At 40.6% G+C, this 576,716-nt stretch overlaps 1 protein-coding gene, 1 long non-coding RNA gene, 1 other non-coding gene and 1 pseudogene across 9 annotated transcripts; 2 read left to right on the top strand and 2 right to left on the bottom strand.

The window, feature by feature from the left end:
* Window positions 1–157,785: 157,785 nt before the first annotated feature.
* BICC1 (BicC family RNA binding protein 1) lies at window positions 157,786–511,817 on the bottom strand. 7 transcript variants are annotated; one of them, XM_069571646.1, is made up of 22 exons: window positions 511,087–511,817; window positions 408,671–408,717; window positions 319,290–319,359; window positions 219,376–219,455; window positions 217,410–217,568; window positions 215,861–215,914; window positions 214,677–214,871; window positions 213,958–214,209; window positions 211,655–211,786; window positions 209,000–209,186; window positions 207,019–207,180; window positions 206,221–206,417; window positions 205,959–206,091; window positions 205,015–205,171; window positions 192,672–192,831; window positions 188,096–188,135; window positions 187,572–187,726; window positions 177,422–177,578; window positions 168,524–168,684; window positions 165,933–166,032; window positions 163,080–163,158; window positions 157,786–160,430 (listed from the first exon to the last, which is right to left on the bottom strand). In XM_069571646.1, the coding sequence occupies exons 1-21, from the start codon at window positions 511,595–511,597 to the stop codon at window positions 163,103–163,105; spliced, it is 3,165 nt and encodes a 1,054-aa protein (XP_069427747.1). In that variant the 5' UTR covers window positions 511,598–511,817; the 3' UTR covers window positions 157,786–160,430; window positions 163,080–163,102. The 7 variants fall into 7 exon arrangements, with proteins under 7 accessions (XP_069427747.1, XP_069427748.1, XP_069427745.1 ...); XM_069571647.1 differs by having other exon boundaries at window positions 192,672–192,828; window positions 511,087–511,596; XM_069571644.1 differs by lacking the exon at window positions 163,080–163,158 and having other exon boundaries at window positions 511,087–511,621.
* LOC138430029 (uncharacterized) lies at window positions 158,950–164,968 on the top strand. The gene is made up of 2 exons (XR_011252968.1): window positions 158,950–160,381; window positions 164,455–164,968. It is a non-coding gene; the product is annotated as an uncharacterized lncRNA (long non-coding RNA).
* TRNAG-CCC (transfer RNA glycine (anticodon CCC)) lies at window positions 283,063–283,135 on the bottom strand. The gene has a single exon. It is a non-coding gene; the product is annotated as a tRNA-Gly (tRNA).
* A 15,998-nt stretch (window positions 511,818–527,815) lies between the features above and the next one.
* LOC138430637 (U6 spliceosomal RNA) lies at window positions 527,816–527,903 on the top strand (annotated as a pseudogene).
* The last annotated feature ends 48,813 nt before the right edge of the window (window positions 527,904–576,716 follow it).

Below are 576,716 nucleotides of genomic sequence, written 5' to 3'. Positions count from 1 at the left end.
TATCTCTAATGAAAAATAAAATTTAGCAAATACCAAGCATGGCATGCCTGAGCAGTGGTGAGCATGTGACTCGCTTGAGCTCCCAAAATTCACAATAAGATTTTCTAGACTCACACTTCTGTGCCCTCCATTAGAAGTCAACCAGTAGGCTTACGCATGACAATGAGCCCCACTCGCCCTCTTAGAAAAGGCAGCAGACAGATTTCAACACATTTAATTTTTCTACTATTATCTGAGACCATAATGCCATCCCCAGTTGTTTTCAGCAAAAGCTAAATGGCAAATGAAGTAAAAAAAGAAAATGTTTGATGGAGTAAGTATTTGGGGGGTGGATATAATGGCAGTGATTCCCAGATTCCTCACTAAAGAAAAGGCTAAAATCTGAGGAAAAAGCAAAAGACAATACAGTGATGATACCAAACTGACTTCACATTTTCCCTTGCTGGTTTCATAGTAATTTCAATATACCTGTGAGAAAGTAAATTTTTTTTTTATATCAGCCTTCTAAACAGAATATTTTCAGGTTCACTCAGGACCCTAAGATGAAAAAAAAAAAAAGTCTTCCTTTTTGATTCTGACTATAACTCAGTAGTCTAAAGAAAATGGGATAGGGGAAAGGGTGAAAACTTACACAGCTCCACTGCACAGCCACACACTGAGGCTTCTATCCAATGCTTCAACAGAGAGATCCACGTGGCCACCCAGGGGTCCATCCCCACTTCCTAGCTGCATAATGCAATTACATTAGGTGCTTCAAGCTTCGAAGAACCTGGTGTTTACCAAATGAATTGCATCTGTGGCCAGAATATGAATGACTATTACCATGCATGGCCCATAATAACTCTAGTGAGTCATTTCACAAAAGTTGTCATTTACAAAAAAAAGAAAAAAATAGTCAGTGAAAGGCTCATTTTCAAAGCTAGATTTTCTCCTGTTATATTTTAGCAAGCTCTCTTTTGCCTCACATTGTCTGCATCAGTGAAGTTCAATGTCTACGCTAGTTTTCAGTTACAGGACATGTCTAACCACAAAATCCTCATAGATGATCTTATTTCCAGGATATTTAAGGAGTCTTCTATGGTCCTGGTTGCATTAGAATCATGGAAAGGTACTCATTTAAAATATAGGCTTGGGGGACTCATCCCAGTATTAATTACATACAATCTCTGGGAGGGGAAGATCAAGAGTCTGCATTTTTTTTTAAGTATTTATTTATTTGTCTGCACCGGGTCTTAGTTGCAGCACATGGGATCTTTAGTTGCAACATATGAACTCTTAGTTGTGGCGTGTGAGATCTAGTTCCTTTATCTAGATCAAAGCCAGGTTGCCTGCATTGGGAGCGTGGAGTCTTAGCCACTGGACCACCAGAAAAGTTCCAAGAATCTACATTTTTTACAACTTTTCCCTAGGTGATCTTTCTGCCTACTAAAATCTGAATATCATCACTCTAGTAGGAAATTTTCCTTAGAAATAAACTGATGAGCAAATCAAAAACTAAATATTAGAAGAATTCACTTACCACAACTTATCCACTGTTAGTGGATTTGTCTGAAGGTCTATCCTGAATGAAAAGAGGCGTGCCCAAGTTGCTCCTGGAGAGATGCTCAAAGGTGTATTAGCGTCATCAATGAAGAATTCACAAGGACAAGTTGAAATGCATTTTCATTTAATGATCTTTTAAAGCAAATATGTTTTGTATTCCATATTTTAGCTTTCAAGAGGTATGCATAGTTAATAAGCCAAATACAAATCTATGGATGCCAAGAAAAAATAAACAGAAGTCACAGAAGGACCAGAAGTGAAATATCAGTCCAGCTGGCTATAGGCTGCCAATACACACACCAGAAAGCCACTACAAAATTCAGAGGAATCTGAGTGAGCCTGGGATTTAATTTATACTTCCTAGCCAACTCTAATCTAAGACAGAGGGGAGATTCTCAGGAAAGGGAGAGAGGATGCCATTGAAGAGAGGTTTCCAAACTTGGTTGTATGTTTGAATCATCTAGAGAACTAAAAGTCAGTTGTTGGTTGTCTTGTTGTTAGGTTTTGTGAGTTGTTTATATTTTATAGATACAAGCCTTTGTCATAAATGTGATTTGCACATATTTTCTTGAAATCTCGAGCTTATCTTTTTTATGCATTTAATAGTGTCTTTCACAGACCAGAAGTTTTCAAATAGGGTAATACCCAACTTATAATTTTTTTTCTTTTATGGATTATGTTTTGGAGACAGTATCTATAAATCCTTTATCTCATCTGAGATTACAAATATTTTCTCCTAAGTTTTCTTCTAGAAGTTTTATAGCTTTATGTTTTATACTTATGTCTATAAAACATTTTGAGTTAGCTTTTGTATAAGATATGAGGCATGGTTTTGAGTTGTTTTTCTGTTGTTATTGTTTTTGCCTGTGTATGTACAATTATATGTAATGTGTCTCTTTTAACTTTAAATATTTTCTTATCTTTGGTTTTCAACTGTTTAATTTTGATATGCCTAATTGTATGCTTTTGTTTACTTGGTTAATATTTATCCTGCTTAGCAGTCTCTGAACTTCTTGAATCTGTGGTTTGGTTTAATTTTTGTACATTGTCAACAGTTATTTCCTCAAATATTTCTTCTATCCATTTTTCTCTTTTCTCCTTCTGGCATTCCAATAGTGAATATAGATAATTTGATATTATTCCATGGTTCTTGGGTGCCTGGGATTGTTTTCCCTGCACTTACTACTCTCTTTTTCAGTTTGGGTAATTTCTGTTGACATGTCTTTAAGGTTACTGATTCCCTTCCTTGGCTGTTTCCAGTCTAATGATCAGTCCATATAAAGCATTCCTGATCTTTCTCTTTACGTTTTTCATCTCTGTCATCTCCATTTTGATTCCTCCTTATAGTTTTCATATCTTGATTGAAATTACCCCAATAATCTAACCCATTGTCCAACTTTTCCATTTAGCCTTTTCTGTATTAATCACAGTTATTCTAAATTCTCCATTAGATAATTTCAGCATGTCTATAATAGCCACATCTGGTTCTGTTGACTCTTCTGCTCCTGGTGCGGGGAGAGAGAGAGAGGGAGAGAGAGAGAAAGAGAGAGAGTGTGTGTGTGTGTGTGTGTGTGTGTGTGTGTGTGAGTTGAGACTGGGGTGTGTGTGTGTGTGTGAGTAGAGACTGGGGTAGGTAGGTTTTGAGCTTGGAAATGGACACATCCTTCATTCTGTTAGGCCTTTAGTATTGATATTAAAGGTTTGTATTAATCAAAGAGTCAGCTTGAGTTTGAGGTTTGTGGTTGCTTTTTTACTCTAAGTCCATAAAGCTTTCTCTAATGATAACTTGTGTTTAGATTGAGGGCTGGTTGCCAAGGTGGTGTTTCTTATTATCTTGCTCTACTCTCAGCTTTAGATCTTCCTTTTATACTCTATATGTAGAGGGTACGAATGTTACATGTCCCCTAGCAGTAGCCCACTGCTTCTTTTACTCAGTGGTTTTTACATTGTGAACCCAATGGGTAGGGGTTGTATGCTCTGTTATTCTGATTAAGCCTTAGTCTTAACATAGGTACTGTTTCCCTGAGTTTGGGGAATGTAGCCTTTAAAATCCTCTTGCCTCACTTCCAACTGTAGTTTTGCACTCTGCATATATTCAGGATCCTCCCTCTGGGATAGAAGGTATTTTTCCTGATTTCTTCATCAAGCTACAAGGAGTTTTTACCATTACTCTAGGGACAGCCATTTTTGTTGCCCTCCACCCCCTAGTCTATAGTAAGGCTTTGTTCCATAGAGGAGATGGGGAAATAGAGAAGGATCTTGGCAGAGTTTTGTGCCCCTTCCACAGCAGCTGCTCTTCTCCTTCCCCTGACCTTCATCATGAAGGAATCTTTCTCATAATTCTCCTTAGCCTTCCTTGCGAGTAGTTGTAATTTGTAGAGAAAAAAACTTACAAAAACATCTCCCATATCTGTGGCCCTCAGGGTCTTCCCACTCTCCCTCTAGCCTACACTCATTTTTGCCAGTTCAGTTCAGTTCAGTTGCTCAGTCGTGTCCGACTCTTTGCGACCCCATGAATTGCAGCACACCAGGCTTCCCTGTCCATCACCAAATCCCCGAGTTCACTCAGACAACATCCATCGAGCCGGTGATGCCATCCAACCATCTCATCCTTTGTCATCCCCTTTTCCTCCTGCCCCCAATCCCTCCCAGCACCAGAGTCTTTTCCAATGAGTCAACTCTTTGCATGAGGTGGCCAAAGTATTGGAGTTTCAGCTTTAGCATCATTCCTTCCAAAGAACACCCAGGGCCGATCTCCTTTAGAATGGACTGGTTGGATCTCCTTGCAGTCCCAGGGACTCTCAAGAGTCTTCTCCAACACCACAGTTCAGAAGCATCAATTCTCCAAAAAAATAGTCTGACACTGTTTCCACTGTTTCCTCATCTATTTCCCATGAAGTGATGGGACCAGATGCCATGATCTTAGTTTTCTGAATGTTGAGCTTTTAAGCCAACTTTTTCGCTCTCTTCTTTCACTTTCATCAAGAGGCTTTTTAGTTCCTCTTCACTTTCTGTCATAAGGGTGGTGTCATCTGCATATCTGAGGTTATTGAGATTTCTCCCAGCAATCTTGATTCCAGCTTGTGCTTCTTCCAGTCCAGTGTTTCTCATGATGTACTCTGCATATAAGTTAAATAAGCGGGGTGACAGTATACAGCCTTGATGTACTCCTTTTCCTATATGGAACCAGTCTGTTGTTCCATGTCCAGTTCTAACTGTTGCTTCCTGACCTGCATACAGGTTTCTCAAGAGGCAGGTCAGGTGGTCTGGCATTCCCATTTATCAACTATTCTAGCTGAATTCTTCTTACTGGTGTCTGGATGCACCTACCCAGAGAAGGAAGCTCCTCTAATGTCCCATCTCTGTTTGTATTTCAGGTTTAGTTTGTCACTCTGCAACTTTAGCACTCTGTTGGGTTCAAGGAAAGTCATGAACTTGAAAATTGCCCATCTTTTTCGGGTCTTATTGTCAGTGTGGGAGGAGCACTCTTTGTAATCTTAAGATGCCCAAGTTCATTCTTTCACTTTTGACTTTTCTGTAATATTATTTAAAATTAAAATGTTTCACTGATAAGAAGCATACACATGGGTTTGGGTTTTAATCCAATTAACTTTCATTATCAACACAGTGCTAATCCATTCACACTTAATTTCTGATCCAGCTGCTTTGAGAGCTGTCATTTTTTGTGTTTCTGTCTCTCGCATATTTTCTATTTCTTCTTTTCTTCCTTCTCTGTCCTTTTGGATCAATCCCTTTTGATTACCTAAGTTTTCCTCTTCTAAATAGTAAATATGTACTAAAACATTATTTTTTATTCCTTTAAGGACTACTTTAGAGATTTTAGCATGTATTTTTTGACTTTTTGTGTCTAACTCAAATGATTTTTACTTCCCAAATTCTACTTTAGAATATTTTCTCTCCTTTGATCTCCCATTATCAAAATTTTTATTATTTTTCTCATGCATTTAGTTCTAACAGTATTTTAAACTCTATAAACATTATAATTATTTTATAATATTCAATATTTCTATTTCTTGGATATTTACTCTTTTTTGGTACTCTTCATTTTCTCCTGTGTTTCCATGTTTTTGTCTTTATTTTCCTTCTGCTGGAAAATACCCTTTTCTGACTTTTTAAAAAAATTACAGTCATGCTAAAAATGATTACCCTCAGTATTTGTCTAAAAAGGTCTTTACTTCACTTTCATTTTTGCAGCACATTTTTACTCTGTATGGAATTCCAAACTGACACTTAATTTTCTTTTAGCACTTTAAGGTCAATTTTCTATTTTCTTCTGAATTACATTATTTCTGTTCAGAAATTAGCTATTCACCTTCTCAGTCCTTGAACTTAATTTGTTAAGTTCTAGCAACTTTTAAATTTTTTTCTTTACTTTTGTTTTTCAGTATTATAACTGAAATATGTGTAGGGTTTTTGTGTTTTGGTGTTTTTCTTTTTTTAATCTTGCTTGACAGCTGCTAAACTTCCTACATCTGTGAGTTGATTTTTATTTAGAGAAATTCTTGTATAAAACACATTAGAATATTGCTACTGTTCCACTCTTTTTCTTTACTCTGGTGTTCCAATTACATGTACATTAGACATTTTGAGTATGTCTCACCTTTATGTTGCATCTGAGCTTTCAAAAAAAAAACCATTTTTTCTCTCTTTAATCTGTTTGGATATTTTCTACTGACCTGTTTTATTCACTGATCCTGAATTCTTCATTTTTCAATCTGCTGTTAAATACATCCATTCAGTTCTTAGCTTTAGTTATTTATATCTTATAATTCTAGAATATCTGTTAGATTTTTTTTTGAATTACAGTGTCCTGGTGAAGTTCTTCATCCTTTCACCTCTCTTAGCTATCTTTTTTCTTGAATATATTAATTGAGCTCATCTATATTCTCATCTGCTAAATCTAGTATCTGATCTTCTGTTGTCTGGAGTTTCCCCCGATTATCTATTGCATGGTATTACTTCCTCGTGTGTCTCATACTTTTTCCTGTATGCTACAAAGTGTGTATGAAAGAACCAGGAAGACCCCGGATGATGCTATGTCATCTTATATAACAAAGTTGTTTCCTTTGTTAGATAGGGTAAGGGACTGCTCACCTGAATCCCTTTAGGAATTCGGATGGGTCCTCTATGTTGTTACAGTTCAGTCTACCTCTCACTTGCCAATATTTCTAGGATATGGTCCTCTAGGGTTTTTACTTTAAAGCCTGCTGAGTCTTTGTCTTCTTGGCTCTATAAAACTTCAATAGTTCTACTCTTCGGAGTTTTTCAGTTTAGCTTGTTAGCCTCCTGACATCTTCAAATACATTGGATATTTGAAGGGGAGACAGCAGTGTGTGTTTGAGGCCTCTCTACTCACTGCTGCTGCTGCTGCTGCTGCTGCTGCTGCTGCTGCTGCTGCTGCTGCTGCTGCTGCTGCTGCTAAGTCGCTTCAGTCATATCCGACTCTGTGCGACCTCATAGACAGCAGCCCACCAGGCGCCCCCATCTCTGGGATTCTCCAGGCAAGAACACTGGAGTGGGTTGCCATTTCCTTCTTCAATGCATGAAAGTGAAAAGTAAAAGGGAAGTTGCTCAGTTGTGTCTGACTCTTCACGACCCCCTGGACTGCAGCCCACCAGGCTCCTCCGTCCATGGGGTTTTCCAGGCAAGAGTACTGGGAATGGGGTGCCATGGCCTTCTCTGCTCTACTCACTAGTCCTACATAAGTGCTGGAGTCTGTGCTAGTCTCTCCCAACAGCAGCCTTTTGTCATGACCAAACCTTGCCCTCTACCTGTGTGCTCCCTCCCACTCCCTCCAGAGATGTCCTCAGGTAAAAAGACGATATAGATCCTCAATGTCAATTCACTATTTCCTCTAGGGATTTCACCTCTTGCCTATTTTAATTTCAGGATTGCACAGTTGATCTTTGTTTCTTAAGCACTGTAAGAAATTTCACTCTACCTGTCAGATTTTTTCCCCTTATCTCTTAATCCCCCATGCAACTTCATATTAAAGCCAATAGCTTTTGCAGAAAACAGACCAAGTAGTTGGAGCCTCTAAAATCTCCAATTTTAAAAGATGCATTGATTTCTCTATTCCCCAGTATTTGCCTTATACATGAGTCAAGCTCCACTTACCAGCCTATACCTAAAATTGACAAGGCCCCTGGGAAAAACTGGTAGCTAATTGCCCACTCACCTCTAAATGATCCTCCCTGCTCTAGAATTTTAGTCTGAATAGTTCCTTAGATTTTTCACATCTCTCTGATTTTTTAGAACATGTACTTATCTGGCAGCATCGGTCTCAGTTGCAGCATGCGGGGGCGTTTGGTGCTACATGTGGGTTTCTCTCTGGTTGTGGCATTTCATTGTGACACCAAGACTTAGTTGCCCCACGGTATGTGTGGTCTTAATTCCCCGACCAGGGATTAAACCCGCATCCCCTGCTTTGGAAAGTGGATTCTTAACCACTGGACCACTAGGGAAGTCTCTCTGATTTTTAAAGTATTATTTTTATTATCCATCTGGCTTTTTCTAGCTGTTGTCTGCATGTGTGATGCTAAGTCACTTCAGTCTTGTCCAGCTCTTTGCGACCCCATGGACTGTAGCCTAGCAGGCTCCTGTGTCCTTGGATTCTCCAGGCAAGAATACTGGAGTGGTTGCCATGCCCTCCTTCAGGGGATCTTGCTGACCCAGGGTTGGAACCCTCCTCTCTTACATCTCCTGCATCGGCAGGTGGGTTCTTTACCAGTCGCACCACCTAGAAAGCCCAGGTGTTGACTACGGGAGCATAACTTACCACTTCCTGACATTACCTGTCATGAACTACTTACTGCACCCTATTTGGAGATGAATGACACCCTACTTACTCTGTAGAACAGAATCATAATTGGTCCTTTAGAAACATTCTGGTCAGTGAGAATCTCCACAAGACTCCACCTTTATCTAGATATTTACTTTCTTTACCTTTCAATACCATATGTATATGGGCAAACTGCTTAAGTATGTTTGCCCAATATTCAACTAAATATAATTTTTATGTGAGCATACTAACCAATGAATATGAAAGCATCCAGTAACCACTTGAATATCACAAGGGTTAATTTAGAAATGATGATACTGCTACTGATGGGTGAGGATAGGCAGTGACCACGTATAAGAACTTGTTTCTGAACATTTTTTTTTTTTGCTCGGTTCTTCTATTGGGTTGTTTGTCTTCATATTATTTAATTATAAAAATTATTTATTCTTAATAAGTCCTTTATCTGCTGTGTGTTTTGAAAATACCTTTCAGATATGTGGCTTGTCTTTTCATTGCCCTAATGTTATCTCTTGAAAAGCCATAAATTGATGTGGTACAATTTACCAATTTTTTAATGGATCATACTTTTAATGTGTATCTATGAAATGTTTGCCAAACCCAAGGTTACAGAATTTTTCTCCTGTGTTTTCTGTAGAGGTTTTATGGTTTGAGCTTTTATATTTAAGTTTATCTGTGATTCATTTTCCGTTAATTTTTGTGTTTGGTACAAATTGTGAGTCAAAATTTTTGTGTATATTATATGGATAACCAATGTTCCTGCACTACTTGTTGAAAAGACTCTTCTTTTTCCAATGCATTGCCTTGGCTCCTTGGTTGAATATCATGTTGATTTGCTTCTGGACTCTGTTCCCTTCTATTGATCTATATTTCAATCTTTATGCCAATACCACATTGTATTAATGCTTAATATTTTTGAAATGAAGGTTAACATGTCTGTAAATTAATGTTAATGTATTTCAAATACTTTGAAATCAATAGTTTGTTGAGTTACAAAATTGAAGGCTTGAAGATTTAAATGACTCAAGTATTGATAACATTTTCTAAATCACTAAATTTAAAACTCTAAAATTAAACTCATAAGCAAATGCTAACATAGAAAAGAGGCTTTTAAGATTAAAAAAAAATAGGACTCTGTGATTATACAGAACTTCAGAGAACTCTGGAGAAGAAAGGAAAATTATTGAAATTTTGAAAAAGGGGAAATTTGTGGAAGACTTACCAAAGTTGCCCATATTAGTTGCAGGAGACCATTAGATCTTTAAAGTATCAATACCTGATTCACAACCCCAAAGATATGGATTATTTTGGAATAGAGCTAGATTTGGGAACCATGTAATAGTCAAACGAATAATCCAGACACAAGTAAATCGAACACATTTAATCATTGTGGAAGGAGCATAAGAAAATAAATATGCCATACAGAAATGAGGACTGTAGTGTAAGATATTTGGGGATGAGCTAAATATCAAAGAAATATACTATTACTTTTAATAATTATTGAGATCTATAGAATAGCACACATTTACACAATTGTTTTATGTTAAAAGGTCCAACTTCTACCTACAAGACTAGAAGGAGTCATTATATATTAATAGCTTCCAATTTTTAAATCTCATTTTGAGTCCAGAAGCAGATCCTGACACAGTAATTCAGTGCAAGTATTTTTATTACAAAACAGCAGGAGAAGTAGAGAAACGATAAAGGAAAGAGAAAGCAGCCCATAAAGGATGTGTGGTCTGGCCATCCACCACTGCAGTTAGCTAGAGCTTGATCTTGTGGAGAAACACTGGGAAGCCTCAAGAGTTATCCTGAGCAGCTAGGAAATTGAGGCATTTATGCATCAACACCCCGGAGTCACAATTTGAGGGCTTCTGGGGCGACAATGGTATTTCTCAGGCATTTCTGTCCTTCCAAGTCTTCAGAAATAGTCCTCAGATAAAAAGCAGCATAGAGTGGCAGTTGGAAGTCCACCAGAGTTCATACAGTTGGTAAAGTCTGAAGGGAAAGGATAAGGCACAGACAGATTCTGCTGCAGTGGACTAAAGGACTTTGAGGTTCCATTTAATACATTATTTATAACCTTTACAGAGACTGCAGGGAGGTTTTTTCTATCTTAACTTTAAAGAGAAACCAAGACATCTGATAATTATTGTGTACCTTTTATGTACCAGACACTGCTCAGGACTTCTGGGATAGAGTGATGATCAGAACCGACTGAAATATGCCCATGTGGAGTTTATACTGTAGTTGGGGAGACTGGCAACCATGTAAATGAATACAGCTACAGACAGAGACAAGAGCTAGCAGAAAAATAAGCAAAGTAAGGTAATCAAGAATGACATGGGGTACTTTTTTTTAGATAAATAATTTAGGGAAGCCTGGTTATTGGGAGGATATTGAGAAGAGAACCAAATGTAATGAGGGAGCCAGCCAAGTAAAAGTTACAGGCAGAGGAAATAGCAAGTCCACAGCCCCAAGGTGGATCTGGGGTTGGTATGCATAAAGAACAAAGGAAGCCAGTGTGGCCAGAGCAGAGGGAGACGGGGAACTAATCAGGAGTAAGGTGAGAGAGGTCAATCCTTGTGGGTCATAGAAAGGACTTAATATATAACTTTAGAGTTAATCAAAAGTGTAAAGAACCTGCCTGCCAATGCAGGAGATGTAAGAGACACAGGTTTGATCCCTGGGTCAGCACAGTCCCCTAAAGGAGGGCATGGCAACTCACTCCAGTATTCTTGCCTGGAGAATCCCATGGACAGACAAGCCTGGCAGGCCTCAGTCCATAGGGTCACACAGAGTTGGACTCAAATGAAGCAGCTTAACATGCATGTTCGTGACAGTTGAGAGCAGAAGAAGGAAAAAAATTAGGAGTCAGTTGTGCTAATTCAGGAACAGTGATGGTGTTAAATGACTCTCCCAAGAAGTTAGAATTATTAAGTGTTTAATCGTCGGCTCAGACAGAAGTCTGACTTCCTTCCAAGCTGATGATCTTTGCACCGTTGTGCTCCCTCTCCTTTACAGCATGCCATTCATTTCTCTAAAATTCTTTATGACTGTGTGCAATTGGTGATATCTCTTTGCCAAATTAAAACAAGGGTAAAACCCTCAAACAGACAATTTAAAAATATTATTTATTTGTGTGGCTGCTCCGGGTCTTGGTTGCAGCGCTCAGAATCTTCATTATGGCATGTGAGATCTTTAGTATAGCAGGCAAACTCGTAATTGTGGCACATAGGGTCTAGTGCCCTGACCAGAGATTGAACCCAGGCCCCCCCACATTGTGAGCCCAGAGTCTTAGCCACTGAACCACCAGGGACGTCCATGAGATTGACAGACTTTTCAAAATTCCATTGATAGCCCAGATTTAATAAACTGTGGCTGCTTATTTTTTCTCAAATCCTGGGAAATATGAAAATTTTAAACTTGCAGCGCTATTTCACGAATACCTTTGGCTGCCAGCTCCACCTACAAGCATTATCTTTTGAGACTCACTGAAATCTCAAATTGCTGCTCTTCTGTGTGCTGTGAGTTGAAAAGAACCCAGAGTCATTTGTTTCCTCCACAAGCCTCAGGTATTTCGTGAATCCACATTCAAGTCAGGGATGCTTTCTTTCCCTCATGAGAAACTTTTACGTCTCCAAGGTCAATAGAAAGCCTTGGAATGTGCAGCCTCTTTTTATCTCGCTAACAGTAGGAAAAGAGCAGAAAGAAAGAACCTCCCAGTAAGAGGACATAAAGAAGAAAAGGAACGGCAACATAATGTCTTTCATGTTTTTTTCAGTCAAAGAAAGAAAACAAGAATAGCCTTGGCACAGTGATAATTACCTGGTTAGCATCCTGGCAACTTGCTGGGTTTGTTGTGCTACCGGAACATTGATGGGCCTGACTCTGGGGTAGTTTGGTCCAGTTAATGACAGGGTCAGGACTCCTCTTCACGAACTTCAACACTGGCTTCTGCAGACTTCCGGAGTCAGTCCTCACCAGCGCTGGCCCTCCTGAAGCTCCATTCAGGTATTAGAAATAGGGAGGTGACCGTTTCTCCTTCTGTGACTTTCTTCTCTCAGAGACACAGACATCACCTTTCTTAAGAAGGTTATTTGTCTTTGGCCGTGCTGGGTCTTCGTTGCTGTGAGTGGGGTTTCTCTACTTGGGGCAAGTAAGGGCCACTCTCCTTTGCCACGTGTGGGCTTCCCGTGGCAGGGGCTTCCCTTGTTGCTGCCCACAGGCTGTCGCGCCCGCAGACTCAATAGTTGTGGCAATGGGCTTAGTTGCCCTATGGCATGCAGAATCTTCCCAGACCAAGGATCAAACTTGCCTCTCTTGCACTGGCAAACGGATTCTTTTTTAAAAAACTGAACTTATTTTTAACTGGAGGATACTTGCTTTACAATGTTGTGTTGGTTTCATGAACATACATGAACATGAATCAACCATAAGTATTTATATGGAAGGCTGATTCTTAACCACTGAACCACCAGGGAAGTTCCCAAACATCATCTCTGGTGGCCTACCTCAGTAATAAATCCGTCTGCCATGACAAAACACTTGAACCTGTGGTGGGGGAGGGAGTGTTGGGTCCTGGATAATAATTGACAAGGTAAATACATGGTTTGTCTTTCAGAATTGGGGGTACACTAAAATAAAAGGGTCACTAGAGTCAGAGAACCTGGGTTGGAATCCCAACTCCTCTACTTACTAGCTATATAGGCAAATTGCTCAGCCTGCAGTGCCTCAGTTTACTGGTCTCAAAAATGGGAGGAAGAATAAAAATAATATTTACCTTGGAATTTTGGTTAATGCAGAAAACCATTTCTGAATAACTCTCCTCATTGGTAATGCACATGTGCATATAACCTGATTCACTCCCTTCCTCTATTTAGTCCATGTCCCCAGAATTCTACTGGCCACGTGGCCCAGGGTTAGACTGATGAAATAGCTGTCACCTAATTAAGAGATAGTCATTCACACTGTCCTGGGAGTCTCAACAAGGATTTCAGGACCCGGAATCATTGCTCCCAGATGGCATCAATCATAGCCAGAAGAAGGGTAGATTACAATCATCCCAGGGAATTCCTAGCCAACTCACAATACCCTTTCAATCATGCTTCTCTGGCATGGAAGCCAATTATTTGACTTTATTATAAGTAAATTATTTGTTTATTAAAATTACTTGGTCCCCACTAATTTCACTAGAGAAAAATTCTGGAATATAAATAAAGCACTTGGAGCACAAAGTAAAACTACATCTATAAGTGTTAGTTACTGTCACTGCTGTTCATCCCTTGGGGAAAAAAGAGACAGTGTTGAGGCTAATGGTCACAACTTCCATGTGTCCATCTCACTGCAACAAGAAAAAAGGTGTCAAAGAATCTTTTTCTTATAACATTAAGCTTAAAAAAGAGAGTCTTAATCTGTAGGATGAGAGAGCAAGAGATGACCATGTAAATTTTCACATTTTAACTAGTTGTGTGGTATGAAGAAGGCAGAAGTAATTTGAATTTGGAAGAGAATTTGTAGAGTTCCTATCTTAACCAAGACATACATTTGCAAAAAGATGAATTTTTAAAATGATAGTCCTTATATCTTATTTGCCTCTTCTGGGCTCAGCAAGATAACTAAATATTTCCAAGGCTATCAGTAGAGCTGTCCTTTTTAATTTTTTTTAAGCTACATATTTTTGTCACATTTTTATGGCCAAGCTTTTTAGCATTAAGTATTTAAGAAGTTAGCAAGATGATGATAGAATGTGAGCTGAGCAGGAAGCGTTGCAAAGGGAGTGGCTGCCAATTTCCCAAACACTCTTTCTGTTCCTGAGTGAAGAGAGCATATATGAATGTCTTCACATGTAAATGAGAGTGCTTTGACCTGCCCATGGAGCTATGGTGTGTTAAATGGCTTGCTGTTTGGTACTCAAAAGAAGTTACTTGCTGCCTCTCTCAGATCTATAAATCAACACTTAGAAAATGAAGCATCACTGGCACAAATAGACCAGAGTCCCCCTTATACTTAAAGCAAGTTGTAATCCCAGCCAGTTCAGGCAAAAAGTGGGATCAAAGGTTCCTAAATACAAAGAGAAGATGGATTGCCATGAGTGTAGGAAGCTCTTAATGCACTCAGTGAGACCCCAGTGACAAGAACTGTGTGGCTTCATCGTACAGATAAAAGGGTCTTTGTCAGCTGGAACTCAGGTCTCTTCCTTTGTACTGGTTTAAGGTAAATAATTAGTATATTCTGGCATTTGTTGGATGATTGGCCTTTTAAATGGAAAGCATGTTTTTCATTTTTTAATGCTCATTACCATAAACCAATATCAAGTAATTTTTCATCCTGACTTATCCTGTCATTCATGGTAGCAGCCTTTTCATTATATATGTATCACCAGCCACATACACATTTGCTTATGCATTTAAATATTTTTTAAGCATGAACTTCTTTTATATATTCACATCCAATCCTGTAGCCTCGGGTATGCATTCCAAATCTCAAAAAAATAGCAGCTCAGCTTGATAATTCAGGTATTTATGAAAACAGAAAACTAGCTCATTAGTGGGCAGAAGAAAAGTCAGCAAAAAAAAGCAAAGAGCTTTGCTTTCCAGTGAGGGCTTTAACATGTAGCTGAAACTACTAAATTTATGAAAAGTTTAAATATGTATTTCTGAAGAGTTGAGAATTCAGCTCGAAAAGCAGACTTTAGATTTTGGTTTTATATATAAATAAATATATATATAAAATATATATAATTTAACTATATATAATCTTAGTTTTATATATAAATAAATCAGAACTTTAAAGTATTTTCTAAAAAGTTTTCAAAGAAGAAAACTATTTTATCAATTTTAGTTTATAATAAAACATAGTTATTAATAGCATACAGTATAGAGGAAGATACTATTAACAGTCCTCCACCATGGTACCTTTGGTATACGTGCATGAAAAATGCCAGAAAGATACAGAGTTCAAGAGCATGAGTTTTATAGGCAGGACCTGAGTTTAAACTTTAATTCTGCCATTTATTTAAGTTACTTTCTTCTTTGTTCCTCAGTCTCCTTTGCTCCTTCTTTGTTCCCCAGTCTTTGTTCCTCAATCTCCTCGTTAATGACGTGAATAAAATGAATAGTATACCAGCTGCACAGCATTGTTACAAAGACTAAATTCAACAAATCTGGAAAAATTCCTGGAGTAAAATAAGTACTCAGTAAATATCACTTATTTTTATAAAAGGCAGAGTCATGAAAACTTCTCCTACTTTCAGTTAACTTAATAGCTTCCAAGAATGGATTCACCGTCCTACTTATTTCAGTTCAAAGAAAATCAATTTTAGACACAATTCATACTTGTTGCTCTAAGTTGCTTTTTAGTTAGACTTAACCCAAAGCATACATGAAAAGATGCTCTAAATTCCATATATATGTGTTAATATACAGTATTTGAAGCAGGGCACCCAAAGCCAGTGCTCTGGGACAACCCAGAGGAATAGGATGGGGAGGGAGGTGGGAAAGGGATTCAGGATAGGGGGAACACATGTATACCTGTGGCCAATTCATGTTGATATATGGCAAAATTCATCACAATATTATAAAGTAATTATCCTCCAATTAAAATAATTAATTTTTAAAATAAATTTTAAAAGAAGAAGAGAGGCTCAAACTTATCAATATTTGAGCAAATTGAAATAGCAAAATTCCCTCTTGACCTCTCAGGTTAGCAAAGGTAAAAGGGATTCTAAATTTCCTTGTTGGTATACACTGGGAGGAAAAGAATCCTCTTCTACTTCTGCTGCTGCTGCTAAGTTGCTTCAGTCATGTCCGACTCTGTGCGAATCCATAGACAGCAACCCACCAGGCTCTGCCATCCCTGGGATTCCCCAGGCAAGAACACTGGAGTGGGTTTGCCGTTTCCTTCTAGGGGTCTAAACTGGCATGGACTTTCTCGAAGGCAGCTTGGCAGTATACATCAAAATCTGTAAACTATATTCTCTTGACCCAGAAATTCAACATAGAGAAATTAATCCTAAGAAAATGTTAGACAATAAGGCAAAGATGGATAAACAGAATGGTCACTGTGGTGTTACTCATAACAGCTTCAAATTAGAAGCTACTTGAAAGGGGGTACAAGTTAATGATATTGGATCGGGTCCATAAAGTAGAATTCAGTGGAATAATTCACAAAAATGATAGATTTTCTATAGAAAAGATGAATCAAGAGAAAAATAGCATTATTACAGCATGGTTCAAGTTTTTGTAATATGCACACATGTTTGTGCATAGGAAATGTCAGAAAGGCCATACCCCAGAGCATTTCCAGTTATTACATCTGAAAGATAGAATGACAGGTGATTTATTTTATGCTTGTCTGTGAACTATGGACATTTTATAAGGAAAGTATATTACTTCTGTAATCATAGAAACATCTGTGAAACTGGTTAATAAAAACTTAATCAAGTGAAGCCTCTAAATCTACAGAAAAACATCATGGTTTTAAACTACTGGACAATGAGGTATTCAAAAAGGCAGCTTTATATGTACTTTAGTTTTTTTATTCCCCTAACCAAGTGATCTTCAGTATGGGCAGAACAGCTTGATAGAATTTCAGTCAAGGGGTCTCTGTGGACCTGTACCTGGAATAGAAGCATTGCTTTTTGTTTTGTCTCCCCATACTGCCCATATCCTCAGGGCAGTTTGTTAGAGTTAACACTCCACGCTCCTTCAATCTAGCTGCTAGGTGTAATTTGGAATTCATCGAATTGTTGACATGGTTGGCCCGGGCCAGTGTGATTCAAGGTTAAGAGGACTAAAAATCAAAATGAAAAAAGAAGTTCTATGGTACATAAGAATGGCAATCATTGAAGGGCTATTCCAGAACAGTGCAGTTAATGAAAAGCTATCTGTCTTCTGTCAGTAACAAGCAAATTTTAACCAGTCCTAATAATGGTTAAAGTTGAGATGGAAGTTTCACAAAAGGAGGTTGGCAGTCTAAAATCAGTGGACCAGATTTTATACTTGTTAAAGAAGGATTATCAGTAGCCAAGTTTTTAAATAAAAGAGGATTTTAGTTTGAGTGGGCTTCCCTGTGGCTCAGCTGGTAAAGAATCCACCTGAAATGAGGGAGACCTGGGTTAGAAAGATCCCCTGGAGAAGGGAGAGGCTACCCACTCCAGTATTCTAGCCTGGAGAATTCCATGGACTATATAGTCCATGGGATCGCAAAGAGTCAGACACAACTGAGAGACTTTTACTTTCACTTTAGTTTGGGTAGCCAGAAAAGTATTAAACTTCTGAAGATTAGTTAGCATAAGACACTAATTTTTTTAAAGTTATCTGAAGGCATCAAAATCCAAAAGCACATTAAGAATTTTCTGTTAGACTGTTATAAAAAATGCCGCATATAAATTGTCATATATTGCTGTATATTATTTATAAACATTGTGTGTTTAAATTATGCTGAACAAGGAGGTCTTTTTCAGAAAATATTCCAAATAGAAATTAATCTCAGCCACTGATACTTGATAAGGCCGAGTTAGAATGTGCCAAGACGAATGGTTCAACAGAATCATCCCTGTGGTGATGTCTATGCGGTGGGACAGGGGAAGCAAATGAGAGAGAGTTGAAGACAGAAACATTTAGTGAGAAGAGGAAAAGCTAAAGACAGGAAAGATAAATTAACTGAGAAGTTAAGAACTTTGAGTTCTTCTCCCATCTCTGTGGATGAATCTGCAGATCTTAGTCTCTCATTGATCATTATGAATAAAAGATGTGAACTGGAAATGTCTAATAGTCTTCATCATTCCAGTCTTTCCTTATTCGCTACTTCTGTAGGCTGCTTTTTTATTTGAGATGACAAACTGAAAAATGCAAAATTTCAGTCAGATAGGCAATTCATAAAGATACATTTCTCTTCTTCAGACCACCGGGATCCCCACACTAAGCTAAGTACAATCCAAAAACTAAGAGACTTAAGTAAACAAATGAAATGCAAGTGACCAAGCAGTTGGGAAGAACTCAGTTACCCACCCATTCAAAAAAAATACCTATTCCAGAGCAATACCATGAAGAAGATTTAGAAGTTCATAGTGCAGATCACAGAGACCACCAGTTTTAGATGATCAATAACTTTAAATGGTTGAGATTAGAGAATATGCCAATTTGTGACTCCTGGTGGTGTTTCTTTAAGTCATGTTCTGTCTTTTCTCAGTTTAATCATTATTCAAACAGTAAAAGTCTAGATTTTAATTTGCTTAAGATATACTTGAACACAGAACTGTACACTTCAGTGTCTGTCAGTTACCCTTCATGCCTGGAATAATTTGAAAAGAAATTTGTTATAGCCTAAAAAGATAGAAACTTCCACCAGGATGTCTCTGAACCAAACTCCATGAGTATTGCCTAAGCAAAAACTAGCCACTAAAAGATAAATCTGCTAATGCAGCCATTATATACTATGACCAGCACACAACCACGCATGAGGCAAAATAGAGGCCTGACAGATTCCATGTCTCATGATTCTTTATCTCTTTTTCCCTCTCTCCCTCCCTGTCCCCTTCCCTCTTCCTTCCATCTCTTTTTTTTCTCTCTTTCTTTCCTTCCTTCCTTTACTTTTTTCCTTTAAGCAAAAGGTGCTGTCAAGTTTCAGGACTTTTTTTTTTTTTTTTTCACCTTGCCATGTGGCTTGTTGGGTTCCCCAACCAGGGATTGAACCTGGCCCAGGGAGTGAAAGTACCAAGTCCTAATCAGTGGACTGCCAGGGGAATTCCCTCAGGACATATCTAAAGTAATATTTTTGTTCATAAATTATACATTCTATAGAAATGCAAGCCTGGGGAATTGATATAATAGGGTACATATTTTTAACATATGATGAATCAGTTTGGTTGATGAACTAATTTCTAAATATTGTTGTATACACTGACCATTCTAAATTTCAGTAGTCTTTTAGCACTTTATCCCAGAAGAGTTTAGTGAAAATGTGCAGAAAGAAAGAATAATAACTAGATCAAAAAGAGCTCACTGCAAGTGCAGAGTGATGATCATTATATGTAGGAATATAGCCAGCCAGTGAGAAAGATTTGGTGAACCAGGTCAAAGATAGATGCTAAGTGCCATTTTCATCACATCTTTATAGATGAGTTGCAAGATACATAAGAAATAGGGAAAATACATTAATTTTATCCTCAACTAAAATAGGTCATGTATGGATGTGAGAGTTGGACTGTGAAGAAAGCTGAGCGCCAAAGAATTGATGCTTTTGAACTGTGATGTTGGAGAAGTCTTGAGAATCCCTTGGACTGCAGGAGATCCAACCAGTCCATTCTGAAGGAGATCAGCCCTGGGAATTCTTTGGAAGGAATGATACTAAAGCTGAAACTCCAGTACTTTGGCCACCTCATGCAAAGAGTTGACTCATTGGAAAAGACTCTGATGCTGGGAGGGATTGAGGGCAGGAGGAGAAGGGGATGACAGAGGATGAGATGGCTGGATGGCATCACTGACTCAATGGACACGAGTTTGAGTGAACTCTGGGAGTTGGTGATGGACAGGGAGGCCTGGTGTGCTGCAATTCATGGTGTCGCAAAGAGTCGGACAGGACTGAGCGACTTAACTGAACTGAATATAGGACTAAGTATCATCATAAAAACCACACCCATAAAGGAAAAAAATACAGAGAAATCTTTACATGTACTGAACCATTTATCTTCATGAGTAGAGGTGCCTTGGAAATACTGGGTAGAGACGGGGTAAATGATTGAGCTAGAAACAGTGCATGACTACCTCCAATACTTAAAAATTGTATTAATAAGTAACTGCCTCATTTCTTACCATAGTAAGTCATCCACTGCTCTTCAACCTACACTCTACCAGAAATTCCGGTGGAATCTGTTTCCTCTCTGTGCATGAGTTCATCAAACTCAACATTGCTTCTAGGCTTCCAGTCTAGTTGACCGTCTGCCCCCATCGCTTCTCCATCATCACTCCATATTCACCCGCTCCCAGTGTTTTCTCTTGTCATTTCAACACAAGCCTAATCCCACTTCCTCTCGGAAGCCTTCACGGCCGTTTCAAGCTGCACTGATTTTCAAAGTCTCTGACCTGTTGTTTAGGACTTCCCTGGTGCTGGTGGTCCAGTAACTTAATTTTTGATTGAATTGAACTGACTCTGTAGTGGTAAGCATGTGAATCGATTGTTGTCAAGGTAATTTTAATATTAAATGTAAGTATTTTAACCCATGTCATCTATATACCTGAGATTTTTGGCACATTAATGATCAGTTTTCACAATTATTAAGCCCCTTCTACATTCCAGACACCGTGTTATTTGACAGAGATACAGAGTTAATATGGCTTAGTCTCATAACTTGATAATGACAATCCTGGACATTTGTATGAATAACATTTATAGCTTATGAAACAATTTGACATTTTATGTAACATAATACCTACAGTAACTCTTTAATACTGAGATTGAATGGAAGCTAGGAATGTACTAATCATGCTCAGAAATGACTCTCTTAGCAATTTTATTGCTATCAAGGGCCCCAGTTCTACACAACATCTCTTACCATCAGCCTTGGCCACTGGAAGATCATAACTGAGCATTTCATCAATGCTGCTCCCCTTTTACTAGTGCATTCCTTATGCATGGGGCTCAGTTGCTAAGTCGTGTCCAACTCTTTTGCAACACCATGGACTGTAGCCCGCCAGGCTCTTCTGTCCATGGTATTTCCCAGGCAAGACTACTGGAGTGTGTTGCCATTTCCTCCTCCAGGGAATCTTCCTGATTCAGGGATCAAACCCACGTCTCCTGCCTTGGCAAACAGGTTCTTTACCACTGAGTCACCTGGGAAGCCTGCATTCCTTATAAAGTTGACAAATGGAGTATCTGCTGGGCCCTCTACAGAACATAGTGGGCTGTTGGGTTTTCTTGAATTACATGATTGTTGTTTTTGTTGTTCATTTGCCCAGTTGTGTCTGACTCTTTGCAACCCCATGGAGCACATCAGGCCTCCCTGTCCCTCACCATCTCCCTGAGTTTGCCCAAGTTCATTTCCATTGTATTGGTGATGCCCTCTGGCCATCTCATCCTCTGATGCCCTCTTCTCTTTCTGCCCTCAATCTTTCCCAGCATCAGGGACCTTTCCAATGAGTTGGCCGTTCACATCTGGTGATCAGAAAGAACACTAGCGCTTCAGCATCAGTCCTTCCAATGAGTATTCAAGGTGATTTTCTTAAGATTGACTGGTTTGATCTTCACACCATCCAAGCGACTTTCAGGAGTCTTCTCCAGCACCACAGTTCAAAGGCATCAATTCTTTGGTGCTCTGCTTTCTTTGTGGTCCAGCTCTCACAACTGTACGTGACCACTGGGAAGACCATAGCCCTGACTATATACGGACATTTGTCGGTAATGTCTCTGCTTTTCAACATACTGTCTAGGTTCGTCATAGCTTTCCTGCCAGGAGGCAATCATCTTCTGACTTCATGGCTGCAGTCACCATGTGCAGTGATTTTAGAGCCCGAGAGGAAATCTGTCCTCTTCTTGATACATGATACATCTACTCAAACAGGTACAGTACACTTAGCTCTTTGATATCTTTTCTATTTTTTGCCATGGTGGGCGTGGCATTTTTTACTTGATGTTGTCTTCCTCCAAACTTCTAACAGCCATCCTCAAAGACAGCATCAACATCATCTCCTTGGGGACTTTCCAGAGTGCTAATTCCTGGATTACTCAAGAGTGCTCCTGTATAAACTCCCTTATCTGCCTTTATGTTGTCCCCTGCTTGATCCAGCCTCCTCAGGATTGAGTTCCATACGTTCTCTCTCAGTTCTCGCTGCACACATTGACCCGTGTCTCCTCACAGAATAGCCCTTTCCTCTCTCATCAGTCCATGCACTTCCATAGCTGGCAGTGCACTGAATGGTGATTTTGAGCTGGTTATTCACCCGGGGCCAAGGGTGAAAGTGACAACAGGGCCGAGGACTCCAGCCAGTGGAGAGAACTGAACTTTAGCAGAGCAGTTTGGTCCACTTTTCAGGCCCAAAGGAGAATCTGGGGGTTCAAGATGTTTTAGACTATTAACCCAGATTTCCCTGTGTCGTGTGTCAAGGTCTCACTTCTCCAAATATAACCCTGCCACTGGTGCGGAAAATGTGCCAAATTGGAGAACTCCAGCTCTCCTATAGTTCTTCTACTTTTGTGATTAAGATTTGGGACCTGATCTCACTCAGCTTTCTGGAGAGAAGAGTCTCTTTATATGTTGCCAACAAGAACCTCTGACTTCCATACTCACTTTTTAATTTGGTAATTAAACATCCTCAGTTTTCATTATCTTTTCTGATGTATTGATTGCCTCTAGCTATATAGTCATCCAGGTCCATAGTCATTATAACTACTCTTTTTCTCTTGCACAGGTTATCTAATACTGTGTTTAAAAAGAACACCCCCAAAATTACTGGCATAAAATAGCAATTTTAGTATATTTACAGATTCTGCAGGGTGGGAATTTGGACATGGGAGGAATTGCTTTTCTCAGATTCATGATATCTGGGGTATATACTGGGAAGGCTTAGGTAGCTTCAAAGTAGTGAAAAGAAAGTGTTAATCGCTCAGTCGTGTCCAGCTCTTTTGAGACCTCATGAACTGTAGCCCTCTAGGCTCCTTTGTCAGTGGAATTCTCCAAGCAAGAATACTGGAGTGGGTGGGTAGCCATTTCCTTCTCCATGGGATCTTCCAGACCCAGGGACTGAACCCGCTCTCCTGCATTGCAGGCAGATTCTTTACCATCTGAGCCACCAAGGGAAGCCGTTAGATAGCTAAAGGTCACTCAAAGGGCTGAGAACTAAATTTATATGAAGGAGTGGTTCCTAATTGGGGGTAATTTTGTCCCCATGGAATACAGCAGTGTCAGAAACATTTTTGTTTGTCACAACTGCAGGAAAGGAGGTACTACTAGTAGTAGCAGACAAAGGTCAGAGATACTGCTGACCATCCTCCAGTGTCAGGACTGTCCTCCCAATGAAGAATTGCCTGGCCTCAAATGTGATTAGTACTGAGGTTGAGAAATCCTAATCTAGAAGTTTCTGCCTCCATATATTGGGTACCTGGGCTAGGACACCTCAAAAGCTGAGCTCTGGGACCTCCCCACATGACAGGCTCTCTCGTAGCATGGCAACCTCAAGGTCAACTGAATTTTTACATAGTGGCACAAAGTTTTAAGAATAAACAAGGTTGTCACTGAACCATACACTTTAGATGATTAAAAATAAATATCTGTTGTTTGGAAAAAAAAGAGTAAATAAGTCTAGAAAAAGCTGTCTGACCTTTTATGATGTGTTTATGTGTGCTCAGTTGTGTCCAGCTCTTTGCAACTCCGTGGACTTCAGCCTGCCAGGATCCTCCATGCAAGAGAGCTGGAGTGGGTAGCTATTTCCTTCTCAAGGGCATCTTTCTGACTGAGGGAGCGAACCTGTGTCTCCTGAGTCTCCTTCACTGGCAAGGGGATTCTTTACCACTGAGCCACCTGGGAAGCACCCAACCTTTTATAATATAATCTCATAAATCACATAGAATCACTTCAACCTTGATCTTACTGATGAAAGCAGTCAAAAGTACATTCAAATTCAGGGGTAGAGGACATAGTTCCTACTTATTGATAGGGGGAGGGAGTATAAAAACTTTTCCAGCCATGTTCTAAGGACACCATAACCCATATCTCTTATACATCTGAGCTATGCCTCTCAGTGCATTTTATTCTACCAGTATCACACCCCAATCCTGTACTAATTAATTATTAACAGTTGTATTCTGTAGCATGTCAGGCACTACTCATCTTCCACCTGCCACCAGTGATGGAGTTCTCTCTGCTGCTCAACCAGGGAGTTATTCAGCTCTAAAACCTCTTCTGGTTCCAGTTTTCACAGATCAGGTCCCCCCAAAATAAATACTGAAATTCTGAGGTTTGCATGTGAGAGATCTGAGGGATGCTTGTAGGAGCAACACCTTTGAGGGTATAGGGTAAGAATTGGTCAGAGGGAGAAGTTGAAATGTGAAATATTTGCAATGCCCTCCTGGATCCTGCAGGATGCTTTAAAGATGGGATGATCCTTTAGAGATTTTTGTAGCAGAGGTAAAAGTTTCAGCCTTTCATAACCCTGCTTCAGCCAGTTGTTGAATGTAATCTGCTCCCTTGGAGGGGGCATGAGCTTGGGAAAAGCAGTATCAGTAAACAGGGCAGTTCCTTGAATGGGGCATAGTCTTGTGTTTTCAGCAGGTAATATACTCTTGTCAGCTAGAGGACTAAATTCCTCAAGGGGAATCTGGTTGTCGCATTTGCTACAGGTCTTATTATTATTATTATTATTATTATTATTATTTTACCAAAGTAACCTTTTATAATCCACATTTAATTTACTAGGGAAGAAAATTGTCATTTATCCTTAGTGCATGCTCTGTAATTGCCATTTGGTTTATTTTTAAGGTCAGTATGTTTGAGATGTGCCATTTAAAGTATTATGTAATGACTCATCTCTGTAGGAACACAACAGATACAGGCAAGAGCTTATATCCTGATGCAAATAATTCTAGTTGCATACCACATGATTCAAATTTTAAACAATCCATTCAAGGAAAAAATATCCTTGTTTTCCTGTTCTCTGAAAAATAGTTGACCCTCCACCCACAAGATATTTCATTCTTCACCTCAGAAAGACAGTTCAAATTTGTTCAGTTCACTGGAGCTCAGCTCAGAAAAGTAACTACTTGGCCTGTTTGTTATATTCCTTTCAATATAGAAAGGAACAAAATTGAAGACAAAATTTCCAAACTGTGTTTGTTAAATAACCTTTATTACCTTAAGGTGAAATAAATTACTTCAAGGTGAAGTAAAACCTGTGGCTTATTTATTTTTCTTTAGGATTCATTTAGGAAGACTTACTAAATGCTGCCTCTCCATAGAAACTGCAACCCTGTGGACAGGTTTTTGGAACTGCTATGGATTTTTATATTCAAAAATACCAATATTAGTAGTAAACACACAATTAAAACTGAAGTAAGAGATGGTAAAGGGAAGTAAAAACAAAGGAAACTTCCCCACAGTAGCAGGGCCAAGAACTAGAGTGAGGCAAATGAAGAGTTTAGGGTACAAATTTTACTGAGGAATTCACTCTTAAGCATTGATTCTGCCCTTGCATGACCCTGAAAATGAGTGCCTCCTAACATTTCACACCCAGGCCTCTCTTGCCTTGTCCTAATCCCGTCTCTGTTCAGTAGGACATCTGAACAGTAATCAGGTAGGAAGTAGGTGGAACAGGCTGGTGTCTACATGGCATGTGTATTTGACAGTTCATACCGAGTACCTGTCTTCTGATCCATTTTTTTGGTGGTTCTTTAAACAAAAGTCACCCCGCTCTGTATCATGGGTTCCAGCTAACTTGATCATACCCAGTTTGACCGGAGTTAACGTCTGAGCTAGAGACAGTTGTCTGTGGTCTTCACCCTTTGATGTGATCTATTGCGAGACTTCTGCCCAGCAGGGGCATTTATACCAGATGGTAACTGTTCAAATCAATCTGGTCACATTTTGGAAAACTTGAATGGAATTTACAGTGAGAGTAAGCAGAAACTGAAATAGTACCAAGTAGGAAATCTCAGAAAGAGAAGGTCACCAGTACAAGTAGAGAGAGTCAAGGAAGGTAGCTGGCAGCAGAACAGGAAGAAGCAGCTCATGGAGAGAGAGAGAGTGAATGGTTAACTCTTGAGTAGCAAGCACTGTTTGAGTTGTGTTTAGACCACCACTGGCTTCAGACTCGTGTGACTACTCATATATCTTAAATTGTGATGATGACACCCTGGCTTTCACTGAAACCTGACTGCTCAGTACTGAAACGTTTCTCCTCTTTCTTGCCTTTTACCTTCTAATAAAACATATTAATAGAAATAAATTGTGCATTTTCCTGTACATTTCAGGACTGTAGTTTCAGTCCTGAGGCTCTGAATAAAAGTGTTTTGTCCTAAAATATCTTCCACAGCTTCTGACCATGGTTTCTAAAATTGAAGAACAGGTGATTCATGTGTTTGGGTCCTGAATGTATTTCTAGCTTGACGAATTCCCTGTTAAAATGCAAGTACACCTGAAAGGGGCATATTTGAACTGCTGCCAAACAACCTCTTATTTTGTTTTATTTGCTAGTGCAACTCATGAGAATGAGATGGAGAAAATCCTCCTAATGCGACGATTAACTGACTGAGGTCAGCTCCATCCTGTAAGCTCTGGCCTCAGCAAACTCCAGGGCTGGGTCCATCTGCAGGTCATATTTTCACCTAGCTTGCATGGTTTGGCTTAAGAGACATTTTGCTCCTCTAAGAGCTGACAATTTAGCTTACAAAACAAGGTGCTAGAGTGACTGTTGACCAAACCAGAACTGCGTTGCCATCCTTGTGTCCTCACATATGCAAAGGGCACAGGAGTCAGTCAGACAGACCTGAGTTCAAATCTTGGTTCTGCTCTTTATGCACTAGGTAACCTTTAAATGGGCGGAGGAGCCTGGTAGGCTGCAGTCCATGGGGTCGCGAAGAGTCGGACATGACTGGGCGACTTCACTTTCACTTTTCACTTTCATGCATTGGAAAGAGAACTGGCAAACCGTCTTGCCTGGAGAATCCTAGGAATGGGAGAGCCTGGTGGGCTGCCATCTATGGGGCTGCACAGAGTTGGACACAACTGAAGCGACTTAGCAGAAGCAGCAGCAGCAACCTTTAAATGATAAGACAATTTTGCTACCTGAGGTGCATCCTCATTTGTCAAATGATAATAAGATTTTGTGGGGTTATTTTGAGGATTGTAAATAACATAGGCAAAGCATTTAGTATCACTGCAGTAGGAACCAGTTTTTAAAATGTACCTGATCATAGCTGTTATATACGAATATTTTCAATACTCTAATGAGTATTGAAACTTCTAAGTTGAAACTTCTGTGCCAAACACTGAAGACCATATTAATCTTTGTTTTTTGATTTTATTTTCCCATTATAAGCAAATTGTCTTTCTTCTGTCAGTTCCACACATGCTAGGCTCTCTTTAGCGTTTCTGCCTCTATGTCCTTTATCACACAGGGTTCTATAGTTTACAAAGGAATTTCCATGTATTATCTCATTTGATCCATTGAAACATGTTTTATAATCCTTTCTTTGCAGATGAGGAAACTGAAGGCCAGAAAGTATAAATAACTTGCTAAGCTTGCATAGTATTGAGCTATACTCTGAAGCCTTCGAGCCTTTTAATTACCCAGCCACAAAAGTGAAAAAAGAACACAGAGACAGTGATGACAACATTCTTGGTTTATTGGATAGGGAATCTTACAAGTCAGAAGCAGAAGATCATGGAGCAACACTCCACCTTTGACAGAGCCGAGCAGGCAAGACACAGCAGCAGTCTTTGCTACTTGAGGGAGAGGGAGGCTACCATTTATAGGGGAACTTATTGGCTCATCAGTTACCAAGTAAATCAGCATCTGGGGCAAGTAGCAAGATAGTTACTCATTAACAGGATTGGATGGTCATGTGAGTGGAATGTAGGTGAAACAGGGACTGGTCAAGCAGGGATATACAGAGAGCAAGAGAACCACCATCTTCAGTGACCTGATCATACACGTAGTGAGTAAGCAATAGGGTGAGGCCTAAATTTCTTTTGTTTTTCTTTTTTTTTAATTTTTATTTTATATTGGAGTATAGTTGATTAACAATGTTGAGTTAGTTTCAGATATACAGCAAAGGGATTCAGTTATACATATTCATGTATCTGTTGCAGCCATGAGATTGAAAGATATGTGCTCTCTGAAAGAAAAGTTATGACAAACCTAGACAGTGTATTAAAAAGTTGAGACATTAACTTTGCCTGCAAAGGTCCATATAGTCAAAGCTATGGTTTGCCCAGTAGCCATGTATGAATGTGTTAGTTGGACTATAAAGAAGTCTGAGTGCCAAAGAATTGATGTTTTTGAACTGTGGTGTTGGAGAAGACTCTTGAGAGTCCCTTGGACTGCAAGGAGATCAAACCAGTCAATCCTAAAGGAAATCAACCCTGAATATTCATTTGAAGCACTGATGCTGAAGCTCCAGTACTTTGGCCACCTGATGTGAAGAGCCTACTCATTGGAAAAGACCCTAATGCTGGGAAAGATTGAAGGCAGGAGGAGAAGGGGATGACAGAGGACAAGATGGTTGGATCGTATCACCAACTCAATAGACATGAATTTGAGTAAACTCTGGGAGATGGTGAAGGACAGGGAGGTCTGGTGTGCTGCACTCCGTGCGGTTGCAAAGAGTCAGACAAAACTGAACAACATTCTTTTTCAAATTCTTTTCCCATTTAGGTTATTGAGCAGAGTCCCCTGTGCTACACAGTAGATTCTTGTTGGTTGTCTATTTTAAATATAGCAGTGTATACATGTTAATCCAAAATTCCCAATCTATCCCCGCTCACTCTTTCCCCCTGATAACTGTAAGTTCATTCTCTGTGAGTATGTTTCTGTTTTGTAAATAAGTTCATTTGTATTCTTTTTCTCAGATTCCACTTATCAGCGGTATCATGTATGTCTTTCGGCCTGACTGACTTGGCTTAGTTTGATAATTTCCAGGTTCACCGTGTTGCTGCGAATGGCATTATTTCATTCTGTCTCATGACTGAGTAGCCTTCCCACATCTTCATCTGTTAATCTGCTGGTTGACATTTAGGTGGTGTCCATGTCCTGGCTGTTGTAAATAGCGCTGCAGTGAATATTGGAGTGCATGTATCTTTTCAAGTGACAGTTTTCTCTGGATATATGCCCAGGAGTAGGATTGCTGGATCATTTGTTAGCTCTATTTTTAGTTTTTAAGATACTTCATAATGTTCTCCATAATGGTTGTTCCAATTTATATTCCCCCCAGCCGTGTAGGAGGGTTCCCTTGTCTTCACACTCTCTCCAGCATTTATTTTTTGTAGATATTTTATGATGGCTATTCTAACCAGTGTGAGGTAGTTGTACGAAAATCATTGTACTTTTGATTTGCATTTTGGTAATAATTAGCCATGTTGAACATCTTTTCATGTGCCTTTTGGCCGTCTGTACGTCTCTTTAGAGAAACATTTGTGTAGTTCTTCTGCCCGTTTTTTAATTGGGTTGTCTGTTTTCTTGATATTGAGCTGCATGAGCTGTTTGTAAATTTTGGAGATTAATCCATTCTCAGGTGCATTATTTGCAAATATTTTCTCCCATTCTATTGGTTTTTTCATTTTATTTATTATTTCACACCTTCTGATTTTAAAGCCCATAAGGTTTCCACAGTGGTTCTCAGCCCTCACTATTCATATGAGTTTTCTGGGCACCATAAACAACTATCCATGTCAAGGCTCTATCCCAGACCAATTAAATCAGAATGGAACTGGCCTGAGACTTGGGCATATTTAAAACTCCCCAAGACATTCTTAGGCTGAACTAGACCAGTTCCAGTGAGAATCCTGTCTCTATTATAAAATTTAGACCATCTTAATCCCTCTAATGAATCTTTTATTTGTGTTCATTAAAAATTCTACATATTTAGTACTTTACTTTAGAAGCCATATAATGTAAATTCTGGAAAGAACTTCATATCCTTAATTAGTCTGGTTCTGAAACTTGGATCTGAGGACTGGACAGCAGAAAAATAAGGGCAATATAACAGATGTAAGGGGCTTCCCAGGTGGTTCAATGGTAAAGAATCTACCTGCCAATACAAGAGACACAGGAGACATCCGTTTGATCCCTGGGTCAGGAAGATCCTGCAGAGGGGGAAATGGCAACCCACTCCAATATTCTTGCTGGGAAAATCTCATGGACTGAGGAGCCTGGTGGACTGCAGTCCATGGGGTGGCAAAGAGTTCTGACCTGACTAAGCATGCACCCAGCAGATGCAAGCCGATTATCTGTTGGAAGAACTGATTGTTATTCTAAAATTTGTTTGTGTTAAATGCCCATTCTTTTCTGAAAAAATAGTGATCTTTGTTTTGCTAATATCCTCATTTAGAAGCATAAAAATTTGACAACCCTCTAACACATACCAAGTTATTTTTGGAAAATTTACTGACTTATATGGAGAGGGGTTCAGGATTGGGAACACATGTACACCCGTGGCAGATTCATGTTGATGTATGGCAAAACCAATACAATATTGTAAAGTAAAAATAATAATAATAAAATATGAAAAAATAAATAAAAATAAAAATTTAAAAATAATAAATAAATAATTAAAAAAGAATTTTAAAAAAATCCAACAATTTCTGGAAGCCACTGATATTTGCCAACCCCCTCGTTTTGCAGATAAGGAAACTGAGGCCCAGAGAGAAGTTCTAGTACCCAAGTTCTATTCTATGTATTGCCTCAGTGATTTTAAATTAATTTTTTAAAGTAGAATTTAATTATACCTTTTAATCTATGTGTGGTTCTGATTAATGCAGAGAAAAGAAATATAATTGGAAAAGAAAAAGTGAAAGGGTAAAAAAAAACTGTAACTCAAAGACTCTGGAATTGTGACATAACAGATATGAAAATAAGTCAAAGAGAAATTCTAGAACTGTAAAATACTATATCCCAAATTAAGAATTCAATGACAATGGTAATAGAAAATTAGTCACAGCTGAAGAAATAATCAGACAACTGGGAGATAGACCAGAGAAAATAACCAAATAATACAAGTTAGACTAAAGGATTGGAGAAGGACACGGCAACCCACTCCTGTGTTCTTGCCTGGAGAATGTCAAGGACAGACGATCCTGGTGGGCTACAGTCCACAGGGTCGCTAAGAGTCAGACATGACTGAAGCGACTTAACATGCCCACACACACACTAAAGGACGTAAAATACAGAAGAGACTGAAAGACAGGGCACAGAGTGAGAAGGTCCCAGAAAGAAATAAGATAATAGAGCTGAGGCAAAATTTGAAGAGAATTTTCAACAATTTTTTCCAGAACTATGGAAAGAATAAAGCCATAGCTTCAAGAAGTCAAACAGATTTATAAAAGAGAAAAGAACACGTCTAAACCCAATTCACTGAAAATGAAAAAAGAAAGAAACCTTAATAGTGGTTTTAAAAAGAAGACTATTTTCAAAGTCATAACAATTAGATTAGCATTGACTTCTCAATAGCAATTATTAAAGCCAGAACACAATGGATAGATAAATTAAATATGCTGAAAGAAAATAGTAGCCCACTTAGAGTTTAGTATCCAGAAAAAAAAAAAAATTCCAAAAACAAAGACGAGAGGAAAACATCTTTAGACAAAGGAAAGTTGCAAAAAAGTCTCTCAGAGTTCTTAACCTTTCCTGTATCATGGCCCCTTTGGCACTCTGGTGAGACCTATGACCACTTTCTCAGAATAAGGTCTTTAAATACATAAAATAAAATACGTAAAATCACAAAGGAAACCAATTTTAGACAAATACAATATATATTTAAAAAGTGATATAGTGATATGTTTATAAATATGCTAACAAGACCTAAAAATAGATCTGAATAAGAAGATCTAGATAACAAGTATGTATGGTGATTTCTGAGTTGATTACAGTAATTTCTAAGAAGGACAAGTTTCTAAAAGTTTATGTCCTTGAGTTTAGTCAGAAAGCTAACTGTGCTAAGTTCTATCAGAAAGCAAGGAGGTGGAACAAAGCAATCAGTGGGGAAGCTGACACCTCCTTAAGGCACATGCAAGAAGCAAGAGCCATATTACACAGTGGATGGTACAGATCTTTAATACAGGGAATAATAAACATCAGTCATCGCTTACTGCATAAACAGAAAGTGTTGGTTACACAAGTATGTATGTACCATTTCTATTTTTAAAAATATCCTAACAAGTGTCTTCTTTTCTTAATTGAAGTATAGTTTATTTACAATGTTTTGTTAACTGCTGTTGTAAAGTGGTTCAGTTATGCACTTTTATACATTCTCTTTTTCTATTCTTTTCCATTATAGTTTATCATAGGATATTGAATATAGTTCTCATGCTATGAAGTAGTTCGGTTCAGTCGCTCAGTCGTGTCCGACTCCTTGCGACCCCATGGACTGCAGCACGCCCAGGCCTCCCTGTCCGTCACCAACTCCCGGAGTTTACCCAAACTCATGTCCACTGAGTCAGAGATGCCATCCAACCACCTCATCCTCTGTCGTCCCCTTCTCCTCCTGCCTTCAATCTTTCCTAGCATCAGGGTCTTTTCCAGTGAATCAGTTCTTCACCTCTTATATCTGTATATGAAATCTGGAACACTCTCCTGAATTTCAGATTCATAAATTCACCTGCCTACTTGACATCTATATCTTGACAGCTGTTAGGAATCCCAGTGTGAATATTGTTAAAGAAACCAAACTCCTGATCATTTCCTTATCCCAGATTTGTTCTACCTCAGCCATTCCCTTTTCTGTTAGAGGCAACTCCTTTTTTTCCATTTTATTATGCCAAAATCTTGGATTCACCCTTTATCACTTTCTCTCTTCATCGCACATTGAATTGGTTATCAAATCCCGTGGGCTGTCCTCTCAAAATATATCCAGAATCCAAGCAATTCTTAATCTCTTTAGCTACTACTAACTTGGTCCAGGGCTTCCCGGATGGCGCAGTGGTAAAGAATCTGCCTGCCAATGCAGGAGACATTGATTCCATCCTGGGTTAGGTAGATTCCCCCAGAGAAGGAAATGGCAATCCACTACAGTATTCTTGCCTTGGAAATCCAACAGAGGAGCCTGGCGGGCTATAGTCCATGTGGTTGTCCGGAAGCATTTAACAGAAGGCTTCCTGTGTGCTGTTTTGGATCTGTCAGGAATCCTCTGTTCCTTATTGATTCCTGAATATTCAGAAATTAAGAGGAGAGGCAAGCCTCTCCCAGGGCTGATGAATCCAGCCATTTCCTTCGTTAGTTTTTCAATACGGTGATAAGTACCCTCTTCCTTCTTATGAACCATACGAAGGACCTCAACATGTGGTCACAGAAGAGTTTACTCAGACTAAACAACAACTTGGTCCAAGTCACCATCGTCCCTTTCCTAGATTATTTCAACTGGCTCCCACCCTTTATCTTTCCATCTTTTTTGGTTATAGTATATTCTCACCATATCTACTAGTATGGGTGAGCTTTTGAAGCTGCAGGTTAAACCTGTTAATATCCTCCAGGGACTTTCATTCTCACTCAGAGTAAAAACCAAAGCCCCTTCATAGCTTATGAAGATCTAGTTGATTTCTCACTTCATTTTTTCTACCCTCTTGTTCTTGTTCAATCTATGCCAGCCACGCCATGCTCCTTTTGAAGGATTTGAACTTGCTGTTTCCTCTTCTGGAAAGTTTCTCACCAAATATTTATCCATATCTCTGGTTTCCTAATCTTCTTTAGGTCTTTTCTAGATAAAGGAGAAGGGAGAGGAAACTAATGTAAAAGAGGGGAAGTGAGCAAAATATTGTATACTTCAGTTCAGTTCAGTTCAGTTCAGTCACTCATTCGTGTCTGATTCTTTGCAACTCCATTAACCATAGTATGCCAGGGCTCCCTGTCAATCACCAACCCCCAGAGTTTACCCAGATTCATGTCCATTGTGTCGGTGATCCCATCCAACCATCTCGTCTCAGTCATCCCCTTTTCTTCCTGCCTTCAATATTTCCCAGCATCAGGATCTTCAGCTCTTTGCATCAGGTGGCCAAAGTATTGGAGTTTCAGCTTTAACATCAGTCCTTCCAATGAACACCCAGGACTGATTTCCTTTAGAATGGACTGGTTGGATCTTGCAGTCCAAGGGACTGTCAAGAGTCTTCTCCAACACCACAGTTGAAAAGCATCAATTCTTTGGCACTCAGCTTTCTTTATAGTCCAACTCTCACATCAATACATGACCCCTGGAAAAACCATAGCCTGGACTAGATGGATTTTGTTGGCAAAGTAATGTCTCTGCTTTTTAATATGCTATCTAGGTTGGTCATAACCTTCCTTCCAAAGAGTAAGCATCTTTTAATATCATGTCTGTAGTCACCATCTGCACTGATTTGGGAGCCCCCCAAAAATGAAGTCTGACACTGTTTTAACTGTTTCCCCATCTATTTGCCATGAAGTGATGGGACTGGATGCCATGATCTTAGTTTTCTGAATGTTGACCTTTGAGCCAACTTTTCACTCTCCTCTTTCACTTTCATCAAGATGCTCTTAAGTTCTTAATTACATTCTGCCATAAGGGTGGTGTCATCTGCATATCTAAGGTTATTGATATTTCTCCTGGCAATATTGATTCCAGCTTGTGCTTCATCCAGCCCGGCATTTCTCATGATGTACTCTGCCTGTAAGTTAAATAAGCAGGGTGACAATATACAGCCTTGACGTACTCCTTTCCCAATTTGGAACCAGTCTGTTTTTCCATGTCCAGTTCCATGTCCAGGTCAGTGCTTCCTGACTGGCATACAGATTTCTCAAAGGGAGGTCAGGTGGTCTGGTATTCCCATCTCCTTCAGAATTTTCCACAGTTTATTGTGATCCACACAGCCAAAGGCTTTGGCATAGTCAATAAGGCAGAAGTAGATGTTTTTCTGGAACTCTTTTGCTTTTTCAATGATCCAGTAGATGTTGGCAATTTGATCTCTGGTTCCTCTGCCTTTTCTAAAACCAGCTTGAACATCTGGAAGTTCACGGTTCACGTATTGCTGAAGCCTGGCTTGGAGAATTTTGAGTATTACTTTACTAGCATCTGAGATGAGTGCAGTTGTGCAATAGTTTGAACATTTTTGGCATTGCCTTTCTTTGGGATTAGAATGAAAACTGGCCTTTTCCAGTCCTGTGGCCACTGCTGAGTTTTCCAAATTTGCTGGCATATTGAGTGTAGCACTTTCACAGCATTATCTTTTAGGATCTGAGATAGCTCAACTGGAATTCCATCACCTCCACTAGCTTTGTTCCTAGTGATTCTTCCTAAGGCCCACTTGACTTCACATTCCAGGATGTCTGGCTCTAGGTGAGTGATCACACTATCGTGCTTATCTGGGTCGTGAAGATCTTTTTCGTACAGTTCTTCTGTGTATTCTTGCCACCTCTTCTTAATATCTTCTGCTTCTGTTAGGTCCAGACCATTTCTGTCCTTTATTGAGCCCATCTTTGCATGAAATGTTCCCTTGGTATCTCTAATTTTCTTGAAGAGATCTCTAGTCTTTCCCATTCTGTTGTTCTCCTCTGTTTCTTTGCACTGATCACTGAGGAAGGTTTTCTTATCTCTCCTTACTATTCTTTGGAACTCTGCATTCAAGTGGGTATATCTTTCCTTTTCTCCTTTGCTTTTTGCTTCTCTTCTTTTCTCAGCTATTTGTAAGGCCTCCTCAGACAGCCATTTTGCTATTTTGCATTTCTTTTCCTTGGGGATGTTCTTGCTGCCTGTCTCCTGTACAATGTCATGAACCTCCATCCATAGTTCATCAGGCACTCTGTCTATCCATATCTAGTCCCTTAAATCTATTCCTCACTTCCACTGTATAGTCATAAGGGATTTGATTTAGGTCATACCTGAATGGTCTAGTGGTTTTCCCTGCTTTCTTCAGTTTCAGTCTGAATTTGGCAATAAGGAGTCCATAGTCTGAGCCACAGTCAGCTCCTGGTCTTGTTTTTGCTGACTGTATAGAGCTTCTCCATCTTTGGCTGCAAAGAATATAATCAATCTGATTTCAGTCTGTTGGCCATCTGGTGATGTCCATGTGTAGAGTCTTCTCTTGTGTTGTTGGAAGAGGGTGTTTGCTATGACCAGTGCGTTCTCTTGGCAAAACTCTATTAGCCTTTACCCTGCTTCATTCTGTACTCCAAGGCCAAATTTGCCTGATACTCCAGGTGTTTCTTGACTTCCTACTTTTGCATTCCAGTCTCGTATAATGAAAAGGAAATCTTTTTTGGGTGTTAGTTCTAGAAGGTCTTGTAGGTCTTCATAGAATCGTTCACCTTCAGCTTCTTCAGCATTACTGCTCAGGGCATAGACTAGGATTACTGTGTTATTGAATGGTTTACCTTGGAAACGAACAAAGATCATTCTGTCGTTTTTGAGATTAGATCCAAGTACTGTATTTCTGACTCTTTTGTTGACTATGAAGGCTGCTCCATTTCTTCTAAGGGATTATTGCCCACAGTAGTAGATATAATGGTCATCTGAGTTAAATTTACCCATTCCAGTCCATTTTAGTTTGCTGATTCCTAGAATGTCGATGTTCACTCTTGCCACCTCCTGTTTGACCACTTCCAATTTGCCTTGATTCATGGACCTAACATTCCAGGTTCCTATGCAATATAGCTCTTTACAGCATCAGACCTTGCTTCTATCACCAGTCATATGCACAACTGGATATTGTTTTTGCTTTGGCTCCATCCCTTCATTCTTTCTGGAGTTATTTCTCCAGTGATCTCCAGGAGCATAATGGGCACCTACCAACCTGGGGAGTTCCTCTTTCAGTATCCTATCTTTTTGCTTTTTCATACTGTTCATGGGGTTCTCAAGGCAAGAATACTGAAGGGGTTTGCCATTCCCTTCTCCAGTGGACCACATTTTGTCAGAACTCTCCACCATGACCCATCCATCTTGGGTAGCCCTACATAGCATGGCTTAGTTTCACTGAGTTAGACAAGGCTGTGGTCTGTGTGATTGGATCGGTTAGTTTTCTGTGATTGTGGTTTTAGTCCTTCTGCCCTCTGATGCCCTCTCTCAGCACTTACTGTCTTGCCGGGGTTTCTCTTACCTTGGACATAGGGTATCTCTTCACGGCTGCTACAGCAAAGAGCAGCTGCTGTTCCTCACCTTGGACGTGAGGTATCTCCTCACCGCCACCGCTACAGACCTTGGATGTAAGGTATCTCCTCTACGCTACTTGGGGCCCCAGTGCTGAGTAGCCTCTGCTCACTGCTCCAGCGCCGTGCAAAACACTGTATAAATGTTTATTTAATCAGTAAAATCAGGCAACTATATCATTTTATAAGAGATATACCATTGCTGTGAGATATATCATTGTCTAGGTAAAAAATCCAGATAAACAAAAGGCATCTAGAGGAATAAAAATGAAAGTAGAATGAAATCTAAGTGAGTGAATAAAAATAAAATGCAAAGACTTTACCTCCAAGTCCCCGAGAGGTACACTTGGCACAGCCTCAGGAGTTGCCTTGTTATCCTGCTATTAAATTAGAGAACCCCACATAGGTAGCTATTTCCATTGTTTCTATTATGTTCCTTCTGGGTTAACCTTTTACTGGATTGGAACAATGACAATCAAACAGAAAAAGATAAGCCAGAAAGTAGTGATTCAAAACGTTAGGCTAAGAATTGAAATGTTAAAAAAGACTCAGGAGGATTTAAAATATTTTTTCAAAGAACCATTTAACAAGGAAGAAAGCCTTTTCTAAATGTAAAAGTAGTGGCAGTAGAAATACTTGCTAGTTCACAGAATTGTGTTGGCTTGTAAGGAAGTTTTTCCAGAATGAAATCCAAGTGCTTATCCTCTTCCTACTCATATATCCTAACACAGAATATTTTGGAAATCTAGCAGGCCAGAAGAATACCACTTTTATCCAAATATTTATCTTAGTAGACTATCCTTAACCAAAATTATTCAAATGTTCCTTAAAATTGCTTAAAACTGGACAGCCTCTCAGGGTCTTATTTGATTGAATCTGTTAGTTTATTTTTGTAAGGAAAGTACCAATGGAGGATGAAACTTTACCTCATCAAAGCTAGAAATGCCAGTTTGAGTGCAGATTTTTTAATTCTGTAGCAAAATTCCTGTAATAGAATTTGTCATTGCGAATAGCTATTTGGGCAGGGTCTTTTATTTGCACAGATATAACACAAGGACTCACCCATTTCTCTTAGAGAACATTGACCCATAGTTAGTACTATGAAGTAGATATATGATTGTACCTTTACAGATTAAGACTTTTTTGGGGTTTTTGTTTGTTTGTTTGTTTTTATCTAGACATCCCCTATCTACAGAAGGGTATTGTATTGTTCTTATGAGGGGTGTGTGTATATGTTTAAGAAAGAAATTAGAAGCTGAGACTGGTTGATGGCAGGAGAGATGAAGTAGCAAGCCTGACATGTCTCCACCTCAGGCTGGTGGTTGGATCATTAAACAGAATGGATGGGCTTTGCCAGCAGCCACTGTCTGCTAATCTAATCCCCCACCCCCAAAGTGACATACCTCCAACTGTAACAACTGTCAAATATTTCACTCATTCTGTCCCATGACTTGGGAGCCAGACCAAATCCTATTAAGGGGCTTCCCTGATGGCTCAGATGGTATAGGATCTGCCTATAATGCAAGAGAGGCAGGTTCGATACCTGGATTGGGAAGATCCCCTAGAGAAGGGAATGGCTACCCATTCCAGTATACTTGCCTGGAGAATTCCACGGATAGAGAGCTGGACCAGATCCTATAAATAAAAAGGTAGGGCATTCCCCTAAAGAAAAATCTGTCTCCTCTGTCAAATCACTAAAGAGAGAAAATAGGGAAGGTTTTAGCCTGGAAGAAGAAATGGACTATGAGCTGATGAGCCTGAATTGGAAACTTCTGATAAAAGGCATTTTTCTGAGAGGGGGGGTAGGCTTAGTTTTGAAACCTAGTTGCTGGACAAATGTCAAGTAAAGAAAACTTGTGTAAGGGCATTTCTAACAGGTCTAGAAAGAATGATATCTGTATCTAGGTCTAAGCTTTTTTCCCTTCATTGTAGTTCTCTTCTCAGGTAACAACCAGCATATTTAATTATTCCTTGGAAATTCCCAAGAAATACTTTGAAAGTGTAGAGTCCATTCTTCCATTAAAAAATAAATGAATTTCTCAAGGTTCACCAGATGGGAAATAATAATACAGGATTGGGAAAAGGATTCCTTCTGAAGGCTGGAGAGCCCATGGAACTCTGAGGCCTGCTTAATTATGTGAAGGGAGCCAAATTTAGAGTCCTAAAGGCCTTCAGCCTACATATATTAGAAGAGGGGCAGTGCCCAGGAATAAGTCTTATCTCTGACACAGAATACCACCCCAGGGCCGTGGTCACTGGACAGATTCAGTCACTAGCCTCAGTGATCAAATGCAAAGTCTGAAGTCACTTTGTGCCAGCTTTAGAGAGCTAGTTTAAGTGTGTAACTGAAATTCTGTAAGTCGTAACAACATTGCTAAAAGATTGATGAAACAGTATTTCTCTGGTTCTGCCCTCACTGGTGTTTTGGGGTTGCCAGCCTATCCTACTTCTGCCTCTGCAAACTCCCTTACAGAACATCACATACTCCTGAGCCTAAACTAAGTTCTGCAGTCTGAGTTCTGTCCTCCCTCTGCTCCCATACAAGTTAGTGCAGTCAGCGTCTCTGCTTGTGTGGCGGTGGCCCCAAGGTTCAACTCCCAGGCTTCTGTCTCCAGTCCACACGTAAGCTGGACTCTTCCATGTGTCAAAGGCCTCCTGAAGGCAGGAAGTTTCCCTTCATCCCCACTTGCACACGCTCTGCTACACAGCATTGCCTTCTGCTCTCCCAGTCTTACTGAGATTTGTTTTGTTTTGTTTTCTTTATCCTTTAAACTGCCTCTGTATTGAAATAGTCTCTTTCCAGAAACAATCCATGACTGCTAAGAGCTGATCCAGAGGACATGCTAAGAGGCAGACACTACACTGGACTTAGAGTTACCTCTGCCCTCTGATTTCACCCTATTTGTCTTGGCTTGAATCTGTAAACACAACTCTCTCTTCCAGTTGGATGAGCCTTTCCTATTTGGCTTCCCTGGGGATTAGCCTGATAGGCCCAGACTCGAAGCAATGTGAGCTTCTGATGGTGCTGGGAGTGAGAGACTTTGGGCTGGGAGCAAGTACATAAAACAGCCATGACCCTTTGATTATATGTCTCACTGTCTAATTGTTTGTTTTATTGAATATTTCATTAGCTTCTTCTAGACCCTTTTTGATGGTTATCTTAAAAATCATTAAAAGATAATGATTTGGGGGAAAGTTTTTCAAAAATGCAATCACTGTCCTTCTCCCTCCCAAGTTACCTCCTTCTGACTCAAAATCATTTGTATTTTTAGGCAAACCAGGCTGGAAACCCTGCCACAGGAAATATGAAAGCTTTTTCTTGACTCAACTTCTTTCTTTCATTTGGACTATTCACTGAAGGAAGGTGGTAGATGGCATATATATATACTTTTTAACCCCCTGAATTCAGTCTTCTGAAAGAGTTAAACCTTCAGGTTATGTGGCAGATTTTTCAGGCCTTGAAGCCAGTGGACATCAAATAAGCTAAGAAAGCATGAGAAGCGAAAAGGCCTGAGGAACACGGATAGACTTTTAATATTTTACTGGCCATTGAAAAGAAATTGTGCACTGTACTATTTAGAAATTCAGCCACTATTACATTTTGTAAATGTATATGCCTACATTTATAGATGTACAAATAATTTATGCCTGGAGAATCCCAGGGACGGGGGAGCCTGGTAGGCTGCCGTCTCTGGGGTCGCACAGAGTCAGACATGACTGAAGCGACTTTGCAGCAGCAGCATGCTTGTTTTATTGCCAGGGATACTCACTAGGTCCTGGGAAATCCAGAAAACAGACTGTAATAGTAATTTCAAAAGCTTTTGCTAGACCTTGGAACAGAATTATCTGATGGTGGTAGTTCTGGTAGAGTTTTGCCAATGACACCAGAAGTTCCCAGAAGCAAAGGGCTTCATTCCCTGTTAATTTCCTGCAAAGCTACATGGTTTTGGTTCTAATTAGAAAAGTAACTCATGATCAGAGTAAAACACTTTGAAAACACATAAAAGCATGAATAAAACAAAAATATCTTACAATTCTAAAATCTGCTGATAAGTACTCTTAGTATTTTGGTGTATTCTATTCTATTATTTCCAATACTCTTTTTTTTTTTAATTTTAAAATCTTTAATTCTTACATGCATTCCCAAACATGAACCCCCCTCCCACCTCCCTCCCCATAGCATCTCTCTGGGTCATCCCCATGCACCAGCCCCAAGCATGCTGCATCCTGCGTCATAGACTGGTGATTCGATTCTTACATGATAGTATACATGTTAGAATCCAATACTCTTTTATTGATTGATACAACTTTTTTTTTCACATTTTAACATCTTTGAACCAGTTGCATCTTATAATTGGTGATTTGTTAAAATAATTACTGGAAGTGTTTTTCTCTTTCTTTTAAATATAGGTATTGAAATGATGATTCATCTTAAAATCAATAACCACAAATTAGGTAATTTCAGACATGAAATACTGAATATATATGCATGCATTTGTGAAGGTCTAGTTATATTTAGGAGAATTTATCATGGCTTTCTCCTATTACTATTTTGTATTCAAAGGAAACACTAGCACACACTAGTGTTTGATTACACACTAGTGTCTGATTACACACTAGTGTCTGATTACATACTAGTAATCAAAACTAAATTAATCAAAATTTTCATTCCATACTCTCAAAGGACATTGATATGTAACCCGAGTTTACTTCTTAAAATTCTTCTTTCCCAACTCCATGTTTCCAGATCTTTTTTTCAACCCTTCCCTATTCTCCCTTTTTCCCCAGTCTTCTTCATTTCTCCTTTCTTTAACCTCCATCATTTTTCCTTATTATTATTACTTTTTATTGTTTTTTCTTATTATTATTAACTTCCATAATTTTTCCTTTTAATTATTACTCTTAAGAGTAAAACTAGCCATATCTGATGCAGTTCCTTTCTGCACTACAAAAACCCAGAAACTCAGCACTCAAAGAGGATTTTCATTAGAGGCTAATAAGTGAGAGAGTGAGAGAGATGGGATGGGCAAATATCAAAATTTCTGTAGCAAGTGAGGGGAAAAGGGAACCATGTTAATTATTATTATTTCTGACAAAACAATTACACAGATGCAGAGACATACATAATAATACTCTTCTAGGTATCAAAAATATTTAATGTTTTGATGGAGCTTTTTGATTTAAAGTAGTAAAAACAATACAAAACAAAAGAAAGAGAAACTCTAGTTTGTACATAAGGGGTTACATTTCCTTTCCTACAATTCTTGCTCTTACACTTGGCTTGTCATGAGAAAATATAAGTTAATAGCCATGTATTTTTTTCTTAATATGTAATTTTTCTTTTATATTAAAAAAATACTTGAAAGTATGTTATAACCTTGCTTTTGGCTTATCTGACCACCTGAACAGAACCTACCCACTGTTCCCTTGTTGCCTTTGATATATCCCACTCCATAGACACAGATCTTGGAGGAGTTAACTTTCATCAGACCTGGCTTGTACTTCTTATCTTTTACTGAATATTTGGCTCAGAGTATTCTCTGTTGACACATAATGAGAGAAGTTTAAAATGCCCACAAAGGCTACTACAGTCTTCCATTCACTTCTATTCTATGCCTAATATCAGTGCCTTCCAAGGGGTAGGTCTTGGTGAACACAAGAGTACCTTGGAGGAGAAAGAGGACATAGAAAGGGGAAATCAGGAGAAAGTAAACAGTCAAACCTGGTACTTGATCCTCTGTAGTCTAGTCACCCCTCTACCTAGATTACAGAGAGTTCACTATAAAATGTGGCTGGGTGCACCAGGACCCTATTCTTTAAAAACTGGAGGACCTTATAAACTGTTTATACACAAGCCTGAATTTCAGATTCATCAGAAAGCTGGGGAATCTTCCCCCATGTCTGCTGCTAAATTAGAGTAATCATAGAGCAAAGTCTCCAGACACATTTCTCCCCGTTTACATTCTTTACCTCTCTCTTCTTCAGATATTTTATTTACAAAAGAAACAAGGGTGAGAATAAAAGAGGGGCTTAAAGAAGATAAATATCAGACAAATCAGAGCTGAGACTTAATCCAAGCAAAAAGGGAATTTGCTGTGTGGCCCAGGAAACTCAAACAGGGGCTCTGTATCCACCTAGATGGGTGGAATGGGGAGGGAGCTGGGAGGGAGCTTCGAAAGGGAGGGGATATATGTATACCTATGGCTGATTCATGTTGAGGTTTGACAGAAAACAGCAAAATTCTGTAAAGCAATTATGCTTCAATAACAAATAAATTAGAAAAAAATAAGGGAGTCAGCAGAGTGTAGCATAATTGCTTGTACACAACAGCACATTCACACATAATAAACTTTAAACATTCTTTAATGTCAAGCAACATTATCCCCAGGTCTCTTTATCCTGCTGAGCACCAAGAGGTTGGCATCAAGCCCCAGGTGACACCACCTCTAGGGCTAAAAACAGAAAGACAAGACAAAGGAGAAAGAAAATACAAGTCAGTGTTTGTGCTAGATACAGTTCACTAGCAAAGCCAACAATATTCTTTAATTTGGGCTGGGAAACAGCTTTTCTTATAATATTATTGTAAATATCTGTAATAGCTACCAAAATTTAATGGGATTTCATTATACATGGAGTTGCATATAATAAAAGAAAATAGGGGATTGTCCATTCAAAGAGAGAGTGTAAATCTTCCCTTTGTCACTGATGTCTGGGAAAGCACTCAAATAAGAACTGTGAAGAACTGGCAGGAAGATTCATTGAGAAAAGCACATTTGTCAACTGCTGGCTGATGTGGACAAACAGACAGGGTGAAATGAACCTTGGATGAGTTAAGACAAAGTCTTCTCATTAAGGCTCAACTGACCTACAGATTTCAGTCCGTTCCGCATGAGACAAAAGGACAAACAGTCAGAGTTCTTTGCAAGATGCAACAGACCCAAGCATAGTGTTAGGTAAACTGTAAAAGGCCTGAATAAAACAATGAAATAATAAAACAAAGTTAAATAAAAAAGAAGGAAATAAAACTGTCCATAATCTCCACCCCACCGTTATAAACACTACAAACTTTGAACGAATGGATCCATACATTTACCCATCTACAACTTAACTATGGTGTTTTGAGTCCTATTTTTGTAGTCAGCCTCTCATTTATGACTGGCCACCTCACTTGAAGACTTGCCTCTCTCTCAGCTGGTCACCCCAAGTATGTCCCGTTTTTAATGTCTCTGCCGTTAAGGCCATTGTCTTTATATTCCCATCCCTTCCTCAGCTGCTCTTATTCATGTGTTCCACAAATATTTATTGAGTACACATTGCTGGTGTAAGTCAGACACTCTTCCCTCCGAAGAGCCAGACCACTACCTCATGTTAATGAACTTAACAACTGAAGCTGAAGACACAGTAGGTTCCTGCAGAAGAGCTGCCTGCTCCCCAGCACCCAGACCCTGCCTGTGCACCGACAAAAGATGCTCATACAAATGCTGCTACCTTCTTCCAGTCTGATCAGATCTCTTGTTGTTTTTCAGTTGCCCAGTCGTGTCCAATTCTTTGCAGCCACATAGACTGCAGCATGCCAGACCTCTCTGACCCTCACCATCTCCCAAAGTTTGCCCAAGTTCGTGTCCATTGTATCGGTGATGCCATCTAGCCATCTCATCCTCTGATGCCCTCTTTTCCTTTTGCCCTCAATCTTTCCCAGCATCAGGGACTTTTCCAATGAGTCAGCTGTTTGCATCAGGTTACCAAAATACTGGAGCTTTAGCTTCAGTGTCAGTCCTTCCAATGAGTATTCAGGGTTGAGTTCCCTCAAGATTGACTGGTTTGATCTCCATGCTGTCCAAGGGATTTTCAGGAGTCTTCTCCAGCAACACAGTTCGAAAGCATCAATTCTGTGCTGCTCTGCCTTCTTTACAGTCCAGCTCTTACAACTGTAAATGACCACTGGGAGGACCATAGCCTTGACCACACAGACCTTTGCCAGGAGAGTAACATCTCTGCTTTTCAACACACTGTCTAGGTTTGTCATAGCTTTCCTACCAAGAAACAATCTTCTGATTTCATGGCTGCAGTCACCATCCGCAGTGATTTTAGAGACCAAGAAGAGGAAATCTGTCACTACTTCCACCTTTTCCCCTTCTAATTTGCTATAAAATAATTAGGCCAGATGCCATCATCTTAGTTTTTTTGATATTTAGTTTTAAGCCAGCTCTTTCACTCTCCTCCTTCACCCTCATCAAGAGGTTCTTTAGTTCCTCTTCACTTTCTGCCATTAGAGTAGTGTCATCTGCATATCTGAGGTTGTTGATGTTTCTCCCACCTCTCTTGATTCTGGCTTGTAATTCATCCCACCCAGCATTTCTCACGACGTTCTCAGTGTATAGGTTAAACAAGCAGGGTGACAGCAGACAGTCCTGTTGAACTTCTTTCTCAATCTGGAATCAATCAGTTGTTCCATACAGGGTTCTAACTCTTCTTTCTTGACTCACATACAGGTTTCTGAGTAGAGAGGTAAGATGTCTCCTTGTCATGGAGAAGGGGCTTGCATAACTCAATGAAGCAATAAGCTATGCCGTGTAGGGCCACCCGAGACAGACAGGTCACGTTTCTGACAAAACGTGATCCACCGGAGAAGGGAATGGCAAACCGTCCCGGTATACTTGCTGTGAGAACCTCATGAACTGTATAAAGGACAAAAAGATCTGACCTCTAGCACCCCTGTAACCAAACTCCATCCTTAACTGCTCAGTCAGGTTCACCTTGCCCCTCAGATTCTCTGTGTACATTTTAACAGCTGCACCTGGAACAGTGTCACACTGGAGTGTGTTAAAATACCCTGGTTGAATACTGTCATGTAGCAGCCTCAGCATGTACAGTTATGAGGTGAAACTTTAGACCAGAATCTCTCAGAGAGATTTCAGAAAAGGTGTCTTATTGCGCATCAACTCAGAAAAAGCCAAAGGCGTTTAATGCCATTTTAGCTTCTGAATTTGGTGAGATACAGCTAGGGTGAAAAGAGATCAAGGAAAAGAAGACTAAAAGCAAAGGAGAAAAGAAAAGATATAAGCATCTGAATGCAGAGTTCCAAAGAATAACAAAAAGAGATAAGAAAGCTGTCTTCAGCGATAAATGCAAAGAAATAGAAGAAAAGAACAGAATGGGAAAGACTAGAGATCTCTTCAAGAAAATTAGAGATACCAATGGAAGATTTCATGCAAAGATGGGCTCGATAAAGGACAGAAATGGTATGGACTTAACAGAGGCAGATGATATTAAGAAGAGGTGGCAAGAATACACAGAAGAACTGTACAAAAAAGATCTTCACAACCCAGATAATCATGATGGTGTGATCACTCACCTAGAGCCAGACATCCTGGAATGTGAAGTCAACTGGGCCTTGGAAAGCATCACTACGAACAAAGCTATTGGAGGTGATGGAATTCCAGTTGAGCTATTTCAAATCCTGAAAGATGATGCTGTGAAAGTGCTGCACTCAATATGCCAGCAAATTTGGAAAACTCAGCAGTGGCCACAGGACTGGAAAAGGTTAGTTTTCATTCCAATTCCAAAGAGAGGCAATGCCAAAAAATGCTCAAACTACCGCACAATTGCACTCATCTCACATGCTAGTAGAGTAATGCTCAAAATTCTCCAAGCCAGGCTTCAGCAAAACGTGAACCGTGAACTTCCTGATGTTCAAGCTGGTTTTAGAAAAGGCAGAGGAACCAGAGATCAAATTGCCAACATCCGCTGGATCATGGAAAAAGCAAGAGAGTTCCAGAAAAACATCTATTTCTGCTTTATTGACTATGCCAAAGCCTTTGACTGTGTGGATCACAATAAACTGTGGAAAATTCTTCAAGAGATGGGAATACGAGACCACCTGACCTTCCTCTTAAGAAATCTGTATGCAGGTCAGGAAGCAATGGTTAGAACTGGACATGGAACAACACACTGGTTCCAAATAGGAAAAGGGGTATGTCGGGGCTGTATATTGTCACCCTGCTTATTTAACTGATATGCAGAGTACATTATGAGAAACGCTGGACTGGCAGAAACACAAGCTGGAATCAAGATTGCCGGGAGAAATATCAATAACCTCAGATATGCAGATGACACCACCCTTATGGCAGAAAGTGAAGAGGAACTAAAAAGCCTCTTGATGAATGTGAAAGTGGAAAGTGAAAAAGTTGGCCTAAAGCTCAACATTCAGAAAACTAAGATCATGGCATCTGGTCCCATCACTTCATGGCAAATAGATGGGGAAACAGTGGAAACAGTGTCAGACTTTATTTTTTTGGGCTCCAAAATCACTGCAGATGGTGATTGCAGCCATGAAATTAATACACTTACTCCTTGGAAGAAAAGTTATGACCAACCTAGATAGTATATTCAAAAGCAGAGACATTACTTTGCCGACTAAGGTCCGTCTAGTCAAGGCTATGGTTTTCCCAGTGGATGTATGGATGTGAGAGTTGGACTGTGAAGAAGGCTGAGCACCGAAGAATTGATGCTTTTCAACTGTGGTGTTGGAGAAGACTCTTGAGGGTCCCTTGGACTGCAAGGACATCCAACCAGTCCCTTCTGAAGAAGATGAGCCCTGAGATTTCTTTGGAAGGAATAATGCTAAAGCTGAAACTCCAGTACTTTGGCCACCTCATGCGAAGTGTTGACTCATTGGAAAAGACTTTGATGCTGGGAGGGATTGGGGGCAGGAGGAGAAGGGGACGACGGAGGATGAGATGGCTGGATGGCATCACTGACTCGATGGACGTGAGTCTGAGTGAACTCCGGGAGGTGGTGATGAACAGGGAGGCCTGGTATGCTGTGATTCATGGGGTCACAAAGAGTCAGACATGACTGAGCGACTGAACTGAACTGAGCTGAACTGAATGAGTCAGAAGTGTTTACTTTTTTGAGAATCTGGTTATCGGTGGGGACTTTATATACCTGGAAGTATGTGTGTTTCACTTGCCTAATTTTGATTTAGAAAAAAAAAGAAGAGCTTGTGTGGGCAGCAAGACTGACCCTGGGAGTCTGAACATGGGAGACAACATAGAATGGTAGTGAGAGAGCATCAGAGATCAAGCCAGCAGTCTGATGTTGGTCAAGTGATGGAACTTGACTAAGCCTCAAGGTCCTCAGTTATAAAGCAAAGAGATAATAATATTAATAATAGTCACAGTGAGTGCTAAGTACCAGACTTTAACACACAGCTGGTATTCAAACAATGTTCAGTTCAATTCAGTTGCTCAGTCGTGTCCCGACTCTTTGCAACCCCATGAATTGCAGCACGCCAGGCCTCCCTGTCCATCACCAACTCCCAGAGTTCACTCAAATTCACATCCATCGAGCCAGTGATGCCATCCAGCCATCTCATCCTGGGTCGTCCCCTTCTCCTCCTGCCCCTAGTCCCTCCCAGCATCAGAGTCTTTTCCAATGAGTCAACTCTTTGCATGAGGTGGCCAAAGTACTGGAGTTTCAGCTTTAGCATCATTCCTTCCAAAGAAATCCCAGGACTGATCTCCTTTAGAATGGACTGGTTGGATCTCCTTGCAGTCCAAGGGACTCTTCAAGAGTCTTCTCCAACACTACAGTTCAAAAGTATCAATTCATTGGTGCTCAGCCGTCTTCACAGTCCAGGTGATATTAATATTGATGTTAATTAATGGAAATGACAGCCTAAAGCAAAGGCTAGATAATCCCTTATCTGAGATGCTTTGTGCCTCTGAGAGTAGGGTTAGAAAACTTCACATCCCTTTCAATTCTGTGGCTCTCTGATTCCCTATGCCATCCTTAGTGTAGGAGCAATCACATAACCAAATTAGTGATGCGTCATGGAGCCTTGGGGAGTCAGGCCGTGGACTAGATCCTTTACACACTATTTCTCATTCAAGCGCAAACTCTCTGACGTATAAATGATTGTCTTCATTTTGCAGATGAGAAAACTAAAGTTCAGGAGAGCAAATACAGTGCTAGAGGCTATACTCCTGGGAAGTGGAAAGAGGTTTAATCTTAACCTGAGTCTTTCAAACCTCAAAGCCTATGCTGTTTCCAATATGCAGCACTTCTGTATGGAAACAAGAAATGAGTCATTCATCCTCAGATGGTTTTCCAGGGGAGGAATGTCTTTCCTCTCAATGGTCTGCTCTCATTTTTTGAGTTCCTTTAGTGACCAGTTGGAGAAGGCAATGGCACCCCACTCCAGTACTCTTCCCTGGAAAATCCCATGGGCAGAGGAGTCTGGTAGGCTGCAGTCCATGGGGTCGCTAAGAATTGGACGCGACTGAGCAACTTCACTTTCACTTTTCACTTTTATACGTTGGAGAAGGAAATGGCAACCCACTCCAGTGTTCTTGCCCGGAGAATCCCAGGGACGGGGGAGCCTGGTGGGCTGCCGTCTCTGGGGTCATGCAGAGTCAGACACAACTGAAGCGACTTAGCAGCAGCAGCAGTGACCAGTAGTAATACAAAAGTAGCACCTATCTTTAAATTGATTGACTGGGGTGGGGCTGGCAGCTATGGCTGAAGATCACATCTGTCTGGACACTCATCTAATGCACTTAGCAGTCTCAGGGAGTCCTATGACAGATACTCTGATGGCGAAAAAAGTCAATAACCATTTTAATACGGTGGGTTTGACTCGGACCAATAACTTTAAAAAACATCTCCTGTAAAACTGCGGGAATGAAGATCTTCACTGTTTTCACCTTTGAATAGGAAAAAAGTAACACTTGAACTCATATTTAATGCTAACTCTATCTATGTAGCCACTGCTTCCTAGGCCTTAGAAGCTGTTAGGGAGATGGTGAAGATCCCAGGGTAACAATAACAATGGAAAATATCTTGACCAAGGCTTGACCAATTATAATTGCTAAGAACTAGATCATCCTCCCTTCCTTTAGCGTGATCCCAAATGTCTCCATGGACCCCCTTGAGAGCCTGTTACCGTTGGGTACTTGTCAACACCAGGTATGTGCAGTCTGCCTGCCAGCCTGACTGGTAAGCCACTGGTTCTGCCAGTAATGGTCACAGCCCTGGCTCCTATTGCCATACAACGGCAACTCTCTGAGGCTAGGGCTCCCAGACTGGGGTTTACGTGTCTCTATATTGGTCTCTCCAAAGTGCCGTTACCTGTTTTCTTTTAATCCACTCTTGAGGCAAATGGATCAGTTTACTTACCACTGAGTTAGATTACACTTGAGTAGCACAGCCCAGGTCACAACCAAAACTGAACTGCCCAGCTGACCGTAAGAGAGAGAGTGTTCCTGATTCAGAGTAGATGTCTGATCCAGAGTGTTCCTTCTGGAGCATGATTCTTGATGCATCTCTGTCTGTCCTCTGGTGAGATGACTGGAGTTCTGAGAAGCCAAGAACTGATCACTCATTTCTCATGGAAGAATGATGAAAAATCAGTGTACATCTTTATATAAATCTAACTGCTCCTTACTAGTAAAATGATGGACTAAGGTATTAAAAATCTGATGTAGAAACTACCCAGTGGTCAATGTTTCCTTTGGAACAGAATCATCAGCAAAATAAGAAAAAGGCAATTTTCCTCATGCTCCTTGCCAAAATGGCGTTTGTATTTCCTGTCTGGGGATTCTTGGATTCAAATAGTGGCCAAGATACTTTTTGAGAGTTTGTATAGACTTATGCTGACCTGACACCAGTCTCATCCTGGGCTTCATTTGGTTAGGAAAGGGGACCCAGACTCAAATGCATTCTGAGGCTCTGTGAGTAATATAGATGAATGCATTGTTTAAGACATAATGAGGAGGGTGGTATCTATGGTAACCTGGAGTCAGCAGTTAGATATGTCCTTTTTAAAAGAAATCTGCAGCTGCCATCCAGCTTTAGCCGATTACTGCCATCTAAAAATACAGGCCCAGCCTTGTCAGGTCATCAAATTAAAATAGAAATATGTAAATATGGATGATAGAGGAAATCTTTTAAATTTTAAATGTTGATAAGTAATATACTCAAGTATTTTGTAAACCAGTACTTCCTGGACCAAATAAAATACATCTGGGAGGCAGACATGGCTTATACAGTTTGGGACTCAGTACTAGTCAGTGTTTCCCAAGGTATGGTCCAAGGAACACCTGCATCAATGTCATTTTTTTTTTAATGAAGATTTAAAGGCCTACCCCAAACTGCTGAATCAGAATCTCCAGAATTAAGATGTAGCCATCATCATTTTAAGTAAGCATTCTTGGTAATAAATAAATAAATAAAAGATAGGGGAGATTGGCCCAACATTGAGGTATTGGATTTTCTGAGATTAGGAGATCTGAGAGATGGACATGTTCCCATATCACAAATAACAGAAGGACCCTACCTCCGTGTTAGCTGCTGCTGCTCATCATCATTTGATCATTTGGCCACATAATAGACATTTATAGATATTCATTGAGCTCCTATTATGTGCCAGATTCTGTTCTAGGCACTGGGGATGCAGCACTGAATGAAAGACATCAAGACCTCTGCTCTCATGCAGCCTAATTCTAGTGGGGAGAGACACGTAAAGAAGGTAATAAGTAAAATCTAGGAAGTGAGATGATAATAAGTGCTAATGAGAAAAATTAAGAAGGAGGATAGGAATTCTGTGTGGAGAGGGTATTGAAAGATGGAATTTGCCATTTTAGACAGGATTTTCAGAGAAGGCCTCATTGCCTTGAGCTGAGACCTTTAGGAGAGAAGGGGAGATCCACGTGGACATCTGAGGGAAGGCATTCCAGTCAGACGGAATAGCAAGTGGAATGGCCCTCAGGCCTTTGCAATGGGTGAGATCCAGGAACAACATGGAGGACAGATTGGCCGAGAACACTGAGCAAGAAGGTAAGAGATGAAGCAAGCGGGAAGGGGCTACACCGTATAGGGCCTTGTGGGCCAGGTAAGGACTTCAGCCCTTTCACTCTCACAGAGACACTGGAGGGTTTTGAGCAGAGAACAACAGGATCGCTCTGGTTTCTGAGAAGGGCATGAGGAAAGACTGTTTCAAAAGGTATAATAATCCAGGTGGTTTGGACCATGAGGATAGTGGTGGAGATGGTGAAAAGTGGTTGAATTCTGGATGTGTTTTGAATGTAGAGCTAACAGCCCTTGCCAGTGAATCAGATGTATGATGTGAGACAAAGACAGATCCAGAATGACATCAAGGTTTGGGACCCAAGCAATTGTAAGAATGGAGTTGATATTTACTAGAATAGGACAGATTGCAAGAAGAAAAGGGTTTGTAGGGGAGAGTATCTGAAGCTCAGTTTAGGAGATATTAACCTAGACATGCCTGGTGGATATCTAAGTGGTATTTGAAGTAGGCAGTTAGGAGTTCAGGTAAGCCTGTATCAGTCAGAATTCTCCAGACAAACAGAGCCGTGTGTGTGTGTGTGTGTGTGTGTGTGTGTGTGTGTGTGTGTGTGTGTGTTGGGAGAGAAACGTATCTTAAGGAATTGGCTCACGTGATTGTGAGGGGCTTGATGAATTCAAAATCTGATGAGTAGGCCAGCAGTCTGGAGACTCAAGGAATCTGCTGGCAGAATTCCTTTTTGTTCAGGGAAGGTAAGCCTTTGTTTTCTTAAGACTTTCAGCTGATTGATTGAGTCCCACCCACATTGTAAAGGGAAATCTGCTTTACTCAGATTCACCAATTTAAATGTTGATCTTGTCCAAAATATACCTTCACATAAATCATCCAGTATAATGTTTGACTAAATGTCTGGGCATTCTGGCCCAGCCAAGCTGACACATAAAATTAACCATCACATCATCACCACCATAATAATCATAGTTAAAATTTACTGGGTCTGATGCAGGTGCTCCCCAGTACACCACAAGGTAGTTTTACTATTCCCATTTTATAGATGACAAAACTGAGGCTCTCAGAGAATAAGCAATTTGTCCAGGGTCATATGGCCAGGATCCAATTCCATATCCAGTTTCAGGGACTGTGATCTTCACTACACCACCCCTGCCTCCCAAACCACAAGCTCCTTATTTCCCCAACATTCTATTCTCAGTATTTATGTCTTGTTACATTCTGTTCCTTGTGCCTGAAAAACACTCCCTCCGTCAACTGAATAAGTTTTACCCCTTCAGGAACCCTCCTACACTGTTGGTGGGAATGCAAACTAGTACAGCCACTATGAAGAACAGTGTGGAGATTCCTTAAAAAATTGCAAATAGAACTACCTTATAACCCAGCAATCCCACTGCTGGGCATACACACCGAGGAAACCAGAATTGAAAGAGACACATGTACCCCAATGTTCATCACAGCACTGTTTATAATAGCCAGGACATGGAAACAACCTAGATGTCCATCAGCAGATGAATGGATAAGAAAGCTGTGGTACATATACACAATGGAGTATTACTCAGCCGTTAAAAGAATTCATTTGAATCAGTTCTGATGAGATGGATGAAACTGGAGCTGACTATACCGAGCAAAGTAAGCCAGAAAGAAAAATACCAATACAGTATACTAACACATATATATGGAATTTAGAAAGATGGCAATGACGACCCTGTATGCAAGACAGGAAAAAAGACACAGATGTGTATAACGGACTTTTGGGCTCAGAGGGAGAGGGAGAGGGTGGGATGATTTGGGAGAATGGCATTCTAACATGTATACTATCATGTAAGAATTGAATCGCCAGTCTATGTCTGACGCAGGATACAGCATGCTTGGGGCTGGTGCATGGGGATGACCCAGAGAGATGTTATGGGGAGGGAGGTGGGAGGGGGGTTCATGTTTGGGAACACATGTAAGAATTAAAGATTTTAAAATTAAAAAAATAAAAAACTAAAAATAAAATAAAATCAGCAATTTTAAAAAAAATTTAAAAAAATAAAAAACTAAAAAAAAAGTTTTACCCCTTCAGCAAAATTCAGTTTAAGGGTCACCTTCTCTAGGAAGCCTTCTTGGTTCCTCTCATACCTGGATTTTAGCTCTTCCTATATGCTCTCAAAAGGAATTATCAAACTAAAATTGTGGATTTGCTGACCTTTCTTCTACTTTAGACTGTAAACTTCTTGATGAAGGGTAATACACCTTTATTCATCATTGTATTAATACCTGCAGATCCTCGAAACCTAACCTGGTCCATAAGTGCTGCGTAAATGTTCATTTCATGAGTGAATGATCAAACATTGTGGAGAGGAAGGGAAGACAGCAGGGGACCAAAGAAGGATTAAGAGACTTAAGGGGAAGCAGGAGAGGACAGAATTATAAGACATGGGAAGAGAGGTCTGGTGAATGATGCTAAGTGATGCAGAGAAATTGCTAAGACTGAAAACTAAAAGAGGCTATTGGATTCACTGGGGAAAACTCAAAGAATGCCATGGAATGTAAGTGGCTTAGTGGTTTGGAAAAAAGTCTGTTATCTAGAAATTTTAATGGTGTTAGCTGTACCAGCTGAGTCAGCATCTCAAAGAACTTGCAGTCTGATCTGGGACTTATAGAAAGTAGACTCTGAATAGGTATGTGTTAGGTAGCTGACGGTGGGGGCTAGGGGCTGGGGGAGCTTGATAAAATGGCAAGCAAAGAAGGATTGCATCTTTAAAGTAAGTAAGGAGGATATTGATGACATTGGAGAGTAACGGGGTAGCCCAGGTATGGAAGGAAACAATACAACCTGAACCAGAACACTGCACACCTGCCTCCCATTCCCCGGCAGGGTTCTTTGCCTCCCTGACAGCTCACTGCCCATTAGCAAATAGGCAAAAGTAGATCTCAACTCTCTAATGTTCAAATCTCTATGGTGTATAATTTATGTGTCAATTCCTCTGATGAAAAGTGCAGTAAGAACAAGTTTAGACATATTTCAAAGGATGAAAATATAAAATCTGGTAACAACTCAGTTTGTTTCTGTGATCTCCTAGCCAAGTCAGTGTGACCTAGACACTAAGAAATTTTTTCTCTGCTTACCTTGGAGCCTTAGAATAAATAGGTAGTGGATAACAAATGATAGTTTCTCATTGAGAATAAAATCAATGGCACATTACCAATTGAGGCTGGCTAACCACCTCACATTCCTAAATTTCCAATAGAAATGAAACATCATTTGATATTATAATTCTAAAGAAATATGCTGCCTTAAATATATGCTCTAGCTATAAGCTAAACCACTGCATTTCTTTAATATTTTTCTAATACAAGCTATTTGAGCCAACTGCTTTTCATAAGAACAGTGAGATTGGAGGCCTTTGAGCCTTCTACCAAATTACAGGGCATGAGATCAATCAGTTCACTGTGCTAAGTGGGCTCATTTTGCAGCACTAGCAGAATTATAGCTCTTTGGGGACCTGGTATTTCCATAGTAACTGCACAAGGTCCCAGCAATACACAAATGATAGCAAATACAGAAGTAGGATTTGTTTACTTCTTACACAGAGGCAGCAGGGAATATTTTGTTTGGGTATTTTATCTTCAACACATAATGTCTTCCGTGCTTCAGATGTTAATACAAAGCTAGAGTTCAATATGCAAAATAGTGTCTAAATAATCTGCCGGATGTTGTGGGTTTAGCAACCAGAGTCCAACTGACCTTTGAGAAGAGGGCTGGTTTCCTTTGTTTTCAACTCTCTCAGCCTCTATTGGTCACTTAAGAAAAGAGAGCTTTAATATGGAGCTTCCTTTCTGGGTCAGTTCAGTTCAGTCATTCAGTTGTGTCCAACTCTTTGCGACCCCATAGACTGCAGCACGCCAGGCCTCCTTGTCTATCACCAACTCCCGGAGCTTGCTCAGACTCATGTCCATTGAGTCGGTGATGCCATCCAACTGTCTCATCCTCTGTCATCCCCTTCTCCTCCTTTCTGGGCCAGTGGGCTACAAAGGCTCGCAGAGAAACTCTTCCCATCCATGGTTGACCTCATCAGAATGATCTTGTCTGCCAGAGCACCTCTGTTTTCTGGGCTATCTCTCCAGCTTGTGATGAAATACATTTGGTGCCTTTTGCTAAACTTACAGGTGGATACCTCTGGGCAAAATTGTTTCCTCAGGCTTGATGAGAAAATTTAAATGCAATTTACATTTCATATTCAACTATGACATGACAAATATTTAAAAGTCTTTTCTAATACACTCATGACTTACAAAATACATGACTTACAAAATACATAACTTACAGTGACCCCCTTTTCCCTGCACCCCTCTAAAACCTAAAAATGATAGAAAACAATGCAGCTGCTTCTCATTATTTCCACTGTGTCTTCAGTTGAGGGTTTTAGAGCCCAGAGCCCTGTTCGGTAGAAGTTCAAAATCGTTAGATTTTTTGGCTTCTGCTCTAGTTCCCACACCTGTGCTTCCAGCACCCAGTGAGTAAAATGCTGTCCAAGTAGCCTCAGCAATAGCAGGAAACACAGGTGGCTCTTCTGACATGCAGTTAGCAGAGGGTGTGCGGGATTTAGTCACCAAGAGCTGAAAGCTTAAAAATATCCATCTACCTATGGCTCCTTCTGCCAAATAAATCAGATTCCAGTTTAGCCACATCGTAACTTGAATATTGAAGAGAGGGAAAGATGTGGATTTGAATTAGTAGGAAGCCTTGAGTTCAGACTCTTCACTCCTCACTCATTGAGTTGATTTGATTTTTTATAACATTAAATATTGCTATACTGAATTTACATTGAATTTTTATATTGCTGAGCCTTTCTTCACGTCTTTAAAATCCCTTTCCTGCTAGGGTGTTGGAAGGACTGAATGACGTAATGTATTGGAGGGCACCTGGAATGTGCCTCCCACATCAGATGCTTAATAAACAACTAGGACCATCTGAACCTCTAAAGTAGATTGGGTGTCTACACTCGCTTATTAATAAAGAAGGAACCATAGTTCCATGGCAACATCCAATCAAGGCTTTTATAGAATCTCAGAGATGAAATACAGTTCAGACGGGTTCTAGTTCTTCCTGGTGATTGATTTGTCTCTGTATCATCTCTGTCAAGAACTACTCATTCCAGCTCCTCAGGTATGAATATTTCCACATACAGAAGAATTGCCATTTCATCAGCCAGCCATTTAACTGTGAAAAATGGGAGAAAAAAAAAAAAAAGATGGGAGGGGGGCGGGAGTGGGAATAACTGTTTTGAGATCAACTGTGTATCCAGCACTAGACTGATATTATATTTAGTCAAATGACTACTCTGTAGGGTAGATATCCAAATTTTAGGAAACTGAGGCTCAGAGGATAAATAATTTCACAAGCTCCCACAGCTTTATTTAAAAGAGCAGTGATCTCCAAAAGTGATGTACTCTAAAATGTCAGAGAGTGGTCAAGTTTAGTAGAACTGTTCTTACCATTTGCACAATTCCAACATGTCTGTGTTCTTAGTGGAGATGGATAAAGGCATATGTTTCATCTTCTTATAACTCACACCTACTCTCCAAGTTTAACACTTGCCTGTCCTTGCATATGATTAAGTCAGAATTCCAGACGCCCGCTGCCAGAAAGCAGTGAGATGTGCTTTCTACAGACTCTGAAATAAGAGCAAAAATCCATGTCATTCTCAAAGATTCTATTGCTAATTGAGAGATAACTACAAGTTAGGAAAGCAGAGATGATATTCTTTCTTGTTTGCCTGAATATTCCCAGTGCCTCATACAGCGCCTGTGACATGGTGGTTAGTCAGCAAATAATGATGGATTAGTAAAACTTAGTGTTGAAGCTCCATTGTGATTTAATATAACCTTTCCTTAACTATTAAGCAAGGTGAAAAGACAGACTTCAGAATGGGAGAAAATAACAGCAAATGAAGCAATTGACAAAGAATTAATCTCAAAAATATACAAGCAGCTTCTGCAGCTCAATTCCAGGAAAGTAAATGACTCAATCAAAAAATGGGCCAAAGAACTAAACAGACATTTCTCCAAAGAAGACATACAGATGACTAACAAACATATGAAAAGATGCTCAACATCACTCATTATCATAGAAAGGCAAATCAAGACCACAATGAGGTACCATTTCTTGCCAGTCAGAATGGCTGCTATCCAAAAGTCTACGAACAATAAATGCTGGAGAGGGTGCAGAGAAAAGGGAACCCTCTAACACTGTGGGTGGGAATACAAACTAGTACATGGAGAATAGTGTGGAGATTCCTTAAAAAACTGGAAATAGAATGGCCATACGACCCAGCAATCCCACTGCTGGGCATACACACCAAGGAAACCAGAATTGAAAGAGACACGTGTACCCCAATGTTTATCATAGCACTGTTAACAATAGCCAGGGCATGGAAGCAACCTAGATGTCCATTGGCAGATGAATGGATAAGAAAGCTGTGGTACATAAACACAGTGGAATATTACTCAGCCATTAAAAAGAATGCATTTGAATCAATTCTAATGAGGTGGATGAAGCTGGAGCCTATTATACAAAGTGAAGTGAGTCAGAAAGAAAAACACCAATACAGTATATTAACGCATATATATGGAATTTAGAAGATGGTAATGATGACCCTATATACAAGACAACAAAAGAGACACAGACTTTTCTGTCTAAAGAACAGACTTTTCAACTCTGGTCGAAGGCAAGAGTGGGATGATTTGAGAGAATAGCACTGAAACATGTATTTTATCATATGTGAAACAGATCACCAGTCCAGGTTTGATGCACGAGACAGGGCACTCAGGGCCAGTGCACTGGGATGACCCAGAGGGATTGGATGGGGAGGGAGGTGGGAGGAGGGTTCAGGATGGGGGACACATGTACACCCATGCTGATTCATGTGAATGTGTGGCAAAAACCACTACAATATTTAAAAGTAATTACCCTCCAATAAAAATAAATTAATTACTTTTTAAAGATTTAAAAATATATATATAACCTTTCTTGAGTTTTTAAGCAAGCCAAATTGCCTTCAAAAGGGGATAGGAATCAAGGAATCAAGTTTTTAGTTTAATTTTTAAAAGAAATTACTTTCTTTCAGTTTGTCCCGAAGGAAGCCACTGACTTATACCCGCTGGACTCTCATATTGTTATTCCAAGTTCGCCCGTGTTTCCATACACTTGACAGAATCATTTACCCATCAGTCCTCCATTTAACTCAGTTGCCTGACCTATAAAGAATCACTTATTATTTTAAAATTTTCTAAGAGGATGAATTTATGTTCCGTGTTCTTATTACAAAATAACAAAAGAGGACAGAAGGATATTGTGGAGCTTATGGGTAGATTTATGATATAGACGTCCTGATGGCTTCATGGATGTATACTTAGCTTCAAACTTGTCAAATTGTAAACATTAATCATATACAGCTCTTTGTCTTAAAAAAATGCCAATAAGTGAAAAAAGGACACCACGTAGCTTGTTAGATCTTATTTCTGATCATGAAAGATTTTTCCGTTATGGTCAGGAGCTGGGAATGCAAATTCTACAATGCTTAGTTTGCGGCTGGTAAATTAACCCGTTGTGAATCCTTTCATCCTGGGGTTACATTTTCCATCCCTCCCGCTTCCCACATTTGCCCTGTGTGCTCAAAGTGCTCAGAAATTTGGAGAGTGGGCATCTTATGAGAGCTTCTATTTGTGGTGAACCTAGCTTGCCTCAATCCTCTTTTTCTCAGCTCAAAACACAAAAGATGCCAGGGGGAATGACAAATCCCGGATATCTTTTTCCTTGTTTAACTTTTATAAAATATTTTCCTTGGCGAGGTCCTGGACTGATTCTTCTCAAAGCATTTGCCTTGCCCTTGTCCTTTCCAGACCTCCTCTGAGGCCAGGACCAGTTTCCCTGATGAAAGGCTGACCCTTCGTTCTCCTTTGGAACCATCCGGTTCTTCCTGCTTGACAGCTCACCACTCATTCCTAATCATTCTCTCTCCTCCTCCTTTCCTCTCTCCAATGTATTTTCATTTTGTTTCTCCCCCAGAAAACATAAGCCAGGATATCGTCTGCCAAGATGGGTTTGGCCTTTGGAATAAAGTTTTCCATTGTCCTACCACATTTCCCAGGGGATGGCAAGAATTCTTAAGCTCTAAGAAAGTGTATTTTTCACTGATATGTTAAAAGGAAAGGTTGTGCTCTCTGAAAATACCTCTGTACCTCAGGAAGTGCAATTAAATCCTCAAAAAAAAAATACTTTTTCTTCATCTTAAGAACATTTATTCATTCCCCCATAAAACAGTACATAATTTCAAAGATTGGTTGAAGTAGTACAAATGGCACATTATTATGCATTTCTAACATGCCAGTCTGTACATATTTTCAAGTTTCTTAAGTGCATGCTGCCATTTTTTCTCACTGGTAATGTCTTTGTGATTCGAGGTCAGAAAATTCTTTTTCTCATTTCTTGCAGCGACCACTGAAAGACATTAAACCATTTTAGTCAATAAATGTGCATTAAATGCTCTCTCTGTGCTGTGATGTGGAAACATCAACCACTGAACATGCAGAGCGTGCACTTTCATTGTTTCTCTGGAACCTGCTTAAATTGATGAAATGGATATCTCCTCACTGTCAATACTATTTCCCACTACAAGCCAGTGCTGATTTGATCCTGAGTTCTCCTGTGGTTTCCTGAATATGCCTGAGGAGCCTATCAGGGAAAAATAAGAAAAATTAAATGTCCACAACCCTCAGTGTTCTTCACTGCTGATACAGAACACTGGCCTGTGTAGTAAGTAGTTCAAAGACCTGATATTCACTTCCTGAAGCCTCCTCCTCTTCCCACTTCAACAGAAAGAGAAATATTTGGTCAAAATCAGAGAATCCAATTTGATCACATGATCTAGTGACAGCTTTCAAACCGTTGAAACAAGGATTCTCAAATTTAGTTGCTATTAGTCTCGCATGGGGTACCTGCTTTCCCACATCATCAGAACTTTATTAAGATAATCATTGTTCACATTATTCTTCCCAGCACGGGCATTTTGAGGTCAATACTTCACCTGTTTGGTTTGTTGTCATTTTTGTTGTTGTTTAAATAAAATTTTATTTTGGAATAATTTTAGATTTCCAGAAAAGTGGAGTTTTCCTATACCCCTGACCTACTTCTCAGTTTCCCTTCCTATTATCATCTTTACTCTATTGTGGTGCATTTGTCAAAATTAGGAAATGAACATTCGTACATTACTATAAACTATAATCTAGACTTTACTCAGATTTCACTAATTTTTACTTTTTCTCTCCCAGGTGCCAAGCCACTGCGTTGAGACGTTACTTCTCCTAATCTCTTCTGGTCTGGCTTTCTGTCTTTACTTGCTTTCCTTGAAAGCCTTGAGGAGTCCTGGTAGGTCATCTAGTGCTAGCTCTTGTTCTGGTAAAACATCCTTCAGTCTGGGTATATCTGAGACTGGAATTGTAGGTTTGTGGAAAGGGTGCCCCTGAGGTGAAATGCCCTTTGCATCACCTCAGAGGATCCGTGATAGCCATATGATGCCTTTGGCAGCGTTAGCCATCACCACTTAGTGTTTTCCAGGTTCCTCCACTTAAATAGTTACAATTTTTCCCTTTTCCTACTTTATTGTTTGGAAACAAGTCACAAAGTCTAGCCCATTCTCAAGTAGGTGAGGGAAGAATTAAAGTCTGCCTCCTAGAAGGGGTACTATCTACATAAATTACTTCCTGCTACTCTGTAAGAAAGATTTGTCTCTCTTTCCTCCCTTGTTAATTCAGTTGTTTAATTATATCAGTATGGACTCATGTGTATCCCATTTCGCACTTTGGGTTATAATCCAACACTATGCTATTTATCTTGTTTCTCAAATATTTCCAGCTTTGGCCAATGGGAGTCCTTTCAGGTTGGTTCCTGTGTCCCTGTGGCATGACCCTATCCTTTTGTTTCTTGAACACTGCCTTACTTTCTGGTAGTGCAAGATGCTCTATGTGTATTTTGTATTTTCCTTCCCATTTCTTTAAAGTGACCTATTTGCTTTTATAGGGGGGATGATAATGATAAACCAAGATCTGAGAATTGGGAATGCTCACTACTTTCAGCAAACAGAGTGAAGAAATATGTATTTGTATATCAGTCTACTTATAAAAATTTTTGAGGCTTCTGTGATGGCTCTGTGGTAAAGAACCCAACTGCCAATGCAAGAGATATAAGAGACGTGGGTTTGATCTCCAGGCCAGGAAGATCCCCTGGAGGAGGGCATGGCAACCCACTCCAGTATTCTTGCCTGGAGAATCCCATGGACAGAGGAGCCTGGTGGGCTACAGTCCGAAGGGGCACACTTAGTCTATATATAAAACACACAATTGTAATTCTGTAATGTCCACCTGTCTCTCTCTGTGTGTAGCTAAACATGAGTTCACACTGATGTCTCTGACTCCAGCCCACAAGATTCACTTTAGCCTTGCCTTCCTGCTTATCTGTAACTTTCCTCTCTGACCGAGAAAATTGACAGCTGCCACCCACCAAACATTTACTTATTTTTTGATTACAGTATACATAAAAAAAGCATTTTCAAAATTTTTAATCCACACCACACCTGAGGAAATTTTAAAGCACCTCATATCCAAGGCACATGAGACCAATTAACTCAACTCTTGGGATACAACCCAGACCTTAGCTTAAAGTTTCCCAGGTGACTTCTATGTGTAGCCACAGTGAGAATCATTGGATAAAAATGATTAGAATACCTGAATGGGTTTTTTCTTGCCTTTCTCTGCCTGCTGTTTGCTTCCATGTGACTGAAACTGGAAGGGTTGGGAGCTGCTTCAAAATGCAGGAGGTATAGACAGCTTGCTCTCCCAGGGTAAGCCTCACCTCCCCACATAGGTTCAGCAGCAAGGGAATTATTCTTCCCTTCGGCTTTGACTCCAAGGCTTCAAATACTCTGGTGAAGGCAAATTGGCTCGCAGATGAACTTCCACATCAGCATGTATGCCCTGACTCTGGCATAGGCAGGAAAAACCGGACCAAATCTCCTCACAGCCTGCTTAACTAACTCTCAGATTACTTAAGGAAGAACGTGTCTACCAAGTGTGTCACAGCACAGATAACTAGTGTCACCGCGCAGATAACTAGTGTTACCATGAGAAGTGATTTGTAGTAAGACCACAGCTAGGACTAATGTGTTCAGTTGCTCGGTCATGTCTGACTCTTTGCGACCCCATGGACTACAGCATGCCAGGCTTCCCTGTCCCTCTCCCAGAGTTTGTTCAAGTTCATGTCCATCTAGTCAGTGATGCTATCCAACCATCTCACCCTCCGTTGTCCCCTTCTCCTCCTGCCTTCAATCTTTCCCAGTCTTTTCTCATGAGTCAGCCCTTTACATCAGGTTACTTCCCCTTTGTTTGCATATTTCATACTTGTGGACCCATGAAGAAGAGTCGCTCACTAGTCAAGAAAAGGTTTCTGGATAACCTAGTCTAAATGAATATAATTTCTTATTTAAAAAATAAACATAGGCAGGTGGGAACAAATCATTTATATAATACAAATTATTTTTAATTAACACCTAAACATAGCTTAAACAATTCAAACCCTGCAGAGGAGTCTAAAATTTAAAATCCTCCTCTTTTTCCCACCTTCAAATCCTTCTCTCCCTGAAGTCATTGCTTTAGGTATTTCCTGGTTTTTAGATTTTTCTAGTGTTGACTATTACAGATTTAAATAATATATTCATACTTCTCTGGCTTGAATTGTCAATATTATGGAGTTTTTATAATCCTGTTAAAAAAACTTTGTGTTTCTCTCTGAATCTGGTTGGAAGTCACTGTGTTCCCCAGCATACCACATGCATAAATTTTTTTTGTCTTCAAACAAACTTTTTTTATTTCAAGATCGTTACAGATTCACCTGCATTTGTAAGGAACAATACAGAGACACCTCTACACCTTTCACCCACTTTCCCCCAAAGGTAGCATCCTGGGTGACTAGACTGTTATATCATTACCACAACACTGACATTGATCGAAGCACCCAGTGATGCAGATTCACCAGTTTTATGTGCCCACCTGCTCAGTGAGGGTATTAAGTTTTATGAATTTAGTCACAGGTGTAGGTTCCCAAACCCCCCAGCACAGTGAGATACAGGACAGCCCCATTATGCACTGTTAGTTGTTCAGTCACTCAGGTGTGCCCAACTCTCTGCAACCCCATGGACTGCAGCGCTCCAGGCTTCCCTGTCCTTCTTTATCTCCTGGAGCAGTCTCAAACTCATGTCCTTCGAGTCCGTGATGCCATCCAAACATGCATAAGTTTTTAAGACACTCTCCTCTGTGCGTTGCACAGAAATGTGAGGGCTGTGAGATGACATTCTTAAGAGTCCAGAAACCTTTTTGCTTAGCTGAGAGGATCTACGAGGTGTTGACTGAAAAAAAAATTGCACAGCCTAGAAGTTGAAAGTTACATTTCGTTTGGTGGACGAAGTTGAAGACTTAAGTCCAGGACACAACATCTCAGCTAACTCTGAGAGAATGCTCTGAAGAGGCAAGGGTGGGAGCCAAGGATATATAGGAATTTTTGCAACAAAGACCAGGTAGTCGGAACATCAAAAGATTATTGTTAATTAAAGAAAACCAGATATCTCAAGTTAAAAAAATTAATGAGTTCATTGACTTTCTACTATAGAAGATGAGAAATTGAGCACATTTATACATCCAACCACTTCCATCTCTCTAGCCTTCTTTTTATTAGTTATATATATTTTTCTTTTATAGTCATAACTGTTTTGTTTTATAGTCATAACTGTCTTTTGTGCTTTTGTTGTCTCTGAGGTTAGTTTCTCTTTTTTGCTTATCTTAGTTAAAAACTATTTTGCTGTTAGTTTTCTCAGGATGTCATATGATCTTCAGTTTTGGTCTTTTTTTTTTTTAATGATTGACAAGTTAGGTTGATTACTAGAGGTGCCTGGATTGGTTTTCTGTAAAATTAGGGTATTTATGAGGAAAAGAAAGGCTAATTTAAGAACAAGAAATGCACTAGGAAGATTCAGAGTGATATACAGAATTGAAGACAGGGAGTTGCATCTGAAGGAGAGGTACCAGGCAGCCACACTGTAGAGTTCAGGTGCTATAGACTCAATGTTTGCATCACCCACAAAATTCAGATGTTGAAACCTAATCTCTACTATGTCAGTATTTGGAGGTGGGGCCTTTGGAAAGTTGATTACTGTCCTCGTAAAAGACCCCAGAGAGCTCTTTCTCCTCTTCCACCATTAAGTAGGAGGCATGCCCTCAGCAGACACTGAATCTCCTGGTGCCTTGATTTTGGACTTTCCAACCTTCAGAACCATGAGAAATAAATTGTTATTGTTTGAGCCACCTGGTCTAATATACTCATTGTAGCAGTCCTAAAAGACTAACACGGTGGGTCTGCAAATAATTACCCAGCGCTTTGCTGACTTTTAGCTGTAAGGGTGCTCCCTGAAGAAGGGGTATTTGTGCCTCTTTGGGGGAGAAATTGTGTGACATCCCCTGATCTTTTTTCATTTTCTTGTCTTTCATTAACTTGGTTCCATCTACTTTATAATTTCCAAAGATTTCCTCAAATTTTTCTGGTTTACTGCTAATTGTCTTCTTTTATTCCAGAAATCTTATCACTTGTATTTTCAATTCACTCTCTTGTTTCAGTAGAAACTTGGGATGTTTGAGGTAGATGTAGGTGCTCATTCCAGAACTTTGACAAGGGTTCAAAAATATTATCTTAATATCATTTTCCATTTTGTAAAAGTGCCCTGCTTTCCATAATTTCTAATAAAAATTACAGGGTATTTATTGGCCAGATGACTAAGCTTGGACTTCTTTATATTAAGATTGTTCTTGGAACACATGATAATAATACTACATTGAGAAATATTTTTTCATTATTAATACTAACTGGAATAAATTGCTTTTACTTTCTCTTACTTTTAATACATTATTTTTTTTAACCAAAGAATGCCAAAACTGAGTATCTCCTTTCAAAATTCTCTCAATTGGCATTTTTCTTTTCTTTTTTTTTTTTTAGTTTTTTATTTTTTTAATTTTAAAATCTTTAATTCTTACAGGCATTCCGAAACATGAACCCCCCTCCCATCTCCCTCCCCATAACATCTCTCTGGGTCATCCCCATGCACCAGCCCCAAGCATGCTGTATCCTACGTCAGACATAGACTGGCGATTCAATTCTTACATGATAGTATACATGTTAGAATGCCATTCTCCCAAATCATCCCACCCTCTCCCTCTCCCTCTGAGTCCAAAAGTCCGTTATACACATCTGTGTCTTTTTTCCTGTCTTGCATAAACACCTGCTATACAACAATTTGTTCATGTTGCCCCTAAGAAAAATTTAAGTTCTTTAAATGAATTTTAAATTCAAGGAATACTGATTTATATGTAGTTTAATAATTTTATATGCTTTATAGTATTTTTTATGTTTGGAAAAATGTCAATATATTAAGAATGATAAATAAAACTATGACATAAGAAAGTACTGAGATACATTAATGAACTTTTAATAGAAAAAGTCATAACAAGTCATTAAACTATAAATTTCAAAGAATACATTCAATTTTTCTAATTCTAGATGGCAAAAAAACATCATCAACAGAATAAAAAATAAGCCACAGACTAGAAGAAGGTATTTGTAGTGTATATTAGACATAGGGTTGTATCCAGAATATGTAAAGAATTTTGACCAGTTGAGAAAATAACATGGAAAAAAAGCAGTGTAATAGAAAAATGGACAAAGAACATACATTTGAAAAGAGAGAGAGATTGGAATGATAAATATTTGAAAACATGTTCACCTTCATGATAAATCAGATGTTACTTAAAACACACACAAAAAATCATTTTTACCCATAAAATTGGCAAAAATAGAAAAGTTTGGCAATATCAAATATTTGGTGAGAGTGAAAAGAAAATTAGTTGGTTTTGTATATTGATAGTTAAGTTAAATTGATATACTCACTTTGAAAAATAATTTAGTTCAAAAATGGATAATTCATATACACTGTGATCCAGCAATTTCACTTCCAGTTGTATACCTTTGAAGTGTGTCTCAAGCTTTGGTCAGTATCACATGAGTTATTGTTAAAATCTCCAGTTCCCAGGCTCCATCTCAACTCTACTGTCTCAGATTGGTGAATGGAGGCCTCCTAGATGCCTTCTGTTCATCCCTCCAAACCCACTCTCCACCTTGCCCACCCTGCTTTCTGCCCCAGAAGGCTAGACTTGGTGATAATATGGCTGGACACCATTGCCCTGGCTTTAGGATCGGCTTAGCCAAATGGGAAGCCCTGACAGGAACTCAGATGTGAGGTTCAGATATTTAACTCCTTCCTGGAAGGTCTCCATAGATGAGCTCTCCCGCAGTTCCCCTCAAGTCATGCATCCGACTCCAGAGGACACCCTTTTTTTTATTTCTCCAAGTCCCAGTAACGTGCCTCTTCCCTTCAGATCTCGGTAGCCAGAGCTCAGTTGCTACTGATTCCAGGTAACTGTACTATTCCTTGCTTGACCAAACCAGGTATCAACAAACCACCAGCCTGTTTCTGCACAGCCCTTGAGTTCACAATATTATTTTACACTTTTTAAGGATTGTAAGAGAGAAGACAAGGAAGGCTATGCAGCAGATTGCACATGACCCACACAACTTAAAATTTTACTGTTTGGCCCTTTACAGAAAAAATTTTCCCATTCATGACCTATCCTTTACCTTTACTTTTGAAGATAATCTCCTTGTAATTTAACCTATTGCAGCCGGGCGTTTTTGTTTTGTTTTAGTTTTCCAAGTTTCCTGCTTGGCCCTTGACTGTTATGGAGGAACCTGGGAAGCTATGTTTGTAATAAGTGATCTCAGGTGATTTTACCTCCAAGGAATTTTATCTTTCAGTAGTTTGTATTAATGTGCCCAAGGAAATATTTTTCCAGTTTTTATAATAATAAGAAAGCAACTATCCATCAAAAGTGAATTTTAAAAAATGGGATACAATTAGATGGAGGGTACCAATGAATAATATATCATAATGAATAGGTCTCAAATACATTGGAAAAGAAAAGAATAATCAAGTTATGCAAACATGTAAAGAAAAAGCAATGCATGTAAAATTTAAATATATATTGTTTACAGATTAATGTGTACATTGGTTATTAGTACTTCTAGGAGATGGAAGATACAGGGTTACATGGAAAAAAGGACCAGTAGTGGTGATCAAAGCCCGTCTTGCAGCTGATAGTCTTTGTATGGCTCAGGTTCTGCCAAGCAGAAGCGCTGTGTGCAATTGCAACAGGGGAGTGAGCTTTGTGAAATGGTCCTTCTGCATTGGGAAATGCATGGTGGTGAAAGCATGCGAGTCTTCTGAGGTATTGTAGTAAAATTTTAGCTTTAGAACTCTATCATCATAGCTACTGAGTAATAGATGGCAACACAACAGTGATGCTTCTGCTACAAGAGCCTCGTGATGTAGCTGACCAGGTCTTCTTGCTGCATTGATTCTGGCTCTGTAGCATCCAAGCCTAGTATTTCACCCTGTGTGAGATTCTATAAGCTACCTTATTGCCCTTTTAAAAAACCCTTTCAATTTAAACTAGTAGTTTGGGTTCTGAGGTGACAGGGAAGACACAGAGACTTTAGTTTTAATCTGTATTGTTTAATTTCTTTAAAAGCAAACATAATGAAACATTGTTATCTGTGTGTTATGAAAGTAAAGTTTTGTTTAATTAAGCTTTGTAATTTTTAATTTTCTGTAATCTTCTTCCTCGAAAAAATCTAATCTCTACATGGAACGTATATTAGCTCTCTGCTATTACTCTGGGCTGTATGCTGTGCTTAGTCGCTCAGTCGTGTCTGACTCTTTGCGACCCCATGGACTGTAACCCGCCAGGCTCCTCTGTCCATGGGGATTCTCCAGGCAAGGATGCTGGAGTGGGTTGCCATGTCCTCCTCCAGGGGAATCTTCCCAAACCAGGGATCAAACCGAGGCAGGCAGATTCATGACTGAGCCATCAGTAAGCCCCTAATATTACTCTACTGAAGATTAATCATCCATTCATAATAGCAAGCTATTTGTCAACCCAACACAAAAAGCAACTATTACAGTCCTGTATTTAATAAGTATCCTAAATAATATCTACTCTTATCTGTCTTCTCATCTTTTCCTATAGCATTTCTAATTAATAATTTCCCCAAATTAAATCACCCTAAGGATTTTCCTTTTTTATTGAGCTATAATTTAAATGTTATATTAGTTTCAGGTATATGATACAAGAATGAAATATTGGTAAATATTGCAAAATGATCACCACAGTAACTTAACATTCCTTATGCATAGTTATAAATCTCTCTTATGATTAGAACTTTTAAGATATAATCTCTTAGCAACTTTCAAATATTCAATACAGGATTATTAACTGCAGTCACTATAATGTACAGTATATTTCTGTTGTTGTTCATTCCCCCAGTTTTGTCCAACTCTTTGGCACCCCATGGACTGTAGCACGCCAGGCCTCCCTGTCCCTCACCATCTCCCAAAGTTTGCCCAAATTCATGTCCGTTGCATTGGTGATACCATCCAGCCATCTCATCTTCTGATGCCCTCTTCTCCTTCTGCCCTCAGTGTTTGCCAGCAATCAGGGACTTTTCCCTGGTCAGCTGTTCGCATCAGGTGACCAGAATACTGGAGCTTCCCTTTAGCAGGTGGCGCTAGTGGTAAAGAACCCACCTGCCAGTGCAGGAGACGTAAGAGACACAGGTTCAATCCCTGGGTCAGGAAGATCCCCTGGAGGAGGGCATGACAAGCCACTCCTGTATTCTTGCCTGGAGAATCCCATAGACAAAGGAGCCTGGCGGGCTGCAGTCCATAGGTCACAAAGAGTCGGACACGACTGCACGCACACACATTGCACTTCTAGGACTTACTTATTTCAAAACTGGAAGTTTAAGCCTTTTGACTTACCCCATTTTGCCCACCTCTGGCAAAACCAGTCTGTTCTATCTATTAGTTCTGGGGTGGGGGGAGTTGTGTGTTTTGAGAGGTTGGAGTTTTTTTATATTCCATATATAAGTGAGATCTCGTAGTACTTGTCTTTTTCTGTCTAATTTATTTCACATAGTATAAATTGTGAAATAATCAGGGTCTGTTCAGGGTCCATTCATCTTATGGCAAATGGCAAGATTTCACTATTTTTTTGTGGCTGAAGAGTATTCCTCTGTGTACATGCGAATGTGTTTATCACATTTTGTTTATCAGTTCATATGTTGATTTAGGTTGTTTTCATATCTTGGATACTGTATATAACATTTTGGTGAGCAAGGGCTGTATATAACTTTTCTAGTTAACATTTTTGTTTTCATTTAATAAATACCCAGAGATGGAATTGCTGGGTCATATGGTAGTTCTTGGAGAAGGCAATGGCACCCCACTCCAGTACTCTTGCCTGGAAAATACCATGGAGGGAGGAGCCTGGAAGGCTGCAATCCATGGAGTTGCGAAGAGTGGGACACGACTGAGCGACTTCACTTTCACTTTTCACTTTCATGCATTGGAGAAGGAAATGGCAACCCACTCCAGTGTTCTTGCCTGGAGAATCCCAGGGACAGGGGAGCCTGGTGGGCTGCTGTCTATGGGGTCACACAGATTCGGACATGACTGAAGCAACTTAGCAGCAGTAGCAGCATGGTAGTTCCATTTTTAATTTTCTAACAAACTTCCATGGTGGCTGCACTGATTAACATTTCCACTAAGAGTGTAGAAGGATTCCCTTTCTCCATGTCCTTTCCAAAATTTTTTATTTCTTGTCTTTTTGATGATACCCATTCTAATAGCTGTGACATTATGGATATCACCATTGTGGTTTTAATTTGCATTTCTCTGATGATTAGTGATGTTGAACTTTTTATTATGTGCGTGTTGGCCCTCTGTATGTCTTCCTTGGAAGAGTGTCTTTTCAGATTCTCTACCCAGATTTTAATTGAATTCTTTGAGTTTTTATATTGAGTTTTATGAGTTCTTTATATATTTTGGATATTAATCCTTATCAAATGTATCATTTGCAAATATTTTCTCCCATTTGGTAGGCTGCCTTTTCATTTTGTTGATTCTTTTTTTCTGTATGAAAGCTTTTTAGTTTAAAATGGTTCCCCTCCCTTTTTTTTTTTCTTTTATTGCTTTTGCTTTTTGGCATCAGATTGAAAAATCATCACCAAGACTTAAAACAATAAACTTACCATCTATTTTTTTCTTATAGAGTGTTATGTTTTCAGGTCTCACATTCAAGTCTTTAATCAATTTTAAGTTAATTTTTGTATATGGTGTTAGATAACAGTCCAGTTTCATTCTTTTGTGTTCAGCTTTCCCAGCACTATTTATTGAACAGACTGTGCTTTCTCCATTGTGTATTCTTGATTCCTGTGTCATGAATTAATTAACCTTATATGTTTGGCTTTTCTCTGGGTTCTCTAATCTTTTCCATTGTTCTGCATATCCGTTTTAATGCCAATATCATACTGTATTGATTACAATAGCTTTGTAAAGTAGTTTGAGATCAAGAAAAATGATGCCTTCAGTTTCCTTCTTTCTCAAGATGACTTTGGCTATCAAGTGTCTTTCGTGGTTCCATACAAATTTTAGGATTGTTTTTCTTATTTCTATGAATCTTGACAGTGATTGCACTGAATCTGTAGGTTACTTTGAGTAGTATGGACATTTTAATAATATCAATGCTTCCAATCCATGAACCTGCAACACCCTCCTATATATTTGTATCTTCTTCAATTTCCTTCATCAGTGTCATCTAGTTTTCAGTGAACAGGTCTCTCAACTCCTGGGTTAAATTTATTCCTAGTAATTTTATCCTTTTTGATATCATTGTAAATGGGTTTTCTGATAGTTTGCTATTAGCATACAGAAACAAAACAGATTTTTTTGTACTGATTTTGTATATTGTACCTTTACTGAATTTGTTTATTAGTTTCAACAGTTTTTTGGTGAAGTCTTTAGGATTTTCTGTGTATGATGTCATGGTTTTACTTTTTCCTTTCCAATTTTGATGACTTTTTTTCTTGTGTAATTGTTTTATCTCTGATTTCCAAAACTATGTGAGAGAGGGCATCGTAATGATGTTCATTTTAAACATGTATGCATGTTTGTCTTTCGCTTGCCTTCACTCATTCAAATATTATAATTTCCACCAGATTCATTCATGGAAAACAGAATTTCAACAACGCTTCTCATCTTGCACCAATAATTTTACTGTAAGAACGTGATGATCAGTTCTGAATGGGGTTGCAATCTGTACATTCATGCTATATTTAACAAGTGATGACAAATGTCAAGACATGATTTGTTGTTGTTTTTTTCATTAAATTCTTGGATCTTGTGACTTGGTCAGATTACTCAGTTTTGCCAATTTTAAAGATCATTCTCACCTTTAAAACTGGGGCCTAACTTGCATAGATGACTGAAAGCAAATGTGCTTTTGATTTTTGACATGATGAGTTTGAGGAACCTTTACTAATTGGAGATACTTAATTGGCAGCTTGTGTGTGTATGTGTGTGTATATATATATATATACATATATGATGGTATTCATATGAGATTACAGGGCAAGAGATAGAAATTTGAAATTTACTTGTACATGAATGTATTTGAGGCCATGGGCATAAATTATATCCCTTAAGGATATAGTATAGAGTAAAGTGAGGAAAGGACCAACCACCAGACTTCAGAAATCCAGTATTAAATGGCCTGGTATATGAGCTTGCATTTAAGGCTGAAAATGAAGGACCAGAAAGAAAGGGGAGAACTGGCAGAGTATTATAAGCTGAAGAAAGAATTTTTAAAATTAATCTATTTTTATCATAGGATAATTGCTTTACAGAATTTTGCTGTTTTCTGTCAAACCTCAACATAAATCAGCCATAGATATACATATATCACCTCCCTTTTGAACCTCCCTCCCATCTCCCTCCTCATCCCACCCCTCTAGGTTGATACAGAGCCCCTGTTCAAGTTTTCTGAGCCATAGAGCAAATTCCCATTGGCTATCTATTTTACATATGGTAATATAAGTTTCCATGTTACTCTTTCCATTCATCTCCCACTCTCTTCCCCTTTCCCCATGTCCATAAGTCTGTTCTCTATGTCTGTTTCTCCATTGTTGCCCTATAAATAAATTCTTCAGTACCATTTAGAATACAATATTTATCTTTCCCTTTCTGACTTACCTCACTCTGTATAATAGGTTCTAGGTTCATCCACCTCATTAGAACTGACTCAAATACCTTCCTTTTTATGGCTGAGTAATATTCCACTGTGTATATGTACCACAATTTCTTTATACATTCATCTGTCGATGGACATCTAGGTTGCTTCCATATTCTAGCTATTGTAAATAGTGAGGCAGTGAACAATGGGATACATGTGTCTTTTTCCATTTTAGTTTCCTCAGGGTATATGCCTAGGAATGGACTTGCTGGGTCATATGGTGGTTTTAGTCCTAGGTTTTTAAGGAATCTCCATACCATCTTCTATAGTGGCAGTATCAATTTACATTCCCACCAACAGTGCCAGGGTGTTCCCTATCTCCATACCCTCTCCAGCATTTACTGTTTGTAGACTTTTTGATGATGGCCATTCTGACCAGTGTGAGGTGATATCTCATTGTGCTTTTGATTTGCATTTCTCATCCACCTGATGTGAAGAGCTGACTCATTTGAAAAGACCCTGATGTTGGGAAAGATTGAAGGCAGGAGGAGAAGGGGATGACAGAGAATGAGATGGTCAGATGGCATCACCAACTCAATGGACATGAGTTTGGGTAAGCTCTGGGAGTTGGTGATGGACAGGGAGGCCTGGCATGCTGCGGTTCATGGGGTCACAAAGAGTTGGACACAACTGAGAGACTGAACTGAATAACGAGCAATGTTGAGCACCTTTTCATGTATGTTTCTTAGCCATCTCTATGTCTTCTTTGGAGAAATGTCTGTTAGGTCTTTCCCCTACTTTTGGATTGGGTTGTTTGTTTTGCTGGTATTGAGTTGTATGAGCTGTTTGTATATTTTGGAAATTAATCCTTTGTCAGTTGTTTCATTGGCTATTATTTTCTCCTATTCTGAGGGTTGTCTTTTCACCTTGCTTATAGTTTCCTTTGCTGTTCAAAAGCTTTCAAGTTTAATCAGGTCCCACTTGTTTACTTTTGTTTTTATTTCCATTACTCTAGGAGGTGGATCATAGAGGATCTTGCTTTGATTTATGTCATTGAGTGTTCTGCCTCTGTTTTCCTCTAAGAGTTTTACAGTTTCTGGTCTTATATTTAGGTCTTTAATCCATTTTGAGTTTCTCTTTGTGTATGGTTTTGGGAAGTGTTCTAATTTCATTCTTTTACATGTAGCTGTGCAGTTTTCCCATTTATTGAAGAGGTTGCCTTTACCCCATTGTATATTCTTGTCTCCTTTGTCAAAAATAAGGTACCCATAGGTACATGGGTTTAATTCTGGGCTTTCTATCTTATTTCATGGGTCTATAATTCTGTTTTTGTGTCAATACCATACCATTCTATTTTTGTGCCAGTTTTGATGACTGTAGCTTTATAGTATAATCTGAAGTCAGGAAGGTTGATTCCTCCAGATCCTCTTCTTTCTCAAGACTGCTTTGTCTATGCGGGGTCTTTCGTGTTTCCATATGAATTGTGAAATTTTTTCTTCTAGTTCTGTGAAAAATACTATTGGTAATTTGATAGGGATTGCATTGAATCTGTAGATTGCATTTGGTAGCATAGTCATTTTCACAATATTGATTCTTCCTACCCAGGAACATGGAATATCTCTCCATCTGTTTACACCATCTTTGATTTCTTTCATTAGTGTCTTATAATTTTTTGTGTACAGTTCTTTTGTCTCCTTTGGTAAGTTTACTCCTAGATATTGAATTCTTTTTTTTTTGCAATGATGAATGGGATTGATTCCTTACTTTCTCTTTCTGATTTTTCATTGGTGGTATATAGAAATGCAAGTGATTTCTGTGTATTGATTCTGTATCCTGCAACTTTTCTAAATTCACTGATTAGCTCTAATAATTTTCTATACTATCTTTAGGGTTTTCTATGTACAGTGTCACGTCATCTGCAAACAGTGAGAGCTTTACTTCTTCTTTTCTGATCTGTATTCCTTTTATTTCATTTTCTTCTCTGATTGCTGTGGACTTCCAGAACTATGTTGAATAATAGTGGTGAAAGAGGACACCCTTGTCTTTTTCCTGATCTTAGGGGGAATGCTTTCAGTTTTTCACCATTGAGAATAATGTTCGTTGTAAGTTTATCATATATGGGCTTTACTATGTTGAAGTAGGTTCCTTCTATGCCCATTTTTTGAAGAGTGTTAATCATAAATGGGTGCTGAAATGTGTCAAAGGCTTTTTGTCAAAGGCATCTACTGATATTATCATATGATTCATATCTTTCAATTTGTTAATATGGTGTATCACATTGATTGATTTGCATATATTGAAGAATCCTTGCATCCCTGTAATAAATCCAACTTGATCATGGTATATGAGCTTTTTGATGTCTTGCTGAATTCTGTTTGCTGAACTTTTGTTGAGGATTTTTACATCTATGTTCATTTGTGATATTAGCCTGTTAGTTATTCTGTTTTTGTGTTGTCTTTGCCTGGTTTTGGTATCAGGGTGTTGTTGGCTTCGTAGAATGAATTTGGAAGTGTTCCTCTGCAATTTTTTGAAAGAGTTTTTAGAAGGATTAGCATTAGCTCTTTTCTAAATGTTTGATAGAATTCTCCAGTGAAACCATCTGTTCCTGGGCTCTTGTTTTTTGCAAGATTTTTTGTCACAGCTTCAATTTCAGTGCTTGTGTTTGGGTTGTTCATGATTTCTGTTTCTTCCTGGTTCAGTCTTGGATGATTGAACTTAGTTCTAAGACTCTGTCCATTTCTTCCAGGTTATCTATTTTATTGTCATATAGTTGTTCATAATAGTCTCTTAAAATCCTTTGTATTTCTGCATTGACTGTTGTAACCTCTCCTTTTTCATTTCTAATTTTGTTGATTTGATTCTTCTTTCTTTTCTTCCTGTTAAGTCTGTCTAAAAGTTTGTCAATTTTGTTTGTCTTCTCAAAGAACCAGCTTTTAGTTTTATTAATCTTTACTCTTGTTTCTTTCTTTTCCATTTGTCTCTGCTTGGATCTCTATGATTTCTCTGCTTCTACTAGTTTTGGTTTTTGTTGTTGTTCTTCTTTTTCCAGTTGTTTTTGGTGTAAAGTTAGGTTTTCTATTCGATGCTTTTCTTGTTTCTTGATATAGGACTGTATTGCCATAAACTCATAGCTCAGTTGGTAAAGAATCTGCCTGCAATACAGGAGACCCAGATTTGATCCCTGGGTCAGGAAGATCCCCTGGAGAAGGAAATGGCAACCCACTCCAGTATTCTTGCCTGGAGAATCCTATGGACAGAGAAGCCTGGGTGGCTATAGTCCATGGGGTCGCAAGAGTCAGACATGACTTAGCGACCAAACCAAAACAACCAAACTTCCTCCTTAGAACTGCTTTTGCTGTATCCCATGGATTTTGAGTTCTCATGTTTTCGTTGTCATTTGTTTTGAGAAATTTTTTTTAAATTTCCCTTTTGATTTCTTCAGTAACCTGTTGGATATTTAGAAACATGCTGTTTAATCTCCATCTGTGTTTCTAATTTTTTCCTTCATTTGTGTAGTATTTCTCTGCCTTTTCATTATTTTTTTTTTAACTTATTGTGTTTGAGGTCTGCTTTTCCCAGGCTTCAAGGAAAGTTGAATTCGTTCCTTGGAGAAGGTTGAATTCTTTCTTCTTTTTGGTTTCTGCCCTCGTAAGTTTGGTCCAGTGGTTTGTGTAAGCTTTGTATAAGGTGAGATTTGTGCTGAGTTTTTGTTTGTTTTTCCTCTGATGAGCAAGGCTAAGTAAGGTGGTAAACTTGTCTGCTGATGATTGGGTTTGTATTTTTGTTTTGTTTGTTGTTTACATGAGGCGTCCTACACAGGGTGCTACTGGTGGTTGGGTGATGCTGGCTCTTGTATTCACGTGGTTTTGTTTGTGTGAGTTCTCACTATTTGATGCTCCCTGGGGTTAGTTTTCTGGTAGTCTAGGGTCTTGGAGTCAGTACTCCCACTCCAAAGGCTCAGGGCTTGAATCTGGTCAGGAAGATTCTACAAGTGTTTTGTTACGGCATTAAGTGAGATTAAAACAAATATCCAAAAATGAGAAACCAAAGATGAACCCCAGACAAATAGCAATTACAAAATCAGGCAAATAATACTTAAAATAATGGAATATACACCCATGAGCAAAGTAAAAATAGTCTAACAAAAACAAAATACAGTAGATTAATCCAGCAAACAAAGGAAATAAAAATTATATTTACCATTTAAGAACAAAACTAACTAAAGCACAGACTGGAAAACTAAACTAAAGCAAGATGCCAAGTGGGGAATATAGGAATGAAAACAAAAGTAACAAATACTTTGAGAGGAAAGGAAAGAAAAAAAAAAGATATGCAAAGTTAAATAGAGGCAGATGAAGATTTATATACATTAAAGATTAACTGCAAGTGGAAAAGAACAGTAGGAAAGGCAAACAAAGAAATAAATAAAATAATAAGTTTAAAAAAATTAAAATTATGAAGAGACAAGATGGTGATACTGTAGTTGGACGTGGAGTACATCTCTCTCCATGGATACATCACAAATACACCTTCAGACACAGAAGTGCGTGCAGAAAACACCAGGTGAGAGCAGACAGGAGTACCTAACCAGTGGAAAAGAATACATAGAACCATGCAAAACTCAGTAGGACGAAGGAACTAGGGGGAAAAACAGGGATGAGAGTAGGACTAGACCTGCCCTCAGCAGATGGGGGAACTGAAGCAGGAGTCTGATCCCCACACCCAGGCAATTATCTGAGTCAGAGGAGAACCATTTGATGCTGAGAGTGAATCGGCTGATCTGTGGCAGCCTAAACGGAATGAGAACTAGACAGTCCTTGCTGCAGCCATAAATACGCCTGACAAAAACGCTGGTCCCCTGGAAGGTGCAGCAGCTGGGAGCTGGAGTTTAGGGATTGTGGAGCAATCCCAGGGCAAGGGCTGCTGCTGACTGTGAAGAGACAGATCAAGGGGACGTGAGGGAGGAGTTCGTGGTGGGAAATGCCAGGGAGGGAAAGCCAGGCAGACACGAAGCAGGGTGATACTGCTGAGTCACACAGAGGGGGCGGAGCCATCACCATGGCGTCTCTCTCCCCAAAGGGCCAGCATCGGCAGCTGAACAACAGATGAGCTGGCCCATCAAATGCCTGGCCCACTGAACTACAGAGTAGGACCCCACCCAGGGTGCCCTTTTCAGTGCCTGATGTGCAGATATGCAGAGTAGGACCCCAGCCAGGGCGGCCCTCTATGTGCTTGATGCACCAAACAACAGAGAAGGACCCCAGGCAAGGGAGCCCTCTAAGTGCCTGAATGGGCAAAGCTATGGGGAAAGACTGGCCAAAGAGGCCTTCAGATCGCCAGCTCCAAGAGGCTTGAAAAAAGACTCTGATAAGGCCATAATTTCTGCGGTGGAGGCGGTCCATGTCCCTGCACACTAGGCACCACCTGGGTCCCTGCAAGCCAAAAAGCTGCACCACCTTCACGTTCAACACTCACTGGGGCAGAGCTGCCACAGGCAACAAAAAGTCTTGTGTCTATGCTCACAGTCTCTTTGGTTGTGTCTTACTCTTTGCAACCTTGTAGACTGTGGCCTGCCAGGCTTCTCTGTCAGAGAGGGAGGTCTCCAGGCAAGAATATTGGAGCATATTGGCCAATACTGGTTGCCATACCCTTCTAGAGTACTGTATTTCCGGCTGCCCTACCCTCCAACTCCCCTGAGTACCTGGTGCTGCAGGAACCCCTGCAACCCAAGCAGCTGCACCACCTCCACACCTGGCCCTCACAGGGGCAAACCCAAGTCCTCCAGGGCAGCCTCAGGAGCAAACCCCAGTGGACAGCCCACATGTAGAGGTAGAAATAAAACCACAAGTGAAACCCAAGGGCAGTGTGGCTAAGGAAGAGGACCCAAACACCTTCCCACCAGCTGTACAAGGTGCAGATTCAATCCATATGATCAACTAGGCAGACTGTGTGTCTATGGAATATATAAAAGGTCACTGAGAGCTCCCACAAAAGGAAACACTAGTTCTGATAGCTGTGGACATTGGAGGCAAGAACACACTGGAATAGGACCAGATTAGAATCTGAGCTGCCCCCACAGCAGGTCCAGAGATCAGCATGGTGTTGGAGGGCATCTTAGGGAGGTAAGGTGGACTCCCAGCGAGGGAAAGGACTCTGACAGCAGTGACTCAAGAAAAACATTTATTATTCGTATGTTTTGACTTATTCTGCAGATTCTTTCGTATTTTTTTCTTTTCTCTTTTTTTCCTTTTTTCCCCCACTCTGTTGTAGCTGATAATTTTAGCAGTCACATTTTTTATTGTTATAAACTTCTGACTCTGTGTTGTGCTTTCACAGTTCTGCTCAGTGCTCCTTTTTTTTTTTTCTCTTTTTTAAATTAAAAAAAAATTTTTTAAACCTATTATTTTTTCTACATTTATTCATTTGTTTGTTTTTCCTACTGTTCTTATCCCCCTGCAGTTAATCTTAATATATATAAATCTTCTTTACCTACCTCTATTTGACTTTGCATATCTATTCCTTCTTTCCTTTCTTTTTCTCCTTTCCTCTCAACATATTTGTTAGTTTTATTTTCATTGCTTTATTCCCCAATTGGCACCTTGCTTTAGTTTTGTTTTCCAGTTTGTGCTTTAGTTAGTTTTGTTCTGGTAGATAAAATTTTTGGTTTCGTTTGTTCGCCAGGTCAATCTATTTTACTTTATTTTGTTAGACTGTTTTGATTTTGCTTATGGGTGTATATGTATGTGTATATTCAGTCACACTTTTTATTGTTGTTAAGAATGTTTTAAGTTGTTTATATTTAGGTTGCATTATACAATATGATTTTCTTTTTTTATTTTGCTTACTGGCTGTGCTGAGTGTTCATGGGTGTGTAAGGGCCGTCTCTAGTTGCAGCCAACAGGGGCTCCTCTCTAGTGCAGTACACAGGCTTCTCATTGTGGTGGCTTCTCTTGCTGTGGAGCACAGACTCTAGGGCATGCAGACTTCAGCAGATGAGAGCTCAGCAGCTGTGGCTTGAGGGCTCTAGAGCACAAACTAGTTGTGGTGCAGCATGTGGGATCTTCTCAGTCCAGGGATAGAACCCATGACCCCGGGCAGATTCTCAATCACTGGACTTATAACTGGGAATGTTATAAGTGGGATTAATGAACACACTTAGAGGTCAAGTAAGTGGAATATTAAGATTCTCCAATAATTTTAGTGGAATGGAAGTTAATTGCCAAAAGCCAGGTGTTAGTGTATAGAGGGGAAAGTGGGTCTATCCTCTAAGATGTGGGTGAATTGAGAATGTTTAAATATAAGTGAGAAGATTCTAGTTTCTTGGTTTTGACTGTTCTCTGTACCTAAAATATCTTACCCTTTCTCTACCTATTTAAATATATACATCCTTCATACTACAGGTCTTCATTTTCTGAATGATATTTTATATGAGTCAAGATTTAATTGCAGAAATTTGAATATACTTTAGCTACTTTAAGCCAAAAGGGATTTATATAGGATATTATATGAATTTCAAAATCATTGTTGAAAAAACAGATTAAAATATTAGCTCCCTATAATAATTTTAGATAAACACTACAGAGCTGGATTTTGAAGAGGGCTGCTGCTTTGTCTACAATCATATATCTATGTACTGACCAAATATATTAGGAAATAAAACTGTAAATATATGCTATTTCCAAAAGGTAACTGATCAACATTTTTCAGTTAGATGCTTATCATTCTAATAGAAGTTTTTCTACTCATTCTCCATGTGTAGGTATTCAAAATTAATATATAGTATTGATTTGCCTCTTTATAAAATACTTGTCTTCTATGAGAATCTACGTATTATTCTACAACTTTTCACTTTTGTTAAGTGGGGATGATGAGGCAGTTGTATGTATGTCTCTGATGCTCAAAATTGTATGTGTGACATTTTTTATTAAAATGCTGGCTGTAGTGTATATCACTGTATGATTATGTGAAAATGTCTTTACTTATTTTTCTGATATGGGCAGTTGGTTCTCTTTACAATTTTCTCTGCTGAAAATGTTTCAGTATCACTTCTACTCCCATCAGAGATAGAGTACTAGATTTACCCCTCCCCTAAACCTTAACAATTAAAACACTAGACAAAGTATATGACATTGAACACTAGGCAACAAAGAATTGTGATTGCTGAGATACAACAAAAATTAGAAGAACCCTCTGATGCTTATTTTCATGTCATGGCACAGTAGAGACTAACTCAGGCAAAGCTTTGTGTGCTAAGCTGAGGAATCCCAAATAGCTAGAACTCACAGAACAGAATACCAGAGGAGAGAACTATAAACAGACAGAGAACTCTGGAGACTTGCAAAAGGATACAGCAGAATACTAATTAGTGTATATTTGTGATGAAACTACCCAAGGCTGGGAAATGAACCATGCAAAAGGATTAAATGTACTCAGAACTCACACAGTAATGGGAATAGTGCCTATTATTAAGTTTTTATATCTATATTTATTAATTTTTTGACAGGAAACATGAAGTTTCTAGATCAGAGAAAAGTATTTAATTACTCAGAGAACATATGTTGTCGGTTTCTCATGCTCCAGTTCCCCAAAGGTCAATGCATTAGGGCAGAAATCTCCTGTGTATACATAGGGTCTATACAAGAGAGCTGACCCATCTGCTCCCACCCCTCGTCCAGAAAGAGGGAGAGAGACTTTTTTTGCCTTTTAACATAGAGAAATGCTCTTGGCAGAGGGTAGCATGAAGGTCCCCAAGTCACTTGTATAGATAACACTGTAAGTCTTAACTCCTAAGGCTTGTCATTCAGCATCCCTTCACCCAGGTACCAGCAATCTTTGTTAAGAAAGCTCTGATCATTTAGCGTTGTTTCATGTAGCATTGTTTTCCTGACTTCTCTGCCCACCAGTCAGACTGGAGAATCTTATAATTCAGAAGAAAGTGGGTAGTCAGAAGGCTCTTATCTCAGCAGTGGGGATAATTATTCCTAGAATAAATGTTGTTATGTTCATACCTAAAAATTTAAAAGCAAGGCCTAAAATGATCAAACTGTTTCCAACAGGAATACAAAAGTGCCTAACTCCTGTCAAGGTAAAATTCACAATATCATCTAATTAAAAACTCTCAAGAAGAAGGAAAATTAAGTATTGAAACTGACCCACACATAAATGCTTCAGTTAGCAAACAAGCACTTGGGGGGAATAAAGCTTTTATAACTGTATTCCATATGTTCAGTAAACTAGAGGAAAATGAAACACTGTCAGTATGTAATACATAGAAAAATATCCTGATTAAAATCCTAGAGGTGAAAATTATAATGCAGGAGATGAAACAGCAGCTGATGAATTAATAGCAGGCTGAATATTGTGGACAAAAATAAAAATGAACTGGAAGATATAGCAACTATCCAAAATGAAACAAAGAACAGGCTCATTTAAAGATAGCAAAAAGAAATAAACAAACCATCATTAGTGAGGTATGCAATGACTTCAAGCAACCTACTATATGTGTGATAGGAGTCTCTGGATAAGAAGAGGAAAAGATATATATATATATGTGTGTGTGTGTGTGTGTGTATATGTATACATATACATATATATACATTCACACACAAAGAAATGTTTAATCAAATTTGAAAATTTTTTTCAAATTTGATTAAAATTATGAACTCTCACATCCAAGATTCTCAGCAAACACCAAACCCAAGAAACATGAAGGAAGCTATAAGAAGGTACATTGTAAAAATCTTAGAAGCAGAATCTTAAGCATCCAGAGCAGAAACGTTTTATCCTCAGAGGAGCAAAGGTAGGAATGACAGCAGATTTCACTTGGAAACAGTGCAGTGACTAGAAACTGGAGCATCATTGCTAAAGGACTCAAACAAAAAAACAACCACCTAGAATTCTATATCCAATGAATACATATATCAGAAACAAACGTGAGACAAAGATTTGTTGGGTCATACAAAAGGTGAAAGAATTTTTTTTTTTTTTTTTTAGCAGACCCAACTATAGGAAGTGTGAAAAGAAGTCCTTTGGACTGGAAGAAAATGATAGCACATGATATCAGACCTCTGAACAAAGGAATGAAGGTCATCAAAAATGATAATATGTTTGTGAAAAAATAATAGTTTTTTTCTTATTTAATCGATAAAAGATATTGACTTTTTAAATAAACAGTAGTGAAGTGTGGGTTTTAGAACAACAAAGAAGTAAAATGTTTGACAATAGCTCAAAGGTCAAGAGGAGAACATGGGAAATACACTGGTTTTTAGTGACTTACAGGAGTTCTATACACATTCTAGATGATAGTCTTCTGTCAAGTATATGTTTTGCTAAAACATTTTTAGCAAATGTTCTCAATGTTTTGATTGGTTTTGTTTTACCTGCAGTGTATTTTTTTTAGATTTTACTGAAGTATAGTTGATTTATAGTAGTGTGTTAATTTCTTCTCTATGGAAAAATGACTCAGTTATGTATTCTTTTTCATATTTTTTTCATGCTTTGTCACAGGATACTGAATATAGTTCCCTGTGCTATACAGTAGGACCTTGTTGTTTTCCATCCCATATAGAATAATTTGCATCTACTAATCCCACACTCCCATTCCTTCCCTCCCCTTTCCCCCCTCCCCCTTGGAAACCACAAGTCTGTTCTGTATATCTGTGAGTCTGTTCTTTTTCATTTCATAGATATGTTGATCTATGCCAAATTTTATATCCCACATATAAGTGATATCATATGGTATTTGTCTTCTTTCTGACTTCACTTGTTATGATAATCTCTCGGTATGCATGTTGCTGTAAATGGCATTATTTCATTCTTTTTACTGACTGAGTAATATTCCCTTGTATATATGCACCACATTTTCCTTATCCATTCAACTGCTGATGGACATTTAGGATGCTTCCATGCCTTGGCTGTTGTAAATAGTGCTGCTATGAACATAGGAGTGCATGTATCTTTTAGAATTATAGTTTTTTCTGGGTATATACCCAGGAGTGGGATTGCTGGATTGGATGGCCAGTATATTTTTAGTTTTCTGAGAACCTCCATACTTTTTTCTGTTCCCACCAACAGTGTAAAAAGGTTTTCTTTTCTCCACATCTTCTCCAGCATTTGTTATTTATAGACTTTTTACTGTTGACCATTCTGACTAGTGTATGGTGGTACCTCTTTGTAGTTTTGATTTGCATTTCTCTAGTAATTAGTGATGTCAAACAACTTTTCGTGTGCCTGTTGGCCACCTGTATGTCTTCTTAAGATAAATGTCTCTTTAGGTCTTCTGTCTATCTGTCAGTTGCAGTGTTTGGTTTTTGTTGTTGAGTTGTATGAGTTGTTTGTACATTTTGGAAATTAAGTCCATATTGGTTGCACCATTTGGTTGATCACTGTAGGTTATCTTTTCATTTTGTTTATGGTTTCCTTTGCTGTGAAAAAGCTTGTAAGTTTGATAAGGTTCAGGTTTGTTTTTGTTGTTGTTTCTGTTTCTATATGGGCTTCCCTGGTGGCTCAGAGGTTAAAGCATCTGCCTGGAATGCAGGAGACCCGGGTTTGATCCCTGGGTCAAAGACCCCTGGAGAAGGCAATGGCAACCCACTCCAGTACTCTTACCTGGAGAATCCCATGGAGGGAGGAGCCTGGTAGGCTACAGTCCATAGGGTCGCAAAGAGTCGGGCATGACTGAGCGACTTTACTTTCACTTTCTGTTTCTATTGTCTTGCTTTGGGAGACTGACTTAAGAAAATGTTGGTACAGTTTGTGTCAGAGAACGTTTTGCCTATGCTCTCTTCTAGTAGTTTAATGGTATCATATCTTATGTTTAAGTCTTTAAGCCATTTTGTGTTTATTTTTGTACTTAGTGTAAGCATGTGTTCTAACTTCACTGATTTACATGCAGCTGTCCAACTTTCCCAGCACCGCTTCCGGAATAGACTGTTTTTTTTTTTTTTTTCTCATTTTATATTCTTAACCTCCTTTGTCCAAGATTAATTGACTGTAGGTGTGTGGGCTTTTCTCTGGGCTCTCTATTCTGTTCCATTGATCCTTATGTCTATTTTTGTCCAAATTCCATACTGTTTTAATTACTGAAGCTTTGTGGTATTGTTCAAATCTAGCAGGGCTATGCCTCCTGCTTTGTTCATTTTTTTCCGCAGGATTTCTTTGGCAATTCTGAATCTTTTATGGTTCCATATAAATTTTAGGAAATGGCAACCCACTCCAGTACTCTTGCCTGGAGAAACCCATGGATGGAGGAGCCTTGTAGGCTGCAATCCATGGTGTCGCTAAGAGTCAACATGACTGAGCGACTTCACTTTCACTTTTCACTTTCATGCATTGGAGAAGGAAATGGCAACCCACTCCAGTGTTCTTGCCTGGAGAATCCCATGGATGGAGGAGCCTTGTAGGCTGCAATCCATGGTGTCGCTAAGAGTCAACATGACTGAGCGACTTCACTTTCACTTTTCACTTTCATGCATTGGAGAAGGAAATGGCAACCCACTCCAGTGTTCTTGCCTGGAGAATCCCAGGGATGGGGGAGCCTGGTGGGCTGCTGTCTGTGGGGTTGCACAGAGTTGGACACGACTGAAGCGAGTTAGCAGCAGCAGCAGCATAAATTTTAGGATTATTTGTTCTAGTTCCATGTAAAATGACATGGGTAATTTTATATGGATCCTATTATATCTGTAGATGGCTTTGAATAGTATGGCCATTTTAATAAGATTAATTCTTTCAATCCAACAGCATTGGATATCTTCACGTTTTTCTAAGTTATCTTTAATTTCCTTTATTAATGCTTTGTTGTTGTAAGTATATAAGTTTTGCCACTTCCTCTGGCCTGCAGTGTTTCTGTAGAAAACTCAGTTCATAGCCTTATAGAGGTTCCCTGTAATTAACTCTTTGTTTTTGAATGTTGCCTTTAGAATCCTCTCTTTACCTTTTGCCATTTTTTGTTATAATATATTGTGGTGTGGGTCTGTTTGGGTTTATCTTTTTTGGAGCCTTCTGTGCTTCTTGTATCTGGACACCTGTTGCCTTCTTTAGGTTTGGGAAGATTTCAGCCATAAGTTCTTCAAGTATGTTTTCAGTCCCCTTTTTCTTCTTCTCAGTTCCCTATTATGTGTAGATTAGCATGCTTTACTTTATCCTGTGGGTCTCTTATATTGCTTTAATTTTTTTTTCATTTGGGTTTCTTTCTGCTGTTCTAATTGGGTGATTTCCATTATCCTGTCTTCCAGATCTTCTTCTGCATTATTCATTCTGCTATTCATAGCCTTTAGTTCAGCTTTCATCTCTTCAAATGAATTCTCTAATTTTTCTGGGCTCTTTACAGCTTCTAGTTCCTTTTTACAGCAACCTGCATTTCTATTGATAGCCTTTCTTAATTCCTTCAGTATTTTTATTATCCCCCCTTTAAACTCAGTGCCTGTTAGACTAAAGAAGTCTGTTTCATTGTTTGTTCTTTCAAAGGAATTCTCTCTCTATTTCACCTGGGAGTGGTTCCTCTGCTTCTTCCTTTTATTTATGTTTCTCTTGCTCTATGAGTTAAGGGAAAGCAATTAAGTACTGTGGTCTTGGAGGGTTACTTTTATGTGGAAACATCCCTGTGCACCATGCATGGGTTTAATGATTTTTGGTGTGAGAGCTGTTTTTAATACGAATTGCTGCCCCCTCTTTCCTCGGTTTTACTGGCCTTTACCCCTTTGGTAGGAGGTGGGACTGGTGTGATGGCCAGAGGCTGCATTGGATATGGAGCACTCTGGTGTCTTTTGATACAGACTTCAATTACATTTTTATGTAGTCAAATTTGTCAGTTATTTTGCATAGTTTGTGCTTTTTTGTCTTGAGTAAGAAATCTTTCCTCACCATTTCCAACATCATGAAAATATTCTTTATATGTTCATCTAAAACTGTTCCCCATTTCTGCTTAAATTAGCCAACTGATACAAAGTTCCTTACAAGAGAGTGCTGTGATTGCTTTCCTTTTATTGAAGAATAATCCTCTGTACTTGTGGAAGTCATCCTCTCTGAACTTCAGGAGAACTCATGGTATGAGGAGTAAGAAAGAGTCCATGTCCATCACATCAGTCACATCAGCCCTAGCAATCAGAGGGCTGACAGCTGTCTCACTTTGAAGTCCTTTGTAATTACTGGAGGACAAGTAGGAGGCCAAGAAGGAAAGTAGTTATGCCCATGAAAGCATTCTGGATATATGAGAAGGAAAGAGATAACATCCGATGAGAGTTTAGCTTTCCCAGATCTAGAAGCCTATGTTTGAGAAACCATTCCACCAATTATAACAAATAAGGGCTTGCTGTTTTCAATGTCCAAACAGAAACTGCTTAAGTTTCCCCAGTCAGTGTATGTTTCTGCCATGAGTCAAGGTACTCCCCATTTTATTTTCTGACTCATCTTCTTTTGGAGATCATATTCAGTTCTTATGTTCAACTAGCTTCCTAATCCCTCTTTAAATAAATAGATAATGAGAAGAGGGGATGAAGTCTTTATTCAGTTTCAAGGATGGACTCTGACAGAAGCAAAAACAGAGCCAAACAGGTTCTGCTGCTGCTGCTGCTAAGTCGCTTCAGTCGCATCTGACTCTGTGCGACCCCATAGATGGCAGCCCACCAGGCTCCCCCGTCCCTGGGACTCTCCAGGCAAGAACACTGGAGTGGGTTGCCATTTCCTTCTCCAATGCTAGATGTGCTGAAAAGTTAGCTAGAACTATTCCTTTAGATTGGTAACAATGACCCTGTTTTTGAAACATTCTTTTAAAAATGCTGTTCACTGTTTAGCTATCCTATTTCTTTTTTTTTTCTTGCATCATTATAGTAATTTGGATTACAGCACTTTAAATTTATTATTCCAAATGATGTCAGAGTTATTATCAACATTCTTGTACAATTGGATTATTTTTCAAAATGGAAATTATATTTTTTCATCCACTTTTTCCTCCCTGTATTGTTCGAAAGAGTAGTCGTCAATTAGGTTTTGGAGTACATATGTAGGAAAAATTACTTTGGCTAAAATATTAAAAATTACCTAAATCATCTTCTCTCCAAACATATTCTGCTGGTGATTACAATAAGTTTTATTTTATTTCTCAGTAGAATGGAATAAATTGCATTTTCTTTTTTATTTGAGTAGACTGTGTACCAGAACAATATTAAATAATCACAAACAGTCTGTGGTTTTTATTTTGGACTTTACTGCAGCATGAACTGTGAGGAGGTGATGCAACATTTTCTCTAATTGGCCCTTGTGTGAAATTATAACACCGGACTCAAAATTCCATCCCTGCTCTGAATTTTGGGTAAGGTTATATGAGGTTCTCAGACTCAGATAATGGTTGGTTATGATCATAAACAGCTGGTGAAGCCTTGGCAAGAAGCTGATGTTAAAGAACTTAGAGTGAAATTGAACCCCAGAGGGCAGGGGTGCCCCATTTCTCAGCTGCTAGTACATCCAATAGCGTTCATCCAATAGCATTCATCCAATAACATTCATCCAATAGTATTCATCCTGTCCTACAGGTCAGCACAGAAACTACTGACCCAGTCAGGCCTAGAAGACTGCTGAGGGCTTTTCGTTTTCCAGGAATAAAAGATATTTCCAGAAAATGAGGTCCCTCCCTATGAAAGAGTTGGTAATTTTGGTTGGGAGTCCTTGCAATTTCATTACAAGTGTTGGTATTGTTAAGGCCTGATTATCTCTTAAGAAATGCGATATCTCATTTCCTGTTGGCCAGAGAGACTTAGCTAAGGACATAATCAGAACCCCACAAAAATGCCTCAAGGAAGATTAAGTTTATATCTGAAGCTACCTCATTCCCCTTGTCAGTTTCCTCCTTCTCTCTTCCTGCATTCTCTGGCATCCCATACTTTTACGCTGGTTTCTGACTACCCAGACATTTCCCCTGCCACTTACAGAGACCTGAACTTGCCAAGCAGAAAACTTCTTACTCATGAAATTGGCTTGCCCTGTTTCCATAAGTACAGGCTCCCTGAGCAGGGCCAAAGATGAGGGTGGAAGGCATCACAGAAATGGTACATTTTCTAAAGCTCAGGGATCCAGGCTACCCTACTCCAGCTGCAACTCTAGTAGCATGATGTGTGAGTTCAAAACAAAACAAAAACTAAAATTATAGGCCATGCCTGAATACTGGTTAAAGCAGAACTATCCTAAACAGTCACTGCTTCCTGAAGGATAGAGGTTTTATTTTTTTTTAATTGCCCTATGAGAAGCAGGGATTTGCATTACTTTATGGCTTTATGTGAAACTTCCAGAGTCCCTGATGCACAGAGTGCATCTTTCACAGCACTTTCACAGCAACATCTTTCAGGATTTGAAATAGCTCAACTAGAATTCCATCACCCACTAGCTTTGTTCGTAGTGATACTTCCTAAGGCCCACTTGACATCACATTCCAGGATGTCTGGCTCTAGGTGAGTGATCACACCATCGTGATTATCTGGGTGGTAAAGATCTTTTTTGTACAGTTCTGTGTATTCTTGCCACCTCTTCTTAATATCTTTTGCTTCTGTTAGGTCCATACAATTTCTGTCCTTTATTGAACCCATCTTTGCATGAAATGATCCCTTGGTATCTCTAATTTTTTGAAGAGATCTCTAGTCTTTCCCATTCTATTTTTTTCCTCTATTTCTTTGCATTGATCACTTTGGAAGGCTTTCTTATCTCTCCTTGCTATTCTTTGGAACTTTACATTCAAATGGGTATATCTTTCCTTTTCTCCCTTGCTTTTCGCTTCTCTTCTTTTCACAGCCATTCATAAGGCCTCCTCAGACAGCCATTTTGCTTTTTTGCATTCCTTTTTCTTGGGGATGGTCTTGATCCCTGTCTCCTGTACAATATCACAAACCTCCGTCCATAGTTCATCGGGCACTCTGTCTATCAGATCCAGTCCCTTAAGTCTATTTCTCACTTCTACTGTATAATCATAAGGGATTTGATTTTGGTCATATCTGAATGATCTAGTGGTTTTCCCTACTTTGTTCAATTTAAGTCTGAATTTGGCAATAAGGATTTCATGATCTGAGCCACAGTCAGCTCCTGGTCTTGTTTTTGCTGACTGTATAGAGCTTCTCCATCTTTGGCTGCAAAGAATATAATCAGTCTGATTTCAGTCTGTTGGCCGTCTGGTGATGTCCATGTGTAGAGTCTTCTCTTGTGTTGTTGGAAGAAGGTTTTGCTACGACCAGTGCGTTCTCTTGACAAAACTCTATTAGCCTTTGCCCTGCTTCATTCTGTACTCCAAGGCCAAATTTGCCCATTACTCCAGGTGTTTCTTGACCTCTTTTGCATTCCAGTCCCCTCTAATGAAAAGGACATCTTTTTGGGGTGTTAGTTCTAGAAGGTCTTGTAGGTCTTCATAGAACCATTCAACTTCAGCTTCTTTATTATTACTGGTCGGAGCATAGACTTTATTACCGTGATATTGAATGATTTGCCTTGAAAATGACAGCGATCATTCTGTTGTTTTTGAGATTGCATCCGAGTAGTGCATTTTAGACTCTTTTGTTTATTATGATGGCTATTCCATTTCTTCTAAGGGATTATTGCCCACAATAGTAGATAAAATAGTCATCTGAGTTGAATTCACCCATTCCAGTCCATTTTAGTTCTCTGATTCCTAGAATGTTGACATTCACTCTTGCCATCTCCTGTTTGACCACTTCCAATTTGCCTTGATTCATGGACCTAACATTCCAGGTTCCTATGCAGTATTGCTTTTTACAGCATCGGACCTTGCTTCTATCACCAGTCACATCCACAACTGGGTGTTGTTTTTGCTTTGGCTCTGTCTCTTCATTCTTTCTGGAGTTATTTCTCCACTAATCTCCAGTAGCATACTAGGCACCTACCAACCTGAGGAGTTCATCTTTCAGTATCTTATCTTTTTGCCTTTTCATACTGTTCATGGGGTTCTCAAGGCAAGAACACTGAAGTGGTTCACCATTCCCTTCTCCAGTGGACCACATTTTGTCAAAACTCTCCACCATGACCCGTCCATCTTGGGTAGCCCCACATGGCATGGCTTAGTTTCACTGAGTTAGACAAGGCTATGGTTCATGTAATCAGATTGGCTAGTTTTTTTGTGATTGTGGTTTCAGTCTGTCTGCCCTCTGTTCCCTTATCGTGCCTACTGTCTTCCTTGGGTTTCTCGTACCTTGGACATGGGGTATCTCTTCACGGCTACTCCAGCAAAGCGTAGCCACCGCTCCTGACCTTGGACATGGGGTATATCCCCTGGGCCACTCCTGCGCCACACAGCTGCCGCTACTGCACTGCTTACTCTGAGTGTTCCAAAATCTCCACTTTTTCCTCTCTCTCCCCTGCCTCCAGACAGGATTCAACTTTCTCCTCTCAGTATGTCTCCATCATAGATTTTACTTTGTGGACCTGTCATCACTGATAAATTTCTCTCACCATAATGCAAATGTTGTATCTTATATTAATTGTTCTCACAAGACTTAGCACTAACAAGGTATGCTGTCAGTGACTAAATAAAAGTTCATTCAAATACTAAAGATGCTTGATCTCACACCTGTGAAACAACCATGTTGTCTGTTCAGCTGTATATTCATATCAGATAACCAGAAGTGTAAACTGTTTAAAGTAATGAAAAGATACAAATGATACCCCTGGACATGATCTGCTACATTACAGACTAAAGAATGTGACTTAGAATAGTTGGCTAAATTCCATGATCTGCTTCTTTGACCTTTTGATAAAAGTGAAAGCTGGTGAAAAGAATGAGATTATGCATGTAAGGTAAAGACAGTTGTGCTTTTGACCTTCCTTGTGTGGTGACTGGTACAGGGCTCATTCATGCTTCATGTATGCCCGAGGACAACTTTGGACTTTCCTTGGAACCATGATAGAGGCATGAACCCTAATTATGGTTCAGGAATAGTCTCATTTCTTGGCCACTACAGAAATGAGAGATTGAGCCTGAAAGCTACATTCTCCCAAGAAATAAAAGCAAGAGGAGCAAACAGACAATGTGAGGCTATGTGGAAATAGTCTTGTGTGGAGGGTGTGGTCAGGGAGGGCTCGGGATGTGCTTTTGTCAGCCAGAAAATGTTCAGAGGAAAAAAGCAAGGGGGGTGTAATGCCTTGCCATGCAGGCAGGGAATAAAAGGGACAGAAGACACAAGGCAGTCTTGTAGAACCAGGCAAGGAGAGTTGGCACCATCTGGAAAAAGACCTCAGTGCCCTAGTTGGCACTTTTCCAGATGGTGCTGAGTTGGCTCCAGCCAGAGAAAAGCATTCCTTTATGGCTGGTAAGAAAATCTTGGGGTTGTAACCAACTCCTCTGGGAGCTGGTAAACGATTTCTATGCCTCTTATTGTTATGAAGTGAGACTATATATTCTCAGTAGCTATGTGATTCAGAGAAATATTTGCAGTAACCCTTGCTGCTGAAGTTCAAGAGAGACCATGGATGTCAATCTTAATCAGCATAAAGGTTAGGACCTACTGTACCCAACAGGAAGCAGTGATAATCCAAAGACCAGCTTTGATAATCCCTATTAGTGCATTGTATGTAATTACCTAAGTAATGTGAACTAAATAATTGTGGCACCAAATCTATGTTAACTTACTGTGGATGGAAAACTGTCAATATGTATTGAGCAAGCAGGATGTCAGACATTTTGCTGGATATTTTAACTAGTTACCTCATTTAGTTCTCATAACAAACCTATGAGCTATGACTTTACAGATGAGACAAGTGAGACTCTGAAAGGTACATAAACTGCCTAATCCATACAACTAGAAAATAAATAGTATATATTTTAGACTCATGTCTGCTGAACTATTTTCACTTGTGACATTGATAGTAACCATAGTAACACTTATAGTAAATATTTGTATAGCTTTTGAACTGTGGTGCTGGAAAAGGCTCTTGAGAGTCAGTTGAACAGCAAGGAGATCAATTGACTGAAGGATTTTCCTTCAGTCAATCCTGAAGGAAATCAACCCTGAATATTCATTGGAAAGACTGATGCTAAAGCTGAAACTCCAATACTTTGGCCACCTGATGCAAAGAACCAACTCATTGGAAAAGACCCTGATGCTGGGAAAGATTGAGGGCAAGAGGAGAAGGAGACAACAGAGGATGAGATGGTTGGATGGATGGCATCACTGACTCGATGGACATGAGTTTGAGCAAACTCAGGGAGATGGTGAAGGACAAGGAAGCCTGGTGTGTTGCAGTTCATGGGGTTGCAAAGCGTTGGACACAACTTAGCGACTGAACAACAACAATATAGCATTCATCCTATGCTCAAGCATTTTATATACATTCCTTGAAATGATGTCACTCCAGCCTCCCTTCCTCATAAACATCGACAATTGGACAGTTTTTTATGAACAAAAACAGCTCTGGGAAAGCTCTGGAGCTTAAGAAACCTGAGCAAAACAGTTAGATAAAAGCAACTTGAAACTAATTGCACAAGAAGAGAAGAAAGATTCATTTTGCCTGCATCATCCCATCCCTCAAGCAAACATTGTTCAGTGCCAGCATAATAAAGGCTAAATATGACAAACCCACAGCTAACATCATACTCAGTGTCAAAAGGTTTAAAGTTTTTCCTCTAAGAGTAGGAGCAAGAAAAGAGGATCCACTCTTACCACTCCTATACAACATAGTACTGAAGTCCTCGCCAGAGAAATCAGGCAAGAAAAAGAAATAAAAAGCATGCAAATCAAAAAGGAAGAAGTAAAATTTTCTTTATTTGTAAATCATATCATCCTACATATAGAAAATCTTAAAAACATGCCCCCAAAGTGTTGTAACTAATCAATGATTTCAGTAAAATTGCAGAATACAAAATCAAGATAGAAATCACTTGTATTTCTATGCACTAACAATAAAGCATCTGAAAGAGAAGGAAAACAATCCCAATTCACAATGATATAAAAAATAATAGAATACTTAGAAATAAATTAAGCAAAGGAAGTGAAAGATCTGCACACTGAAAGCCATGAGACTTTGAAGAAGGAAATTAAGACACAAAAAAATTAAAAGATATTCTATACTCAAAATAGAATTAATATTGTTTAAATGCCCATACTACTACTCACAGCCATCTATAGTCAGTACCGTCTCTATCAGAATTCTAATGGCATTTTTCACAGAAATAGAAAAAGACCCTAAAATTAGTATGAAGCCACAAAAAATCCTGAATAGTCAAAGCAATACTAAGAAAGAACATACTGGAGGTGTTATACTTCCTAATTTCAAAGCTATAGTAATCCAAACAGTATGGTACTGGCATAAAAATAGACATATAGATCATGGGCCAGAAGAGAGGACTGGAAGTAAACCCTAACGTATACAATCAACTAATATTTCCCAAGGAAATCATTAGTGCTTAATAGATAAAGGATAGTCTCTTCAATAAATAGTGCTGGGAAAATGGGATAACCACATGTTGAAGAAAGAGATTGAACCCCTTATGCTACTCACAAAAATTCTCAAAATGAATTAGGTAAGACATAAAGCCATAAAAATCCTACACAAAGACATAAGAAAAACCTTCTGGACATTGGTTTTAGCAACAGTTTTTTGGGTATGACACCAAAAAGCACAACAAAAGCAAAAATTAGCAAGTAGAACTACATCAGATTTCTGCACAGCAAGATAAATGCTCCTTTCAACAAAAATAAACATTAACAAAATGAAAAGACAACTAATGGAATGGGAGAAAATATTTGCAAATCATAGCTAATAAAGGATTAATATGTAAACAAGGTTTCCCTGATAGCTCAGTTGGTAATCCACCTGCAATGCAGGAGACCTTGGTTTGATTCGTGGGTCGGGAAGATCCCGTGGTGAAGGGATAGGCTTACCCACTCCAATATTCTTAGGCTTCCCTTGTGGCTCAGCTGGTAAAGAATCTACCTGCAATGTGGGAAACCTGGGTTCAATCCCTGGGTTAGGAAGATCCCCTGAGAAGGGAAAGGCTACCCACTCCAGTATTCTGGCCTAGAGAATTTCATGGACTATATAGTCCATGGGGTTACAAAGAGTCAGACACAACTGAGACACTTTCACTTTCACTTTTTTTCAAGGTTCTCATACAAGTCAATAGCAAAAAAAAAAAAAAAAAACACACAAAAAAAATCTGACTAAAAATGGGCAGAGGAACTAAATAGACATTTTTCCAAAGAAGACAAGACATACCAATGGCCAACAGATAAGTGAAAAGAGGCTCAGCATCATTAATCAACAGAGAAATGCAAGTGAAAACAAGAGTGAGCTATCACCACAATCCTGTTGGAATGATTTTCACTGAGAAGACAGAAGATAACAAATGCTGGTGGAGATGTGGAGAAAAGGAAACCCTTATGCACTGTTGCGGAGAAGGAGATGGCACCCCACTCCAGTACTCTTGCCTGGAAAATCCCATGGATGGAGGAGCCTGGTGGGCTGCAGTCCATGGCGTCGCTGAGGGTCGGACACGACTGAGCGACTTCACTTTCACTTTCACTTATGCACTGCTGGGGGGAAAGTAAATCGATGCAGTCACTATGCAATACAATATGGAGATTACTCAAGGAATTAAAAATAGAGCCACCACTATATGATCCAGCAGTTCCACCTCTGGAAATGAAAACAAGATCTTGAAGGGATATCTGCATTCCTGTGTTCATTGGAGCGTTATTCACAGTCGCCACTGTGAATGAAAACAATTGAAGTATCCCCCAAGGGATGAATCGTTAAAGAAGTTGTAGTATACATATATACAATGGAAAAATACTTATGAGAAAGAAGGAAATTCTGCCATATGAGACAATATGAATGAACCATGAGAACATTATGCAAGTGAATAAGTCAGAGAAAGACAAATAATGATATAACTTATGTAGAATCTAAAAAAGTCAAACTCATAGAAACAGAGTAGAGTGGTGGTTACCACGGGCTGAGAGGAAGGAGGTGTGGGGAGATATTGGTCAAGAGTACTGTTTTATGCTGGTCTCAGCCTGTTGGTAACCACTGTTATTGCTGGATTGACCTTTGTGATTCTTACCATGATTGTAAGATGCCCTCAGCAATAACCAACAGGAAACTTTGGGGAAGAGGTTTATTACTCAAAGGTCTTGAAAATTACACAGCATACCTCAGGCCACATAGCAAAGTCAGGGGTAGGAAAAAGGGAGGCAGCAGGTGTAGGGTTGTGGGAACAAGTGTGGGGCCTACGGTTTCATAGGCCTTCTGTTTATTGGTGAATTTAAAACACAGATGGGAATTTAAATGGAAGAGAAAAAACAAGCAGCCCAAATGGTCATTTATTGAAAATCAGTCAAGGTCTCTGAAACCAGCTGTCACGTCCTCTCAGCAACCTCCTCCAATAAATGACATGGATAAAGAAGAGTATTTTAGGATTATGAAATAGTTCTTTATCTTATTGTGGCAGTGTATGTTACAATTCATAGAAATATATATCCCCAAAAAGTTCTTCACATAATTTTTAATGAAAAGTAAACTGCAGGCTTTACACACAGACTTTCTAGATTTGAATCACCTATTTGCTGTTTATCTTGAGATATGTTACTTAATTTCCATATTTCCTAATTTCTCATAAAATAATGGCAGTTGTAGTGACAACCCCCTCACAGGGTTGTGATGAACATGAAATGGGCTAAAATGTACACCCATTTAGAGCAACCCCTCGTATACAGTAAGTGCTCAGTAAATATTAGTGATCATTATTAGGACACATATACATTCTGTGGGATTAATGTTTTATGCTGTGTAATTTTCAGAGTTTTACTTTTCAACAGCTCACATGTTCCTTAGTTGATGAATGTGGTCTATCTGTACAATGTAGTAGTAGTCATAATAGAATGGAAGCAAACGCTGACCCATGCTACAGTATAGGTGAACCTTGAAAGCGTAATGCCAAGTGAGAGAAGCCAGACACCAAAGGTCACATATTGTATGGTTCCTCTTACATGAAATGTCCAAAATAGGCAAATCTATAGAACCTGAAAGTCAACTAGTGGTTGCTAGGGAAAGGGAGAAATGGGCCTGACTGCTAACAGATATAGGACTTTTTCTGACATGATAGAAATACTCTGAAATAGATAACAGTGGTGGTGGCTCAACTCTATAAATACACTAAAAACCTCTGAATCATATACTTTAAAGTGTGAACTTTATAGTATGTGAATTATATCTCAATAAGCCTTTTATTTTTTTTAATCTCTGAAACAAAGGAGCCTGGGGCAGTAGGGGACAGCTCAGCCTGGCTCTTTATCTAGACATGTGGCTGGCAAGGTGTTTATAGAGATAACTGTCTTTGAAGTGGATGACTCTTTGAAGTGGATCCCTTGGCAATCAAAGCTTAAGTCAGACACTTGTATTACAAAAAAGAAAAACCAACTGTCAGGCCTGATGCTACAGGTACAAACTTCCTGTAAAAAGACGAATAAGTTTGAGGGAGTCTAATGTATAGCATGGTGATTGTAGTTGATGATACTGTTGTGTTCTTGAATGTTGCTCGGAGAGTAAACCTTAAATGTTCTCATCACAAAAAAGAAATTGTAACAATGTGATGGAGGTGTTAACTAGTATTCTTGCCTGGAGAATCCCAGGGATGGGGGAGCCCAGGGGGCTGCCGTCTCTGGGGTCGCACAGAGTTGGACACGACTGAAGCGACTTAGCAGCAGCAGCAGCAGCAGTACTATGGTGGCAATCATTTTGCAATATATAACTATATCCAATCAACATGCTGAACACCTTAAATTTACACAGTGTTAATATCATTATTCAATGGACATGGGATTGAGTGGACTCCAGGAGTTGGTGATGAACAGGGAGGCCTGGCGTGCTGCAGTTCACGGGGTCGCAAGGAGTTGGACACGACTGAGTGACTGAACTGAACTGAATGTCATTATATCTCAATAAAGCATAAAGAGATATTTTAATTTAAAAATCACTGTTTTATAAATTAGCTCATTTTATTCTCACAGCAACTTTTTGAGGACACCATTATTATCCCTGTTTTATAGGTAAAGAAACTAAGGTCAGAGAACTGGCCCAAGGTCATACATACTAAAATGGGAAAGAAATAGGATTCAAACTCAGAAAGTCTGACTCTAGAAACCATAGTCTCAACACATTCTCCTGTTCTGTTTTCAAATATTTCCAGAACTAAGTGATTTTCAGAACTTTCGACTTTCTAACCAGACAAGGTCAAACTCCAAAATGGCACTCATAAGCCCCTAAAGGAAAACATACCTGACAGAATCCTAGAGATGAGAGCAGTAATAAGCCAAGTAACTGAATGGGAAAGTCACCAAAAGTTCTTGAAATGTTGTAACACACCCCCACACTGTGACACCTCTCCTTACCCAACACCTCTTGCTAAAACCCCAGGAGTGAAGGACAGGCCCCTGGAGAAGCCTCAAAGGCTCTCAAGAGTCTAGTCTCCCATGTTGAGGGAGACTGTACTCCCAACACGAGCAGCTGCTCCACGTTAGGACCACTGTACCTGCTGCTTGCCAGACTGCCGTCTAAGAGGCAGGAAAAACAGATAAACTCTTCAAATCCTGAGCACATACTTCACAGGGAGAAGAGAAGTGCAGATACAAAGAGCTTACTTGGCTTTCTTTCTCTTTTTTTTTTTCCCCCAGAGCTGCCTAAACTTTATCTCATGAGGAATCCACTGAAGGACTTCTTGGGGAAGTGAGTGCAAGTCAAGATATCCAGAAACCAGGTAGAGTGATCCACCATTGCAGGGGTTAATAATCAGCTGCCTGTTGCTCTGGCTAAGCCATGAGAAAAACACCATGGGAAAAGTATAAATGCAAAATATAGCAGTACAGTATAATCTAAACAAAAGTATATCAGGTTATTAGTTGGGATTATCATGCCCTACTAAGCTAAGGAAAAACATAGTATGGGCCTTGGAACACTGGATCAGCACCAAGTTCAGAACACTGCTTGTGCACACACCAAGATGTTTTCTTAAGGCATATGTGGGTCTATGAGCCCCAACTGGGTGATACCGCTTATATAAGAAAATAGCAGATAGTTCAAAGTAATCAATAAAATGAGAGAAGTGACCGGTGACACAGGAGGCTGATTTTGTCATAGCAAAACAGATACATTCTGTGTGCCAAGATACTAAATAAAAGTGATGTGGCTCCAAGGGATAGGGCTCTTGATCCAAGAGGTCTTGAGTTCCCCGGTCCCATCTTTAAAACTTTAATTCTGTCTCTAGTTTCTTTTTCCCAAACTGTGTGTTGACCACTTTCAATCCCTACCTGCTGTGCTGGCTGCAGCATACCATCTTAGTTCACTAGGGACTAGGGGACTTCCAGGGGCACAGACTTTGAGTGCTAAAGCCAGGACAGTTGGTTGCCCTTCACTCATGTTAGAGTCAGCAAGAACCATTAGGATTTTTCTTCATTCCAGTGCATTCCACTCATGCCAAGCTGTGCTACTCACACACCATCCAGTCATGCAAATGAATTCTGACTGTGAGCCTTGTATTTTTACTCCTACTTCAGTTATTATTGCTGTAACCCCAGCACCCATTTCCTTAGAATAATTGATGTTATTCACTGACTTGGTCTGCTTAAATCAGATGGGGTTATTTTCACTAGTTGCTGCCTCCCAGCCAGAGGGGACATAAAGCTTCCTCAATGGTGAACAATTGAAAGCATTTCCCCTAAAGTCAGGAACAGGACAAGGGTGCCCATTTTCACCATTACTATTCAACATAGTTTTGGAAGTTTTGGCCACAGCAATCAGAGCAGAAAAAGAAATAAAAGGAATCCAAATTGGAAAAGAAGAAGTAAAACTCTCACTGTTTGCAGATGACATGATCCTCTACATAGAAAACCCTAAAGACTCCACCAGAAAATTACTAGAGCTAATCAATGAATATAGTAAAGTTGCAGGATATAAAATCAACACACAGACATCACTTTCATTCCTACACACTAATAATGAGAAAATAGAAAGAGAAATTAAGGAAACAGTTCCATTCACCATTGCAACGAAAAGAATAAAATACTTAGGAATATATCTACCTAAAGAAACTAAAGACCTATATATAGAAAACTATAAAACACTGGTGAAAGAAATCAAGGAAGACGCTAATAGATGGAGAAATATACCATGTTCATGGATCGGAAGAATCAATATAGTGAAAATGAGTATAATACCCAAAGCAATTTATAGATTCAATGCAATCCCTATCAAGCTACCAATGGTATTTTTCACAGAGCTAGAACAAATAATTTCAAGATTTGTATGGAAATAAAAAAAAAAAAAACTCAAATAGCCAAAGCAATCTTGAGAAAGAAGAATGGAACTGGAGGAATCAACCTGCCTGACTTCAGGCTCTACTACAAAGCCACAGTCATCAAGACAGTATGGTACTGGCACAAAGACAGAAATATAGATCAATGAAACGAAATAGAAAGCCCAGAGATAAATCCACACACCTATGGACACCTTATCTTTGACAAAGGAGGCAAGAATATACAATGGATTAAAGACAATCTCTTTCACAAGTGGTGCTGGAAAAAAAAATGAAACTAGAACACTTTCTAACACCATATACAAAAATAAACTCAAAATGGATTAAAGATCTAAACGTAAGACCAGAAACTATAAAACTCCTCGAAGAGAAAATAGGCAAAACACTCTCTAGCATAAATCACAGCAGGATCCTCTATGACCCACCTCCCAGAATATTGGAAATAAAAGCAAAAATAAACAAATGGGACCTAATTAAAATTAAAAGCTTCTGCACAACAAAGGAAACTATAAGCAAGGTGAAAAGACAGCCTTCAGAATGGGAGAAAGTAATAGCAAATGAAGCCACTGACAAACAACTAATCTCAAAAATATACAAGCAACTCCTATAGCTCAATTCCAGAAAAATGACCCAATCAAAAAAAGGGCCCAAGAACTAAATAGTCATTTCTCCAAAGAAGACATACAGATGGCTAACAAACACATGAAAAGATGCTCAACATCATTCATTATCAGAGAAATGCAAATCAAGACCACAATGAGGTACCATTTCATGCCAGTCAGAATGGCTGCGATCCAAAAGTCTACAAGCAATAAATGCTGGAGAGGGTGTGGAGAAAAGGGAACCCTCTTACACTGTTGGTGGGAATGCAAACTAGTACAGCCACTATGGAGAATAGTGTGGAGATTCCTTACAAAACTGCAAATAGAACTCCCTTATGACCCAGCAATCCCACAGCTGGGCATACACACAGAGGAAACCAGAATTGAAAGAGACACCTGTACCCCAATGTTCATCGCAGCACTGTTTATAATAGCCAGGACATGGAAGCAACCTAGATGTCCGTCAGCAGACGAATGGATAAGAAAGCTGTGGTACATATACACAATGGAGTATTACTCAGCCATTAAAAAGAATTCATTTGAATCAGTTCTAATGAGGTGGATGAAACTGGAACCTATTATACAGAGTGAAGTAAGCCAGAAAGAAAAAGACCAATACAGTATACTAACGCATATATATGGAATTTAGAAAGATTGTAATGATAACCCTGTATGCGAGACAGCAAAAGAGACAGATGTATAGGACAGTCTTTTGGACTCTGTGGGAGAGGGAGAGGATGGGATGATTTGGGAGAATGGCATTGAAGCATGTATATTATCATATATGGAATGAGTCGCCAGTCCAGGTTCAATGCATGATAGTGGATGCTTGGGGCTGGTGCACTGAGATGACCAAGAGGGATGGTATGGGGAGGGAGGAGGGAGGGAGGTTCAGGATGGGGAACACGTGTATACCTGTGGCAGATACATGTTGATGCATGGCAAAACCAATACAATATTGTAGAGTAATTAACCTCCAATTAAAATAAATAAATTTATATTAAAAAAATAAAGCTCCTGGCTTATTTAGAATGTAACCCTGTCTCTTTCAGCTGCTAACTGTCTGAACTGGTCACCAGATAGGCTACTGTCAACCTGGTATTAAGATGCCAGGCATGAAGAGTGATGCATTTCACTGTTTTAAAACATCTTGGTTACAAAGGAGTAACTGAAACTGGCCCCACAGAAGTTTTAACTAATTGTTTTTCATTAAGTCTTTCAATCCCTTGCATAATTAGCTTCTCAGAAGCATGTGTCTTTTTTTGTTTGTTTGTTTTGGTTGCTCCGAGTCTTAGTTGTGGCATGCAGAATCTAGTTTCCTGGAAAGCGAAAGTGTTTAGTCCTTCAGTCATGTCCAACTCTTTGCAACCCCATGGACTGTAGCCCTAGTTCTCTGACTAAGGATCAAACCTGTGGCTCCCTTCGTTGGGAGCATCGAGTCTTAGCCCCTGGACCACCAGGAGGGAAGTCCCAAAAGCATGTCTTTTGTGGGCAATACCACCCAATATTCCCTTAGAAACCGGAAGATGCGCTATGAGTGCATGAGCCTTTAGAGTGCAGTCAGTCCCATTTAAAATTCCCCATTATATATAAAGCTGAGCATTAGTGACAGGCACAGCCCCTACCTTTAAGAGATGGTACAGTCTAATTAGGGAACAGTACACACACACACACACACACCCCACCCACCCCACACACACCCCACACACACACACCCCACACACCTCACACACCCCACACACCCCACACATACCCCACCCATACACATGCACACACACCCCACACACCCCACACACACCCCACCCCTGCAAGCCCCAGGGATTACAGATGTCAGGAGCTATTAGTACAGAAACTCATTTCTGACTGAGGAGGAGGGGAACCAGGTGTGAGTTCAGGCACCAGAGTCTCTGCCATCTGCAGCTGTTTCCTTCCCAACTGACCTCCTAACACTGTCTCCTACACTTCAGGAAGGATCTGGATGCCCTGGGGTTGTCCCTTATGGAGGAGAGGCTGACTCAAGTTTGAAAGTGTATGCAACAAGTGCCCCCCCACCCCAAACCTTCTCTTCTCCCCTGTTCACATCCACCCGTGCAGGTCTGGCAGAGGTGCCTGCTAGAGCCCCATGATCTCTGATTATTCTAACAGGATCCATCCCTGAACAGATGGCCACCTCAGTCACAGTGGACTTCATGTCTGGCCAAGATAGGGCATTATATATCTAATGAGCAATCTAGCAAATGAGGTTGAACAGGCATACCTCGTTCTTCATTTAATCATCCCAGCTGTTGGGTCCTAGGCCATGGACTGGCAAGCAGGCTGAATTGTGCCTTAATATAAAGGTGCAGGCAAGGGAAGAGCCTCTTAGAGACCAACCAGGACACCAGATGGAGTTAGATAGCATTACATGCATTTAGAGTGTGAACCTCTTATGAACAAAGAGCTGGCTGGCCAGCTTGCACCAGAGTGATGCCATTATAGAGGGAATGTTTAGGAAACAGCAATTTCCATGCTGATGAGAACAGTGTTTGTTCATTTTTATTGTCTGCTGCAGTCATTCTCTTTTTTTATTTTTAATTTAACTGGAATATAGTTGATTTACAATGTTATGTTAGTTTCATGTTATAGCAAAGTGATTCAGTTATAAATACATTCATTCTGTTTTAGACTCTTTTCTCATATAGGTTATCACAGGACATTGAGTAGTTCCCTGTGCTATACAGTAGGTCCTTGCTGGTTATCTGTCTCATACGTAGTAGTGTGTATGTTCATCTCAAGCTCCTGATTTTTCCCTCCCCCCAACATTTCCCCTTTGGAAATGTTGTTTTTGATATCTGTAAAAAAAAAAAAAAAAAGTTTTCTTTTGATATCTGTAAAAAAAAAAAAGTTTGGTTTTGATATCTGTAAGTCTTTTTCTGTTTTATAAATAAGTTCATTTGTATTATTTTTAAGGAGTTTGATCCCATGAGTGATCTCATATGATATCTGTCTTTCTCTGTCTTCGTGTGATCATCTCTAGGTCCATCCATGTTGCTGCAATGGTATTATTTAGTTCTTTTTTATGGCTTTATGTATGTATATATGTCCTAAATCTTCTTTATCCATTCCTCTGTTGATGGACATTTAGGTTGCTTCCATGTCTTGTCTGTTGTAGGTGGTGCTGCAGGTCATTTCAGGTTATGGTTTCCTTTCAAAATATGGTTTTCTCTGGATGTATACTCAGGAGTGGAATTGCTGGATCATGTGGTAGTTCTACTTTTAGTTTTCTAGGGAACCACCATACTGTTCTCCACAGTGATTATACCAGTTTAAGTTCCCACCAACGGTGTAGAAGAGTTGGTGCCTTTTTCTCCACTCTCTCTCTAGCATTTATTGTTTGTAGAGAGTATTCTTAAGCTTTACCCAGAAGGATTTTAAAATACAAATTAGGTCCAAGTGTGGAACCAGAGAATTTACACTTTTAACAAGTTCCCAAGTAGAGACCAGAGAAGGAGATGGCAACCCACTCCAGTATTCTTGTCAAGAGAATCCTGTAGACAGAGGAGCCTGATGGGGTGCCGTCTGTGGGGTCGCACAGAGTCGGACACGACTGAAGCAACTTAGCATGCATGCATGCTTGCATTGGAGAAGGAAATGGCAACCCACTCCAGTATTCTTGCCTGGAGAATCCCAGGGACGGAAGAGCCTGGTGGGCTGCTGTCTATGGGGTCTCACAGAGTAGGACTCGACTAAGTGACTTAGCAGCAGCAGCAGCAAGTAGAGACCATGGGTTCCAGGACCACACATTAAGAGGCATGGGTCAACAGGAAATAGTCCATATAACAGTATATGTATGTGTGTGTTTCTTCTGCAGACCCAGCCCATATAGAAATCATTGTGAAGTGTCATAAAACAACATACCCAGGTATTTGTTGGAATAATGAGGGATGAAAACTCACAACCAATATTTGATCAACTAACTACAAAGTACTTACTAAGCAGCTACCATGTGCAAAACTAGGTCCTAAATTCTGTAAAGATTAAAAAGAAATGTCAAATTCAAATTAGAAAAACCTTTCTAGAGGTCATTTAGTCAATATATAATTAAAGTCTTAAAGCTTGCCACTTTTTCACCCACCAAGCAGTTCTATGTCTAGGAATTTATCACAAGAAAATAATTTAAAATGTTGACAGAGTTTAAAGGAAGTGTTTACTGATGCTTTTTAAAAGGAAAAGGTAGAAATTGAAAAAATCAATAAATATACTTGTAAATAACTGACAAATACATCACATTCTGTCTCGTGCATATCCTATCTTGCTCTCCCTCCCTCCCTCCCTCTCTCACATATACACACACCCACCCACCCACAAACACACGCCCCTTGTTTCTGTAGACCACTGGTTCTCAACACATTTTGAGATTTTAAATGTCTTTACTTGTCACAGTTCCGAAGAAGGAGTGCTACCAGCATCTAGTAAACACCTCACAATGCACAGGACAGCTCTCACAACAGAGAATCAATAGTGCTGACCTTGAGAAACCCTGATCCAGTCTCACTTGTCAGAGGATCCCAGCAGAACCACATTGACTCCGATGACTACATTCCGTAGAATCAGGCCCCGGCTGTGTAGTGAAGGGCTTTATTCCCCTCCGAGCCTCATGGCGTTATTTCTGTTCTTGAGGATTGTCTCAAGTGAATTCGTGCTTTGTTCACGTGGGCTTTCTCCCTCAGCTTCTGCCTGTGTTGTGGCAATTCAGAGAGAAATCCCCTGGGAGCAGCCACTGAGCTCGCACAGCTGCCCATTCCCTCCTTCCCCCGAGGGGATGATGATGGGGCCAGTGCACCACCCCCTGGTGCCCTCCTACCTTGCTGATGCTGTCCTCGCAGTCTCAACATTGCCATAGCTCTGCGGAGTCTATGCATGTATGCTTATGCTAGTTACTCAATTGTGTCAATTCTTTGTGGTCCTTTGGACTATAGCCCGCCAGGCTCTTCTGTCCATGGGAATTTTCAGGCAAGAATACTGGAGTGGATTGCCATTTTCTCTTCCAGGGAGTCTTCCCGACCCAGGAATCAAACCCGCATCTCCTGTGCCTCCTGCATTTTAGGCGGATTGGTTTATCCGCTGAACCATCAGGGGAGCCTGTGGAGTCTAGTTACCTGAAAACCAAAGCATTGCTCTTGGTTGGGCTCACACGACAGCCTATGAGAAGAGTTTCCTTGGCTTCTGCCTGCAGCTGCTCTCCAATACACGTCTGTGGGGCCGGGCCAGGAGACCAGGAGCTAGGAAAAGATTGCATTGTCCTCTCTTATCTCAGGTCCCTGAGCCAACCACTTTTCTTCTCCTGTGAACAAAATTTCTCAAGCAAATAAACATTTGCAAATCCATATATACACACACTAAGAGTAAAGACTATGAGTTCAGATAAAGACAAAGTTACTCCAATTGACATTCACCACAGATGCATGGAGCGTCCCCTCCCACCAGCCACATGGGCCAAGCTAATGCCCATTCCTTTGCCTTAGCTTATCCTCCAACAGAAGATCTCCATACCTCCACTCTGTTTACATAAATCTTGCTGTCTTTTAAGACCTGATTCTCATCTCCTCCAGGAAGTTTTCAAAATCATCTAGGATGCTTTTTGCTGTAAGTAGTAGAATGTTCAAAACAATTAGTGGTCTTATTATTTTATATAAAAAGAAGCATGCCGCTAGAGAGTTCCATAGTTGAGCAATTCAGAAACTCAGTGGCTTCTTTCCAGTTCTCTTGATTTTTGTCTCATGGTCACAAGATGGCTATCACAGCATCTCCTCATCATGAAAATATCAAAAGGTAGGAAGTAAAAGAGAGGTTCCCAGCCTCTCCCTTGCTGGGGTATAAAAAGGAATTTGATTAGAAGCCTTTTTCTTTTTTGTCAGAGAGGAAATTCTTTCCCACAAGTCCCCAACAGATATCTCTTTCTATTTCATCTACCAGAACTAACCCAGTCATTGAGACGACTGTGATAACTTTAAACATATCAGGGTCATTCCTTGAACCTGGAGGAGGGACCCGCCTTACCTTAGTGAATTGCTGCTCCATGAAAAGAGAAGTATTGGTTCTTTGGGAGTACTCAGAAGGAGACTTTCCAGACCCTTTGGAATGAAGAGTAGGACCATACCATCTTGGATGATACACACAGTAGCATCAGAACAGTTTGAACCTGTTGATGGCAAAACCATATCAAGAGAGAGACATATTTAAGACCACCGGTTCTCCTTGTTCTTTCCCATCATTGAGCAACAAGCTCGTGAAATGTGCCATAATGGAGAGAATATTGAGAGTTAACATTAACTTAATATTGAAAGTAGTGAGAGTTAACAAACTTAGATTTGAATTCCAATCCTGGCACTGATGAATAACCTTGGGCAAGTCATTTACTCTCTCTCTCTGAATTGTGCCACTCACTGCCAGTCTATTATTCTCTGATACCGAAAATGACACCTTGGGAAAACTGGAAGCTGAAAACAAAAATGTCTCTCATGGGCTGCCTCTGCTCAGTTCTTCACCCTTCCTCAGTCTTCTCCAGGATGGGACATTGTCGTGAAACACAATCATGCCTGTTCAAAGTTCCAGCAAATGCTAGAGACTCAACACTGAAATTCTGAATCTTGGACCTTAGAACATTGAACAGAACAGCAGCAAGGGCTGACCAATAGTAGAAATATTAGAATTTCAAAGTCATCAAAACTCAAGAAAAGGAAATTCAGGACATTGGAATTTTTTTAAGACTTCATTTTTTTAGAGTAGTTTTAAGTTAACAGAATTGATAGGAAGGTAAGAGACTGCCCATATCCCTTCTGCCCCCACATGTGAATAGCCAGCCTAATTATCAATATCACTCACCAGAATGGTGCATTTGTTATTAATGATATAGCTACATTAACACATAATTATCACCCCAAATCTGCAGATTACCTTAGGGTTTACTTTGCTATTGTGCATTCTATAGGTTTGAACAAATATATAATAACGTGTATCCATCATTATAATATAATAAAAAGTATTTTTACTGCCCTAAAAATGCTCTGTGCTCCACCTGTGTACCTCTCTTGCCTCTTCCCCACCTCTGGCAACCACTGACATTTTTATGACCTCCATTGTTTTGCCATTTCCAGAAAGTCTTAACTGTTGTAATCATACAGTATGAAGCCTTTTCATATTGGCTTACTTCACTTAGTAATATACATTTAAGTTTCCTACATATCTCTTCATGGCTATACTTCTTTATGAGAACCGTTAGGATTTACTCTCTTAATAACTTTCATATGTATCATATAGCAGTGATAACTATAGTTATCATGTTGTACATTACGTCCCTAGTATTTATTTACTAGTACTAGGGGGATCTTATAACTGGAACTTATGTTTTGACCACCTTCCTTCAGTTCCCACTCTTCCATGCCCTACCTCTGGGAGCTATAAATCTAATCATTTTTCCTACAAGTTTTTAAAATTTTAATTAGACTCTACATGTAAGAGAGATACCGTATTTGTCTTTCTCTGTCTGACTTACTTCACTTAGCACTAATTCACTATAGTTCTTCCATGATGTTACACATGACAAAAACATGAGTAATTCCTCATGTTATGGCTGAATAATATTCCATGGTATATATAAAACAGTTTTTTAATCCTTCATCCATCAATTGACTTTAGCTTGCTTCCATGTAATGGCTGTTGTAAATAACACTGCTATGAAGATTGGGATGCAAATGTCTTTTTGAGTTAGTTTTCTTTTTCTTTGGACATATTCCTAGAAATGGGATTTCTAGGTTATATGGTAGTTTTATTTTTAACGTTTGAGGATTCTCCATACTGTTTTTCATAGCAGCTGCACTAGTTTATAATCCCATCAACAATGCACAAGGATTGCTTTTGCTCCACATCCTCACAAGCATTTGTCTTCTCTTGTATTTTTGATGATGGCAATTCTAATAGCCATGAGATGATATCTCATTATGGTTTTGACTGGCATTTCCCTTATTGCTACTGAAGGTGAGCATATTTTCATCTATGTGTAGGCTGCTCACATATCTTCTTTGGAAAAATGTTACTCAGGTTTTCTACCCTATCTTAATTGCGTCATTTGGGGTTTTGCTATTATTTGAGTTCTTTGTATATTTTGAATAATAATTTCTTATAAGATACGTGTTTTTTTATGCTTATTTTTTGTGCTTTAGAAGTACTTGTGCTTTAGAAGTCATATCCAAAAAAATTAGTGCCAAGATCATTATCAAGGAGCTTTTTTCCTATATTTTCTTCTGAGAATTTCATGGTTTCAGTTTTAGGTCTTATATTTAACTTTTTAATCCATCTTGAGCTAATTTTTGTGAATTTTGTTCTTCAACATTTAAATATCCAATTTTAAGGACTGTTTATTTATTAAAATCTTTTCTCCATTGAGAATCCTTGGATTTCCTGTCAAGTATTAGTTGGCCATATATGTTTGGGTTTATTTGTGGTTTCTCAATTCTGTTCCATTGATTTGTCTGTTTTCATCCAGTACCATATGCTTTTGATTACTAATACATTAAGAGTATAGCTTGAAATCAAGAAGAGTGATGTCTCCTGCTTTGTTCTTCTTTTTTCAGGATTGCCTTGGCTATTCTAGTCTCTATAGTTCTATATAAAATTTAGAATTGGTTCTTTACTTATGTAAAATATTCCATTGAAATTTTGATAGGGATTATATCGAATCCATAGGTGGCTTTGAGTAGTATGTACATTTTAACAATATTCTTCCAGTTGATGAGCACAGTATACCTTTCCATTTGTGTGTGTTTTCTCTGATTTCTTTCATCAATGTCTTGTAATTTTCAAAACAGCAATCTTTCACCTCCTTGGTGATAAACCCAAATGTATATGGTCAACTAATATTTGACAAGGAATCTAAGGATTCTCAATGGAGAAAAGACTTTAATAAATAAATTATCCTCAAAATCGGATATTCATATGTTGAATAACAAAATTCACAAAAATTAGCTCAAGATGGATTAAAATACTTAAATTTATGCCTAAGTATTTTCTGTTCATTTTTGATGGTATTCTAAATGGGGTCAATTTTTTTCTTTTGCAGAAATGTCATTCTTAGTACATAGAAACATTACTGATTTTTGTAGTTAATTTTATATCCTGCAAATTTATTGAATCTTTTGATTTGATACATAATAGTCCCTCCCTCATTCACAGTATCACTTTCTGTGCTATCAGTTAACCACAGTCTACCATGATCTTAAATATTAAATGGAAAATTTCATAAATAAGCAACTTATAAATTATAAATTGTGCAGTGCTCTGAGTAATGTGATGAAATCTTGTCCTACTTGGAACAGTATAATGTCCTTTGTCCAGTGTATCCATGCTGTAGGCACAATCCACCCTTTAATACCTAAATAGAAAAAAGCATAATAATTATGATTAGGGTTCTGTACAATCTGAAGCATCACACATTCACTGGAGGTCATGGAACATGTGAGTGATCCTTATAATGTGTTGTTGAATTTTTTTGCAAGTATTTTGTTGAGAATTTTGCATCTATATTTATCAGGAATATTGGCCTATAGTTTTCTTTTCTGGTGGTGTCATTTTCCACTTTTGGTATCATGATAATGCTGGCCTTGTAAATGAGTTTGGGAGTGTTCCTTCTCTTTGATTTTTATGGAAGAGTTTGAGAAAGATTCGTATTAATTCTTTAAATGTTTGGTTAAATTGACCAGTGAATTTGGCCATCTGGTTCTGGGGTTTTCTTTGCTGGGAGGTTTTTAATTACTGATGAAATCTCTAGCTGGTAATTCTATTCAGATTTTCTATTTCTTCCAGATTTAGGCTTAGTAAGTGTATGTTTCTAAGAATTTTTCCATCTGTTCTAGGTTGTCCAGTTTGTTGGCATATAGTTGTCTGTAATGTTTTCTTATAGCCTTTGTATTTCTGTGGTATTTATTGTGATGTGTCCTTTTCTATTTACAATTTTCTTTATTTGGGTCTTCTCTTTTATTTCCTTGGTTAATGTAGCTAAAGGTTGGCTAGTTTTGTTTATATTTTCTGTCCTCTATTTCGTCTATTTTTGCTGTAATCTTTATTATTTATTTCCTTGCCAAATTTGGGCTCAATATGTTCTTTTTCTAGTTGCTTAAGTAGTAGAGTTAAGTTGTTTATTTGGAATCATTTTTGCTTCATTTTTTGCATTTTCTTTTAAAAATTTTATTGGAGTATAGTTGATTTACAATGTGTTAGTTTCAGGTATATAGGAAAGTGATTCAGTTCTACATATACATATATTCATTTTCAGATTCTTTTTCCATATTGGTTATTGCAGAATATTGAGTAGAATTCCCTGTGCTACACAATAGGTCCTTTTTTGTTATCTATTTTATATATAGTAGTGTGTATATGTTAATCCCCAACTCCTACTTCCCACCCCCATCATTTCTACTTTGGTAATCATAAGTTTTTGAAATTTGTGTGTTTATTCCTATTTATAAATAAGTTCATTATTTTATCATTTTAAAAATTAGATTCCACATAAGAGAGAGGTATTTTTCCCTGACCTATTTCACTGCATATGATAATTTCCAGATCCATCCATGTTGCTACAAATGGCATTACTTCATTCCTTTTATGGCTGAGTAATAGTGCGTTGTATATGTGTACACATCTTCTCTATGCATTCCTCTCTTGATGGACTGCTTCTATGTCTTGGCTATTGTAAATAGTGCTGCAGTGAATACTGGGGTGTGTGTATTCTTTCAGATTATGGCTTTCTCTTTTATTTCTTTCTTCAGTGTCTTATACTTTTCAGAGTACAAATCTTTTGGCTCCTTAGGTAGGTTTATTCCTAGGTATTTTTCTGTTTTTGGTGCAGTGGCAAAGAGTATTGTTTCCTTAATTTCTCCTCCTGATTGTTCATTGCTAGTGTATAGGAATGCAAGAGAGTTTCTACGTATTAATTTTGTATCCTGCAACTTTACCAAATTCATTGATGAGCTCTAATAGTTTTCTGGTAGCATCTTTAGGATTTTCTGTGTATAGTACCATGTCATCTGCAAACAGTGACAGTTTTAGTTCTTTTAAAATATATATTCCTTTTATTTCTTTTTCTTCTTAGATTGCTGTGCCTGGGACTTTCAAAACTATGTTGAATAAAAGCAGAGACAGTGGGTATCCTTGTCTTGTTCCTGACCTTAGAAGGAATGCTTTCAGCATTTCACCAATGAGAATAACGTTAGTGGGTTTTTCATTTATGGCCTTTATGTTGCGGTATGTCCCCTCTATGCCCACTTTTGGACAGTGTTTTTTAATCATAAATTGAGTGTTGAATTTTATGAAAAGCTGTTTTCTGCATCTATGGAGATGATCATGTGGTTTTTATTCTTCAGTTTGTTAATGTGGGTATTATAGTAATGTGTGGGTATTATCACATTGATTGATTTATAGATATTGAGTCCTTGCATCCCTGGGATAAATCCCACTTAATCATGGTGTGTCATCCTTTTAATATATTATTGGTTTCGGTTTGTTGTGTGCATATATATTTATAATTATTATATCTTCCTCTTGGATTGATCCCTTGATTACTAGAGAGTGTCCTTCTTTGTCTCTTGTAACAGTATTTTAAATTCTACTTTGTCTGAGTACAGCCACTCCAGCTTTCGTTTGATTTCCATCTGCATAGAGTACCTTTTTCCATCTCCTCACTTTCATTCTGTATGTCTCCCTAGATATATACAGTGGTTTTCTTATAGCCTATATGTGTCCCTAGATACATACAGTGGGTTTCTTATAGACAGCATCTATATGGGTTTTATTTTTTTTATCCATTCAGCCAGTCCTTGTCTTTTGGTTGAAGCTTTTAATCCATTACATTTAGGTAAATTGTTATGCATGTTCTTATTGCCATTGTGTTATTTTGGATTTATTTTTACGTCTTTTTTGTTCCATTCCTCTTTTGTTCTCTTATAATGCAATGACCATTATTAATGGTGTATTTAGATTGCTTTTCCTTTTCTGTGTGTGGATCTGTTGTAGATTTTTGGTTTGCTGTTACCATGAATTTTTGATACAGTGTTGCAGAAACCAGTACTCAAGAAAACAAGCACCACCCTCGGAGAGCTGGAGAACTCAGGTTTATTATGCCAGCAGGCCCAAAGGAGTTAACACTCCAAGCTCTGAGCCCCAAACAAACGGGTTACAGAGTTTTTATAGACAGACTGTAGTGGGCAACAGTATCTGTTAATAGGCTGGTTTAAACTAAGAGGCTTTGCGCACCAGAACAGCAGTCAAGACGGAGAAGGGAATGCCTGACCTTTACACAGACAGGCATGATTAAGCAGGTTTGCAGAGGCTGGGCAATTACAAAGAGCAGGACAAGGGTGAGTGAGATAAGCTCCAGTTCCTAGTATTGTTAAATCCCTACTTTCTGAGCCTACGTGACCTATGTGATCCAGACTTTGCAAGGAGTGAACTCCGGGAGTTGGTGATGGACAGGGAGGCCTGGCGTGCTGCGATTCATGGGGTCGCAAAGAGTCGGACACGACTGAGCAACTGAACTGAACTGAAGCTGAGTTACGAAAGCAGAAGGAGCAGGAGGTTATGTAAAATTTTAACCTTTCCTCTTCAGTTACAGTGTATATATACACACAAGATTGCTTTAAGTTACTGATCTCTTAATTTCCAGTGCATTTCCAATATCTTGCTTTTGTACTTTCCTCTTCTCAAGAAGAGGCTTTCCTGATGGCTCAGTGGTAAAGAATCTGCCTGCAATGCAGGAGACACTGGAGACTCAGGTTGGATCCTTGGGTGGGGAAGATCCCTTGGAGTAGGACATGGCAACCTGTCCCAGTATTCTTGCCTGGAAAATTTCATGGACAGAGGAGCTTGGTGGGCTACAGTCCATGTGCTCACAGAGAGTCAGACACGACTGAGCACATAGCAGTTTCCCATGATTACTGGTTTTCCATATCACATTTCTGTGTAAATGGTTTCCTACCTTTACATTTTCTTTTACTGGTGAGCTTTCCTATTTGTTATTTTCTTATCTCTAATTGTGGGCTTTTCTGCCTAGAGAAATTACTTTAAGATTCATTGTAAAGCTGGTTTGTTGGTGCTGAATTCTTTTAGCTTTTGCTTGTCTGTAAACCTTTTGATTTCTCCATTAAGTCGAAATGACAGCCTTGCTGGGTAGAGTATTTTTGGTTGTAGGTTTTCCCCTTTCATCACTTTAAATATATTGTTCCACTCCCTTCTGACCCTCAGAGTTACTGAAAAATCAGCCAGTATCCTTATGCAGATTTTCTTGTATGTTATGTGTTGCTTTTTGCCTTATTGCTTTTAATTGCGTTATTGCTTTTAATAGTTTTCTTTATCTTTAGTTTTTGCCAGTTTGATTAATATGTGTCTCAATGTGTTCTTCCTTGGGTTCATCCTGTATGAGATCCTCTATGCTTCCTGGACTGGAGTGAGTATTTCCTTTCTCATATTAGGGAAGTTTTTTGTCTGTGATATCTTCAAATATTTTCTCAGGCCCTTTCTCTGTCTCCTCTCTGGGACCTTGATAATGCGATTGTTGGTGCATTTAATATTGTCCCAGAGGTCTCCAAGTCTGTCCTGACTGTGGTCATTTCTGAGGTCATTTCTCATTTTCATTCTGTTCCACAACGGTGATTTCCACAATGCTGTAGTCAAGCTCACTTCTCCATTCTTCTGCCTCATTTAGTCTGCTGTTGGTTCCTTCCAGACATATTTTATATTTCAACTTTGTTTTGTTCAGCTCTGTTGGTTTGTTCTTTCTATTTTCTAGGTTTTCATTAAACATTTCTTGTAACTTATCAGTTTGTGTCTCTATTCTTTTCCTGAGATCTTAAATCATCTTTACTATCATTAGCCTAAGTTCTTTTTCAGGTAGATTGCTTATCTCTACTTCAGTTAGTTGTTCCTGTATGTTTTTGTCTTGTTCCTTCTCCTGGAAAATATTTCTCTGCCATCTCATTTTGTCTTACTCTGTTTGTGATCTCCCTTCTCCAGGTGGCAGGAACATAGCTCCTCATGCTTCTGGTGTCTGCCTCATGGTGGGTAAGGTTGACACTGGGCTTGTATAGGTTTTCTGGTAGGAGGGACTGGTGCTTGCCCACTGGTGGTTTGAGCTGGATCTTGTCCCTCTGGTAGGCAGGGCCATATCAAAGTTTGTGTTTAGAGGTGGCTCTGAACTCAGCATGGCTTTAGGCAATCTGTCTGCTGATGGGTGGGGCTGTGTTGCTATCCTGCTGGTTGTTTGGCCCGAGGTGTTCCAGCACTAGAGTCTACAGGACATTAGGTATGGGGTTTGATTATGTTGCAGAAGAGCCCCTCCTACTGTCTCACTGTGGCTAGTTTACAGTCCTACCAATAATGTACAAGGATACCATTTCTCCATATTCTTTCCACATTTGTTTTCTCTTGTCTTTTTTCATGATGGCCATTCTAATGGTCATGAACTGATACCTCATTGTGGTTTTGACTGAGTTCGGTTCAGTCACTCAGTTGTGTCCAACTCTTTGTGACCCCACGGATTGCAGCATGCCAGGCCTCCCTGTCCATCACCAACTCCTAGAATTTACTCAAACTCATGTCCATTGAGTCAGTGATACAATCCAACCATCTCATCCTCTTTCGACCCCTTCTCCTCCCACCCTCAATCTTTCCTAGCATCAGGGTCTTTTCAAATGAGTCAGCTCTTCACATCAGGTGGCCAAAGTATTGGAGTTTCAGCTTCAGCATCAGGCTCTCCAATGAATATTCAGTACTCCTTTCCTTTAGGATGGACTGGTTGGATCTTCTTGCAGTCCAAGGGACTCTCAAGAGCCTTCTCCAACAGCACAGTTCAAAAACATCAATTCCTCAGTGCTCAACTTTCTTTATGGTCCAACTCTCACATCCATACATGACTACTGGAAAAACTATAGCCTTGACTGGGCAGACCTTTGTTGGCAAAGTAATGCTTCTGCTTTTTAATATGCTATCTAGGTGGGTCATAGCTTTTCTTCCAAGGAGCAAGCATCTTTTAATTTCATGGCTGCAGTTACCATCTGCAGTGATTTTGCAGCCCAAAAAACTGAAGTCTGTCACTATTTCCATTGTTTCCCCATCTATTTGCCATGAAGTGATGGAACCAGATGCCATGATCTTAGTTTTCTAAATGTTGAATTTTAAGCCAACTTTTTCACTCTTCTGTTTCACTTTCATCAAGATGCTCTTTAGTTCTTCTTTGCTTTCTCCCATAAGAGTGGTGTCATCTGCATATCTGAGGTTACTGATATTTCTCCTGGCAATCTTGATTCCAGCTTGTGCTTCATCCAGCCCAGTGTTTCTCATGTTGCTGTATATAAGTTAAATAAGCAGGGTGACAGTATACAGCCTTGAGGTACTCCTTTCCTGCTTTGGAACCAGTCCATTATTCCACATTCAGTTCTAACTGTTGCTTCCTGACCTGCATACCGATTTCTCAAGAGGCAGGTTGGGTGGATCTGGTATTCCCATCTCTTCAAGAATTTTCCACAATTTGTTGTGATCCACACAAAGACTTTGGCATAGTCAGTAAAGCAGAAATAGATGTTTTTCTGGAACTCTCTTGTGTTTTTGATGATCCAACAGATGTTGGCAATTTGATCTCTGGTTCCTTTTCTAAAACCAACTTGAACATCTGGAAGTTTATGGTTCATGTACTGTTGAAGCCTGGCTTGGAGAATTTTGAGCAATAATTTGCTAATATGTGAGATGAGTGCAATTGTATGGTAGTTTGAACATTCTTTAGCATTGCCTTTCTTTGGGATTGGAATGAAGACTGACCTTTTCCAGTCCCATGGCCACTGCTGAGTTTTCCAAATTTGCTGGCATATTGAGTGCAGCACTTTCGTAGCATCATCTTTTAGGATATGAAATAGCTCAACTGGAATTCCATCACCTCCACTAGCCTTGTTCCTAGTGACGCTTCCTAAGGCTCACTTGACTTCACCTTCCAGGATATCTGGCTTTAGGTGAGGGATCACACCATCATGATTATCTGTGTCATGAAGATCTTTTTTGTGTAGTTCTTCAGTGTATTCTTGCCACCTCTTAGTATCTCCTGCTTCTGTTAGGTCCATACCATTTCTCCCTTTATTGTGCCTATCTTTGCATGAAATGTTCCCTTGGTATCTCTAATTTTCTTGAAGAGAACTTCGGTCTTTCCCATTCTGTTGTTTCCTTCTATTTCTTTGCATTGATTGCCTAAGAAGGCTTTCTTATCTCTCCTTGCTATTCTTTGGAACTCTGCATTCAGATGGGTATATCTTTGCTTTTCTCCTTTGCCTTTCAATTCTCTTCTTTTTCACTGACTTGCTGTATGTCTTAGGGAACTCAAACAGGGTCTCTGTATCAACCTAGAGGGGTGGGATGGGGAGAGATGGGAGGGAGGTTCAAGAGGGAGGGGACATATGTATACCTATGGCTGATTCATGTTGAGGTTTGACAGCAACAAAATTCTATACAGCAATTATCATTCAATTAAAAAATAAATTAAAAAAATCTAACATCAACTATATACTTGCCATTACCATTGAGTTTTATGCTACTTTTTTATGTTTTTATGATGTTAATTAATGTCCTTTTACTTGTACTCAAATAACTCCCTTTAGCAATGGCACTCCACTCTAGTACTCTTGCCTGGAAAATCCCATGGACAGAGGAGCCTGGTAGGCTGCAGTCCATGGGGTCGCTGAGGGTTGGACATGACTGAGCGACTTCACTTTCACTTTTCACTTTCATGCATTGGAGAAGGAAATGGCAACCCACTCCAGTGTTCTTGCCTGGAGAATCCCAGGGACAGGGGAGTCTGGTGGGCTGCCATTTATGGGGTCGCACAGAGTCAGACACGACTGAAGTGACTTAGCAGCCGCAGCATTTTTTATAAAACATGCTTAGGTGCTAGCTGCTCAGTCATGTCTGACTCTTTGTGAGTTGATGAACCGCAGCCCACCAGGCTTTTCTGTCCATGGAACTTGCCAGGCAAGAAATCTGGACTGGGTTGCCATTTCCTACTGCAGGGGATCTTCTGACCCAGGGACGGAACCTACATCTCTGGTGTCTCCTGCACCGCCAGGTGGATTCTTTACCACTGAGCCACCACATGTCCAGTGGCAATAAATTTCTTCAGCTTTTGTTTGTTTGATGAAGTCTTCTTTATATTTCTATTGCTGAAGAACAGCTTTTGCTGGATATAGAATTCGTGGTTGACTGCTTTTTCTTTCAACATTTTGAATATGTTTCCCCATTTTCTCCTAGACTAAAAAGGTTCTATTGAGAAGTCCATCAATAATTCTGTGGAGCTCTTTGGTATGTGCCAAATCCTAGCCACTAGACCACCAGGGAATTTTGAGGACTTGTTTGTATGTTACTTATCTTTGTATGTCTCTTATCTTGCTGCTTTTAAAATTATTTTTTCTTTGATTTCTGACAGTTATAATGTGTCTCAGTGTAGCCATATTCATGTTCAAACTTTTTGGCATTCTTTGAACCTTTTGGATATGGATGACATTTCTCTCCCCAAGTTTGTGAAATTTTTAGCCATTACCACTTTAAATATACTTTGTCACTTTGTCTTTGCCTTTGTTGTTCCTATAACATGAATATTGTTTCTTCTCATTGTGTACCATAAGTCCTGTAGGCTTTCTTCACTATTTTCATTCTTTTTTATTTTTGCTCCTCTGATTGGATAATTTCAAATGTTCTTTCTTCCAAGTCACTAATTCTTTTTCTGCATGATCAAGTCAGCTTCTGCAGCTCTCCATTGAATTCCTAAGTTCGGTTATTCTATTTTTCTACTCTTAGATCTCTGTTTTTGCTTTTATTACGGTTTCTATTTCTTTGCTGAACTTCTCATTTTACATATGCATTGTTTTTTTTTTTACTTGTTCATATGTTCTTATAGTTCACTAAGCTTCTTTAAGAAGATTATTCTGAATTTCTTTTTCTGATAGTTCATGGATCTCCATTTATTGAGAGTCAGTTACTAAACCTTTATTAGTTTTCTCTGGTACTATCATATTTATCTAACTTTTTATGATAATTGAGTCCTACATTGGTATCTATACATTTGAATATATGGGCTCCTCTTGCAGACTTACAGGTTCACTTTGGCAGAGTTAGTTTTTGACCAGTTAGTTCAGATTGAGTTCTGGGTGTGTCTGCTAGCAGTACCCTTGGGCAGGGTAATCCTACTATTAGGATTTATTTTGGGGTAAGGCATTTGTTTGACCTCTGAGATTGACATGAATGATGTGCCAGTGGCCAAGAACAGCTGGATAAGACTCCATCTTTCCCTGCCCAAGTGAAGCTGTAGGATGGGTGATGCTTATTTAGATGGTCATGACTGAGTACTATACTCAGTGGGAGGTGGGGCTATGAATTAGTTACTCTGCCCTGGTAGGGCAGAGGGACAAGACATGGGGCCTGTACAGCTTGATGTTTGGAAACTGGAATCTGGCAAGAGTGTGCGTGGAATTTCCTGACAGGTGAAGCCACTGGTTTTGCTCTGCAGATGGGGAACCTAGGTGCAGTGCTCTCTGTTCAAGTGCCACTGTAAGCAGGGCTGTTGTATGAGGTATCCTGTTTGCTCTAGTGAAGTTCCCTGTTTGGGCAATTTGAAGGCTGTTTTCAGCCATGAGTGGGGCTGTCAGTTAGTTTCCCTGCCCAGGCACAGCAGTAGAAATAGCTCAAGGTCTTACTGCTTTTGGTGGTCTTAAGCCAACCCATGCCTTATGTTCCCTGGTTGAATAGGGCCACCAGTTTTGCCTTGCAGACTATCAGCTCTGCCTGCATATCTCTTGGCTTGAGCATTACTGGGTTACCAACTTTCAGATGGTCTCTCTAGCAGCTCTGGTCAGATGGGGCCAGAAGCCAGATCCCACAGAGGATGAGACTGTGACTTATTTGCCTGCCTGAATGGGACAGGGAGGGGCCACTCCAGGAAACACACAGTTTTTCTGCAGGCTTCCTAGTCAGCAGGGGCCAGGAGCTACCCTCCACCTCAGGTGAGGCTATGGATTAATTCTCCTGCCTGGATATAGAAGGGGAACCCTTCACACCTGATACTGCTTCTGGTGACATGAGTTTCTGCCCACTCCACTTTTGGCTGGGGCGTTGCTAAGTTATACAGCTTCCCTCAAGCCCTTCTAGCCAGTTTGGGTCAGGAGTCATTCTCACACCAGCAGATGTGGCTATGACTCAGCTCCCTTGGCTGACGGTGGGCAAGCCAGTCTCTAGGGCCATCCAAACTTCTTGTTTGAGGATCCAAATCAGGTAGACCTGCACCCACTGAGTTCCCTGGCCCAAGGGCTCCACTGACATGACTCTGCAGATGAACAAAGCTGCTGGTTCAGGGCTTTATAGAAAGAAGCTTGGTCTGCCAGGATTTGAGTGCTGATTATTACAAGCTCCTCCCCTCTTCTCCTTCACAGTCAGATTCCCAGTAGTTGAGCCCTGCAGACTTCCCTGTAATCCCCATGGGGCAAGACCAGAGTAGGGGCTCCCACCAAGCAGTCCCCAGCACTAGGAATGATGGGTTGGATGTCCCTCCCAGACTCTCTCTTCTGCTGAAGGAATAGTAGACTCAGGGGAGACCTCTCCTTGTGGTGCTGCACTGCCCTGGGGAGGGCCAGCATGCTGAGCATGTACCTGCTTCTTCCCTTTCTATACAGTTTCTCTTGGTTTCTGTGCTGTGTGTGTATATATGAGGTGGTGCTTCAGCCTCATCCCCATGTTCTGGGACTCTCTCAGTTGTGTCTTGTCAATGAATAGTTGTCACATTTTGTTCTATGAAGGGGGATGAAGTCAGGGGTGACCTCTGTCACCATCTTGGTGAAGTCACTGTCCAGCTCATTTCTTTTCAACACTGATTAATATTCTGTTGTCTGAATATACCATGGTTTATCTGAGTTTTTTAAAGCTATCATGATTGATTTAGATTGGTCTATATGCCTCCCTCCAAATCCCAGGTTCCCTGTCACTCTGTATAGTCAAATGATTATCATCATCACTGCTCACAGTTGTTAGTGACCTCCTATGTGCCAGACATTCTGCTGAGAGCTTTGCACATCTTCATATTATATGATCCTCACAACAGTCCTTTAAGTTGAATTTTATTGTCAGCTCATTTTTACATATGAGGAAATAGGTTTAATGATGGAAAAGCAGACTGCCCATTGTCATACAACTAAAGCAAACTTGGCTAGTTGTTGTTTAGTTGCTAAGTCGTGCCTGACTCTTTTGTGATCCCATGGACTGTAGCCTGCCAGGCTTCTCTGTCCGTAGGATTCTCCAGGAAAGAGTACTGGAGTGGGTGTCATGTCAAATGCTATTTGGCTCAAAAGGCATCTGTGGTGTTCACTTTTCCAATCCTAGAACATGTTTCAGTGCCTGGCATACAATAGCCAGTTATTAAATAACTTTGGTATTGATTTTTACAAATTGTACTATCGGCTTGAATTATTGTTCTCATAAAATTAAAAGTGAAAGGTTCTCAGGACATGAATTGAAAGTGTCTTGTGTGTGTCCCATATTCTGTGGGAGATGGATGCTTTGCAGAATATCAAAACCATTTCATAGATAGAAATATTGAGGCCAATACAGGTTAACTGCTAGAGGAGATTAGAGCTATGAAACGGACTTAGACTTCCTGGTTTCTACTACCAGCCTCTTCTTGAGCCAATTAAAGTCCTCACTGGTGAGTGTTATTCAGCAGATCTGACTCCCAGTGTACTCCAGAATGATTTTCACTGCCAGCTAGTAGCCTAGTTGTTCCTTCTTAAGTTTCATTTTTATTGTATTTCCTCTTTCCAGTTTGAGGCTATTCTCACTATTTCTAATCAGTTTCATCATTTGGCTTTTGACATACATCAAATCAAATATCAGAACACATATTCATGGAGCAATTATAGCAGATGGGTCATGCTGTGAAATGACACAGAGATGCAGCAGAGCATGCTTTTTGCCCATTTCAAGAGCAATAGACTCTGCCTTTGGAAAAAACTATTTGTATCTCACATGTCTCCCATCCTTCTACTTGCTGTCTTAGTTCAGTCACCTCTAGGACTTCCTCCACCATAACTGGGTATGAAGTGATTATTACTAAACAATGGCACAAGAGAAATGCTGATCATTTCCACTTCTCTGTGAAAGTGTTAGTCACTCAGTCATGTGTGACTCTGCGATGCCATGAACTATAGCCTGCCAGGCCCCTCTTGTCCATGAATTCTCCAGGCAAGAATACTAGAGTGGATAGCCATTTCTTTCTCCAGGGGATCTTCCCAACCCAGGGATCCCAACCTGTGTCTCCCGCATTGCAAGCAGATTCTTTACCATCTGAACCACCTTATTTTCCATCAAGTACCCTTGAACACAATTCATGTTGGCAAATATTTGCTGGACAGTTACTCTTCTGGACATTATTTTAGTCACCATCCTAGGCACCAATGAGAAAATTAAAAAAAGAATGAAAATTGCATCTACCCTCAAATTGTATTCAGTCCAGTTCAGTTGCTCGGTCATATGCAACTCTTTGCAACCCAGTGGACTGCAGCACACCAGGCTTCCCTGTCCATCAACACCCAGAGCTTGGTCAAACTCATGTCCATTGAGTCAGTAATGCCATCCAACCATCTCATCCTCTGTCGTCCCCTTCTCCTCCTCCCCTCACTCTTTCCCAGCATCAGGGTTCTTTCAACTGAGTCAGTCTTCACATCAGGTGGCCAAAGTATTGGAGTTTCAGCTTCAGCATCAGTCCTTCCAATGAACACCCAGGAGTGCTCTCCTTTTGGATGGACTGGTTGGATCTCCTTGCAGTCCAAGGGCCTCTCAAGAGTCTTCTCCAACACCGCAGTTCAAAAGCATCAATTCTTTGGCACTCAGCTTTCTTCACAGTCCAAGTCTCACATCCATACATGACCACTGGAAAAACCATAGCCTTGACTAGATGGACCTTTGTTGGCAAAGTAATGTCTCTGCTTTTGAATATGCTGTCTAGGTTGGTAATAACTTCCTTCCAAGGAGTAAGCATCTTTTAATTTCATGGCTGCAATCACCATCTGCAGTAATTTTGGAGCCCAGAAAATGAAGTCAGCCATTGTTTCCACTGTTTCCCCATCTATTTGCCATGAAGTGATGGGACCAGATGCCATGATCTTAGTTTTCTGAATGTTGAACTTTAAGCCAACTTTTTCACTCTCCTCTTTCACTTTCATCAAGAGGCTCTTTAGTTCTTCTTCACTTTCTGCCATAAGTGTGGTGTCATCTGCATATCTGAGGTTAATGATATTTCTTCCGGCAATCTTGATTCCAGCTTGTGCTTCCTCCAGCCCAGCGTTTCTCATGATGTACTCTGCATAGAAGTTAAATATGTGGAGTAACAATATGCAGCCTTGATGTACTCCTTTCCCAATTTGGAACCAGTCTGTTGTTCCATGTCCAGTTCTAACTGTTACTTCCTGACCTGCATACAGGTTTCTCAAGAGGCAGGTCAGAGGGTCTGGTATGCCCATTCTTTCAGAATTTTCCACAGTTTATTGTGATCCACACAGTCAAAGGCTTTGGCATAGTCAATAAAGCAGAAATAGATGTTTTTCTGGAACTCTCTTGCTTTTTCGATGATCCAGCAGATGTTGGCAATTTTATCTCTGGTTCCTCTGCCTTTTCTAGAACCAGCTTGAACATCTGGAAGTTCATGGTTCATGTATTGATGAAGCCTGGCTTGGAGAATTTTAAGCATTACTTTACTAGTGTCTGAGATGAGTGCAACTGTGTGGTAGTTTGAGCATTCTTTGGCGTTGCCTTTCTTTGGAATTGGAATGAAAACTGACCTTTTCCAGTCCTGTGGCCACTGCTGAGTTTTTCAAATTTGTTAGCATGTCGAGTGCAGCACTTTTACAGCATCATCTTTCAGGATTTGAAATAGCTCCACTGGAATTCCATCACCTCCAATAGCTTTGTTCGTAGTGATGCTTTCTAAGGTCCACTTGACTTCACATTCTAGGATGTCTGGCTCTAGGTGAGTGATCACACCATCGTGATTATCTGGGTCATGAAGACCTTTTTTATACAGTTCTTCTGTGTATTCTTGCCACCTCTTCTTAATACCTTCTGCTTCTGTTAGGTCCCTACCATTTTTATCCTTTATTGAGCCCATCTTTGCATGAAATGTTCCCTTGATATCTCTGATTTTCTTGAAGAGATCTCTAGTCTTTCCCATTCTATTGTTTTCCTCTATTTCTTTGCATTGATTGCTGAAGAAAGCTTTCTTATCTCTCCTTACTGTTCTTTGGAACTCTACATTCAAATGGGTATATCTTTCCTTTTCTCTTTTGCTTTTCACTTCCCTTCTTTTCACAGCTATTTGTAAGGCTTCCTCAGACAGCCATTCTGCTTTTTTGCATTTCTTTTTCTTGGGGATGATCTTAATTCCTGTCTCCTCTACAATGTCACAAATCTCCATCCATAACTCATCAGGCACTCTGTCTATCAGACCTAGTCCCTTAAATCTATTTCTCACTTCCACTGTATAGTCATAAGGGATTTGATTTAGGTCATACATGAATGGTCTAGTGGTCTTCTCCACTTTTTTCAATTTAAGTCTGAATTTGGCCATAAGGAGTTCATGATCTGAGCCGCAGTCAGCTCCCAATCGTGTTTTTGCTGACTATATAGAGCTTTTCCATCTTTGTCTGCAAAGAATATAATCAATCTGATTTTGGTGTCGATCATCTGGTGATGTCCATGTGTAGAGTCGTCTCTTGTGTTGTTGGAAAAGGGTGTTTGCTGTGACCAGTGTGTTCTCTTGGCAGAACTCTGTTAGCCTTTGCCCTGCTTCATTCTGTATTCCAAGGCCAAATTTGCCTGTTACTCCAGGTGTTTCTTGACGTCCTACTTTTGCATTCCAGTCCCCTATAAATAAAAGGACATCTTTTTTGGGGTGTTAATTCTGCAAGGTCTTGTAGGTCTTCATAGAACTGTTCCACTTCAGCTTCTTCAGCGTTACTGGTTGGGACATAGACTTGGATTACCATGATACTGAATGATTTGCCTTGGAAATGAACAGAAATCATTCTGTCATTTTTGAGACTGCATCCAAGTCCTGCATTTCGGACTCTTTTGTTGACCATGATGGCTACTCCATTTCTTCTAAGGGATTATTGCCCACAATAGTAGATATAATGGTCATCTGAGTTAAATTCACCCATTCCAGTCCATTTTAGTTTGCTGATTCCTAGAATCTTGATGTTCACTCTTGTCATCTCCTGTTTGACCACTTCCAATTTGCCTTGATTCATGAACCTAACATTCCAGGTTCCTATGCAATATTGCTCTTTACAGCATCGAACCCTGCTTCCATCACCAGTCCCATTCACAACTGGGTGTTGTTTTTGCTTTGGCTCCATCCCTTCATTCTTTCTGAAGTTATTTCTCCACTGATCTCCAGTAGCATATTGGCCAACTAGCGACCTGGGGAGTTCCTCTTTCAGTGTCCTATCTTTTTGCCTTTTCATACTGTTCATGGGGTTCTCAAGGCAAGAATACTGAAGTGGTTTGCCATTCCCTTCTCCAGTGGACCACACTCTGTCAGACCTCTCCACCACAACCAGGCCCTCTTGGGTGGCCCCACATGGCATGGCTTAGTTTCACTGAGTTAGACAAGGCTGTGGTCCATGTGATCAGATTGGCTAGTTGTCTGTGATTGTAGTTTCAGTCTGTCTGCCCTCTGATCCCCTCTCTCAGTGCCTACCATCTTACTTGGGTTTCTCTTACCTTGGACGTGGGGTCTCTCTTTAAATTTTATTACAAGGCATCATTTAATCAACCATGTGAGAGAGGTACATAGAAGAACAGAAATTCAAAGGAGGAATGACTCTTTCACCCTGCTAATCAAGAAATCTGCATGGTGGAGCTGCCTTTCAGTTGGGCCTGCAGAAAAGGATTAGATTTCTCCAATCATTGAGTGTCAAGGAAGGCTTTACAGGCTGAGGGAACATGGTCATGGGTTCATGGACATGAAAATGTGTTCAAGGAATGTCCAGCTGTTTAATCAGGTTGAACAGAAGTGTGTGGGTCATGAGTCTTGGAAACTGAGACTAGAAACAAAGTGTGGAAAGTCTTGAAAACTATGATAAAGGACTGTGATCTGAGGTAGTGGGGAGTGTTGAGGTGGTGATAATTTTCCTATCTGTTATTTTATATTTCTAGGTCAGCTGACATCTAGGGGAAAGTGTTATTGGAAGTTCTTTCCCATATAATCTTCCCTATAGCTCCTCCCAACAAAAGTAAAAGTGACAAATCTCATTGCAGGCTTTTATCACTCACTGGATACATTATTCATAGTGAGCTATTGCTTTGCTCCACCGATGGAATCCAGGCTTCAGCTTGCCTCCTGTCATTTCTGCTCGCTGCCCAGTGGGCCCTCTCTTCCATTCTTCTTCCCTCTTTCTGTGATGTGAATTCAGGGCCCTGCTTCTAGGAATAAACTCAGGCTCCTTCTACCCAGCCATCCCGTGTCAAGGGGGAGGGAACACATACCTCACTATACCTCTTGGTTCAACCATGTTCCCAAACTCAGTTTTATCAGAGAAGCCTCTTTAGGAAGGGGAATCAGAGTTAATATTAGGCATGTACTCAGCTGTTAATAAAAAGAAAGCACCTCACTTCCCATTTAGATTCTATTTCCTAAGGCCCTCCTCTTCAGCTGTCACTTTCCTTTCTAGGTGAGCCAAACCATCCTCCTGATAATAAAAGCAGGGAAAATCTAAGAATCAGCCTCCATACTTCCCATTCATCTTTCACTACAACCCAGAGAGGAAGTGTTCATCACTTCCTTGTTCCAGGGCAGGATTCAGGCAGCAATGCTGTTAAGTATAACTGGGAAACAATATGGATAAGCAACTGCGTAGTAGTCTTAATGCCTATCCTGACTTCTGTCAAAGTGGTAAAAACAAAACAAAACAGGCTGTGAGATGTAACCCAAGAACCCTATGATCACACAGGTTCCACTTAACTCTGTTTGCAGAACTCTTACTTTTTCCCTTAGCATCATTTTTCACATGTGCCTATAAAGTGAAAGTGAAGTCGCTCAGTTGTGTCTAACTCTTTGCAACCCCATGGACTGTAGTCCACTAGGCTCTTCTGTCCATGGAATTTTTCAGGCAGGAGTACTGGGGTGGGTTGCCATTTCCTTCTCCAGGGGATCTTCCCGACCCAGAGTTGAAACTTGGGTCTCTCGCATTGCAGGCAGATGCTTTACCATCTGAACCACAATGGAAGTTCCACGTGCCTGTAAACCGCTTTCAAATCCTAGAACTCCCACCCCGGCAACACTTCTATTGACTGTTTACTTCATTTGCATGTAGGTGTTTCTCTCATGATCAATTTGGTAACATGAGGAGGAGCCCTACTTGTCACCTGTGTCCTACCCATAACGGCGAAACACATCTATTCCATTCACCTTCACAGTGTCCTTGGCTCACCTTACTTTGTGGTTGCATAGTTCAAACATTCGGCGAATCTCTCTCCTTATTTTTGTTTCTTCACGAGGTCTTTTGTAATCTGTACACATTACTCTGAATCCACAGACTTCACCCATTCTTTTCTTATTATTAACTCTGGTAGATTTCTCCTTCCTACTTGGGATTATCAGTCTGATCAACATTACCTTTTCAGTAGTGCCCACCTATCTTTCTAAATACCTTAGCTTTCTCTAGAAAGGTGCCATTCATGATATTTTTCCTATTTATTCTTTTTCTTGTCTCTTTTTCTTCTATTACATTGCAAAAAGAATATAATGCTAACAGGATAATTATGAAGACCTTGTTAGTACAATCCCTCCCTCTAAATAGTTTAAAACATTAGCTGTCCCAACCTCATCTTCTAAATGGTGCTCTGGAGTGACCTCAGAACCCTGGAAGGTGCGGCTTCACTCACCCTGAAGTGATCCAGTGAAAACCTCACCTCCGTGATAATTATGTCAGGACTGGACTCTGACCTAGCTCAAATCCACAGAGACTTCTTTAAAAGTATGTGGTTCCAGACATCTGGGATGTGTGTCCAATGTGAGTTTCTGAGCTCTGTTAATTTCTGTCCTGCATGGTGTTCACACAATATTTTACCCCAGATTGTTGAAACCTAAGTTACCAGGGTCATATGCTAATGAAAAGCAATTTGTATCACATGGTCAGTTACAAAAAGCACTGCTACTGCTGCTAAGTCGCTTCAGTCGTGTCCGACTCTGTGTGACCCCATAGACGGCAGCCCACCAGGCTCCCCCGTCCCTGGGATTCTCCAGGCAAGAACACTGGAGTCGGTTGCCATTTCCTTCTCCGATGCATGAAAGTGAAAAGTGAAAGTGAAGTCGCTCAGTTGTGTCCAACTCTTCGCGACCCCATGGACAACAGCCTACCAGGCTCCTGCGCCCATGGGATTTTCCAGGCAAGAGTACTGGAGTGCGGTGCCATTACAAAAAGCACAACAAGGCCCAAATACACACCCAGTTGTCCAATGAGGATAGGATACTCTGGAGTAAGCAATTGACCCTCCCACACATTAAACCCATCCTGAATCACTTACTCTATAAGATCGTGATCTCAAATTGCAGGTTCAATTGCTTGCGACCACCCTACCCTTATCAGTAATAGCCAAAGTATGTGAAGAGCAATTTAATAGATCATGATGATTATGACTGTCTTTCATTAATCACTAACCATGTGACAGAAACTGTGCTAAGTACTTCACAGAGCCATTATTTAACTTAATGATGATCATCAGTCCTCCACAGAAAATGCCTCCTATGGGGACAGAGCAAGTACCTGGTTCCCTGGTACCATTCAGAGCTTTATGAAAACCATATAGAAAACCTCATCTTGAAAAGACAGAGGCTGATGCCTGATATTCCACCACTGGATCTTCATTCCTTTGGATTAAGGTATTATTTCTGGACATGTTACTAACAGCCACTTTGGGCATTAAAAGAAATTCTTGACATTCACACCTAAGCAGGACTCTCCCCTCCCTTCCCCAGGTGACCTTATTTGATATGAAAGCAAAATAATTTCTTGAGGCAGGGGACACAGGTTGGAGAGCCTAAGAAAGCAGATATAGGAAGGGAAACTGGGGGCCCTGGAAGATCAAGGGAAAGCGGAGGGCAGGGCTCTCGGTGGTCAGGTATTCATTCTACAGCTCTTCTCACAGGTAGCTGTGTTTCTCTCCTGTGCAAAAGAACTGAATGTGCAAAGAGGAGGTGAATTAGCTACAGCAGAAGAGATTTAGCTAGGCTATAAAGAAGAACTTCTGCCCAGTAGCTTTTGTTCTCTGATATTTGACCCCCATGAAAGCAAAATTCCATGTGTCTACCAACTTTGAATTCATCTTTCCCATTTCTACATGTGTTTCCCACTTTCTTCTGGATCAATGTCTGCATTTTATGGTCTAGAGAAATACAAACAACAGAGATTACTAATGGTATTAGATTATAGCTTTAGGAGGCATCTTGATTATAATTTTTTGAACCATGCACTGCCAAAAGAAAAGTAAATGTCACTCTCTCCATAAACTGACCAGGTAGGAGACGATTCTGCCTCTTTCCACTTTCCGACCTCAACATCAAAAGCATAGTGAGCAGGTTCTCAGCCAGTCCCAACCTAATCACATCATCTTCCACTCTGGTTGGGCACCCCCTGGAGTTTTGCAGCACTCTCTGGAATGTGTATGTCTCATCTCATTTGTTCGGGTGTTAACAACAGATGCAGAGTGCTGGCTGGTAGGAGACTGACTTGCTTGACCTGCACTCAAGATTCACTATCTCCTTTGTCAGTAACTAACCAGAGAGAGAGCGTGATCTGTCTGTTGCTTTGGTGTAAACAGGTGTCAGGGTGCAGATTCTTCTGCATAGGTACTGCGGAGAAGAGAGATTGCTGACGGTCCACAGGAGGCCTGGCAATGTCTGGATTACGCACACACAGTGTGCACACAGTAGGTACTCAGGAAAGAATTTTGAATAAGTAAATGAAGAGAATCCAGAGTCAATGATGGAGTGAGAGGGTCCAAAGAAGGAGGAATTTCAAGAAATAACTTTTTTAAAAAACCCATAACTGAACCATGAGAATTTCTGATGGTTGTTCTTTCTCTCCCTCTCTGGCCTCTCTCCCCGAAGCTGTTCCAGGACTGGTTCTCCAGGGTCATTCCCAGAAATGAGGGCACTAGAGAAGTGCCCCCTCACAATCTCCTCCCTCCTCTGTGTGCTGCAGGAGCATCCCTAAGGGCAAGGAGGCAAAGCTCATGAGGTACAGCAGGGAGGAGGCCTCTGAAAGGACCCTAATGGCTGCCTTCCAGGATGAACAGTCTGCCTTCATTTGTGACATTTAGGAGCCCTGATTCCTGAATTGCCTGGGTTTGAATCCTAGCTCTGTCATCCACGAGCTGTGTGAAATTTATTGGCCAGGTTATTTCATCTCTCTGATCCTCAGTTTCCTTATCTGTATAATAGAGCTAAAAAAGTACTGACCTTTTTGGGATATTATAGCATTAAATGTATTGATATCTATGGAGCTCTGAAAACAATTTCTGGCATGTACAGAATAGTCAATGCTATGAATAAATTGGTTAAATAAATTATTTGATAACAGTAGGAAAACAAAGTAAAACAAAGTCATGAGAAAGAGAAGGGCAGCCCCCTAATATCTGAGAGAGCTACCTAGCATTCAGCCAGAACTTGTTCTCCTGTGGAACATAAACAGTTTTGCTCAACATCAACATTAGACAAGGCCATTCAGTGACCGTGATGAATCGAAACAAAGTAAGACCATTCCGTCACCATGTCTGAACAGACAAAACGTGAACATTGTCCAAACCTCAAAATTCCAAACATCCCCTCTCCTAGCTAATATGAGCCACTTGGTTGTTGAATTTTTACATATTACAGCTTTATGCTATGCTGCGTCCTTCAAGATCAAATGTATTAAGGAACCCAGTCAGAATTAGCCTGCTTCCTGCCGACATCCAACCCAGAGCAGAGTCTCTCTTCCTTCAAACTCTTCCCCCAAATCACCCAACACCAGCCCAGATCCCAAGAAGGCCTTTTTAATGCCACTCACTGAGACACCCTCATAGTGCCCCATAGGTGCTTGCTCCCTCTCTGCAGTGGGGAATAAACCCAGTTGTCGGCTTCAGATGTGTTTCTAGTGAGTTTGGTTGGAGGGCGTCTACAGCCACCTTATGTGAAAAATTCGCAAGGAACTCTCTACGTCAGATTTTGAAATGTGTTTTGTAATTGTTTTTTTCCAGCAAGTTTTATGTATTTATTTATGGCTGTATTAGGACTTCCCTGGTGGCTCAGATGGTAAAGCGTCTGCCTACAATGCGGGAGACCTGGGTTCGATCCCTGGGTCGGGAAGATCCCCTGGAGAAGGAAATGGCAACCCACTCCAGTACTCTTGCCTGGAGAATCCCATGGATGGAGGAGCCTCGTGGGCTACAGTCCATGGGCTCGCAAAGAGTCGGCCACGACTGAGCGACTTCAGTCTCACTTTGTGGCTGTATTGGGTCTTCACTGCTGCACGTGGACTTCTCTAGTTACAGAGAGCAGGGCTTCTCTTCACTGCCATGCACGGGCTCCTCCTTGCGGTGGCTTCTCCTATTGTAGGGAGCTGGCTCTAGGGCGCCCTGGCTTCAGTAGCTGTGGCACACAGACTTAGATGCTCCACGGCACGTGGGATCTTCCTGAACCAGGGTTACAACCTGTGCCCCTGCACTGGCAGAAGGATTCTTAACCTCTGGACCATCAGGGAAGTCTTCCAAGAGTTTCTGAAGCATTGCCCTGGAAAGATTCCTGGGACAGGAGGGAGAAAGAAGTGAACACTTACTGAGCCCATGCTAATTGAAAGGTACTAGGTGAGATTCTTAAACTTGATTATTGTACTTAATCTTCAGCATAACCCTGGGCAGCGGACATTTGTTAATTACATTTTACAGCTACAGAGCCTGAGTGTCAGAGAGGCCCCAAAGTAACGACAAGCTGATAAGTAGGCTAAATCCAGTGGTCAATATTTAGTCAGTAGCAAAGCTTAATTTCATCAGATCTCTAGGGAAAGCACAGCAGAATGTTTGTGATCTAACTGGCACAGTTCAAAGATACATCAGACTTGTTCCCCCACCCTGAAGGAGGGGTGGAAGTGCAAGTGGGACTGGGGAGACCTGAAGCATCCCACACCATCTTCCCCTTCCTGCGATAATAGCAGTTTCTTCTTGATTGGTTGAGAATGATGCATATGGGAGCCACAGCACTTACACTCTTTCCCATGTCAGGGCTTCTTAAAGCCTGCAAATCTCCCAGGAAGGCTGAAGTACCAGCCAGCCCACTTTCAGATCCTGGTGAGTGCAAACTCTCTGGAAGAGACCGACTCCCCTCTGCAGGAAATCCTCAGTACTTGGTAAATACCAAAGCACTTATATCATCCTGTTTTTCCTTTGAATGGTTTCTGATCTTTGCAACTCTCAGAATTTAGCCAGGTACTGTTCCTCTCAATGCCATGACTTCTTGTCACTTTGACTGTTTCATCTGACCTTTCCCCTGACACATGTCATGGCAAACCTAGGGTATCTTAGAAAATAAACTGTGGGCCACTTGAAGCGTTCAGAAAGCAATTCTCAGCAAGGGTTTGAACCTTTGTTTGATTAAACACTGCCTCCTCCCTACTCAGTGCCCTAGACAAAAGAAAACAGTTCTCCTTCTCCTGTGACCTGCTCTGTCACAGGAGTCTAACATCTCTTTCCCCCTCTACACCCACCTCAAATTTTATTTCTGAGGTCCCATTTGATATTTGCTGGGAGTATCAACCTGGTTAGAGGGAAAAGAAATGAGTTGTAGTTTAAAGATCATAAGGAAGCAGATGATCTAAGGAAGAAGAGAGGACCAGCAGACTCCTTTGCAAAGGCACTAGGCAGATTGAGCAAGAATTTATTGGCAGTCATTGGCCAGACCACATGGCCCTATGAGTCCATCATTTGCTTCACACATGCATGGCCCAGCCTAAGCAGGGGGCAAGGCAGAAAGGATTCTTTTATGATTCTGGCTCCCCTAAAACTCTCCACAAAAACAATAATGATAAAATTATATGCCAAACTGGCTGTTTATTGAATGGAGACCAGTCTATGGCCAAGTGTGGCTCAGAGAGAGTTCTATGTGTCTTGCCAAGAAGGGGCAATGGGCCAAAGGAAGCATTCTCCCCAGTCACTGTTCCAATGAGAAGACCTATGTCTAATCCCCCAAATCAGGTCACCTCTCCTCATTCATTTTGCTGAACAGCTTAATGTGACAGGCACAAAAATGGAAAGGAAGTTGGACTGGCCAAGTGTTTCTGAGCATTCACAGAGAGCTGGATCGACCTTAGAGGCAAGAACAGCTGCATAATTTGTGGCCCCAGTGCGAATTGAAAATGTGGAATCTCTTATTCAGAAATCATTAAGACTTTCAAGATGGCAGCAGCAGAGCATTAAACCAAGTGCAAGGCCCATCTAAGCATGTCTATGAAACTGGCTGTGCCCAGAACCAAGGGATCCAGTGAGGCAGGAAGAATAAAGGGGGGCACAGTGAAACACGTCCTGTTTTTGTTTGTTAGGGAACATACCTGCCTTAGCCCAAAGAGGCAGACTTCAGGTACCATGACAGTCCAGGAAGATCACTGTTTTAAGCCCCAGGGGAGCATGGGCTTCCAGATCCACTGTCATCTCAGTGTCTTCAGCAGCCAGGGGCCACTTCCTGCTACAGGTTACAACTCGCATCTCCTCTTCATGGGAAGAAAACTGTTGGTGTACAGAAGAGAAAGAATATGGGAGTGGTAGAATGTGGCAGATCATTACTTTTAATGATGAACTTTGGGACATGGAAGCTTAGATTTAGCATACAACAAGAACTTTAATAAGGTACACTTCAGTTTTAAAGTGGTGGAATTGAGGACTTTATGAACTGGGGGAAGGGCAGAATTCTAATAATGTAATTTTATTCCACCCAAGGACAGTGTCCAACCCACTAATCTAGTCTTCAAACCACTGCCTTAAACAAATCTTCAGGAAATCTGTGACTGATTTTTGGATTATTTTGCAACTGATGTCTACATGGATGTTTTTAAAAGTTCTAGGGAGCTTAAAGTGCATTTTCTTTAGGATTGCCCCATTTAGAGCTCGCAGTTGCTCCTTGTTATTTACACTTTGAAGAATGGATTTGCCAAACAAAAGCAAATTGCAGTCTATCCCTTACTTGAAGTCTTCCGATATTATTCCATAGGTCATGTTAGGCTTGAATTTGGAATAGAAAAGTGTTACATTGGAAATGATTATTTAACAGTGATCTGGTCCAGTGGTTACAAAAGGCTAGCTCTCTATGCTGATGTGACAGAACCATCTGTGAAGCTATTAGAAAAATATAAATTCCCTGAAATTTTCCCCAGAAACTTTTCAGTCATTAGAGTAGAGCTTGGGGAATCTGTATTTCTCTAAAACTATCGATTTTAATTTAGTAAACATTAGAAATACATGAGCAGAAGTCTCACAAGTCATAAAACCAAGCACAAAGTAGAACTCAGTCTTTGCAGCTCATACATAGATGGACCCGGGTCTGAGAGCCAAGAATGAAAGTATCATTATACAAGGCCCCTGAGGGACTTCCCCAGTGGTCCAGTGGCTAAGACTCCACACTCCCAATGCAGAGAGCCCAGGTTGGATCCCTGGTCAGGAAACTAGATCCCACATGCCCCAATTAAAAAAGAAAAGATCCCACATGCTGTGATGAAGATCCCAAATGCTGCAACTCAGACCTAGGGTTTTATTTGTTTTTAAATAAATAAGTATATTAAAAAAAGACAAGCCCCTCTGAGCTGGCACAGGACTGTACACACACAGGCTCACACAACCAGGCAGGCCTGTATATATCTGCGGGAGGATGCAGATGTATTTATTTACAAAGGAAGACTTTGTGTCCAAGCTCTGATCATCGCTTAACTTCAAACTTGCCATGTCATCTTCCCCATTCTTTCCACCAGGAGCAGGGTGGTGTTCTGTCTGTTCCGCATCTCTCCCCCAGCTAACTGGGAGAAGTCTTAGAAAATCTGAGCAGCCCTTGGAAAGGGAGCCTCTTCACAAAGCCTTGTAATTTCAGGAGTTCCTTTTTTGACGGAAGGCATTTCCACAGCCTGGCTAGAGGGTCTGGAGGCAGAACACCTCCAAGGTCCACAGACACAAACCCAGGGATCTTGTCCTCTCGTGATGTGGCCTCGGCCTTACCATAGCATGCTCCCCCTATTTCCCTTTTCAGCATTTCATTTGATTCCTTTTCCTTTTGTGTGAACAGTTGGTCCTCATAAACCCCAGGCGGCTTGTAGTTGGTTTGTCACCATCACTCCACGAAGTGCTGCATTCGGTTCCAGCAGGCACGTCGGTTTGGACATCCTCTTCCCATAGCTGTCAGTTCATTCCTCTAGGCTGTAGCTGGAGTGGCCACTGTTCGGGATTTGGTTTCCCTTTTTGCTGCTGAAAGTGTATCTCTGTCACTGCCTGTGGTGGGTATTGGGATGATTCCTCTCTTTAGTAGATTGTTAAAATCAATTTCCCAGAGCATCCTTAAGAGGTCAAGGTCTAATGTCTGCTCATAAAGAATGGCTCTGAACAAAGTGGCCTGGATTAGCCTTGCAAGGTGAAAATGACAATGGGCCTGCCTCCAAAATGCTGTAATATTGCATGCCAGCCTCTGCTTTGGAACCCTACAAGCCACCATCCTGAGAACATTAAAGGAGATATTTTTCACTTCTAGGCCATGCCAGATCCTAGAGGTACTGCCACACAAAATAAACTGTCCTCCAAGTGACTGAAAATGCTATTTCCCCTCAGTTGTAGGAAAGCATAAATAAATGGGACAGCATGAGATGGAGAAAGCAAAGGGAGAATTTGATACATTGACACATGGGAGGCACACCCGATATTTCTCTGGGAGATTTATTCAACTTACTGCATCTTAAAGACGCTTGAAGGCACATCCAAATTCTTTGCAGGCTGGTGCTCAGAGAAGGCAACAGCACCCCACTCCAGTACTCTTGCCTGGAAAATCCCATGGACGCAGGAGCCTGGTAGGGTGCAACCCATGGGGTCGCGAAGAGTCGGACATGACTGAGCGACTTCACTTTCACTTTTCACTTTCATGTATTGGAGAAGGAAATGGCAACTCACTCCACTATTCTCGCCTGGAGAATCCCAGGGACCGGGGAGCCTGGTGGGCTGTCGTCTATGGAGTCTCATAGAGTCGGACATGACTGAAGCGACTTAGCAGCAATAGCAGCAGCAGCAGCTGCTGCTAAAACATGGGGACAACACTCAGTAATTCCACGTGTATCTTTTAAAATAGAATATAGGCAAAACACTCTCAGAAATAAATCACAGCAGGATCCTCTATGATCCACCTCCCAGAATTCTGGAAATAAAAGCAAAAATAAACAAATGGGATCTAATTAAAATTAAAAGCTTCTGCACAACAAAGGAAACTATAAGCAAGGTGAAAAGACAGCCTTCTGAATGGGAGAAAATAATAGCAAATGAAGCAACTGACAAACAACTAATCTCAAAAATATACAAGCAACTTCTGCAGCTCAACTCCAGAAAAATAAACGACCCAATCAAAAAATGGGCCAAAGAACTAAATAGACATTTCTCTAAAGAAGACATACGGATGGCTAACAAACACATGAAAAGATGCTCAACATCACTCATTATTAGAGAAATGCAAATCAAATCCACAATGAGGTACCACTTCACACCAGTCAGAATGGCTGCGATCCAAAAATCTGCAAGCAATAAATGCTGGAGAGGGTGTGGAGAAAAGGGAACCCTCCTACACTGTTGGTGGGAATGCAAACTAGTACAGCCACTATGGAGAACAGTGTGGAGATTCCTTAAAAAATTGCAAATAGAACTACCTTATGACCCAGCAATCCCACTGCTGGGCATACACACCGAGGAAACCAGAATTGAAAGAGACACATGTACCCCAGTGTTCATCGCAGCACTGTTTATAATAGCCAGGACATGGAAACAACCTAGATGTCCATCAGCAGATGAATGGATAAGAAAGCTGTGGTACGTATACATAATGGAGTATTACTCAGCCGTTAAAAAGAATTCATTTGAATCAGTTCTGATGAGATGGATGAAACTGGAGCCAATTATACAGAGTGAAGTAAGCCAGAAAGAAAAACACCAGTACAGTATACTAACACATATATATGGAATTTAGGAAGATGGCAATGACGACCCTGTATGCAAGACAGGAAAAAAGACACAGATGTGTATAACGGACTTTTGGACTCAGAGGGAGAGGGAGAGGGTGGGATGATTTGGGAGAATGGGAATTCTAACATGTATACTATCATGTAAGAATTGAATCGCCAGTCCATGTCTGACGCAGGATGCAGCATGCTTGGGGCGGGTGCATGGGGATGACCCAGAGAGATGCTGGGGGAGGGAGGTGGGAGGGGGGGTCATGTTTGGGAACGTATGTAAGAATTAAAGATTTTAAAATTTAAAAAAAAAAAAAAAGTCAGGGAGAAACCATATGCAATTCAATCAGTGGTTCTAAGATAATTAATTATCCATATGAAGACAAGATAAAGTTAGAGGGGTGGAAAAGGGTGGGAGGTGAAAGGGAGGTTCAAGAGGGAGGAGAAATAGGCACACCTATGGCTAATCCATGTTGATGTATTGCAGAAATCAAACCAATACTGTAAAGCAGTCAATTAAAAATAAATAAACATTTTTTAAAATGATTAAAAAAAATAAAATAAAATAAAATACATTTTTAAGCTTTCTGTTACCAAAAAAAAAAAAAAAAGAAAACACCTTATAATTGAGTCCTCTAAGAGTGATCTGTGGATAGGTATGCATTTGAGAACTGTTTATTCCTGGTCTACAATAAGTACAGGAAATGAGAATAAGCATTTAGAAATGTTTATCGTTACTTTATACTGCCACACTGTTTTTACTGTATTTTACAGCTGTGTTAGTCACATGAATTCATTTTTCAAATAAATTTTTAAAACTAGCTTTTTAATCACATACAATTTGGGAAATAATGGAGTAACACCTTTGTTTGCTACACTCTGTCCATAGAATTCTCCAGGCCAGAATACTGGAGCAGGTAGTTATTCCCTTCTCCAAGGGATCTTCCAGACCCAGGGATTGAACCCCAGTCTTCTGCATTGCAGGCAGATTCTTTACTGTCTGAGCCACCAGGGAAGCCCCACGTTTGCATAACCTAGGTTTGTTTCTAACAAACTAGCATAAATACAGAATACTTCATAGAGAAATACTGTATGAAAGGGACATAAAACTATGCACTTAAGATTTGCTTTTAAATTATTTCTTTAACTTTCTAACTGGCTTCTCTATCTTGTTAGCTTATTATATTATTACCTTGAAAGGGGTGTCACCGAGAAAGAAAGAGATCCATTTTTTCACATTTCTACTTCCTAATTCATGGATATTCTAAAATGTTTGTGTACATTAGGCTTTAAAAAATACAAGGGCAATAAGTATAACCTTTATCATTCCTGAAATACCCTTTTCTAACTCACTTCCGTGTTCTCTGATATTTTTAACAAGTCCATTCTTTAAAGACATCATTATAGTGGTGTGCCTTATTTAAAATTTGTTTTATGAAGGTAAAAACTGTAACTTTCCTTAAATCTACCCTGTTCTCATATTTTTGATGGAAAATTTTAAGGTAGTTTTACATGTTCTTAAAAGATTTTAAATATATAAGAAAAAGTAATAGAATGGAACTGCTCCCCTTGTTTAGAGATTTTAATTCAGGTTTGTGAAAGAGAAGATAGTAGGACTTTTCACTGTGGAGACTCAGCCCATAGGAAGAATTTAAGTAGAGCAACCTCATTTGGCTGTTATTAGTGTCAGTTAAAGACTCTGGCGAAGAGGGGGGGAAATAAAGGAAGTGTCACCCACCCACATCAACAGACTTAAAAAGCTGGAAAACTTGATTCACAGAGATTTTACATCATATTGCATCAGCAGTTTGGACAAAGAATCAGTAGTCCGTCAGTGAAAAGTTTGTTTGAACATAAACTGTTTTCTAGATGTTTTGCTAAAGTCTTGTAATGTCCAATTCCCACAACCTCTCTATGAGGGATTAAGAAGCACTGAACACAATGAGTTCAGAGTGATTTGTTTTCTCTGGCCTTGAAAAAAAGGAGGGGGCACACACACACCAAATTATTGATCTACTCTATTTTTCCTCTTGTAGTTCATCCAAACATCCTATTATGAAGTTGAAGCATTTCAGTTACTGTAATTTTTTCCTAAAGATTCCTGTTCCCACACTGAAATTCTGCCTCCACAGTCAGATTCGGAATCCAGTTCCCAAAATCTGTTCCAAAACATTCGTGGCATAACCCTTGAGAAAGGGAACTTCAAGCTCCACTTGTCTCCCTGAAGAATGAGTCAGAGTATTTTTAAAAGCAACAAAAATGTGAAATCCCTTGATGAAGTGTTTTTGAAGTGTCCTGACCACATCTGTAGAAATGGTCAAATATTATCTAACTCAGTTCAGTTTTTAAAGTGGAAAACAAGTAAACTTAGCACGAATCCAGGCAAATGATTCCTTCTGAAAGAAAAGAAAAGCTCATTATATACACACAAAGGAACTTGGTATTAAACCCTGGGGTAGTGGTGGGCCCAAAGGAAAGAGAGTGAAAGAAATTGGTGAAAACCAGGGTATAGGATTGAGGTGACTTACAGGGGCAAAATGCCATCTGGAAGTAATGAGAAACTCAGGGAACCTGACAATTAGGCACAAAGTTTATGACTATTAGAATTCGCTGCTTATCCTTTCCACACATTCAGAGAGTTCTGTTATCATTGTTCTGATGAGTCAGAGATTTAAGAGAATCAAAGAGCAATCAAATACAGTACAGATTTCTGTACGAAGTGTAAAACCCTCTACCTTCACCTTTAGCAAAGTGTTCTGACTTCAATCTTAATAATTCTGGAGGCAGATCCCTGAGACTGGAGTTTACAGTCCTCATGACTAATGTTCTGGCGCAGGAAATGGGCTTCCCCTCCTGATGCAGAAGGCAGATGAACACAGTGAAGATGCCTAATGGGCAAAGAAATCACCCATGCAATGAAAGGAACACTCAGTTTGTAATAATGAGCTGCTATTGCTTCACTGTTCACTGTGTGTCACATATTATGTGCGACGATTTACACAGGGCTCCTTTTTACCTTTTCAACCATTCTAGAAGGTAGGTATTATTTCCATTTTATGGGGTGAGGACTCTGAGGCAAAGAGGGATTCTCCTGAGATCTAAAGATAAGATCTGAATGCATGTTTGTCAAAGTATAAAGTCCAACCTCTTCACCACTCAGCCAAACTACCTGAAAGTTATCTGAATGGCTGTTTGAGGACAGGAATGGAAGTGACTTACCTGGAACAGGCTTGTAAGAGAGAAAACAGAATCATGGCCTCTGGCAATGACTGGAATTATATTGTGTTGAAAAAACTTCAGTATAGTATCAAAATTAGCTTAAATGCACACTAACATAATTGAATATATTTAATTAGTAAATACTAGCCTGGCACGCTGCAGTCCATGGCATCGCACCAACTCTTTGCGACCCTTTAGACTGGAGCCTGCCAGGCTCCTCTCTCCATGGAATTCTCCAGGCAAGAATACTGGAGTGAGTTGCAGTTCCCTTCTCTAGGGGATCCCAACCCAGAGATGGAACCCAGGTCTCCTGCATTACAGGTGTTTTCTTTACTGTCTGAGCCACCAGGGAAGCCCCAAATCCTGTCCAGGGACAAGACAAATCCCAAGTCAATTTAATAATGTATACCAAGAGTTATAAAACCAGGAGAATGAAATACCCTTGGAAACAGTCATCCAAGGAGATTCCATTTATTCCATTGTTCAGTGTCTTTGGGAGGCCTGTTTTGTTTTATTTTATTTAAACAACTATACTTCTTACACTGTACAATATATCCTGCAAATTGTTTTTTTTATATAAATTTATTTATTTTAATTGGAGGCTAATTACTTTACAATATTGTACTAGTTTTGCCATATATCAACATGAATCCGCCATGAGTGTACACATGTTCCCTATCCTGAACCCCCCTCCCACCTCCCTCCCCATCCCATCCCTCTGGGTCATCCCAGTACACCAGCCCTGAGCACCCTGTATCATGCATCGAACCTGGACTGGGGATTCGTTTCACATATGATATTATACATATTTCAATGCCATTCTCCCAAATCACCCCACCCTTGCCCTCTCCCACAGAGTCCAAAAGACTGTTCTATCCATCTGTGTCTCTTTTGCTGTCTCACATACAGGGTTATCATTACAATCTTTCTAAATTCCATATATATGTGTTAGTATACTATATTGGTGTTTTTCTTTCTGGCTTACTTCACTCTGTATAATAGGCTCCAGTTTCATCCACCTCATTAGAACTGATTCAAATGTATTCTTTTTAATGGCTGAGTAATACTCCATTGTGTATATGAACCACAGCTTTCTTATCCATTCATCTGCTGATGGACATCTAGGTTGTTTCCATGTCCTGGCTATTATAAACAGTGCTGCGGTGAACATTGGGGTACATGTGTCTCTTTCAATTCTGGTTTCCTCGGTGTGTATGCCCAACAGTGGGATTGCTAGGTCATATGGCAGTTCTATTTCCAGTTTTTTAAGGAATCTCCACACTGTTCTCCATAGTGGCTGTACTAGTTTGCATTCCCACCAACAGTGTAAGAGGGTTCCCTTTTCTCCACACCCTCTCCAGCATTTATTGCTTGTAGACTTTTGGATCAAAGCCATTCTGACTGGCATGAAATGGTACCTCATTGTGGTTTTGATTTGCATTTCTCTGACAATGTATGATGTTGAGCATCTTTTCATGTGTTTGCTAGCCATCTGTATGTCCGCTTTGGAGAAATGTCTGTTTAGTTCTTTGGCCCATTTTTTGATTGGGTTGTTTATTTTTCTGGAATTGAGCTTCAGGAGTTGGTTGTATATTTTTGAGATTAATTCTTTGTCAGTTGCTTCATTTGCTATTATTTTCTCCCATTCAGAAGGCTGTCTTTTCACCTTGCTTATAGTTTCCTTTGTTGTGCAGAAGCTTTTAATTTTAATTAGGTCCCATTTGTTTATATTTGCTTTTATTTCCAATATTCTGGGAGGTGGGTCATAGAGGATCCTGCTGTGATTTATGTCAGAGAGTGTTTTGCCTATGTTCTCCTCTAGGAGTTTTATAGTTTCTGGTCTTACGTTTAGATCTTTAGTCCATTTTGAGTTTATTTTTGTGTGCGGTGTTAGAAAGTGTTCTAGTTTCATTCTGTTATAAGTGGTTGACCAGTTTTCCCAGCACCACTTGTTAAAGAGATTGTCTTTTCTCCATTGTATATTCTTGCCTCCTTTGTCAAAGATAAGGTGTCCATAGGTGTGTGGATTTGTCTCTGGGCTTTCTATTTTGTTCCATTGATCTACACTTCTGTCTTTGTGCCAGTACCATACTGTCTTGATGATTGTTTTATACATAATAGTTTGCACCTCTTAATCCCCTATTGCCCCCCTTCCCTCTCTCCACTGGTAACCACCAGTTTGCCCTCTATATCTGCGGATCTGCTTCTCTTTTGTTTTATTCACTAGTTTGCTGTATTTTTAGGTTCCACATATAAGTGATGTTGTACAGTATTTGTCTTTCTCTGACTTATTTCACTTAGCATAATACCTTCCAAGTCCACTCATGCTGCCAGAAACGGCAAAATATTCTTTTTTTATGGCTGAGTAGTATTATTGTGTATATATACTACATCTTTATCCATTCATCTGTTGATGGACACTTAGGTTGCTTCCATATCTTGGCAGTTATAAATAATGCTGCCATGAACACTGGGGTTCATGTATGTTTTTGAATTACTGGTTTTGGGTTTGGGGGATATATACCCAGGAATGGAATTTCTGGATCATTTGGGAGTTCTATTTTTCATTTTTAAAGAAACTTCTGTACTGTTGTACAATGGCTGCATGAATTTGCATTCCCACCACCAGTGTACAAGAGTTCCCTTTTCCCCATATCCTTGTCACCACATTTGTTATTTGATGTTAGCTATTATGACAGGTGTGAGGTGATATCTCATTGTGGTTTCGATTTGCATTTTCCTCATGATTAACAATATTGAGCATCTTTTCATGTGTCTGTTGGCCGTTTTCATGTCCTCTTTGGAAAAATGTCTATTTAGGTCTTCTGCTCATTTTTTAATTGGATTATTTGTTTTTTGATGTTGAGTTGTATGATCTGTTTATGTATTTTGGATTTTAACTCCTTTCCAGTCATATCAATTGCAAATATTTTCTCCCATTCAGTTTGTTCTCTTTTCATCCTATTGATGGTTTCCTTTGCTATATTTAGGTCCCGTATGTTTATTTTTGCTTTTATTTCTTTTTGCCTCAGGAGACAGATCCAAAAAACAATTGCTGCAATTAATGTCAAACAGTATTCTGCCTGTGTTTTCCTCTAGGAGTTTTATGGTTTCCAGTCTTACATTTAGGTTAATCCAGATTTAGTTTATTTCTCTATATGATGTTAGAGAATGTTCTCGTTTCATTCTTTTACATGCAGCTGTCCTTTTTTGCAGCACCACTTATTGAGGAGACTGTCATAGACTAATTGACCATAAGTGCGTGGGTTTATTTCTGGGCTCTCTATTCTGTTTCATTGATCTATATGTCTGTTTTTGTGCTAGTACCATACTGTTTTTATTACTGTACCTTTGTAATGTAGTTCAAAGTCAGCATGATTCCTTCAGCTATATTTTTCTTTCTCAAGATTCTTTTGGCTATTCAGGGTCTGTTCTGTTTCCATACAAATTTTTTAAATTATTTGTTTTAGTTCTGTGAGAAATGCTGCTGGTAATTTGATAGGGATTGCACAGAATAGGTAGATTGCCATGAGTGGTATAGTCATTTTAACAATAGTTCTTTCAGTTCAAGAACACAGTGTATCTTTCCATCTGTGCTGTCTTCAGTTTCTTTCTTCAGTGTCTTATAGTTTTCTGAGTACAGGTCTCTTACCTCTGGTAGGTTTGTTCCTAGGCATTTTATTCTTTATGATACAGTGGTAAATGGTATTGTTTAACTAGATGATTATTACTGATTAAAAATGCAGGATTTCTGTATAATAATTTTATATCTTGCAAATTAATTTTGTATCTTACTGAATTTATTGATGAGCTCTAGTAGTTTTCTGGTAGTGTCTTTTAGGATTTTGTAAGTATAATATCATGTCATCTGCAAACAGTTACAGTTTTACTTCTTCCTTTCCAATTTGGATTAATTTTATTTTTTTCTTGTCTTTTGTTGTAGCTAGGACTTCCAATACTCTGCTGAATAAAAGTGGCAAGAGTGGGGATACTTGTCTTGCTCCTAATCTTAGAGGAAATTTTTTCAGCTTTTCATTATTGAGATAATGTTAGCTGTGGGTTTGTCATGTATGGGCTTTATTACATTGTCCACTTTCTGGAGAGTTGTTATCATAAATGGGTATTGAATTTCATCAAAAGCTTTTTCTGCATCTCTTAGGTGGTCATATGATTTTTATCCTTCAGTTTGTTGGTATGGTATATCACACTGATTGATTTGCAGATATTGAGAAATCCTTGCATCCCTGGGATAAATCCTAGTTGATCCTTTTAATTGTTTTTATTGCTGGATTTGGTTTGTTAATATTTTGTTGAGGATTTTTGCATCTATGTTCATCACTGATATTGGCCTGTAATTTTTTTTTCTTGAGATATCTTCTGCTTTAGGTATCAGGGTGATGATGGCCTCATAGAAAGAGTTTGGAAGTGTTCCTTCCTTGGCAATTTTTGAAATTGCTTGAGAAGTATAGATATTAACTCTTCTCTAAATGTTTGGTAGAATTTACCTGTGAAGTCATCCAGTCCTAGAATTTTGTTTTTTGGGAGTTTGTAAATTACTGATTCAATTTCATTACTGATAATTTGTCTGTTCATATTTTCTATGTCTTCTGGTTCAGTTTTTGGAGATTGTACGTTTCTAACAATTTGCCCTTTTCTCTTATGTTGTGTCTTTTGTTGGCATTCAGTTGTTCATAGTAGCCTCTTACAATTATTGTATGTCATGGTATCAGTTGTACCTTCTTTTTCATTTTTGTTTTTATTGATTTAGGCCTTCTCCATCTTTTTTTCTGGATGAATCTTGTTAAAAATATAATAGTTTTATTTTTCCAAAGAGTCAGCTTCATTGAGCTTTCTATTATTTTTTAGTTTTTATTTTATTTGTCCCTGCTCTGAGCTTTATGATTTCTTTCCTTCTACTTTGAGTTTTGTTTGTTGTTCTCTCTCCATTTGCTTTAGGTATAAGTTTTGTTTATATAAGGCTTTTCTGATTTCTGGAGGTAACCTTGTATTGCTAATATACTTCCCTCATAGAACTGCTTTTTCTGTGTCCTATAGGTTTTGGATCATCACGTTTTCATTTCTGTTTGTATGTATTTTTTAATTTCCTTTTTGCTTTCTTCAGTAATCCATTGGTTGTGCAGTAGTATATTGTTTAGCCTTCTTGTGTTTATGTTTTTTGTTGAGGTCCAGCCCTGGTGGATCCAGGGAATTCGAAGCAGGGACAGAGTCGGCGAGGAAAGGCTTATTTACTCAGAGATATAAAGAGAGATTAGGAAAGAACAGTGTAGTAGGAAAATTAGTGGAGAAAAGAGGCTGAATAACTTGGTTTACATGGAGAACCAATAAAGTTCCAAGACAAGGAACTTGCACCATCTACATAGGCCACTGGCGCCTGCTTGAATAGCAGAGGGTGCCCTGCCTTGGGCTCCCTCTCACGTGGGTCTTAGAAGCCAGGGCAAATAAGTAGACACGGTGAGCCTCCACGCTCCAGATGGGAATTCAGCCAGAAAAGGGAGAAAAGAACGACATGCGGGAGCCAAGCATCGGTGCCAGACCCACAACTTCATTTTCAAAAGCAGCTTATATATCCCAAGTTGTACATAAAGAAATAACGGAATATGCAGAGTTATGCGGGGGCAGCAGTCCTGACCCTTATTGAGACCAGGCTTTCTTTTTGCATACCTTCCTGTATACAAAAGGTCTCAGGTGGTTTACATTATCTTCTGGCCAAGAGGCCTGTTAACATTATTATGGCTCTCTTCCTAGATAAATGTCTATCAACCAGAAAACTCTTTTTCCCTTGAAGTGTTTTTTCTTAATCTGCATCACCCTCAAAGTACTAAATAAAGTTACATTCCTATAGAACAAAGGTGCAGTGGGTTATAACAAAGAAAGTACTTAACTCAAAGACCTAATGTTGCTAATACCAGGGCTACTACCTGTTTTTTCTATATACCAACTATATCTACAAATAAAGATATGAAAACTTGGAAGCAAGTATTGGCTCAAAAAATGAAACCCTTAATCAGTCCTATTCTAATGATTTTGACTCCTCGGAAGCCCCTACATTCCTAGGATATTTTAAGCTTCCTGTGCCTCTCATGGTCAGGAGGCCGCAAACAATCACGTGCACAGCTGCAAGAGTCCGGCAGGCAGGCTAGAAAGCCATCAGAGGGGTTTTTGGATTGAAACACTCTTATTATGCCCAGGAGATTTATTGTCTAAAAGCTCTAAATTAACTTTTTCCAGAAAAAGGTGGTGGGGGAACAGCCCCCTGTTAATGTCAGAAGAGTAGGTAGAAAGCATAACACAGTAAAGCAGGCAGACTCTGGTTTTGGGGCAGATGCACGAGCAGATCCAACGAGGCTCCCTTAAGGCCCGACTCGCCTTTGCCTGTCGGGCCCCTTAATCTCATGACCTTTGCCACGGGCGGGACTCCTCGTGCTAGCTCCCCAGTTATTTCCGTGGTTTTTTTTTTTTTTCTCTTGTAGTTGCTCCTAAACTCTTAGGGTTGTGGTTGAAAAAAATGCTTGATATTATTTTAGTCTTAATTTATTGAAGTTTGCCTAGCATGCGATCTATCTTGGAGAATGTTCCATGTACTCTTAAAAAGTGTATCCTGCTGCTTTTGAATGGAATGCTCTATAAATGCCAATTAAATCCATCTGGTCTAATGTGTTATTTAAGGCCAGTGTTTTCTTATGAATTTTCTGTCTGGATGCTCTCTTCATTTATGTAAATGGGATGTTGAAAGTCTCCTACTATTCTTGTTTGGCTATCAGTTTCTCCCTTTATGTTTGTTAATAGTCCCTTATATATTGAGATGCTCCTGTGTTGAGTGTAAATATATTTACAATTGTGATGTTTTATTCTGGGGCTGATTCCCTGATGTGATCTTTGTTTCTTGTAATAGTCTTTAAAGTCTGTTTTGTCTAAGCATTGTTACTCTGACTTTCTTTTGATTTCCATTTGCATAAAATAGCTTTCTCCATTCCCTCACTTTCAGTTTGTGTTTCTCCAGATCTGAAGTGAGTCTCTTGTAGGCAGCATATATACAGGTCTTGGTTTTTTAAATCCATTCAGCCATTTTGTGTCTTTTGATTTAAAGTCCATTAACATTTAAGGTAATTACAGCTGTTATGTTCTTATTTTGTTACTTGTTTGTCAGCTACTTTGTAGATCATTTTTTCCCAGTTCTTTTTCTTTTGTGTTTAATAGCTATTTTTAGTATTGTGTTTGGATTCCTTTTTCTTTTTTGTGTATACACCTACTATAGATTTTTCATTTGTGGTTACCATACAGGTTTTTATAGTTTTTATATTATTGTTTTCAGTTGCTGATATGTTATTTTCAAATGCATTAAAAAACCTGCATCTCTGCTTTCCTCCTCTCATTACTGCCACAAAATTTCCAAAATAAACAGTTCGTTGGAAAAGGCAAACATACCGTAAAGTAGGAAATTATCCACACAAAAAGCTAGTAGGAAGGTTAAAAAAACCAAAGTACTAAAATCATCTATATCCAAATAAGCAGAAATAAGACAATTGAGAGTTCTTTGTTTGGAATTAACTTCTAAATATTGCTGTATTTGTCCAGTTTCATTGATATTTAATTGACATATATCACTGAATAAGTTTAAGATGTACCACATAATGGTTTAACTTTCACATATTGTGAAATGATTATTACAATAAGTTTGTGTAGCAGCCATCATCTTTATATAGATACAATTTTTTAAAAAGCAGGAAAAGAAAATTATTTTCTTGTAAAGAGACCTCTCAGAATTTACTCTTTTAACAACTTTCTTATATAGCAGTGTTAACTATACTTATCATGTTGTATATTATATTTCTAGTACTTCATTATCTTATAACTGAAATTTTGTATCCTTTAACCATGTTCCTCCAAAATTCTCCCCTACCCACTGCCTCTGACAATCATTAGTCCTTTTACTAAGAGTTTTTTTAAAATTGGACTGTGAATTTAAGATCATACTACATTTGGTTTTCTTTGTTTGACTTATTTCACTTAAAGCCCTCGGGATCAATCTATGTTTTTGAAAATGGCAGAATTCTCTCATTTTTATGGCTGAATAATACTCCATTGTATATATTTACCACAACTTCTTGATCCATTCATCCATTGATGGACCCTTAGGTTGCTTTCGTACTTTGGCAATTTGCGAATAATATTGCTACTGTGAACATGGGATGTAGATACCTCTTAAAGGTTGTCTCTGTTTTCTTTGCATATATTTCCAGAAGTGGAATTGCTGGATTATATAATAGTTTTATTTGATATATTTTGAGACTCCTCCATTCTGTTTTCCACAGTGGCTATACTAGTTTACAGTCCTACCAGTAATGTACAAGGATTCCCATTTCTCCATATTCTTTCCACATTTATTTTATCTTCTTTCATGATGGCCATTCTAATGGCCATGAGCTGATACACCATTGTGGTTTTGATTCAGTTTGGTTCAGTCACTCAGTTGTGTCCAACTCTTTGTGACCCCATGGATTGCAGCATGCCAGGCCTCCCTGCTTCTGCTGCTGCTGCTAAGTCGCTTCAGTCGTGTCTGACTCTGTGCGACCCCATAGACGGCAGCCCACCAGGCTCCCCTGTCCCTGGGATTCTCCAGGCAAGAACACTGGAGTGGGTTGCCATGTCCTTCTCCAATGCATGAAAGTGAAAAGTGAAAGTGAAGTCGCTCAGTTGTGTCCAACTCTGTGCAACCACATGGACTGCAGCCTACCAGGCAGCTCTGCCCATGGGATTTTCCAGGCAAGAGTACTGGAGTGGGTTACCATTGCCTTCTCAGGCCAGGCCTCCCTGTCCATCACCAACCCCCAGAGTCCACCCAAACCCATGTCCATTGAGTCGGTGATGCCATCCAACCATCTCATCCTCTGTCGTCGCCTTCTCCTCCTGCCTTCAATCTTTCCCAGCATCAGGGTCTTTTCAAATGAGTGAGCTCTTCGCATGAGGTGGCCAAAGTATTGGAGTTTCAGCTTCAACATTAATCCTTACAGTGAACACTCAGGACTGATCTCCTTTAGGATGGACTGGTTGGATCTCCTTGCAGTCCAAGGGACTCTCAAGAGTCTTCCCCAACACCACAGTTCAAAAGCATCAATTATTTGGTGCTCAGCTTTCTTTATAGTCCCAGATCTCACATCCATACAGGACTACTGGAAAAACCATAGCGTTGATTAGATGGACCTTAGATGGCAAAGTAATATGTCTTCTTTTTAATATGCTGTCTAGGTTGGTCATAACTTTCCTTCCAAGGAGTAAGTTTCTTTTAATTTCATGACTGCAATCACCATCTGCAGTGATTTTGGAGCCCCCCAAAATAAAGTCTGCCACTGTTTCCACTGTTCCCCCATCTATTTGCCATGAAGTGATGGGACCGGATGCCATGATCTTAGTTTTCTGAATGTTGAGCTTTAAGCCAACTTTTTTACTCTCCTCTTTCACTTTCATCAAGAGGCTCTTTAGTTCTTCTTCACTGTCTGCCATAAGGGTGGTGTCATCTGCATATCTGAGGTTATTGATATTTCTCCTGGCAGTCTTGAGTCCAGCTGTGCTTCCTCCAGCCCAGCATTTCTTATGATGTACTCTGTATGTAAGTTAAATAAGCAGGGTAATAATATACAGCCTTGACGTACTCCTTTTCCTATTTGGAACCAGTCTGTTGTTCCATGTCCATTTCTAACTGTTGCTTCCAAACCTGCATACAGATTTTTCAAGAGGCAGGTCAGGTGATCTGACATTCCCATCTCTTTCAGAATTTTCCACAGTTTGTTGTGATCCACACAGTCAAAGACTTTGGCATAGTTAATAAAGCAGAAATAGATGTTTTTCTGGAACTCTGTTTTTTCAACAATTGGCATTTCCCTAATGACTAGTGATGTTAAGCATCCTTTCATGTATTTGTTGGCCATTTCCATATCTTCTATGGAAAAATGTCTATTTCTGTTTTTTCCCTATTTTAATTGAATTAATTATTTTTTGCTATTGAGTTTTATGAGTTATATATTTTAGATATTAACTCCTTATCAGATTTATAGATACTTGTTCTCATTTCTAGGTGATCTTTTCACTTTGTTGTTACTTTTGCTGTGCAGAAGCATTTTGGTTTCATATAGTCCCACTTTTTAATTTTTGCTTTTGTTGCTTAGGTTCTAGGAATCATACCAAAAAGTTACTGCCAAGACCTATGTCAAGGAGCTTTTTTCCCATATTTTCTTCTGGTAGTTTTACTGTTAGTTTCGGGTCTTACATTTAAATCCTAGTCCATTTTTAGTTAATTTTTGTGAGTGGTGTAAGACAGAGGTCTAGTTATATTCTTCTACATGTGTCCAGTTTACTGAATACATTGATTAAGCATAACAGCTTTTGGCAAGTTCTTTAGGATATTCTCCATATAAAATCATACCATCTGCAGAAAGAGCCAATTTTAACTTGTCAAATTTTGATGACTTCCCTGGTGTCTCAGATAGTTAAGAATCTTCCTGCAATGCAGGAGACCCAGTTTCAATCCCTGGGTTGGGAAGATTCCCTGGAGAAGGCTTTGACTACCCACTCTAGTATTCTTGGCTGGAAAAACCCATGGACAGAGGAGCCTGGTAGGCTACAAAGAGTTGGACATGTAGAGTTGTGTCCAACTCTTTGTAGGGGTTGCAAAGAGTCAGACACAACTGAGTGACTAACACTTTGAACACTTCTTTTTCTTGCCTGATGTTCTGGCTAGAATTTCTAGTACTGTGTTGAATGGAGTGGTCAAGGTGGGACCCTTGTCTTGTTTCTGATCTTAGAGGAAATGCATTTAATCTTTCTCCATTGAGCCTGATATATTAGCTGTGGGCTTATCACATGTGGGCTTTATTATGTTGAGATACATTTCTTTAATACCTAATTTGTTAACTTTTTATCATTAAAAGATGTTGATTTTTTCAAATCCTTTTTCTGCATCTGTTGAGATGATCATAATCTTTCCCTTTTATTAATGTGATATATTGATTGATTTATATAGTTTGAATCATTCTCACATCCAGGGATAAATTCCATTGACCGTGGTGAATGATAGTTTATTGTGCTGCTGCATTTGCTTTGCTTGTATGTTATTGAGCATCTTTCCTTTTATACTGATAAGAGATATTGGGTCAGTAACTTTCTTTTCTGATAGTGTCCTTTTGTGTTTTGGTTTCAGGTAACACTGGTCTTGTGAAATGAGTTTGACTGTGTTCCCTCCTCTTCAATATTTTGGAATAGTGTGAAGAAGATAAGTATTAGTTCTTGTGTTTGGTAGAGTTCACCCTGTGAAGCTACCTGGTCCTTGACATTTGTTTTGGCCAGGGATGGGGGAAGAGTTTTTTGACTACCAATTCAGTTTCATTGCTCGTGATTACTTTGTTCAGATTTTCTATTTCTTTCTGATTCAGTCTTCAAATATTTTAACATTTCTGGGAATTTGTCCATTTGTTCTAGGTTATCTACTCTGTTGGCATATAACTGTTCATAGTATTCCCTTATGATTCTTTGAGCTTCCCTGGTGGCTCAGATGTTAAAGAGTCTGCCTGCGGTGAGGAAAATGCAGGTTCAATTCCTGGGTTGGGAAAATCCCCTGGAGTAGGAAATGGCAACCTGCTCCAGTATCCTTGCTTGGAGAATTCCATGGACAAAGGAGCCTGGCAGGCTATAGTCCATGGGGTCACAAAGAGTTGGACTCAATTGAGGGACTAACACTTTTTTTTTCTTTTGATTATTTATATTTCTATGATGTAAATTGTTAAGTTCTCCTCTTTCATTCTAATTTTATTCATTTGAGCCCTCTCTCTCCTTTTCTTGGTGAGTCTGGGTAAATATTTGTCTATTTTGTATATTATCTTTTAAAAACTAGTCCTTATTTCATTGAGCTTTTCTGTTTGTGTTTTAGTCTTTATTAAGGGTGTTTGTGGAGTTCTGTTCTTTCATTTGTAACATATCTTTTGTCCTCTCATTTCATTTGACTTCCTCTGTTTGTTTTTATGAATTAGGTGAAACAGTTATTCTCCCAGTATTGAAAACATGTCCCTGTGTTGGAGCATCCTTATACAGACTGCATGTGTCTTGTGGCTTTGGCAGGAGGACTGGAGCTAAAGTGGTCATGGGCCAGCGCTTTTCCCAGGGCATACCAGGGCATCCACCTTGGTGGGTAGGGGTGGCAGCTGGCACCAGAGCCTGGTGCAACCAGGGCTTCTCCCAGGTTACACCTTGGTGGGGGTGAGAAACACTGAAGCACAGCATGGACCAGTGCTTCTCCTATGGTATACCAGGGGCTGTGGCCTTGGTGGGTAGAAGGGGCTGGAGTCTGCACTCAGAACAGGGCAGAGGGCATGCTGTCTTAAGCTGACTAGAGTGCCAGGTGCTTTTTAATCTGCTGACTCTATGCTGGAACTCAGAGCAAGTGACCAAGACCAAATCTTGGTTTTCTGTTATCTTCTGGCTGTCCTGGTTTAAGCCCCAGTGGTTTTTGGAATCAGTTAAGGGGGTTTATATTCCCGGTTCCAGTCCCCAGTGCTGAGGTACTCTATTTGAGGTTTGAACCCCTCACTTCTTCTGGAGGACTTCCAAAGTTCGTGATTTCCCCTTCTGCTTGCGGGTCACACATTGGGGCTGTTGGTCCTGACTAGAATGCATCTCTGCCCCACCTACCTGTCACAAAGATTTTTTCATATGTCCTTAATTGTAGAAGAGGTGTTCTGCTAGTCTTCAGGTTGTTCTCAGAGAAAATTGTTCTATATGTGGTTTTAGATTTGGTGTGTCCATGGGAGGAGTTGAGCTCAGAATGTCCCTACACTGTCATCTGCGTTCTTTTCATTCTTCTTGCTCCTATGATTAGATAATGTCCTATTTTTCACATTGCTGATTCTTTGTTCTGCATGGTCAAGTGGGTTTTTCAAGCTCTCTATTGACTTATCAATGCATTTATTCTACTTTTAAGATCTAGAATTTCCATTTTGAGTTTGTCTGGTGTTGTTTGTTGATGTTCACGTTGTTTGGTAATAGTTTCTATTTCTTTGTTAAACTTATTTTGTTCATGCATTTGTTATTGTCGTTCAGTTGCTCAGTCATGTCCGACTCTTTGCAACATGGTGGACTCCAGCACATCAGGCTTCCCTGTCCTTCATTATCTTCCAGAGTTTGCTCAAATCCATGTCCATTGAGTCGGTGATGCTATCTAACCATCTCATCCTCTGCACGCCCTTCTCCTTTTGCCTTCAATCTTTCCTAGGATCAGGGTCTTCTCCAGAGTCAGCTTTTCACATCAGGTGGCCAGAGTATTGGAGCTGCAGCATCAGTCCTTCCAATGAATATTCAGGATTGATTTCTTTAGAATTGACTGGCTTGATTCTCTTGCAGTTCAAGGAACTCTCAAGTCTACTCCAGCACCACAATTCAGAAGCATCAATTCTTCGGCACTCAGCCTTCTTTTTGGTCCCATTCTCACATGTGTACGCGACTACTGGAAAAACCATAGCATTGACTATATGCGCCTTTCTCGGCAAAGTGATGTTTCTGCTTTTTAACACACTAAGTTCGTCAAAGCTTTCCTTCCAAGGAACAATCATCTTAAATTTTCATGGCTGCAGTGACTGTCAGCAGTGATTTTGGAGTCCAAGAAAATAAAATCTGCCACTGCTTCCACTTTTCCCCCTTCTATTTGCCATAAAGTGATGGGACCAGATGCCATGATCTTAGTTTTTTGAATGTTAAGTTTTAAGCCAGCTTTTTCACTCTTTTTACCCTCATCAAGAGGCTCTTTAGTTCCTCATCACTTTCTGTGATTAACATGGAATTATCTGCATATCTGAGTTTGTTATTTCTGCCAGCAATCTTTATTCCAGCTTATGAGTCACCCAGCCTAGCATTTCGCATGATGCACTCTACATATAGGTAAAGTGATCTGGTATTCCCATCTCTTTAAGAAATTTCCCATTTGTTGTGATCCATACAATTAAAGGCTTTAGCATAGTCAGTGAAGCAGATGTTTTTCTGGAACCCCTTTGCTTTCTCTACGATCCAGTGAATGTTGGCAATTTGATCTCTTGTTCCTCTGCCTTTTCTAAATCCAATTTTATACATCTGGAAGTTCTCAGTTCACATACTGCTGAAAGCAAGCTTGAAGGTTTTTGATCATAACCTTATTAGCATGTGGAATGAGCGCAACTGTCCAGTAGTTTGAACGTTCTTTGGTACTGCCCTTTTTGGGGGTTGGAATGAAAACTGACATTTTCTAGTCCTGTGGCCATTGCTGAGTTTTCCAAATTTGCTGACATTTTGAGTGCTGCACTTTAACAGCATCATCTTTTAGAATTTGTAATACCTCCGATGGAATTCCATCACCTCCATGAGATTTATTCATAGTAATGCTTCCTAAGGCCCACTTGACTTCACACTCCAGGATGTCTAGCTCTAGGTAAGTCACCACACCATCATGGTTATCTGGGTCATTAAGACCTTTTTTGTATAGTTCTTCTGTGTATTCTTGCCACCTATTCTTAATTTCTTCTACTTCTGTTCAGTTCTTACCGTTTTATTGTGACCATCCTTAGATTACTTTCCTAATTTCATTGAGTTGCCTGTGTATTCTTATAGTTCACTAAACTTTTTTAAAACAATTATTCTCAATTCTTTGCCTGACATTTAACAGCTTTTCATTTATTAATTTCCTTGCATGGTGTCAAATACTTACGTAATGTTTTATGATCCTTGATTCCTTACACTGGTTTATTTGTATAAGTGGTCTCCTTTTCCATACTTTGCTGGTTCACCTTGGCAGAGGTAAGTTTTCATTAGTCAGTTCAGTTGGATTTCTGGGCATGTTTATTGGTAAGGCCTTTGGGCAGGTGGGGAGCTGCTAAGGATCTATTTGGGGCAAGGCAACTGTTTGGGCTCTTAAGGTGGGAGTGAGGCCTGTGCCACTAGCTGAGAATAGTTGGATGACTGCTGCTTGGTTCCCTGCACAAGGGATATGACAGGGTGTGCTCCACATTTGCCTGGAGTGCCTCCTCTGAGACCTGAATCAGGCAGACCTGCACCCCTTTGAGTTCCCTGGTCAGACTGCACTACCTTCTTGGTTCTGCAGGTGATACTTGTTAAATGGTCATGACTGAGCTCTTTACTCGACAGTAGGTGGGGCTATGAAATAGCCTGCCTTGCAGGATTGCTGGACAGGATGTAGGCAATGGGTTTGGGGACCAAAATCCGGCAAAAGTGTACACTGATTATCTTGGTCAGGTGAGGCCACCAGTTTTGCTCTGCAGATGGGAAAAGCCATAGGTTGTGGCTCATGGGTTTTAAGCAACACTGTAAGCAGGACTATTGAAGGGGCTATGCATTGTGCTCTGGTTAGGTTCCCTGATCAGAAAGCCCGAAGGAGCTGTGAATTTATTTCCCTTCCTCAGTGCAGTGGGAGGAGCATCTCCAAGACAGTAAGTCTCTCTGTTTGTGGTATTGACTCAAGCCAATCCAACTGGCCCAGGCTCCCTGGTCAAACAGGATTGCTTGCTTTGCTCTTGAGGTCAGCTCTGCCCTTCTCCCTCTCAGGTTGAGTACTACCAGGTTAGTCAGCCACTTCCAGGTGTTCTGCCAGCCCTCCCTGCAGATGGGGTGGGCAGTCACAATCTACCGAGGGTGGGGCAGACCAGGCTCCAGAGCCTGAAGAACTCCTCCTTTGAGGACCTGAATCAGCCAAACCTGCACCCCTCTGAGTTCCCTGATCAGACTGTGCTACCTTCTTGGTTCTGCAGATGAGCAAAGCCGCTGCTTGGGACTACTACTTGGGCACAGCAGATAGGAACTCACACTGTCAAGATCCAAGGGCTGGTTGTTGCAAGCCCCTCTCACTGGTATCTTATCCATGAACAGTTTTTAGGTTTCCTTTTAGTTAGGGGAAGTGAAGGAGGAATGAACTGTCGCATCTTGGTGATACCATTCTCTACGACTGCATTCTCAGAGTATCCTCAGGGGTAGAAACCTCATGTTCTTTCAAGGTAAATCTGATTTCTAAATATGGCAGAGTCACCTGGAGTCAAATCTAAGAAGTGATGCGTCATCATGTAAAGCTGTACCATCACTTTTGATCACACGCTCCTTTCAAGAATGTGATTAAACCTATGAAACGTAGACAGAGGAGGAAAGGAGGCTGTGAATAATATCGTGCATTGAAGGCACAAGCCTGTTTCTATGAGATGGGTACTTTCAGTCATTTTGTCAAAAAGCATGATTTCTAGACAGCACTCAAGTTCCCTTGGAAAGCTGTAAATGCATGGAGGCCTGTGTTGAAGGGTAGATGTTTCATCCTTCAATCCCTCTTCAACAGTTCCATCTTTCTTCATTTCAAATATAAGTTTAGTGAGGATAAGGGTTTATGTTTCATTTATTGGTGTTCCTAGAACAGGGCCTGGTACTTAGCCCTCATTTAAGTATTTGTATAATGAAGGAATACTAGAATATTGGGTTCACAGTAATATTTCAGTTATCAAAAGAACTATTGTGCTAGAAACAATTTTTAAGAAACACCAGCACAGGTAATTGGGGATAATTCTGGGAGTATAATGGGTGGCAGGCTAGGGTTTCTTTGAGATTTAGACAAATCTCAGAATTAACAGTCCAGTATCCATTCTGTTTGAGAGTAAGTTCAGACACAATCTCAGAGCAGGGCACAATAACCATTCAGTCTGCTGGCATAGTCAGTCTCTGAAATGGGAACCTGGGTCAGGAAGCCCAGTATCACTTTAGTAAGGAGCTCCTTTGCTGATGGATGAGGTTGTCAAAGCGATCATACACTTGAGTCTGTATTTTTAAAAAAGAAGAATGAATAAGAATAAAACCTGTTTCATCATCTTACTCTTTCTATATGTACCTATTGGTGGCCACAGAAACAATGATTGATTACTGGTGCTGGATTCTCTGGCTGAAATAAAGTGCCTTAGTTTTTTGCTGAAAATGAGGACTGTCAATGCAGAACAAGAGCATGGACAGTGGATATTTAATTCTACTTGCAGAAATGTCTTTCAATTCTGCTCAGAATAGAAAAGTTAGAAAACAAAGACACATTTCATGTAGCAAGGGCAATACAAAGGGGTTATATAAATTTATTTTTCATATAACAACTGATTAGTTTAGAAAAATTCCCATTTTCAATGTTTAATTCCATCTCTCATTTAAAAAAAATCACTAAAAGGACAAAAACCCACACAAAAATACAATCTGTATCTGTTCTATATTTACAGATAACCGGTCACTATTAAGGCACAGATTGATTAAAAACATTTATTCAAATAATCCAAATATTTTGTGCATCATATAACACTGACAACACTGTATACTGTAGTGTCATATTCCCTTCATTGCATCGAGAAAGTGAGAAAAGTAATTTCCAGTGTTTTTATTTTTTTTTTAGCCACTCTATTTAATCTAAGTTTAATTGGGAGAGTTTTCCCTTTGGCATAATATCAAAGCACTGTTCATAAAACCTATATCCACTCTATACTGCAAATTCATTCCATCTTCCTCCTGTTGCAAATGCACGGTGGCAAGTTGGGAAAAGACTCCAAATGACTATTTTGCGGGGACCAAGATCTCATTAAAGAAATGGTAAAATTTAAAGCGCTGTATTTTTGCACAGGAAACAAATTTGGAATTCTTACTCTCTGCTGAATGCGTGGCATGACGTGTGCATACAGCCGTATATGTCAGGGAGCTCTATGTGCTGACCTGCATCCATGTTCCCCGTGTGCAGCATAGTTCCGTCCTGTTTGCAAAGGGAACAATTTAGTTCTACATCCATAAGCAGATACAGTTCCTTTTAGGAATGGACATATCCCCTTAGTGCTATTATAATTGATAACTTTATGACAGGCCCATTACCTATGCCTTCAAGGTAACCAGTACTTTTTAAGTGAAAATTTTTCTGTGTGCAATATTTCTCTCTTGGTTTCTGTTCTTTAATGATTAGCCAAGTATTTCTTACCCCACATTTGTACGAAACCCCCCAGTTGTTTGTATGACTCTAACGCCTTCTGTGGAGGGCACTCGACAGTGGTTTATGTCCACGCAGAAGCAAGTCTTGAATACTGAACATAAATAAGTCATTACAGTACAGGTAAGTCACCACATTTCCTAATGGGGAGGTTTTCCAACAAATTCATACACTTGGAAATAATATTGCTTTGAAGAAAGAGAGGCACTTAGTGATTGTCTTCATGGATTGAAAACCCTTCATAAATCCACAAAAAGATGTCTGAAAAGACCTAGAAAACAACGTTGCCTGATTTCTGGGACTTTCACAGTATCAAGATTGTTACAATGAGTTTAGCCGCTTACAGAATAGTCTTATTTTTCCTCCTTCAGAACTCTGCTATCTTTATAAACTGTCACCCTAGATAGAGACTTAAATAAAACCTTTCCAGTCTCAAGAAACCCAAGTCTACTTCAAGCAGACTGATATGGTTTTAGGAAAGTCCTGTGACCATATGGAGCACAGCTAATGTGTACATAAGGACAGTAATGTATTTTTCCTCCTCATGGCAACAGTGCTGTCTTGTCAGATGATTATTTGTCTTTTTTAAATAAAGTGACAATCTAGGGCTCCAGTTAGTTATTGAATGCCGTCCATTCTCTACCATAAATCTCTAGTAGATATCAATTTAATCAGTTATGTACTGTATGCTTATAATATCTAAAAATAAAAGTTTGATATAAATAAGTGTCCTTTAGTGGCAGTATACTAAAAATAGCCCTTTGCCTTCAGACAACCATTAAAATCACTTTAGCAATAAAGGCAGCAGCTAAATATGATGACTGCAAAGGGTTAATATTGCAAAGTCCATTTGGTCTTTCTTTGCTCGCACCTGTTCCAGTGAACTTGGTTCATTATAAAGTATTTCTAGGATGTTGACATAAATGAACAGAACTGGTCCATAACCAAGTGGAGTCACTTAGGTTTCCCAAAGTCACAGAATACTCTGCACAAAAACTATTAAACCAGTACTATTTCAAATAAAAGTTAAACGCAGTCAGAAAAATGTGACTAAATCTGATTTGTACCAATACATCAGGTGACATAAAAATGAGAGAGAGATAATTTCCACAGGACAAGAAATTAGAAAGTGTAAAGTGCTGAAAGACCTCAATAATTATTTTAAAGCAGTACCAGAAAATTCCACTTTGATTATTAAAAAAAAAAAATCCCCAAATACTAAAACAAGCAAACAAAATAACTTCTGTGTTTTCTGGCATCCCAGATGTCAACTCATCCTTCATGTTAAGTAAAAAATCAGTGCATATGTTATATAGGTAAATAAAAAAGAGGATATAAAGCCCTACCCCCATATTGCAAATTCTGTCCAGTTGCCATTAGGAAAAAAAAAGTAATCTGTATGTGGCATTTGGTACGATGACATAAGAACATCTTCTCTTTTTTCTTCCTTCTTGGCACAAAGTTCAGGCGTGAATAAGATGCTTTGGTCCTGATACCAGACACCCAGAATGCTGAGGACGGTGTGCAGTGAAGGCCGTTCACAGATCTTCTGCATCCAGCTTGACAGCTGGAGGGCATATGCCTGGAGGGTACCGCTACCAGCGGCCACTGACGCTAGCAATGTCCGAGTGATACTGACGGGGTAGCCTCCCACTTGCTCCGCCTTCCAGGAAAGAGGTGCGTGTATTCGGCGGTTCAAAGAGCTTTCTTCGGTTTTTATTTAGTTCTGGAGAGAGAAACAGAGACTTATTAGGAACGCAAGGGGGAAGTTCTATAATCTTCAGGACGTGGCAGAAGAGCTCAAAAAATGGTGTTGCAGTAGGTTTGGGGGGCGGGGGGTGTCCGGTAGGTAGCAAAAGGAAAACCTTTAAGTTGACCATCAAGACATTTTTGAAATGCTCAAAATCAAAAGTCTGATATGAAAGGTAGCATGTGTAGCTGAGAGAACCAAGCATAGCAAATCATTTTACTGCAGTTTATAAACTCTCTGAGGAATATGTCATTCTCAGAACCTTTTCAAGCCCCAATATACAAAATAGTTTGACCTACCCTAAATGTCCTTTCAGAGGCAAAGGGAGGGGAACCATCAAAGTTGGCGAAAGGTATATGACAGGATGTATTACCAGTGACATAGAACATTATTACAGCTCATTAGACTCATCCATGTCAAACAAAGTGATCATTCAATTATTTAAGTCAGGCATGAAAAAAGGACCTCGTACCTAAACATGAGAATACTGAAAAAGCACACTGACGTGTTAAGCCACAGCCCGGTGGCTCCACTGACTCACGGTGCCTACACTCGAGTCAGAAAGAGTTAGTTATATGAAGAAATATATCAGTGAGAGGTTTCCTTGAATAAAAAAATCAACTTAGTAAAAACAGCAACAGTTAAGGAAATCAATACAATTGAAAACAACCAATACATGAATCCAGATTTTTCAGGGAAAAACTAATAAGATCCTGGAATTAAGTTTTAAATAATTTAGTTTTGAACCAGAGTGCTGTTTAGTTTGTCTTTTCCTAACTTAAAATTCTTAATCAGAATAGTGAACAATTGAAGCAGCCTACCTTGTATATGACTATACAATGCCCTGTCCTCCCCTCCACACACACGTTCGCAAACCCTCAAGTCAACTGACGTAATTATTACTAATGAATACATACCAGTAAACAATTATCAGACCAGAAAGCAGTGTTTCTGATAGCCACCAAATGCAAATACAGCTGACCTTTGAATACCGCAGATCTGAAGAGAGTGGGTCTACTTATAGATGGATATTTTTCAACACTAAATACTACAGTATTACAGGGTGGGTGGAAGCTGCAAAGAAACTGTGGACACAAAGGTGACTATAAGTCACATGAGGATTAACTCTCATGTGATTCAAGGGTCAAATGTATCTTCAGATTTATTCTATTTCAAATATACGGATTAAACAGTTCATATGCTTGAAGCTGCTGTCTTTCTCTAGGAGGGTGGCGAGGCACGGGAGTCACTGCCTTCAATAGTCTGCACAGTACCCAGTACTTCTTCAACCATATTCACGCACACAGCCCCATTCTAAATTCGGAGGTGACAGAAAGCTACAGCTTGCTACAGGAATGCTGGGGACGAGAACAGACTCAAGCAGGTGGCAGGGGGTCAGAGGTGGCCAGGGACAGCCATATGGCCAGACACACTCTTGTGTCCCAAGTTCTTAAAGAGGGACCAGAACCCTTAACATTTCACGCCACTGCTTTCCAAAATGTAACTGACTGTCTCATAGGGGTGATACAAGAGCGGAGACATGCCATTCCTGTGCACATTTAGGTCTCAGGGGAAAAGAGAAACAACAGTAGTTTATTACAGCCTACATTCGTTGTGGGCTATTTAACTCCTCCTTAAGGGGCAGATAGTATTACTATCCTCAATTTACAGGTAAGAAAGTTGCGTTTTACAAACAGACGAAGTAACTTGCCCACGTGGCTGTTGGTGACAAAGCTGAAACCCTGCCTGCCTGATGCAAAGGACTATGCCGCAAGCTGCTGTGATCCATCCACTGGGCAGAGACTACTTGAGGTATCAGGAGTACAAAGCTGAGAAACTGGTAGTTCCAGTATGCCAGAGAACAGAGCTTTCCTTCACAGTTTATGTCTATACCAAAATTACTTTTTAAATAGAAAAACAAAGCTTAGGAAATAAAGAAGCAAGGAAAATATTACAAGCAACAGACACATGCAGGCATGCATACAGATGGCTAGTGTCTCAAGTTCCTACAAAAACACAGTAGCAATAACATTCCTATTACATGTATCTCATTTTAAAAACAATATATAAAATTCACAATTCAAGACAGAATTGAATATATTTAAAGGCAAACTTAAGGAGAGTTAAAAATAAATGATTCCCCTTAAACACAGCCTGGAAAAGTTTTATCACCTTCAGATAGGAGACTTTCTTTGGCCTCCATTTCCTTTGGGGGCAAGAACCCATGAGTCAGGAGGACATTCATTCCCCCACTACAGAGAAGGAAAAGAAAGGAGTTAGATCAAACACTGTTTTCAGATGGGCATGGAGAATAACTGGGCCATCGAAGACAAAAAAATTTAATAGACATTGAAAACTTCATTCTGAAAAGTCACATCAACTAGATTTTTGAGAGAATAAATGATCATGAAGAATTTCAGCCATTCCCTAAAGATGTAATTTCTAAGAGTACATACATAGAGATATTCCAAGTGTGAAGCAGAGAAAGAAATCTTTTCAGAGAGATTATCAAGGATCAAAGCCCTACTGAAGAGACTTTAGTTTTTTGTTTTTTAAATTAAAAAGCAAGCTCCCTCTTCTGATTTTTTTCAGTAAGCCTAAGGGATAGTTTGAGAAAATACCAACCTTTTTCTTTGAAATTCCAAGGTTCACACAATCCTGGCAGCTCTCAGGATCTTGTTGCGGATCTGAACAGAGTCACAAACTAAAAGAATAGGTCGGGAAATGTTAGATCTACCTGAGGCTGTGGTGGAAAGCCTGTCAACAGGATGCTAGACTTCCCGTCATTTAGTCCCTGTACGTTTAGTTAACCAATCACTACCATACTCAGAGAGAAATCCATGAATTTTCCAAAAATCATGCATTGGGAGGAAAAAAATTGTTTTCTCTGATCCATCTCTAGAGGAGAGAAATCTCATCTCCTCCTGTAATATTAAAATATGTGTCTTCTGGCCCAAGATTAAAAGCTAACCAAAACCTGATACTGAAAGAACAACTCAATTATAAGTTAAAAATCTACAAAAATTTTAAAAAATAATTTGAGCAAACTCTCTATCTAGCCAAGCTGTGTAACCACAAGACAAATGCTAAGGCCGCCCTGCTACCCTGCGTCTATCTAGAAGTGAAGTGTCCTGAGACTTTAAATGAATGTCTTTGTTATCAGAGGAACTGAATTGGAAAAAGAAGCTTTTCAATGAAGGGTTTCTCAAAAACTTACTCCTTGCAGAGAAAATGATTTACCAGGTTCAAACAAATGCACTCACCAAAATCACCCTTAAAATAATCAAACACTTCCTGCTGTACAGAGCATTCATAACACATCTTATTCAAAGTTTCTAATTCCGTTGAAAAGCAAGAGGACCTGTGAACCCCACTGAGAGAGGCAGTCTGTAGAAGCAGGATATAACCTCAACAGAACCACACTGAAGATGATGACTAGAGAAAATATTTTTCTTAAATGAGAACTGAAAACCCCTCATGTTTTGCACCCTAATCCCCCCACCCCCCGCACCAAAACCGACCTAGAATCATCACCAATGTATTCCAGAGTAAAAGTACTGATGATCTACCTGGAATCTATGAAAACTTTTAGAGACATCTGCTTGTTGCTGGAAGCTTTACAGTTTGGAATTGGGTTGCTGCACAAAGAAACAACTTAATTTTCATTATACAGTCACAGACATTCCACAGACCTCTAGTGAAAAAGTATAGAGTTCTGAAACATACATTTCTATGGTATAAATGTGTGGCCCCACATTTAGACATGCAGCCCCACAGTATAGATATGGTGATTGAGTTAATAAAGTTCCAAGTAGCATATTAATTTCATTTTCAAATTAATAAAAGAAATATAAAAAATATATGAAGTTAATTTGGGTTCAGAAGTAGCCTTCTGAAACTTAGCTTTCAGTTAAACAAGTTGAAAGCTATTCTACTGCCACAGATAGTTAAAAAACAAGGGGGAGTACCCTACTAATGATACATATTGTTAAAATTATAGGTTATCTTCACTGTGTCTGATGATATACCATATGGAAGGACAGATCTTAGAAGTGGAAGGTGACCTGACATAATCATATACTCTAGTCTATCTTCATGAAGAAACCAAAATCAAAAGAGATCTGGAAATTCACCCAAGGGTGCATGACTTGGAGAGGCAAATCTCGGACCTCCTTATGTGAATAGTGTTCCTTCCACTATAACCAAGCTAATTTTACGAGTGAACAAGGAAAACAGTGGCCGCCCTATGGAGCTCCATCAGTGCAGCTGCTTTGGGACACAGCGGGCAAGGAGACTTCTCAAACTGTTATGTACAGAGCTCTATCCATGGAGAGGCCTACCAGGCTGCTCAGTAGCTCAGTTTCTACCCCATTTCAAGACTGTTCTGCTTATATCTGCTTCGGATATTAGGTCTGTATACAAGATTTCCTGTGGGGAGGTCGGTGGGGTTGATCTGCTTCTATAATCCAATGGAAAAGCAATCTGCTGCTAAAATAAAATGGAAAAGCACTGAGGCTTTTAATTTCATTTGATGATTTGATTAGCGAATGTTGTTTATAAAGAACTTTCACCAGTTGGATGCCACTGCTGGCCTCAAAGGCATAGCCTGCAAATTTGATGTTTTGAAAAAGCAACATAATTTTCTCATCACACCTAACATTTGGCTTCTGCCCTTGCTGTCTCTTTTTGAGAGACTGGCACACATGTAAAATTGGCATTCATGAACTTAATCAGAAAATCTTCCATAACCTTATTTTGTTGCCTCCCAAATTTCTTCCTCATATTTCCCTAAACACCTTTTTGAGGTACACTGTTATGACTCTTGGCCATTCCTTTCACATGGGAGGTACCTAGTAAACACACACAGCATCTTCTTAATACACAGAACACGCAAAAGATGAACAAAGGCAGTGGTCTGGGAGACAGACCTTCAGATTTTCCTTCATTCTGAGACTACTTTCAGGATACTACCCTCTTCTGTGACTCGCAAATTCTATTAAAACTTTGGGGAAAGTTAAAAAGCATTAAGACAAGAAATACTGCCAGGTTCCAGCTATACCAAAGAACATTCTCTTTCTCTCTGCTGCAGTGATCTCAGCTGCTCTACAAGGACACGAGTATTTAAAGCATGACAGCCAATCCAGAATAATTACTCATGAACCCAATGATTAGCGCTTAACACAACTGCAACACAGAGATTCAAACTGCTCCTCCACCTCCATGTTCTGCAAAGGGAAATTCTGGTTAGATCTCTCAGACGAGATCTGTTTTCACAGATGACACTTGTCAAGGCAGGTTTTCAGGCAGTGCCTTGGTGAAGGAGCGGGGGTATCCTCAGCATTTGTTACATTGTTAGTGGAAAAACACTCTGAAACCACAACCACAAAGCTGCCAGGTAGGAAGCAGAACCAGCCCCACTGGCGGAGACCATGGCAGAGAGTCTTCAGGTTCTAAGATATAAACAACAGTTATATTCACCTGAGATGGCAAGCAGCATTTTCCTCCTGGCACCAAAAGTCGTAATTCCCAGCTCCTTCAGGTCCTGATCTGTGAGAGTAAGGAATGTCTGAAGATCGATCTGTGGGTGAACAAGTAAATCGATGGTCAATATAGTAATAGTTCTTCCTCAGTACAAGTTCAACTAACTGCTATACTTATTATGCTCTGCCTGCTTCCAAAGAACAATGGTGCTGTTACAAATACCTAAGGGACAACAGTTAAGTCACAAAAGTGGTCAAATGAAACTGATGATTCTAGCAGAAGACTTTGTATACTTAGTCTTACTGCAACAAACTTAGGTCTTAGCATCCTGGAAGCCAAAGCAAAAAGGGAAAAAGAAATGGCACAGTTTTCCGTAACCTGATAAAGAATATATACCCGTCCAGAAGAGAGAAAATACTTATTAGTTTTAGATTCTGACTCAGGTAAGTATATCTCCATTAAAAGGGACTGAATAATACCATATAGCGTATCTCTAATTGTGCTCTACATAAAAATGAGAGCAGAATTCACAGTGTAATTCAGACCCATGATTCCCTCGGCTCAGTCCAGCTGACCATCTCTGAGAGTGGCATATATGAAGTATTCCAAGAGACAGTATAATTGTACTTCCTGGCATCAGCAAAAATATGTGGAGGGAACCACCCCAATAATCCCATCCTGCCTTGAAAACCACTGGAGGGACAGAAAGGCAATGGGCTCTGAAGCCAGAGAGGCCTGGGTTCAAGTTCTGAATCTGTAATTACTAGTTGTGGACACTCAGGGTTGATGATACCTCACAGGGTTGTTCAGGGCATTAAACATGATCCTAGATATAATGCAGTGTGCTCACCAAAGGGGTAAAATAGTCGGCAGCTATGGTTAGCAATAATGTATTCAGACATATCATCTGTGAAAGTTGCTAATCTTCATCCTGCTTACAATATATTAAATCTCACACAGTTACTTAATGGGGGTTCCTGTTCCAAGTCTTATCTGTATATAAGAAAATATCCTATATGAAGAGAACAGTACCAAATTTCAACACAGCTGAAAATAGTAAAATACACTTTTTATTCAAATTATATAGCAATTAATTTGAAACTTTCTGTTTTGATTTTGAAGGTTACATCCAGATCTTGAAAATCCCTTTCACTTATCATTTGTAACAGGTCTGGAGATACGTGTTTTGTTTTTTTTCCCCCCCAGCAATTCTATCTAGTGGAGACTATTACAGGGATCCTCAAACTCTTTTTAAAGGGCCAGAGAATAACTAGTTTAGGCTCACCGGGCCAATATTGTCTCTGTTGCAAGTACTCAAACTCCGCTGATTTAGCTCAAGAGCAATCATGGGCAATATGAGGTAACTGAGTTGGTATGGCTGTGTTCCAACAAAATTTTATTTACAAAATTAGGCAGCAGGTCTGCAGGTTGCGGTTTGCCAGTATGACTTTATATTTTCATGTTTTCTTCCTTTTTGAAGTAACTAGATAACAAGCGCCCATATTAAATTAATTTCTGTGCATCTTCATATAGGAAATACAGATTAAAAACATACCCAGGATATCACTGAATAGCATCTAGTTACTTATTTCTAAAACCTTATGTGCATGAACAAGTTAAAACTCCTCAGCTATGAGCTTCTCAATTAGCCACCTGCATCTAACCAGCAAGACTAAGTAAATAAATGTAGTTCTTTAGTGCACAGATGATGAACGTGTTATTCAACTTAGAAAATCTTTGGTTAAATGAATACTACTTTAGAAAAAAGGAAACAAAATAGTTGTCCTAAAGTCCAAAATACACATGAAAACATTTTTGGGGGTGTGAAAAGAACAAAAAAGTTCAGCAATTAAATTATGGACAATACATTAAATTTATGCTACAAAGTGCCTAATAAAAATCATAGATTCTTTATTGACTAATGCATGTACTCTGGAATTACTGGCATGTACTCTTCTCATGAAGTAAAGCCAACTAGCATGAAACTTGGATAATATCAGGATTTGGAAAACAGATAAATTTAGAGAACTATTCTCTGAATAGTTTCTGGTGCCTTGATAATATGACAACATGATTAGAAAGAACCATGCGTAACAAAACCCAAACAGTAAATTAATAAGTTAACATGTATAAAAAGCACATTATATTCTATGAGAACAATCTTTAGTAATATAATTAGGATGGTGTCAAAAAATAACTATGACGCTGTTAACTTTTAAGTGCCGCAAATAAAGATAACAACGATGAAAGAATAAAATCTTCTTAAATACAGAGTTGCTGCCAACCTTCAGGAAAGTATGAATCAAAAGTTAATGTGAATCACAACACTCATTAGATCTTTTAGCTAAAACTGGTGAAGGGTGGCTATGTGTGTTTTTGCAAGCACAATTTCCTGTATTTCTGCTATCCTGTGTTTACTGTTGCACTAAATAAATAAGAAACGACCATTTTCCTGGCAAAAACAAGCTATGAGACTTGAATAAATGCTCAGTGGAAGCACTGTGATAGGTCAATGAGTGGTTTCCTTCTAGAAGTCATCATATATACAACCAAGGCAAAGACACCTGGGAAAATAAATACTGACTGACCTCTTGTTGCTGGAAGACGTCTGTGTATTTGCCCAGGCCCAGTTTGCTGAAGAGCTCAGGGAGGTCAGAGCCTTTGAAAGAGCTGTTCAGGTTACAGCCATTGCTTCCTGTCAGCGAGGAAATGCAGTCCATGTAATTGCTACTGCTGAGATAGTGCTCCGCTGAAAAGCAGAGGAGAGACAGGCTTGAAGTGGAAATGCCCAGAGAGAACATGGTTTAATTAAAAGTTTTAATCACTCAAATATTTCAGATTCATTGTTTTGGGCTGAATAGAGCAGTTGCTACAGAAACACAGCAAATCCTTTACTGAAACTTTTACTGGCTTTTCATTAAGGAAATGCTGGTTATTGCTTTCAGGGAGGCTCTTGCCATTTAAAATGGTACACCTGGGAGACAGCAATTCAGCAACAATGTCTCTGTAGTTAATAATCATTAATCATATTCTCCCTCAGCATTCAGAAACATTTGCTCTTTATAATTGATTTGATGTGAATTAAATGAGGAATTGGAAGGAAGATCCCTAGGACACAATAAAGGTAAGGAAAGTTACAGGCTCCTCCTGCATGGAGGCTGGGCCTCTGTATCCACACTTGTGCTTTCCTGTGGTCAAATAAATTATGTGATATTACCACATATAAGTCCATTTCCCTCCAACATAACTGGGCAGTGAGTTTATGAAATAGTGCTCCAAAATGAAGAGGAACATGTGAAATGAAAAGAATGATGCTGGAGTTCCGGCGTTTAACTTACAATAGAAACATATCCATCTCTTAGGGGAAATTCTAAGACAGCCATGTCCAGCTTTGCCTGGATTCTCCTCCTGATCTGGTGGGTAAAGATTTCTCCATATTGTCTGTGGTCTCAGCCCCAATGGCATGCACAGCTGGGTGACAGGCTAGTGAGCCGTACCAAGTACTTGACCAGATAACCACACACCGTTCAAGAGCAGCTCTGGAGAATCTAGCAGAGCTGTGCTCGATTCCGGTAGGAATCAACACCCTAATCGACAACGAACTTTCCTCCCTTTGGGAATTCTACCAAAGACGCCACTTTGGCAGGGATTCCCAGAGAGATGAGGGCAGAGGACACTCACCGAGCTAATAAGATCCATCTAGTCTCCTCTAGCACCAATGCATTCACCAAATCTAAGAACGCTGTTCTGTATGGCCACTGATCACTTTCTTTGGTTGTTTTCATCTCCTGGTTCAGAAGTCCTAGATAGGTCTCAAGGGGAAGGAATCTCTTCATAAGATTTCTCTTTCTTTTGAAAACAGATGTTTTATCTCTTTGGGGAAGAATGTGTAGGGGAAAGGATCTAAGACCAAAGTGAAGAGGCCCTGAGCCCTGGAACACTTCACCAGTTGAAGGTAAGACCCCAGAATCACCGAAAAGATTGAGAAGTGATGACCAGTGAGGTTCTGGTTCAAAGGTGACACAAAGCAGAGTATGATGACCGCACTGGAGTGACCCCTGGACGTGACAAAATGGAAGCAGTCTGGCTGGCCATGCCACTTGCTGTCCAAGTGATAAATTTACTTTCTTTAAGGAGAAAAAAAGCAACCTAAATGTCCACCAACAGAGGAGTGGATAAAGAAAATGTGGTCCATATATGCAATGGAATATTACTCAGCCATGAAAAGGAACAAAATTGGTTCATATATAAAGATATTGATGGACCTAGACACTATCATATTGAGTGAAGTAAGTCAGAAGAACAAATATCACATATACTACTGCATATATGTGGAAACTAAAACAATGGTACAGATGATCTTATTTGCAAAACAGAGATGGAGACACAGGTGTAGAGAAGAAATGTACGGACACGGAGGAAGGAGTGGTGGGTGATGAGACGAACTGGGAGACTGGGACTGACATACATCCAGTACTGACACTGTGTATAAAACAGATAATGAGAGTCCACGGTACAGCTCAGCAAACTGCTCAGTGCTCTGTGGCGACCTGAACTAGAGGAAACGCCCCGCAAGAGGAAATGTACGTATACGCATCACTGATTCACTGTGCTCTACAGCAGAAACTAACACAAGACTGCAAAGCAACTGAACTCCAATAAAAATTTTTAAACACAAGAATTACAGTGGAACAACTGGTATAACAGGGATTCCCAGAGAAAACCTATATATTGGTGACTTTGAAAAGGGTGTCAAGAAAATTACCTAAGACTTTTTTGATCAGTACAGTTCAGTTCAGTCGCTCAGTCATGTCCGACTCTTTGCGACCCCATGAATTGCAGCACGCCAGGCCTCCCTGTCCATCACCATCTCCCGGAGTTCACTCAAGACTCACGTCCATCGAGTCCGTGATGCCATCCAGCCATCTCATCCTCTGTCATCCCCTTCTCCTCCTGCCCCCAATCCCTCCCAGCATCAGAGTCTTTTCCAATAAGTCAACTCTTCGCATGAGGTGGCCAAAGTACTGGAGCTTCAGCTTTAGCAACATTCCTTCCAAAGAAATCCCAGGGTTGATCTCCTTCAGAATGGACTGGTTGGATCTCCTTGCAGTCCAAGGGACTCTCAAGAGGCTTCTCCAACACCACAGTTCAAAAGCATCAGTTCTTCAGCGCTCAGCCTTCTTCACAGTCCAACTCTCACATCCATACATGACCACAGGAAAAAACACAGCCTTGACTAGATGGACCTTAGTCGGCAAAGTAATGTCTCTGCTTTTGAATATACTATCTAGGTTGGTCATAACTTTTCTTCCAAGGAGTAAGCATCTTTTAATTTCATGGCTGCAGTCACCATCTGCAGTGATTCTGGAGCCCAAAAAAATAAAGTCTGACACTGTTTCTACTGTTTCCCCATCTATTTCCCATGAAGTGATGGGACCAGATGCCATGATCTTCGTTTTCTGAATGTTGAGCTTTAAGCCAACTTTTTCACTCTCCTCTTTCACTTTCATCAAGAGGCTTTTTAGTTCCTCTTCACTTTCTGCCATAAGGGTGGTGTCATCTGCATATCTGAGGTTATTGAGATTTCTCCTGGCAACCTTGATTTTAGCTTGTGTTTCTTCCAGTCCAACGTTTCTCATAATGTACTCTGCATATAAGTTAAATAAGCAGGGTGACAATATACAGCCTTGACATACTCCTTTTCCTATTTGGAACCAGTCTGTTGTTCTGTGTCCAGTTCTAACTGTTGCTTCCTGACCTGCATACAGATTTCTCAAGAGGCAGGTTAGGTGGTCTGGTATTCCCATCTCTTGAAGAATTTTCTACAGTTTATTGTGATCCACACAGTCAAAGGCTTTGGCATAGTCAATAAAGCAGAAATAGATGTTTTTCTGGAACTCTTGCTTTTTCGATGATCCAGCGGATGTTGGCAATTTGATCTCTGGTTCCTCTGCCTTTTCTAAAACCAGCTTGAACATCAGGGAGTTCACGGTTCACCTATTGCTGAAGCCTGGCTTGGAGAATTTTGAGCATTACTTTACTAGCATGTGAGATGAGTGCAACTGTGTGGTAGTCTGAGCATTCTTTGGCATTGCCTTTGTTTGGGATTGGAATGAAAACTGACCTTTTCCAGTCCTGTGGCCACTGCTGAGTTTTCCAAATTTGCTGGCATATTAGCCATTGGCAACTTGTAGCTATTGAGCACCTGGAATCTGCCAGTGGAAATTTAAAAATTTTCTGTAAATGTGAAATAATACACCATATTTTAAAGACTTAGTACAAAAATGACATCTTAAAAAGCAGGGAACTAAAATGGATGGGATTGGGTGAATTTAATTCAGATGACCATTATATCTACTATTCTGGGCAAGAATCCTTAGAAGAAAGGGAGTAGCCATCATAGTCAACAAAAGAGTTGGAAACACAGTACTTGGGTGCAATCTCAAAAATGACAGAATGATCTCAGTTCATTTCCAAGGCACACTATTCAGCATCACAGTAATCCAAGCCTATGCGCAACCACAGATGCCAAGAAGCTGAAGTTGACCAGTTCTATGAAGACCTACAAGATCTTCCAGAAGTAACAGCAAAAATAAATGTCCTTTTCATCACAGGGGACTAGAATGCAAAAGTAGGAAGTCAGGAGATACCCGGAACAACAGCAAGTTTGGCCTTGGTATACAAAATGAAGCAGGGCAAGGGCTAACAGTTCTGTCAAGAGAATGCACTGGTCATAGCAAACAGCAATTTCCAACAACCCAAGAGATGACTCTACACATGGACATCACCAGATGGACATCACATGGACATCATCAGCCTGACTATGTTCTTTGCAGCCAGATATGGAGAAGCTCAGCATAAACAAGACTTGGATCTGACTGTGGCTCAGAGCATGAGCTCCTTATTGCAAAATTCAGGCTTCAACTGAAGAAAGTGGGGAAAATGACTAAGGCATTCAGGTATGCTGCTAAGTCACTTCAATCGTGTCCGACTCTGTACGACCCCATAGACGGCAGCCCATCAGGCTCCCCCGTCCCTGGGATTCTCCAGGCAAGAACACTGGAGTAGGTTGCCATTTCCTTCTTCAATGCATGAAAGTGAAAAGTGAAAGTGAAGTTGTTCAGTCGTTTCTGACTCTTAGCAACCCCATGGACTGCAGCCTACCAGGCTCCTCCATCCATGGGATGTTCCAGGCAAGAGTACTGGAGTGGGGTGCCACTGCCTTCTCCAAGGCATTCAGGTATGACCTAAATCAAATCCCTTATGATTATACAGTGGAGGTTACAAATAGATTCAAGGGATTACATCTGGTAGACTGAGTGCCTAAAGAACTAAGGATGGAGGTTCATAACATCGTATAGGAGGCAGTGACCAAAATCATCCCAAAGGAAAAAAAAAGGAAGAAGGCAAAGTGGTTGTCCGAGTAGGCTTTAAAAATAGCTGAGGAAGGAAGAGAAGCAAAAGGCAAAGGATAAAGGTTAAGATCTACCCAACTGAATGCACAGTTCCAGAGAATAGCAAGGAGAGAAAAGAAGGCCTTCTTAAAGGAACAATGCAAAGAAGTAGAGGAAAACATAGAGTGGGAAAGTCTAGAGATCTCTTTGAGAAAATTGGAGACATCATGGGAATATTTCATGTATGGATGGGCATGATAAAGGACAGAAATGATGAGGACCTAATAGAAGCAGAAGAAATTAAGAAGAGGTGACAAGAAAGCACAAAAGAACTAGACAGAAAAGGGATAACTATACAAAAAAGTGGGATAACCACTGTGGTGTGGTCACTCACCCAGAGCCAGACATCGTAGAGCATGAAATCAAGTGGGCCATAGGAAGCATCGCTCAAACAAAACTGACAGAGGCAGGAGAAGTCTAACTGAGCTATGTGAAATCCTAGACCAGATGATGCTGTGAGCACGCTGCACTCGTTATGTCGGCAAACTGGAAAACTCAGCAGTGGCCACAGGACTGGAAAAGGCCAGTTTTCATTCCAATCCCAAATAAGGGCAATGCCAAAGAATGCTCAAACTACTGTACAATTGTGCTCATTTTGCATGCAGGCAAGGTAATGCTCAAAATCATTCAAGCTAGGCGTCAGCAGTATATGAACTAAACACTTCCAGATGTGCAAGCTGAAGTTAGAAAAGGCACAGGAACCAGAGATCAAATGCCAACATTCATTGGATCACAGAGAAAGCAAAGGAGTTCCAGAAAAACATGTACTTCTGCTTCATTGACTACACTAAATCCATTAACCTGTGTGGATCATAACAAACTGGAAAATTCTTAGAGAGACAGGAATATCAGACCACCTTACCTGTCTCCTGAGAAACCTGTATGTTGGTCAAGAAACAACAATGGGACAACTGACTGATTCAAAACTGAGAAAGGAAGTATGACAAAGCTGTCTACTGTCACTCTGCTTATTTAACTTATATTTAAAGTACATCATGCCAGGCTGGATGACTCATGACCTGGAATCACAGTTGCCAGGAGAAATATCAACAACCTCAGATATGCAGATAATAAAACCACCCCAATAGCAGAAAGTGAAGGGGAACTAAAGAATCTCTTGATGAGAGTGAAAGAGGAGAGTGAAAATGCTAGCTTGAAACTTAACATTAAAAAAGCTAAGATCATGGCATCCAGTCCCATCACTTCATGGCAAATAAATGAGAAAAAAATGGAAGCAGTGACAGATTTTATTTTCTTGGGCTTCAAAATAACTTCAGACAGTGACTGGCAGCCAGGAAATTAAAAGACGCTTGCTCTTTGGAAGGAAAGCTATGATAAACCGAGGCAGCACATTAAAAAGCAGACACATCACTTTGCCAACAAAGGTCCATACAGGCCAAGCTATGGTTTTTCCAGTAGTCATGTACAAATGGACCATAAAGAATGTTGAATGCCAAAGAATTAATGCTTTCAAACTCTACAGAAGACCTGAGTGTCCCTTGGACAACAAGATCAAGCCAGTCAATCCTAAAGGAAATCAACCCTGATTAGTCATTGGAAGGACTGATGCTGAAGCTGAAGCTTCAATACTTTGGCCACCTGATACAAAGAACCAAGTTACTGGAAAAGACCCTGATGCTGGTAAAGACTGAAGGCAAAAGGAGAAGAGGGCGGCAGAGGATGAGATGGTTAGAAGGCATAACTGACTCAATGGACTTGAATCTGAGCAAACTCTGGAAGATAGTGGAGGACAGAGGAGCCTGGCGTGCAGGAGTACATGGGGTTGCAAAGAGTTGGATACAACCTAGGGACTGAACAACAACAAAAAGACATTTACATCCTTTCTTACATTGATGACATGTTGTTCGTGTTTAAATGATAATACTTTACAGATGCTGAGTTAAGCAATACATCAGTAAAAGTTTAAAAATATTTCAACATACTCTTAGTGATAAATATTTATTATGGTACACAGCTTTTTAAAAAAATATCTGGTTTTATCTTAACTACTTATAGTAGTTACCGCAGGCTCTTCAAACATCTGACAAAGGCCAAAGAACAGTGTTTCTTTAATCAATCGTTTTAAATTAATGGATCCCCTACCCTAACCCTAGTCCTTAATTTCAATGCAGCTAACTTGCACAGTCAACTTTAATTATCTAGTGTTAAGTGAAAGGAAAGGGGATAAGGACAGAGGAGAGGCACAGAGCTAATTCATGTTGGGAGATAAAATGGAGATAACTCCTACCCTGGCTATTCCTCTGGCACCAGCCTACCTCGCAGCTCCATCCTCCCGTCAGTGGTGGGTGACCTAGCCCAGGACTAACAGGAAGACTTCAGACAGCTATTGACCGTACACATGGTAATAAAAGAATAGACCCTGGTTTCTGATTTAGAGTTGGCTGACACCATGACTTGTTTTTCCAAATCTGAGGCTCTGACAACATGGCCCACTTGATTGGTGGTAACAACTAGCTGTTACTGTTTACTATGCTCATTTAGATCACCTTTCTCCAAGTATTCTTCAAATAGTCTAAGATATGTGTTTCAGGACTCAAAATCCTGAAAAAAGACATTAGGGGCATATCTTGTGATTACTCTGTCAGTTCTTGTCTGCTGACCTATTTATACAGACATGTGGGCGCTGTTACAGACACAGCCACTTGACTCATGCTGAGTCTTAATCATGTCTGTTCAAAGCCTATGCTTTAAACTTTTCATGTAACTACGTCTTGTCAACGTGAAAAATCTCCTGTTCACCTTTGGTAGCTACAGGTCACTGGGTAGACTTTCTTCTATTGTCCAAGACAGAATTAATTCAATCACATTCTGCTCAATTCCTTTACATTCCTGCCTTTTCCTCATCATCTTGATGTTTGTGTGTGCATAACTCATTTGTATAGTCATTCTACAAACATTTACCAAGCACCTACTAGTGTCAGACACTGTTAGACATTTGGGAAGAAATAACAAAGTAAGAAATAAGGCATAGCCTTCCTGTAACTGGGATTGTAAATTGGTGCAGACACTATGGAAAACAGTATGGAGGTTCCTTAGAAAAATCAAAACTAGAACTGCCATATCCAGCAATTTCACTTCTGGGTATTTACCCAAAGAAAACAAAAACACTCATTCAAAAGGATATATGCACCCCTATGTTGACTACAGCATTATTTACAATAGTCAAGATACAGAAGCAACGTAAGTGTCCATCAACAGATGAACGGATAAAAGGCATATATACAATAATGTGTTAGTCATAAAACGAACTCCTGCCGTGGGCAACGACATGGACGGATCCAGAAGGTATACTGCTAAGTGAAATACGTCAAAAACAGAAAGACAAGTACTGCATGATCTCACTTATATGTGAAAGCTAAAAAAACACAAAACAAAGTGAAAACAGGCTCACAGATACAGAGAACAAATGAGTGGCTGCCAGAGGGAGTTGGGGAGGTGAAACAGATGAAGGGGATTAAGAGGTACAAACCTCCAGTTATAAAATAAAACAGCAACAGGAATATAACATCCACCATAAGCAATATGGTCAGCAATATTGTAATAACTGTACGGGAGTTGCTAGACTTCTGATGGTGATCATTTCATAATGCCTGCAAATGTAAAATCACTTACATTGTATACCTGAAACATAATAATATATGCTAACTATATTTCAACTTAAAGAAAGAACACACAGCCTTAAAGAATGTCTGGTGCATGGGCAATACAGTTTACTGAATGAATCTAGTTCCTGGCTTGTGGATCTCAAGTTCTACACAGAGACAGTTATGCAAATAACTGTGCCTCACTAAGACAAATGCTAGGGTGAAAGCGTACACGCAAAGCAGTGAAAGCAGAGAACCAATGGCCTGCTCCCCTGGGAAAAACAGGGAAGGCTTCTCACAGGAGGTGATATGTGAGTAATGCAAAACTCTTAAAGGCATGAAGTCCAGAGTTTATACTTGAATATCACACTAAACAAAGTAAATTAAAAGCAGATTACATCTAAAACGACAAAAAGTCAAAGCTCACTTGATTTGTTCTGTTTACGCTTAGGGCTGCCAATAGAAGCTGCAAATTCGCTATGACTTGCGGGACCTATTCCATTTCGGTCTCTCCAGTTGTCAGATTCGCTTCCACTTCCCAGGTGCTCACGACTGTTGGACCTCGAGAGGGACATTGATGAACCCTGTAGACAAAGCCAGACAGGGAAAATGCTTAATAAGGTGAGTTTCCCAGAGTGGGAGGAAGAAAGAACCCACATTAGACCCCTATCATTTATGTCAGTTGCTGGCCATAGCAGTTACCCACAAATGCATATTCTCAAGAACAGGGTGTGGGACCTGTTTATAGTCTTTTCCTCCAGCTACCAAAAGTGTTTTAGTAGCTCGGTCACGTCCAACTCTCCGCGATCCCATGGACTGTAGCCCACCAGGCTCCTATGTTCATGGGATTTTCCAGGCAAGAATACCAAGGACACTGGGTCATATACACATGGTGAAGTGTTCTTCCTTCTTTATGAAGGTGTTGATAACAGGGGTGAGCAGAGGAGTTCTGAGTTCAGCACAGTTTTGACCCCATGGACTGTAGCACACCAGGCTTCCCTGTCCATCACCAACACCTGAAGCTTGCTCAAACTCACGTCTGTCAAGTCAGTGATGCCGTCCAGCTGCTCATCCTCTGTCATCACCGTCCCCTCCTGCCTTCAATCTTTCCCAGCATCAGGGTTTTTTCAAATGAGTCAGTTCTTCACATCAGGTGGCCAAAGTATTGGAGTTTCAGCTTCAGCATCAGTCCTTCCAATGAACATTCAGGGCAGATTTCCTTTAGGATTGAGTGGTTTGATCTCCTTGAGGTCCAAGGGATTCTCAAGAGTCTTCTCCAACACCATGGTTCAAAAGCATCAATTCTTCGGTGCTCAACTTTCTTTATGGTCCAACTCTCACATCCATACATGACTACAGGAAAAACCATAGCCTTGACTAGATGGGCCTTTGTCAACAAACTAATATCTCTCCTTTTTAATATGCTGTCGAGGTTGGTCATAGCTTTTCTTACAAGGAGGAAGCATCTTTTAATTTCATGACTGCATTCACCATCAGCAGTGATTTTGAGCCCAAAAAAATAGTCTGTCACTATTTCCATTATTTCCCCACCTATTTGCCATGAAGTGATGGGACCAGATGCCATGATCTTAGTTTTCTGAATGTTGCATTTTAAGCCAACTTTTTCACTCTTCTCTTTCACTTTCATCAAGAGGCTCTTTAGATCTTCTTCACTTTCTGCCATAAGGGTGGTGTCATCTGCATATCTGAGGTTACTAATATTTCTCCCAGAAATCTTGACTCCAGCTTGTGCTGCATCCAGCCTGGCATTTCACATGATGTACCCTGCCTAGAAGTTAAATAAGCAAGGTGACAATATACAGCCTTGACATACTCCTTTCCCTATTTGGAACCAATCTGTTGTCCCATGTCCAGTTATAACTGTTGCTTCTTGACTTGCATATAAATTTCTAAGGAGGCAGGTCAGGTGGTCTGTTATTCCCACCTCGATAATAAAGGCCAGAAATGGTATGGATCTAACAGAAGCAGAAAATATTAAGAGGTGGCAAGACTACACGTAGAGCTGTACAAAAGAGATCTTCATGACCCAGATAATGACGACGGTGTGATCACCCACCTAGAGCCAGACAAAGTCAAGTGGGGCTTAGGAAGCAAAACTACGAACAAAGCTAGTGGAGGTGATGGAATTCCAGTTGAGCTATTTCAGATCCTAAAAGATGATGCTGTAAAACTGCTGCACTCAATATGCCAGCAAATTTGGAAAATTCAGCAGTGGCCACAGGACTGGAAAAGGTCAGTTTTCATTCCTACATTATCTCTTTTGTACAGCTCTATGTGTAGTCTTGCCACCTCTTAATATTCTCTGCTTCTGTTAGATCCAGACCATTTCTGGCCTTTATTGAGCCCATCTTTGCATGAAGTGTTCCCTTGGTATCTGATTTTCTTGAAGAGATGTCTAGTCTTTCCCATTCTATTGTTTTCCTCTATTTCTCTGCATTGATCACTGAGGAAGGCTTTCTTATCTCCCCTTGCTATTCTTTGGAACTCTGCATTCAGGTGAGTATATCTTTCCTTTTCTCCTTTGCCTTTCACTTCTCTTCTTTTCTCAGCTATTTGTACATTTCTTTTTCTTGATCACTGCCTTGTACAATGTCACAAACCTCTGTCCATAGTTCATCAGGCACTCTATCAGATCTAATCCCTTGAATCTATTTGTTACTTCTACTGTATAATCATAAGGGATTTTATTTAGGTTATACCTGAATGGGCTAATGGTTTTCCCTACTTTCTTCAACTTAAGTCTGAATTTGGCAATAAAGAGTTTATGATCTGAGCCACAGTCAGCTCTCAGTCTTGATTTTGCTGACTGTATAGAGCCTCTCCATCTTTGGCTGTAAAGAACATAATCAATCTGATTTGGGTATTGACCATCTGGTGATGTCCACATGTAGAGTCTTCTCTGGTGTTGTTGGAAGAGGGTGTTTTCTATGACCATTGCATTCTCTTGGAAAAACTCTGTTAGCCTTTGACCTGCTTCATTTTGTACTCAAAGGACAAATTTTCCTGTTACGCCAGGTATCTCTTGACTTCCTACTTTTGTACTCCAGTCCCCTATAATGAAATGGACATCTGGTGGAGTTCTGAGAGCCCCCAGTAAAAAGAGTCACTCCTATAAGATTTGGAGGAGTAGGTGCTAAGATTCCTGTTTTGGGGAACCACAAGGCAAGTCCTCCATCTGGTACAGTTGAGATTCCCTGCCTAGTATCTCACTAGGATGAGCAGGGCAGTGCTGCAGCCACACCCAGCGCTTTGAGAGGAATCGTGCTCACAGAATGGAAGGGCAGAGAGGAATCTGGCATTGTCCTGTTATCCCACCCAAGTAAGCACATGATATGTCCAGCAAATGACAAGTGCCTGGAAATCAAAATGAACTCTCCCAAATCAAAATATAAATAGTAATTTAAAAGATCTCAAAGTTTACGCCTAACCTGCATTTATTCATTCTTCATTCATTTATTTAATCACTATATTACAGGTACCATACTTGGTACTAAATATCTATAGTATTAAGGTCAACGTTTTCTGATAACCCAAGTTTTATGTTTACTGGGTAACTCCCAGAGAATCCTTTACTATTCAGGTCACTGAACTCCATTCAGTCCCACGGCAGCACACCCTCAGCTGACAGCGCCCGGCTGCAACACTTCTTTCTCCAGGGCATAATGGTACCACTCATGACGCCACTCTCAAGACTTCCCATCTGCCCTACTGCATCCTGACTGTAGGATCTTCCTCTCTTTTCTATTCCAGGTGTCCGGTTTGGTCTTCACATTCCTTATCCTCTCTCTCTACACTTTCTCCTTAAGTAATCAGTAATCACAACCTTTTTCAAAGCTTAACAACAGCCATTGTCAGGAAGCATTTAACAGGAGGCTTCCTGTGTGCTGTCCTGGATCTGTCAGGAATCCTCTGTTCCTTATTAATTCCTGAATATTCAGGAATTAAGAGGAGAGGCAAGCCTCTCCCGGGGCTGAGGGATCCAGGCATTTCCTTCGTTAGTTTTTCTGTACGGTGATAAGTACCCTCTTCCTTCTTGTGAACCATATGGTAAAAGTGATTATTTACAACTCTCTCTCTCTCTTTAATATGGATCACCTATGTTTAAGTCTGGAATTTTAATCTTTATCTTTTCTGAGAATAATTACAGTATATATGCCCACACCTTGTTGATTAAAACACCTTTGCTCCATCAGAGCTCTGGTCCCCGTGTCTTTCTCTTTCTCTCTCTCTCAGGCTATTTCTCTGGAGCGCAGAGGCCCTCTGAGTTCACTTTCCTGCCCCAGCTTCTAAGACCCTCTCAAGAAGGCGCTTTGCGCCTTCACCCCATCGAGAGGGCGCCTGAGGCCTTCGTGAACAGAGCAAACCCCGTGCAGGGGCTTTATTGGCTTTCTGCATAAACCAAGGAATATCAGCCTCTTTCTCTCCTTTACTTTCTTATTGTCGACTCTGGACCACCAGGTTCCAGTCCATTAAAGGACCGCAACAAGCCATGACTGAAATTGTTTCCTCTGGGTTTGAATTCTCTACTGAAATTTAGCATCATGGAGTTGCCAAGCTAACACCTCCATTTTACTGTCTCACATTTTAAACTTAAGAGTGTTTGAAACCGTATTGTTCATGACCATCCCCACCAGCTACACTCAAATTACTCCTCTCCCAGAATCCCTGCATCTCAGTAAGTGATGACCATTCACCCAGTTGCTCAAGCCAGACTTCTAGGAGCCATACTCATTCGTCCTCTCACTACATCCAATTGGTCAGTTTATCAATGTCGTATCTAAATCCTAAATCTACCTACTTTTACCAATCTCCACCAGTGTCATTAATAGCCTCTTTAGTGGACATGTTGATTTTTTCTTGCCTCCCCCCCTCAATAATCCATTTTCCATGAAGCAACTAGGTTGTAGGTTGTTTTTTTAAATGCAAATTAGAACAAAACCATGCCTCTCTCAGCCTACAGTCCTATAATAATCCCTTGCCAGTACTTTACCATGGGCTGAAATGCTCCATAATCAAGTCTCTGCCTGTCTCTCCAGCCTTATCTTCTGTGCTCCACCATCCTATCCACCTTCTGCTCCATGAAGTTACCAGTTGGCTCTGACTCCAATATGATAATGCCAGCTGTTTCCCTGGCCTAGTACTATTTCCCTAGATATTCACAAGGTTGGCCCTTTCTTGCCATGTAGGTCTTAGCTTAAATGTCATTTGCTCATTAAAGCCAGCTAAAACTACCCAATATATAAAATAGCCTCTGTTTCATATTTATCAAGAACTTTTTTACTTAATGCCTTCTGGTTAACTTTTTATATATTTCTCTCTACCCACCAAAAAAAATGCTCTATCCGTGAAAGCAAGAATTCAAGCATTGTATCTAATGCCCAGAACTGCATACAAAACACAGGAAATGCTTATTAATAAATATTTGCAGAATTACTAGACCTCACAGTTACCTTTTCCTACATCTATGGGATCCCCGTTGCTGACTTTTGGGAAGGGGCCTAAGGAAAGGAAGGCTCCTCACACCAAAAAAATGGGTTTTTCAGCTAAAACCATCATTAACATAATTCAACCAGATAAATTCCATGCAGCAAGAGAAATAAGAACATGCTCAAAACGGGTTAATTACCAGGAAAGAGACCATTATGTAGTATTTCTATATATTTTAAAACTTCTGTATCTAAACTCTTTTCGAGTATTAAAAAGTCACTCATCTAAGATCTAAGGTGATTTCATTCACACAGTTACCTCAGATGTGGCTAAACATGATGTCTTCTAAAAACATTAAATAAAAAATAATCTTGTGATGTTTACCAGTTTGTTGTGATATGTTAGAAGACAACAAACTGGTAAATATCACAAGATTATTTAGATTTGCAAGACTTAAAATAGTCAGACAACCTCATTACTCTTAGGGGTAAATTTAAAACCTTCTTTTAAGTTCCGATGCAGGTTTTACCTGCTCCAGAGAATACGCAACCATTTCTAATGCCTTTAAGAGATAAGTGGCAAAAAGAAAAGGAAAATCCGAAACTTTTTAGTTCTGTTGATGTGACAGAAATACTGCAGGTCAAAGCAACCTTTTGTTTGACCTTTGCCATACCAGTATATCACTAAGTGGACAGGGTCATGCTTTTGAGTCTTGAAGAAAACAAAAAGAAGCCTCAAGCTACTTGCTTCTTATCTAAAGGAGTTCTTTGGAAAAGTCCAATTTCTCAAAAATGCCTTAAAACTAGAAACAGTCACTCAAGTCTAGTTTCTCAGTAATGTGAACAGGGTGTTCAAAGCATCAGTTTCTTGCCTAAAGCAAGCTTCCTAGAGCAGGAAACCCATATGCCTTGATCCCCTGCTCATTGGGTAACTCACACCAGTCAGGACCCACTGGCTAAACGTGCTTCTCCAGAGCATTCTACTTGTCCATTTGGTTTTGGTTTTCTTTGGAAAAGAATAAGGAAAAAGTGTTTCTAACTACCCCCTAATTTTTTTTAACTTTTTATTTTGTACTGGTGTATAGCCAATTAACAAACAATGTTGTGATAGTTTTAGGTGAACAGTGAAGGGACTTAGCCATACATCTTTATGTATCCATTCACCCCCAAACTCCCCTCCCACCCAAGCTGTCACATAACATTGAGCAGAGTTCCATGTGCTGTACAGACATTTATCCATTGTAAATACAGCAGTGTGTACATGTCAATCCCAAACTCCTTAACTACGCCTTCCCCCATCCATCCCCCTGGCAACCATAAAGCTCGTTCTCATAGTCTGTGGGTCTGTTTCTGTTTCTAAGTTCATTTGTATCATTTCCTTTTAGATTCGACTTATAAAGGATGTCCTGTGCTATTTCTCCTCTGACTTACTTCACTCAGTGTAACAATGTCTAGGTCCCTCCTGTTGCTGCAAATGGCATTATTTCATTCTTTTAAATGGCTGAGTAACATTCCATTGTTTGTATATATGCACCACACCGTCTTTATCCATTCCTCTGTCAACGGACATTTAGGTTGCCTCCATGTCTTGGCTACTGTAAACAGAGCTGCAGTGAACACAGGGTACATATATCCTTTCTGATCATGTTTTCCTCTGAATATATGCCCAGGAGTGGGACTGCAGAGTCATCAGTCAGTTCAGCTCAGTCGCTCAGTTGTGTCTGACTCTTTGCAATCCCATGGACTGCAGCACACCAGGCTTCCCTGTCCAGCACCAACTACCAGAGCTTGCTCAAACTCGTGTCCATCAAGTCAGTGATGCCATCCAACCATCTCATCCTCTGTCATCCCTTTCTCCACCTGCCTTCAGTCTTTCCCAGCACCAGGGTCTTCTCCAATGAGTCAATTCTTCCCATTAGGTGGCCAAAGTACTGGAGTTTCAGCTTCAGCAACAGTCCTTCCAATGAATATTCAGGGCTGATTTCCTTCAGGATGGACCGGTTTGATCTCTTTGCAGGGTCATAAGGTAGCTCTATTTTTAATTTTTTAAGAAACTTCCATCATGGCTATACCAATTTATATCCCCATCAACAGTATAAGAGCGTTCCCTTCTCTCCACACTCTCTCCAGCGTTTATTGCTTGCGTATTTTCTGATGGTGGTCCCTCTGGCGGTAACTACCCTCTGATTTTAACACAGCTGCAAGTGGAGATGTGGTAAATCATTTTAAAAATGTTAAGCCCTCTCCACCTCTCCCCAGGTCCTTCTCAATTCCCACCCTGTCCCTATGTTCTAACCCATTAATTGCCCAGTTTACAATCCCTCTGAGTTTTAGCAGAATAAAGAGGAGGGCAGGCATCCACAAAGAGCAGCTGCTTCAGAGTATCACATCATGCCAGGTCCTTTTACCTCCTTTCGATGGCTGTGGGCTGTATGAAAGTCCTCCACACTGCAAGAATCTAGAACCATTCCCTAAGAACTCTTATCACCACTGTTTAAAGGGGCCGTGAATAAAAGCAGGTTTCCTGGTGAATGCCCTGGAACTGATCTCGCTGGTTTCATCCTCTCCCCCACCTTTCAATGTGAATGAGCTGTTAGACATTAGCCAGAAACGTGGAACAGGCTGGCCCGAGAGAACCAAAGCAAGAGAAGCCACAGGAGAGACTCAGCCACTGAGTCAGGAGCCTGCAAACTCAAGCCCACAGAGAGGTCTATTCGTCCTTGGACAAGACCCAGAGCAGAGGCCCTCCAGCTTCTGACACCACGTCTGAGTCACTCCCCTTACAGCAGGTCTCTGCAGAGCAGTGTTTCCAGGAGGGTGCCTGCGTCAGAAGCAGACTAGGCTTTCGGTGCGAATATAAATTACTGGTTCCTGCTGGCTGTCTCCCTGATGAGTGAGATGCTGGGGGAAGAATCTGCATTTTTAAGGGCACCGAGTGGTTCTCATGTCTTTTCACATGGCTCTAGAGCATTATAAACCACCTCGTATGGTAAAGAATCTGCCTGCCATGTGGGAGACCCGGGTTCAATCCCTGGGTTGGGAAGATCCCCTGGAGAAGAAAATGGTAACCCACTCCAGTATTCTTGCCTGGAAATTCCATGGACAGAGGAGCCTTGTGGGCTGCAATCCATGGGGTTGCAAAGAGTCGGACATGACTGAGTGACTGACTAACTTGCTATGTACCCTCTGAGTTAAACCATTAGGAAAACAAGGATAAAGAAATTTTGCAAAATGAATTCAAGTACTTTTTTCTAACAACTACTGCCATGACCTCAAGTAAGACACTTAACTGATCTGGGACCCTTTCCCTCACTGGGAATTTATAGGGATCAAATAAGCTCATGGATGAAAATGTACCATATAAAACATCAAAGAAATAAATGAATGTGATTTAAGGTAATTATTACTAGCACATTATGTGTTCATGTAACACTCTAAAGCATCCCTTTAGATATAAAAAGCATATCTAGTTTGAATGTACAGAAATACTTCCAGTAATAAGCATTCATATATGTATATGAATCATATCTTTCATCAGGCTCTTGGTTTTCCTCGGGGTAAAGTTCTTTGGTGGAAATAACAGTAGTTGCTAAATATTACTGAGACTTCCTGCACACCACAGTAAGCACTGGATGCCTTCTCCCACAGCATGCTCAAAATAACTGCAATGAGAAAACGGGCTCTGAGGCGTGAAGTCACCCATCAAAGCTGTACGTGTGTCAGTGGTGGCTGTCAGGTTCCCACAGCCCCTGCATTTGACGACTACTTTATTAGAATGATAGTCATTTCAGCCTGTCAGACTATTGGTCTCTGAGAACAGAACTGAATTAGCATTTCTAAACTGAACTATTTCATCTCTGAAATGACAGAAACATAATCAGCCACCCAAAGCTCCATTCTGCTGAAGGTGGGGGTGAGCACAGACGACTGCAGGTATCAGTGGAAGCCTAAGGATGAGCACAGCAGTTTTTAAGGTCTCTGCCAATGAAAGGAGATGTTGACTTTCTCTCAGAGCTATAATGGCAGAAAGAGGGGTGTATACCTCCTAGGGCCTCAAATCTTTCATAATGCTTCCTGCATTCTAGCTGCCAACAGTAACTTCAGACTTTAAATATACCCTGCCAAGTTGCTACTGTAAGTCTGACAATGAAATTTGCAGGAGACTGTGCTTTTTAGTATTTCAACAGTACTTTCTTTTTCACTTTCTCAAAGAGACAAAGGGGGGAAAAAATCGCATGTTTGTATTTGCCTTTCATCAACATTCTAATTTATTATAAAGAAAATGGGTGGAGAAATGAAGGTCAATCTGCAAATGCTAGTGATTAGACTAACAATTATGAAATGCTTAACCAGCATTTGTCTTTGAACCTCCAGTGGTCTGACTGAACACTGTGATTCTTGGATAGTTTTCATCCATCTTTTGGGCTTGTGCAGTCTCTGCAGTTGTGTGTGTGAGTGTGTGCGTGCACACGCACTCTAACCCCACCTGCACTTGCAAAAGACTTACCGCCAAAATCTGACGCTCTGCCACCGCAAAGGCCCTGCCGACCGAGCCACGCACAGCCCGGCCGAGAGGCAAGGAGCTCTGGGCCCCTTTTCCCTCTGGTGAGGATGCCAGCTTCCCCGTCTCACCCCTAAGCCCTGCAGCGAACATCTGGGAAGCATAATGTTTTGGAGCTCTTGTTTGTGATACTTCCTGTGGTGTTCCTGGCATATCTGAACACACTGAATTTTTAACTCAGATCTGAGAACTTGTTTTTGTTGAATAATTGCCTTTTCCCCCTCTGGTGGGCTTGCGAGTGATACCCTGGAATGAATTCCTTATACATTTTTTATGGCATATTACATATGCCCTTTGCTTAATCTCAGCCCTGCTCTCTGACATTCTCCCCTAACAAAAACATATTTATCTGAATTTCCTTCACAGCTGATCAACAACTTTGAAAGAAAAGATCATAATATATCAGATTGTATCTATTTCACAGCAATATGTTTACAATATTAGAAATTAAAGCAAATCACCATTAAGAAATTGTCCTTATGTAAACAGAGGATGGGAGAAGAGAGAAGATGGTTCTCTTTTGCTGAGAGAATCGACGGGAAGGGTAAGTAGGGCATGACTCTACAAACCTCAAAGGTGGTCGTCATTGTGGGCTTATATGACACGTGGTTGGCCCTTCTCAGCTCCTTGATTGTTTCAGCGGGCATGGATTTAGAAAACCCCAGGCCACTCCAGGTGTTTGTGGGTGTTCTGACCTCCGTCACCACTGGTTTCTTTAACATAGCTTTGGAAAAGAGAACATAAAACAAATGCTTGCTACTTTTAATCCATTTCTTAAATATAACATTGATGAGTATTTTTTCATATATATATGTAAAGAAGTTATCACTGAATATCATTTAACACAAAATACCTTAAAATGTCTTCATAAAACATTTTATACAAAATAACAGTAAATTTTAAAATGATACATTATTTCTTACTTGATCTAATGCTAATCTATTCAACCTCAACAAAGTTTATGCAACTTAAACCTAAACATTCTCAGTTTCCTTTTATGAAAGTCCAGTTTCTCAGTTCAACATCAGTACTGAAAAACTTTTTATGTGTCTACTGAAAAAAATCAAAGTATAGATCATAATGTATCACATACCTTTGGTTGCTAATAGCTTCTTCTGTTCATAGTCAAATGCCTAAAAAAGACAGAAAATATCTTTATTGTCAGTTTATCCAAATGTCACACCAATACTCCACAAAAAGATTACACGACTACAGCCCATGAACCTGCCTGAGACAAACGCTAAGCTCTGCACCATAATGTGACAGTACTCCATGCAAGTCTGATGAACTTAAACCTGTTTTCAAAACCAATTCATTATAATAATATACTACTTCCGACTTTAAGTCATGACAGTAACAAGAGTCAGAAATCTTCCTTCAAAGGGAAAAAAATTCCTCTTATTATGAATATTTAACATACCAGGATCAATATATGCTAACATATAGTGAATAAGTTAATAAGAGTTATGCTAAATTTCAAAACAATGCATTCTCAAAATACTTTCAGGTTATCTATTATTGGCCTCCTTTGTTTCTCAAAATCCCCTCTTCATTTGGGTAAAATGGTATGACGTCACAACAACCTATGAAATTATGTAACTTAATTGGCATCATCTACGCTTTTAAAATCCTGAAAGATGATGCTGTGAAAGTGCTGCACTCAATATGCCAGCAAATTTGGAAAACTCAGCAGTGGCCACAGGACTGAAAAAGGTTAGTTTTCATTCCAATCCCAAAGAAAGGCAATGCCAAAGAATGCTCAAACAATTGCACTCATCTTGCACACTAGTAAAGTTATGCTCAAAATTCTTCAAGCCAGGCTTCAGCAATACGTGAACCGTGAACTTCCTGATGTTCAAGCTGGTTTTAGAAAAGGCAGAGGAACCAGAGATCAAATTGTCAACATCCACTGGATCATCGAAAAAGCAAGAGAGTTCCAGAAAAACATCTACTTCTGCTTTATTGACTATGCCAAAGCCTTTGACTGTGTGGATCACAATAAACTGTGGAAAATTCTTCAAGAGATGGGAATACCAGACCACCGAGAAACCTATATGCAGGTCAGGAAGCAACAGTTCGAACTGGACATGGAACAACAGACTGGTTCCAAATAGGAAAAGGAGTACGTCAAGGCTGTATATTGTCACCCTGCTTATTTAACTTCTATGCAGAGTACATCATGAGAAACGCTGGGCTGGAAGAAGCACAAGCTGGAATCAAGATTGCTGGGAAAAATCTCAATAACCTCAGATATGCAGATGACACCACCCTTATGGCAGAAACTGAAGAGGAGCTAAACAGCCTCTTTAGTGGCTCTAAACTAAAGAGCCTGCAGATGGTGACTGCAGCCATGAAATTAAAAGACGCTTACTCCTTGGAAGGAAAGTTATGACCAACCTAGATAGCATAATCAAAAGCAGAGACATTACTTTGCCAACAAATGTCCGTCTAGTAAAGTCTATGGTTTTTCCTGTGGTCACGTATGGATGTGAGAGTTGAACTGTGAAGAAAGCTGAGTGCCGAAGAATTGATGCTTTGGAACTGTGGTGTTGGAGAAGACTCTTGAGAGTCCCTTGGACTGCAAGGAGATCCAACAGTCCATTCTGAAGGTGATCAGCCCTGGGATTTCTTTGGAAGGAGTGATGCTAAAGCTGAAACTCCAGTACTTTGGCCACGTCATGTGAAGAGCTGACTCATTGGAAAAGACTCTGATGCTGGGAGGGATTGGGGGCAGGAGGAGAAGGGGACGACCGAGGATGAGATGGCTGGATGGTATCAGCGACTCGATGGACGTGAGTCTGAGTGAATTCCAGTTGGTGATGGACAGGGAGGCCTGGCGTGCTGCGATTCATGTGGTCGCAGAGAGTTGGACAGGACTGAGCGACTGAACTGAACTGATGCTTGTAAAGTGACATAAATGATAAGTGTCTAGCTTTAACAGTGATACAAGCAGAACATTAAAATTAAATAAAGATATAAACCTAAGTTAAAAAATGAAACTTATTTATCTTGTATTGCACAGGACTAGGATGGCACCATTTAATCTTCTCATCCACACTGAATAAGTGACTGTGGCACAGATGGGTCTATATAGAGACCGAGGTAAGTTTTGAAGTCCAGATAGAGCTACATCTCAAATGCTGACTCTGGGCTCTCAACTCTCGTGTTTCAGGAACTTAGGCTTGATTTTAAAATGTCTCTTACGAACAGAGATATATACATATAAATGTTTATCTACTTTGCTATATAACTGAAACTAACACAATATTGTAAGTCAACTATACTTCAGTAAGTTAGGGAAAAAAATCTCTCAAAGATAGGGCAAGAACCCGTTGACAAGAGCCCTCTGGCCCTTCCTCCCGGAGGACTATACCATCTGAAACAGGACACTTCTAAAAGCAAAAAGTACTACAAATGATTGGGTCAAAATAATGAAAGTAAACTGGCTGACTCTGACCAACCAGAAGGAACATGGCAGTAAACAGGGAGGGTCAGATTTTTCGATAACACAGTTTGATAATGTTTTTGAAATCCTAGGTCTAAAATGGCTCTGCGAGTTAAAAATCAACTTCTAATGACTAATGTCTAAGGCAAGATGTGGGGAGATTCTAAAGTTACTTGGTCAATACATATTTATTGAGTGCCTTCTGGTTACAGATATTGCTCTACACTTTGTGGGAGAATAAGACAACGAATCAAAAGTAATCTGTAGCCTCAAATCACATGGAGGCTTACCAGGGATGAGTAAGAGAAATGACCACAAAATAAATTAGAAAGTGAGATACATGTGAAAAGAGAGCTGGAGATTCAGAAGTCCAAGAATGGTCAGGAGACAAAGGTCATCTTTAGCTCCAGAAATCACAGAAGTCTTCAATCTCTCTCCCTATCAGAGCTCAGTAACTCTTATCATTGATTTCTTAGTGATTTTAAAAGTCAGCTCTTCACTAATGAAATAAATAACATCTATTTAAATTGAAACTCTATGACCAGGAATACTCTCATCCATCTTGAAAGAAAGGAACATGAAATGATTCAGTACAGATATAAACTTGATGGGACTCACAAGATGGGTGAAACTCACAAAGGGACCATAAGGTAATCTGATACTCTTTAAATGAGAGAACTTTAATGTACAATAACTGAAAATATATCCACCAGAGAAAATGTAATAAATGTTTGTTTTTAACTTTGCACCTTGTAAAGGCCATGGCTTTTGTAAAAACATTCATCTAAAAACATGAAAATGTTCAAATGCAAAGGATTAGTATAAGCAGACAAGCAGGGTTGTGCTGTAGTTTTCTCTGGAATTACAGAAGTATAATTTAGTTTCGTGAATTAATTTCTTTGACATATTTGTGACAACTTCTTTATTTCTAAGATTTTGTGAAGTTTTTTTCTTTTTTGGAGGTGGGGAGATGGAGATGATATATCTTACCATGAAGTAGGTAAGTCTACCCATTAATTCACTGAAGCCAAATGTTTATAGACATCTCTAAAAGCACAGAATCCTTATCTTTCATATTGTGATCAATATAAAAATCAGATTGTCAGAAATCTGATTCCATGATCAATAATCACAGTCATTCCATGATCAACAGAATCTGATTGATTCCATGATCAATAGTCTTTTTTTATTTTTTATTTTTGGTAATTGGACCAATAGTTTGAAAATGAATACAGAGAAAATCTGTGCTAAGGAAACTGTTTAAAATAATCATAAAAATCTGTGAACCAACATAATCATCAATAATATTTAGTATCTCCTTTCAAAAAACTAAAGCCTCACATTAGTTATTTTTATAACTGTCTAAGGAGCACCAAACAAATTCATCTTCCCCATTTCACAGATAGAAGGATATTATATCTATTTATCTAAGACTATGTCATGAGGTAGTAAATGCTCAGAAATAGTAGCTCGCATATTTATCTAAATTATTTAAGTAACAGATGAAAAATGTCATTTGTATAAGACACAGCGACATAAACCATGGTAGATCACTTTTAATATTTTAAAGAATTTTCCTCACTTAAACTAAATCCTGCATTTCATTTTTAATGTCTATAGCAAAACCAATTCCTAACTGCTGCTGCTGCTGCTGCTAAGTTGCTTCAGTCGTGTCCGACTCTGTGAGACCCCATAGACGGCAGCCCACCAAGGCGCCCACGTCCCTGGATTCTCCAGGCAAGAACACTGCAGTGGGTTGCCATTTCCTTCTCCAATGCATGAAAGTGAAAAGTGAAAGTGAAGTCGCTCAGTCGTGTCCAACTTGTAGGGACCCCAAGGACTGTAGCCCACCAGGCTCCTCCATCCACGGGATTTTCCAGGCAAGAGTACTGGAGCGGGGTGCCATTGCCTTCTCTGAATTCGTAACTACTGCATATATATTTAAACTTAATTTTGAGTAGGCATCACTGAATCAATGGACATGAGTTTGCGTCAACTCCAGGAGTTGATGATGGACAGGGAGGCATGGCGTGCTGCAGTCCATGGGGTTGCAAAGAGTCGGACACAACTGAGCAACTGAACTGAACTGAACTGAGCATGCAGAAGGAAGACGGAATTTCTGCTCTACTGTTAAAGGCTCACTGAATTCTCCATTTCCCTCAATCTAGACAGCTTATATTTGGATGACTCTCCCCCTTTTTTTTTTTTTTTTTTTACTCATTACCTGCATGTTGATGTATGATGGCCGTGGGGCAAGGCGGGCCCTTTCATTGTTCTGTTGGGCGGCCCTCTCGGCAGCGCGCTCACTCCCCGGAGCCTTCTTGTCAGCCAGTGGGCTTTCTGCAGCACTCAGTTCAGGATCTGAGAGCAACCTGTCAGTGCTGCTGTGAAAGAAAGAGTTTGGAATTGCACACGCCACTGTTACATCCACATGGGCCACACCTCTGCTAGGGGCCACGCTTACTGTTTAGGCTTACCATGTCAACCATTTACCAGTACTATCTCATGCAATCCTCACAGCACTGCTGTGAGGTAGGCAGTATTACTGTCCCCATTTTTCACATGAGGGAAGTACCTTATCCAAAGTCCCGCCTCTGGTAAATGTTAGAGATGGGATATGAACGCAGATTTGCTGACTCTCAACATGGTGTTGAAACTATTTCAAGATATATATTCACACACAGTAAATATGTATATATGACAGTCTGTATATGGTACATATGGAATAGACATGCAGACAAGATTTCTAATTTATAGATATCAAGGAGCTATCTCTGACCCATGTTTACCTAATCTGAACACACTGAGTCAGTCTGAAAGCATGCAGATAACCCATTTCATCTGTGCGCAATACACATGACGTTGCTACAAATCTGCTGTGATAGAGGCAGCAGATAAATAAATATAGTTTAGTATCTGTTCAGGGTGCAGGGAAAGAACACCTCATGAAAGTGCTTCTCAAAACGAGGGAGAGTTAAATGAATTATAAGAATTTAGAGTGCCCCAAACATGCACCTCAAGCTTAACTCCAACTGAAGGTTAAGCTCAAGTAAGACAGAAACAACAAACAGTATTAGTCAAAGAGCTGATCTGTTCACGCGTTCTTTTTGTATCATTCACTATTTAGCTGTGCCAGAGGAGTTCAGGGGAATTTAGAAAGGGCTGTTGGAACACAACAGGAAGAGCAAAGAGCTTTGTTTGTTTGACAAAAGTTCACAGAGGCCTCACACGGGCTTGTGACCTGGAACTGAAAGGGCGTCTGCAGGTCCACCATTGAACAGCAGCAACTCAGAGGGAACAGCGTAAGAGAAGGCAAGGAAGTATGCAGTGCACATCACTGCTGGTTTTAAAGCCAGAATTACTTCTCTAATCTTATTCCTCTAAGAAAGAAAGTGAAGTTGCTCAGTTATGTCCAACTCTTTGCAATCCCTTGGACTGTAGCCTACCAGGGTTCTCTGTCTATGGGCTTTTCCAGGCAAGAATACTGGAGTGGGTTGCCATTTCCTTCTCCAGGGGATCTTCCCAACCCCGGTCCCCCACATTACGGGCAGATGCTTTACCATCTGAGCCACCAGGGAAGCCCCCTATAACAAATAATGTTCATTTGGCATATTAGTACCATGTCAAGAAAAACACAGATAAAAGCAGATTTGGGAAAAATGGGAAAAATTATAATTTAATCAAAGACTTTATAAAAGTAGAACAGATTTTTCTTTTCATAAAAGCAAAACAGATTTTGCTGAGGAATGGAGGAAGTAAGAATAGAATTATTATTTAACACATTTTAAATCAACTATGCTTCAATAAAAAAATTAATTAAAAAAATACATGTGTTATATTTGCCTAGAGACACTCTATTCTATAAGGATATAAAAGACAGTAGAGGAAATTGGGTGGATGAAATGGATGGGAGCAAAACTTTTCAATGTGGAAACCTTCCACTGTTTTGCATTTTTAAAACATGAACAGACTGCCTATTTGAAAAAATAAAATAAATGGAAAAAGAAAGTAAAGATAACACATTTGTTATCCTTAACAGTGCTATGGCAAGGGAGAACTATATTTAATATAAGTGAAAGAAGTGAAAAATCGTTCAGTCATGTCCAACTCTTTGCAACCCCATGGACTGTATATTCTCCAGGCCAGAATACTGGGAGTGGGTAGCCTTTCCCTTCTCCAGGGGATCTTCCCAACCCAGGAAGCAAACCAGGGTCTCCTGCATTGCAGCCGGATTCTTTACCAACTGAGCTATCAGGGAAACCCCTATTTATATTTATATTTATATTTAATATAATATAGGTATTCACAGTTTTTTGTAATAAGTAAATTCATGATACTACCATGTATTCATTATCAGAGTGAACAATTAACTAACTTGGAACAGGGAGCCATAGTTTAAGTTGGAAATTCAAAGCCAAATGAAGGAGAATTCACATTGAGAAAATTTCTTACAGCAAAATTCAAAGTTAAAATCACCATGCTGATTACTGAAGAGCAGAGAGAATGTTCAAGTTTCAGAGCGAAAGAGGTGGTTTAAAGGCTCCACATATAAACCCAACCAGCTAAAAGAAGAGCAGGAAAACAAAGATTTACAGAGACAACAGGCCCAAAATGGAGTCACTTGTGCTAAACCCAATATCAACAAACCAAAGCTTTCTAGCCTAACTGCAGTTTCAGCCTCTCCTTGTAATACAGTGTTAACAGTCTTATCTGGAATTTCCTGGCCAACACTTGTGAGGTAATCTGCCAGACAGACCCCTGCCTTCTCCCAAAGGAAGGTCAGTTCAGTTCAGTCGCTCAGTCATGTCTGACTCTTTGCAACCCCATGGACTGCTGCACGCCAGGCCTCCCTGTCCATCAACGACTCCTGGAGCTTGCTCAAACTCAGGTCTATCATGTCAGCGATGACAAGGGGATCCTCTGTCATCCCCTTCTCCTTCTGCCTTCCATCTTTCCTGGCATCAGGGTCTTTTCCAATGACTTAGTTCTTCACATCAGGTGGCCAAAGTACTGGAGTTTCAGCTTCTGCATCAGTCCTTCCAGTGAATATTCAGGACTTCTTTCCTTTAGGATGGACTGGTTGGAGACTCTCAAAGAGTCTTCTCCAACACCACAGTTCAAAAGCATCAATTCCTCGGCCCTCAGCTTTCTTTACAGTCCAACTCTCACATCCATACATGACTACAGAAAAAACCATGGCTTTGACGAGATGGATCTGTCAGCAAAGTAGTATCTCTCCTTTTTAATATGCTGTCTAGGATGGTCATAACTTTCCTTCCAAGGAGTAAGCATCTTTTAATCTCATGGCTGCAGGCACCATCTGCAGTGATTTTGGAGCCCCCCAAAATAAAGTCTCTCACTGTTTCCAATGTTTCCCCATCTATTTGCCATGATGTGATGGGACCAGATGCCATGATCTTATTTTTTGAATGTTGAGTTTTAAGCCAACGTTTTCACTCTCCTCTTTCACTTTCATCAAGAGGCTCTTTAGTTCCTCTTCACTTTATACTATAAGGGTGGTATCATCTGCCTATCTGAGGTTATTGATATTTCTCCTGGCAATCTTGACTCCAGCTTGTGCTTCATCCAGCCCAGCATTTCACATGATGTACTCTGCATATAAGGTAAATAAGCAAGGTGACAATATACAGCCTTGACATACTCCTTTTCCAATTTGGAACCAGTCTGTTGTTCCATGTCCAGTTCTAACTGTTGCTTCCTGACTTGCATACAGATTTCTCAGGAGGCCAGTCAGGTGGTATGGTATTCCCATCTCTTGAAGAATCTTCCACAGTTTGTTGTGATCCACACAATCCCATGGACAGAGGAGTCAGGCAGGCTGCAGTCCACGGGGTTGCAAGAGTCAGACACAACGACTAAACCACCAGCACACAGTCAAAGGCTTTGGCACAGTCAATAAAGCAGAAATAGATGTTTTTCTGGGACTCTCTCGCTTTTTTGATGATCCAGCGGATGTTGGAAATTTGATCTCTGGTTCCTCTGCCTTTTCTAAATCCAGCTTGAACATCTGGAAGTACATGGTTCAAGTACTGTTGAAGCCTGGCTTGGAGAATTATGAACATTACTTTGCTAGTGTGTGATATGAGTGCAATTGTGCAATTGTTTGAGCATTCTTTGGCATTGCCTTTCTTTGGATTGGAATGAAAACTGACCTTTTTCAGTCCTGTGGCCACTGCTAAGTTTTCCAATTTGCTGGCATACTGAGTGCAGCACTTTCACAGCATCACTTTTAGGATTTGAAATAGCTCAGCTGGAATTCCATCACCTCCACTAGCTTTGTTTGTAGTGATGATTCCTAAGGCCCACTTGACTTCACAGAAAGGTGACCTTGCCTAAAATAATCCTTTCTTTTGTGGAAGACTTCCTTGTCCCTCCTTTTGGCTGCTTTAAAAATGTTTTCTACAGCATTTTGGAGCTTCTTTCTATTTACTAGATGGGATGCTGCTGAGTCATGAATTGTTGAATAAAGCAAATTTGATCTTTAAACTGAGTTTAATTTTAGTTTTCTTTTTCTTTTTTTTAACAGATTTGATGGCAGGAATAAGACTGAAGGAGACTTCCAGTAACTCTGGGCATGAGACATGGGTGTGGCACCTGCAAACCCTTTCAGTTCTCTGTCTCTCTGTTTCTGAGGTCTATGGGTAAGTTCCTTTCAGTTCTGAGCTCTGCTCTCTTTGCACTGAGCTCCCAATCTAATGGGCTTCCCAGTACAGGGCAGGTCAGCTGAATCTGGCAGATGGCTCTGCCTGGAGCTCAAGCCCCTACCCTTTACTTCAGACCATGACAGTCAATTAATTGGTAGAAACCCCCAGGCCTTGATTCTGTCCCAAGATCCATGTGGGAACCACGTACGTGGAGCCCCTAGTCCTCAGTCCCCTTTGTTGAGGTCTGCTGGTTCAGTTCTTTCCCCATGGCAGGAATTGTTGGGTTGCACACAGGGCCTTTAAATGGCTGGGACACAGAAGAATCTTTTGGTTACTGCCGATTTAAGGTGTACATGTTTGTTCGTCTTGTTCTGTACAAGCTACTGCTATTAGGAATCTCTGTGGCCAAAAATTTGCAAAAATTAGTGGGCAAGGGTGAAGCCTTTAAAAGCGGATGAAGTACTCTCCACCTAACTCAAGGACTCCCGAGTTCAAATAAGCTGGTCACATAAGCTGTCTAGGTTAGCTTGACACTAGCTCATCCACCAGCCTCAAGAAGACTTCCATGCAACAAGGCTCACTGTAAAATACCACACAATCCCTAGGCCCACAGCACATATTAATGTGGCTCCCCCAAACCCAAAAAAGGCTTAGCTGAAGCAAATGGGATCCTTAATATTCAAAGAGTTAAGCACTCTACCTTCTGGTACACTTGCTGATTTTACATCTAAGAACTATGGCCCTGGAAGCTGTAACTATCTATAAAAATGTCAGTGTTACTAAAGACAGCCTATAATTAGAATGGCCATTATGAGGAATGTTCCAATTATATAAGATCATTTAAGAACTGCACTTAAAAGCAAGAGCTTTCCTGCCCCACTCCCACAAAAAAAAAAAGGGTGGGGGGAAGGATACCTATTTTAATTGACATGCAGAATGCTCCAAAAGGCTTAATTCCAAAATAGCTTCACTGAAAGATTCATTGCAAAAAGGCTAATGAAAAATTAAAGACGCAAGAGGTTCCTAAAACAAGAGATAGTATGACTGGCTATGTGCTACTGCTGTCCTCTATACTTTTCTTTTTTTGGCCATGTCATGCTGCTTGTGGGATTTTAGTTCCCCAACAAGGGATGGAACCCAGGCCTTCACCAGTGAGAGCGCAGAGTCCTAACCACTGGACCACCCGGAACCCCCCATCCTCTCTGAGTGCTCATTCTAGTAATCCTGTCTGAACTGTCTTTCCACTCTGAAGAGACTGCAAGACCACAACAAAAGTCCACCATGTTAGTGGTCGTGGGGCTTCTAGTCATGAAGCCTTTCTGTGTCCCCGGTTTCTTCTATGTAGGGAACAAGCTCTGGCCTGTATAATCTTCCCTGAGTTCCAAAGGGCAGATTTGAACAGTTGCTAATCAAAGGAAGGGGATTCAGAGACAAGGGAGGAGCAGCCAAGAAACAGTGGTGCGGCCTTGGGGCAGGGTCCCGGCTCCACCTCAGTCAGATACACTTAACATCTTTGAGTTCTTTTAGGGGTCACACAGAGTCGGACACGACTGAAGCGACTCAGCAGCAGCAGCAGCAGCAGCAGGGAACTAAAACCCTCAACAAATGGGAGACAAACTAGCTGAGGAAGCAGCTGTCATCCCAGAGGGAAGCTCACGGTTTGACAGCCTTGAGAACCAGAGAAGCTGGGTAGGTTAGGAAGCTCCTCAGGTGAGGAGACCACCTGAGGAATGGAGGCCTGCACACACCCTGATCCTTATCAGCAACCTGCCCTAGAACTATTACTGTAAAATTCACTAAACCCTCCATGTTAGGACAGTTTTCCAGGGCACGAGCCTGAAGTGTCCTCTTTTGCTCTGCAAAGTAATAAAGCTATTCTTTTCTATTTCACCCCAGCATCACTCTGAGATTCAATTCAGCACTGATGCACAGAGGCCGAGTTTCAGCATCAGCAGACATCCTCATAAGAGGGTCTCAGTACCGGCCTTTCCCAAAATGGATGCGATTCTGAGGGATTTTCTTGTAAACTGCTACATTACTCCCTTAAACAGCTAAGGGAAATTAAAGAGAAATGAATGAAAAACTTTGCCAAATTCTGACAGACACTGGAGCTAACCATCTATTTTAAACCCTCCTTGGAGCCTACAGATGAGATTCTCAAAAAACTGGCAGAAGTCAGCTAAGGGTGAGAATTCTTACCAGAGCCAGCACTCCTGGATCTCTGTGTATAGTACCCAATAAAGAAAGGAAAATAAAATAATTTTTGCACTCCTATTTCAAATAGCTTTTAAGTCCAAGGGGTTGTTCAACACTGCCAGAAATATTTACTGTTTGTCTATACGGAAAGCTGACAAGAAAGTTAAAAGCTTTTTTGTTTTGTTTTTTAAGCAAGAGAAGATTCTACAATGGACATCACCAGATGGTCGACACAGAAATCAGATTGATTATATTCTTTGCAGCCAAAGATGGAGAAGCACTATACAGTCAGCAAAAACAAGACCGGAAGCTGACTGTGGCTCAGATCATGAACTCCTTATTGCCAAATTCAGACTGAAATTGAAGAAAGTGGAGAAAACCACTAGACCATTCAGGTACGAGCTAAATCAAATCCCTTATGACTATACAGTGGAAGTGAGAAATAGATGTAAGGGACTACATCTGATAGACAGAGTGCCTGATGAACTATGGATGGAGGTTTGTGACATTGTACAGGAGACAGAAATCAAGACCATCCCCAAGAAAAAGAAATGCAAAAAAGCAAAATGGCTGTCTGAGGAGGCCTTACAAATAGCTGTGAAAAGAAGGGACGTGAAAAGCAGAGGAGAAAGGAAAGATATACCCATTTGAATGCAGAGTTACAAAGAATAGCAAGGAGAGATACGAAAGCTTTCCTCAGTAATCAATGCAAAGAAATAGAGGAAAACAATAGAACGGGAAAGACTAGAGATCTCTTCAAGAAAATTAGAGATACCAAAGGAACATTTCATGCAAAGATGGGCTCAATAAAGGACAGAAATGGTATGGACCTAACAGAAGCAGAAGATATTAAGAAGAGGTGGCAAGAATACACAGAAGAACTGTACAAAAAAGATAATCATGATGGTGTATGCTCACTCACCTAGAGCTAGACATCCTGGAATGTGAAGTCAAGTGGGCCTCAGAAAGCATCACCACGAACAAAGCTAGTGGAGGTGATGGAATTCCAGTTGAGCTATTTCAAATCCTGAAAGATGATGCTGTGAAAGTACTGCATTCAATATGCCAGCAAATTTGGAAAACTCAGCAGTGGCCATAGGACTGGAAAAGGTCAGTTTTCATTCCAATCCAAAGAAAGGCAATGCCAAAGAATGCTCAAACTACCACATAATTGTACTCATCTCACATGCTAGAAAAGTAATGCTTAAAATTCTCCAAGCCAGGCTTCAGCATTACATGAACCATGAACTTCCAGATGTTCAAGCTGGTTTTAGAAAAGGCAAAGGAACCAGAGATCAAATTGCCAACATCTGCTGGGTCATCAAAAAAGCAAGAGAGTTCCAGAAAAACATCTACTTCTGCTTTATTGACTATGCCAAAGCCTTTGACTGTGTGGATCACAATAACCTGTGGAAAATTCTGAAAGAGATGGGAATACCAGACCACCTGACCTGCCTCTTCAGAAACCTGTATGCAGGTCAGGAAGCAACAGTTAGAACTGGATATGGAACAACTCACTTGGTTCCAAATAGGAAAAGGAGTACATCAAGGCTATATATTGTCACCCTGCTTATTTAACTTCTATGCAGAGTACATCATGAGAAATGCTGGGCTCGAAGAAGCACAAGCTGGAATCAAGATTGTCAGGAGAAATATCAATAACCTCCGATATGCAGATGACACCACCCTTAAGGCAGAAACTGGAGAAGAACTAAAGAGCCTCTTGATCAAAGTGAAAGAGGAGAGTGAAAAAGTTGGCTTAAAGCTCAACATTCAGAAAACAAAGATCATGGCATCTGGTCCCATCACTTCATGGCAAATACATGGGGAAAGAGTGTAAACAGTGGCTGACTTTATTTTTCTGGGCTCCAAAATCACTGCACATGGTGACTGCAGCCATGAAGTAAAAAGACGCTTACTCCTTGGAAGGAAAGTTATGACCAACCTAGACAGCATATTAAAAAGCAGAGACATTACTTTGTCAACAAAGGTCAAGGCTATGGTTTTTCCAGTGGTCATGTATCGATGTGAGACTTGGACTATAAAAAAGCTGAGCGCCGAAGAATTGATGCTTTTGAAGTGTTGTGTTGGAGAAGCCTCTTGAGTGTCCCTTGGACTGCAAGGAAATCCAACCAGTCCATCCTAAAGGAGATCAGTAGTCCTGGGTGTTCATTGGTAAGACTGATGTTGAAGCTGAAACTCCAATACTTTGGCCACCTGATGTGAAGAGCTGATTCATCTGAAAAGACCCTGAAGCTGGGAAAGATTGAGGGCAGGATGAGAAGGGGATGACGGAGAATGAGATGGTTGGATGGCATCACTGACTCAACGGACATGGGTTTGGGTGGACTCCGGTAGTTGGTGATGGACAGGGCGGTCTGGCGTGCTGCAGTTTTTGGGGTCGCAAAGAGTCGGACACGACTGAGTGACTGAACTAAAGTGTATCTGTAATCAGAAGTTGGTCAAAATTTGGAAGCTGATATTCAAAAGCTGATGGGAGTTTTTTTTAACACCTTTTCCCTTAAGCAAAATGAAACTACCTATGCACCCAGAGGGAAAGAAAAATGCTCTAAAGCGCTTGTGAAAGGATGCACTAAAATATTCAAAGGCAAACAGCTCTAAATCCAGAACACAGAAATCTTTTGATTTCCATCTTAGTTAGAAATCTTCTCCCTGATATTTTAAAAGGAAATTAAGGATAATGTACTTGGATGGGTGGCTCAAACTATAATGTCACTTAGGCTGCAATCCAATTTGGGGGAAAATTAAGAACAACTCTTTTTCCTTATCTTAGAAGTCTCTGCAAAACTAGGAACTTATTACTAACATCTATTCCTTTTATCAGTCCTAAAACCTCCCCGATTTATCTCATTAGTATTGTAGAAATTCTGGCCTTAGGAAGCCAAAGTCCTTGGAGGAAATTTTATTCTTTCCCTGTACCTTTGAGATGCAAATGTCACACTAAAAACTTCTGGGATCATTTCATTCTTTTTAATGCTGAGTAATATTGTATATGTATATTGTATATGTGTATTACATCTTCTTTATCTGTCTATGGGCTTCAGTTCGCTTCCATATCTTGGCTTGTAAACAGTGCTGCAATGAACACTGGCGTACATGTATCCTCTGAGATCATGTTTTTCTCTGGACACATGCCCAGGAGTGGGATTGCAGGGTTACATGGTAGCTCTATTTTTAGTTTTTTAAGGAACCTCCATACTGTTCTCCATAGTGGCTGTACCAGTTTACATCCCCTCCTACACTGTAGGAGGAGGGGTCCCTTCTCTCCACACCCTCTCCAGCATTTGTTGTTTGTGGATTTTTTGATGATAGCCATTCTGACCTGTGAGGTGACATCTCACTCTAGTTTTGATTTGCATTTTTCTAATAACTAGCAATGCTGAGCATCTTTTCATGTGCCTGTTGGCCGTCTGGACGTCCTCTTTGGAGAAATGTCCATGCAGGTCTTTTGCCCATTTTCTGAGCGGGAGCAACATGGATTGATCTAGAGGGTGTCATACTGAGTAAAGCAGACAGACAAGGAGAAATATCATATGACACCCCATATAGTTAGGGAGTTTGGGACTGACATGTACACACTGCTACATTCAAAATGGATAACCAACAAGGACCTACTGCACAGCACATGGGACTCAATGTTATGCACCAGCCTGGATGGGAGGGGGGCTTGGGGGAGAATGAATACACGTATATATATGGCTGAATCCCTTCACTGTTGACCTGAAAGTACCACACACTGTTAATCGGCTATGCGTGCATATGTAGTCACTTCAGTCACGTCTGACTCTGTGACCCCATTGACTGTAGCCCACCTCTGTCCATGGGATTCTCCAGGCAAGAATACTAGAGTGAGTTGCCATGCCTTCCTTCTGGGGATCTTCCTGACCCAGGGATCAAACCTGCATTTCTTGTGTCTACCTGCACTGGCAGATGGGTTCTTTACCACTAGCACCACCTAGGAAGCCCATTAATCGGCTATACCCCAATATAAAATAAAAAGTTTAAAGTTTGAAAAAAAATGATAACCCCCCAAAAAAGTTCTGGGAGTTAATTCTCATCAAAGATGAACAAAAGGAAAAGATAATCTGAAACATAGGTGGGCAAAAAAATTTTTAAGTGTCTTCCCCACCAGTGCAGTAAAAAATTTCACCCCTTTGAGCAGACTTATTTCACCTACGAGAAAACACTTAAACCCAACACTTTCTAATGACTAGTTAAATTCTGTATTATTGTACTTGAGTCACAGCAGTAATTTAAAAGTGGAACCCCAAAGGTCTCTGTCAATTCATGTGTGTCTATGTATGTGTTGGGGGCTTCCCAGGTGGCTCAGTGGTAAAGCATCTGCCTACCAGTGCAGGAGAAGTAGGTCTGATCTCTGAGCTGGGAAGATCCCCTGGAGAAAGAAATGGCAACCCACTCCAGTATTCTTGCCTGGGAAATCCCATGGACAGAGGAACCTGGTGGGCTATAAAAGAATAACAAAAGAGTTAGACATGACTTATCAACTAAACAACAACAATCTATGTGTTAGAGATGTACTGAATTTTCCACCTACAGATGGTACTGCCAAAATTAATTCATAAAAAAGCTCTATTAAAGTGGCTTTAAAAGATTAAGTGCTTACATAAATCAAGTAAATTGAATCCAGTAGTCCCCCTTAATCTGTGGTTTCAATTTCCATGGTTTTAGTTACCTACCATCAACCTCAGTCTGAAAATATTAGAAGAAAAATTTCAAAAATAAGTCATAAATTTCACAGTTTGCTGTTCTGAATAGTGTGATGAAACTTCTTGCCACGTCTCTCTACTCCATCCTGGGACTCCCCAACCATGAACAGTGACATGGCTCTCCGATCCAGAGTCATGATCCTTCTCCTGACCTACCATCAGAAAGTCAGTAATAGCCTAACAGTACAGCACCAAGGCGTACATCACTCGCCTCACTTCACTTCATCACAGGCATTCCATCATCTCACATCATCACAAGAAGAAGGGTAAGTATAGTACAATTAGATATTTAGAGACAGAGATAAAATGAGAGAGACCACATTCACATAACTCATATTGTTGCAAGTGTTCGTTAGTTTTTGTTAATCTCTAACTGTACCTAATTCATAAATTAAATTTTATCAGAGTTATATATGTATAGAAAAAACAGAGAATATGTGGAATTCAGGACTATCCATGGTTTCAAGCATCCATTGCAAGTCTTGAAACATATCCCCTAAAGATAAAAGGGGATTACAGCAAATGTAAATGAGATAAAAGTTTTCCAGTACATTTTTTAAATAGTTTCTCTAAAATATTATTTGTAACCTAAAACCTTAAAGTTTTGCTAAATTAAATGATGGATAGTCACTAAATATCCAGGTCCTTTTCAAATCAGATAAAACACTAAGATTTAGCATCCCATTTGCCATGGGATGCTGCTGATTCATGAACTGTTGAATAAAATCAATTTGATCTTTCAATGTACTTAGTTGAATTTTGTTTTATAATAAAGGTGAAGGTTACCAGACACTATTTCTTAATAAAATTTTTAAAAGTAAAAAGAAAAGGTAATTATAAGAAGAAATTACAAAAAAAAACACAAATAAAAGAGCACTAACTATTCAGTTTAACATACATCCAACCCGCTACATACTTTCTTTCAAAGGGTCAAGGGCTTCAGGATTAAGACACATACTGTAAGTGTGAGTTTTTCGTGCCTTGCAACAGTTCTACTGTCTGCCTCTTGGCACAGGAAACTTTGGAGGGACACATCATCTGTTTCAAGTCACCAGCATTTCCAGAATGGGAAGGACTTCGAGGCATGCCTACTTCAACAAAAGCATCATTACAACCTGTAGAGGAGAAGAAAAAAAAAAGTAAAAATCCAGGAGACTTCCCTGGGAGTCCAGTGGTTAAGACTTTGCCTTCCAATACAGGGGGTGAAGGGTTCAGTCCCTGGTCGGAAAGCTAAGATCTCACATGCCTCACAGCCAAAAGACCAAAATATTAAACAGAGCAGTATTGTAAACAAATACAATGAAGACTTAAAAATGGTCCACATCAAAAAAAGAAAAAAAAAGCAAAATATCACCTTACTATCAACAACCACCTGCAATAGAAGCTAATCAGATTCTGACTCTATGGAGACACAGCATAAGAGCTTTCAGCTACAGAGATGATACCTTAAATTAAGGCTATCTTAAAAATGCAAGATGAAATTTGAAAAGTAGACCCTCATATTTTTTAAAGATTGATAGAAATGTATGGCAAAAACCACCACAATATTATAAGTAATTAGCCTCCAATTAAAATTTAAAAAAAAAAAGCAGGAACACAAATTCCAAGTTACTTTGAAAAAAAAAAAAGGAAATACTCTACTTGGAAAAAAAATTACACAGCAAATTAATGCTTTCCTGCTGCACAATTACATTCACTTTAATGTAGGAAGTTCCAATGGAATGGGAAAGTGCTCTTTCACCATGTTCTTTGGAGCTTTGTTCAAGATACTGTCTTTCTGCATCCTTGAGGCAGGATGAGTCATAACTAGTTAGCAAAACCAACTCAAAAATCACTGCATAGACTTTTTACGATCCCTTTATCCAATCAACAGAGCAGGCTGAAGTTCAGAAGGAAAGATACCTTCCGTGGGGTTTGATTTGGGAGATGTCTGCTCAGATCCAGTTGTCTGCCGGGATGGGTCACCATGATTCGCACTCAGCACTTTTTCTCCAAGTGATGAAGTGGATATTGCACCATATTTTATACTTGGAGACTAAAATAATGGTAGAAAATAGCACAGAGATATGGTCACAATCCTAAAATTCATTTCAGGTAGAATGTTACCAGTGGCTTCTCGTTTACAAACAGCATAAATCACAAGCTTCTTGCTAAAGGGCATTACCTGTGTGTGTCCATTTAGAGCAGCAGAGATTTTTTTGCTGTCTGTCTGCATAGTGTTGATATGAACATCAACAGGCGTCAAGCCAGGAGGAGGAGACGGAGCTGTGTGCCCATAAGTGGGTACTCCAGACAACAAAATATTGGTTAACGTGGCTTGGGCAGTGGATGGAATCATAAGGTGTGGTATAGCAGAAAAACCTACAACAGCATTTCACGAAGACAGGTATTAGACACGAAGCAACTCACAATCAAGAAGCATTGTTTTGTTATTTTAAGTAACAACAAGAAAGTAACTTGTTGCTGTCAAGGCTGAAGAAAATTTAATTTTGATACCTCTGTTAATAGGTTTAACACATTACTATACAAACAAAGGAGTATTAGAATGGAACAACATTTTAGAGAGTATTTAATCTAAGCTCTTCATTGTACAGACAAGGAAACTATTAATAGCTAGACTTTGCAAGTGCATTAGACTACTAAGCAAATTTGTCAAACTAGAACCTGCATTTCCTAATTACCAGGTCAGTGACCCTCAGGTGTTTCTGCCATTGCTCTGTGTATATCACGCTCTTTTTCCTGATCTGCTTGTCACATCTGAAGATTACATATTACTTTTATGAAAAACTCACTGTTTAATTATGCTTCATTTTAACTGATTGACACTTTGGAGAATTTTTTGGCTGCAGTATGCTCTGAGCCATAGTTTTTCCCTGAGGAAACGGAACCACTAGTAAATTTTACTTAGAAACCAATAATACCTAGGAATACACACCTTCGATTGTACTTAAATACTACTGACCTGTGGCACTTGAAGTATTAGCAAGTGGAGGTGCCCACAACGTGGGGCTGGGGGTGCCAGAACTCGGACTTTGCAAAGGACTGACTGAGCTATTCAGAGCATTTAAAAGTGAGTTTGGGGTTGTTGAAGTGTTGAGAGATAAGGTGGTGGGTCCCAAAAGACCTGAAAAGATGAATGTAAAGTCAATACACATAAATTCAAGATTGTAATATACAGATGGCATCGATATTGCCGTTAGGAATGCACATTCATAGACTCTGATGTTTTGCAGTCATAAGGTATGAGTGACAGATTACCTTCTTTCAAATATCCACATGAAATACCGCATGATACACAGCTCCAACACTGGACCCTGTTTGTCCACAAACAGATCCAGAAATGGAAGGACAAGGGAGCTCAGACCAGGATAGACCTCAGGGCCTGGAGACCACCGGCTGCTTTGGAATCATTTCAGTGAGCCAGCATGAACGAAACTGTGCTCAAGTGGAAACCCAATTTTAATTTCTCTGCATAACTCACGTGTCATCTGCTTTAAAAAAAAAAAAAAAACTCTTTCTAAACCACTTACAATTAGCAGTGAATTGGGAAATGTTTCCCTGCAATAGGACAGTTTCCTTTGGTTCATCTGCAGAGAGGCTGGCCTCCCTGAAAAAGCTTTCATACCACGTTCGAAAGAAGATCTCAGTTCCTGCCAAAGTGCCTGACTGGCATTTCCTGACTTACAAGCAGTGCTCTATTCTCACAATCCTGTTCAGCATCTCCAGTGGAAGGGACAGCTTTGGGAGATTACGGGCCAAGGAGGAAAATTTGTCTGTACTTCTAATGGTGTCTGGGCGGGGCTACTTGGAACCTTCATCGTATTATAACCACATTACCTCTTTAAAAAGCTAGAATAGCTACTGAAACATGTGAAGACTGCTGAGAGTATTTTTGTTAGGGCTTCCCAGGTGGCTCATGGGTAAAGAATCCACCTGCCAATTCAGGAGACGCAGAAGATGTGGGTTCGATCCCTGGGTCGGAAGAACCCCTGGAAGAGGAAATGGCAACCCACTTGGATATTCTTGCCGGGATAACCCCATGGATGGTGGAGCCTGGTAGGCTACAGTCCCTGGGGTCGCCAAGAGTTAGACATGATGGAGTGACTGAGCATGCACGCAGAAGAGTATTTTTTGTTTCAAATCAGCACTGAGGCAGAATGATTTGTGAGGGTCATTGCATTAACTTTTTATACACAAGCTACTAAAAATGTACAAAAAAGTAGCGAACCTAGAATAACTGTAATATAGCAATGAACTTTATCCAACAAAACGGGAATCTATAAATGAGACAGTTCATACCACACCATGACTATTAAATGGCTCACCCTGCTTTCTTAAAAAACTAAAGCACCAAGCTGATGTTTTCTTCCATCTTTCTCTTCTTTACCTCAGAGGTAAATGCAGGTCCATTTGCTTCCCATGGTGGCTGCAGGCTAGGGTTCCTTTGTGTCTGGACCAGGCAAAAGTAACCACTGGCAGGACGGTTCTGCTTGCCTTCACCTCCCCCTCTGCCCACCCCACATGCAGATATGCAATTACTTTTTGTAAAGCAAACTGGATAATCTTTATCTCTAGGGACTGATGGCAATATTGCTAATGCAAGAAAGAACAAACACATAAATTATAGTCAGCCTGCTCACTTCACTCTCCATGGCATTCTTAATTTAGAAGAACAAACACAGCCACCGAAAATAAAACAGCCAGACCTTGATTATTTATGCAGAAATAAAAAGAATCCAGGTAACAGAAATCCAGAGAGTCTAACAACAACAACAACAACAAAAAATCAAAATAGATTGATCCGAGTTGTGTTGCTTTTCACCTACAGGACCTAAAGAAGGGAAAAAGAGCCTCTAAAATGTAGCCCCAGACAGTAGAAAGAAAGGGAACTGGATAAGCAATCCTCTGGTGACTGAGAAGGGCTGTAATAATAAATTTTATACCTAGTCCAGTGAGTCCAAGGCCTGCAGAAGCTAAGATATCCAGGCTGGGACATGCCAGGCCGGCAGGGCAGGACGCTGGGGACGGGCTGGTTGCTATGGAAACCCCACTGCTTTCAAGTCCGAGGAGACATTTCCTTGCTTCATACATATTTAAGGCATTTCGCTCAACACTTTTCACAATCACAGACTATGAAAACACATAATGAGAAAGAAAAAAGTGACACGCAAGAAGTCTACCATGAATTGGGGAAGGGGGTGAGAAAATGAGCATGATAATAAGAATTCCACTCAGGGTATGGATCAATGCTGCCTTAAAGTCAACTGCAAATTCTAAACACTTATTTCCTAAGTTTACTCCTTTTGGTAAAAGCACAAAAGGTTAATTACCACTTACTCGGTGTGTCCTCCATCCCAGGCACTGTGATGGAAGCTGCACAAATACTCTAACTCCTGCAGAACCTTAGGGGGCGAAATTATTATGCGTGTTCAGTGAAGACCCAAAGTCACAGTGCAGCTGCAGGGGGCGGCTAGAGGACCCTAGGCCCGTCTGTCCTACAGCCCATTCTCGTTTCCATCCTCTTGTCTTTACATTAAGGCTCCCCCCATTTATCTCAGCTTTCAAAAATCAAATTTGTCACCACAGATAGACTGCACAGTAATGGCCATCTACATTCGACATTTGCAGTCTACCGGTTGACTAATGGACCTGGAGGTACCACTCTTCCTCGCTGATGACATACCTATGGCAAAGCTTATGGTGAAACAAATTCCCAAACAATAAATCTTTTTTTCCTCAATGGACTCATCTAGAGAATTGGAAATCTGAACCCATGAGGGAAAGCCTCCAATGGAAAATAAAGAAAATGTGTGGCTGACAAAGCAGTTAAAGCAGTGGTCAGCCTGGAGGCCGGGGAGGCATGATTAAAAAGCTCTGGGATGCTGCCAGGTTTCAGAGCTCTCGTTTACCATTTTCCCCTGACCTCTGCTCACTTCTTGCTGAGCTCCAGAACTCTTCTGGGCCTGTCCATCTTTACCTGCAAAGTCTCTTTCATTTGCCTCTTTTCATCCCAGTACTACCTACAGTGACTCTAGTCAACTCAAATTAGTCAAATACGAAGCTTCACAATACATAAAGTTAATGTCCTATTCTCTAATTTTAAACTCAATATAGCAAACTCGTTTAGAATCAATCCTATCTTTTCCTTTAAAGTTTGCTTTGAGGAAGGCATGATTTTTTTTCTCATGTTAGACACTGACTACCACATTATTTGCATACACACACATATATAACAATACATATTTTTATACATGTACCATATGCATATATGATAAAATTCATAGTTTAGAAATTTTAAAGGCATGACTGGTGTTTTATCTACTATAATAAAAATATATGTTACCATTTAGTATATGTTGTTGTATAACTTGGTTTTTTTTCCACATTTTAAAAAATTTATTTATTTTTAATTGAAGGATAATTGCTTTAGAGCATTGGGTTGGTTTCTGCCAAACACCAACATGAATCAGCCACCGGCATACCCATGTCCCCTCCCTGCTGAACATCCCTCCCCTCCTCCCTCCCAATTCCACCCTCCAGGTCACCGCAGAGCGCTGGTTTGAGTTCCCTGAATCATACGGCAAATTCCCACTGTCTATTTTCCATACGGTAATGTATGTTTCCATGTTACTCGCTCCGTACATCCCGCCCTCTCCTCCCCTCCCTCTCCGACCATGTGTATAAGTCTGTTCTCTGCGTCTGCATCTCCACTGCTGCTCTGCAAATAGGTTCATCAGTACCATCTTTCTAGATTTCATATATATGCATCAGTATATGATATTTGTTTTCCTCTTTCTGACTGACTTCATCAACTTGCTTTTTTTTATTCAACACCACTCTTGTCGATTGACTTCTGATACAAAGGTTTCCTCAGCACGTGTGACTAGAAACAGAATCGCCGGTGGTAGAATATCAGTGTTTTTGTGATCAAATGATCACAAACTACTTTTAAAGTGCTTGGGCCAACTTACCCAATTTAATGCAGGAACATTTCTCTTTCCTCATATCCTTATCAGCACTTAATATCATCGGACCTATCCCATTTAATTTTTGACAGCACATATAATTACTGAAATTTTACAACATCTTAAGAGAGAAGCTCCAAGAAAGCTGAACTAGGGACACTTAATTATCTGAAGTATTTTTGAAAGCGAATGGGCACCTCTTCTTCAAACCTCCAGGGCGAGCACAGTGGTTCACAAGTAGTAAATAAACCAAGCATTTTTAAAACTGCTTTGGATCTGTACACACACATGTGGACAGAACACAACACTTAGCTCACCAACTCTGTGGCAACTTAGTAAAGCTTAAAGTTACCAGACTGCAAAGTGAGAAAAAAAAAAGTCTCCTTCCCATATATGTAATTAAAACAATGGTCACAAATAGACTCCAAAAACCAACACATATATAGAGAAAATGATCAGTAACGAATGCTGTTACAAATCTGCCTTTATATAAAGTAAAATATAATATGTAACAGTGTCTATTATATAGAAATCAAGTGCCATGTATATGCAGATATGCATTTACATGAAAATCATACTATATTGAATGTGATATGACACTTGGTTCTCTGTGGGCCCAGACGCTGAACCCACCTTGCTTGGCTGTTTTGGCTTTGGCTTAATACTGATGAAGACATCGAGCTGTTCCATCAGCTGAGCAATGAACTGTGGATCGACTTCAATTTCTTCCTTCATATCAAACATCAGCACAAGGGGAAGACAACCCTAGAAAGTGCCACAGTGGAAAGTGTGGGGGGTAAAACACAAGTTGTCTATACATCTGATAGTTTAACACGCCTACAGATACACAACACTTTATAGACTTAAAGAGTAAGAGTCCCTTTGCTGTCCACCAGCAACTATCATGCTGTTAATCAGCTGTATTCCAATACAAAATAAAAAGTTTAATTAAAAAAGAATAAACCAACGTGTCAAAGCTAAATTATATGCCTTCACATAGCTTAGAAGGCTGGTGTGGAAATAATACGGAGGGGTAGAAACTACCTTTAGGATGATGGAAATAAGTGTCTTATATTTCTCTTTCTGGCCATGAATATTTTTTACCTACTCTCCCCCTTGGAAAAATTCTTCCATTCTCTGACTTCAGCTTTGTTGGTGGTGCCAGAAACTATATTCTCAGCCACATGAAGGGTAGTAATCTTGTGGTCTGGCTCAAAGACTTACAGTGGAGGCTTTTTACTGTCCCCTGAATGAAATCTAAACATGTATCAGAATTTAAAAATCTCCACATTTCCACCCAGCTTGGCTTGTGCAGTCACAGGTCTCTCTGTGTATGTCTGCCCCTTCTCCAAACTACACCAACCTACAGACAGTCTTTGCAACAGATGCTGTTCCTCAGAATCTTAACTCATCACAGGCTTCTTTGCCAACCCAAGTCCTACTTCTCCTTTGATGCAGCTCAAACCTCACCTCCTTCCTGGAGGAAACTGCTACCATCACCGTTTCCTGTAACTGTCTCACTCTTCAGCTAGCAGGCTTTAGCACTTGTGCTTTTTTCTCTGATTCTTTCTTCCTGGCTCCTCATCTACTAAGTATAGGAACTACATCCCACACTTTTTGTGATGGGTTTGTACATAAGTACTGGTAGAAGTTACTGTCAAACATAACAGAATTAAAAAGAAATCACCATGTTCCATTTCTCTTATCTGTTCCATTTCTCTTCTGGATAAGAGATGTTTATAACGGCGTTGCTATAAAAAACAGTGATACTATTTAAGATTTAAGTTAAAGTCTTTTAATTTCTCTCTCAATCTTTCAGTATCGTGCAGTAATAATAATACATTTCATTGCATACCTGTATTTTTGTCAGGTATGAGCACAGTATGAATATGAATTCATAACTGTGCTGATAGCTTGAAAATTTCACTGAACTCAATATCTAAAGAACTTGAAAAGTGTGAAAAAAGAAAGTATGAAGAGTAATCATAATAATCTTTGGATACAAATATGCTGTCTAACTAGCAGTATATTAAGAGTAGCCTAAGTAAGCTTAGCTAAAAAAAAAATCATTCACAATGAAATTAATTTCTTAAAATCTTACATCATAATTCTTAGTGATTATAACAAGTTTTCATCTGTCAGAGAAATGGAATCAACAATACAAATCTGCATTTTCTGAAAGTTTCTCAAAAACAGATTCTGCAAGTTAATAACAGTAAAGGTCATGCCTGAAGCTTATGGATTCAAATGTCACTAAAGGTCTAGCCAGAATGGAGAATATAATGGTATTTTTTAATAAGAATACATGGTATGTCAGTCCATTTTGTTAATATCTATCAACCTACACCCTGAGTTTTTAATGAATATAGGAAGGATAGACAGATTGAATATTATAAACTGAAAGCAGTAGTCAATTATGTAACTTATTTTCTTTCAATTCATGACACTCAAATTCACAGCTCAAATACTATATAGCATTTTTTAAATGGTATGAAAGATTTATGAAATGTTCAAATGTTTCATGCTACCAAAATTTATTATCTTTGAGGGTAGGGTAAAATTTTAAATTTATTAATTTTTAGTTGCTCTGTTTAAACAGTGATTTTTTTTTTTTTGTCAAACACAAACTAATGCTAAATGTCAAATAAAAATAACCACCTTCCACAAAATATAGCCAATTATTTCCATGTAACCTCTTCAGTTGTTTAAATTTAAAAACAAATACTGCCAGAGAATTACCCACAAAATGAAATTAAATCTGGGAAGCACCATGTACCTTATTCTTTTACTTTCTTTTACCAAAAAACTTCCTTATTAAACCAGAACTCCAAAGTGCTTCCATAAATACCACATTGCTACAGTATGTGCAGCAACATACACTGTACCCAAAGAGGTTTAAAAAAAAAAAACTGTACCATTAATTTCAGTAAACCTACCATGAGATATTGCCTCGCAAGACAGACAGACTCAATGGTGCCCTGGAGGTAGACGGTGGATTTCCTTTGTGGGTTACTGGGATCGGGAAAGTGGATCTGAGCACCCGTTCTCTGCATGATATGTTTGATGTTGCTTCCATTTCGACCCATCATAAAGAGATGATGCTGAGCTGCGATATCCAGTTGCGTGCTCACGGGGATAGCTGACGCCACGCTCCCGGCGAGATGTTCCAACAGCATGGCCGTTCCTTCCTAGGAGAAAAGGTGGGGGAGAAACAGTCCCATGTGATAGCCGCCCACGCTGAAGGGAAAGGTTCTACTGAGCTTCTGACAGCTATGGGAAAATTCAACATGTCCTAAAAGCCAGAATGTGGGGCCTTCCCTGGTGGTCCAGTGGTTAAGAATCTGCCTTCCAATGCAGGGTATGCAGGTTTGATCCCTGGTCAGGGAACTAAGATTCCACATGTCGAGGGGTAAGCCCATGAGCTAGCCACCAGAGAAGCCCACAGGCCACAGTGAAGGATCCCACATGCTACAGCTACAGCCCAACACAGCCAAATAAACAAACACATATTTTTAAAATAAATACATAAAAATGGGAACCAGAATGCAATATGAGAAAAAAAAATCCAGAAAACAGATTTGTCTTAAAATCCTTTAAAAATAAAACTCATACGATTCCTATACCTACAATGTTTGGAATGACCTACACCACTCACCTTCACAGCGCTTGTATTATTCTGAGACCCCCGTACTATCACTGTAGCACCATACATTCGGGACCGCTGTTTAAATGACACTGAAATGTTGTACATTTGTGATATGTGCTGAATAGAGGGGGAATTAGGATCAGGCACTGGTTGAAGAATTCCAGCAATTGGCAGCTCAAACATCAGCACCAAAGGAAGCAGCTCCTAAAATGAAATCATAGAACCCAGAGCAGACAGTTAGGTCACTGCATAGCTACTGAAAGTGAAAACGTTAGTTGCTCAGTCAGGTCTGACTCTTTGCAACTCCAAGGACTGTAGCCCGCCAGGCTCCTCTGTCCACGGAATTCTCCAGGCAAGAATACTGGAGGGGGTAGCCATGCCCTCCTCCAGGGAATCTTCTTGACTCAGGGATAAAACCTGGGTCTCGTGCATTGCAGGCAGATTCTTTACCTTCTGAGCCACTAGGGAAGCCCATTCATTTAGAGATATGTGTAATTCATCCATTCTTTTCTCAAGATGGGATTTTTTTTCTCAAGATGAAAATTAAATGTGCATTAATTTTTTTAAACACCATCCTTGTAGAAAATGGGGACAAAAAGAAGCAAATGTAGAAAAATATGGGAAACCTATTGAAAATGTGTTCATTTCCCCAGTACCCCTCGACTCCCTCATCCTGCAACAATTAGTGCTGCTCACGTTTTCATCAAAACTCCGCTGTAACTCCACTGGCCCCATATATATATGTGTGTGTGTATGTATATATACATATAGATGATTTACTTCATTGTACAGTAGACTAACACAACATTGTAAAGCAATCATCCTTCAATAATTTAAGATTTTTTAAAAGAAATAATGCTTTTATTACAGCCATAACCTTGGGTAGGCAATCTGAAGTTTTTAAATGGAAGGAGACTTCTGCGAAACCTGAGAGTTTACAACTTGAATAGCCTGTGGCATTTTTCCTCTGGCGTCTTTTTGATCATTTCAAAAACATCAGAGAAACAGAGCCAGGTAAAATTCAGACCATCTCTAAGAAGCATCTTTGAGACATTGAGACAACTTTTGTCACTCTTTCCTACATGTTGAACACATGATCTGGTTATAAACTGATAAATTACAATATTTTTATTGCCTTACAATGCCAACATCGCTGACATTGCTTTATAGTACGAAAAGGAATCGATACTTACCCGAATTCTAACTCGGGCAGATTCTACTCCTGCTGGTTGTCCTGCTATAGATACCTGCAAAAGTAAAAAACACAGATTTATTGTTCTTGAATCCACTTCCACTTTCTCAGCTGTCTACTCCCTCACTACTCAAAGTGTCATCCAGGATAAAACAGCATCGTACAGCATCGTCTTTATCTCTGAGTTTGTTAATAATGAAGGATCTCAGGCACCAACCCAGACCTACTTAATCAGAATCTGCATTTTAACAAGCTCTGGTGATCCGTGTCAGTTGACCAACATTACGTCCTGCCTAGACTGACCGAAAACCTCCCAGCCCACAGGGGGCCTCCCACCCTCTTCCCATTTCCTTGTGTTCGCTGCATTTTCCGCCTTTCGTTTAAACTCTTTGCACACGAGATGGGCATCAATGTGCAATGATACTGCCACACTATGTTCACAGAGCAGTGGGCTACTTCCATGCTGATTGGCAAAAAGCACTGTGGCTCCACCAGCCCTTTCTCAGGATCTTCTAGGCTTTGCTATGATCCAGCAATTGAGGAACTGCTCTTGGCAGTAGGGCGAGAGGCCGGGGCTCCAGGACAGCGCTCTCTCGGGGCAGGCCCCCACCACGCTGTCAGATAACTCTGCTCCTACTTTTTACCACGACTTTCTATCTAGTTCCTTGTGTATATATGCCACTGTTACCAGCAGTCCCACAGAGAAAAGACTGTCTTATCCATCTTTGTGGCCAACATAGTTTCCCTGTTGTTTAGTTGCTAAATTGTGTCGAACTCTTTGCGACCTCATGGACTGTAGCCCACCAGGCTCCTCTGTCCATGGGATTTCCTAGACAAGAATACTGGAGTGGGTTGCCATTTCCTCCTCCAGGGGATCTTCCCAAGCTAGGAATCGGATCGAACCCGGGTCTCCTGCCCTGGCCAGCGTGTTCTTTAGCCCTGAGCCACCCAGGTTCTAATATCATGATTAGAGGAGAGAAAACTTCCAAATAATACAAAGAACACTATCTGTTCCTCAAGTACTGAGGGCATTTTGATGTAGACGTGTGAGCTCCATTGGTTTCCAAACCTAAGAACTAGGGAAAAAAAAAAAAGGAGGGGGGCATAAAAGAGAGACGTAATTCAGCCAATATGAGAAAGTCGGGCACTTGCACGCCGCCTCTCAGGTGGCCCGGGGTACCTGGAGGAGCACTTGCGTGATGCTCCAGACAGAATGCCAGCTATCAACAGGTGCTGGACGAGGCGAGCCTTCAGGTCCTTTCCCAACTCACATGCCTTCTGAGCCTTTCTGCAAGGACTTCATTTAATGTTGCCATGACAACCTTCCCTCTCTTCTACCAACCACTTAGAGGTCAAGAATTTAAGGCCCATCTGCAACACACCTCTTAATAAAAGCTGAGCACGTTCAGTCTCCTTAGAGGGGGACATACAATCCATACTACCTGCCATCTTCACAAGTGCTCTTGTTCTCATCTCCCCCAAAAGATGCGCATACAGGAAATCCAAGCTCTAATCTGTCCCATAAAGTTTCACGTGAAAAGTCCCAGCACCTGGTTGCTTTTTTCTGCTTGATTATTCCTGTTGGAGTCTGGGAAGTGGATGTGGCATCCTGTTTCTTCCATGACCTTTTTAATATTGTTGCCCCCTTTGCCGATTACATGAGAATGTTCTGTGTGTGAGACATCCATCTTCAAGGTGACCCGATTGCTCTATGTGGAAATAACGTATTATTTCTTGATGTATGAAAAAGGAAAGAACGACTCATAAAAAGACACGTTTACCCCAAGGGAACAGGATTAACAACAAGTGACCCACTGGAAGTTCTTACAGATTTCTTAAGATCATCTTGATCTATAAATTCTTCAATTTTATCTATATATCCTTGGCTCATAAAAATGTTTCATTTAAAGACAAATCTGTCAGAAGAAATACGAAGATATACTCTTTACCAAGATAATTTTTTTGGACAGTAGCATTCAAGTCAAATTAGTTACAATTACAAATAAATTACTTGTTTTTTCTTTAATAGATATTATTCATGCAAAATGAATTCAAGTAACTGAAAAACAGGTTAAAAAAATTGCAAGAGTGAATAAATGTATCTTAGAAACGCTGAACAATGATAGAAAACTAGAAACAAAAATAAAGCTCAAAACTGAATAAAAAGGATTTACAAACATTTTCACAACTTCTCTATCACTGTATGTCAAACTTTACAAAGTAGGGAAATTATTCTTGCAGGTAAGAAGAAGAGTGAGGAAGAAATCACAAAGTATACATCTCCAGGAGTAAAACGGCTTAAGTAAACCAGTACAGAGTGTAAGATTAACTACACTAGAGGCGAATGTAAAATTTTTAGACACAATGAATAATTATAGTCAGACTGGAATTCATGTATTTTATTTGGGGAAATGTAGTGCTGTAAAATTATAAAGACTAACATGAAATGTTTTCTCATTTATAAAACTGATATTGAAATTCTTCAGTCCTGACAGAGTAAAATTAAAAAGTCAAAATACAGCAAGATTTTTAAAAGATCAGGAGTTGTACACTTGCTGAATTCTTAAATTTTAAACTTAGATCCATTAAATACTTTGGTTTTTAAACTTAGTTATTTTAGCTAACCACTAAAAAAAGAAAAAAGATAACCTTTTTTGGATATTGCAAATTTTTAATATTTATAGGATGAATAATTATTTTCTTAAAAAAGTAAAACAGCAAACAAAAAGGGACAAAAAATAGGGAGGAAGAGATTAAAAATAATTTCAATGAAATACTCCATGGCAAAAATAGTGGTTAAGAACCAGACAGACTGGATTTGAACCTACCTCCCTACTCATCAGCTATTATATCCTACGTAAATTTGCTAATATCTCTTTCCTAGCTTGTTATGAGGATTAAACAAATTAATATTTGTAAATGATATAGCTAAGTGCCTGGCATAGAGTAAGTGATTTAGAAGTGTTTATTAAAATAAATTCTCAAAAACAAGTATACATTTTTAAATATTTTCACTTCTCTATTGTCTCTCTCTACATGTACTTGTAGAGAGAGAGAACATACCAGACACACTGTCAGATTTCATGCCATCACATACACACAGCTATACAGAACATAATTTTGGTTTTGCACTGACATCATAAAAGCAAATATGCTGAATTCTTGCAGTCTTTATTACTTGCTCTATATTAATCAAGGTCAGTGTCTATTTCTGAAGATACCATATACATACATACGCACTACATAAAGACATACACACATATACATGTTATGTATTTAAGTATATGTATATATATAGAGAGAGAGAGACAGAGAGAATTATTTAATTACCCAACATGAGAGAACCTATGCAAACTTGAAACAGACCTTTACATCCATTGTAGAATCACGTGCTTACTTTAAAACCCATTACTTTCTCCTGGTTTTCCTTCTCCAAATGGCTCTTTCATAACAGCATGAAGTAGCCCCTTGCAGAGACAGGATTCTGACATGTGAGTGTCTTTAACATTCACTTACTTTTGTGTCTAAGACAGACATGATCATTTCCTTGGCTTCCTTAACATCTTCTTTCTTTCCAGAAACCTTAATGTGGGGATCTGTAAGAAATCAAGAACAAAGAGCTCATACGAAACCCCTAAGCTCTGTTTTAAAACTTAGGCTACAATATAAGAAAAAATGATTCCATAATCCATTCAATATCTGATTCATTCTAGATGCGCTGTCACTGTAATAAAACCAGAAATATGTAAAATACTCAAACTGTGCATTTGTCTATGCTTTCTTCCTTCTGAACACTGACTAACCTATTTAACTGCAAAATAAGTATAGCATATAATTATTTTTTAAACAAGTGAGGAGTCTATATATTCAATTTATCACTTCATATCTTGGTACATTCCAGCCCCTGTTCTAAAGGCTTAAAAGGCACTGAATCATTCAATCTACACCATGGTTAGCTTTTTTCTTTTTTAAACTACCTGTATTGTAAAGCAATTTCTTTAGTGAATATCCTGCCTCTTTTAAATTCCAATGGTGACATATCTAAAAATAAAGCATTTTTCAATTAAAGAAAAAAATCCCACAATGCAGTACCACCTCACAGTACAATAGTTAAAATGAAACAGACAATAATAAGTGTTCTACACCACCGTTTTGTGATTGTCTGCAGAGGAAACTAAGGCACAGGGCAGTTTAGCAACCTGCCCCAGAAAAGCATTCAGGGGATGTTTCCTATAATCCAGTGTCTTCCAACTCTGGATCCATACTTTAAACTACACGATCATTTAATAGATATTCTTATAGGCCAAAGTTGACAGGAAAGAAACAATCTTCATTCAGGAATATTTAATATTTATTCAGAATTAGTACTAAGTAAGTGAGTAAGTACTTGCTATGTCTGCAGGAAACCACTCGTTCATTCAGTAAAGATTTTCTGAACCTCTACTATGCTTCTCCAGCAGCCTCACACTTTCAATGGAGGAGGTGCTGGTTCGATCCCTAGTTGTGGAACGAAGATCCTACATGCCACAGGCCGTGACCAAAAAGAGAAAGCCATCTGTCCACATAGGCCTTACAGACTTGTGCAGGAAGGCAAAAATCAGTCAAACACGTTAAGTCATCTAGTAACTAGACTGAAAAAGCCTCTTGATGAAAGTGAAAGGAAAGAGTGAAAAGGCTGGCTTTTCTCAACATTCAGAAAACTAAGATCATGTTATCTGATCCCATCACTTTATGGCAAACAGATGGAGAAAAAATGGAAACCGTGACAGACTTTATTTTCTTGGTCTCCAAAATCACTGCAGATGGTGACTGCAGCCATGATATTCAGAGACACTTGCTCCTTGGAGGAAAAGCTATGACAAACCTACACAGCATATTAAAAAGCTTATTAAAAAGTCACACTCCACCTTCTTTATCGTCCATCTCTCACATTTGTAATGACTACTGGAAATATCATAGTTTTGATTAGATGGACCTTTGTTGCCAGAGTGATGACTCTTTATTAATATGCTGTGTAGGTCTGTCATAGCTTTTCCTCAAAGGAGCAAGTCTTTGAACATCATGGCTGCAGTCACCATCCACAGTAATTTTGGGGCCCAAGAAAATGAAGTCTGCCACTGTTTCCATTTTTTCCCCATCTATTTGCCATGAAGTAAGTTCTTCTAAACCAAGATAAACTAGGATAAGCAAAATGACTCACTGTAGATTTTACCAAACTACATGTATTTCCTCATATTGTGATTTAACCCACCCATCTCCACCTCCCAGTCATCAAGGCCACGATTCCTCAGTCCAGTTCAGTTCAGTCACTCAGGCATGGCCAACTCTTTGTGACTCCAGGGACTGCATTACACCAGGCTTCCCTGTCCATCACAACTCCTGAATCTTGCTCAAACTCAGGTCCATCAAATCGGTAACACCATCAATCATGTCATTCTCTTTCAACCCCTTCTCCTCCTGCCTTCAGACTTTCCCAGCATCAGGATCTTTTCAAATGAGTCAGTTCTTCACATCATGTGGCCAAAATATTGGAGTTTCAGCTTCAGTATCAATCCTTCCAATGAATATCCAGGACTGAGTTCCTTTAGGATGGACTGGTTGGATCTCCTTGCAGTCCAAGGGACTCTCAAGAGGCTTCTCCAACACCACAGTTCAAAAGCATCAATTCTTCAGCACTCAACTTATTTTATACTCCAACTCTCACATCCGTACATGACTACTGGAATAACCACAGCTTTGACTGGATGGACCTTTGTTGGCAAAGTACTATCTCTACTTTTCAATTGTCTAGGTTTGTCATAGCTTTCCTTACAAAGAGCAAGCATGCTTTAATTCCATGGCTGCAGTAAGCATCTGCAGTGATTTCAAAGTCCAAGAAAATAAAGTTTGCCACTATTTCCATTGTTTCCCCATCTATTTGCCATGAAGTGATAGGACCAGATGACATGATCTTAGTTTTTAGAACATTGAGTTTTAACCCAGCTTTTTCATGCTCCTCTTTCTCTTTCATCAGGAGGCTCTTTAGTTCCTCTTCAGTTTCTGCCATAAGGGTGGTGTCATCTGAATATCTGAAATCATTGGTATTTCTCCTGGCAATCTTGATTCCAGCTTGTGTTTCATCCACCCCAGAATTTCTCATGATGTACTCTGCATATAAGTTAAATAAGCAGGGTGACAGTATACAGCCTTGATGTACTCCTTTCCTGATTTGGAACCACTCTGTTGTTCCCTGTCCAGTTCTAACTGTTGCTTCTTGACCTGCATATAGATTTCTCCAGAGGCAGGTATGATGGCCTGGTATTCCCATCTCTTTAAGATGGGAATTTTCAAGTCTTGTTGTGATCTACACAGTCAAAGGCTTTGGCATAATCAACAAAGCAAAAATAGCTGTTTTTATGGAATTCTCTTGCTTTCCTATGATCCAACAGATGTTGGCAATTTGATCTCTTGTTCTTCTGGCACTTCTAATTCCACCTTGAACATATGGAAGTTCATGGTTAACATACTGCTGAAGCCTGACTTCGAAAATTTTCAGCATTACTTTGCTAGCATGTGAGATGAGTGCAATTGTGTGGTAGTTTGAACGTTCTTTGGCATTGCCTTTCTTACGGATTGGAATGAAAACTGACCTTTTCCAGCCCTGTAGCCACTGCTGAGTTTTCCACATTTGCTGACATATTCATAGCAGCACATTCACAGCATCATCTTTTAGGATTTGAAACAGCCCAACTGGAATTCTATCACCTCCACTAGCTTTCTCTGTAGTGATGCTTCCTAAGGCTCACTTGACTTCACATTCCAGGATGCTTGGCTCTAGGCGAGTGATCACACCATCGTGATTATCTGGGTCATTAAGATCTTTTCTGTATAGTTCTTCCGTGTATTCTTGCCACCTCTTCTTAATATCTTCTACTTCTGTTAGGTCCATACCATTTCTGTCCTTTACTGTGCCCATCTTTGCATGAAATGTTCCCTTGGTATCTCTAATTTTCATCAAGAGCTCTCTAGTCTTTCCCATTCTATTCTTTTCCTCTATTTCTTTACATTGATCCCTGAGGAAGGCTTTCTTATCTCTCCTTGCTATTCTTTGGAACTCTGCATTCAGATGGGTATATCTTTCCTTTTCTCCTTTGCCTTTCATTTCTCTTCTCTTCTCAGTTATTTGTAAGGCCTCCTCAGACAGCCATTTTGCACTTTTGCATTTCTTTCTCTTGGGGATGGTCTTGATCACTGCCTCCTACACAGTGTCACAAACCTCCATCCATAATTCTTCAGGCACGCTATCAGATCTAATTCCTTGAATCTATTTGTTCTTCCACTGTATAATCATAAGGGATTTGATTTAGGTCATGCCTGAATGGTCTAGTGGTTTTCCCTACTTTCTTCAATTTAAATCTGAATTTGGCAACAAGGAGTTCATGATACCAGCCACAGTCAGCTCCTGGTCTTGTTTCTGCTGACGGTAAAGAGCTTCTCCATCTTTGGCTGCAAAGAATATAATCAATCTGATTTCGGTATTGACCATCTGATGATGTCCATGTGTAGAGTCTTCTCCTGTGTGTTGGAAGAGGGTGTTTTCTATGACCAGTGTGTTCGCTTGCCAAAACTCTTTGTTAGCTTTTGCCCTGCTTCAGTTTGCTCTCCAAGGCCAAATTTGCCTGCTCCTCCAGGTATCTCCTTACTTTTACTTTTGCATTCCAGTCCAGTATGATGATAAGGACATCTTTTTTGTGCATTAGTTCTAGAAGGTCTTATAGGTCTTCACAGAACCATTCACCTTCAGCTTCTTCAGCATTGCCGGGAGCCAGCGTGAGGACCTCCACCCATGGCAAAGGTCATGAGGAAGGAGGCTTGGCATACGCAAAGACGTGATCAAGCCTCAGGAAACCCCCTGTTCCCAAGCATCTACCCCCAAAACCAGAGTCTATCTACTTTACTGTTTCATGTTCTCACCTACACCTCTGACTTTACGGGGGGCTCTCCCCCATCACCGTTTCTCTCAGAGAAGGCGTAAACGTGCAGCTCCAAGTCAATAAAAATTCCTGGGCATGACAAGAGTGTTTCAAATTACGAATTCCTCTGAAGGTTATCTAGCCCGCCTGTATAGGTTCCTCTGGCCACATGTGATTGTTTACAGCCTCCCAACCTGAGAGGCATGAGATGTTTTAGACTTACTAAAGGCAAATTCTTTTGGGAAATTGTCAGTATAGTGGGTTGGTTAGGAATTATATAGGTGAAGGGTTTTTCATTTGTTGCACCAATAATTACTGCTAATTCCCTGCCCTGGGTGTGACAAGGGTGTCTCAGGTCAAACCTCTTGCTGACAGACTAGCTTGTGTGACAGGATTATCCATACTCCTGCCACTATGCACATGATTGTTTACTACCTCTCAACCATAAACAGCACAGAGAGTTTTGGAGTATTTTGAGAGTCTTAATTAGCATAGGGCTTTTCTCATTGTTGAGTCAATGACTGCCAGGCCTCCACATCCTTAGGTACCTGGGAATATATTAATCAATGTATTTGGAATATAGATAAGGAAATATAGTAGCTTTTAAGGTTAGCAATACTAGACTTTTTGAGTTAATGAATTTTCTCTTTTGTAATAGATCACTGTATTTTGTTATAAATCACTGTGTCCTTGCTATGTAAAAATGTAACTTTATCACTATCTTAAGACTAAACAGATCTTAAGGGGAACATTGGTGAAAGAATTCTCATTTGTTGGGCTGATGTTTGCTGATAAATCTCCATAGTCCCTGCCCTTATAATGAATATAACTAACATATAGGAGAAATAAGTATTAACCTTTAAGCATATAGGAGAAATAAGTATTAACCTTTAAGATTAATCCTGTTAACCTTGGGTTAAATAAATTCCTTTCTTGATTGTAACTCACTACACCTTCACCCTATAGGAATGCAATTTTATTTGGAGGGTGGTGCCTGGTTTAAGAAAAAACACTCTTGGAAAAAATAAGTTTTTTGGTTATCAGAAAGAAAGGGTCGTAAAATGTCAGCAGGCCTCATGGCCAGAAGATGATGTAAAACCCATAAGATCTTTTTTTATGTAAAGCACCTGATTTTGATAAAGGTCAGGACTGCTGACCCTCACGTGACTCTGTATTCATCCCTATGTGTAACAAAAGGTATATAAGCAAACTTAAAAATAAAGAAAGGGGATCAGTTTCCAGAAAGACTGATTCCCCCATGTTGTTCTTTCTTGCTCCCCGTTTTTCTGGCTGAAGTCCCATCTGGAGCGTGGGTGCTCTCCATGTCTACTTACTTGTCCCGGCTTTCAAGCCCAAGCGAGAAGGAGCCCAAGGAGGGGCACCTTCTGATATTCAAGTGGCGCCAGTGGCTCAACGTAGATGGTGCAAATTCCTTGTCTTGGAATTTTATTGGTATCCCACGTAAACCAAGTTATTCAGCCTCTTTTTCTCTCCTACTATTTTCTGGCTGAATTTCCATCTGGTACATGGGTACCCACCAAGCCTGCTAATTTTGCCTGGGCTTCTAAGATCAGACCGGGGGAGGGGGGCCTCAGTGACTCCTCTCCTTCAGGAGAACAGGAAGATGCCTGCGGCCTACGTAGGTGGTGATTGGTATTCCATGTAAACCAAGTTATTTAGCCTCTTTTTCTCTGCTAATTTTTTAATCCCTCTCTGTAATTAAATAAGTTATTTCCAAGGACGCCGACTCCGTCCCCACCTTCGAATCACCCTGGATCCACCAGGGCTGGACCCCAGCACAGCATTACTGGTTCGGGCATAGACTTGGGTTACTGTGATATTGAACTGTCTTGGAAACAAACAAAGTTCATTCTGTCATTTTTGAGATTGCACCCAAGTACTGCATTTCAGACTCTTCAGTTGACTATGAGGGCTGCTCCATCTCTTCTAAGGGATTCTTGCCCACAGTAGTAGATGTAATGGTCATCTGAATTAAATTCACCCATTCCAGTCCATTTAAGTTCACTGATTCCTAAAATGTCAATGTTCACTCTTGCCACCTCCTGTTTGACCACTTCTAATTTGCCTTGATTCATGGACCTAACATTCCAGGTTCCTGTGCAATATTGCTCTTTACAGCGTCGGACTTTACTTCCATCACCAGTGACATCCACAACTGAGTGTTGTTTTCACTTTGGCTCCATCTCTTCCTTCTTTCTGGAGCTTTTTCTCCACTGATCTCCAGTAGCATACTGGGCACCTACCAACCTGGAGAGTTCATCTTTCAGTGTCCTACGTCTTTGCCTTTTCATACTGTTCATGGGGTTCTCAAGGCAAGAATACTGAAGTGGTTTGCCATTCCCTTCTCCAGTGGACCACATTCTGTCAGACCTCTCCACCGTTATCCATCCATCTTCGGTGACCCTACACGGCATGGCTCATAGTTTCACTGAGTTTCATGATTCATAAGGTGTGACTCAAAGAGAAGCAGACAGAGAAAGGGAAGGATGGGAAGGAGGAGGAAACCATTTTCTAAAGCTCCCCACCCTTAGGTCCAGGATGAAGCAATCCTAATCAGCAAGAGTACACAGGGAGCTTCAGAGCCTAGGAATGAATCTGGCCTCCCAGGGAGACCTCCCAGCAGCTAGCCTCAATCTGAATCAGTGCCTACACTCCAGCCCCACCCTCTCCCCAGACTGGGCCTCCTGCTGGCTGCCCTGGGCTCAGGCACATCTCCTCAGCGTGTTCTCACGGTAATCCAAGTCTATGCCCCAACCAGTAATGCTGAAGAAGTTGAAGTTGAACTGTTCTATGAAGACCTACAAGACCTTCTAGAATTAACACCCAAAAAAGATGTCCTTTTCATTATAGGGGACTGGAATGCAAAAGTAGGAAGTCAAGAAACACCTGGAGTAACAGGCAAATTTGGCCTTGGAGTACAGAATGAAGTAGGGCAAAGGCTAATGGAGCTCAGCGAAAAGAACGCACTGGTCATAGCAAACACCTTCTTCCAACAACACAAGAGAAGGCTCTACATATGGACATCACCAAGTGGTCAACACCAAAATCAGATTGATTATATTCTTTGCAGCCAAAGATGGAGAAGCTCTATACAGTCAGCAAAAACAAGACCAGGAGCTCACTGTGGCTCAGACTATGAACTCCTTATTGCCAAATTCAGACTTAAATTGAAGAAAGTAGGGAAAACCACTAGACCATTCAGATATGACCTAAATCAAATCCCTTATGACTATACAGTGGAAGTGAGAAATAGATGCAAGGGACTAGATCTGATAGACTGCCTGATGAACTATGGATGGAGGTTCATGACACTGTACAGAAGACAGGGATCAAGACCATCCCCAAGAGAAAGAAATGAAAAAATGCAAAATGGCTGTCTGAGGAGGCCTTACAAATAGCTGTGAAAAGAAGAGAAGCCATATTCAAATGGGAAAGATATACCCATCTGAATGCAGAGTTCCAAAGAACAGCAAGGAGAGATAAGAAAGCCTTCCTCAAGGATCAGTGCAAAGAAACAGAAGAAAACAACAGAATGGGAAAGACTAGCGATCTCTTCAAGAAAATTAGAGATATTAAGGGAACATTTCATGCAAAGATGGGCTTGATAAAGGACAGAAAAGGTAGGGACCTAACAGAAGTAGAAGATATTAAGAAGAAGTGGCAAGAACACACAGAAGAACTGTATAAAAAAGATCTTCACGACCCAGATAATCACCATGGTGTGATCACTCACCTAGAGCCAGACATCCTGGAACATGAAGTCAAATGGGCCATATGAAGCATCACTACTGACAAAGCTAGTGGAGGTGATGGAACTCCAGTTGAGCTATTTCAAATACTGAAAGATGATGCTGTGAAAGTACTGCATTCAATATGCCAGCAAATTTGGAAAACTCAGCAGTGGCCACAGGACTGGAAAAGGTCAGTTTTCATTCCAATCCCAAAGAAAGGCAATGCCAAAGAATGCTCAAACTACCATACAATTACACTCATCTCACATGCTAGCAAAGGAATGTTCAAAATTCTCCAAGCCAGGCTTCAGCAATACGTGAACCATGAACTTCCAGATGTTCAAGCTGGTTTTAGAAAAGGCAGAGGAACCAGAGATCAAATTGCCAACATCCACTGGATCATTGAAAAAACAAGAGAGTTCCAGAAAAACATCTATTTCTGCTTTATTGACTATGCCAAAGCCTCTGACCGTGTGGATCACAATAAACTGTAGAAAATTCTGAAAGAGGTGGGAATACCAGACCACCTGACCTGCCTCTTCAGAAACCTGTATGCAGGTCAGGAAGCCACAGTTAGAACTGGATATGGAACAATTCACTTGGTTCCAAATAGGAAAAGGGTACATCAAGGCTGTATATTTGTCACTCTGCCTATTTAACATATATGCAGAGTATATCATGAGAAATGCTGGGCTTGATGAAACACAAGCTGGAATCAAGATTGCCAGGAGAAATATCAATAACCTCAGATATGCAGATGACACCACCCTTATGGCAGAACGTGAAGAAGAACTAAAGAGCTTCTTGATCAAAGTAAAAGAGGAGAGTGAAAAAGTTGGTTTAAAGCTCAACATTCAGAAAACCAAGATCATGGCATCTGGTCCCATCACTTCATGGCAAATAGATGGAGAAACAGAGGAAACAACGGCAGACTTTGAGGCTCCAAAATCACTGCAGATGGTGAGTGCAGCCATGAAATAAAAAGACACTTACTCTTTGGAAGAAAAGTTATGACCAACTTAAACAGCATATTAAAAAACAGAGACATTACTTTGCCAACAAAGGTCCGTCTAGTCAAGGCTATCGATTTTCCAGTAGTCATGTATGGATGTAAGAGTTGGACTATAAAGAAAGCTGAGTGCTGAAGAATTGACACTTTTGAACTGTGGTGTTGGAGAAGACTCTTGAGAGTCCTTTGGACTGCAAGGAGTTCCAACCAGTCCATCCTAAAGGAAATCAGTCCTGAATGTTCTTTGGAAGGACTGATGCTGAAGCTGAAGCTCCAATACTTAGGCCACCTGATGTGAAGAGCTGATTCATTTGAAAAGAGCTTGATGCTGGGAAAGATTGAAGGCAGGAGGCGAAGGGGATGACAGAGGATGAGATTTTTGGATGGCATCACCAACTCAATGGACATGAGTTTGAGTAAATTCCAGGAGTTGGTGATGGACAGGGAGACCTGGCATGCTGCAATCCATGGGGTTGCAAAGAGTTGGATACAACTGAGTGACTGAACTGATGTATCAGGTATTTAAGGAGAGGGGCTAAAAAAAATGTAGGGAAAAATGGCTGTCCAACCCCTGCAAGCTGGGAGAGCTTCCACACACAATGTTCTGTCTGCTTGCATCCATTCATGCTGCCATCCTATTAGAGATCAACTTGTCTGTGTAAGACTCTTGCCAACTTCAACACACTTACGTAAAGAAAGTGAAAGTGTTAGTTGCTGAATTATGTCTGAGTCTTTGCAATCCCATGGACTGTAGCCTGCCAGGCTCCTCTGTCCATGGGATTCTCCAGGCAAGAATACTGGAGTGGGTTGTCATTTCCATTCTCTTTAATTATTCGTATTATACCCACTAAGACTCCTAGAGGCAATATTTACACAAAGCTATCTACATTCAAAATTTTGGTCTCAACTATCTTGAACTTTGGTACTTTGGTAGGCCGACACTCTGTCATCAGTGTCCCCTAGAAGTGTTCACTGCTACACTGTAGATTGGAGCCTGGTGTATCTCAAACATGTATGCCCATCAGACTCACTTTCTAAAACATAGATTCCGGGTCTCTAGGACCCAGCAGTCAGCATTTTGTTGTTTTCCCAAGTGATTCCTTAATCACGCATAGGACACAGCAGATCAAGCCACATAAGACATGCAACCATAGCCTCTTACGTATCAGCCAAGTATATGTAACATAAAATGCTTCTATAGGAAAAAAAGTGTATTTTCTTACAAAACAAATTAATAGCATGTATTGAGTGCTATGAAAATCTGAAAACCTATTACATTACAGGTTGCATAATCACATTAAAATTCCTATGCATCTGTATAGGGACAGGAAACCTCAGATCCAATTTAAGAAGGAATCTGATTTTCTACCATCTCTGCATCAACAGAACAATAAACAAAAGGCAAAAAAGACTCAATTTTTAAAATGCATATATATTTCAAAGCGAAAGAGCACCATCTAGTGGCCAGAAATATAAATTATCAACGAATACAACAAAGACGATACAATCACCAGTAGCATCAAACTGTCTCCACGGCTCAAAGCAGGACTCGTTTGGAACATGGTTCTTTAAAAAAAAAAAAAAAAAAACTCAAGTCTCTGAAGTACAGAGGAAAAGATGACAAAATTCTGATTTAGACTGCTAAAGCAGCCATAGTATGGTGCTTTTCTTTCCCTCTTCGCTCTTGCTTAAAGGCATCTACAGAATGTGAGCTCTTCTTCCAGGTTGAACTTAATGTTCTCATCTCAAAGCCTGAAATACTACTCCTGCTTTCAATGAGTGTTACAGTTCCCATTCAAGCTTGGCCCGTGTACCACCACAAGCGACTATGGTGTCATTCAGACCCATTCTGGAAATACTCAATAGAGAGATGAAAAATCAAAGTATGAACTATATTAATAAACATAAAAACAAGGAAAAGGACTCTTGGAGGATGGTGGGAAAATAGAAAATAAGTATGCAGTCTCCTCTTCCCCAGAACTAATGACTTTGTAGGACCACTCTCATTCAAGCATGAAAGTTTGAAGACACTGCTCTAAAAATAATACTGACTGCTGTTGAATCGACCCTCAAGCTCTCTGGATAGAGGGATTATTTTAATGGATTTTATCACTTCCACAGCTGGATCACTGAAAAAAACAAGAGAGTTCCAGAAAAACATCTATTTCTGCTTCATTGACTATGTCAAAGCCTTTGACTGTGTGGATCACAATAAACTGTGGAAAATTCGGAAAGAGATGGGAATACCAGACCACCTGACTTGCCTCTTGAGAAACCTGTATGCAGGTCAGGAAGCAACAGTTAGAACTGGACATAGAACAACAGACTGGTTCCCAATAGGAAAAGGAGTACATCAAACTGTATATTGTCACCTTGCTTATTTAACTTATATGCAGAGTACATCATGAGAAACGCTGGGCTGGAGGAAGCACAAGCTGGAATCAAGATTGCTGGAAGAAATATCAATAACCTCAGATATGCAGATGACACCACCCTTATGGCAGAGAGTGAAGAAGAACTAAAGAGCCTCTTGATCAAAGTGAAAGAGGAGAGTAAAAAAGTTGGCTTAAAGTTCAACATTCAGAAAACTAAGATCATGGCATCCAGCCCCATCACTTCATGGCAGATAGATGGGGAAACAGTGGCTGACTTCAGTTTTCTGGGCTCCAAAATCACTGCAGACGGTGACTGCAGCCATGAAATTAGAAAAAGACGCTTACTCCTTGGAAGGAAAGTTATGACCAACCTAGACAGCATATTAAAAAGCAGAGACATTACTTTGCCAACAAAGGTCCATCTAGTCAAGGCTATGATTTTTCCAGTGGTCATGTATGGATGTGAGAGCTGGACTGTGAAGAAAGCTGAGCACCAAAGAATTGATGCCTTTGAACTGTGGTGTTGGAGAAGCCTCTTGAGAGTCCCTTGGACTGCAAGGAGATCCAACCAGTCCATCCTAAAGGAGATCAGTCCTGGGTGTTCACTGGAAGGACTGATGCTGAAGCTGAAACCAGTATTTTGGCCACCTAATGCAAAGAATGGACTCATTTGACAAGACCCTGATGCTGGAAAAGATTGAGGGCAGGAGGAGAAGGGGATGACAGAGGATGAGATGGTTGGATGGTATCACCGACTCAACGGACATGGGTTTGAGTGGACTCCATCACGGGAGTTGGTAATGGACAGGGCAGCCTGGCATGCTGCAGTTCATGGGGTCGCAAAGAGTCGGACATGATTGAGTGACTGAAATGAACTGAACAGCGCCAAAAAAGTAGATTCTCAGCAAACTGCTGTGAAATAGATTGATGGCTCCCCTATTTTGGAGAGAGGGCAGAATACAGAGAGAGGAGATGTAAATCTGTGAAAAGAGTTGAAGCCTCACATCTGTGGTGACCATATGTCCAGCACTTCCCAACATAGTTTTGATTTCAAATATTCTGATCTCAGCACCTCTATAAAAGTACAGAAAACTGTCAAATATTTTCCAGAGTTTTGTTTTTTAGATTCCTGCCCCATTAATCTGCTCACAGCTCTCTGGTGTCATCCTACGGAAGAGAAGAAGAGTTGACAGTGATGCAACCTTCCATACGGAATACGAAGCTGTACGGACATGGGTTTGATACGAGTATATTATATGTGTACCCTGCAAAATAGCCAAACCTCGGGGCAACACAGGTTTTTTATGACTCCATATGGAAATTCCTAAGGACTTGGTAAGAAAACAAATGTTTTCATAAGAACATGCTAAATACCATATTTTCAGAAAGATAAATGTTTCAAAGAGTTTGTATGTTTATTTGAGCTTAAGTGATAGTTTTAAAAAGAGAATCTCTTAGAACTCTGGTGTCTCCCCTCTGGTTTCCCATCCTTGTAAACAGTGCCCATCCTGGAAACATCAGAGGATATTTTAGTATCTTTTCCTTCTCTCCTCAAGTTTAAACTTCCTTTCTGTTTCATTCCTATCCCACAGCAAAATCTACAGAATATGCTCACATCAGCCATTTCACTGTATTTATTCAATATTACGCTGCAGAAAGTAAGGTGCTTTCTGCTTACATGATGAACTGAAGCCACTGATGTCTCATTAATGATCTAATTGTAACTACTTTCCTGCTTCCATGGTTTGAGTGCTGTTGAACGAAACTTCAATCAAAAATTCAAAGCAATGATTCATTGTCAGCATGTTCTCTTGGACAGAAAAAAGAAAGAAAATCCTTTGTTTGACTGACCTCAGTCCTCCCACTCACAACACCCCCAAATAAAATCATCATATTAGAACTTCATGTCTGTTTATGGGGGAATATTCCATATCCTATCCTAAAATCAGCATGGCTTTTGGTACATTTTTACAAGCAAACAGGGCTTCGCAGGTGATCAGAATGATTCAAGAATCTGCCTGCCAATGCAGGAGACACAAGAGACTCAGGTTCAGTCTCTGGGTCAGGAAGACCCCCTGGAGTAGAAAGCGGCAACCACTCTAGTATTCCTGCCTGGAAAATCCCATGGACAGAGGAGCCAGACAGGCTACAGTCCACGGGGTCGCAAAGAGTCAGACACATCCAAGCAACTGAGCATATACAAACGAACAAAATGGTCAGCCTGGCCTTAAACCCATAAGAAGAGAGCACGAGGCAGAATTCACTTTCTCCTGGCTTGGAACTCTTCTCACTTTTATTTCGTGCTCTTCCTAAAAACTCTTAGCCTTTAAACCTGACTAACCAAGGATGTTGGCTGGGGACGGGTCTGTCAACGCTGTTAGGAATGGGTCAGTGTTGACAGGCAGAGAATTTCAGCTTCCTCTGAAATTCCCTCAAACACTGGGAATATATCCTCCGTTGGCAAGTAGTTCCAAGTAGTAATGGCCAAAGTTTTTATGGAAGGAAAACTTTGGCTCTAGGATAAGAATTTTGCCCAACAGCCAACATACATCTCAGAAAAATCTCCAGGCATCTCAAGGGCACTAGTTGACTTGGATCACACTGGGGGGATGCTAGGAAAGCCAGCAGATATCACAGAGCAGCTATTATGGTTTAAGGTCTTTGACCCTGCCTAAGCTATAGAGTTCCTTTGTGCTGAGAGGAATAGTCATAGATTCTACCATCATGATGATAAGTTCCGAATCCCAATTCAGCATAAACAATGTCTGTTATGAGAGGTCACTGAATCTACTGAATCTCTGGAGTGTACTTTCTTCAAAAAAAATAAAGGGGAGGGGAAGTTTGGTCAGAGCATTTATATAATGTTTCATAAATCTAAATTTCTTTGGTGTAAAGCAGTACTATCAGATTCTTAAATAAAAATAACCTCAACAAGTTTATCTTCCAATTTTGGGGGATCTCATGAGTGGCTCACACCAAAGATTTGTTGTTGTTCACTAAGTCATGTCCGACTCTTTGCAACCTGATGGACTGTGGTCCACCAGGGTCATCCGTCCCTTCAACTCTCTCCTGGAGTTTGCTCAGATTTGTGTCCATTGAGTCAATGATGCTGTTGAACCATCTCATCCTCTGCCACCCCCTTCTCCTTTTGCCTTCGATCACACAAAAGATACCACATCTCATCCTCTGCCACCCCCTTCTCCTTTTGCCTTCGATCACACCAAAGATACCACCATCTAAAATGTTTCCAAGAAGCAGAAGATACAGGAGGGAAGCACAAGCGTGCCTGAAACTGTGTTCCGCCTCTGAGTGGAAGAAGATTCGGCCCCCAACCTTGCTGACAGACCCACAAGTGGCTTCAGAGATGGCAGCTTGGGCTGGCCTCGTGTGCCGTATACTCTGGGAACGTGGAATCGTGTGTCACGGTAGATGAAACTCAGTGCTCACCCCACTGTCATCTCCTGCAGACGGAGCTTGTAAGCATAAAACATGTGCAGTGACAAGCCCAGAAGGACTGGGATTCCACCTCGCACCCTACTGGGCTACATCACTATTCGCAGCTAGAAACCATCCCTGTCTGCTATTCTGATCACTTGTCCTTCAGGCTGGAAAGTGGGTTTGCTGATCAGCAAAAGTCGATTAAACTTACAGTCAAATGGCCACGGCTTGTATATTTCTGTGAAACTAAAGAGTTTCCCTGTAACTTCCTAAGAAAAAGACTTTCCTTTTTAGGGGGGGATAAAAGTGTGATATGGGCCAAATACATACCAGTATCACCTTTTTAAAGTAAAGATATATATTTGATCCAGAGAGAAAACCTCATCCAACCTACTGGGAATAACTTGAAAAGAATGAAACAGAGTCACAGGAAGTCAATGCACTTGAAGCTTATTCTGTAGCCAGTGATACTCCAGATTCTTTCAAGGAATGCTCTTTGACAACAAGAATTCCAATAAACTGAGTTAGCATTAAAATAAAAGCGCAAGGAGTATATTTGGACAGAGGCAGAAGAGTCCAAGCTGTAAATATTTAAGGCAAACTGTTGCTGAACGAATAGTCGGATAGTATAACTGGGATCAAGAAGAACAAATTCACCTGTAAGTATTTCCTAAACAGCTATGCTGCTTTAGGGTAAAGGCATAAGCTCATGCTTATTTATCTTGTTTTAAAACAACCAATAAAATACACTGGGCTTCCCTAGTGGCTCAGTGGTAGAGAATCCAGCAGTCAATGCCGGAAACACAGGTTCCATGCCTGGTCCAGGAAGGTCCCATACGCTGAGGGGCAGCTGAGCCCATGCACAACTGCTGAGCCAGAGCGCTGAACCCACCGAAGCCCACGTGCCCGAGCACCCGCACTCTGCGGAGAGAAGCCCTCACACCACAACCAGAGGAAACGCTTGTGCAGCAACCAAGACCCGGCACAGCCAAAAACAAAAATAGACGTCTAAAAACAGATTAATCCCCTTACTAGTCAACTAGAAGACAGGAGGGCTGGATACTGAGATGTGAAAAACCAAATGTGTTTTAAATTCAAAGACCTAATTTTCACAAGAATAAAAGGTTTGCACTGTTACCTACAATCAATTTACATACCATGGTGCCCCTAGATAACTTCCTATCAAAATTCCATTCAGAAGAAAGAAAGAATACGCAATAGGGAAATGGTATTCTTGACAGTGGCATGAATGACACAGCAAGTTAAAAGACAAGAAAGCACAGCAAGTTCCTCAAGACGTTTTCAGTTCAACCGTTTGGCAATGACTGGGATGAGGCGTCCTAACCTCTTTGGTCGGAGAAGGCAATGGCACCCCACTCCAGTACTCTTGCCTGGAAAATCCCATGGACGGAGGAGCCTGGTGGGCTGCAGTCCATGGGGTTGCTAAGAGTCAGACATGACTGAGCGACTTCCCTTTCACTTTTCACTTTCATGCATTGGAGAAGGAAATGGCAACCCACTCCAGTGTTCTTGCCTGGAGAAGCCCAGGGACGGGGGAGCCTGATGGGCTGCCGCCTACGGGGTCGCACAGAGTTGGACACGACTGAAGTGACTTAGCAGCAGCAGCAGCAACCTCTTTGGTGATGAACACTTCAGGCAACTTCCTGCTGAATGCAAGGAAAGGGTGAATTCACATCCCAGGATGGAGCATATGGACTCTTTATCAAGTTGGTAGGAAAGAGCTATCAGCTTGAGAAAATCCAAAGCTAGCTAGAAGATATAAAAGAGCTTTTGCTGATGAAATACCAGCATTTCCAACAAAATCAGCAATAAAAGAGTTCCAAATCCACTGATAATATGCTGTGATAATTGTTCTCTTCTGATGTTTTAGCTTTAGGAGGAAATAAGGCACAAGAGGATGAAGGAGGTCAATCAGGCACATATTTCTTTTCTGTTAAGATTCCTATGTGCCTTATCACAGCTATTTATTTAATCAGAAACAGTTTTAGGGACTCAGCAAAAAGCTAGAAATAATCTCAGAGAAAAACAACAAAATGCAAACAAATTATAAAGCAAACTCGAGGCATAAGATGAGAAAATCAAGAACAGATGTACCTAAGGAGTGTGAGAATTGAGAAAAGGTTAATGACTTTATTTTACAAACCGCCTTATCTTATGCGGTGTAAACTCAACTCCATGCATAACTGCAGGGTTGCTATTCAGGTGGGGTGGCAGGGGGCGAGGCAAAAATCAAAAGCACAAATGAAATGGGACTCGGAGGGTGAAAAAAAGAAAGTTAAAATCACCAAGCCTGACGCAATTAGTTTCTTGAAGCCTTTTGGTATCTGAGGCTCTACACTTCAGAAATACGAGGATTCTGAGAAGAGAGATGCAAGGAAACAAAACGCCAGGAGGAGATCTGGAATCTTCTGAATGGTTTATACTGGGTTGGCCAGAAAGATCACTCAGGTTTTTCCGTTACCTCTTACGGAAAAACCCAAACGAACTTACTGACTAACCCAGTACGTAACAATTCTATAGCAAGTATGAGCAACGCTAGGTTACTTCAAGAGAGAACATTCTCATATGTGTGGTCGAGAGAGGGACGACGCTTTTGACAGTGGGGACAAAGCCCCGGGACCCGACAGAACAGTAATGTGAGGGCTCAGGAAGAGGAAGGGCCATGATTCCACAGAAGAGCGCTGGACTGAAGGCCTGCCCTCTGGAGGGGAACTCGAGTCCCAGGCTGATACCAGGGGTCCATCTGAGAGAAGAGGGAGCTTTGAGGAGGGGATGGAGCTTGTGGTGGCTAAAGCATCCCCAGGAAACTGTACTGAGATACCAGCAAGTTATGCAAGAATTTCTGGGAGCCACGAGTGACTAATCTTCATTCTCTCTCCAAGGAACATGACTGTTCGCACAGTACGCAGCAGGTCCCAGAGGTATAAACCCTGGTCTAAACCCTGTCGTCCGGGGCCAGCACGGACTGTTCCATCTGACAGCAGCTGGGACCACTCACGCGGAGTCTGAGCACGGAGCTGCCGCTTGCAGCCACGGGAAAGCGACGGTGCTCTGAGGAGCTCACACACATTGCGTGAGGGAAGTTCCATAAATGAAGATAGGACCCTGTCACACCATACACGTGGTCTCTTTGTTTTACTTCTGGCCTACTGAGAGGAGAAATTTAAAAAAAAAAAAAAACTGTGACTTTTAAAGATATCTGAGGCACAATTAGGGGCTTACATAAGAGACAGCAAAACTCTGAGGAGATCAGTTCTAAAAAAACTTAACGAGCTTGAGGCCAGCATTAAAATTCTCCCCCTTTCTCATCTTTGTTGTAAGATCTAGTGAGGAAGTGTTACAGAATGCCCTGAAGAGCAGTTAATTAAGGGTCCACATGACACTGGGGGTTAACGACTGTTTCAATCTTGTTCATAATCTCAAGAAAGTAATTTTCACAAGAAGTGGAAGTAACTAATACTTGGCAAATGAGCTTAAAAGAAAATTATTCCGAAAGGCCTATCTACCAGTCCTTTCTTCCTCCCCCCACTTTCTACAGGATAGCTTAACAGCTGATTGTTAATACTTTTTATGCAGCCACACATATTGAAACAACAGTCATACCCCTGTCTCCAACTCAGTATCACTCTGTATACTGTTCATTTCTCTCATACTTTTTTAGTAACTCTTTTGACCAAGAGTCTTAATCTCTCAGTCCTAAGAGATTCATACCTTGTGGAGCAATACATTATTTCAATTATCAAATAACTTTAAAAAGACTATCATTCTTAATAAAAGAGGCCCAACAGTTTCTAAATCAGGATTCACTGAATATTTATCCAAAGGTAATACTCCTGCTTAAATATCTTAAATAATGAAAAAGTTCAGAGTTCAGTACTTTAAAACTGGCTTGCCTTTGAGAGCAAGACCATAGGGCTTCTCACCGAAGGTCACAGGAAATAAATATCACCAATAAGGGTGATCAACCTGTCCTATTTTTGTTAATAAGAAATTTTATCTTCTTAAATAAATTTGTATCTATACAAAGAGCTCCTCTAGACCAAGGGGGATAAAACCACTAATTGTCACACTGCAACAATTGGGGAAAGGCATGGATAAATAATTTAATAGAAAAACAGCCAATAAATGTATAAACACAAATAAAATTTGACCTTACTAAATAACATTTTATTTATAAAATTGGGGACAATTTTTTAATATTATACAGCTAACAAGGATTTAGTTAGACAAACTAATTATACTCTTGATGGAAATAAAGACTGGTGCAAAATGCCTGGAGAGGAATTTGGAAATATTAACAAATACTCATAAGAACATAATTTCATTTTAAAGATATACATATATTCAGTGGAATAAAAAGGGAAACTACCAAATTAATAGTGATTACTTCTAAGTAACAGGGTTACAGGTCATTTTTATTTCATTTTTATGCTTCAAGATTTTTTATATTTTCTCTTAGTAAAAAAAATGCCTTTATAATGTGGAAAAAAATACTCATATCTTAAAAGAAGGTTATCTGTATCACGAAAATCTGAAATCAGCTTGCTCCAATTAGATCCTTATACTTTAAGAGATTAAAATGTATTTAAGTCAAAGCTCCCTGTTTTCCAAACACAATGTTTCACAAGAATTCTCTTAAAAATTGAGACGTTTAAAAATGCTAATGATAATGACAACCATGCTTTCTCAATTAGAAAAGTCCCTTCTTTCCCCTTTACAGGCCTTCTGCCAGGCATTTTCTGAAAGTCACCGCTTCTTATTGGCTGTGCCATGACCCTTAATATTTTATCAGCATACTCTGGTTCTTGATGCAGACTTCCCCAATGAAACTAGAGTGAGCCTCTGATGACGGGGAAACCGAAGCTGAAATACACAGCTGGAACAGGGTCCAAATAGTTGGCAAAGGCCATATGTTTATGCCCCCACTAACGAAACATGGAATTCTTTCAAACAATTATGGCCACATCTCTCTTTTTCTTCAGCAGTTGTTTCCAAAATAAATGGAATTTATTCCATTCCTAGTAGCGGGAGTATGCTGCTGCTAAGTCGCTTCAGTCATGTCCGACTCTGTGCGGTCCCATAGACGGCAGCCCACCAGGCTCCCCCGTCCCTGGGACTCTCCAGGCAAGAACACTGGCGTGGGTTGCCATCTCCTTCTCCAATGCATGAAAGTGAAAAGTGAAAGTGAAGTTGCTCAGTTGTGTTCGACTCTTAGCGACCTCAGGGACTGCAGCCCACCAGGCTCCTCCATCCATGGGATTCTCCAGGCAAGAGCACTGGAGTGGGGTGCCACTGCCTTCTCCGAGCGAAAGTATAGTGCTCTTAAAAAAATATATATATATATATATATATTTGGTTGGTTGGTTGTGCCAGGTCTTAGTTGCAGCAGGTGAAGTCTAGTTCCCTGACCAAGGATCAAACCCAGACGCCCTGGCATTGGGAGTGAGGAGTCTTAGCCACTGGACCACCAGGGAAGCTCTTGGTGTTCTTTTTTATTATTATCATTTTAATTTTTTTTAACCCCCCTCCCACCCCATAGCATCTCTCTGGATCATCCCCGTGCACCGGATAATTGCTTTACAAGGTTGCGTTGGTTTCTGCCATACAGTGACATCAGCCACCCGTAAGGATACATACACCCCCTCCCACCTGGACCGCCCTCCCCCCACCCACCCCTCTAGGAGAGCACTGGGTTGAGTTTCCTGTGTAATATGCTCTTTCCTGATAAGAGTTCTCCCCTGTCCTCCACCAAGCAAGGACATATCATTCTCAGGGTATGATGAAACCAGCCCTTAATATAAGTAAATAATAACCTCAAAGAACAGTGTCTTCCTGACAGAGTTTCACTGGGACGGCCAATAACAATCTGTCTTCTCAGCAGAGAGGCCCCGGGGCGGTCACGGGACCTGGACGGGCCCCAGCGGCTCCACCCCAGGTCTGCCCGCGCTGGCCGTCTCCCCTCCGTCCTGCTTCACACCGGGACACGGGGCCAGCGTCTCTGGCGGGAGCTTCCGGACTCCACTGGGCAGCCTCCTGCCACGGTCCCCATCTCCCAGGGACCCCAGCCGCCACACACTCCGTCCTCCCCTCGCCCCTCAGCCCCTGGGCGGTCAGGTCTCCAGCTGTGGCCAGTTTTGGTGCCTCAGTCTATCAGCAGCCCTCTGCTTGCCCCTTGACTCTGTCCACTGTAAGCAGCTCCTTCACTGGAGTGAGTTTAAGTCATTTGCAGTTAATTCTGTTTTCTGTCAGAGCAAGACCGCCTGCTCCACCAAGTCCTCACCTTCTTTTTTAAGATTTTTTTTTTTAATGTGGGTCATTTTTAAAGTTTCTGTTGATTTTGTTATAACACTGCTTGTATCTTAAGTTCTGGTTATGTTAAGCTCCCCAACAAGAGATTGAACCCACCCCCACCCTGGAAGGTGAAGACAGCCACTGGATTGCCAGGGAAGTCTCTCGTCTTCTTTTGATGAGAAAGCGTGCCTGAGGCGGAGGTGGTGACGCGGACAGCCCCGCACTGAGGACTCGGGCTGTTTCTTTTCTCACGAAAGGACTAACTTTTAGGGGGTGGACTCCACGCCTTATGTAGGTTAAGTATCATACTCCTTAGGTCTTGGCAGACATTGTTTTGAAGAGACTGGTTCCTTCTTACTGTTCAACACAAGTCAATTTCACAACAACAGCAGAAAATGGTAATACAGTTTTCTTTTTACTTTCTTTTCCTTTTTTCTCTCCCTTCCTCCCTCCTTCCTCCACCCCTATTTTCTGTCTCTGGGTCTCTCTCTGTCCACAGGCCTTGCAAATGCGTTTTCATCACATAGTCATGTTTACTCCAGCACATTACTGGAAATATCTTGGCACCTTCTTACGTTCCTTGATAAATATGTTGTTGAGAAATATGTGTGGATTCAGCAGCACTTAAATTTTTCTTTAATATTTTCTTGGCTTCTATACAACTTTTATCTCTAAAGGCATTTGTTTTCGTGTTCCTCCCCAAACACCACTATTTTAAATATATACATAAATCTGTGTTGTGCCAACGTCAGTCAAATCTATACAAGTGGGATTTCTGTAAACCACAGCATCATTCTAAAGTCAGAGTTTCTTACTGGGGTGGGGGGACGCCAATGGATTATCTTTGTGGGGTCTGTGAACCTCCCCTAAAACTGAAATCAAAGACTGTGTGCATCTGCTTTGGTGAAATTTTAGGATAGTTTCAGGAATACTTAAAACATGACTGCTAACCAATAAAATGCCACCAGATTTGTGTTCATCATTACTTTCCTTCAGTTATTATAAGAGACACAGAAGAAAACAGTAACAAAGAATGGAAGGTCTGGGACTACCGTCGTGGTCCAGGAGATAACACTCAGCTCCCAGTGCAGGGGGCCCAGGTCTGATCCCTGGTCAGGGACCTAGATCCCACATGCCACAATTAAGATACTGCATGCTACAACTGGGGCTTCCCTGATAATTCAGTTGGTAAAGAATCCACCGGCAACGCAGGAGACCCCAGTTCAAATCCTGGGTCGGGATGATCTGCTGGAGAAGGGTTAGGCTACCCACTCCAGTATTCCTGGGCTTCCCTTGTGGTTCAGCTGGCAAAGAATCTGCCCGCAATGCAGAAGACCTGCATTTGGAAGATCCCCTGGAGAAGGGTTAGGCTACCCACTCCAGTATTCCTGGGCTTCCCTTGTGGCTCAGCTGGTAAAGAATCTGCCTGCAATGCAGAAGACCTGCATTCGGAAGATCCCCTGGAGACGGGAAAGGCTACCCACTCCAGTATTCTGGCCTGGAGATTTCCATGGACTGTATAGAGTCCATGGGGTCACAAAGAGTCGGACACAACTGAGCGACTTTCACTTTCATGCTACAACTGAGACCGAGCACAGTCAAATAAATTTTAAAAAAAAATTAAAAAAAGCAGAAGGTCTGTGAAAGAAGGCATAAGTGAATCAAATTCTCTTTGCTTAAAAATCCTATATATTTCACTAGAGCAGAAATCTTGGAACTTTCACCATTCTGCTACAGAAATGGATCTTCAACAGATGACATGAAATCGTGTTTCAGAACAACTCCTAGAAAGTATATTAAAGAATTCAGACCTGGAAAGGAACAGAGTCCTAGCCTGCCTTCCTGTCCTTCATCAAAGGTCATGAAGGGCCCCCACTGGGTGGGTGACACCCTAACCAGTCCAGCTGCAGTGGAGATGACAACACAGTCCAAGCCAGGTAGGGGCCCACGGACTTTAAAACTCCCCCTCCCAGGATGCTTTCTTCTATAGAACACTCCTCCCCAAGTGGCATCTAGAATGCCATATTTTTGGTGACAGCAAGTGTACTACTTTACCAGGTAGCAGACATTAGCTGTTAAAAATAACTCTCTTCATACCATCTTTCTCGTCATAAACCTCCAAAGATGCCTCAACCTTATGGAATTAAAAGTTGGACCAGGTGGTTAAGAATACACCTTGCAATGCAGGGAACGCAGGTTCGATTCCTGGTCAGAGAGCTAAGATCCCACATGCCCCTAAGCCTGCACACCACAACTAGAGAAGCTGGAGCACCACAATGAAGGCCCAGCGCAGCCAAAATTATATATTAAAAAAAAAAAAACACACACACAAAGGTATGGACTGTTGCCGGCATTATCGAAAGCCCATGTGATTGGGACCACACCCAGCCATTTCTCTTTCACTCCCCTCCTTTCCCTTCATATAAGCTGCACTAAGCCTAAACCGAACAGTCCCCATTACACCAACATGTCCTAAGACCTCCAACCTCCATTCCACTGTGCCTGGAGACACTGGATACCGCATGCTCCTCCTTTCAGCTCCACCTGGCCCATCCGCACCTGCCAAGACCAACTCAAATGTCACGGTTCGTCAGGTCCCTCCAGTGCATCTCTGCTGGCTTCTCCTGTCACTGTTCATCCTCCAACAGGCCTGCCACGTGCTCCACTATCATCCACACCTCTTCTGGTCTCCTGAGGTCCGCAGGCTCCTGGATCTGACTGCGCATATCCTCCACAGAACATACTGCTCACTGCCTCTTGAGTGCAGGCGGGAGATGACTCTGGACTTCACTCCAGTGAGGGGAGTCTACTCCCCAGTCTTTCTGACGCAAGTGTCCCCTCCCCTTCCACATTAAAAACCCACTCCCTCGGCCCACCCATCACTGCCATTCGGACTCTGGCACAGTCATCAGCGATGTGTCCAGTCATTTTGTTTCAATGCAGTGTGACCCTTGCTTGTTCAGCTAGGAAGGTGTGCGTGTGTGCTAAGTCACTTCAGGCGTGTCCGACTCTTTGCACGCTCCTCTGCCCATGGGATTCTGCAGGCAAGAATGCTGGAGTGGGTTGCCGTTTTCCTCCTCCAGGGGATCTCCCTGACACAGGGACTGAACCCACGTCTCCTGCGTCTTCTGCACTGCAGGCAGATTCCTTACCCACCGAGCCACTTGGGAAGCCTGACTTTAAGCGGAGCAACTTTAAGTTTTTGAATCCTCCATCTCTCGCACAAAGTAGGTGTCCCACATACATAGCTGTGAGGAAGAAATGACAGTACTGGGGACAGCATAACCGGTTCAGGTCTACAGAGCCTTCGATCCCTCTGTTAAAGCCGACAAAGTTGGCATTTGTAACCGCACCAAAGACACATCACAGCTGGTGCAGTGACTTCGAAAACCAAAACCCCAGAGTTTTCTCATTGCATCTCCCCTCCTTGGACTACCCAACAAGTGCAAACAACGCCTCATGTTTTACTATAGTTTATATTAAAATATCTCTGATTTGCTTTATTATGTTAGTATTTCTTTTTTAATGGGAAACTCCTATTGAACTGTTACCATTGCCCTCAGAAAGAGAGAAGATAAACAACAATAAGATAAACTCTTATTCCTGACATTTTAGAGAAATTTTTATATATAGTTTGACATCTGTTTTCCCTCACTTTCAATGAGTATTAGGAATGGAGGACATAGCAATACGATCCATCCTCAGTGAGGACAGATTCAGCAGTTTGTGAGAGGATAACATTTGGAAAAAGAAAGACAAGAATTAAAATGGATGTATCCAGTTTGCCAACATCTCACGGTTCCTCTCAAAAGAAAAGCAAAATATCGGATTAGATCCTTATGGCCACAACAGGAATTCTAAAGGCTGGAAATCAATGAAGACAAATTCAGCATAAATCTATCATGTCTCTACCATTTATATTTTCCCTGGCAGAGCCTCTTGATGATATTTATAAACTAGAAAACAAAGCAAAGGAGTTTGAAGCTAGACTTCTGAAAGTTAAACTAGGTCATATCTGCTAAATATTATAAATGACTACTCAGAAAATTTTAAGAATTCTCATTTTGCAATTATAATTAAAAACTTAACTGCTGGTTTAGACAGCTTGGAAAGAACATAAAGACATAGAGACATGAAACTCTTTGCAAGTCCTAGTTTCAAAATTCTCCTGCGTTCATACTAATCGGTACAAAAGTCTCCAATCTACATTACAGTGATACAGCGACAGTGAAGTCGCTCAGGAGTATGCCATTCTTTGCAACCCCATGGACTGTAGCCTACCAGACTCCTCCATCCACGAGATTTTCCAAGCAAGAGTACTGGAGTGGGGTGCCATTTCCTTTTCCAGGAGACCTTCCTGACCCATGGTTGAATGCGGGTCTCCCCACTGCAGGCAGAAGCTTTACCATCTGAGCCACCAGGGAAGCCCAATCTACACTACTTTATTTAATATCTCCTATTTTACTGCCCACTTTTAGGAACTTAGGTACCAAATCTCACATATCTTCTCAGCTTCCTAGATGCTAAAGTATATTGTTAGTGAAATAAAATATATGAGATAAAAAGCCATCAGTATGCACAAAAATATTTTCCAAAGAAAAATAACCATTATTGAATTCTCAAGTTCAGAACTATTCATGCATGTACAGTTAAGCCAACTAGTTCAGAGAACACTCATTAAGAGACACACTTAAAATCAAAGAAAATATGTGCGTGGTTCTTATAGGCATAATGGTATAAAATCATTCCCTAATGAGACACGGGCATGAAAGGAGGATGGCTTTCAAAAGCATGAGATTTTGTTGTTATTAACACCTTCAGCTGGTAACTCTGAGATGATCCAAATTTTATTGTGATTTACATAATAAAAATGTATATGCTAAGGAAGTGAAACATTTTCCTGCACCCACACTCAATTACTCTTCCCACTCCATTTCACGGCAAAGTGGTAAAGAATCTGTCTGCCAGTGCAAGAAAGGCAGGGTCAGGAAGATCCTCTGGAGAAGGAAATGGCAACACATGCCAGTATCCTTGCCTGGGAAATTCCATGGACAGAGGAGCCTGGCGGGCTACAGTCCAGAGGGTCACAAACAGTCAGACACGACTGAGCACGCATGCCATTCCACTCCATTTCAAGAGGAGCAGTGGAATCTAAAAATACACACATGGGGTCATTCTTCTACCATATAATCCAGCAAGTTTCAGCTGTCCTGCCAGCCAGGGCCCTGCCACCCCTTCTCTACCCCTGCCCCGTAGCCCTTCTCTCAAGACTAGATTTGGCTTTATTCTGATGCACAGGTGGGTTTTTTTTTTTAAATATAGTGCAGCATGAACCACTTCTGCAACCACTGGACACCACACGGCATCCCTCCTGTCAGCCAGAAACGATGGAGATTTTCGAAGCAGCAGGAGGCAGCTTTGGGGAGCAGAGTGTGGGGCTGACTCGGAACTGAGCCAATAGGGAATATTTCCATGCTGCGTCCAGGAACACCACACATGCTCTAATGTTACTGTGAACTGGAAAGACTGCATGTGCCCTATGGACTAACTTTATTGTGTGCCTGGAAAAGAGATAGGAGTTGGATTTGCTGGCAGCTTTCAACAGACCCATTCTTCTCAGTAACACCTGCTTCTGTTGATTAAATTTTAACAGGGCTTGTTTTTCTTAACAGAGTTCAGGAGGAGACATGGAATGTGTGTGCACACTCATTAGCTCAGCCGTGTTCAACTCTTTTGCGGCCCCATGGACTGTAGCCCACTAGGGTCCTCTACCCATGGGATTTTCTAGGCAATACTGGAGTGGGTTGCCATTTCTTTCTCCAGGAGATCTTCCAGACCCAGGGATCAAACCGGCATCTCATGCACTGGCAGGTGGATTATTTACCACTGAGCCACCAGGGAAGCCCAGACATAGAACAGGCCATCAGCTTTTCTGACGTAAGTATTTAATAAGAACAGAAGCGTGAAACGGACCCTTTTAGAGTGGGAGAAGTATTTCCCCCTCTGATCTTTAGCTTAGAATCCAAGGATGTTGGTTGGAGAAAGGTGAGATTGCTTCACTGGTAGTCTGACCCACCCAGAACTGCTGCCTAGCTAAGTTTTCAAATCTTAGGTAACAAAGGGATTCTCATGGCCTTGACAGAGAACATGCTTCAGGTTCACACTGGGCCTTCCTTAAGTGCCATTTCATCCATGTGGACATCACGCATTCCCAGTACCAAAGTTTGGAGCTAGGCTGGGCTTTACCTCTCCTTTGGAAATGAAGAAGTGCTTAAATAAGTGAATGAATATAAATAAAAATGTCTGGGCAAGAGAAATACTATTCAAATACCATCAGGTCCTTTAGAAGCCAAACATCTACATTTTAAGCCACAGAATACCTATAAAATCCTAATAACAAATCGTCAAAGTGTCTCCTCGGGAATACTATGTCACCATTTGAGAATGCAACCCAGAGGAGGATAAGAAAACTTTCTTCTAATAATACCTTTTGGATTCAGATTTTCCCCTAGTTAACACAGGTATCACACTGACTATTCTAGATCAGCAATGATTTCCTGGATTATTTGTGCTCACATAATCTGTTGACGATTCCCTGGCAGGCTAGTGAACTTGCCCAGTTTCACCTATTTTTGTTTCCTCAGTGTCCCTAAATTTCAGTTCATTGATCTTCTATTTTTATCTCTATGAAACAAAGATTAGAAAAAACTAAAGGCATAAAATTTAAAATAAACCCCTTTTCCTGCTTTAGGAAGAAACTAGGAAACACCTGATCAGAAAGAAAAATGGGAATTACAGCTTAGTTTTCAAGGCTTCAAGTTTCTCTTCCCCAAGTCTGGAGAGGGTTTTATGCTAACTCAGATCTTTTTGCCCTTCTGCTGTATCAGCACACACACATGTATCACCTTCTTCATTTTCTGTACGATTTTTACTGCCTCAAGCACTTCTTTAGCTTTTTCATCCACAAGTGAATTTCGGATCCCTTCCAAGTTAGTGGATCTCTCTGCCAATAAGGTGTCCGGAAAAGGACACAGCATTCCAAGTACAGATTTTCCCCATAGTCACATAAACTAGATTTTTTCCACATCTGTTGCTCATGGCTAACGTCTCTGGGTAAGTGAGTTGAATTCCTAAAGAGTTTTGATGGAATGGTGTTTCTGGCAATCTGCAGTCACTTCCAGCTCTCTTTGTTTGATCATTTATTTAATAACATTCAAAAGCTTACAGTGGGCAAATGGTTATTATCAAAGTAAAATTGATATGAGTTCTGGTTCTCCTGATGTGAATGGTTTCTTCACTCATAAAATGGTTTTGATGAACTGCATATTTCATATTATGCTTAGTAAACGTCAGAATGCATTACTGCACCTCTACCTTCTAGGGGCCCTAAAGCGTCACTACACTTACAGCAATTTTATCACTGAGTCTTTGCTTGGTATTCCTCCTCAGTCTCCTTTCCTGCCTTGTCTGCCTCTGCTTCCAGGGTATACCCTTTAGGATCTGTCTTTTGTCTGGATAATCCATTTCCTCATGTAGTCTTAACACCCTGATGCATCCAAATTCTGGTTTCCCAACTTTGATCACCCTATAGTTCCAGCCACCCAATCAACAACTTCCCACTTTCCTCACCCTCTCCAATTTCAACATGGCAAATCCAAAATTTATTACTACACTCTCTCCTTTTGGGAGAAATGAAGATCTCCATGGCTGAGGAACGAACATGCTTGTGCAAAGAGCAGTTCAAAGATGAACAGATGACAGCATGTGATCCTGTCCTACTTGACAAGGTCTGTGCTCACAACTAGGTCCCTCCTGTTTCTCTTCAGTGTACCAGCTAGGGGGCCACAGTCCATCATCAGAAATCATCATGCTTGTCTTTTTCTTTGACTAATTCCAAAATTTACGAGGCTCACTTACACCTGAAAACATTTTCTTCCTTCATCTAAACTAGATTTAATTTGTCCTGTGCAAACACTGTCTTAGGAAAAGCTCAGTTCTATATATTCATAGTTTTAAAAATCACCTATAAAAGTTGACCAACTCCCGCTACCGGCTACAGTGGCTAGTACCTAAACAACGATGAGAAAAAAATACATGAAGTACTTTAGGCATCTTTCCCCAAACCTCTAATAAAGCAGCTATCCTATCTTTTCAGGGTTTATTCATTATTGGAAAACTCTATTACTTTTATCCCTGGTAGAGATGGTCATAGTTGTGCAGATTTGAATATCTGACGGAACTACAGCTGGTTATTAGAAGGGAAATTATGTCATGATCACAACTCAATACTCAATTGCTTCCCCTATCATTCCTCATTCAAAAAAGTAAAAGATCACAGGGCCTTGAAGCAAAAAATGTAAAACATTTAGAACCTAAGAAATTCCAATAAACTTTCTAATCTACTGAGTCTGATGAACACATGCTGATTTGCTCTGTGTGGTGATGAGGGGTGTGCAATATTCTTTATTTAAAGTTTAAATCACTCAAATACTGTGATATACTTGTAAGGCTAATCTAGAAAAAATTAATACTCTTTGTTTTTTAAACTTCCAGTGTACACTTGCAATTTTGGCCAGTGTCTTTCAACTTCCATCTCACAATAAAAACTCAACATGGTCCAAAAGAATACATGCACCTCAACGTTCACTGCAGCACTGTTTATAGTAGCCAAGACATGGAAGCAACCTAAATGTCCATCAAGAGACAAGTGGGTAAAGAAGACGTAGTATATATATACATATAATGGAATACTACCCAGCCATCTAAGAAAATGAAATAATGCCACTTGCAGCAACATGGATGGACCTAGAGATTGTCACACTGAGTGAAGTAAGTCAGACAGAGACAGAGAAATAACGTATGAGATCCCTTATGCATAGAATCCAAAAAGAAATTATACAGATGAACTTATTTACAAGACAGAAACAGACACAGATTTAGAGAACAAACTTATGGTTGCTGGGGGGAAGGAAGGAAGGAAGGGATAGTTAGGGAGCTTAGGATGGTCAGGTACACACTGCTATATTTAAAATGGATAACCCACAAGGTCCTACTCTACTCAATGTTATGTTGCAGCCTGGATGAGAGATTTTGGGGGGAAACGGATATAGGTATATGTATGACTGAGCCTCTCTGCTGTCTACCTAAAACTGTCACAACATTGTTAAATGGCTATCAGCTCAGTCACTCAGTCGTGGCCGACTCTTTGCGACCCCATGAACCGCAGCACGCCGGGCCTCCCTGTCCATCACCAACTCCTGGAGTTCACTCAAACTCATGTCCACTGAGTCGGTGATGCCATCCAATCATCTCATCATCTGTTGCCCCCTTCTCCTCCCACCTTCAGTCTTTCCCAGCATCAGGGTCTTTTCAAATGAGTCGGTTCTTTGCATCAAGTGGCCAAAGTATTGGAACTTCAGTTTCAGAATCAGTCCTTTCAATGAATGCTTCTGCTGCTGCTGCTGCTAAGTCACTTCAGTCGTGTCTGTGTGACCCCACAGATGGCAGCCCACCAGGCTTCCCCGTCCCTGGGATTCTCCAGGCAAGAACACCGGAGAGGGCTGCCATTCCCTTCCCCAATGCATGAAAGTGAAAAGTGAAAGTGAAGTTGCTCGGTCGTGTCCGACTCTTCGCGACCCCATGGACTGCAGCCTACCAGGCTCCTCCATCCATGGGATTTTCCAGGCAAGAGTACTGGAGTGGAGTGCCATTGCCTTCTCCTTTCAATGAATATTCAGGACTGATTTCCCGTAGGATGGACTGGTTGGATCTCCTTGCAGTCCAAGGCACTCTCAAGAGTCTCCCCCAACACCACAGTTCAAAAGCATCAGTTCTTCGGTGCTCAGCTTTCTTTATAGTCCAACTCTCACATCCATACATGACTACTGGAAAAACCATAGCTTTGACTAGATGGACCTTTGCTGGCAAAGTAATGTCTCTGCTTTTTAATATGCTGTCTAGGTTGGTCTTAACGTTTCTTCCAAGGAGCAAGTAACTCCAATATAAAATAAAAAATTAGGTTGAATTGGTTCATAGTGCTTTTCAGGTCTACTATATCCTTCTACTTCTCAGTATAATCATTCTATTAATTTTTGAGAGTTTGACATTGAAACTCTAACTAAAAATCTTAATTTATCTACTTAAATAATTGCAATATGTAGTGGAACTATATGTAACTTTTTTTCTGTATTTTCCAAGTCTCCTATTAGTTATCATATTTTCATAATTTAAAAAACAAAAATTTAAATAAAAAATAAAATATACAGTAAAAAAAAAAAAACTCAAGTCAATTTCTGTGTAAAGAAAATTTTGAAAAGAGAATGTACAGAAGCTTAATGCCATGAATATCACCTGGTACAAATGGCCCATCATGACAGCCAATCCACTCGTTTAAACCAGACAGGCTGGACCTTACCTGCAGCAAGGCTGACCACAGGCCCTAGAGTTTGTATAGAAGAACACCAGCTACTTAATAATCTATTCCTATTTCTTTTACCATATGATGTGGAAACAAAAGAAAGCAAAGTTGACTGCATTTTTGGCCAGATACCACGATAAAAATATATCATATAAAACCTTATGGATCTTGATTTTGGCAGTTCCACTGTATACTTTAGACATTTTTTGCTGTATTCAGCAAAACTGACAACGGTATTCTGCAGTTTTCACAGACATTCCCATCAAGCTTGGCTGCAAAACAGATCTCAATGTCTGACCAGATTTCCTCACTTTGGTGGCACCTCTCACAGTCTCTTGTTTTGTTCTCTTTAAGTTTCCGTGATTTTTGTTTTTCTGTATTTGTACATTCTTCAGCATTCCCTTACTTGGCCCTGAATCTGATCAGCCCTGAGAGTCTCCTGGCCACAAAGTTCCCTGAGAGTGAGAAGGAACTGGCCCACCCCAGGTTAGAGACACAGTCTGTACAGGCTCTTTCCAACATAAATCAACAACAAAGACATGTGGGGAAACCAGGGTCGTGAGGGAAAGCAGTGCCAACTTGGAAACAAACACCTGGAAAAGAGTTTGGTTTCCAAAAGAATCCTGGACTCACATCTACAAAACAAAGTCGACTTCTACCATTTGACCTATTTTTATCCAACTATAAGCTCCCGGTTCTTTCCTAACGGGAGCATTTCCCAAGAATTTTTTTCCAGTCATTATGGAAATGGTTGCTTTTATCAGTGGCTGATACGAACTTCAAAACCTATGAGTTTGGGACTCCCTGGTGGTCCAGTGGCTAAGAATCTGCCTTGTCATGCAGGGGATGGGGGTTCAGTCCCTGGTTGAGGAACTAAGATCCCACATGCCAGTGGAGCAGCTAAGCCCAGGTGCTGCAACTCCTGAAGCCTGCACACCCCAGAGCCCGAGCGCCTCAACTAGAGAGTCCATGTACTACAACGAAAGACCCTTCAAGACACAGCAAAGAGCCCATATGCTGCAACTAACACCAGCATAGTCAAATAAACGAAGGTTCTTTAAAACCCATGAGCTCTTGGAGTGTGTTGATGACAAGGATTATAAAGGTACTTACTCCACACTCCTGGAAGATAAGGGTGTCCTCCCAAGAATCAGAATGCCAGGCCAATCCTTGCTCTGCAGTCTCCAGAAAAGAGGCCCCATCAGCTCCTTCAGTTAGTGCTTTCTCTCTAAGACAGACTTAAGGAATCTGGAGCCTGAACCATTTGCTAATCGTCTACTCTCAACAACCCTTATCTATAGGAACACAACGCCCTTTTGTGATCTTAAATAGTTAAGCACACAAACACTTCTGTATTTTTCTAAATGATTCTATCGAACTAGAGACAGATGGAACTAACTAACACACAAGGGAAATCACAGTAAAACCATCTCTAAAACTGTACGTTGATGGGGTTCTCGGCCAGTTCCTTCAAATGGAAACTGATTTAAGGTCCCAGGGAGCATAAAGTCCTTCACTGACTTGTTTTTAGTGTTCCTCTCATGTAGACCTTCAACTTTGTCATTGCCTCCCCTTCGAGGATTTGTGCACCTCCTCTTGCAATTAGAGGGGCTTCCCTGGTGGCTCAGATGGTAAAGCGTCTGCCTGCAATGCAGGAGACCCAGGTTCGATCCCTAGGTCTGGAAGATCCCCTGGAGAAGGAAGTGGCAACCCACTCCAGGACTCTTGCCTGGAAAATCCCATGGACAGAGGAGCCTTGTAGGCTACAGTCCATGGGGTCGCAAAGAGTCACGACATGACTGGGGGACTTCACTTCACTTCTTCCAATTAGAAAGAAATCAACTTTCTCCCCAGTCCCATACATAGATAGCTGGTACAGAGGCATCGACCTCCATCTGCATCTCGGCATCATCCAGTTTCATATGAAGTCGTCATTCTGTCTAGGAATTCGTAGCATCTAACTTCACAAAAAATCTTAAATCATGAGATTTAAGAATGAACTTCACATCTTTTATAACAGAGAATGAAGACATCTTTGTCGGGACTTCTCTGGTGGTCTAGCGGTTAAGAATCAGTCTGCCGATGCAGGGGATGTGGGTTTGGCTCTCGGTCCAGGAAGATCCTTCCCCCACAGGGCAACTAAGTCCATGAACCACCACTACTGAGCCTGCGGTCTAGAGCCTGTGCTCCACAACAACAGAGGCCACCGCAATGAGAAGCCAGGCACCGCAGCTAGACAGTAGCTCGACAGCTCGCTGCAACTAGAGAAAACCCATGAGTCGCAATGAAAACCCAACTTGGCCAAAAATAAGAAGATAAACAAATAAATCAAAAAAAAAAAAAAAGACCGTCTGTACGCTGCTGCTGCTAAGTCACTTCAGTCGTGTCCGACTCTGTGCGACCCCACAGATGGCAGCCCACCAGGCTCCCCTCTCCCTGGGATTCTCCAGGCAAGAACACTGCAGTGGATTGCCATTTCCTTCTCCAATGCATGAAAGTGAAAAGTGAAAGTGAAATCGCTGAGTCGTATCCAACTTGTAGCGACCCCATGGACTGCAGCCTACCAGGCTCCTCCATCCATGGGATTTTCCAGGCAAGGGTACTGGAGTGGGGTGCCATTGCCTTCTCCGGACCGTCTGTATAGGAACTGAAATAACCTTACAAACCTTTCAGAAAATAACCAAAGGACAGCTGTGTGTTACTTCTCCACTAGTTCCTCTGGTCCTATTCAAATGTTCATTTATGTTAATCATAACTAATGTAATGATAAGCAAAAGAGATTCTTGGAGTCTCTAATGGAAACTCTGCATGGTTTATAGCTCAACTTTCCAGGTTCTCTGATGCTAGCCTAGCATTGCCTTTGAACTACTTAATAGAACTCCTTAAATTTTATACAACTGAGAGCAAGCAAAATAAGTGTTGTCTAATAGTGCTTAGTTGCTCAGCTATGTCCAACTCTTGGCTACCCCACAGATTGTAGCCCGCCAGGCTCCTCTGTCCATGGAATTCTCCAGGCAAGAATACTGAAGTGGGTTGCCATGCCATCCTCCAGGGGATCTTCCCAACCCAGGGATCGAACCCAGGTCTCCTGCGTTGCAGTCAGATTCTTTACTGTCTGAACCACCAGGGAGCTGTCTACAGACATGCAAATAAATCCTGTCTCCTGATGATTCAATTAACTTCCTTTCCCCTTCCCATTAGAAAAAAAACAACTTCAGATACATCTGTAATCACATGTAAACCTTTATTCCATATAAACCTTTATTCCATATAAACTTGTGCTTCTCCTTTGAGAGGTTATAACATCTGTCTGGTTCTCTCACTAATAATAAGATAAATAAAATCTTTAACACATGTTCAATTTATATCTGTAGGAGAGTCAGGATTTTTCATTTGGGGGGAAATGATCCTTTAAGTCTAAAACCAATAATTCCCAAGGCTATGAATAAAGACAATTTAAATCCTATTACAATAGATTCTGAAAAGCATTTTTTGGCTAACAGAAATTTCTCTGCATTCAATGATAGTTTAAATAAATGATTTAGAAAATATATTCCCATAATGTTTGGTGGTGATGTATTTACAGTGGTGAGATCTCACCTGGGATGTACACATAAGCTTCTCTGTGGAAGATAATATATGAGTTCTATAGTTCAACAAAAAGCAAAACTGTTAGGTACAGACATACCAAGGAGCTAAAAAATAGTGGAAACTGTCACTTGGGGACTCAGCGATCTGCTGTATGAATGTAATCTATAATAATTTAACACCCTTGATGGAATAAAGGTTCCTTGAGAAAACCAATCCTGTTCTCAGACCTGGCAACAACCGGGCTTCTTTTATCATCATCAGCTCTTCCCACAATATATGAATTCCCAGTGGACTTACTATCAAAACCAAAAACAGAGCTAAGAATGTGTTTGTTTAAAACATGTTGATGAAAAACAGCTCGCATTTGGTCATGTTTCAAATGACCACGATTCTCTCAAAAATGAACAATCTCCTTTGCCTTTCTTCTTAGTATTTTTATTTTATTATAGTATTTTATTTTATTAATAGTATTTAATTTTAGTTTTAGGTTTCATAAAACAGAATGCCAACACTGAGTTTATTTCGGATTATAGGAAAAGAGGAAAGTATTGTCTTAACAATAAAAGACAATTTAGTAGTTTTCATTCCTTCCCTACTCTTATTTGTAACTTTGTAAAGAAGGTTCTAAGGCACCATACCAGTAAATACAGTAAATACCCAAAGCTGTCCATATCAATTAATCCTTTCTGTGTGCCAGCAAAAGGGCTTAACATGCCTGCTTCCCAAATACTTAGCTTGAAATTTTTCCTCTGGAAAATCTGCAAAGATTTTAGATTTTAGAGGTATCTTTTTGTTCATATTTATACTTACATTCTATTTTAATGCCTGAAGTTTGTCTTTGGAATCTAAGTTGGGCTTTCAGCAAGTGGCCACCCTTAAAAAAATAATCCCATTGGAACAAATGCTCAGTTTTTGTTTCTTTACTCTGATCACAATTTATAGAACTTAACTGTTTTTCCTCCCAAGAGCAACAGAAATTTTTAACCAGTAAGAAATAACAGAAGCCAGGTCCACCCATTTCATTATCTTGGACCTACAGATGGTGAGAAGAAATGGCTGATGAAATATTTCTGATGCTTGACAACATTTGGTAAGAACGTAAAGGGTTGAAATGGAATTATTATCTAGTCCAATAGTTTGGTTGTTACAAGTAACCCTGGCTTTGCCGGATGGAGGACAGGAAGGAATAATGGGCTGGCTTTTCATCCCAGCCCTAAAAGTGGAGGGAGAGAAGTGGCTGAAACACATGCCAGGAACTGCTTCCTAACTGAGTGTCATATCCACGACAGCAATGTAATTGCCTCTACCAGGATCTGCCACAAATTCTTTTTTTTTTTTTTTCCCATTTTAAAAGTCTTTATTGAATTTGTTACAATAGTCCTTCTGTTCTGTCTTGTTTTTTTATTTTGGCCCCAAGGCACGTGGGATCTAGTTTCCCAACCAGAGATCGAACTCTTACCCCCTGCACTGGAAGGCAAAGTCTTAACCACTGGACCACAAGGAAGTCCTGACAAATTCTATTTTTTATTTGGTAGAGAAGAAGGGCATGAGAAACCATTCAGCAACCTTAATGGCCTGTGAAGGCTCCCACATAATCTGAAATCTATTAAATATAAGTGGCCCATGCGCAACACAACCGGGGACTACAAGCTTTTGAACAGGTAGTATTCTCTGAATGTTTTTCTGTACTGGTTTTATGAGACATGTAATATATTCTCCTAGCCAAAAATACGAATATTTTTACATGATGGCTCTGGTCCCAGGTTTGGCTCCCAAAGGTCTAATAACCCACAGGATGACTCAAAGAACTAGATACTTAATTTTTAAGACAGTAGAGAAAACATATTGTGAATGCATATCAGGGCATTTTGTCTTCTACAGCGTGGTTTTGGAAACCGAGCACCATTTCCAAGGTTCTCTCCTGCGGTTGTTTCTGAGACAGGGAGTGAAACTTCTCAGTGTTACCAGCTTTCAAGAACTTCAAAGCTGTTGCTGTGACAGCAAAAAGAAAAGCTTTTGATGTGAAGGCCAGTTGCTCACAGCTGATATGAGTGGTTAAGGACAGACTGCATTGATATTTATGGCACTCCTGATTCGAACTAATTTTACCCATGAGCAACCTAAATCAATGAATAATCTTTGATGGAAATCTTATGTGGGTCCCTGTCTTGCTACCTTCTTTATTCCTCAGGATATCTGGGAATGAATGAGCTAGGTGGGGTTCCAGCCTCTCTGAGAGCGTAAGTGATTTACACAGGTGTTTGCAGTTAAGAAACCCCTCTTAGTGCATAAGACCTCTTGATGCAACTGAAATCTGAGTGAGAAATCCTAAATATTTATCCTCTGAAATATCTGCTTATTAATCATAAGCTACCAGCTGGCACTAGTGGTAAAGAATCTGCCTGCCAATGCAGGAGAAATCAGAGAGGCAGATTCGATCCCTCAATCAGGAAGATCCCCTGGCGGAGGGCATGGAAACCCACTCCAGTACTCTTGCCTGGAGAATCCCATGGGTGGAGAAGGCTGGCGGGTCGCAAACAGTCAGACACAACTGAAGCAACTTAGCATGCACGCACACTCTAGTAGTGAACTAATGTTTACTTTTGTTATCTTTCAAGGACAAAGCAATGTCCACACAGAGGTTTAATATCTGTTGTACATTTTCCCTCCCACATCTCAATTAGCAGTGCATTTTCCAAGAGAAACACAGAATGCGATAGTTGGGCAATGAATTGATAACACTAAGTATTCTTCCTATAGACAATGTGCTATGACTGTAAAGAATTTTCTGAAATTTGTATTTCACAGCTGAAAAATGTCCACAGAGTCGAGAGCAAATATAAATTCACAGAATACACGATACATGTAGTGTTAACATCCAACATCCAACAGGGAGGCTGATTTCATTTCAGGGTCAGAGAAATGAAATTATTTTATATGCATGCTTTGTATGTTCTAAAGTGAGCTATCTAATTATATGTTCACATTGTGTGTTTTAATTACACATGGTTATTTTGATGCATAATAGAAGTTTTCTGTCACAGCAATTAAAAAATTAAAGCACCAAGAAAATAAACTGCAATTTTTCATGTTAGCATCTAAGACAACTCTTTGCAAATACCATACAAGCATTCCTCACTATCAAAGTCTATTAAATTCCTGTTATCTGAATTTATTAGATATCAGGGATTAAAAATCCCTGAGTTTTAATCAGCTTTAGTCAGCTAAGTTTGGATAGCATGGTTTACACAGTACAAAGGCTAGAAAGTTGTTTCTCTTCTTTGTCAGATAAAGCCATTTTAAAAGGCATCTCAATGTTGTCAGAGTGTTAAATCAGATATATTTGCACAAAAATAATTTTGTTGATTAAATTCTTGCTTTTCTCCACAAAGGAATTAACTGCTAACTTAATATGTGACTACAGTTAGCATGGAGAACATTCTGGCAGAAACAGTAGTAGGTGCTGAGGAGTCCTGATGACCAGGAACCTCTGTGAAAAGATGTGTGGTGATCACAAGGGAAACATTTAGGGGCAGGACCAGGGCAAGAGGAAGCAAACCCACAGGGCCCCTGGGAATCCTGCTGGAAAGGGAACCAGAGGTTACCTCAGGAGACTAGACCTAAATATAGGAACAACTTCAAAGCAGCAAAATGTTAAGGAAAAACCTGTGGGAGGTAGACGCCAGAGACTCTAAGTATCACCCTGCCCCCTCTCCTACCCCCACACACAATCTCAAAATGAGCCAGTTTAATTTCACACAGGCATACCTGTGGTTTCCAAGGAAGTAGCAACCCAGTCCACTTAGGAAAAGTAAAAAGAAGCCCTTCCAACCAGTCATTAAGTGAGGAGAGCTACTGCCTTCTATGCTATGAAAGGGAACTGAAAAGAAGTTCTCCAGGTTGATGATGCCAGCACAGGCCACGTACGAAGGAACATTTTTTCAAAGGAAAAGATGCAAGACTTCAAGACACAAGTGAAAATGGAACAAGCAGGGGTGTGACCTTTGAAGGCTGATTAGAAGCAGAGGTATAAAGAAATGAGAGGGCCACAGATCTAGAGGAAAAGAGAAAAACCACAGGCGGGCAAAAACAGACAGGGGCCTCCTGAGCACTGATGGGGGCGGGGGCGAGTAAGAGCATCTCACGGAGAACACTGTAGAACTGGGAGGTGACTCATATGCCAGCAGCGGACACTGTCCCCAAGAAGTCTCTCAGGTCTTTCAAAAGACAGGTGGGGCTGCTGTTGGAAACCCCAGCGTCCAATCCAGACTCAAGCACGGCTGCAAAGATTTCCCCAACACTCAACTGAAATTCACCTTCTCCCACACACACACACAAAATCACACCAAAAAGGGGGAAAAAATTTCTTTTTAAATATATATATACACACACTGTATATATATCTACATTATATACATACACACACACAATCCAGGAATGCAACTGAGAAACACCCACTCAAACCGAAGGTGTTTCTTCCTTTTTCCATTTCAGATCATGACTTTCCGCAAACTGTAATTTCTTCTGAAGACCTCAGATGGAAAATCCCCGACGCACAGGAACTGATGCAGAGTTGCCAGAGTCTGAGAAATACTTCCCCAAATGTCCTGGAATGTGAAACCCAATCAAATGTAAACCGAAATCACATGAGGAGTCTCAGCTGGCCACCGAAGAACCAGCTTTTTCTCAGTTTTTAACTTGACAGCCCCACTGACTTAGGGACCTTGGAGTATGGAGGATGTAAGGCTGAGACCAATTTGAGGACAAATGCTCTCATCTTTCTTCCCGGAGATGACCAAACACAAAACTGTAGAGATGGAGATCGAAAGTAGGGTAGATACTAAAATGTGTGCCCCGGTGTTTAAAAAAAAGGGGGGGGGGTGGATCATAACAAACTAAAGTTCATAAGGCTAAAATAAGGCTGTCTATTTAGCTCCCTGCATTTGTACGTGGTTTAAACAGTCGCCAAACCCAGAACAATTCCTCCATGAAAACAAAAACAAAGAGAAATCTTGTGATCTGGACACAGTTGCTTTTCAAAATTTTCAGAGTCAGGCTCCTACTCACTAACAGTTTCGGTTTACCAAGGAACTTTAAGAGAAAGCAGATGTAACCTAAATACGACTGCAATAAGTACGGTAATTTGTCTAGAATTGCAAGCAATAAACCTCAGGTCTGCAGGGGACCCGCTTGCAATTCTGATCTGCTACAAGAAAACCATTTTCACATCCAAAGTGCCTTTTCAGGCTTCCTCTTTTTTTCTCTTGGTTATTTGGAAGGTAAACAACTTCAACTTGGAAATTAGGGTTCAAGTAGAGTGTTACACACACACACACGTGTGTTCAGGTATTTATTCCTAAAACTGGTACAATATAGACAGCCACGGAAGAAAAATTCCCCAGCCATATCTGAGGCATCCCTGGACTCCCTGGAGGGCCCACCCTCTCCAGACACTGATGAGATGTTCCTTCTCCTCCCTGCCGTGCTGGACATCGGCTGAACAGAGGTTGCCAACCTTTGGCAAGTTATGAAGAAATCAGACTAGAAATCCAAGAGACTCTGGACTTCTCTCCAAGAGAAACGCCCACTTGAAAACAGCTGCAGGGTTTGTTGTTTTTTAAACAACTTGTGACCAAACGTGTTTTAATCCTCTGTGACTGATTTTTCCAAACCCCCATGTTTCCAACCTCAGGATGATCCAGTTTGCTGATGGAACTGACTAGATTCATTCAGCATCTTTCAAGTACTGTTCAACAGAATTTTTTAAAAAGTCACTTCCTCCTTGGAATACAAGGAAATAAGCACTTCCGCTCAAAGTTGTTTGCTCTCAATTCCCAAAACACTATTTTTAGTCAGATAAGGGATAAAGAGGGGGGCTTTCCTTGCTGGCTCAGATGGCAAAGAATTTGCCTGCAACGCAGGAGACCGGTGTTCAATCCCTGGGTCAGGAAGATCCCCTGGAGAAGGGAATGGCAACCCACTCCAGTATTCTTGCCTGGGAAATCCCACGGACAGAGGAGCCTGGCAGGCTACAGTCCATGGGGTTGCAAAGAGTCAGACAGGACTAAGCAACTAACACTTTCACTTTCAAGGGGTGAGAGAGACAAGAATAAAACATGGCAACACTGTTCAGGGCTGTTATAATTTTAGAACACACTATAACATCTGGTGGTAAAAGGACAAAGCAAAACCAAACCACTAACTTCTGAGATAGACTGTATATTAAGATTTTCATATTGCTATTTTTAGGGGTGGTTGCTGAATCTAGGCTTCTTATATACCTAATACTTCAAACTGCTTTTTTCTTTTTTTCTTGACCCTATGGAAGTTTTTTTTTTTTTTTTAATTTTAAATGGAGGCTTATTGCTTTAAATTGGTGGCCCGTGAAATAGAAACACAGACATTAATAAGCTCTATCACAGCAGTATGCAGAAACATCATGTCTACCATCTCCATCATTTGTCAGTTATAAGAAGGGAAAAGCAAGAAAGAAAAAGGGAAAACATCAAGATAGAAGAGAGTAGCCAATGGGAAGGACAGGAAAAGAAAAGCAAAAACGGTCTTTGCCTACCATATACTAAGACACATTATGCCATCTAAGAGACAAAACAAACAAGTTCCAGAAAAATATGAGGGAAGGAGGAAAAATGCACACGTGTGTGTCGATCAACTTGGTTAACAAGAAAAATCACAAGTCAGTGAGAAAGGACAGATAACCTATAAATTGGTGCTGGGAAAATGGACTCCTTCCATGGAAATAAATTTGGATCCCTACCTCACATCATATACAAAAACACACTGTGGGTGGATCAAAAATCTATGCCTGAAAGGCAAAATTAAATAGACAAAAAAAAAAAAAAAGGTAACTCTGAGCCACTGGGCTGGGGGAAGACACGCAGAGGCAGTTGAACTTTCTATCAGCAGAGTCAGGAGTGATGAAAACCACACAGACCTCTCCGCCGACCCTGCACCCATCTGTTGCTTCCTCCAGACTGCTGAGTGATGGCGCTACCACCTTGTGACCACACACGACGAGCATGAAGACAGCCAGCACAAAACCGAGAGAATGTCAGCACCCAGGTCCCCGGCAATAAACACCGTCAATCAGTGGAACCGGCCCTAGGCTGCTGACCTCCAGATATCCTGAGATGCAAGGAAAAAATAACTCCCACTTTTGGAAACTACCGCTGATTAAGGTTTCTGTTCCTTGCAGCCATGAATGAGAAGTGTGCAAAAGTAAATGTTGTGTGTGTGTGCGCACGCATGCATGTGCATGTTCACAGCAGTGTTTGACTCTCTGTGACCCTATGGACTATAGCCTATGAGGCTACTCTGTCCATGGAACTTGCCAGGAAAGAATACTGGAGTGGGTTGTCACCTCCAGGGGATCTTCTCCATCCAGGGATCTAACCCAAGGCTTGTGTCTCCTACACTGTCAGGCAGATTCTTTGCCACTGCGCCCCCTGGGAAGCCCAAATGCTGTGTGTACCCCCAAGGTAACAAAACCACATCCACACTATGTTTGTGAAAACGTCTCTGAATATAGCCTGCAGAAGAAAATGGCAACCCACTCTAGTATTCTTGCCTGGAAAATCCTACGAAAGAGAAACTTGGCAGGCTACAGTATATGGGGGTCACAACGAGTCGGACAGAAGTAGTGATTGAGCAGAGTTCAGTTCAGTTGAGCTGTGTCCGACTCTTGCGACCCCATGAATCGCAGCACGCCAGGCCTCCCTGTCCATCACCATCTCCCAGAGTTCTCTCAAACTACATCCATCGAGTCAGTGATGCCATCCAGCCATCTCATCCTCTGTCATCCCCTTCTCCTCCTGCCCCCAATCCCTCCCAGCATCAGAGTCTTTTCCAGTGAGTCAACTCTTCGCATGAGGTGGCCAAATATTGGAGTTTCAGCTTTAGCATCATTCCTTCCAAAGAAATCCCAGGGCTGATCTCCTTCAGAATGGACTGCTTGGATCTCCTTGCAGTCCAAGGGACTCTCAAGAGTCTTCTCCAACACCACAGTTCAAACGCATCAATTCTTCAGCGCTCAGCTTTCTTCAGTCCAACTCTCACATCCATATATGACCACTGGAAAAAACACAGCCTTGACTAGACAGACCTTTGTTGGCAAAGTAATGTCTCTGCTTTTGAATATGCTATCTAGGTTGGTCATAACTTTTCTTCCAAGGAGTAAGCGTCTTTTAATTTCATGGCTGCAGTCACCATCTACAATGATTTTGGAGCCCCAAAAAAATAGTCTGACACTATTTCCACTGTTTCCCCATCTATTTCCCATAAAGTGATGGGACCAGATGCCATGATCTTCGTTTTCTGAATGTTGAGCTTTAAGCCAACTTTTTCACTCTCCACTTTCACTTTCATCAAGAGGCTTTTTAGTTCCTCTTCACTTTCTGCCATAAGGGTGGTGTCTCTGCATATCTGATGTTATTGATATTTCTCCCAGCAATCTTGATTCCAGCTTGTACTTCCTCCAGCCCAGAATTTCTCATGATGTACTCTGCATAGAAGTTAAATAAGCAGGGTGACAATATACAGCCTTGACATACTCCTCTTCCTATTTGGAACCAGTCTTTTTTTCCATGTCCAGTTCTAACTGTTGCTTCCTGACCCGCATACAGGTTTCTCAAGAGGTAGGTCAGGTGGTCTGGTATTCCCATCTCTTTCAGAATTTTCCACAGTTTATTGTGATCCACACAGTCAAAGGCTTTGGCATAGTCAATAAAGCAGAAGTCAATGTTTCTCTGGAACTCTCTTGCTTTTTCCATGATCCAGTAGATGTTGGCAATTTGATCTCTGGTTCCTCTGCCTTTTCTAAAACCAGCTTGAACATCTGGAAGTTCACGGTTCACGTATTGCTGAAGCCTGGCTTGAAGAATTTTGAGCATTACTTTACTAGTGTGTGAGATGAGTGCAGTTGTGCAGTAGTTTGAGCATTCTTTGGCATTGCCTTTCTTTGGGATTGGAATGAAAACTGATCTTTTCCGGTCCTGTGGCCACTGCTGAGTTTTCCAAATTTGCTGGCATATTGAGTGCAGCACTTTCACAGCATCATCTTTCAGGATTTGAAATAGCTCAACTGGAATTCCATCACCTCCAATAGCTTTATTTGTAGTGATACTTTCTAAGGCCCACTTGACTTCACATTCCAGGATGTCTGGCTCTAGGTGAGTGATCACACCACCGTGATTATCTGGGTCATGAAGATCTGTTTTGTACAGTTCTTCTGTGTATTCTTGCCATCTCTTCTTAATATCTTCTGCTTCTGTTAGGTCCATACCATTTCTGTCCTTTATCGAGCCCATCTTTGCTGAAATGTTCCCCTGGTATCTCTAATTTTCTTGAAGAGATCTCTAGTTTTTCCCATTCTGTTGTTTTCCTCCATTTCTTTGCATTGATCCCTGAGGAAGGCTTTCTTATCTCTTCTTGCTATTCTTTGGAACTCTGCATTCAGATGCTTATATCTTTCCTTTTCTCCTTTGTTTTTCACTTCTCTTCTTTTCACAGCTATTCGTAAGGCCTCCCCAGACAGCCACTTGGCTTTTTTGCATTTCTTTTCCCCGGGGATGGTCTTGATCCCTGTCTTCTGTACCATGTCGCGAACCTCCATCCATAGTTCATCAGGCACTCTATCTATCAGATCTAGTCCCTTAAATCTATTTCTCACTTCTACTGTATAATCATAAGGGATTTGATTTAGGTCATACCTAAGTGGTCTAGTGGTTTTCCCTTCTTTCTTCAATTTAGGTCTGAATTTGGCAATAAGGAGTTCATGATCTGAGCCACAGTCAGCTCCTGGTCTTGTTTTTGTTGACTGTATAGAGCTGCTCCATCTCTGGCTGCAAAGAATATAATCAATCTGATTTTGGTGTTGACCACCTGGTGATGTCCATGTGTAGAGTCTTCTCTCGTGCTGTTGGAAGACAAAACTCTATTAGCCTTTGCCCTGCTTCATTCCGTATTCCAAGGCCAAATTTGCCTGTTACTCCAGGTGTTTTCTGACTTCCTCCTTTCGCATTCCAGTCCCCTATAATGAAAAGGACATCTTTTTTGGATGCTAGTTCTAAAAGGTCTTGTAGGTCTTCATGCTGTTGCTGCTGCTGTTGCTAAGTCGCTTCAGTCGTGTCCGACTCTGTGTGACCCCATAGACAGCAGCCCACCAGGCTCCCCTCTCCCTGGGATTCTCCAGGCAATACTGGAGTGGGTTGCCATTTCCTTCTCCAATGCATGAAAGTGAAAAGTGAAAGTGAAATCACTCAGTCACGTCCAACTCTTAGTGACCCCACGGACTGCAGCCTACCAGGCTCCTCTGTCCATGGGATTTTCCAGGCAAGAGTACTGGAGTGGGGTGCCATTGCCTTCTCCGTGTAGGTCTTCATAGACCTGTTCAACTTCAGCTTCTTCAGCATTACTGGTTGGGGCATAGACTTGGATTACTGTGATATTGAATGGTTTGCCTTGGAAACGAACAGAGGTCATTCTGTCAATTTTGCGACTGAGCACACACGGGATGTGCTCTTGAAAATAATCAAAAGTAATTCTACACTCAACAGTGTCTCTAAAACATTCAATGGATTCAATGGAGGATTCACGTATCAAAGGAGGATTTAGGAGGAATAGACATGAGACAGATGGTGGTCCAGTGGCAAAAGATAACAGTGCTGGAAGAGAGCTCCTCTTTCATCAGTCTTGTCGGGGCGTGGCTTGACTGCTGCCCACTAAGGGTCTGATGACATTCAGGATGGAACTGGCCTTGGACAGACACTGGGATAGCTGAGGAAGTCCAGAATCTTGCATTCCTGTGACAGAATCAGGCCTATCTACTAAGCTCTTTTGCAAGCAGATATTCAAACTCTGTCCCTGGGCCCTTTGCTATCAGAGAATCGCATAACAATACATTGAAAATGCCACCAATACAACACTGAGAACAAAAACTTATTTATTTGTTTAAATAAACAACTGCGTACAGTCTGAGTGCCATACAGTGAGCCAAGTGTGCCTCCAGTAAGCAATCTCAGACTCTTCTGGGAAATTATTGAGGAATGCCCCAGATTCAGAACTGTAATTATAACAAACTGGGTTTTTTGAGGAGGATTGGGGGGTGGCCATTTTTTCCTCCTTATCTAAAGAAGTCTAAAAGGAAAATGCACCCAACATTAAATTCTATGTCTCAAAGTAAGCAAATCTCAGTTGCTCATGTTAAACCCTAGTGATGTTTACTAGAGAACTTTATCACAGACAGGGAGACATGTTTCCATTTTAACACCTTCTCTTTACTTGATTTTCTGGAAAAAAAAAAATTATAAATGTACCCTGTAGGTATGTTACATGTACAGTTTCAATTCCCAAATGAATTAGATCACCTAAAAATACAGAGCCTGGGTACTTCTGGGTCCAAATCTACATGTGATTTTAGAAATGCTTTAGGGACTTTAAAAATAAATCAACTTTGTCTTTTAGAAACAAAATTTGAAATATTTGTGGTTCGATAAAGGAAAATTAAAATATAAGCAGAGTATGCATTCTGACTAACAGTAAGCCCCAGATATATTTGGGGCTGTATTAGTTCCTGGGCCTATTCTTCTCTAGCAAAATCAATCTGCTTGCTCTAGTAATGAAATACTTTTAAACTTAAGTCGTAAGTATTGAGTCCCTAACATAGATGGGTATGTATACGCATGCACACACACACAAAGATGAAATAATTCCTACTAGGCACACTACTTCAGAAATACAAAATATACCCCAGGTACTACAGATGAAACACTTAAATTCTAAAAAAATCTATAGTTGACATAGTTTTATGATATCTCTACTGTATTACAATCTTTATCAGTAACAAAAATTGATAGCACATTAGGCTGCCTGACATCTGTCAAAATCACCACAGAAGGGATATTAGGAAAAGGTTGCGATCAGTATTTGGCAACTGTATCATTTGTGTTAGAATCACTTTACTAGTAGAGAAATTTCAAAGGAGATTTTAGATAATTTATAGGAATGGATAATAAAAAAATTCATGGATCATATGTAAAATATTCACTGGGAATTTGCTGTACAACTCAAGGAACTCAGATCAGGGCTCTGTGACAACCTAGAGGGGTGGGATGGGATGTGAGATGAGAGGAAAGTTCAAGAGGGAGGAGACATATATATACCTATGGCTGATTCATGTTTGAGGTATGGCAGAAACCAATACAATATTGTAAAGCAATTATCTTTCAACTGAAAATAAATAAACTTTTAAAACTTAGTGGAAAAGAGAAAAACAACTGTAATTATTCGGAGCCCACAGCCCTTCCTGAATTCAGAAGAGTTTCTGGAAGTCTGCAGCCCCATTACACTTTTCTTGCTATTGATTTGGGTATGTGCATTTTCCATTTTAAACCTCTTCAATGAGCCCTGTGACTAACAGCTTATTCTCCAGGGTTGCGCTTCTATTTCACAAAGTCTTCAAACTTCTTTTCAGTAGAAAGAGAAAAAAATTGCAGAAGCAAAATACTTTTCTGAAGAAGAAGACAAACATGAAATAGGAATCAGCAGTATTCAGTGAGAACCCTTCATGTAAGAAAGCATTTGTGGCTTCAAAAGAGTAAAGATTGATTCCAATTAAAAAGCAGGTGCCCTTCAGATTTCTAGAAGTTAGATTTTTCTTAAAAAAAAAACAAACAAAAAACTTTTCACTGGGAAGGGATAACACTTGGATGGTAATGGTAGTTATGATCTAGCCATTTCATTTCAAAAATCTTCTACTCAATTTACTTTATGCATAGAAACATAATATCCAGCACAAAGAACTTTTCATTTATTGTATTTCACTGATTATAAGATGTACATTTCAACACCAATGAAGTGGTGATGCATCTTAAAATTGAGAACACTCAAAACTACAATATAATCAATCTGATTTTTGTATGACCGTCTGGTGATGTCCATGTGTACAGTCTTTTCTTGTGTTGTTGGAAGAGGGTGTTTGCTATGACCAGTGCGTTCTCTTGGCAAAACTCTGTTAGCCTTTGCCCTGCTTCATTTTGTACTCCAAAGCCAAATTTGCCTCTTATTCCAGGTATCTCTTGACTTCCAACTTTTGCAGTCCCCAATAATGAAAAGATTGCCGGGAGAAATATCAGTAACCTCAGATATGCAGATGACACCACCCTTATGGCAGAAAGTGAAGAGGAACTAAAAAGCCTCTGGATGAAAGTGAAAGAGGAGAGTGAAAAAGTTGGCTTAAAGCTCAACATTCAGAAAACAAAGATCATGGCATCCGGTCCCATCACTTCATGGGAAATAGACGGAGAAACAGTGGACACAGTGTCAGACTTTATTTTGGGGGCTCCAAAATCACTGCAGATGGTGACTGCAGCCATGAAATTAAAAGACACTTACTCCTTGGAAGAAAAGTTATGACCAACCTAGATAGTATATTCAAAAGCAGAGACATTACTTTGCCGACTAAGGTCTGTCTAGTCAAGGCTATGGTTTTTCCTGTGGTCATGTATGGATGTGAGAGTTGGACTGTGAAGAAGGCTGAGCGCCGAAGAATTGATGCGTTTGAACTGTGGTGCTGGAGAAGACTCTTGAGAGTCCCTTGGATTGCAAGGAGATCCAACCAGTCCATTCTGAAGGAGATCAACCCTGGGATTTCTTTGGAGGGAATGATGCTAAAGCTGAAGCTCCAGTACTTTGGCCACCTCATGCGAAGAGTTGAGGTGAGACTCTGATGCTGGGAGAGATTGGGGGAGGAGAAGGGGATGACAGAGGATAAGATGGCTGGATGGCATCACTGACTCGATGGATGTGAGTCTGAATGAACTCTGGGAGATGGTGATGGACAGGGAGGCCTGGTGTGCTGCGATTCATGGGGTCACAAAGAGTCGGACACGACTGAGCGACTGAACTGAACTGATAATGAAAATGACATCTTTTTTGGGTGTTAGTTCTAGAAGGTCTTGTAGGTCTTCATAGAACTGTTCCACTTCAGCTTCTTCAGCATTACTTGTTGGGGCATAGACTTGGATTACCGTGATACTGAATGGTTTGCCTTGGAATCGAACTGAGATCATTCTGTCATTTTTGAGCCTGCACACAAGTACTGCATTTTGGACTAATCTGTTAACGATGAGGGCTACTCCATTTCTTCTAAGGGATCCTTGCCCACGGTAGTAGATATAATGGTCATCTGAGTTAAATTCACCCATTCCAGTCCATTTTAGTTCACTGATTCCTAAAATGTCAATGTTTACTCTTGCCAACTCCTTTTGAGCACGTCCAATTAACCTTGATTCATGGACCTAATATTCCAGGTTCCAATGCAATATTGTTCTTTACAGTGTCAGACTTTACTTCCATCACCAGCCACATCAACAACTGGGCATTGCTTTTGCTTTGCCTCTGTCTCTTCATTCTTTCCTAAGTTATTTCTCCATACTTCTCCATTAGCATACTGGGCAGCTACCAACCTGCGGAGTTTGTATTTCAGTGTCATAACTTTTTGTCTTTTCATACTGTTCATGGGGTTCTCAAGGCAATAATACTGAAGTGGTGGCGAAGTAGTGTAGGAACGAAATTCCAGTTGAGCTATTTCAAATCCTAAAAGATGATGCTGTAAAAGTGCTGCACTCAATATGCCAGGAAATGTGGGAAACGCAGCAGTGGCCACAAGACTGCAAAAGGTCAGTTTTCATTCCAATCCCAAAGAAAGGTAATACCAAAGAATGTTCAAATTACCACACAATTGCACTCATCTCACACGCTAGCAAAGTAATGTCTAAAATTCTCCAAGCCAGGCTTGAACAGTCATGAACTGTGAACTTCCAGATGTTCAAGCTGGATTTAGAAAAGGCAAAGGAAGCAGAGATCAAATCGCCAACATCCGCTGGATCATCGAAAAAGCAAGAGAATTTCAGAAAAACATCTACCTCTGCTTTATGTACTATGCCAAAGCCTTTGACTGTGTGGATCATAACGGACTGTTGACAATTCTTAAAGAGATGGGAATACCACACCACCTTACCTGCCTCCTGAGAAATCTGTATGCAGGACAAGAAGCAACAGTTAGAACCGGACATGGAAAAACAGACTGGTTTCAAATTGGGAAAGGTGTATGTCAAGGTTATATATTGTCACCGTGCTTCTTTAACTTATATGCAGAGTACATCATGTGAAATGCCAGGCTGGAAGCAAAAGCTGGAATCAAGATTTACGGGAGAAATATTAATAACCTCAGATATGCAGATGACACCACCCTTATGGCAGAAAGCAAAGAACTAAAGGACCTCCTGATGAAAGTGAAAGAGCAAAGCGAAAAAGCTGGCTTAAAGCTCAACATTCAGAAAACTAAGATAATGGCATCCGGTCCCATCATTTCATGGGAAATAGATGGGGAAACAAGGGAAACAGTGAGAAACTTTATTTTGTGGGGGCTCCAAAATCACTGCAGATGGTGATTGCAGCCATAAAATTAAAAGATGCTTACTCCTTGGGAGAAAAGCTATGACCAATCTAGACAGCATATTAAAAAGCAGAGACATTACTTTGCCAACAAAGGTCTGTCTAGTCAAAGCTATGGTTTTTCCAGTAGTCATGTATGGATGTGAGAGTTGGACCATAAAGTTGTGTGTCGAAGAACTGATGTTTTTGAACTGTGGTATCGGAGAAGACTCTTGAGAGTCCCATGGATTGCAAGGAGATCCAATCAGTCCATCCTAAAGGAAATGAGTCCTGAATATTCATTGGAAGGACTGATGCTAAAGCTGAAACTCTAATACTCTGGCCACCTGATGTGAAGAGCTGACTCACTGGAAAAGACCCTGATGCTGGGAAAGATTGAAGGCAGGAGGAGAAGGGGATGACAGAGGATAAGCTGGTTGGATGGCATCACTGACTTAATGGACATGAGTTTGCGCAAGCTCTGGAAGTTAGTTATGGACAGAGAAGTCTGGGGTGCTGCAGTCCATGGGGTCACAAAGAATCGGACATGACTGAGCAACTGAACTGAACTGACTGAAAAACTACAATGAAGTACCACCCAATAAATCCTGAAGAGGGCATGGACAAAATGAAACCCTCTCACACTGTTGGTGGAAATGTAAACCAGAGCAGTCACTATGGAAAACAATATGGAGATTCCTCAAAAAACTAAAAATAAGAGTTGCCGTTATGATCCCACAATCCCACTTCTGGTCATATATCTGGATGAAAGTAGAATTTGAAAGGATACATGCTCCCCTACACTCTTTACAATATCCAAGACAGGGAAAACAACCTAAATGTCCATTAACAAATGAATGGAAACAGAAAATATGAGACCCCATGGACTGCAGCCTACCAGGCTCCTCTGTCCATGGGATTTTCCAGGCAAGAGTACTGGAGTGGGGTGCCATTGCCTTCTCCAATGGTATAATACATAGACACAGCAAAATATTAACCATAAAAAAGAATGAGACAGTGCCATTTGCAGTAACATGGATGGACCTAGAGATCACCATAACTAAGCAAAGTAAGTTAGAGAAAAATACCACTTATATGTGGAATCTAAAACACAACACACATGAACGTATCTATGAAACACAAACAGACTCACAGACGCAGAGAACAGACCCATGCCTGACAAAGGGGAGAAGGAGGGAGGGGGAAGGACTGGGAGTTTGGGATCAGCAAATGCAAGCTAAACTATTATATATATTATGGATAAATAACAGGGCTCCCTGGTGGCTCAGATAGTAAAGAATCTGCCTGCAATGCAGGAGACCTGGGTTTGATCCTTGGGTTGGGAAGATCCCCTGGAGAAGAGAATGGCAACCCTCTCTGGTATTCTTGCCTGGAGAAATCCATGGACAGGGAAGCCTGGGGGGCTACAGTCCATGGAGTCACAAGAGTCAGATACGACTGAGCAACTAACACATTCACCTTCAACAAAAAACAACAAGGTCTTACTGTATAGTACAGCAAACTATGTTCAATGTCCTGTGATAAACCATAATGTAAAAGAATATGAAAAAGAATATATATATATAACCGAACCACTTCGTTGTACAGTACAAATTAAGACAACATTGTAAATCAACTATACTTCAATAAAATATTTTTTAAATGACAGGCTATAATGGCTCTTGGTCCTGTAGTGATCATGGTCAGTATAATTCCACTGTGCAAACTGAGACACAAAGGTCCATATTTTCATATGTCCTGTGACAAAACACTTCTAAAAGAGCAATATAAGTTTAAAATAATAATTCCAAATGACAAGAAAGTATGTGTCCTGATTTAAATAGTAGTGTTTTTTTCTTCCTGCATGCTGGATATGTTTCTAACATTCAATGAGATTACCCACAGTCAGTAACGCAGGACATAAATATAATTCAGAGAAGCAGTACTTGTCCGTGACTAGTGATTCAAGTTGTCTAACGCAGAGTATAAAGCCTTCTCACTGGCCCTCAGGGCTGCACACAATAGAATCTTAAATACAGTCCCCAGCTTCTCTCTCAGTAGCTACTATTCTTACTGTCTTGCTAGTTAGGAATGAACTGTTCATGATGTACTGAACACCTGCTTCATCTGCTTCCCAAAGGATTCCCTCATATTCACTCCTGCTATTTTCTCATGCACTCTGTGTGTGTGAGTGTGTGTGTGTGTGTGTGTGTGTGCGTGCACTCAGTTGTGTCTGATTCTTTTGTGGCCCCATGGATTATAGCCTGCCAGGCTCCTCTGCTCATGGGATTCTCCAGGCAACAGTACTGGAGGGGGTTGCCATGCCCTCCTCCAGGGGATCTTTCCTCATGCTGGAACTCAGCTGGTGAACTAGGCTTTGTCTAGTTCATGTTTTAGTTTTGTTTACTTTTCACTTGCGTGAACATTAAAAAAAAACTCACAAAACCCCAAACTTTTGAGTATTATGTGCCTAGCACCTTAGAATTCAAATTTGCAATCTCTGCCTTATCCAACGAAAGGTCTGAAAGGTGCCTTAAGGTAGAAATTTTACCTTTGTAGACACATAGTAGGTATTTTCTAAACACAGGCTGAAATGAATACACCCTTTAAAACAAAAAAAACCACTACTCACATTACGGCTTTGGGGGATGCTCTGCAAAAGCCAAATCTTAAAACAAAATGTCTTAAATTACACTGAATTAAGTAAATTTTATTATAGGTAACAGAAAATGTGGTGAACTTTTGTTTATTATGGTTTTTATATTTTCCTGATTTCTGTGTATATTCATACTCAAGAGATGAGACAGACAATATCAATGAAGGTTTTTAGGGAATTTCTATTAGAAATAACAGTACAGTTTGCAGACACAGAATACATGCTATGAACAGTTTAGAGTTCTGACATCCAATGGAATTAATTCTCCTTACTTCTAAATGGAATTTTACAGAAAACCAGCAGCAACTCAGGAAGATGACCTTAAGAGATATTCTGTCCTTTCCTAAGCTTATGTCAATTAAACATATTAGTACTGGGTACATACCACACACTGTGGACTTGGAATACAAAGAGAAAATCAGGAACAGTCACGGCCTCCACCCTTAGAACTGAGTGTTCATCAATTTTCCCAAAGAAATAATGTAAAATTTATTAATCAACACAAATCTAGGGGACTGTAAGAAAGTGTCTTAGAATTCTCACTTCTTTGGAAGTTATTCTCCAGAAAAGCTATAAAGCTTTTTTAGGGAATTTAAAAATACTGGAGGAACTGGAAGGACTCCCATGTTCATGGAGGGTGGTGGTTCTCTCAATGTGGTTCCCAGGCCAACAGCAGAGCTGGCCTCACCTGGAACCTTGAGAGAAACGGAAATTCTCAGGCCCCACCCCAGACCCACTGAATCAGAAACTCAGGAGATGAGACAGCAATCTGTGCTTTAACCAACCCTCCAGATAATTCTGATACTTAACTTTGAGAAGCACTGGCAGAGTACAATCCACTACATGTCACAGAGAATTTTTAAAGGCCATTCAGCCAAAAAGAGATGAGAAAGTAAAAGTGTTAGGTCTGACTCTTTGTGACCCCATGGACTGTAGCCACCAGGCGCCTCTGTCCATGGAATTCTCCAGGCAAGAATACTGGAGTGCGTTGCCATTTCTTTCTCCAGGGGATCTTCCTGACCCAGGGGTTGAACCCAGGTCTCCCACGTTGCAGGCAGACTTTATATGTACTGAGCTACCTGGGAAGCCCCAAAGAGACTCAGTTCAGTTCAGTCACTCAGTCGTGTCCGACTCTTTGCGACCCCATGAATTGCAGCACACCAGGCCTCTCTGTCCATCATCAACTCCTGGAGTTCAATCAGACTCGCATCCATAGAGTCCGTGATGCCATCCAGCCATCTCATCCTGTGTTGTCCCCTTCTCCTCCTGCCCCCAATCCCTCCCAGCATCAGAGTCTTTTCCAATGAGTCAACTCTTCGCATGAGGTGGCCAAAGTAATGGAGTTTCAGCTTTAGCATCATTCCCTCCAAAGAAATCCCAGGGCTGATCTCCTTCAGAATGGACTGCTTGGATCTCCTTGCAGTCCAAGGGACTCTCAAGAGTCTTCTCCAACACCACAGCTCAAAAGCATCAACTCTTCAGTGCTCAGCTTTCTTCACAGTCCAACTCTCACATCCACACATGACCACTGGAAAAAGCACAGCCTTGACTAGACGGACCTTAGTGGGCAAAGTAATGTCTCTGCTTTTTAATATGCTATCTAGGTTGGTCATAACTTTTCTTCCAAGGAGTAAGTGTCTTTTAATTTCATGGGTGCAATCACCATCTGCAGTGATTTTGGAGCCCCAAAAAATAAAGGCTGACACTGTTTCCACTCTTTACCCATCGATTTCCCATGAAGTGATGGAACCAGATGCCATGATCTTCTAAACAGGGACTAAAACACAGGTTGCCTGTTGTCTAATCAAATTTTCTTCTACCGTACCAAAATGTGTATATTTTATTTGCCATGTTCTATCCTTGTGCACTTTTGAACCATGTATAAAAAGCTCAGAGAAAAAATTATTGGTTTGAAATATTTCATTCTCCATCCCCTCCCCCCCTTTTTCTAAAAATCTAAACCTCATCGGAGATTCAGATATTTTGGAAAATTAACCAATTTATTGCTAATGACAAACAACACCATTACTGTGCCCACAATATACATAAAAATAGAGTACATACCAGGCGTCAGAGGAGATGTTTGTCTGTTTATTATCTGCCTGCTCTGCTAGGCTGCAAGACCCACGAGGGTGTTTTGTCTTCTTTGACTACTTCTATTTCTTTTACTTTAGAACAATGCCCAGCTCTGAGGCGGCACTCAAAAAGCACTCAATTTGAATCAACAAATAAATGAACTTCAATTTGACTTGTACTATCACTTAAATTTGGGGATCTTGTTTCTCCAACTACATTTAAGTTATTAGAGACTCGGCCTTCGATGATTTTTGAACCCACATCACCTAGAAGGTATAATGTACCATACCTAACAGTTGACACTATTTTTTTCTGTAAATGTCAAGACAGTAAACATCTTAGCTTTGCAGGGCATAATGTCTTTATTTCAACTACTCAGCTATGCCTCTCAGAGTTGGACACGACTGAAGCAACTTAGCATGCATGCATGCATTGGAGAAGGAAATGGCAACCCACTCCAGTATTCTTGCCTGAAGAATCCCAGGGACAGAGGAGCCTGGTGGGCTGCCATCTATAGGGTCACACAGAGTCAGACACGACTGAAGCGACTTAGCAGCAGCAGCAGCAGCAGCAGCAGCAGCAGCAGCAGCAGCTATGTCTCTGAAGCAGGAAAGTAACCACAGACAATTTGTAAATGATGGATGTGGCAGCATCCCAGTAAAACTTTCTTGACAAAAGCAGGCACAGGCAGGGCAGATGTGGTCTGTGCTATGTGGTTTGCTGATCGCTGATCAAAGCAACAGAACTAACAACTATTATTACTGTTACATTTTAAAGACTAAGTTAACAGAGACAAATAAAAGGCTATAGTGAAGTAAAGTGAAGTTGCTCAGTCGTGTTCGACTCTTTGCGACCCCACGGACTGCAGCCTATCAGGCTCCTCTGTCCATGGGATTTTCCAGGCAAGAGAGCTGGAACGGATTGCCATTTCCTTCTCCAGGGGATCTTCCCGATCCAGTAATCAAACCCGGGTCTCCCGCATTGCAGGCAGACGCTTTACCGTGGGAGCTATCAGGGAAGTCCCAAAGGCTATAAGCAGCTCTCTAATACCTATTTTTAAAAAGAGCACATTAATGCTTATTACGTAAAATCTATATCCTCTTAAGAAAATTAGGATAAGTTGTAGAGACAACGTCAGTTATTTACTTACTTAGAGGCCAGTTAACATAAAGTTCATTCCAGTATCTTTTAACATTTTTAAAACAGAGGTATAACCAAGATGGACATTAAAGAAAGCCTGCTTCCTTCACTTCACTGACCTTGTAAGTTTTGGGGGCAACGAAGTAGGAAAATGAGCATTACTTTATTAAATACAATTTACTCTGGCACCCCAAAGCTATAAGGTTAATCTTCTCCACAGCATCCCAAAAAGCTTTAATAAGAAACATATCACTTTGTATTTCTCTTTAAAAAATTAAAGCGTGCTTCCTTTGTAATTACAGCCAAAAGAAGACAGACCTGGCCCACCAGCCATACTGTGTGGTCCTGCAAACCTCAGCAGCTGACATGAGCAAGGATAAATCACTTGGTTCTGTTGCTGGGGAAAATGTCCTTTGGACATGGAGGGAAAGGAGAGAGCCAAGAGCTGAAAGTCACCCTCTGAAGCATTATTTTGTTGCCAGAATCATGGCTATTGTTATTGGCATTCACTTTTCGAAGAGAGAATGAATTATTTCGCTGTTGTTGACCTATCAGCTGATTTTTTTTCTTTGGTGAGTTCTGTGAACACACTTTCCCCTCCACCCCCTTTTTATGAAATATAATCACTGAGTGTGCTGGTCAGTGTACACTGTACTAGAAAACAATGGCTTAATACATCCCTGGCCTGGTTTAAGAAAGGAAAAGAATGCCTCTCTCTCGCATCCCTCCCTTGCAAACTGAGTTATATCAAGAATCAAAGAGAACCAGACTGACATAGAAACACAGGTACAAACAGTGTCTCCTCCCGGTTTCCAGGGCTATAGAAATGGGAACTAACCTACTCATTCATCTTTCCCTCTTCACACTAATCCTACCTCCAAATTTTAATCAAGGAAGAAGACAGGATTGGGATTGACACAGATACACTATTGTTACTATGTATAAAATTAATAACTAATGAGAACCCACTGTATAACCCAGGGAACTCTACTCCATGCTCTGCGGTGACCTAAATGGGAAGGAAATCCAAAAAAAAGAGTGGACATATGTATACACATAGCTTATTCACTCTGCTGTAGAGCAGACACCAACACAACACTACAAAACTCTATACTCCAATAAAATCTTTAAAAAGGAAGAAGGTAGGTGCTTTTCTTACCCTGTCCTCTTTGGAAGGCAGATCTCTAGGGATGACTTTGTTATCTAAAAGATTTGCGCTGTCTTAGTTCTCAAAATGCTGACAGGGCTCATAAAATAATTTCTAAGAAAACATTTATAAACTGTGAGCCACCTCACAAATGTTGACCCGTTTTATTTCATTGTTTTGAGTCTCTGCCCACTCTAAATCATAATATTTGATGTAATTAGGTCACATTTTATGGATATAAGCAAAAAAAAGAATAAGTGTCAGTAGGAAAACAACCGCTCATGGATAAATGAATTAAATGTTGCCTTCTTCACCACTGTCAGCAAACCTTTCAGAGGCACTAACCAAAGGGGAAGGTCAATTTGGATAGTTATAAACATTTGACAAAGGAATTAGCTCTAGTCCATGTAGATGCAAAAGAAAAAAATAGCATTGCCACATAATCCTTCCCACTTTTCTCTCTTTCTTTGGCCCCTCTCTTCTGCCTGGGGTAACATACCTGCCCCCAAATAGAAAAGAATTGTGGAAAAATATAAACTTCTACTCAAACACTAGGATATCATGGGGTGAAAAGGGAAAGAATTATCATCCACTCCATACTAGAGGTTTCCTTCCATCTCCTAACTCCCTGGATCCTGTGAAGACATTAGGTTACATGGCAAAGGAGACTTAAGGCTGCAGATGGAATCAAGGTTACTATTAGCCAGATTTTACAAACAGGAGACCAGGACTTCCCTAGTGGTCCAATGCCTACAACTCTGCACTCCCAAAGCAGGGGGCCCGGGTTTGGTCCCTGGTCAGGGAAGTAGATCTTACCTGCTGCAACTGAGAGTTTACATTCTGCAACTAAAGATCTCACAGGCCATAATTAAGACCCGGAGCAGCTAATTAAATAAACAATTAAAATATTTAAGTAAATAAGGAGATTATCTTGGATTATCTAAATGGGCTCAATATAACCACAGGTCCTTTACAGGGAAGCAGAAGGGGAGAGTCAGAGGGAGATGTTGACTATAGGGGAAAAAAAGGCTTTAAGGGTGGATGAGTGGTATTATGAGTCAAGAAATATAGGTGGCCTTTTGGAACCAGAAAAGGCAAGAAAATGAATTTTCCTCTAAAGACTCCACTAGGGAATGTAGTCCTGCCAACACCTTGATTTTAGCCCAGTGAGGCCCATGAGGGAAATGTGACCTATAAAACCATAAGATGACAAAATCTGTATTGTTTTAAGCCACTTGGTTTGTGGTGACATGATACAGCAGCAGTAGAAAACTAACATATTAGACAATTATGATATAGCAATTCTTTTTTTTTTTTTTTTTTTGGCCATACATTGGAGCATATCGGATCTTAGTTCCCCAACCAGGGATCGAACTTGCATCCCCTGCATAAGAAGAGTGGAATCTTAACCACTGGACCACCAGGGATGTCCCTAATATATCAATTCTTACATAATTGTATGAATCAGGTACCATTATTGTTCCCATTTCACAGAAGAAGATGCTGAGACAAGAGAAGCTAATGACCTTCCCAGGGTCACAGAGCAGGGCCAGAATTCCAGCCCAGGTAATCAGGCTCTAGCAACCACACTGCCAGCCAATAGTTAACGCTGTGAAAGATGTGATGGTGCAGAGAACACCTAAAGGACAAGTACATCCCTGTGGCTAAAATTTAAAGTTTCATGATGAAGAGTCACTGAAGACTAGAGTCATCAATGTGGTCATCAAAGGAAGTGAAGTGGGTTGTATCAGGAATGTGGATATATTAGAATAGGTCATAACAGGAGACAAGAGAAAATCTAATTTAAGGCCTGACTGAATCTGCAGAAAGAGACCAAACAAGAACACCCTTATAAGATCTCTCAGGATGAGTCCAGCTTTCTCATTTCTTCCAGACCATCCACTCCCTCCATCTGCTGTAATTAACTTCCTTCCCATGGTTCAGTTCTTAGGAAGTTACCCCTGTTCCCCTTCAAGGTTCCTCCAGCTCCCAGCGTCTTTGCCATGATTCCCTACATCCTTCTCCGGGAACTGTGGTCCAGAAGGGGACACTGTAATGAGCACCAGGCAGAGACATCTGGATTTGACAAAGCAGGCCTTCTTACCCGAGATAAGGATACAGATGCGAACTAAAGATTCCATTGTTTTCCCCTCAATGGTCAATAAATAAAATAAAATGTTTAACAATAAACAAATATAGGAAGAATACTGTCACTTTTAGAAAAAAGTGATCCTTTTAAAATGCAAGTGATACTGGTAAACGAATAAACAACTTATTCCCTAAAAATGGCACTGCATTCATTATACCTGAGTAACAGTTTAAAACCCTTCACAAAGCTTCAAAAAGCACACAATGGCTACTGATATAAACATTAAAACTAGTATTCAATTACATCTTTTAATAAATATATAGCTTCATCAGGTATTAACTTGAAAATGAAATTTATCTTTGGCAGAAAAATTAAGGGGAGAAGGTATATGCCAGAACACTGAGAGACTATTTATTATACTATAAAATCACCATTATTAAAACATTCATTTTCTATGCTTAAGAAATTTAAAAATTTCAATCATAAAACAGTATTTTTCCCAACTGGCAACTGAAATAGTATTTACTTGTTTTTAAGTGAACAAAACATAAATTTAACATCATTCAATTTTTTAACAGATTGCTTATAATTATAATTTTATTAAACTCTTAACAAAAAAGATTTTGAAATATTTGCCCATATAACACCTTGAACTAGCTAAATTCTCCTGCCTTAGTTTATTAGGCAGCATTGAGAATCAAAGGCATTTTTATGGTATGAATATTTTATAGCAAAGATGATACTCAATACCTGCATGGAGTTTTGTTGTCATGGGGACCATCTAGGAGAAACCATTTAAATGCCAGAATTTCAAACCCCCTGGAACATTGCCTTCGGGTCTGGCTTTACTTACAACTTGGAAATCAAAACTGTAGCGACCGTCTTTTTTTTAAAAATGTACAATCCATCTGCTTAGAAAAAAAAAGTACTGACTTCACGCTTTGAAAAGTCTTAAATTTCCTTTCCATGACAAATTTTGATGGTAGAGCATACCAAATGGGGGGATACTGCTGCCTAGCAGGTCGTCATGGCAACTAAAGTACACACACACACACACACACACACACACATTGTGAGCCTGCACTAAAGCTAACATGATAAGACCACAGCTGAGAAGTCTGGCATGTATTTTCACTGATGCTGTCTCCTTTTTTATTTCTGTTGGTATTTTAAAAGAAATCCATCTAACTTCATCTTTTCCTTAAAGCTCACCCACAAATCATCATCAAAATAACAGATAATTTTGCCCAAAATCAAAAGGCATCAGAGAAATGCAAATGCAAGTGGGAAAAAGGGGAGAGGCCTTGATTTTCAATTAGTTGGAAACCTGTGTGCGCCATGCTATCAGCTGGCCTGATAGTCAAACTCCAGCCCACAGAAGCATCATAGCCAGGCTCCTACTAAGAGCCTGGGAGACTGTGTTTTCTTAAGAAATCAGATATTATTAAGTCCTCCTCAGTTTGATTCCAAGCAACCTTATTTGAGCCTGTCTCTAACCACACTATTCCATGAACTCTGCATTCCAGCCAAATCTGCCTGCTTGTCATTCCATACACACGCTGCGTGTCCTTCTGACCTTCACTCACTACACCCACCACCTGAACACTCTCTGAGCCTTCGTCCTACAGGGAGTAAAATGATCTATAAAACCATGACCAACACACAGAAATCCCTTACATTTCTATACATTAATGATTAAAATTTAGAAAGTTAAGGAAAAATCCAACTCACCATTGCAACAAAAAAAATAATAAAATACCTAGGGATAAAACTACCTAAAGGGACAAAAGCCCTGAATGCAGAAAATTATAAAGACACTGATGAAAGAAATCAAAGATGACACAAACAGATGGAGAGATATATCATGTTCTTGGATTGGAAGAATATTGTGAAAATGTAATCTACAAATTCAATGTAGATTAATTCAAAGTAATCTACAGATTCAATGCAATCCCTATCAAACTACCAATGCTAGTTTTCAAAGAACTATAACCAAAAAAAAAATCACAATTTGTATGGAAATACAAAAGATCTCAAATAGCCAAAGCAATTTTGAGAAAGAAGAATGGAGCTAGATGGATCAATCTTCCTGACTTCTGACTATACTACAAAGCTACAGTCATTAAGACAGCATGACACTGGCACAAAAACAGAAATACAGAACAATGGAATAAGCTGAAAGCCCAGAGATAAACCCATGCACCTATGGGCACTGTATCGCTACAAAGGAGGGAAGAATCTACAACAGAGAAAGGACAGCCTCTTCAATAAGTAGTGCTGGGAAAACTGGACAGCTACGTGTAAAAGAATGAAGCTAGAACACCTTTTAACACCATACCCCCCAAAAAAAAACTCAAAATGGATTAAAGATATAAATGTAAGGTCAGAAATGATAAAGCTCTTAGAGGAAAACATAGGCAGTACCCTCTGACATACATCACAGCAAGATCCTCTTTGACCCACCTCCTACAGTAATAGGGGAAAAAAATTAACAAATGGGACTTAATTAAACTTGAAAGTTTTCGCACACCAAAGGAAACAATAAACAAGATTAGAAGACAACCCTCAAAATGGGAGAAAATAATTGCAAACAAAACAACTGACAAAGGATTGATCTCCAAAATATACGGACAGCTCATGCAGCTCAATACCAGAAAAGCAAACAACCCAAACCAAAAAAGGGGCAGAAGACCTAAACAGACATTTCTTCAAAGAAGACACACAGAGGGTCAAAAACACATGACAAGGTGTTCAACATCACTCATTATTAGAGAAATGCAAATCACAACTACAATGAGCTATCACCTCATACCAAGAATGACCATCATTTAAAAGTCTACAAAAATGTTGGAGAGAATGTGGAGAAAAGGGAACCCTCTGCACTGCTAGTAGGAATATAAACTGATAAGCCACTACAGAGAACAGTATGGAGATTTCTTTAAAAACTAGGAATAAAATTACCATATGATTCAATAATCCCACTACTGGGCATATACCCTGAGAAAACCGTAGCTGAAAGAGACACATGTAACCCATGTTCACTGCAGCACTATTTACAATAGCTAGGACATGGAAGCAACCTAGATGTCCACGACAAATGAATGGATACAGAAATTGTGGTACCTATGTACAGTGGAATATTACAGCTATAAAAGAGAACACATTTGAGGTGGATGAACCTAGAGCCTATTGTACAGAGTGAACTAAGTCAGAAAGAGAAAGACAAATATTGTATATCAATGCTTGTGTACAGAATCTTGAAGAATGGTACTGATGGGCCTGTTTTCTGGGCAGGAAGGGAGTCGCAGACATAGAGAACAGACTGTGAACACAGCAAGAGAAGGAGAGGGTGAGACGAATTAAGAGAGTAGCATGAAAACATATACACTGTCATGTGTAAAACAGATTCCCAGTGGGAGTTTGCTGTGCGACACAGGGAAGGCACCCGCGTGCTCTTTGACAGCCTAGAGGGCTGGGATGCGGGGGAAGGTTCAAGAGGGAGGGGGCATATGGCTGTGGCTGACTCATGTCGATGTATGGCAGAAACCAGCACAATACTGTAAAGCATTTATCCTCCACTCAAAACTAAAGAAAAACCATGACCAATCCCCACCCAGCAAAAGCGCCTGTGTTTTTCAATATCTATTTATTTATTTGGTGGCACTGGGTATTACCTGTAGCACGCAGGATCTAAATCTTTGTTGGGTCATGCAGGATCTTTAGTTGCAGCATGTGGGGTCTTTTTTTTTTTTTTCTAGTTTCGGCATCTGAACTCTTAGCTGCAGCGTGTGGGGTCTAGTTCCCTGCCCAGGGATTGAACCTAGGTCCCCTGCATTGGGAGTGCAGAATCATAACCACTGGACCACCAGGAAAATCACCAAAAGTGCCTTCCGAATTGATGTAACTATCTTATTTATATTGCCTATTTGATATTAACTTTTTGCCTTCCAGAGTATTCAGGGGTCTACTTCACTTCTCCCTGACACTGACCATTTAGGAAGGGGGTTATATTTTGTGATCTAATAGCTAGTTCTTCAGTTACTTGGACAACAGTAGAAGGGACCATAGAAAATTAAGGAATATTGATAACAACCAGCATCTACTAATACCTTTAAACAGGTCATGCCAGAGTTGTATGAGACAGAAATTTAAAAAAAAAATCATACGGGTAACCTCATGGCAGAGATGAACAACTCTTGAAAACACCACTGAGATATAATTTATTCATGTGGTAACACTCACTGGTGTCAGAAAATCCTTAAAACACTCCATAGGAGCTAGATATACCACAATTCTCTCTAAAGATAATGATTAAAGATATTTTTCTCCTAAATTTTTTTCCAGACACCTTTCTGACAAAATACATATACACAAAATGAAGTATGATACTTGGGCATGAAGTAATATTGCATCTAGAAAGAAAAAAAATAGAAGTTTTCAAAGTGACTACCTTGGCCACTTGGAACATTAACTTCTAAACTTTTATTTAAGGCTACAATAAAATTGAATATCCAAACCTTAATGGCTCATTTAATAACAGAAAAAGTTACAGTTCTGTCAAGTCCAAAAATATCTTTCATTTTTCTTGTATTACAACTGCTTACCAGACATCACCACCAACTACTTCAAATGTAACAAGTCCAAAGCTTAAATGATGATCCATTCCATTCCCACACATACAAAATAAAAACAAAACTACTCCTTCACTCATATTTCCTGTTCCAGTTAAAAGTGCCAGTAACTATGCTCACTCAAACTAGAAGCCATTGAGTCAGCGCTGACTTGCTTCTCAGCCTCAAATCTTAAATTCAACAACTTCAATAGGGAAACAATATCAGGTAAAACAAACAGCATGGATTTAAATATCAGGGCTTCTTATTAACTATAAAACCCTTGGAAAACACATTTAATCTTATTAACTCTCAGTGAGACTCTGAGTCATGTATGATTTTTTTAAAATAAATAAATAGGCTTTGAGATAGATTCCTATTATCCTATTATTATTCTCTTGGAATTCACAAAACATGCTATCAGATTCAAGGTGATGGGAAATTAAAAAATGACAGCAAAAACTATTTCATTTGGTTTAATTAACGCTTTCCTAAACTTACTTGCCTTACTTTTAAGGAATGCACTGACATTTCTCCTTCTTAAAAAAAAAAAAAAATTAGCTGTGAAATACTAACCTATTTCATGGGGTTGACTCCATGGCTGTGTGTGTGGAAACACAGGTGTCTTTTGGAGTTTCGCTCTGTACTGCATCCCTCCTAGCTGTCCCACCAGTTCCTAGGGTGTCTGGGGGCTCCCTGGTGTGTGCCCACCCTCTCCCCATTAGCCTTTCATTTGGGTCCAGAATACTGCTCAGGGCAGTTTCTGCCCAGGGTAGGACTAAACAGGACAGGGTTTCGTGTGTGTGTGTGTGTGTGCACGTGTGTCTGTGTGTGCACATGCACGTGCACATGACTGAAGTATAATATAGCCAGTCACTTCATGTGTGTGTGTGCATGAAAGTGACTTAAGTATAATACAGCCAATCACTTCTGTACGATGACGTGACTCCGTTACACACATATAGACATTCTTTTCTCATCCTCTTTTCCATTATGGTTTCTCGCAGGGGACTGGATATAGTTCCCTGTGCCATACAGTAGGACCTTGTTGTTTATCCATCCTATCTATATATGACCGTTTACGTCTGCTAATCCCAAACTCCCAGTCCTCCCCTCCCCAGCAGCACTATTCATGACAGCTAAAACAGGACAACAACCCAAAGGTCCAGCGACAAAGAAATGGTAAAGAAGACGTGGTGCATAAACACAGTGGAATACTACTCAGTCGTGAAAAAGAACAGGATGACGCCATTTGCAGCAACACAGATGCCAGTAGGATGGATTTTCTTTTAAGGAGTCAGAAGCCAGAAAAAGAAAACATTCCCTATTGTGAAAGGAACTCTATATACCTTGGAGAATAAAACTCCTGTGTGCTTTAAGAAAAAGGTTTCAATACGAGATTAAAGCTCATGTAATATCATACATATCCCACACACATTAATTAAAATTCTTTCTCCTTCTGCAAACCAATTCTATCACCTAAGTATCCCACTCTTAACTTCTTTTGTTCCGACCTCTGTCACCACATCTCATCTCCCATCTAGACTGCGGTTAACACCTTCCAAGATCTCAGCTATTCTCTCACCTCCTGGGTCAACCCAGAAACCTCTCTAACATACAGATGTGAGCAACTGCCTTTCAGGTAAAGAATACATTCCTTAGGATATACACCCTTCTGGATCTGGCCCCAATCCTCTTCCAATATCTCGACACACCATTCCCCATTGGCCTCTCTTACACAGGCCTGAAGGCAGCTTTCATATTGTCATGTCCTAGGGTCCCAGCAGATAATTTTTTTTTTTTTTTTTTTACTGTTAATGAAATACGTGTGCTTTCAGGGCTGTGCCTTTTCACGTATCACTCCCTTGGTCTGTGAAAACCACCCACACCCATCCCAATCTCCATCTGGCAAACAATTCATCCTTCAAAGCCAACCCAAATGTCACTTCTTCTATGAGGTCTTCCAGAATGAGTTAGTCACTCCTTCTGTGGACTCCCATAGCACTTTGTTCTTAACTCTGTCCTGGCAAGCTATTTAAACTCAAGAGCAAAAGCGAAAGACATAAATAGTGATCTTAAAATTATTAATTCCTAATGAATTTTTCCCACCGAAATCCTAGGCACTCCATACTTTGTCTTGATTACATATACACAAGATCCAAGGGAAATACTGGGAACAAAGGGCCTCGACATAATCAAATAAATTCAGAAACCACCATATTCATCCAAATGAATCAGGCCTGATCTCATTTTGAAATACCTGCTGGTGTCTTGACAATTTTTAAATGTCAAAGGAGTTTCAGGGAACAGCCAAAATATTTTAAGGCTCTCCTAAGTTTCCAAAATATAATTTCTAAATTGTAACAGTCTTTTCTTCATACATGTGTAAAACTTTTAGAATTCAATGGGGAAATAAACTTTCATTTCAAAAATCAACTTTGAAATTGGGAAATAAAAACATATGCCACTTCCAGGCACTATTCATAATAACGGGTTTCCCAGGTGGTTCTGATGGTAAAAAATCCATCTGCAATTCAGGAGACACAGGTTTGATCCCTGGATCAGGAAGATCCCCTGCAGAAGGGAATAGCTACCCACCCCCACTATTCTTGCTTGGGAAATCCCACCGACAGAGGAGCCTGGAGGGCTACAGTCCATGGGGTCTCAGATAGTCAGACACAACTGAGATCCGTCCCAGTAACAGTCTCTACCATTTGCTGAGGGCTTCATGCTGGCTCCTTGGGGCAGTCCCTGCAGACTCCTGCATAGAATTCCTGCTGCTACTCCATGAAGTAAGAGTCATTATTCCAATGTTTTAGATAAGGAAGCTGGTCAAAAAGATTAACGGAATCCACCTATTATCCAGTGAAGACTCAAACCCAGACCCTATGGCTCCCTGGCGCATGCACACATTCTATAAGCTATGACACAGAACCAAAAGTTGCGTCAACTGGGTAACTTCTCTGTGAGGAAATAACCATGGACTGGCTCACTTCAAAGGGGCACCCTTCTGTAATCAGGGGGCTTTTATCTAAGACTTATATACTGATCACCAGACAGCTAGATGAAGTTATCAAAAGTATTTTTATTTCCTCATAAAGTGAGCAACTTTAAAATTTCCTTAGAAAATTATATATTTTTTTATTTTATTTTATTTATTTTTATATATAAATATTTATATTTATTTAATTTGACAGAACAGTAAACACAATTTAAGAAAAATCTAGTCTAAATCAAAGGAGTTTTTTCAGCTAATGTTTATCAAACAAACAAGAGGGCAGAAATCTTGCAGTTCATGGAAGAATTGCTGGAAATAAAGTCTAGAAAATATTAAACCAAGGTTTTATAAATCCACCTCTATTTTTATTTCTCCAATCAAATTGATATTTCTTATTTTGACTGAACATGACAAACGATTTAGACTTACAGCTCTCTCAAACTACTTGGCTCTCTTCTTTTTTGTCAAGTACTGGGTGATCATAAAGAGTATTTCGAGTCTTCCATGAACACAAGACTTCTATATCATAACACAGACCTTGATTCTAACTACTTTGCAAATACATATTTATCTTCACACACAGTCTTTCTTACCTGGAACGGAGATAATTATAAAATTTGTTTGCTTATTTATACTTTCTGAAAATGCAGCAATAAATCACAGATACATCCACTTGGAAGACAGCATTTTAGTCTTTCTTAAATTTTATGGATACTTCAGTCAGTTCAGTTCAGTCGCTCAGTCGCGTCCGACTCTTTGTGACCCCATGAATCGCAGCACGCCAGGTCTCCCTGTCCATCACCACCTCCCGGAGTTCACTCAGACTCATGTCCATCTAGTCGGTGATGCCATCCAGCCATCTCATCCTCTGTCGTCCCCTTCTCCTCCTGCCCCCAATCCCTCCCAGCATCAGACTCTTTTCCAATGAGTTAACTTTTCTCATGAGGTGGCCAAAGTACTAGAGTTTCAGCTTTAGCATCATTCCTTCCAAAGAAATCACAGGGCTGATCTCCTTCAGAGTGTACTGGTTGGATCTCCTTGCAGTCCAAGGAACTCTCAAGAGTCTTCTCCAACACCACAGTTCAAAAGTATCAATTCTTCAGTGCTCAGCCTTCTTCACAGTCCAACTCTCACATCCATACATGACCACTGGAAAAACCATAGCCTTGACTAGACAGACCTTAGTCAGCAAAATAATGTCTCTGTTTTTCAATATGCTATCTAGGTTTGTGATAACTTTTCTTCCAAGGAGTAAGTGTCTTTTAATTTCCCGGCTGCAGTCACCATCTGCAGTGATTTTGGAGCCCCCCAAAATAAAGTCTGACACTGTGTCCACTGTTTCCCCATCTATTTCCCATGAAGTGATGGGACCGGATGCCATGATCTTCGTTTTCTTAGTCATTCAAAATGCTTCAAACTGACCAATGTTTTCACCTCTGTGATGACTGACATAAATTATTTGGTACTTGATTTTTCACAAGAATAAGACCATAAGAAAAAAAGAAGATGCTACATTCGATAAAGTAATGAATAAATCAAGTATGAATTATAATCACACAATTCTGCATATTATTTATGAAAGAAGAAATATTTGATAAGCAAAATAATTTTTAAAACATTTTAACACTCTCCCTCATTTTACTGTTGCTGCTGCTGCTGCTAAGTTGCTTCAAGTCGTGCCCGACTCTGTGCGACCCCATAGACAGCAGCCCACCAGGCTCCGCCGTCCCTGGGATTCTCCAGGCAAGAACACTGGAGTGGGTTGCCATTTCCTTCTCCAATGCATGAAAGTGAAAAGTGAAAGTGAAGTCGCTCAGTCGTGTCCGACTCTTCAAGTCAACCCTTATTTGTTGAATGCCTGGCATGTACCATATTCCACCCTTCAGGGATGCAGTGAGTTGCGCCTGTTGGATAAGATAGAAAGAGTGAACAAACAATGACCAGTGAGATGAGCACTATAAAGGAAGAGAAATATAGGGTGCTGTGGCTTTTGTGTAAAATAAGGTTTGAAGAGGAAACAAGCAGACAAAGTAGGGAAAAACAGCAAACAAGAAGTTTCCAAGTAAGAGAAGTAATGAATCTGAGCAGGCAGGACCCTGAGGGGCTCCTGGGCATAAAAGCCTTTCTGTGTCCCATTCCCAGAGTTCCAAAGGGAAGGCTCACACAGTTGCTAGTTGGGGAGAAGAGGGATGAAGAGACAATGGAGGAGCCCTATGAAACAATGTGTAGCCTTGGGGCAGGGTCCTGGTTCCCCGTCAAGGGAAACACAGAACAGTATCAAGCTCTTCTGCAGAACTAAAACCCCCACCAAATGGAATATGTTCCAGAGAGAAGGCCACAGTTCAATAACCTTGAGAACCACAGATCACGAGACCATCGGATGCCAGAAGATCTCTAGATTTAGGGACTGTAGGCCCCGCATGCACCCTGTTCCTTATAGTTCCTTCCCAAATGCACCTGGGTTGGGACATTCAGTTTTGAGGGTATTAACCCTCTGTGGCTCCCTTTGCCTGGCAAAGCAATAAAGCTATTCTTTTCTACTTCATCAAAAACTCTCCAAGGTTCAATTTGGTACCAGTAAACAGAGACCAAATTTCAGCATCAACAACAGACAAGCAGGTCCAGAGGCCTCAGGGATAAGTCACACAGGGCTGGAGAGGAGCCCAGGTGGGGAGCCAAGCAGATCTCCCTTTGGGACCTAAGGACTGACCCCCTCAGGTGCTGGGAGGGGACAGCATGTTCTGTCCCCACTGCCTCTGCTGAAGAAAATGCCCCTCCCTGGTGACACCTCCTTCCCGTGTCATGGAGCGACTATCCAACCCATGGTCTAGAAGCCTGGCCCTCTGACTCAGCTGGGGACAGCTCTGAAGGGCCTCACGACTCCAGAGCCTCCACTGATGGTGGGGGCCTGCTGTGAGCCCTGCACAGCAGCCCCTCCTCCCTGCACACAGCCAGGCCTTCTTCTCCACCCCTCCCTGCCACAGGGGTTGATCTCAAGGGCAAAGGCATTCCCTGACAAATGTCTCATACAGGAAACTCCCTCTCAGAGTCTGCTCTCCAGCTCTGGGATCCCGTGTGAGCCGGGAAGAGAGGTGAAAATGCTGACAGAGGGCAGCACACTCAGGGCCCCACCTGGAACTCAGCCTAAGGGTTTACAATAAAGGTGTGACAGATAAGATCACTATTTACACCATCAGAGGCGAATCCTAGAGGAGGACAAGAGAATACAAAGAGGGAACATCAGGGGAAAAAAAGTCACCCACTAGGATTTCTCCCCAGACCTTGAGACCAGGTGATCTGATCATCAGGGTAGATGTACTCAAAGCCTTTTATGGAAAGGAAATTATCTTGAAATTCTGATACAATAGGACTAAACTCCAGTTTGTGTACTGTTGGTCATCCAACCCTTATACAGGGATTGTGAGGCTCAAAGGCTTTAGGTTAGAAATACTAGAGCATTCATTAAAAATTCTTGTATGGAATCACATAACAATAAAAGAAAAAATCCCATTCCGTATATCATAACAGCTATTTTCTAGAAGAAAAGTTAACAAAAAGAAAAATCCTTTTTGTTAAATAAGACTTTGCAATTTTAATATTTCAGGTAGTGTAAAAGTCATACCAAAGGAAATTTATTGAAAATATCTTCATGTTGCCACCTTTTGGTATTTTTGTATGTAACACCTCTGGTGGCTCTATTTTTTTGGTTTACAAGTTACATAAAAGGTGGTAGCAAATAAACCACAGTTCTGCCAAAGATAATTCATTCAATGTGATGCATACAAGCCCATTTTAAATATAGTCTTTTATCCAGATATAGCCTATCAAGAAGAAGCAACTTTTAAATTGTACTTATTGGACAGAGCCACCTTCTGAAAAACCAGAACAAAACCGATCAAGTGGAGGAACAGATTAGTGTGCAACAAGAGTGTCTGGAGTACTGCAGTACAGGGGAAAGCGGACGGCAGCTGACTGGGTGTGAGAGAAGAAACTGGAGTTGGGAGTGACAGACTGATCCGTGGTGGTGGCCACTGGGGTGGGGGTCGCTGTTTTGACCTCCCTTTCTGAAAGAACTGGCCTTCGCTGGTAGTCCAGATGCTCAAGAATCTGCCTGCAATGCAGGAGACCTGGGTTCGATCCCTGGGTCAGGAAGATCCCCTGGAGAAGGGAATGGCTACCCCACTCCAGTACTCTTGCCTGGGAAATCCCATGAACAGAGGAGCCTGGTGGGCTACAGTCCAAGGGGGCATAAGGAGTTGGACTTGACTGAGCAACTATACGAAAACAACAAGGGGTTGCTGGGCAAGAGTGTGGCCTGGGCTGAAAAGCCGAAGTGAATCCTAAGGCCCTGCAGCTGGAGGCAGTCAGCTGACTAGCCAGTTGCCACGGCACTGCCAGTTCTTCCTAAAGAGAAGTGTTAGTCACTCATTTGTGTCCGACTCTTTGCAACCCCATGAACTGTAGCCCACCAGGCTCCTCTCTCCACCTAACACCTTCATTACACAGACACACACATGGGAGGATTTGGGAAAACATCCTAGAAGGAAGGGTCTGTGCCCTGTGAAACCTGGATGGCGCCACAGGTTTGAACAGTGCATGGCATGTCCCTACTGCCTCCCCTTACACGGCAGCTAATGTAGAGAGTCAGTGTTTCCAGTAACACTAGGAGCAGCAAGGAGAAAATACCCCTGCCAATGGCATCCAAACAGGAGACCACATGTTCCAAGTAGACCCTGCTGCAAGCGGAAATTTCAAGACAGTCATGAAAAGGACACAGTCTATCACACCACAGACAATGCATGTTTAGAAAAAAATGGTTTTCTTTTTCAGAGCATAAAAGAAATTTAAAAAGCAATTTGCTTCCGCTTAAGAGTGAATGTACTACATCCTCATACAGTTTTTTCACCATCTGCCTCCGTCAGAAAGGCCGCTGTGATTTATTTCCTGGAGAACTAGAACCTGTAGTGAGGGAATGAAAATTCATTCCATAAGATCTGCTTGACTGACAGTTACAGAAACCAAATCTACTTGCAAATGTGGAAATACCCATGGCTGACTGCTTTCATCCCCCTGTTCTGCATACCATGTAGTACACCCAGCCTTGCTCAAATACTGATTTAATACTTAGACAAAGAAAACAATTTCTTGAAGTGCCAAGAGGTCAAGTAATGCCTAGAGCACTGCAGACAACTTGGCAACAAATTCCCTTGAAAAAGGAGTTTTTCCTATGAAAGATGGATCATTCATTCGCCTCTTCACTGAGAATTTTAAAATTCACTTTTCTCAGCTAATATAAAGTTACCACCAATTTCCTGAAAATCCAAACACAATTTTTGAAACCCCCAAATTATGATGACAAAGAAATGTTTCCAATGTGCTTCAGCATCCAGCTAAAAGAAGAAAAATGTTCAGGAATTCCCAAATCATATTGTTCCTCTTCATCCAGCTCCTACATCCAGTGGGCAGAAGTGAAGTATTTATTGAGTCCATATGGATGCTTGGAAATGTTAGCAATTGTATTTAAAACAAAAATAAATTCAACTATGTCAGCATTTCAGGAATTCAGAGCCAAAAACCACAGTCAATACATGCCAAAAATCTCATGCTAACCAGAAAGCATTTTTGAACTTCTCCAGAATGAATATTTTTTATCATAATGATCACATGCTCTGAACAGAGTTTAATTAAACATGTGCACCTGGATGGATATACTGACCGGAAGTCCTTGTCAACCTTACAAGTCATTGAGTGGGCATGTTTGCTCTCCAACAGGTATAGATGACCAGAGGCAGGGTGGCACATAAATAATATAGCCTAGGCTACATGTTAGAATTGTCCTCATTTTTGTCCAGAGCTGTGTGAAGTTACAGACCACACCTTTCCCATGGATGGAAGTGCAGTTTTTACAATCTAAGGTAGACATCAATAAATCCTCCAAGAGGTAGCCACTACTCCTGCTCCCATTTTGCAGATGAGGAATCTAGAGGTTTAACGGGGCTTCCCAGGTGGCTCAGTGGTAAAGAATCTGCCTGCCAATGCAGGACACATAAGAGACACAGGTTTGAAGCCCTGGGTCAGGAAGATGCCCTGGCAGAGGAAATGGCAACCCACTCCACTCTCCTTGCCTGGAGAATCCTCATGGACAGAGGAGCCTAGAGGCCCACAGTCCATGAGGCTGCAAAACAGTCGAACATGGCTGAGTGAACGTGCAAACACACACACACAATCTAGAGGTTGAAGGGGGCCCACTGCCCATGTTTCATAACTGGTAAGCAGCTGAGCGAGTCTTCCAACATAGGGAGTTCTCAATCAAGACACCGCACCCCTAACCACTGCCCGGCACTAGAGTAGAGATCTTTAAAGCATAGAAGAAAGTCCTTCCAAGATAACCAAGGCCAATCCCACACGCACTCACGCAGCTAGGCTATCTGATCGTGCAGTGGCTACAGTCAATAAGCCAGTTGACTTCCTCAGCTTCAGCTGAATCTGGGAAGGTAGGAAAGCAGGTCTGACTGTGTCGGCGACTGAGAATGTCTAGGGTACTGAGGCTATTCGGGGTGAGACATGGTTCCTACCAACACCACCACCATAAACATCAATCACCACCAAACTTTCTTTGGACTTTGTGCCTGGGATTACTACTCTAGCTTTAATCCAGCATGTTCTCTGAACATGTATCTAGGTATACCAAAGTAAGGAAGCAGGGAAGAGAAGAGGAACCATTGATTGTTCATTAGAATTGCACTGGCCGCAAAAGGAGGGGGTAAATTCATATACTCATACATCAATCCATTGATCAAGGCATCAACCATTCATTCACTCTTATTTATTCACTCACAGATACAAAGACACAGTTTTGAACACCTACTGTGCACGAGGTACTACCTCAAGGGCTGGTAACTTTCACAAAGTACCATTCTCAGTGATTCATAAAAATTAGAAGAATTGCAAGTGTTCACAGAGTTATGCTTATTTCAGTCACATCATGATTGTCTACCTAATCTCCCTATACATGAACAGTTTATTACTTTATTAAAAGGCTGTTAACAGATACTACTCAGGTGTACTGCTAAGTGAATGATTAAAGTCAGTTTCTAAGAGATTATACCTTCAACAGGGCTTCCCTGATGGCTCAGCGTTAAAGAATCCACCTGCCAGTGCAGGACACACTGGTTCAATCCCTGGGTCAGGAAGATCCCCTGGGTGCAGGAAATGGCAAACCACTCCAGTATTCCTGCTTAGGATATGCCATGGACAGAGGAGCCTGGCTGACTGCAGTCCATGGGGTCACAAGAGTCAGACACAACTTAGCGACTAAACCACTCACCACCATATTTCCAATACTAAAGAGATCTACTATTTAATAGAACTTTGCTATGAATCCTTTTGTAATTGTGAAGTATGAAAACCATTTTTTTAACTATCTGGCATTGGACACTTAAGGTTTCTCAAGGAGAAATAAATACATAAAATACGACCAGAATCAGCATTTTAACCATAGGCTTCCCTGGTGGCTCAGAGGTTAAAGCATCTGCCTCCAATGCTGGAGACCTGGGTTCGATCCCTGGGTCAGGAAGACTCCCTGGAGAAGGAAATGGCAACCCACTCCAGTATTCTTGCCTGGAGAATCCCATGGATGGAGGAGCCTGGTAGGCTACAGTCCACGGGGTCGCAAAGAGTCGGACACGACTGAGCGACTTCACTTACTTACTTAGTCACATATATTGTTACTGTCCCATGCAAAATTTCATTTTCTCTCAATAAAATTCATTTCGACTTTGTAATGAGAACAGCAACAATAAATTCTATCATCTTTCAAAGGCAAACATTAACATTAGTGAGATAAAGTTATAAAGTTCTGCAAGGTTAACATTTCTGCTTACTTTTTAATTGACTGCTTACATTTCTCAGTCAACTCCTTCACAAATTCTCAGTCTCGCACCCACACACATACACTTTTCCTCCTGGACTCTGAACCCTGCCAAGTTCCAGGAGGAAAGAGTTTCCTTTTATATAACGGCAGTCTACCGATCTGATTTTCCCTGGGGTAAACTTGTTCTTTTGTACACTGATTAAAAGATATTTACCATCGATTGAGTTATTCAACCTTAAGAAACAACTGCAGAACACTCCGTGGTAATAGGTGCATATTTTTAAGATGATGACAAAAAAGTAGGAGATTAGTAGCTGTTCCAGAAGAAAAGGCTATCAGTTAATTTCTTTTGTGCAAGAAAGAGACACAGGACAGATGGTGCCTATACAGTCATCTCCAATCTATGCTTATGACATGTAATAAAAACATTATCTTCTAAAATCAGATATATTTAACTATTAAAATGCCTAAAAATATACATGTGCTCAGTTCAGTCTCTTAGTCATGTCCAACTCTTTGCAACCCCATGGACTACAGCACGCCAGGCCTCCCTGTCTATCACCAACTCCTGCAGTTTACTCAAACTCATGTCCATTGAGTCGGTGATGCCATCCAACCACTCATCCATCCTCTGTCATCCCCTTCTCCTCCTGCCTTCAATCTTTCCCAACATCAGGGTCTTTTCCCATGAGTCAGTTCTTCGCATCAGGTGGCCAAAAGTATTGGAGTTTCAGCTTCAACATCAGTCCTTCCAATGAATACTCCGGACTGAGTTCCTTTAGGGTGGACTGGTTGGATCTCCTTGCAGTCCAAGGGACTCTCAAGAGTCTTCTCCAATACCACAGTTCAAAAGTATCAATTCTTTGGTGCTCAGCTTTCTTTATAGTCCAACTCTCACATCCATACACGACTACTAGAAAAACCATAGCTTTGACTAGATGGACCTTTATTGGCAAAGTAATGTCTCTGCTTTTTAATATGCTGTCTAGGCTGGTCACAGCTTTTCTTCCAAGGAGCAAGTCTTTTAATTTTGTGCTTGCAGTCACCATCTGCAGCCATGCAGAGAGCTATACATGTGCTATCCAAGTGCAGAAGGTCAGGTTCAGGGTTCTATACCAGCAGCTCCAAGCACTGTCAAGAAGATGATCTACCAGCTAAATTAACGGTAGGTGCAAATTTCCAGTCAGGGCACCTACAAATTGCCTAACCATATGGAGTTCTCTGAGACTCTGTTTCTGCATGTAGGATGACAGGTTTAGGTCATAGAACTCATTAGAGTAAGGTAATTCAGAAAACACATAGACTGTAATCCAATGACTGACTTAATAAGTGTTCAATAAAAGTTGTTATTATTGAAACAAGTTGAAAGATAAAACTCATTGTGTATAGTAACACAATCTTATCTGCATGAAAACTGGCATGCTTAATATCTGATCTAATTTTTACTTTTAATTCGTCCTACTCAAGGGTACTAAGACTTAATTTTAATGGGCAGGGAGGAGTTAGTCAAATCACTGAATTTTCAGGCTAATTTAAATTGCAGGGTTTCCCTGGTGGCTCAGTGGCAAAGAATCCACCTGCCAACGCAGGAGATGTGGGTCCTATCCCTGGTCCAGGAAGATCCCACAAGCCATGGAGGAACTAAGCCTGTGTGCCACAACTACTGAGCCTGTGCTCCATACAGCCTGTGCTCCACAACAAAGAAAGTCACTGCAAGGAGAAGCCAGCTCACTGCACCTAGAGAGTAGTCCCCACTTGCTGCAACGAGAGAAAAGCTCGTGTAGCAATAAAGACCCAACACAGCCAAAAATAAGTACATAAATACAATTATTTTTAAGATTATGTTACACAAGGAGCAAATTCTCATTCTTTGTGGATATGAGAGAGAAAGAGGCAGAAATTTTAAAATAAATTTTATAAGTGAAAACAACACTAACAATCTACATTAAAGTTAATTTTGACATCTCCAATTATAAAGGGTATTTTTAATACACTGAGTGTGCAATCATTTCCCACAAAGTTGTTAAGAAACATCAATCAAAATAATAAGGCAAGCCTTCAAGAACTTACTTCAGCATTTAAAAAAATCTTTCTTTTTAACTAACTCTCCCCTAAAAATATGTCTTCAGGAAACCAAGCGCTTATAGGGTATCTCCTTCAGTTCAGTTCAGTTCAGTCACTCAGTCACGTCCAACTCTTTGTGACCCCATGAACCGCAGCACGCCAGGCCTCCCTGTCCATCACCAACTCCCGGAGTCCACCCAAACCCATGTCCATTGAGACAGTGATGCCATCCAACCATCTCATCCTCTGTCGTCCCCTTCTCCTCCTGCCCCCAATCCCTCCCAGCATCAGAGTCTTTTCCAATAAGTCAACTCTTCGTATGAGGTGGCCAAAGTACTGGAGTTTCAGCTTCAACATCAGTCCCTCCAATGAACACCCAGGACTGACCTCCTTTAGGATGGACTGATTAGATCTCCTTGCACTCCAAGGGACTCTCAAGAGTTTTCTCCAACACCACAGTTCAAAAGCATCAATTCTTCGGCGCTCTGCCTTCTTTATAGTCCAACTCTCACATCCATACATGACCACTGGAAAAACCATAGCCTTGACTAGACGGACCTTAGTCAGCAAAGTAATTCTGCTTTTGAATATGCTGTCTAGGTTGGTTATGACTTTCCTTCCAAGGAGCAAGCATCTTTTAATTTCATGGCTGCAATCACCATCTGCAGTGATTTTGGAGCCCAGAAACATAGTCAGCCACTGTTTCCCCATCTATTTCCCATGAAGTGATGGGACCGGATGCCATGATCTTCGTTTTCTGAATGTTGAGCTTTAAGCTAACTGTTTCACTCTGCTCTTTCACTTTGATCAAGAGGCTCTTTAGTTCTTCTTTACTTTCTGCCATAAGGGTGGTGTCATCTGCGTATCTGAGGTTATTGATATTTCTCCCGGCAATCTTGATTCCAGCTTGTCTTTCTTCCAGCATATAAGTTAAATAAGCAGGATGACAATATATAGCCTTGACGTACTCCTTTCTGGATTTGGAACCAGTCTGTTGTTCCATGTCCAGTTCTAACTGTTGCTTCCTGACCTGCATATAGGTTTCTCAAGAGGCAGGTCAGGTGGTCTGGTATTCCCATCTCTTTCAGAATTTTCCACAGTTTATTGTGATCCACACAGTCAAAGGCTTTGGCATAGTCAATAAAGCAGAAGTAAATGTTTTTCTGGAACTCTCTTGCTTTTTCCATGATCCAGCGGACATTGGCAATTTGATCTCTGGTTCCTCTGCCTTTTCTAAAACCAACCTGAACATCTGGAAGTTCATGGTTCATGTATTGCTGAAGCCTGGCTTGGAGAATTTTGAGCATTACTTTACTAGCGTGTGAGATGAGTGCAATTATGTGGTAGTTTGAGCATTCTTTGGCATTGCCTTTCTTTGGGATTGGAATGAAAACTGACTTTTTCCATTCCTGTGGCCACTGCTGAGTTTTCCAAATTTCCTGGCATATTGACTGCAGCATTTTCACAATGTCATTTTTTAGATTTGAAATAGCTCAACTGGAATTCCATCACCTCCACTAGTTTTTTCCTTAGATGTTGCCAAATTTATAGTATTAAGACTAGTAATCCTAGCTGTCTCCCAAGCCTGAGGTGGCCAGGAAGGCGCTAGGAATTAGATCAGGGCCCAAGGGACTTCCCTGCTGGTCCAGTGGCTAGGACTCCACTCTCTAAATGCAGGAAGTCCGGGTTTGATTCCTAGTGGGGAAACTACATCCCACGTGCCACAACTAAAGATCCTGCATGCTGTAACTAAGACCCAGTGCAGCCAAATAAATGTATTTAAAAGAAGATGAGGGCCCACTGGTTCACAGTCTGAAAGACTTAAGAATCATGTGGATTTGTGAAAGTAAAACAAGCAAACTCACAAACAAAACCACATGCAGCTGAAGTGTCTCTGCCTTCTGATATGATGTGTTCACACTGTGATCAAATCCACTTCAACCTTGCTCCTCTCCCCTCTTTAAGACTGGCAGGTGAGGGAGAAGGTACCTTCCCAAGCCAGAACAGACAATACATGATCCATACTTCGAAGAAGCCCAAATGGGGACCAGGGTCAAGATGAAGGCAGAGATGATCTGATGTTTTTAAATGTTTGCTGAATTACATTTGGGCAGAGCCTGGAGTTGAGGGTTGCAGTAGTGTGGGGGTTTGCGAAGAAACAGCAAGTCTCCAAGGAACAGAGCACACTAAGCAAAATCTCTCGCTGCCTCACAGGTCTCGTCTGCCACCAACACACACGTCTTGAATGGCTAATATTTACAAGATGAAAATCCAAAAGGAAAGGCTGTGCTCTTTGCCATCAATGCATAATAAAGGGCCCACGACAGGAAATTCAGCCATAATTTAAATAAGGTAGAAATGACTAGATGAAACTCTCCCTAAAACACACCCCATCAAATTGCTCTGGAGAACTCCGGATTCTCTCTCACTGCAAACAGGGAGGGATATGAGCAAAATTTTTTTGTATTTCAAAGGGAGTAGTGGACTTCAGCGTATACCTGCACCAGGCAGGGATCCAAGTTCAAATAAGATTCTGGTTAGCAAAGGGAGAGAGACAGCCAGACAACAAGATCCTTAGAGGTTCTTAAACGCCTTCATCTCCTGAACTCACTTCTCAGTAAGGGAGGCCCGATCCCATGATGAGTAACTGGAGGTACAAGAACCAAACCTAAAGGTGTACTGTGTGCCTTGTCAGGACAGAGCAGCCAGGGTTTGGGGCAGACAAGCTCCAGAGACAGCCAGTCTTTAAGCCACAGCCTTCACATCCTGCAAATCACCAGCAGACTCTACTACTACAGCAATTCAGGAGATGCTGGAAAGGTAAAGGGGGTTGAGTATAAATGGCCATTCAGTCCAAGGCCCCAAACAGAATGGCTCAGAGGGTGGAGAACACTCCCTGTGACTCCAAGGAATCCTGTGTATAGCTCTGGGTTGGCACAAGTTTTTGATGTTCTGTTAACTGAAAGGTGACCTACCTTATCACTCTGGTGGTCCACAAGCAGTAGCCAAAGAGACAGGCAGATCAGTTCTAACCAGTGCTTATTATTTGTTGATTTGCAAAATTACACCCCCACACAAATGTTCTTCAACCAATCATCCTGTTGATTTTCTATAAAAAACATAAATTTTTTCTCCCTTGTAAGGAGCCATGAGATTACATAATGATTTCAAATCGTCTAACTAGGAAGTTATGAAGTTCCTAGATTATGTAACATCTAAGAACCATGGATGCATTTAATTTCTTTCCACCTATGATGCAATTCTCACTGGAAAACATGCATAAGTTATGAGGTGTTCGCACATGTAACATTTTAAAACTGGCTAGCAAAAAGCACTGACCAGCTTTTATGTAATTTATTCTCCCATACATGAAAGTCAATGACTAAAGGAATACGAAGTTGGCTATTCAGCTTTAAAAATCACACAGAATTCAGTGAACTAGAGTCATATTGCCACTAACTGGTTCCATCATACTTGGTTTTAACTCCTTAACAAGTTTCTTTCTGCTTGTTTAAGAATCAAATTTAAGTTTGCAAAACAATCCTAAAGTTGATAAGAATTATTAAACTGTGAAACATTACTTTAGTAACCCACAAAACCAGCCATAAACTGGACCTCGTCACAACCAGACTCCACCACTTCTAAGACGTCTTCTAACTGGTCACTTCTTCCTGTGGCTACAACCTCCTATCAGTGCAATTCTTGAAAGCCCTCAACTCTGAAAGTTCTCTAGAATATTCTGTCTTCCTGTTGTTCCTGTGCCATCCCACCCCAAGGGTAACCATTTCACCCTCTCATCACACGCTCTTAAAATCCACCCCCAATCTGTAAAGAACTGGAAAAAGGCATATAACTATCCCAAGAAATCTGACTACAAATTTATACTACACAGCCTCAGCTGTATAATAATTTGGTTTGGTAAGTTTTTTATTCATTTCAATTGCATTTTCCATAAGCAGCTCTTCTGAACTCTCCCCAGTTTCTTCAAGTCTACAAAACACCCCTCTGTGCCCCCAAGAGATTACTTCATCTCCAAATAGATTGAGAAAAATAAAGGAAATTTATACTCAATTTTCTCCTGTTTCTCTTAAATCCACTATAATCTTTACTCTTCTCTCCTTCTTACCAAACTCAGGAAAATATGTTCAAACCCATTTAACAGACTTTTATGGAGGACATACTACAAGCCAAGCATTCTACGAGGTATGGATCTGGAGGAATCAATGACCACAGCCATTAAGCCCATGACCATACCTAGCAGAGCCTATTGAGGATTGTAGATATGAACCAAAAATTGAAACTGGTTGTTTCACTAAAATGAGCATAATACACCAGCAGAAAGACTCACAAAGTGAGGGAACAGCTCAAGGCTGACTCGCCCCAGCCTAGCACCTGTTATCTTCAATCTAGCTCTGCCCTCCTATTTTCTCTAGTGCCACTCTCTTCTCTACAGTTTCTTAGCCTCAAAGTTCTCTCAACTTCTATTCTTAAAAGAATGAAACAGTAAAAGAAAATGGTATCGTTTCACCTCAGATCAAGGACACAGCAGCCACTCCATCCATTACCATTTTCTTTTACAATCTTCAATATTAGTTGCTACGTTTTCCTTTTCTGACTGTTGTATTCTAGATTCTGTTGTTCTCTCAAAGATCGCTAAAAGGATCAGTACTTATTTTCACTTTCCTATACATGATGTTTCATTCAACAGAGGTGAGGATATTCTGATTTTTAAAAAATACATGTTCCAAAAACCATTCAAGTTTTATTATTTTATTCCTTAATTCGTATGATGGATGAGATTTTAAAATGATAATGCAGATGAACACCCCAAAATTACTGAATGGTAAACAAACGATCCATGTTTTCAATTCATTTCAAGAAAATTAAGAATCTCTAATGGATAGATCATCTATGGTGCTATATGTGTAGATGATCTATTAGTCATTGAGTGGTGTCTGACTCCTTGTGACCCCATGGACTGTAGCCTGGCAGGCTCCTCTGTCCATGGGATTCTCCAGGCAAGAGTACTGGAGTGGGTTGCCATGCCCTCCTCCAGAGGATCTTCCCAACCCAGGGATCGAACCTGGGTCTCCCACACTGCAGGCAGATTCTTTACCATCAGACAGCTGGGAAGCCTGCACAATAGATTTTAGAAGAAAAACACCAGTAAACACTATTCTTTCCCTTCTAGAATAAGGTCCAACATAGAACATAGGGCTGAGGACTTGACAGTACAGTGGTTAAGACTGTGCTTCCAACGCAAGGGGCACAGGTTTGATCCCTGGTCAGGAAACTAAGGTCCCGCATGGCAAAAAAAAAAAGAAAAAGAAAAACAGAACTATGTGGCTAAATAAAGACAGGGTTTCGTTTTGCAAGAGAGCGTAATGGATAGGACCACCCCTGTGTGGGCATCTTTTCATTCAAACATCAAGTTCCAAGTGCTGAAGAATGCAGTTACAATTGTTCATGGAAACCGGATGCATCACTGCTTCCTTATAAGCAATTTTCTTGCCATTTGTCTATAAAACACTATCAAGTGCTGACTTTTACAATAGTTGGATGCTAATAGGATCATCAGGAAAAAAAATGAAAATAATGAAATTCTTGTGATTACCATCAAGTAAATATTTCAGAATCCCCATGGAGCACACTTAACAACTATATTGTTAGTAACGGAAATATTTTTCCTAACTTGGCTCCAGCCACTCAGCATGACTTTCAGGAGATCACAGCACATGGACAGAAATGATCCTATGGCTGGGTCCTCTCCCTATGACTGATCGTCAGTGAACTGCATCACAGCTGCCAATGGCCCAGGATTCCTAAGCCACCTGGCTGACACCCAGGTGAGGATGCCCACGGCGCCTGCCCTGCACACTCATTGACATTCTTCTTCCTGATCTGCTGAAATCATGGGTTTTCAGGACCTTTCTCTCTTCTTGCTTCTCCCTGTAGTGCATATTTTTCTCTATGTTGACAACAACCTAATGTGCCTGGAAACTGCTTCAAGTGCCTATGTGCCACTTGGGATCATTTTAATACTTTTGCAGATGGTTTGGAGCATTTTTTTTTCTCAAAATGAGCCATGAACTCTAAATCATTTGCCATGTTTGCACTGATATATAAAATACACTTGAGATGAATGCAGTCTTTTTTTTTTTCACTAAAATAACAAGAGTCATTAATTAACCACTGGAAGAGAATGCCAACTCCATTTTCCAACCATTCGATCACCCAGGATAGCCATCTTAGCCTGTATTGCCCACAAAGAGACTCTGAGACAAAAACCTGGGTTAGCGTATAATTACTTGCGTAGTTCATTTGGGAGGTGATCCCAGGGATCGCAGGTTAGGAAGGAAGGAAGACACAGGTGAGGAGAGAGGGAAGCCAATTAAGGGAATGGGATGGAGCAGCTGCTATTAGGGCTCCAGCCCCCTGGGCTATCCAGAGAAGACATGAATGATATGCCTTAGAACATTCCACAGAGAGAGGGGGAAACTGGACCTTTGTCTTCTGACTCTGGTCCTTCCCTGGTTGAAGCCTGTTCCTGGGAGAGGTCATCCTCCAGCATCACTGCCAGCATTTCCAGGCTGCTCTGCCCCAGAAGGGGAAGTTCTCACTGTGCTGACCCCAGAGAGAAGGGCAGCGACCCAGCACCCGAGCTGGGAACTGTCAGCCTGCAAGGGAGATGCCCACAGCAGGTAAACTCAGAGACAAACCCAGAGCATAAGAACATCTGCTGTGCCAGCCAACTGCCCAATTCCTTGCTTGTGTCAAGCCGCCATGTCATGATGAACTCTCTTTGGGTGGGAGCTGGAAGGGAGCTTCAAGAGGGAGGGGACATAAGTATACCCATGGCTGGTTCGTGTGTATGTATGGCAGAAACCAACACAATATTGTAAAGCAATTATCCTTCAATTAAAAATAAGTAAACTTAAAAAAAGAAGTTTCCTTGATCCCACTATTATCAAATTTGATGTACTACACTGGCCTCCCAACCTTTAACCCCTTCCTACCAGAGTTATCAGTTATCTCCTGCAACCATCCCCTACCCCTGGCTGTCCACTGTCTACAGAATGGACGAGGTTCTCATGAGGTCCAAACTCACTGGCCACCAGCTCTTCCCCCTCTCCCTCTTTCACCAATCACTCTCCTCTCTTCTCTAACACACAACGATCCTTCTCAGCTTTGAGCCTTCCCCACACAGAAAGGCTTAAACCTACCCACCCTTTGGAAATCCACACAATCAAGTGCCTACTGCTCAGGAATATTTTCCTTGGCTGTGGCTTGCACTCTTCTCCTCCTCCTCTGAACTATTCTAGTCTTGACAGCAAACAATGCCACTTTTAAAAAGCTGTTTAAAGTGAGTAAGGCAGGAAACCCTGGCCAAACTCTAAGAATCCAAGGGGCAGAGACTGAGTTCAGTGCTTCGTCCTCATGTTTCCACAACATTCACCATGGTGCCCACTGGCCAAAGACCACCAAGAACACAGCTGCCGTAGATAAAGCGAGCTTTCTTCACTGCAAAGCACTGAAGAAAAAACTGAAGGAAGCTCATTACAGAATCTGGGTTTGTTCTGGGTGATTCCATTGAGGTCTTAGGAAAGCGGAGGTGGCCAAATCTGGGTCGGAAGCTGCCAGAAAGCAGGGGAAATTTACTGAATGAATATCTTGGCAAATGTAACATAGAAGGCAGAGGATGAAAGCAGAGGTGGAGTCATCACTGTTCAAGCAGCAACAATTACTGAGGTCGCTCGTAAGACAGAGATGCTTAATTAATTTTGTGGCTGCAGAGTGTCCATGTTTTCAGCCTTGCTTCAGACTTAACCAAGGAGTAACCCTGTCTGATTATTTATACTCTGTGAGAGGTATTTATATTCAATCGGGAACACTGCGGCCAGGCTGCCAGGGCCATTTTTCACTTTCTCCGAAGTGACTCAAAAGATACCAGAATGACTTAAATCACTGTTGAATTAATTTCAAATTTGTTCTAAACCTAAGTTATAATGTAAACTTTACCTCCTAAGTTATAATTCCACTCCTGGCAGGCACCATGCACACAGATGGGAATAAGACATGCTGGCCTTTGACGCAGGTCCATGAGCTCAGAGTCCAGGAGGAAAGGCAAAAGTCTAGGCTGCTGCAACACAAGCTGAGAAAGTGCCAAAATGTAAAAATGCATATGGTACCGCGTTAGCACAGGGAACTGAGTGTTAACTCTGTTTCAGCGTGGATGGGTGAGGCTTTCCAGGAAGACACGTCACCTGAGATGGATGTGGAACAAAGACTAGGGGCTGACCAGTCAGGCAAAGAAGGGTGGAGATGCAGCAGACAGAGCACATGCAGAGGTGAGAGATGGCTTCCTAGGTTAGCGAAGAGAGCATAAGTCAATGTGGCTGGAAAAAAACTTTACTCCAAACTAAAAATTCTGCAATGAACTTGAATGGATTTCCAAACCTAGGTCATATGGATACTACATTTTGCAGGTGTGGAAACAGTGTTTCATAACTTGCCTATGATGTAAAAATCCATTAGGCATTGACCGAAGAAGAAAACCCATGAGGATTAGATTAAAAGATCCCCCTTGATGGTAAAAGCAAAAGAAATAGGGGCATAGAGTTTGATCTCAAATTATGTATATCCTTAGTGGCTGAAAGACCTTTTTCCTTTCTTCTCCCTCATTTTGCTGAGTTCATGCATGTCTCCCAGCTAAATGAAATAAATCTAGACTCTGTGGTGCTGTGTCAGTCTTGAGAAAGAGCATGAACCACCCAAACAAAAGCAAAACACTGCAATGCAGAAGGTGGCTTTTGTTCCATTAAGCAAGTTCAGTGTTGAAGAGGAAGTAAATTACACCAAAAACTAAATACTCTCATTGACAGTGCATGCTAAGTTGCTTCAGTCATGTCTGACTCTGTGCAACCCTAAGGACTACACCCTGTCAGGCTCCTCTGCTCACGGGATTCTCCAGGCAAGAATACAGATCCCACTCTAAAAATGGGGACAGTATAGAAATGGAATACAAGTCAATCCAAAATAACATATTCAAGTGTCCATCCCTTGAATATAAAGGAATGGAAAATTTTTCACAAATTTTTCCCACTAAAATACAAAACTAAAGCTCAACACATGGAAATAAAAGCAAATGACTTACTGGGTCTTACTTCGGTTACACCAAGAAAACTCAGGAATTCAATTAACTTCTTCAATAGCATTTTAATTATTTCTCATGCTTTGCCAATACATACACACTCATGTGTATACATAAATATCTATCTATGGGTATGTGTGTATATATGTGTATACCTATATATTTACATAAGTTCCACGCTATTAATATTGATGATCTAATCTTTATAAATTGTTTACTTTGGAAATCCAATACCTTAAAAGTTTATCCATACTTTCCTTCAAAAATCAATACATTATTATCACTTAAGGTCAATTCATTTCTTTCTAGTTTTGAATAGAAATGATTCATGAATGACTTGTAAATAACTATTAATAGTGAGAAATGAGCTGTGTGGACACTATGGTTAGAGAGAAACATAAGTAATCTTAAATTTCCAACTAGGAAAAACCATTTAAAGGTCTTTATTTCATTATTAAAAAAAAAGATGAACTACTCACTAAATAGGGAAAGATTATGAATCAACGGATAAAAAGCAAGGACAAGTAATTTACAGCAGTAATGCAAACAAATGTTCCATGAACAGACGAAACAGGCTAAGCTTTTCTATTAATTAAGGTAGTGTATGAAAAACGTATTTTTCACTACATATTTAGGCTACCCAAAGATGGGAAAACACAGAGATGGCAAAGATGACAGGAAAGGGGTATTTCCTTTCCAGAAGACAGAACCTTCTGGTAGAATTTCAACAGTCATTTGGGAGGACAGATGGCAATCCTAAAAATTACCAAAGTTGCTCATTACCTGAGACCTGGGAACTCTACTTATAAAAATGTATGTAAGAAGAAAGGCTATGCCAAGGGGCAAATAAATCTGATATTCATTGTATTAAAAAAAAAAAAAAGAACATGGTCCAAAGTCCATTAAAACAGATTTGTCAAAACACATTATAATATATCCACACCCCACATAAACACAATGGCATTTCTTATAGATACAAAATATATATATATATATAGATAGATAGATAGATAGATAGATAGATAGATGTCATCATAGGGGACTGGAATGCAAAAGTAGGAAGTCAAGAGATACATGGAGTAACAGGAAAATTTGGCCTTGGAGTACAAAATAAAGCAGGGCAAAGGCTAATAAGAGTTTTGCCAAGAGAACACACTGGTCATACCATACATCCTCTTCCAACAACACAAGAGACAACTCTACATATGGATGTCACCAGATGGTCAACACCAAAATCAGACTGATTATATTATTTGCAGCCGAAGATGGAGAAGCTCTAGACAGTCAGCGAAAACAAGACTGGGAGCTGACTGTGGGCTCAGATCATGAACTCCTTATTGCCAAATTCAGACTTAAATTGAAGAATGTAGGGAAAACCGCTAGGCCATTCAGGTATGACCTAAATCAAATCCCTTATGACTATACAGTGGAAGTGAGAAATAGATTCAAGGGATTAGATCTGATACATAGAGTGCCTGAAGAACTATGAACAGAGGTTCATAACATTGTACAGGAGGCGGTGATCAAAACCATCCTCAAAAAAAAGAAATGTAAAATGGCAAAATGGTTGTCTGAGAAGGCCTTACAAATAGCTGAGAAAAGAAGAGAAGTGAAATGCAAAGGAGAAAAGGAAAGATATATCCATCTGAATGCAGAGTTCCAAAGAACAGCAAAGAGAGATAAGAAAGCCTTCCTCAGTGATCAATGCAAAGAAATAGAGGAAAACAATAGAATGGGAAAGACTAGAGATCTCTTCAAGAAAATCAGAGACACCAAGGGAACATTTCATGCAAAGATGGGCTCGATAAAGGACAGAAATGGTATGGACCTAACAGAAGCAGAAGATATTAAGAAGAGGTGGCAAGAATACACAGAAGAACTATACAAAAAGATCTTAATGATTCAGATAACCATGACGGTGTGATCACTCACCTAGAGCCAGACATCCTAGAGTGTGAAGTCAAGTGGGCCTTAGGAAGCATCACTATGAACAAAGCTAGTGGAGGTGATGGAATTCCAGTTGAGCTATTTCAAATCCTAAAAGATGATGCTGTGAAAATGCTTCACTCACTATGCCAGTAAATTTGGAAAACTCAGCAGTGGCCACAAGACTGGAAAAGGTCAGTTTTCATTCCAATCCCAAAGAAAAGCAGTGCCAAAGAATGCTCAGACTACCTCACAACTACACTCATTTCACACACTAGCAAAGTAATGCTCAAAATTCTCCAAGCCAGGCTCCAATAGTATGGGAATGGAGAACTTCCAGATGTTCAAGCTGGATTTAGAAAAGGCAGAGGAACCAGAGATCAAATTACCAACATCCACCGGATCATAACAAAGCAAGAGTATTCCAGAAAAATACCTACTCCTGCTTCACTGACTATGCTAAAGGCTTTGACTGTGTGGATCACAACAGACTGTGGAAAATTCTGGAAGAGATGGGAACACCAGACCACCTTACCTACCCCCTGAGAAACCTGTATGCAGGTTAAGAAGCAACGGTTAGAACCAGACATGGAACAACAGACTGGTTCCAAATTGGGAAAGGAGGACGTCAAGGCTGTATATTGACACCCCGCTAATTTAATTTATATGCAGAGTATATCATGCGAAATGCAAGGCTGTATACAGCACAAGCTGGAATCAAGATTCCAGGGAGAAATAACAATAACCTCAGATACACAGATGACACCACCCTAATCTCAGAAAGCGGAAAGGAACTAAAGAGCCTCTTGATGAAGGTGAAAGAGAAGAGTGAAAAAGCTGACTTAAAACTCAACAATCAAAAAACTAAGATCATGGCATCTCTTCTCATCACTTCATGGCAAATAGATGGGGAAACAATGGAAACGGTGACAGACTATTTTCTTGGACTCCAAAATCACTGCAGATGGTGACTGCACCCATGAAATTAAAAGATGCTTGCTCTTTGGAAGAAAAGCTATGGCAAATTAGACAGCGTATTAAAAAGTAGAGACATTACTTTGTCAACAAAGGTTCATCTAGTCAAAACTATGTTTTTCTAGTAGTCATGTATGGATGTAAGAGTGGGACCATAAAGAAAGACAAGCATCGAAAAACTGATGCTTTTGAACTGTGGTGTTGTAGAAGACTCTTGAGAATCTCCTGGAATGCAAGGAGATAAAAACCAGTGAATCCTAAAGGAAATCAACCCAAATATTCAAATATTCAACCCAAATATTCAACTCAAATATTCACTGGAAGGACTGATGCTGAAGCTCCAATATGCTGGCCAACTGATGAGAAGAGTCAACTCATTAAAAAAAGACCCTGATGCTAGGAAAGACTGAAGACAGGAGGAGAAGGGGACAACAGAGGAAGAGATGGCTGGATGGCAGCCCCGACTCGATGGACATGAGTTTGAGCAAGCTCCAGGAGATGGTGATGGACAGGGAGGCCTGACGTGCTGCAGTCTGTGGGGTCGCCAAGAGTCGGACACAACTGAGCGAGTGAGCAACAACCTCTCATTTTTTAAGAGGAAAGATCCAATTGCAAAAAAAATGCTTGTTTGTAAAAAATGAGCCAATTTTCATAAAGTGATAATACGTAACTTGGCAAAGACCAAATAGCCAAAAGTAGACATATGCTGTGTTCTTATTTTATTTTTATTTCAGGCGAGACTTATTTTGCTTTAAGAGTAATTTCTGGCAACAAGATATAAAGAGAATGTAACTTCTCATTCCTGAAATCTCTCTATTACCTTTTGATAACACTGTCTCTTAGTACCAAAGCTTGTATGAAAATGGCTATAATAAGCCACAAACCATGCTTTAGTGCCAATAGCAAGACCATTTGAAGAAGTGAGGGTGCTACTCTGACTTGTTTTCCTTAGCTAATGAGAAATACCACATGGTGGTTTGGTCATGTTTGCAACTGCATAAGACTTCTTGAAAATAATCTAATTGCTACTGACAGGCCTGACAGATGTCACCAAGTTCTGTCCAGTGGTGCTGTAACTGGCAGAATAAAGCCAGGGAGATCCCACACGTGGCTGGGGCAACCATCAAAATCTTGTACCCATCTCTAGACCAAGAAGGGAGTGCACAGCACCCTCATGGTGCTCAAATATGGTCCTAAACCATAGAAAGTGTCGCAGTCATCACCAGCACACATTCCAGAAAGGAGGAATGGAAGACAGTCAGCTGGAACCGGGAGGGCAGCCAGCCCGACAAGCACCGGAGCTACAGGCACACTGAGACAGGGCTGAAACACTCGGGGGGGGAGAAACGATGCAGGCTGCACCAGCTGCATAATTCAGCCCGGACTACAAACTAGCTTTCAAAATGTGCGGGTCTGCCCTCCTACTGTGTTTCGTCTCTCCCACTGAAATCCTGTCCATTCACCTCTGTTACTACGGATATATGCCCTCCTTCAGGAGTTACTCATATAGATCGACTCTGTTCCTAACGCTGCAAAAGAAAACCAGTTACCCAGACACCCATTTGCATGAAACGGCCTAATAAGAATCCAGTGCATGGATGGACCTAGAGACTGTCATACAAAGTGAAGTCAGACAGAGAAAGGTAAGTATCATATGGTATTGCTTACATTTGGAATCTAAAAATATGGTACAAATGAACATATTTACAAAACGTTTAAGTAGAGTCACAGATGTAGGAAACAAACATGGTTAAGGAGGGGAGGGATGTATAGGGAGACTGAGATTGACATATACACACACCGCTATATATAAAGTAGATAACAATTAGGATCTGCTGTATAGCGCAGAGAAAGAGTCTACTCAATACCCTCTACTACTCAATATTCAATATGGGAAAAGAATCTGAAAAAGAATGAATACATGTATTTGCGTAACTGAATCACTTTGCTGTAACCTGAAACTAACATGACACACTAAGTCAACTGTACTCCAATAAAACCTTTAAAAGTAAATTCTTAAAGAAGAATCCAATGCTATGTAGAGCCATCTCCTGATACCACACCTGTTCCTCTAAGCTCAGTGTTTCTCAGCCTTGCACTGTTGACATTTTGTGTCAAATAATTCTCATTGTGGAGGCTTCCTTTTGCATTGTAGTATGTTTAGCATCATCCCTGGCCTCTACCCACCAGAAGCCAGTAGCACCACCTCCCACACGTGATAACCAAAACTATTGCAACAGTGCTACCATGCCCCCGGGGAATAAAATCAACCCAGCTTGAGAATCACGATACCAGGTAACAGTATACAAATCCTAGTGAAACCGTTAATGGATTTTAAAAGAGAAAAGGAAGGAAAAATACTGTAAAAAGCACCAATAGAAATTAAAAACCGAGGTTGAAAGTAATTTTAAAGATGGTCGTCCAGCAAGGTTCTAAAATGTGGGTAAGGACTTAGCATTGCTTTTCTTCTTGCAGAAATAGTTAAGAAACATATTCTCAATGTGAGTTTTCCTAAATGAATGTGCTGGTGAATCTTCATTCCTCTGGGGAGCACTCACTCACCATGAGCACCTACATAATTGCTTAGGAGTGGAGAGAATGCCCTTGAATTTTGCAATCAAGGTTTCCAGCCTAACTCCCTCATTTCAAACCCTATGTATGACACTGAACAAGTTACACCATCTCTCCATCAGTTACTCATGTGCAGAGTAGGGATAACCATGGTCATTCATGGAGGATTACTGTGAGGATAAAGAGAGAGAGCACACCTGGGACAACACATATCACAAGGCAGACAAATCAGGAATAGTTTTGCCCTTCCTCCTCATGGGGTTTAACGAGGAAAGGAGTTGTAGTTAGCAGGGATCTTGGGATGGCAATTTCTTCACTTTTAAAGGTAACTGACTTGAAATAAAACATCTGTTCAGGAACAAGACCACTGAGGGGAAAGGAGCTCTCTCCCCGGGAGACAGGGTAAAAGAGGCAGGTGAATTCAGAAAGCTTGTGACTTGGCTCCAGTCCCTTCTGGGGAACACAAAGGCGTGATATACCATTTAACCACCCTTCTCACTTTCTTCTTTTTTTAAATTTTACAAAAATTTTCATTAGTTCTTAAGAGATTTCATAGTGCTTTTAAACTTACAACTAAGAAGTTATTGATAATATAGCATTATCTTTGCATATCATATACTTTTAAATGCTGATTTAAGTGTTGTGCCTAATATCTAGGACTATTTTTTAATATAGACTCTGTTTTTTAGACCGTCTCAGGAACACAGCAAAATTGATGCAAAGCACAGAGTTCTCATATGCCCCTCCCCACACACAGCCATTGGCTCCCCCACCATCAATATCACAAACCATTTTGTGGGTTTTGACAGATATAAAATGACATGTACTTACTATTTTAGATTATATAGTTTAGCAGCCCTAAAAGTCCTCTGTGTTCAGCCTATTCATCCTTCCCTCCTCCAAGTCCCTAGCAAATACTGACCACTAAATCTTTTTACCATCTCCATGTTTTTTACCTTCTAAAATGTTCATGGAATTGGAATCATACAGGATGCCTTACCAGTCTTCTATTTACTATCTGTAAAACCCAGGGCAAGTTATTTGACTTTATGAGCCTTAATTTTTTCACTTGTAAAATGAAAATACCATCACCTAACTTACATGGTGTTCTGATCAGGAAATAAGATTATTTACATAAAATATTTAGCAGAATGCTGTGCCCCAATTGGCCTCAATAAATGGCAGTAGCCAATATTACTATCGACATGTCAATGACATAACCAAATCCTAATTAAAATACCACAACCAAAACAACTTTGGTCTGGAAGATAATCAGGAGGCTGTATCTTATTAAGTCTCATTTACACACCTACTATGAACAGTACCAGAGTTTCATTCATTCAAGGTCCCATAAATGGCAGCCATCAGATCATTTTCCTTAAGTGTCCTTCCACTTCCCTGACTAGGGCTACTCAGACCGTGAAAAGCAGTTTGAGCCACATAAGCTTCAGCCACAAATCATGTCCACTTTCGTTCACTTAGAGAGGTCTACAGGAAAGATATCAGTAGTTAATTTTCTCAATAGTGAATGCTACTCCTATGTGAGGGCTGTGATTCTAAATCTTTTTCCTACACAACACACCTTGGTGATACACATTCTCATCTCTATTCGTAGTTTCACTGTGATCATGACTGAGTTACCAGACAATCTACAAATGCTGCCTCGGTGTCCCCTATGTTCGGGTGTGGGCTTGCTCAGTCCTCTCCAACTCTTCGGGACCCCATGGACTGTAGCCCACCAGGCTCCTCCGGCCATGCAATTTTACCAGGCAAGAATAGTGGACTGGGTTCCCATTTCCTCCTCCAAGGGATCTTCCCAACCCAGGGATCAAACCTGTACCTGCTGCTTCCCCTGCACTGGCAGGTGGATTCTTCACCACCGAGCCACCAGAGAAGAGACACAACGGTGAACAAAATGCATGTACTCTTTACCGCCCGAAGATCTAACTGCCTACAATGGTATGTCCTCTGACCTTTCTTTATCACCCATTTCACATTACGGCATGCACACCTGCTCACTCATGGCCAACTGTCTGCCACCCTATGCACTGGGGCCTGCCAGGCTTCTTCGTCCATAGGATTCTCCAGGCAAGAATACTGGAATGGGTTGCCATTCTCTTCTCCAGGGGATTTTTCCCCACCTAGGGATCAAACCAGTGTGTCCTGCATCTCCTGCAAAAGCAGGCAGATTCTTTTACCACCAAGTCACCTGGGAAGCCCCATTTCACACCATGACTGAATAATATATACGTGTGTGTTTCTTCATACATAAAAACAGTGACAGACCTGACTAAAGGTTTCATGAAACGATGCTCTCACACTCTGAAGTTTGTTTCTCTAATCTGGTTGTGGTCTGTGTAAATGCCGCTTGTGACCCCACAATACACAAATATCGTGGTCGAAACCCACCACTGGGAACACTGTCGTCCACATGCTGCGCCAGGCCCTCTTTCTGCCCCCTGCCCTTTGAGCAATAAATACCAAGGGAGAAGCATCATCAAGTCCCATGTGAACACACAACAGAAGCTTTAGTACACTTGACAATACATTTTCCTCTGGAAAAAAATTAAGCGAAAAGTCTACATTTTTTCTCACACGAAGATTCTATATTAGATGTTGCTTGTTCTGATGGAAGACAACCAACAATAATAAAGCCCCATAGAATTCTGATGATCTTCTTGTTTATTCCAGGAGGAAGAGAACGGCCAGACTTGGTGCCAAATGGCCTCCAAAACATCAGGCAACCCAGCCAACACCTGCCACTCCGGCTGTCTTGGGGCACTGAAACTGTTGTAACAGAAACACTTGCAGACCACAGTTGCTATCACTTAGTTAAACTCTGCAGGACAACTCTTCCCAGAACAAAAGGCAATAAAGCTTTATTAATGCTGATCTTACTTACATGGAATTTGGCATACAAACTTTAAACAATTTGTAGCCACATCCACCTTGGCTAGTCTAAGAAGAAACAGGACTGATAAGCAAATTAAAAGCAAGAATAAGATTTTAAGACAAATGTTTACCTATTTGAGGGAATAAGCCCATCTAACGTCAAGGAGCGTGCAGGATGATCATAACAACGCAATAAGTTCTCCTTACAAATCACTTTTATCTATTTGTTAAGGCAGCTTTGGCAGGACTTGTATTTAGCAAAACAGTCAAACTTGTTCAGAATGTAATCTGTACTTTAATGAAGCTGCATTTATTTTAAAATAGGCTGTGATTCAGAATAACATTCAAAAGTTTAATGAGTACCTGAAATCATTCTCTGTTAGTATGCTTCTGTGGTATTATACAATGATTAACTTTTGGCTGCACTGTGCAGCTTGTGGGATCTCAGTTTCCCAGCCAGGGACTGAACCTGCACCACAGCAGTGAAAGCCTGGAATCCTAACCTCTAGGCCATCGGGGAACTCCCAGAACTTTAATTGTTTTTTGTTTTTTGTTTTTTTGTGGTTTTTTTGTTGTTGCACTGGGTCTTTTTTGCTTTGTGTGTGGGCTTTCTCTAGTTGCACAAGCAGGGGCTACTCTTCGTTACAGTATGACGGCTTCTCATGGTGGTGGCTTCTCTTGCTGCTGAGCACAGGTTCTGAGGCATCCTGACTTCAAGAGTTGTGGCATGTGGGCTCAGCAGTTGCAGTTCAAGGCTCTAGAGTACAGGCTCAGCTGTTGTGGCACATAAGCTTACTCGCCCCACAGTACATGGAATCTTCCCAGACCCGGCATCAAACCCGTGTCCCTTGCACTGGCAGGCCAATTCTCATCTACTGCACTGCCAGGAAGTCCCTTGATTCTTAAATATTGCTCTCACAGGAACAAACCTCACGTCTTTCTATGGAAAGCAGAACCTTCTATTATTCTAAATCTAACAGTTGGAGAGATTTTTATTTTCTTCTACTCAAAACAAATTTATGCTGTACAGTAGAAATACTATGTTTTGCTTGATTTTCTTAATCACGGCCCCCATCAAGATAATCCTAGGCTTGCCTATTTGAATGCCCAATTGCCTACGTAAATTTAAGATACTGAATCTTACTGAATCTTAAATTCTTAGTTCTTTTTGACTGAGGATTCAATCTCTCAATGATTTCAAACACTTGGGAATTTTTTTTTAAGTTTTATAGTCCCTGAGTTTATATCACAAAACATGCACTTCCCCAAAATGCCCTGCTTACTAAATGACAATATTCCTAGTACTTTTTTCCACTGTATTCTCTATGGTTAAAGGGAATGAAGAAAGGTAAAGGGGAGGATAAGGGGAGAGAAGAAGGGGGTAGAAGGGTGACATGGAAGGAAGAGGGGCAGATGGAGGGGACAAACACCAGACAGTCTTGTACCCCAAATGACACTCCCACAGGCACTGAAGAGCGAGGTCACTGTCACTCTAAACTCACTCATGCTGACTGCAAAGAGGACAGAGACACAAAATTAATGAATCCATATAGATGCAGTTCTTTAGGAGCCAAGATGGACACTGTTTCAGAGAAGCGGCCGCTGGAGGATCCTGCCTGTTTTCCGATAGCAGTCATCATTCATCCATTCCCTTCTGAACACATGGGAAGCCCCATGGTCTCCCTAGTCACTAAATAATGGTATTTCCATATCAGATGATGAGATTTTTGTTTCCCAAACTCAACCTTAAGAACCACCAGGGGAACTTGTTAAATATATGGATTTCCAGTCCCATCCCAGACCTACTAAACCAGAATCTCTAGTGTGTTAGCCGCTCAGTCATGTCCGACTCTTTGTGACCCCGTGGGCTGAAGCCTGCCAGCTCCTCTGTCCATGGAATTCTCCAGGCAAGAATACTGGAGTGGGTTGCTGTTTCCTTCTCCAGAGAAGAATCTTAAGTTCCTTACATGATGGCAAATTCAGGATGCTGGCTTTCTGCCTTTCTGCCAAGCAGGATCCTACTAACACATCAACCCAAGGAGTCATACAGCTACTCACACATACAGCTGCTCCAATAAAGGATTGATGACTTGAAAAATAAAGTTTCGACAGGACTTCGTGAAAAATGCAGGACTAATTCCCATAAGGTAAAGAAAGGGACAGACTATGGTAACAGTAGCCATGAAAAACATTTGTCTAGGCTCAAACATTCAATCAATAAGCATCATAAATCTAAACGTGAAATACAATACAAACACATGGCGGCACTGTCTCTCTGGCACACAAGGGATCATCTGAAAATTCCAAACCTTCACATCACCATGGGACTTAGAAGTTAATAATCATCCAAAACATGGCATGAGTCCCTAGATACCTTTATATTCTTTGGTCTCTTGACCAAATAATATAATAATAATAGTTTGGAATGAAGAAAGCTTAAAATTAAGAACACTAACTCTTTTCTCAACAACATTCAGAGGTAAGAAAGGGTCAGGTAAAAAAGCAAATAATTACCTTCTAAAGTGCTCCTGCCACTTGACTTTTACTAAATACAATCTATAGTCACACAAATTTCATCTCTAAGACCATTTGAAAAGTATACAGGAATACACATATCAGGGATGCAAGCCAAAATGTAATTCAGCAGCTGTGTGTTTAAGTACTAAGGGCAAATCAAGTCAATTCTGAAGAGTAATTTCCTCTGAGGAACACATTTTTTTTTCCTTTCTTCCCTGAGCTCAATCTCTCTCTTTTGGCACATTCTGCTATCATTCAGTATTGTGTACATTTATGGCACTTCATAAATAAGAAAAAAATTGAAGGATGTCTTTAGACATAGGCCTTCAGGGATCAATTCTTGGGCATGATTCCAAAAGTTAACTTTAACCATGTGGAAATTACGCTAAATGCCCTCAAATGTACTGCTGAGATACTCTTATTTTCAAAGCAAAATGTATCATCACAGTGTGGAATAGAGTTGGCTACTCTGAACGGGTTAAATGGATCCATGACCAGAAACCGATCTAAAACCTTATCTTAATCTATTCAATCCATATTATCTAACATCTCTAAAGTTGCAACCACATTTTAAATTTTTAAAAAATGAATAAAAGTGAATAATTCTCAGTTTCCCACGATAGGGGGACAAAAACTGTAGCATGGATAATGGAAGAGAATAAGCCATCCAAAATTATCTGGGATTGTTGTAATATTCATGTTTCCTTGGGGCTTTTCTTTAGGGACTGATCAAATTACATTTTTATTAGACTAGTAATGAAACTCATGTCATTCTTTAAGTAAAAATACGTGACAACACGGAAGGAGGCTCCAGTTCATGTTCAAATTCCAACTTTTTCAAATGGCAGGCCAGGGATTTTTGAACGGCTGCAAACAACCAAATAGGGAGGCAGCCAGCTAGTGGCAGCTTCTCCTCCTGCATAAGTATAGCACATCTCAGCACACTGGAGACAGATATATCCCATGCTGCTGCTGCTAAGTCGCTTCAGTCGTGTCCGACTCTGTGCGACCCCAGAGACGGCAGCCCACCAGGCTCCCCCGTCCCTGGGATTCTCCAGGCAAGAACACTGGAGTGGGTTGCCATTTCCTTCTCCAATGCATGAACGTGAAAAGTGAAAGTGAAGTAGCTCAGTCGTGTCTGACCCTCAACGACCCCATGGACTGCAGCCTTCCAGGCTCCTCCGTCCACGGGATTTTCCAGGCTCCTCCGTCCACGGGATTTTCCAGGCAAGAGTACTGGAGTGGGGTGCCATTGCCTTCTCTGAGATATATCCTATAGCACGTAGCAAATGTAAGATTCCTACAGAGTTGTGGAATTCCACTTGGAAACTCACTATGTTTTCTTAGGACTGTTTGGCATAAAAGCTTCCCTGTTCTTGCCACCGTCGTCACAAATATTGAAAGTAACAAGGTCAGAGTGTCAACAGGAATTCCAGTCCACTGAAGTCCAGATAACAACACTCGCAACAAGCTGTAAAATAACTTACATTCCAAGGGATGAGTAGCTCTAATAAAATGAGATTAAAAGAAGGCAATCTGGATGACCAGAAACAAGAAAGCTGACAAATCTTGCAGTGTTCAGCATCATTTAGCAATAACGGTCATAGAGAGAAGGGGGCGCAAACACAAAACTCAACAGCAACAACAAAAAAGCTAGACCACAACAGACAACGCTCAGCTCACACCACCATTTTCTGAATTGCTTGGTGATGGTTCTCCATTATCTCCTAGTGACTACGGGCATCTTTTAATGAAGCATATGCAACAAAGTTTCTTGACACTGAGGTTATACCAAAAAAAAGCTGTCCATAATATGTAATAATGAAAATATGAAAATAATATGTAATCTTGGAAGGAAACTAAGGGTCCTATGCTTTCATTTCTGACCATCCATGCACCAGTGAGTGTCCTCTAGGTTAAAGCAGAAAAAAAAAAAAAAAGACAAGGAAAATGCTTGGCCTAAAAGAAAAATCCTGTGTGTTCTTTGCTGTGTGATAGACAAAGAGGAGAAGCAGCAGTTAGGAAAGGAAATCTAAGTTCCTATCAAATTGGCGGTGAAAATAATCAACTGTTAAATCTGGGACATAAACAAGAAGTCTAAAGTGTAAACAGAGGGAGTCTGTGTATTAAAAACACGTTATTACGTGTGGGGAATTACCATGACTTGTGGCCACTAGATGGTCATCCTTGAAATCATTAGATGCTACAATAATCTTCTATAATAGCATGTCTATTATTACAGAATACTTAAAAATATTATTCTGTTGTTGAATCAAAAAGTTATATGTTATTTTGCATTATGATAATCCTTCCCAAATACTGCTATATAATAAATATTTGGGAACAACTATGATAAGGATAAAGGCTGATTTTAATCCCCAGGAAACCTGCGGGTATCCCACAGTCTGCATTATCACAACCACCAATTTCTCCATCTCGCATCGTTTACCTTTCTTGGATTTGGCACCAATCTTCAGTTTTGATGGCCAAGCAATCTGAGTGTTTGTTTCCTCCATGATCTGCAGCAAAAATTTAGAGAAAAACATTGATTCGATTAAGAACTTGCATTTATAGGTAAGATTTTTTTCCCAGGAAAAAAAAAATTATTTTCAAGTCCTTAGCATCATCTTGTTGCAACAAAATGACCTCTTTTTAAAACAATTCAAAAACAAAACAAAACCTTGTTGGAGTTGGGGGGCAGACACATTTTTATAAGCCTTTAATCTATTAGAAATAGTCAAGTATATTTGTTACTCCCAGCATTCCTCTCTGTGATGCTCCAGAATTTGAACTCGTTGCCAAACCACCCGAGATGCCTGTGCTGAATAAAATTCCCCCATGACAATCACCAGTGGATTGCAACACATCAAACACGATCCTTGTAATACAAAACGACGTGGGACGGGCCTTACAAAATGAAGCATGTTTGGTTTTTTTGTTTTTTTTTTTTTTCCTGGAGAAAATAAAATAAACTTGCTTTGGGCACATTTGTGTTTCATTAAAACTGATGAAAAGCCTCTAAACAGGACATCGCGTCATAAGGCTGCATTTCCCGTCATCTTTTGCCTGATCTGAGATGGCATTTTTGCCACAGTTCCTTCCCACTTCCCAGGCAGCTAATACTGGCCAGAAGGACTGGAGACCCACTGTGCCAAAGCCCAAGGACAAGTGATGCAGGCAAGGTGTGCCCAGCAAAGGAAGCCCACGGCAAATGAGAGACGAGTGAATCACCAAGAAATGCCCATCCTTTCTGTTATCACACGAATTAGCCTAGGTTATTGTTGACTTTCATACCATGAATATAAAATTCACTCAACAAATGAATGAAGCCAATAACTGACATTATTCACAGGCAAATGACAGCAACTACCACTTGTAAGTCACTTGAGTGGGATACTATTTAATCTTTCATATGGATTGAGAGGTAACTAAACAAATTAATGGCAAAGGCAATGAAACTCATGAACACTGTAGTTAATAAAAAGTCCCTCTTCTCCCTCTGTATTGGCTATGTTCTGGGCGTAAGGCTAAATGGTTAACATGTTAGCGTGCATCATTCTTCCTTTAATCCCCTTTATCACAGCAAAGGGCTTGCAGCAGATGTTTCAGCCTGGCAGCCCACAGAGGCATGTTGTCCGCCCACTATAAGGTTTTTTTTAAATCTGAGCCAACATTTTTAAATCTGGAAACTTCACATAGACATTCAGGTTTCTGCTTCTCTGGAAAATATGGCAGAGTTAGCATCCGGAGCCCACACCCCAATGTAGCAACACTCGGCTGGCTCTGAGGACCAGATGCCCTCTTTACCCAGGGTCAGGAGACCCTGTGCTGTCCCCCCCACGAATTCCCCCTGGGTCTCCCACAATGAGATCCCAAGCCACTTGCCCTTCTTGTCACTGTGTGTTACTCACTTGCCATTTATCACGGTGTTTGCACTTCTACACCCGTGTCTCTATAGAAAACTGAAAAACAAAACTAAAGTCACACTGTCTTCACAAAGGCAAGGGGCTGCCCTGGCCCTGCAGGCGGGCAAGCCCATTGCCCCAACTCTCCAGATCCGGCCCCTGCCTCGACTCCTCCTATCTATGCTGTCCTATTCATGGGTTTCATCGTCTTCTCCATGAAATAAGAGAACTTATTTCTAAACAAGTTAAAATAAGAACTTATTAATTTCTAAACTTAACTCTAACCCCACATTTTTTTATTTTACTTTATTTACTTTACAATACTGTATTGATTTTGCCATACATCAACATGAATCCGCCACAGGTGTACATGTGTTCCCAATCCTGAACCACCCCCCTCCCACTTCCGTCCCCATACCATCTCTCTGGGTCATCCCAGTGCACCAGGCCCAAGCATCCTGTATCCTGCATCAAACCTAGACTGGCGATTCGTTTCTTATATGATATTATACACGTTTCAATGCCATTCTCCCAAATCATAGGTCCTCAGTAGTTATCTATAACTACTAAAAGATAAATATCATATGATATCACTTCAGGGCCCTGCACACCCCTCCCCCAGCTTCCCCCTAGCCCCGACTCATGCACCACCCCAACCACCTCTCTCTGTTTATCTTCCTCCTAACCCTTATCACAATCTGAGATTCTATTTTCTGTGTTTACTTGTTTATAGTTTGTCTCTGCAAAATCAAAGCTCTCTAAACCCTGCACACAGCAAGCACAGATTTATCTGAATAAATGAATCTCCCTAACACCCTTAGGAAGTAGATTTCTTTATTCCTCAAATAGCTGGGATGGAACAGAGTAGGGATAAAAACTTTAGACAGCTGACAAAGACTGGCCTTTTAACCACCATACTATATGCAATATAGGACCTCTCTCTTTTAAAAAATGTGTCTAACACATTTGAAAATATGCTTTAGAATTTATGCAGACTGACTGGTTTTAACAACCTGCAAATATTTATCAAAAACCTACTTTGGTGGCATAATTATAATACTTAATAAAGAAGTTGCTCATCAAAGACAGTTGGAAGATACAACTTTCTGAAACTTTCATCATTTGGAGAGTTTCCCAGAAATTACCTTGCATGTGATCATCTCTTTTTTGTTAAATACCAATAGATGCTCCATAAAGAAAATAATTTGCCATAGAAAATATCTTAATAGCAGGTAACAGCTATTGAGCTGAAATGCCTTCTTTACACACACTTCCTCTAAACCTCACACCAGTCCAGTGTCTCTACAGTGCAGTGAAATGCGAAGACCCATAGCAATGAATAAGGAACAATTCCTGGTGTTCACAAGCTTACAGTCAAGTTCAGGGACACAGACAGACCATCAGAGGCAGTGGGCTGGGTGCTGGCACAGGGCCATTCACAAGGGTGGCTCTGGCTCCTATTGAGAAAGGTTGGGGTTGGAGGTAAAGTTAGTAAAGGGCTCCCCAAAATATAGCCTGCAAAGTCACTCAAGTCCTGACAACCAAGTAAAAGCTAATTTATGAATGAGCTTATCAGTCACTACATGAGGGCAGGAAGGCCCAATCAGGAGGGCTTCTTATGGGTCATGTTTTATCACCTATTAGTTCCAGCTACTGTACACGTATCTTCGAAGTGACTAAAATTAGATAGAACATTTTCCTCTAAGATAGCTTAAGAGAGAAAATGGGAAATTAAGATCTTACTATCATATTGGTGGGGAAGCAGAAAGAGAATAATCTATATACTTTTGTGAATTAAATAATTTGGCTGTGTAATCCAGTAAATTATATCAGGTGCCATAATTATAATACTTAATAAAGAAGTTTCCTTGTCCAAGATGGTTGAAAGACATAACTTTCTAATATCTTAATCACTTGGAGAGCATCTTAGAAAGCATCCTGAGTTCAGAGACAGAATTATAGTGCTAAGCAAGTCTGAAGCTCTGTTACTAGCACGTTTGGCTTTAAAAGATGCTCTAAGTGGTCGTCAGAACAAGCAGATAGGAGAACTGGCAAAGATGAGCTCAGGAAGCTTGTGGCTGAAATCAAAGTAGCCACAAAACCTCTGAGAAGAAAATGACTATCTTACATCTTAAGAGAAAAGGGGGAAAAAAATCCTAAAGTGAGTTTCAGCTAGTTCTTTCTTTTTAATCTTATTATGACCCTTGTTTCCACTTTCACAAAACCAAAGCTCAAAGAAGAAACTACTAATTTTGAATCATGTTCTACAGACATTAAATCACACCTTAAATATTTTAAAGACTTGTTTTAACCCGTAATTCTGGATGCTGTAACCTTAACAAAGCAGCTAATGAATGGAGGTCAGAGATAAAGTGAAAATTTCAGCTAGAGGCAAAAATAAGACCTAGAAAGTTTACAGGTGAATTCCACACTTTTTAAAAAAGATGTTCCAGGGCTACCAGATAAGCCCTGACCTAAGGGCTTATCTTCCTTTTCACAGAGGCCAAGTCCTCGAGTTGGACAGCTTGGGTGTAGACCCAAATGATGTCAAAGTCGCTGAGGAGACTGGGCCATGGATGCAACAAGTTCCTAGTGCATCTAAAGGGTCAGCACACAGGGAAAGGAGATGAAAGGGGCAACTATCACAGGAGCTACAGGCAATCTCTCACCATCTTCACAAAATCCAGACGTGTAATAGAGAACCACAGAACTAAAGTGACATTTTTTTAGAAAACAGGGAAGAACTCTGGAGCAGTTCATTCTGTGGATTTTATAATGTATGAAAACACTGACATCTTTCAAGAAAATGTATTTTCTACAAACGAATTAATAATTCCTGCAAAACTTCACAAAGAAATCAATTCCCAGAAAACCATGACAAGCCCTAATTTTTTCACTGTTTTTAATTAATTTTTAAAGAATTTGTGCCTGCACCCTGTGGCATATGGGATCGTCGTTCCCTGACCAGGGCTCAAACCCACACCCCCTGTATTTAGAAGGCAGAGCCTTAACCACTAGACTGCCAGGGTCCCTAAACGCCCTAATTTTTAAGCAAACCAGGATGATATCCAAAAACTTTCGTTTGCATTCAAGGGATAATTTCAATTACACGCCCAACTCCTGACCAACCTCTTTACAAAAAATAAGTTGTCGATGCCCCCCAGTTGTGTGAAATTTGAACTGAAAGCTGGGAAACCTGCCTAAAATCACTAGTGCTCCCATGTGAAACTAAATCTATAAATACTCTGATGTCAGTTAAGCCAGGAATGCCTGGGTATGCAAACCCACAAAACCTTTGAGAAGAAAATGACTAACTTCTGTTTCAGGAAAAAAAAAAATCCTAACATTAATTCCAGCTAGTTTTTTTTTTTCCCCAATTGTATTATTGTTCTGGTTTCCACCTTCACAAAATCAAACCTTGAAGAACAAATATCTGATGTTGAGTCATTTTCAATAAATATTAAATGACACCTCAAATATTTTAAAGACTTGTTCTAATCCATAATTCTGGATGCTTCATGTTTATACCATCTCAACTAGGTCAGTGTCAGCTTCTGAGTATCTTCACTCTCACAAGAATCTCTTCTCAATTCTGCTAATTTCTGCCAGGTTATATATGAAAGTGAAAGTGAAGTCGCTCAGTCATGTCCAACTCTTTGCAACCCCATGGACTGTAACCTACCAGGTTCCTCGGTCCATGAGATTCTCCAGGCAAGAATACTGGAGTGGGTTGCCATTTCCTTCTCAGGTTATATATAATAAGCAGCAATTCTATATGTCATAAAGAGAAAGGCGATTTTGGGGGAGTCGATCTAAAAATGCAATTAGTTGAAAAATAACTTAAATTTCTGTCATTAGACTGGTTGTACTACTAACAGGGAATTAATCATTAAAATGTAACTTAATTCTTATGCTAATCTCAGTTGTGATGAATTCCAAATATTTATAGTAAAAAAATGGAGGAGGAAATGGCGATTCACTCCAGTATTTGCCTGGAGAATTCCATGGATAGAGGAGTCTAACAGGCTACAGTCCATAGGGTCGCAAAGAGTCAAACACGACTAAGTGAATGAGCATACATAGTAACAAAAGTACCTGACCTAATACAAATTTCAAAATATATGAAGCAATTAAAATTAAGATGACTGATATTAGAAAGAACACCTATTTCATTTTCAAAGGTTACTTCATCATGAAAAATCTGTTGAAAATAGAATGATATATGTAGTTATGACTGATTTGAGGTGTTGTACAGCAAAAACCAACACAACATTGTAAAGCAATTATCCTCTAATGGAAAAAAACAGAAAACTATGGATAGATAACAGTTTTGGAAGCTAAAGAACCGTCTTAAAGTTCTAATTCACATTTGCTTTTCACAAGCAGGGAGTAATTTCCCTGATCAAAGAGTAACAGCACTGCTTCTTAGATTAAAAAGGTATCTAATAAAAATGGAATCATATATTCTTACTTTGGTTTTAGTTTTGGGGGAATAAGGGAAGGAAAGGAAGGTAACATTTATATAAGCTGGAATACGGAAGCTCTTTGTGACTGGAAGAAAGTTCTATCAGCTATTGAAAAAATGTCATCACAGATGTACATGGAAGCACTGAAATAATCTCACTTTCCTTAAACAACTTGCCAAAATTAGAATAAAATAAATAAGATAACCTAATCAAATTCTATAAGTAGCTTCACTCATGATAAAAATAATCTCTATTTCTATTCTTCAATAATAAGTCATAGATTTTTTTCCCTCTCCAACAAATTCCACATTAGTACACCATGTAAAAAGAGAACATGTCTACAAATGCTCACTATACTACACATTCTGAAGGTCTGAAACAATTATAGGGTAATATCTTACAGATGAAGGAAACCTTTGCTAAACCAACAACATTCTACTAATGTGGTTATTTCACCAAATTCTTCAATCCAGACGTAAAGCTAAAAATCCACAGGTAAGTAATGAGCATCTCAGATCAACCCGAGACAAATCTATTTATGCTGACTTTACTTGAAATATTTATTTTTGAACCAGGAAAAGAATGCTTGACATTTATACTCTAAGCTATTGAAAATTCATCCTTCAAAATGGCTACCAGCTGGGCACCACCTGCAGCCTGCTTCTTTAAGAGACCAACTCCTGTGTGCTCTATCTTCCCTGTGTTACTATCAATGGAAAAATAAGGTCCACCTTCACGGAGGAGGCTGTCTGAACTCACTTCATGTACTGACAGATTATGAGTCAATTTGCTGAACTTCACCATGAAGGGAGCTAAGTGAGAAAAGAGCAACTAGAAGCCACTGCAAGGTGGAGCTGGGAAACCAGTGAAGTCTCACATGAGGGCATGTCTAAAAGCTGAGGAGGGGACTTCCTGGTGGCCAGTGGTTAAGACTCTTGCGCTTCCACTGCAGCAGAGACAAGTTCAATCCCTGGCTGGGGACCTAAGATCCTTGCATGCCATGCGGTGCATCAAAATAAACAAAAGCTGGGGATATTGATTTTGCTGAGACATTAGAGGTCTTTGTTGTATTTCATTTTAAATCCAAGAAACATATCTCAATGATTCAGTTATTCATCATCCCCAGAACATCTGCTCACATCTGCCTGATGTTAACATACACTTCCCATGTACTCAAGATATTCTTATAAATCAGGTATGTGAAACCTTTCTTTTTTTTAAATAAACAGATGAGGAAAGCAGGATTCAAAGAGGTTAAGCAGCAGATAGGCATGTGGCAAAGCCCAGCTTGACAGTAAGTGACTAACTTCCCAGGCAAGGGTGATTTCTGCTCACCTCGCTTGTGAAGGAAGGGAAGGCACCACATACTCAGGGAGGCTGCTGTCAGAACCCTGCTGTGAACACAGAAGTGCTCGCCAGCAGCAGCCTGGCTGCCCCTCGCATTCTGATTAATGACACAGTGACCCAGAAGTGGCCCCAGAACGGTTCAACCCAGGGAGGAACCCCCACCCCACCCATGTATGGAGACTGTGAGAAGCAATTTGGCTGCCACAATGACACAAATGAGGGCCACACCGGCACTCAGCTGAACCTCCCACACAGAGCGGGAACAGCCACTCCAGATACCCACAGGGACGTCCCTGGTGGTCCCATGATTAAGACTCCACACTTCAGTGCAAGGCTGCTGCTGCTAAGCTGCTAAGTCACTTCAGTCGTGTCTGACTCTGTGCGACCCCATAGACGGCAGCCCACCAGGCTCCCCCATCCCTGGGATTCTCCAGGCAAGAACACTGGAGTGGGTTGCCATTTCCTTCTCCAATGCATGAACGTGAAAAGTGAAAGTGAAGTCGCTCAGTCGTGTCCAACCTTCAGCAACCACATGGACTGCAGCCTTCCAGGCTCCTCAGTCCACGGGACTTTCCAGGCAAGAGTACTGTAGTGGGTTGCAATTGCCTTCACGCAGGTTCAATCCCTAGTCTGGGAACTAAGACCTAACATGCCACACAGCCAAAAAAAAAACCAGATATCCATAGAGATAGTCCTGGCTTTGCACTGTTTTGATACATCGATTTCAGTTACCACAGTTCAGTTAATGGTGCTGTGGTGCTGGAGAAGACTCTTGAGAGCTCCCTGAAAAGCAAAGAGATCAAAGCAGTCTATTCTAAAGGAAATCAACCCTGAATATTCATTGGAAGGACTGATGCTGAAGCTCCAATACTTGGCCACCTGATGTGAAGAGTCTACTCACTGGAAAAGATCCTGATGCTGGGAAAGATTGAAGGCAGGAGAAGGGGACGACAGAGAACAAGATGCTCCGGGAGATGGTGAAGGACAGGGAAGCCTGGAGTCCTGCAGGTCAACACCACCAAACCCTCAACAACACAAGTTTATATTCCAGTTACCAGTCTATTCACTGTGATTTTGAGTAGCTGCATCAAACAGAAATTCCCCTGCCAGCTCTTCAGTACACAGATCACTACATATGTAACAGATGTTCAGCTTGATCAGTGACCAGTCACACTGCTTCTTTCAAAGTCTGTCTGTGGTTACTCACAAGACATCTGTAATCAGTTCATGTACAGACAGCAAAGCAAGGAGTGGTGCTTTCTGTCTTCCAGTGATAAAACCAAAGGACATGAAAATGGATAACCCAAAGTGAAAACTGGTCAACAAAGATGAAAGTGAAGCAGAGAAGCAAAAGATTCTACTGCTGGAACTGGAATTTAAATCCAGTATCAATCCCCATTGATAGCTAACAGTGAGAATTTTGACACTGATGCTGGATGTGAGACTCTGAATTCACAGCCAGAGGAACTTTGTGAAGACAGAAGTAACAACATCAAAGAATGAACGCAGTCATGACAAAAAGGATGAAGATGTCCCAAAGGAGATGATACCAGCCAAATAACTCATGTTGAAAAAAAAAAAAAACCTCTGCGAGGGGGTTTCCCTGGTGGCTTAGCGGTAAAGAATCCACCTGGAAATACAGGAGACACACATTCAATCCCCAATTTGGAAAGATCCCACATGCCGCAGAGCCACTGAGCCTGTGCACCACAACTACTGAGACTGTTCTAGAGCCCGGAAGCTGCAACTACTGAAGCCTGCACGCCTAGAGCCCAAGCTCACAACAGGAGAAGCCACCACAGCGAGGAGCCCGCGCATAACGAGAGAACGCCCCTGGCTCGCCACAACTACGGAAAAGCCTGCGCGCAGTGAAGACTCAGCACAAAAATAATTATTTTTAAAAACTCAGAAATTTCACAACTTTGAAAGTACAAAGGATAAGCTGTTTTGAATTTGATTTAGACTTAGCAGTTCAGTTCAGTCGCTCAGTCGTGTCCGACTCTTTGCGACCCCATGAATCGCAGCACGCCAGGCCTCCCTGTCCATCACCACCTCCCGGAGTTCACTCAGACTCACATCCATCGAGTCCGTGATGCCATCCAGCCATCTCATCCTCTGTCGTCCCCTTCTCCTCCTGCCCCCAATCCCTCCCAGCATCAGAGTCTTTTCCAGTGAGTCAACTCTTCACATGAGGTGGCCAAAGTACTGGAGTTTCAGCTTTACCATCATTCCTTCCAAAGAAATCCCAGGGCTGATCTCCTTCAGAATGGACTGGTTGGATCTCTTTGCAGTCCAAGGGACTCTCAAGAGTCTTCTCCAAACACCACAGTTCAAAAGCATTAATTCTTCGGCACTCAGCTTTCTTTATAGTACAACTCTCACATCCATACATGACCACAGGAAAAACCATAGCCTTGACTAGACGGACCTTAGTCAGCAAAGTAATGTCTCTGCTTTTCAATATGCTATCTAGGTTGGTCATAACTTTTCTTCCAAGGAGTAGGCGTCTTTTAATTTCATGGGTGCAATCACCATCTGCAGTGATTTTGGAGCCCAAAAAAATAAAGTCTGACACTGTTTCCCCGGGCCAGATGCCATGATCTTCGTTTTCTGAATGCTGAGCTTTAAGCCAACTTTTTCACTCTCCACTTAAGTCTAAGATTTAGACTTCAGACTATGATAATTCAAGGCACAGAAAAGATGCTATCTCAATACTGTAAGTTATGCAATAAAAAGAAAGCTAGCGCTGTTGCAACCTGACAAGATTTTACGAAGAAATGAAACACAATAATTCTCAGTGTTTCTAATGTTTAAATACAATGTTCTGAATAATTATTAATTTTACTATTTTTTGATTTTCCTATAATTTATGATTGATAGGAAGAGATTTTTTTCTAATGTTTGACAAAATGTTTTAAAGGTTGCACATCATCCCATTTTCCCATTGATTACTAAAAGGGTTTTGTTTTAAGGGTCCCACATTACTATACAAGGTGAAGACAACTTTTTAATGCCCCACTGAAAATCACAGATAAGGGGTTTTAAACTATTTACACTACAGGCAAGTTTAAGCTCATTTATTTTAGAAAGTTCAAAGAACTCTTACTTATCAATTAAAACCTAGATGAAATGTGCCCTCCACTGTGAAAACTCCTCCAGCTTTCCCAGGCAAAGTTCAGCTCTCTCTCCCCATCCCCATTCTCACCTTGGTGTGCCAGCATGATCGTGCTTATCTCTTTGCTGAGATTACCAATCCCACAAATGAGTTGGGCTTCTGGTAGCCAACAGCTGTATTTTGACCTTTTTCAGGGGGGTATGGTCTAGATAACTTTATATTTTTAAACTTTTTAAAGTTTATTTTTATTGAAGTATAGTTGAAGAACAATGTTAATTACTGCTATATAGCAAAATGACTCAATTATACACACAGACATTCATTTTCAGGTTCTTTTCCACTATGGTTTATCACAGGATATTGAATATAGCTCCCTGTGTTATACAGTAGGACCGTGTCATTTATCCATTCTGCGTTTGCATCTGCTAATCCCAAACTCCTGACCCAACCCTCTCCCACCCTCCACTCCCTCGGCAAGCACCAGACTGTCCTCTGTGTCCCGGATCCTGTTTCAGTTTCATAAATAGCTTCATTTGTGTCGTGTTTTAGACTCCACATATAAGTGATATCATACGCTATTAGGATCTCAATAAGCATTGGTAAAGTAATTAGCAGGGATGAGGAAGAAATTATGAAGGGAACAGAAAACGTTCCCTTTATATGAGATTTTCCAGTCACACAGCACATGCTGTAGCAGAGATAACAGCCATCTCCTCTACAACGTCTCCTTAACTCATCCAAAATATGGTATTTTTGAGGAATATGCTTATCAGAATAAATGAACTAAGTGAAAATTCATTAGGTGAAAGTAAATTCTAAATCACTGACAAGATTCATTCTCTCAGGGTACAGCAGTATTATAATAGAGAAAAAAACTCTCCAACCAAAATGTCTGGAGTTGTGGGCTAAGTACAGTGAATGCAAGTTGGGCCAAGTGTAGGCTGTGTAAAGCAGGAAGCCTAACTTCTGTCATTTCTCTTCCAGCCTACGGCTGGCACCAGCTTGGGGAATGGGGACACACCCCCATTTTAAGAGACAAGCCAAGTTTTCACATTAAATCTGATTTCTGAACGTTGGCATCTGTTTTAGTAATGTAAAAAACATTTTGTGGGGAAAAAAGGCATGGTTCCCACTTCTTGATCTGTGCTCCAAACCAAGGAGAATTTTCATGGGATACGTGCTCAGCCACTTCAGCTGTGTCCGCCTCTGTGTGACCCCATGGACTGTAGCCTGCCAGCTCCTCTGTCCATGGGATTCTCCAAGGCAAGAATACTGGAGTGGATTGCCATGCCCTCCTCCAGGGTATCTTCCCAACCCAGGGATCGACCTCACGGTTTCTCCTGCGTCTTCTGCATCACAGGTAGATTCTTTACCAATAAGCCACTTGGGAAGCCCTTTCATGGGGTATGAGTCCTTTATTTCTGATGACCTATGTTAGTAAAAACCTGGCTTCTCGGTTCCCCTGGGACATAAGGACCTATGATTCTTAAGACTATATTTCATTCTCCAAGTATCCCTTTATTCCTCAGAAAGATTAACCAAATCTCTAATCTGACATCATGAGTAACTCTGAAGAGATTTATTAAACGTGAACTATCAGAGTTAGTTCACTCTGTTGTATAACTTGAGTGTAACAGTATATAACCAGGAGAAAATTGATATATTTAATAAAATCAAGTTACCAAGCTCTGACTGTTAATTTCCTAGCCTCTGATTTTTCACATGCCTGGTTAACTCCAGTTACAAGAATCTACATTATAGGTTCTTTTAGACAATACATTTTACCACCCCGCTTATTTTAATCTTTTCAAAGTCAACAATCTTACTTAGCTCAGTAACCTCCAATGGCATTGATGCTGTTAAGGAATAAGAGATCAACATAACACAGCAGCTCTATAATGGTGTCCCTGAGACATCAAAGAGATAAAATCCCATGCAGGCTATGCTACTGCAACAACTCTAAACGGAGTGTGTTCAGTGGATGAATATAAAAAAGTTGGTGGGAATGCAAACTAGTACAACCACTATGGAGAACAGTGTGGAGATTCCTTAAAAAATTGCAAATAGAACTACCGTATGACCCAGCAATCCCACTGCTGGGCATACACACCAAGGAAACCAGAATTGAAAGAGACACATGTACCCCAATGTTCATCGCAGCACTGTTTATAATAGCCAGGACATGGAAACAACCTAGATGTCCATCAGCAGATGAATGGATAAGAAAGCTGTGGTACATATACACAACGGAGTATTACTCAGCCATTAAAAAGAATTCATTTGAATCAGTTCTGATGAGATGGATGAAACTGGAGCCGATTATACAGAGTGAAGTAAGCCAGAAAGAAAAACACCAATACAGTATACTAACACATATATATGGAATTTAGGAAGATGGCAATGATGACCCTGTATGCAAGACAGGAAAAAAGACACAGATGTGTATAACGGACTTTTGGACTCAGAGGGAGAGGGAGAAGATGGGATGATTTGGGAGAATGGCACTCTAACATGTATACTATCATGTAAGAATTGAATCGCCAGTCTATGTCTGACGCAGGATACAGCATGCTTGGGGCTGGTGCATGGGGATGACCCAGAGAGATGTTATGGGGAGGGAGGTGGGAGGGGGGCTCATGTTTGGGAACGCATGTAAGAATTAAAGATTTTAAAATTTAAAAAATAAAAAACTATTTTTAAAAAAAAGCGTCATTTCTCTTTCATGTTGAATGGCCTGTGTGACTTGTCAAGGGGCTTGGTTCTACACACTGAGGGACCCGAGCTAAATGGAGGCACTTCCGTATTATAGCTGCCCATCTGGAATCCATGGCCTCCTGAGTCTCCCTTTGGGAGAAAAACAGGAAGAACCCTGCATCAATATTTTACTGCCTTGGTGTAAAAGAAAAACACGCTACTTCCCCCACAGCTCACTGACCATGACTATGTGTACATCTCTGCCAAACTCAAAGGGAGCTGGGACATGCAGGAGGCAATTAGAATACTTGTTGGGCACTGCTGTCTCCTTACTGCCAGATAGTTCTTTAAAAGCTTCATTGTCCCATGCTTGAAGAACTTATTACAAAATGAAACCTCCCCTTGCTCTTTTTTTTTTTAATACTCCAGACCCATCACATAGCCTTTTAAGCGTATTTCCACTTGGGTATCTCACTAGCTTCTTAGACATGTTTAAACTGAACACAATCTTCTCCATGCAACTTGACACTGTAAGTTGCCTAACCAGGATCCAAATATCAACCCAATTATCTAGGAGTGCTGCCACTCCCATTGCCAGAGGTTAGTTTAAAAACCAGCATGTTAAAACTTAACAACAAAAAACACAAATAACTTCATCCAAAAATGGGCAAAGAACTTGAAAAGACATATCTCCAACAAAGATATATAAATAGTTAATAAGCATATAAAAAGATGCTCAATATCACTGATCATTAGGGAAGTGCAAATCAAAAGTACTGATATGAGATACCACCTTATACTCATAAGCATAGCTTACTACCAAAACACACACACACAGAAAGTAACAAGTGTTGGTAAGGATGTGGATAAATTGAAACCCTTGTGCACTATAGGTAAGAATATAAAATGGCACAGCTGCTGTAGAAAACACTATGATACTTTCTCAAAAGAGTAAATTTAGAATTAACATATGATTTAGCACTTCTGGGTATATATCAAAAAGAACTTAAATCAGGGACTCAAAGAGATATTTGTACAACGATCAACCATGTTCATAGTAGCACTATTCAAAGTAGCTAAAATATGGAAGCAACCCTGGTGTCCATCATTGGATGAACAGATAAGCAAAATGTGGTTTATATATACAATGGAATATTATCCAGCCTTAAAAAGGAAGGAAATTCTAATATATACTACAACATGGATAAGCCTTGAGGACATCATGCTAGGTGAAATAAGCCAGTCACAAAAATAGATATACTATGTGCTTCCCTTTATACGAGAAATGCAGAATCAAAATCAGAGAGATAGAAAGTAGAATGGCGGTTTTCAGGGACTGCAGGGAGAAAGCAATGTGGAGGTATTCCTTTTGTCTGTCTGTCTGTGTGTGTGTGTGTGTGTGTGTGTTCTTTAAGGCCTGCTTAGATGTTGGGCCTTTTTTTAATATAAATTTATTTATTTTAATTGGAGGCTAATTACAATATTGTAGTGGTTTTGCCATACATTGACATGAATCCGCCATGGATATACACGTGTTCCCCATCCTGAACCCCCCTCCCACCTCCCTCCCCATCCCATCCCTCTGGGTCATCCCAGTGCACCAGCCCCAAGCATCCTGTATCATGCATCGAAACTGGACTGGAGATTCTTTTCACATATGATATTATACATGTTTCAATGCCATTCTCCCAAATCATCCCACCCTCGCCCTCTCCCATAGAGTCCAAAAGACTATTCAATACATCTGTGTCTCTTTTGCTGTCTGGCATACAGGGTTATCGTTACCATCTTTCTAAATTCCATATATATGCGTTAGTATACTACATCAGTGTTTTTCTTTCTGGCTTACTTCACTCAGTATAATAGGCTCCAGTTTCATCCACCTCATTAGAATTGATTCAAACGCATTCTTTTTAATGGCTGAGTGATACTCCATTGTGTATATGTACCACAGCTTTCTTATCCATTTGTCTGCTGATGGACATCGAGGTTGCTTCCATGTCCTGGCTATTATAAACAGTGCTGCGATGAACACTGGGGTACCCGTTGTCTCTTTCAATTCTGGTTTCCTCAGTGTTTCCACTGCCCAGCAGTGGGATTGCTGGGTCGTATGGCAGTTCTATTTCCAGTTTTTTAAGGAATCTCCACGCTGTTCTCCATAGTGGCTGTGCTAGTTTGCATTCTTAAACAAGTACAGTTTCAGTTTTACTAGATGCAAAGAACTATAGAGCAGATGGTGGTGACGGCGCTGAACAACATTGTTGCTGTTGTTGTTCAGTCACTAAGTCGCGTCTGACTCTCTGCAACTCCACGGACTGCAGCACGCCAGGCTTCACTACCTCCCAGAGTTTGCTGAAATTCATGTCCATTGAGTAGGTCCAACCATCTCATCCTCTGTCTCCCCCATCTCCTCTCGTCATCAATCTTTCCCAGCATCAGGGTCTTTTCCAATGAGTCGGTTCTTCACATCAGGTGGCCAAAGTATTGGATCCCGTGAACAACGTTAATGAATGTACTTAATACCACAGAAAGATACAATTAAAAATGGGTAAAATGAAGTGACATCAGCATCATGGGGGCATGAGACACTCTCTTTGTTTCTCCTCTTTTAATCTACAACAGTAAAGCATCCATAACTCAACAAAGGTTTCTCTGCCCAACACACCAGGATGCTGGAGACTTCCACACATCTGCACTCCTGAAGGTGGGTGGGCTAGAGCACGGAGGAGGGGGAAGCAGGGGAAGGGCAGAGGCAGTGCCCGTGAGCCCCATCGCCCAGCCATGGCAGCTGAGCCTGCAGTTCCAGGGAACCCAGATGCAGGAGGGGAATTGGGCAACGCAGCTCTGGCGTCCCCGCTCCAACAGCACCCCCGCCAGGGAACTGAGGCTGCTGCAGCAGTAACAGTAGGACCTGCAACGCAGTCCCTGCAGCTGTTGCAGTGCCCATGTCTCCAGCCCCTTACTTGCAGCAACAGGCCCACGAACCCAACAACCCTAGCTACAGCAGAAGCATCCAACTCACCTCCCCATCCTTCCTAGTACCCCCACCACAGCAGCTGCCTGCAACCCAGGGGACCCCAGACATGGCGGAAGTGCCCATCATCCCAGGGTTCGCAGCAGTGACACCAGCAGCAGCCGAGCACCAGCAACCCCAGAGGCACACGCAACAGCGAAGCCGCCAGGCAACACCTCTGCCAGAGAGGCGGCAGAGGGTGCAAAGTGCCAGTTCTCAGATGGAGCCAGAGGCACCTCAGGTGAGAGAAATCCAAAACTGGAGATATATCGCCACCTACTGAAGAGCAAAAGAAAAGACTCTACTTACCAACCTGTTGAATTAGAACTGAATGAAAAAAAGCTTTACCTAAAGAAAGGTAAAAAGCACGAGCAGAGGAACAACTCACCGAGCACCACGAAAAAATCAAGACACATAGTATCACACACATGAAAAAGAAAAAGGACTATTTTCCATAAACCAAACTTAAAGTCTGAATACTGAACTCTAAATGACAGAGAATTCAAAATAGCTGCCATGAAGAAACTTAACGAGCTATAAGAAGATTCAGAAAGGCAGTTCAATGAGCTCTGCTGGTGCTGCTGCTGCTAAGTCACTTCAGTCGTGTCCGGCTCTGTGCGACCCCATAGACAGCAGCCCACCAGGCTCCCCCGTCCCTGGGATTCTCCAGGCAAGAACACTGGAGTGGGGGTTGCCATTCCAATGAGCTCAGGAATAAATAAATAATGAACAGAAACAATACTTGGCCATAAAGACTGAAACTCTGAAATTATAAAGAACCAAACAGAAATTCTGGAGCTGAAGAATTCAATAAATGAGCCTTTTTTAATGTATTAGAAAGCACTGGAAACAGAACAGACCCTATGGGAGACAGAATTAGTGAACTTGGATATAGAAATCTAGGCATGACTCGGGTAGGAGAGAGAGTTATGACTTTTTAAAATGAGGAAATTCTAAAAGAACTGTCCATTAGGAAGGGCAAGATGTGTTTAAAAGGCAATATAAGGATAATGGGTATCCCAGAAAGAGAAGAGCGAGAGAAGGGAGCAGAAATATTATTTAAACAAATAATTGCTGAGAACTTTCCAAACCTGGGGAAGAAACTGGATATGCAAATCAATTAAGCCAAAAGAATATCTAATTCTCTTGAAGCAAAAAGACCTTCACCAGGACACATTTACAAACTGTCAAAAGTCCACAACAAAGACTCAATTTTAAAAACAACCAGAGAAGAAAAAGCCAGTAGCCTACAAAGAAGCCCCATTAGGCTATCATCAGATTTTCCATCAGGAACTCTACAGGCCAACAGAGTAGAATGGCATGCTGTGCTCTAACTACTCAAAGATGAAACACTCTCATCCAATAATACCCAGCAAAGTTATCCTTCAGGCTTTTAGGAGAAATAAAGGTCTTCCCAGTAAACATACTTTGAGGGAGTTCACTACCACCAGACCTGCCTTACAAGAAATGTTGAAAGGAGCTCTTCTACCTGAAATAAAGAGGCAAAAGTACACAAAACTGAATAAGGTGATGATCAGACAGGAAAAACCAGAAAAATTCAACTTTATATCAAATTAGGTTGTTACACAATAATAAAGGTTAAAAGGGGGAAGAGCAGTAAAAATATATATACACTCATTTCGGTAACAAACTCACAACATAGAAAGGGATAACTTGTGACAACAAAACCTAAAAGAGGAAAAGGACGAGAACAGAACACACAGGTAAGTGAAGATAAGATGCTATCAAAATAAAAGGGCTATTCTAGCTTTGAGACATTTCGTACACATCTCAGTAACCACATAAAAATATCTAGAGCAGATAGGGCACTCAAAGCCAGTGCCCTGGGATAACCCAGAGGGATGGGATGGGGAGGGAGGCGGCAGGGGGCTTTGAGACTGGGGGGACACACATACACCGTGGCTGATTCATGTCAATGTGTGGCCAAAACCACCTCAATATTGCTAAGTAATTCAGTTCAGTTCAGTTCAGTCGCTCAGTCGTGTCCGACTCTTTGCGACCCCATGAATCGCAGCACACCAGGCCTCCCTGTGCATCACCATCTCCCGGAGTTCACTCAGACTCACATCCATCGAGTCAATGATGCCATCCAGCCATCTCATCCTCTGTCATCCCCTTCTCCCCCTGCCCCCAATCCCTCCCAGCATCAGAGTCTTTTCCAATGAGTCAACTCTTCACATGAGGTGGCCAAAGTACTGGAAAGTAATTAGCCTCCTATTAAAATATAAATTAATTTTGTTTTAATCTAGAGCAAAGACATGAAACATAAAAGAGAAAACTGAGAAAAAATTGTAGAAAACTGCTAAATTAAAATGGCAGACAGAAACACAAGGGAAAAGAAAAAAGGAAATATAGAGCAACCAGAAAACAAAAGATAAAACGGCAGTACTAAGAATTTATCAATAGTCACCCTAAATGTAAATTGATCGAATTCACCAATCCAAAGTCATGAAGTGACTAGATGGATTAAAAAACAACACTCAGCCACATGTTTCCCCCAGGATAATCATCTCAGTTCTAAAGACAAACATAGGCTCAAAGTAAAAGCTTGAAAGGTGAGATTCCAACCAAATGACACACAGCCGAAGAAAGAGAGCAGACTCATACTCATGTCAGATAAAATGGGCTTCAAGCCAAAAAGGGCATCAGGAGACAAAGCTGGATGGAAATGGTGACAATCCATCAAAAAGACATAACAGTTCTTAATTTATATGAACCTGAGCTCTAAAATATATAAAGCAATTATTTACAGACCTAAAGGGGGACATTGACAGCAATGCAATTACAGAGGGGTACTTTAATACTACACTTACATCAAGGGATAGACCAAGACAGAAAGTCAACAAAGAAACAGCAGCCTTATGTAAAACATTAGACTGCTAAGTCACTTCAGTCGTGTCCGACTCTGTGCAACCCCATAGACGGCAGCCCACCAGGCTCCCCCGGCCCTGGGATTCTCCAGGCAAGAACACCGAAGTGGGTTGCCGTTTCCTTCTCCAGCGCATGAAAGTGAAAAGTGAAAGTGAAGTCGCTCAGTCGTGTCCGACTCTTAGCGACCCCATGGACTGCAACCTACCAGGCTCCTCGGTCCGTGGGATTTTCCAGGCAAGAGTACTGGAGTGGGGTGCCATTGCCTTCTCCCAAACATTAGACTAAATGGACTTAATAGAATTATACAGAACATTCCAAATGCAGAACCTGATTCAGAACATTCATATAGAATCTATCCAAACGCAGCAGCATGTACAATCTTCTCAAGTGCATATTTCTCAATGACAGACCATATCTTCGAACACAAAACAATTCTTAATAAATTTTGAAGAGTGAAATCATATCAAGCATCTTTTCCAGTCACAATGGTATGAAACTAGAAATCAACTATGAGAAGAAAGCTAGAAAAATTACAAATGTGTGGAGACTAAACTACTGAGCGAATATGGGGTCAATTAAGAAGCCAAAGGAAAAATTTTTAAATGCCAGAAGACATCTGTTCAAAACTTTATCCCCTCCACTCCTCCACCCCTGCTGCCCGTCCCCTACACTACCTTCTCCAACAATCTGCCTGAACCTAGTGATGCTCTCCCCAAATCTGCATCCAGAATCTAAGATAAGCTTCCATCCAAATCATGGCCCCCGGGAACATTTCCACAAAATGGGTTCCACAATATGGGTTCCACCACTGGTGAGGTCACTTCCAGTCTTCTCCCATTCAAGTCACAGGCTCTAAAATGTCTCTCTTGCAATTCCAAAGTCAACCAGTGCTTCGTCATTATCCTTTAATTTAGGCATAAACTTCGTGGCCTAAAATTTCAGACTGTCCAAAACCAGGCCTTGACCCACCTGTCTTAGTTTTGCTTTTCCTCAAACTCCTCTACTTTCATCAACCTCTCTAGCCACTGTCCTAGCCACACCTTACAATTCTTCCCTTTTAATCACACTCTTAGACAGTCTCACCGTCTCCAGCTGCCGACTCTCTACCTGTTGTTCAGCACAAAACATAAAAGCAACATCAAGACTCCATCAATCAGATGTAACCTTTCCCTCCTCAGAGCTGCTATCCTGTCTTTGAAAAATGAAAGTGAAAGTCACTCAGTCATGTGTGACTTAAAGTACCCCTCTTTGCGACCCCATGGACTATACAGTCCATGGAATTCTCCAGGCCAGAATACTAGAGTGGGTAGCCTTTTCCTTCTCCAGGGGATCTTCCCAACCAAGGGATCGAACCCAGATCTCCCACACTGCAGGCGGATTCTACTGTCTCTCTGAGGCCAGTTATATGACAGTACTATTTTTAAATGGCCCAATCTCCCTTTTAGAATATAAAATCCTCAGGGCAAAGTCTGTTTTACTTATAACAAATTTGCCAATTCCTATAAGGTCTAATTATTTGGAAAGTCAGTAACAACTACCCTCTTGACAAGTCATCGAGAGGATATCTGGGGGTTTCATTCCAAGAGATCTGTAAGCTTCTAGAAAATCAAAATACTGATCTTTGAGGGACCCAAAGGTGGACTCACATTCTTTTTATAGAACCATACATCTAATCAAGAGTCTCTCACTCATTTGCTTACAGAAGTCACACATGAAACTTTTAAAAATGAATAAGCATACTGCAAGCTTTTAATTCAAATATGCATTCCACAAAAGAAAAGAATAGATGAAAGTTATTAGTTTCCCCAATTATCAGTTCAGTTCAGGCTTGACCCCATGAACTGCGGCATGCCAGGCCTCCCTGTCCATCATCAACTCCCAGAGTTCACTCAGACTCACGTCCATCAAGTCAGTGATGCCATCCAGCCATCTCATCCTCTGTCATCCCCTTCTCCTCCTGCCCCCATCCCTCCCAGCATCAGAGTCTTTTCCAATGAGTCAACTCTTCACATGAGGTGGCCAAAGTACTGGAGTTTCAGCTTTAGCATCATTCCTTCCAAAGAAATCCCAGGGCTGATCTCCTTCAGAATGGACTGGTTGGATGTCCTTGCAGTCCAAGGGACTCTCAAGAGTCTTCTCCAACACCACAGTTCAAAAGAATCAACTCTTCGGTGCTCAGCTTTTTTCACAGTCCAACTCTCACACCCATACATGACCACTGGACAAACCATAGCCTTGACTAGACGGACCTTAGTCGGCAAAGTAATGTCTCTGCTTTTGAATATACTATCTAGGTTGGTCATAACTTTTCTTCCAAGGAGTAAGTGTCTTTTAATTTCATAGCTGCCATCACCATCTGCAGTGATTTTGGAGCCCCCCAAAATAAAGTCTGACACTGCTTCCACTGTTTCCCCATCTATTTTCCATGAAGTGACGGGACCGGATGCCATGATCTTCGTTTTCTGAATGTTGAGCTTTAAGCCAACGTTTTCACTCTCCACTTTCACTTTCAACAAGGGGCTTTTTAGTTCCGCTTCACTTTCTGCCATAAGGGTGGTGTCATCTGCATATCTATTGAGGTTATTGAGATTTCTCCTGGAAATCTTGATTCCAGCTTGTGCTTCTTCCAGCCCAGCGTTTCTCATGATGTACTCTGCATAGAAGTTAAATAAGCAGGGTGACAATATGCAGCCTTGACGTACTCCTCTTTCTATTTGGAACCAGTCTGTTGTTCCATGTTCAGTTCTAACTGTTGCTTCCTGACCTGCATACAGGTTTCTGAAGAGGCAGGTCAGGTGGTCTGGTATTCCCATCTCTTGAAGAATTTTCCACAGTTTGTTGTGATCCACACAGTCAAATGCTTTGGCATAGTCAATAAAGCAGAAATAGATGTTTTTCTGGGACTCTCTTGCTTTTTCCATGATCCAGCGGATGTTGGCAATTTGATCTCTGGTTCCTCTGCCTTTTCTAAAACCAGCTTGAACATCTGGAAGTTCACGGTTCACGTATTGCTGAAGCCTGGCTTGGAGAATTTTGAACATTACTTTACCAGTGTGTGAGATGAGTGCAATTGTGCAGTAGTTTGAGCATTCTCTGGCATTGCCTTTCTTTGGGATTGGAATGAAAACTGATCTTTTCCAGTCCTGTGGCCACTGCTGAGTTTTCCAAATTTGTTGGCATATTGAGTGCAGCACTTTCACAGCATTATCTTTCAGGATTTGAAATAGCTCAACTGGAATTCCATCACCTCCACTAGCTTTGTTTGTAGTGATGCTTTCTAAGGCCCACTTGACTTCACATTCCAGGATGTCTGGCTCTAGGTGAGTGATTACACCATCGTGATTATCTGGGTCATGAAGATCTTTTTTGTACAGTTCTGTGTATACTTGCCACCTCTTCTTAATATCTCCTGCTTCTGTTAGGTCCATACCATTTCTGTCCTTTATCGAGCCCATCTTTGCATGAAATGTTCCCTTGGTATCTCTAATTTTCTTGAAGAGATCTCTAGTTTTTCCCATTCTGTTGTTTTCCTCTATTTCTTTGCATTGATCGCTGAGGAAGGCTTTCTTATCTCTTCTTGCTATTCTTTTGAACTCTGCATTCAGATGCTTATATCTTTCCTTTTCTCCTTTGCTTTTCACCTGTCTTCTTTTCACAGCTATTTGTAAGGCCTCCCCAGACAGCCATTTTGCTTTTTTGCATTTCTTTTCCAAATATACCTCCTCTCATTTTCTTGGAATTCACTATCCCCCTCTCATTCCCATTTCCCCTCGATCGGCCACAATACAAAAACTATTTTTTCCTACCATGAGAAAATCCACAGTACAACAAGGAAAAGTGGAAACTGACACTTGACCTCAGTGTCAGGGAAATAACAGGGAGTTGCAGTGGGAGGGAGTCCCAGGCAGGAGATCACTGTCCTGCCCAAGGTGGCTGCTTGCTAACACCAGCCTCCATTAGCATGCAAGAGCTGGCCAAAAGTGGCCCGTCTTTCGGGTTTTTCAAGAAAAGCTACCCAACCAGACTACTACGTAAAATCTCCTTAATTTTAAAATGTTGGCAGACACATAATTCATATCAAAATCACTTTCTGAAGAAATACAATATGGCCTAAACACGCCTGTGTGTCCTATACAACCAGGAAGCTATCCATTCATTTTCTGTTTATCTGAAATGGGTACAGAAAAACTGTCAGGAATGTGGAAATACTCAAAAGAGTGAGTAAATGGTGCTTCTACCAGAATCACGAAAGCTGGTGTCCCACGCATTTTATAACTAGCTGTGCGTTGACTATAGAAAGAAGGGATGAACAGACAGCTTTACAGCCCAGCACCTGACTTCTGGTCAAGGGTATACAGTGGGGAGGTGGCCCAGGGCTAAAAGCTGCTGCGAAACTGAGGCCAATTAACACAAGGTGAATCCCCTTGAACATGGCAGGATTTTTCAAACCAGAAGACGTTCCTGAATTAATGTTGGAAATCATTTCTTCCAAGAAGATGCCAGGAAAAGTGTTACTCATTGAATCTGTACATCATGGTAGAAAATATCAACTGTACTCCAAATGTATTTTTCTGCAAAAGTAATTTTAAATCTGTCTCATATAGGAAAATGTGTGGAGCCCATAAAAAGTTATGAGTAATATTCAAAGAATTTACACATTTCAAAAATGAATTTAATTGATTATGAAATTTTCCAAAGGAGCTTCTCTGGAGGCTTAAGTTCACTAATGATGTCACAAGGGAGGTTTGGAAAGACAAACATGCAGATGGACGAGGATTTCATTAATCCTCAACAGCACAGAATTGCATTTGGCATTATCTCAGATGTCTTCATGTGATTTTTAGAGTGAAATTTTCAAAACAGGTTTTCCCTTCAAAATTTTAGGTTCTTAACATCTGAGGAGAATCCAGTTAAAAAAATGACTCCGTTTTCCAAAGGCTGGTTTCAAGAAATCAAGATTCTCTCCATTTATCCTCAACCTCCAACACCTAGTCCCATCTGATTAAACAGCATATAACTATCATACTGTGAAATGTCAACCAGTGGGTGAGGTATATTTTCACCACTATAAACTCATTTATGAAACAGGGTGAGTGTGGAGCAAGCTATTCATCTATGGGAACCAATGACTGGCGCAAACTGCCACACAGCCACTGCTCCCGTGAGGCTGACAGTAGTCCAGGGAACAACCAACCAAACAACCCTGCTCAATGCGATACAAGAGGCGAAAATTTTCACAAAGGGAACTGAAAAGCTGCAGCGATACCATCTGATAGAGACATGCCACGTGGTCTGTTAATCAGGAAAAGCAACCTTCAACAAGGGAGTCACAACCTGAAGCATGGTAACACATACCATCCAGATCACACAAGGGGGGTAACACTAACCATGCTAGGGAGAGGGATCAGCTCGTATTCACACGCAAGTGTGCACCGCCTGCCAAACATGTGCCAGTCGCTGTGTTAAACATTAGGTATGTCACACGGAATCGAATTTCAACAGGCCCTGATCACATTTACAATCTACTGGGGGGAAAGCTACACATTTTCAAAAGAATAATAAAATAAATATACTGGGGTAAATGAAGGAAAAATGGGGGGGAAACATCATCGTTTAACATGGCGGAGGGGTTAAAAAGAACAAGATGCTCTGAATCAGAACAGTAAGAGCGTTTGTACTTTATATTGCCTAGGACCATCTCTCCAAGATTTGAAGGATGTTAATATATACAGGACTTCCCTGGTGGTATCGTGGTTAAGAATCCACCTGCCAATGCAGGGAACAGAGGGTCGATCTTGGCCTGGGAAGATTTCACATACCGCAGGGCAACCAAGCCCGTGCACCACAACTAGTGAGCCAGCACACCCTCGAGCCTGTGGCCCCAGCAAGAGAAGCCTCACAATGAGAAGCTCACACACTGCAACCAGAGTCACCCCCGCTCACTGCAACCAAATAAAACCCATGTGCAGCAACGAAGACTCGGCGCAGCCGTAAATGAATAAATTTTAAAGAAAAGAATACAGAACACTGCAGGCAGAGAGTACAAGAAAAGCAGGAAAGCCCCGGAGCAGGGGGAGCTCAGTGTTAAAGGGACCAAAAGAAGGCCAGACTGGACGCAGAGAGTAACATATGACATGGAGAGAGTAGTAAGGGCCAGCTTATGCAGAGCTAGGAAAGCCATGGAAAGGAGTTCAGATCTCAGATTCCACGCACATTAGGAAGGCAATGACGGGGCTGAAGCATTACAGCAACACGGCTTTATGTGTGTTTAAAAGAACACATTAAAGGGAGCAGGACCGGGAGCAGAGAGATGAGTTAGAGAGACGAGTTAGAGATTAGGACAATGCAGCAATTGTCAGGCAAGAGATGATGGGAACACGGAGAAGGTTCTAGAAGGTGGAATGAAGAAAAGTGAACACATCGACATGTACTGAGGGTAGAAGTCACGAGACCACTGACAGAACTGATCGAGGTGTGAGGGAAAGGAAGTCATGAAATAATCACACATGTCTCCGGTATAAGTAACTGGATGGCTGGTGCCATCACTGAGCCTGGAAGAAAGGAGAACAGATGAGACTGAGAAAATAAGGACTTCCTTGCTGGTTCCGTGGTTAAGACTCCATGCTCCCAATGCAGGGGTAGAGGTTCCATCCTTGGTTGGGGCACTAAGATCCCACCTGCTGCCTGAAATGGCCAAACGATAAGAAGAAAAACACACCAATGCAGTTATAATATTTTTTTTAAATACTTAAGGTTTAGACAGGTTATATTTTTAAAGTCTATAAACCACTGAAGTAGATTTCCATCCAAGTGGTAGTATCAAGCTAAAGTTACAAGGATCTAGTGATCAAAGGGAAAAATCTAATCACAAATATAAATTTGGATTTCTATAGATGACATGTAAGGTCATGGAAGCTGAGGCTCCCACATAGGAAGAACACAAAGAAGAGATAAAAGTTCTCCTAATTTAGGTGCCAAACCAGCCTTGAGAATTCAAGGAGACAAAGTCAAAAGGCAGTCATAAGGACGCGGGGGTGTGGGAAATGGGTAGTTATTGCTTGAAGGTTATAGAAGTTCACTTTGGGAAGTTGAAAAAGTACTGCCTGTCGGTGATGATGGTTGCACTGAATGTGTGTGTACTTAGCACCACGTTCAAATGGTAAAATTTTTATGATTAATTTTATGCTATGTACCTTTCACTATAATTTTTTTAAAAAGCACTAAACCTTGAAAAATTCCAGCATTCAGGCATTGGGTAGAATAGGAGATGCTGAAAAAATAGGAGGACAAAGAGCTTCCAGGAAGATGGCGAATGACAAAGTCACAGAACATGAATGAAAATGTTAAGACTTATCTGCCTACAGGAGAGTCCCTCGAGGGAAAAAGAACTGAAAGCTACTGAGGGGGTAAGACTTTGACATATTCCTTGTGTTCTTGAAACATGGAGACCACAGGTAATCTTGACACAACCAACTACGTGGAAGGCTGAGTACAAGAGATGTGGTGAGTTGAGAAGAGAAGGGATTTTGAAGGATAGCATTAGTAATAGAAAACTTTTTCAAGTTTTAATTCTAAAAAGAAGCAGAAAAGCAAGACAGTGGCTGGAAGGGAAGTACGCTCAAGGGAGATACAGCAGTTGCTTATAGCCTAGGCCAATGTCCACTTTCTCCCAAACAGAACCTCCAATTTTTAACTGGGCACATGGACACCTAAAATAAGTACTCTAAAAAAAATAATAATAATAAAATAAAATAAGTACTCTGCCTTCCTTGAAGAATTAGTATGGTCAGGTAACTTAGTTCTGCCCAGGGAAATGATAGCAGATTCTGAGAAATGGATGACCTTTGTCTGCCTTCCATCCTGCTCTCTGGACTGTGATGTCTAAAGCTCCAACTTGGATTATGAAGATAAAGGCCATCGCCTGCGAGCAGGAAACTGTACAGGCAGAATCGACGGGGTTTACTGCGGTCTTGAGGGACCACTGGTGCCTCCCAGACTTGCACTGCCCTGCTACACAATTCTTTAAGGGGAAATAATCTTCCATCTTATCCTAAACAACATATCACTCATTTTGCTTTGTGTTTATTTTCTGTTTCTACAGACAATTCTAATTCCAACTAATATAGGCAGTTTTTGTCTGTCTTTAAAATGGGAGACACTACTTGATGAGAGTGTAAACTGATATAGTCACTATGGAGAAGAGTATAGAGATTCCTTAGAAATCAAACAGAGAACTACCATACAACCCAGCAATTCTACTACTGAGCATATACCCAGAGAAAACCATAATTCAAAAAAATACATGCACCCCAATGTACACTGCAGCACTATTTACAATAGCCAGGACATGGAACCATTCTAAGTGTCCATCAACAGAGTAACGGATAAAAAAAGATGCGGTATCTATATATAGTGGAATATTAATCAGCCAAAAAAAGGAATGAAATCTGGTCATTTGTAGAGACATGGATGGATGTACAGAGTGTCATACAGTGTGAAGTAAGAAATAAACAAGTATATATTAACACATATATGTGGAATCTAGGAAAAGTATACATATGATCTTATTTGTAAAGCAGAAGCAGAGACACAAATGTAGAGAAATATATGGATATCAAGAGGGAAAGAGGGTGGTGGTGGAAGGAGTGGGAGACTGGGATTGACACATTCATATTATTGCCTGTTGCTGTCATGCAGTCACTCAGTCACGTCTGGCTCTTTGCAACCCCATGGACTGTAGCACACCAGGCTCCTTTGTCCTCCGCTATCTCCTGGAGTTTGCTCAAATTCACATCCAATGAGTCAGTGGTGCTATCTAACCATCTCATCCTGTGCTGCCCTCTTCTCCTTTTGTCTTCCATCTTGCCCAGTATCAGGGTCTTCTTCAATGAGTCTGCTCTTTGCATCAGGTGGCCAAAGTATTGGAGCTTCAGTTTCAGCAACTGTTCTTCCAATGACTAGTGGAGTGACTAGTATAAGCAGATACACTACTGATACTATGCTGCTGCTGCTGCTGCTAAGTCGCTTCAGTCGTGTCCGACTCTGTGTGACCCCACAGACGGCAGCCCACCAGGCTCCCCCATCCCTGGGATTCTCCAGGCAAGAACACTGGAGTGGGTTGCCATTTCCTTCTCCAATGCATAAAAGTGAAAAGTGAAAGTAAAGCTCAGTCATGTCTGACTCTTAGCGACCCCATGGACTGCAGCCCACCAGGCTCCTCTGTCCATGGGATTTTCCAGGCAAGAGTGGTGGAGTGGGGTGCCATTGCTAAGATAAATAACTAGTAAGAATAGAGTATATGGCCCCAGGAACTCTACTTAATGCACTGCGGTGACCTGAATGGGAAAGAAGTCCAAAAGGGAGGGGATACATGCCTATGTATGGCGGACTGATTGTGCTGTACAGCAGAAACTAACACAACATTGCAAAACTACACTCCAATAAAAATTGATTTTAAAAAAAAATGAAAAAATAAAATGAGACACCAGAACACAACTGTGTGTCAATGGGAGTAATCCAATTAGAGAGACTGACTCAAGACAGAAGAGGATCAAGTCTAAGGCATGAAGCATGTGGGACATGCAGACCCAGTGTGCTTAGAAGGATGAGAACCAGGAGAAAGTCAAATCATGCAGAACCATGAAAACTATGGTAAGGATTTTCCTTTTTTACCTAAAAGCAATGGGAAACAACTAGACATCTTTTAACAGGTAAGTAGTATACTTCATGTGTATTTTTTCAAAGATCCCTGACAGAGGTCTGGAAAAGGTAATAGAAAGAGAGCCAAGAGAGGGAGCAAGGAGACCATTTAGATGGTTATTTTGGCAATCCAGATGAAAATGGTGTTGGCTTCAAAAAGGGTCATGATTCGGCACTACAGCAAAGTGACTGAATGTGATGAAGACCGAACTGGCAGGACTCTGTATCTGATGATGTCTGAGAGCTCAGGGACTGGGAGCAGTCAAGGCTATGACTTGGACAGCACTATAAATGGTGCTGCCATTCACTGACACAGGGGCTCAGGGAGAATACACAGCTGGGTGAGCTTAGTTTGGAACATAGTAGGGAACTTCCCTGGTCGTCCAGAGGCTAAGACTCCATGCTCCCAACACAGAGGTCCAGGTTCGATCCCTGTTTAGGGAACTAGATCTCAGACACCACAACAAGATTTCACGTGCCACAGAAAAGAACAAAGAGCCCATGTGCCATAACTAAGACCCAGCACAGCAAAAAAAAATGTTTAAAGAACATTTTTGAACATACTGATTTTTAAGCTCCTGAGTTAATCAAATGGAAGTACCCAGCAAGTAACTGGCTTGTTCTCAGCAGCTTTACTCATAATAGCCCAAAACGGGAAAACAGTCAAGAAACAGATAAATGATGGTAGGTTTCATACAATGTAACATAACTCATTAATAAAAAGGAATGAATTACTGATATATGTAACAATGTGGATAAAACCCAAAAACACTATGCTGAGTGAAAAAACTCTTATACCAGAGTATGTACCATATGTTTCAACATATATAATATTCTACAACACAAAATACTAATCTTTGATTTAAAAAAGAAAACTCAGAAGAGTGGTTACTTCTGAGTTTAGGGAGATTCAAGAGGGCTTAGGGGAAGGGGTGGGAGGAAATTTTTCCAAGTTATAGTCTGTATCGTCATTAGAGTTTGAGTTACATGGATGTATATTATACATTTGACAAGACAGAAAATGCTACATTGATGTTAACAACAACAAAACACTATGGATAAATTTGGCATGCACGGTGAAGGGTTGAAGTGTGCTGTCTACACATGAGCCTGGAATGCATCAAAAAGACGGATTCGTGAAAAAATAGGATGGATAGATGACCCATGTGTGATGAAGCAAATACTTTTAAAGTAATTGTAGAATATAAGTAGAGGGTATAGGGCATCCGTTGCATAATCCTTTCAACTTCTCTGTATTTTTATAACAACACGGTAGAAAAGCCTTATGTAATCAAACTGCATTTCTTTAAAAGCAATAACTAAGATTTTACAAAAACACAGACAAGCAAACTCTTCCTTTCTTTTCTTCGTATCTTCACTTTGATTGTGAATCCATGAATGTTTACTACTAGGGAACTTGTAACCAATTCAATCACCAAGAAAACTATTATGTTATGCCATCTGAAATCATTATCAAGGACCCAAAATACAGACTTTTCAGAAGAAGAGTTAAGTAGAAATATCTAACGCATTTTAAGCAATGAAACCATGATAATTTCGGGGTGGGGAGGAGTACAAAAAGTTCCAACTAAAACAGGCAAAATGATGGTCATTCTGATTTATGCAACATTTTAACGGATAATGTTTTCCTATTTTCATGCACTAGAAGGTCTTTAGGACCTATTTAACAAGGAGGTAATTATTACTGGCATACCAAATGTCACATTATGTTACTCATCAATGTATTTCTTCCATGTTTCCCTAGGAATCCTGCTTATATCCTTAATTTCCACTACCAAACTCAAGTGTTTTACTTAAGAAAACTCCTCAGTCACTCTTTGCAAAAAATATCAACTATAAAATTATTAATGGCTTAGTTAAACTATACTAAAAACTTATCTTCAAAAAATTAAGTCAAATTTCCCCCTTTTTCCCCTTGCAAAAGGATTTACTGAGGATGATTCAACCAAAGTAGGAACACCAGGAACTTGAATCCTGAGGATCCAGACAGAGCTCAAGGGCTGGCTGAGGGGAGCTGACTGCATTCAGGAGCAAGGACATGACTCCTTGCTTTTTGAGGGCACAGGGAAAGAGGCAGGGCTGGTCTGAAACTGTGCAGAAGGTCTGCGTTAAAAACAAGACGGCTGGTGGCTGGGCTCTGGACGGGAGTGAGAGCCTGACCAGACTCCAGGGTTTGTACTTAGACATCTGCCAAGGTGTCCAGAGGACGATGACCATGATGATAGAGGAGGACAAGCAGAGCAGTAGAGGCGGAAGAGCAGGACACCCATCGTGCGGTTCAACAGAACCCACCAGCCCGCAAAGTGCTGCTTCTGGGTCTCAGGTTCCTACTGGCCCTTGTTGCTGCAGGGCATCCATTTAACTCTGCCTCTCTGTACCTCACACTTTCCCCACCAAATTCAACGGCTCCTTCAGGCCAGGCAGATGAGTGGGGGTAAGGCCTAGACCCTTATTTCCTTTCTGGGGTGCAGTGGGCAGCATTTCCTTCGGTCAGTGCAGTGCAAAAGCAGAGAATGGAGCCACCAAGGCATGAGGGAGCCAAGTTCAGCAAATAGGTGATGAACGTGGTCTGCAGGAGGCTGACCTGCACCATCAGAGGCAGTACGGGCCAAGGAGACACTGATAGCGGGGCACCAGTGGCCAGGAATAAGTCCATCATCATGAGCGGGAAGGTGTGGAGCCCAGGAGAAGTGCCCTCTTTCTGCTGGCAGGAAGACACTGAAGGTACTGACGACAAACAGAAAGCCATCGGGCACCACAAGATGCATCACGCAAAGGCTGGACCTGTGCCTGATGGCCACCTGTTTAGATGAAAAGGGCCTCGGATGAGTGTGAAATTCTGTTCATCAAAGGGGCAAGAGAAGAGGTCCAGGTTACAGATGAGGACCACTCGTGGTAGCTGCTCATTTCTGGACCTTCACTGCTGACGTAAGTCATGAGAGCTGCAGGTGCCTGATCCACAGGCATGAGCTCCTCAATAAAGATATCTGGAAGCCACAGGCTCTCGGTTGCCATGCTGAGCTTCCTGATGTCTCCACATGCCTCTGGGCTCCGCCCAGTGGATACATTGTACAAGGTCGTATTTAGCCACAGGAATGATGTCATCAGCTCAAGCTGTGCATCCACTTCCAGGACAATAGACAGGGTGAAGGAGAGGCTGATGTGAGTGGGATGCTTAGAGCATGACTGGACAGAAACCTTTCTGTCAAACGACAGGCTCTACTCCCATGCTGGTCAAAGTCCAAGTGACCAACAGAGTGCTTCCTTTCACTTGAAGCAGCAGGTAGAGAAGGAGGCAAACTCCTCTCCATGGAGTCAACCTCTTTCCACTGTCCCCTCCTAGGCGCTTCTCTAGAGAGTCAGCGATGATATTGACATGAAAGGATTATAGGCCACACCTGGAGCCCTACCTCGAATTATCTTCTTAATTAAAACTTTACATTAAACCATCTTCAAAATCAGCAACAAATTAAAACGCTCAAGGTCAACTTTCATTTATTCAACCAGTCCTTACAAAGAGCTTATTATGCAGCAAGGACTACTGTGGACACTATATATATGGAAAAGTTTTCATTTAGTAACATAAATATTTAATTATATAATTATACTTAATTATACATTCACTGCTTGGGAAACTATAATTTATTGCTTATTTCAACAGTGAAGTTTTTAACCTATAGTCTGGTGAATTTAGTAAAACAAGTACTTTCCTTACTGTACATGCTATTCATTTGGACCTTTCCTGTATAAAACTTTTTATAATTCTTTCAGTTTTTTCGTAAATTTATTTATTTTAATTGGAGGCTAATTACTTTACAATATTGTAGTGGTTTTTGCCGTACAGTCACATGAATCAGCCATGGGTGTACATGTGTTCCCCATCCTGAACCCCCCTCCCACCTCCCTCCCCATCCCATCCCTCAGGGTCATCCCAGTGCACCGGCCCTGAGCACCCTGTCTCATGCATCGAACCTGGACTGGCGATCTGTTTCACATATGGTAATATATATGTTTCAATGCTATTCTCTCAAATCATCCCACCCTCACCTTTTCCCACAGAGTCCAAAAGTCTGTTCTTCACATCTGTGTCTCTTTTGCTGTCTCGTATATAGGGCCATCGTTACCATCTTTCTAAACTCCATATATATGCATTAATATACTATATTGGTGTTTTTCTTTCTGACTTACTTCACTCTGTATAGTAGGCTCCAGTTTCATGTACCTCATTAGAACTGATTCAAATGCATTCTTTCTAATAGCTGAGTAATATTCCATTGTGTATATGTACCACAGCTTTCTTATCCATTCATCTGCCAGCCAATGGACATCTAGGTTGCTTCCGTGTCCTGGCTATTGTAAACAGTACTACGATGAACACTGGGGTACACGTGTCTCTTTCAATTCCCGTTTCCCCGGTGTGTATGCTCAGCAGTGGGATTTCTGGGTCGTGGAAGTTCTATTTCCAGTTTTTTAAGGAATCTCCACAGAATTCTTTTTAAATTCCCAAAGAAAGGCTTATTAATCCATCAAGTAAATATCTACTTAGAGCCGATTGTTAAAGGAAAGAGAAATAGCTAAGTGAGCACAAGGCTGGTCCCAAGTCCTCAGTTTCTAAATTGTTCTCTGGTCTGAATCAGGAAAAAAAATTTTTTTTGGCCACATTTGTGGGATCTTAGTTCCGAGACTGGGGACTAAACCCAAGGCCACAGCAGTGAAAGCACTGAGTCCTACCCACTGGACCACCAGGGAAGTCCCAGGAGAAACAAAGAACGAGATCCACCACCCCACCCCAGTTTTAGAGAGGGAAGAGAAATCTTGTTTTACAGATTGATGGGTCCTGGTTTGCAAACTGTAACGGGCCCGAAGCAAAGTGCTTTCCAATAAATGTGGTAAACAAACAGCAGAGCTCAATGTCATCAATAAAACTGAGCTTTCCCAAATAACGGTATGTTGGAGTTACACACACTATCCATTTAAACTGATGCAATGTTTGGGATGTGTGTTCGTTAAAAGGGCAAGTTGAAGTAGTGTAAATCTCCAATGTGACCACTGGGATAGAGAATGTTGTGCCAAAGAAAAATTTTGAGATTTTTTTTCAACAAGAGTCAGATCTAAAAGGCTACGAATTCATCTGGAAAAAAAAACACTAAGTGGAAAGTTTACATTTTAAAGTTTATTGATATTTTCCCTCTCTTTTATAAGGTCATTCGGTGAAGATCAAAAGCTCACAAGAGGAATTCATGGAAGAAAAGGCAAGGAAAAGTCGTTACGACTACTTTTTGTATAAATTGGTGTACCTGACCCAAGGCAATAATATGCACTGACTGAAATCAGAGCATCTAAAGATTATATAAAACTCCATTTTCTCAAGCCAAGTGATTACGGGAATCTTCCAAAAGCAGTCTGACTCCAGTCTTCACCGTGTGCATTTTGTTAAAATGTAGAAGACCACAAAATATTTAATTCGGTGCTCACTGCCAATTTTCTACTTATTATGCTCACACACAAAAAAAATCATTTACAGTAAGTCAAGATGAGACAAAAGCACCTGGTATACATCAGCACTTCATAAACACACACACACACACACACACACACACACACACACACACACACACGAGCTCCACTTCATCCATGTAAACTTACAAAGCAGGCATGATCCCCTTTAACACTTGAAAAGGAAGTCTAGAGAGATTAAAGAGTTTGCTTGGATCATGTAGCTCTGAGTCAGGAGCATCATTCGGTTCTGGCTTTGCCATTAACTAGCTATAAATCCTATATATTTGTAAGTCACCTCTCTGACACCCTATTCTCTCATATACAAAATAAAAAAAGACTCAGCTGAACATTCCTATTACTTTAAAAGGTTAATTTGGGTTCTTAGGGACTGATGATGGATGCCCAGACTTCTTGCTTCCCACTCTTGCCCTCTACTGTGTCTTCCTTCTCTTGGTCTAATTTCACTCTTCTTCACCCACTCCACAGGAAGGTAGTAAAAGGAACAGCTCTCCTACCCCAAAAGAGTACTTAAAAAGTTTTGATAGCTGACAACACATCTGATTTTTAAAGGAAAAAAATTGTGAACAGAGAAATTAAAACTACTTCCTAAAAATAGACTGTTCATGACTTTCATCATATACTACAGTTTTCTCATGATTACAGTGACGGAGTGAGAACTGACTTCATAAAATTCCCTCAAATGCCTCACATCTTCACTACAAAAAATAAATAAATCATTGTGGTGATCTCACAATAACAAGCTTGGTAGACATGGAAGCAGCTTAAATGTCCATCAGCAGAGGAACAGATAAAGAAGATGTGGGACACATATAAAATGGAATACTACTCAGCTGTAAAAAAGAATGAAATAATGCCCTCTGAAGCAACATGGATGGATCTAGAGCTTGCCATACCGAGTGAAGTTAGGCAGACAGAGAAAGGCAAATATCATATGGTGTCACTTGCATGTGAAATCTTTAACAAGGGTACAAATGCACTTATCTACAAACAAGTAGAGTTATAGATGTAGCAAACAAAATTATGGTTACCAGGGGATGGGGAAGGTAAGTTTGGAGACTGGAACTGACATATACACACTGCTATATATAAAGTAAATAACTAACAAGTACCTACTGTATAGCACAGAGAACCCTACTCACTATTCCATAACAGCCTATAAGGGAAAAGAGTGGATATACATATAACTGACTCACTTTGCTATATACCTGAAACCAACACAACACTGTAAACAGATGTAAACTGTAAATCATTCCAATTAAAAAAAAAAATTTTCTTAAGTTTGGTAAAGAAGCATCAATTGCAAGTGAGAAATTGTATATGTAGGCTGTATTTAAATGTCATTCTTTGTAAGTTAACTCTGAGAAGGCTGAGGGAAATAAATGAGTAGTTTCATCTGAATCCTGTTTATAATCTACAGAGGTACAAAACTTATAGTAGTTAAGTAGAAAACAAAATCTTAATTTGCTAAGTAGTCATCTGTGCCTTTCGTGAAACTACAGTTCAGTTCAGTTCAGTCGCTCAGTCGTGTCCGACTCTCTGCGACCCCATGAATCGCAGCACGCCAGGCCTCCCTGTCCATCACCATCTCCCGGAGTTCACCCAGACTCACGTCCATCGAGTCCGTGATGCCATCCAGCCATCTCATCCTCGGTCGTCCCCTTCTCCTCCTGCCCCCAATCCCTCAGCATCAGAGTTTTTTCCAATGAGTCAACTATAGAGCTGCACTGAATTGAGATTTTTCCATCCAGCCTGATTGTGAACCTCTCTTTCTAGTTCATTATTGAAAAGACAGAATAAGCTATCACTTCCAATGTATCTGTCAAAGGAGCTTAAATATTAAATAAGAGAAGGCAGGTTAAATAGCACCAAATGGCTGAGATATCTGTATCTGAAATTCTTTGCAGAGGGGAACTCAAGACAAAAACAAGTGTACACTGAATAATTCAGTGGGTATTTGAGAGGAAGCATGATATTAACATTTGAATGCCTACTACAGGGACATGCCAAGCAGGAGGTTTTCTGTAGGTTGCTTCATTTAATCAAGTCTTTAATCCTATAAAAGGTAGGCATTACTATCCCATTTAACAGATGAAGAAAGAAACTAGGTAATTTGTCCAAGGTCACACAGCTAATAAATACTGATGATCTATTTCCAGCTCAAATACACCTGAATATAAATGGCATGAAAAGTCTTTATACTTCCTCCTTCCACCTTTTCCATGCTTGGCTAGGGATTCAAAAACATGATTATAGAGCCTACACTCCTCAGCAAGAGAAGCCAGCACTGTGAGAAGCCTGAGTACAGCTGAAGAGCAGCCCCTGCTTGCAGCAAGACCCAGCACAGCCAAAAGTAAATAACTTAAAAAACACGCGATTATAGGTTTCTGCTGCTCATCTACTACTGCCTACTACTGAGTATGAATCCGTGCATGACAAACTGAAACTGAACGTATTTAATATCTCAATAAGGAAATAAGAGCCAGTGTACCAAACTGCTATCTTCAGGCTTTTTCGAAATTTTCACTTAATTCTGCTATTAAAAAAAAAAAACTTTATTTATAAAGATGCTAAAAATCTTACAATAAAAACTAAAAATAATTTTTTAACTACATGATTATGACAATTTATCAACATCTACAGCAAAGAGAGATGAGAAGATAGCATAAGATAGTGCAAGACAGAACTTGTACTTCCAGCAACAGGGTAAACTGGATAATCAGATCAAGCCATTGAAGTAGAAAATATCTTAAAAAATAAAAAGGTATTTTAGAACATATGGAAATTCTTCAGAGATCAGAAATGATAAAAGAGATAAGTGAAGAATCAGCAACTGCCATAGAAATGTCTATTATTTAACCTGGTAGCCTTTAGTCTGGATTTAAACATCATGATCAGAGAATGGAAAATAAAGTTCACATCAAAAACACTCACATAAAGCTACAGAGGTCAAAACAAATAAAACTTCCCCTTAATGATGGACCATGGCAATACGTGCATGGCTTTTCCTTGTTGAAATGAGGGGAAAGAGAGGACGTCTCTCCTGAGAATTTTTTTTAATTAAAAAATTTATTGAAGTATAATTGATTTACAATAATGTGCTAATTTCTGCTATACAGTAAAGTGACTCAGTCATACATATATTCTTTTTCATATTATTTTCCATTATGGTTTATCACAGGATATTGAATATAGTTCCCTCTGCTATACTGCAGGACCTCACTATTTATCCATCGTATATATACTAGTCTGCATCTAAAACAGCATTTCCTTTCATCTAAGCCCAAGGCCGCTGGTGGCTGTAAGCTCACGGTTCCATCTGTACGACTAGCAGAATTGAGAACTGAGAACCGCAATGTGCCTGGGAACTCCCTCGAAACAGCACACTCCCCCCACCACCCAGCACAAAGATACAACACCGAAGTACAACAAACATTATCAACGGGGTTTTTATTGTCTTGAGTGTACTCATTCAGCAGTTCCAATTCATCTTTCAAGTTTCCTATAAGCGGTTTCTCTGTTAAATCTAACTCCTCCGACCTCACATGAACTCTTCACTCTTTTCGCCTTCCCTAGTAAACTACACTTGTTTTGGCGCTGATTTTGATTAAATTTTGTTTCCTCTGAAAGAATAAAGCAGTGTTCACACTTTTTTTGATGTACAGTTGAGTTACAATGTTGTATTCATTTCTGCTGTCAAGTGATTTGTTATACATATGAATAAATATTCTTTTCCATTATGGTTTATCATAGGATATTGAGTATAGTTTCCTGCGCTATATAGTAGGACCTTGTTGTTTATCTATACTAGATATAAAAGCTGCTGCCGCTAAGTCGTGTCAGGCGTGTCTGACTCTGTGTGACCCCACAGACGGCAGCCCACCAGGCTCCCCCGTCCCCAGGATTCTCCAGGCAAGAACACTGGAGTGGGTTGCCATTTCCTTCTCCAATGCATGAAAGTGAAAAGTGAAAGTGAAGTCGCTCAGTCGTGTCCGACTCTTTGTGACCCCATGGACTGCAGCCCACCAGGCTCCTCCATCCCTGGGATTTTCCAATCTGCTAATCTCAAACTCTCAATCCACTCCTTCCCTATCCCCTAAGAATTCTCAAACCCAAGTCTATATTAATGCAGCCTTGGTAACAGGATCCACAAACAGAACAAATTCATTTGGAATAGCCTTAGGCTAAGGCTGTGCTCTCAGGCAGAGACAAATACTGTCTGGAGCAAAGGACTTTAAACATGGCCTTCAAAGAAATCTCATGGTTAAAAATCCAATGATTATGATGAGCTCACAATCAAAAAAAAAAATCACTAAAGATATCAGAGGAAAAGCTATGACTAGTGAAGAATAACAGACAAGCTACAGAAAGACCACCAAAATAATGCAGATATTACAGTAATCGACATAGACCATTTATGCTTATAAAAATGTATCAAAAGTATGTTGAAGGAACAAGATACCATCAAAACTAATCATGCAGATTTCAAAAATAATCATGAGTGGGCAGGAACACTGAGAAGGCCCCTTTCCTAAGGGTCAGGCACAGAGAGCTCGCCTAACACTGAGGCTTGGGGGAGAAGGGAGACTATCAACTCACCCTCCACCCCACCATGAACCTTGCACCAAGTAACAAGCAACAACAGTCTACCAGCAAGGGAAGAGGTAGGAACTTGGGGTGCCCTGGGGCCCAGGTACGCAGCACTGACCTGAAAATCGAGGTGGATCACTAAGAAAACCTTCCTGCCCACCCAAGGCCTCACACTAAGCTCAAGGTAGCAGCAGGCCACCACTGAGGAAATTTAATCCTATATTGTACTCACAATAAATATAAATACAGGAAAAGCAAAATTCAAATTCAGCTTAACTACTGACAATAGCAACACAGTTACATATATCAAGAGCCTGAAGGAAAAAGAGACATTACCAGTTCAGTTCAGTCACTCAGTCGTGTCCGACTCTTTGTGACCCCATGAACTGCAGCACGCCAGGTCTCCCTGTCCATCACCAATTCCCGGATTTCACTCAAACTCATGTGCATTGAGTCGGTGATGCCATCCAGCCATCTCATCCTCTGTCGTCCCCTTCTCCTCCTGCCCCCAATCCCTCCCAGCATCAGAGCTTCCTGATACATTATTCACCCCAGTTTCCGTTGTTCTTTAGCACATAATACTTGACACACTAGACACAAAAAGGGGAAAAAAGAGCCCTTATTAATAGACAGCACAATCAACAGAACCAGACTCCAAGATGGCCCAGATTTCCTTAAGTATCAAACAGGATATTTAAAACAATTATAAATATGATAAGGACATAACTGAATAAAATGATCAATGTATGTATATGGGGGAGGTAGATTTATTACAGAGATGAAAACTACATAAAAAGAGTCAAATGAAAATGCTTAAAATTCAGAGCAAAGTCATGGGCTGGGAGAAAAACATTTACAAAACATATCTCCAGTAAAGGACCTGTGTCCAGAACTCTTGCGACTTCAATAAATGACATATTTCAAAAATTAGGAAAATGTTGACACTGAACAAAAGATGCTACACGAATAGCCAACAGCACAGGAAACCCTGCTCAGCAACACTGGCCATGAGAAAAACGTAAATACATCTTATGCATTTACCTTACCTTAATGCAAATACACCCGCAATGAAAAGCTACTAAGGTGTCCACCAGAATGAATACCGTTAAAGAGATGGACCATGTCAAGTGCTGACGAGGATGTGGAAACCTACAACTCTCATGCATTGCTGGTGGGAAGCTAAAATCATGCACTTTACAACACACGGGGCAGTTTTCGATAAAGTGAAATATGCACGGACATATAAGCCAGCAGTTCCCCTTGAAGGCACTCACTCAAGAGAAACAAAAACATCTGTCTACACAAAGACCTACATGCGAATTTCACAGAGACTTCACTTACGAAGAGCCGTAAAATGTGAACAACTCGGATACCTGTGCATGGGTGAATGAACAACAGCAAAAATGAAGTATATCTATACAACAGATGTCTACTCAGGACCGAAACAATAAATTGCCGACACACCTGACCACCTAGATGAGTCTCCGAGATTTACTGTAAGTGAAAAGATACAAGAGACTAAGTATCATATGATGCTACTTTCACAACATTCTGAAAAAGGCAAAACTGTAGGGAGAGAAACAGATTGGTGGTTGGCAGATGCTAGAGGCTGAAAGGAAGGAAACTGCTCTTTCATTAAAACTTATAAATTAAATTTTCAAAGTCAACTTACAAGCAAAATATCTTTTATTTATTTATTCAACAAACACTAAGTACCTACAGTACAGTAAGCACTGAACAAATAAAGAGGTTCTTTTAGTTGCACAACTCTGAATTTTCAGGAAAGTAACTGATGAGAACAAACAAAACTCATTTAATCCAAGTTTTCCATGTGTGGACAAAGTTATCAGTCACAACTCTTAATATTTTCCCCATCTTCTTATAAAATTGTTACAAAGTAGCCTGCATTTTACCATGATAATTTATACATTTATTAGAGTTGAACCATATGAAACTTCAGTATAATCAACAAAATAGTTCTTTCCTATGTTCCCCCAGACAAGATCTCAACTAAGAAATCTGTTCATCAATGGTCATGTCACACTTTCTCTTTGTAATGCAAAATAATCAATGACTGAATTTCTAGTCAAAACACCTGATATTTTGGGTGAGCTTCTTTTCACTTTTGAGAATTATTCCCAAAATCCAGACTAAAATGTGCTATTCATCTTGTAAATAGAAATGATTGCCATGGAGACTTAGCTGACTTCTGGTTTCTTATTTCTAATGTAAAGACTAAAGGACAACAAAGTTATTCCCATTTTTAGTCAAAAGTCTTATCTTTAACCTCCTTCTTTACAGTTAGTACAAAACATGTGACAATCCTTCTCAAAAGGCTAATTTCATCAAGGCATTTTAAAGTGGAATACATCTACTTATAAAAAAATATACTTGCAAGAATCAGAAAAACTTAAAAGGAATATCCTTTTGTTGAATAAGCAATTTTAGACGGTATAATTCATGCAAATAACTAGAAAAAATGTCAATGTTCATGCTTTAACACTATCTTAATATCTTTTTATAAGCCACTGGGGCATACGTACACTCCTAGTGGGTTATTTCCATTAACTGTGTTGACAATATTTTGGCCTGGAGGAACTACTAATTCTGTGGTTCCTGAAGTCTTCTTTAGGCTCCTAAATGACAGGTGTCACTCAAGAGCCACACACCACGAAAATGGAGTTTTAGGACCATGAGTCTCACAAAGAACTTCATCACAGAGAAAACACAATGAGCAGAAATTCACTAAACATTAGAGATTAAACTTTTCATCCCTCATTCATAATATTTTTCAGAATTCCAAAATATGAAAGTTCTCCAAGTTAAAAAGTCTAGTTTTCTTTTTCCAATGTTTTTCCTCAAGCCACACTCAAATTTTTCTGCTTTTGCTTGCTTGATTTCTCCATCTTTTATAACTGTTTCAAATCTTCAAGTTACGGAATTTAATCTTTAGTCAAATGAATGCTACTAAAAAGCCTAATGTTTTAAAATCTAAATTATATCAGATTTGAAACTGGTATAAATTCAATAATACTTAATCCAATTTTTCAAGTAAAAGTGAGATTTTACAGACTCTCTTACCCTACAACTGATTTCAGATATTTTCCACTATGTAAGAGATTATCTAAAGTAAACTTGTGCTATATAACCTCTGCAGAACGAACATGTGCCAACAGATGAACAAAATCTGAACACCGCATACGTAGGTAACTCTATACCTTGATTTTAATTGTTTAAAACCTAAACACTGTCGATAATAGCAACCAACTTAACAATCTTCAGAGAATGAAAACCAGATGAAAAGTCTTAGATCATCATGAATCACACAGCAACGGAATTTAGCTTTAGATCACCCTTAGGATTCTCCTGACTATAATCAGGTTCGGAGCTTTGATTTTTATAATCTAGGCCACTAGCTCCCAACTACTTCTCCCTCCCACATTTCCTTCGAAAAAGATGGAGTTAGTTTAGGAGATGTGTTACCACTTTAAAACCCCCTTTTAAACTCCAGGAAGAAAAGACGTGGGATCCTCTTGGTATTAGTGCTTCTGAATTTAGCGAAGCAGCAGAAGCAGAGAGAGGCATGAGAGAACTTCAAAGACTGAAAGAGAAATCCACGCTCAGGATGCACGTCCTTGTAAAGCCATGAATGTGAAGAACACACTCCTACATATAACACAGATAATAACAAGGACCCACTATATAGCATGTGCGCGTGCTCAGGCACTTCAGTCACATCCGACTCTTTGCAGCCCCAGGGACTGTAGCCCGCCAGGCTCCTCTGCCCATGGGATTCTCTAGGCAAGAACACTGGAGCGGGTAGCCATGCCTTCCTCCAGGGGATCTCCCAACCCAGGGATTAAACCTGCATCTCCTGCATTGCGTGTGGACTGTTAACTGCTGAGCCACCAGGGAAGCCCCCTACGTAGTATGTGAAGTTGCTCAGTCGTGTCCGACTCTCTGCGACCCCATGGACTGTAGCCTACCAGGCTCCTCCACCCATGGGATTTTCCAGGCAAGAGTACTAGAGTGGGTTGCCATTTCCTTCTCCAGGGGATCTTTCCCACCCTGGGATCGAACCCAGGGGTCCTGCATTGCGGGCAGGCGCTTTACCATCTAAGCCACCAGGGAAGGCCCCTATATAGTATAGGGAACTCTAATTCTGCAATGGCCTATATGGGAAAAGAATCAAAAAAAGAGTGGATGTAGTTAGTATACATTTAACAGATTCACTTTGCTGTACAACCCAAACTAACCCAACATTGTAAATCAACTATACCCCCAACAAGAATTTTTTTTAAAAGAAAGCATCTCCCCCTTAAAAACTCTGACAGCACCGGGTTACTACCAATACACCGGATCAGTCCATTTTGGAAAACATCCTACTCACACAAAGGAAATTAAAAACGTTAGAATAAAATTCAGCTATCAATACCCTGCTAGAGTCTCACAATTAATAAGAATTTATCTCTATTTCATGTATGAAAGAATTGGACAAATTATAAAAAGACAAGCTGATAACACAGATGCATCTCTAAAATCTCAACTATTTCATAACAAAAGAATGTTTGGTTTGAAATATTTAAATCAGACATAATGTACCTAACACATTGATACAGCGATTTTCAACCTTGGCAGCACATGAAGTCACCTGAGGTGGAGGGTGGAGGGTCCTCTCTATTCATTCCCTTTTCCTCCCTCCTGGTATGAAGACACTGAGATCCCAGGAAGTGGGACCATGATAGGGACTGAGTGCCACACAGAGACACTGGCAGCAGCATGCCGGCTGCCAGAGGGAGAGGAGAACAGGGGAGCACCACGGTGGCAGAGAAGAAGCTTCCTGTGTGGTTGGAATTAATTAACTAACTGGGCACAAAATTAATAGACTGAGGATAATGGAAGCCAGCCTCCTCAATTTCCAGAGAAGAAGAAAGGCTACAAAGAATACTGAAGAATTAAATTACACACTGAACTATCAGAATAAACTCATTATTACAGTAAGTTATACAGACAGACTCAGAAATAGTCACAATACATATGTGTGGATATATGTTGACACATGTACATTTCCTAGTTCTGCCTGCTGAGAGGGCCTAGAAGTAACAGCGCCATTGATACCCCAATCATGATTCTAGTGAGCATCTTCCACTCAAAAGAACAAGGGCGAGAGACCTCCCTGATGGTCCAGTGATTAAGACTCTGCGCTTTCACTGTAGGGAGCACAGGTTTGATCCCTACCCAGGGAACTAAAGATCCTGCCTGTAGCATAATGTGCCCCCCCCAAAAATTAATTAATTTAAAGAGAAAAGAACACAGGATAGGGCTGGGGCAGGGATAATACAATATAAGCCTGGAACATTTTGTGGTGCCTGAAAGCAGGAAAATGCTCAAGAAAAGATAAGAAATCGTCAAAAGAACACAGGGGTCAATGTGAAAGATTCCAAATCCAGAACAATGTGAGCATCACAATAATGAAATTATCAGATTAAAATCTACTAAATAAAATAAGAATTCATACATACATATTGAAATAAGTTAAATGAGTAAATCAGTTGATAAATCAGGGGGAAAAGAACGCTCTTACAGAATGTCAACTAATAAATATAGGTGGGATATCGAAAATAAACCATCATCATTCAGCAACTATCAAGTAGCAGTCTAAAAAGGTAGGAGCCATGGACGAATGCTAGGGCTCAGAGGCAGAGATCTGATGAAGAACAGAATAAGGCACCATATGGGAACACCTCCTTACCAAACAGAATTAAATACAAGGGGGATAATAATAGTGACTTCACAGTGGACAAACTTAGCATTCACCAACCTCATGAAGCGACCACAGTTAACATCACCAGTGGTTAGACAGTTTATTTTTCCTGACGTGATACACCTTAAAGGGCCCGGCATCATTCCTGCCAAGATCGCATGGCCTGAGTCTAGTTCCAGGTAAGGGTTTCCCCCATCAAGGGCATGAGAAACAGGGGAGAGACACAGGAATGGGTTCCATATTGAAGAAGACCGGTGGGCGTGACAACTAAACTCACGTGCACATATACAATCCTAGACCAGAAAGGGAAAGATCGGCCCTGCCAGGGCATCTGCCGGGGCATCTGATGAAATCTGAACAGAGTACTGGATTGTGTGATGATTTTGTACAGTGCTGGTTTCCTGATGGCTGAGAGATCACTTTTCCATTCTTTCCCATCCTCCCTTACTCTCCTTTGTCTCACCATCATGGTAACACAGACATCCAAGGAAGCGGGGCAGAAAAGGGGACAGGGTGCAAGTCCCTAACAACCCAGGGAGGGCGGAGGGCAGTGAAGGGGAACCAGGGCAGCGATGGGGGAAGGAGAGTGGCCGCAGAGTGGTTACTACAGACACAGATGTACGCAGGGAAGGGCTCTGCTTGGAGGGAGGCACACACCACAGCATTTAGGGGTGATGGAGCATTATTCTTAAAAAAAAAATTACATAGGGACTGCCCTAGCAGTTCAGGGGCTGTGAATCTCCCTTTCAGTGCAGGGGACACAGGCTGGATCCCTGGTTGGAGAACTAAGACCCCACATGCCGTGGGAAAATAAGCCAGCATGCCACAACTACTGTGCCCGTGTGCCACACCTAAGACCTGATGAAGCCAAACAAACTTCTTGTTTTAAAGGTTACATAGGCTAATACAAAGGAAAGAAAATTCAGTAAAAGGTTAACAACTAGGAATCTAGATGACAGGAGTACAAGAGTTCTTGGTGGCATTTTTGGAGATCCAATATTATTTAAAAAGGAAACTCACCTACTAACAAAGAATCCCCTACGGAGATTGTTAAAAATCCCCACACCCCAGGTAGCCCCTTTGACAAACTAAATCTTCGAGTGGGGGGAATCCACTGACTTAGCACTCTACGATACAGTGATTGCTCAGTAAGTGATTGCTACAGCTATGAGCTAGCGGCTCAGCGGTAAAAAATCTGCCTGCCAACACAGGAGATGCAGGTGCGATCACTGGGCTGGGAAGATCCCCTTGAGGAAGAAATGGCAACCTGTTCCAGTATTCTTGCTGGGAAGTTCCATGGACAGAGGATCATGGCAGGCCACAGTCCATGGAGTCACAGAGAGTCGGACACGACTAAGCACACAGATGTAGCACCTGCTGCTCAGACCATTCTACTTAGCATGACGTCACATGTCTATACTGGAGGAGGGCACAGCAACCCACTGCAGTGTTCTTGCTTAGAGAACGGAGGAGCCTGGTGGTCTACAGTCCATAGGGTTGCAAAGAGTCAGACACGACTGAAATGACTACACGCACGCACACAAACGTCTATACGCAGAACATAATCTATATGTTGAAAATAACTCTTTAAGACAACAATCCTGAATAACTGTGACCTATCTTAAGCAGCAAAGCTCCAACACAAGTAATGAGGTTGCCTAAGAAGACTGTAAGTAAAATATTAATAGTGATGGGAAAACAAGTCTTTAATCTCTAAAATGCTTATTATATCACAAAACAGTTACTGAATTTGATCTCAGATAAGACTATAAATTATCACAAACATTATTTGCCTATGGAATCCTCAGAAATAAAATATAAACTTCAGTTAGAATAAAAAAAGAAATCTATTTAAGTAATAGCTACTTGTGCTAAATGGGTTTTTAAGTAGCTCTTCAAATTTTGTTATTCTGTTCACTAAAAATAAAATAAAATAAAATAAAAAACAAGCTGTACCTATTAAAATTGTCTCTATGTTCAGAAATCCAAATCAAATCTATAATGATATAGCACCTCACACGGGTCAGAATGGCCATCATCAAAAAATCTACCAACAAAAATGCTGGAGATGGCGTGGAAAAAAGGGAACCCTCTTACACTATTGGTGGGAATGTAAATTGGTACAGCCACCATGGAGAACAGCAGGGAAGTTCCTTTTGAAACTAAAAATAGAACTACCACATGACCAAGCAATCCCACTCCTGGGCATATACCCAAAGAAAACCATAATTCAAAAAGATACAGGCATCAGAATATTCACTGCAACACTTTTACAATAGCCAAGACATGGAAGCAACTTACATGTCCATCAACAGAGGAATGGATAAAGAAAGTGTGGTACATATACACAGTGGAATATTACTCAGCCATAAAAAGGAATGAAATTGTGCTATTGCAAAGATGCAGACAGACCTAGACACTGGCATACTGTAAGTCAGAAAGGGAAAAATCAATATACTATAGTATCACTTTTATGTAGAATTTAGCAAGAATGATGTAGACGAACTTATTTGCAAAGCAGAAGCAGACACACAGGTAGAGAACAAATGTATGGATAACCAAGGTGGGAAGAGGGGTGGGATGGAACGGGAGATTGGGATTGACACATTTACACTGTGTGTGTGTGTGTGTGTGTTTGTGTCTGCACGCGCGCACGCGTGACCTCAGCTGTGTCCAACTCTGCACCCCTGGACTATAGCCCACCAGGCTCCTCTGTCTGTGGAATTTTTCAGACAATTTTACAACTGTCCAAATAATTTTTAAAAACTTAATTTTTATTGGAGTATAGTAGCTTCACAATGTTACTTTCTGCTGTTACAAGAATGTGAATCAGCTATATGTATGCGTATATATTCACATATCCCATCTGTTTTCTATTTCTTTCCCATTCAGGTCGCCACAGAGCATTGGTGGAGCTCCTTATGCTATACAGCAGGTTTTCATTAGCTATCTATTTTATACATAGTAGTGTATATATGGACTTCCCAGGTGGCAAAGTGGTAAAAAATCCACCTGCCAATGCAGGAGATGCAAGAGATGTGGGTTCGATTCCTGGGTCGGGAAGATCCCCTGGAGAAGGAAATGTTTCCAGGAGAAAGCAACCACCCTGCCTATATCTGGACTTCACACATATGTTACATTGCAATGCAGTGTTATATGCAAACAAAACCCCAAGGGGGAATAGATGGTATGTTCAATTCATTCATAAGGATCACTGATTTCTTTATGTCAGTATGTCAGGTGGCCTTTCAAGAATAATGCATCAATAGGCAAAAAGAGAGAGGGGGGGAGCACATTCATGTAGATGGAATAGCAAGGCTTTGCGGCATCTGGGGAGCAGCTGGCCACCCACTTGGCAGCAGCACATGATTCGTATGGGCTGCCCTGGCGGCTCAGATGGTAAAGAATCTGCCTGCAATGCAGGAGACCCGGGTTCAATCCCTGGGGTCAGGAAGATCTCCTGGAGAAGAGAATGGTAACCCACTCCAGCATTTTTGCCTGGAGAATCCCATGGACATGATTAGTACACAAAAGTGGAAATTGAAGAAAATGGAAAGTGAGGCTAGTACAGCAGAGAGTGGAACTGAAATCACAGGCAAATCCAAGGCCTGGTTAGTGTCTAGCTCATAATAGATGTTCAATAAATGCGTACCATGGTAAGTCATGGTGGAGACACAGTCAAGATTATGAAATGTCTGTACACCCAGATGCAGTCAACCACGTGCAATCTTCTGAAGGTTGGAAGTAGTCCTGGCAGCGCATGTGGAGATGTCATTTATTTCCATTCCTTCGGCTGGTTGTGAATACTTGAAGAAACTGCTACAGCTGTGTTCTTAGATCCAGAAACTTGGTAAGAATTCTCCAAGACAGAACTTATTAGGACTTCTGCGATTTAAGTCAGGGGTCCCCAGCCTCCAGCATCTAATGCCTGATGGTCTGAGGTGCAGCTAATGTAATAATAGTAGAAATAAAATACACAATAAATGTAACATGCTTGAATCATCCTGAAACCATCTTCCCTGCCAGTCTGTGGAAAAACTGTCTTCCACGAAACCGGTCCCTGGTGCCAAAAAGGTTGGGGACTGCTGATTTAAACAACTGTTTTCCTACTGAGGTCACAGCCTACACAGGCTAAACATGTATTTGCTGGCACAAAGTAGGGGCAATGACACTTGGTAAAGGATACATGGTACCCTGATTCAAACAGACCTGTGGACTGAACACACGGCAAAAGAAGGCAAGACTCCAGCAGTTTTCCATGCTGGACTGTTCTGAGTTCACACTTTGCTGAACTACATTTTCATGGAAATAAAGCCCCCCTTCAGAAGAGAATTGCATAGTCCGACACTCAGGAAAGGGGCTTTCAATTTCCGCCCCTACCCCTGGGGTCCCCCATGTTTGCATGGGTGTGAATCTCTGAGTGTTTGTCCCACCAGTGGGGCTCAGTTTCAGAAAGAACTGAAAACTAACCAGATCCGTGAAGATGATGCCACAGCACTGGAATTTTGGAAACAACTCTACAAATCCCTAAGCTATTTCTGGCTACTTGGCCAAAGTCGGGGCAGTGTTTGTGTCTGCCCATCCCAGTGAAAACAATCTCTTATGTGGACTATGGCAGCTACCACCAGCAGGACAAACCGTCAAAACCATCCACCCTGACTAAATACATGCTATACTGCAGGGAATAACCAGTCATTTCTGTGTGTGTGTGTGTGTGTGTGTGTGTGCACGTACGTGTGCTCAGTTCTTGCACCTGACTCTTTGTGACCCCACAGACTGTAGCCCACCAGGCTCCTCTGTCTGAAATTTTCCAGGCAAAAATACTGGAGTGAGTTGCCATTTTCTATTTCAAGGGATCTTCCCAACCCAGGGATCGAACTCGCGTCTCTTGTGTCTCCTGCATTGGCAGGACTAATGCCACCTGGGAAGCCCTTATTTATTTATTTATGGCCACACCATTCGGCATGTAGGATCTTAGTTCCTCCACCAGGGATCGAACCTGTGCTCCCCTGCATTGGAGGTGCAGAGTCCTAACCAGTAGATCACCAGGGGAGTCCCAAGAATATCTAATCTTCTAAATACATCAATCACGTTATTAAAAGGACTCAATGATTAGCTCTAAGGCAATAACAAGGCATTATTGTGACTAGCCTATTAATCTGTTTCCTGTTTGTCTCTTGCATTACTGGTTAAAATACTTACTGGCATGACCCCAATGTTCAAGTGTATGTAACAGGCTGTCAGGGAAACTTGTGCTTGGCCTCCATGTGCACAGATTCCAAATTATGAAGCCTTCCACTAATAGTAAACACTCATTTAAGGAAAGGGGGGGAAAAAAACTAACAAAATTCCAACTATGTGCTAGGCACAGTGCTTGTTCTCTTCCACCCAATATACAAAATATGGATAAGAGTTCTGTAATAAATATACAAAAACAAGCTACCTCCTGCCAGACAATATACTGATATGCCAGAACTAAATATACTACTTCCCAAAAGTCACTCAGTTGCAAAGAGTCGGACACGACTAAGTGACTGAACTGAACTGAAGGTCTCTTTCTAAGTTAAAATGTTGAGGCTTTATAAAATGTTTTAAAATGAATTATAAGGTAAAGTAACAAGGTGATATATAACTGACCATTTTTAATGGATAATGCTATAAAATTTCAAGTCAGAACAATAAACACTTATTGAATACCTACAATGGATGTATCAAGACGCATCAAGAATATGCCTAAGAGTAAGTAAGTAAACTTTCTAGTAAACTATAATCACAGCAGCATGCATGGATGTGTATACACAGTTATTTTCATTTGTGTTACTCCAAAATTATGAGGAAAACACCTGTATTCTGGGTCTGGAGGCCAATCATTCTGCCAAGAGACTGCAATGAGGGTGTGATGATTAATATTAACTCAGACACTGCTAAAGGGCCTCAAATCTCAGGACTCCCAGATTTCTACTTACATACATCATGGTAGTAAATTCTCTTTTCAAGGTTCTAATTTAACTGCATTTGGAAAATCACAAATTTTAGAGTTGGCAGAGTAGTTACATTCATTTTGTCTAGTTCCCTCATTTTAGAGACAAGAAGACTAACTTAGAAAAGGGAAAATGGCTTCTCACAGTAACACGGCTAGTTAACAGTTCTGTTGCTTCGCAGGATCAACACCTCTAACTCTACCTGCTTCTTCTGAACTGTTAAGTATGTTTACTTGTTTCTGCACTACACAGCTTATAAGATCTTAGTTCCCAGACCAGTGATCGAACCCTCGCACCTGGCAGCAAAGCACAGAGTTCCAACCACTGGAGTGCCAGAGAATTCCCAAGTGTGAATTGTTGATATGCTTTCTGTCCCAATTCATTACTGAATGTGGATGGTTCCTTACAATCTCATATTCAGTAATTAACATGATCTTTCAATCATCTTCATCCCGGTATCTCAATAAAAAAAAACAAAACCCTTTTTATCTTAGTCATACCTACCTACCCTTGCCAAACCTAGAACAAGATTCAAAGGTCTGTAGGAAAGCTGTGGTCTCACTCTTCCACCACAAATTTGGGGGCATAACTTGCTTTCAACCACAACCACTATGAGGCAGTAGATAAGCAAAGCTAAAGCCTTGAAAACACATGTTATATTTACTCAGCAATGGCACTCGAGATGTATGTGGTTCACCATGAGGACTGGAGGGATCTTACAAAGCACACAGGAAACCAGAGCATCCCGTGAAGAATCGAGAATACCAGAAGGAAAATTAGGATGGAAGACGGTATCTTGAGTTAGAACCTTGATCCTTGCTTCCTTCAAGCAAAGAGAGAAACCCCATTTGTACAGTATTCAGTATTGTCCATAAAGCTAAAAAGAAAGCCAATGTTCCAGGGGCAAAAGCACTGAGGTTGCTGGTATGAAGCTCTGCAAGCAATTTCCCCAGCAGTTCCTCATCAAGAGTCAATCTGTGATGTGGTGGATGTCCTCCATAATACTGGCATGTGCTGGGTCTCTTCTCATAGTTTCTAAATACAGGTTGATGGCCTGGTGCCACGTAAAGGAGAGACAGACAACACGTGGGTGGGGGGAGGGCAGGAGTACACGCAAAGAAGGTCCAAATCTCCCTTAGAGAACCATCTGGCTTCATTCCGATTTCCAGACCAATGGGTGACTAAGGCCAGAACATGGTCACAATCATTTTAGCCTGTAAAGTGTTCAAGGCAGGCATTCCTCATTGCCTACAAAAGCAATTTGTAAGTTGGGGGTGGGGTGAAGAGGGGGCCCAGTAATTTTCTGGTCTCTAAAAAGCATGATTCAACGAACTCTAACAGAAGTTTTGCCATTAACGCTTCTACTTCTTAATAAATTGTCAAAGACTAACGCTGGTTTCATCTTTTCCTATTATGACGTTTTTTTCATCTTGACTTATTTTTAACAAAGGGAATTCCAGGCTGACTTTAAAAGTTTATTGAAAGGATATAAAGTGGCTGAGTTTTACTGAAAATAAATTATAAACCGACGATGAATGAATGAATATGATGTGCTATAAGCGATCAATACAATTATAAAGAAGTCTAAACTAACAAAATAAACCTTTTCAATAAAATCTACTCTGGGCTAGTATTACAAAATATATTTAAGTCTGAAATTAGCACCTCCAAACCCCCACTTCAGCAGCAAAGAAGAGAATAGCCTATGACAGGGTCATCCTAAGCAGATTGCAAGCCCCTCACAAAGTCATTTAGACAAAGGCTGATGTAACCAGCTCACAAACAAACCATGAGTTGGCGGGGGAGAGGGGGAGGTAGCGGGGGGTAACAAATGGCACCCACTCTAGTATACTTGCCTGCAGAACCCATGGATAGAGGAGCTTGGCAGGCTATAGACCATGGGGTCGCAAGAGTTGGACACACAACTTAGGACTAAACCACCACCACCGGTAACATGAACCCCAACATCACGACTTTCAACGGCTCTCTTGAATCCCTCCTTCCCTATCTTCTACAAGAAACGTAAAAGTGTTAGTCATTCAGTCGTGTCTGATTCTTTTCAACCCCATGGACTGTAATCCGCCAGCCTCCCCTGTCCACGGGATTCTCCAAAAAAGAATATTGGAGTGGGTACCCATTCCCTTCTCTGGGGGAATCTTCCCAACCCAGAGACTGAACCCAGGTCTCCTGCGTTGCAGATAGATTCTTTACCATCTGAGCCAGCCAAGAATCCATCAGCTTCTAGTCATACTGAAAGCAGTATGAGAAACTCAGTCCTGTGAAGGGTAACTCTCCACTCTCACAACCAATTCTGTTAACCCCACTCTCCGTGACCACTCAGGTTTACAACTCAGAAAACTCACGGCAGTGTGGACAGGGGGAGGAGAGGACAGAGCGACAGACAGAGAAGGCACGCAGGGACCGGGTGCTGTGCTTCCCTCCCTTCAAATCTCTTCTGAGCTTCAGAGCTTCTACTCAGCTGGTAACTAGCATTTTTTTAACGAGACAGAAAAATATCAGGCTATATTACATGTAAATGTTATTAAGTTTTTTTTCCACTTACTTCTATGTAGGTGTGTACAGGCTCAGGATGTAAAATGTGTTTTTTGTCACTAGTGACAGTCAAAAGATTCAAAGCCACGTCTTTTGATCTCGGATGGTGCAACAATACGGTGGTTACAGCCACAACCCTGGGAGCTGGGCCACCTCACTCCAAATTTCAAACACTAAATCTTTCTGTGAAAACTAAATACCGTATATTAACACATATATGTGGAATCCAGAATAACAGTGTAGATGATCTTACTCACAAAGCAGAATTAGAGACACAGACATAGAGAAAAAACATATTGGACACCAAGAGGGAACGGGGGCGGGGGTGAATTGGAAGACTGGGGTTGACATATAAGTACTGTTGATACTGTGTATAAAACAGACAACTAATGAGAACCCGCTGGTCAGCACAGGGAACACCACATGATGCTCTGTGGTGACCTAAACAGGAAGGAATCCAAAAAAAGACGAGATATGTGTAGACATCTAGCTGACTCACTTTGTTGTTCAGTATAAACGAGCACATTTTAAAGAAACTATACTCTAATAAATATTAATTTAAAAAATAAAATCTCTCTATGCCTTAGCTTCCTGTGTCTGTAAAATACGAACAATAAAAGAACCTGTATCACGGGGTTGTGTTGGGAGGATTCGATGAATTAACATATGGAAAGCGCACAGCATATGCCTGTGGAGATTAGCTATTCAGGGGAAGAAAGGACAGAAGCAGCAGCAGACGCCCCCTCCCTGACCTGGGTGCACCAGCAATCCCCTCTCGACTGCATTCCAGTGCGTCCTCTGACTAATGCTAACCGGCTGCTGACAGCCTCTCAGGGAAGGATTGCAGGTGCGGCTCTCTTGTGGGGAGTCTGTCAATTTCCTGAGGCTTCCATGAGGCCTCCACTTCCCTGACATGAGAAAACCAACACCCTCCCATGTCCCCTTCCATGACAGCAGTGGAATATCCAACGGTCTCCAGGTGCTGGGCTCTCCTCACCCAGCAGTCAGGCTTCATGGGTGGGTGACCAAAGAGACAGCTCTCCAGACCAGCTGCCTTCGCTGGTATCCACGTGACCCCGCTGAACTACAGGACAGTTTCTCCCCAGTGCTCTTTTCAAACCTCACACAGGCACAGGAGCACGCCAGCAAGCCTGCTGCTCATGCAGTTACGGCACCAGGTACCAACACTGGTCTTCCTCCTCCCGCAAACATGCCTGATGTTGATGAGAGATTTCCTTGGAAAGATCCTTTCTTTTCGCAAGACATCCTCTCACTTTTTATGGGGACCACTGCCATTTCCCACCAGTCCAACGTCCCCAGAGATTCACCACCTCTTTCTTCCCACTTATTATTGGGAAGGGCATTTGCACGGAAGAGGGGTGGCTTGTCGTGGTGGCTGTTGGTATGATTCTGCCACCTCTTAATAAATGTGAAGAAGTGTACAGACTCAAGTGCCGGCAGTTCTGAAACTCTTTTCAGAATGCCAGGACCACACAGCCCTCCACTCTGAGTCCTAGTTGCCAACTGGGGGATCACAGGAAAAGATCCTACTCAAAGCTTAGGTAGTGGAACTACCAAGAAAAAAAGAAACTCAAAAAGGAGAGAGAGAAGCCAACAGATGGAAAGTTGTCTAGAGTAAAGCAAAAGGCAGGAATACCAAGTAGCTTTACACTCAGACACTAGAAAGGATTTCCAACAACACCGAGCCACCCTGTACCTCAGTGCTCTGGCCACTAAAGATACAGGATGGGGGGTGTGTGTGTGCGTGTGTGTGTGCGCGTGTGCGCGCGTGCGTGCATGTCTGTGTGCACATGTGCTGTTGTGAGACAGAGATAATTGATTTAGAGAATGACACTAGACATGGCATTGTTCTTTCTATACCACAGCCTTTAAAATCCTAGGACATCACTACACTAATAAACTGAGTCACAGCGAGAGTGGTTAGCACACAAGAGTGTTGTACACACCACAGAATAGAATTCTGTGTATGATAAATACCTTCAGTGGCTTGTATTCAAAGGCTTCTCTGACCAAGGGCAAAAAGAAATAAAAGCGGGTGAGTGGGAGAAAATGTAGAAGGATCCGCACAATATCAGGACACTGACTCCGTATGTGCACTGCGATGCATCTGAGACCAACAGCTCAGACACCACAGTTGCTGGAATATTTTCATACACTGTGAGCATCTAAAACCTCCAAGAGGTTTAGAGACACATGTCTCCAGCAGATGACATCCCCCATGTTCTACTGCAGAAGTTCTCAGTCAAAAGAGCTGGCCCTGCCCTCTGAGACAGTCTCGCAGCCTGCTGAATAAGCAAAGTCATTGTTCTTTAATGGAATTCACCATGTCGTGTTTATTTCTGAAAACTTTTTCAAATTAAAATAAGGCGTGAAGACACTAGACACAAGTTGAATAGAACTCAACGTGCCCTAAAGTTGAGGGGGGTAGAAATGATGTGATTTCTGGAAAATACATTGCTGAATGCAGTGTGCGCTCTGAACAGTTTACAACGCTTACAAAATCAGTCAATCAAGGCAAAGTTTGTCAACTTTTCTCTGTAGTTCTGGTCAAACTGAAGCACCAAAGAGAGCCAGAGAAAACTTCATCAGTTTCATGTTTGCAGAGCTGTGCTTCTCTCCCATGATTTACACACACACATATACACACACGCTTCTCTCCCATGATTACACACACACACTTTTAGGAAGCACTCCCCAAATCCCTCAAGCACACATTCTCGTAATGGTGAGGGACATTCCTCAATACCCTATCAGTAAATCAAAAAAGTATCTGTGTATAGCCAAAGAGGGTTTTGTGACTTGGAAAAGTCTTAAGTTTCCGAAGTGCTGACAAGCCAAAAGACACAGATTGTGGTGAGGGTGATGGTTTTCAGGAGGGTGGAAAATCACCTTGGGAAAAAGCACTTCTTCCGTTTTTGATACTACAACCACCAGGATGCATTCTTCTGGAGTACCGATAGTGTTTTATGGCATTCAAATACTTCCTACATTCATGAATTATCTGTGAGTTCCTTCAAATTTCTGAACTAAGCTAAAGACCAAGGAGCTCTGATTCTCTAAAGCATCAAAGAGATTTTGACATTCCTGTATTTTATGAACCAGACTCCTTATGGCAGATATTTGGCATCCTCTCTTTCAATGGTTACTAAGACAAATATTCAGTATTTAATGCTAGTTTTCTAACTGAACAGAACACTGTCATATTCTAATGAGAAAATTATTAAGTGAGTCCATGATCAAACAGAATGTTGTAAATCGATATTTATGAACAAGAAAAGGTGATGACTAGAAGAAAAAATATACAGACTAGTTGGTAGAGTAAATGACATTAAATAAATGTTACATAAAATATATATACTGACTTAAATAACACAGTTATATAGATATAGACTTAAATAAATAATTACATGTATATAGGTAGAGGCTTATCTATGACAGGAACATAACGAGAGATATTTCTAAAATGTATATAGTATCTTTAAGGAGGAATGTGGCTTTTCTTTAGTTTCTGCTCTGTAATTCTCTGCACCTTTTTTTCAATAAGAACAAAGCTCTTTTGCTGAATAAAAGAAAAAGAAAAGGCTATTTTTCCAAACATAAACTTATGAAAAGGAACATTTTCTGTTGTATTTAAAATTAACATGTAAACTACCTAAAAAGGCAGCAGATAGTAAAAAATATAAAATAAATTTAAAAAGTAAATTCAGGACCAGGAAAGAGAGATCCTATCTCTCCCAAAGGCAATACTACGTGTCGCATTTTTCAAAGAAGCATCTTCTACATCCTAAAATACAAGTGTCAACTACCATTATTTCTACTGTGAATTTCCTAAGAGGTTCTAGGCATGAGGCACACAGATATCATGTGAGTCTCAATCAAAATGTTCTAGACCAAGGAGACTAAATAAAAGGGGTTATTAGCAATGAGAGTTTATATGCAGAGGGATGTCCATCTTTATAGTACTCATATCCACGTAATGATATCCAAACACGTGATGCAAGCAGCCTGCAAGATCCTTAGCCTTTTGGAAGGATATATGATAGGCATATACCTCACCAGGAAGCATGGGACAGCTAATTCTGTTAATGTATTATGGAGAATTTGAACCCGGTCAAATAATGGGTTATTCATATTCATTTCTTTTACAGATAAATTTCATACTTCACACTCTTATTAATTTTTCAAATGTGCATGTTGACTCTGTTTGGGAAAGTGGAAAGGACAGTTATATTTATCAGCATCTTGCCCCCAGCATGACTCACACATTTAAAAGGTGTTTTCTTTTAAATATTTAGCTTTCATAACTAGTCTGCATTTTCCATCTCATAGCAAATAGCACAGTACCATTGTTGGCCCACACAGTACTGCTGTCAGCCCAAAGAGTCAGTGCAAAATAAAAACAAAGTAAATGGACAGACCTATGGTTCAGAAATTATTTTTCAAAAGCTTTACGCATCTGATCACTAGTCCGAAAAACATGTAGTTCTCCAGTTTCACTGGCGTTGCTCCAAATTCACCTAGAAAAGCTACTTAAATAAAGAACTGAGGGTGCCTAGGTGTTTGAAAATTTTGTTCATTTGCCGGAAGAAAGAGAAAGGTTTTTTTTAAAGCAAGCATATCTCCAGCAGGAAAATCTAGTCATCACAAAGGAGAGCACCAAAGGAAAAGGCAGCTGCTCCTGGCAAGATGGAGTTATTTTCTTTATATAGCTTCTCTTCACCTCTGAGGCCATTCAAATGACCTGGCCCACAATCTTGGACTGCCTGGCTTTACTTCTAGTCAGTCACCTGGCCTCCTGGGGAGAAAATTCACTTCACTACTGACTCAAATGCCAATGCAATTGCTGGCAAAATTGTGTATTCCAAATTCAAATGGTAACAGAGTTTACTACATTTTGAGCCAGGATCACAAAACTTAAATTGAGAAACCAGTCAGGTTGGACGCTTGGGTAATGTCCTTTGTGTTTGTTGAAGTCTGCCTAGCAACTACTGGCAACTTCTAAAAGCACGTTCACCCTGGAAAAATAAATACCTGCCAAAATGCCAATGCGGTTCTAATTGCATACCTTCTCCCTCTTTAAAACTTATCATCAGCTTCTCCATGTTGACCTAAGGTACCACAAATTGTGGTTATATTGGCGGGGGGGTCGTTGGAGATGGTCCCTTTCTGTCCATATAAAGCAAATGCTTTGTTTCAACACACATTCGACAGTTTAGACTGTGGGCATAATACTATTCAGCGAACACTGTCATTAAAAATTGATATTCAAAAGTGACTTTGCCTCTGGCTTAAAATATATACAGGCAAATGTTAAGGCTACTTTTCAACATATAATATACTGTCACAATGATGGAAAGAGAGAAACTATACATTTTTTTTTCACTTAAATTTTTAATCACAAGGACATGGTAGAAATATATCAAATCTCAAGCATCTTTACATGGAAGGTTTTTTTCTCCCCTTCTTGTAAGACTGCCCTTCCTGACATTAACCAACTTAAATTTAATTATATTTTCAAAGCTTAAGAGCATTTTTAAAAATCAAAGCAAGAAAACACTTGTTCTTATCTAGCTTTTCCAATCACTCTCATTCGCTCTGGAGGCACGATTCAGTCTCAAAGGGATCCAGCTGTGGAATGCCACAATGCAGGCATGCGACACACAGGGGGCCACCAGAAACCAGGGGCGCCCAGGCACGGGGGGAGGAAGGGGGTAGCCGGGGGCTATCTCTGCACATGGGCTAATGAGAAGAAAAGGCTGCTCCCAGGACTGTTTTTAAGATTTGGCTTAAAAGAGCTCAACTGCCCTCTCTCCTCAACTTCTTGGTCTTGGGTGGTGGAATCCGTACAAGGCGCACGGGCCAAGTCAGTCAAATTCTCTGAGCCAATTTCCTTTCCCTAAAGTCAAAATCAAGCTCCTGCAGGGTTTCTGCAAGGATTACGAGATGTCTTCGGCAGCTAGTGCCTTAATGTCTGACACGTTATGGGGGCTGTGCAAAGAGTAGCCACATGTTAGGAAGTGGTGCTATTGCTAGAATTACTAGTAATGATAAAAATGCATAAGTAGGGACTTCGCTGGTGGTCCAGTGGCTCTCGGCACTCCCAATGCAGGAGGCCGGGGTTCCATCCCCTGGTCAGGGAACCAGATCCCGCATGCTGCAACCAAAGAGCCTGCATGCCACAACTAAGACGTGGTGCAGCCAAATAAATATATTTTTTTTAAAAAAAACTGAATGAGTAATAACAAAAGCTCGATCACCACCTTATCTGACTCAGCTGGGCAAAAGAATATTCATAGAGGACTGTCTCACAATTGTATAGATCACCCTAGATATTTTAAATCCCTAATTCTTGTAGAACTACTTTAACTCACAGTAGCACAAAAGCAACTATTTTTCTATACTGAGAGGTAACTGGAAACAATCACACAGAAGCTAGGGGTGGTTGCTGTTGACAACACAGTCTACTGGACTCATACTACATTGTCCCCTTTAGCAAATTCACAAAAGATCTTCTGAGGCTGAGGCTTCTATAGCCATAAAACCTGTGATTTGTGGCACTTCCCTGGTAGTTCAGTGGGTAAGACTCCATACTGTCAATGCAAGGGGCCCCAGGTTCGAATCCTGGTCAGGGAACTAGATCCCACGTGCTACAACTAAGACCTGGCCCAGCCTAAACAAATAAATATTGTTTTTAAAAAACCTGTGGTTTTCCTGAGCCACTGATGCAGTTTTAATCTTCTGAACCTTGTGCTTCTTATAACTGGCCGGCTTTTCAGCTCTGACAACTGGGGAAGCTCCAATTCCGAGGTGTGTGTGGTATACAAACCTTAATGCTCCTCACTTCAGATCATTTTCAGATTCCTATCTTCCCTTCACACCAATTTCCTCTTGCATTTATTTTTTAGTCTCTGTTAATACACGTAGGTTACTAAAAGCCACTCAAATCCATTTTTTGGAACAAGAGATAACGTAATATATCTTAAAGCTTGACCACTCCGCCATTAAGAACTCACACTGACAACAGAAAAATGCTGTGTTCAGCCCAGGCCAGCCAAGTTCAGATCTGGAGGTAATGGAAAGGTTTCTCTGATAGACAGATGGTGACAGATGACTAGGGAGGAAACTGCTTCAAGAAATATCTGGGAAGCTTGACAAAATTAGATGCAAAGGAAGAAGACAGCAAAGAGCTCTGTCATCAAAGGAAGGCACTTTAATCGCTGCTGCTGCTGCTGCTAAGTCACTTCAGTCGTGTCCGACTCTGTGCAACCCCATAGACGGCAGCCCACCAGGCTCCCCCGTCCCTGGGATTCTCCAGGCAAGAACACTGGAGTGGGTTGCCATTTCCTTCTCCAATGCGTGAAAGTAAAGTTGCTCAGTCATGTCTGACTTAGCAACCGCATGGACTGCAGCCCACCAGGCTCCTCCGTCCATGGGATTTTCCAGACAAGAGTACTGGAGTGGGGTGCCTAGCTGTGTTCAGCCCAGGCCAGCCAAGTTCAGGTCTGGAGGTAATGGAAAGGTTTCTCTGATGGACAGATGGTGACAGATGACTAGGGAGGAAACTGCTTCAAGAAATATCTGGGAAGCTTGACAAAATTAGATGCAAAGGAAGAAGACAGCAAAGAGCTCTGTCATCAAAGGAAGGCACTTTAATCGCTAGATGCAGCCAAATGTTTTTGGATGCACAAGATTTCTGCGTAAGCGAGAATATTACCCCTCCCACGAAGGCTCATGTCCGGATCTGAGACTGGCACCATCACAGAGCCTTCAGAAGACAGACCGACCACAGTGATTCCAACTCCCCAGTTTCTAAGCTGAGAAATTCAACTCAGCTTTCCTTTAACTCATGGGTTAGTTGAGAAAGCCAGACAACACAAAATTTTGTTCAGTGGTGTCTAAGAGAGACTGGTTGACAAACCCCATGAGTAAATATCACCTCATAGGCAGTACAAACGGAAGTTCCATATTTTCAGGAGCATAGGTGTTTTTGCCGATTTGTCCAATTAAATGATGGGTTGTGCAGTCAACCACACCTTTCCTGCAAGACCACAGGCTGTGGAGAAGACAACAGGCTGGACCGGTAGAACAGAAATGGTGATTGCATGGGCCAGACTTGAGGGCAAGGTCTGGCAGATGAATATCACCAAGTCACCAGAAACTCCTTACAGAAACTCACTACAGTTTCAAGTCACCAGAAACTCATTACAGAGAAAGTTCCACAAAGTTCCAGGTATGACACCAGCCTAGAACTCCTCTCTCTGACCTCCTCCTCTGCCCTTCCAGAGTCACTATTCTCCATCCTGGAACATGGCACACACATGGACTTAATCAACATTTCAGGGAAGATGAAATGAGCTCTACACGCGTGCTCTTTTCCACAAGCATCTTTCACAACACGGAGTAAGACGCTGGGATCAGCAGCTGCTGTGCATTTTCGCTCACCCCTGAAGTGCAGAGTTGCCTCTGCAAAATGCAGAGACCTGTGTTGTTGTTCAGTCACTAAGTGATACCCGACTCTTTGCAACCCCAAGGACTACAGTACACCAGGCTTCTCTGTCCTTCACTAGCTCCCGAAATTTACTCAGATTCATAGCCATTGAGGAGGTGATGCTACCTAACCATTTCATCCTCTGCCACCCCTTTCCCCTTTTGCTTTCAATCTTTCCCAGCATCTGGGCTGGATACTGTTCCCTGAAATGTGCAAAGCTGACCTCTAAGAGTCCTCGCTATCCCAGGTCAATAAACAGCAACGCTATTACAATTTCAAATTTTATCTTTCCAGCAAAATATCTATAGTTTCTGTGATTCAGTATGAATTTTTTTCCCTATAAACAAGTGGCTATCTTAATGTTAAAATACAATTCAGATGAGTTGCTATTTTTACAGCAAGAATTAAGTAGTACAAAAACGTGAATGCACTTAATGCCGGTGAACTGTATACATAAACATGGTTAAAAGGATAAATGTTATGATATGTGTATTTTACCACAGTAACAAAAAAACAAAGAATCCCTCAAGTGAGGTTTTCTCCATCTAACCATACTAGTAACCATGTAGCCAACTCATCCTTCCTTAGAAAGTAGAGAAACTAATGGCTTCCTAAAACAGGTGATAAGCTCTACCATATTATTAGAACTTAAAGTTATAAATGATTCATCTAAGACTAATCGATATTTGACTAGCTCCCGGCACGAAGACACCACTAAAACATTTCCTTCCATCTGTTGTCACTGCTTGAAACTATTCAGCACGAGTGTTCTTGCAGGGAAAGCGGGAAAAAAAAAATAGCAAAATCAACCTAGATGGCGCCAAATCACCCCCGAACCTAAGGAAAGCAAATATCTTGCCTCTGAATTTGCAACAAGCCCTAGAAAAATTCCGACATGAAGAAAGGGCACGACAGCAAAACCACAATCCGAGTGTTGCCCTGATTTGAAAGGCAAACAAAGCCCCAAGTCTATCCAACACAGAGCAGATAATGAATAGCAGCCATCACATGATAAAGCGTCCCTAAATCATTTCTGAGGATCCAAATGTTTAGCTGGGGTTAAATCAGTCTTTTCTCCCCTCCCACCCTCACTTTGGTTGCTCTATAAAAAGAAATTATTTACCAACTGTCTTGACATCATAGGTAATGGAAACACATCAAATGAGATGCTTCGTTATTCCTGCTGAGGCTTAACTCTAAGGAATGTAGTACTGTTTTGGAAGAACTGTAAAAGAATTCCAATAAAGACAAATACAGAAAAGACAATTATATCCTTCATGGGTAAGATTTCTTAGACGTGCTAGTCTAAGCGGGAGGGTAAAGAATTGCTTTTGAAAGCTGAAACAAATACTTTAAAAAGCTTTTGTCTATTCCAAGCAAATGATTAAAATTTAGCTGTCTCCTGAAATTACTTTGTTTAGAAAAACTGAGTTTTCACTTGATGTGTTCATCCATTTAATAAGCCTTTCCCCATTTCCATACATTGGATGTTTCTTTAAAAGTGGATTATAATCAATCATTATTTTATTTGCTTATATTCTTGTATTCTGTCTATATCCTTCAGTAAAATTTCCGTTTGCTCCAAAGACAGAACTTACATCTAAATTGCTCACCACTGTATGCCCAACACAGCACCTGGCACACATTAAAAAGTCCTTCAAATTTTTTAATGAGTAAATCATTTCATTCACTCGATCAACAAATACGTATTAAATAACTTAGTTCCATGGCTGCAACAACCATTTTAAGATTTAGGCAAATGATGCATATGTAAGTTTTTGGGGGCTCTGGAATTAAAAACTCACAAGAAGGAAAAAAAGGCAGTCTGAAAGTTCTTCAGAATATAATGACTTAAAACACCTTAAAATTTCATATGTTGGGACTTCCCTGGTGGTCCAGTGGTTAAGACTCCATGCTACCAACACAGGGGGTGCAGGTTCAGTCCCTCATCAGGAAACTAAGATCGCACATGCCATGCAGTGCAGCCAAAAGATTTTAAAAATTGTTTTTAATCTAAAACTCTCTTTCCCCACACAGTGGGGAAAGGAAACAGTGGGACAAGTTGAGGGAGTAGCACTGAAATATATTACATGACCACATACAGAATTAGGTAGCCAGTGGAAATTTGCTATATGATGCAGGGAGCTCAAATCAGGAGATCTGAGACAACCTAGAGGGACGGGGTCGGGTGGAAGGGAGGTTCAAGAGGGAGGGCACATATGTATCAGTTCAGTTCGCTTGCTCAGTCATGTCCGACTCTGCAACCCCATGGATTGCAGCACGCCATGCCTCCCTGTCCATCACCAACTCCCAGAGCTTGCTCAAACTCATGTCCATTGAGTCGGTGATGCCATCCAAGCATCTCATCCTCTGTTGTCCCCTTCTCCTCCTGCCTTCAATCTTTCCTTGCATTGGGGTCTTTACAAATGAGTCAGTTCTTCACATCAGGTGGCCAGAGTATTGGAGTTTCAGCTTCAGCATCAGTCCTTCCAATGAATATTCAGGACTGATTTCCTTTATGATGGACTGGTTGGATCTCCTTCCTGTCCAAGGGACTCTGAAGAGTCTTCTCTAACACCACAGTTCAAAAGCATCAATTCTTCAGTGCTCAGCTTTCTTTACAGTCCAACTCTTACATCCATACATGACTACTGGAAAAACCACAGCTTTGACTAGACGGACATTTGTCAGCAAAGTAACGTCTCTGCTTTTGAATATGCTATCTAGGTTGGTCATAACTTTTCTTCCAAGGAGCAAGCATCTTTTAATTTTATGGCTGAAGTCACCATCTGCAGTGATTTTGGAGCCCCCCAAAATAAAGTCTGACACTGTTTCCATCGTTTCCCCATCTATTTTCCATGAAGTGATGGGACCAGATGCCATGATCTTAGTTTTATGAATGTTGAGCTTTAAGCCAACTTTTTCACTCTCCTCTTTCACTTTCATCAAGAATCTCTTTAGTTCTTCTTTGCTTTCTGCCAGAAGGATGGTGTCATCTGCATATCTGAGGTTATTGACATTTCTCCCAGCAATCTTGATTTCAGCTTGTGTTTCATCCAGCCCAGCGTTTCTCATCATTATAAGTTAAAATAAGCAGGATGACAGTATACAGCCTTGATGTACTCCTTTCCCGATTTGGAACCAGTCTGTTGTTCCATGTCCAGTTCTAACTGTTGCTGTTCCTGACCTGCATACAGATTTCTCAGGAAGGAGGTCAGGTGGTCTGGTATTCCCCTCTCTTGAAGAATTTTCCACAGTTTGTTGTGATCCACACAGTCAGAGGCTTTGGCATAGTCAATAAAGCAGAAGTAGATGTTTTTCTGGAACTCTCTTGCTTTTTCGATGAATACCTATGTATGTATACCTATACATATGTGTATACCTATACACATAAACCTATGGCTGATTCACCTATGGCTGATTCATGTTGATATATACAGCAGAAGCCAACATAAAATTGTAAAGCAATTATCCTCCAATTAAAAATAAGTAAATTTTCGTAAACTCAAAATGGATTAAAGATCTAAATGTAAGATCAGAAACTATCAAACTCCTAGAGGAGAACATAGGCAAAACACTCTCAGACATAAATCACAGCAGGATCCTCTATGACCCACCTCCCAGAATTCTGGAAATAAAAGCAAAAATAAACAAATGGGATCTAATTAAAATTAAAAGCTTCTGCACAACAAAGGAAACTATAAGCAAGGTGAAAAGACAGCCTTCTGAATGGGAGAAAATAATAGCAAATGAAGCAACTGACAAACAACTAATCTCAAAAATATACAAGCAACTTATGCAGCTCAATTCCAGAAAAATAAACGACCCAATCAAAAAATGGGCCAAAGAACTAAATAGACATTTCTCCAAAGAAGACATACGGATGGCTAACAAACACATGAAAAGATGCTCAACATCACTCATTATTAGAGAAATGCAAATCAAAACCACAATGAGGTACCACTTCACACCAGTCAGAATGGCTGCGATCCAAAAATCTGCAAGCAATAAATGCTGGAGAGGGTGTGGAGAAAAGGGAACCCTCCTACACTGTTGGTGGGAATGCAAACTAGTACAGCCACTATGGAGAACGGTGTGGAGATTCCTTAAAAAATTGCAAATAGAACTACCTTATGACCCAGCAATCCCACTTCTGGGCATACACACCGAGGAAACCAGAATTGAAAGAGACACATGTACCCCAATGTTCATCGCAGCACTGTTTATAATAGCCAGGACATGGAAACAACCTAGATGTCCATCAGCAGATGAATGGATAAGAAAGCTGTGGTACATATACACAATGGAGTATTACTCAGCCGTTAAAAAGAATTCATTTGAATCAGTTCTGATGAGATGGATGAAACGGGAGCCGATTATACAGAGTGAAGTAAGCCAGAAAGAAAAACACCAATACAGTATACTAACACATATATATGGAATTTAGGAAGATGGCAATGACGACCCTGTATGCAAGACAGGGAAAGAGACACAGATGTGTATAACGGACTTTTGGACTCAGAGGGAGAGGGAGAGGGTGGGATGATTTGGGAGAATGACATTCTAACATGTTACTATCATGTGAATTGAATCGCCAGTCTATGTCTGACGCAGGATGCAGCATGCTTGGGGCTGGTGCAAGGGGATGACCCAGAAAGTTGTTATGGGGAGGGAGGTGGGAGGGGGGTTCATGTTTGGGAATGCATGTAAGAATTAAAGATTTTAAAATTTAAAAAATAAAAAACTAAAATTAAAAAAAAAATAAAAAATAAAAAATAAAAATAAGTAAATTTTCTAAAAAATTTAAAAATCTTTTAAAATGTCACATTTAAAGAAGCCACAATTCAGCATTCTTCAGTATGAATAAAAACTAGTTATTAATGACAGCCCCTACCAGTTTACAGGTAAACATTTTGATATAAGTACTCTATCATAACTTGCTTCTTTCTACAAAAGCAAATCCTTTCAGTACCCAAATAGTGAACAAAATCTGCAAGGAATGTTGTCACTAAACAAAGGTAGGGCATATGATGTGAACCTGCCACCAAAGTAATCCTGTGGATTCAATTCTTTTTCTCACCCAATCAGTTCTGAGACACTTAAATTGCTTAGCTTATTATATATTGCCTCCACCAGAAAGGGGAGTACAAAATAATATTTCCTTATGATTAATGAGAAGTTACCATTTCTGTCCAAAATTAACAGTTAACAAGAGCTAGTCAGGAGGCTCAGGGAAAATCATAAATCTTTTTTGTATATGCCCCATTTATCATCACATGGTTTCCAAGAAGATGACCCCGGATGAATTTCGGCGATGAGCTTGCTTATCAAACTTCTTTAACAGTTGAAGACATTCTGCTGCCCTATCTTACTGGGGAGTTTAGAAAAATAAAAGCCTTGGCAAATGTAAGAGTGTTGCATAAATCTCCCATGAAGAAGAAGAATAAATATACTCCATGAGCTGCTACTTGGACACTCTCCTGATTTATTGGGAACGCTTATAGTATGGATATGATCTTATTTCTGTATACCAAAAAGCAGAGAATCACAGCTTTAGAGACCAGATGGTTCTGCCCTCCCTTAATGAATAAGGAACCAGAGACTTAGAAAAGAGATTCAACACTGGGATTAGCTCCCTCTTCTTTCTCCTCATCCAATGCTCTTTTCCCAATAACCAGCTATTAATAAACTGGTACAGTAGCCTCGGGTCTCCTTTCTCATTATAATTGTGCCACACAACCACTGGGGAGGCTGGTGAGACACACGCGGCCCTCTGGAAGAAGGAACGTTCAGGTCTCTGAACCCTGTGTGACCACCTGTGCATATGAGGCAGCGAGGCACTGGCCTGCATCAGAAGTGAGTGTGGGAGAGTCAGGGCAGAGGAGCCTGAGACAGGATGAGAGCCGAGGAAGCAACAGCCAAAGGAAATGAAGCTTTTACTGAAGGCTGAGTTACTCCAAATTCAGACCCACGTTTCAGAAAGAACACACACTGAGACTTCACTGCTGGTCCTGTGGTTAAAAATCCATGCTTCCACCGCCAGGGGTGTAGGTTCAATTCCTGGTCAGGGAACTAAGATTCCACAAACCGTGTAGGACACAGCCAAAAAAATAAAAAAGAATACACATATGCCCCATTTCCTACTGGATATCTTCTAGTCATTTTTTTAAATCTTTTTAAAAAATCCATAATTATTTAACATAAAATATAATTATTATTTTCCATAATGTTAAGAAGTTGGATAAGAAATTTCCCAGTTTATACGCAATTTTACAGGAACCACCTCACCATTACTGGAACAATGCAAGTGATTCCAAATGAGTCACTATTTCCAGCCCCGATTTCTCAGCTACACGCTATCAAACATCTCCAACTTGGCTTCAACGCATTTCTCCTAAACAGCTCTCCTGCTAAATGATACTATGTTCTTTTCACATGAGAAACGTTGAAGTCATCCTTAATTCTTTCCTGTTCCTCTTCTCCATACCACTAGATGCTAGCAAGACTCTTCATTCCCGTTTCTTCATATCTATCCCTGTATCTTCCTGTCTCATATCTGTCCAACATTCCTGGTCTTCTTCACCTTCAGTTCAGTTCAGTCGCTCAGTCATGTCCAACTCTTTGTGACCCCATGAATTGCAGCACACCAGGCCTCCCCGTCCATCACCAACTCCCAGAGTTCACTCAGACTCATGTCCATCGAGTCAGTGATGCCATCCAGCTATCTCATCCTCTGTCGTCCCCTTCTCCTCCTGCCCCCAATCCCTCCCAGCATCAGGGTCTTTTCCAATGAGTCAACTCTTCAAATGAGGTGGCCAAAGTACTGGAGTTTCAGCTTTAGCATCATTCCTTCCAAAGAAATCCTAGGGCTGATCTCCTTCAGAATGGACTGGTTGGATCTCCTTGCAGTCCAAGGAACTCTCAAGAGTCTTCTCCAACACCACAGTTCAAAAGCATCAATTCTTCGGTGCTCAGCCTTCTTCACAGTCCAACTCTCACATCCATACATGACCACAGGAAAAACCATAGCCTTTACTAGATGGACCTTAGTCGGCAAAGTAATGTCTCTGCTTTTGAATATGCTATCTAGGTTGGTCATAACTTTTCTTCCAAGGAGTAAGCATCTTTTAATTTCATGGCTGCAGTCACCATCTACAGTGGTTTTGGAGCCCAGAAAAATAAAGTCTGACACTGTTTCCACTGTTTCCCCATCTATTTCCCATGAAGTTATGGGACCGGATTACAGGTCCCATTTAAGTGGTTCCCCTGGACCCCCACAGTACTGGTCCATCATGCCTGTACCAACTTAACTGTCAGTTACAATATCCAAACCTATGTGGTGGTGGTGTTCAGCCGCTCAGTCATGTCCAACTCTGAGGTCACATGGCCTATAGCCCGCCAGGCTCCTCTGTCCATGGGATTCTCCAGGCAAGAACACTGGAGCAGGTTGCCATGCCCCCCTCCAAGGGATCTTCCCTCACCCAAGGATCGAACTTATGTCTCCTGCATTGCAGGTAGATTCTTTATGCACTGAGGAGCCCCTATCCAAACCTATACTGATCCCCAAATAAATACCTCCACTCATAACCAGCAACCAACAGAATCTCCCGTTTTGCCATGTTCTTGCAGAAGCCTAACAGTGCCCCACAGTCGATGTTCAGTAAAAGCTTTCAAAACCATCATGATGCATGGCTCATACCCCCTACTAACAGGCCAACTGGCTGCAGAAAAAGTGGTTCATGAGTGGTCTTCAAAGGACTCTTATGGCTCAGAGCCAAGAGCCACGAAGCCACAAGCTGAAAGCAGAGCAGGCATGAGACGGGAAGGCAACGCACACGTGAACCAAAATGGCAAATTCTTGTGGCTGAGACACGAAACATTCCGTGCGCCCAGAGAGAACTGGCAGCTCCTGAATCAAAAGAGTTGCCTAGATTTTCTTTTTATCTTCTTCTGCCAAGCAGAACAGAAAGATTTCTGCATCCAAAATGAGACTCTGGTTGGCCCTGATGATTCTGTATTGGTAGCAAACCTCCCCCAGCCACAGCCCATCATTCCCTGACAATTCTCCACCCTGAAACAATGCGGCATGAGGATTTCTAGGAGTAACAGTACAAACTATCCCACTGCATGAAAACTTGGCACCACTGACACCACCTCAAGAAAACAAAAAGGGGGGAAAAAGCCACTGAGGAAGAAAATATTCTCTGTCAAATACCAAAAAAATTAATATATTTCAATAAAAAATAAACAAATGGAATCTTTTCTCCACATAAGAATCCAGAAAGTGGTATTCCCAAATAAAAGTTACTATCACTAATACTAAACTGAAAAAAGTTACCACCAATATCATAGACGTGTATGCGGCTTTTGTTCTCAAGAAATTAAAGATATGGGGACCCTATGCTGGGAACTCCCTGGCAATCCAATGGTTAGGACGGCATGCTTTCACTGCTGTGGACCTTGGTTTGATCTCTGATCGGGGAACCTGCGAGGCACATGGTGCAGCCAGAATGTAAAGAAGTAAAGACATGGGGTCCCATCCTGAAACAATAAAGTTCTGCAGGCTTCCCTCAATCTCAAAGATGCAAGTACCCATACAGGAGGACCTCAGAAGAATCCCATCACGTCTCACATTTGCTCAGAGCTTTTCAATTTCAATCGATTTGGAATTGCTCAGTTTCAACGGATTTTTAACACTAATTCTATGATGAACAGTCCCCATTTTTTAATATAAATTTATTTATGTTAATCGGAGGTTAATTACTTTACAATATTGTATTGGTTTTGTCATACATCAGTGAGTCTCAACAACCAAATGACTTGCCTAAGATTTCATGGTTTGTGACTTGAACTCAGATCTCATGGGTCCTAGTTGAGTTCTTTACAATACTGACATCTCTCATTTGTTTCATCCAACTGGTTGATTCAGAATGAGGACATGGCATACATCAGGAAAGGGAAAAGGGGATAAGGATAAGCAGGAAGGAACCAGACTGTAATGAATATCCAATGCCAAAGGGTAGACATTTAGCTTTTTCTGGGAGGCAGTGGAGCGATGTTAAAGAAATTGAGCACAGTTATCAAAGGAGAATGGTTGTGTTTTAGGCAAAAATCATGTGCTTTGAAATGATTTACACTCTCACCCCTATCATAAAGCCCACTGAGGATATACATTTTTTAAGAAAGCCTCATTTGTTGCCGCTCACCTGAAACTATCACAGTATTGTTAATCAGCTATGTGAAAGTGAAACTGTTAGTGGCTCAGTCGTGTCCAACTCTGCAACCCCATGGACTGTAGCCCAAGTCCTGTATCCATGGAATTCTCCAGGCAAGAATACTGAAGTGGGTTGCCATGCCCTCCTCCAGGGCATCTTTCTGACCCAGGGTTAGAAGCCGGGTCTCCTGCACTGCAGGCAGAGTCTTTACTGTCTGAGCCACTATACTCCAACATAAAATAAAAAGTTAAAAAAAAAAAAGAAAAGAAAGAAAGCCTCCTTTGTAAAACTGCATTACATCCAGCCCTAACACAAATCTTGGTCGATAGGGAAAAATGAATTTCTAAATGATTCACTGATAGTCTATAAAATTAAACAATCTTTTCACCCCAAACACAAATATTGTGAAATGTTGCATGATATATATTCCTCTAACAAATTCACAAATTAGGAATAACTAACACGTTAGTGGCTGCAAGCAGTTCTGCAGGAAAGAACCTGTTTTACTTGTATACAACCGCATTCCTCAAACTCACCTAAACATGGAACTTTTAAAAGTACTATATTTATTAACATAATATAGAACCAGCATTCCACAGTATATGCCCTTGGAAATCATACCATGGAGCATTTAGTCCTAAGAGAATGAAACTCAACAGAAAGTGAAACCCATTGATAACTGACACAAACATATAAAATACACACAATTCCTTCCTTTTAATCAGCATTAGAGACCAACACAAACTTACAATTTCTCTTTGAGCTTGCCCACATGCCACATCAGTGGTTCCCAACCTTGGCTGCAAATGTAAGTCACTCTGGCAGTTTGGCGGGGGGGAACACTAATGCTCAAGCTTTACTTCCAGAACAATTAAACCAGAATCTCTAGTTTAGCCATCAATAGGTTTTAAAAGGTCCTCAGGCAAACCTATACCAATGAAGGTTAAGCACACTGTTGCAAATGAAAAGTTTGCTAACTCTAAAATGGTTAATGGTAGAGTCTGGGGAAACGGGAAAGGGAATATGAATTCCACTTAATTCAGTTAGAAACTCTTCATCTGAAAAAAGAATTGGCTATATTTATTTTGCATACAATACAATCTCGAATATTCCTAGCCTTCTCTGTACTTGTTCATCACTACATAATGGCGATTTAATGCTATTACTAGAATATGCTAAATTGTTGATGGCCAACAATTTCTTTAAGAGAAGTTTTCATTTTAAACAAACAGAACCAAATTTTCTAATATTTGCCAAATTGGAATCACTGGTCTTAAGTTTTCATTTGATTCCCATTAAACACAGCCAGAAGTAAACTGCAAAGCCAAAGCTTTCAACTGTCTTCCTGGAAAATACAGTTTTTAAAACTGCCTATCATAGGAGGTTAGTTAAATGATGCTATTTATTTTATAGCCATCATTCCAAACTTGGAAATGTTATCATCCAAAATACAATGAAGGTATTACAATAGTTGGAAACCCATGTTTCAAAGCACATTTAAAAGTTAATCTTCCTGGGAATGCATTTCCCCTCCAGGAAAGGAGAGGGAAGAAAAAAGTAATAATACATCCTTCAACCCAGCACTTACAAAGAAGTCAGAAGCTGCAAAACAAATCAACACAAAATGTCTGGTTATCCTGGCTATCATCTTTAATTCTCATCATCTTTCAATACACAATGAATACAACAGTATGATTTCCTAAATTTCATCTGAACTTCCAAACCTTCTACTCACCCTCTCAACCTTCCACTTCATTCTGCATAATTAGCTCAGAAAAATGATATAATTATATACATATTTATACATATATATCACTTTTAACTCATTTGCTCTCTAGGTCACAAGACAGAAAAGCATTCTCCACTGTCTTTCTCTTCCTACTGTGCAGTGTCCGCGATACTTTGCTCAGGCTTTCTCTAGTCGCAGTATTCGGGTTTATTGAAGGGACTTCTCTTGTGGTGGAGCACAAGGTCTAGAGCACACAGGCTTCAGCAGTTGTGGCACACGGGCTCAGATGTCCCGCAGCATGTGAGAACTTCCCGGGCCAGGGATCGAACCCATGTTCCCTGTACTGGCATGCATATTCTTAACCGCTGGACCACCAGGGAAGTCCTCTCTCCACTGTCGCTTATTTTGCCTTTGCAAAGGCCCTCAGGAGGTCCTTTCCACAAGGAATGCCTTTCCATCTTGCCTCCATTAAATCATGTAGGCAGTGGAATGGTCTAGAAAACACCTTAATCTAATCTCAACCCTGCTCTCTGCTCAGAAACTCTTCCACAAGGCCTGCCCTAATCTTGATCAACATACACCCTTTACCTTTCCTACTCAAACACGTTCTCCTGAGGGCAGCCTTCCCTGACTTTTCTGAGTAGAACAAATCACTCCTTCTGCTTTCTCTACTACTGTCGCCATGCTGGCTGGCACTCCAGTGCCACTTCTCCGTAAGTGTGACCTTTCTGAGGACAAGGGCCAGATGGAAACCTTCCCTTCTCCCACAACCCTGTACCTGGACAGTATTGAGCTCACAAGGAGGATGGAAACTGTCTCACAAATGGCCTCCTTCATTTCAGGTGCTCAGTCATGTCCAACTCTTTGAGACACCATGAGCTGCAGCACACCAGGCCTCCCTGTCCATCTCCAACTCCGGGAGCATACCCAAACTCATGTCCATTGAGCCTGTGATGCCATCCAACCATCTCATCCTTTGTCATCCCCTTCTCCTCCTACCCTCAATCTTTCCCAGCATCAGGGTCTTTTCAAATGAGTCAGCTCTTCACATCAGGTGGCCAAAGTATTGGAGTTTCAGCTTCAACATCAGTCCTCCCAATGAACACCCAGGACTGATCTCCTTTAGGATGGACTGGTTGGATCTACTTTAAGTCCAAGGGACTCTCAAGAGCATCTTTATATAGCCTGTACGTAATCTTTCATTCTAAGCTCTTCTTGGGAACATCATTCCCTTCTGCTTGAAGGCTCTCTGAAGGCAGAAATTATTTCTCCTCTAGTATTTCCACTGGAGAAGGAAATAGCAACCCACTCCAGTACTCTTGCCTGGAAAATCCCACGAACAGAGGAGCTCGGTAGGCCACAGTCCATGGGGTCACAAAGAGTCAGACATGACTGAGCAACTTCACTTGTTTCGCTTTAGTATTTCCATGAAACCAGAAGGTGACAGAAGTCTCCAGGTTGATAGAGTATGAGGTTGCTGCTGCTGCTGCTGCTGCTAAGTCGCTTCAGTTGTGTCTCACTCTGTGCAACCCCACAGATGGCAGCCCATCAGGCTCCCCCATCCCTGGGATTCTCCAGGCAAGAACACTGGAATGGGTTCCCATTTCCTTCTCCAATGCATCAAAGTGAAAAGTGAAAGGTTAACACACTGTGTTTTTTAATGTGTGAGAGGGAAGCTAAAGTGAAGTGCAAATGAGAAGAAACACACTCATGTTCCAATTAAATACTGAAATATACTATTTCCTCAATTTTGTTAATATTCCCTCTCAATCTACTGGCTGAAACCAGGAAAAATGTAGGCTCTCCCAACCTACCAACCTAGGGACCACACCACAGAGCTTCCCAAACAGCACCTCCTACCGACTTACACATGGATTTGGACCATTGTCTTGGAAAATCCAATAGAAAAATATAACAGGAAGACAACTCCAAGCTCACTGAGTTTAAAGTTTTCTTATTCACATGGGATTAAGGTTTCTTGGTAACTCCAAAGGAAACAGGCACATGGGAATTAGAAGATTCCCCCCCCACCTCAAAAAACTAATTGATTGTGAACTCAAGAAAGAAAATCGAGAAGGAAACACAGAAGCCTCTATACATAATATTTGCCTGTAGTTGGTTTCATCTCTGGCTAAATTCCTTCATTCCCAATCATCATCACTTTAACCACTAAGCAGCAGAAAATTTTAATAAGTAAATGATAATCCAGGGTGACAAAAGTACTAAAAGTAATAAATGCTAAGGAAGAAAGGCACGCTTATACACTCCTCCTAGATCATTTTGATTTTACCAAGGGGGAAAAAGAGGTAATGAAATCTATTTTTTTTTTTTTACCACTTAAAAGGCAGCTCCTTTCAAGAAGGAATTTGCCTCCAACGAAATAAAAACCTGCCAAAAAACTAGTTTGGACAAGCCACGACTGCTGAACATACAAAATAAGAGTGTAACATTCGGGATATTTAATAATTTAAGTCAAGGATCATGTTACTTAAAGAGGCAAAGAGTAACAATGTGTTCTCCCTAACCACTACTAAGAAACACAGAAAATGCTGTACAGCTGTACAAACCACTCTGCATGCTGGCTGACTATAAACTTCCCTCAAAAAGTGTAACACTACAATGTTAGTGCCAGTGTCCAAGGTGAAGGAGGAAATCCTACAATGTACAATAAACGCCCACAAGAAAAGCATTTTGGAAAATCAGGACAGCACAACCTTTTTCCACCAGAGATATTAACAGCAATGATGACCTTATGATTCTTTGAATAATGCTGGCAACTGGCTACCAAAAAGAAATACCCTGAATAAGAATACTGAAAAGAGAAAGTGAAGTCGCTCAGTCTGTCCGACTCTTTGCAACCCCATGGACTGTAGCCTACAACACTCCTCCGTCCATGGGATTTTCCAAGCAAGAGTACCGGAGTGGGTTGCCATTTCCTTCTCCAGAGGGTCTTCCCAACCCAGGGATCAAACCTGGGTCTCCCGCATTGTAGGCAGATGCTTTACCATCTGAGCCACCAAGGAATAAGAATACTATTCATATACAAATACATATGTGTATATATATATATTATGTGTATATATATATATACACACACACACATATATGAATTCTATTCACAGTGTTCATCATGTACTGGTATGATGTATTTTTATACATGAAAACATACCATACCAGTATATGATGAATGGGCTTCCCTGGTGGCTCAAACAGTAAAGAATCTATCTGCAACGCAGAAAATCGGGGTTCAATCCCTGGGTCAGGAAGATCCCCTGGAGAAGGGAATGGCAACCCACTCCAGTATCCTTACCTGGGAAATCCCACGGACAGAAGAGCTTGGTGGGCTACAGTCCAAGGGGTCACATGAGTCAGACATACGATGAGCACTCTGTCTGAACAGAATTCATGTGTATGTGCTACTATATACATAATTTAATGACCCACTGTGGCAGGATGTCTTATGTCTTATTTAGAGAGCATTGCTCCTTTAAAGATGCAACTAAATTTGAGATACTCACTGAAGGGTTAAACTATTCTACACACACACACACACACACACCAAATTTTGTTAACAAGTACGAGCATAACCTTTTGAAGAGGAGGTGGTTTAGTCACTAAGCCATATCAGACTCTCAGACCTAATGGACTGTGGCCCACAGGGCTCCTCTGTCCATGCAATTTCCCCGGCAAGAATACTGGAGTGGGTTGCCATGTCCTACCCCAGGGAATCTTCCCAACCAAGGAATCAAACTCTTGTCTCCTGAAGAGCAGGCAGTTTACTGCACTGTAGGCAGATTCTTCACTGCTGATCCACCAGGGATTCCCTTTGAAGAGGATAATTATGAAATTATTCAAGCAATCGAATACCTTTTATACATTTCCATCTGAACTTAATTACAAGGCTTTCCAGTTTCTCAAGAGCATCAAGAGAAAGGAAGAAGACTGCAAAGACACTTATCGATTCAAACTTGAGAAATGTCACAAACTGGCAGCTCCCCACCAGAGGCATGAATCACTTCCGCTATATCTGCTTCTCAAGTTGCTTTTGTTTTGTCCCACATTTCCTTCTGTGGACTGGTTTCTTCTGCTGACTCAGCTTCTTCTTCCTATAACCCCAGAGCTTACCCGTGGCCCTTACGGCCACTGCTGGCTTCTCCGCGACCCAACCGGTATCACGACATTTCCCTCCACAGTCCCACAGCCACTCGAGGTCTTAGTTTCCCCAATCTGTTAGGGACGAGTCTCGCTCAGAGTTTTCAGAGCAAGCCACACAGGTCATGGCCAGTATCTACAGAAGGCTCATCTTTGGATCTGGTGCCACATCTAGGCCTGTTGGCTGAGGCTGGAAGAGCCAGAAAGCAGGTGATGCAAAACACAGCCTGCTCCTCTCCTTTCCATGGGAGGGGACATGAAAAGACAGGCATATAATCACATAAATGACAAAGTCCATACATTTAAAAGTACTAACCAGAGATAAAGCAAGATAATAGCTGAATTAGCCAAAGGACAAATCCTAACGCAATCTATTTAGTCAAAATAAAATGCAAAATGTTAAATATATCAGGTAAAAGGCTGTTCTTTAAGAAACCAGCCAGGATTCCTAAATTGAAGAAAAGACTGACTCATAAAATGACAATAAGCCATTATTGTATGTCTCCTGGATAAAGGAAAATAGAGAAATAACAGGTACCAACTTCAGAAGAACCAACCTTAAGATGATCTTAAAACCTGACTGTTTAAACAAAATACAAAGGATTACAAAATCCTTACCATTTATTTTACCATACTAATTTGCCTCCAGCCCTCTGGCTGTCCCTCTAATGCACCACAATGACCCTAATTCAGAGCCCTAGTTAGCAAAACTTACAGCTTTAGCCAGAACTTTTCTCACTACACAGGCACAGTCTACATGCTCAAGAGAGCATGCTAATCAATAGTTTAAAGAAAATAATGTATATTTTATTAACAACAGTTAAAATCCAAAAAGCATCTTCAGGTCCTGGCTGCCACCAACCAGCTGTCTGACCTTGAAAATACAAAAAAAAAAAAAAAACCCAATTCAACACTATTCAGATCATTATCCAGAAGAAAATGACATCACCATCACACCCAATTTTTCAACATGCCAAGTCTTCTATAAATCCATTTCTTTTATTTTTACTTGTTTTGGTGTGGACCATTTTTTCCAAATTTAGTAAGAGATATATTTTTTTAATTAATAATTTATTTATGTTACTTTACAATATTATATTGGTTTTGCCATACACTGACATGAATCCACCACAGGTGTACACGTGTTCCCCATCCTGAACCCCCCTCCCACCTCCCCCCTCATCCCATCCCTCTGGGTTGAGTCACTCAGTCGTGTCCGACTCTTTGCGACCCCATGAATCGCAGCACACCAGGCCTCCCTGTCCATCATCATCTCCCAGAGAGTTCACTCAGACTCACGTCCATCACGTCCATGATGCCATCCAGCCATCTCATCCTGGGTCGTCCCCTTCTCCTCCTGACCCCAATCCCTCCCAGCATCAGAGTCTTTTCCAATGACTCAACTCTTCACATGAGGTGTCCAAAGTACTGGAGCTTCAGCTTTAGCATCATTCCTTCCAAAGAAATCCCAGGGCTAATCTCCTTCAGAATGGACTGGTTGGATATCCTTGCAGTCCAAGGGACTCACAAGAGGCTTCTCCAACATCACAGTTCAAAAGCATCAATCCTTCGGCGCTCAGCTTTCTTCACAGTCCAACTCTCACATCCATACATGACCACTGGAAAAACCATAGCCTTGACTAGACGGACCTTAGTCGGTTAAGTACTGTCTCTGCTTTTGAATATACTATCTAGGTTGGTCATAACTTTTCTTCCAAGGAGTAAGTGTCTTTAAATTTCATGGCTGCAGTCACCATCTGCAGTGATTTTGGAGCCCCAAAAAATAAAGTCTGACACTGTTTACACTGTTTCCCCATCTATTTCCCATGAAGCGATGGGACCAGATGCCATGATCTTCGTTTTCTGAATGTTGAGCTTTAAGCCAACTTTTTCACTCTCCTCTTTCACTTTCATCAAGAGGCTTTTTAGCTCCTCTCCACTTTCTGCCATAAGGGTGGTGTCATCTGCATATCTGAGGTTATTGATATTTCTCCCGGCAATCTTGATTCCAGCTTCTGTTTCTTCCAGTCCAGCGTTTCTCATGATGTACTCTGCATAGAAGTTAAATAAGCAGGGTGACAATATACAGCGTTGATGTACTCCTTTTCCTATTTGGAACCAGTCTGTTGTTCCATGTCCAGTTCTAACTGTTGCTTCCTGACCTGCATACAGATTTCTCAAGAGGCAGGTCAGGTGGTCTGGTATTCCCATCTCTTGAAGAATTTTCCACAGTTTATTGTGATTCACGCAGTCAAAGGCTTTGGCATAGTCAATAAAGCAGAAATAGATGTTCTTCTGGAACGCTCTTGCTTTTTCCATGATCCAGTGGATGTTGGCAATTTGATCTCTGGTTCCTCTGCCTTTTCTAAAACCAGCTTGAACATCAGGGAGTTCATGGTTCACCTATTGCTGAAGCCTGGCTTGGAGAATTTTGAGCATTACTTTACTACCATGTGAGATGAGTGTAATTGTGCGGTAGTTTGAGCATTCTTTGGCATTGCCTTTCTTTGGAATTGGAATGAAAACTGACCTTTTCCAGTCCTGTGGCCACTGCTGAGTTTTCCAAACTTGCTGGCATATTGAGTGCAGCACTTTCACAGCATCATCTTTCATCATGCATCAAACCTGGACTGGCGATTCATTTCCCATATGATAATTTACATGTTTCAATGCCATTCTCCCATATCATCCCACCCTCATCCTCTCCCACAGAGTCCAAAAGACTCTTCAATACATCTGTGTCTCTTTTGCTGTCTTGCATACAGGGTTATCGTTACCTTCTTTCTAAATTCCATATATATGCGTTAATATACTGTATTGGTGTTTTTCTTTCTGGCTTACTTCACTCTGTATAATAGGCTCCAGTTTCATCCACCTCATTAGAACTGATTCAAATGTATTCTTTTTAATGGCTGAGTAATACTCCATTGTGCACATGTACCACAGCTTTCTTATCCATTCGTCTGCTGATGGACATCTAGGTTGCTTCCATGTCCTGGCTATTGTAAACAGTGCTGCGATGAACACTGGGGTACACGTGTCTCTTTCGATTCTAGTTTCCTCAGTGTGTATGCCCAGCAGTGGGATTGCTGGGTCATATGGCAGTTCTATTTCCAGTTTTTTAAGGATTCTTGGTGTGAACCATTTTTAAAGTCTTTAATGAATGTTACAATATTTCTTCTGTTTTATGTTTTTGGCCACGAGGCCTGTGGGATCTCAGCTCCCCAACTAGGAATCAAACCCATGCCCTGTGCATTGGAAGGCAAAGTCTTAAGCAGGGAAGTCCCTGTACACCCATTTTAAAGCAGTAAAGTTTAAAGCTCTTTACTAAATGTCACAGCATTCCCTGGAGTCACATGAAGAGTCACTGCCTTACCCCACTAGGCTGTCATGCTGTGGTCAAGTCCTTTTCTGGGGAACCTTGTGGGGTCCATAATGAAGAAAGAAAATCAGGCAGGAGTTCCCACTACACAGAACCAGGACAGGTGAACTCTTTCAAAGGATGCTCCCTGCATTTGCATGTTCTGGCCACCTTAGCTGCCACATGATCTCCAAGCCAAAGGTCAGGTCAGATTACAGTGAAAGAGCATGTGAGCAGTTTCTAAGTGGGCTTACCTGCTAGTCAGAATTCTAGTACCCTTAATTTTATATTATGTACCTAGCAATGACAATATGAGCCAAACATTCCTCTTTATTTGGGTGAAGAATAGAAAAAAAAAAAAGCCAACTCAGTGCCTGAAGATTACATAGGCTTTAGCTAATTCTGGATCATATCTATACTATGGATATTATGGCCTCCTATAACTGTACTCATCAGCCTATGCTCAAAATACTGTACCAGATATTGTTGCCACATTTAACATACAACATTGATCCTGCTCCTAAAAGAGAACAGAATGGTAAGTTGTATGAAAATTAAGTCATAAGATAAATAAAATTTAAATTATCTTTAGTCTAAAGACATAAAGATGTTATTTTAAAAAATCTTCAAAAAAAAATTTTATACATCCAAATGGCAAAACAAAAAGAGCACGTGGATGAAAAAAAAAGTGGAAACTTTCTGCAAATCAGCACTGACTAAAAATCATTTGCCTTGTATACATATGTGAGACCTGTACGGTCTTTATACCTGCTGTAGGTGATACAGAAGGTGCTGTAGGTGATACAGAAGGTGCTGTAGGTGATACAGAAGGAACTTCAGTACCTCACGGGAGGCAGAATCAAATGACCTTTGACATTTCTCTCAACAAAATATTGTGTGTTCTACAAACTGGCTTTAATTTATGTATTCATGCACAACCTCAACCTAGATCAGCCATTATGATCTGTTTTCCTCCATGAGGTGGTGGCAGTGGTGATTAATCTTGATTTTAAAAATAACACGGGTTCACTCCATAAAAAGTATAAAGAATTCAAATCAACCATAATCTCACCTTTGAGACAGAACTTAACATTTTACAATAATTTCTTAGTAACCTTTCAAGGCACAAATATATATAACAAAATTTGAGTCAACCTATTTATATGCCTTTTGTCCTGATTTTTGCATTGATATGATAATCCATTTCCCAAGTCACTAAATACTGATGGTAAAAGCATGACTTTTAAGGCCTACATAATAATCCAGTCATAAACTCACTTCGATTTTCCACAGCATCCAATGCTTTGAGTCTGGATTTAGGAAGATAGAAGGACATTTTCACCAGTTACAACTAAACTTTCATATGGTATTGTTTATAAATAATACTTAACTATTATTTTGCTATTAAAAATATTATTTAACTTCTAATTATTTAATAACTTAATTATTTTAAATAACTTAATACTTTATTTGATAACTTTATTTAGTTAAGTAATAACTTTTAAAATAATTATTTAAATAACTTTTAATTATTTTTAATAATAGTTAACTAATATTATATAACTATTAAATAATAGGTAACTATTATTTAACAAGGCTTCCCATGTGGCTCAGCTGGTAAAGAATCCGTCTGCAATGAGGGAGACCTGGGTTCCATCCCTGGGTTAGGAAGATCCCCTGGAGATGCAAAAGGCTACCCACTCTAGTATTCTGGCCTGGAGAATTCTATGTACTCTATAGTCCATGCGGTCACAAAGAATCGGACACGACTGAGTGACTTTCACTTTTCACGTTCACTATTATTAGTCACTTTAAAAAAATCATAGTAGCAATTAGGGTACATTCATGGCTATCAAACACCCAGTTTAAAGGACTCTCAATTGCACCCCCTATTTCCATGGCTGCAGGGAGAGGACTAAAAGAGCAAATGTGGTTCTCATAAAGCAGCGTGAAATGACTGCCGAAGAATACCTGACACGATGAAGGAACTCAACAGGTAACTGTACAACACGCTCAAGAACACTGGCTTGACACCAGGCTCATCTTGCTCAAATCAACACAAAGACAGAACTTAGAAGCCACTAAGAACAGAGAAGGAGCAAGTCACATAAGATGGTCTTTTTTCTGAATCTTTTCTCACTAACCCTTAACTGCTAGACTCTGCTGGAAGACAGAAAGCAAAAAAAAAAAGAACTAAAAATAGGACAGGTTCTTACCTTTAACAACTTTCTAAAAGATGACCATATGCGAAAAGAATCTAAAGAGTGGAGAGATATATATATATGCATAACTGATTCACCTTGCTGCACACATGAAACCAGCACAACTGTACTCCAATAAAAATTTAGAAAATAAGTAAGTAAGCAAAAGATGACCAGATAACCTGTCTGGGGGGTTGTTTCTTTTTTCCAAGTCATATATGTGCCACTCACCTCTATTTAGTCAGTTGTAGAAGAGAAGAGTGATAGATTTTCTCAATGAAACTTACACTCAGGGTCATAAAGCTGTCGTCAGGAGTAAGAACTCAGGGTCCCTGAATGTTAGCTGTAAGGCCTAACTATCCATTTGTGATGACATCCATTGGTGACAACCTTTGAGTGTGGAATCGAAATCAACCCTGTCATTCTGCAGGTTTCTCTGCCCATTTTCACAACCGTGGCATCAAATACTCCACTGTACATACACCTTTTGGGAATGTTTGAATTGCAAAACACGTGAATATATTCCCTACTGAAACACACACTGAGACTAAAATGTCAAATATCCTAATTTTATTTAAATCAAATTTGATTTTACATGTTTAAGCAAAAAGCCTCAGTGTCAGAGAAAGCATACCATGAGCTACAGTGAAATGAATGCACTTTTAAATAATTAAATCCAAAGTTATTTCTATGACCAGAGGACTATGAGCTATCCAAACTAAACAAATTAATGGCCAGTGGAGAAAGAAGAAATTGTAGTTAGACATTTCTGTCTCCCTTCCAATAAAAATATTTAAGTAGTCCTCATCTAAGACCACCTAATGTACTTGTTTTGAGATACAAAGGGAGCCAGCCATTCCTCCAAGCAATTTACCCCAGAAGACAACATTTGCTACTTTCCAGTCTCAAATTGACAAAAGTAATCTATTTGCCTAAAAAGATGAACTTGAGGGTAGTAAAAATATACCACATAAACCATCAAACAGTTTCTTATTTATACTGGCCTTAGTGATAAGCCCTTCTGAAAAACCATAGTTTACAGGTCAGTTTTCTAACTGACGTATTTTAAGGATATAAAATACCCCACATTTAAAGCATGCGATGTGTACTTTATGGAAAAATTATGTATATAACCCAATGTAACAGAAAATCTGGTTTCATGAATTACAACACTCACTGGATTTTCCCCTCTTCAGCCAATGGGATTCAAGATTCCTAAAGCATTTTGCTTTGATGAATCACATTTGTAATACAATCACTTTACTCATCCCCACCTAATACAGTGTAACACATTTTCCCCTCCAAGATCTCACCATAGTCATTTCACAAGAGAAACGTAAAAAAGAACTGATTAAAGGAAACAGGACAGACAGTGAGTAAGCCATGAGCTACTGCCCACAGAGCTGTAAAACTCCTGGCAGATCATTTCCATGTGTTTCGATTAAAGTTGCCATCACAAGCGGACAAAAACTAGACAGAAAGCGATCAAAGTTGAATCCATTCCCTCCTTTTGTAAGTATAGTTAGAGGCAAAGAATAAAAAACACAATTACTGAAGAATGAGCAAAATTCTAACATAGGAAAACATCTGGGATGTATCCAATATGGTCTAATTTGTAATCTCATCAGCCAATTAAAGAATATTAAAAGCATTTTATATACATTTTTTTATATATAGAAAAAAGGACTAAAGTATATAAACAATAATGCTGGGGAAGACTCTTGAGAGTCCCTTGGACAGCAAGAAGATCAAACCAGTCAATCATAGAGGAAATCAACTCTGAATATTCATTGGAAGGACTGATGCTGAAGCTCTAATACTTAGGCCACCTGATGCAAAGAGCCAACTCACTGGAAAAGATGGCTATACTGGGAAAGACTGAAGGCAGAAGAAGGGGGTGACACAGGATGAGAAGGTTGGATGGTATCAATGACTCAATGGAGATGAGTTTGAGCAAACTCCAGGAGATGCTGAGAAGCCTGGCACGCTGCCATCCAAGAGGTCACAAAGAGTCAGACACAACGTAGGGACTGACAACAAATATATAAAGAGTAGTTTTCCTTCAAAGGTAGGATGACTAAGTAGATATTGTTTTCTTTTTCTTGCATGTTGATTATGTATTTGTTATAAACAACTTAAAAATGACTTGCTATAAGGAAAGAAAAAGGTTTAGTATAAGTGAAAGTGAAGTCGCTCGGTTGTGTCCGACTCTTTGCGACCCCATGGACTGTAGCCTACCAGGCTCTTCCGTCCACGGGATTTTCCAGGCAAGAGTACTGGAGTGGGTTACCATTTCCTTCTCCAGGAGATCTTCCCAACCCGGATCTCCCACATTGTAGGCTTTACCGCTTTACCATCTGAGCCACCAGGGAAGTCTCTAGTATAAGTGACTAGGAAATTAAAATCTATAAATCAAACTGAGTATCAAAACGTGATAACAGTTTTACCAAATTTTTCTGACTATGGTAAATTTTATACAAAATCATTTCCTCCATTAAAAGATATTATAGGTTGAGCCATATCCCCCAAAATTCATAATGTTGAAATCCTAACCACCAGTGAGTACCTCAAATGCGAAACGACGGGAAACAGGGTCACTGCAGATGTAATTATTGAGAGAAGATCACTAGACTGAGCCCTAATCCAATAGGGCTGTTGTCCTTATAAAAAGGAGATATTTGGACACAGAAACACACCGGGAGAACTCCACATGCAGACATCAGGTTGAAGCTTCTAGAAGCAAGGAACACCAAAGATAGTGAGCAAATCTCCAGGAGCCAGGAGAGGCATGGACCAGATTCTCTCTCAGCATTCAGAAGGCAGAGTCCTGCCCATACCTTGACCCTAAACTTCTAGCCTCCAGAACTGTGAGACAATCCATTTTATTGTGTAAGTCACTCAATCTGTAGTACACTTTCACAGCAGCCCTCAAGACAATACAAAAGGTTTCAAAGCATAAGACAGAGACATTACCCTCTTGACCACATTACTTCTTCCTGACAGTCTGCCTCTAGTTAGGCAGCACTTGCAAAATCAGTATTTCCTCCAGACACTCCTCCTCCCACCCCCATGACTACAGTTACATAAGGCCATATACATGAGTTTTCTCCTACAGAACGTGAGAACAAGTGACACACAGACCCAGACCTGGACCTTAAGACCAGGGCATCTTCCGCCTCCTCATCAGCTCACCTGTGGCCATGGTAATGACCCAGCTTCAACCACACAGATGAGATGCATGCCTTAAGGAACAATCAGTCACAGAAGAGATGTGGGTCTCTCACTGACAGCGTGAGACAGCACTGCCCACCAAGCTGGAATGCTCTCCTTGAAATGTTACATCAAAGTGGAACAAAGAACTGTTCTTTAAGGCATGATATTGTTGGATGTATCTGCTATACCCAGTTAGTCTTTTACCCCAACAGAGTATCAGTGGAAATAAAACATTGTGTGTGTGCATGCCAAGTTGCTTAAGTCGTGTCCGACTCTTTGTGACCCTATGGACTTAGCCCACCAGGCTCCTCTGTCCATGCGATTCTCCAGGCAAGAATACTGGAGTGGGTTGCCATGCTCTCCTCCAGCGGATCTTCCTGGCAATACACAGACAACAAAACAGTCTACAGAAAACCAGGAAGCTCCTTGAAATTAAGTAGTAGCTGTGACTCCAGGGGAGAATTTTAAGTGCAGAGTCAACTGAACAACTATACATTATGGCTCCAAATTTGACACAATAGATCTGATGATCCCAGCAGTTGTTAAACTATGATTTCAACCTTTGTAGAAATCGAACCATTTTTACTCTTAAAGATATTTAAAGTTTTATTTTTTCATTTTTGAAAATTGTTAATGAAAATAGTTAATATAATCATATTGTTATGGTTTTACATATATTTTGACAAAAAAAATAATAATAATATCTAAAAGTCTCGTCCTCCTCTTCCAATCCTCTCATCAAGAAGTGTGCGTGCTCAGTCGCTTCAGTCGTGTCCAGCTCTGTGCTACCCTATGGACTGTCGCCTGCCAGGCTCCTCTGTCCATGGGATCCTCCAGACAGGAATCCTGGAGTGGGCTGCCGTGCCCTCCCCTCCAGGGGATCTTCCGGACCCAGGGATCGCATCCACAGCATCTCCTGTATCTTCTGCATCACAGGTGGATTCTTTACCACTGAGCCACCCAGAAAGCCCATCAGGGAGAGCTGGTATGAGTTCACGAGTTACACTTCCAGGCTTACAGCTTTTTAAAGTCAGGATAATTAAAAAAAAAAAAAAAACGAGGGGCGAGGACAGTCCAATTTTAAACTAAGCTCAAAGAGAGATTTTAATGTCAGTGTCAGTTTGTGATACACACCCCCAGAGTCAAAATCCAAAAGATATCCTAATAATAAGCATATATAACCTTCATATGTGCATTTCCCTGAAAGAAAAAAAGCATTTTTTCCAAAGATGCTCACAACCAACAATGTGGCTTATTTTTTGTTCCTAAATGTTTCCCAAAATGCTATTATTTTTAAATGGGAAATACACAACTGAAAGAAAGTTCCTGGAGGACAATTCAAAACTCCTCCTTTCCTTCATTCTAATGTAGGCTGTAATTTATTCTTCTCTCTGGTCAAAACACTAAAAACTACTTTTCTGACATCTGAGCTGTTCCACTTTTATTAAGTTACAGGAGCTTTTTCCCATGGTAAGTACCCAAATCTGACACGGACCCTTGTTGATCAGGAAGACACTCTTTATTGAGCTAAAGAAGAAAATGAGATTAAAAAGTACTCCATTTAGTTACTCAGAGACCTCATTAACCTGTGATCAAGAATGGAATCCATGATTCCAACTCAGGGTTTGTGGGATGCACGTATGTTCCCGGATTCAGACATGTGTTTCCATTTAAACTGCTGGAATGTATGCATAGCTCTGTAAAGAGTGATAAATATTAGCAAATCTCCTAAGAATGAAGGTCCTTTATGACCACATACACCGTGTTTTGATTCCGTTTTTAAAATGTGAGTCATATCAAGCTGAACAGTCTGTTTTTTACATCTCTTCACAAGTTAAAGAACTAAAAAAAAAAAAAAAAATCCTTCCATAGATTGCATCTATTTGTACCATCACAGACAAACCAAGGCAACTCTGTGATTTCTATTTGTCTTCTCTTTTCTTTGCCTTGTGGCAAGCCTACCCCAGCCAAAAGCAGAGATTCTGAATTGCCCACGCATTGAGTACAAGCTGTACACGAACCAATGTCAGATAATGCCAAGCGAGGGGGCTTCAGACCTAGCATACAAATTTCAACAGCAGGGGCCTAAAAAGCAGGGATGGAAAACTGTGGTCTGGCATATTCTATTTGGCCAGGACAGCAAATTTTTAATTAAATCCCTTTAGGAATGCACCCCCACCCCCATACAAAGAAGGTACTTCATTATATAGGACAGTAAACCTCACCTGCACTATGGGCCTCTCAGATGATGCTTTGAAATGTGAATGCTGCATGAATTTCTCCACATCGGAGCTTTTCTCCATTCTGTTTCTTCACTCAGCATGCTCTTTCTACCCACCCAAGCCTATCCCTCTACTTGGCTAATTTCCACTTTTCAAAAGATCTCAAGAAGTCCTTTTTAATCTCCTCAAGTCCCAGTCAAGAGCTTAATCCTCTCTGGCCCAGACTCCCCTGCTATTTAGGCAGCTATATAATCAAACACCAGACTAATTCCTTTAGGGCGGGGACTATGCCTTGCTCATTTGGTCTTTCCAGTGTGTTGCCCACAGCAGGTGGTAAACAAATATTTTCAGAATGAAGAAAGGGCAAGACCAGTATCAGCTCTGAAAATATTCACTTTTAATATCCTTGAAAGAAAATGCAGATGAATAATTAACTTAACAAAAAAAAAGATCAGATCACACAGAAAGCAAGAGAATAAAGAAGCTTACTTGTAAAAGCCACATCTGGTCACACAGGTATTTTCCAAAAGCTTGATGACCTACCACAGCGATATTTAACCACATCCATAGTTGCTACTGGGTGTCACTCTAAGAGAAACTGTGTATCTGTTCCTACATACATGCTTTCTGGATACCAACAACAAACACAAATATCAACATAATAAACTCAAATGAACAGAATAAACTCAAATGAACTCAAAAGAAAGAAGGATGGGAACTTGAGTTAACTTCTTGGCAAAGACAGACATCTTCCCTTACATAAAACACTTACTTTAAAACAGAGCTAACCAGAAGCAATCAACTGCTCTCGACAGTATCTCAAATCACTTGCCATCAGTTTTACTCCTGTTTCCCTTTATGACTGGCCAGGCTGACTTCACTGAAGGTCAGAACTTATAGAGGGCCACCAGGGATATAATAGACCAGGTTACCAGTCGTGAGCAGAGAGGTCCAGTAAGCATCTTCTGTCAATTTTATCACCCTATCCATGGTCATGCTTACCAGAAATGAAGCCTCTGACGTGGGGAGAGGGGAGGAGAGGGTGTGATGTATGAAGAGAGTAACATGGAGACTTACATTACCACATGTAAAATAGATAGCTACCATATGTAAAATAGACAGGCAATGGGAATCTGCTGGATGTCTCAGGAAACTCAAACAGGGGCTCTGCATCAACCTAGAGGGGTGGGATGGGGTGGGGTGGGCTGGGGAGGGAGATGGGACGGAGGTTCAAAAGGGAGGGGATATATGTATACCTATGGCTGATTAATGTTGAGGTTTGACAGAAAACAACAAAATTCTGCAACACAATTATCTTCTATTAAAAAATAATTAAAAAAAAAAAAAGAAAGACTCCTCTCCAGCTCCCTAGGTCAGGTATGTGTTTAAGGAGGGAGGAAACAGGCAAAGAGAACAGGTAAGGAAGATAATCCGGCAGCAGATGAGGCAGTCCTCGCCTCCAAGGCTTCGTCAAGTTTGCCCAGAGGGAGCTGCCTTTGAAGGATTCTATCCCAAACAGCCCACCACCCTTTTCTTGCCCCGAGCATCTTCAGCTATAAACCTAGTCCCCTCCACAGAGAAGGGGGAGCTTTCAGGGGCTTCCGATGTAGCTACTGAGACAGGTACATTCCTCTTTAATTATCGCCAAGACAGGAGTAAAAAGTCACTTACCTTCTGAAAAAAGTCTTCCCCACTTTTGCCTTTTCCTTCGGCAGCAGCTGTAAATAAAAATGTATACGTTTAAAATAGTTTCGTTTTCCAACCTATGTATTCAAAACACTCTCAAGTATCAGGCACAAGAACACAGAGGTAAACAAGATGCCAGCCTCGCTCTCCCCAAGCTGAGTGCCTGTTCACAGGCCTCATCTGTGATATGAAATGGAAAATAAAACACTAGTCCTATCAATCAGACATCTTTAGATACCTTCGCACTCTGTTTTCTGTCTAAAACCCTCACAAGCCTCTATTTTCACACACAGATGAAAGTAATCTTGTTTTTTTTTTTCATAGTTAAGGAGCTACACATATGAACAAATGCAACTACCAATAGAATCATCTGTACTGCTGTGAGTACTTCCTGTCTGGAATCAGTTCCAAGCAAGAGACTGCCTTTTCAAGTGATGGCTCATCTGACAAGGCCTCCTCGGAGCTATTTCAGGTTTATGCTTTGCACTGATTATATAATCTACTTGGATTTCAGCTGGCATCATACATGACTTTAATTCACTCCTTTATGCACATTTACAAACAGAGAGACAAAAGAACAAGAGAATTACAAAGTCATGGTCAAGGTCCCAGACAAAATTTCACCCAAGATTAATTTAAAGGTCATTGTATTTGAACATTTTTTTGTGTGTCTAAATGGTAGCCTACAAATAAAGGACAAGCCCAGTTTTATATGTGCAAAAGTTTTAAGGTCCTGTGCACGTTTTCTTTTTAACCTTCAGAGAGAGGAGAACAAAGACCTAATGGCATCTTGCTTGCAACAGCCTCAAATCACATCTTTCAGAATGTAAACACTCGGTCTCGGATTCAGGCAGAGGTGAAACAGTGGTTAACAGAAAAAGCCACCCCCTGGCCAGGACAGAGAAATGAGCTGGAGCAAGAACTTCTAAGTTGAAATCTAGAAGACTGGTACCCCAAACACCTAATGGGCAATACCATCAAGGGACCCTACCTGTATATGTGTGTGTGTGTGTGTGTGTGTGTGTGTGTGTGCACGCCTGTATGTCTGTGTGTGTGTGTAACAAGTACACTCGCTAAAGTTCCTGAAAACTCAAGAATTGTGGCCAATCAGTCCATTAAGTAGAGAATTCAAAATTCAAAGAAATCCTCTCTGCCCCAGAAAAACAGTAGTAAAGTCTAAATTCTTTTGTCACCAACTTTAATTTCACAGTTAAATGTAAGATATCTTCTACTATTTTGTAAAACTGTGTATTTTTATTGACATGTTTTCATCTAAAAAGCAGAGCACAGAGTACACGTTTCTGTGATTTTCAAAGAGAGTTTGGGAAATGTATAAAACAAGAGCTAAAAAGAAATAATAAATTTAAAACTGTATTCTAATATGTGGCGGCTAAATAGTCCCTCAAAGATGTCATGTTCTCATCCCTGGACTGTGAATAAGTCACCTTATATATGCTAAAGGGATTTTGTGGGTGTGATTAAATTAAGACCTTGAGATGGGAAGTATATCCTGAATTAGGCAGGTGGACCCACTGTAATCACAAGGAGCCCTTTTAAGAAGGGAGAAGGAAGGTCAGAGTCCAAGAAGGCAATGTGACAACAGAATCAGAAGGAGAGAAGGGCATTGATTGCAAAGGAGGGAGTCAGAGCAGAGAAACTTACAGAGATGCTATACTGCTGGCTTTGAATGTGGAGGAGGGGCCACAAGCCAAGCAATACAGGCACCCTCTAGAAGTTGGGAAAGGAAGGATCTGGATTTTCCTCTAGGGTCTTTGGAGAAGTGCAGCCCTGACAATACCTTAGGATAGCCCAAATAAAACACATTTCTGACTTCTGACCACCGGCACTATAAGATAATAAGTTTATCTGTTACAGCAGAAAAGGAAACAAATACGTAATTTCAATGCCATCTTAACTTCACTTTTTGCACAAACACATCATCAACAGGACAAACTGAGCACAGACACTGATGTGAGCATCTGAATCACACATTTCCACAGATTTTATATTCTGGCTGCACCTTGTGGCATGTGGGGCCTTAGTTCCCTGACCAGGGACCTAACTGCAACCCTTGTACTGAAAGTGGGCAGTATTAACCACTGGACCAGCAGGGAAGTGACACAAATTTTTTACAGTTAACTCTACAAATTATGATTTTTTTCACGCTAACTAGGGAATATACCAATAGTGAATTCTTGAAAGAACATAAAGAAGCAATTTTGAACAAAAAATAAGAGAGAGAAAAGAAGGTGAACATGGTTGGTCCTAGCCAGAGGGCCAGAAACATAAAAGATCGGCACCCAAACTTAATGACACAAATGCCCTGGGGACACTTCAACTCAGCTACCTCTTGGGCTGGCTTTATCTCTACAGCTAAAAATAGTTTAAAGTCACTCCTGCTCCATGATACAACTGTGTGGCAATGAAAACTGCATACCAGGCCACAAAGATTAGAAAAAAATTAGAAAAACATCAAGGGAACTCTTCTTTCAAAAAGAAATTTTACAATCAAAGGTATATTCAAAAGCCTATCAAGCAGGGCAGATAAAAGCTTTCACCCACTGAAGACTCCTTCGCAACTTAAAATTCATCGGTTTAAATTTCATGATACAATGATGTTTTATTACAGAAACCAGAAACTTCCTTTAAGATACTTACTTTGCTCATGACAAACGCATTATGTCACAACCTTGAAATGCCCCTTCATGCCAAGTCCAGCTAAACAGACTTCACAGACCAGCCTTTCAATCCCTAGATGAATTAAAAGCCGGGGCAGGGGGAGGGGTGGAATTTCCTTAGTTACACACAAATTATAATTACGCTCCCACCAGGAAAACATCTAAAATTTAACCAGAAACCTGCACCTTTAACAACCTTATGATCTAAGGGGCAGCTGGAAATCGCACAATTGGTGCCATCAAAAATCTCTGGCTTTTTTCATTCCAGAATGTTTATGTACAAGAAACTCCAAATCTGAGCCTGAATTTCCCCTAAGTCCTATGACAGTCCACTTCCTAAGCCAACAAGGACCTGGGACAAGCCTCTGGTTGGACTCGTGGGTGGTCACGGTCTCTGGAACAAACCAAGGTGAGTCCCAGTCATCGGCCCTCTGCTGGGAGCATCCTTACCTCACCCCCAGGTTGCTGGGTCTCCTGCACTTTCACTGACTCCACACAAGCAAAGCTGCCAAGACCAGAGAAGACAATCAAGGGAGAACAACATTTCCCCCAAGTATTCTCTCCCCTCCCGATCCTTCTGTGCTCAAATTTGAGAATTCCATACTCTAAACTCCTCAGCATTAAAATAACAACTCCTCTTGAATAAACTGAGAGATTGAGAAGACGGAGGTTTGTGGAATATTTTTAGGTATATAAGATGTTCTTTCTATAGAAAGAAAGTTCACTCTTTCACTCCACAAGTACATGAGTCTCATGCTGGTGACTCAACATAGGCCAGGCCCTGCCTTCATTCAGCTTACAACCTTGACTCATATAGTCAAAGCACCCGATGAGTGAGGTCCAAGACAAAACTAAAACTCAGTTCTAGGGACAAGGGTCCCAGAGCTCTTTTCACAGTCACCACTCCATCCAAATTAAACTTATTAGAAATCTTAGCTACTCTTATTCTGGACAATGCACTAAAAAGCTAGTCATTTTACTCTTAACACTAGGACTAGGTAGCTACTGTTAGGACTCAAAATTAAAGGGTTCTTCCAGGCAGACCACTTGAGAGCTAGGTTGCAAGAAAAAATAGGAGGTATGATAATATCTTAATGCAATGATTTTTTCGAGGGGAAAACATCGCCCTGTGAAATGAGCCAACCCAGACTTGATGTCATGGAGCTCTGTGACCTTTGAAAAGTCTGACTATATTCTGTGGTACAACAGTTCTATCAAGCCTCACATTCTTATACAATGATACAGCCCCATCTTTTTCATTCACAGCAACATGAAAACATACGTAATGATTTAGCAGGCTTTTTCTAACTGTCCTTACAAAACAATTTCTGCCTGCCTGATGTTCCAAAAGTTAATCATTTGATAGTTAAAAAAATCTTTGGAATCTTCCTGCCAATGAAAGCAATTGTCTTTATTTTCATGACATATAATTCCAGGAATAAATCACTTCACTACTACTGAAACATGGCTTCATGGATTGTGCAGGTAGAGCATTTCACATTTTAAGCTGAACAATTCATTTTTTATGTTTATTATAATTTCTCCAATGCTTTGGCCTATTTTATTTCATATCTTTGCTTCGTAAGAAATATGGGATGGCAAAAGCCACAGCCAATAAAAACAGCAAAAGTTGAGACAGGTGTAAACTATTACAATCCCCCAAACTACAGGGAAAGTCTAGTTAATTACCGAATTAAAGGTGAGGGCTCGATTTTCAATTCTTCGCAGGGCATATGGAAACTTATTCAAATACCCTTTTCATTCTGAAATGCTTTTCCATAACATCTGATGCTTTATACAGCCAAATCTAAAAACATAAGGGCCAAGGGTCATGTATTTCATATTTGAAATACAGTATGGAATAAAGTAATGGTTTTTTTCACCCTTGTGGAATCTGAGCAAGAAAAGACCAAATTCAAATTACAAAAAAATAACTGAGAAATAATTCTTTAAATCTGTTAAGATTCAGGACATTCCCGCCCCCCTGTATTCCCCAGCTGTAGCAGATTTGCAACTAAGAAGGCTGCTGCATTTCAAGTTCACCTGAAAGACAACTATAACTGTTTAGCTAGTCTGATTCTCTTGCAAAAATATTTTACTAACAATTTTTAAAACATTCACTTACTGTGTCTATTTAATCCATATGCTGAAAGAACTATACCATATATTTTATTCGGATATTACTGTTTTCAGAAAACTTCCCTATTTGGCTGATTCTGCTGAAAGAGGAATCAGCAACAGATGTCCAAGATGAAGTTTCTGTATACTCCCTTTTAAAAGGGAGTTTTAAAAGAACCTTTTAGAGAACCTTTTAAAGTTCTCTTTCAGTAAGAACTAAACCTTTGTCCAATGGGAATCTTTTAAAAATGCTTTTTTATTTGTGTGCTTACCTGTGCCAGGTCTGAGTTGCAGCACACAGGATCTTAAGCTGCTGCATGTAGGATTCTGCTTCCCTGACCAGGGATTGAATCCAGGCCCCACGCATTGGGAGTGCAGAGTCTTGGCCAATGGACAACCAAGGAAGTCTTCAGAGAACTTTTTATGTTCAATAACCATATCTAACAGTCTAGACTGGCATGCAAAGCTCTGACAACTGACTGAAGTAATAGCAGACATTAAGTCAATTTTTAAAGTTTCTTCAGTTCTCAATCAAAGTCGCTCAAATACTCCAGCCAACTAAAGAACATCTCCCAGTTTAAACTCCAGCAGTAAGTAGTGTCATTTGAAGGTAGTATATCATAGTTAAGTGGAAGGATGTTCAGACCTCATCTTTCCTAAAACCCCTTACCTGCTTCCTAAGTCCACTGAGAGCAAATCAAATTCGCTCACCCTGAAAAAAACAAAAAAATCATGTAGGCCTACCAAAAAAATTCAAGAAACAGCCAAAAATTAAAATAAATTTTATCTTAAGAGTGGCTGGGTATTTAAGAATGGTTTCTTCAGCTTCGGATTTATCCTTAAGATACTGTTTCATTATTGTAGTTTAGAAAAATTCCCATGTTCAAAAATGCAATAAATTGTTTAAGGGGACTGGGATTACAAAACAAGACATACAACATGGTCAATTCTATACTTAAGTATACATGTATGCACACACATATAATGTATATGCTAGAGGGAAAGGAAAAAAAGATAAACATCAAAATATGAACAAGCGGTATCTGAGTGGTTGAATTATTGGGTTATTTATCACTTCCTTCTTTGCATTTTTCAGAATGCCTTTAAATAGCTTGAATAAATAGGTTTCAATAGCCTTCAATTAGGGGGGAAAAATCAGGTTAACAGTCATTTGAACCCTTTTAGAGAGAACCAAGATTTTACCATCACTGGGGCCACATTTCCAGCCCAACATGTATAACAGAAGCTGATAAACATCTAAGTCCAATGTGCACATAAGCTACCTAAGGAGACAATGACTAACAGACTAATGTAATAGGACAGTTAACAGCCCACAAAACCACGCCTGGCACTGAACATCACAGGCCTTAATTAACCTAGCACTTTCTAGACTGAAATACTGATTTATCTGCAACTGATTCTGAGTAAAAAAGTTTAAACAATGCCTAGAGTTCACAACTTCACAACTGAAAACACTTAAACAATCCAATATTTGGAAAACCTCTGAGTCACATCCAAATATAACAGCTAAACAAAAGACAGAAAGAGATGCTCTCTAAAATGCACGAACCAGGGGAGACCTTACTTACTATGTTTCTCATTTTATATATAAGTTATACTTTAAAAGAAGGCCATTTTTGGTGATGGAAGGTAACTAGAAGAAAAGGAAGGCCGTTTTTTATTGAAAGGGCACATCAAATGAAATATGAGCTAAAACAGATAATACCTGTTATATTTATGTTATATTTAGATTTACCACATTCTAAAAGGGTTCAATGGCTAAGGGTTTTAAAGAAAAGAAATGGATAATCTATGATAACTGGGCTAAGAGCGCAGGCCATTACCTGAATGATACCTACACCAAAAATCCAAGACATCCATTGAGGCTGTTTTTTTTCATTTCCCACCGAAGTTTCAACAGAACTAACAGGGATGCCAAATATTATGATGGGGGTGAGAAGTCCTTCTATCTCTTCTATTAATGGTGGGCCACTGATGCTTCTTTCAAGTTAATACCTGCTAGCTCAAACAATTAAGTCCTTTGCAGACTACACATCTCAACATTCAGACTTCAGGGAACTTTTTTTTCACATTCAATCTCTCAGGGCAATAAAGCTCTGTCAATATTTCAGAGCCGAGGACAACCTAAGACAGTGGAGGCCCTGCCACACGCAGGGCAGTCTAGGAGTCTCGGACATAGGCCAGTGTTCTCTCATCTACGGGCTCTAGTTTCAGAAAGTATCTGTTGCCGTCAAACATAAGAAAACAAATATTCACCAACATTTACATTATATTATTCATTGCTTCAAACACACTTGAACTCTTCAAGAAACTTGGCTAAGAGTTTATTCAGACTTCAAATTTATTGGCCTGACAATGAAGACTTCCTTGAGGGCTGATGACCCTAACATACATCAATGGACTCTGAGTCCAGTTGATTAACAAAAACTTTGGTCTTGTCAAATGTCTTTCATTCACACCCTATTCCTTCTTACATAAGCAATCTCTGAAGCATCATTTAGTTTGGCCTGTGGTCACAAACACTATTTGATGACTTGAGTATTTACACAATATTTTTTTTAAGCAACACTCTTCTAGCTTTATCAGACACTAAAGGATGTTCATGGCCTTTATACAGCTCACAAGGACTCTGCCACAGAGCTGTGCTATGGCTACGGAGTGCTTGAAATGTGGCTCGTCTGAACCCAGATGTGCTGAAAGAATTAAAAACACACTGGATTTCAAAGACAATGCAAAAGAAAGCAAAAACCTCATTAACTGATTATATGTTGAAAGTGTACCATATTTATACATTGGGTTAAAGGAAACAATATTAAAATTTACTGCACTTGTTTTATTTTTCATGTCATTAGAAAATTCTACATTACACTGTGGTTCATATCCCATTTCCATGTCACAATGCTCCTACAGTGGATAATAACTCTGCTACTACCCACAGAGGATTAAAAAGATTCAAGCAGAGATCACAGTGACATGTCTGAAGGACCAAAAACAATGAATACTTCCAAACAGGAGGAGTCCTCAGCAGCTTGAAATCCAAGCTGTATCTGTCTTAACCCCCTAGGAACATTTTAAAGGAAAAAGCAAAAGGCTACCTGGTGTTGGTGGAGGTGGTGGGAGGGGTAAGGAATTAGAGTAGTTTGAATAAAATATGTAACATTAATAACCATTTCCTTAATGCTCAGCTTTGGCCCAACCCAAATCTATTTAAGAGTTTATGTAGATGGTTATTCCATGAATGAAGTTTATATTTCTTTTGTTGTAGTAACATGGCAATGAGCACGCCAACTGGTTTTAAATCAGAACCAAATGTGTTTCAGGCATGTTAAAGTTCAGGTTATCTGCAAAAATCTGCGGGTGATCTATTTGCTATTCTCCCCTCCGAAATGGACACATGGGTGGAAGGGTATAAAGATGTGCTTCCTTTCACCAGGACTTCTTCAATTCATTTTAACTCTGGAAGACTCATTTATTGATTCATTTAGACAACAGTTATTTAGCACCTGAGGAATATACAGAGAGATCAAAATTATGGAGTCAGAGAAAACTGGGTTCACCTCCAGGTTTGCCATTGACTGTAACTCCAAGTGACTTAGTCTCCCAAAAGCTCTATTTTCACCTTCAAAAATGTAAATACACACTCAATAAGAATTTTAAAAATGGTAACCTGCAACTCTGACCTCAAAGAACCTACATCTTACCTGTAAGTTCTTTGAGGTCAGTAATTTAAAATGACAAGAGTACTCTAAAAGGTTGGACATTATTTAGGAGTCATAGATTACAGGAATTCAAAGTATGGATGTAGCAGGGAGCTTCTGAACTGCCTGTTTAACATGGGAAAGGACTGAGACACATCTCACAAGGGGAGTTGTGGAAAGTGAAATCTGGGCAGAGAAAACGCGGTAGATGCCCATGCCTGTTTCTCAAAAGCTTCAGTTTCCCTTTTATGTGCCTCAGAGCACTTAAAATAGAACCTCTGGGCTTCTCTAGGAGTCCAGTGGTTAGGACTCTGCACTTCCAATGGTAGGGATTCAATCCCGGGTCGGGGAACTAAGATCTCACATGCTGCACAGCATGGCCAAAAACTAATAATAACTAGAAGCAAGGCGTGGGGTTCTATTGTCCCACCTCCCCACAGTGGGAATCGGCGGCACCACACTAAGAATTTCGGGGACAACAGTGGCATTAAGGGAATGACTTATGGGGCAACAGACTTGAGGAGCCCTTTTGCTTTTAAGTCTTCTTGGCAGTACAGAATCCAATGGGAAGACAAACAGAAAAAGGTGAGACAGTGGAAAGGCAGTGGTACAGACGACACCTGCGGCAGTCCAAAGAGAAGACAAGCCTCTGCACAAAACAGACAGATCTGAACATATCTGAAGGTCATTGAGAAAAACTCCACATACAGCAGTATTGGTGATGCTCCATACCACTGCACTTAGGCACTAAATGCAGTGCTAAATGAGTGTCTAGCTGTCCACTCTTCTATGACTTTAGAACTTGTACCAACAGAATGTTGTTGACCTGCCACTCCTAACAACTATTATGCAAGACTGCAATCCTCACTGCAAGGAGAACTCCAGCTCTGGCAATGTACCCTCTCTACACTTTCACTTTCTCCACAAAATCAACCTGTTCCAGGCAGATTCTTTACCATCTGAGCCACCGGAGAAGCCCAGTGAACTATCACGTGGACAAGGAATTCACATGGCCTTTCCATAATCTTTTATGTGGTCAATACATTTAACTGCATCACAAAATTTATCTTGTTTCACTGGATGCTCCCACTGGCACAAAGAAGGGAGATCTACTGAAGCCAAAAAAAAAAAAAAAACTGGACCAAGGCTTTCTCGGGTTCCAGGGGACTGTAGTTACAGCAACTTGGAAGACATACTGGAGGAGAAGAGTGCTCATGAAAAAAATTGCCCTCTGATCCCACAGAATCTTAATCACTGCAGTATCCTAGGAATACACATTTTTATAAACATGCTGGATAATTCTCACATACAGTTAAGTCTCAAGCACTGTGACATTGCCAAAATTATGTGGTGACGCCAGTGCTTTCCTTTCCAAACTATCAGTCAAACTGGTTTTCTATCATCCTAGCTCAGTTGCCCATGACCATCTACTGCACTTTTCACCTGAACCCCAGGACTACACAGAAATACAATTATTCTGAGGCAGGTAAAGGGTTTAAATCTGACAGCCTCAGTCACTCTTGGCACTGAGGCCATCCCAATGCTCTGAATGTTCATCATAATTCTTTATGGCCCAGAGAAATTTTCAGAACTCACTAACAGATGGTAGAAGTGGTCAAAGACTTAACTTTTATTATTAAAACTGCTTCCAGCCCTTTCTAAACCTGCTCTACTCAAGGTCTGTTGAATGAACACTGCCTCACATTGCATCTCATTAGAAGAGATCTCTAGAGCTAATAATAATCAGCACATGTCCAGAGGCCTAGAGGACGTTTCCCCACACTCAAGAGGACCAGGTTATGATCTACAGGTTTATGAATGAGCTCAGAAATGCCAAAGCAAGACAGCAAAGGTAGTCATTCAGAAAGGATCTGACCTACAGCCCCTACAGGTCCTGCTGCCACAGCCAGCTGCACACCTCCACCTTCTGTAAAACGTGGCTGTGTATCATCAAGTTACTACAGATCCCAGCATCCTCATTCCGAACGCCTAGGAAAACATTTAAAGGAGCTCTTATTTCTTAAACTCAGCACTTTGCTGCCGATAAATCACCAGCGTGCTTTTAGGAAATTAAGCCGATCCCCTCCTCCCAAAACACTGGGTTTGAAAAAAGATTAAACTCTTTGAGGGCTAAGCCATCAATTCTCATCTCTGAAAAGAATCATTTGTTTTTGTTAAAACTGATCGAAATCTAACATCTGATTATAATTTGTTCCATTTAAAGGCCTTGGTTGGTTAACATTGAATTCATTTTTCATCAGTAGGCAGGAAACCACCTTTAAATGTGGTTTTCATCTCAAACAATGCTTGAGGAGTAATTTTCAGGTAATAGTCTTTGGCCTTGGATAAAAGTTATAACCGATGTCATTACCTCTATTTCCTTTCCTAAAATATGTATGTATATTTATAATGCAAACATGGTGGTCATATTCTAACCCATAGCTTTATACTTCTTCCCAGAATTGTAACTTCGGTTAAGGATCACATTCTATCTCAATTAAAATGAATCTTCTGTAATAGCATCATGGGTCTAGATGTATTCATTTTCTTAAGCAGTTCTATCTTCTCAGGAGCTTTTGTACTCTATTTACTTTGGAGAGTTTAAAGTCATTTTTCTCAAGTTCAAGTTCAAGGAACTAAATGTCTCAGGCTTTGATTATTCACCAGTCTCAAAATACTCAAGCTTTTCCAGCGAGGCTCTGTCAAGCTCTGGGTGTTCATAGTTAAAAAGCACCTCTCCCGAAACAAAGTGTAAAATTCTCTAGATTATCTTTCTGATTTTGCTAAATCTGTTCAGGTGAATTTCAGAATGGTGTGAAAATAAACTCTTGATTACATAAGAGGTCAGATACAATACCTGAACCCATCCTCTTTTTAAATGGTGTATCTTCCCTGAGAATTTATAAAGATTTTGTCTCAAGTAAAGGTCTTATAATTTATAAAACTATGTTACAATTACAACAAAATTCAGAAATACCACAAGCACCAATAAGGATATAGTGCTTGCACAGTAAGTATAAATTCATGTAATCATCTTGGAAAATAACTGGGTTTACACAAAGAATAACTGTAATTCTATTTCTGGGAGACCAGGTCCTAAGAATACAATCCAAAACAGGAAATAAAGAGGAAAAACTATCAGCACAAATGAGTTCACTTTAGTAACATTTAAAATAATCAAAAAGCATGGAGAAAGCAAGAGGAGAATTAAGAAAATTTAGACATAGGCACTTATTCAATTTTTTTAAAGTTATATGAAAAGATGGTTTTGATGATTTGCAAAAGATGAAGCAGTCAGGAAAAAGTGATTACAATAAACTATTCAGTAAAAAAATTAATAAGCATGATTTTTAAATGGATCACAAAACTGTATGTGAAATATGATTACAACTATTAAGTTAAATACTCTTTAAGTGAAAAGTGTTAGTCACTGGGTCACATCTGACTCTTTGCAACCTCATGGACTATAGTGGGGCAGGCTCCTCTGCCCATGGAATTCTCCAGGCAAGAATACTGGAGTAGGTAGCCATTTCCTTCTCTAAGGGATCTTCCCTATCCAGGGACTGAACCTGGGTCTTCTGCATTGCAGGCGGATTCTTTAGGGTCTGAGCCACCAGGGAAGCCCCAGTATTCATTAAACATACACACAAAAACTAGGGACACTCATTAAAAGATCAAAATGTGTATGCCACGAAAGAATACGATTACTACATTATTTTGTAGTATTGTAAACTGTTTTCATTTCCCAATTTTTCTTGGGATACAGAAAATGCAGTACTCTGAAAATGACCCTCAAAAAGTATAGACACACGTATCCATAAAGGTAAACCACTTAAGAGTTTTTATCATAAATCGAATCATTTTTTACTTATCTCCCTTAGGAAAATAAGGACTTTATGAATTTGTATTTACTCATCTATCTAACTAAACCCAGTCAACTCTGGATTTCCAAAGGCTATTTTAAGATTAACAAAATCAAGAGGAGGGATGGATAAACTGGGAAATTGGGACTGACATACACACACTACTATATATATATAATAGATAACTAATCAGAACCTACTGTATATCATAGGGAGCTCTACTCAATAATCTGTAAAAACCTAAACGAGAAAAGAATCTAAAAAAGAAAAGATGTAAGTAAAAGTGAATCACTTGGCTGTATACCTGAAACGAATACAACATTGTAAATCAACTATACTTCAATTTAAAAAAAAAAGAAAAAAAGGAAGGTTGAAGTTAAACGTGCAAAACAGTACAAAATCTACCCAAGGCAGGATGCTCACCTTCAAGTAAGTCGTGCCAAGCTCCTCCCACTACTGTGAGGAAGAGACAGCCTCCACTTTCCCACGGCCTGGCCCTGATTCCATGTAGACTCTCCCCCTGTACAAGGCAGTCAGCTTAATTGTACCTACTCAGTGGCTATAAACAGAACATTACGGCTGCGGCACTTCCAAATAAGCACTTCACGAATGCAGTCAGGAGCCAACGAAATGAATTTCAAAAATGAGGTGCTATGTTACATGCCTGTCATAGCTGCAAGGGCTGCGGGTCAACTTCTCAAAATAGTGCTGCTGCTCACACCCCCGAGAAACTCCCCCTCACACTCACAAGCAGAGACAATGAGGGTCAAGGGAAGAGCAGAGAGTTCACCTCTAGCATTGAAGAAAGAACATCTTGAGCTTCTATGGATGTGTCTTAAAGTAATTCGCAAGCAATCTTGGCCCAAATTAAGTCCCAAAATGTAAGGAATCACAAAACAAGACACACAGGTGTTCCCTTCCACCCCTATTCTACTAGATTTTGCAAAAGGCGATTGTAATCTCATTGGCTCAAGTAAGATGTTGTCTGGAAGACACTCAAGTGGCTACAGTGCATGAAGAAATTCCCATCTGAAAAAAGGTCTCCTGGACTCACCACTGTCCTGCCTCTGAGATGGAGGGAAACTAGTCTCATATTTTTTTAAACAAATGCTCCTTGGGCAGGCAGTCCATATTGATCTGCTACTGTGTCCGTCCCTCATCAAGGTGGAGATGATGGAAAAGGAAGAGAACAGATAAGCAAAAGAAAATTTAGAAGCATTGTTTAAAATCATTTGAAGGACTTACAGTTTGGAAGAAAATCAACAGCAGACTATTCTCTAAAGATAGGGACTCAAAATCTAACTGCTCCCTACTTTATCCACTACCATCCTCCTCCCAAAGAAGAAAAATGAACAATGACAAGAGAGATGGCAAAGAATATTATCCCGATTTTAACCCAAAACTAGGAGTCAGCCATACGTGGAATACTGCATGTATTTCTCATCATGACACCTGAAGAAAGGACTGTGTCTGGAGAAAGCCAATTCATAAAATGAATAAGATATTTATTAGAGGATATTTTTCCTCTCACAAAGTTTTCTGTGGAAACTTTCATTCTAGGAAGGAGAAATTGAGTGTACCACACAAATGCATCGATAACACTGTAAAAGGTATGAAGAGAGACAAAGGTCTGTCATATTCTGGGAAACACACTATGTATTTTAGAAAAGCAATCACCACCTCCTCCTCCTGAGAAACACTGCTAAGTGCTAGTTTATATGCGGTGAGCACCTAGGAAAATTGGTGGCGGAGCCTAGAAACAGAACCAGGAGCAAGAAACAACTCTGAGCAATTCATGCACACCATGGTCCACCAGGAGGGCCTGTGTTTGGACAAGCTGAGTGTCCGCGGGGTTAAAGAGCACACAGCTCAACCCCTGAGGACACATCAGCCTTTCAGAGACAGCTCTAGGTGCCTAACGCTCAGAACACGGGAACAATACCATCTTCTCGCTGCATCTTACGACCTCCCCACCGGTCCAGCTTCCCTTCCTGTTCTTTCCACTCAGCAACAAGGTGTAAAAGGAATCTGCTCCTCAGTCTCTTGACAAAAGAAAGTGAAAATGAAAGTGAAGTCGCTCAGTCATGTCCTACTTTTTGTGACCCCCTGGACTATAGCCTACCACAGTCCTCCTTCCATGGGATCCTCCAGGCAAGATTACTGGAGTGGGTTGCCATTTCCTTCTCCAGAGGATCTTCCTGACCCAGGGATCAAACCCAGCTTTCCCGCATTGTAGGCAGACACTTTACTATCTGAGCCACCAGGGAAGAGATCCTCAGGCCCCACCCACCCTGGGTTTAAACCTTCCCAGCTTTTCTTAGGGCTTCCCAGGTGGTGCTAGTGGTAAAGAAACCGCTTGCCAATGCAGGAAACTTAAGAGACACGGGTTAAATCCCTGGGTTGGGAAGATCCCACGGAGAAGGGCATGGCAACCCACTCCAGTATTCTTGCCAGGAGAATCCCATGGACACAAACAGTCAGACACAACTGAAGCAACTTGGCACGCACACAGCATTTCTTATCTTCCTACGACTCAACAGCACCTAAAGCAATGTGAAGCAGCACATGTGTGTGTGGCAACTTCAGAGGACAGGATGTGAAACAGATGTGAACCTGGGAAACGCAGAGCCAAACACGACGAATTCAAGCGTATTTCCCAAAGCCAGGGACAGGGAGTGTGTGTTTTCGAAGTGTGTCTTCGAAGGAAGACAGACACACACCAGTAGAAAGGCTTAGTAGATGGGAGAAGGAAAGCAAGCACTCATGGTCAAAGGTCAGTTTCTCAAAAGCAAAAAAAAAAAAAAAAATGTAACGTTTACTTGGCTGAGTCAGGTCTTGGCTGTGGCAGGCAGGATCTTCCTTGAGTCTTGCAGCACAGGGACTTCCTAGTTGTGGCACATGGACTGAGCTGCTCCAAGGCATGTGGGATCTTAGTTCCCTGACCAGGGATCAAGCTTGTGTCTCCTGCATTGCAAGGCAGGTTCTTGACCACTAGGGAACTAGGGAAGCCCCACAAAATTCTTGTCTTTTTTCAAGTAAGATATCTCCCACTGATTCCTCAACACGGGCATTGGTTCTACTCTGCTTCTGCGTAAACTCATTTTATTTCCATGGCTCATCCGGCAGGCAGCTGCCTTTTTCCAATGGATAATCTAAGACACCGACAAAATGACGAGGGACTGAGAACAATGGGAAGGACACGTAAATGCTCAGAGAAGGGAGTCACTTTCATTAGAGAAACTTGGAACACTTTCAGTTAGGCTGTAGATTTGCCATGAAAGGAGTTTCAAGTCTGGGTATAATTCCCAAGCCTCTCACTTTCACATAAGAGAGAAATAAACTCATTTCCCAAAGCATCCATCTTCGCGAGAAATTCAAGTACCGTAACTATCACAGCTTTCGTCAATGCACACGACGTTTCCTGGCAGCACCTGGAGCTGAAAGCAAAATTCTTTGATTAAAGAGAAGTTTTAAGAGATGCTCTACAACAGGGAGAGATTTGTTTTTAACAGACTTCCTTATAATGAGTCATTTCATAGATAGAAGGCTCAAGGACGAGAGCCAAGAAGCAGCAGACACAACTGCTCAGCACGAGCAGGCCGTTTACATCCAACCCGGTCAGAGACGTCAAAGTCCTGCTCCCAGCCAAGGCCAGGCTGAGTATCGCTAGGGCAAAGGATCAGCACTGCGTCCTTAGTCAGCAGCTCCCTAATTTGGGAAACTGTGCGTGAAAGATGAATTTCTCCTTAGTCCAAACAGCTCCAAACTCCTCTATGAGGAGCTTTCTGCTCCATGTGCAACTCTCTGACATCAAGCATAGCAGAGACAAGAGAGCATACCACCCATCCACCCACTGGACTGATGCTTGCTTATTGGTAATTTCACAGGAATAAATAAACTTCTACATTCTCTAGAAATAATGGCCAACAGGCAAGGATGGAAACAAAAGCCGTACATGATGTTGTAATGAAAAGCTCATCACTGGTTCAACAGTGCACCCACTGGATGACTCTAAGCAAGATGACTTAATCTCCCTCATCTGAAAAGGGGGCAAAAACAGTCCTTGGTCCTATGTTTTTTTTAATTGGATTCTCCCAAGAAATAGACTCTGTGACAAGTATTTGAGCGAAAGTCATTAATGCAGGAACTGGCCCCAGGGATCGCTGGAATGGATGAGGGAAGGTAAAATAACAGGACAGCAAAGAGTCAGTGGTCCAGGTATGTGAGTGGGACCCCCTGCTGGCCTCAGGGCCAGTTCTGCCAGGGGACCTCTCAGAGTTGCCTCTCGAGGGGCTCGGAAGTGGACACACACCCTCCCCCAGTTCTAGCCTGTCACTGCTAGAGGGCAGCTTCCGCTCCAAGCAAAGTTTTTGGGCTGCAGGGCCCTCAGGCATGAGTCACAGGCCAGACCCCTGTAACCAACTCATCAATGGGTTCTAGCGCTGAAAGGCCAGGCTTCCAAGAAAACCATCAGACCCAGGCAAACAAAGACAACGGGCCGCACGACCCGGTGCTAGGGTGGTGAGGGGCTGGGGCAGGGCACTGCCAGTGTATGCTCAGCCCTGCAGGGTCACGACGACCAGGGGTGCTCCTCCAGGCAGAGCGCTCAGCCCCGAGTGCAGCACTCAGAGCGGGATGACAGCTCGTCCTGTGTATTCAAAGCAGCCTAAGAGTGGGATCTGCTCTTCCATGCAGGACACACCCTCTGGGGCTGGGTCCACTCGCACCACCGCTCAAGCTGCGGCTCCCAGTCAGCCCAGGGGGCTCCAGAATGGCACAAAGGAGAGCTTCCAACCGGAGAAATGCCTTCCTTTACCTGCTCTGTCACTGATTCAGAGCAGAGAAGCTCAGCTTGAAATTCAAGTTATACATAAAAGAGAACTGAAGGTGTCAAAACAGAAGCCGCTCTCCTACTCAACCTCCACATCACTGAAACCCTCCCTGCCCTCCTGCAGTATGAAGTGACATGCACACAAGAGGACCCTAAACTCCTAAGGCTGACAAGACATCTCTGCTCCCCCATCAGCCATGTCCTTTGTTTACCAAGAGTCGGCTGTATCTGTTCCCAAATGTCTGCCGAATAATCCTAAAAACCGTGACCATTTCTAATCCTTCATGTTCAGAAAAGGCCTTGGGCCCTACAACAAAAATAAGTAAATAGATATTTATATTTTAAGGCTATAATAAAATATTTATAATATGTGTATATTTTTATGATCCCCCAATTTATCCACTGGAGAAGGTGATGGCACCCCACTCCAATACTCTTGCCTGGAAAATCCCATGGATGGAGGAGCCTGGTAGGCTGTAGTCCATGGGGTCGCTAAGAGTCGGACACGACTGAGCGACTTCACTTTCAGTTTTCACTTTCATGCGTTGGAGAAGGAAATGGCAACCCACTCCAGTGTTCTTGCCTGGAGAATCCCAGGGACGGGGGAGGCTGGTGGGCTGCTGTCTATGGGGTCGCACAGAGTCGGACACGACTGAAGCAACTTAGCAGCAGCAATTTATCCACATTTGGTTTCAGTCACTTTGGAAAAGCACTTATATTGTTTTCAACCACTCCTCTAGGTAGTATATGTGCAATGGCTGAGGTGTCTGTTCAAATATGTCTTCTCAAACAACGTAGAGGAGACTCCCCCCTGAAGATGGCAGAGAAGATGCCACTTTTGGTACCTTCCTGGCTAGTTATTAATGAAAAGGAACGATATACTTCCCACAAAACACAGAAAATGCAAACAATCCTATCTATTACTGCTAAACCTTTAACATGCTCCCAGATTTACTTAAGTCAGGAGCTGTATGAAGATTTAACTCTTAGAATGAAACAGAGCTTCTTAGCCACCCAAAACCTATTTATCTTAGTCTAACACTTTTTCTTACAAAATGACATTTCCATATGCTATAGAACTTTGCATCGTAACTACATTAAAACGTTTACAACACAGAGGAACAGAACTAGTGATTGCAAGTTCAAAACCCTGAAGACAGTAAGGAGTTTCAAACAGCATTACCATCTGCATCTACAAACTTCATGATACTGACCTGAAATTTTGAATATGAAAAATAATTTTTCCAAGAGAGAAGGTGGGGGCCAAAGGACGGAACTGGGAGTTTTGGTTTAGCAGATGCAAATTATTGTATAGGGAATAAACAACAAGGTCCTATTGTACAGCAAGGAAATTATACTCAATATCCTGTGATAAACCATAATGAAAAAGAGTGCATGTGTATGTATAACCGAGTTGCTCTGCTGTACAGCAGACATTAACACAACATTATAATTCAACTACATACTTCAATAAAAATACATTTTAAAATAAACGAGAAAAAGAAACAATAAAACATTTTATTCTCTCTGAAGCTTCTGGGCACAAGGCTCAGGAAACTTTACAACTGGACATCTGTGGCATACACCTGCTGTATTGTCTGAGAAAATTCAATTCTACCCAATAGGGCAGGAAATTCTGCTCAGCAACACAGGAAAATAGATGGAAAGATGAAACTCTTCAGATGTGCGAGGTAATGAGACATGACAAAGTAAACTGAACATGTATGTGTGAACACACAATGGGGTGGAAGGAACAAAAGGTTCCTGAAATTCATGAAGCACTAATATTCATAAGGCCCTAAATCCGCAGGACTCATCTAAGGCACACGAAATATTCACGATGCACAAACGATCCACAAGCCACGGGGCACTCAATATTCACGAGGGCTTAGTTAGGACAATGAGGTAACATTCTTTTGCACAAGACACACAAATAAAACCCAGAGCTGTGAGCTAAACCCAGGCTAACTGGCAGATCCCTGTGTCTCTCCCACAGAGACGTGGGCAAACCTGACCCTGGCATAAGTTACATACGTTTGGTTGATCCCTGTTTGCTGAAGTCACACTCAACTGAGCGAACACACACACAGAGAGTTTCCAAATGCTATATACATGTTTATATGTAACTGCATGTTTCTAAGCCTCTATATGGGCTTTCCCAGGTGGCTCAGTGGTAAAGAATCTCCTGCCAATGCAGGAGCCCCAGGAAGCACGCTTTCAATCCCTGGGTCGGGAAGATCCCCTGGATGAGGACATGGCAACCCACTCCAGTACCCTTGCCTGGGAAATCCCATGAACAGAGGAGCCTGGTGGGCTACAGTCCACAGGGTCGCAATGAGTCAGACATGACTTATCGACTAAACAACTGAAGGAAAACCATCCACATGAATGCTAGCAATATTGTGTATTTTGTATGTAGCATACCAACCCCTACCTTTCAAACAAAAATTGTATATTTGCTAATACATAGGAACAATCCATCTGGACCACCTCTCTGAAAATATATTACCTGCCACATTGGAAGAACGAAGACTATTCTGCCTAGAGCTTTAATAATTAAATGAACTAGAGTTAATAATAATAAATTATTGGGAATACAGAATCATAGCTGATTTTTTTAAACTGGATTTTAAAATTACCCCAAAGAGTTATGTCATATGGTCCTCAATAGGAACAGACCAGACAACCTGATCCTTACTTGCTGTACAAAACACTCTTCAAAATCAAAGGAAAAAAAACTGCAATACTGCAATGCTATATAAATACATGACTCCCGCCTTATTAGATATTGCACATTATTGATCTGGTTCACACAGCACTAAGTAGAATGAATTTCACACTTCATACTCTGCTTCTGTAACTCATTAACATTTGCCAAGTACAACTATAAATTAGACATCTAAGGTGCAGGAAATTAATAATTATACAGGTGAGTTTGCACAATGACTAGTTGTACTTATTCTGAATTTGTATTAACTGAGTAAAACAGGAACAGTCATCTCTCGCCATCATGTCAGCCTTTGTTAAACTCTTTTGTACTCAAAAAAATGTTTACTTTGTCAGTAACTGCTAAGAAGACATTGAAATACACTAACTCACCCCAATTTGCCCAGGCGTTGACCATTTCTAGCACTGAAAAGTCCACCTCCTCAGATACCCCTTAGTACTAAACTAAGTGGAATGAACTAAGTCATCTCTGAGAAATAAACGAGAAGAAAAAAGAGATATGATTCTTATACCCATAAACCTCACTGCTCACTGGAGGAGAGAGAAATTAATTAACAACCACAAAGAGAATTTCCTGGTGCTCCCAGCGCATGGGGCCCAGGTTCGACCCCTGGTCAGGGAATTAGATTCCACACGCCACAAGACCTGGTGCAGCTAAATAAGTAATTTGTTAAAATCACAAAGAGAAATTATGTAACAGCATCACGGCAATGATCCTTGTATCATAAATTATGGCTAAGGCCCACACCACAGCACATGTTCAGAGAGCAGCCTGTGGAGCACCAGATACTAGGGAAGCCCTCCTCCAAGATTTTACGAAGAGACACCAGGACCGGCCCTGACTCCACCTCCCATCATTTATTATCCATCCAGCCCCAGTCAATACAAAAGGGGACTGAGAATTCAGCGTAGGGTCACCTTTAGGGAAGAGTGGAACTCATGGGGGAAGAAGTGATTTCTTCCCATTCCTGATTCAAAAAGCCAAAGGTATAAAAAGAACAAGATTGAGACAAACACAGAAATGAGAAAGGAAAGTTGTAATGAATTGAAACATCATTCAGGAATATTTTATAGTTCACCTCACAGGGAAGAGAATTTCAATATAGCAGGGCTAAGAAGAGCTACTGAAAAATCATATGCGTACACATGTGTGGTGTGTATATGATGAATCTCATGTTTATGTTCAGAGTGGAGATATCCAAGTACTCTACAGTTAAAACTGCAGAAGAAAGGGCCTTCCCTGGTGGTCCGGTGGTTGAGATTTGCCTTCCAGTGCTGGGGGTGCAGGTTCAGCTGCTGGTTGGGGAGCTGGGATCCCACACGCTTTGAGGCCAAAAGGCCAAAACATACAACAGAAGCGATGTCGTAACAAATTCAATGAAGACTTTAAAAAACAATCCACTTCAAAAAAAAAAAAAAAACCTTTCAAGAAAAAAATTGCAGAAGAAAAACTACAGGGAGGTCTGTGAACCCGCAGCTGGAATCCTTGACGAGCACAAGGAAGGTTTTCCGTCAGGAAGGGTACTGATCAAAACTGAAGAATGAATGTGAGCCAACGAAGTAACGATGAAGAACGATCAGAGAGAGGGGAGACCTCCGTGGCAGACAGAGGAGTCCACGAAAAGGCCCTGAGGCAGAGTGGAAACTGGGAGGAGGACCACAGAGAATCCCAGGATCGGGAATGAGTGGTATGATCCTGAGGCCACATCACAGGCTTATTTTTACTCCGAAGCTTTGAAGAAGAGAAGTAACACTGGTATATTTGCATTTTTTAAAGACCACTCTAGCTATAAAGTGTGACAAACATCTGCAGGAGGTCAAGAGAACATACCCAAAGGTTGTACACTTTAAAAATAATCCTGTTGCACAACCTCAATATATGCAGGTGTCCCTTGGTATCAACAAGGAGATTGCTTTCAAGACCTCTGAAGATATCAAAATCCAGATGCTCAAGCCCCTTATATAGAATGGCATAAGGGACTTCCCTGGTGGTCTAATGGTTAAGACTCTGCTCTTCTAATGTAGGGAGTACAGATATGATCTCTGGTCAGAGAACTAAGATTCCACATGCCTCATGGTGTGACAAAAAAGGTTCCTTTTTTACCTTTATTAAAAAAATAAATAAAATGGCATAGTGTTGCTTATAACCTAAACACATCCTCCCATATACTTAAGTCATCTCTGCACTACTTATAATACCTAATACAACGTAAATGCTATGTAAATAGTTGCCTGTGAGCTGCAAATTCAAGTTTTGCTCTGGAGAACTTCCTGGAATTATTTTTCAAATATTTTCAATCTGCGTTAGGTTAAATCTGTGATGTGAACGTGCACATACAGAAGACCAACTGCACAACTTTCACCCAATCATACCTCAATAAAGCAGAAAAATAGACATATACTGGGAGAGTAGTAGGAGGTTCCCACAGTGGTTCAAAAGAGAGATCAAAGGTATTCTATGTCCTTCTTTGTGCTTTGAAAGCTATCTTGGAAGCAACACCCACAAAGCGGATGACAGATTATACATGAAGTAAACAAAGGATGGAATCAAACATAACTATGAGGTATCTATTTGCTCAACTGATAGTGAAGCTAGTTACTAAAACACAGAACATCAGAGGAAGGCTAAGTTTAGGGTAGGAAAACTGAATGTTGTTCTGGATATGTGCAGTTAAAGTGGTATGGTAGGCAGAATAACGGCCTCCACATCCTAAATCACTGAAACTCATCAACAGGTCAGGTTACATGCAGAAGGAGAACGAGGGATGCCAATGGGATTAGGGTTCCTAACAGACGACCTTAAAATAAAGAGACTATCCTGGATTCTCTGAGTGGGCCCAGTGTAACACAAAGGTCCTTAAAAGATGGAAAAGTCAGAGTCAGAGATTTGACAGAGTTTCTCTAGTGGCTTTAAATTTGAAGGAAGGGGTTGATCCAGGGTACAGGCAGCCTCTAGAAGCTGGAGGAGGCAAGGAAAAGGATTCTCCCTGAAGACCTCCAGAAAGATCACACCCCTGCAAAGACACTGATTTTAGGCCAGAGACATCTATTTTGCACTTCTGACCTCCAAAACTGTAAGAAAATAACTCTCTGTTGTTTTAAACCACTAAGGTTGTGAGAGTTTATTACGGAAGTAATAGGAAGCAAATACAAATGGTCTTTAAGTCCTCTAAGTAGATAGTAATTGGAGTATATAACATCATTACACCACACCACAAAACAGAGGCACATGGAAACTTGAAATATCCTTTTTAAAAAACATGGAGTATTTTTCATGCATTTTCCTAAGGACCATATTAATCAATACCTGCAGATCAAGAAAAATAAGACATTTAAAACAGTATTAAACATGTGTACCTATGGTAAAGAAGCTGATCACAATAACTTATTATAATAAACTGATAAATATTCTAAATATAAATATTACCACTACCACTTAGTTTTTGTGTATGTGTGCGGTTCTGTGAAATATTTGAATTTAGGGAAGTACTATTATTAAAACTAGTTCAATTAACACTTAAAAAGTTACTCCAACATATGAAACCTTCAGTATTTTTTTTTTTTTTGGCCACACCATGCAGTTCGTAGGATCTAAGTTCGCTGAGTAGGGACTGAACCTGGGCCCCAGGCAGTGAAAGCACGGTCCTAACTACTGACGCCTGTGTGTGCTCCTCATTTCAGTCGTGTCCAACTCTTTTCAACCCCATGGACTGCAGCCCATCGGGCTCCCCTGTCCATGGGATTCTCCAGGTAAGGACACTGGATTGGGTTGTCATGCTATCCTCCAGGGGAACTTCCCCACCTAGGGATCGAACCCACGTCTCTTATGTCTCCTGCATTGGCAGGTGGGTTCTTTACCACTAGCGCCACCTGGGAAGCCCCCTAACCACTGGACCGCCCGGGAATTCCCAAATCTTCAATATCACTGAGCATAATTATCTAAGATTTAATATTAAATAAAGACTATAAAGAGCTTCTTACTACCTCCTTTAATACGTATGGACAGTAGAAAGCTTTCACTGATTTTAGGACATCAAGAAATAAAGTTATCACTTTTTTCCTAAAAGAAAAGTAATACAGCATAGTGACTACAATTAATAATACTGTACTGCATATTTGAGTTGCTAAGAGAAAAGATCTTAAAAGCCATTCTCACAAGAAAAAAAATTTTTTTTGTAGCCATGTATAGTGACAGATGTTAACTAGACTTATTGAAGTTGATCATTTCACATTATACACAAATATCAAATCACGGTGTTGTACACCTGAAATTAATACAGAGTATTAGACATAAACTATACCTCAATAAAGAAGAAAAAAGAAACAAGTAAAACTCTAGGACACTTTTAGGAGCTTTCTGTGCACAACTTCAAAATCTGAACACCACATCTCTCTCTCCCTGATTAAAACCTTTCCTAGGATCCAATACAAAAACTGACATATAAATTTTTCTGTTCTTATTCCCATCATCAGGACATCGTGCTGCTGCTGCTTCAGTTGTGTCCGACTCTGTGCAACCCCATAGACGGCAGCCCACCAGGCTCCCCCATCCCTGGGATTCTCCAGGCAAGAATACTGGAGTGGGTTGCCATTTCCTTCTCCAACGCATGAAAGTGAAAACTGAAAGTGAAGTCGCTCAGTCGTGTCCGACTCCTAGCGACCCCATGGACTGCAGCCCACCAGGCTTCTCCATCCATGGGATTTTCCAGGAAAGAGTACTGGAGTGGGGTGCCATCGCCTTCTCCATCAGGACATCCTAAGCAGACTTAAAAATTAAACACAAAATTCCTCTGACACTGTTTGATCTTGAAAAGTCACTACCTCTGTTATACACTGAGTTTCACTTCTCTTATACAGACTCCATTTGGAAACTCAGGTTTTTTAATTTAATGCAAATGTTGCTTGATCTCAGGAAGGGGAGGCTGGTGGCAGGGAGAACCCAACAATCCAAAGCATAAAATTCAAAGAAAAATATAACAGAGTCAATCCTCCCATATCCATGGAACTCAACTGGAATGATTCAGGGTGAGCAACAGTGTAAACAACCTATTATCCAAACTCATGGATAGTCCAAAAAGCTGTTCTTTTCTACTTCGGAAAACATCCAGAGCTTTCTTTACCTTTCTAATCACACCCCCTTTAAGCTGAATTACCCTGCATTCCCTCTGAAGACACACCAACTCAATGGCCAGGGCAGAGCAATCCGGAAGCAGACCAGGTAGTCATGGGGAGCGGCCAGTGCTTTACAACAGGCTCAGGGGTGGGGAGGAAAACTCCCATCACTTCAGACATTAAGAAGGATTAGAAATGAGTGTTTCCCACCCAACCTCCCTCCAGAGAGAAGGAAATAATCACCTGGCAAGAAGATGCTGTAGTCCATGGGGTCACAGAGTCAGACGCAACTGAACTGAACTGAAATCAGAAGACGGCATGCAGCGAGAGCTGAACTTCTCTGCCTGGGATCGACTGTAGAACAGGAGCAATGCAGCAGGGAAAGCACTCTTGCCCCCAGGCCAGGCTCTGGGCTGCTCCGCGGATCACTCTTGTTACGGTGTCTGCACCAATGAGCACCCACACACAGACATCTGCTCCTTAGGAAGGAAGTTCTGCCTCTCCCACAGGATGAGACCAGCTCAACAAAACCTGAGAGTCAGGTCAGAGTGTCTTCCCTCAAGCGTGGAGCAGTGCACCCTGTGACGGAAGCTCACCCACTACGCTTCACTTTCAAACCAGGCGCATGGAAGTTCTAATGAAGCCAGAGGCATGACCGCATCAGGGCAGCAGGTAAGGCCTTAGGTCCCAGAGGAGGGCAGTGGGCTGGGGGACACACAGGTTGACCATCAGTGAGACAGCACAAGGGTAGCTCTAGGTGCCTTAGCGGGTCCTCATTAGCCAGAACTTTCACGAGAAACCAACTCAAAAGGAATGTTGGTATCATGAGGATTTATTTCAAAATAGCCACTTTCTGGCCATTCATTTCTTTTTTTCCAGCCACGCCATGTAGCATGTGGGGTCTCAGCTCCCTGACCACACCTGTTCCCCTGGCCTTGGAAGCCCAAGTCTTAACCACAGACCACCAGGGAAGTCCCTTAGTGTCCTAAAAGGCACTGCCAAGGTAGGCTTCCCTCCAGCACAGGCACAAGAGCAGAGTGGGTGCTGGCTCTCAGTGAGGAGGGCATGGGGGGCACGGAGAGAATTCTGCACACTTTTGACCCCTCCACACACAGGGGGAGGGGAGGCCTGGATCAGACACGGATCCTGAGCTGCACACTGATGGAGAGGAGGGGAACTCAGCCTCTGGATCCCTGGCCTCTCTGGCGATTATGCCAGAGGCTGTTTGCCTCCACTCCTTTCCAACCTCCACTTACCACACACTGAAGGACAATCAGTATCTGAAAAAGCCTCTCTCAAACACTGTAGAGTTTTCAGGCATCGGGAGACAATCATTCCCACTGTGCTTACGAAGGCAGGAATGTGGGCTATTATTTTAGGAACATTTTCAACAGCCTGAGTCCAAAAGAAAAGTTTCTGCATCGCTCTTTATTAAGAAGAAAAATAGATTGAGAGGACTAATCCATTCCAAGTTTTCTATCAATTAGAGAGGTGTGTTGGAAGTCAACGTGGGCCCTAGACCAGGGGCTGTACGTGGAGAAGAGAAAGACAGCCTGCAGAACGTTCTGGTAGAAAAATAAAAAGCAACAATTCGAAGACATTTTTTGACTCAAGTTACTGGAACAAAAGATAAAAATTTGAAAACACTCTCTAAATGCAGAAAGAATGATCAAAAGTAAAGATATTAAAGTTAGAATGTTACTGAAAATGTCACACAGGGGGAAAAAAAAGGTTAATTAGGGAACTGAGGTCACAAATCAATAGTCGTTTTTATAAGAACATTTAGTAGTCCTTACCCCCACATCCACCTCTCTCCACATCCATTACAGGAGAATATGTCATCATGGGTTGCCTTATGACTAAAGATAACAGCTTCTGTTATCATTTAGGTAGAAAAGTCAAAGACAGCTAGAGTGAAACCTCCTTTGAGGCTTTCACTAAGGAATAATAATTAAAAATTTAAGTAGGAAACATTCCATGTGTATGTAGTAACAGAGCGCTAAATGTGATCTTTTTTTAAACACAAAAACACAGCTTACTCTAGCTGAAATAGTTGCCAATTCAGAAATATTTTTTCCACTTGGAATAAAATAATACTTCAAATAATCATTTGGAGTGATTCCTTCTGTGCTTCCACCATTGTTATTTCAAAGAATTTAGGGTTTTAAGAGCATATTTTGGATTAACTGACCACGGTTTCAAATTCAGGTACGTATATTTTTAAAACTCAAAGCGGCTTCAGGAAGATTGCAGAGCACTAGCAGAGATCCAGAAAGTATTGCAATGTAGCCAAAACCCTTTGGATAAATAACATCTGGTATTAGTGGCTTGCTATCCTTGAGTTTCTCAACTTCCTCTCTGGAGGAACTTAAGTCCCTCTTGGCCTCGCTCTGATTTCCTTCAAAATGTTTCTGGAAACAGACACTTCATCATCCATCTTCTTTATCTGGAGAAGTACTGGGGGAACTGGTAGGAAACTATACCGGAGCAAGAAAGCACAGACCTGCTCCAGCTCCCCTGGGGGCCCGTGTCAGTCCCAGCTCCTGCTGTTGTCAACCTGCAGCTCATCTGAGGAGAGCAAGAGGCCGTGCATCCCCCTGACGTGGGTTCCAATCCCAGCCTCACTGCTTCTGAGCTGCTTTCCCCTGAACAAATATTTCACCTCCATGGGCTTCCCTGTCCTCTTATCCTCCTCCTTGGGTCTGTCTTGAAACACCTTCCCTGGTGGCTCAGATGGTAAAGTGTCTGTCTACAGTGTAGGAGACCCAGGTTCAATCCCTGGGTCGGGAAGATCCCCTGGAGAAGGAAATGGCAACCCATGCAGGTACTCTTGCCTGGAAAATTCCATGGACACAGGAGCCTGGTAGGCTACAGTCCATAGGGTTGCAAAGAGTCAGACATGACTGAGCAACCTCACTTTCTTTCTCTCTTTCTTTCTTTGAGGATGAAAACAAGTCCCATGAAAAGAAATCAGGCCCTGCCTAGCACACAGTAAACGGTAAATGCCCAGGTCCTGACTGTGGCAGTCACAGCTCTAGCTGACAGCTGGCCAGCTCGGAAATCAACCTCATCTGATGCAGAAGTGGCTCTCTCTACCTGTTAGAGAAGGGCCCACCACCCCCAGACCATGGGCCACTATGCTTCGTGGCCTGCACAACAGGAAGTGAGCGGCGGGCTAGTGAACAAAGCTTCATCGGTATTTACAGCCACTCCCCATTGCTCGCGTTGCTACCTCTGCTCTGCCTCATCAGCAGCAGCAGCAGCAGCATTAGATTCTCTTAGAAGAGTTCACTAACCCTAACCCTAACCCTAAAGTTGAGGTGGGATATCCTGAGACAGCCACAAAATAAAGTGCGCAATAAATGTCACGCGCTCGCATCACCCTGAAACCATCCTCACGCTCGCATCATCCTGAAACCATCCTCACCCCTCAACCGCCGGTCTGCGGAAAAACTGTCTTCCACAAAACCAGTCCCTGGCGCCAAAATGGTTGGGGACCGCTGTGCTAGCCGCTCTGGCCCCGGCTGACACACTGGATGCTGTTCGCTCCCTTTTTCTCAGATGCAGCCCCTTCTGACTGTCCCTCTGTTCCTCCCCTCACACACAAGTCTTCAGTAAAATGACTCTGTAAGAACCCAGGTAAAGAAGAAATAAGCAACCACTCATTCCTTCCCTTAACTCAAGCCATCTGGGACACCCTCTTTCTCTCCCTAACTTGTTATTTTGTCCTCCTCAAACTGGTAAGTCAGTGCTGATATCTTGTGCAGTGAGAAAATGAGGTTAAGAACAATGTTATTTGAACATATGTCTGAGTGTATTTTGAGAACAGCAGTGATCCTTTTTAAAAATATACTTTGAGTATGCATACCTTACTTTTGTAACATCATTTCCAAGGTACAACACTACTTAAATATTATTTGAGAAGGCAGAGAAAAATAGGAACGAATTCTCCAGTTTAAACTGAGGGTAAAGATGGAAGACAGGATGCAAAACAACAAAAATCCAGGTTGGAGGGACTTCCCTGGCGGTCCAAAGGTTAAGACTCCACCTTCTAATGCGGGAGACATGGGTTCAATCCCTGGTTTGGGAACTCAGGTCCCACAAGCTATGGAGTGTGGCCAATTTTTTAAAAGCAATCGAGGTTTGAAGTAGGTGAGAAGGCACAGTGTTTATAATGGACACGGGTGCTACCTGAAGTATGGTCTCCTCCCATATACCCGGGAAATAATACCAAATAACAAAGAACTGAGAATGAGCATTTAGAAACCTTTATGGTAACCTGAAAGGGTAGTTGTATGCGTATGGAACAAAATAATAAAAATTGGGGGCTCCTCATTGCTGCTTTTCCAGCAATTTTCATTTTTCTCATAACTCATTTTCATTGACTATTCAAGAACTAGTACATGAAACAAAAAGTCTACTGCAACTTTAAAATTCTGAAACACAGATCCTACACAATAGATCTGTTCCTGAAATGCTTGGCACAGAGACCTGCTTTGACCTCCGTGGAGAGCACAAGTCTGTGGAGAATATAAATATAGTTAATTAGAGGCTAGGTGACAGTCTGCCAAATCCACTTTCCTTTCTAAGGTGTGAAATATAATCCACATAAGGTGAGAAAATAAAGTGACTGTCCTGAAATAACCTATTTAAAGCACATATCCCCAAAACCATGGTAAACAGTACCATGTATTCTTATCATAAACACTCATTAAGCATTAAAATATTATTGTGAAAACCGGATATACAAATATTTGGAAAACCACCCAAAGCAGGAACTCTTTGCAAACAACTCATCTCTTTTCACAAAGTTGCCTCAACAATGGTGAATGCTTCCCTCCCCTGAAATCTAAGTTCGATTAGAAGGGAGACACAAGTCACAGTAAACAAGGACACGTGCTGCAAAAGAACAATTGCACAAACAGAATCATCAGAAAACCATTTAAAAATTGGCTGCAACCACTATGCAGAACAGTAGAGGTTCCTCAAAACACTAAAAACAGAGTCACCACATGATCCTGCAATCCCACTGCTGGGCATAAATCCAGACAAAACTATAATTCAGAAAGACAGAGGCTCCCCTATGTTCATATCAGCACCATTTACAACAGCCAAGACATGGAAACAATCTAAATGTCCACCAACAATTGAATGGATAAGGAAGACGTGGTACATACATACAATGGAATATTACTCAAGCATTAAAATGGATGAAACAATGCCATTTGCAGCCACACTGGATGGACTTAGAGATTATCATAATAAATGAAGACAGAGAAAGACAAATACCATATGATATCACTTACATCTACTTAAATATGACACATGAGCTTATCTAGGAAGCATGGAGAACAGGCTTGTGGTTGCCAAGGGGGAGAGTGGGGTGAGAAGGATTGAGAGTCTGGAATAAGCAGATGCAAACTAGTATAAATAGAGATAAACAACAAAGTCCTACTCTACTAGCACAGGGAATTATATTCAATATCCTGTGATAAGCCACAGCGGTAAGGAATATGAAAAAAAAACATAACATAACTGAATCACTTTGTTGTACAGCAAACTAAAACAACACTGAAAATCAACTATATGTCAATAAAAAAATAAAAATAAAAATTGGCTACACTAGCAGCTGAGGAACTCTCACAATACTGTGTACTCAAGGGCAGGTCTGGAGGAATCTGTCTCCCTCCATTATAAAATAGGAGAAGTAAATGACTTCTCAGGGTGAGCATAGGGACCAAATTGAATCGTGGGTGGGCAGGCACTTGCTGAGTCAAGTTTTTCAAGTGCTGCCCAGGACCCTTGGGAAGCCCTGATAGCCTTTCTGCAGGCTCGAGGAGGTAGGGGAAGGAGGTCTGAGAGACCACAACTATTTTCATAATACTAAGACATCCATTCATGTATGGATGTGAGAGTTGGACTGTGAAGAAGGCTGAGCGCCGGAGAATTGATGCTTTTGAACTGTGGTGTTGGAGAAGACTCCTGAGAGTCCCCTGGACTGCAAGGAGATCCAACCAGTCCATTCTGAAGTAGATCAGCCCTGGGATTTCTCTGGAGGGAACGATGCTGAAGCTGAAACTCCAGTACTTTGGCCACGTCATGTGAAGAGCTGACTCACTGGAAAAGACTCTGATGCTGGGAGGGATTGGGGGCAGGAGGAGAAGGGGACAACAGAGGATGAGATGGCTGGATGGCATCACTGACTCGATGGACGTGAGTCTGAGTGAACTCCGGGAGTTGGTGATGGACAGGGAGGCCTGGCGTGCTACAATTCATGGGGTCGCAAAGAGTCGGACACAACTGAGCGACTGAACTGAACTGAACTGAAGACATTCTTCGCCTTTTTAATTCTCATTTCCTTACAAGCATACACTAAAATTTTTCAGAGGCTACATGAAAAGTAACAGTGCAACAGGCTGAATGCAGAAGCAGGCATGAGAATCCAGCTGTCTCTGAGTACATGGGATACTAAAGAATCTCTTTAGTAAAAAATATTTTTAAATGTCTATAATGCAAAAATATGAAACAATGTCACTCATTCACTGAAAGTCTTGTTTTGGAAAGGACAAAATTTTTCATGGAAAAAAGAATGCCCTTTATGAACATGCAATAGGTTCAGAGTTATGTTTCAATGTACTGATAAATACATTAAAATACTCAGTGCTACTTTCTAATACAGTTAGTATCAACAGCTACAACCCACACAAATGACATCTCTTTCAGAGTCCTCAAAGAATTTCTCAAATGTAAGAAGGTCAAGAGATCAAATATTTAAAAAACTGTTGCTGAATGAAGACCCAGCACAGCCAAAAATAAATTTTTTTCTAAATTTAAAAAAAAAACTGTTGCTGAAAGTGAAAGGGTTGTGTATGCTTTAATATGTGATCCATACATATAATCAACTTTGTCTTTATAAGGATACCTTACTTTAGCACACATTTCTACGTTATACAAAGAAGTTGATTCGACTGCTTTCAGTGTTTTTATCCCACTTCCAAGTTGCCTCTGCCCAGAAAAAAGCACTGAAAGGGCCTGTTCTCTGGCAACCATGTGTCCAGGTTTTCCCAGCCCATCTTAACATCAAATGTGTTTCCAATTTTTCCTGTCAACCACAAAAATGTTCCTTATATTTCAAGATTTTTTGTGTCCAAATGCACCTCCCAACCTGGTTCTCACACAGACGAATAATCACAAAACATCCTCCCATTGTGTTGTAATTATATTTTAAATACTTTAGCACAACTCATATGACAAATGTGTGTTGGCTGGTTCTGACCAACACCCCAGGAATGGCTGCTTACTCCAGCTGAGAACACTCCAGGCGTGCTTCCTTAGCACTGCAAAGCCTCCACGCAGGACACACTCCAGGGTCAGTCACTAGGCTTCTCAGTCTTTCTTTCTCTTTCATAAATATCAGAGGCTTTGTTAGCAAAACGAACATTAAAAAATTTTCTCATGGGTGAAACAGCCATGGTTTTAAAATGTGGACTGACTACAAAGACTGTAGGGTATTCCAGTCCTTGACCAAACAGGGCACATGAACTGAGAACAGCCAGCAGCCCAACCCCTTTGGATCAGCACCCTTAGCTTAAGGTTTCCAGTGTTAGGGTTGACCAGAAGTCCCCTCTGGCTCAAGGGAACAATTCATACAAAGACTGTACAAATGGCAGAAGGACCAGAGAGCTAGGACTTCATTGGGTTCACGGAATAGTCCTACTGAGCCCTGCTTATGAATAAGAACTTGCACGTAAGGCAGAATTTTGTGTCAAATTTGTTTTAGGAGTTACACATTACCTGGTAGTAAGGCTGATAAGGAGGAATAGCCCTCATTACACTACAAAGCTATGAATATCTTCCAAAAAAGAACTGAAAAATTGCAAACTATCCAATTAGTTTAGAAGTGTTAGCAAAACCTCTTTTAGACCCTGAGGGCTTTAGAAATGCCTGCTGTCCAGCACTATTATCTAACTGCTAAGAGCTGCCTGTGCCTGCTCAGTGGTGTCTGATTCTTTACAACCCTTTGGACTGTAGCCCTCCAGGCTCCTCTGTCCACGGAATATTCCAGGCAAGAATACTAGAATCAGGTGCCATTTCCCATTCCAGGGATCTTTCCAACCCCGGGATTGAACCCGTATCTCCTGCATCTCCTGCACTGGCAGGCAGACTCTTTACCAATGCACCACTGGGAAGCCCTAACAGCTGCTGCTGCTGCTGCTAAGTCGCTTCAGTTGTGTCCGACTCTGTGCGACCCCAGAGACGGCAGCCCACCAGGCTCCCCCGTCCCTGGGATTCTCCAGGCAAGAACACTGGGGTGGGTTGCCATTTTCTTCTCCCAATGCATGAAAGTGAAACGCGAAAGTGAAGTCGCTCAGTCGTGTCCGATTCTTCGCAATCCCATGGACTGCAGCCTACCAGGCTCCTCCATCCATGGGATTTTCCAAGCAAGAGTACTGGAGTGGGGTGCCATTGCCTTCTCCGAAGAGCTGCCTAGATAAGCTCAAAAGATGTAGGGATTCTGCCTTGCAAAGCTAGTAATGTCACCTCAGTAATGACAAAGGCCAGATATGATTTTTCCCATGAATGAAATTCAGAGCCTAGTGTCTTTTGATGCTATCTCTTCTTGCAGGAACAGTAGTGAAGGAAACAAACACCCACTGACTACTTACACTGACCTACACCTTTACAAATATGCTATGAACTGGACCTAGTCTCAGAGAAGATGGGAAGGCCACCATTACACAATCACTAGGCCAGCCCTACCTACAACTAGAGGAAGCAGGGGAGGGAGAAGAGAAAGTATTTTAAAAGCAGGAGGGAGCCAAGAAGAGAAAAAAATGCAGCTTCCAAAATTCAAGCTATACCAAGGTGTTATCATTTTGTTTGGGATAAAACTTCAGGTATTACAGACCCAAAAACAGATGTGAATTATCCGCTTGGGTTTCCTCCCATTAATCCTGATGAAGAATTAACACCAAATCTTCTCTCATGCTCCAAATACTCAAAAGAAACCAAATATCCAGATGATGGAATACCATAAAATATCAGAAAAGCAGGGCATCAAAACATTCACCAATCTACAACAGCCAGGACATGGAAGCAGCCTGAATGTCCATCAACAGAGGAATGGATAAAGACGTGGCACGTACATTCAACGGAGTATCACTCAGCTGCAGAAAGGAACTAGACAGTGTCACCTGCAGAGATGTGGATGGATCTAGATACCGTCACTCAGAGCGAAGTCAGAAAAATATTTGTGTATTAATGCTCACACACAGAATCCAGAAAAATGAACCCAACTGCAAAGCACAGAGGCACAAATATAGAGAACTTACAGATATCAAGTGGGGAAGAGGAGTGGGATGCACTGGGAGATTGAGATTGCCATATATACACCACTGATATTAGGCATAAAATATATAACTAGAGAGAGCCTACTGTAGAGCACAGAACTCCACTCAATGCTCTGTGGTGACCTAAACGGGAAGGATGTCTAAAAAAGAGGGATAGATGGATACACTGGGGAAGGAGCTGTCAACCCACTCCAGTATTCTTCCCGTGGACAGAGGAGCCTGGCAGGCTACAGTCCATGGGTTGCAAAGAGTCGAACATGACTGAGCAACTAACACGCACATATGTATGCACACAGCGGATTCACTTTGCTGTACAACAGAAACTAAAACAACATTGTAAAGCAATCACAGTCCAATACAAATTAATTTAAAAATAAATAAAAATAGATTGAAGAATGAAAAGAACATTTACCATACTTCTTCTTCCTCTGTCCCCAGAAGGTATGGGGTGCAGGGGGACACCAGCAATGTAGAGCATGGTGTTTTTTTCCCTCTGGAATTTTTTTATTGTACTTCCCAACATCAGAGATAATCCTTTCGACAGACTGTCCCTCTAGTTTTCTCGACATCTTTAGATATATGTGCTAAATATCTATCTTCAGATACAGATATGAGATATAAATGTTTAAGGGTGACTTTTTGTGCTTTTCAGTATTTTGCATATGTTAAGTATTATAAAACTATTTTAGTGAAATTTTTTCAAAATAATATTTTCATATTAGATTAATAATGAGATCCCATGGAAGTCATATATTCTTGCCTCTAAGGTAATCTCCATAAATCTGGCTTCCATCAAGACATCTATAAAAATAATGGATTGCTTTGCCATATCAATAAGTTTTTAATTAAGCATTTCTATTAGCTAGTTTCTTTGACAGATCCAGTGGAAAGACCAAGGTTCCTTCCAATAAAATTATGCAAGTCTCTGAATTTTCATTTTTCTATTCATAGCTGACTAAAATGCCTTCCTAAAATTTTTCAGTCTGTGAAGTAGAAATTAAAAAAAAAAAACTGGGATGTCAGATTCACAATTCAAATTGTTTAACGTCTGCTTACAAACAAATCTAGAATTCACTGGCACAAAGAACTGACAGATGAAGGTAAAAGAAATAAGAAACTGGTGAAGCAGATAGCTTTGCTGGGTACCGAAAATGATCAGAGTCAAGAAAATCTTTCTATGCAAAAAAAAAAAAAAACAACAACAACAAAAGAAAGATCAGCAACAGTATTTTTTAAAACCTCAAAAGGAAATGGTGGTCAAGAAACATTTCACAAACAAAGGTGATTCAGATCCTTCTTTATGAATCACATAAATCAAAAGCATCTGGAAGAATCTGCCCAAAACTATACTTGCTAGCCATTTGTTTCTATTTAGCCTGAGTCCATGCTCAATTACCAGCTGGCTTAGTGATTCCAGGTTAAACAGGTTCAGGTCTGGGAAATACACACACACAGCTTTGGTTAAATTTCCTATTGACACATAACTTTCCTAACCCTTCAAGTTTCCAAACTGTATTCACACAAATGAAGCACGAATTCTAAGTTCTGCTGGCCCAAATATATTATGGCTGGGAAGTTAAGGGAAAGATAAACATACAAAGCCAATGTAAGAAGCAGTTCAAAAGTTTGAAAAGAAGCCTACAAAGATGGGATCAATTGCAGTAAGTCACTCTGCATCTGTTCTGAACTGCTCCACTTCAATGTCTTTCAACACCAGAATCCTAGCTCCAGTTATCTTGGCTGCTCCTGACCTCGCCCCCAGTCTATCAAGTTCAAAGAGTTCATGCGGAAGGTTGGCCAACTTGGAGAAACTTTAAGTCTACCAGGGCCAAACTTATAAGAGCAGCAAGCCAGGAAAAGCACATGCGGGCATCACGTTCCAGCATGCATTTCAATGTTATAAGGCAAGACAGAAGATAATCTTAGCCAAAGATAATTTTTCTACTCTGACATCAGAACTAGACGTTGCATCTATTGTTCCTAAGTTTTCCTACAAAGGGGCTTTGAGCTCTCCAGAACAGACAGACACACACACATTCATCCTGTCATTGCTCTCCAGCTAAGCAGTCAGGGGGCTTCTTTACTCATTACTGCACCCCACTCCAGTACTCTTGCCTGGAAAATCTCATGGACGGAGGAGCCTGGTAGGCTGCAGTCCATGGGGTCACGAAGAGTCGGACACAACTGAGCGTCTTCACTTTCACTTTTCACTTTCATGCACTGGAGAAGGAAATGGCACCCCACTCCAGTGTTCTTGCCTGGAGAGTCCCAGGGACAGGGGAGACTGGTGGGCTGCCGTCTATGGGGTCGCACAGAGTCGGACATGACTGAAGCGACTTAGCAGCAGCAGCAGCAGTGGATCAAGAAATCACCTTCAGTTAAAATTCCCAAGGCTGTAGGTTTGAAGGATCCTCATAAAACATAAATATTCCCCCAAGAAAGATTCCTGACATTCCGTTTCAGTTGTAGCAGAGAGCCTTCAAGATGTTCAAATGTTTATGACACGGACACTTGTTCCCTGTGGTGAGGGGAACAGCAACAAGTAGGAAAAAGCAACACTGTGATTAGAGAGACTTGAGACTCGGGAGAACATCCAGGAAACTGTGGACAAACGCTGAGCTACACCATCTCCAAGTGAATGCCACTGGCTGTACAAACTGGATCAACTGTCTTCTATACCTAACCCACCTGAGGTGTTTTTTTCTGTCTTTCCTGGTAGATCAGATGGTAAAGAATCTGCCTGCAATGTGGGAGACTCAGGTTTGATCCCTGGGTCAGGAAGATCCCCTAGAGTATGGCAACCCACTCCAGAATCCTTGCCTGGAGAATCGCAGGGACAAGAAGCGCCTGGCTGGAAACAGTTCATGGGGTCGCAAAGAGCTGGACACAACTGTCTTTCAGTGTAACTAGAAAAACACACAGACAGCACTTGTACTGCACTTTTACAAAACCCATCCAGGTTCATTTCCTTACCTGTGCTATTTGGAGAAGGAAAAAAAAAATGTTGAAGCCCAAACTGAGAATTTCTCTTTTTAAGAATTTAAATGGCTTATTGATTATTTAAACTTTAATTTTTTAAACTTTTATTATGGTAAGAAAACTTAACATGAGATCTTTCTTTTCTATTACTATAATAAGTTTAATGAACATCTGCCATCTCATACAGATATAAAATACTGTTCATACTGTTCATGGGGTTCTCAAGGCAAGAATACTGAAGTAGTTTGCCACGCCCTTCTCCAGTGAACCACGTTTTGTCAGAACTCTCCGCCATGACCCGTCCGTCTTGGGTGGCCCTTGGGTGGCATGGCTCATAGTTTCATTGAGTTAGACATGGCTGTGATCTATGTGATCAGATGGGTTAGTTTTCTGTGATTGTGGTTTTCCGGCTGGCTGCCCTCTGATGGAGGATAAGAGGCTTATGCTGCTAAGTCGCTTCAGTCGTGTCCGACTCTGTGCGACCCCATAGATGGCAGCCCACCAGGCTCCCCTGTGCCTGGGATTCTCCAGGCAAGAGGCATATGGAAGCTTCCTAATGGGAAAGACTGACTGACAAGGAAACTGGGTCTGCTCTGGTGGGCGGGCCATGCTCAGTAAATCTTTAATCCAATTTTCTGTTGATGGGTGGGGCCATGTTCCCTCCCTGTTATTTACCTGGGGCCAAACTATGGTGGAGGTAATGAAGATAATGGTGACCTCCTTCAAAAGGTCCACGTGCATGGACTGAGGCACTCAGTGCCCCCAATCCTGCAGGAGACCACCGCCGACCCACGCCTCCACCAGAGACAATGAAAGGACACTGAAAGATGAACTGCCAGGTTGGTAGGGGCCCAACATGACACTGGAAAAGAGCGGAGAAACAACGCCAGAAAGAATAAAGAGATGGAGACAAAGCAAAAACAAAACCTAGTTGTGGATGTGACTGGTGATGGAAGTAAAGTGTGATGCTGTAAAAAGCAACACTGCATAGGAATCTGGAATGTTAGGTCCATGAATCAAGGCAAATTGGAAGTGGTCAAATAGGAGATGGCAAGAGTGAATGTCGACATATTAGGAATCAGTGAAGTACAATGGACTGGAATGGGTGAATTTAATTCAGATGGCCATTATATCTACTACTGTGGGCAAGAATCCCTTAGAAGAAATGAAGCAGCCCTCATAGTCAACAAAAGATATGAAATGCAGTACTTGGATGCAATCTCAAATATGACAGAATGATCTCTGCTTGTTTCCAAGGCAAACCATTCAATATCACAGTAATCCAAATCTATGCCCTGACCAGTAATGCTGAAGAAGCTGAAGTTGAATGGTTCTATGAAGACCTACAAGACCTTCTAGAACTAACACCCAAAACAGATGTTTCATTAGAGGGGACTGGAATGCAAAAGTAGGAAGTCAAGAGATACCTGGAGCAACAGGAAAATTTGGCCTTAGAATACAGAAGGAAGCAGGGCAAAGGCTAACAGAGTTTTGCCAAGAGAACACACTGGTCATAGCAAACACCCTCTTCCAACAACACAGGAGAAGACTCTACACGTGGCCATCAGCAGATGGTCAATACCAAAATCAGATTGATTATATTCTTTGCAGCCAAAGATGAAGAAGCTCTATACAGTCAGCAAAAACAAGACTGGGCGCTGACTGTGGCTCAGATTATGAACTCCTTATTGCCAAATTCAGACCTAAATTGAAGAAAGTAGTGAAGACCACTAGACCACTCAGGTATGACCTAAATCAAATTCCTTATGATTATACAGTGGAAGTGACAAATACATTAAAGGAATTAGATCTGATAAAGTGCCAGAAGAACTATGGACGGAGGTTCATGACATTGTATAGGTAACAGGGATCAAGACTATCCCCAAGAAAAAGAAATGCAAAAAGCAAAATGGTTGTCTGAGGAGGCTTACAAATAGCTGTGAAAAGAAAAGAACCGAAAGGCAAAGGAGAAAAGGAAAGATGTATCCATCTGAATGCAGAGTTCCAAAGAATAGCAAGAAGAGATAAGAAAGCCTTCCTCAGGGATCAATGCAAAGAAATGGAGGAAAACAACAGAATGGGAAAGACTAGAGATCTCTTCAAGAAAATCAGAGATACCAAGGGAACATTTCATGCAAAGATGGGCTCGATAAAGGACAGAAATGGTATGGACCTAACAGAAGCAGAAGATATTAAGAAGAGGTGGCAAGAATACACAGAAGAACTGTACAAAAAAGATCTTCAAGACCCAGATAATCATGATGGTATGATCACTCACCTAGGGCAGACATCCTGGAATGTGAAGTCAACTGGGCCTTAGGAAGCATCACTATGAACAAAGCTAGCGGAGGTGATGAAATTCCAGTTGAGCTCTTGCAAATCCTAAAAGATGATGCTGTGAAAGTGGTGCACTCAATATGCCAACAAATTTGGAAAACTCAGCAGTGGCCACAGGACTGGAAAAGGTCAGTTCTCATTTCAAACCCAAAGAAAGGCAATGCCAAAGAATGCTCAAACTACTGCACAATTGCACTCATCTCACACGCTAGTAAAGTAATGCTCAAAATTCTCCAAGCCAGGCTTCAACAGTATGTGAACCGTGAACTTCCAGATATTCAAGCTGGATTTAGAAAAGACAGAGGAACCAGAGATCAAATTGCCGACATCCACTGGATCATCAAAAAAGCAAGAGAAAAATATCTACTTCTGTTTTATTGACTATGCCAAAGCCTTTAACTGTGTGGATCACAACAAACTGTAGAAAATTCTGAGAGAGATGCAAATACCAGACCACCTCACCTGCCTCCTGAGAAATCTGTCTGCAGGTCAGGAAGCAACAGTTAGAACTGGACATGGAACAACAGAGTGGTTCCAGATCAGGAAAGGAGTACATCAAGGCCATATGTTGTCACCCAGCTTATTTAACTTATATGCAGAGTACCTCATGAGAAACACTGAATGTTTTCATCAGTGTGTTTTCATCCAGAAACACTGGATGAAGTACAAGCTGGAATCAAGATTGCAGGGAGAAATATCAATAACCTCAGATATGCAGATGACACCACCCTTTTGGCAGAAAGTGAAGAACGAAAGAACCTCTTGATGAAAGTGAAAGAGGAGAGTGAAAAAGTTAGCTTAAAACACAACATTCAGAAAGCTAAGATCATGGCATCTGTTCTCATCACTTCATGGCAAATAGATGGGGAAACAGTGGAAACAGTGACAGACTTTATTTTGGGGGGCCTCCAAAATCACTGCAGATGGTGACTGCAGCCATGAAATTAAAAGATGCTTGCTCCTTGGAAGAAAAGCTATGACCAACCTAGACAGCATATTAAAAAGCAGAGACATTACTTTGCCCACAAAGGTCTGTCTAGTCAAAGCTATGGTTTTTCCAGGAGTCAAGTATGGATGTGAGAGTCGGACTATAAAGAAAGCTCAGCACTGAAGAATTGATGCTTTACTGTGGTGTTGGAGAAGACTCTTGAGAGTCCCTTGGACTGCAAAGAGATCCAACCAGTCCATCCCAAGGGAAATCAGTCCTGAATATTCACCGGAAGGACTGATGCTGAAGCTGGAAATCCAACACTTTGGCCACCTGATGAGAACTGACTCATTGGAAGAGACCCTGATGGTGGGAAAGGTTGAAGGCGGGAAAAGGGGACGACAGAGATGAGCTGGTTGGATGGCATCACTGACTCAACAGACATGAGTTTGAGTACATTCTGGGAGTTGTTGATGGACAGGGAGGCCTGGCGTGCTGCAGTCCATGGGGTCGCAAAGAGTCCAACACCACTGAGCAACTGAACTGAACTGAACAGATATAAAATAAAAGAAACAGAAAAAATATATCTTCCTTAAGATGAAAATTCAGGATTTAATTCCCTTAACAACTTTGCTGCTGCTACTACTAAGTTGCTTCAGTCATGTCCGACTCTGTGCGACCCCACAGACAGCAGCCCACCAGGCTCCCCTGTCCCTGGGATTCTCCAGGCAAGAACACTGGAGTGGGTTGCCACTTCCTTCTCCAATGCATGAAAGTGAAAAGTGAAAGTAAAGTCACTCAGTCGTGTCCGACCCTTAGCGCCCCATGGACTGCAGCCTACCAGGCTCCTCCATCCATGCGATGTTCCAGGCAAGAGTACTGGAGTGGAGTGCCATTGCCTTCTCCTTAACAACTTTAATGTGTAACATATAGCAATGTTAACTATGTTTATCATATTGTACATTATAATACTAGAACTTACATATCCTATAACTTAAAGCCAAACTGAGCATTCTTAAGCATAACCTAAGAAGTAGAATGTCTTGGCTTGTCCTTTTGCAAAAACCTTTCCTTAGAAACACAAAAAAACAGGAGCAGCCTGATCAGTCTCTACCTGCCAGGCTGTGGGGCAAAATTCCCCTTCTTTAGGAAGGCCTTGGTATTTTCTTGTAGTTTTGTTTTATTTTGTGCTGGGAGGCTTGTGCAATCTTAGTTCCTTGACCAGGGATGGAACCTGGCCCCTCAGCAGTGAAAGTACAGGGTCCTAACCACTGAATTACCAGGTAAGTCCCTTCACGTAGTTCTTACAAAAGGTGGAGAGATAGGATTCTGATCTCTCTCTTGTGATAATCTACTGAGTTGAGAGAAGCGGGGGAGGTGGGAAGAAGGGGATGGAGCACCAGGAGTAGGAAAGAATGTGAAGTCCAAGACCAACCCTTATCTAAAAAAAAAAAAAAAAAAAAAAAAACCCTGGCTGGGTTTAGGGAACTGAGAAACCGCCCGCCTCCTAGGAGTGGATGTGGTCTGCCGATGGGCTGTCTGTGCACAAGCTTCTTTTCTATTCTGTCTGTGCGGGCCAGCAACCCTTCTTCCTTTCCTTTCATCCTTGCCAGAAAGATTCCTCAGTTTAAGCTCTGAGTGAAGAGATAACCCATGGAACATTTAAATATGTGCTATGTGATACAGAATTAGAAGGCCCTGGAACAAATCTGACCCAGGTTTAGGGTGTGATGCTCTCAAGGGAAACTCTTTGAAGGGAACAGACCAAATGTTGCTTATGCAAGGGCATTCCCAAGCCAGACCCTTCCCACACGAGTCTGGGGCTCTGTTTGGCACCTGCCAGCCTGGTCAGGCCTGCTGAAAGTACCAGGGATGGTCTCCAGGGGTCCTGGGGAGAATGAAGAAAGAGACTGGTATCCCATGCAGCGGAAAATTCCCAGAAGTATCCCAGAGGCTTCTACATATTCTCTGCTAGTCCTTATGAAAGCTCCCCTAGAGACTGACACTATGACCACCATTATTTGCCCAGAAGAGGAAACTGAGGTAGAGACGTGGGTTAAATTACCTAAACTCACATGGCCAGAAAGTTGCTGAGATTTAAATGTCATTGACTCCTACTCCAGGAGAGAAGATTAACTCTTCCCTTCTTTTGTTTGCCCCAGATTTCTTCCCTGCAGTATTCTGATCACCTAACACCACTCAGTATCCTCTGAGTAGTCCACGCCCTTTCTAACATCCAAACCCTTATACTAGAAGGTGTCTCTAGTAACTCCTCTCCCAGGCAGACTTCAGCACCTCTCCAGGCACAAGTGGTCAGGGGATCCGCAGACACTAAGGAACTTGAAAAATGCTACTATGAACTTTTTAACAATAAGCAATTTATTTAAATCTCTAATTGAAACTGCCAGTGGCTGTCTTAGGTCTTAAAAGTGAAAGTGAGGTCGCTCAGTCGTGTTCGACTCTTTGCAACCCCACAGACTGTAACCTATCAGGCTCCTCTGTCCATGGGATTTTCCAGGCAATAGTACTGGAGTGGATTGCCATTTCCTTCTCCAGCAGATCTTCCTGACCCAGGGATCAAACTCAGGTCTCCCACACTGTAGACAGACACTCCACCGTCTGAGCCACCAGGGCTATAAAAGTCTGGTTATAGCATTGAGCAGCAGCTAAAAAGATTTTTAAAATCTTTAAAAATCAATCAAATACTAAAGCATCAAGCCAATTACAGGGAGAGGAAAAATACATATATTTGTATATATTATTTTATATATAATCTATGTAAAATATATATTTCTTTAAAAAAAATGACAAATCACTTTTCTCTTCACAGCTCTCCTAAAGGGAGAAAAGAATTCACTTTTTTTTTTTTTTGGTCACCCCATGTGGCTTGAGGGGTCTTAGTTCCCCAACCAGGGATCGAACCTGTGCCTCCTGCAGTGGAAGCTTGGAGTCCTAACCACTGGACAGCCAAGAAGTCCCAAATTCAAATTGCTTTTGAGGGCTTATAGTAAAGGCTGATCATAAGATCTGCACTACCACTTCAGCTCTGGTACACTTCTAGAATACGAGCCATCACAGAACAATGATGTTTATACTCTTAAGCAAAACAACGACAGCAAAATTGAGTACAGAAGGTATCCTATGAACATGCTAAACACTTTCTTCCACATCTTTCATAAGGCACAGGAGACATGGTCTAATCCAGGTCACCGCCATGAACATGAAATGGCAATGCTACACAGCCTCCAGAGATGTGAGTGGCAGGAGCCCCAGACGACCAGCAGTTTTTATACCTTCTCATCATTCTCAATCAGGTTTTCAACTGAGCTTCAAGGTGATGATGTCAGAAGAGCTGGCTTAAGTACCCCTTCGCCAAGCTTCTAATGTACCACTTCCAGTTAGCTGTAGGCTCAAGTGCCAGGTAAGCAAACTTCTAAAACTGAGTGACAGAAGAAAACACACAGGTTCCAAGGAAGTGACTTGCGCATAAATACAGGGACTGGAAAGGGTTATCTGCCAGCGAAACAAGCAGAGGCGACACAGTGCATGTCATACTGCCAGGAAGAACGACCAGGTCGAAGCGGCACGGTTGCCCATTCATCACTTCTCTGGGCATCTAGAATCTCACAGACATGGATGGTTACTACAGACACAGAACTTTCTGCTTAGTTAATTCAACTGACCTATGAAATAGGAGAATGTGTTGAGAGTCTTTTTCCAGCTGAAGCTATTGATAGTGATTCTGTACCAGGCGGCAATGAGAAAATAAGTTCTGTTCTTACTTGTCCTGACTACTTCCTGGTAAGACTTGAGAAAATTCATTATTAAGATGAGTTTCTCTCTTGAAAACATTGTTTCACTTTTTGTGCTTCAAGGGCTTTGTAAAACACAGAAGCACTGTTTAATTAAATGGGGAATTTCTCCCTGAGCATAGCAAAGTTGTAATGAATTAACAGATACCTGTTAAACAATACCTCTAGATTTGGGGAAGGCTTTTTTTTTTTAAACCACTACCAGTCTATTCTGACAATCACTAGACTGTCTGTTTAAAAATTCAAGTGCTAAAAAATAAAATTCAAGTGCTTGACTTCAGCAGTCACTTACTTAGTCACTTACTCTTTCTTTACCTTTAGTTAGCATGCACTGTATTCTGTATTCAGTTTTAAAACATACAAGACTTCCCTGGCAGTCCAGAAGGGAAGGCTCTGTGTTTCACTGCAGGAGGTACAGTTTCGATCCCTGGTTGGGGAACTAAGATCCCACATGTCAAGTGGGGTGGCCAAAAAAAAATAATAATAATAAGGGATACAGACCTGTTTAGAGATAGATTAGTTTCTTGCTGCTGCTCTAACAAATTATCACAAACTCAGGGGCTTAAAACCCAAATTTATCATCTAGCTGGCCCGGAAGTTAGAAATCCTAAATGGATCTCACAGGTTAAAATCACAGTGTTGGCAAGGCTAGCTACATTCCTTCCAGAGGCTCTAGGGAGAATCATTCCCTTGCCTTTTCCAGTGACTAGATGCCATGCACATTCCTTGGCTCACGGCCTCTTCCTTCATCTTCAAAGCGTACCATTTCAACCTCTGCTTCTGTCCTCCCATCTCTTTCTCTGTTACTATGACCTTTCTTCTTATAAGGACATCTAGATGATTACACACGGCCCACTGGATAACCCAGGGCAACCTACCCGGCTCAAGATCCTTAATTTAATCATATCTGCACAGTCCCTTTGCCATAAATGGTAATATACTCACAGGTTTGGCAATTAGGACATGGATGTCTCTGGGGGAGTCACTTTTCAGCCGCCCATAAGAAGACTGATGGAAATAAAACCATGAATTTCAGCAAGAGCTGCTATTCTTTATTCTTGAAGTCCTCTTGCTGAATCTTACTTACTCTTAACAAAATTCCTAAAAAGTCTGGTTATCTGCTAAACCACATCATAGCACAGCGAATCACAATGCAAAAAAATTGAGGACAGGTTAGGGTCCTAACTTCAGGATATTAACATCAGAACAGGAAACAGAAAAATAAAATGCAGACATGCTGCAGGACAAAACTGAAATCTTAAAAAAAAAAATTTATATATATATAAAAGTTAGTGTATTCAAGAAAGCCAAAAAATATATGAAGAATTTTAGAAGCGTCTAAACTTTAAAATGTTTTACAGTATGCTCAATCTGATACTGATTTTTTTTTAATATTCTTGTTTTTGGGTTTTCCAAATAATTGGAATAATTCCATAAACAAACAATGCCTTTTTAAACATGTTTGAAAACTGAAGAAAGAAATGTTCGGAAGTCTTTAGAAACCTCTATATGCTTGAAAGTCAAGTGATGCATTCCTATTCCTGTAATTTTAATCCAATTTTAGATATATGCAGGTAGTAAAAGCACTTTTCAAAGCAAATAAATTGTACCTAGGTAATACTTTTCATTAGTAGCCTCCAGTCCACTAATGACTTCAACCATGTATACAGTCCTTAAAACACTAGTTCAGGAAAAAAAGAAAACTAAAAATATTCAAACAATAGTAGTTACAAAAAATACCCGTGATTTTTTTCTGATATTGATTTTTACAACCTATATATACAGTCACAGAAAAAAATGTAACAATATAAAACCAAGGATTAATAGTGATTATCACTAAAAGTATCACTGATGAGTTAAAATAAAGGTGCTTTCATTTTTTTCTTAGCCTTTCTTTTAACTTCTTCTAGAACAAACATACATTATCTTTGCAACCAGAAAAATACATGCTGAAATGTAATTTTTAATGATTTGGTAGTTAAAAGTATAGGCTTCAGTTCTCTGGAAATAGTCAATTAAATTAGAATATTCCTTTCTACTATAAAGCCACATTTATTAATTATTTTTATTTATTAATTAAAGATCTGTTCTATAACATTACCAAGCAATATTCTGATTTGTTGTTGTTGATCTCTCTGCTCCACACATTTATTTTTAAGCTTTTTATTTTATATTGGGGTATAGCTGATTAACAACGTTATGATACTTTCAAGTGAACGGCAAACAGACTAGCCCTACATATACATGCATCCACTCTCCCCCAAACTCCCCTCCCCTCCAGGCAACATTCTGATTATTAATTTACCCTCTCAGCTGCAGGGAAATGGATATCCTGGAACCTGTTCTTTAATCACTGACCCTTTATAGGTTTCTTTTAAATGCATTTTAATATGGCTAAAATCAGACTTATGTATTCATATATACCAAATGCTTAACAGTCATATGTGTGTAAATCACGAAGTCAGTTATAGATATGACCCAAAGAAGAGCAACACAGGTAAACTTAGTATTAGCATATTCACACCCCCAAAATATAAATCTAACTCTACATTTTTACTCCTTGAAATTCCATGCATATATGCACACCTCACCACTCACAGATGAGAAATGCTAAAGAGCACATTTTTCAGGCATTTCTCATCCCTCCTGCTTTACGGGAGAAGAAAGAAGGATTAGGAAGAGAGAGGGAAAGGAGAGAAAAACAGGAAAAGGAGAAAAAGGAAGGAAGGAGAGAGAAAATTCAAGTTTTGCCCTGGATACTTAATCTGGATCAGGACTACACCACAAACCTTCATTTTAAAAATACCACCTCCCCGCTCCTTTCACAGATTAGTCAAAGAAGTGAGCACAGGCTTCTCAAGGACTTCCAGAATTACTAATTTTATATCCTGAACCAAAGAGAGATCTATATAACATGATGCAGGGCTCCCAGTTACAGCACTTCGTCCTTCCATCAGAATTCAGTACTGCCCTCCCAGGCCGGCAATTTGGGGCAGGGGACCGTAGTTTCCAGCTACTGAAAGGATGAGGGCTGGTCTGCTTTCTCACTCAGAGGTTTGTTCTGTCATAAAACCCCATGGGACAGGGTAAACAGAGGCAGGGCTTCTCAGTCCACTTAACTAACCAGCGCTACTGAGGGCAGGAGGAAAAGAGGCTTTGCTCAGCATCTGTTCAAGGTTCCCAAACTCCTGCAATCCCTGACTTCAAGCCTTTGGAGGTGAGAGCCGAGGTCTGTTCCGCTCACACGGTGTCCCTAAGATCAGGGAGCAGACATGAGAGGTCTTTCGGCCGTGCCTATCTGCTGCAATGTCATCTAATAAGCATAAGTGCTAGTAAAACTCCTAAATTTAAAACACATCTTTTCTATCAATTTGCAAATTACATCACCTTCTAACTCAAGAGCATAAAAGGAATATTCATGTTATGCCCAGGAGATGAAACAATAAATCTGAACTGTTGGAAAGATTTGGCTTATAAGAAAATGAGGCAAAAAAAAAAAAAAAAACCTGTACATAGGAAGATCAGGGAAGAATCAGAAAGGAGAGGGTGTGTCAGAAGTGGCCAGCACCCAGATTCTTAAATAGTTCCTTCTTTCCTTATTCCCCTTTTCTGCTAATACCATTTAAAAGGGAAAGGACAAATTTATACACAAAAGCCTGTCATTTCATAGATACTTTTATTATTCCTAAAATAACATCATTTCTCAGGTTCTTCAGCAACTAGGGCCACGAACGTCCACATTTACTGAAGTCATATAAGATGGTGTGCTGTGCCACTCGTGTCCGACTCTTTGTGACCCTCTGGACTATAGCCCGCCAGCCTGCTCTGTCCATGGGATTTTTCAGGCAAGAATACTGGAGTGGGTTCCCATTTCCTTCTCCAGGGGAATCTTCCCAACCCAGGGATCAAACCTGCATCTCACGTGTCTACTGCACTGCAGGCAGATTCCTTATCACTGAGTCATCAGGAAAACCCATAAGATGGCTATTATAGCCCATTTTTTTACATAAAGAAGCAGAACTTTCCTCCAGACAGTTTAAGACTATAATTGACAGACTTCAGTCGGACTGTACCCTGGATGAGGGTACGATGACCGACATGACCACGAACAAGGGCACCAGAACAGCCAATAGCTGCCTCTACCAGCCCAAGGGGGTTAGGGTGGAAGACAGCATAATGCCAAGGGTGCCATGGAGCCCGGAGAGCCAGGCCTTTGCGAGTGGGGCTACCTGAGGAACAGCTTCCGGTGCCCTCACTGAGGACCAGTCCCTTACCTGTAACCCTGAGCTATGCTCCCAATGCTTTAGAGATAATCAATATGAAGTGCCTGCCTCCTGCAAAGCCAAGGAGAGCCCCGGTGGTTCAAGCACAGCAATCAGCACCTCTGGTCTCACTCAGGGAGCCAAAAGCATTTTCTCATTTATGGACTTGATTTAGAGCCATGGCAAATAAACAATAACTGAGTCCAAAGCACTTTGTGAAAGACTTTGCTTCAAAACCATTTCATTTCTTCTAACAGGCCACAAAGAGAAAGCAAAAAGGAAGACTGAAAACGACCCAAAATTACTAGATATACAACAAAAGTCTAAAGCTGAACCAGAGATTTTTAAGTAAAATTGGCTTAAAAATAAGTTACCTTTCACTTATCTCAAACACTGATCGCATTGCTATCACAAAACAGCACAGAGCTTTTATCTTTTCTATTTGAAAGCCAAAAGCAAAAATTGTACAAAAGAAAATGTGGAACAGGTTTCTATCAGTAATTAAATACATGAATTTGGGTGTTCAAATACGCAATTTGTTTCTCATAGCAAACATTAGGAAAAATTCTGGCAATAGTTTTCCAAGAAATTTCAATAACTTCATCACATCCCTAAAAATTTTAATCACATATAAAAATGCAATCCAAAGAAAATTATTTGTTTGCTGTCGCTAAGAGACACCAAAGGAAACTTTATAACACTCCATTGTTTCTGAATTTGAAATTTCATGTATTTCAGAAAACAGTTACATACAATCCATGCAATGGCTGCACTTCCACATTTTAAACACACACACACACACACACACACACACACACACACACAAAGTGGTAACTATGCTACCATTTTTCAGGTTTGTAAGTCATTTAGAACTTGAAGTTTAATGGATTTCAGCATTACAGTTGAACACTAAAGATTTATACTGTATTTTACAGATCTTCCAATAATAAGTCATCAACAATCCGAAATACATAAAGACATAATTTTTTTCAAGCCATAAGCAAGAGAATAAAGGCCTGGGTGTTTTTCTTAAACAAGAGGCATTATGAAGTTAACAACTACTACAAGGCAATCCTATGACTGCTTCTTGGAGATGACTAAGATCTCACAGCAAGAGAAACAGGGACCAGATTTATCCATACACTTTTAACGACTCAAAAGTGGACAAAATATTTCAAACAATGGTTTTAAAACACTGGACATAGAGCAACAAAGGACAGTGACTCCTGAGAGACAGGAAACGAGCAAGGCAACCATATGAAGCCTCAGTTCAGTTCATTTGCTCAGTTGTGGCCAACTCTTTGTGACCCCGTGGACTGCAGCACACCAGGCTTCCCTGTCCATCACCAACTCCTGGAGCTTGCTCAAACCCATGTCCATCGAGTTGGTGATGCCATCCAACCATCTCATCCTCTGTCATCCCCTTCTTCTCCTGCCCCCAATCTTTCCCAGCATCAGGGTCTTTTCCCATGAGTCAGTTCTTTGCATCAGGTGGCCTAAGTATTGGAGTTTCAGCTTCAGCATCAGTCCCTCCGATGAATATTCAGGACTGACTTCCTTTAGGGTTGACTGGTTTGATCTCCTTGAAATCCAAGGGACTCTCAAGAGTCTTCTCCAACACCACAGTTCAAAAGCATCAATTCTTCAGTGCTCAGCTTTCTTTATAGTCCAACTCTCACATCCATACATAACCACTGGAAAAACTATAGCTATGACTAGATGGACCTTTGTTGGCAAAGTAATGTCTCTGCTTTTTAATATGTTGTCTAGGTTGGTCATAGCTTTTCTTCCTAGGAGCAAGCGTCTTTTAATTGCATGGCTGCAGTCACCACCTGGAGTGATTTTGGAGCCCAAGAAAATAAAGTCTATCACTGTTTCCATTGTTTCCCCATCTATTTGCCATGAAGTGATCGGACTGGATGCCATGATCTTAGTTTTTTGCATGTTAAGTTTTAAGCCAAAACTAGATGGGAGCAAAATATGAAGCCTACTGCCTGGATAGAATTTCCAGGCTGTGGCCCAAAGAACAGGAAGCCAGGCAAAGGTCTGGTGATCACCTTGAGTTGAGGAGACGAAGCCAGGAGTTCAAGGATTCCAGGATGCCTTTTTTGCAGAACAGAATACCAGAGAGAAGAAGGTTACAAAGACAGGAAACCCTGGAGATGTGCTGGGGTACCCCTCAAGTCTTCAGTTGACCAACCCATGTGTGTGAGCAAACTACACAAGAACCTACCCTAAAAGGATGAAAGGGAATAATCCCTAAAGCTCACACAGGCTGGAAATGGCTCCTTTTGTTCCCACTAATCAGAGTGGAAAACCTCATAATTAACAGGACATTAGGTGGAGTATTTAGAAGGGTTTTATCTCAGTAGGAGGTAAAATTAGAGTAAAAGCTGCTCTGGTTCTACCTAAGAAAGCTTAAAAGCAAGATATTAAAGGGCAAACCCTTTCTAAGTGACTTAACTATGTCCCGTAACAAAGCTCAAGAACACAAAAATATTCGGCACCCAACAAGATAAAATTCAAATGTCTGGCATCTTAGCAGAAATTATTAGGCACATAAAGAAGCAGGCAAATACAATCCACGATAAGGAGATAAGCCAATTAAGTAAAACTGACCCAGAACTAACACTAACAAGTTAGAATTAGCGGACATAAAAAATGGTTACTATGTGTAACCGTTCAAGAAAAATTTGAAATTTTTAAGAAATTAAGAAATTTGAAAGATCCTAACTGAACTTCTAGAGGTAAAAACTAGTCTAGGAAGAAAGACACAGTGGATGGAAGTAACAGCACATTAGGCAGTCACAGAATGTCAACTCTATGCCAGTATTTTATAAGTAATATTTCTTAATAACTTTCTTTTCCCCTTCACACTCTTAACCAACTTGCAGAGGGGGAAAAAAAAGATTAGTGGGTTTAAAGTAACAGCAACTAAAAGAAAACAGTAGTCAAACACACACACACACACACTGGGAAGAAATTAACAGGGCATCAGCAAGCTATCAGACAACTTCAAACTGTCTAATGTGTACATAAATGGAGTCTTCAAAGGAAGAGGAAGAGAAAAAAATATTTGAAGAAATAACAGTTGAAAATTTTCTAAGTCAAATGAAAGCTATACACGCACAAATTTAAGCAGCTCAACAAACTCCAAGCATAAGACACATGAGTAAAACACAGACATATACATCAAATCGCTTGAGATCAATGTTTAAGAAAAAACTTTTAAAACAACCAAAGAAAAAACTGGCTTCCCAGGTGGCGCAGTGGTAAAGAATCCACCTGCCAATGCAGAAGATGAAGAGATGTGGGTTTGATTCCTGGGTTGGGAAGATCCCCTGGAGGAGGAAATGGCAAACCACTCCAGTCTTCTTGCCTGGAGAAGTCCATGGACAGAGGAGACTGGCAGACCCCGGTGCATGGAGATGCAAAGACCAACACGAGTGAGCGCACGCACAAAGAAAAATCTACACATTATTTACAAAGCAATGAAGATAATGATGATCACCAATATCTCACCCTAGACAAAGTAAGCCAGAAGACAGTGGAATATCTTAAAAGAAAAAAAAAATCAACCTATAATTTTTAATCCAATGACACTTGTTTTTCAAAAATGAAGGCAAAATAAGATTGTTCAGGGTAAGAAACATGAAAAGAAATTCTTCAAACAGAAGAAAAATAATTATCCAAGATAATCTCACCATCTCAAGATCCTAAATTTAAACACATATTTGAAGAACCTTCCATCCTATATGAATACTCACAGGGTCCAAGAAAAAGGACATGGACATTTTGGGGGCTATTATTATGCTTACTACACACGTGAAGAAATTACTAAAAATGTTACACTAAAAAATAACAATAATGTAAGACAAAACATTATTTTGTTTAACGGAAACTGAATATGACTAAGAAAACAAGCCATGTGAAAAACATGAGACCCCTTTGCACTTAAACAATATTTACATATTTACACTATTGCAAGCACTATGTTTTAATAAAGAACTCAAAGGCAATCACAAATCTGGTCTGAAAAATACACACTCCTATCTTCTTGCAGGAAGTGCTCTATCAAATTAATTGTAAAGACAAATTAAAATTAAGCTAACTATAAATATTCTGTATGTAGGGTTTCTTGATAAATTTCCTTCCCCTTTCATACTTTTAACCAATTTGCAGACTCTTATACTAAGTGGATTTATGGCCCATCAAGAATTGCAGCACCTCTAATACACATTTTTCCTTACATGAAATGCTTCAATGACTGACCAAACTGACCTATTATAACACTTTAGAATTAGTACTGCAATTTCAGAATTTGAGAAGCTGCAAATGAGTAAAATTAATCTTTTTCTACTTGCATGCATATCCCCACACCAGCAGTAAAGTCACATTTTTAACATAACCTTGGAAGTTTAACTTTCATCCCAAGTTAATAATTTCTCATAATATTAGCCATCCCCCCATCACACCTAAATAGAAATTCCACAGTCTTACAAATAGGCTTCCTCATTCTATAATTTGTAAATTATCTGAATAACCATTACGCAAATAAATGGAAAAGCTTTTTTAAAAACATACAATTTAATATTACTTCTCTATCCAAACACTATTTAAACTTTGAATACCAGTTCTAATCCTTAGTGTAGGACACCATGTTTAGAGAAGCAAGGACCAATCTACAAAAGCAATTCTCTTTGGTGATAATACAGTGGTGAAATATTTCACTTGACTCTCCTCCAAGCAAAGTTAGAGGCTATTTAAAAACCAAAATCAGGGCTTTGAAGCCACTGTATTTGTTCACCGACTTCATCTATTTCCATTTAATGATTAAAACTCTGTTTAACAGAGGCCAAGCCCATATGGCCATCGTCTGAGTTCCTGAGATGCCAAGCCAACATTTAGTTTCACATGAGAGACCTCACTGACAAGCACACGCTGAAACCCCCCTTACCAGGGGCTGCTAATCATTACCGGGACAGAGATGAGAATGCTGACAGGCTCACTGAAGATGAACTGATTCCACATACAGAAAGCCTCATTACCTCGACCTCAGCTTCCCTTCTCTGATCTTGATGATCACAAGAGAAAATGTACCTATTTACCCCGATGTTTTTAGAACTCTTGCCAAGACTACTGATCACTATTTTTTTTTCAGTTTTTATTGGAGTATAGCTGATTGACAATGTTATATTAGTTTCTGCTGTACAGCAAAGTGAACCAGTTATATACATCTATATGTTTACATTTATATATACATATATTTATATGTTTATATATATATATACACACACATTTATATGTTTATATATATATATATACACACACTCTTTTTTAGATTCTTTTCCCATGTAGGTCATTACACAGTATTCCCTGTGCTATAAACTAGGTCCTTATTAGTTATCTGTTTTATATAACAGATAGTAGTTTGTATATATCAATCCTAATCTCCCAATTTATCCCTTCTCCCTCCTTCTCTTCACCCCCATCCCAGAAGCCATAAGTTTGTTTTCCACATCTGTGACTTTGTTTTACAAATTTGCACCATTTTTTAGATTCCCATACAAGTGATATCTTCATATTTGTCTTTGTCTGACTTACTTCATTCAGTAGGACAATCTCTAAGTCCTACTTACTAACCAACTCTCCCCCTGATACGACACAAAAGGAGTAATTAATCAAATAGATGAGATATCTGTGGCCACAAGTTGCAATACTCAGTATGCTATTCATGTCCTAGGGCTAACCCTCTCAAAAAAAGTCCAACAGCTTCCATTCTATTCAACCATAAAACAGAATTCTGAAGTTGTCACAACAACGGAAATGAAAGTGCATTATACCAAGTTTCAGAACTCTGCCCTGACTAACGATGATTCAAACAAAAATATGCTTTTAAAACCCTCAAAAATGCACTTTTCCCCAAGTAGTTATTCTAGATCCAAACAATTTTATCTTAAATAATGATTTTTACTCTCCCCACCTGTGTCAGTTACTTATTATTTATTCTTTCACCTTTGAAAGGACTTTGAAGCTTCTATCACACAATCTGGTCAAACATGTTAACTGAAAATAATGAATTCAGAGTTTACACATTTAGTCATGTTTTTGATCAGACACAAAAGCAAAAAGAAGAAACAAACATATAAGAATTAAGCTTATAAGGAAAAAGTATATTAATATATACATTCTAGAAAAAGAGGTACATGTTAGCAGAATTTATACCAAAGTTAAACATAATTCTAAGAAAGTTGGAGAAACAAAAAATCCACATGTAATTCTTGTAAGAACTTTAAAAATCAGATAGTTAAGTCAACATTAAGTTTTAAAATTATGTCCTTCATTTTTGGCATATCAAATATTCATGTTTCATGGGTCCAAAGCACAAAATAATCCTTATCCAGTATACGCCATCCTGGCGAACAACCGACCATTTTATCTTATTCTTGGCCCTTCTTTATCCTTTCAAAACTTCTACTATTTAGGGTTGCCTCACAAGAAAACTAGACAGTAAACAATCTGCCTGCAGTGCAAGAGACCTGGGTTGGATCCCTAGGTCAGGAAGATCCCCTGGAGAAGGGAAAGGCTACCCACTCCGGTATTCTTGCTGGGAGATTCCCATGGACAGAGGAGCCTGGAGGGCTACAGTCCATAGCATCTCAAAGAGTCAGACACAACTGAGTGACTAACACTTCTACTTCACACAAGAAAATTACACAAAAGGAGAAAATTCAGAAACTGCACATAAGAAATGTCTGCAAAAATAAGAAAGCCTATTTGTCTGAAATGTTTATGGCTACTGCATTTAAAAAGAGAATCTATATACTGCTTGCTCTTTATAAAAAGTAACTCCAGAACTGACTGAAACAATTAAGTTCAACTTTAAAAGCATAAAATTTTCTAACTTTCACTCACCTCTGTGTCTCGCAAGACACAAAGAAGAATGGATTTAGAGCCCAGAGATTTAAATTTAAATTTTAGATCTCAATTTTTTGTTCAAGGTTCTAAAATAAACCAGGTGAGCTAACTTGAGCTAAACTCTTAAACGACCCTCTCTGAACCTCAGCTTTACTTAACTACACAATTATCACAACCTCAACAAATCTTCAGGAGAAGGCAATGGCAACCCACTCCAGTACTCTCGCCTGGAAATTCCTGTGGACGGAGGACCCTGGTAGGCTGCAGTCCCTGGGGTTGCTGCGAGTCGGACACAACTGAGAGGCTTCACTTTCCCTTTTCCCTTTCATGCGTTGGAGAAGGAAATGGCAACCCACTCCAGTGTTCTTGCTTGGAGAATCCCAGGAACGAGGGAGCCTGGTGGGCTGCCGTCTATGGGGTCCCACAGATTCGGATACGACTGAAGCGACTTAGCAGCAGCAGCAGCAACAAACCTTCATGGCTCCTTCTGATTCTAATAAGGAATTAACAACTCTGAACTCAATCAATTCCTCCCTCCCACTTCAATAAGAAATCTGTCCAATAAAATATCCAGAAAAATGTAATTCATTTTAATACTAGCTATTTTAAAATACACTAAACAAAATTTTTAATTATTTTTTAAAATAAACACTTGTTCTAAACCATCTGTGCCTGACTGCTCAGTCATGTCCGACTCTGCAACCCCAGGGACTGTAACCGCCCAAGCTCCTCTGTCCATGGAATTTTCCAGGCAAGAACATTCTTGGAGTGGGTCGCCAAGCCCTCCTCCAGGGGATCTTCCTGATCCAGGGATTGAACCCACCTCTTCTGCGTCTCCTGAATTGGCATGCAGGTGCTTTACCACTGAGCCACCTGGGAAGGCACTCTAAACCATCCAACATAATCTGAATTTAAATATAAATTATTTAGTGTTTTTAATTCTATAGATCAGCATTCCTCTCAAATACTGTAGTAAACCAAGAAGTTAAAACTGTTATTTCAAGAGGAATGAACTCCCTCTTATCCAGACTCCAACTGACACCTTCAAATTTCTTCCAACTTTTGTACTTCATTGGCAAAACCTCTAAAAAACTAACCTTGAAAACGACAAGAAGTTTTAGCATTCCAAGTGAGTATTATAACTCTTGACGTTCATTAAAGAAACGTAAAAATAGGGACCCCATGCCCCTGAAATTATTTGCCTTGATATATTTTACAAGTGTTTTCAGGAAGTTAATTACTGAAATTGATTTGCACAGTGCTCTTTGCACTAGACCAGCGGTCCCCAACCTCCAAGATCTACTAATGCCTGATGATCTGAGCTGGAGCTGATGTAATAACAATAGAAACAAAGTGCCCAATTAATGTAATGCGCTTGAATCGTCCTGAAACCATTCCCTCCCACTTGTCTGTGGAAAAACTGTCTTCCATGAAACCAGTCCCTGGTGCCAAAAAGGCTGGAGACCACTCCATGGCTAGACATCTGTATTTACATTAGTTTCCTATTGCTGCTGTAACAGATTACCACAAACTTAATGGCTTAAAACAACATAAATGTATAACCTTACAGTTTTCAAGGTCAGAAGTTCAAAATGGGTTTTATTGGGCCAAGATCAAGGTATTGGCAGGGCTCCAGTCTCTCTGGAAGCTCCGGTGGACAGTCTGTTTCTTTTTGTTTTCTAGCTTTGCTTCCCTGATAGCTCAGTTGGTAAAGAATCCGCCTGCAATGCAAGAGACCCCGGTTCGATTCCTGGGTTGGGAAGATCCGCTGGAGAAGGGATAGGCTACCCACTCCAGTATCCTTGAGCTTCCCTTGTGGCTCAGCTGGTAAAGAATCCACCTGCAATGTGGGAGACCTGGGTTTGAACCCTGAGTTGGGAAGATCTCCTTCTCCTTTGAGAAGGCAAAGGCTACCCACTCCAGTATTCTGGCCTAGAGAATTCCATGGACTGTATAGTCCATGGGGTCACAAAGAGTCGGACACGACTGGGTGACTTTCACTCACTTTGATAGGTACCCACGTTCTTTGGGCCCCGCCATCTTTAAAGCCATCAAGGGTTGGTGCAGTTTTTCTCACATGTCTCCCACTAACTCTCCTGCCTCCCTGTTTCATTTATCACCTTTGTGATTACAATGGGGCTCATCTGGATAATCCAGGGCAATGCCCCTTAAGATCAGCCGCTTAGTGAACTTAATTCCACCTATAACCCTAGTTTTAGTTTTCCCTTGCCATGGGAACAAATTCACAGGGTCTGGGGACTAGGATGTGGCCAAGTGTAGGAGACTTCCACCTACCACAACATTTATTATCTGCTGAGAGAGCCTACTGACAGACTGCAAGACAGACAAACCCTGTGGAAATCACTTTAATGGGAATGACAAAAAAAATAAAACTACAATTCAGTGGAGAAAAAATATAGAGATTAACAGAGAGGTACACTTAGCAACAAAAGGCAGAGGTACAGGGGATTTTTTTTTTTAATAATAATTTAAAATATGGTTGACTGAAGTCAAATGTTATTAGAGATAAAATAGTTCTACATTAACCTTTTTTTTATTTGGCTGCATCACGTGGCATGTGGGATCTTAGTCCCTCCACCCACCTGGCTAAGGATCGAACCTGCACCCCCTGCATTAGAAACACTGAAAGCTCAGGATCTTAACCACTGGACCGACAGGGAAGTCCAATACTTGAACGTTATTTTGAGGAAAGACCTAGTGTAATATGCCACAAGGAATGAGGTCATTATCAAGCAGAATTTTAGGGACTGATGGGAACTTAAGAAATCACCTAGTCATTAAAACTAGTAGTCCACTGAGACCCAGGAAAACTGTAACTTTTCTAAGATCACTTGCTTAGGTAATTTCAGAAATAGGCCTTTGACCCAATTTCTTGGTTTTTAGTCAAAATATTAAGTGAGATGGCACAAAGAATAAACTGAATTAAGTACAATGTATTTAAGAAATAAAAGTAACATTTAACTAACTCTGAAAACACTGAGTGCAGATCTTTCCAATTGTAAGTTCTGCTTACTGTTTAAATGGTTAGCTATTTAGCAAATTCGCCTTTGTACAATAACTTGCTGCTCAAAGACATTACAAACATGAGACCCCATATTTCACTCATCTAGTTTATGTTACATCATCAAGGTCTTACTATATGCCAGGTTAAGTCCTAGGTGAAAGAGATATCGCACTGAAGGGCAACAAGAACAAAGTCCTGCTCTCATCAATCTTCAATTCCTAGGAAGAATCAAGGAAACAGATAAAAAACAACTGAATAAGTATATCATATGTCAGGGAGACGTTGTAATTAATATCACAGGGATCTGAAGGAAGATTAGAGATGTGCATTCTCAAGGTTAACTTGAAAAATAAACACGATGTGCAATGTTAAGAGTTTATGACAAGATGGTGATGAAAAATCTAATGTTTTAAGAAAACACAAACACACAAACATTGTTGTCAAGTTGAATGAGAACTCCTAACTAAAAATTAATACCAGTTAAAATCTAAATCAAGACAGGGTGGAACTGGTAAAAGAATAGATATATAGATCAATGGAATAGAATAAAAAGCCCAGAAACAGACCCACACAAGTAGAAACACCTGACTTTTGAAACAAGGCACAAAAGCAATTCACTGAAAAAAGAATAGTCTTTTCCACAAATGGTACTAGGACAACTGGATATCCATATGCAAAACCATAGTAACAAACCTAGACTTAGATCTTACACCTTAACAAAAAAATTAACACGAAATGAATCACAATCCCAAATGTAAAATTCAAAACTATAAAGTTTCCAGAAGAAAAAACAGGAGAAAATTTACATGACCTTGGGTTTAGTGGCGAGTTTTTAGATACATATCAAAACTACAATCTAAGAAAAAAAAGACAGGTAAGTTATATTTAATGAAATGTAAAACTTCTCTGTGAAGGACACCATTAAGAAAATGAAGAAATAAGCTAAAGATTGGGAGAAAATATTCGTAAAACATGTGTCTGATAAAGGAGTTGTATACAAAAATATACAAATAATTTTTTAAACTCAATAGTAAGAAAACAACCCAATTTTAAAATGAGTGCGGACTTCCTGGTGGTCCAATGGCTAAGCCTCTGCTCTACCAGTGCAAGGGGCTGGAGTTTGATCCCTGGTCAGGAACTAGAAAGATCTCACATGCTGCAATGAGAACAGAAGGTCCTGGAGCAGCCAAACAAGTAAATAAATATAAGTAGACATTTTAAAATAAGATAAAAATGGACAAAGAATCTGAACAAACACCTCACTGAAGAAGATATACAGAGGACACATGACATATGTTTACAGGAAAAGTTGGTCAACATCATACATCAATAGGGAAACACAAATTAAAACAACAATAAGGTGCTATTACACATCTACTAGAATGGCTAAAGTCCAAAACACTTTCAATGCCAAATGCTGATAAAAATGCAGAAAAACAGGAACTCTCATTCACTGCCGGCGGGAAGGCACAATGGTACTCAGCCACTGTGGAATATGGTTTGACATGTCATAAAGCTAAACATAGTCTTAACATGCAACCCAGCAATCGCACTCCTAGGAATTTATCCAATTCATTTGAAAATTTGCATCCACACAAACAACTGCATGAGAATGTTTATAGAAGCTTTATTCATAGTAGCAAATGGAAACCATCTCAACAGGTAAATTTTTTTTTTTTTTAAAAAGGTCTTCCAGGAACCTCCCTGTGATCCAGTGGTCAGGACTCCGTGTTTTCACGGCAGGGGGCTCAGATTCTTTCCCTGGTCAGGGAAGTTCCATGCCACACAGTGCAGCCAAAAAAGAAAAAAATCATCTCCCACACAATGGAATACTATTAAGAAAGAAGAGAGTGAACTATATAAAGCCATGCAAAAATCAGGATGAACCTTAAACACACACAACTAAGTAAAAGAAAGCCTGCCTGAAAAGGCCACCCACTATGTGATTAGATTTACATGACCTTCGGAATAAAGGTAATATTATAAAGATAGTAAACAGTCTGTCATTGACAGGAGGCTGGGAAGAGATGAGAGTTGAACAGGTAAAGTACATGGGATTTTTAGGATGGTGAAAGTATTCTACATATTATAATGGTGAATATATAACATTCTGCATTTGTCAAAACCCATAAAACTTAACAGCATACAGAGAAAACCTCAGTGTATGCAAATTTTAAATTATTTATGAAGTTGGAAAATCCCAGAATGGAATGCAGACAGTGACAAAAGAATATAACAAACATACGATATAAATTCACCGCAGAGGTAAATGCTGACCTAAGTATCCTTAGAAGTAAGTGCAGTGTGACTATGTATAAAATAGCTTACTAATGAGAACCTTCTGTTTAGCACAGAGAACTCTACTCAATTCTCTGTGGTGATCTAAATGGGAAGAAAACATAAAAAATGAGGGGATATACATATAACTGATTCACTTTGCTGTACAACAGAAATTAATACATTATAAAGAAACTATACTCCAACAAAAAACGTCTTTGAAAGACGATAAAACTTAAATCTTACCATTTGCAACAAGATGAATAAACTTGGAGTGTATTATGCTTTTAGTGAAGTAAGTCAGATGGAGAAAGACAAACACGGCATGATATCACTTACAGACATAGAGAACAAGCTACGGTAGTGTTTATCAGTGCGAGGGGGAAGGAGGAAGGGGCATCATAGAGGCAAGAGATTAAGGGGTACAAACTAAATTATGTATGAAATAAGTAAGCGATAAGGATATACTGTACAGCATAGGGAACACAGCCAATATATTATAGTAATTATAAATGGAGTACAGTTTTTAAAAACTGTAAATCACTGTGTTGTACACCAAAAACATACAATATTGTATACCAATGAAAACATTTTTGAAGAAATAAGTGCAATGTGTAAGGGTAAAGGCCAAAGGAAGTGTGCATAAGCTCTGTTGATAAAATTCTTTCTCATAGCGGGTATTTATAAACAATTCTAAAACCATCATATACTATATACTGGACTTGAAAAATTAAATAAATGATGGATCCTGGGAGCCAGATTTCTCATTGTTGGGAGTGGGTGTTGACAGACAACAGAAGAAAGCTCTAATGATTCATGTGGTAATAGATTAGAGTTGGAGCAATCAGTTCTGAGCTCATGTTTGTTGTTGTTTTAAAGTCTCTAAGTCATGTCCAGCTCTTTTTGAGACCCCATGAACTGTAGCCCACCAGGCTCCTCTGTCCATGGACTTCTCCAGGTAAGAAGACTAGAGTGGTTTGCCGTTTCCTTTTCCAAGGAATCTTCTTGACCCAGGGACTGAACACACATTTCCTGCATTAACAGGCAGATTCTTTACCACTGAGCCACTTGGGGAGCTCATATTTAGCTTAATACAGATACAGAAGGATGCAAATAGAAATATTTAAAAATATGAGTGTGTATGGCTTACTACACACAATATAGCTCCTTGCTCTGTCAGCTGAGAGGGCCTAGAAACTAAACAACTCAGGAACAATGAGCTCGCCAGATCTTGCTTTCTGATGCCATTCTCCAATAAAAGAAACCAGGGCTGCTTAGAGAAGCTTCCTTAGAGAAATGGCTGATTCTAGAGCTGGCCAAGGAATAGAAAGATGATCTTAGCTATCTTGCAATGCTAGAAAGCGAGTGCTCAAAAAAGAAAGAAAGAAAAGGCACCAACACTGTGGATACATCAAAGCGACACAGGAACCAAGTCAAAGAGCTCCCAATGGCCAAAGCTGGAACAATCTGAGCACCAAAATAAAGAAGTATTGCCTTCTACTCCAGGGTATAAAATAAATATCCATAGTCTATACTGATATATGGCCGAAAAGTGAAGAGGAACTAAAAAGCCTCTTGATGAAAGTGAAAGAGGAGAGTGAAAAAGTTGGCTTAAAGCTCAACATTCAGAAAACGAAGATCATGGCATCTGGTCCCATCACTTCATGGCAAATAGATGGGGAAACAGTGTCAAGACTTTATTTTGGGGGGCTCCAAAATCACTGCAGATGGTAACTGCAGCCATGAAATTAAAAGACACTTACTCCTTGGAAGGAAAGTTATGACCAACCTAGACAGTATATTCAAAAGCAGAGACATTACTTTGCCAACAAAGGTCCATCTAGTCAAGGCTATGGTTTGTCCAGTGGTTATGTATGGATGTGAGAGTTGGACTGTGAAAAAAGCTGAGCGCCGAAGAATTGATGCTTTTGAACTGTGGTGTTGGAGAAGACTATTGAGAGTCCCTCGGACTGCAAGGTGATCCAACCAGCCCATTCTAAAGGAGATCAGTCCTGGGTGTTCTTTGGAAGGAATGATGCTAAAGCTGAAACTCCAGTACTTTGGCCACCTCATGTGAAGAGTTGACTCATTGGAAAAGACTCTGATGCTGGGAGGGATTGGGGGCAGGAGGAGAAGGGGACGACAGAAGATGAGATGGCTGGATGGCATCACTGACTCTATGGATGGAGTCTGAGTGAACTCCAGGAGTTGGTGATGGACAGGGAGGTCAGGAGTGCTGCAATTCATAGGGTCACAAAGAGTCGGACACGACTGAGCGACTGAACTGAACTGAAACTGATATAACAAATGATTGAATAAAGAAATTAAAGTGGGGTTCTTCCCTGGTGGTTCAGAGGTTAAGACTTTGTGCTTCTGATGCAGGGGGCAGAAGGCTGGACGGACCCCTGTTTGGGGAACTAAGATCCCACATGCTGCAGAACATGGCCCCCCAAAATTAATTAAAAATAATAATGACGATTAAAAATTTTTTAATAATCAAATAAAGAGATAAACCAATAATTAATAAATAAGAAGTAAATCAATCTCCCATGCAAAAGAATTCCAAAATATTACCTAGACTCTCCCCTCACAAGGAGGTAAGCAGGAGTCCCTACTGAAGTGTGGGCGGAATATCGGCACTTCCTTCTGTGTCCATTATAGAGAGGAAATGTTTAAAGAGTATCATTACAGTAAAGAAGCCCGACAAATACTACGTCAGCCGAGTGATCAGGATTAGCATCAACAGTGACAGGTCATATGGGTGATATGTGGTGAAAACAGTACTTCACTGCCCTAGTCACACTCCCCAGAACTCATCGCCCTAGCTGAACCAGGAGAAAAACCTCAGACAAACCCCCAAATAAGGGACGTTCCTAACCAGTACCCCTTCAGATTGTCAAGCTCATCAAAAACACAGGGAGTCTGAGAATCCGTCAGCCAAAAGGAGGCCAAGGAAATGTGACAATTAATGTAATGTGGTATTCTGCATGGGATCCTGGAAGAGCAAAAGCACTTCAGGTAAAAAAAAAAAAAAAAGAAGGAAATCTGAATAAGATATAGATTCTGGGTCATAAACAGTGGGCTATATGGGGACTCCCTACTATATTCACAACTATTCTGTAAATCTGAAATTGCTCTAAAATAAAGTTTATTTTCAAAAAATTCTACTGAATTAAAAATTCTCACCAGTGAAGAAAGTATGAATCATATGTTATTTCTCTAGGTATCAATTTAAACACATCTAAAAGTCTAGCACATTCTTTAAATATTAAAAATAAAATGAAGCCTGATACATTTACAAGGCAGAAGGCCAAACATTATCATTTTTTTAAAGTATGTCATTTTTTGTAAAAAAAAAAAAAGTACAAACATCCTTTGGATTGCAAAACTGATACTTTAATATTGATTTTTTTCTTAAGTATTTGAAACTACTGATAAGATAATAGGACAACAAATTAAATTATGATGATAAAAGGACCATTCATTTTAGGTAAAACTGTGGTCAACTGTGGGAGTCATTTGGATCTGGGTTTTTTCCTGCCACCGTAAGAGCCACTGAATACTGTATCCCAGAGGTTACTCCTACAGGACTGGTAACCAGGATTACCTGCTACCTGGAGGATCAACAAGGCATCTTTATGTACTCTATACTTAAGTCTGAAAATAGGTACTATGTTACTTGGCCCATAAATACTTTTTTATTAACAATCTGGACGTGTTATCAATAATAAAATAAAGAGACTGATGACTGATCAACTATACTTCAATAATATATATTTTTAATTTGGAGTCTGAATGCAAAAAAAAAAAATCAAATTTCTACCTTTCTGTTTGAACAATGGGAAGATCTGGCCATACCTGGCCTACATTTCCAAAGGGCAACAACCTGATGCCACCAAGCAGAGCTGTCCCCTGCAGGCCAGGCACTGCCTCTCTAGTTTGCCTTAACCCCCATCACTCCCTGATTAATATCCCAACCCATTTCACTTATTACTTATAGCTCTACAATCCTCCCCCCTATTACTCCTGAAACCTGGAGAACAACAAACGTGGAGACACAGCAACAATATCCATAAGCTAATACAAGTAATATTATTTTCTTTCATGACCCAGAAGTATCCCTGATTCATGTAATAGGGGGCAATCCTACTACATATGCCAAGACAGCATTAATTGGTTCATTCTGGTTCAAGAAAGAAATCATGGATTAGGGTAGATATATCACAGACAAGACAAGATACAAATACACACACTCCACTAATTCCCATTTACCTTTAGGAACCTAGAATAAATAATAGGATGGTCATGGGCTCATTCAGTGGGACAAAGAGGAACAAGGCTCTGGGCACCTGTGTGGACTTCTCCTGGAGCTAAAATAAGTGACAACCCAACTAGCTTGCTCCCTAGAGTGCTACCCCTCCAGAGGCTCTAAAACCTCTAGGGCAGTAAAACATCACCAAATATAAGAAAATGGAGAAAATGATACTGACTAGAACCTGGCTCAGGGAGGATTTGCTGTACATTTTACCGAAAACAACTCGATAATCTTTGCATAAAAAGTGAACTCCACAAAGGACATGTTAAAAGACCTTGTAGAGACAGCAGGACTAATGAGTGGGTTGGTTTGTTTCACTAAGGTGGAATAGGCAATTTAGGGCAGCAGCAAAATTTCTTGAAAAAAGGGGGAAAAAAAAAGAGGCCTGGAGCTGCCACCAGAGGGCTAACTTCACCCTCTCCCAAGGCAGGGCCCTGCCTCTGTAGACAGTGTTTGTCCACCAAATATCTGAAGAGTATGAGCCAGATTCTGAGCCTGATTGGAGCTCACTCACTTTTCTTGACATTTTCTATTTCTATACATATATTCAATAAATTGAAAGAAAAACTTTGAAGTCAAGTTAGTTTCAGCTAGTCATCATCATTCATGTCCAAGAGACAAGACAGGTCCTCAGATACAGAAGAAAAACACCACAAATTAGTATCAAACCTTATACTCTCATATCTAATAAAGGAATCACAGAATAGCAAACAACTTGAGGCCACAGTGATATATACTCTTAAGGATAAAGCTGAAATCTTCCATTTTAAACTTTGAAAGAATGAAATTAATTGCAAAAATATATCCAAGGGATAACTTTTGAAGCAACCTGCTAGAGTACACGGAGAAGGCAATGGCACCCCACTCCAGTACTCTTGCCTGGAAAATCCCATGGACGGAGGAGCCTGGTGGGCTGCAGTCCATGGGGTCACGAAGAGTCAGACATGACTGAGCAACTTCATTTTCACTTTTCACTTTCATGCACTGGAGAAGGAAATGGCAGCCCACTCCAGTGTTCTTGCCTGGAGAATCCCAGGAATGGGGGAGCCTGGTGGGCTGCTGTCTACGGGGTCGCAATGAGTTGGACAAGACTGAAGCAACTTAGCAGCAGCAGCAGCAGCTAGAGTACATGTATTAAAGTGTGAATATAAGTATCTAATTATAAACCAATACTACAGTAATAGCACATCTATACATCTTAAACTAAAAGATGACTAAAATAATCTAAAAGGCAAAGCTAAAGTAAGCAGTGTAATAGGAGTAGCCACGTATTACTTTTAGAGTAAAACAAGCGCCATTTATAAAAAGCCTGTAGTATCTGAGAATGCTTTGAATAATTCAGCTATATTTTCAAATTGTTTCCAAGCCCTTAATTTGGTACTGAGTAACCTGAATCAATGGACTTTTTGTTTTCCAATTATTTATTCATTTGCTTAGTCTTCATAAAGTTTCTACTGAAAAAAGTACTGAGGTTAGGAAAACTATCCTATGCAATCCTTACTACAGCCATATCGTGCTTAAGAATACACATTTATAATGTTCATTAGATAATTCACAGTCTAGAATAAAATGACTTTTTTGTAATACTTACAAATAGTCAAGGACGTATTTGATTAGATGGAGAAGACTCCATCACATAAAAGAACCGAATGTCATATCAAGGCAATGGGTCCCACTAACAGAAACTAAGTATATAAAACTGGACATCCACAGAAACAAAAATCAGACACGAGTTTCCATTCCAAAAGTAAGCTTCACTTTAGGAAAATAATTCACCATATGATTTCTTTGAAGAGCTATAAAGCCTAATACATTCAAAGTGAAAGAAAGTGAAAGTGAAGTCGCTCAGTCGTGTCCGGCTCTACAAACCCATGGATTATAGCTCCTCCATCCACGGGATTTTCCAGGCACAAGTATTGGAATGGGTTGTCATTTCCTTCTCCAGGGGATCTTCCTGACCCAGGGATCGAACCCAGTTCTCCTGCATTGCAGGTAGATGCTTTACCATCTGAGTCACCAGGGAAGTCTCGATACATTCAAATTGGGGCTCAATTTCGATATTTGAGGAATAAGAGTTAATAACAATGTTGTCCAATGCTTTGTATCACTTTTAATTATTTATTTTTAATTGTGATAAAATATATATAAAATTTACCAATTTGAACCATTTTTAAGTACAGCCCAGCGGCATTAAGTACATTCACACTGTTGTGTAACCACCACCACCATCCAGGTGGTTTTCATCTAAGACTAGTTCATCTTACCCATCCGAAACTCTACTCATTAAACAATACCTCAATTTCCCTCCTCCCATACCTTGACAACCACCATTCCACTTGCTGTCTCCATTAATTTGACTGAGTACATACTTCACGTAAGAGTAATCATCCAGTATTTGTCTTTGGTGACTGGATTATTTCACTTAGCATAATATCATCGGGCCTCATCAGTCTGATAGCCCATGTCCAGACTCCAGAGTTCCCAAAGAGTTATATCAGACAGATTCTGCCCATGCAACAGCTGTCCAGGTGGGAAGACAGATCCCTGGAGCGCTGTACTCTGCCATCCTCGCTCTAGCTCCCCCAGTGCACTGCATTACATGGCATAAATTCTATGAGAACACAGTCCACAGTTACTCAAAGAGACACTCCATTTGTTGCGAATAAACTGAAAGGGCAGATATTTTTATATTTAAGAAGTTACTGTGAAAGAATATGCTGACTTACTTGTTGCCATAATTACATATCTAGACTATTTTAAAGTTCAATTGTAGCCAAAATATTTTCTTAAAACATCAAGGAGTAATGTTGTAAAATGGAAACAGAAAATATAAGTATGGGTCTTTTATGAAAAATTCATTGAAAACCAAGGAATAATTTGTAACAAAACCACAAGTGAAGTTCCATATAAATTCCCCTTAAAAGTTATTCCCTCTGAAACTTACTGTCTCATGGCTTGTTTTCCTCCATATCTTTAAAATTAGAAAAACAGGAATCATTTGATGAAAAGAAAACAATTCTGAGAAATTCCACTTCCAGTAGAGACAGACAAGGTAACAGAGACCCTCCTATTGTGGTTAACTAAAAAAAATGAACATTTTTTTAAATCCACTTGCAGGCATCACAGCATCAACAAGAGACTGAAGAACTGCCAAGCCAGGATACAGTGAAGAACAGAAGACCAAGAATGGGAAAGCAGCATCGAGTGCCTTCTCCACGGGAACATGTGCTGATTTCAGGGGAGCATCTGAGAACCACATCACGCCCTGCACAACCTCTCAGCCAGAAGCCAGAGAGCCAGGCATTGGGGTTATGTAAGAGGATATGAACTTGAGTTTGAGCAAGCTCAAGGAGCTGGTGAAGGAGAGGAAAGCCTGGAGTGCTGCAGTCCAGGGGGTCACAAAGAGTTGGACATGACACGCTGAACAACAACAAAGATAACATCACATTGAACAAATGTATCACCAAAGTGACTGTCCAAACAGCCAGGAACCAGGAAAAAGATGCTCAACCTCACTAGTAATCAAGGACATGCACATCTGAAGCCACAGTGGAATGCTGGTACATCCTCACCAGAATGACTACAATGTTAAAGATTTACAACACCTATCAGTGGCAAAGTTACAGAGCAACTGGAAAACTCTTAAGACTGCAGATACAGCGCAAGGTGGTAATGACCACTTTGGAAAACTGGAAGTATCTTCTGAAACAAAACATAGTCTTACCATATATCATTTTCATCCCAAGGCACACATCCAACAGAAATTAGTCCATCAAACTACATACACAACACTCATAGCAGCTTTATTCATAATAGCTAGCAGATAAAAAATAAATGATTGTCAGTACAATAGACTGGTATATGCACACAATAAAATACTCAGAGCAAACAAAAGAACAAATATGCAGTGATAAACAGGTTTAAATAAAACTAAGGAAACTGGTCTCCAGTAAAAATTGTATTATAAGTAAACTTGGAGGGATTTTTTTTTTTTTTAGGATGAAGGTAAACATTACATAGAAACTTGGTTGTTAAGGAAGAAACGAAAAGCTCAAGAAATGGCAAATATGCAAATAGATTCACAAACTTATCCTCTTGATTTCTTCAAAATACACATGACTGTTCAAAACAAAAATCTGTACCATTTTACTGTGGGGTTTATAATTTGTAGCAGTGGCTCCGCTGTGTCAGACTTTTTGCGATACATGGACGATAGCCCGCCAGGCTCCTCTGTCCATGGAATTCTCCAGGCAAGAATACTGGAGTGGGTAGTCATTCCCTTCTCCAGGATATCTCCCCAACCCAGGGATCAAACCCAGGTGTCTTGCATTGCAGACAGACTACCGTCTGAGCCACCAGAGAAGGCATAACCCATATAGGAACAAAATAATAAAGACTGGAGGATGGTGATAAATGGTTGCAAAGCCTTTCCTTTCATATGAAGTGGTAAAGAAATTAAACAGACTGTGTCAACTTGAGGATGCACAGTGTTATACTACATCTACTATTTTAAAAAATTAGGAAAAGAGCTCCTGCTAGAAATCTAAATTAAATGGAAATTTTATAAGAAATCAATTAACCTAAAAGAAGGCTGGACAGGGAAAAAAAAAAATCAAAGAATGTGCCATTATATATTTGTTCAAACCCATATAATGTACAACATCAAAAGTGAGCCCTAGTGTAAATTATGGATTTGGCGTGATTACGATGTGCCAATGTAGGGTCAGCAGTCAGAACCACTGTCGTACTCTGGTGGGAGATGTTGTTAATGACCATCCATGTGTGAGGACAGGGAATGATGGGAACACTCTGAAACGTATGCTCAATTTTCCTGTGAACCTAAAACTGCTCTAAAAAATAACGTCTATTGAAAATAAAATTAAAAAACAGATGAGACAAATAACAAATAGTAAAGTTACAGACCTAAATCAAACATCAACAATCACATTAAATATGTATGGAACTAAGAGTCCAATAAAAAGGCAAGGGTTGTCACATGGAGAGGATTAATTATGATATGCTCACACCACAGAAAACATTCAGCAATGAAAATCAATAAACTCCAATATATACAATATAGATCAATTTCAAATTTTGAGGGAGAAAGCCAGACCCAACAGGTTATGTACAATATAATTGCATTTAGATGAAGTTTTAAAGAAGGCAAAACCCAACAAAGTATACAGGGATGGAGATTTATATATAAAACACACACACACACACACACACGTGGTAAAACTATATGGTAAGCTAAAACGGATACTACTCTCCAAAGAGACTTATGACTTCAAAGGAGTAGGCATGAGGCTAGTGCTTCTGCTGCTGCTGCTAAGTCGCTTCAGTCATGTTCCTGAGATGCTGAGGATATTGTCTTTCTTGACTCGAGTGGTGTAAATCATTTATAATTCACTTTTGCTACATTTCTTGTATCTCTACTAAACTTGACAATTTAAATGACCAAAACCAAAAATCACTCTGAAATGACTGACTAGATTGTTGTTGTTGTTTAGTTGTTAAATTGTGTCTGACTCTCTGCAGCCCCATGGACTGCAGCACACCAGGCTTTCCTGTCCTTCACCATTTCCCAGAGTTTGCTCAAACTCACGTCCATTGAGTCGGTAATGCTATCCAACCATCTCAGGTTTGAAATGTTAGGATGGAAACAGTCATAATAAAAGCACTCAAAAAAAGTGTATTTAGAAAAGGCACTCATGGAGATAAACCACAGGAAAATTCTATACCACAAGTTCAGTGTCACAGAATTTTCAAATTCATATAAATAATAATCATATAATGTTCCTTGCTTAGCTATTTTCTGAATATGAAATTCAATTCAATTTTGGAATGGATAATAAAAGCTTACCAATGACTAGGTCAATTCTTCCAAAAGGTTTGAGTTTTTCATTACTCCAAAAACTGTATAGTCTTATTTTCAACACTAGCATAAGACTTTTCAGGTGACATATTTTGCTATATTTTGAATTAATAGAAAACCGGACAACATAAGCATGACTGAAAGAATGCCAGCTTTATAGAAGGTAGTTTCTTTTGTCTTAATTAAAAGTTACTATGAAGCCACCCATGTGCCAACCCAGGAAACATAAGAGACGTAAGTTCAATCCCTGGATCAGGAAGATCCCCTGGAGGAGGGCATGGCAACCCACTCCAGTATTCTTGCCTAGAGAATTCCAAGACAGAGGAGCCTGGTGGGCTATAGTCCCTGGGTCACAGAGAGTCAGATACAGCTGAAGTGACTTAGCGTGCAAGCATATGAAGATACAGAAAACAGACTTGTGATTGCCAAGGGGAGGGATGGGAAGTTTGGAATTAGCAGATGCAAGCTATTATATATAGGATGGATAAACAACAACAATTTCCTATTGTATAGCACAAGGAACCATATTCAATATCTTGTGATAAACCATAAAGCAAAATAATATGAAAAAGAATATATATATGAAAAACTGAGTAACTTTGCTGCAGAGCAGAAATTAACATAACATGGTAAATCAACTATTCTTCAACACAATTTTTTAATTACTGTGAAAATCATTGGCCGGATGAGTTTAACAGCTTTCACTCTTAGTCTATAAAATTCAAGTAGGTATAGAATTTTTTCACCCAAAGACTAACCTCTCTCACCTCCCATGCTGCTGCTGCTGCTAAGTCGCTTCAGTCATGTCCGACTCTGTGCGACCCCATGGACGGCAGCCCACCAGGCTCCTCCGTCCATGGGATTTTCCAGGCAAGAGTACTGGAGTAGGGTGCCATTGCCTTCTCCGCTCACCTCCCATAGCAAGAACAAAAATATCTAGAATTTTAAAATAGCTTTCTTCAAGACTTCCTTGGCGGTCCATGCTCTCAACGCAAGGGGCACTAGTTTGATCCCTGGTTGAAGAACTAAGATCCCACATGCTGCACAAGACAGCCCAAAGTCTTTTTTGTTTAAAAAATCTTTATTCTAGGTTGTTTCCATGTCCTGGCTATTATAAACAGTGCTGCGATGAACATTGGGGTACATGTGTCTCTTTCAATTCTGGTTTCCTCAGTGTGTATGCCCAGAAGTGGGATTGCTGGGTCATAAGGTAGTTCTATTTGCAATTTTTTAAGGAATCTCCACACTGTTCTGCATAGTGGCTGTACTAGTTTGCATTCCCACCAACAGTGTAGGAGGGTTCCCTTTTCTCCACACCCTCTCCAGCATTTATTGCTTGCAGATTTTTGGATCGCAGCCATTCTGACTGGTGTGAAGTGGTACCTCATTGTGGTTTTGATTTGCATTTCTCTAATAATGAGTGATGTTGAGCATCTTTTCATGTGTTTGTTAGCCATCCGTATGTCTTCTTTGGAGAAATGTCTATTTAGTTCTTTGGCCCATTTTTTGATTGGGTCGTTTATTTTTCTGGAGTTGAGCTGCATAAGTTGCTTGTATATTTTTGAGATTAGTTGTTTGTCAGTTGCTTCATTTGCTATTATTTTCTCCCATTCAGAAGGCTGTCTTTTCACCTTGCTTATATTTTCCTTTGTTGTGCAGAAGCTTTTAATTTTAATTAGATCCCATTTGTTTATTTTTGCTTTTATTTCCAGAATTCTGGGAGGTGGATCATAGAGGATCCTGCTGTGATTTATGTCTGAGAGTGTTTTGCCTATGTTCTCCTCTAGGAGTTTTATAGTTTCTGATCTTACATTTAGATCTTTAATCCATTTTGAGTTTATTTTTGTGTGCGGTGTTAGAAAGTGATCTAGTTTCATTCTTTTACAAGTGGTTGACCAGTTTTCCCAGCACCACTTGTTAAAGAGATTGTCTTTACTCCATTGTATATTCTTGCCTCCTTTGTCAAAGATAAGGTGTCCATATGTGTGTGGATTTATCTCTGGGCTTTCTATTTTGTTCCATTGATCTATATGTCTGTCTTTGTGCCAGTACCATACTGTCTTGATGACTGTGGCTTTGTAGTAGAGCCTGAAGTCAGGCAAGTTGATTCCTCCAGTTCCATTCTTCTTTCTCAAGATTGCTTTGGCTATTCGAGGTTTTTTGTATTTCCATACAAATCTTGAAATTATTTGTTCTAGTTCTGTGAAAAATGTGCCTGGTAGCTTGATAGGGATTGCATTGAATTTGTAAATTGCTTTGTCACCCTCAGAGATTTGGGTAGGCCAGGTGTGTTCTCACATCACTTGGAGGTCGTGAACTCAGACGTGGCTTTACTCAGTTAGTGGACACAGGAACCCTGGGTGTGCTGGATTCAAAGAGGGACACAGCTGAAGGAACGCTTCCTCTGCCACATTTCCGAGCACTGAACTCAAGTGTCCCTTCTACGGATGACAAAATGAGCACAAGAAAAAGGCACGTACACCTTGGGGCAGTGGAAAAACATGTTCATTTGATGCCATCTGTTTCTAATTTCCCGAAAATTCAATTCTAACATGTATAATTTTGAGGCGAGGGGCTTGTTTTGTTTTTTTGGTGTTGAAAGAGAGTAGGTGGATTTATGTCTACAGTGGACCCTTGCACTGCTAAAAACTGCACAAATGCGTATATCCCTGAATATGGAGCGATCTGAATTTTTACAGCATTGAGTCAGAGGTTCTAGATCCACTTTCCAAATCTAGCTGCCTCATCACCACGGCCAACCTCAATTTCTCTGATGCCAAAATTGGGAAACTAGTTTCGTAAGAATGCTTAAGAGATACTGAGAAATGTTAAAATGTTCAAAAAGTATTTTGCCTATGTTCTCCTCTAGGAGTTTTATAGTTTCTGATCTTACATTTAGATCTTTAATCCATTTTGAGTTTATTTTTGTGTGCGGTGTTCACTCTCAGACATAAATCACAGCAGGATCCTCTATGATCCATCTCCCAGAATGCTGGAAATAAAAGCAAAAATAAACAAATGGGATCTAATTAAAATTAAAAGCTTTTACACAACAAAGGAAAATATAAGCAAGGTGAAAAGACAGCCTTCGGAATGGGAGAAAATAATAGCAAATGAAGCAACTGACAAACAACTAATCTCAAAAATATACAAGCAACTTATGCAGCTCAACTCCAGAAAAATAAATGACACAATCAAAAAATGGGCCAAAGAACTAAATAGACATTTCTCCAAAGAAGACATACGGATGGCTAACAAACACATGAAAAGATGCTCAACATCACTCATTATTAGAGAAATGCAAATCAAAACCACAATGAGGTACCACTTCACACCAGTCAGAATGGCTGCGATCCAAAAATCTACAAGCAATAAATGCTGGAGAGGGTGTGGAGAAAAGGGAACCCTCCTACACTGTTGGTGGGAATGCAAACTAGTACAGCCACTATGCAGAACAGTGTGGAGATTCCTTAAAAAATTGCAAATAGAACTACCTTATGACCCAGCAATCCCACTTCTGGGCATACACACCGAGGAAACCAGAATTGAAAGAGACACATGTACCCCAATGTTCATCGCAGCACTGTTTATAATAGCCAGGACATGGAAACAACCTAGATGTCCATCAGCAGATGAATGGATAAGAAAGCTGTGGTACATATACACAATGGAGTATTACTCAGCCGTTAAAAAGAATTCATTTGAATCAGTTCTGATGAGATGGATGAAACTGGAGCCGATTATACAGAGTGAAGTAAGCCAGAAAGAAAAACACCAATACAGTATACTAACACATATATATGGAATTTAGGAAGATGGCAATGACGACCCTGTATGCAAGACAGGGAAAGAGACACAGATGTGTATAACGGACTTTTGGACTCAGAGGGAGAGGGAGAGGGTGGGATGATTTGGGAGAATGACATTCTTACATGTATACTATCATGTGAATTGAATCGCCAGTCTATGTCTGACGCAGGATGCAGCATGCTTGGGGCTGGTGCATGGGGATGACCCAGGAAGATGTTATGGGGAGGGAGGTGGGAGGGGGGTTCATGTTTGGGAATGCATGTAAGAATTAAAGATTTTAAAATTTTAAAAAATAAAAAACTAAAATATTTTATCTTAAAAAAAGAAAGAAAAATAAACTCAAATGATTAAATTTTTAAAAAAAAATAAATAAATAAAGTCCCCCATTAAAAAAAAAAAAAAAAGTAATCATGTATTACCCCTAAATAAGTATATCCTGATGTGTGGCATAACAGGGAAACATATTAGTTAATTAGTGATGCCATAACTAAGTACCATAAACTAGACGGCTTAAACTATAGCAACTTGAACTGAACATTTAAATTTAAAATTCTGGAAGCTAGAAGTCCAAAACGAAGGAGCTTCGAGGCTGGATTCTTCTGAGCTCTGTGAGGGATGGCCAGGCTCTCCCACTGTGTCTTCACGCTGTCTGCCCTCTATGTGTCTGTGTCCAAAATTTCCCTTTTACAAATACACTGGTTATACGGGATTAGGGTCCACCCTAATGACTTCACTTTGATTACCTATATAAAGACCCGATAACCAAGGTCACATTCTGAGATTCTGGGGGTCAGAACATCAACATATGAATTTTGAGTGGACACAATTCAATCTATTAATATTATACAGACATGTATATATGTGTACATTATACATATGCATGTGTATATGCCATGAATGTTTGCCTGTAACTAGAACCGTTCTAACCAGTTATCAAGACAATTTAATTGTACCGCTTTTCATTCCACTTTTAAAGCTTCTTTTTTACTGAAGTATTATTGATTTACAGGGTTCTGTCAATCACTGCTGTAAAGTGACTCAGTTATACATATATATACATTTTCTTATATCTTTTCCATGATGGTTTATCACACAATACTGACTGTAGTTCCCTGTGCTATACCTTAGGACCTTGTATTTTATTTCATTCCACTTCTAAAGTGTCTCATACCCCTAGTAACGTGTATTTTTAACACAGTGTGTGGCATTTTTAATTCTTTCCTTTCTAGATTCATAGCACAGATCGCACTTACATATCCATGCTTCAAGGCTTAACAGAGGTGTTTCTAGTCAAACAGCCTGAAACAAACATTCAAAATAGGGCATTCTTTCCAATGGAGGTAAAGATTATAGTGTAACCAGCAGGAATGTGCAAGCAGGCAATAATTTAATTTAGTAGCTGAGCCAAACCATGATAGTCCACTTGAAAAATAAAGAAATCTGAGAAAGTGATACTGTTACAATTGTTAACTATGGAATGCAAGAACATTTAAACTTCAAGTCATACAAATCTATTTCGTATATTTATTTTTTTAAAGAAATGTTTATTCAGTACATTGGGGGTTTGAGAGCTTGAAAATAACTGAATCCCTTTTCCTGTTATATGTTAACACCAAATGTAAATGCTATTACGTGGTTCCAGTTACCACAGGAACCTGCCTTCATGCTGACTTATTTTTACGCATCTCTCAGAAGGAAATATTCATGGTTCAAGTTTCAATGGATTTGTTTTCACCCTTATGAAATGTACTAAGCGTTCCCCTCTTGAAACTTTTAACAAAAGGTAAAGAATTTGCCAGGATTCTTCAAGTGCTTTAGCTCTTTCATTTTGAAAACTTTTAAATAGTTTTTAAAAGATCATGACTGGTTACAAAGGTTTACCTAAGGCAAATCTGTCATATCAGTCATATCAGGTTAAAATGACAACCAAAAATGAGATGAGAGTACACAGGAGTTTTCCTTTAGGGGATTTTTATTGTAGTCAATAAAACATAAAATTTACCAATTCTTATGGTGTGATCACTCATCTAGAGCCAGACATCCTGGAATGTGAAGTCAAGTGGGCCTTAGAAAGCATCACTACAAACAAAGCTAGTGGAAGTGATGGAATTCCAGTTGAACTATTTCAAATCCTGAAAGATGATGCTGTGAAAGTGCTGCACTCAATATGCCAGCAAATTTGGAAAACTCAGCAGTGGCCACAGCACTGGAAAAGGTCAGTTTTCATTCCAATCCCAAAGAAAGGCAATGCCAAAGAATGCTCAAACTACCACACAATCGCACTCATCTCACATGCTAGTAAAGTAATGCTCAAAATTCTCCATGCCAGGCTTCAGCAATACATGAACTGTGAACTTCCTGATGTTCAAGCTGGTTTTAGAAAAGGCAGAGGAACCAGAGATCAAATTGCCAACATCTGCTGGATCATGCAAAAAGCAAGAGAGTTCCAGAAAAACATCTACTACTTTATTGACTATGCCAAAGCCTGTGACTGTGTGGATCACAACAAACTGTGGAAAATGCTGAAAGAGATGAGAATACCAGACCACCCGCCCTGCCTCTTGAGAAATCTGTATGCAGGTCAGGAAGCAACAGTTAGAACTGGACATGGAACAACAGACTGGTTCCAAATAGGAAAAGGAGTACGTCAAGGCTGTCTATTGTCACCCTGCTTATTTAACTTCTATGCAGAGTACATCATGAGAAACGCTGGACTGGAAGAAACACAAGCTGGAATCAAGATTGCCGGGAGAAATATCAATAACCTCAGATATGCAGATGACACCACCCTTATGGCAGAAAGTGAAGAGGAACTAAAAAGCCTCTTGATGAAAGTGAAAGTGGAGAGTGAAAAAGTTGGCTTAAAGCTCAACATTCAGAAAACAAAGATCATGGCATCCGGTCCCAGCCCTTCATGGCAAATAGATGGGGAAACAGCGGAAACAGTGTCAGACTTTATTTTGGGGGGCTCCAAAATCACTGCAGATGGTGACTGCAGCCATGAAATTAAAAGATGCTCATTCCTTGGAAGAAAAGTTATGACCAACCTAGATAGCATATTGAAAAGCAGAGACATTACTTTGCTGACTAAGGTCCATCTAGTCAAGGCTATGGTTTTTGCAGTGGTCATGTATGGATGTGAGATTGGACTGTGAAGAAGGCTGAGCGCCGAAGAATTGATGCTTTTGAACTGTGGTGTTGGAGAAGGCTATTGAGAGTCCCTTGGACTGCAAGGAGATCCAACCAGTCCATTCTAAAGGAGATCAGCCCTGGGATTTCTTTGGAAGGAATGATGCTAAAGCTGAAACTCCCGTACTTTGGACACCTCATGCGAAGAGTTGACTCATTGGAAGAGACTCTGATGATGGGAGGGATTGGGGGCAGGAGGAGAAGGGGACGACAGAGGATGAGATGGCTGGATGGCATCACGGACTCAATGGACGTGAGTCTGAGTGAACTCCGGGAGTTGGTGATGGACAGGGAAGCCTGGCGTGCTGCGATTCATGGGGTCGCAAAGAGTCAGACACAACTGAGCGACTGAACTGAACTGAACTTTTTTTAAGGTTTCTTTCTTAAGTAACTCCAAGATGGCAGAACAGAATAATGTGCGCTCACCTTCTCCTGTGAAAACTCCAAAATTACAACTCACTGCTGAACAATCATCGACAGGAGAATTTTGGATCCCACCAAAAAAAGATACCCTGTGTCCAAGGGCAAAGGAGAAGCCCCAGCAAGATGGTAGGAGGTGCAAAATTGCATTTAGAATTAAACTCCATACCCGCCAGAGACGCTCGGAGGGCTGTCACAAAACTTGTGTGCACCAGGACCCAGGGACCCCACAGAGACTGAGCCAGGACTGTGTGTGAGAGCCTCCTGAGGAGGTACGGGTCAGCAGTGGGCTGCTGCAGGGGCAGGGGCTCTGGGTGCGGCAGACCTGGGTGTGGCATAAGCCCTCCTGGAGGAGGTCGCCATTAACCCCACCACAGAGCCACCAGAACTTACACAGGACTGGGGCAACATTCTCCTGGAGGGCACAGACAAAAGCTTATGTGCACCAGGACCCAGGAGAAAGGAGCAGTGACCTCACAAGAGACTGACCCAGACTTGCCCGTGAGTGCTCAGGAGTCTCTGGCAGAGGTGTGGGTCGGCGGTGGCCTGCTGCAGGGCTCGGGGCACTGAGTGTAGCAATGTGCGCATGCAGGGGACCTTTTCATTATCTCCACCATAGTTTGGCCTCAGGTCAAACAACAGGGAGGGAACACAGCCCCACCCATCAACAAAAAACCCAATTAAAGGTTTACTAAACATGGCACCACCCATCAGAACAAGACCAGGTTTCCCCCTCAGTCATCTCTCCCACCAGGAAGCTTCCATAAGCCTCTTATCCTTCTCCATCAGAGGGCAGACAGAATGAAGACCACAATCACAGAAATCTAACCAATCTGATCACATGGACCACAGCCTTGTCTAACTCAATGAAACTAGGAGCCATGCCGTGTAGGGCCACCCAAGTCAGATAGGTAATGCTGGAGAGTTCCAACAAAAACGTGGTCCACTGGAGAAGGGAATGGCAAACCACTTCAGTATTCTTGCCTTGAGAACCCCATGAACAATATGAAATGGCAAAAAGATAGGACACTGAAAGATGAACTCCCCAGGTCGGTAGGTGCCCAATATGCTACTAGAGATCAGTGGAGAAATAACTTCAGAAAGAATGAACAGAAGGAGCCAAAGAAAAACAACACCCAGTTGTGGATGTAACTGGAGATGGAACTAAAGTCCAATGCTAAAAAAAATAAATAAATAAATAAAGTCCAATGCTGTAAAGAGCAATACTGCAGAGGAACCTGGAATGTTAGGTCCATGAATCAAGACATATTGGAGGTGGTCAAACAGGAGTTGGCAAGAGTGAACATGGAAATTTTAGGGATTAGCTAATGAAAATGGACTGGAATGGGTGAATTTAACACAGATGACCATTATATCTACTACTGTGGGCAAGAATCCCTTAGAAGAAACGGAGTAGCCACCATAGTCAACAAAAGATATGAAATGCAGTACTTGGATGCAATCTCAAATATGACAGAATGATCTCTGCTTGTTTCCAAGCCAAACCATTCAATACCACAGTAATCCAAGTCTATGCCCCGACCAGTAATGCTGAAGAAGCTGAAGTTGAACAGTTCTATGAAGACCTACAAGACCTTCCAGAACTAACACCCAAAAAAGATGTCCTTTTCATTATAGTGGACTGGAATGCCAAAGTAGGAAGTCAAGAAACACCTGGAGTAACAGGAAAAATTGGTCTTGGAGTACAAAACAAAGCAGGTCAAAGGCTAACAGAGTTTTGCCAAGAGAACACACTGGTCATAGCAAACACCCTCTTCCAACAACACAAGAGAAGACTCTACACAAGGACATCACCAGATGGTCAATAAAAAATCAGATGGATTATATTCTTTGCAGCCAAAGATGGAGAAGCTCTATACAGTCAGTGAAAATAAGACTGGGAGCTGACTGTGGCTCAGATCATGAACTCCTTATTGTCAAATTCAGACTTAAATTGAAGAAAGTAGGGAAAACCACTAGACCACTGAGGTATGACCTAAATCAAATTCCTTATGATTATACAGTGGAAGTGACAAATAGATTCAAGGGATTCGATCTGATAGACAGAGTGCCTGAAAAACTATGGATGGAGGTTTGTGACATTGTACGGGAGGCAGTGATCAAGACCATCCCCAAGAAAAAGAAATGCAAAAAGGCAAAATGGCTGTCCAAGTAGGCCTTACAAATGGCTGAGAAAAGAAGAGAAGTGAAAGGCAAAGGAGAAAAAGAAAGATACACCCATCTGAATGCAGAGTTCCAAAGAATAGCAAGGAGAGATTAGAAAGCTTTCCTTCCTTAATGATCAATGCAAAGAAATAGAGGAAAACAATAGAATGGGAAAGACTAGAGATCTCCTCAAGAAAATTAGAGATATCAAGGGAACATTTCATGCAAAGATGGGCACAATAAAGGACAGAAATGGTATGGACGTAACAGAAGCAGAAGATATTAAGAAGAGGTAGTAACAATACACTGAAGAACTACACAAAGAAGATCTTCATGACTCAGATAACCATGATGATGTGATCACTCACCTAGAGCCAGATATCCTGGAATGCAAAATTAGTGTGCCTTAGGAAGCATCATTATGAACAAAGCTAGTGGAGGTAATGGAATTCCAGTTGAGCTATTTCAAATCCTAAAATATGATGCTGTGAAAGTGCTGCACTCAATGTGCCAACAAATTTGTGGCCACAGGACTGGAAAAGGTCAGTTTTCATTCCAATCCCAAAGAAAGGCAATCCCAAAGAATGCTCAAACTACCACACAATTGCACCCATCTCACATGCTAGGCGGAGAAGGCAATGGCAACCCACTCCAGTACTCTTGCCTGGAAAATCCCATGGCTGGAGGAGCCTGGTAGGCTGCAGTCCATGGGGTCCTGAAGAGTCAGACACAACTGAGCGACTTCACTTTCACTTTTCACTTTCATGCACTGAAGAAGGAAATGGCAACCCACTCCAGTATTCTTGCCTGGAGAATCCCAGGGACAGCGGAGCCTGGTGGGCTGCCGTCTACGGGATCACAAAGAGTCGGACACAACTGAGATGACTTAGCAGAAGCAGCAGCACATGCTAGAAAAAAAAATGTTCCAAATTCTCCAAGCCAGGCTTCAGCAGTACGTGAACCATGAACTTTCAGATGTTCAAGCTGGATTCAGAAAAGACAGAGGAACCAGAGATCAAATTGCCAACATCCGCTGGATCATTGAAAAAGCAAGAGAGTTCCAGAAAAACATCTCCTTCTGTTTTATTGACTACGCCAAAGCTTTTGACTGTGTGGATCACAACAAACTGTGGAAAATTCTGAAAGAGATAGGAATTACCAGACCACCTGACCTGCCTCTTGAGAAATCTGTATGCAGGTCAGGAAGCAACAGTTAGAACTGGACATGCAACAACAGACTGGCTCCAAATCAGAAAGGAGTACATCAAGGCTGTATACTGTCACTCTGCTTATTTAACTTATATGCAGACTACATCATGAGAAATGCCGGGCTGGATGAAACACAAGCTGGAATCAAGATTTCCAGGAGAAATATCAATCACCTCAGATATGCAGATGACACCACCCTTATGGCAGAAAGAGAAGAAGAACTAAAGAGACTCTTTTTTTTTTTTTATGGTGAGATGTTTAACATCTATTGTTAAGTTAGAGAAAGAAGAAAAAAGTGAGTACAGAGTAAAATATACACAGCATGATTCAACAAGTTTTTAAAATTATGCTTGCTAAGTTGCTTCAATCGTGTCTGACTCTGTGCGATCACATAGGCAGCAGCCCACCAGGCTCCGCCATCCTTGGGATTCTCCAGGCAAGAACACTGGAGTGGGTTGCCATTTCCTTCTCCAATGCATGAAAGTGAAAAGTGAAAGAGAAGTCACTCAGGCGTGTCTGACTCTTCGGGACCCCATGGACTGCAGCCTACGAGGCTCCCGTCCATGGGATTTTCCGGGCAAGAGTACTGGAGTGGGGTGCCATTGCCTTCTCCGTAAAGAGACTCTTGATGCAAGTGAAAGAGGAGAGTGAAAAAGCTGGCTTAAAACTCAACATTCAGAAAACTAAGATCATGGCATCTGGTCCCATCACTTCATGGCACACAGATGAGGAAACAATGGAAACAGTGACAGACTCAATTTTGAGGAGGAGTTCCAAAATCACTGCAGATGGTGACTTCAGCCATGAAATTAAAAGATGCTCGTTCCTTGGAAGAAAAGTTATGACCAACTTAGATAGCATATTAAAACGCAGAGACATTACTTTGCCAACAAAGGTCCATCTATTCAAAGCTATGGTTTTTCCAGTAGTCATGTATGGATGTGAGAGTTGGACTATAAAGAAAGCTGAGCACCAAAGAATTGATGCTTTTGAACTGTGGGGTTGGAGAAAACTCTTGAGAGTCCCTTGGACTGCAAGGAGATCAAACCAGTCCATCCTAAAGAAATCAGTCCTGAATATTCATTGGAAGGATTGATGCTGAAGCTGAAACTCCAATACTTAAGTCACCTGATGTGAAGAACTGACTCACTGGAAAAGACCCTGATGCTGGGAAAGATTGAAGGCAGGAGGAGAAGGGGATGATGGAGGATGAGATGGTTGGATGGCATCACCGACTCAATGGACATGAGTTTGAGTAAGCTCCAGGAGTTGGTGATGGACAGGGAAGCCTGGTGTGCTGCAGTCCATGGGGTCACAAAGAGTTGTACACGACTGAGCAACTGAACTGAACTTTTCTTAAATATACAGTACAGAAGTGTTAACTGTATGCAGTGTCGTGCATCAGATCTCTAGAAGTTCCTCATCTTTGAAAGCAGATGCCATATCCACTGAGGACTCTCTGCTCCCCTCCTCTCAACCCCTTACACCACCACTATACTCTATGTTTCTAAGACTGACTACCTTTGATGCCTCATATAAGTGGAATCATGCGATATGTATCTTTTTGTGCCTGGCTTACCTCACTTTTCACTTAGTATTATGTCCTCAAGCTTCATGCAGGTTGTAACATGTGATAAGATTTCCCTCCTTTTAAATATGAGTTATATCCTGTTGTATGTACATACTATCTTTTCTTTATCCACTTATCTGCTGATGAACATTTAGGTTGCTTCCAACTCCTGGCTACTGTGAATAATCCTGTAACGAACATGGGTGTACAGCTATCTCTGGAACGTTATTGTCAACTCTTTTGTATATATACCCAGACGCAGGACTGCTGGACCATATGATAAATTTATACCAAGGCTCTGATTTAGCTTGTGCTAAATCATTTTTAAAATTCATAGCTTTGAAGTATTTTATTATAAAAACCTAGTACTCATATAAATGAATAAGAACTTAAAAGTCATCATACATTTACTTCAGTTTTTTAGTTTGACCTCCGAGTAAATCTTTAGCTTCATTGATTTTGGCCAGTATATAAGAAGTCTTACACCTAATATTAATGCTGCTTCCCAATTTGTCATTTGGGGTTCAAACCCACGTCTGTAATTGGTACCACTGAAGGCAGACTTCAGCAGACTTTGAAAAGCTTGTTTTACTCGAGGCTCCAGATGCTTCGTGGCTGGCAAAGAGTAATGGCCTGCAAATCCTGCAGCAGCAACGGTCCGTCAAACTGCTACCACTGTGCTGCCATGGGACCCGCTTGGCTGCCCTGCCTCCACCAGGAGCTCAGCTCATCCCAGCCCAGCAAGACCGTGTCTCTATCACAAAGCGATGAAGCCACCACCTCCTCGCCAATCTTTTATCGTTTCTTTCCTTCTTCTGACTTTGAGTTTTCTTCGCTCTTCTTTTTTCGAAGTCTTTAGGGTAATAGGTTAGGGTGCTTATTTGACTTTTCTTGTTTTTGAGGAAGTCTGGAATCGCTATGAACTTCCCTCTTAGAACTGCTTTTGCTGCATCTCATCGATTCTGCAAGGCTGTGTTTTCACTTTCATTTGTCTCAGGGTATTTTCTGCTTATTCCACTGTTGACCCATTGGGTTTTTAGCAGCATGTTGCTTAGTCTCCATGTGTTTATTCTTTTCCCATTTTTCTTGCTATGTCTGATTTCCAGTTTCATACCATTGTAGTCAGAAAAGATGTTTGAAATAATTTCTGTCCTCCTAGGTCTTTAATTCATTTTGAGTTAGTTTTTATATATGGTGAAAAGTAAGGATCCATGTTAATCCTTTTCAATGTGGGTATCCAGTTTTCTTATTACCACTTGTTAAAGAGACTATCCTTTCCCCACTGTATAGCCTTGGCACCTTCGTCAATGAAAAGGTTTATTTCTGGGCTCTCTATTGTCTATATGTCTGTCTTTATGCTAATACAATTATGGGCATTTTTAAGATTTTTTTTTTTTTTGCAGTAGTGGGTCTTCCTTGCTGCATGAAGGCTTTCTCTAGTCGTGGTGAGTAGGGGCTACTCTTTGCTGCAGTGCAGACTTCTCATTGCGGTGGCTTCTCTCCTGTTGCAGAGTACAGACTCTAGGCATGAAGGGTCAGCAGTTGTAGCTCTCGGTCCCTAGAGTGTGGATTCAGTAGCTGTGGCTCACGGGCTCAGTTGCTCCGCTGGATGTAGGATCTTCCCAGACCAAGGATCGAACTCGTGCCCCCTGCATTATAAGGCAGATTCTTAACCACTGGACCACCAAGAAAACCCTCATTGTTTTAATAACTGTAACTTTGTAATATGTTTGAAGTCAGGAAGTGTGAGGCTTCCAACTCTGTACTTCTTTCTCAAGACTGGTTTCACTATTTGGGATCCTTTGAGATTCTGTATGAATTTCTAATTTTTTTCTATGTCTTCAAATATGTCATTGAGATTTTGATAGAGTTTGCAATATAGATAGTGACATGTTTTTATTCCTTTCTCATTTGCTTTTGTGCATCTATTATGGGAATTTTCTTTACCAGAAAACTTATTTCATATGTTTTAGTGATTATGAACTCCCTTGGGTTTTATTTGTCCAGGAAGGTCTTTATTTCTCTTCAACTTCTGAAGAGTAGTTTTGCTGAATATAGCATTTTTAGCTGACAAGTTTTTTTCTTTCTTTCTTTGAATAGATCATTCCACTCCCTTCTAACCTATAATATTTCTGCTAAGAAATCTGTTGATAATCTTACACAAGTTCCCTTGTGACATAACAAGTTACTTTTCTCTCGTTTCTCTCAAGATTCTCAGTCTTTGATTTCTGATTGTTTGATCACTTTGCATGGAGATTTTTGGGTTCATCCTAGTTGGACTCTTAAGCTTCTTGAATATGGATGTTCATTTCCGTCCTTAGATTTGGGAAGGTTCCTGCCATTATTTCTTCAAAGAAGCTGTCTGCTTATCTCTCTCTCCTCTTATAGTATATATTGGTCCATAAAGCCCTAAGGCTTTTTCACTTTTCTTCTTTTTTCATTTCATTCCTCTGAACCAATAATTTCAAATGAACTGTCTTAAAGTCACCGATTCTTTCTTCTGCCTGACCAAGTCTGATGTTGATCCCCTCTAGGGAATTTTTCAATTCAGTTACTGTATCCTTCAGTTCCAGAATTTGTTTGGTTCTTTTTTACAGTTTCTGTGTTGATATTCTCACTTTGTTCACACATTGCTTTGTTTATTCTATTTACTGTGTTCTCTTGCAGTACACTAAGGTTCTTTAAAATGGTTATTTTGAATTCTTTGTCAGGTAACTCATGGATCTTTATTTCCTCAGGGTCAGCTTAAGGTTTATTTCGTCCACTTGATTGGTCCATGTTTTGCTTTTTTGTGTGCCGTGTTATTTGCCGTGTTATCTTAGGATTTTTCACTTAAAAAAATAGCCACCTCTCCCAGTCTTTATAGATTGGCCTCATAGAGGAAGACTTCCATGAATCATCCCAGCAAGAGATTCTGGAGGCCTTTCAAACCTTTCAGAAGGTTTGCCTCCTCTCTAGGCATGCTGGGAGAAAGTCTGCTGATTTCTTACTCATGAGTCTCTTGCTCCCTCTAACGTCTGTCTGCAGTACTGCAGGTTCTCAGACACTGAGGTCTCCAGGCATCTAAACTATGCCAGATCCCCATCAGTACTCCAAGTCAGGCAAAATAAAAACCAAGCTCTTGGGTAGTTCCCCTAAAAGCTGGAAAGTCAAAGGTATGTTCCACTATTATCTTTCCATTCCAAGGGAGAAGAAGCAAATTGGGCTTTTTTCCCCAATTGCTAGCTTTGCTGGCTTAGGAATGGGGCTGGTGTAGATGAAATGAAACCACTTTGCTAACCCATTTCACTGCTGCTGTTCTTGTCTTTGGGCTTGTCAAGGCATTCTCATAATGACTTTTGAATTGTATATTGTTAGTAAGTCAGTGTTTCTGTCAGAGAGTGAATTCTGGAGCTTCTTACTCCATCATCTTTCTGGCCACAGAAAGGTTTATTTATACAATCTCACATTACAGCAAACTCAACAGAAACACAAGAATTTACAGTAACAACTTTGATTTAGAACAAAGAATATGTAACTTTTTAAACATCCACTTACCTCTCTCCCTTTTTTTTCTCTTTTTGCATTTAAAGTTTATGAAGATATCATACTATACACACGGTCTCACCCACCACTTCATCTCTGATTCCAGTCAGGCTACAGTAAAAGGCTCTGTTCATGTGTAAACTGACTTTGCACTGGATAGCACCTCCTGCTCTGGGAGTTTGTCAGATGTCTTCTGAGGCTGGTAGGTGTCACGTGTATGTAACTCAAAGAGGTAAATTTCATGAGGCAACCGTGTGTGTGTGTGTGTGTCTGTGTCTGTGTGTGTGCATGTGTGTGTGTGTCTGTGTCTGTGTGTGTGTCTGTGTGTGTACATGCGTGCGTGTGTGTGTGTGTGTGCACATGCTCAGTTGCTCAATCATGTCTGACTCTGCAACACTATGGACTATAGCCTGCCAGGCTTTCTGTCTATGTGAGTTTCCAGGTAAGAATACCTGAGTTGCCATTTCCTACTTCAGGGGATCTCTCTGACCCAGGGATCACCTCCTGCATTGGCAGGCAGTTCTTTACCAGAGCGACCTGGGAATCCTCGATCCTCTTCAGAGAGGGACAGAAGCTGATGGACAAATGATTCTTTCAGAGTCACTCAGATGTGTGACTCAGGGATGCAGACTCTGGAACTCACCAGAAACAGCAACTACTCTCAGAGGTAGCCAAGTCACTTAGCATCATTGTATTGGCTTTGCCTTCTTCTCCACATGACTCCCTTTATTTCCTCACTTCCTCTCCTTGAGAGCACTTCCCAAATAAACTAGTTATAACAAGCCTTTATCTCGTGGGATAGAGGTAGGCAACCCCAGACTAAGATGCACATTAAGTAAACACAGCCTTATTCTATGGGATGTCCTTTTCTTTCCTATTAACAAGTTTAGGTAGATTTTCTTTTCTACTAGATTGTATTATTTTTAAAGGTAAAAGGCCTCATTCACTGTACAGTCCCCAATGCATGACCTCATGATTTTAACACATACAATAATTTCCCACCAGGTTTTCCAAATGGCCTTGCTATTTTTGAATGATTTATTATGAGACAATTTTCACAAGCTTGAAAGCTAATCATTTATGCAGAACTTCCTTCATATTCAAATCCATTTTTCTGGGGTTTTTTGTTCAATCCTACTTACTTTAGACTTGATCAAATAAACTTTCCATAGATAAATCATCCCAGATATCCATTCACTGCTGATAATTTGGAGGGCTGTGCTGCATGGCTTGCGAGATCTTAGTTCTCCAACCAGGGACTGAACCTGGCAGTGAAAACACCAATTCCTAACCACTGGATTTCCAGGGAACTCCCTGTAAAAATACTTTTGAAGCAATCTTTCTGTTGAGGTGACAATATGACTGCCAGCAATGTTTTACTAAATTATAGATCCCTATAAGAAAATTAGAACTCTGTATCTTGGATTTCTGTTTCCCATACAAAAAATTTTTTAAGAAAAACATTCCCCCTGGACTAAAACATTTCTTTATATGACTGCTCCTCCAATATTGAAGCTAAACATCCATTTTCCTGACTTTTTAGAAGTAAATGATTATAATCAAGCAATTTAAAAAAATAAAAGCCTGTCACAATATGACTTTGAATGGCACTTCGTAAGTTCAGAATATGATAAAGGAATTAACTCAAAACATAAATAATATAAGCTCCAGTGGTATTCTGTACAAGATAAGAGATACTGTGTTAGTTCTCAATAATCAATACACAATTAAATCTATGCTGAAAATACTTAAAATGTGGGCATACAGATGTCTTTTTAATTGAGATTTTCCTGGTGGCTCAGATGGTAAAGAATCTGCCCGCAATGCAGGAGACTTGGGTTTGATCCCTGGGTCAGGAAGATCCCCTGGAGAAGGGAATGGCTACCCATTCCAATATTCTTGCCTGGAGAATCCCATGGACAAAGGAGCCTACTGGGCTACTGTCCATGGGGTCACAAATAGTTGGACATGACTGAACAACTAACACTTTCACTTTTTTCTAATGAACATTATTACGTTTCCCAGCTACATTTCTCTAGTGGTTTGTATGACAGATCTAAACCCTGGCACATGAAACTTGATAACTGGACACATTGGCAAAGGAGGAAGGAAAATGTGACAAAAAGATGCTGCCTGGGGAAGCATACAATCTCCTTTGTTCATCTAACACAGTATGTCAATACCCACAAGTCTCAGCTATGATGTACACTGTCCTTCCTGCTCAGTTACTGCAGAAACCCTTACATCAGCTAACATTGAGTCCACAGAATACTGTAAACCTGATTGCCAAGATGTCAGAAAGCAGAGCTTGTGGTCAGCTGTCTTGGAAATACTCCTCCAAAGATACTGCAACTGTTTTCATTTCACCATCTTCCCCATTTGCTGTGAGTGCTCATGTGTGCGATTCAGATCAAGGCAAATTCCTCCCAAAACTACTCATGGACGTAGAGCTGAGTTAGCCTCTAACACCACACGCCATTAGTATTGGGTTTATATTGCATACTATGCAAAAGACCCAGAATCCTGGGGATGGAGAGGATTTTAGGGGGCATCTAATCCGAACCCTAAGAGGTTAAGTGACTTGTACAAGGTGACAGTATCAGGGGAAAGACCAGGTCATGAACTCAAGTTGCTCAAGTCATCCACTGTACTGGGAGAAGAAGTTTATCTCGCTCCTACCCAAAATACCTTAATGAATGTCCTCGTGTAATGAACAAACTAACATAAAAAACCGTCTCTTACTTAGATGCTTTTAAATCATATTTAAACAAGTATCTGGAAATGTATTATTCTAAGAATAATAATAATAATCTGTAACCAAATACATTGAAAAATTATATCCACTTTGACAAATTTCAATTTATAAAACTAATGTAGTTCAGACGTAGACACAGACTTCACTTGAATGAAGTTCCACATATCCTCATTCAAAACGCCACATCCATGTATTATCACTAGTAATATAACATTCTACTGGACTCAAAGGTGCAAAAAGACTACCTTGCACGTGGAGAATTACTCTGCCTTACTTACTTAAGTAAGGCAAAACTATGCGGTGTCTTTTTTTTAAGGCTTTATTTATCTATTTATTTTTGGCCACACCACGGGGCATATGGGATCTTAGTTCCCTGACCAGGGATTGAGCCCACACTCCCTGCAGGGGAAGTGCAGAGTCTTAACCACTGGACCACCAGGAACGCCCCTATTTGGTGTTTCTTAAGGTCAAGCACATGCTTTAGCTTTAAAGTTCCATCCTATGAGGTCGATGCAGGTCCACCAGCCTAAAATGGGAGTCTTTAATCCAGATCCATCATGAGCCATTTACTCTGTAAACACACACGTTATTTTTCACAGCACTGCGCTAGATGCCACAGAAGAATAGGAGGTGAGTTTGAAACACACAGACTAGGTACAGGGCACCAACAGCAAGCCAACTCCATACACATTTTCATATAATCTTCATAGTAACCCTAGGAGAGAGGTGTTGTTATACCTGTTTCACAAAGGAAAGAACAGAGAAAACCTAACCAAAGGGAGCAGAAGGTAGTGCTTTGGAACATCTGCACTCTCATCAAGAATCCTAGCCCATCTCTGTGCCTACCACCACAGCCCTCTGCATTTCAGCAGGGAACTGATGAAGCACTGAAATCTCTTCTGGAGTAGAGGTGATCTTCCTAGATTCAGATTTGATATGTCTCCACAGTATATAAGAGCTTTGACTCTACAACAAGGAAAACCAGTGTCTAGATCCACTCAGAATTCCAAAAATTCATAGGAGTTACAGCCTTTTTGTCTGTAAAACAAAGATCCAAACAGCATCTACACCTCATGTGTTGTTGCATGAGAGGCTGAAATGACTGCAGAGGTATAAAGCACCAGAACAGTGCACATAGTAAGTGCCCAATTAAAGTTGGCAGCTGCTTTCAAAATTACCATCATTTTTTAGTAACTATATTCCTCAAAACTGTTTCCTTGGAATGTAGTTCCAAAGGAGAAAAAAGCTATGTAATTCACATTCACTATAAGGCTGTCTATAACTGCAAAAAAGGTTTTTTTGATCAGATGTACCATTATCCAACCACAAAATTTTAATTCTGAAAACTGCTTAGAAATACAGAAACATTTAATATAGTAGATTAATGATGAATACAAAATCAATGCTACAACTACATAAACTCCATGCAAATAGTCAAGGATGTATCTCAAGGACTACACTTCTCTTTTTTCTTTTTTTTTTTTCTCTTTTGGCTGAGCTGAGCAGCTTGTGAGATCTTAGTTCCCTGACAAGGGATCAAACCCACATCCTTGGCAGTGAAAGTGTGGAGTCCTAACCACTGGACAGCCAGGATTACATCCCAAGGATAACATTTCCAAGGATTACATTCCAAGGCAGAAAAATGAAAACAGCTATAGGATAGTGAAATGACAAATGATATTTTTCTTTTTAAAAGTTTCCCTTATATTGCTTTTTAAATTTCTGTAATAAAAAAAAATATGTGTTCTTAAGTTAATTCATAATATACTAAATAGGTGTCTATGACATCTGACTTAATAGGAGTCTGTAAGAAAATCAAATCATTCTGAGCCTGCTCGGCAATAATAAAAACAGTACATCCCCTCCACAGAAATATATAAGTTTGTGCTCTTCCCCCAAGTTCCTTACAGCAAGCCACTGTAAACACATGCCAGTTAAAAATTATGCTCCTAGACTAAAATGCTTCAAGGTAGTTTAATGGTTTAAAGCTTCAAGGTGGAGAATGTTTTACTGCTAGGTGGCGCCAGTGGTAAAGAATCCACCTGCCAATGCAGGGAACACAAGAGATGCCGGTTCGACCCCTGGGTTGGGAAGATCCCCTGGAGGAGGGCACGGCAACCAATTCCAGTATTCTTGCCTGGAGAATCCCATGCACAGAGCAGGCTGGCACGCTGCAGTCCATGGGGTCACAAAGAGTCAGACAAGACTGAAGCGACTTAGCATGCACACACACCAGGCTCAAGGGTGCTGTGCTGTACTCAAGGGTAAAGAGAATAAAAGAAAGAAAAGAATTCAAATCTCCTTTGGTTTTAATTTACATGACTCCCAGACATGCTAATGGTGTATGAGAAGCATCAGTCAAAGTTTTCGATGAAGGAAACCAACAGAACTCTAACTCTAGGTTGGTCATTCAGTTCTTTCCTAATCTCTCACCACCACTAACTCAAGCCAGGTGGTGGGATCACAGGTACAAGGAGCAGACAGCCTACAAATCTGTTGTCTCTTCTGCCTAACCCATGAATCTTGCCAGAAAATATTTTTGCAAATTTATCAAAAGCCTTAAAAATGTCTATTCCCTTTGTGCTAAAATTTTCACTAGAAAGAATTTTTCCTACGAGAACAATTAAGGATGAAAAAAAATGTTTTTCAGGCAAAAAGGGTTTGGGGCAGCAGTGTTAACACTCATTACCTGCTAATTCTTGAGTATCACACCACATAGGACACTGGTGCATGCCTGATATACAGTATTTTTCTTATAACCTGGAAACTACATTTATTCCATTTTAGTGATGAGAAGACTGAGGCTCAGAGAAGTTATTAACTTGCCCCAGGCCACACAACCAATGGGCTTCCCTGGAGTCTCAGTGGTGAAGGATCTGCCTGCCAATGCAGGAGACACGGGTTCAATCCCCGGGTCAGGAAGATCCCCTGGGAGGAGGGCATGGCAACCCACCCACTCCAGTATTCTTGTCTGAGAAATTCCATGGACAGAGGAGCCTGGTGGGCTACAGCCCGTGGAGTAGCAAAAGAGTCAGTGGCGACTTAGCGATTAAACACCACCACCACAGCCATTAAATGATAGAGCCAGAACCTAAATCTGGGACAATCTGAATAGAAACATTAGGCTCCTCTCAATGAATGACCACCTAAAAAAGGTTATAAAATGTCATAAAGAGGAAGTGTTAGTTGCTCTGTTGTGTCCAATTCTTTGTGACCCCATGGACTGTAGCCCACCAGGCTCCTCTATCCATGGGATTCTCCAGGCAAGAATACTGGAGTGGGTTGCCATTCCCTTCTCCAGGGGATCATCCCGACCCAGGAATCAAACTCAGGTCTCCTGCACTGCAGGCGGATTCTTTACTGTGAGCAAAAAAAGAAAAAATGTCATAATGTTTAAGCAAATCATATGTCAAAGTTAATATTATAGAGCTATTTAAAATCCTGTTCTACAAGAATCTTTAATGAGATGGAAAATACCCATGATACCAAAGCATTTGTCGCTCAGTTGTGTCCAACTCTTTGAGACCCCATCGACTACAACCTGTCAGGCCCCTCTGTCCATGGGATTCTCTAGGCAAGAATAGTGGAATGGGTTTCCATTTCCTTCAAAGAAGGGAGGTATGATCCCAGTTTAGAATTTTAGGGAAACAAGTCACACGGGAATAAGAACCGTATCTATCTTGGTTTTGTCTGCCCCACCCCTCACCCAAAGCCCAATACTGTCACTGACATGTAGCAGGAACTCAGTATCTGCTGCTAAAATAAATTACATCTGAGCATAGTTTTTAGAGACCAGGAAAAAAATACCCAAAATGTTATCAGTGGTTACTGCTGGATTCTAGACTTAGGGATGCCTTTTGGTTTTTCTTTTTCACATCTGTTTGTATTTTCAAATATTCTATAAATTTGTATTACTTTCAAAATCTGGAAAAAAAACATTATGGCTAATTTTCAAGTCTTATATTTAAGCATCTTCCTATAAAAGAGATGTAGTTAAGCTCCAGATCAACTCAATATGCAGACTAATACATGATTTATCTTAGTCACAGTTACAAAAAAACTACTTCAGAGCTAGAAAGTGATCATTATCTTTTTATATGCTAGTATCATAAATGGGAACAGGATTTAATATGTGTTACAAATATAAATGGTTTCATCAGCTACAGTTATTAGTAGCGTATTAGGTAGTAAATGGATTTATAAAAGTATAACATCCACAAAATGTGTCTATTAATGGTTTGTGTACTTTGTATATTAAATGCTGGTGCGACAAGGATTAAAAATCAAATGTGGTGGCTTTTGCAGCAGAATGAGGGTTTCTTGCCAAGGTCAGTCCCACACACTGCAAATCTACTATGGAGCAGTACTGAAACAGTGCCTCATCTCAGGTGGTTTATTAAGCATTTTACCTAAAGGAATATTTATGGTCACTATTATCCCATGCATTTTTTTAAAATGCTTATTTATTTATTTGGCTGCACCTGGTCTTAGTTGCAGCATGCGGGATCTTTAGTTGTCACATGTGGGATCTAGCTCTCCAACCAGCGATCAATCGAACCTAGACCCCCTGCATTGAGAGCTTGGAGTCTTAGACCACCAGGGAAGCACCCCCCGACCCCCTGCCATGCATTTTTAAAGGACTAGATTTTTAAATAAACAGTATAAACTAAGGATGAGCCAACTGGTATTTTTATTAGCTCATCATTCTGGGAAATTTCAAACAGCAAAACATGGCACAAATCTGATGATAATTCTATTATCAAACTGCCTCCAAAATGACTTCATTTTCTAAACAAATTCTGGCTTCATTGGCCAGATGCTATTGCAGTGACCACTCTAAAAACACCCTAAAGGGAAAAAGCATGAACTACACTGAACCAGTCTATTTTAAAAGCAACTTGAGATGCGTGGTGGGCCGGAAGGAAGAGCGAGAAGAGAAAGAGTATCTTAGAGTAATAAAAGGTAAAATGGGGAGGGATGGACTGGGAGTTTGGGACTAGTACCTGCACACTATCCACATACAGAAAGGATAACAACACAGCCCTACTGTACAGCAGAGGGGACTATATTCAATATCCTGGGATAAACCTTAATGGAGAAGAATATAAAAAAGAATGTCTGTGTGTGTAGAACTGAGTCACTTTACTGTACAGCAGAAATCAACACTACACTGTAAATTAACTATACTTCAATTTTAAAATACATTAAAGATAATAAGATATTATTAATAATAAGATATATTAAAAATAATATTTCTTTCTTAAAAGGTAAAATGGATGTGTTATGCTGTATAATTTTCAATGGGAAAAAAAAGCACTTGACAGGCAGAAAAGAGTGAAGGAGAAAAAGACAGTTACAGTACTGTCTTAGTAGTTAGTACTAAGTCTTAGTACTCTCTTAGTACTTAGTTATCGGCCCTAAGTCCTTTTTTCAATAGGTGTAAAAACACAAGAACCGCTTCCCATGATCAAAGGGGAAATTGGAAATTTCTCTTTGGAAATTAGGTTTATTCCTGAACTAAGCCAAGAAGAAATTCCACCAACAGAAACACTACCAAACAATCTGGACTTCCAGGAGTTATCAATGCAGGTCAAAGTCTCTGACGCGGTAAGCTTTTACATCAGGACAACCTGGTGTTTCTGTCACAGTGACCTCAGCTTTCCCCTTGTGGGGAAACTACGCGTTGGATCACGGGATCCATCCTGATTCCCTTCTTCCTTGCCTCCTTCTACGAGAAGCTGGAAATGAAGTCTCCTTGTTTCCCAGAATCCTTGTAGCAAAGAGTGGCCAAAGAAATACAGATGGAAGTTCCAGGAGAGAGACTTGTCACATAATCTTGAATAAAAAACCATTTTGGTTCTCTGCCCTTTTCCCTGCAGAGACCACAGGCTCATCTCAAGGTAGAGTCCTAGCCAGACTGCACCAATGAGGCCACAGCCACTGGCTGGGACGGCCAAGGTCGGGGGGAGGCTTGTTTGGCTCCCTGAAGCCCCTGAGTAGTTCTTAGGGCCTCGACCTCCCAGCCCCAGATTTTTTTTGTTTCATTGGGAAAATAACCCCCTGGCTTGTTTAAGCCACTCTGAGTTGGGTTTTCTGTTAGTCGCAGCCAGATACATTCCTGCCTGTTAAAATCATCGATAGGACAAATTCTTTGTATGTTTTAACTTATCAATGATCAACTTAACCGAAGTCCCAGAAGTCTTCACAGAGGCAAGACTGACGGAGAGCACTGACCCCCTGCCTCTGTCACAGAGTCCTCCCAGGACCCTGCAAAGGACGAAATTAGGACCCCAACCCAGGTCAGCCCGAGCGCAGCTCCCGAGCGCTTTACTGCTGGGCTCTACAACCTCCGATGTATTTTCCTTTAGCTTCTAAACAGTCTGAACCTTCCGTTCTGCTCTCTAACTCTACCACACTTGTCCTAATAAACTACTCTGATTGGAAGAAGACTTTCACTGTGGGCAGGGGCAATTCATATGCAGTTGTTTTTGTTTTTTAAAAAGAGAGGAAAAACTTCCTTGGTGGTCCAGTGGTTAAGACTTTGCTTTCCAATGCAGGGGGCCCATGTTCCATCCCTGGCCAGGGAGCTTGGATCCCACCTGCCTCCAGGCCAAAACACCAAAACATTAAAAAAAAAAAAAAAAGAAAGAAAGAAACAACACTGTAACAAATTCAATAAAAACTTTTTAAAAAGGTCCACATCAAAAAAAAAAAATCTTAAAAAAAAAAAACCTGGCAAGCATTTGCTTTCTAGTGTTTTGAAATCCCTCTCCGTCTAGTGTTTTGAAATCCCTCTCCATCACGTGGCACAGGGCTGTTGTGACCAAACACTGTGTGCCTGGCCCTGGGCTCAGCATTTCACCCGCATCACCTCCTTCTGTGCTCACAACATCCCTGGAAGACAGGACTCCCATGGTCCCCACTGTATAGATAAGCAGATAGAACATGTTACCCCAGGCCCCCAGCATTTTCTTCAAAGGCGCCAATGAATGACAAGTTCAGAGCAACATCAAACCATAAGGGAGAGTAACTGATTCTGAGGCTTGTCTTTAGTAAAAACAATAGAAAAGACTGGCTTCAGACCATTTAAGGAATGAAAAATTCTCAAGGCAAGAACCATCACAGCTAAAGACAGTGCAAAGACCTCTCGTCCAGCACAAAAGGTGAAACTCTGCATTCGTGTCCAATACAGCTTTACTCATTATGCGCTCAACCACCTTCACCAGGGGCTAATTCGCCGGGTACACTGTGAGCTACCAGGAAGGCCAATAATAATATTTAGGTAGCTGTGAATGTTCACTTATCATTTTAATAAATGAACCATTTATTTAATTCATTTTCCAGTATGCTAGATTTTCATTTTCAATAGAAAAATGTGTACTTTATGAACTATAGTTTATAATGAATATGGTTATTAGTGATTTATCCAGCACTTCCTATGTGGCCAGCGCTGTGGGGTTCTACATACATCTTTTATTCTCTGAATAGTCACAACCACCACAGGATATAGGTATGCTCCTACATCAGAATCCTACATCACCCTCTTTCAGAAATGGGCTGCAGGTAACGAATTTTCTCAAGCTCCCTACTTAACAGTAAGACCGAGACTCGAATCCAGATCTGGCCAAGAGTCCTTTGCTTTCAACCACTAAGCTTCATAAAGTTATTGCACCTGTTCTTAATGTTTACTAGCTTTTATCAAGCCCTAGCTAGAAAACTCTATCCAGCTTAGCTCTTGTTTTCATTTTCAGCACTCCTCCATTTTCATATATTTTGGCTTCATCTCTCTCACAAAAGCATCTAAAAAATTATTATCTATTTACCAAGGCATAAGACAATCTTCACTAAAGTTTGCCAGATTAAAAAGATACGTAATTATGTAACTGCTGCTCTTACTTTTAATCAACCGTGTGATCAGCTGTTTTAGTAACTAGTTCTGTTCCTCAAGCAAACAGCAGTCAATGAATCCTGTTGTGCCCATCACTGTCAACATGTAAAAACATGTTTTGTTTCGTTTTTAATTTTTTTTTTTGGCTGTGCCACATGGCATGTAGGATCGATCTTAGCTCCCCAACTAGGGATCAAACCCACGCCCCCTGCATTGATTGGAAGTCTTAACCACTGGACCACTAGGGAAGTCCCCAAAACATGGCTTTTAAAGTCTTTAACAGCAATATCCTAAATGCCCACCAGACATCAACCTCAGTTTATAAAAACAGGCCACTGCCTCATTCACCGCCAATACTTCTTTCTATGATAACATATGAGGAATTCCGAACTTTGACAATGCCTATGAGTCTAAACTTTATGTAGGAGCTTTCAATTGTATGGCATGTGTATACATTTTTCAATGTAAAAATAAAAATATAATCGTAAGATACAAAACAATCCCAAAAGAAAAAAAAAGGAAAAGTCTAAAGTTAACAAATTCCATGTTTGTCTCTCAGAACGTTGGCCAGCACCAGAGCTATATTTCTGACTCTTCTTACCCACTGATTTGCTACATTCTTCCAGACTTTCCTCTAGACCACTCTCCTTCCTCTTTGTAAACCATAACTCAAATTTAATTGACTTAATCAATACTACTATCCCACACGAAGTATGAAGTCTAAATTCTGAATATCAGTATTAAGTAAATCAAGAACAATTTTTCTTCATTATTATAATATTGCCCATGTATCTATGCCAAGGTCGACCATCCTCATCAAACCCTTAAACTTGAAAATGAATTTCCATTTACAAAACTGCTGACTAATAATATCAGTAATCTTCATTTAGATTCAAGCAACAATCTCAGATACTCTGCATGGCTGTTCCAAAGTAATTATCAGCCAAAAAACAAAAGCAAAAACTTAAAAACTAGTGATTTTTTTCCTACATTTTTTTTTAGTCCTAGTGGATTTTATGTGTTATCAATTCTTTGAGGAGTCAATGATCATCCAAGAATGGCATTCATTTCTTTAACCACTACCCTATTGCCCATATTTTAAGCTCACTGAATTTTTGGTCCATTGCGTAGAAGAATTTCTCTACTAATAAAAATACAACCCATTAAACATTAACTTACCCCCAGGACAGTCTCTCTGGAAACAAATTCCAAGCATTATAATCACCAATTTGCACTATGTAGACTTAAAGGCAGAGAATCTTATTTATCCTGATTTAAACTAGGAACCTATACATATTTTAAGGCAACTATGTGAAGAAAAATGGCAAATCCAAATTCATAATAATCAGAAACCCAACCAGGAAAATAAAGACTTTTCTTAATTGGCACTTTTCAAACAAAAAGTTTCCCACCCCAGGACATCTAACAATATTAAAATATTTGTTGACTTCCCAAACTCCTACCTCTTCTTTATTTTACTTCAACAATTATAAAAATGCAAACTTTTTTCCCTAGATATTCAAATATAGACTGTCAGAAATTGTGCTAGGCATTAGAAACAGATTTAATTCATGCTATAGTATTTACTACTAATAATAATGAAATAATAAAAAACAACTGATATATATATATATATATTAGGGCTTCCCTGGTAGCTCAGACAGTAAAGCGTCTGCCTGCAATGCAGGAGACCTGGGTTCGATCCCTGGGTTGGGAAGATCCCCTAGAGAAGGAAATGGCAACCAACTCCAGTACTCTTGCCTAGAAAATTCCATGGATGGAGGAGCCTGGTAGGCTACAGTCCATGGGATTGCAAAGAGTCAGACACAACTAAGCAACTTCACTGGCACTGATATATATTAAGCTGTTACCGTTCACAAAATGGTATGGCAAGTTTTTGTTCATTAGGCATTATCTCTTTTAATTCTCACAAAACTCTAAAAGAAAGGTATAATACTAGCATCAGTCCCATTTTACAGATGGGCAAACTGAGACAGAGAAGTGTCCACAAACTGTCCCAAGATTCAACAGGAATTTGAACCTAACTCTGAGTGATTCCAGTTGCCCACACTTGCTTTAACCACCTAGTATCAAGCAATGAGACACATGACTATGTTTGGTTCAGAAAACTAGTCTTACTCCTTATTCCACGGTGGCTCTCTAGAGCCTGTTATACAGGATGAAGTAAATCAGAAAGAGAAAAACAAACATCATATATTAATGCACGGAATCTAGAAAAATGGTACTGATGAGCCTATACGCAGGGCAGGAACAGAGATGCAGACAGTGACAACAGACGTGGACACAGTGGAGGAAGGAGCGGGCGAGACAAATACAGAGAGCAGCACTGAAACATATACCTTACCAGGGGGAAAGACAGGTAGCTAGGGGAAGTTGCTGTGTAACACAGGGAGCTCAGCCCGGTGCTCTGTGACAATCTACAGGGGTGGGATAGGGTGCAGGGTGGGAAGAAGGTTCAAACAGAGAGGGGACATATGTCTATTTATGGCTGAGTCACATTGCTGTGTGGCAGAAACCAACACAACATTGTAAAGCAATTATCCTCCAATTAAAAATTTTCAAAAAAAGAAAAAGATAAAGCCTCGTGGCTCTAACAAAATTTGACTCTGGAAAGCATGCACAACAAAAAGCCTTGGTACACAGTGCACCGAGTTCTATCGTCAAATGTGTTCAAATTTACTTTCCTAGAAGGTGGAATTCACTTACCAGTGACTGTGAAAAGTTAAAGCACTATGTTAAATTATTAAAGACTTCTTTGGAGTTGAAGTGTGAATATTTTATTAATGCGTAGGTTGCTGAAGAAATGCAAACTCTTAAGACGCTTAAGAAACTTTATCCCAACAAAGCAATTTTAAACTGTCTCCTGTCAGAATATCATATCTACAAAGGGAAGAGCCTTCAAATTTTTAAACATGCCTCACCCATATTTCATTTTATTCTAAATGGAAATTAATTCAAAAAAGAAATCCACTTCTAAAGCTCAGGTTATGCAAGAGAGCTTCCTAGATGCTTACATCACTTGCCTGTGTGTATGAGCACAGGCAAGGCAGGTAAAGAAAACATAGTATTATTACAAGAGCCATCTGTCTTCACAACCCTCCAGATGAACAAAACAAGAAACTTGCTGAAAGGAGAGGTATGTGTGTTAACAGTTCAACATAAACAATCTTACACCAATATTTTTTCTGAATAAATTTAATATTTTGTTTTAAAATAGGAACTAGGCAAAAAGAACCATGGAACAAATGAAATAACTAAAACAAGTTACTGAAATGCAACTGGGGTTTTAATTTCCAAATCTACTTTGCAATATTCCTTTATGAAGAGTTTATCTCAGAAGTAACTCTCTTAGGATGTTACATAATTTAAAAGAGGAAAAAAAAAGAGGGGGAAAGACAGAGACAAACACAGGAGATGTTTATCAATAAAAATAAGCAACAAGAGAGACAAGTTCGCAGCTCATCCAAAAAACGCCTGCCAAATACTCCTGCTATTTGTTTCCACCAAGTTATTGTTTTGGAAAACATCTTGTTCTGTCTTAAAATAACCTGCTTAATTGTTCTAAAAAACCACTGCATTTCCATAGAGGGCTAAAGAGCTCCCACGTTTCGATGCACTAACTGATAAAGTCGAAATAAGTTATGCACCAAGCCAAAAGCGAGCTAGAAAGCTCCTACCCTCCCTGACGTAAGGACACCAGCTACTGAATGAATCCACCACTGCACCCTCAGTGAAAGTAACGCCTGGTCCCTCTATGGTATTTGAAGAACAATCATTCAAACTACCTTATTTCTCTAGATGATGGAAATGAGCCACACTGGCGGTACAAGTACGCTAGTAATTAACATTTTTAGAGAAGATCAAAATGACCTTGGACATTTTAGTATTCACTCTAAGAATCCCAATCCTCCCATTAAGAATCAGAATTTGATCCCCGTCCTACATGGTTAAAGCTGTTACGACTGGGAAAGTCCCAGAGAAACGAGAGAGTTTAAAAAAAAAAAAAATCCCAGACTGTGAAAGGCAAAGTCTGACATCCATAATACGGAAAGATTTTTATGAACCAAGTGTAACTCAAGATGTGTTTTATAAGCGTGTCAGGCGATGAACACACACTGTCCTCCAACCCAGCAGACTCCCTGACACCATCCCCACGCTTTGGCCGCTCACCCCCATCCTGGCCCCTCTCACTCCCGGGGGGAGGGTGGGGGGCGGGAACTCCTGTCTTAAGCCTTGACATCTGCGGAGCGTTTCCCAATAGCGAGACAAGGCCCCTCAGCTGGAGGAAGTGGATACTGACAAGAGAAGGGAGAGAAACAAGAGACAGAGCTAGAATTCAAGAGTGCCAACGAATAAGGAGAGAGTCACGCATACTCTGTGCCGTCCGACTGGGTCCGGATGGCACAGCCCAGGTGTCCAGACTAAAGTTGGCATCTCCAAAGTCCAAGAATGCAACTTGGGCGCGCGGGTACAAACACGGCCTTCGGCTTCTCTGAAGCCGGTTAAGTTAGCACAGGGTTCCCGGTGCCTGGAGACCTGGGAGGCGTGGAAGGGTGGGGACTCCCGCGAGGTCTCCTCTCCCTGGGTGTCCTTTGGCTCCGCGAGGGAAGGGACGAGGAACTAAGTCGACTTTGGCCCGGGCGCTAGGACGCGGGACGAGGATGTTCGGGAAGCTGTCGGGGGCTCGGCCGGGGAGTCCGAGAACGCAGGGGGGATGCCTACCTTGTAACATGGCCTCAAGTTTCTTCCTGTCCACGCGGAAGCGCTCCTCGCTCCACTCGGGGCTGTGCAGGGGCGCCCCGGCGACCAGGTCGTCCTCCGAGCCGGGCATGGGAGAGTCCGTGCTGCGCTCGCTGTTGGAGCCCGGGTCCGACTGCGCCGCCAGGTAGCCGGGCTCGCCCTGGGCGGCCATGGTGGGCGCGCGGCGCTCGGGCTCCGGCTGCCGCCGCTGTTCTGCCTGAGCCGCCGCCGCCGCCGCCGCCGCCGCCTCCGCCTCCGCTCGCCCGCCGGGCTCCGCTGGCTCCCCGCGCCGCGGCGCTAGCTCGTGCCCCCGCGGCCGCCGACGCCGCCGCCAACGCCGCCGCCACGGAACCCCGTGCGCATCCCAGCCCCCGGCGCCGCCTACGCCGCCCGCCGCCCCGGGTCCGGGCCCCGGTCCCCGGCTAGTGGCTGCACCGCCCCCTGCCAGCAACGCCCGCGCGGAATGAGCGCGCCGCGCCGCCCGCGCCTCCATCCGCAGGGCCCCGGCGCCCCCTCCCCGCTCGCCGCCCCTGCAGCCGCGCGCTCATTGGCCGGGCCGGCCCACGGGGAGCCGCGGCGGGCGGGCGGGCAGCCCCTGGCTCGCGCACACACTCGCGCGCACACACTCACCACGTACGCACTACCACTTTCCTGCGGTTACACGTCTGAATTTTGTCCCACACACATACTTTCACAGTTCTTCCATCACGGACACTCGCCGAGTTCAAGCACAGCACCCTCCTGAACTCACTCGAAGTACAGACACAGTTACCCGTCTCTTGACCTACAAACACTACTCTGTAAAAGTCACAGCCCCAGTCGGTCCCACAAGTTTGCAACAGGAGGAAGGAGAAAAAGAGGAGGATTGCGGAAGAAACAACGTCCATCTATCGCAGACAGCACCGTGGTCCTCGCTTCCAAGCAGCTCACTCCTCCACTCCGTGCTCAAAGCGGGTATCTCCTCTCATCGCAGCCAGTGGCCGGCTAGATGCACAGAAGTAGACAAGAGGCTTACTCTTTTTACTGTAAGGAGTGGGATTTTTTTTCCCCCTTGATTGAGGTGAGAGGGGGAATCATTTTCTGTGTGATGCTCAGGGAACAGATTCAACTGATTTAAAAAAAAAAAAAAAGGTGAGGGGAGGGCTTTAGAGAAAAGAGGCTCTGAGATTGCACAGGAGGTTAGCTGGATTCAGCTGGCATCTGAGCAGGGCTGTCTTATCAGGGACTGAGGGCTCTACTCTGTTCCCAAGATCAGTCTCTCACAGGTAATGGGCAGCAACGAACCCCTGATCCTAACTGCCTAAGCCAGCTCACCCACTGCTACTCAAACTTGGACTTGAAGCACCAAGGAAAAAAGAAACTTGCTTACACCAGGAAATCCCACTGGGTCATCCCATATCATTGGCATGAGCCTGTGGATGATCAGGCTCACGTTTAAGCCTGAGCTATGTTTAAACATCTACCATGTTTAAGATTTATCGAAATTCTTAGAGATTTGGTTGCCTAGTTAAGAGTTAGCTCTGTGCTGAGTAATATGTGATTTGACAAGATGAGGAAACTGGAATTTTAAGAAGTCACATGACACGATTAAGGTCACACAGCCCCAGATTATGGAGCTAAGAATTAAACCCAGGCCTGTGTATCTGGCACATAATCTCCACAAAAACCCTGCCTTGTTGAACAGAGAACCCTCCTGCTCAGAGTCATCTCCTAAAGAACCAAGGGCAGATCTATAGCTGAACTGTTTGATTCACCATCGTGTTTCCTTCTCAGAACTTACTAATTACTATACAAAGCACTAATTTAAGCAGCAAGAGAGTTTATCAAGGAGGCTTCCCTCAGGGATGTTTAATGTCTCTTTGTGTCAACAGAGATTTGGGGGAACTTCCCTGGTAGTCCAAAGCTGAGACTCCTCACTCCTAATGCAGTGCCCAGGTTCTATCCCTGGTCAAGGAACTAAATCCCACTAAGATGAGGTGCAGCCAAACATTTTGAGGGGGAACCTACTAAGTAATGGAAACTGTGTTAGGCACAAAGAATAGTGACCAAAAACAAAGAATATCCCTAGGCCCCTGGAGCTGATGTTCTAGTGAGAAAGATAGAAGGCTAACCAAAAGTAAATGTATAAATCACTCAGAAAAATAGAAAATCCCACCTATATTAAACATGACAAATAAGAGACTCAGCATAAGAGAAATGCTGTAATGAGATAATTGGATTCAGTCAGAGAGGGCACTGGATGATTCTCTGAGAGAGTGACTCTGGAACTGAGAATAGAAGTTTGAGGAGAAATTAACTGAGCAAGAAAGAAGAGGAAAGAGCCTTCTCTGTAAACGATCATTTGGTCATAATAACACTATAATGATCAAGTATATCACAATTATCCTTTATTTTCCAGTTGAGGAAACTAAGGTACAGGAGATTAAGTAACTTACCCAAGGTTGCACAAATAAGATGTAGAATCAGGATGTGAACCTTGGCAATCTCCCTTGAAAATTAGGCTTGAAGAGTGATATGCTTAGCCACTAAGCGACACTGGATCTTAACAGAATAAGTGTAAGCAAAGATATGTGGTTAGAGGAGGCAGCATGGGGAGCTAAACGAAAACCTGAGCTGAGAATAGGCACAGAAAGAGCTAAACGAAAATGAGCTGAGAATGAGCACAGCTGAGAACAGGAAATTAGATGGTGCTTGCCAAGGCAGGAGAGGCGTGTAAGGAACAGAGCTTGTGAGCCCTACAGGCCAAGTTGAGGAGTTCTTCCTTTTTATCCCTGGAGCAGAAGGAAGCCATGTAGAGGCTCTGAGCAAAGGATGATGTCCTTGGATTAACACTTTAAAAAGATGGCAGAGGCTACAGTATGGAAAACAGATTGAGGGACTGGATAGAACTGGTTAGGTCAATTAAGAGACTATCCAGGAAATTTAGATAAGAGATGCTGGGAGCTTCCCTAGAGTGGTGAAGATGGAGATACATGAGAGGATTTGAGAAATACTTTGGTGGTAAATATCATGAACTAGATGGATGATGGATTGGATATGGGATGGTAGAAAGGAAAATGTCAAGAATGATTCTAGGGTTCTGGCTAACATAAGTGAAGAGAGATAAGTGCCCTTAACTGAAATAGGAAACACTGGCAGAGGACTGACTACCTCAGAGGAAAGTTGAACAGGACATATGAGTTGAAAGCTCCAAGAAGATATGCCAAGTAAACACTTGGATGTATGGGTCTGGAGTTCAGAAAAGAGGTCTTGGCTAGAGACTAAAATGTATTATTTCTTTATAGGTGGTAATTCTAGTCATGTGCATGGGTACGATTAAGGAATGAGAGGAGAATTTAAAAGAACCAAGCAAAGAGCCTTTCAGAAATTCTAACAGTTAGTGATCACGTAGATGACAGTATAATGGGAAAGGTGATAGAAAAAGCAATAAGAAGAAAAAACAAAACAAGGTTTTAGCATGTAAGCACAGGAAAAAGACTATTTCAGAAAGTAAAGTGTGATCCACTTTGTATAATGAGGTCAAACATTTTGGTGGAGGTCACTGGATCCTTAGCAAGAAAACCAGAATGGAGTGGTAGGGGAATGAATACAGCTAATGAAATGAGTAAAGACAACAATTTGGGAGAAGTTTGGCTGCGAAGGGGAGGAAATAACAGTAGCTGAAGGATAATGTGGGAAGAAGACATTTCTTCTTTATTGGGTTCGTTGGCATTTAGGCTGGGTGATGACTTAATGAGTGAGGTTTGAGTACTGGAAAAACCACTATATATGATCCAGTTGACAGAAATGGAATATAAAGGGAAAAAAGGAGGGATCATTATTATAGCACTTTGAAAACAAGAGCAGAATAGACTACAAGATATAAGTAGAGGAGAAACAGTTCATCAGAATATGAACAGAAGGGTATGAAAACAGGTCCATTTGTAGGTTTCATTTCTAGAACACAAAGGCATCCCATCTGATGGCTTTTATTTTCCCAAAAAAAAAAGTAAAAGTCAAAGTGATCTGTTGAGAGTGTGAGAGGAGAGCTTCCAGAAGTTCGAGAAAAGTAGAGAGGGTGTGCATGCAAGTGTTTGTGTCCAGAGGTTTTAAAACAGCTTCTGCATCTGTAAAACAAAGAATTGGAAAGCTGCTGCTTAAAATTAACTATACTTCAATAAAATTATTTTAAAAGAGTGAATTGGTGCTGTTGAGAGTTCAGTTGATGTTGGTAGTCATAAATTTATAATGGGATCAGCCTGCTTGTCCTGACTTTCTCCACCAGTGCTAAGCTTCTTGGGTGCAGACACAGAGAAACATAAGAGTCCTGCCAAATAGATGAAACACCAGGAGCTTGAAGGCAATAAAACAGTGCCTGATGGAAAATAATTTTTAATGTAGAAGCTGAAACTTCTTCACTGCAGAAGTAGAATCTAGCAAAACTGTCTATCAAACATGAGGACAAATTCATGCATCCATATGAATGGTCTCAAAGACCTCTCCTCATATCTATCTGAAAAAGCTATTAAAGGTTACATGCCACCCAAACATGGGAGTCAATCAAGATGGAAAGAAAAACTTACAACATGGAAAATAAGAGATCCAGTCCAGAATAGAGGCAAAGGAGCTCCGCAGAATAATGATGAATGGGGAACAGAAATTGCAGTCGGTCAGGAGTCTGAGGGGTTGAGATTTCTTCTAGATTAAATAGACTTTCTAGAGTATGAACATATTCAGAGATTAAGAAAGTTCATGGAGATTTTGGGGTTACATTCATATAAAACTATTAGCAACTCCAAATATAACAAAACTGTGCTGAAAAGTTACACTACATAGCTACTGAAAAGTTACTACATAGCTAAACTGTAACTAGTATTTACACAGTTATAACAATGTAAACTATGGATACTAATCTAACCTAAATTATAACTAGATTAGGAATTGGCAGTTTGGGAAGTAGACTTGTGTGTAGTGGGGAGTTTGGGGAGGCAGAAGTAAACAATGTTGAACCTCATCTGCTTCAGAGTAACACCAATAGATAATGACTAAAACTTTTAAAATCAAGAAGTAGCAGTATATGCATGTTATTTGGAGCTATGGAGGTAAAAATGGAATGGAGCTGAAAGTTTTGGAAGTGGCAGCCTGTAGGAAATGGGGAACAGGAAAGGCATATTGTAGTTAAGGTGGTTGTTACACAAGTCTTCTAGAACAATTTGATTCTTTAAAGCATATGGATGCATAACAGTAATTATAAAAAAGCTAATGAAGTAATACATAATACCATTACTGAAATAGAATATAAATAACAGAACCTTGAATTCACAACACTGCGCTGTGCTCTTTCTACAAAAAATGAGCCAGAGTTGGTTGTTGTTATTGTTGTCCAGTCGCTCAGTCATGTCTGACTCTTTGCAACCCCATGGACTGCAGCACACCAGCCTTCCCTGTCCATCACCAAATCCCAGGGCTTACTTTGAGTCAGTGATGCCATCTGACCATGTCATCCCCTTCTCCTCCTGACTTCAATCTTTCCCAACATAAGGGTCTTTTCCCATGAGTCAGTTCTTCGCATCAGATGGCCAAAGTATTGGAGTTTCAGCTTCAGCATCAGTCCTTCCAATGAATATTCAGGACTGATTTCCTTTATGATGGACTGGTTGGATCTCCTAGGAGTCCACAGGACTCTCAAGAGTCTTCTCCAACACTACAGTTCAAAAGCATCAATTCTTCAGCACTCAGCTTTTTATAGTCCAACTCTCACATCCACATGTAACTACTGGAAAAACCATAGCTTTGACTAGATGGACCTTTGTTGGCAAAATAATGTCTCTCTTTTTTAATGTCTTTTTAATATGTCTAGGTTGGTCATAGCTTTTCTTCCAAGGAGCAAGTGTCTTTTAATTTCATGGCTGCAGTCACCATCTGCAGTGATTCTGAAGCCCCCAAAAATAAAGTCTCTCACTGTTTCCACTGTTTCCCCATCTATTTGCCATGAGGTGATGGGACTGGATGCCATGATCTTAGTTTTCTGAATGTTGAGTTTTAAGCTAACTTTTTCACTCTCCTCTTTCACTTTCATCAAGAAGCTCTTTAGTTTTTCTTTGCTTTCTGCCATAAGGGCTTCCCTTGTGGGTCAGCTGGTAAAAAATCTGCCTGCAATGTGGAAGACCTGGGTTCAATCCCTGGGTTGGGAAGATTCCCCTGGAGAAGAGAAAGGCTACCCACGCCACTCTTCTGGCCTGGAGTTTGCTCAAATTCATGTCCATTGAGTACATGACGCTATCTGACCATCTCATCCTCTGCCACCCCCTGCTCCTTTTGCCTTCAATCTTTCTCAGCATCAGGATCTTTTCTAAGGAGTTGGCTCTTCACATCAGGTGGCCAAAGAATTGGAGCTTCAGCTTCAGCATCAATCCTTCCAATGAATATCCATTGTTGATTTCCTTTAGGACTGACTGGTTTGATCTCCTTGCTGTCCAAGGGACTATCAAGAGTCTTCCCCAGCATCACAGCTCAAAAGCACCAACTCTTCAGTGCTCAGCCTTCTTTATGGCCAGAGTTAGAATAACTGACAACTGTCTTTGTTTTCATTAAGTATATTTGTTTTGCCTTTATCTTCCTATGTCATTCAAGAAAAGAATAAATTTCAGTTACTCAGAAGGATAGGAATAGATCAGATGCCAGATAATCAACTGTGTAAAATTTTTAAAGGAGTAGGGTTCTCAAAAAGAAAAATCCCTAATGCTAATAAAAATGCATTTGTCCTTCTTTCCTAAGGTGGAAAATAAAAACTGCTTATATTTCAAAAACAGAAAGAAAGAAACAGAAAAATCCCTGGGAAAAACTCAAATAACTAAAATCACCTTAAATCTTCAAGTTTATAATATATGAAAAACCGTAAGACATTAAATGAAAATAAGAAGTGACAGTTATCTTACATTTACTTTAGAAATGGATGCTGAACTCTGATTAGTGCTCATCTAATGAAAAAACTCCTCTAAGAAGTTTTACAGTAAAATGGATCGGTATTCTTTTCCAGATTCTCTTAATGAGTTTCCCTGAATTAATTTCTTCTAAGACACAATACAAAACTATTGATCCTGACCTTACATATTTTTGTAAGAGTTTCAGAAATGTACATTAATAACTACATTTCTATTTCATTTTAAATCCTTGGCCTTTCAATTTGAATAATCTCAATATATGGACAGATTATATTCAATTAAATGGCCCACAGAGCTCTTAGCAGCCCCCTGTTTAGCAATCCCAACTCATTCTCTTTTTACATTTTGCAGTCCAACAACATGGAACAGTTTGTAATTCCTTGTCCAGTCCTGCTCTCTCATCAGAGCTTTGTGCTTTGCAAACAGTATTCCTCCAGCTAGAATATTTTCTCCCCTTTCGTTCACCTGACCTTCACAAGCACCTCACCATCAGACTGATGTAGGTTCTCTTTACCTTCTGTTTCCAATGAGTGCTGTGTTTATTCCCATTAAACAATTATCTTTGCATTTATTATCTTCATCATCATATCATCACTGTTATGGATCAGATACCTGAGTTCCTGAAGGCAGGAAATGTATCTTTACATTATTGTGTCTCCAACACTCGGCAATTCACTGGTATAGGTTGCTATGCTGTGCTTAGCCGCTCAGTTGTGTCCGACTCTGTGACACCATGGACTGTAGCCCCCCAGGTCCCTTTGTCCATGGCAATTCTCCAGGCAAGAAAACTGGAGTGGGTTGCCATGCCCTCCTCCAGAGGACCTTCCCAACCCAGGGATCAAACCTAGGTCTCTCAAATTGCAGGCAGATTGTTTACCTTCTAAGCCACCAGGGAAGCTGGTATAGATTATCAAGCTTTCAACCATGCAACTAGAAACATGTTTAAAAATCATTTTGTGATATAGTTTGGAAAACTGGGTAACCAGAGTTCAACTAAGTTGAAGAAGAGCATAAAAAGAAAATTTAGAAAACTCTAATGCTAGAATTATAAGCAGCTGATAGGTAGGAAGTTCTCTTCTTAATTTGCAGCTGAGGAAGCTGTCTGGAGAAATGAGACAAATTGATTACTGGAGTGCCACATTATGTGAAAGTCAACTTAGAAGCGTCAGTGTTAAACCTGAAAAGTTATCTGGTCCACTCCTTCTATGTCACAGTTCAAAAGACTCAAAGAGAAACAAAGTTGTGAAAAGATATGCTTAAAACTTATTAAAAAAGATGATTTTCAGCAAAGAATCATCAAAGAAACTAGTTGTTTCACCTTTTTTTTTTTCACTTTAACTTTTCACTGAAACTTTCTGGCCCAAAAATGATGGTTATGGTATGGCACAGTATACTTTACAGGTATTAAGTGAATGTGCTAAAACTATATAATATTTCCCTGCAATGTCAAGTGAAGAAAGCAGCAAAGAATCCGATATTCTATTTATAGATGATTCAAGGAGAAGGCTTATTTGAAATAAACACAAATGAAGTGGTAAAGGAAGATGAGCATACCATGTATAGTGTGAATGTCTTTTAAGACTAACAATAATGCCAAATACTTATTGGGCATTTATAAATTTGCTGGACACTGTTAATTATCTCATTTGGTTCTCACCACAATCCTATGAGATTGGTTACAACTATTATCTCCATTTTAAAGAAGAGAATAGCTAAGGCCTTGAGAGGATAACATGCCTGAAGACCCACAGCCTGGAGTGGTTGTGACTGAAACACAGACACCCGACAGAGATGGTATTCTTAACCATCACACTGGCTCGCTCTCCTATCTGGGTCTGATTACATGCAGGTACTGCAAATGGTTAGAGGTGGAAGAAACCTGAGACTCACTGATGCTGGCAGTTTTCACATGTAAAATGTAGGCTCTGTGTTTCACATAAATCCTAATGCAGAAAGCTCTTACAGAAAACTAATAATAACAGAGTTAGTCTGGGCAGAAAAGGACAGGGGAATCTCACTAGCTCAGTTCTCGCCTTTTCCTTCCATGATCCCAGGGTTCCAAAGACGCACAAAACCACTGATCTTTCTCTCTCTCTCTCTCTGTCTCACACACACACACACACACGTTTATACCTGGATACAAATACAGAATGCGTGCTCAGTTGTGTCCGACTCTGCCACCCTATGGACTCTAGCCTGCCAGGCTCCTCTGTCCACAGGATAATCCCAGTGAAGCATACAGAGTCAAAGTGACTTGTCTGAATTCCACACCGCAAAGCATCAAAGCATGTTCAGGGTTCTACCACTTTCTCATCAGAAAAAGAATGGTATTGTGTTTTCCAGAAGTCAGGGGCAGAGAATATCTAGTTGCAAGAGGACATCCTAGGACTCTCTTACTATTTCAATAAAATAGGCTTCTGATAGAGAATATTACAAAAAGTGAAAGTCTTCATTGGGGTTTCAGCACTGAGGAATGGGGAAAATTGAAAAGAGAATAGAAAGGATCGAAATGGAAGAAGACAGTTAAACAGAGGACAGAAGAAAAGAAGAGGAAACAAACTTTCCCAGTCACTTACCTGAATTCTAACATTGCCCAATACGCCACTTTACCAAAATGGGAAAGGAAGAAAAAAAAAAAGCTAGCAGTAGTGTATTGAAACTACCACCCATGAAGATATGTAAGCCTCTGCCTCACAGCTTCTACAAGTTTCTGTCCAAGTTTCAAAGCACATGTTGATTGTGCTTTTGATCTACACTACCAGTATTTTACCCTGTCATCCAGGGTATCTGGACTAACATTCATGCATAAATTTATTCTCATGAAGCCCTGGGACTGAGGAAAATGGAATGTTTAGCTAAAAATCAGAGTAAGCATGTGCAAAATTGTACCTTCCTGCACTTTTTTTTTTTTAATAGATGGACTGACAGTCTGCTGGCAATGTGACTCTCAGATCTAGACAGAAATAGAGCTATAAAAGCATCCAGGCTTCAGGGATGTGAAAACTGGCTCTGCTTCTAACACTGCACTCAGTTACAAGGTAAATTCCACCAATGCCACTTATGTGCTAAACCTCACATCAAATGAGAAGAAAAAGATTCCAGAAACAAGCGCTGATGGAGCGTTGAAAATGAGCCTTCCTGGGCAGCTTGTTGTGGCAAGAATAGTTAGCAGCAGGAAAAGTGTGGGTCATCAAAGGAAGGACCAGGCCCCAAACCATAGAAACACCAGTGGGCAAATCCATGGCACAAATTCCGCCACACCCTCAACTTCCAGTCACAGATGACATTACTAGCTGATCACAGCCCCTTCCACTCCAGCTCAGGAAATGCTCCTCAGCGAGTTCAAAGAGCCAAGACAAATCATTTGCAGTTGACTCCGCATATAAAACTCCATTGCCATGTTGGATCCAGTGTTGTGGTTAAGGGATTAGAAAATGAATAATCGTTCAGCTGGGCCCAGGCTGTTGACCTGTCCTTCAGAGAAGGTGAGCCTAAGAGCAAAGGAAGTAAATATCTTACTCTGTCAGCCAGCTGTTCCCTTCATGATCCCTGTGTTTTTGTACAGAGAAAATGAATGGGAATTAAATTGAATTTACTCTACGTTCAGAATGTGGTAGTGAGCTACGTCCATGTAGAACTACCAGTATGTACCTGCTCACAGTCCTGAACTGGACATCAGGAGACCTGGATTTTAATCCCCATTCTTTCACAAATCCTATAACTTTAGGTAAGTCTCTTAATTTTTAAAAAAATTTTGGCCACACCCCACCCACAGCATGTGTGGTCTTATTTCCCTAGCCAGGGACTGACCCTGTGCCTTCTGCCTTAGAAGTTGGAGTCTTTACCACTGGTCTGCCAAGGAAGTCCCAAGTTTCTTAATTCTGTTGCACCTAATTTCCTTACCTGTAAAAACTGGGAACAGGTTGATGTGGACTATATCAATTTTCAGGTTCATTCCTACTTTAAATTTCCATGACCTAAACAAAGTGCTCACTTATTACTCAGTTCAGCAACAGGCAGTTTCTAGGTAGAAATGGTTCATCTAAAGAACAATGAACAGAGTAAAGGAAGTTAGGAAGACTGTCAAAATCTATGCGGTAGAAACAGTAGCCCATAAAGGTAAAGGCTACTCAAAGTCAGTGTCACAAAGAGGTGAAAAACGTAGACACTCAAATCAGAGTCCCTGCATCCCAGGTCAGATGGCATAGTCATTACTTTAATTTGTCGCCATTCAGTCGCTCAGTAGTGTCTGACTCTGCGATCCCATGAACTGCAGCATGCCAGGCTTTCCAGTCCTTCACCATCTCCCGAAGTTTGCTCAGACTCATGCCCATTGAGCCGGTGATGCCATCCAACCATCTCATCCTCTATTGTCCCCTTCTCCTTCTGCCTTCAATCTTTCCCAGCGTTAGGGTCTTTTCTAGTGAGTCGGCTCTTTGCATCAGGTGGCCAAAGTATTAGAGCTTCAGTTTCAGCATCGGTCCTTCTAATGGATATTCAGGATTCATTTCCCTTAACATTGACTGATTTGATCTCCTTGCAGTCCAAGGGATTCTCAAGAGTCTTCTCCAATACCACAGGTCAAAAGCATCAATTCTTCGGCATTCAACTGTCTTTATAACCCAACTCTCACATCCATACATGACTACTGGAAAAACTAGTAGGTCCAACTTGATGGACCTTTGTCGGCAAAGTAACACCTCTACTTTTTAATACACTGTCTAGGCTGGTCATAGCTTTTCTTCCAAGGAGCAAGTGTCTTTTAATTTCATGGCTACAGTCACCATCTGCAGTGATTCTGGAGCCCAAGAAAATAAAGTCTGTCACTGTTTCCATCATTTCTCCATCTATTTGCCATGAAGTGATGGGATCGGATCCCACGATCTTTGTTTCTTGGATGTTGAATGCCAATGCAGATAGACAGAAGAGACACGGGTTCAATCCCTGGGTTGGGAAGATCCCCTGGAGGAGGGCACAGCAACCCACCCCAGTATAAATGCATTACTTTCATGGCCAGTGCACTGGCTGTTTCTTGCTGTGTAACAAATCACCCCCAGATTAACAACTTAATAAACATTATCTATGGATTTTTGTGGGTCAAGAATCCTAGCATAACTTAGCCAGGTGTCTCTGGCTCAAAATCTATCATAACACTGCAATCAAAATGTCAACTGGAGGTACCTCCCTGGTGGTCCAGTGGTTCAGACTCCATGCTTCCACCACAGGGGCCACAGGTTCGAGCCCTGCTTGGGGAACTAAGATCCCTGTCTGCCACATGACGCAGCCAAAAAAATAATAATTTTTTAAAAGTACACCTGAAATGGCATATTGTCTCTGAAGAGCATCATACTTAAAATGAAAAATAACTTTGGAAAAATTAATGAAAAATTAAATTGTCTATTTAAATTTATTTCTTAAAAAATGTCAACCGGAGTTGTGGTCTCATTCAAAGCCTCAACTGAAGGATGATCCACTCCCAAGTCATTCACGTGGTTGTTACCTGTATCCAGTTCCTCACGGGCTGCTGGGAGGAGGGTCTCACTTCCTTGCTGGCTGTTGCCTGAAAACCTCCCTCAGATCCTTCTCTATGGGCCTCTCCTAAAGCAATACACAACATGGCAGCTGACTTCCATCAGGATGAGTAAGCAAGAAAGCAAGAGAGTGTGAGCTGCTGGAGCCACAGTCTTGTAGTGGGCTAATTTCAGAAGTGACATACCATCATATTTTCCATACTCTACTTATTATAAGCAAGTCACTTGATCCAGTCCACACGGAGGGAACGGGATTACATAAGGACATGAATACCAGGAAGCAGGAATTGGGGCCACTTTAGAAGCTGCCTACCCCAACCTGGGATCAAATATTTTACCTTTTTAAACCTCAGTTTAAACTTACTTAAAATAGGTATAAAGTACCTACATCCAAAGGTTGTTGCAAAAATCAATAAATACTTAGTAAAAACATTTAATTCCTTCAGTATCTGGAATGTAGTAAGTACTTGAAAAATGATGGGTATTATTTTTGAAAATTGTTTTGTGTTGAGAAATTGGGAAATCTGCTGAGGAGACAAGATATATTAATATACCTGAAAAATATAAATAAAAGAAGACTGGGGTAGGGTTAGTTGTATATTCTCTGAAAATCTCTGAATCCTCTTCTCTACCTGCCCCACCCCCTGCCACGAAAACCCCAGACAGAACAGTCAGTTTGCAAAATCAAAAACTTATCAAGAATATGCAGAAGAAAACTAGATGATTATACATTCCCTCAAACCTCAGAATAGAGGCTAGTGGGAACAGCATCAGGAGAACCCCAAAACTGCCATCACGTGCCCAATGGAAAGATCCCCTGGAGAAGGGAAAGGCTACTCACTCCAGTATTCTCGGGCTTCCCTGGTGGCTCAGACAGTGGAGAATTCTCATGCAATGCGGGAGACCTGGGTTTGATCCCTGGGTTGGGAAGATCCCCTGGAGGAGGGCATGGCAACCCACTCCAGTATTTTTGCCTGGAGAATCGCCAGTGGACAGAGGAGGCTGAGGGGCTACAGTCCATGGGATAGTAAAGGGTCGAACACGACTGAGCAACTAAGCGACACTCACTGGAGAGTACAGAAAGCTAATCTGAACTCATCCTGCAGGGAGTCCTGCAGGATGCAATCTGTAGGTGAGTGCAATGGGATGGCAATAGGTCTGAGTGTTGTTGCTGAAGCAGGTTGGCTCCTGCAAACTCCCAAAATTAAGAAACCAAAGCTCTCTTACAAGTCAAATCTCTGTATTGAAGAAAAACTACTGGAAATAGGATTCAATTAAATAGGACAGAAAATAGGGGCAAAGGAGAAAAATGATCAAATACAAATGGAAGAAGGGAACAGAGGAAGATCTAAGGAACATGGGGCCATGTGTTTGTATTGCTTTGCTAAAGAAATTCACTTTCACTTTAAAATGAGCAACAGAAATAAATTGAATTATGACCAAAAAAAAGGAATAAGAAGTTGAATAATGTAGAAGGTATCCCTAGAGATCATGAAAACATGTTAGACATACCTTACAAAAAGCTAAAAATATAACTTATAATTTCAAAACAGATGAAAAGAAAGGTTTTTAAATAATAGCAATTACCAAAGAAGAGATAAACTAGAATTGAAGAAACTAAGGCTATGGTTTTTCCAGTGGTCATGTATGGATGTGAGAGTTGGACTGTGAAGAAAGCTGAGTGCCAAAGAATTGATGCTTTTGAACTGTGGTGTTGGAGAAGACTCTTGAGAGTCCCTTGGACTGCAAGATCCAACCAGTCCATTCTGAAGGAGATCAACCCTGGGATTCCTTTGGAAGGAATGTTGCTGAAGCTGAAGCTCCAGTACTTTGGCCACCTCATGCGAAGAGTTGACTCACTGGAAAAGACTTTGATGCTGGGAGGGATTGAGGGCAGGAGGAGAAGGGGACGACAGAGGATGAGATGGCTGGATGGCATCACGGACTCGATGGGCATGAGTTTGAGTGAACTCCAGGAGTTGGTGATGGACAGGGAGGCCTGGCGTGCTGCAATTCATGGGGTCGCAAAGAGTCGGACACGACTGAGCGACTGAACTGAACTGAACTGAATATGAATGGAGAAAATGGAGATTTGACAGAGAGGATAAAGGACTGGGGAAAGAATTAAACAAGTTTAAATTAAGACATTAACACTCGATAAGAAGAAACTAAAGAGTAAACAAGGAACTTCCCTGGTGGTCCAGTGGTTAAGACTCCAGGCTCCCAGTGTGACAGTTCGATCCCTGGTCAAGGAAATAGATCCCACATGCTGCAACTGAGACCTGGCACAGCTAAATAAATACATATATATATATAATGAATAGTAAATGAACACAACAAATGCCTGAAAAGAAATGGAAAGTGGAAGGAGAAAAATATTTTAAGTAAAAAATAAAAATATATTTTTAAAGAGATTTGAGAGAAAGTGATAGAGTACAACTAGAGGAGGGAAACTTCTATACAACAATGGGCTCAAAGAAGGAAAGCAGAGCAATGGGGCAGAGTAGCACTAACAACTGTGATTTAAGAAAACATTCATGAAATAAAAGATGATACACATCTACCTATTAAATCAAATTTCCAGAACTTAGAACAATCAACCTAGAGTAGTCAACACTGGTACTATTCTAGTAAAACGTATTATATATATATCAGTTCAGTTCAGTTGCTCAATCGTGTCTGACTCTTTGCAACCCCATGGACTGCAGCATGCCAGGCTTCCCTGTTCATCACCAAATCCCGGAGCTTACTCAAACTCATGTCCGTCAAGTCGGTGATGCCATCCAACCATCTCATCCTCTGTCGTACCCTTCTCCTCCTGCCTTCAATCTTTCCCAGCATCAGGGTCTTTTTCCATGAGTCAGTTCTTTACATCAGATGGCTAAAGTATTGGAGCTTCAGCTTCAGTATCAGTCCTTCCAGTGAATATTCAGGACTGTTTTCCTTTAGGATCGACTGGTTGGATGTCCTTGCAGTCCAAGGGACTCTCAAGAGTCTTCTCCAACACCACAGTTCAAAAGCATCAATTCTTCGGCGCTCAGCTTTCTTTATAGTCCAACTCTCACATCCATACATGACTACTGGAAAAACCATAGCTTTAACTAGATGAACCTTTGTGGGCAAAGTAATGTTTCTGCTTTTTAATATGCTGTCTAGTTTGGTCATAGCTTTTCTTCCAAGGAGCAAGCATCTTTTAATTTCATGGCTGCAGTCACCATCTGCAGTGATTTTGGAGCCCCCCAAAATAAGGTGTATATATATATATATATATATATATATATATACACACATACACTTTTTTTTTTGACTGTGCAGCATAGCATGCAGGATCTTAGTTCCCCAACCAGGAATTCTGTGCCCCTTGCAGTGGAAGAACAGAGTCTTAACCACTGGACCACCAAGGAAGTCCCAATGTATTATATTTTAAAGAAAAAGAAAAAATTCTTTGGACTACCAGGCAAAGAAGACCAAATCATTTATAAGTAAAAACAATAAGATCATAATTAGACTTTACAACAGGAACACTTCGTGCCATTAGACAAACAATATATTTGAAGTATTCAAAAAGATAAAATTTGAGGCATTCAAGAAAAGAGATAAGAAAACCCCCATATCAAGGATTTTATATGCAGCTAAACTTGTTTAATAGTATAACAAGGCAATAGATAAACTATTGTGAATATACGTAGGAAATAATGCTCCTATGAGCCCTTCTTACAGAGTCTTCTAAGGAATCTACTTTAAACTCTCATCACACAAAATGATTTGGGAGATATCCAACATAAGGACTAAACATTAAATTATGATTAGGAACTAAGGCTAAATTATGGTTATAAAGGAGACAGTGTAGTATGTAACATCTCTGTATACTGACAATATAGATATAGAAAAACTGAAAGAAAGGAGGGAAAAACAGGAAAGGATACAAAAAATAGAAAATATTTTTAAGAGCTTTGGATATAGACCATTTTTTAAAAATCTATAGCAAATTTTTATTGCAATATTGCTTCTGTTTTATGTTTCGGTTTTTTAAAATCCCTGACCAGGAATCTAATGCATGGCCCCTGAACAGTCTTAAAAAGAAAGAGAGAAGGAAAAGAACAAGATAACTAACAAGATCATACACTATCATCACTCTCATACTTACAGGCATTAGTTAGGTTAGGAAAGTCATTTTCAGCAGAAATCAGTAAGAAGAATATCTATAAGAATTGCTCCAGTGCTCGCTTCGGCAGCACATACACTAAAAAAAAAAAAAAAAAAAAAAATTGGAACGATACAGAGAAGATTAGCATGGCCCCTGCACAAGGATGACATGCAAATTCGTGAAGCATTCCATAAAAAAAAAAAAGGAATTGCTCCAAGCCTTTTGCCTTTTAATAGCTCTATATTTTACATTATGAAGAAGAAATTTCAAATATGAAAAATTTCAGAATGAAATTTCTATGGTGCCTTTTTTTTTCTTTTGGTTGCACTATTCAACACGTGGAATCTTAGTTCCCCAACCAGGGATTGAACCCAAGGCCAAGGCAGTGAAAGCGCCAAGTCCTAACCACTGGACTGCCAGGAATTCCCTCTGGCGCCTTTCTTAAAGTGGAGTCCAAGGTCATCTATATTAGAATTACTTGGAGTACTTATTAAAAATACAAATTTATGGGACTCTTCCCAAACTGAATCTAAATCTCACAGTGGGAGATGGAGGAGTCGTCCTTGAAAATCTACACATTAAATGTTTTCCAGAAGATCCAGGATTCATTTGAAAATCACTGTTTTAAATTCTTTTTCCAACAAAACATCATCTCCATGTCCAGGTATAATCCCTTTCTCTACAGTTGGATCTTGGTGACTGGAACACAAATGACAGTGGAATATAGTCAATTCCTGCAATATACCTTTCATTGAAGTAATAAGGTATCCAATTACATATTCTTTTTTTAATAAAAGAGAAATAAAACACTTAGATGATATTTTTTCCTCTTGAAATTCAACCAAAAATACTCCCAGACCCATCCTTCAACCCAGGTCCAAATACATTATTCAAAAATCCAAACCATCCAAACCCACATATTTGTGACTGAATTCCTCCCTCAAATAGGTTTCAGTTACTGCCATATTTTAACTCCAAGCTAAATTCTACCATCAGTTATGCAGCTCAATATTCCTTGATCACAGGCCATACTTTGTAAAAACAAATGGAATCTGTATTTAATTCCTATATTAAAATCGCTTTTGCATAGTATAATTTGCATTTTATGAGGCCAAAGGCAAAATGTCTAAAACAACATTTAAAGGGAGCAAAGGATTAGCTAGACAGAAGCGGAAAGAGTGTATTGAAAAAGCTCAAGGTCAAACCAACAATTAAACACACACACACACACTTGCTCTTCCTGGCAAAGATCAGTATATTTTTTAATTCTTTCTTCTTTCTTTTGGCCCTGTTACCACTGTGGTTACTTACTTTCACTCTTCCATTGGTACAACATCTCTGACATTTCCACATATAATATCTGACACACACACACAAAAGGCAGAAGGTGGAAAGAAGAATCAGTGGAGGTTATTTACCTATGTTCACTGTCCGCTTGATTGATCTGCATATTCACATTTTTGGGACTCAAATATCAGTTCCTCAGGGGAGACGTTCCTGTCTATCACCATCCCAAAGGCAGAACTGACCGCTCCCCTAAGTGTCTTCAAGGCGCTGTCTACCTGATTCTCCCATGAGCATGTGTGCGTGGTAAGGCGCTTCAGTCGTGTCCAGCTCTTTGTCACCCCATGAACTGTAGCCCACCAGGCTCCTCTGTCCATGGGGATTCTCCAGGCAAGAATACTGGAGTGGGTTGCCATGCCCTCCTCCAGGGCATCTTCCCAACCCAGGGATCAAACCCAGGTCTCCCACATTGCGGGGAGGATTCTTTACTGACTGAGCTACCAGGGAAACCCAAGAGTACTGGAGAGGGTAGCCTATCCCTTCTCCAGGGGATCTTCCCACCCCAGGAATCAAATCAGGGTCTCCTACACTGCAGGTGGATTCTTTACCAGCTGAGCTACCAGGGAAGCCCCGATTCTGCCATGGTATCTGACAATTCAGTCACTGCATACATAGCCATCTTTATCTATTAGATCATTAAGTCCCGTAAGAGCAGCCTCAATCTCCTTATATCCCTAGCACTAAACAAAGTTAACACAGTGGAGGTACTAAATAAAGCGAATAAATTAAGGTTCTGCTTCCCAACAAAACTGAATAAAAAGTGGAAATGATAAAATAATCAGGAGTTCCACTCAAGCAGAACCAAAGTGATTTCTCTCCTGCCTTTTTCCTTAAGTGGCTGGCTGTTTTGACACATATACATGGTTTTTACATGATTGTTTTCATGGACTGTAAAAGGAGAGCTACCTCAAGGGGTCTTCCCTGGAAGACCAGTTGTTAAGACTCTGCACTTCCAGTGCAGGGGGCTAGGGTTCGATCCCTGATAGGGGAGCTAGGATCCCACATGCTGCCCATGTGTGGCCAAAATAAAAACTCAAAAGGAGAGCTACTTCAAGGAAGGGATTAAATAACAGAAGTAGAAAAGAAGGACTAGCCCTTGTTATATAGTGTCTATTTATACTCTACAACTATTTACTACAAGTCTGACACTGGTTCTAAATATGTCAGGTAGAATGCAGAGTTGGGTTAAGTGTTCAAATTCTCAGGTGAATAATGCCAACAGTTCCCCCAAATCTCTTTTCAAATATTAAATTGATATATGAAGTTCTTCAATTTTAAGTTTTTCTCTCAGAAAGTTTCTTAAGACATTTTTGGAAACTGTTGCTTATTTGTTGACAAAATCAATCAGATTTTCTTACTAAACAGATTAATGGAGCACTCAATTACCAGGACACGACTGAAGCGACTTAGCAGCAGCAGCAGCAGCAGGCTTTAGTTAGACAACTTGTCTTTTTCATAGGCTTCTTTGTTTGTGGTTATGGGTTAATAATTTATAATCAGAGAAACAGGAATATCTGGGTCACTCTGCCAGGGATTAAGCACCTGTCAGCTGCAAACTCACACTTTTATATAAATTGGGTTAGATCACTTTCTAACACCGTACACAAAAATAAACTCAAAATGGATTAAAGATCTAAATGTAAGATCAGAAACTATCAAACTCCTAGAGGAGAACATAGGCAAAACACTCTCAGACATAAATCACAGCAGGATCCTCTATGACCCACCTCCCAGAATTCTGGAAATAAAAGCAAAAATAAACAAATGGGATCTAATTAAAATTAAAAGCTTCTGCACAACAAAGGAAACTATAAGCAAGGTGAAAAGACAGCCTTCTGAATGGGAGAAAATAATAGCAAATGAAGCAACTGACAAACAACTAATCTCAAAAATATACAAGCAACTTATGCAGCTCAATTCCAGAAAAATAAACGACCCAATCAAAAAATGGGCCAAAGAACTAAATAGACATTTCTCCAAAGAAGACATACGGATGGCTAACAAACACATGAAAAGATGCTCAACATCACTCATTATTAGAGAAATGCAAATCAAAACCACAATGAGGTACCACTTCACACCAGTCAGAATGTCTGCGATCCAAAAATCTGCAAGCAATAAATGCTGGAGAGGGTGTGGAGAAAAGGGAACCCTCCTACACTGTTGGTGGGAATGCAAACTAGTACAGCCACTATGGAGAACGGTGTGGAGATTCCTTAAAAAATTGCAAATAGAACTACCTTATGACCCAGCAATCCCACTTCTGGGCATACACACCGAGGAAACCAGAATTGAAAGAGACACATGTACCCCAATGTTCATCGCAGCACTGTTTATAATAGCCAGGACATGGAAACAACCTAGATGTCCATCAGCAGATGAATGGATAAGAAAGCTGTGGTACATATACACAATGGAGTATTACTCAGCTGTTAAAAAGAATTCATTTGAATCAGTTCTGATGAGATGGATGAAACTGGAGCCGATTATACAGAGTGAAGTAAGCCAGAAAGAAAAACACCAATACAGTATACTAACACATATATATGGAATTTAGGAAGATGGCAATGACGACCCTGTATGCAAGACAGGGAAAGACACACAGATGTGTATAACGGACTTTTGGACTCAGAGGGAGAGGGAGAGGGTGGGATGATTTGGGAGAATGACATTCTAACATGTTACTATCATGTGAATTGAATCGCCAGTCTATGTCTGACGCAGGATGCAGCATGCTTGGGTCTGGTGCATGGGGATGACCCAGAAAGTTGTTATGGGGAGGGTGGTGGGAGGGGGGTTCATGTTTGGTAATGCATGTAAGAATTAAAGATTTTAAAATTTAAAAAATAAAAAACTAAAATTAAAAAAAAAATAGGCAGAAAAAAAATAGAAAAAAAAAAAAAGTTCACTAAGGCTTTTCACTAAGATGTAATGGAAAACCAAAACGAAATTTTTGACCAACCTAACACATGCTCCACAATGCTGGGACTGGGGCGCTGCAAATGCCATTTCTCTTCTGTGAGAGTATCTTCTTTTGTTGCTCAGTAGCTAAGTCTTTCCAACACTTCGCTATGGACTGCAGACGCCAGGCTGCTCTGTCCTCCACTGTTTCCTGGATTTTGCGCAAATTCGTGACCATTAAGCCAGTAATGCCATCTAATCATCTCATCTTCTGTCGCCCCCTTCTCCTGCCTTCAATCTTGACCAGCATCAGGGTCTTTTCGCATCAGGTGGCCAAAGTTTTGAAGCTTCAGCTTCAGAATCAGTCCTTCCAATGAATGTTCAAGAGTTGATTTCCTTTAGAATTGACTGGTTTGACCTCCTCGCAGTCCAACAGACTCTCAAGAGTCTCCTCCAGCACCACAGTTGGAAAGCATCTTCAGCATCCAACCTTCTTTATGGTTCAACCTGCACATATGTGCATGACTACTGGAAAAATTATAGCTTTGACAATGTGGACCTTTGTAGGCAAAGTGGTATCTCTGCTTTTTAATATGCTGTCTAGGTTTGTCACAGCTTTTCTTCCAAGGAGCGAGTGTCTTTTAATTTCATGGCTACAGTCACTGTCCACAGTGATTTTGGAGCCCAAGAAAATAAAACCTGCCACCGTTTCCACTTCTCCCCCATCTATTTGCCATGAAGGGATGGGACCAGGGGCCATGATCTTAGTTTATTGAAGGTTGAGTTTTAAGCCAGCTTTTTCACTCTCCTCTTATACCCTCCTCAAGAGGCTCCTCAGTTCTTCTTTGCTTTCTGTCATTAGAGTGGTATCATCTGAGGTTGTTGATATATTTCCTGGAAATCTTGATTCCAGCTTGTGCTTCATCCAGCCCAGCATTCTGCATGATGTACTCTGCATATGAGTTAAATAAGCAGGGTGGCAATATACAGCCTTGACATACTCCTGTCCCAGTTTGGAACCAGTCCGTTGTTCTTGTTCAGTTCTAACTGTTGCTTCTTGACCTGCATACAGATTTCTCAGGAGGCAGGTTAGGGAGTCTGAAATACTTATCTCTTCAAGAATTTTCCATAGTTTGTTGTGATCCACACAGTCAAAGGCTCTAGCATAGTCAATAAAGAAGTAGACATTTAATTTTCTTGCTTTTTCAATGACCCAACGTATGTTGGCAATTTGATCTGTTTCCTCTTCCTTTTCTAAACCCAGCTTGTACATATGGAAGTTCTTGGTTCATGTACTGCTGAAGCCTAGCTTGAAGGATTTTGAGCATTACCTTTCTAGCTTGTGAAATGAGTGCAATTATCCAGTAGTTTGAACATTCTTTGGCACTGCCTTTCTTTGGGATTGGAATGAAAACTGATGTTTTCCAGTCCTGTGGCCACTGCTGAGGTTTCCAAGTTTTCTGGCACACTGAGTACAGCACTTTTCTGTTAGGTTCTGCAAATGGAAACAATAGAGGGAGACGATAAAGCTGTAGGAGGAAGAAGGGATTTGCTCCACCCCTGTGCCACCTGTCCCTGTCATTACTGTCCCAGGAATGTCCTTTGGCCGCAGCAGCACAGGTTATTTCCAGTTTTGAGCTTCTCCCAGCACTGCTCGAGCCTGCCTCATCCTCACAGACACCAGTAAGAGATGGTGCCACCCCATCTGTGGAGGTTGTATCCCCAGCTTTTCAGGGCCTCTCCAAGCTCACAGATTTTGCACATCTAACTCTCCCTTTAGTTCTCCAGCCACGGGGGTCGCAATTACTCCACCAAAGTATTTATCTCAATTACCTCAATGTTCCCTTTTAGCCCATATCCAATACTATTTGACAGATTTCCTTGATTAAATTTTCTCTGTTAGAATGATGGCCAAGATAGCGGAATAGGAAAATCCTGAGTTCATTTCTTATCACAGGCATAACAAAATTACAACTCTTTACATGGAACTACTGATGAGAAATGCTGACAAAGAACAGAAGAGATGTTATACATCTAAAGGCATGAAGAAGGAACCACAACAAGATCAGCAGTAGACATGACATAGTCAAGACCCATTTCCCCGGATGATCCACAGATGGGAGGATAGTTACACCTGCGGAGGTTCTCCCCAGAATGAGGAGTCTGAGCTTCTCTTTGGACTCCCCAGCCCAGGGGTCCGTTACCCAGAAGGTGAGCCCCTAGAACATCTGAATTTGAAGGCCAGCATGGCTTACTTTGGGGAGAGCCAGAGGGCTGTGGGAAATAGAGACTTCACTCTTAAAGGACACATAGAAAATTCACATGCTCCAGGACATTTGAAAGGAGCCTGGGTCAGACCTACCTGCTGATCTTGGAGAGGCTCCCAGATAAGCAGGAAGCAACTGGAGCTCACCCTGGAGACATAGATACTGGCATTAGCCATTCTGAGGAGCTCCTTCTACCACATGGACGGTAGTGCTGGCTCAATTCATTCTGGAATCCTCCCTCTAGCTTATTAGCACCAGGACCCGGCCTCACTCACCAGTCTATCCTCCCAGTACTGGGACGCCCCAGGCCAAGCAATTAGCCGTGCAGGGACACACCCCACCCCCCAGTGGGCTGGCTGCTTTCAGATCCCCCTGAGCCCACACCCACTCTAGGGCACAGTCCTGTTCACCAGAGGGAACACCATCACCTGGACCCCAGCATGGTAGCCAGGATAAGAGGACGAAGTTCCACCTACCAGTGGAACCACCTACCAGTGGAACCATCTACCAGCCAGCACTAGCCCCATGACTCCCTGGGTAGCCTCTGTGGTTCCAGGGAGGACTAAGGGGAGAGGGAAGCTAGGAAGGGCAGGATAGATGAAGGAGATTAAGAGGTACAAATGACTATGTATAAAATAAGTCAGCTACAAGGATACATTGTACAGCACAGAGAATTTAAACAATATTTTATAATACCTTTAAATGGAGTATAATCTATAAAAATATTGAGTCACTATGTGGTATACCTGAAACTCAAATAAATAAATACGAAGAATACTTTAGGTTACAGAATTGTCATGATGATTAAATGTAAAATGTATGAAAAATTATTAGTGGAGTGCTCCAGTGGACTGTCAACAAGTAAAATACCTATTGAATAAGATGGTCAAAAAATTACCTTTGTTAAAAATAACTTGTTTTTTTTGTTTGTTTGTTTTCTTGACTGGAATCTGATGTCTTGTTTGGTTAATATATCATTCACAGATAAGGAAACAAGGATATCTGGTTCCCCTCCAACAGACTGTAACTGCAAATAGGGGTCCAATTTATCTTCTGCCAAGTACTTCTTTACCAGCTAAAGCAGGCGTTTAGTGCCACAGCAAAGGAATCCTCAAACAGGACATTAAACATTGTCACACATCAATCTATTAGTACAATCCATTCTCGGACATCCCCAGGTGGCTCAGTGGTAAAGAATCTGCTTGCCAAGCAGATGTGGGTTCAATCCCTGGGTTGGGAAGATTCCCTGGAGAAGGAAATGGCAACCCACTCCTGTATTCTTGTCTGGGAAATCCTGTGGACAGAGGAGCCTGGTGGGCTACAGTCCATGGAGTCACAAAGAGTCAGACACAACTCAGCAACTAAACAACAACAACAACAACAACGTAAAGGTCCAGCTCCCACTTATTCATGTCCACTTCTCATAAAACTGTTTTGAAAACATCTCAATGGCAATGCGCTTTGGCAGGTCTACAGTAAATGGATGCCTCCAAAGTCATCAATTCTTTTGGACTTACTGGAACCTTTACATAAATAAGAAATGCCAGAACTTCTGAAGACTGACATGGAAACATGTCTATGATATATACTGTTAGGTTAAAAAGTTGCTTTCAGAACAATACTCATGGTATTACATTCAGTTCAGTTCAGTCACTCAGTCGTGTCCGACTCTTTGCGACCCCATGAATCACAGCAAGCCAGGCCTCCCTGTCTATCACCAACTCCCGGAGTTCACTCAGACTCACGTCCATCGAGTTGGTGATGCCATCCAGCCATCTCATCCTTGGTCGTCCCCTTCTCTTCCTGTCCCCAATCCCTCCCAGCATCAGTCTTTTCCAATGAGTCAACTCTTCACATGATGTGGCCAAAGTACTGGAGTTTCAGCTTCAGCATCATTCCCTCCAAAGAAATCCCAGGGCTGATCTCCTTCAGAATGGACTGGTTGGATGTCCTTGCAGTCCAAGGGACTCTCAAGAGTCTTCTCCAACACCACAGTTCAAAAGCATCAACTCTTCGGTGCTCAGCTTTCTTCACAGTCCAACTCTCACATCCATACATGACCATTGGAAAAACCATAGCCTTGACTAGATGGACCTTAGTCGGCAAAGTAATGTCTCTGCTTTTCAATATGCTGTCTAGGTTGGTCATAACTTTTCTTCCAAGGAGTAGGCATCTTTTAATTTCACGGCTGCAGTCACCATCTGCAGTGATTTTGGAGCCCCCCAAAATAAAGTCTGACACTGTTTCCACTGGTTCTCTGTCTATTTCCTATGAAGTGATGGGACCGGATGCCATGATCTTTGTTTTCTGAATGTTGAGCTTTAAGCCAACTTTTTCACTCTCCGCTTTCACTTTCATCAAGAGGTCTTTTAGTTCCTCTTCACTTTCTGCCATAAGGGTGGTGTCATCTGCATATCTGAGGTTATTGATATTTCTCCAGACATGCTATTCCTTTAAAATCTGGATTGTAAATGGTGAGGGAATAAGAGGTTGTATATATATATATACATATATATATATCTTCAGTATATATATATATATATACTGAAGATAACAATTAAGAGTGACTATCTCTGGGTGAAAAATACTATAAATTAAAAAATATCAGACCACATTGTAAAGCAATTATCTACCAATTAAGAATAAATTTTAAAAATATTGTGCATCTTCCTACCAGAGAGAGTTTAAAGTTGAATTAAAATTTAAGTTGAATTACATTTTTCTCCCAAGATGAAACCAAAACAAAAACAAAAACAAATCTCAGGATATCAATCAAGAAAGTAGCTCCCTACTCTATTTTATAACTTGTACAAAGGTTAGCTTTAGGTTGCTTGGTATTTAAAGTCCTAAAAGTAATATCCCAAAGCCAGTCCATTCATTCTGTTAAATATGTGACTATACTGTTTCATGGAATGAAATATATGATACTAACACTTGTACCTCAATTTTTAAGTAATGAATTTGGATCTATCCATAAGGATCATAAAACTGAAAGTAAAAGAAACTGCTTTTTTAAAATCAGCTAAATTCATTTGTCTGGGAAGCTGTTTACCCAATACATGATTTCTGGTCTGGTTCACCCATTTTTCTGTTTTTGGCATCTATGGAACCCTTTATTGTATACCACATAATTACAACCATTCCCAGCTAGCCAACACATATTATTTATGCTGAAGGAAAATAGATACTTTGGCTTTTGAGTCATAAATGTAACAAGGGTTTTTGTTACATTTAAGAGATTTAACCCAAAAGTTTCATCCTTCATTTTCTTAGGCTTGATACTATTTCTAATCACTCATTTCAGGATTATAAAATTTGAGACATCATCTACCTTCTTTTCTTAAGTTTAAAATGGTTTATTAAGAATATTCAGCATAAGAAATTTCATATTAAAGTTTCTGATAACTAAAATTATAACGTATCATGGGCATTTAATTATTTTAAAAGCTATATATTTTAATGTGCTTAGTCACTCCATCATGTCTGACTCTTTGCAACTCCATGGACTGTAGCCTGCCAGGCTCCCTCTGCCCATAGGGATTCTCCAGGCAAGAATACTGGAGTGGGCTGGCATGCCCTCTTTCATGGGATCTTCCCAACCCAGGGATCGAACCCAGGTCTCCCAAACTGCAGGCAGATTCTTTACTGTCTGAGCCACCAGGGAAGCCCTATGTTTTACAATATTATTTGGCTAAATGATATATAGTTTAGAAACACAATGTTTCAATTAAGAGATACTATCTACCTTTGAAATTTATTTTCTATCTGCTTTTAAATGTTGAAGTAAACATATTTGTAAGTATGCTCTGACTTGAAGACAACCTATCCTTGGGAATTAAAATCTGCAAGAAGTATACAGGGTGGAGGGGCTGGCGCTGATTATTCAAAAGAGATGCCCACAAACCATGAATTTCTTGATAGAGAAGAGGGAGGTGTTTGCGAGTTGTGAAATAGAAAGAGGGAAGAAACACTGAAATCTTAAGTGTTAAATATCTACAGACAAGTAAAAAGGTACCTGAAATTATAATTCCTCAGAAAGGCACAATGATAAATATTCAGTTTATAAAAAAACTAATCTACAGCACAAGTTTCGGGAACATGTCATCTACAGTGGGAAATCTGTCCTTCACTTATTATACATGGAACAGAGTGTCTGCCTTGTTTCAAGGCACTCCGTGAAATGGTCACTGATGGTAAATGTGGAGCCAGCTTACCAAATTGAAATTAAAAAATCAGGAATCCATTAGCAACATAAAAAATAAATATATTAAATCATTTAAAAACTGTTGATGGCATCAGTGATACCCCACACTGAATGGTTCTTAGGCAAAGCTAACACTGGGGCTGGGGGGTGTGGATGGGCTGAGAGGCCTGCGGGAAGCCAACAGAGTCTACTAATTCTGCGAGTCATCTTTTGTTTTTCCAGAGACATATCCAGTGTCAGGAGAGCACCTCCAAATGTGCAGTCTAGTGAGTAGCATGGAATTTTTACTATGCAGAGTGAATGCTCATACTCAGAATCTGCCCCGTTTCCAATGGTAAAATCTATCTGCATTTGGTAGGTTGCATGTTCAAAAAAATTTTTTTGAAGTCACCTAATGGAATTCCAGTTGAGCTATTTCAAATCCTGAAAGACATTGCTGTGAAAGTGCTGCACTCAATATGCCAGCAAGTTTGGAAAACTCAGCAGTGGCCACAGCACTGGAAAAGGTCAGTTTTCATTCCAATCCCAAAGAAAGGCAATGCCGAAGAATGCTCAAACTACTGCACAATTGCACTCATCTTACGCACTAGTAAAGTAATGTTCAAAATTCTCCAAGACAGGCTTCAGCAATACGTGAACTGTGAACTTCCTGATGTTCAAGCTGGTTTTAGAAAAGGCAGAGGAACCAGAGATCAAATTGCCAACATCCGCTGGATCATGGAAAAAGCAAGAGAGTTCCAGAAAAACATCTATTTCTGCTTTATTGACTATGCCAAAGCCTTTGACTGTGTGGATCACAATAAACAGTGGAAAATTCTGAGAGAGATGGGAATACCAGACCACCTAACCTGCCTCTTGAGAAACATATATGCAGGTAAGGAAGCAACAGTTAGAACTGGACGTGGAACAACAGACTGGTTCCCAATAGGAAAAGGAGTACGTCAAGGCTGTATATTGTCACCCTGCTTATTTAACTTCTATGCAGAGTACATCATGAGAAATGCTGGGCTGGAAGAAGCACAAGCTAAAATCAAGATTGCCGGGAGAAATATCAATAACCTCAGATATGCAGATGACACCACCCTTATGGCAGAAAGTGAAGAGGAACTAAAAGACCTCTTGATGAAAGTGAAAGCGGAGAGTGAAAAAGTTGGCTTAAAGCTCAACATTCAGAAAACAAAGATCATGGCATCCGGTCCCATCACTTCATGGGAAATAGACAGGGAACCAGTGGAAACAGTGTCAGACTTTATTTTGGGGGGCTCCAAAATCACTGCAGATGGTGACTGCAGCCATGAAATTAAAAGATGCCTACTCCTTGGAAGAAAAGTTATGACCAACCTAGACAGCATATTGAAAAGCAGAGACATTACTTTGCCGACTAAGGTCCGTCTAGTCAAGGCTATGGTTTTTCCAATGGTCATGTATGGATGTGAGAGTTGGACTGTGAAGAAAGCTGAGCGCCGAAGAATTGATGCTTTTGAACTGTGGTGTTAGAGAAGACTTTTGAGAGTCCCTTGGACTGCAAGGAGATCCAACCAGTCCATTCTGAAGGAGATCAGCCCTGGGATTTCTTTGGAGGGAATGATGCTGAAGCTGAAACTCAAGTACTTTGGCCACATTATGCGAAGAGTTGACTCATTGGAAAAGACTCTGATGCTGGGAGGGATTGAGGGCAGGAGGAGAAGGGGACGACAGAGGATGAGATGGCTGGACGGCATCACTGACTCAATGGACATGAGTCTGAGTGAACCCCGGGAGTTGGTAATGGACAGGGAGGCCTGGCGTGCTGCGATTCATGGGGTCGCAAAGAGTTGGACACGACTGAGCAACTGAAATGAAATAAGAAAAAAACTTCCACTGAGTTTGAAAATAATGAGTTGAAACACCAAGTAATCACTAAAATGGCAATATTTTATTTTATTTTATTTTATTTTACTTTATAGGACTATAGTAAGAATTTGTTTATTTTGCCACACCATGCAGAATGTGGGATCTAGTTTTCTGATCAGGGATGGAACCCACACCTCCTGCATTGCAAGCTCGGAGTCTTAACCACTGAATCACCAGTAAAGTCCCTTGATTTCTTAATTAAATGGTATTTGTAGCTATTTTAAGGTGGTCTCCGTGTAATGAATAGAAAACATTTATTGATAGCTTATAATGTGCCACTCACTGTTCTATGTGCTTTGGGTTTATTATCTGACTTATTGCTCACAACAGTCTTTTGAAATAAGTTCTTTTATGATGACACTCTTATAAATGAGAAACCTAAAGCATAGAAAGGGAAAGCAATTTAACCAACCACATGCAGCTAATGAGCATCAAAGCTGATCCACTATACAGGCAGTCTCAGTAATTCATTTGAAGGCTCCATTTTCCCAATTTATGGGTGCTTTCAAGGTTAATTATTTTTTAAGACTTGATTCAAGTTTTTTTCCTGGATTTCAACAGATTCTATCTGCCAGTTTTCCAGTTGATGAGTTTCTATATATAGGCCTGATATGTACCTCTCACAGTTTCAAAAGTTTACTTGTCTAAGCAAATATTAAAGTAGCTATTTTCAGGACTGATTTGAGAAGAACTTTTTTTTTCCATAAGCTACTTTTTGAGCAGATCATGGGACTCTCAGAATAAAAATAGTAAAGTTCAAACCCATTTGGGTAATGGAAGCGAGAGGCATGCATAATAGAAGATGGTTTAGCTTTTCCTCTTTGTACACCTCAAAAACATCTGAAAAGATTTAACCTTCTCAAAAAAAAATGCTCACCTTTGGGCTGAAACCAAGTAGAAAGAACTTCAGTTCCAAAGGAAGCATTTAAAAAAAAAAAAAAATCTGCCTGAATTAGACGAGGCAATTGCCTGGAATTTGGTTGCATACAAAGCTACATTTTGTGCCCGCACGTGCTCTAGTGTCGGCTTCCTGCTCAGTCAGCACTGATAGTTATTATTCTCTAAAATAAATGTTTGCTTCTCAGGGCTATAAATCCTGAGACCACCTCAGAATCTTTAATGGACTTCATCTCTTACAGCAAAGAGGAAAACAGCCTCCCTTTTCTTTCCATGCAGGATTTAAAATGTGGTGGAAAGAAGACACTGTAATATTTTCCTATCTTCCAACCCTGCTCCATATGTAGTAGCAACTTTATTATGTCCTCTACAGAAAGCAATGGATGCCCTGTGGATAATATATGCAGTATTTCCTCAGTTTTAAAAAATCTCACCAGTTTAATGATAGTTTTTGGCTATGGGGGAGGAAGAAGAAGAAATACTGCATAATACCGCATGACATGAACAGTGATTTTGAGGCGTGACTAGATATTAGATACATTAACTTATGAAAAAGTGTGTCTTTAGAACTGAAGAGGTTTGAGTATTTTTTTAACTGAATAAAGTTAAAATAAAGTTGAAATAAAAGTCGCTAATTTAGAAGTTACAAGGCCCCACTTTTCGCCCTCATGTCAAAGATGGCAGCCACTACTGCACAGCTTTTTCTAAGAGAATCTGGTCCCAACCCTCCACCCCAACTGAATCTCCAATTACAGTTTATCGGAGCATGAAGGACATTTGACATAACCTGGGCTGATCACATTTTTCCATTCTGAGAATTTGACATGGGGACACTGAAAAACTGGGGAAGACAAGTTTCAAGACATTAAAACATGGCTCAAAGTCAAGCTCACAGCCAGAGCCATCACCCTGAAGTCAAAATTATGAGAGAGCAATGTACAGAGGGGAGCATAAGAATGCAGACCCTGCTGCCTTTGAAAAGTCTTGGAATAGCCTCGGTTCCCCGGTTTTCACTTTCACTGCCTGTTTGACTCAGCTGTTCTTAATTTGCTGCCCTTTGCTAGTTTCAGGCCTAAAGTCAACTTTTTTTTCCTCTAAAATAACTTGGACACGACTGAGCACGCACGCACGCAAAATAACTCCACTGAACTTTTTTTGAAAACAAAACAGTCCCACTTTTCCATTCTCAAGGCATTATTTGTTGCCTTCCTGGCAGTCTCAGGGTCATGTTCACGCATACAGATGATATCTGCTGCAATATTACCTATTAATAGTGAGATCCAAACAACCAAAGTTCAATGACTTGCCCAAGGTTTTATCATCTAAGCAAGAGCTGGATCCGAAGATAGGTTTTCTTTACCACCTAATGAAGTGAAATTTGGTCCAAGTCTGGTCCTTTTTAGCAAGCTTCTGACCAAAGGCTTCATTCACTTGGAAGTAAATACTCACTGTTCCCAACTTATCTTCCCAAAGTTTGTCAGTACACATTTTCTTACAGAAATAATATTTTAGTGGTTGCCAAGTTTCAAGATTAGGCCTGTTTTACCCATCATGAATCTGAACCCCACTTTGTTTATTAAGAAAATAGTGCAATACAATACTTTAGCAATGGTAGTTATTAAACAAAATAATAAATTAAGAATTCTTTTTATGTATTTTGAATGTTCAGTTTGAGGAAGACCAGATTTTATTGGAGGTTTAGGCAGATTCCAAAGAGTGAGTCTGGGTATTTTCAAAGGCTTTTAAGAGTTTCAGGAAACCAACTCTTCTCCATTATGCCTAAATATACTTTAAAATTAGGGGAAAAAAAAAAAAAAAACAGAACCAATATGCCCCAAACTGTTATCAGTGGTTGCCTCTTCAAGGCAAGGTTATATGAGACTCTCTCCCTTTCATACATTTTTATATCCTTCAAATTTTTTAAGCCACCCTGTATTATTTTTATAATCTGAATAAAAGCAATAAAAAGACAAGAATCTTTACAGCTTCCTTTTCCTGGATATTGTTGCCTCCTATACTTCAGATTTATGATCATAGTCATTTGGGGATTCACAAATAGAAGAGTACATTTTATTATACAAATGTGGGAAGAGAGAGAGAACTAAAGAGGATTTGAGAAGTGGAAGAGAGTTGTCCGAGGTGGAAATATCTGAAATGGAGTTTGACTGGAGTGTCAAGGCATTACTATCAGCAGAAAGAAAAGAGGTGGTAGTAAAAGAGGGGAAAAAAAGAAAGAAAGAATGAGAAGAAACAAAGGAAGGAAGCAAAGTAGGTAGGAAAGAAGAAACAGAAAGATTCCCTGCTTTCAAAGGTATAGAATGGGAGGAGTCTTTGGGAAGATAAGGACCCAATCATCACGTATACAATCATGTATACAACACTGGTAGGGTCACTAAGAGGGCATTCAGAACCAGGGGAAATGTTTAGGATCCGCCTTAACTAAAAATGGAAGTAGGAGAAAAAGGGGATGGAAGGACATTTCTCCTCTCCTCCTCTTCAATGTACTTCATGAAATGACTTCACTGAACTTCTTTCAATATAAGAAGGGCCATTACACTTTGCAAAAATAAACTGAAGTGAAGAATACAAAACACTCTTGGGAGAGTAACAACTCAAAATCACACATTTATCATGAATTAATATTAAAAGCTATAATTTATAGCTTGAGTGATGGAATTCCAGCTGAGCTATTTCAAATCCTAAAAGATGACGCTGTGAAAGTGCTACACTCAATATGCCAGCAAATTTGGAAAACTCAGCAGGGGCCACAGGACTGGAAAAGGGCAGTTTTCACTCCAATCCCAAAGAAAGGCAATGCCAAAGAATATTCCAACTACCACACAATTGCACTCATCTCACACACTAGTAAAGCAATGCTCAAAATTCTCCAAGTGAGGCTTCAACAATATGTGAACCAAGAACTTCCAGAAGTTCAAGCTGAATTTAGAAAAGGCAGAGGAACCAGAGATCAAATTGACAACATACACTGGATCATTAAAAAAGCAAGAGAGTTCCAGAAAAACATCTACTTCTGCTTTATTGACCACACCAAAGCCTTGACTGTGCAGAAAATTCTTAAAGAGATGGAAATACCAAACCACTTTACCTGCCCCTTAAAAATTTGTATGCAGGTCAAGAAGCAACAGTTAGAACTGAACATGGAACAATGGACTGGTTCCAAATTGGGAAAGGAGTATGTCAAGGCTGTATATCGTCACCCTGCTTATTTAATTTATATGCAGAGTACATCATGCAAAATGCTGGGCTGGATGAAGCACAAGCTGGAATCAAGACTGCCGGGAAAAATATCAATAACCTCAGATATACAGATGACACCACCCTTATGGCAGAAGGCAAAGAGAAACTAAAGAGGCTCTTGATGAAAGTGAAAGTGGAGAGTGAAAAAGCTGGCTTAAAACTCAACATTCAGAAAACCAAGATCATGGCATCCAGTCCCATCACTTCATGGCAAATAGATGGGGAAACAATGGAAACAGTAACAGACTTTATTTTCTTGGGCTCCAAAATCACTGCAGATGGTGACTGCAGCCATGAAATTAAAAGACGCTTGCTCCTTGGAAGAAGGTTATGACAAACCTAGACAGCATATTAAAAAGCAGAGACATAATTTGCCGACAAAGGTCCATCTAGTCAAAGCTATGGTTTTTCCAGTAGTCGTGAATGAATGTGAGAGTCGGACCATAAAGAAAGCTGAACGCCAAAGAACTGATGCTTTTGAACTGCTGGAGAAAACTCAAGAGTCCCTTGGACTGCAAGGAGATCGAACCAGTCAATTCTAAAGGAAATCAGTCCTGAATATTCATTGGAAGAACTGATGCTGAAGCTGAAAGTCCAATACTTCGGCCACCTGATGCGAAGAACTGACTCACTGGAAAGACCCTTATGCTGGGAAAGATTGAAGGCAGGAGGAGAAGGGGATGACAGAGGATGAGATGGTTGGATGGCATCACCAACTCAGTGGACATGCATTTGAGTAAGCTCCAGGATTTGGGGATGGACAGGGAAGCCTGGCATGCTGCAGTCCATGGGGTCGTGAAGAGTAGGACATGACTGGGCAGCTGAACTGACTGATGTATAGAGAATAACTTTGCTATAATGGTGAGAGACTTGTAATACAATGCTTGATGAAGGGGAAGGGGCTTCCCCAGTCTGCTTCATCCAGGCTGACCTGAACCCAAAGCTACACTTAAATAACAAACACATCTCTGACTGATTCCCCAAGTGAAGGGAGAGAACACTGTATAGGTGTCCCTTCTGCGGCCGAGAAGGCAGGAGGCACCCTCCTCATTCAAAGGGACAACTGAATTCACCCTGCTATCATGCCTCACAGCCATTTAAAGTGTGAGACAGGGTGGAGAGAAGAAGGAGTAGGAGGAGGGAGAGGAAGAGGAGGAAGCAGAGGAGGGGGAGGAGGAGAAAAAGGAGAAGAGGAGGAGGGGGAACAAAGCCACCTAATTCCTCAGAGCCATGTCCTCTTCAGTAGAATATCAGGTTCAGTAACCTATAAGGTTCTTTTTAAAAAAGAAAAAAATAAATGAAAACCATGAGGATAGCAACTATCACTGTAAATGGAGTAACTAGTCAATATTTAAATGGAGTAAAGTCAGATATTTCCTGTTATGAACAGTACCCTCTCTCACACACACACATACATAACACACAAAAGTTGAAGACATCATAGATTTTAATATGCACAATTTTTTATGTTCCATTAGTTTTAAAAAATGCTGCCAAATGACACACCACAGAGTATAAGATGCATCCCACTTTCAGAGATACTGAACTGGATCCTAAAATCAATGAAATACACTGAGGTGCTGGATGCCTTACTTCCCACATGGAACCCTGGCACACTGCTTGCATCGGCTACAGCACACCTGTACTACTCTACCAAACAGCGCAGAGTCCGTTCCTATTTCTCCCTATTGCCCATCCTACTTCCTATCTATCGATGGCTCTTCATATCCTCATCCCAGGTTCCCCAAAGCCTCAAGCTCCCACTTGTTTCCCAAATGTCTCCAAAACTTCCCAGAGGTATCTCTTCCTCACTATGATAATTTTAACTTTTCTAGCTCCCCTGTCCCTTTGAAAACAATTCAGGCCTATATCTCATTCTCTTAGATCTTGCTAAACGATTAGAATAAAAATTTATGATGCAATTATAGCTAGAGTTTTCATGATGGGCAATAAAATTTTCAGATGTCAGCTTTTCATCTTAATGTAGGCATTCTTACAAAAGAAACCAATGTGTATTTATGCAGGAAGAAAAAGGACTGTATGTGAGGAGAAAAGTTTTGTTCCCTTTAAGTCGTACCGCTTTGATCTCTATTTATTACCTCAAATATGTACGTCTGGGTGGCCCAGTTGCCTTCTTACCACAGGGGCTACCAAAAGCCTGGGGACAAACCTCACTTTCCTTTGTCTCTTGCAGGAATGCAGAGGCAAAGTCTCAGAAATAAAGAAAATCTAAGCATCTACTATGACCACCACAGATGCATTGTGGGATCATCTACCCCTCCCTCCTCCTCTCCATCAACCTCCATCACCATCATCCCCCATCACCATCATCCCCTTGCCTCCCTCTTTGATTTCACTCTTTTAAAAAAACCCTCAAAATCAAAGCCATTCCCTTTCTCCAAGCATCTATATAGGAACCCAATGCCTATACTTTGAATACTAATTTCATTTCAAGTTATATCTTAAGTTTGGACCCTTACATTTTTTTTTATTTCTTTATGATTTCCCTGTAGTAGATATAACTTAGAAATGCATTTTTCCATTTTTAAAAATAAGAAGGGCATTAGTTTATGAGCTCTTTGTATCTTTTCAGCACTTTTCCCCATTGAAAAAGCCCTTTTATTGGTATCTAAACACATTGCTAGGGGAACAAAATTTGATAAGATTTCTCTGATGGGCATTTTGTCGATATGCATCAAAATTCTTAATATTATGCAGAAATTTTAAACCCAGAAGTTTCACATCTAAGAATTTATCTTAAGGAGAAAATTTGAGATAGATACAGACACAAATAGTAAAGCTTAAGGATATTCACTAAGTGCATTTTATAATTCAACCAATATGAATTTCGTTAGGTAAGTGCTAGTGAATCCAAATGACAGGGACTTCCCTGGTGGTCCAGTGATTAAGAATCTGCCTTCCAATGCAGGGAATGGGGTTCAATCCCTGATGGGGGAACTAAGATTGGACATGTCAATAAGCTCTCCTATTGCAATGAAGAGCCTGCTTGCTGCAACAGAATCCTGCCTGCCACAACCAACACTTGATGCAGCCAAATAAATAACAAAAAAATTTTTGAAACCTCAAATGATGGACTATTAGGTAGTGATCATAAGTCATATTTTTCAAGAATATTACTGACATAGAGGAGTTCATAATAAATTTCTAACCCAGAAATACATGCTACAAAACACAATGCTCGCTTTTATACCATTTTCAGATAGTATCAAGGTTAAAATATTTAGAGTCAAAGACATCTTCATTCCAATACCCAGTTCTGTCACTTGCTCCTTACACAAATGTGGGTAGGCTATCCAGCCTCACAGAGCCTCAGTTTCCTCATGTTACTTAGAAATAATATGCAGCTCTTTGAAAGTCTAATTGTTAAAATTTATTTATTGGACTGTGCCGAGTCTTAGCTGTGGCACACTGATCCCTAGTTGCGGCATGCAGGATCTAGTGAAGTCTTAGCTATTGGACCATCAAGGCAGTCCCAGGAAGGTTAAATCAAATAATGATGCAAAGCCCTAAGTACATGGCCCTACATATAATAAGAGCTCCATAAATGGTTCTCAACATGTGTGCTATTTGAGGTTTTTGATTACAGGTAACAAATAAATTTTGGCCAACTGAAATGAAATTTATGGACAGAAATGTAGGAAAATTGGAGAACTAGGCCTCCAATCGGAAACAGGCAAAAACCAATTTAGCGTCAGGGGCTTGCTGCTAAGTCGCTTCAGTCATGTCTGACTCTGTGTAACCCCAGAGACACCAGGCTCCCCATCCCTGGTATTCTCCAGGCAAGAACACTGGAGTGGGTTGCCATTTCCTTTTCTAATTCATGAAAGTGAAAAGGGAAAGAGAAGTCGCTCAGTCGTGTCCAACTCTTAGCGACCCCATGGACTGCAGCCCACCAGGCTCCTCCATCCATGGGATTTGCCAGGCAAGAGTACTGGAGTGGGGTGCCATTGCCTTCTCCTCAGGGGCTTAGAAATCAGGAATTAAAGTTGTAATGGTTTTGTAGTGGAGAGCGTGGTAGGGATGTTACTGCTAGGATAAAAGAACACCAACCCCTTCACTGACTATTTCACACACTCAAAATCAAAATCCCAGGAGGGAGCTTCTGCGGACTGAGCTGAAGCCACTGCATACCTTCTGGCTAGGAGAGAAACAATCTGCACCCGATGTTCATGTCAGGACTATTTACAATAGCCAAGACTTGGAAGCAACCTAAACGTCCTCTGAGAGAAGAATGGATCAAGAAGACGTGGTATGTATCTACAATGGAATATTACTCAGCAAGTGGAATTTGTTATTACAAGAACAAAATAATGCCATCTGCAGCAACATGGATGAACCAAGAGATGATCATACCAAGTAAAATCAGACAGAGAAAGACAAATATCAAATGATGCCATTTATATGTGGAATCTAAAGAAATGATACAAATGAACTTTTTTTACAAAACAGAAATAGAGTCACAGATGTAGAAAACAGACTTATGGTTACCAGAGGGGGAAAGGAGGAAGGAATAAATTGGGAGATTGGGACTGTAAACACCACTGCATATAAAACAGATAACTAATAAGGACCTACTATATAGCACAGGGAACTCTACATAACACTCTCTAGTGACCTCAACGGGAAAAGAATTTCAAATAGAGTGGATATATGTATAACTGACTCGCTTTATTGTACAGCAGAAACTAACACAACATTGTAAATCAACTATACTGTAATAAAAATTTAAAAAGAAAAAGAAAGAAAGAAACAATGTGGGCCTTCAAGAGCACAGGCAGCTGGATTTTTTTTACGTCAGCAAGATGATGCCCAATGGTTGTAGGCTGACTCTCCCAAAGGAAATCAGGGCTCTATAATGAAGGATGGTGGATGCTGCAGGGGAGGCCATAAAATGACAGATGTTCTGGGACTTCCCGGATGGTCCAGTGGCTAAGACTCCATGCTCCCAGCGCAAGGGGCCCAGTTTGGATCCCGGGTCAGGGAATTAGATTCCTTATGCTGCAACTAAGTTCACACTCCCCAACTAAAGATCCCACATGCTGCAACTAAGACCTGGTGCAGCCAAAAAAAAAAAAAAAAAAAAAGCACAGATGTTCTTATAGCAATAAGCATCAGGTAATTTTTTTTTCATATTCTTTTCCATTATGGTTTCTCACAAAATAGTGAATATAGTTCCCTGTGCTTGTTGTTTATCCATCATATATGTAATAGTTTGCCTCTGCTAATTCCAAGGTGCTTCACAGGTGGCACCTGTGGTAAAGAACCCACCTGCCAAGGCAGGAGACATAAGAGATGAGGGTTCGATCCCTGGGTTGGGAAGATCCCCTGGAAAAGGGTATGGCAACCCACTCCAGTATTCTTGCCTGGAAATGCCATGGACAGAGGAGCCTGGCAGGCTACAGTCCACAGGGTTGCAAAGAGTCGGACATGACTGAAACGACTTAGCACACAGCACAATTCCACACTCCCAATCCTTCCCTCCCTTTTGGCAACCAAAGTCTGTTCTCTTATCCGTGAGTGTATTTTTGTTTCCTAGATATGTTAATTTGTATTATATTTTAGATTTCACATATAAGTGATATCATATGGATTTATCTTTCTCTGACTTACTTCGCTTAGTATGATCATCTCCAGGTCCATCCATGGTGCTACAAATGGCATTATTTCATTCTTTTTGATGGCTGAGTTATTATTCACTGATCATCAGGTAATTCTGAATTGGAAAAAATGTAAATATCAAACATTTATTTAAAAAAAAAAACAAACAGCTCTTTCACCATACATGTGACCAGCATAAAGCCCTGTGAGGAGAGCATGGAAGAAATTATTTTCATTTTACACAGAAAAACTGAGACTCAAGGAAGATAAGGGACTAACCCAAGGACTCTGCACTGTGTTTGGGGCAGAGCTGAGACAAAGTCCTGACCCATTGTCTAAGGCTGTTCTCTAGGTATTCAATGGAAATTGTCAAACATTCCCCAGCTTTCTCTGCTTCCCAACCCCAAAGTTCAAAGGACATAAGATTACTGGTTGGTGGTGTTTCCCTTTTAGGACTTGCTGGTCCCCCTGCTGCTTGGAGTTCAGGCCCGGAGCTGGAGGCCCTGCTGGAAGCAGGACAGTTGGCGTAGCAGAGGGAGGCCGGGAGATTTGGCAGCCTGCCTTCATCACATTTCGGGGAGGGAGTGGAGAACCGAGGACTGAGAAACCACTGGAGAATAAGTCAGGCTAGAGGGAGACAAAAAGCCGGGGGCCAACCTAAAGAGGAAGTGGTATGGAGAGCAGGCAGTGGGGAGACAGAAAGAATGATCTTTTTTTTAAGCCAAAGAATTGGGAAAATTGTTAACTCAGCCAGAAAGGGGCCCAGTGGTTACCAAGATCTCCTGCACCTGGCTGCAGAGAAAAAAGTGAAAACCTCAGAAAACTGCCTCCTCCTCTCTGAAATAAATCACTTCTCATGATTTACTTTGATATTTGACATCTAAGTTACTTAGGGTTATTTTCTGCTTTTTCTCTCTCCCTAGCTTATAGAAAAGCCCACCAGAAAGAACATACCAACTGCAAATTCCCAGATTTCACAAGATACAATGAACAGCCAAATAGTTCTAGAAAGATCCTATTTAGGAGTCATCTTATCTAATATATGCATTTTTCAGTTACAGAAACTGAGACACAGAATTATGAGTTTGTCCACATCTATTTATTTATTTACACTTAAAATATGACCAGGTCAGGAATTGACAAACTTTTTCTATTAAGGGCCATCTGGTGAATATTTTTGGTATTGAGGGTTATATGATCTCTGTTATAATACTCAGCTTTGCCACAATAGAGCAAAACAGCCATAGACAAAATAGACAAACATGATTATGGCTTTATTCCAATAAAACTTTATTTAAAATACAAGGTGTGGGCCAGTCTTGCCCAGTAGGCTGTAGTTTGGCAAAATCTGATCTAGACCTAGGTATTTATTAAATACCATGTGAACAGAAAAACATGAGCCAATAGTGGGCATAAATTAAATTCCCCATAGAAATGATAATAATAATTGCTACAACTTATGAAGTACTTCCTATGTGACTTTCCTTACTTAATTGTTCCACCAGTCCTCTGTGACACACACTAGATGCTCTCCATGTTTACAGACAAGAAAATGAAAACAGGGACTTCCTTGGTGGTCCGGTGGTTAAAATCTGCCTTCCAATGCAAGGGACGTGAGTTCAGTCCCTGGTCAGGGAACTGCAGTTGATCCCACATGCCACAGGGCAACTAAGCCGCACACTGCAACAAAGACCCAGAACAGCCAAAAATAAAAATTTTAAAAAGAAAATGAAAACACATGCAAGTCAAATAACTTGCCAACGGTCAGAAAGCTCGGAGGTGGTAGTTTCAATATTTGAACCCAGATCTGTCTCACTTCAGGACTCGAGTGCTTAACTACATCAGGTAAAAGAACACAAATACCAAGAAGGCAGAACGGAAACTAAGTGATGTTCCTCACAAAGCATTTAAAGTTGTCATGTTCGTCTGAAAGAAATTTCCACGAGTTTATATATTTTTACAATGCATCTGTATCAGCTATTTGGTTGAGTCATGAGTCTGCCTCTCTGTCTCTCTCTGTACCTTCATTTTGTGAAGTCTTTCTCGCCATCAGTCTGTCAGGCTCTCTCTAGCACACACACCAGGATTTAAGGAAGGATATTAGCTGGAGCCCACCCACCTCACACACTGGGAAGCGAAAGGTCTCGAACAGAGAGGAATTTAAGCCTGAAGGGGAGAAGAGGACAGCTCTTGATGATTATCCTAAATTTCTGAAGCCAAACCAGGGAAGACTTGAGGAAATGACTCATTGAACCCAGGAGAAAGAAAAACAGCCGAGTGATGGCCGGAGAAAATGAGGATAATATAGCCTTACTGTTAAAGTGAGGGTTAGCAGTCCACAGAGACCCAGAAAGGAAACACTGAAATGGCTGAGTTACATTCCTGAAACTAACATGCAATATTGTTTTATCAGGCTTATGGCTGTTTGGGCCAAGAATGAGGCAGGAACAGATTTCTTCGTAACAGAGACATCATCTCATGTTCTTTGCTGTCCCCAGATAGTCTCCTCTGCTGCAGCCCTAAGGGGAAACCACAGCCATTTCTGTCCCTTCTCTTCTTCTTTTTTTCTTTTTTCCCCACAAAGACTGGTTGTTCCTGACTCCAATGCTGAGACTGGTGTGACAAACAGATGTACTCTACTGTAGCCGTTAAAAAATCTAACATTCGTACTGAGCCCAAAGTCCAAAGGACTTTGAGCCATCAATTTTTCAGCTAAAAAAGAAGCCTGATAGGAAACATTGGGAAATGTGTTCAAGTATGAATACAGTTGGCTTTCACTTAGTAGATCATTAGCAACAAAACAAAACCGATGAGGTAAGTAAATTTTGTCCTTGGCCTTTTCCTATCCATCTATCAAACTGTCACTGAATTAACCTTAATGCAAAGCTCTGGCCGTGTGCACAAAGACCCGCAAAGTTAACACAGTAACAGCCTCCCTGGTGGCCCAGCTGGTGAAGAATCTGCCTGAAATGCAGGAGACCACCTGCAATGCAAGAAACGCAGGTTCGATCCCTGGGTCAGAAAGATCCCCTGGAGAAGGAAATGGTGACCCATTCCAGTATTCTTGCCTGGGAGATCCCATGGACAGAGAAGCCCAGTGGGCTATGGACAGAGGAGCCTAGTGGGCTACAGTCAGAGGAGCCTGGTGGGCTACAGTCCACGGGGTCTCAAGAGTTGGACATGACTTACAGACTAAACTGCCACCACCATCATACTGCTGTGAAACAGGCACTTTCGTATATTGCTGATGGAAGTGTAAACTGGTACAATCTCTAAGGAGAGCATTTTGGCAATGTCTGCTAAAATTATGAATGTACATATATTCGATCTAAGAATATGTCCTATAGCTGCAGCACATTTGTATGCAATGAAGCATTATAAGATTATTTGCCATATTATTAAGAATAACAGATTAGATACACTTCTGCTCCTGGATACAGGATAGGAGGTCACAAGAGGCCAAAGCTCTTGCTGCAACAACTTTAAACAAATGGACCAAAGGAAAGAAACATGTTAGAGGCATCAAAGAACTGTAGAGAATTAGATGAACTAAAAGTCCAGGGGGGAAAGCCATTCTTAGGGCTGGGAACAGACAGACAATCCAGGCTCTCAATCAAAAGCCTGGAAAGGACATGCCTAAAGGACAGAGACAAACCAGGGATTGATAGAATCTTGCTAAAACTGTAAATCCAGCCCTACCCCAACTTAGTCCATGATTAAATTGAGGCAATTAACCCCCAGCCTTACCTAACTAACAAAGGAAAAAGAAGATACCTCTCTGGTGAAAGTCATCATCAAAGAACTCACGAGGCTGCCTTAAGAGCAAACAGAACATAAAACTCAGAATAAAAAAGTATATATTTTAAAATCAGGATTGGTGAATTCAAAAGCAAGTCTATAGTAACTATGCAAATTGAACCACAAAAAGAAACTAAACTGGGAATAAAGAATATGTCCAAAAGCGAGACATACTCCATGTAATATACCTGGAATGGAGTCCCAAAAGAAGAGGTGGGCAAGATAATGGAACAGAAGAATATTTGAAAATATACCACTGAAAAATTTCCAGACATGAAGGAAGACATAAACCTACCAATTCAAGAAGCTCAATAATCCCCCAAACATGATAAATACAAAACAAATCTCATACCTGAACATATTACAGAAGCCATTGAAAAACAATGAGAAATTCATAAAAGCAGCTAGAGGGAGAAACACCCATTGTCTTAGGGAACTACAGTAAGACTTCGTGTGTGCTAAGTCACTTCAGTCATATCTGACTCTGCAACCCCATGGACTGTAGCCCATCAGGCTCCCCTGTCCATGGTATTCTTCAGGCAAGAATACTGGAGTGGGTTGCCATTTCCTCCTCCACAGGATCTTCCTGACCTAGAGATTGAACTCATGTCTCTTATATCTTCTGCATTAGCTGGCAGATTCTTTACCACTAGTGCCATCTGGGAACAATGAGACTGACTCCTAACTCTTTTTTATGAAGCTTTAAAAAAATATATTCATTTTTGGTTGTCCTGGATCTTCCATTGCTGTCTGTGGGCTTCTCATTGCAGTGGCTTCTCTTGCTGCTGAGCACAGATTCTAGGCACAAGGGCTTCAGAAGTTGCAGCACACAGGCTCAGAAGTTGTGGCTCACAGGCTTAGTTGCATCTCAGAACGTGGAATCTTCCTGGACCAGAGATTCAACCCGTGTCCCCTGCATTGGCAGGCAGTTCCTATTCACTGTATCACCGGGGAAGTGCCCAACAGCTAATTTTCTAAAGAAACTATGTGTGGTGTCCATGGAAGTGCACTCGTCAGACATTCCTTCAAGAAAGCCTGCTGCAGGGAGCATATCTGATTGACAGCTGCTGCACTTTCAGATCCACAGAAACCTTCACTCCAAGTCATACTCCCACTAGCCTGCTTCCAGCCAATGAATGAGTAGTTGAAGGTATTAGAACCAGGCCATGTCAGTAGATGCAGGATTTCTTTAACAGCCAGCTTATACTCAGGAGATCTCCACTGGTCTAGCCAAGCATTTCTTACAACTGTTCCATAGTCTGAAGCTTTTATGACCCAATTCTTTCTTCCTTCCCATCTTTCACAGGTGACAGAAATTCCTGGTTGTCTGAAGGTTCTCCCTTCCTACACCTCTCCTTCTTCTTTTATTTTTCACAGGCATTTTTCCTCCAATAAATCTTCCTTGCATTTTTAATCCCATCTTGGTGTTTCCTTCCCACAGAACTCAAAAGTGATGCACTATGGAAGTCAGAAGACAATGTAATATGACTTCTTTAAAGTCGGGGGGAAAAAAACCCTGCCAATCTAGAGTTACTTAACAGTAAAAATATTTTTGTCAAACAAAAACAAAGAGAATTTGTTGCCAGCAGCACACCACGGATGTAAGTACTATAGCAATTTCCTTAGGCAGATGGGAAATTTTCCTAGCTAGAAACACAGAAAATAGTGAGCAATTGAAAAGCACTGAAGAGTATACACTTGTGGAAAAATATTTTTAAAAAACCTTAACTCTTTAAAGAAACAACAATACTAACATTTTTTAGAGTTTAGAACATGTAACACAAAACATATAACAACAACAGCACAAAAGGTAAGACGGGGGCAAATGAAATCAAGTTAGAAGAGTCTTACATTCTTCAGAAAATGTACTGGCAAGGGAGACTAGAACAAGTTAGGTGTGCGTACTGAAGTCTCTAGGGCAATGCCACTCAACTGGAGCATATTTACTCACAAGAGACATTCGTCAGGGACTTCGTTGGTGGTCCAGTGGTTAAGAGCCTGCCTACTAATGCAGAGGACACAAATTCAATCCCTCGTCCGGGAAGACTGCACATGCTGAAGAGCAACTAAGACTGTGCACCACAACTGCTGAGTCTGCACCCTGGAGCCCCAGAGCCACTACTACTCAATCCTGAGCACCTAAGCCTGTGCTCCACAGCAAGAGAAGGCACCACAATGAGACCACACACCTCAAGGAGGAGCAGCCCCCTCTCCTTGCAACTAGAGGAAGCCTGCTTATATCAGTGAAGATCCAGCACAACCAAAACAGTTTTTAAATGTAAACCAGCTATAGTGAAAGTGAAGTCGCTCAGTCATGTCCGACTCTTTGCAACCCCATGGACTGTAGCCTACCAGGCTTCTTGGTCCATGGGATTTTCCAGGCAAGAGTACTGGAGTGGGTTGCCATTTCCTTCTCCAGGGGATCTTCCCAACCCAGGATTGAACCCGGGTCTCCCGCATTGTAGGCAGACGCTTTACTGTCTGAGCTCCCTACTTCAATAATAAAGATAAATTTTAAAAGAGAGACATTTGGCAGATAGATAGATAGGCAGCGAGCTGATAGAGCAGGAGAGACAAAGAAGTACTGAGAGACAAGGAGAAAGATTTAGCAGTATCTGTAGAAATTTTGGAGAAGATAGACTATATGCCCGGTCATGAAGCAAACTATACAATATTTAAAAGAACTGCAATCAGGTGAAGTATGCTCTCTGACAATAACAAAATTACAATAGAAATAATTGTAGAAAGACAACAGAAAATCTCCTAACACTTGGAAATTAAACATCACCTTTCTAAATAAACCCATGCATCAGAGAAGTCTCAAGAGAAATTAGAAAATATTTTAAACTGAACAAAACTGAAAATACAACATATCAAAATTTGTAGAATAATTAAAAGCAGCACTTAGAGGGAAATTTATACCATTAAATGCTTACAGAAAGGACTTAAAGAAACTAGAAAAAGAAGAACAAAATAAACTCAAGGCAAACAGAAAGAATGAATCATAAAGATAAAGACAGAAGTCAATAAAATTGAAAAAAGAAAAATAATCAAGTCAAGATAACCAAACTGTTATGTCAAAAGATCAATAAAACACAAATTAACCTGTAGTGAAACATACAAAAAAGAAAGAAGACATAAATTATTAATATTAAAAATGAAAGAGAAAATCTCACTACAGACCCTATATACAAGAAAATAAATAAATAAAGGGATACTGTGAGCAACTCTACACTCAAAAATCTGATAACTTAGATGAAATGGACCAATTCCTCAAAACTACAAATACTAAACCTCATCCATGATGAAACAAATAACGTGAATAGTCCAAAACTATTTAAGAAATTGAATTCATGGTTTAAAATCTAGAAAAAAAATTATCCAGCACTTCTTTTCATTTGTAATGGGAAATTTTCAAGTTCTCATAGCTCACAGTATTGCCAGTAGTGAAACTTCAGTGGTTTTTTGTTTAACACCAATTTGAGTTGAATTTTCTGTGACCTAAAGGCAGATTTCTAAAACATAGTTTTCTGGAGTTTTCTCTATAGTTAAATACTACCATTGTTGAGTGTTCAGATACAATATTGAGATGACTCAGAGTAGTAATTATAAAAGACTGGTAACAATCATTAGTGGTAGTGTTGTGGTAGTAGTCTGGAGTAGGAAATGGCAATCCACTCCAGTATTCTTGCCTGGAGAATTCTGTGTACAGAGGAGCCTGGCAGGCTACCATCCATGGGGTTGCAAAGAGTCAGACAAGACTGAGCGACTGAACACACACATGGTGGTAACAGTACTAGAGTATAATAAAAAGAACTGTGGGGACTTCCCTGGTGACCCAGTGGTTGAGAATCCACCTTGCAATGCAGGGGACACAGGTTTAATCCCTGGTCAGGGAACTAAGATCCCACATGCCCCAGAGTAGCTAAGCCCATGTGCCACAGCTAATGAAGCCTGGGCACCCTGGAGCCCATGCTCCACAACGAGAGAATCCATGCACCACAACAAAAGGTCCCACATGACACAGTGAAGATCCTGTGTGCCACAACCAAGACTTGACACAGCCAAATAAACACACATTAAAAGAGAGAGAGAATAATCAGAATAAGAACTAGGAAATATTTAAAAATTGCTTTCATGACTTATCTTTCCATTATTTAGTCTTAAAAAATATAAGCAAAAACACACCTATGGTTGTATTCCACTTCCTCTCCTTTTTCGAAAGCTCTTCTTTTCCTTGCTGATTCCAGACAGTATATTTTGATTATTTCAAAGTTGTAGACAGGACTCTTCCTCACTCCTTATCACAGCTGCATAGTATTCTATTCCTGTGGATATAGTATTGTGTATTCAACCAGTCCTCTACTCATGAACATTTGAATGTTTCAGTCTCCTGGTTTTGTAGATGCTGCTGCAATAAAGTGATTTGTTCACCAAAAAAAAAAAAAAAAAAAATTGTGGCTAAGATACACAAAGCATTTACTGATGACACTCTGCAAAAAAACTTACATTTGCAATAGGCAGCACAGTATTGTAGAGGAAACAGAAGGACATACATTAAGTGAAAAAAAAAACAGTGGGATGGAGTATCAAGTGGGATTTTCTGGAGAACAGTTTTCTTCCAACCTACTGTCTGGTTTGGATCCTCATGCTCTGGAGAGGGTGAAACTTTAAAAAAAAAAAATGCCATTTTTCCCACCTATAGGAAAATGCCTGAAATGGCACAAAATTGGTCTCCAGGAAAGTACTCCCAGCCTGAGAAAAACCAAGTCCTCCCAGCAACAAGTTCCTGCCAAGAGAAGGGGCCAGTTTGTGCTTCTCCAGTGAAGACTCATCTTTTTTACCAATTAGACCATAGATCCATCAACTGTACATGCTGAGGGCTCCCAGAACCTTCTGAAACACACGCACACCATGAGCAGTGAGTGGACACAGAGAGCCTGAGAGAGCTACCAGCTTAATAGGAGGAACATCTTGATGAGATGGTCCGTCTTTATGCTGATATAACAATGATCATCAGAGAAATATCATGATACTGCGAGCATGCGGGATCTAAAAGATATGATATAAATCAACTTATTCACAAGACAGAAACTGACTCACAAACTTACAGACCGAAAATATTGGTTGCCAGTGGGGAAGGATGGAGGAAAGAGATAGTTAAGGAGTTTGGGATACACCTGTACACACTGCTGTATTTAAAAGAGATAACCAACAAGGACCTACTGTGTAGCACAGGGAACTTTGCTCAATGTTACCTGGCAGCCTGGATAGGAAGGGAGTTTGGAGGAGAATGGATACATGTATATGTATGGCTGAGTTGCTTTGCTATATACCTGAAACTATCACAACATTGTTAATTAGCTATATTCCAATATAAAATTTAAATTTAAAAAAAAATCTTCAAAAAAGTATGCAGATTCACCTTGTTTACTTATTGAAGTAAGACCCTGAAAGGTCTACTACGCAGTTTAGAACTATGCCCATAAACTCTTGCTAATTTCAAGTAATACTTTCCATTAATTTCCTAAAAAATAAGAGAAAAATATACATACAAGTGAACTGAAAAAAACAAACAGATAAGCACCACTTACTTCTACACTTCCTCCATTCTGATGAGGCAGTGGTCCAAGAAACCACATTCCTGTCCTTTGTAAGTCAGCTGCCAACATGAATGTGATTCTTCAGCTATGAGAAAATCTCTTTTGAAGGGTACAGGTTGGTTAATATTGGAAATTCTTCTGTACTTTGGGAGATAACACTATTTGCCCTGATAAGGACCAGTACTTTCTTTGCTCTGATAACCACCAGTGGTTTTTTTCTTCCTTTTTATCGGGACTTGTCAAGAATCAGTCATGTCATTTTGCATTTTTCCTTTTTCTCTCCCTCTGTCTTGCCCTTTTTGGGATTAATGCCAGCAACATGTTTTTCTGATATGGTAGTGGATAAAATCCAGTACTGCCCTTCTCTATGTTAAATAAAATCTTGAGATTTAGGAGAAGTTCTCATCCAGGAAAAATGAACAAAAGTTACAATGTGGAGCAGTTACAAAACAAGAGTATCCTAACTGCCAATTGTTAAGTGTTCACCTATACGACTCTAAAACCTCTTAGTGTAAATCAATTCACTGATGTCAAGTTTTACACATTAAGTACAAAGAAGATGGATGGATGGAAAGAAAGAAGAGAAAGAAGAGAGGGAGGGAGGAATCCAAATTGGGATTTAAGTATTTGGAGGAGTAAGTCAACATTGGGACTTTCCAGGTGGCTCAGTGGTAAAGAATCTGTCTGCCAGTGAAGGAGATGCAAGAAACACTGGGTTCAATCCCTGGATCGGGAAGATTCCCTAGAGTAGGAAGTGGCAACCCACTCCAGTATTCTTGTCTGAAAAATTCCATGGAAAGAGGAGCCTGGCGGGCTACAGTTCATAGGGTCACAAAGAGTAGGACATGACTGAGCAGCTGAGCATGCATGCAAGTCAGCTTTGAATGAGAAAAAGAAAGTAGAGCCAACTCTGGGATTTCCAGCTACCTATTGGCTATTGTTCAGAAAGAAATGCTCGCTGACAGATGGAAATTGACTCTCCGTAAAAAGATTCTATTCTGAGTTCTATATGCCTGAGATATAAATGGTTCTCAGTAAATATTTGGTAAATAAATAATGAACAAATAAATATATAAGTTTCTTTCCATATGTTAGTAAAACTGAAGCCTACATATATGTTTAGTGAGAAGTCCAAAATCACATAGGAAAGCTTAGGTGCCTAAAGTATATTAGATGGAAAATATAAGAAATATCACCAATTGGACCTAAAAGATCTGGATTCTGGTTTGGAGTCTGCTTTGTCATTTACCTCCTGGGTCCCTAGATTGCAGAAGGCAGGGCCTCATCTGTATTGTTTTTTGCTATTCCTTCAATGCCTAGCTCAGTCTCTACATACTAGTACATACTAGGTATTAAATGGATGTTTAAATATCTACCATGGCCTCATCTGTAAATTTATTTGCCTCATGTGAAAACTGAAGAGGTTGGCACCAAGGCTTTCTGGAAGTTCCTTCCAGCTCTATGTCACTGTGAGAGAGGATCTATGTTCTCAGTCCTCTTTTTATCCCCACTTTCCAACTTCCACAGCTCAAATTGTAAGGGAAGCCAAACACAGGTGGGTGAGGTTCCAACATAATTCCAACATCCCTTCCCCAATGTTATACCATCATCCCTCTGAGCTCTTACTTCCACAAGAAAAACCACAAAAATGCAATCTTAATGGAAAACAGTGAATCAATCAATTACTTCATTGTCTATTTTGTAAAATGAGTTCCAGAATCACCACAGACCTCCCAATCTCTCAACCTCAGCAACCAAAGATTCTCCAAACTTTCATATTAGGTGGCTCCAGCCACCCTTCCCTAGAGGGGAATTCTTTCTCCACTTCTTCCGGGGGTGCTCAACAGGAATAAATAGCCTGGAAAAAAAAACAGCAGCTCGGTGTATTACAGGATGACATCCTGGAGAGAGGCGAATTCTCCCACACTCCTAACGTAAACCCAGTCCCTCTCCTTTGGAGACACCCCTCTGGTGAGAAAAACTGCCATAACCCTAAAGCATGGGCAAGAGAATCCACAGAACTGGCAACATAGCTTCCTGTTTGTCCAGAGAGGGAGGAGAGGGAGGAGAGGGAGGAGAGGGAGGGGACCCACCCACCTAGAAGACATCCAGAAGACATATGTTTTCCTTCTTTGGGGGAGTCTTTTCTGAGGAAGGGCAAGCCCACCAGCAGTTCATCTTGAGTGACTATGGGGTCATTTACGGTATCTTGAGAAGTGTCCTAGCCAGGCAGCTGAGAATTCCAATTTGACCTCTGACAGACTGTGTGACTTTGGAAAAGTCACTTTCCTCTCTGAGCTTCAGATTCTGACATTTTTTTTAAAGGGAACTGTGAGTCCCTTTTTTTTTCCGGCTGTGCTGGGTCTTTGTCGTGGCACACAGGCTTCTCCAGTGGTGGCATCTGGGCTTCGTTGCTCCTTAGTATGTGGGATTTTAGTTCCCAGGCCAGAGATGGAAACAGCATCCCCGGCATTAGAAAATGGATTCTCCACCAGTGGACCATCAGGGAAGTCCCCAGATTCTGAAATATTTTAAGTGCATTTGCCCTGTTAAGTGATTACAAGATTCCTTTTTTAAAAATACCTTCCTTAAGTCATTATGTTGTATACTTGAAACTAACATAACATTAGTCAATTTAAAAATCAAATTAAGTGACTTAATGCAATGCAGGGGATATGGGTCCGATCCCTGGTCTGGGAACTAAGGTCCCACATGCTGCAGAGCAACTAAGCCCTCCCACCATAACCACTGAGCCTACACGTCACAGCTAGAGTCCATGCCCCACAATGCAGGATCCCGCATGACACAAACAAGATTCCTCATGCGGCAACTAAGACCTAAGGCAGCCAAATTAAAAAAATGAAGTAAAATAACATTTTAAAAATTAAATTAAAAAAGACTTTTCTGATAAAAATAACACATCATATTGAAGACATTTAAAAATGCAGATAGTTAAATAAAAATAATCATACTCATGGTTAACATTTTTGTGTATTCCTTTTGGTGAGACTTCTGGGATTTTAGTTATCACTGAATATACAGTTCCGAGTGAGGGTTGCCCCTTTGGTGTCTCTCTGATGCTCACACTTGTGCCAAAAATGCTATCCACATAGTAGGAAGTTGGGGAACCCCCTTTGGTAACTCTGTAGACTGTGACATAGTCTTTTGAAGGCCCTCAGTGATAAGTCACGTAAGGTTAGTTTTGAGTATTGGAAAAGTCACTTGAAGACAAATCTGCCTGATTAGAAGAACGGTTGAGTTGGGTACTTACATTTGGTCTAGATTATCATCATCATCATCACTATAAAGTTGAAGACTGGTTTTCATTTTTCTCTGAAGTTTTCAAAATTTTTTGATGTTTAGATGTATGGAAGGAGAGGGTTAAATTTCATTATTTTAGAGCTACAGTTCTCTAAATATGCTCTATGATACACATTGCAGATGCTCCCCCAGGAAAAAGGAGTTCTGTGCTGCAAAGACCTTGGGGAAAGTTACACACATCACACCCTGAAAGACTCAGTGCACACTGAATGTATTAAACGCTCTGAGATTCCTCTGCAAAGAACATCTTTTAATTTTAACTAACTGTATTTTCTAAGCCTATTTGAGTTCAAGATGTTGACTGAGAACATATCAGTTTGTCTCTCAGTCATGACAAAGAGCAGAGTTTGGTGGACAAGCACAGACTCCTATGGGCACACAGCTTAACTTTTCTGAACCTCTATCTCCTCTTCCATAAGAGAAAAATTAAATTTTACCTACATCACAAGACTGCTCTAAATTCTAAACGAAATAAAAGTGTAAGGAACTTAGGGCAGTAACTGGCACATAGCAAGCACTAAGGCAAATGAGAGCTCTTATTATTTATTAGTTGGGATAGATAAGATAATGAAAAGAGGATGAGGATGAATAAAATCTGTGGAGGAGGAGAAGGGTAATAAGGGCAGAGATTCCTCTTAACTGAGATGGCAAGTTGTTGCCTGGACACAGGACATCTATTTTTGGCACTTTAGGCAACTAGATTCCAGAAAGAATCTCTGAGTACAGAATATCAGAAAATTTTTTCTAAAAATACAAAATTCCTACTTTTAAACACATAGCTAAACTGGTAGGAAAGAAGAGGAAATAAGAAAGTATTGGGTTGGTCCAAAAGTTTGCTCCGGTCTTTCTGTAACATCTTATGAAAACCCCAAATGAACTTTTTCGGCCAACCCAATACAAGTCCAAGAAAGAAAGTAAGCACTGGAACCACCCTTCCCTGGAGATCATTTTACAAGTCTCTGCTGCTGCTGCTAAGTCACTTCAGTCGTGTCCGACTCTGTGTGACCCCATAGATGGCAGCCCACCAGGCTCCCGTCTCTGGGATTCTCCGGGCAAGAACACTGGAGTGGGTTGCCGTTTCCTTCCCCAGAGCATGAAAGTGAAAAGTGAAAGTGAAGTCACTCAGTCATGTCCGACCCTTAGCGACTGCATGGACTGCAGCCTTCCAGGTTCCTCCATCCATGGGATTTTCCAGGCAAGAGTACTGGAGTGGGGTGCCATTGCCTTCTCTAGCGGCTGGCAATTCTGGTTTAACAGCCTAAGTGTGAGTGGCAAAATACAAGTCCTCAGACCATTGCAATGTGAGAGTTTGCATTATAGACCACTGGATAAATTCAAGATACCATTAAAGACAATGAGGACAGTGAATGAAATGAGGGGAGGGGATAGTGGGAATGCTACTGTGTTTCAGCTTTAGGTCCTAGATGGAGCAGAACAAAAGGAAAAAAAAAATTCCATGGTCATTCCTAACTCATCATGAGCCCACCCACATGCAGGCTTGGAGCTAGAACTCATATCATTTAAGCAGCTTCAGGTCGATGGCACCATAAGACACCTGACCCAGCAGAAGACAATCCTCTCTTGAGGAACACACTTAAAGACGGACCTTAAGGATATCAGAAGAATTTGGGACCAATTTTAAAAGTCTCTGAGCATATCTGGAAGCGAGTTGTCATTATCATCATCATCATCATGAAATAAATAACTGCAGGATCAGCTTTAAACAGCAGATGATGGAATTACCAGATACCAAACACAACTGAGTTTAAAGAACTGTACAAAAGTATTGAAAGTATCTGGAACTTCTATGGTGATCCAGTGATTAAGGATCAGTATGTCCACTGCAGGGGGCATGGGTTTGATCCCTGGTCTGGGGAACTGAGATCCCACATGTCGCTGGGTGTAACCAAAACAAACAAACAAACAAAAAGTATTTAAAGTATCAACATTATCAACTCTACTTCAAAAACATTTTTAAGTGGCCTACCAGGCTCCTCCGTCCATGGATTTTCCAGGCAAGAGTGCTGGAGTGGGTGCCATTGCCTTCTCCAAGCATAAGAAAAATAATAAAGTATCAACAATGATGAGACAAAGTAGAAAAAGACTGCATTTTTAAAAGTCTAACCCTGGTGGTTCAGATGGTAAAGAATCTGAATTGTGGTAAAGAATCTGAATTGTGTCTGCAATGTGGGAGACCTGAGTTTGATTCTTGGGTCAGGAAGATCACTCAGAGAAGAGAATGGCTACCCACTCCAGTATTCTTGCCTGGAGAATTCCGTGGACAGAGGAGCCTGGCGGGCTACAGTCTACAAGGGCAGCAAGAGTTGGACATGATTGAGCAACTAACACTTTCACACTTTCACTTTCAAAGACTAAAAATAAATAGTTAAAATTTGAACCTCAGTGGAAGATTTAAATATTGATTCAGATACAGATGAAAGGAAAACTGCTAGAGACCTGGAAAATAGATCTGAAAAAACTACATAGAATGAAGCACTTTATTTGAAGGGGAAGCCGAGAAATCCACTACCATAGTGAGAGAGGTTAATATGCATTTCTCAGTTATTGATAAAGAAGAAAATGGATAAGATGGTAAAGCTGTAGAAGATTTTACTGCAGGGTCCTGGTGTTTGGATTTCCAGTTCCTGGACAGAGGAAACATGGTGGGTTTCCAAGGGGTTGCAAAGAGTCAGGTTCCCATCCTCGTGGCACTTACATTTTTTTTCTACACTTTCATATATGTAAATATGCATACTTTTAATTTTAAGACAAATGAAGAGAAAAAAAAAAACAAGATCATTAGTTAGCAATTATTCACATTGCTCATGTATCTGTTATTTCCTCAGCAAGGAACCAGATGGCAGTAATCACAGTATTCTTCTTATCTCCTGGCAGAGCACCTGCTTAAAGAAGGCACTTAACAAAGTTCTGTGGGTCCAAAAGTTGAGAGAGTTAAAGGGAGCAAGGAAAAGACAAAAGGCAACTGGAATCACGGGTCCCTCACATCCTTGGGCAGGCCCTAGGATACCGGCAAACCAGCTCCCTGGTCGGGGGGTGGGAGTCCTAACTAATTTGTAGTGTCAGCTATTTCCATGGTGTAAATACTGCCACTGGGCCAATGTCAAGTGTCTAATGTTACATCTCTAAACATAAAGTTTAGAAAACATACTCTCGAAGTGGCACAAAACAGCTCCAGCACACCAGTGTCTGGCAACGATACAACCTTGACATCTTCCTGCCTCCAGTTCCTTTTTTTTTTTAATTTGGCTGCGTCAAGTCTTAGTTGCAGCACACCGGCCCTTTGTTGCATCATGAGGGATCTTTCATTGCATCCCACAGACTCTGGTGGTGGCACTCGGGCTCAGCTGCTCCATGGCATGTGGGATCTTATTAGGTTGGTACACAAGTAATTGTGGTTTCAGACTGTAAATTTTAAATCATTATAACTAAGCTCAAACACATCTTTATTAATCAAAATAGGAACCATTCCAATCAACACATTTTTGTCAATGAGAAATGAGTTTGTTTATTCCTGTAGTGTAAATATCCATGCTTCGGGATTCGATGGACTCTTGAAAAGCACTTTCTGCATCTTGCTGCTTGTGGAAGCATTTTGTGTGCAAAAAGTTGTTGAGATGCTTGAAGAAGTGGTAGTAAGTTGATGAGAGGTCAGGTGAATACGGAGGATGATGCAAAACTTTGTAGCCCAATTCAATCCACTTCTGAAGCATTGGTTGTGCAACCTGTGGCTGGGCGTTGTTGTGGAGTACTGGGGGCCCTTTCTGTTGACCAATGCAGGCTGCAGGTGTAGTAGTTTTCAGTGCATCGCATCGATTTGGTGAGCACACTTCTCAGATGTGATGGTTTCTCCAGGATTCAGAAAGCTGTAGCAGGTCAGACGAGCAGCAGACACAAAGCAATGACCATGAGTTTTTTTGGGTGCAAGTTTGACTTTGGGAAGTGCTTTGGAGCTTCTTGGTCCAAACACTGAGCTGGTCATTGCCAGTTGTCGTATAAAATCCACTTTTTGTGCATCACAATCTGATCTAGAAATGGTTCACGGTTGTTGAGTACAATAAGAGAAGATGACACTTCAAAACGATTTTTTTGATTTTTGGTCAGCTTGTGAAACATCCGCTTATTGAGCTTTTAATCTTTTCTATTTGCTTCAAATGCTGAATGACCATAGAATGGTTGACGTTGAGTTCTTTGGCAATTTCTCATATAGTTGTAAGAGGATCAGCCTCGACGGTCCTTTCAATTGGTCATTGTCAACTTTCGACGGCCAGCCACTGTGCTCCTCATCTTCAAGGCTCTCGTTTCCTCTGAAAAACTTCCTGAACTACCACTGCACTGTACGTTCATTAGCAGTTCCTGGGTCAAATGTGTTGCTGGTGTTGCGAGTTGTCTCTGCTGCTTTCCGACCCATTTTGAACTCGAATTAAAAAATCACTCAAATTTGCTTTTTGTCTAACATGATTTCTATAGTTTAAAATAAACATAAAATAAATAGCAAGTAATAAGTAATTAGCAAAAAAAGAAAGAAATGCACATGAAAATCGTACATAACATAACCACATTTATTTTTAAATGTATTGCAATATCAAACAGCAAAGTTCAACAATGCAAAACCGAGGTTACTTTTGCACCAACCTAATAGTTCCAGGACTAGGAATTGAACCCACATCCCCTGCATTGCAAGGCAGATTCTAAACCACTGGACCACCAGGGAAGTCCCAGCCTTCCAGTTCTGGTGGAGAAAAGAGGAGCAGAGGGAGAAGCTGGGGTGCAGAGATCAACCTCACCAAACCCCCCTTTTGGTCTAGTCTACTTTCCTTTTCAGAATCTGATCTCCAGATAGTCAGAGAGTTGCCTAGAACAAATGAAGGCCTACTCTGTGCAAGACCTTGGTGTTGCAAAGGATACAGAATACAGAAAGTCATGATCCCCACTCTCACAATGTAGTTAGGGAGGGCATCAGAATGATTGTAAGGTGATTATTTTTAAAAATGGTAGAGAATGGGGACTTTCCCTGGTTGTCCAGTGGTTAAGACTGTGCTCCCAATGCTGGAGGCCTGGGTTCCAATCCTGCTCAGGGGACTAGATCCCACAACTAAGACTACCACAACTAAGATCAAGTGCAGCCAGAAAAAAATGGTAGAGAATGTATAACTGATTAACTTTGCTGTATACCTGAAACACACAACCTTGTAAATCAACTATACTCCAAAAAAATTTTTGTTAATATTATGAAAGTATTTCACTGTATAGCAATTCAGCTAAGTAATAGTATTGATGCTTTGGATTAACTTTTTGTTGTCTTTTCTGCTGATTAACTCTTCCTTTACATTTCTGCCACCTCAAAAATGCACTGAAAAGGACATTTACTGAATAAAATTATACTGTTCACCCGAAAGTACCACAATGTTGTTACATTGGCTATGCACATGTGCTAAGTTGCTTCAGTTGTGTCCTACTCTTTCTGACCCAATCGACTAAAACCCATCAGGCTCCTCTGTCCATGGGATTCTCCAGGCAAGAATACTGGAGTGGGTTGCCATGCCCTTCTCCAGAGAATCTTCCTGACTCAGGGATCGAACTTGTGTCTCTTACATCTCCTGCATTGACAGGCAGGTTCTTTAACACCAGCACCACCACGAAGTCCAATATCAGCCATCAGTTCAGTTCAGTCGCTCAGTCATGTCCAAGTTTTTGCAACCACATGAATCGCAGCACGCCAGACCTCCCTGTCCATCACCAACTCCCAGAGTCTACCCAAACTCATGTCCATCGAGTCGGTGATGCCATCCAGCCATTTCATCCTCTGTCGTCCCCTTCTCCTCCTGCCCCCAATCTCTCCCAACATCAGGGTCTTTTCCAATGAGTCAGCTCTTCGCATCAGGTGGCCAAAGTATGGGAGTTTCAGCTTCAGCATCAGTCCTTCCAATGAACACCCAGGACTCATCTCCTTTAGGATGGATTGGTTGGATCTCCTTGCAGTCCAAGGGACTCTCAAGAGTCCTCTCCAACACCACAGTTCAAAAGCATCAGTTCTTCAGTGCTCAGCTTTCTTTATAGTCCAACTCTCACGTCCATCCATGACTACTGGAAAAACCATAGCCTTGACTAGACAGATCTTTGCTGACAAAGTAATGTCTCTGCTTTTTAATATGCTGTACAAAATGTTTTTGGTATTAAAAAATAAAAATAAATATTAAATAATAAATAAAGATTAAAAACAACAAAAAACAAATAAAATTACATATTATTTTTTTAAATGGTAGATAAAATGAACTCTCTCAGAAATATGATTTTTTTATGGAAGTCTAGATGCAATATAATGAGGGCTCTCATGTCAGACATATGACATGAAAGGATCAAATCCTTACTCTGTCATTTGCAGGTCGTGTGACCTTAAACAATTAATTAGCAACTCTGTGTCCAGACCATAATGAGAATGAAATATGACAATGCATGGACAGTCATCACATGGTATCTGGCACACAGTCAGGACTCCACTAATACTAGAGTTAATAACTGTACTGAAAGCAACTATACTCCAATAAAAATTAATTTTAAAAAAACAGAGAAAACCATAACTGTACCAGTATCCATAGTATTTGTCATACCACATGAATAAAGAAAACAAAATAGAAAAGATAGGGGATAATTCATGGACTAGTCAGTAATCTAGTTCTATTAGGATCTGTATGAGTAATGGAAGACAAGTTGAAAAATTATTGGGGAGGGTGCTGAGAGTTGGGGGCTTCCCAGGTGGCTCAGTGATAAAGAATCCCCCTGGCAATGCAGAAGACACAGACTCAACCCCTGGGCCAGAAGATCCCCTGGAGAAGGAAATGGCAACCCACTTCAGTATTCTTGCTTGAAAAATCCCATGGACAGAGAAGCCTGATGGGTCCAGGGTGTCACAAAAGAGTCAGAACTGACCAAGCACACTCTGAGAGCTAGACTGAGGAATCTGCACTTAAATTTTACTATACATGATAAAGGATCAGTAAAACTTTGGCAACTTGATCTGAGCTGCATTTTGGGAAGATCAAGCTTGAATTTTTGCCACTTTCACAGGCTTGGTAGTTTCTGCTAATGTTTGAGCAGATTAAAAAAAGAAAAAAAACGTTGAGTGTGGTCACCGGACCTGGGCGGTCAGGATTCTGCTCTCAGGGATCTCCTTGTGGTCTCATCCCTGGGGATGATTTCCCTCCAAAGTAGGCAAAAACTATTTTCCTGGAATGATGCAAAGGCCTCTTTTCCCTTTCCTACTTTGCTATTTTTTGGCTTACAGAGTCACTAAATGTAAATATCCTTTAAAAAGATCCCAAGCCAATTTATACCAAAGAGTAAGAGTTATCTAGGAATTGAAGTCGCATCAAGATAAGGCTGCTTCCAAGTCACAGTCTGCAATATCTTTGCCCAAGTTTTGGGGGAACCAGGTCACCAACAATGGCTTTTCACATTTCTCATTATCTTATGTAAGAGGCTAATTTTTCAAGTTTGTTGACACATGAAGCAAATAAGCTGTTGGAGAAGTCTGTTGCAAAACTGGAAACAAAATGTATCTCAAATATTTTATAACCGCAGAGAATCAGAGGTTGGGAGGTGGCCCAAAAATTCCTGCTTCCTGTTGAAAGCACACTCAGCTCAGTGGGATACATTTGTCTGGTTGTGATACGTAAATGATCTCCGATCTGTATTTATACTTGAAATTTTCACTGATTCCTGTTATTTCAGACCGCATACGCCCACACAACTATGGTTACTTGGAATCCTTGACTGGAATACATCAGGAGTAATCGGGCTGGTATGCCATCTTTTGTTGATAATTGGAAACTTTTGGATGCAACACAAGAAGTTAACAGATTGCCCTGAACCTAGCCATATGTTTGAGGAGTTGTAGCAGCAATAATTTTCTGCATATTTCTAGCTGGAACTCAAGAACTTTGTGTCTACTGCATAGGTCTAGCCCTAATGGTCTCCAGAATAGTATTTCAAAAACAGAAACAAGATCCTTGCCTAATAAATTATTCATAGACCTGGTTGGGACCCCATATTTCACAAGACCTATTCAATGGGCCTTTCTTTTATTAAACTACAGTCAGGCCTCAGGGCAAAGATAAAGGTTTCCATTGCAAGGCAAATCAAACACCCCCATGCAATTTATCATGTGTACTGATTGAAACTGGAGGACTCAATGGGATGTTAAATATTTTCCACATCTGATTATAAAAGTGAGAGAGGAAACACAGATGGAGATGATTGTATTTTGGATGAATCTGGGAAAACAAGGAGGCTTATATTTTAATATATCATATTTTCCTCCCCTAAATACTACTGATTCCCTGGTGGCCCAGATGGTAAAGAATCTGCCTGCAGTGTGGGAGACCTGGGTTCGATCCCTGGGTTGGAAAGATCCCCTGGAAGGGGGCATAGCACCCCACTCCAGTATTCTTGCCTGGAGAATTAATTCCATGGACAGAGAAATACTACTGAAAGAGTTGTTTCTCTAGAAAAATCTATTAGGTGAAAACTAGTTAGTCAAGATGAGGAGGGAAATTTGATTCACAGGATATAGAAACAAAAACCTAATTAAACATAAAGGATAAACACAATAAAACCTTTAAAAATACCCCCAATGCTGAGTATACATCAGAGAAAGCAAATTTATGTAACGAAAACATGGTGTATACATTACTCATATGTGAAATAATAGTATTATCAATATCAGATGAAGTTAAAAAATGCCAGGATGATGAAAGCCTTAACTGGGCTTTGGGTAGGACCATAATTTAGTGGAAGAGAGGGGCCATGCTTAGTCTAGAGAGCTTAAGAAATGAAGCTTCAAACTTCACTTTATCACCAACAAGCTGTGTGATATTATTCTGATTCTCTTTAATCTCAGTTTCCTTCTCAGTAAAATGAGGAAGCCAGCAACAGACACATGAAAATATTCTCATCATCACTAATAATTAGAGAAATGCAAATAAAAATTACAATGAGATATCACCTCATACCAGTTAGACTGCTGCTGCTGCTGCTAAGTAGCTTCAGTCGTGTCCAACTCTGTGCAACCCCGTAGACGGCAGCCCACTAGGCTCCTCTGTCCTTGGGATTCTCCAGGCAAGAATACTGGAGTGGGTTGCCATTTCCTTCTCCAATGCATTAAAGTGAAAAGTGAAGTCGTTCAGTCATGCCCAAATCTTAGCAGCCCCATGGACTGCAGCCTACCAGGCTCCTCTTTCCATGACTGGCCATCATTAAAAAGTCTACAAATATTAATAACATATGCTGGAGAGTGCATAGAGAAAAGGGAACCCTCTTACACTGTTGGTAGGAATGTAAATTGGTGCAGCCAATATGGAGGAGAGTATGCAGGTTCCTCAAAAAACTAAAAATAGAATACCATATAATCCAGCAATCCAACTCCTGGGCTTATATCTGGAATTCAAAAAGGTATGTGCACCCTAATGTTCACTGCAGCACAATTTACAATAGCCAAAACATGGGAACAACCTAAATATCCATCAACAGATGAATGGATAAATGTGATACATATATATCTACAATGGAATACTATTCACTCATAAAAAAGAATGAAATAATGCCATCTGCAGCAACATGGATGGACCTAGAGATTATCATACTAAGTGAAATAAGTCAGAAAGAGAACAATAAATACTATATGATATGACTTATATGTGGAATCTAAAATACAACGCAAATGAACATACCTAAGAAACAGACAGTAATGAATCCGCCTGCAATGCGGGAGACCTGGGTCCAATCCCTAGGTAGGGAACATCCCCTGGAGGAGGGCATGGCAACACACTCCAGTATTCTTGCCTGGAGAATCCCATGGACAGAGGAGCCTGGCAGGCTACAGTCCGTGGGGATGCAAAGAGTTGGACATGACTGAGTGACTAAGCACAGCACAGCAAGAAACAGAAACAGACTCACAGATATAGGAACAGACTTGTGGTCGCCAAGGGGAAGAGGGGGTTGGGGAGGGAAAGATTGGAAGTTTGGAATTAGCAGATGCAAATCATTATACATATGGGTTTCCCAGGGGGCACTAGTGGTAAAGAACCTGCCTGCCAATACAGGACATGCAGAATGGATAAAGAACAAGGTTCTACTACACAGCGCAGGGAATGAGCTCTGGGAGCTGGTGATGGACAGGGAGGCCTGGCGTGCTGTGATTCACAAGGTCGCAAAGCGTCGGACATGACTGAGCGACTGAACTGAACTGAACTGAACAAAATAAAATAATGGAAAAGAAAAATATGAGGAGACAAGGCTATATTATTTTTACTCTCTCTACACGCTAAAATTCAAATTTTTTAAAAAATTCAACTTCTCGCTCTCTCTTCACATATCTGGTCTAATTTCACATGAAATTAATGTACTTAAGAAAGTGAAGAGTAATATCATTAATAGGATTTTATATTGAAAATTTTCTGCAGACAAAAGGCTTCATTCATTCTACCATCAATTCATGCTTTAATTCATTCAACAAAAATTTATTTCAAAGCCCAATGCCTATTGTGAGCCAGAATTGCAAACCTATACTATTCCATTAAAGGCTTTCCATATAAAATATAAACGTGAACAGGAAAAATTACCTGCCCTCAAGGAGTTGATAGTCTCGTGGTAAAAACAGACACATAACCTTAATAAAGGCACAAGTGAATGACAGAGGTAAACGACAGCAAGCTTTGGGAGAATGGAGAAGAGATATCCCTTCATCAGAGGAGGAAGGCTTTCTAAAGGAGGTGACACTTGAGCTAAAGGATGAGAATTAGCTCTCCCCGGTGGCTCAGAGGGTAAAGCGCCTGCATGCAAGGCGGGAGACCTGGGTTCGACCCCTGGGTCGGGAAGTTCCCCTGGAGAAGGAAATGGCAACCCACTCCAATATCCTTACCTGGAGAATCCCATGGATGGAAGAGCCTGGTGGGCTACAGTCCATGGGGTCGCAAAGAGTCGGACACGACTGAGCTCACTCACTCACTCACTCACTCACTCTTGTAGGTAGAGAAGAAAAAGGGCCACAAAGTACAAAAGAGTAGGAGCAGAAAGAGTGACACACAGCTCACAGCTGCTAGAATGAAAAGCGCAAGATAAGGAACAAAAGCACAAGAGGGGAGTGAGGACTAAGGTCACGGAAATATTCAGCTTTTCACTTTAACCTAGATCTACTGATTCAGAATCTCTTGGGATGAGGTCTGGCGTTCTGTATTTTGAACGAAATATTTCAAGGACTTCCCTGGTGGTCCAGCACTTAAGATTCCATGCTTCCACTGCAGAGGGCGAGGGTTCAATCCCTGGTCAGGGAACTAAGATACCACATGCCAGGTGGTATCACCAAAAAATAAAAAATATTAAATCCCAATATTTCAGATCCACCTAAAATTTGAGAATCATTTGTATTAAGTGCTTTTCCATCCATAATTTTTACTTAATTTACACTACAACACTATTTGAGTTATGGGAGTTGGGTTCAAGGAAAGATTTCTTTCCCTAGGAGAACTCATGATAACAACATAGATGTTATGCACTGAATAAACATTGGGATAGATGAGAGCCTCAGGAAAAGAGAATAAAACTGGGAAATGGGTGCCAGAAATACATTTCAAAGTGGAGATTTAATCTCTAAAAGGTAAAATATCCAGGCAACAGACTGGAGAAAATCAGATACGATGAATACGAGCAGTTGAAAACATCTCCTAAAGCCTCAGTTTTTATTCTGTAAAATAGGAATAGTAAAATCTTTCAAAAGACTGTGTAGACTCTGAGACATTTGCCCTACTTTCAAGCTAATAGATCAGCCGGCCATATGATAGTAGAAGACTACTATCTTATGATAGTAAGATAGTAGTTTATCTTCTACTTCTTATAATAGAAGACGTAAGATTCCTGGGTCAGAGGCAAAGGACAGTTTATGTCTTACAGCAACAGCAGTAGGCAGAGAATCAGCATTTTTGTGCTAGCTCCTCAAGTCCCATTTCCCATATGGAGATGCAAAGAAAGTTCTGTTACAAAAGAGGAGCCCTGAGTTTAAGGAACATGAATCAATAAACACATCTGTCCTTTATTCTGATAGGAGATACAGCTCTATCTTCCAAGGTTTCTTGTCATACAAACATCCTTCAAAAGTTAATCTGGAACAGGGTGGAGCCAGTACCTTGCTCACAAGAAATGCAGAAATGCAACAAGAGACACTCAGAGAATTGTCTCCTCATAACAGAGACGTCAGAAGGAAATGGCAACCCACTCTGGGAAATGACAACCCATTCTGGAAAATCTCATGGATAGAGGAGCCTGGAGGGCTACAGTCCATGGGGTCACAAAGAGTTGGACACGACTGAGCGATTAATCACAGTACAACAATATAAACCTCACAGGATGATTTAAGAGTTAAATGGTTTAAGACAGACAAGTTATTTGACAAAGTGTTTCGAATGCAGAAATAAGTCAGTAAAAGTGACTGCTATTATTAGTGTTATAGTAACTGCCATTTGGGTTTTGTTGCTGCTATTACACATTACAGCTGGCTTATGGTTTACCCACCAGCCTCTAACTCACCTTGGTCAGCAAGAAGACTGATCCAGAAACCAAGAGCAGCGTGGATCCTGCAGTGGAGCTAAATGGCCATGGCTGGGGAAGGGGGAGTAAAAAGGGCAGACTGGTTATTCGCAATACACCCCTCCAGCATGTCGGCGGTAACAGCAATGGTCAGTCCTCTGCCACCTGTGATTAACAGGGTAAGTGATGAAGCTGGTAATTGTGGTCACGGGCTTCAACCTCTATTATTCTATTTCCTTATCTATCCAAACAGAATCTGAAAATTCCAAACACAGCATCCCCCTATGTGGAATACATCCCCCTCCCCTCTTTACCACCTGTTTTCTGGAAGGTGGCATATAGTAGAGAAAACCCAAGCTTTGCAACTTATGGAAACTTTTTTTTAATATAAAACAGAAAAACTGATATTTAAATCTTTTGTATTTCTACTACCCAGGATAAGTTTTAAGCAGAGTGATGAATTTTGTTTTGACATAGGGCATCAGTCTCCTTGAGGTCCAGCCTTTGGTGTCTACTTCCAGAAGATGATGGGCCTAGATCTGCCCTTCAAGGCCTAGAATATAGGTCTTACTGCTCCTTTACTCTGTCCAGGGACTTTCCTCACAGTCCAGTGGTTAAGACTTTGAGCTCCCAGTGTATCTGTTGCAGGGGGCACAGGTTCAATCCCTGGTCAGGGAACTAAGATCCCACATGCTGTGCAGCCATGTATTTATGGGCAGTTTACTCTGCCCAGGCCATTTGGAATTTGTACTCCTTATTTAGCTTCCTCACAGGACTCAGTCTTTCCCATAAAAATACCTAACGGTGCTTTCTCATAGCTCAGTGTGCCATTAATGGTGAAAACTTTCAATCAACCCAAGAAGCAGAGGTCAACTGTATGGTGATAGTCTGGTCTATTTATAATTTAAGGGCTATGGTGACCCACTCTAGTATTCTTGCCAGGAAGGTTCCATGGACAGAGGAGCCTGGTGGGCTATAGTCCAGGGGGTTGCCAAGAGCTGGACATGACTGAGCACATACACATCTTCAAAATGTATTCCTGGACATTTAAGTCATTTCCCAGTAGGAATGGTTCTTTTCTTCTTGATTCTTCATGGGATATTTGCTTGCTTCCTTTGCAAGCAAATCAGGGTCTATGCCTCTGATGTAGTATGGGATTTGAGAATGGAAGCTAGGCTTGGAGTCACTCTGAATTCAAGACCAAGCTTTATTACTTCCTAGTTTTCCAGGAGACAGCATCTTGAGGGGACAAACTCAGGCAGTCACAGGTTGGAATTCTAGCTGTTCACTACAAAGGTGACTTTGTGCT

Source organism: Ovis canadensis, chromosome 25, assembly GCF_042477335.2.
Source record: "Ovis canadensis isolate MfBH-ARS-UI-01 breed Bighorn chromosome 25, ARS-UI_OviCan_v2, whole genome shotgun sequence".
NCBI classification, from domain to species: Eukaryota; Metazoa; Chordata; class Mammalia; order Artiodactyla; family Bovidae; genus Ovis; species Ovis canadensis.
The sequence above is the reverse complement of the archived record's forward strand: the minus strand, read 5'-3'. Positions and strand labels throughout refer to the sequence as shown.

Bases quoted from the DNA above. Each gene is read 5' to 3' on its own strand.
- BICC1 (XM_069571644.1), bottom strand. From the start codon at position 511,597: ATGGAGGCGCGGGCGGCGCGGCGCGCTCATTCCGCGCGGGCGTTGCTG. The intron at 219,456-319,289 runs GTAAACGATGCG...GATTTCTTACAG, and splicing joins TGGTGCCAAATCCAAGAAAG to ATCCCCACATTAAGGTTTCT. The intron at 205,172-205,958 runs GTATCTTTCCTT...TCTCCTCTACAG, and splicing joins CAAATCAAACCCCACGGAAG to GTTGTAATGATGCTTTTGTT.